This window comes from Homo sapiens, chromosome 14 (assembly GCF_000001405.40).
Source record: "Homo sapiens chromosome 14, GRCh38.p14 Primary Assembly".
NCBI classification, from domain to species: Eukaryota; Metazoa; Chordata; class Mammalia; order Primates; family Hominidae; genus Homo; species Homo sapiens.
Window position 1 is genome coordinate 70675759 of NC_000014.9, and position 576716 is coordinate 71252474.

General features: G+C 41.8%; 3 protein-coding genes, 4 long non-coding RNA genes and 3 pseudogenes across 47 annotated transcripts, besides 29 other annotated features; 4 read left to right on the plus strand and 6 right to left on the minus strand.

Moving 5' to 3' along the window:
- Positions 22050-23249: an enhancer, noted in NCBI's record as "MED14-independent group 3 enhancer chr14:71164525-71165724 (GRCh37/hg19 assembly coordinates)". NCBI's record gives its function as "activates an origin of replication core promoter dependent on BRD2, BRD4, P300/CBP and CDK7 cofactors, and independent of MED14, by STARR-seq in HCT116 cells {active_cell/tissue: HCT116}" and the evidence as "EXISTENCE:reporter gene assay evidence [ECO:0000049][PMID:35650434]".
- Positions 22050-23657: a biological region, named in NCBI's record as "MED14-independent group 3 enhancer GRCh37_chr14:71164525-71165724".
- Positions 22656-23157: an enhancer, noted in NCBI's record as "H3K4me1 hESC enhancer chr14:71165131-71165632 (GRCh37/hg19 assembly coordinates)". NCBI's record gives its function as "activates a minimal SCP1, AML or CMV promoter by ChIP-STARR-seq in naive and primed H9 embryonic stem cells {active_cell/tissue: H9 hESC(naive and primed)}" and the evidence as "EXISTENCE:reporter gene assay evidence [ECO:0000049][PMID:30033119]".
- On the plus strand, positions 22940-36395 carry LINC01269 (long intergenic non-protein coding RNA 1269). The gene is made up of 4 exons (NR_125769.1): positions 22940-23098; positions 24237-24442; positions 27937-28029; positions 36252-36395. It is a non-coding gene; the product is annotated as a long intergenic non-protein coding RNA 1269 (long non-coding RNA).
- Positions 23158-23657: an enhancer, noted in NCBI's record as "H3K4me1 hESC enhancer chr14:71165633-71166132 (GRCh37/hg19 assembly coordinates)". NCBI's record gives its function as "activates a minimal SCP1, AML or CMV promoter by ChIP-STARR-seq in primed H9 embryonic stem cells {active_cell/tissue: H9 hESC(primed)}" and the evidence as "EXISTENCE:reporter gene assay evidence [ECO:0000049][PMID:30033119]".
- Positions 31400-31599: an enhancer, noted in NCBI's record as "active region_8660". NCBI's record gives its function as "activates an Ori minimal core promoter by ATAC-STARR-seq in GM12878 lymphoblastoid cells {active_cell/tissue: GM12878}" and the evidence as "EXISTENCE:reporter gene assay evidence [ECO:0000049][PMID:35858748]".
- Positions 35254-35303: an enhancer, noted in NCBI's record as "active region_8661". NCBI's record gives its function as "activates an Ori minimal core promoter by ATAC-STARR-seq in GM12878 lymphoblastoid cells {active_cell/tissue: GM12878}" and the evidence as "EXISTENCE:reporter gene assay evidence [ECO:0000049][PMID:35858748]".
- A 10372-nt stretch (positions 36396-46767) lies between the features above and the next one.
- Positions 46768-133755, minus strand: MAP3K9 (mitogen-activated protein kinase kinase kinase 9). 8 transcript variants are annotated; one of them, NM_033141.4, is made up of 13 exons: positions 133008-133755; positions 124909-125322; positions 85244-85424; positions 74175-74323; positions 73071-73246; positions 66593-66833; positions 64284-64406; positions 62487-62640; positions 60203-60271; positions 58628-58740; positions 57999-58040; positions 56781-57584; positions 46768-55106 (listed from the first exon to the last, which is right to left on the minus strand). In NM_033141.4, the coding sequence occupies exons 1-13, from the start codon at positions 133411-133413 to the stop codon at positions 54622-54624; spliced, it is 3357 nt and encodes a 1118-aa protein (NP_149132.2). In that variant the 5' UTR covers positions 133414-133755; the 3' UTR covers positions 46768-54621. The 8 variants fall into 8 exon arrangements, with proteins under 8 accessions (NP_149132.2, XP_011535090.1, NP_001271159.1 ...); XM_011536788.4 differs by having other exon boundaries at positions 64140-64406; NM_001284230.2 differs by lacking the exon at positions 57999-58040.
- Positions 66226-66727: an enhancer, noted in NCBI's record as "H3K4me1 hESC enhancer chr14:71208701-71209202 (GRCh37/hg19 assembly coordinates)". NCBI's record gives its function as "activates a minimal SCP1, AML or CMV promoter by ChIP-STARR-seq in naive H9 embryonic stem cells {active_cell/tissue: H9 hESC(naive)}" and the evidence as "EXISTENCE:reporter gene assay evidence [ECO:0000049][PMID:30033119]".
- Positions 100886-100965: an enhancer, noted in NCBI's record as "active region_8662". NCBI's record gives its function as "activates an Ori minimal core promoter by ATAC-STARR-seq in GM12878 lymphoblastoid cells {active_cell/tissue: GM12878}" and the evidence as "EXISTENCE:reporter gene assay evidence [ECO:0000049][PMID:35858748]".
- Positions 104931-105020: an enhancer, noted in NCBI's record as "active region_8663". NCBI's record gives its function as "activates an Ori minimal core promoter by ATAC-STARR-seq in GM12878 lymphoblastoid cells {active_cell/tissue: GM12878}" and the evidence as "EXISTENCE:reporter gene assay evidence [ECO:0000049][PMID:35858748]".
- Positions 127687-127786: an enhancer, noted in NCBI's record as "active region_8664". NCBI's record gives its function as "activates an Ori minimal core promoter by ATAC-STARR-seq in GM12878 lymphoblastoid cells {active_cell/tissue: GM12878}" and the evidence as "EXISTENCE:reporter gene assay evidence [ECO:0000049][PMID:35858748]".
- Positions 127867-127956: an enhancer, noted in NCBI's record as "active region_8665". NCBI's record gives its function as "activates an Ori minimal core promoter by ATAC-STARR-seq in GM12878 lymphoblastoid cells {active_cell/tissue: GM12878}" and the evidence as "EXISTENCE:reporter gene assay evidence [ECO:0000049][PMID:35858748]".
- Positions 132317-132376: an enhancer, noted in NCBI's record as "active region_8666". NCBI's record gives its function as "activates an Ori minimal core promoter by ATAC-STARR-seq in GM12878 lymphoblastoid cells {active_cell/tissue: GM12878}" and the evidence as "EXISTENCE:reporter gene assay evidence [ECO:0000049][PMID:35858748]".
- Positions 133026-140290, plus strand: MAP3K9-DT (MAP3K9 divergent transcript). 7 transcript variants are annotated; one of them, NR_184167.1, is made up of 4 exons: positions 134142-134181; positions 134323-134533; positions 138469-138601; positions 139353-140290. It is a non-coding gene; the product is annotated as an MAP3K9 divergent transcript (long non-coding RNA). The 7 variants fall into 7 exon arrangements; NR_184163.1 differs by lacking the exons at positions 134142-134181; positions 138469-138601 and adding an exon at positions 133026-133529; NR_184168.1 differs by lacking the exon at positions 138469-138601.
- Positions 133317-133956: a silencer, noted in NCBI's record as "silent region_5891". NCBI's record gives its function as "represses an Ori minimal core promoter by ATAC-STARR-seq in GM12878 lymphoblastoid cells {active_cell/tissue: GM12878}" and the evidence as "EXISTENCE:reporter gene assay evidence [ECO:0000049][PMID:35858748]".
- Positions 141974-142268: an enhancer, noted in NCBI's record as "tiled regions #11364 and #13366 (exact overlaps); HepG2 Activating DNase matched - State 12:CtcfO, and K562 Activating DNase matched - State 12:CtcfO". NCBI's record gives its function as "activates a minimal TATA promoter and a strong SV40 promoter by Sharpr-MPRA in HepG2 cells, with weaker activation in K562 cells {active_cell/tissue: HepG2 | K562}" and the evidence as "EXISTENCE:reporter gene assay evidence [ECO:0000049][PMID:27701403]".
- Positions 146035-146234: a silencer, noted in NCBI's record as "silent region_5892". NCBI's record gives its function as "represses an Ori minimal core promoter by ATAC-STARR-seq in GM12878 lymphoblastoid cells {active_cell/tissue: GM12878}" and the evidence as "EXISTENCE:reporter gene assay evidence [ECO:0000049][PMID:35858748]".
- On the plus strand, positions 146115-148226 carry LOC124903341 (uncharacterized). The gene is made up of 2 exons (XR_007064246.1): positions 146115-146364; positions 148062-148226. It is a non-coding gene; the product is annotated as an uncharacterized LOC124903341 (long non-coding RNA).
- Positions 183113-183667, minus strand: TMEM183AP4 (TMEM183A pseudogene 4; annotated as a pseudogene).
- Positions 188773-189972: an enhancer, noted in NCBI's record as "MED14-independent group 3 enhancer chr14:71331248-71332447 (GRCh37/hg19 assembly coordinates)". NCBI's record gives its function as "activates an origin of replication core promoter dependent on BRD2, BRD4, P300/CBP and CDK7 cofactors, and independent of MED14, by STARR-seq in HCT116 cells {active_cell/tissue: HCT116}" and the evidence as "EXISTENCE:reporter gene assay evidence [ECO:0000049][PMID:35650434]".
- Positions 196895-196974: an enhancer, noted in NCBI's record as "active region_8667". NCBI's record gives its function as "activates an Ori minimal core promoter by ATAC-STARR-seq in GM12878 lymphoblastoid cells {active_cell/tissue: GM12878}" and the evidence as "EXISTENCE:reporter gene assay evidence [ECO:0000049][PMID:35858748]".
- Positions 211546-211855: an enhancer, noted in NCBI's record as "active region_8668". NCBI's record gives its function as "activates an Ori minimal core promoter by ATAC-STARR-seq in GM12878 lymphoblastoid cells {active_cell/tissue: GM12878}" and the evidence as "EXISTENCE:reporter gene assay evidence [ECO:0000049][PMID:35858748]".
- Positions 218340-218499: an enhancer, noted in NCBI's record as "active region_8669". NCBI's record gives its function as "activates an Ori minimal core promoter by ATAC-STARR-seq in GM12878 lymphoblastoid cells {active_cell/tissue: GM12878}" and the evidence as "EXISTENCE:reporter gene assay evidence [ECO:0000049][PMID:35858748]".
- Positions 231604-231793: a silencer, noted in NCBI's record as "silent region_5893". NCBI's record gives its function as "represses an Ori minimal core promoter by ATAC-STARR-seq in GM12878 lymphoblastoid cells {active_cell/tissue: GM12878}" and the evidence as "EXISTENCE:reporter gene assay evidence [ECO:0000049][PMID:35858748]".
- PCNX1 (pecanex 1) lies at positions 231701-439624 on the plus strand. 27 transcript variants are annotated; one of them, XM_005267420.5, is made up of 36 exons: positions 231701-232245; positions 271157-271365; positions 286468-286573; positions 292440-292485; positions 293263-293352; positions 301184-302890; positions 312809-312941; positions 319983-320167; positions 333876-333966; positions 335734-335791; positions 337227-337444; positions 343251-343404; positions 347442-347474; positions 350359-350530; positions 351014-351124; positions 352942-353033; positions 357671-357780; positions 358173-358278; positions 360307-360399; positions 369375-369525; positions 371182-371347; positions 372049-372226; positions 374894-375002; positions 376125-376254; positions 379746-379804; positions 381751-381966; positions 397787-398040; positions 400431-400661; positions 412572-412672; positions 413434-413584; positions 426232-426462; positions 427637-427911; positions 429477-429682; positions 432846-433288; positions 433694-433834; positions 434037-439624. In XM_005267420.5, exons 1-36 carry the CDS (start codon positions 232093-232095, stop codon positions 434175-434177), a joined length of 7050 nt encoding a protein of 2349 aa, XP_005267477.1. In that variant the 5' UTR covers positions 231701-232092; the 3' UTR covers positions 434178-439624. The 27 variants fall into 27 exon arrangements, 25 of the variants coding, with proteins under 25 accessions (XP_005267477.1, NP_055797.2, XP_005267479.1 ...); NM_014982.3 differs by having other exon boundaries at positions 371206-371347; XM_005267422.5 differs by having other exon boundaries at positions 337242-337444.
- Positions 232014-232353: a silencer, noted in NCBI's record as "silent region_5894". NCBI's record gives its function as "represses an Ori minimal core promoter by ATAC-STARR-seq in GM12878 lymphoblastoid cells {active_cell/tissue: GM12878}" and the evidence as "EXISTENCE:reporter gene assay evidence [ECO:0000049][PMID:35858748]".
- Positions 232514-232853: a silencer, noted in NCBI's record as "silent region_5895". NCBI's record gives its function as "represses an Ori minimal core promoter by ATAC-STARR-seq in GM12878 lymphoblastoid cells {active_cell/tissue: GM12878}" and the evidence as "EXISTENCE:reporter gene assay evidence [ECO:0000049][PMID:35858748]".
- Positions 256306-282794, minus strand: LOC105370557 (uncharacterized). Of its 2 annotated transcripts, none has more exons than XR_944008.3 (3): positions 282708-282794; positions 273822-274000; positions 256306-256341 (listed from the first exon to the last, which is right to left on the minus strand). It is a non-coding gene; the product is annotated as an uncharacterized LOC105370557 (long non-coding RNA). The 2 variants fall into 2 exon arrangements; XR_944006.4 differs by lacking the exon at positions 256306-256341 and adding an exon at positions 270074-270579.
- On the minus strand, positions 368617-368882 carry GTF3AP2 (general transcription factor IIIA pseudogene 2; annotated as a pseudogene).
- Positions 400245-401444: an enhancer, noted in NCBI's record as "MED14-independent group 3 enhancer chr14:71542720-71543919 (GRCh37/hg19 assembly coordinates)". NCBI's record gives its function as "activates an origin of replication core promoter dependent on BRD2, BRD4, P300/CBP and CDK7 cofactors, and independent of MED14, by STARR-seq in HCT116 cells {active_cell/tissue: HCT116}" and the evidence as "EXISTENCE:reporter gene assay evidence [ECO:0000049][PMID:35650434]".
- PTTG1P1 (PTTG1 pseudogene 1) lies at positions 409639-410118 on the minus strand (annotated as a pseudogene).
- Positions 440974-441268: a silencer, noted in NCBI's record as "tiled region #3093; K562 Repressive non-DNase unmatched - State 24:Quies". NCBI's record gives its function as "represses a minimal TATA promoter and a strong SV40 promoter by Sharpr-MPRA in K562 cells {active_cell/tissue: K562}" and the evidence as "EXISTENCE:reporter gene assay evidence [ECO:0000049][PMID:27701403]".
- Positions 511865-512617: an enhancer, noted in NCBI's record as "H3K27ac-H3K4me1 hESC enhancer chr14:71654340-71655092 (GRCh37/hg19 assembly coordinates)". NCBI's record gives its function as "activates a minimal SCP1, AML or CMV promoter by ChIP-STARR-seq in naive H9 embryonic stem cells {active_cell/tissue: H9 hESC(naive)}" and the evidence as "EXISTENCE:reporter gene assay evidence [ECO:0000049][PMID:30033119]".
- Positions 511865-513572: a biological region, named in NCBI's record as "CDK7 strongly-dependent group 2 enhancer GRCh37_chr14:71654848-71656047".
- Positions 512373-513572: an enhancer, noted in NCBI's record as "CDK7 strongly-dependent group 2 enhancer chr14:71654848-71656047 (GRCh37/hg19 assembly coordinates)". NCBI's record gives its function as "activates an origin of replication core promoter dependent on BRD2, BRD4, P300/CBP, MED14 and CDK7 cofactors, with strong dependence on CDK7, by STARR-seq in HCT116 cells {active_cell/tissue: HCT116}" and the evidence as "EXISTENCE:reporter gene assay evidence [ECO:0000049][PMID:35650434]".
- Positions 536556-536605: an enhancer, noted in NCBI's record as "active region_8670". NCBI's record gives its function as "activates an Ori minimal core promoter by ATAC-STARR-seq in GM12878 lymphoblastoid cells {active_cell/tissue: GM12878}" and the evidence as "EXISTENCE:reporter gene assay evidence [ECO:0000049][PMID:35858748]".
- Positions 540559-552473, minus strand: LOC105370706 (uncharacterized; the record flags this gene model as incomplete). Its single annotated transcript, XM_011537452.3, has 2 exons — positions 552306-552473; positions 540559-541116 (listed from the first exon to the last, which is right to left on the minus strand). Coding segments are annotated over exons 1-2 (726 nt in total), but the record flags the coding sequence as incomplete, so codon positions are not given.
- Positions 552974-553268: a silencer, noted in NCBI's record as "tiled region #2320; K562 Repressive non-DNase unmatched - State 23:Low". NCBI's record gives its function as "represses a minimal TATA promoter and a strong SV40 promoter by Sharpr-MPRA in K562 cells {active_cell/tissue: K562}" and the evidence as "EXISTENCE:reporter gene assay evidence [ECO:0000049][PMID:27701403]".

The following is a 576716-nucleotide window of genomic DNA, read 5'->3' on the forward strand; positions in this document are numbered from 1 at the left end:
ACTTCTAGGATAAAGTCCAAACTCCTTAACAACACACACGGTCTTTCATATTTTGTCTCCACTGATCTTTCCAGCCTCACTTCCTGGTCCTCTTCCCAAAGTATCCTACATTCCACTGCTGTGCAGCTTCTTTTGCCGCCCTGAGCCATTGTGCTGGGTCTCTGGGCCTTTCCACGCTATTCCTTCCCTCTGCCTCATCGGCTATTCCTTAGCCCTTCAGTCCTCTCTACCTTGCTAACTCCTATAGGCCTTCATTCAGGATCACTGCTAGAAAGCCTTCCTTGGTCCTTTAGTCTGAATTCTTAAAGCAACACAAGCCTACCTCAGCCTAGCTTTTGCTACAACAAATTAGAGTTTCTAGTTTACATTCATCTCCCGCACGCCCTGGGTGTCCCTCAAGGCAGGCACTGTGGTATATTCATCTTTGCAGCCAGAATGTTGAGCACCATGCCTGGCACATTGTAGGTACTCAGAAAACGTTGAGCATTCAGCCTGGAATGAAGGAATAATGGGTTCAGTGGCAAATGTTACTGGAGGTAAATGCAGGGCTGAACTAGATCTGTGCTTCTGAGAAATGAAGATCTCCTAAGAGACTTGGGTCAGAAGAGAAGCCACGTGCTGCAGCCCTGTGCTTTCCAAGATATCAGAATCACTAGGAAGAGCTTTTTAAAAATACATAATCTCAGGCTCTACCTTAGACCCATTGAATCAGATTCACAGGAATAGTGTTCAGGATAGTTTTTTGAATGCCATGAGGTAACCAGCCAGGTTAAGGGGCCACTGCTGAGGCCCAGCAAACTTGAGAGCACGCCGCTCCACTATTTCAAACCATGTGACATTTTACAGTGGATAGACGGAGTTTTGTTTGAATACCAGCTTTAACATCTGCTAGCTGTGTGACCCTGGTGCAGTTGTTTAACTTTTCTGACCCTCATTTTCCTCGCCCATACATGGGGAGAATGTTTTGTTTTGTGTTCCAAGATGGAGTCTTGCTCTGTCGCCCAGGGTGGAGTGTGGTGGCACGGTCTCCGTTCACCGCAACCTCCGCCTCCCAGGTTCAAGCAATTCTCCTGCCTCAGCCTCCCGAGTAGCTGGGATTACAGGCACACACTACCATGCCCAGCTAATTTTTGTATTTTTAGTAGAGAGAGGCTTTCACCAATTTGGCCAGGCTGGGGGAAAATGTTTTATCCCTTAAAAGGGTGTGGGGAGGACTAAGAAATAAGTATCTCCCAGCTCAGTGGCTGGCACAGAATAAGCACAGAAAAAACATTTATTTCCTTCCCCCACCCTCCCTGGCCTCAGTTTCCTTGTTTATAGTGTGGCTGCTAATACTTGCACGTTCACCTTCCACATTCCCCCTCTCTGCACTGTAGAAGGAAGGGAACCTTCCAAGAGGCCCTTGGGTTACTCTCTGCTCAAGCAGGACAAGTACTTGGAGGTGGGGAGTAGAAAGACAGAGGAAGCTTCATACTCCAACCCATGCCTCTCCAGGCTTCAAAGAGACTCCACAGCAATCAGTTGGAATAATTCTGATGGTTCTCGGAATCAGCTGTCTTCCAGTCACATCCAACGATAAACGCTGTTTTCTTCCTAACAGTCCACCCAGAGGCCAGCAGCCTCTGAGCTGCAAGGAGACGGCAATTGCCGGGAAATAGAACAGCCATTGCCCACTCCCCTTCCAGTGCCCTTGGTATCCTCATCACATGCCTCAGGGCAGGAAAGACAAGACTGGCTGTGAGGTCAAATAGCTGGTCTGCAGCTGCTTTAAGACGCCCCACTCCCTGGTCTCAATGCCAGCACTCTCTCCACAGCAGCCCAGGGCGGGCAGTGGAGGCAGGGAAAATGCATTCAGTCCATCAGGCGTGGCATAGTTCAAATTACCAAGTCAGCATGAAAAGTCCCACTCTAAATGGACTGAAATTGGATTCTATTAAAAACCACATTCAGCGAGACCCTTGACTATTAATATTTGCTAAGACACGGAGGAGGGGGAGGCGGTGGAAGCCCCTGAGAAAGGCTGAGCATCTCAGCTGCTCCGTTGAGTTGCCTGTCTGAAAGGGAGCCTACGTCTGACCCCTAGACTTGCCTTGTTTTCCAAGTCTCACAGAATATTAGGGCTGGACAGAAGCTTGAAGCTCAGTAGTTCAACCCTCTTTTCTTTCAGATGAGAGATCAAGTCCAGAGATGATTAAGAGATTTATTCAAGGTCACACAGATAGTAAGCAGCAAATCTGAACTGGAACTCAGGTCAGTTTCCTGACAACAAACAATACTCTTTCCACTGAACCAAAGTATACTTCCAAAATATATATACACACATATATGTATATGTGTGTACGTGTGTGTATATATATATATATGTGTGTGTGTGTGTATATATATATATGCTGTAAAATTGTTCTCTTCTAAAGAAAGAAGGAGCATAGTACTCATTTATTTACTCCCGCATTCAGTACTTATTCCAATCACTTCATTAGGTGGTTCATTGGTAACAAGGAGTTGTCTCTGCTTGAGGGGCTTACAGTGTATAGGGAAGAAAAAAAAGTAAATGAGCAGTGTCAGTTCTGTGTAGGAAATGTTCTAGAAAACATCGTGGAGGCTCAGTACAGTGGCTCACGCCTATAATCCCAGCACTTTAGGAGAACGAGGCAGGCGGATCGCTTGGGCCCAGGAGTTCGAGACCAGCCTGGGCAACATGCCAAAACCCTGTCACTATAAAAAATTAGCCAGGCATGATGGTGCATGCCTGTAGTCCCAGCTACCTGGGAGGCTGAGGTAGGAGGATCATGTAAGCCCAGGAGGTAGAGGCTGCAGTGAGCCAAGATCACACCACTGCACTCCAGCCTGAGCAACAGAGCAAGATCCTGTCTCAAAAAAAAAAAAAAAAAGAAAGAAAATCATGGGAACACACAGAAAAGGGAATCTATACCAACTCCAGAGGATCCAGGAAGAATTTCTTGAGGGGAGCCAACTGGGTGGGGCAGGAGCAATGAGATAAGTAAGCTTCAGACTGGTGCCTATGACGATACACTAGAACTCCTTTTCCTGGATATAATGTGAAAAGACTTGAGAGAAACATCACGTGAGCTGTCTTCTTACTTTTTTTCTGTTTTTTCATGCCTGGGCTCAAGCAATGTCACTTTTACTACCTTTGGAAGCCCAAACGGTAGAGAAATCACAGAAGACCCTGCAGGTTACATCTGATTAAAGCCTCTCCACGTAGAATAGGAACAAGCGGCTAGGTGTGTTTTCTCTGAGTGCAGTCAGAACCCTTCAACATTTGTGATTTCTATAATAGGGAAAATTCTAGACCAAGTTTAGCTCACACATGTAGCTCCAGGGGCATAATGTCATGAGTACCTTGAATATATCCCATTATTTTATGTTCCTTTGTTTTCTCTAATCTCAGCCTTTTTATTCTAGTGCAGTGCTGCCCGTTAGAAATGTGGTGTGAACCACTTATATAATTTTAAATTTTCTAATAGTCACATTTTAAAAAGTAAAAAGAAATACAGAAAATTTCTTTCAATAATACATTCTATGTGAAAATAAAACTATGGAAACAAACCAAAAGAATAAAATATTCAAGAATAAGCCAGGCATGGTGGTGCATTCCTGACGCCCTAGCTACTTGGGAAGCTGAGGCAGGAACATCCCTTAAGCCTAGGAGTTCAGGGCTATGGTGAGCTATGATCACATCACTGTACTCTGGCCTGGGTGACAGAGCGAGACCCTGTCTCTTTAACATAAAATTTTAAAAAGAATAAAATACTCAGGAATAGGCCAGGCGCGGTGGCTCATGCCTGTAATACCAGCACTTTGGGAGACTGAGGTGGGTGGATCACCTGAGGTCAGGAGTTTAAGACCATCCTGACCAACATATAATGAAACCCAAACCCTGTCTCTACTAAAAAATACAAAAATTATCTGGGCATGGTGGCACATTCCTGTAGTCCCAGCTACTTGGGAAGCTGAACCCAGGAGGTGGAGGTTGCTGTGAGCCGAGATAGCGCCACTGCACTCCAGCCTGGGCAACAGGGCAAGACTCTGTCTCTCAGAAACCAACCAAACAAAAAAACCTCAGAAATAAATAGCAAAATAAGTGCAAAACTATCACTCTGAAGACTGCAAAAGATTGTTGGATGAAATTAAAGGAACCTAAATTAAATGGAAAGATATCCTATGTTTATGAATTGGAAGATTTAATTGTTAAGATAGCAATACTCCTCAAACTGACCTACAGATTCAACATAGTCTCTATAAAATTCCAACTGATGTAATTGCAGAAAATGATAAACTGATCCTAAACTTCATATGGAAATTCAAGAGACTCAAAATAGCCAAAATAATATGGAAAAAGAACAAAGTAGGAGGACCCACTCTCCCTGATTTCAAAACTTATGACAAAGCTACAGTAATCAAGATAGTGTGGTACTGGCACAAAGACAGACAATAAGTAGATCAATGGACTAGAAATGAGAACCCAGAAATAAACCCTAGTATTTATGGTAAATTGATTTTCTACAGGGGTACCAAGATAGTTCAATGGAGAAAAAGGAGTATTTTCAACAAATGGTGCTGGGACAACTGGATAGCCGCATGCCAAAGAATGAAGTTAGACCCCACCTCTATATATAAAAATTTACTCAAAATGGATCAAAGACCTAAATGTAAGAGCTAAAATTATAGAATTTTTAGATGAAAGCATAGGTATAAATCTTCATGACCTTGGATTAGTTGATGGTTTCTTAGATATGACACTAAAAGCACAAGCTACAAAAGAAAAAGTAGAAAAACTAGACCTTTTATCTATTAAAACTAAAAATATTTGTGCTTCAAAGGACACCATCATGAAATGGCCACCCACAGAATGAGAGAAAATGTGTGTAATCCCACATCTGATAAGGAAGTTGTGTCCAGAATATATAAAGGACTATTACAACTCAATAATAAAAAAGACAATCCAATTTTTAAATGGGAAAAGGATCTGAGGGACATTTCTCCAAAGAAGATATGCAAATGGCCAATAAACCCAATAACAGATCATCCACATCATTAGCCATTAGAGAAATACAAATCAAAACCACAATGCAGGACCACTTCACAACCATTAGGATAGCTGTCATGAATAAGACAGGTAACAAGTACTGGTGAGGATGTAGAGAAACTGAAACTCTCATACACTGCTGGTGGTAACACAACATGATGCAGCTACTGTGGAAGAGTCTGGCAGTTCCTCACATGGTTAATCATAGAGTGACCCTATGACCCAGCAATTCCACTCCTGAGTCTATACCCAAAAGAACTGAATACATGTGCCCGCCCAAAAACCTATATATATATATGTTCACAGCAGCATTATTCATCAAAGTCGAAGAGAAAAAAAACAAAATGCCCATCAACGTTGACAATGAATGAATAAATAAAACTTGGTATATATCCACACAACAGAATATTATACACAATAAAAAGGAATGAAGTACTGATACATGCTACAACATGGATGAACTTTTAAAACATTATTCTAAGTGAAAGAAACCAGGCACAAAGTATCACGTATTTTATGATTCCATTCACATGAAATCTCCAGAGTAGACAAATCCATAGAGACAGAAAGCAGCTTAGTGGTTGCCTAGCAGAAGGGGTCAGGGAGATGAGAGGACTGGGAAGTGGTAGCTAAGGGTGCGAGGTTCCTTCTTGAGGTCATGAAAATGTTCTAAACTTGATTGTGGTGATGGATGCATAACTCTGTAAATATGCTAAAAGCATAAGGGAGTGTACATCTTAAATGGTGCATTATGTCTTAATAAAACTATTTAAATAATATATTTTATTCAACCCAATATACCTAGAATATTACCATTTCAGCATATCCTTAATATAAAAACTACAAATGATACATTTTACTTTTTTTTTTCATAACCCAATGTGTAATTTCTACTTCCAGCACATCTCCATTTGGACTAGCCACATTGCAATTGCTCAACAGTCACATGTGGCTAGTGGCTATCATATGGGACACCAAAGTTGTACAGCCTTCAGGAAGATCCTATGAAGACCAAACAGTTACCAGATTGGTGGGGCCAACTGGTTCTTTTAATCCAACTCCTTCATGCAATGTCCAGTGCGCCCACTCCCAGACCTTTCTGTAGGCGCTGCCGCTGAATCAATACAGAGTCAAGATTGCAGTCTGCATGAGATAGAGTCCTAGCGGGGAAGAAGCCTCCACGGTCTGTGAGGTGAGCCTCCACTTCTGTCCCCGTGCTGGTGCACACACCCTTTGTCAGGTTCAACTTCAGACTTCAACATGTATGAGTGGTGTGTGTCATTTATGAAAATAGGAATGTAATAGTACCATTCCCTCATAACTATTTTGAGAATGGAATGTCATAATGTATGTAAACTGCTTTGGATGGTGTCTGGTACGAAGTAAGCATTATTTGATATTAGGTAATTATTGGGGAATAATAATCATATCATTAATTTTTGTCTCTGGCTTTTATTTTATTTATTTGTTCATTTATTTTGCCATGTCTTATGGTGTTGATTGTCTCTGGCTTTTAGCAGAGTGCCTGGCACATAGCAGATTCTCAGGAAACCATAGGTCTTCACATTAGAATCTTATGATGTCCTCAACAGTTGGCTCTCTAGCCACAGCCCGAACACTTCCAGGGAGTCCTATGTCAAAGACAGCACATTCCATATTTAGTTCGTTTTGCCTTATAGAATGGACCTTCTTATGTCAGGCTGAATCTGTCTTTCAGTAGCTTTTATCCACAATTGCCTTGGCCCTGCCCAGGGAAAGACAGTCTTCTCCTCTATATAACATTTTTCCAAATATTTAAGGACAGTCAGTCATCTGAGCTGTCTTCATAATCTCCTAGTTTCCAGTCTATATGTTCTCAGTTCCTTCAACTCCTCTCCTAACAGGTTTTTCAGCTCTGAGCTTTGTTTTTCAGTCTATTAGTGTCCTTTGTTTTTTTGTGACGAGGTTGCTCAGGCTGGAGTGCAGTGGCACAATTATGGCTCATTGCAGCCTCAAACTCCTGGGCTCAAAGGATTCCCACACCTCAGCTTCCTAAGTAGCTGGGACCACAGGCACATGCCACCACACCCAGCTAATTATTATATTTTTTTTTTGTAGAGATGGGAGTCTCACTGTATTGCCCAGGCTGATCTCAAACTCCTAGGCTCAAACAGGCCTCCTGCTTGGGCCTCCCAAAATTCTGGGATTACAGGCATGAGCCACTGCACCTGGCCTAGTGTCCCTCTTTAGATACAGCACACAGAACTATACTGGCCAGCACAGAAAACAGGGAACCATCATCATTTCCCTACCTCTGGATTGCAAAATGCCTTGCCTTTTTATCCAATCATTCCACAGTTGGAATGTAGCATGCTTGTGGCCCCATCTCTTACTTATACCATGACTTTTTAAAGAATAATGCAATATAAAATAATAATAAAACAATATTTACTCCAAAGAAATTTCATGTATTGTATTACTGAGTTATAATTATGTGCCATAAAATGCACAGATCTCAAGCATTAGTTAATAAGTGAATACACTCCTGCAACAATACACCAATCACAATATAGGACATCATCATCACCCTAGAAACTTCTCTCATGTCCCTTTCTAGTCAATCTCCTCTTCAAACTCCTAGAGGCAACCACTATTCTGATTTCTAGCCCTATAGATTCATTTTACAAAAATAAAAATTGTTTCTGACATTCATGTAAGTGGAAAAATACAGTATTGTAACTTTTTTATCTTAATGCAATACAATTTCATTCTTATTAAACATAATCATATTGCTTTCCATATTTCCTCATAGCTTCTTGTGAACATTTTGATCTTGGTTCTGCCAACCATATCTGCTAATTTCCCTAACTTTATGCCACCTACAGACTTAATAATTCCTTCTGTCCTTTATCCAACGTAAGACAAAACCAATGATAGAGTCCAGGGTACTTAACTAGAAACCTCCCTTCAATTTTCAAGCTTAGGAAATGAGAAGCATTGTGAAAGCGCCAGCCAAATGGGGGCACCTGGAGACAACACATGTGGATGGAGAGGGCTGTGTTCTGTTAGGATGCAGTGAAGAGGGAGGTGATGACAGGACATCCTGGTGGGATGTGTGCTAGGGAAGGGGAACGGCTCAGAAGAAGGTCTGAGAGTCACTTGCATAGAAATTACCAATGTGGAGGGAGGAAAAGAGCTCCCAAAGGGAAGAACCGAGGGCTGGGTCAGTCACCTACAAGAGAGGGCCTCAAAGGTTTCCAAGGTCATCTGAGGAGTCTTGAGTGAAAGCTGTTGTTTGGTCTGGTTTTATGTTTTGCTTTGCTTTGTTTGTTTTGATAAGTCCTAAGTGGAGTCTGGCAGCCTATAAGGCAGATGATATTTCTAGATTTAGAAGTAACTGAAATTGTGCAATCATGGAGAGACATAGTCCATTCCCTCACTCCCCCAACCTCGGAGCAGTGAGGCTTCGGGGACAGGCAGAGTACAGGCTGGGGGCAGGGGTCAGGGAGGGACGTTTGAAACACATCGATCTTCCCTTCCTTCAGGGGAGAACTCTGGTAAAGTCAAGGCCACCTTATCGAAATGTTCCTTACATTTTTACTTTTTGATTATTTTTGATTCAGCATTATAGGGCTTCTGCTTCTTTGACACACACGTGGGCTTAGAAATGCAGGTAGGCACCTGACCCACACCTGAGGAAGTGTGAACCTGGATCTGCCATCCCTGGCTGTGGGATTTGAGCTTGTGGCAGGCCTTATACTCACCTATAAATGGGCAAAGGTGAGTCAGAAATCTGTCAGAGTGTCAGAATCAGCCAGCCAGCATTTTAAAAAATATATGTGATGGGGTCTAGGAAACTATTTTATTTAGAAGCTAGAACTCCAGTACTGGTTCATAAACTGATATTTGGGAGTTACTGAACTGTAAAGTCTTTTACAGTCCTAATATTCATAAATACATGGTAGGATATCCTAGGTAACTCCATATGGAATTGATCCTTCCTGGTCCATGTAAAGGGGCTTGAGAAAACACGAAGGGATGGAGGTGAGAACAATGGGGACAGGGTATCCGACTATCAGGCATGGTTACAGGTTCTTGGTAGACTTCATTTTATGGAAACATCTATGATAAGGAAATGAAGAAATTAAAAAGGCATTCCAGTGGCCCATTTGGCATGTAATTCAGTGTAAGCAAGGTACTTATACCTCATCCACAGTGGACTGAACTGTAAACCTTTGAGCATGAGATAATTTAGGACTCTCAAGTATCATCCGAGCTGGCATTGAGCTTGCAGAAGGACTAAATCCTTTAGCTTCTTCTATTCCCCTTTCACTCCCTGTAACCAAACTACTTTTTGAGCCTCTAAGCCTCACTGTCTTAGCCTGAGTCTAAATCTACACCTTCTCAGGTTGACACCAGCATCTAGTTAAAAGAACCTGGGGTCTCTTTAGGACCCAGAAAAAGGGAGAGTAAAACAAAAGAGGAAAGGGAGAGTCTATTCAATAAGCTAAAACCCTCTTTGTCAATCATGTGGCTCATTTGGAGAAGAGAAACTGAGGCACAGAGCAATGGTGTATTCAAGGAACCATGCTGGACACAGCAGGCGACTCTTTAACCTGGCTCTCAGTCCTTCTGGGATTGGATTCTCTGCACAGAGACCTAAAAGTTTCCCTTCAGGACTGCTGAAGGTTGTTTGAATTGATTTCCTGCCTCCCCTGGTAAGTGGCAATAGGGGAATTTTTAATAAGACTATTAATAGAAATTATGCATTAGAGAATGTCTAGTGAATCACTAATACAAGAATTATGTCTGGTAATCAAAATTCATGCTGAATAGTGCTGATGTTATAGTGTGTGTGTGTGCGTGCGTGTGTGTACATGCATGCATGTGCGCGTACCCACGTGAGTCAGGGTCAAGAAGGTTAAATACGTCAAAGGCACATTGGTAATATGGTTTCCTCCTGCTATTGGTCCATATACAAAGATTTTATTCAAGAATGAGCCCACTAAAGTATAAAGTTAGTTTACAATTAGAATGTAATCAGGTTCTTAGCATCACTTGATGGCATTCTGTCCTGGTGTAAAGAGTTTTTAAATCTCAGCAGCTCACACATCTCCCCCAAGCTTAAATATATGCATGAATCACCCGGGAATCTTGTTATAATGCAGATTCTGATTCAGCAGGACTGGAGCAGAGCCCAAGGCTCTGCCTAACAAGATCCCAGGTGGTGCTATGCAGCTGGTCTGTGGACCACACTAAGCAGGAGGGGATAGAGTGGCCTGACTCCTGAGCACAGGCCAACAGCCTGCAGAGTCAGCTAATCCCCAGCCCTGTATCCAGATACTCCTTCTGACCATTCCTTTATCTAGCCACATATTGTTTATAAATAAACCACAGTATTCTTAAGTGTCGCTAAGGCTTTTGGCATGTCACCATTCCAAAAATCTTGAGGACCAAGGTAAGGGCTCCACACACCACTTTTGCCTCCAACCACCTACCCCCGACTAAACTCTAAGTCCTTCTTTGCACAACCCTAATCCGTCCCTTATAATCCATCCCCCCAACCCTACCATTTCATTCCCCATTTTCCTCCCTACAGAATAACCCAATCCTATAATAGAAAACATCTGTTGACTACTGTGTGCCAGAACTGTTTTTTGCTATCCTTATTGGGTTTGTAAATGTCACTTTATGAGGTACTTATTATTCTAACCTCTATATTACTGATGAGAGATTTGAGACTCAGAGGGATCAAATAAATTGCCCAGAGTCTTACAACTAATAAGTGGAAATACCAAGGTGTGAACCCAGGCTGTCCAACTCTGAAGCCCACATTCTTGGCCCACTGTGATGTTGGAAACTGTTTCCCAAGATGGTGAGCACTCCATTCTCCCCAGGATGTCAAGGGCTTGCACATCCTCTTCTCAGCCTAAATTGTATCTGGTACTAACCCACTCTGACTACTTTAATCTCTCCTTCACCTGGAATAAAACCACATCAGGTTCTGAATGTCCAGGATAAAAATCTGATTTAAATTTCAAGCATCCTCAGAACTTGAGAAGTTGGCCAAATTAATCTGTGAGATCCCCAGCCTCCCGTTCCTAAACCTCCCTGCTACCCTCTATGGGACCACCTTACAGCCCCCGCCTCCCACTCACTTCAAGCCCCTGTTCTCTACCCTTCCTCCCTTCCACATCAAAAGTGCCTTCAGCAAAAAATCTACAAATGATTAATAATACCTCCACACACTTGAGGTTTTGGGGGCAGTTTGCATTTTAAGCCTTATCACTATTCAAGGGAGAAAAGTCTCAGGGAGCTGAGGTCTGAAGAATAAATGGTTGTTGATTAGGCCCAAGCTGTAAAGGAAAGGAGGAGAAGAAGGAAGGATATTTCAGGCAGAAGGACCTATTCTTGCATATTGTAATATGCATATCATAATAAATGTTTGCTGATGAAGCAAAGAAAAGAAAAGAGGCATATTTAAGGGATTTCCCTGCAAAACCTCTGGCCTCCCTTCCTGCCTTTTATCCAACTCTAAGAAAAGACAGTTGGATTTTAAAAACCATAATATGTGTCTTCTCTCCTCCCCTGACCATATGAGTTGATTTTTCCTTTAAATAGTTAATCTAAAAGTAAATATAAAAATTCTACCAGTTACCACTTAAACAAAAGAAAAGCTATGATTTCCAACCAAAAGGTGCTTGTTTTAAGAGAATAAGGTGGAGGTGCTTCCTTTACCCTCCCACTGGCACATTTGGCTATTCAGGCCCCCAAACAGTTTCTCCGTCTGGAATTGCTGCATAATGATTGGGGTCTGGCCTCTGACCTCTGGAGCCCTATCAGGAATGGGAACCAGAATCTTGAGCTTTGCTGGGAAGGTCACATGTTGGCCTAGTTCATAACCTGGCAGCTCTACCCATTGTCTCTGTGCAGCTCAGTTTTCTTGCCTCACTTTTCAACCCCTTGACTTGTCTGAGTTATGGGAAGTTATGGATGCTCTTCTAAGAGCAAACAAGCAAGAAGACGGTAACAAAATCAGCTTCTCATTAAATTTCAGGCAGCTCAAGGGGTCTAAAATTGGCTGATGGCTTTGCACCTCTGAATAGAAGAGCATTCAATGGCTGGGTGCAGTGGCTCACGCCTGTAATCCCAGCACTTTGGGAGGCTGAAGCGGGCGGATCACCTGAGGTCAGGAGTTCAAGACCAGCCTGACCAACATGGAGAAACCCTGTCACTACTTAAAATACAAAATTAGCTGGGCGTGGTGGCACATGCCTGTAATCCCAATACTTTGGGAGGCTGAGGCAGGAGAATCGCTTGAACCCGGGAGGCGGAGGTTGCAGTGAGCCGAGATTGTGCCATTGCACTCCAGCCTGGGCAATAAGAGTAAAACTCCATCTCAAAAAAAAAGAGCATTCAAGGTGCACTTCTTTTCCTTGCCCTTGGCCTGTATTGTAAACTCTTTCCTCTGGCTACTAACTGGTGAGAGATCAGTGGGTTATGAACACTATCATATGCCTGTCATCAAGGATGCAAAAGTGGGGAAGACACATGGTCTCACTGGTGTGACAGCCATGTGCCTGTAATCCTAGTTACTTGGAAGGATAAGGCAAGTAGATTGCTTGAGCTCGGGTGTTTAAGACCAGTCTGGGCAACATAGTGAGACCCTCATCTAAAAAAAAAAATAGGAATAGTGCCAGCCAGGCACAGTGGCTCATGCCTGTAACCCCAACACTTTGGGAGGGTGAGTTAGGAGTATTTTTTTTTTTTTTGGGACGGAGTTTCGCTCTTGTTGCCCAGGCTGGAGTGCAATGGCACAATCTCGGCTCACTGCAACCTCTGCCTCCCAGGTTCAAGCAATTGTCCTGCCTCAGCCTTCCTGAGTAGCTGGGATTACAGACATGCACCACCACGCCCAGCTAATTTTGTATTTTTAGTAGAGACAGGGTTTCTCCATGTTGGTCAGGCTGGTCTCGAACTCCCGACCTCAGATGATCCACCTGCCTCAGCCTCCCAAAGTGCTGGGATTACAGGCATGAGCCACCGCGCCCAGCCAGAAAACATTTTTTTTTAATTAGCTGGGTGTGGTGCATGCCTGTAGTTCCAGCTACTCGGATGGCTGAGAGAAGGATTGCTTAAGCCCGGGAGGTCGAGGCTATAGTGAGCTGTGCTCGGCCTGGGCGACAAAGTGAGACCCTGTCTCAAAAAAAGAATAGTGTAGACCAGACCAGAACAGAATGGAATGTAGAAGACTAAGGAAGAGGAACCTGGGATGCACTGGGAAGCTGTGATCATAGGTATAGGCCAATAATAGGAGCTGGAGCAAATAGTTCTTTATCATCTACTGAGACATCCCATGATCTTGAGGTGGGAACCAAAACCGTTTGACTGGTAAGGGCCTACTCAAAAGAACAAAGAGCAAGATGGGGGTGTTAGTATGGGTGTTCAGAGGGGAAATTTTGAGCTTTTACCTAGGCAAATGTGGGATAAGAGTATGGTAAGTGTTTAAGTGAAGTCTTTTAACCAGTATAGCATCTTGCTAAAAATATAAAAGAAAGGTTCATCCACAAAATATTTGGGCAGTGACCTGAATAAGAATTAGCTTATTCTAAGAACAACCAACTTGAATTTTTAAAAGGTAATCTCTGGCTCTTCAGCCAAGGGTTGAGCATCTAATTATTAGTTTACATGTTTGTCTGTCACATTAGACAAAAGTTCAAGGGCAGGGACCATGTGTCTTCTTTTTTTTGGAGATGGGGTCTCACTATGTTGCACAGGCTGGTCTTGAACTCCTGAGCTCAAGCAATCCTCCTGCCTCAGCCTCCCAAGCAGCTGAGATTACAGGCACATGCTATTAGGCCCAGTAAGACCATGTGTCTTACTCATTTTTGCATCCTTGGTGATAGGCATATAATAGTGTTCATAACCCACTGAGGTCTCAACAGTGAACAGCCAGGGGAAAGAGTTTACAATAGGCCCAGAGCAGTAGCTCATGTCTGTAATCCCAGCATTTTTGGAGGGCAAGGTGGAAGGATCACTCGAGCCCAGGGATTCAAGATCAGGCTGGGAAACATGGTGAAACCCCATCTCTACTAAAAATTAAAAAAAATAGCTGGCCATGGTGGTATATGCTGGTAGTCCCAGCTACTCAGGAGGCTGAGGTGGGAGGATTGCTTGAGCCTGGGATGTTGACGCTACAGTGAGCTGTGATTGCACCACTGCACTCCAGCCTTGGCAACAGAGTGAGCCCCTGTGTCACAAAAAAGAAAAGAGTTTCAGTAAAAATTAAGGGCAAAGAAAATAAGTTGAATAGCTAGAGCCATTTCGGCTTCACCTACTCCTGCACAAAGCTTAAGACAAGGGCAGACCTATGCCCTAAAGTCGCCCTAATGAAAACCTCTCCTTTCCTCAGCCTCCACTGCTCTCATTTTGCATTTCACCCATCTCATTATTGTCTAAGCATCCCAGCTTTTGCATCATAAAGCAAAATCCCTAAGTGAGCTGTAATTCTGACATAGTTTGTTCACCAAGTCTCAATTGGGAAAAAAAACAACTATATGGTATAAGAATCTTCCTCCAAGACACCCAAACAGCATCATCAGCAAGCCCGCATCACTCATTCGGGGGCCATTCAGGAAATATGGTCTTGTCAGGTTTACAATCATGAGATCTCTAAGTCTGGAGAAGAGGCTTTATTTCTGGTACAGGTTTACAGCCTGCAGGGTGGCCAACCTGACAAGCTGGAAAGTAGCCTTTGGCAGAGACTGTTAGCAGGCCTTCAAGGGAGAAGAAGTTGGAACAGAAATTTATGCTGAAGGGTAAATTTGGCTGAGTGTATATATTCAACAAGTAATGGGAGGAACTATAAATATTCATGAAGGGGGTCCTGATGCATGCATACTGAACATGCATTTTACATGTGTCCCATGTTCATTTTGGGGTGGAGACTTACCATTTAAATGCACTGCAATTAAGCCCTATATGTCCAAAAGTTGAAGCAGGGACACGATGTCACACAAGTGCACAGGCTCTGTAAATGCCAGAACCAGTCCATGGTGAGTGGGCACTTATCAGGAGAAAGTTACTGAAATCAGCCTCTTGTTCAATCAAAGCTGTAGTTTTGGCTTGTGGAACAGGTCGGTCCATTAGCATCTGGCAGTGGACAAGCTACAATTGTTTCAATATTGCTTATCCAGAGGCCAGTGCTTGATTACTAGAGAAGAAAACCCTTGTGGCAGTTGGGATATAGTTTATTCTTTAAATGTAGGGGTGAATGACTTAATCTTGCCTGGCATGGCCTTAGGTCCTGTTTATAACGTGGTATCTATTTTTTTTTTTTTTTTTTTTTTTTTTGCGATTGAGTCTCACTCTGTCACCCAGGCTAGAGTGCAATGGCACAATCTTGACTCACTGCAACCTCTCTGCCTCCTGGGTTCAAGCAATTCCCCTGCCTCAGCCTCCCGAGTAGCTGGAATTACAGGTGCGTGCCACCACGCCTGGCTAATTTTGTATTTTTAGTAGAGACGGGGTTTCACCATGTTGGCCAGGCTGGTCTCAAACTCCTGACCTTAGGTGATCCACCCACCTCAGCCTCCCAAAGTGCTGGGCTTATAGACGTAAGCCACTGTACCTGGCCTGTAACTTGATATCTTATTACCACAATGGATCTGTTCTATCAGTCTTATGGTCTCTTGTTTTTTTTCTTTTTTTTTTTTTTTTTTTGAGATGGAGTCTCACTCTGTTGCCCAGGCTGGAGGGCAGTGGTGCGATCTCAGCTCACTGCAAGCTCCGCCCCCCGGGTTCACACCATTCTCCTGCCTCAGCCTCCCAAGTAGCTGGGACTACAGGTGCCCACCACCATGCCCGGCTAATTCTTTTGTATTTTTTAGTAGAGACAGGGTTTCATCGTGTTAGCCAGGCTGGTCTCGATCTCCTGACCTCATGATCCGCCCGCCTCGGCCTCCCAAAGTGCTGGGATTACAGGCATGAGCCACCACGCCCGGCCATGGTCTCTATTTTAACATTAGTGTTGGTCAGTGTCTAAACTGCAAAAGGGAGGGCGTACAAGGAGGCGTGTCTGACCTCCCATCCCATCCTGGCTGGGAACTCAGTTTTTAAGGTTTCTCTAGGGTTCCCTTGGCCAAGAGGGGATCTGTTCATATGGTTGAGGGGCTTAGGACTTTTTTTTTTTAGTTTTCAGTCTTAAGGGCCATGATGACCAGTTCGGGAGCATCAAAGGGAGCATTGGGGCATTCACGTCATTAGCTTGAAGGAGCAACTCCCAAGCTGGTTTCAAGATGGCTGGCAGGCCCTGTGTTGTCACAAAAGAGGGATTCCCTTTGTCCAAAGCTAGGAGAGCTCAAATTCTCTACAGCTCCCCCCATCAGACAGATGCCCCAAAAGAGCTCGTGAAAGGAGAATGACCTGGTGGCACCAAAAATACAGACAGGCTCCCTTCCCAAGAACTCTCCCAGTGCCTCTGTCGTGCATACAGCCCTGGGGCTAATCACGAAGTTTCGTTTGTTTTCTGAAAAGGCAACTCACAAGAAACATGAGAGTAAAGGCAACTAGGAACAAGGAAACGAAACTGCTGGTGTCGCCTTCCCGCGCTCCTCATTCTGTTGACTCACTCCTTGGCCTCCGAGATGAGCATCTCCAGCTCAGAAGTGAGGCCTGTTGACGGAAGCGTGATGAGCTTTCCTAGCCCAGGCCTGCTAGTCTAGCTGGAAGGCATCCTCTCTGTCATCATGCCATTTTAGAAAAATGCAATTCACCTATCTCTCTTGATGTATAGGAGGCTCCATTTGAAAAAATGAGGACTCTGATGGAGCCAAAGTCCACAGATGTAAATATCTCCGATAACAAAACTTTTTTTTTTTTTTGAGATGGAATCTCCCTCTATTGCCCAGGCTGGAGTGCAATGGCACGATCTTGGCTCCCTGCAACCTACTCTTCCCAGGTTCAAGTGATTCTCCTGCCTCAGCCTCCCAAGTAGCTGGGATTACAGGCATGTACCATCACGCCTGGCTAATTTTTGTATTTTTAGTAAAGATGAGGTTTTGCCATGTTGGCCAGGCTGGTCTTGAACTCCTGACTTCAGGTGATCTGCCTGCCTCGGCCTCCCAAAGTGCTGGGATTACAGGCATGAGCCACTGCGCCCGGCCATAGTTTTTGTATTTTTAGTAGAGACGGGGTTTCACCATGTTGGCCAGGCTGGTCTCGAACTCCTGACCTCAGGTGATCTGCCCACCTCGGCCTCCCAAAGTGCTGGGATTTCAGGCGTGAGCCACCACACCTGGCCAACAAGACATTTTTCTTGCCCAAATTTCACAGACCTTTAGAGCTTGAAAGAAGCTCATCTAATTGGACCCCCTTTAAAGAGACTAAGGCCCATGGTGACAGGGCTGGGACACAAACCGATTTTTTGGAGACTCCAAGTTCAGTACTTCTTAATGGTTCTTGGTTCTTCCATGCCCTTTTAGGTTGGCAACTTGTTCCTGGGTTGGCAACTCAATCCTGGGACCCCTAAATAGGCACCCCAAAACTAAAAAGGGAAAGAAGATGTGACTTTCGGAGACCACCGTCAGGTCACTAAATTGAAAGACAGCTGCAGCCACCATCAAAATCCCTCATGCTTCTTGAGAGCTTCAGAGCTTCCTGACTCCAGTAGCCATGGCTGTGACCCCAGGGAGTCCTCTAAACCTCAGGTCTCCATGGAAATGGGGGTGACCTCTGAGAGTGTTTGACACACATGTTTTGGAAGGACCGGGTGGCAGGAAGAAGGATTGTGTACCAACTTACACCTTGGGGGCCTGGAATTGGAATTGATGTCACTGCTAGCAGGCCAAAGCAGTAGTTGAGCAAATTCTGTCAGTTCTAACTTCAAAATATATCTGGAATCTGATTACTTCTACCACTCCTACTACCACCCCACTCCAAGACATAACTCTAGCTCCCCTAGCATTACCCTCTAACTGGATTCACTACTTCTGTTCTTGACCCCTGCACTCTATTCCAGAGCGATCCTGTTAAACCTGATTCAGATCATGTCACTCCTCTGCTTAAAATCCTCCAATGGCTTCCCCCTCACTCATGGTAAAAGCTAAAGTACTTTACTATGAACTACAGGGTCCAACATCATTGGGTCCTATAATACTCTGACCTGCTCTCTCCATCTGCTTCAGCGATAACTGGCCTCTCTGTGATTCCTTAATGGTGCCAAGCAGGCTCCCACCTCAGGGCCTTTGCACTGGCTGTTCCCATTACCTGAAATTATCTTTCCCCACCCTAACCCCCACCCCCCAGACAACATGACTAGCTCCATCACTTCTTTCAAGGTCTTTAATCAAAAGATACCTTCTTAGTAAGGCTCTCCCTGGCTACCCCATTTAAAATGTTAACATTCACTTACCTGGCTGACATGTCACATACCTCTTCCCACTTTATGCCTTCTCCTTAGCACTTGCCAGTAACATATATTTTACTTGTTTATCTTTATTTACTGTCTTTCTCTCCTACTAGAATGCAAATATGCTATATCTCCAGCAACTAGTAGGTTGGCACATAGTAGGTATTCAATTAATATCTGTTAAATGAAAGAATAAATGAACGGATGGTTTGGGTGCTTAAACCCATGACATGGTAGCACTGGCCTGTTCTCCAGCTGGGAATTAGGAGTCAGGCCTCCTGAAGGAACAACATTTGCGTGTCCACACCTCCGATGGTTTACAACCCTGTTTCCCCCAGTGGACAAATGAATGGAGATGCATTCCTCACACTCTCATCGCTCCAGCCTGTGCCTTCTGTGCTACCCTTCCCCTCCCAAGCCCACACTACCTCAGGGATCTTCCTACCAACTCCAGTGAGGTTTATCTTGAATAAAGAGCAATTGTTCAACTGGCAGCCCTTACTATGTATCAGCCACTATGCTAAGCATTTTACATAGAATATTTTATTCAATTCTTATGAGACATGTAATATTATCCCCATTTTTCACAAGAGAAAATTGAGGCTCAGAGACTGCATTGAACACCTAATTGGGTGATTTTCTCTTCTCTGAGAACTTTCACCTACCCAAAAAGATGGGCCCTTGCTGGCCTGTTGGTACCCAGCAACACCACCCTCCACTCCTCAGGCCAGCCCTGACTGATTGGGCCAATGTAGAAACCTGATTCTAGTGGGGCCAGTCAGTATCATTTTCCCAGAAATATGGATTTGGATACAGAGATATTTGTCCTCCCTGTTAGCCTCTTCATAAAGGTGGGACTGGAACATCAGTGTCTGGTCATAGGCACCCTGAGGCCAATCAAGAAAGAAGAAGGCCGGGTGAGGTGGCTTACACCTGTAATCCCAGCACTTTGGGAGGCCGAGATGGGCGGATCACAAGGTCAGGAGATCAAGACCATCCTGCCCAACGTGGTGAAACCCCGTCTCTACAAAAAATACAAAAAATTAGCCAGATGTGGCGGTGCACACCTGTAGTTCCAGCTACTCGGGAGGCTGAGGCAGGAGAATTGCTTGAACCCAGGAGGCAGAGGCTGCAGTGAGCCAAGATTGCGCCATTGCACTCCAGCCTGGGCGACAGAACGAGACTCCGTCTCAAAAAAAAAAAAAAAAAAAAAAAAGATAAACCAAGTGTCTTTCAATTGTTTGTAACCAAAAGAGCTTGACTCAGAGAAGCTAAAAAAACTTACCTAACACCACGTAACTTAAGAAGGATGAAGCTGGGACTCTAACGCCTGCACATTCCTATAACTGCCAAACCACTCAGACTTTGTCTTCTTCCTAGAGGTTGGCAGGGCAGAGGTGGAGCTTCCCCAGCAGATCGCACTGTCTCATTTCCCCTCCTTTCACGCCAGTACATTTTCCCAAGAAAAGCCAAGGTCAGAATCACCTCCAGGGCAGCCTCAAATGGGAAAAGAAGTTGACGACAGGAATGTATAGGAAGTAGAGAAGGGCAGCACCATTTTGGTGGGTAGGGATCAGGCAATGTGGGGTCAGTTTATGGTTTTACTGAGTCTTGATTCTTTTGGGGAGCAGGTGGAGCCAGCCCCTTCTCTCCATGGAGACACAGCCAGGCAGATGGGTTAGGTGAGCAAGTCACAGGCCAGGAAGAAGTGTGGGGACAGCTTAGCTTTTGAAGTGGGGACTTTGCCCATCAGGCTTCCAGGCCCAAATAAGTCCCCTCATCAAGGAAACTGTGTACCCCTCAGGCAGGCTTGCTCCAAAGATGCAGTCAAGCCAGGCAAAGACCAAGGAAAAGAGGGTCAAAGATCTCTCTGGGCAAATCCATTAGTGACAGCTGATCCCTTGGAGCCACTTGAAGTCTGCAGCTCCTGAAGCTCTGTTTATTAACTCTGTTTATTTCTCCAATTTGTCAAGTACTGTCTGCAAGCTCCAGCTTCCCTCATAAGTGCTCAGCTTCTATTCTGCCTCGCAGGCTTCACCAATTTGATTAGCATACTCTGCACTCCATCTTTCAAGTCGTTAATGAAAATACTGATGAATACTGGGAGTTATTCAGGTCCCTGGGAGGCCTCTCCTCCATCCCTTCATCTTTTTGCCTGGCAAGTAAACTGGAAGGGATGAATCCTCTTTTCAGATAGTCTTTGCCCACTGTTCAAGAGCTTTTGTCTAATCTTTTCATTCATTCATTTATTCAATCACTCATTTATTCATTTGCTAGGGCTAGAGGCTTAGCACAGTCCCTGGCACATGGAAAATGCTAAACAAATGCAAGCTCTTAGTGTTATGAGGTGCTGTGGAGAAACAGAGATGCACAGGATAGACCCCAGCCCTGAGCAGTAAGAATGGGAATAAGAATTACAGCTGCCAATTTTGAAATACTTGCCAGATACTGGGCTACGTACCGTCCAGACAATATCCAGCCCAGGCCAGGTATCATCCACCCTACAGAGGCATTTGTTGGTAATGATTAAAAGGGAGGATTCTGGCCAGGCGTGGTGGCTCACGCCTCTAATTCCAGCACTTTGGGAAGCCGAGGTGGGCAGATCACTTGAGGTCAGGAGTTTGAGACCAGCCTGGCCAAATGGTGAAACCCCATCTCTACAAAAATTAGCCAGGCATGGTGGCGGGTGCCTGTAGTCCCAGCTACTCGGGAGGCTGAGGCAGGAGAATTGCTTGAACCTGGGAGGCAGAGGTTGCAGTGAGCTGAGGTAGTGCCACTGCACTCCAGCCTGGGCAATAGAGTGAGACTCAGTTAAAAAAAAAAAAAAAAGTGAGGATTCTAAAGTCAAAATTCTTATTCTAGCTTTCCACTGACTGGCTTCTTTGCCTTAGATTCTCCCTCCGTACAGTAAGGGTACTATTAGTTATTTCATAGGGTTACTGTGAGGATTTAAATTATTAAATAATACAGAATTGGTACTTGGAGCACTGCCCAGCATATAATATGCACTGAACAAATGCTGGCAATTATTATTATTATTTGATGTAATACAATTACCCTTTATGAGGTAAGTGTTATTATCAGTGTTTTACCAACAAGAAAGCTGAAGTTTAGGAAGCCTGAGTAATTTGCCTAAAGTCCTACAACCAAATAATGGAACTCGGGTCCAAACCCAAATCTGATTCCAAATTCCATTTGCTTTATTACTGTATGCTAGAAAGGAAGAAAACATGCATACATACATACATAATTATTTTTACAAGACAGAAAAGCAAATGAGACTGTAGAGCACAGAATATTTTCATGGCGCATAGTAGATTCTCAATGAATCCAGCCAAATAATGATGATGTTGATGATGTCAGTAATGATGATGACAAAATTCTAAAGTGCCATACTGAAGTTTTAAAAAATTGTTTTAAGATGTCACAGGACAGAGAGAGATCATTTATGAAGAGAGGAATAGTTGGAGACTTTCCTGGAAAAGGTGGCATTTGCAAAGGCCTTAAAGGATGACCATGAGTTGGACACAAGGAGAGAAGAGAAAAAGGCACCCGGGTAGAGGAAACTGCAGGAGCAAAGGCTTACAGACATGAATGCTTAGGGTGTGTGTGAAAAGAAAGAGCAAGAAGTTCCACTGGACAGTACGTGTTATATGAAAGAAAATAGTTGGGACTGAGCTGGAAAGGAAGGAGACACACCCTTATTGACACATGAGGCCTTGCCCAAAAGACTGGTCAAAGCAGAGAGATTTCTCACACTTCAGAGTCTTCTGAAACTCACATTGGAGAAACAGCCATATGAGGGATTTGGAGATGAGGAATGGGGTTTCTTCAATATTCAGGCAAGAGTAAGTACCACAATGCTTATGCAATAAAGCTTCAGTTTGAGGTGAGGGTCAGTTTGAGGTGAGGGCTAGGCAGGGCTGACATTCAGCCAACACATGTGTATCAATATAGGTTGTTGAAAATATTAAACTGCTTTTCCTCCAGGCTGGTAAATGGCACTACCCTGAACCACCCAAGGCCCCTTCCCCTGGACTCCAGGACCTCCTCGACATCCTTGCATAAAAACATTAATTTCTGGCATTATTTTGATAATCACCCCTGGAGCTAGGGGACTTGGCTTGAGGATACTTTTGCATAGCATTTTACTTAACATTGAAAAACACAACAGTTTTATCAATAAATGGGTTGCAGAATGTAAAAGCAAACAGACCAACCGCTACACTCTGGCCTCAGATATTCCTCAAGCTAGATCCTTCTGGGGAACTAACTCTTTTCCTGCTGAGTCACTGTGGCTGCAGCCCTGCCCTTCCATGTGACTGTGTCATTTGGCATTATGGTTCCTCCTGAGCCCAAGGGAACTACAAAGGTCTGTATCAGGACACTGGGCATTGCCACTGTGCTAGGTGCACACACCTGACTGATCGTCTTGTGGGCTCCCGCATTTCCTGTTGCTCCAGGCATCAGATATATCCCTGGGATCCCTCCATTAGCTTGGCAATGCTATGGAAGTTGCCAGAAAAAGAATCCTAAGGAATTGGTTCTTGGCAAATCCTAAGGAATTTGGCTCAGGCATTTGTCTTCCTAATGAACTGGTGGGGAGGTAGCTGTGTTGGTACATCATCTCCAAGGCAGGATCCTGCCCTCTGAAGCTTGAGGTGAGAGCGGGGACATGGGGGGTGGTGGGGAAGCTTGGGACCTGCTCTTCCCTCTGCCATGAATTTTCTCTTTCTGCCCAAAGCAATGGCTTCTCTTAGCCCTGCATTTCAATTTGATTGCTCTCAGTCCCCACGGTCACCTTCCCCCACCCACAGCTCTTCACAAAAGACAGCCAAGAACAGGGAGGAAGGGATCCTGAGGCAGAGTCCCTTTGAGCCCAATTGAGGCTGGGGTCCCCGGGCAAATCTGCACCCTGTGCAACTCCTGGGACTGCAGATGTGAGTGATGCCCCAGGATGAACGGTGCCCCAAAAGCCTTGAGCGGGGGAACCCTGTGTGCCATCTGCCACTTCTCCCTTGGGAAGATAGCCCCACCACTGAGCCAGGGAGCACCAGGAGGAGGTCCTGGATCTCTAACATCTGTCATCCTGCTGGGTAATGATACTGTGTCTTTCATAAAAGTCAGAACTAGCCTGGGCAACATGGAGAAACCTCATCTCTACAAAAAAAAAAAAAAAGCTGGGCATGGCAGTCATGTACCTATCAGTGCCAACTACTTAGGAGGCTGAGGTGTGAGGATCGTTTGAGCCAGGAGGCAGAGACTGCAGTGAGCTATGATGACACCACTGCACTCCAGTCTAGGAGACAGAGTGAGTCCCTGTCAAAAAAATAAAAATTAAAAAGAAAAGCTTTCCATCCCTCCCTTTTAGAGAAAGCAAAGAAGACACATAGAAGACGGTAATTCACACACCTACAGGTGTGGCTGTGGTCACAGGCTTTGCCCAGGGACCTTTCCTGGGAGGGGAAAGAAAAGCCTATGAATTGCATTGAGGACCAGAACAAGGGCACAGGATATGGAGGGAGGTGACAACGAAATGGTTTTTATTGGCAATCAGTGCTTCACACACTGCGGTCCCTCCTACCAGTCCGCTAGCAGGTTCCTAGGGAAGCAACACGTCTTCTATTTGGCCATGCACACACCCCCACACCCCTCTACAGCAGGGTGCACTTTCTGTTCTCCTGCATGGCTGGCTTGATGCTCACCCTGCAGCCCAGTGACAGGAGGAATGACATCACGCCTGCCTGTGCAGAACCTACCTTCCATTCCCTATCTCAACTGTGCTCTTCTTCTCCACAGTGGCTCCCAAAGTCTCAAGCCCACTGTGCTGATTTGAGCATTTGGCTCAGCCTTTTCTGGTCATCACCAACGTTCACCTGGCCATGCTGATGGCAGCACGCATGGATCTGGCCATTCCCACAGCCTGGTCACCCCATGGTGGCCCTTGATTGAGCTTGCCATGGCACGGAAGGGGGCCTCTCCTACTCACCGATCTCCTTATTGAGGTACAGCACATTCATTTGTATTCATATGGTAGTAATACCTAATTTTTATAAAACTCCTCAAGTGCCAGGCACTGTCCAAAGTATTTACATACATTACTCATTTAATCCTCACAATCACATGATATATACTGTTAGCCCCAATTTACAGATTGAGGAAACTTGCCCATGGAGACTTTTGTTAACATATTCAAAGTTGCATGTAAGGAACAGGGCCCAGATTTCAACCCAAGCTACTAAGTTCCCAAGTGCATGTGTGTTCCAAAACATCATGCCATGAGGCTGCTGAAGATACACATGACTGGTATCCAAATCCTTCCTAGGAATAGGCAGTGATGCTATGGGTGGAGAAGCATGGAGGAGGCAGATCCTGGAAAGAGGGTGAGCAAAGGGCACAGAAAGGGGACACTGGGAGTCAGAAGCCAAAGGGGAACTTGGACTTCCCTCCGTTCTCCAAGGCCTGGCTCTCTTTGAAGATAGTGTGGGATGAGAGAGAGAACAGAATACTAAAGAACAGAATGAGAGCAGGTGAGCAGTGGGCCCAGAGGAGAGGAATGCACACAGGCTGAAGGGAGAGAAGAGACAAAATGGACATAGCACGTCTCACAAGCCAATGGGAGGAGCTGGGAACCCAGCATTAGCTGGAAGGTGCTCACCTTCCCTCTTGATGGTTGACTCAGTGCCGACACAGACTTTAGCTGTCAGCCTGAAAGCAATCAGCTCATCATTGCAGCCTCTTTATTGTCTAAATTTTTCTGAAAGCATGAGAAGCCACTGGCCTTTCAACAGGGCTACCGAGGACCTGGGGAAGAGAAGGGCAGGGAAGCAGAGACAGAGGCCAAACACAAGTGCTTCTGCCAGCAGGGTTCAGAGCACATCTGGCAACCCCAGCTCCCAGCCCTGAAGCAGGCACCAGGCTACAAGGACAGACATAGACCAGGGACAAGGAAAAGGAAGGGCCAGCCCCAAAGCCCTTGGGATGCCTTGTCAACAGGCCAGTGTCCTTTGGAAAACACTCCAAAGGAAACAACAAATGTGAGACAAAGGATTTCCTTCCTCTTCCCTCATGTCGGAAATTCCCTGAGTTTCTTTCCTGGACCACTTGTCTGTCTCTATAACAATCCTACACACTGGTCAAAGTTTTTAAGGCCAAAAGTTTTAAAGGAAATGGAAAGAGAAGTAAGATTGAAAAGATGTGTCAGAGTCTGTTGCTGTCACTGTGGGAGCTCACTCTTTCTTGTCACAGTGAACAAAGCTGAGGAAACCAAGATTTTTCCATGCATTTGCTGGGGTTGGGACCCATGGCCTAGAACTAGGGGTCAGCGGAAAACAGAGCATGCCCATTAGACAAAGGGGTTAGCGAGAAGGAAGATAGAAGCAGATGCCAATGGGGCAGGGAGCTGTAGGGAAAAGAGGGGGAAGAGGGAGGGATGGGGGGAAAAGGAGGAAGAAGTGGAGGAGGAGGGGATGAGGAGGAGAAGGAGGAACAAGAGGAAGAGGGGAAAGGAGGAAGAGGAGGGGGGTGAGAAGAAAGAGGAAGGAGGAGGAAGAGGAGGAGGAGGAAGAGGAGGAGGAGGAAGAGGAGGAGGAAGGGGAGGAGGAGGAAGGGGAGGAGGAGGAAGGGGAGGAAGAGGGGATGCACATGGAGAAGAGAAATCACCACTGCCTTGTCTGCCTTCACTTCTCCCTGCCTCTGGCATCCTCTACCTGCTGTCAGTCAAGTTCTTGCCACTGGCACTTAACTTGTCTTCCCTTTATGGACCTCAGCCATCCACCCCTCCAGGTCCTTCCTGCCTCTCACCTGGACCAGTCTGTGGCTTCCAATAATAGTCTTCTTAGCTTCAGTTTCTCCCATCTCCAGCTCATTCCTCTCACCACTCCAGGTTTAGCTTCCTAAAATATTATTTTCACGACATTATTCTCTATTATTTTTCATAACTCCCTCTTTAACTTCCATTTCCCAATTTGGTGTAATGGAAGGAGCCCGAGTTTTTCATAGACGGGTCCTCAAGGGTTCTCAGCCTCGGCACAGTTGATATTTGGGGCCAGATAATTCCTCACTGTGAGACCTGTCCTGTGCATATTTACATGTTCAGCAGCATTCCTGCTACCCTTGAGTGCATCCCTCCCCACTCCTACTTGTGACAACCAAAAATTTCTCAACAGTGCCACATGTCTCCTGGGTGACAAAGTTGCCTCTGGTTAAGAACCACTGACCTAGATTCAACTCCTGACTCTGTCACCTACTGACAGAGCTCCTTTGGGTAAATGACATAACTTCTCTGAAGCCTAGTTTCCTCAACATTAACACAGGGCTAATAATGCCTACCTTACAGAGCCATTGGGAGAATTAGATAAAATAATTCTAATATGTAACACAGACCTAACACAATACCTAGCACATGATAATAGCACAATGGGATGGGGCCCATTGTGTACAGTACAAACCGGAGATTCTACCATGGTTTAGCCCCATCCTAGATATATTAGAATAGCCATTTACTTGTTATTATAAGGAACAAAATAATAGTGGATTAAACAAGTAATAGTCCACATAAAATCAGTCCTGGCTGATAGAGTGCCCACGTGGTGTCTGGTGTACAGGCTCTTTCCAGCTTCATGTTCTGCCAACCTCAACACAAGGTTTCCATCCTATGGTCTAAGATGGCTGTTCCAGCTCCCACCACCACATGTCTGCCCTTCCAGGCAGCAAGAAGGAAAGAAGGGTGGAAGGGGAGAATATGCCTCTTTCCTTATGTGGGTACCATTGCGGTGCTGTACACATCACTTCCACTCACATTCTATTGGCCAGAGCCTAGTCACATGATCACACCCAACTACAAAGGAGACTGCGAAATATATACATATATTTATATATATATCCATAGCTATATTATATATATATATCTCCATGGAGATATATATATATATATATATCCATAGCTTCCACCCAGACCTCTTCTAAACAGCTTGTCCAAAGCACTAACAGAGCCAGCCATGGTGGTGTGCACCTGTAATCCTAGCTTCTCAGGAGGCTGAGCAGGGAGGATTGTTTGAGGTTAGGAAGTCAAGTTTGCAGTGCACTGTGATCATGCCAGTGTGGACTCCAGACTGGGCAACATAGTGAGACCCCATCTCAAAAAAAAAAAAAGTAATAACAGGTCTATTTGGTTATCCTCCTAGTACCATCACTTCAATATGCTCTAACCATATATATATATATATATATATATATATATATATATATATAGCTTATATATATATAGTTTTTATATATATATATAGCTTATATATATATATAGTTTATATATATATATATATATATATTTTTTTTTTTTTTGAGAAACAGAGTCTTGATCTGTCACCCAGGCTGGAGTGCAGTGGTACCATCCTCCCACCTCAAGTGATCCTCCTACTTCAGCCTCCCAAGCAACTGGAACTACAGGCATGCACCACCATGCCTGGCTAATTTTTTTCTTCTCTTTTTTCTTTTGTAGAGAAAGAGTCTTGCTGTGTTGCCCAGGCTGGTCTCAAACTCCTGGGCTCAAGAAATCCTCCCGCCTCAGCCTCCCAAAGTGTTGGGATTACAGGTATGAGCCATTGCACCTGGCCCAGAAATATCTTTAGTTATGTGGCAAAGTGCCCAGCTGAACCTTCTGTTATCACAGATCAGAGAACAAATATTGGGAAATGTTAGGTACTGAATGTTTGTATCCCCACTAAAATTCATATGTTGCTGGCATTTGGAGATAGGACCTTTGGGAATTAATTATTGTCAGATGAGGTCATGAGGGTGAAACCCTTCTCTGATAGGATTAGTGTCCTTATAAGAAGAGACATCTGCTGGACTCAGTGGCTCATGCCTGCAATCCCAGCACTTTGGGAGGCTGAGGCAGGCAGATTGCTTGAAGTCATGAGTTCCAGACCAGCCTGGGCAACATGGCAAAACCCCATCTCTACAAAAAATACAAAAATTTGTCAGGCATGGTGTCACATATATGTAGTCCCAGCTACTCAGGAGGCTGAGGTGGGAGGATCGTTTGAGCCCAGGAGGCAGAGGTTGCAATAAGCTGAGATTGCGCCACTGCACTCCAGCCTGGGCGATAGAGCCAGACCTTGTCTTAAAAAATAAAAATAAAGAAAGAAGACACATCACTCACTCTCCATCCACTATGTGAGGACGCAGAGAGAAGGCAGTCATCTACAAGCCAAGAAGAGAGCCTTCATCAGAAACGGACCCTGCTACTCCTTGATCTGGGACTTCCAGTCTCCAGAACTGAGAAAAACATACACTTCTGGTGTTTAAGCCACCCAGTTTGTGGTATTGTGTTATGGCAGCCCAAGCAGATAGATAAAGATTCTACCTCCAAACAGTCACATTCTGCGGAACAGGAGGTTCTGACTTCAACCTATAAATTTGTAGGGGGGACACAATTTAGCCATAATAAGCATACTATAGATGCCCAGGAAATACTTCTTATCTATCTGATTAAAAGACTCAGAAAGAGAAAGGCTAATCATACCGTTAACTAACTCCTGTGCACAGGGCCACTCAGCAATGTTTTGACATGTTACTCCTCCTCTTGCTTCCCCTTAGAACTCAATATTCTCTTTGGCTGTTAAGACCACTCTCTCTAAGTTCTTTTCCTTCTTCTCAGGCCACTCCTTCATCTCCTGAGTTCCTCTACCTCCGGCCATCCTTTAAAAGTCAGCATTCTATAGTCTTATTCTCCTCACTCTAAGCTCTTTCCACGGTGATCTCATGGACTCCACTGCTGCAATCATCGTTTGCATCTGATGGTTCTCAAATCCATAGCTTCCACTCACACCTCTTCTAAACAGCTTGTCCAAAGCACTAACAGAGCCAGCCATGGTGGTGTGCACCTATAATCCTAGCTTCTCAGGAGGCTGAGCAGGGAGGATTGTTTGAGGTTAGGAGGTCAAGGTTGCAGTGCACTATGATCATGCCTGTCAATAGTCACTGGTCTCCAGACTGGGCAACATAGTGAGACCCCACCTCAAAAAAAAAAGCACTAACAGGTCTATTTGGTTATCCTCCTAGTATCATCACTTCAATATGCTCTAAACTGGATAATTTGTCAATCCCCTACATCTTCTCCACCATGATTCACTCTCCTCCTCAATACACACACACATACACACACACACACACACATTGTTCCTTCTCTTAAGCTCATCTCAGTGAACCATATCACCATCTCCCCAGAACTAAAGTCTTCCTAAATTCCTATATTCAGTCCCCAAATCCCATCCAGTTTGACTTCTTAATACCTTTTTCCATCCCCTCTTCTACCAGTTTATTTTGGGCTGCTGTCATCTCTCATTTAGATTACAAAAACAATATTCTTTCTAATCCACCTGCCTTTAACCCACTCTTTTCCCCTCAATCAAAGTGATTTTCTAAAACATAAACACAATGCTACCACTCCTCTGATGAAAACCTTTTAAAAACTTGCCATTGGCCTTAGACACATTTTCGAAGTCCTTAGTCGGGCAAAATAATTCTTCACCCCTGGGTCCTTCTTCTCTACTCCACTTCATCTCCTGCCCACCCCCTACACACCTTACACTCTTTATTCTTCATTTACAGTTTCCCAAAGAGCTCTATACTCTATACCTCCAGCTTTTACACGTTTTTCACCATGTTTGGACGCCTCCTGGCTAATTTCTGTTGATATTGCAAATCTCAGTTTAGACATTACCTCCTTGAAGAAGCCTAATCAGCCCTTGAGAACCAATTCCTCTGGATCTTCTTCCCTGGAACCAACTGTCTCCCTCACCTTCAGGCACATTAACCCCTTCCTGACAGCTCATTTCCTAACACCTGTGCTCCTCTTATACTTTGTTCATATATTTATTAAAGCATTCATTCAGCTTTGCACTGCTGCTCCCCCACTGTATGCAGGCTCCTTGGGGACAGAAACTGTCTGGTTTCTGTGCTACAAGTCATCTGTTTTTTCTTCCATATCCCCTCCCTGCCCTTCTCTGCCCTCCTGTGAGCCCCAGGAGGCTGACCTGCAGTAAATACATAAATGGAATTCAGCCACTGCAGAGAAGAGGGTGAAGTCAAGGTCAAGGTCATCATTTCACCAGCTAGATGAGCCCTTCAACCAAAGCACAGCTTCTGCCCAGTGGCCCTCTCCATCTGACTCATTACTTCTGGATTCTGGGAATTGTCTCTCCCTTTATCCCTTCAGCCTAGGCTTGATAATATCTTCCTGATGTTACTGGCTCCAAGAGACAGCACTACCCCTTGTTTTCCTGCACTCTGCCCTCCCCTTTGAAAATAGTCTCTTTATTAAATTCTCCTCAAATTACCAATTACCCAATTTAAGTTTGCCAGGACCCAATTAATTTCCTCTTTTAGTTTCTGGCAAAGATTCTAGCACATAAATGTTGAATGAATGGATGAATGAATAAATGAATTGAGGAAAACAACTCAAGCCATTGCCTAGCTTGGCTTATTCATCCTCCATTTCACAAGGAGAAAAAAATGATTTCTCAGTTTAGAACCTGAAACTCGGTCTGGCATGGTGGCTCATACCTGTAGTCCCACCACTTTGGGAGGCCGAGGTGTGCACCTTATTTGAGCCCAGAAGTTTGAGACCAGCCTGGGCAACATGTCGAAACCCCTTCTCTACAAAAAAATACCAAAATTAGCCGGGGGTGGTGGCGTGTACCTGTAGTCCCAACTACTCAGGAGGCTGAAGTGGGGAGATCAATTGAGCCTGGGAGGTCGAGGCTTCAGTGAGCTGTGATTATGCCACTCCAGCCCGGGTGACAGAGTGAGACCCTGTCTCAAACAAACAACAACAACAAAAGAACTTGAAATTCAAATGAGACAGTTTTAGGGTCAGTGAAGAAGGGGATCCTTGGGACGCTTTTGGCAGAAGGCAGGTCTGGGGAATGGGAAAGAGGCTGTTGGGCAGATGTCCTTTGCTATAGCAGTCCCTGAGGTTTGCAGGGTGCTGGGCTCCCCAGAGAGAACTGTATTTCCTGCAATGACTCTGTGCCATGTTGGGTGGGAATGATTCTCATGCCTTCCTTTTCTTTCTCTTGGGCTTTCCCCTAGAGAAGGGATTAGAAAATCACTAGATGGTTACTTCCTCCAACCTCCCACTCAAATCCAGCAACCTGAAATTCAAGCTCAAGAGGTGTGGGAGGGAAAGCCCAGCAATCATCAAAGCAGGAGACTCTACATTCATGAGCAGATCTGGGCCAAGGCCACAGCTGGGGGGGCAGGATCCTCTGAGATGAGTCACAAACCACACACCCCTGTGGAGTCCTCCAATAGTCCCAGCACTGTTCAAGCTGGGAGGGACCTCAGTGCTCATTATACCATCAGAACCCGGCCCACGGAGGGGAAGCAATTGCCCAAGATCACACAGTAATCTGGGGGCAAAGGAGGTGTTAGAACCTAGGTCACCCAGTTAATAAACTTGCCATCTCATTGCCACACCACACTGCCTCCTGAGACCAGCGGATGCTTCCAAGATGTCAGGTATCAGCAGAAGGAACAGGCTCCCAAAAGAAGAGGCCAGACAGACAGTGCAGGTCTGCTGCGCTATGTGCTTTGGAGAAGAGAATTAGCACTAGTCAAGCTATGGTTACACACAAGGCCATGGCCATACATTGTTGGGGTCAATAGTACTGGTTCTGCAACACACACTGGGGCCTGTTGGGGGCAGTGGGGGAAGGAGACCATCAGGATGAATAGCTAATGCATGCGGGGCTTAGTACCTAGGTGATGGGTTGATAGATGCAGCAAACCACCATGGCACACGTTTACCTATGTAACAAACCTGCACATCTTGCACATGTACCCCAAAACTTAAAATAATAAAGAAAAAAAAATAGTACTGGTTCTGAGCTCATACAAATATGGGTCTGAATTTTGCGTGACCTTGAATAGGTGACCCAACTTTTCTAAGCCTCAGTTTCCTCACCTGTAAAATGAAGGTTAAAAGAATACTCGCCTCATAGGATTTTTGTGGGGACTAAATAAGGTGATTTATGTAAAGCACTTAGCACATTTAAAAGCTGGCACTGAATAAGCACTCAATATATGTTGGCCATTATTTTTCCCTATAGCAATGATATTGTATTTAATTCTCATGCCATCCTTTTAAGAGAGACAGGACATGAGCTTGGTAAGTTACTTGCTCAAATTTATGTATTCATTTATATTTGTTAAGCTCCTACCAAGGGGCTGGATTCCATTCTGGACTCTGGGGATATGGCAATGAATAAAGGCAACAAAAATCCCTGCCCTCATGGAGCTTTCATTGTAGTTGGGGCAGACAGACAATCAACAAAAAGTACAAGTGAATTATATGAAATGCCAGAGGGAGATAAGTGTCATTGAGAGACATAAAACAAGGGAGATGATGGAGAGAGGGAGGGGAGGGTTGCAGTTTTAGAGAGAGTGGTCATGGAAAGCCTCCACATGATGGTGATAAAGAAGCTAAAAAGAAATTATTTAGGCAGTTGATGAGGGTAAGAGAGTCCTCAGTCAGGCTTCCCTTTTAACAAAAAGCAGGCCCCAAATCATTTCTTTTCTAACAAAGAGCCACCTGTAAAATCAATCTGCAGACATAAATAAGCAAGCTGGAAGCTTGCATAGGTAAATGCCGGCAGCTGTGCCTATAGGAAAAGGCTACCTGGGGGCCAGGTGTGTTCAACATGGGAGGTTCCCTCTTCCCTTTTCTTTGTAACCACATGTGAAGTAGAAAGGCAGGCAACCCATGCCAGCCAGGTAGAGACTCCATCTGTATAATAAAAGATTAGGGTGGGATGGCCAGCTTCTTTGTGCGCTATGCGAATAGTGCACCTGGTCCTACCAATCTCGCAGGCCCTATGTAAATCAGACACCACCTCCTCAAGCTCGCCTATAAAACTCCATGCATTTCACCACAGAACCAGAAAACCCACTCAGGAGTCCTTCTTTCTCTCTCTGTAGGAGAGAGAACTATTCTCTTTTCTTTCTTCGCCTATTAAATGTCTGCTCTTAAACTCACTTCTTGTGCATCTGCGTCCTTGATTTCCCTGGTGTGAGACAACAAAGCTCGCATATTACCCCAGACAAATGACGCCGCTACAATGGCATTGAGCAAGGGTCTGAAGAAGGGAAGGGGGTAGGCTTGTGGCTCTCACAGGGAAGAGCATTCCAGAGAAAAGTAAGCGTGCGTGGAAAGGCCCCGAGGCAAGCAAAGGAGAGCCTGGAGGCGAGTGCTCTGAAACAGGAGTGCAGGGAGGAGCCATGGGCGCTGAAATTAGAAAACACCCTTAATTATGGTGCTGGGAGCTGAGATTCAAACTCAGAACTAGTTCCCAAGTCCTTGCTCAGCCCCATTGCAGGCACCCTAGATGACAGGCTGGTGTGATTGAGTTGATTCTGTTCTTTCTAAAGAGGGTTTTGTGTGGTCCAACACTGGATATCAGGTAGTGGGGGTGAAGAATTCCATTTCAAAGTAAGTGTAATGTCTCTATCTTCGGAATCAAAAATCAGAATATAAATTTCAATAAGTACATGAACTTACAAGCAGGTAGAACAGAGCATTTGAACGTAGGGCATCCAAGATATCCAGGACCTCGAATGAGCACAAAAGCTTTTCCATCCCAAAGATCCTCAGGCACTTTACCTTTATCCACCTCTAATAAGAAGCACCTCCTTCACTGGCCTGGGGAGGAGCAAGCTGGGATTCTTTAAAGTCCTCTACCTGCCAGGGCAGCAGCGAAGTCCAAGAGGGCAGAATGCAGGGGTGGGGGTTAGGTGGCCAGGGGTCCCAGAGACCCAGTCCTGACTCCGGGACACTGTTGGAACCCTCTGTGTGCCTTACTTTCCCTCCTCCAGCAAGAGGCCCTCCGTCTGCCCACCCACCTCCCAGGATATTCCTAGGAAGGATCAAAGAGGACCTCTTGAAAGGGCTGGCTCCCACTCCAGATAATTGCTAGGTAAACGCACCGTGTGTTTAGGATATAATGGGCCAGTGCAGACAGAGCTGAACAGAGGAAATTGCTCACTTCAGGGAGGGGCAGGAACTCTTCCAGGCCATTATGGTCCACTAAGTAAGCTGCCTTTGTGCCAGGTGAAATGTCTCCCTGATGACTTGAAGAGTGAACTGTCTCCTACCATTTCACACTGCATTTTGGTTACCGAGCTGTGATGCTCCCTCTTTCTCTCCGTGAAACCTCTGCAGCAGGGTCGCCATCACACTTCCGGCAGAAAGACTGGGAAAACAAGCCACTGATTTCAAAGAGGGTGCAAATTTATGTGGAAGGAGGTAGGGGAGGGAGGGTGAGAGACTGCTCTGGAGCTCAGTGAGGGACCTCAGGGTTACACAAGAAGGGACTCTGCGCTGGGTTCCAGGCCTGATTCTTTTATTTTCTCTTTTTCTTTCTTTCTCTTTCTTTTTCTTTCTTTCTTTTCTTTCTTTCTTTCTTTCTTTCTTTTCTTTCTTTCTTTCTTTCTTTCTTTCTTTCTTTCTTTCTCTCTCTTTCTTCCCTCCCTCCCTCCGTCCCTCCCTCCTTTCTTTTTCTTTCTTTCTTTCTCTCTCTCTCTCTTTCTTTGTACAGAGTTTTGCTCTTGTCACCCAGGCTGGAGTGCAGTGGTACAATGGCGTGATCTTGGCTCACTGCAACCTCTGCCTCATGGGTTCAAGCAATTCTCCTGCCTCAGCCTCCCGAGTAGCTGGGATTACAGGGGCCCACCACCGTGCCTGGCTAATTTTGTATTTTTAGTAGAGATGGGGTTTCACCATGTTGGCCAGGCTGGTCTCGAACTCCTGACCTCAGTTGATCCACCCGCCTTGGCTTCCCAACGTGCTGAGATTACAGGTGTGAGCCACTGCACCTGGCCCCTGTTTATTTCTTGATGCCATGCATCAGCTGAGTGGCTTTGAGGAAGTCAGTTCATGACTCCGGCCCTCAGATTTCTCATATAGAAAATGAGAAGATAATTGCTCAGTTCACACCCAGCTCTAAAATCCTGTGATTTTAGGCAGAAGAAGAGATTGCATGGAGCATTTTAGTGACTGGGATGGCTCATGACTGGGCTGAGATGATCGACCTTTATTTCAGATCCAGAAACCTCTTCACCTGAACCTCATTGCCACAAGCCAGACCGAGACCTAGACAGGGATTTTCACACCAACAATGAAAAACACACTTAAGGAGCCTGATTATTTTTACCTGGAGCTTGGAGGCCCAGAGGAAAAACATACAAATAGGGCTTGGGACATACACACACTCAGCTTCTGAATTTTAATATCAGAAGATCATTATCATAAGCTGCATCAACAACTTGGGATCCCAACTGGTGCCAACTAAGCCTTCTCGCTTAATTACATGCTTAGAGCACTACAATTTAAAATCCTGGCAACCATGTTCTATGCAATTAAAAACAAACTCACAAACAGGCCTTACTTGTGCCTCTAATATGTTGTTAAGAGTTTGTCCCTGCTGCTCACCCACTTTCCTGGGAACACTGCTTTTCACCAAAGAGCCTCAGTCCCCACATCCCAAATGCCTGTCAGTCACCCTCCAGCTTCTGTCAAGAGGCCCATGGCCAAGTGTCATGCAAACCAACAGCTTTGCTTATTCCCACTCTGAGCTTCCAGATAACTATGCCTCCATTAATCCCTACTGAGGAACACAAGATTCCTCAACTACATTGGGGATGCTGAGTGGATTTTGCCTCATCAGTGGCTTTGAAAGTTGGAAGTGAAGTATTGGGATCTAGCCGTGATTGGCCTTCATTCATTAATCAGTGCTGCTTTCTCTACCTTTCCAGGTTTATGAGCAGGAACCATTGCTTAAGAAATACTCACCATCAAGCAGAATCATGAGGGACAGAGCACCATGAACTCAGGGAGCAAAGAGAACACTGTGGGGGTATTCTTAGGGATGGAATCTCCACATCAAATCTATTGGCAAGACCTGGATGTTCTTGGAAATGTGAAACATTGAAAATGTTGAACATTAATCTTCTCCTCATCTCCAGTATCAACACCCAACTGAGGCCACCATCATTTCTTGGGTTTGGGTGGACAATTGCAACAGCCACCTATGACTGCTGTGACTTTGTCTATGACTCCAGTTAATCCATCCTCCACTCCACCGCCTGAATGATCTCTTCAAAATTCACAGTAGGTAATGACACCCCAGTGGAAAATGCTGATTGCCTTCTACTTAGAATAAATCCCAAATTCTTTACTGTGGCCTATAAAACCCTCAGTGCAATCCTCTCTGGATGAGCTCATCATTTTTAAGTCTCAGGTTAAATTAGCGGTTCTCAAAAGGGAGCAGTGTTGCCCTTTAAGAGACATTTGGCAATGTTGGGAGATATTTTTGGTTGTCATAAGTGGAAGTCAGGGGGTGCTACTGGCATCCAGCGGTCAGAGGCCAGGGATGCTGTTGAACATTCTGCAATGCACAGAATAGTCCCCTATAGCAAAGAATTGTCTGACCCAAAATATCAGAAGTGCCAAAGTTAAGAAATCCTGACTTAAAATCACTTTCCTGTAGTGACTTTATCTGACCATCTTTATCTCAAATTGGTTTCCATCCCCTATGCTCTTCATACCTCTAACCACAATTTGCAATTCCCTTCTTATTGTCATTTACATACATGTAAGCTCCACATACCGGGCTATGGACAAAGTATGTCTTGTCCAACTTTGTTGTCTCAACATGTACCACTTAGCAGATGCTCAATAAATATTTGTAGGAAGAAGAAGGGCAGGAAGGGGGAAGGGCAAGAAGAAAAGGCAGTCAAGGTGAAGCAGCACCCCTGCCCTTCTGAGCCCCTTTCAGTATCATGCTGACTCTCATCTTCATGTGGAAAACCTGCCATTTGACTGGGCCAGTTGCACTGATTATGTTTTACCGGAGAATGAGCCGAGTGGACTAGGAAAACACTTTAAAACTCAGTTGTGGGGCAGGGTAGGGGGTGGGGGCATTGGCATGAAAATGTTTAGATTTCTTCAGTATTGACTTTGTTTTGTCAAACAAGTCCTCTTGAGGGTAGGGACCATGTCTAGTTCAGTCTCCGCTGTAGCTCCAGCACCTTGCATAGTGCGTAGTGCAGACATAGTGGGTTTCCCAAAAGTGTTTGTGAATATGTGAGTACCCCCCCAGCCTGCAGGGGAGGGAGGGTTGATACCCCACTGCACCCACTTCTTCAGCAGCTCATAAACCCACTTATGAAGCCAACCTTCAGGTCAGACTCTTGCTTTTCTTCTTATTAGTGGCCCTTAAAAGAGCATTGCCAATAAAAACTTCAGCTCTGGAAAAGAATTCTGGCCTTTGTCAGCTATTTCCGACAGCCCTTGAAAGAAAAATAAATTTGGCTCCAAGTTTTCCCATGCCTGTTTATAGTTCCTCACACAAAGCTCTGCCGTTTATACAATTTTGTCACCCAGAGACCCAGCTAACTCTATCTCAGAGGCAGCCTCTCCCGTCCCCACCTCAGCAGCCTCCACTCCAACTTCCTCCTCCCCACTTAGGGCTTCCAAGGACCCATGAGGATAAGCTGCAGGCTGTGAGGTTTCTATAGTACACTCCTTCCTGGAATGACTCTGCCTAAATTTCACCTTTAAGCCTCAGAGATTCATGTTATCTTATTAGCAACACAAAATGGAAAAGACTGAACCCTTTCAGTTTAATCTGCTGAGTTTCTGAGGCTGCAGGGAACTCCTCCAAGGAATGTGCTTAGCTTTTGTTAGAGGAAGTTAAAAAAAAAAAAGGCCCAACATATTATTTGGCATAAATCTACTCATCTAATTTAGATTGTAGAAACCTATTGATTAGGTTCCCAAGCCTGTCACTTTTTCCCTATAGCGACTACAAATATCACTGCCATTGGGAAATTTCACATCATAAAACTCACTACTATGATCCCACTTTCATATTTTCCCTCTCTCTCTCCATCTTTTCCTTTCTCACGCACACAAAATCTGTTCTTTGGTCTCATCAGCGCCATCTGGTGGTGTTTCAAATGTTTCAGTACCCTTTAAAAAAAAAAAAAAAAGATTGAAGACCCCAAAGAGCACCTGAGTATGTGTCATATCTATCACAGTTATCCTATTCAAAAATGAAACTGGCCAGGCACGGTGGCTGACGCCTGTAATCCCAGCATTTTTGGGAGGCCAAGGTGGGCGGATCACTTGAGGTCAGGAGTTCCAGACCAACCTGGCCAACATGGTGAAACCCTGTCTCTCCTAAAAATACAAAAATTAGTGGGGCACGGTGGCAGGCACCTGTAATCCCAGCTATTCGGGAGGCTGAGGCAGGAGAATCAATGGATGTCATATAATGAAATGATGTCATATAATGAAATGTGTCAACATTGAAGATCTGTATAACTCAAGGAAGCAATATTTCCCAAATGGCCGTGAATGAGATTACAAAATCATGCATTCAAAATGCATTCAATCCAGGAGAATCGCCGGAACCCAGGAGGCAGAAGTTGCAGTGAGCTGATATTGTGCCACTATACTCCAGCCTGGGCGACAGAGCAAGACTCCATCTCTAAAAAGAAAAAAAGAAAAATGAAACTGAAAACTTTTGGAAAACATTTATTGATCCATTTAAAAATAACAGTAATAAATGTTTAACATAAATAACAAATTTTAATAAAAAAATCTGTATTTTCCAAAACAAAAACAAATTTAGGAAGAGTGGCATTATTTTACATTTTTGCACATCTCTTTAATGTCTGACTTAAAAGACACCTAAATTTTCATATCTGCTTCTGTGTTCAATCTGTTCCAATATCTTGTTTTAGTTGAAACATATGAAGAAAATCTGGCCTCACACAGATATGTAGTTGGAAAAGAAGTGAGTATTTTAATAGCCTTTTAAGATCATTGTGGGTATTCTTCTTTGATATTATTCCAAAACTCCACAAGTTATGGTTTCTTAAAAGTTAGCTGGAATGGAGAATCTGAAACCACATCCATGAACTTTTGGTACTGTTATGTTAAAACCTGCTGTTCTATCTTCGACTTTGAATGCATTTTTGCATGCATGATTTTGTAATCTCATTCACTGCCATTTGGGAAATATTGCTTCCTCGAGTTATACAGATCTTCAGTGTTGACACATTTCATTATATGACATCAAAAAATCACATTGACTGATACTGTTACCAATTTCCTAAAAAAGTCTTTAGGTACCAAGAAACTGCCAAAGCCAGGTATGGTGAGGGCTCATGCCTGTAATCCCAGCAGGGGAGGCTGAGGCAGGTGGATTTCTTGACTCCAGGAGTTCCAGACCAGCTTAGCAAGATCCCGTCTCTACCAAAAAAAAAAAAAGAAGTAGAAAAGAAAAAGAAAAATTAGTCGGGTGTGGTGGCGTGTGCCTGCAGTCCCTGTAGTCCCAGCTACTTCGGAGGCTCAGACAGGAGGATTGCTTCAGCTCAGGAGGTCAAGGCTGCAGTGAGTCCTGATCATGCCACTATACTCCAGCCTGGGTGACAGGGTAAGATCCTATCAGGGAGGAAGAAAGGAGGGGAGGAAAAAGGGAAGAAAAAGAGAGGAAAAGGGGAGAAAGGGAAGGGAAGGGAAGGGTCAAGTTCATGATAGACAAAAATTTTCCAAAATTCTAATTTTCAATTGAAAGCTTGAATTTCATCGTTGGCAACAAATACAGTTGTTTTCAGTGAAGTGACAGGCTAACTTTGTTCACTTGCAAGAAAATATCTGTGAAATACTCAATCCTGAATAACCATAGTTTGCTTGACAATTATCCTTTCAAGTAAAAACAGTGTTTCATTTAAAAAAGAAAAAAAAAAAGGCCGGGCACGGTAGCTCACGCCTGTAATCCCAGCATTTTGGGAGGCCAAGGTGAGCTGATCACGAGGTCAGGAGATCGAGACCATCCTGGCCAACATGGTGAAACCCCATCTCTACTAAAAATACAAAAATTAGCTAGGTGTGGTGGCACGTGCCTCTAATCCCAGCTACTTGGGAGGCTGAAGCACGAGAATCGCTTGAACCCAGGAGGCAGAGCTTGCAGTGAGCCAAGATCACACCACTGCACTCCAGCCGGGTGACAGAGGGAGACACTCCGTCTCAAAAAAAAAAAAAAAAGAAAAAGAAAAAGAAAAAGAAAAAGAAAAAAAAAGGCAGCTAGTTCAGCTCGCAACTCAATCACATATGTGCTTTTCCTCCAGGCAAACTTGTAGTTCAATACACAGCAGAAATACTTGATGTGACGATGTGACTTCACATTTCATCTCAGAGAATGTTAAAAAGATATAGTTAAGCAAGAGTCAGGATTTAATTAACATAGTAATGTTACTAAGTAACTATTGCTTTATCAAGGGCATTCTTAAGTGAAACTGGCATTCCCATTACTTCAAGCGCCTGGTGATGGAGAATACAAGGAGTGCTGTCCCATTTGCTGTCTCTGCCTGTCCCAAGATGCCAGGAGTTTGACCTGCCGTGCTTTTCGGTGCAAATGTCAACACAGTGAAAAAGATAAACAACAGTTTAGTGTTATTGTGAAAATAGTTTTGACCTCCCCTATCTCCAGGGATCGACGGGCCAAACATTGAAAACTGTTACATTACTGGGACAAAACTCCCAAGATGGGTTGTAGGAGGAAGGAGGGAGGGGCTGTTATATTCTGACTTTAATATCATTTGCTCAGAGATAGGAGCATAGAAAAGATCCCCTATGCCTGAAATTTATCTCCTAAACCTCTCACCCCACATGTTATTTTCCATTTCCTTTTCTGATTCTGCATAGAATGTGTCCTGAGAGACACATTTTTTTCCTCACCCCAGGGCAAACTAAATAGCACAGGCAGAACCCAGCTGGAAGCACCCTCTTCATCTCCCACCTATGTAAAAATTAATCTTTTTTTCCCTACCAGTTATTGCCTAACACTAGTGCTTATCACAAAGAAAAGGCTGCAAGAACAAAGTGCTCTGTGAGATAAGGAATTTAAGATAAGTGAGCTGGCAGAGGATAAAATCCAATCCCCTTCACACAGCTGCTCCCAACACCTGGCTTCCCCATTAACACCACTCCCAGGACTATTTAAGTCTTAGTCATCTTCCAGGTCTCAACTGGGACACCACTTCCCACCTCTTGTCTGCCTATCTGTGCCTATCTCGCTCCCTCTCTCCATATAGGAAATACAGATATAGAGACAGAGATAGACATTAACAGATAGATAGATATTGAAATATAGATTATCATAGTGCCTTAATTGTTGGGTAAGCTGATTTTCCCACTAGATGGCAAATTCCAAAAAAGTGGCAGTCATTTTCTGTCCCATTCACCCTCAGGGGTTTTAAAACACTGAGATGATGTGTTTGAGCATTAGTTAAGGACATGCTTTTAGATGGGGAATGCCTTTCCTTACAGCACCATTCCCCACTGCATCTTACTGTCATAAGAGTGCCTCACTCATTGACCTGTCTGGTCCCACACAGAACTGGAATTTGCCAGTCACACTGCAACTGGGACCAGAGTCATCCCTCGATAACCATTTGTCAGAGGATTGGAGGGATGAGTCTTTTCTTTTCAGGTTGGGTAAAGTATAGAACTAGGTGGGAATCGGTGCTACGTTATCGGGCCACTCCACACTAGCCATGGCCCTCAGGATGTCCCTCCATCTACAGGTGTCCCGTGGTGCTTGGTACCCTTCTCCACTGCATCCTAGCGTGTTCAGTCTCACCAGGGAGACTATCATCTTCTAGGGGATGGAATCTGATCTCTATTCCTTTCTTCTCTTTCCCATCTTGCCTTGTCTCTTTCCCTCACATTTGACCACTTATTTATTTATTTTTTTTTTAGATGGAATCTCACTGTATCACCCAGGCTGCAGTGCAGTGGTGCCATCTCGGCTCACTGCAACCTCTGCCTCCCGGGTTTGAGCAATTCTTCTGCCTCAGCCTCCAGAGTAGCTGGGACTACAGGCACATGCCACCACACCCAGCTATTTTTTTTTTTTTTTTTTTTGGTATTTTTAGTAGAGACAGGGTTTCACCACGTTTGCCAGGCTGTTCTTGAACTCCTGACCTCAGGTGATCCACCTGCCTCTGCCTCCCAAAGTGCTGGGATTACAGGCGTGAGCCACGGCACCCATGGTGACCACTTACAGGTTGCAGTCTTCTTAAGACACCTAGGTAGATAGCCAGAAAGTCAGTTCATAAAGAGGATAATACTCTTTCAAGCAGGAGGCCTCCATTCCTGGAAAATCAAGTGTTTCAGGAAGCAGAGAAGTGTTGAGTCTTAGGGATGGGGAAGGACTGGAGGCAGGGAAATTGTGATGGGCATTTGGGAAGGTAGACTCAGGTCAGATTGGGTGGGGCCCTGAAGGCCGTGCTCAAGAATGTGGATCCTTTCCTGCAGACATTGGGCGTGGCGTGATCCAACCTGTGTTCCATGAGCACATTTCCTAGGCTGATCTTTCTCAAGCCTCCCCATTGTCCTTACGTCACAAAGAAGTGTCCAGTGCCTCCCACTGAGACCCCATAACAGGCACTCCTGGTTGGATAGCAGCAGTGTGACCAATGACTGAGAGGAGGAGGGGACAGAGTGGCAGACCCCCACCCTCATCTCCACCCCACCCCCTTATGCCAAAACATGTTCTCCAGCTTGAGCTAGTTGGACTAGATCGGGTGGGGACCAAGGGCTCAGAGGATTAGGACATCAGCCCCAGCCTTGAATGAACCACATTCCATAGGCACGTAAACAGGGTGTGGTGGACGCAGGCCTGGTGCAGCTCCTTTGACAGAGGGGTGTGCACTTGTGTTGTAGGAACGTGCTATTTGCCTGTGCAGGACCTGACATCCCTAACCAGCTGTGCCCCTAGGAAACCCCCACAGCACCTCCTTCTTAGAATGTTCTCTGTACATGTGCCCTCACTGGATTCTGCTAGCAGTCTGCAGGTGCTCACCATTCCAGCACCAACTCTCCACTGGAGGGAAGGGACGAAGAAAGGGGTGAGGGGGACCAGGAAGTTGGCCCCAGTCCTACCTTCCATAAGCAGGGCTTCTGGAATCACCTCGTTATACTGCTTAGGGCAGGGGACAACCTTGAAGCCAGTGGCCTCTGGAACACCTGCAAAGGAACCTGGTTAGCATGGGAAAGCATCCTCAAACTATTTTATTTGCCATTGTTTTGCTGAATAGAAAAGTAACATATATTCTTTTTTTTAAAGTTTAATAAATTCCAAAAGAACATTTTTAAACCATCTATGATACCTCCCCACAAAGATAGCTGACTTTCTCCCAGTCTTTTTCCTGAGCCTATCAGGTGTGTATTTTTTTAAATGTAAATATATTTTCTGTATATAATAGGGATCCAATTGCTTTTGAAATTTTTTATATCCTACCATTTAGCTTATCATGAGCATTTTCACATTTTCTTAATTATTCATGAAAAATTTAGCTTCATGTATAACCTGTTCATGAATAATCTAATGGCCACAAAATATCTCACATGGTCCATGATAAAATCAGCGCTAGGAACCCAGGGTGAGGCATTACAAGGTTCACTTTTTTAAAAAGGTGGACACAGAATTGTGCTGCCTGAGAGGAGAGGGAGCATCTCACCATCTCCCGCCTTGGTATCTTTTATTCTTTAGGACTCAGCTCAGGTTCTGTCTCCTCCATGAGGTGAAGCCCCAGCTCAGGCTAAACCCAGCCCACAGTGCTCCTTTAGCACCCCATCATGGCGCTGACTACATTACATTAAACAGATTTCTTCATATTTTGGTCTTTCCCACCAGACAATATAGTCTTTGAGAACCTGGCTAAAGAAGCTGCAAATCTCTAGTGTCCAGATGGTACCTAGCACAGGAAGGTACTCAATAAATGCCTTGAAAAGCAGCAGACTTTAAGCAACCTCCTGTTGTCAGGCATTTAGACAGTTTTCTAGTTTGTAAAGAGAGCCTTCTTGCTCTCACTATATCAGATTCCATGTTGTTGGGTGAGGAAGAGGCTGGCAGAAGACCCGCATTCTTATTTGGGTCATTTGTAGTCTCTTGAATGATCCTGTAAATAACATTGGGATGACTTGTAAATCTTTGTCTGCATCCAACTCAATCTTTTTTTGTTTGTTTTTTTTGTTTGTTTTCGAGACGGGAGTTTCGCTCTTGTTGCCCAGGCTGGAGTGCAATGGCGCGATCTCGGCTCACCGCAACCTCTGCCTCCCAGGTTCAAGCGATTCTCCTGCCTCAGCCTCCCGAGTAGCTGGGATTATAGGCATGTGCCATTACACCCGGCTAATTTTGTAATTTTAGTAGAAACAGGGTTTCACCATGTTGGTCAGACTGGTCTCAAACTCCAGACCTCACGTGATTCAACCGCCTTGGCCTCCCAAAGTGCTGGGATTACAGGTGTGAGCCACCGTGCCAGGCCCCAACTCAATCTTATGATACAAACGCAGATGCCAGAATCAGACAAGTCCCAGCTCCACTATTTGCCAGTTGTGCGGTCTTGGGCATGTTACTCAACCCTCTGGCCCTCACTTTCCTCAATGTAAAATGGAGATAATAATGGATGTACTCTTAAAGATGTTGAAATATTGTAAATGAGATAACATAGGTCAGGTCTTAGTGCAACAGTTGACACATTAAACTAGTTTTTATTACTATGGAGTAGTAACAGAATTACTAGGCCTGTGTTGTAGTTTTTAATACCATATGGCCAAGCTGCTTTCCAGAAACATGCAGCAATTTGTATACATGTTAACAGTATATGGTGCCTGGCTGGGTGACTGGCTCATGTCTGAAATCCCAGCACTTTGGGAGGCCGAGGTGGGGAGATCACCTGAGATCACAAGTTTGAGACCAGCCTAACCAACATGGCGAAACCCCATCTCTACTAAAAATACTAAATTAGCTGGGCATGGTGACATGTGCCTGTAATCCCAGCCGCTGGGGAGGCTGAGGCATGAGAATCACTTGAACCCAGGAGGCGGAAGTTGCAGTGACCTGAGATGGCACCACTGCACTCCAGCCTGGGTGACAGAGCGAGACTCTGTCTCAACAAAACAAAAATAGTATGGCACCTTTCCATATGGCACCAGCAAGGAGATTGGTCAATTTTTCATTTTTGCCCAGTTGGCTTTACAAAGGTTATCTGGATCCTGGTGAAACTAACCTCAAGGCTCAGCAAAATGTCAGCTTTGCCCTCCCAATCCAAGCATCCAGCACAGAACCCCACCTCGGAGTCACCCCTCCTCAGGTGTCAGAGAAAAGAGCAAAGAGGTCAGAGAGAAATGAAAGGTTACAGCATTCACACAAGGGTGTCTGAATATTTAAGTTCAGAAGTCGTTTTCTTCCACATGTAGCTGAGTGATGAAATAGAGGATTCAAGCAGTGAAGAATGGCCTCAAACAAGATTCATCCTGTCTGCTTTTATCCTCATCCCCACCTAACACAAAATCATGGAAAGTGAGAGCACAAAGGCTGCTTTGTGATCAGCTTGCTCCAGAAGAGGCCCAGAGAGGTTAAGTGCCTTGCCAAGGTCACACAGCTCACGAGTGCCATTAAGAGCATCAGAGCTACAAGGAATCTGTGACTCACAGCCAGCAAATCCTATTCACATGTCTATAACTCCATCTGTTTGTCCTCTTAGCTCCATTCACAACTTCACCAGGAATGTCAGCATGGTTAGTTGTAGGGAGTAGGAGACAGCACATATTCACAAGTGGCTCTGAAAGCCAAAATCCACGAGCTGTGTGAAAATCAACTGTGAGCAGAGACTGCACCGTTCAGCACCATCATTCACAAAGGCTCCCATGGTCCTGCTGGAGGCTCCTAGACCCTCAGAGAAGCTTCTCACCCACCTCCTCTTTTCTACAGCATTTCCGTCTTTCTCCAGTTCTTTCTTTCCTACATATGAAAACTCCCTGGAAACAGCTCAGTTACTTGAGCACCTGCAGGCTGGAAACAGAGGAGAGAGACTCATGGCCTTCAGTTTAATTAAAAAGTAAAAAGAGGCTGGGTGTGGTGGTTCACGTCTGTAATCCCAGCACTTTGGGAGGCCAAGGTGGGTGGATCACCTGAGGTCAGGAGATCAAGACAAGCCTGGCCAACATGATGAAACCCCGTCTCTACTGAAAATACAAAAAATTAGGTGGGCATGGTGGTGGGCGCCTGTAATCCCAGCTACTTGAGAGGCTGAGGCAGGAGAACTGCTGGAACCCGGGAGGTGGAGGTTGTGGTGAGCTGAGATCACACCACTGCACTCCAGCCTGGGAAACAAGAGCAAAACTCCATCTCAAAAAAAAAAGAAAAAAAAGGGGGAAAGGATGAGTTTACAAAGAACCACAACAAACCAGAGGTAATCGTTATAACAGTTTTATTCAAGTCTCTGTGTGCTCTGGCATTGAGACCAGGCTGAGATCAGCATTACACTGTAATACAATAAGAGGTTTAGCCATTGAACCAAGCCTGCTTGGCATCCCTAGTTAACAATTTACAGTACCTCGAAAGAAAAAAAAAAAAAAGCCAAAGGAAAGAACCTGGTAAGTTTCCTTCAGGACTTTTTCATCTTTAAATATTGTTGACAACATACAATAACTTAAATCCCAAAGCAAAGTGGGAATTCAAGGACACGGGGTCAGGACACATGAACAAGACACTGGAGCAGAGAAGGTCTAGGGATAAAAACTAGTAGCTAATTACAGAGCAACCAAACAAACACATGTGTGAACTTTCACTTCACCTAGACTTAAAAGCCCTAAGGGGGAGGAAAAATCCCAAAGAAAGCTTTTCTGTGAACTAAGTAAAACCCATCTCCAATTCCTTTCCTTAATCCTCTACAAGCCTTAGACTATAAGATATCTGGGTTTCGGTGGGGAGTGCAGGATGAGTAGGGAGGGAAATCAGAAAAGAAAGTGAGCAAGTTCATCACCTCCCTTCTTTGCTACAACTGTGTATCAAAGGCATGTGGCTCAATGTGACAAAAAGGCAAAAGCCTGACCTCAAGTGCCCAGGGAGGAGACACAAGCTACAATAAGGCTTCCAAGCTCAAGAGACTGAGAGAAAAGTGAGGAGAAGCTGGAATGAAGAGCAGCAACAGGGCACCTGCAGGCTGGAAACAGGAGAGAGGCTCACGGCCTTCAGTGGTATTGGGAGAAGAGCTACAGAATTGACATGTCCAGCTCCTGTGTGCTTCAAACCCCTGGAGTCATGGAGAGGAAACAGGGCGAGGAAGGCAGCCAGCAGCATCAAGGATGTCAGCTGAGACGTGCGAGGGTTCAAGTCCAGTCACAGGCAGATGACAGGTGAGCCAAGGACACAACTCCTCCTTGGGCAAAGGGCAATCTCAAAACCTCGGTGGACCTGAGCTAGGCCAACTTTATCTCAAGAGCTTCTAAGTAGTGGCTTAGAAATGTGCTCAGAGGAAAAAGAGAGGTGACTTTGGAACCAAGCAGATCAGCAACTTGCTTCCTAGCTGTGTGACCCTGGGCAAATTACAGAGCCATCAGAGCCTTGGTTTCCACATTCTTAAATGGGGGTAATACCCACATCCCAGAATTATTGTAAGGAGTCAAAAATTATATATATATGAATCACTAGGACAGCACCGCCCCCCACGTGGAAAAAAATTAATGATTTCTTATCATGTATTATTCGTCTTTATAACTAGGCCAGGATACATCTTTGCCTCACTCTGATGGTGATGAAGAAAAGAGCCACAGCCAGCATGGCATCTGAACTGGAGGTAGAGATAAACGATGAGAATGAAATAAAGATGACAGAGGATGAGGAGGGTGGTGGAAACGATACTAGCAGAGGGTGTGATGGGCCAAATTCTGAAGACTCACTGTGCAGGCACAGAGCTAGGGAATGTGGCTCTTAGCATGCCAGGGAGTGAAAAAGCCTCCGTTCACTTTAGTCCCTTCTGAAATCTGGACGAGAGAATGAATGAAGTTCATTCACTTCTGGAATTCAAACATGTTCCAAAGAGGTTTAAGAGGAGAATCTAAAGGAGCCTCTCTGCCATAATCACTTCCCTTCTCCAGAGAACACACACACACACAAGTGCCCTCAGGGCTGCAGAGCCAGAAAGGCAGCCAGAGAACACCAAGGAAATGTCACACCCAGGTATAGATCCAAAGTTAAAAGCTCCTAGATGTTTCATTGCTGTAAGCCTACACACTCCTATTTAAATGCGAGCACCGCCAGAGAGCCACTGCCTCACTCAGGACCTGAGGGGAAGGGCAAGTAAAAATTTAAAACGTATTTCACAGTGGTACCTAAGCCCCTCTCACAGGTCCAGGTGAGGGGCAGGCAGGGCTGGGTATAGAGTGGAGTGAGGCCCTCACCTTGGGTTAAAATTTAAAGGGGTGCCAAAAAAAAAAGAGCCTCAGTAATCAAGGTAAATCATATTGCAATGCAGTATTTTTTAAAAATCAGAGTTATTGAAAAATTCCACGATGAATACAGTATCAAAATTTTAAGTCAGGCTTTGTCTGGGTTGGTGTCCAGGTGTGAAGGATCTCAGGAACAGGCAGCACACTATTTCTGAAACCTGGCCTTGGACTTCAGTGAGCGCAGGGCAAGGAACACCACGGCCCTGGGGCCCTCGCTCCCCAGGGCTCCGCTTGTGACTACTCTGACCTCTGGGTTCAGAATGCCCAGACGTCTATCCCTCATGTTCCGGTAGGAGAGGCCTGTCTGTGCACCCCTGGAATGGTATTCTGCTGTCCAATCCTGAGACACCTAACTAGTTAGACACCTATCTCGATAGACACCTGTCATGTCCACATCTGCCAATCAGCCTAGTAAAACTAGGTGATGAGTGCTTTCAAAGAGGGCAGGTCAGACCAGACAGGTAGGAAGATGGGTCAGGTGAAAGGCAGGTCTGTTTCCAAGGGTTAACAAAGAGAGGTGTGGAAAAGCTCAGCTCCTATAACCAGCTGGGCCCCAAAGCTCTTCTCTCTATCCAGCTCAAGGCCCAAAGCAGGCTCCCCGTAGGGGATGGGGAACCACAGACAGTAAGAATCAGGAAGGACCAGTCCCACCGGCTCCTGATCATGGAGTGAGCCCAACACGAAGAGCAAAGCCAGGGCTCCCTAGGCAGCCTACAGAGGCCCCCGTACTTCCAGGGCCCAAGACGGGAAATGGATGAGGAAGCGGGTGGACATGACTGTCAATATCTCATCAGGACAAAATGAGAAAGAGCAGTCTGAGAGGAAGTCCATAAGAGACTCACCTGGCCTGCACGGCTAACCATAAGTCCCGGGCTGAGTCATGATAATTAGGCACCTAAACCCTGTTAATTAGCCTTAATCGGCAGGATTTCAGCTTCCTCCTCCTGCCTTCCAACACCAGCACCTGAGTGGTGAGCACCCACCCAGGTAGCAATGCCAGGGAAAAGCCCAGGACTGAGGTCCTCTCCAGAAATAGCAATGGATTTTCCTTTCATATGTGAATTTTCATTAATTTGAATTCCTAATCTAGGAATACGCTGATCCGACAGAAGAGATGCATTTGGTAATGCGTTTCTAACAATAGTATACCTTGACAAAGACAAGTCATTCTCAGACCTAAAGCCAAAGAGAGAGGCAGGTACATTAGGGTGAACCATATGAAATAGCTGATATTCGACTGTTTTTGACGTAAAACCGTACGTATATTTCACACACACACACACACACACTTTTCTGCACCAAGGGAAGCAATCTGGCAAGGCTGCAGTTTCTGTGCAGGACTCATGGCCCCAGGACCATACATTTGAAAGTTAGAAGGGCTTCAGGAGGGAAAGTAGATAGCATCGTCCCCAGTTCACAGTAGGCTTCTGAAGTCCAGTGAGGGGAAAAGATATGTGCAAATTCACACACCCAGGAAGTAGGCAGCTTTTATCACCAGGTTCCTGCCAACACGGTTTCAACCCCAAGGTGTACCATTCACAGCCATCCAGTCTTCAGTGCCCTCTGCTCTTTGCTTTGTTAAAAGTGAGCTGGATGAGTTAGGATTGCTCGGGAGGTGTCTCCTTCACACAAGGGAAGGAGGAGGGAGGGAGGTCTCCAATGTGGGGACCACAGAGGCAAGAGAGTTCATGAAAAGTCAGGTCTAGATGTCCTTGGGGTATCTCATTGTGTCCCTGAGCAACAGTAGCCTGAGGGAAAGGGGGCTTAGTGACCATGACACATGTCCCAAGAACAAGGGGACCCTTTTCCAAAGATTCTTCCAGGAACTGGGATGATCCCAGGCTCTAAACAAATCAGACTGATGACCCCAAGAAATGAGAGACAGCCAACTGTCACTCTGATGTTGCTACCAACCTCCCTCTCTCATTTCCTTCTCTGTAAGACACAACCTCCCTCTCCCATTTCCTTCTCTGTAAGACACAAGTGGTGAGGATGACATTGGCAGACAGCATCAGACAAGTTAAGTGGGGGAATTAGGAAAGAATGCTTGTCAACACCAGATGCTATATAAATGCGGCAGAAGGGCATGGGCCCGACCAGGGCCCCCATTAGTCATGCTCAACCACCTCCAAATCACTCCTCTTCCAGAAGCCAAAGGACGAAAGAAAAGGCAAGTTCCCTCAAGGCAAAGGTGATGAGAGCCACACTCTCAACTTCAGCGATTCATCCTGTATAGATGAAAGAAGCTTCCTCTAGGAGCTGGCAAGGAGCTATGGTGTTTCACTGACCTTCTCTGATACATACACCCAACTCCCTTGAGAGGAAAGCATGTGATGATTGCTTTTAAAGGAAGGAAATCTGAGAGGGGCTAAAGAGACAAGCCTATGGCCACACAGCAAAAGCAGAATGGGGAATGCAGCCAACCTGTTCAGTTCTGAGCCCAGTGGCCTCACTCAGCAATTAGTCCAAGCCACTTTTTCATTTCTCTTCACTTGAATTTTCATCTTTAAGCATTTCCCCTTCTCTACTAGCAAGGGTATCAAATGTACAAGGAAAATGATGTCATTTTGCAAAGGTCAGGAGGAAAAGTTAGCACTATTCTGAGTTGTCCAGATGTAAGATATCATTGTTGCTATTACTGCTACCACCAGACCCTAGGGATGCCACAGGATGCCAAGTGAAGAGGATCCGCCAAAGCCTCTCAGAAATAACATACAGATAACTGAGGTATCTACTCAGCCTCCTGGCAGCAGTCTGGATCCCCAAGAGGGTCAAAAGGGGATAATCCGAATCAGCGGTAGGAGCTGAAGAATCCAAGAAGCAGGGGCAGAGAGCAGTATCTGTTCCTATTACCATCTTCCATGAAGTTAGCACCTGCCAAGAGCAGAAGGAACGTGTCTTTGTGCAAAGGGAAGGCAGAGGAAAGGGGGGCCGGCTACTGCCACTCAAGTGGCTTCATCCACAGCTCCAGGGCCTGCTCCCGACCAGGACCACAGAACAAGGGAACCTGAGCGAATAGAAAGCCACTGAGACCTGCTACTACTATACAGATCCTTAGCCCATCTCCAACCTTGCCCCACTGAGAGAGTGCAGCAGTCAGGGGCCCATCAGAGACCAGGTGTGTAGGAGCTGAGAGATGGTAACTGTTCCTTCTTCATGGATGCTCACAGTAGCACCTTTGGATAGCCCTGCTTTTGCTTCTTTCAGGTACAATTATTTCCTTAGCAAAGACCCAGGCTTGCTTTATCTTTCCCCACAGTGGACAAGTAAGGATGGCACTCAACCTCTCACTCAATGGCAGGTGACCATCATTCAGTTACACTACATCAGTTACACTACATCTAGAAAGATGGCTGCAACCTACCACAATGGCAAAAGTTAAAAATGAGCAAAGGAAAAATCTCTGCTTCATACCACAGAGCACTGTGTATAGGCAGCATGGTTTGGAGGGCCACAAGAGGGCCATTTAGTGGAGCCAAGGATATACAGATGTGCTCATGGTTTAGCCTGAGGTTATGGAGGGCCCGGGGGAAGGAGGCCACAGAACAGACTTTTTTTTTTTTTTTTTTTTTTTTTGAGACAGAGTTTCTCTCTTGTTGCCCAGGCTGGAGTGCAATGGCGCAATCTTGGCTCACTGCAACCTCCGCCTCCCAGGTTCAAGCGATTCTCCTGCCTCAGCCTTGCGAGTAGCTGGGATTACAGGCACGTGCCACCATGCCTGGCTAATTTTTTTGTATTTTTAGTAGAGACAGGATATCTCCATGTTGGTCAGGCTGGTCTCGAACTCCCGACCTCAGGTGATCCACCTGCCTCTGCCTCCCAAAGCGCTGGGATTACAGGCGTGAGCCACCGCGCCCTGTCAGAACAAACTTTGTATGTACTTCTCCCCATCAAGAATGAAGAAGAATCACTTGGTTGGCTGGAACTGCTGGTAAGATTCACATTTTTTCCTCCTAGCTCAGGAGTAGGGGAATGGGGACAAAAACAGTATCTTACATATTGGCTTCACTGAACAAAGAGAAGGACACAGAAGAGAAGCAATAACAAAACCTTGGGCAATAAAACCAGTAGCGCCTTCCCGTCCAAGACTTGGTGGGCCCCTTGAACCAAAGTGCTAATGGGCTCATAAAGCAAGGAACAAGGTCACCCCTTTAGTGACCCCAAGGCAGGACATCTATCCCAGTTATAGAGAAAGAGCAGTGACCAATTCATCACTGTTGCCAGCTGCACATCCAGGCAGCAAATGCAAGGAACCTGCTGAGTGACCTCCAAGACAAAAGACAGTGGAGCAGCATTCAGAGAGTCTTGAGGGAAGAGGGGAATGACCTTGAGACTCTACTCCCAATCAAGTCGTCATTCCCACATAAAGACAACTGTTCACACATAACACAGGAGGCCTCAGAGTAGTGGCATGGAGAAGACATACACGAGAAAGCTTTAGAGGAAGCTCAACATTCAAGTTAAGGAAACAACTTCCAGGAAGGTCAGGGTTGGCCTCTGCTATCCTTCCTACTCAGCTCATGGTCCAGAGCCCAGCATGAGGGGCTACCTGTGCACAGGCCTTGGTCAGTTTTCAGTATGGGGGACCTCAAGGTTATTGTACATCAGCGGCTCCCTGGGCACCCTATAAATAGCACTTTGCCACATGCATTTACAGAAGGTACTCCTGCTGGCTCCATTTTACTTCAAGGGCATCACAACATGGATGGCCCAGTTGAGAGTGAATTCCCAAGTCCCAATGTCCAGGTGGCCATATGGTATTCTGCTTCATAGCTGTTCTAGGGCATTGCGGTGATATCTACTAACCAAACATAACCAAAAGCCCACAAACTCCAGGGATTAGAGTGAAGACCAAAGGAAGGGAGTAACACATAAAGTTCAGACAGCAAAAGGAACAGACAGTGGAATTTTGTCTCTGACTTAGAACTGGCACCAGTGAGTGAGTCCCCCAAGAAACTATTCCTGGGATGAGCAGATGATTGTATCCGAACCTGGTCTGACGAGGTCCTGACCCCAAGTAGCTAGATGGGTACCCTCAATACTTGCTGGTTTGCCCTTTGCCGAGAGTTTCCAAAAAGAACAAGGACATACTTCATGAACCTCTTCATTGCAACTTTACTGTATTTTTCCTAACATCCCCGTCCCCCCGTTCTCACTGAGGCAGTTCCCCTTTCCACCTGTGGGCTCAGATAAATAGGTGGGGCACCTGGAAGTGCAGATAGGCAGTGCCAGGTCTATCAAGCCCTATGACCCCACACTGGGCCACCTTGCTTTCAGTCTTCCTGCTAGCATGAAAGGGCTTAGGACACAGAAAAGCTCCTATCTCGAACCAAGCCAGATTCCCATTCCTGGGTGTTGGGGGACAGCGGAGGAGGACCAAAATCAATCACAGAATATCCAACACTGGTGTTTGGGAAGCTGAACTCGGGGCTGACAAAGGGACCCTATGACAGCTCTGCGCACACCCAACTGGCTGAGGAGAGGGAGCAGCAGACAGATTTGGCTGAGTGACTCTGCAGGGTCACTCTAAAGGCAAGGAAGACTGTGGAGGGTGGGGGACATGCATGCACCCCTTCCTCCCCTACACAGCCAGAGCTGATGGCCACAGCCCCTCCAGTGGACACGGGTAGAAAGGCCCTGCAGGGCAGGAGACCCTCTGAAGTGGCCCTGTTTCCATCCCTTCCATCTTCAAAGTGCATTATCAGTGCAAGAAGTAGGGCTGGATCTCAGGGGGTCCAACCCTGAGAAAGGGCTGTGCCCGCCAGCTCCCCTCATCTCCGCTGGCTGTCCCCCTTGCCCGCCCCAATCCTTTTCGTGCTAAGACCAGAACTCCTGCTGGATCTCATAAGGGGCAGGCCTGTGTGTGTTCAGTTCCGCTCTGCACAGCGGCACGGTGCTGTCCTGACTCTGCCCCTCTGCATCCAGGTCCAGGAGCGTCCGCTCAGTCGGGGGCAGCGGCCCTGCCTGGAACGGGAGCAGGGCTGGAAGTCCAGGCCGCTCCTCTACAGTGCTGCTACTGCTAGCAAAGCAGGAGTCCAGGTTGCTGGGCGTCTCTGTGCTGGAGCTGTTGGCTGGGGAGGTGCTGCGGGCATGGCTGGGGGACACAAACCACCAAGGGTCCAGCCGTTGCCGGTTGGCAGAAGGACGCGGCCGAGGCAGAAACTCCAGAGTCTTGGGTCTCTCCAAGGTAGAGTCCTGCTGAGTGTTCCAGCGCCTTGGGGTTGGGGGGAAGACCACATTGGGGTCAGGGAGACGGGGGAATTCACCTGGGTCTCGGCTGGGACTGGGGGTTTTCAACATTCCTGGTCAAAAAGACAAAAGGAGAAGCATCAGATGAGGCACCATATTTCGGGGTTAGATATCCGCTACTCCCCCCCAACACCACCATATCCCTACGCAATCAGGAGAACATGAATCACCAAATGTTTGTGGAGCACCTACTGGGAGGCACTGGGGATACAGTAGTGACCTAGAATGCCATGATCCCTGTATCTGATAAGAATAATAGGACATTTGGGGGTCACATGTAATGAAATAACTGAAGGCAGATGTTGGCAAATGACACACAAGCTGGCCACCTGTGTTTATAAACAAGGTTTTAGGTGGAGTACAGTGGCTCATGCCTATAATCCCAGCACTTTGGGAGGCCAAGGCAGGAGGATCACTTAACCCCAGGAGTTCAAGAACAGCTTGGGCAACATGATGAAACCCCATCTCTACAAAATTTTTTTGCAAAATTAGCCAGGCATGATGGTCCATGCCTGTAGTCCCAGCTACTTGGGAGGCTGAGGCAAGAGGATCACTTGAGCCCAGGAGGTTGAGGCTGCAGTGAGCTGTGATCACACCACTGCACTCCAGCCTGGGTGACAGAAACTTTGTCTCAAAAAAAAGAAAAAAAGGTATACAATAACATTTTATTGAAACACAGCCACATCCAGTGTCTGCTTTCCCACTACGGCAGCGTAGTTTAGTTACAACAGAAACTGTACGGCCTACAAAGCCTAAAATATTTACTATCTGGCCCTTCACCAAAAAAGCTTGCTGCCTCCTGACTCAAGGGCATGTCTGTTCATTTACTGCTCATCCATGTAATAAACATGTGACGGGAACAGAGCTAGGTATCAGAAGTCCAAAGGTGAGTAATGTAGGGTTTCTGTTCCCAAAGAGGTCACATATCTGAGTATAACAAAAAACAGGAGGGCAGGTCAAGCCAAACAGTTAAATACAACTGTTGTTGACACTTAAATCTCATTGAAAGGGTATTACTATGCCCCCTTTTCCTACTGGATTAGAGGCTGTTTCCAAGTCAGACTTAGGTCTTCCAGGGAGAAAGAGATGGTGACAGGAAAGAGATGGTGACAGGAAAGAGTGTGTGTCCCCAGGTGTCAGATGTCGAGGGCAGTCATATGCACGGGGATAGCAATTTGCCTGGACTCATCTCCACGCCTGAAGAGGCAGGTATGAGTCAGGGGTGAGTGTTGAAGAGTGTGATGAATGGGTGGAAGCCTGCCTTCTGAGTGTGTGTGAACTAATGCTATAATGAGAGGCAAAATCCCAGCTATGTGGCAGAAAATACTGCTCCCACATGCAGTGCAAGATTCCTTCCTGGAAAATGCATCATCCTCCTCAGGGAATAACTAGAAGCTAGACTCCTGCCCTTCCTGTGCCCTGAAAACACTACCCTACCCTAAGACTCAGGGTCTGGACATTCCAAAGGAGTCCCAGGTCTTCTGATTCTTCCTAGAACCTGCCTGTCTTCTTTCAATCCTCAGGGAAGACCCCTGAGGCACAGGTCAGAGAAAAGTCAGCCAGCCCTGGCTGCCTCCCTGATCCCAGATCTGTATTTCTTGATTGGCTAAGAGGAGGAATGGTGTTCACTCAAATCCCGAAGTGGAAAGAGAAAATGAGGCCTGCAAACATCTTCACTCCCTGAGGAGGCACAAAGAAAGGAAAGAGAAAAGAGGAAGAAGACTCACCTGCTCCAGGACTGGGGCTCAACCCATTGCTGGAGGGGCTCCTGCTGGCTAGGAGAGTCTCTGGCTTAAGGGCCCCATCAGAAGGAGTCCGCCGGTGACTGCTGGGCTGCGAGGGGGTGGTGAGGGTGACATGGGTGGGAGTCAGAGATTGGTTAGGATCTCGTTTGAAGCGCTCTACTCGGACATTGACCAGGGGGTTGTGGGTACATGGACTCAGGGGAGGGGCCTCGACTGGGCTGACTGGCATCTCATACACGACAATTTCATCGCTGTCGGAGCGCAGCAGGGAGCGTGTGGAGTTGCACTCGGAGATGGAGGAGAGGGAGAGCAGCGTCAGGGAGGCAGAGGGGTCTCCTAGCAACAGCATGGGCTCCTCCTTCTTGAAAAGCTTTCGGGATGGGGGGCTGGTGCTCCGACGAGGACGGCTGGACCTCTGAAAAAGACCCTCCCGTCTTTTCTTCTCCTCCCGGGCTGGTGGCTCAGGCTCCTCCAGGGGAAGCAGCTGGCACTTGCCAGCTTCCAGCAAGTCAAACCCTAGGCCTGTGGCTGCCAGAACAGCCCCACAGCCGAGCAGAGCCACCTCGCAGCGGCGGTGGTGGGCACCGCCCCGCTTGAGGCTGTTGGTTGGCGTCAGCTGAGGGGTACTCGTGGCCGAGTTGACTGGGGTGGGCTCCTCATGGATTCCATCACTGGAGGGGCCATCGCCATCCTCTCCACGAGGGAATGGGATACAGAGGTAGGACTGGCTGGGTGAATGCTGTAGGCGACTCTCTCCACTCCCTGGGCCTTCACTGTCCTCATCCTCTGTGAAGATGACAAGAGTGGAAGAGAAACAGGAAATGGAAATGAGGTGGCAGGAATAAGAATCTGGCCCTTTCCCCTCACCCCAGGCCTCCTGTCTCAGTCTCAGGGACACAAAGGTTCAATGGTGTGATGAGCAGGACATGGAATTGAACACTGAACCAAGGGGGCTTTATCCACCCCCCAACACAGGGAAACCACTCTCCATTCCAGAGCCCATTTCCTTAGAGCAGAATAAAAGATCCGCTAATTTGCCATTTCTTTCATAAGGGATCTGTGATAGTGACTTGGGTATCCACTTGACTGGACTGAGGGATGCCTGCATGGCTGGTGAAGCACAGTTGCTGGGTGTGTCTGTGAGGCTGTTTCCAGGGGAGACTAAGATGGGAGTCAGGGGGCAGGGAGAGGAAGACCCACCTTCAATGTCGATGGGCACCACCCAACTGGCTGCCAGCAAGGCTAGAACAAAGCAGGCAGAAAAAGGGGGATGCTCAGTTTGCTGAGCTTCCTCTCTCTGTTTCTCCCTTCTGGAGAGGGACACTTTTTCTCCTCTTGCCCTTGGAAATCAGAGTCCAGGTTCTTCAGCCTTTGGACTCTCAGACTTGTAACTGAGGCCTTTCGGAGGCTCTCAGGCCTCAGACTGGGAGCTGCACTGCTGGTTTCCCTGGTGTTAAGGCTTTCAAACTGGGATTGAGCCACTCTACTGTCTTCCCTGGGAGCCATACTACAGGCTTTTCTCATTCTCCAGCTTGCAGACGGCCTGTCATGGGACTTTGCCTTTGTAACTGTGTGAGACAATTCTCCCTAATAAACTTCCTTTTGGTTGCTATTGGTTCTCTCCCTCTGGAGAACCCTGACTAATACCGGCCCCTTAATACAAGTGTAGTATGAGTTTCTAGAACACTGAACATTCTAGAACAAAAACATTCCCAATGTTTCCTCCATGAAGCAGTGCTAGGGGTCCTTAAATGGTCCTAGAAGCTTGGGCAAGAATGCCCCCAGGGAGCAGGGAGACAGCCAAGACTCTCAAGAGGAGCTATGCTTACCCATCTCCATAAGGCTGGTGAACCCTGGCAGGGCCGGGCTACTCCTTGGGCCCTTCACCAGGTTGGGGGCACTGGACGACCACTGCTTATATCCATCTACCAGGGACTTGAGGCTGAATCAGAGGAAAAGAGGAAACTGTCAGAACTGGTTACCTTTCTTACTTGACCCTCAGCTCCATGGGTCTATGGAGACGTTTCTCCCTGCCTGCTTCATTCTACCAAAGAACCTTGGAGTACATACAGGCAATGACTCTTACCAAGCCCACCTGCTTCACAAACAGAAATGCACATGCTCCAGGGAAGAAAAGGGCAATGACATGACCCATCCCCCTCACATGCTGCTGTGGAACTGTAGAAAGAACTAGTGGGCAAGCTGGCAAGCAGACAGAAAGAATAAGGATGGCCCTGCTGGCTGGGGGTCTTGCCTGAGCCCATCTCAAGAGAGAAGCACTCGAAGCAGACACTGGACACAACACATTCATGGCATGACAGTTACGGTGATGCAAAGACCTGCGAAGCCAGGCAAGCACCGGGCAGCCGAGCTAGCAGAGGTGGACCAGGCTACTCCACATAAGGCATTTCTCAGGCTTTCCTTCCAAGCTTTATGGCATGCTTAGGCAACTTTCAAAGCCATCCCCTTTTTAAAAGGCAAAACCAACCCACAAAGCTGCACCAACCCAGTGCACTGTGGGACAGACCTACGTGGGTAGTGCACAGTGCTGAAGCAGAGCCCTTGGTCTGTCTGGGGGTGGAGAGACAGAGGACAGGAGCTCGCTTTCAAATCCCTGTCATCAGCCCATATGGAAAGCCGGTAACTCTCCGAGGATACAGCCTGGGCACCCTGCCAACCACTTTGTAGGAGGGGGGAACCAGAGGCCTAGAAGCACTGGTCTTTTCCCTAGAGGACAGTAAAAGGGAGGACTGAGGAATCTGTGGGCTATGGTTGCCCTGGAAATATTGGGATTATGACCAGAGTGGCTCTTTTTTTTTTTTTTTTTAAGTCTAGGAAGAATCATTCAACTAAAGACCACTTTCCCCAAAGTCCCAGCCATCTTGAGAGAGACAGAGGACCAACTTTTTCGCTGTTCAGAATTCTGTTTCAAGTGCTATCAGAAATACCAGCAAATTAAAGTACATCCCAACCACCACTGGTTTCAACCAAAATATAGTCAGAGATAAGCCTGCTGCCAAACCCACAGCCTGGGGCTTCCTACTGAGACTCTCGTAACATCACTTCCAGCTCTGGATCCAGGAAAATCCAGATTAGTAAAGTCAAAACCAGTGCTGAAGACCAAAGGATAAATAGCCACATATCTAAGCCTCTCTAAAACCAAGAGTGCCAGGAGTATCCTAATTGGAGTGGTCAGTGGAGTGAAGAATATGGTAAAATTAGATCAACACAGGAATTTTCCCAAGGTGCACAATGGTACTGCTTAAAACAAAAACAAAAACAAAAAAGTCAGTTCAGCCCTGGCAATAACGAGGCTTGATTCTATGGGGTATGCTGTAAGAACAAGGAAATGGAAGGGAGATTGTTACCAGGACAGCTGGTGAAAGGGTGAAGATGAGACTCACCCCAAGTGGAAATGTGGAGATTCTGATGGGGTACTTAAACCATTAGCTTTCTCACGTCTCTGAGGGGATCTTCAATGAATAAAGAGAATCAGTAGCAGGCAATGGAGGGCACATCCAGCTCAGCCTCTCCCACACCAAAACACCCAAGGCTGGATTCACACCACATCGCCAGCTGCCTTCCCACTGTCCAGACACAAAGCCCACACCATGAAAGAATCTTAACAAGATGGTCCTGTTTAAGCCAAGACAGGCCCAGGACAAAGATCCCTGGGCAGCTGCAGCACGGTTGCAGGGGGACTGTGAATCCATAGATACCCAAGCAGTCTATAGACAGGTATGCATGTTTTGGACAAATATGTATTATTTTTTAAAAGGATGAGGATGCAAAACTCACTTAACATTACTGAATTCAAAATGGCTTTTGTTCATCACGTGTTTTCTTTAGTCAAAAGGTACTAAAACCAGAAATAATATCACATAGAAGTTCTCAAAATTTCTGACATTAAAGGGGTCTTCACTCAAGTCTGGATAGAATATACTTTTATTTCTTCAATAGGAACTAAGACTCATGAAAAAATTAAGTCATATATTTTTTAATTCCTTCAAAAGTTTGTGAGGAAGAAGAAAATTCCGAAGTTAATATTTTGCAATGTGAAATAAAGTTAATTTACTACCAAGACCAAAAGAAAAAAAATATTTAAATCAAGAGACTCAGGGTGACTGAGTTTCTCAGACCCAGCTCAACCCTACTCTAGCCCAGAGCTCAAGGGACAAACTGGAGAGCTCTTGCTCCTACAAAACTTAGTAGAAGAATCTGCCATCCCCCAAGGATTCCATCGCTGGATTCTTACATAGCTGAGGTAGTTTGCCCTACATATCTAAACTTTCTGCTCAAAGGTATCTAGTGATTTACAAAGCCTAGCTTCAGAGAGTCAATCCTTTATGAATCAAACTGTTATTTTTACCTTCGGCTCAGATCTGACATGGGAAAATCATAGATTTTGGACATGGAATCTTAGTGTTTAAAGGATTACCAAGGCCACTTGCAGGTTCAGGGCACTTGTAAGCCTAATATTCAACCTGAGAAGCTCTTTAGAAAGTCACTAAAAAATGTGGAAGGAGACTGCTGGCTATCCTCGCACTTATTTAATAGAAACATCAAGAAACACTGTGCTAGCTTCTAACACCAAGAATATGAAGTATAAACGGTTCCGTCCATTCTTCAGATATGATGTAAAATTGCATGAGAAGCAGGAAGTGTCATCACAGCTAATATTTACATACGCTCACTATGGGCCAGCTCATCCTCTCTGCACTCACAAAGATGAACTTATTTGGTCCTTGCCTCAACTCCATGAGATGGGTACTAATGTTATGCCATTTATAAATGAGAAAACATAACGTCACACAGCTAGGTGTGGTGGTGCCAGGGTTCATGCCCAGGCAGTTTGGTGCCAGAGTCAAAGATCTTCATTACTACACTATGAGTGCCTTGCCTGTGAAGAACCCAGACTCAGGGGAGAATTTGACCCCCAGGACTCAAGCCCACGAGTGAGAACACAAGCACACTCCAGGCTCTCACCCCTCTTGTGCCCTGCCCAGAGGAGCCATCATACATGGCAGTGTGGCTATGGGGTGAGATCTGAAAATAGTTCTAGCGGCCCTGGAGTTGTATACAACTGTACTACCAGGGCTGGGTTATTCTGCCTGCCCCTGCTTCAGCATGAGCCTCTAGGCAAGAGAGTCCTGTTAACTTCTGCTCTTTCTTCTCTTTCCTCTGCTTTAAAAATGGAAGAAGAGCCAGGTATAAGCAGAACACCCTGGCAGAACTTTTTACATTTGGTTACTGCTTGGGCTACTTGCTACTCTGAGTAGAACGCCTTCAGGGGTTGGCAAACTATAACTGGTGGGTTAAACCCTGCCCGCCACTTGCTTTTATAAGGTTTTACTGGAACATAGCCACACTCGCTCATTTACATGTTGTCCATGGTCTCTGGAGGCTTCTGTGTTCCAACAGTGGCGCTCAAGAGTTGTGACAGGGCCATAGGAATCACAAGGCCTAAAATATGTATTATCTGGCTCTTTATGGAAAAAGTTTTCCATGCCTGTTCTAGGACGTTCCAGGAACTTGGAGGGTGAAAAACTGTTGTAAAGATCAAGAAGCTTGTAATTTCTCAGAAAGCAATCAAACACACGACAGAGAAAAAAAGTTATTTCATATCCTATGTTTAAATGGTACATCCATCTTCAAGAGAGAAAGAATTTCATGTCATCTGGCACTTACCCTTCATCTCCCGAGGCAAGCTCCTTCTGACCAAGCGTCCCTGGCCCCCACGTCCGTCCCTTCTTCTTTGGGGCCCTCTTCTCCTCCTCCTCCCCTTCCTCCTTTGGGACGACTGAGCTCCTGCCCCAGGTTTTGCTGCTTTCACCTGGTGTCACTGTGAATCACAAGGGTTGGATAGGATCTAGAAAATGGACAGACAGGGCTCCCCCAAACTAGCCTCTATACCACCACACACACACACACATTTGGAGCTGCAGGGAAGTTAGACCTTATCAAAAACTCTGTGCCCAAGTGGACCCTTCCAGGAAAGTAATGGAGTTCTCAGCCACCAATCATTTAGCTCTCTCAAAGTACTAAACATGGAAACACTTCTTCAATTTTCACAAATCCAATGTAAAGCTAGAGCTTAGGCCAGCCAGACATCAGAGTTCCAAACAGATCTGACTTTACCTGTTTTGTTGGGTGGGATTGGGTAGTGAGCAAATAAGGAGGCAGGTAAGGGGGGAAAAAAGACAAGGGGTAAGGAAGGCGTGGAAATGCAGGAATCTTGGAAAGAAAGGGTTGGGAAGAAAATGAGGAGTTCAAGGTTATGGAAAAGGAAGTCTGGAGTGGGAGAAGGGGAAGAAAGAGGCCTAGAGAAAGACAGATAAGAGAGGAGGAATATTTTTCTGACATTAATACCTTGGAGCAAGGGTTGAGACCCAAATGCCCCAGGGACTGTGCTTATATCATAAACGAGCAAACTAGTTACCAAAAAACAAGGAGTTGAAGGGGCTGAGGCAAAATATGGAGTATACGGAAGCTGCTATTAGTGCCAGCCAACTGTAGCCACATGAAAAAAGAAACCTACTGATTTGATTTCATTTTTCAAGGAAAGCTAGAAATCTTGGATTTTTCTTTTTTGAGACGGAGTCTCACTCTGTCGCCCATGCTGGAACGCAGTGGCGCAATCTTGGCTCACTGCAACCTCCGCCTCCTGCATTCAAGCGATTCTCTTGCCTCAGTCTCCCAAGTAGCTCGGACTACAGATGGGTGCCACCATGCCCAGCTAACTTTTTTGTATTTTTAGTAGAGGCGGGGTTTCAGCATGTTGGCCAGGATGGTCTCGATCTCCTGACCTCATGATCTGCCCGCCTCAGCCTCCCAGAGTGCTGGGATTACAGGCATAAGCCACCATGCCCAGCCGAAATCTTGGATTTTTAAATAAAATCTGTCTTTAAACCAGGGAAACTAATTCATTCACATATAGGTGTATGTTCACACACACACACACACACACACACTTACATGTATGTGTGAGTATTTTTTTTAAGCAAATACTGTAGCAAAGATAAAATTGGTCCAGATTTGGCTTATTATAAAGTATATGGCAAGTTTCCTTAGGACCTATACTTTGAAAAAAAAACCCTTCCTTGGGAAGTGTGGACTAAAGAAAAACAATGATGCCCCAAATATGGCAAAGAGTGTGTTAGGTTCTCAGGCCAGGTAGCAACCTGTATCCACATCACACACCAGTTTCTAAATTGCTTTGCAAACCACTAAAGATCCCATTAGTACCCACAAATCCCTTTGCTGATATGTGACTAAAAGGTAGAGGGGGCAGTAGTAAAGTTAATGGAGAGAGACAAGGGAGAGGGCTAAGGGTTTGCGTACATATGTGCATGTATATACACATTGTCGAGGAGAGGTGGCAGAAGTTATGGATGGAGCAAGCCTGGACCAGTCGGTGGCTGGACAGAGCAGGGGACAGGTGCCCCTGTGTGTTCTGGCCCCAGCTAATTTGGGAAACAGTCTCACACTGGATGGCTCGAAGGCGAGGAATGATGGTGGGGCTTGCAGGAGGACTGGAGCGGCTGTTGATAAGACTCTTCCTTTTATCCATGGTAGGGGAGGCCTGCACCGTGAACTTGTGCTGGAAATCTGCTTGGGGAAAGACAAACACGTGTATGCATTAACATTTCCCATAATTAAATTCATATAAGAAATATGACATTCCTCAGCATCCTTGAGGGACAGGCCCCAGTTTCCTGAAAAGCTCTTTGTTCACCTGGGAAATGTTCTCTTTTAGAATCATCTCTTTTTCCCAAGGGACATGGGGAGATGAACGTATAAAAAGATGGAAAATTCACTGTGCAAGTGAACTTCATCTGTGAGCTTCATAAAGCTGTCTATATAATGAATATAGTTCAAGCAGTTATGTATTAAGAATAGCTGTTTAGCTCATGAGATGTTGTTGATTATTCTAGGAAATTTAACTTAAAATTATTGGTTTCACATAATCTATTATCAGATAGATTTGGTCCTCTTTTCTCAGGGACTGAAGCAGGGACACTGATTCTTCTCACTAAGTGCAGGCACAGCAGGGTATCAATGACTAGCCCTTGTGGGAACCTAGGGCAGTGAGGGAGATGGAGCAAATGGCTCCAATTCGGACACATTCCAAAGGAAGTTACAGTACAGCATAAAGAATGTAAAACTTACAGGTCTGAATTTCTGAGTTTCAGTCTCCTCATCTATCAAAGAGGTAAAATAAACAGCTGCTGCTTGCACCTATGTCTCCCCATTAGACTGTGATCTCCCTGCAGGTGGGAACTATAGCTTTTCTATCTGCATCCTGACATGCAACAATATGCTGACACATGCTAGATGCTCAAAGGGTGCTTAAAGAGTCCATGCTGTCTGAAAAGGAAAAACAAATGTGCAGCAAGGGGACCAGCAAACACGGCTCATAAACATATTCACTCAACTGCATGGAATGAGTTCCCTTATCTGTACTTAATTAAGCCACCATTTTAGTGCTTAACATCATCTACTCCTGCCCCATTAGACCATTCTTTCTTTGTTCCTTACACTTTTTTTTTTTGAGATGGAGTTTCACTCTTGTTGCCTAGGCTGGAGTACAAGGGCGCAATCTCCGCTTACTGCAACCTCCGCCTCCCAGGTTCAAGCAATTCTCCTGCCTCAGCCTCTTGAGTAGCTGGGATTACAGGCATGTACCACCATGCCCGGCTAATTTTGTATTTTTAATAGAGACGGGGTATCTGCATGTTGGTCAGGCTGGTCTCGAACTCCTGACCTCAGATGATCCACCCGCCTCGGCCTCCCAAAGTGCTGGGATTATAGGCATGAGCCATTGCACCTGGCCTGTTCCTTACACTTCTAATAAGCCTGCTTTCTAGGGCCTCATAGACTTAGAACACAGTGAATATCTTTATCTACATCAACACACATTTTAGCATTCGGCTCCCTCCATGGATATATTACACACCACAAAGATTCTAATTAATAGTTTCATATTTCTTTATATTTTCCCCAAGGCTGCAGTACAACAAATGCATGTTTATTCAACTGATGTGTGTGTCTGAAAGGTCACATGTAAATCTTATCATGTAAATTCTCATACATTAAACCCAGTCTCAACTGCACTCAGGGGACTAATTAAAAAAACGTCAGCCAGGAGTGGTGGCTCACAACTGTAATCCCAGCACTTTGGGAGGCCAAGGTGGGTGGATCACTTGAGGGTGAAACCCTGTCTCTACTAAAAATACAAAAATCAGCTGGGCGTGGTGGCATGCGCCTGTAATCCCAGCTGCTCGGGGGCCTGGGGCAGCAGAATCACTTGAACCGGGGAGGTGGAGGTTGCAGTGAGCCAAGATCTTGTCATTGCACTCCAGCCTGGGCAACAAAAGCAAAACTCTGTCTCAAAAAAAAGAAACCTTGAGACAAGTTATTTTGCAGAGCCAAAACTTCTCGTGTCTCACACATGCACACCCTGGAATGTTTTCCCCCAACTTCATGCTTCCTTCTCCAGGTTTGCCTAAAGTGAGATGTGCCCCTGTGAGCCACCAGGCTTCTAGCAGCCTGGACCTTGCCGGGTTGTCCTCACTTCATATTCTGTGTTCACTCACATGCAACAATTTCCCTGGAGTAGGGTAGATTTTCAACATGCCAGTCTTTCCAGTGAACAGAATGGCCCATTTAAAACAGGCTGGAGTTTGAGCCCCAGGGTGTCATGTTTCCAAGCTCAGTCCCGGACTCCCTCAAACCCTCTGCCACACGAGTTCTTTGCCCTGCTCCCACTTCCCAGCCAGTCCCCGGCCACTGACCAGAAGGGAGGCTGATGCGGTTGCCATCCTTGAGCTTCAGCCGGCTCTTCCTGAACTTGCCCTTGCGTTTCTTCACCCGGGGCTTCTCCTGGCACAGCTGGTGGATGATGATGTTGAGCTCCCGTTCCAGGATGTCAATCTCCCGCTCGGCCAGCTCCTGCTCCCGACGCCGCAGCAGTTCCTCCTGGTTCTTCTGCTGCAGTGCAGCCCGCGTCAGCTCCTCCTCCCAGGTGCGAAGTTCCTGCAGGATGGGCAGAACCATCAGAGAAAAGACTGGGGTGCTCAGTGCAGAGGGGCTCTGGGGTGAGGCCTGAGAGCTCCCAGAGGGCTTATGGTGACCTGGAGAGCTCTCCTATGATGCTCAGTGAAGAGAGAGGACTCGATAGCTGGTAAATGAACATTAGACCACCTTGAATGGTGGGGAAAGGAAGGCTCAGAACAGCCATACTGACGGGACAGTCAGAGAAGATAAAGCCATAGGTCAAGCCCTAGAAATGGGGGCTAAGAGTTTCTAGTCGCTCCTTCCTTCTTCATTAAAATTGCCTGTGATTTATATATATTTATATATATATATATATATATATATAGGTTTGAATAGAAAATATAATCATGTATTTATTTACAGACTTGGTTGTACTTTACTTTCTATTTTTTGAGACAGCAACTCATTCTGTCACCCACGTTGGAGTGCAGCGGTGCGATCTCAGCCCACTGCAACCTCTGCATCCCTGATTCAAGTGATTTTCATGTCTCAGCCACCGGAGTAGCTGAGATTATAGGCATGTGCCACCAAACCTAGCTAATTTTTTTGTATTTTAGTAGAGATTAGGTTTTACCATGTTGGCCAGGCTGGTCTCAAACTCCTGGCATCAAGTGATCCATCGGCCTCAGCCTCTCAAAGTGCTAGGATAACAGGCGTGAGTCACTGCGACAAGCCAAATTTTTTCTATTATATAAAAGATGTTTTTTCACCAAATGCAATGGCAACAAAAGCCAAAATTAACAAATGGGATCTAATTAAACTAAAGAGCTTCTGCACAGCAAAAGAAACTATCATCAGAGTGAATAGGCAACCTACAGAATGGGAGAAAACTTTGCAATCTATCCATCTGACAAAGGGCTAATATCCAGAATCTACAAAGAACTTAAACAAATTTACAAGAAAAAAAAAAACCCCATCAAAAAGTGGGTGAAGGATATGAACAGACACTTCTCAAAAGAAGACATTTATGCAGCCAACAAACATATGAAAGAAAGCTCATCAACACTGGTCACTACAGAATTGCAAATCAAAACCACAGTGAGATACCATCTCACACTAGTTAGAATGGTGATCAGTAAAAAGTCAGAAAACAAAGATGCTGGAGAGGATGTGGAGAAACAGGAATGCTTTTACACTGTTGGTGGGAGTGTAAATTAGTTCAACCATTGTGGAAGACAGTGTGGCAACTCCTCAAGGATCTAGAACTAGAAATACCATTTGACCCAGCAATCCCATTACTGGGTATATACCCAAAGGATTATAAATCATTCTACTATAAAGACACATGCACACGTATGTTTATTGCGGCACTATTCACAATAGCAAAGACTTGGAACCAACCCAAATGTCCATCAGTGATAGACTGGATAAAGAAAATGTGGCACATATATACCATGATACTATGCAGCCATAAAAAAGGATGAGTTCGTGTCTTTGCAGGGACGTGGATGAAGCTGGAGACCATCATTCTCAGTAAACTAACACAAGAACAGAAAACCAAACACCTCATGTTCTCACTCTAAGTGGGAGTTGAACAATGAGAACGCATGGACACAGGGAGGGGAACGTCACACACCCTGTGGGAGTGGGGGGCTAGGGGAGGGAGAGCATTAGGAAAAATACCTAATGTAGGTGACAGGTTGATGGGTGCAGCTAACCACCATGGCACGTGTATGTAACAAAACTGCACATTCTGCATATGTACCCCAGAACTTAAGAGTATAATTAAAAATAAATAAATAGTAAAAATAAAAAAAAAGATATTTTTAAAGCAGAGCCAACTTAATCCAGCTTAAAATGTATCCACTGTACATAAATCATCCTCCAGGTAACATCTAACAATAAAATATAAATATGTTTCCAGGGTGGCTGCTCAAAAGCTAAGTGAGGCATGTCATCTAAATCTTCATGGTCACTTGAGGAATGAATCCACTGAGGTATGTGGTTTCAACTCTCACCTTATCTTAAAGGACAATGATTTGCTCTAGAAGAATCACAAAAGCATAGCAAGGAAAAAAGAGAACATTTCCTGAGGTCTTTTTCAGGCACTTGCTCTAGAACCAAATTTGGCTGCTGCTCTATCACACTCCCCTGAAACAAACTGCTCAATGAGCACAGGAGATGTCACCCCAGAGCAGACCGTGCCCCTGCAAATCTGAAGGACAGTCAGTCACACTGCTAGGGGGAGAGCTGAAGCCAGAAAGCTAGAGGGTGGAACTGGGACAAAGTCCCATTTGGAATTGCATCTTGTGACCCAAGAACAGGCCCTTTTGTCCTGCTCTGAGAATGGAAGCAGGAGCCACATCAGATGGCAGAACCTCTTCCCTACCTCCCCTTTATCCTTACGCATGAGTTCACAAGTGAGCCCAGCACTGAATTCCTGGCAAGAGGGGAGGGGATATAGAATCAGGAAACAGGAAAGAAAACAAAGCATGCCTACAAAATTTTTAAATCTAGATTTTAAACTCTTAATGCTGGTTACCCTGGGCCTTGGATTAAAGTGGGGTGTGGGGTGGAACCTGGAGAGAGCCATGTCTGAAAAAGCAGGATATTTCTTCAGTAAAGGAGCCACAGCTACACTTCTGTGGTCGAAACCTAACTTCTTAATGAAATACTCACTATAAGTAACCATTCTGGATTAAAACAAAATAGTGTAGAAAGGGAACCTGGAGCTAGAAAACAAGCATGTGAACCCATATTGGGGAAGCTGAGCAGCAGGTAAAAGTGGAAGAGAGGAAAGAGATCAAGAAATGAATACAATATTCTGATGCTATAAACTCTCCATTCAGCTTGTCTTCCATCCCCAGGAGAATGTCAAAATAGCCATAAAAGTGATAGAAAGAAGGCCGGCATGGTGTCTCACGCCTGTAATCCCAGCACTTTGGGAGTCCGAGGCAGGCGGATCACCTGAGATTGGGAATTTGAGACCAGCCTGGCCATGATAGTGAAACCCTGTCTCTACTAAAAACATAAGAATCAGCTGGGCATGTTGACGTGCACCTGTAATCCCAGCTACTTGGGAGGCTGAGGCAGGAGAATTGCTTGAACCCGGGAGGTGGAGGTTGCAGTGAGCCGAGATCATGCCACTGCACTCCGGCCTAGGTGACAGAGCAAGACTCTGTCTCAAAAAAAAAAAAAGTGATAGAAAAGAAATGAGAAAAGAATTAGCACATTGAAAAGTGTCTAGCATGTGGTAGGCCTAGGTACTCAGTGGTTGAATAACTATTGAGTCAATAAATGAATGAAGAGAAATAATAATAGGAGATAGAGTGCAATATTGTGAATGCAATCCTTCTTTATGGGAACATAGATTTATCACAAGTTCCTGAGAGTTGAACTTGAACTACTTCTTCCTTGATGAAATAAACCTCAAATTAATTGTTGTGCGCCCTCCAAATCCTTTGTTTCTCTGTCCTATGACTTTGTTTTCATTACCAAGAGAAGAAAAATTCATGGAAGATGCAGAAAAAATATTCCTGGTTGGTTGATTTTGCTGTTAAGTGTAAAAGTTTAAAAATCAAAGCTAATTTCAAGCTTCCTAAGCCCTCGTCTCCTCCATGCTCTTGTCTAAGGGATGGTCTGGCTCTAAGTCACTCTCTTTAATGGAACACAAACCCCAGATGACACCAATGCATTCTCACAATAATACTTAGAAACAGTAGGTTGATCCAACCTGAGGAATTAGCTGAATCATAGGGTAAATGAGGAAACTTGTGGAATATATGCCTATGACACCATTCACCTGGAGGACCCTTAGACATGTTGAATCTCCTACTTTTGCAACACCTATTTGTGTTGCACAGTTTGCAAATCACATCTTCCACATACAGAATGAGTTAAGAAGAATCTCTCCAGAGAGAAAGCACATCTTACTCTCACTTACCAAACAACAAGCCTTATAACAGGGAGGCATCATAGCATGGTGGCTAAGAGAAAGGACTCTGGAACAAACTGCCTGTTCAGGTCCCAGCTTCACCATCATTAACTGTGTGGTCTTGGACAAGTTAATAAGGGCATCACATGTAATATGGAGTTAATAGCACTGACATCATTGACACAGACAATTATTATCTCATTAAATAAGATAATTCATAGAAAGTATAAGAAAGCATGGCACATAGCACATGCTCTACAAATGTTAGCTATTATGAGTTTGACTTCCTAGTAACTACTTACTGACAAAATCCAAACTTCATTTTTCTTACTGGCTGGTACCCTTATAATTTCATCAATTAAAAGAAAGGTAACCAAGGGTCAGTGATGCAGCAATCAAAAAAACAAAAGGCCAGCAACTCTTGGGATTCTTCTAGCTGGAATACTATTTAGTGAGAGGAACAGTCTTTTGTAATCATTCTGCTCAACAGCCAGTGCAAGTCCACCCACCAGGGACCCTAAAGAGTCATTGTAAGCTCACTCCATTCTTCTAGAGAATGCTCATTGACTTGGCAAACAGTACTGTGTTCAGAATTGCTATGTTCCATAAAAAGAGTTTAATTCTTCAAATCAGCTCCAGAAATTATTTGTAAGTCATTTGTGTAGAATAAAAATGACACTTGATATGGTTTGACTGTATCTTCACCTAAATCTCATCTTGAATTGTAGTTTCCATAATCCCCATGGGTCATGGGAGGGACCAAGTGGAGATAATTGAATCATGGGGGTGGTTCCCTCATCCTGTTCTCGTAATAGTGAGTTAGTTCTCACGAGATCTGATGGTTTTACAAGGGGCTTCTCCCTTTGCTGGGCACTTATTTCTTCTTCCTGCCACCATGTGAAGAAGGACCTGTTTGCTACCATGATTATAAGTTTCCTGAGGCCTCTCCAGCCCTGTGCAACTGTGAGTTGATTAAACCTTTTTCCTTTATAAATTAACCAGTGTTGGGTATGTCTTTATTAGCAGCATGAGAATAGACTAATATAATATTACAACGAATATCGGTTTTTGGAATCAGAAGACCCACATTCAAGATTCTGCTTCCCCACTTACTAACTCTGTTACTTCAGGCAAGTTGCTGACCCTCAGCTCTGAGATGGAAACAATAATAACACCTGGCCTACATACTGATGGCAGGAGCCATAGGACTCCTGGATAAAACAGACAAAAAGGTCTCATCAAATTTTTCAAGTGGAAAAAGTGGGAAACCATAAAGCCATAAACAATTTTAGCTATCATTATTATCACATGGCTATTAACTTCCCAAATTCCCATAGTGCAGAGTGAGAAAAGAAAAAAGGCCTGTAATCCCAGCCCTTTGGGAGGCCGAGGTGGGCGGATCACGAGGTCAGGAGATCGAGAGCATTCTGGCTAACACGGTGAAACCCCATCTCAACTAAAAATACAAGAAATTAGCCGGGCGAGGTGGCGGGCGCCTGTAGTCCCAGCTACTCGGGAGGCTGAGGCAGGAGAATGGCGTGAACCCAGAGGCAGAGCCTGCAGTGAGCTGAGATCGTGCCACTGCACTTCAGCCTGGGCGACAGAGCGAGACTGTCTCAAAAAAAAAAAAAAAATGGTAAAAGAAATTAACCAAATCTATAAAGACTTCTCTCTTGCCCCTAGCTACATCCCTTAGATTTAGTCCTGCCCCTATATAAGCAATATAGTTGCATGTGACTGGCTTCACCTGTGTGTACACTGACTGCTAGGGACACACTGAGGGAACAGAAAGGGGCCATTTAGGGAATGGCCACCAAAACAAAAAAGCAGATCTCTGGTAGGCTAGGAGTCTCTGAACTCCCTGGTTGGTTTGGGCTTGAAATACTTTTCATAAAAACATGAAAAATGCCACACAATTTCAGACCCATGTTATTTTTTGCCCATATTCTATTTCTGATTCTGATGTCAAAAGACATGGGAAGGATGTTCTGATAACTATCCTCAAGGTTGAAGTATCCCTATATCAAATTAACCTTCTTCTAGAAGTCTATTGTAGAATCAAGAAACATTTCCAGAACTTCTCATATTTCCAGCTGGCAGGGTGAGACATTCCACTGTGAGAAAAGAAAAAAGGCCTGTAATCCAAGCACTGGGATTTTGCCCAACTGCATTCTTCTCTGGTTTGGACAATTAAGTAGATACCAAGCTGGAAGGTGGGCATGCTAGAATCAAGATGGTCAGTCAGACTCGGTCCAGAGGTCCCTGTGAGTGAGGTCTACCAATTCAATGCATGCCTTTTTTCTTTTCGTTCGTTTTTTTGTTGTTTTTTTTGTTTTGTTTACCTTTTCTTTGGCCCTGAGTTGGTCAAACATCTCCTGAATCTCGTGTTTCCAGTTGTCCTGCAGGCAGTGGAAGGAGTCCTTGGGCATTTCAAAGAAACCAGACTCCTCTATGGTGGTTAGCTGGTCCAGGATATTCGTGAAAGATGGTCGTGAGTGGGGATCAGGATTCCAGCAGTCTGAATAGAACATGTGAATACTCAGAAAGCATGAATGGACAGAAGCAAACATGTAAGACTTAGGCTATTACATGGCCTCACTTCCCAGAAAACTACCTCTTACTTCTTCCAGAAACAGAGATCAGAATTTAGGTAACCTCAAATAAGGCTCAGGAAGTAAAGCAAACTGTCCACCATTACAACCATAAAGAGTGAAAATGGAAATGAAATGCAGCAGTTCTGTACTCATTCCATTCTGGCTGTTAATTAAGGATAAGAAAAGCGAGCCCAAAGAGTTTTCTTGTACAAAGCACCACCACAACACAATTTACCATGTTACTACCTGATTCAAGAACAGACAATGGGGAATTATGCCCTGGGCTTCAGTTTCCCATAAATAAATGAATTAGCCTTCCCCCACCCACAATGGGATGATGAGGAGGCGAGGATGAAAAGCATTCTAGTGGGAGTCAGGGAAATCGAATTCTACCTAATCCCAGCTCAGCCACTCTCTAATGAGGTGGCCACCTATCCACTCAACTTCGCTTAGCTTTAGATTCCTTACTTACAAAATTATGGGGTTTGACTAGATGACTTTTAGAGTTCTTTCTCCTAAGATGTTCTTCACGTCTCTTAAGGTATTCAGAGGTCCTGACATAAAAGTTGCTGTACTTTCTGATTTTGCATTAAATGATAATATGCTGAAGTGCCGGATAGCAGGCTTTTGTTACTAATTTCACTTCTACAGTCCCTGGAGATATGACTGCTTGCAGCAGGGTGTGGATGTCATCTTGAAGAAGCCTTTCCAGTTGCCCAGAGGATTCCTCCTTAGGTGACTGAAACTTTATCTCCTCTTTCAGTAACTGATCTCACAGAATTGGCCAAACTCTACCCAGTGCTTACAAGAGGCAAAGTGTCTCCAGTTTGGTTCAGGCCAGGGCTTACTTACCTTCCATGAGTTTGGCAAAAGGTTCTGGGCACGTAGAAGGAATAGGAAGGGCGAGTTTGTTCATGGCCACTCCATAAGCGACTGCTAAGCCATCAATGCCTCGAAAGGGCACCTCACCAGTCAGCAACTCCCAAAGTAGCACCCCATAGCTAAGGAGAGGAAGAAGACAGAAGCCATGTAATAAACTTCAGGTACAACTTCACTGCAATAGCTCGAGTCTTTTCTGAGCATCCCACATTCTCCCCAACAGATAGTGAGACTAATGAAACAGAAATACTAATGTGATATAAAAGGGAAACCATAAAGCCTACTAGCTAAAAGCAAAATCTCTGGAGTCAAGCATACTTGGTTTTCAAGTTTTCTCCCATAATTCCTTAGCTATATGACCTTGGGCAAGGCACTACACCTCTTTAAGCCTCTAATTCCTCATCTGTAATGCACGAATAACACTATCAGTCTGGCAAGGCTATTGTTGAATTAAATGAGCTACTATAGTGTTTAAATAAGTGCCCAATGGCCATAGCTCTTTCACTATCATTATTGTTTTTTGTTTGTTTGTTTGTTTGTTTTGGGATGGAGTTTCGCTCGGTTGCTCAGGCTGGAGTGCAGTGGCGTGATCTCGGCTCACTGCAACCTCCATCTCCTGGGTTCAAGAGATTCTCCTGCCTCCACCTGCCGAGTAGCTGGGATTACAGGCATGCACCACCACGCCCGGCTAATTTTTGTATTTTTAGTAGAGACAGGGTTTCACCACACTGGCCAGGCTGGTCTCTCAAACTCCTGACCTCCTGTGATCCTCCCGCCTCGGCCTCTCAAAGTGCTGAGATTATAGGCGTGAGCCACCACACCTGGCCTGTTATCATTATTATTAATGAAATAAACTGGGAGAAGAGGCAGCCTCCCAAGTATAATTTTTTTTCTGTTTTAAGAAAACTTCAGCTTTTGTCACAGATACATTTTTTCCCCCAAAGTGCTAGGATTAACAGATTTTCTTTTTAGCTTTACAAAAAGCAGAGTGCTAACCACTCAAAGCAGATTTTGTTCCTATAAAAGATTTCTTTAAATGCCCACTAGGTTGAATAGATTTCTGCCCCCAGATCAGCGTGAGTGGGTTCTTAACGGAGATCTCTAATTCAAATGGAAAAGTTTCACAAGGGTAGACCACATCGGTAGAACAGAGCAGCGCATCAGCTGTGAGAACTTCAGTGTGCCCTCCCTATCTTTCAAGTCCACATAAAGAATTTCTTTTCTCGTGTCCTGTGAGTCAGTGAATGTGGAGTACAAAGCTTAATGGAAGAATTATTCTGTGAATTCACGATCAGAACCAGACACAATCACACAGCACTCAGTCCTTCCAGGAATAAGTCAGGACAAGAAACCATAAGGCTATGAATAGTTAGAAGAATGGCTCTCCTTATGTTTTCAACACCAAATTCAACAATAAGTTTTGCAACCAGCAACAAAGGTCATATTAATTTAAAAAATAATAATAGGCCAGGCATGGTGGCTCACATCTGTAATCCCAGACTGTAAATTCAGCCTTTGGGAGGCGGAAGCAGGCAGATCACTTGAGGTCAGGAGTTCAAGACCAGCCTGGCCAACATGGTGGAACTCCATCTCTACTAAAAATACAAAAATTAGCCAGGTGTGGTGGTGCATGCCTGTAATCCCAGCTACTTGGGAGGCTGAGGCAGGATGATCACTTGAATCTAGGAGGCGAAGGTTGCAGTAAGCCAAGATCACGCCACTGCACTCTAGCCTGGGTGACAGAGCAAGACTCTGTCTCAAAGTAATCAATAATAATAATAAACCCAGTAGCTATTTATCATGAAACCTTATATATGAAGACCACTAAGACACTTTACAAACATCACTGTGAATCTCTACAACAATTCTGATAGGTATTATCAACATTTTGCACACAAGGAAAGCAAGTTTTAGACATGTTTAGGAGCATATTACTAAGGGCATACACAGAGTACATCATGGTGGGCCCAGACCAGTTCTCAATTTATTCCCCCTAGAATGCCTTCTACCATTTCTTTGCTTGGTAAATGCTAATCATCTTTCAAGATCCAACTCAAATGTCCCACCATTTATTCATTCATCAGATGACGGCTTTACCCCAGTGAGGCCTTCAAATACTATCATTTTCTTTATGCATCTTGCCAGGAAAAAACAAAAAGCCTGGTAGCCAGTTGGTCTTGACTCGTCTAGACAGGAGATGGATTTTAGTTTGGAGGCTTATGGGAATAGCATTGGATACTTTACGATGCCTTCTTGACATCCCCAGATGTTACTCAGCCCATTTGGGCTGCCATGTATTGTAGCTGTTTGTCTGCTAGCCTATAGGCTCCTAAAGAGCAGGGAGAAATGTTTTTAATCTTTGCATTCTCAGGACCTAGCCCAAGCTCTGGTACACAGGAAGCACTCATAGATATGTGAGTGAGTGGGTCTGTGGGTATGGGAGTGAGCGCATGGTCAGACAGTCCTGCAGGCTGCCCTGGGTCCTCTAGAGGAAAACCCAAACATCATCAAGAATTGCACTATTACACTTCCTGACAAACCTTTCATGTGACTTATCCAGGTAGTGGTCATGCTGGGGAGCTTCTACCAAGTGACCTCCAGGAACTCTCAGCATTGCCAACCAGATTCCTAGGTCAAAGCCACTGTTATCCTCCATTGCTTGCTCTTGGAATAAATGCCCACCTCCATCCTGGAGAATAAAAACCAAAGGTCCCACAGAACCCCTTTCTCCCAACCAGACAAAGACAGACGGTATCTGGGCCCTAACTACCTGGAAAGATCATAGAGTGTTTCAAAGATCCAAATATGTTCTGTTTGTGTCCCTGCATCCCTTCTGTGACAGTTTTCACACTAAGCTCTCAGTGTCCTGTGAAGGTGTCTCAGACCGCCTGGAAGCATGTCGGGGGTGAGGCAGGGGTGGGGGGTTATGGGACTGGGACTGGCCCCATTAGCTCCAGTCAGGGCAGCTCTGCTCTTACCTGGCTTGTTTCTTTGTTTGTCTGCATTCTATCCCACTTCAGGGGTTCTACAGCTAAAAGGAATGTGAGAACTACTGCCCAAGTAGGCAGAATGCTACCAGAGAAAGATTTAGACAGACTTGGGTCAAATGCCTGTTTTATCACTTAACAGCTATGTGCCTTTAGGAAGCAAGTTCACCTCTCCAAACCTCAGTTTCCTCATCCCTACAGCAAAGACAGCAATACCGACCTTACAGAAGAGTTACAAGGAATCACTAACACCAACAACTAACCCTCATCCAGAAATTACCATCTATGGCTAGTAGACCTGTGGTTTCTCCAAAAGGGCCTGAAATGAGATTGTGTCTGAGGAGGCTTATGTAGAGCTACAGTGTTGGTGAGAGCTTTGCTGAGGGACACTGGCATTCAGAGAAGAAGTCTTTCTGGGGCTGACTAAACTAGTTTTCCTCTGCCAACATCCCGCTTTATGTTTACAATGGAAGGTGGGTGATATAAATGAAGACTTGGTATTCTGTTGGTGGGAAAAAAGACTGGAGAAATTCAAGAGAAATACAAGTTTACGTGGATCTGAGCTCAGGGAAAGGCGGGCAGTAGAAGTTGATGTGATTTACCTCAGGTTTAGTCAACTTAGTTGCCCTCCCAAGGTTAAAAGGTCAACAAGTCCTTTGATGACCATTTGCAAGCAGCCTGGAAGAACTCGTTCAGCTAAGTCACTGCCTCTGAGTACCTCCCCGCAACACAGACCCACCAGCTCCCACAGTGCTGCCAGTAATTTCCTAAAAGTCCTCACTGCCTAACCCAACCCTCACAAAATTTACTCTTGAGTTAATAATTAACCACCTCCCGAGGCTTGGTAATCCCTTCAACCATTTCCTAGGATCAGAGGTGGAGGAGGGGTGTTTGATTTTTTTTTCAAAGTGAGGAAAAGTGGACAGCTACCTTTCTTGACAAAAGGCACAGCAACTCCATGCCTGTGCTGGGCCAGAGCTCTATTTTGTAGTAACCTGCACCATCTCTAGACTGTCAGGTCAGGGTCCATGCTCTGAAAGGAGGTGACCAGTCTCCCTTGAATGAGGTGGGCTGGGGAATGTCTTGCACTTGGTAATTATCTATGATTCCACATTCCAGGAACCACACTGACTGTTTAATAATCTTTGACAAAGATAATTGAACTAATATATGTGAAAGCACTTTGTAAATTGAAAGTAGCATATAATTCTTCTTCTTATTAACTGAACCCTCATTCAAAATGATGATGTATTTATTAACATATATGTAATATATACATTGATAAACTTATTGACATAACAACATATTTATTAATGTGGTTATGTGTTCATGCTATATTACATTCAAAAAGCAACTTTTAAAACAGAAAGATCCCACTAGGGATAGGCAGATGAGCACATGAATAGGAGTAAACACACCCAAATATCAATACGCATTATCTCTATAAGTGGGTTCAGGGTGATTTTCTTTCCCTATCTTTTCTTTCTTGTTTACCCATATTTTCAAATTTTTTCTACAGAAAACGTTTTGCTATTGTAATTTTGAGACAGAGTCTTGCTCTGTCGCCCAGGCTGGAGTGCAGTGGTGCGATCTCAGCTCACTGCAAGCTCCACCTCCCGGGTTCACACCATTCTCCCGCCTCAGCCTCAGGAGTAGCTGGGACTACAGGCACCCAGCACCATGCCCGGCTAATTTTTTGTATTTTTAGTAGAGATGGGGTTTCACCATGTTAGCCAGGATGGTCTCGATCTCCTGACCTTGTGATCTGCCCGCCTCAGCCTCCCAAAGTGCTGAGATTACAGGTGTAAGCCACCGTGCCCAGCCACTATTGTAATTTTTTAAACTTAAAATGATTAAGACAATGCCTCCACCTCATCCCACAACCAACAGGCAAGAAGGCCTTGTGGGACGATGCCCTCTGACAGTAACCACTGCTCTACCCACACAGCGCAAAGAAAGGGAACAATTTCAGCAATAGCCTTCTTGAGGCAGTCCCCAATCCAAGCAGACTGGGAAACTTACACAATTGAGGATCCAGCCCTTTATCATCTCACCCTCCATCACAACATTTGCAGGAGAACTTTAGAAGCACACTCAAAGAGCAGGAAGACAAACCAGATGGCCCTGGGCACCTGGAATAGCAGAGGCGCAGAGGCCCCCAGCTCTGGATGAGTTCCAGGAGGGTTGAGGTGTGGGGCACTCAGACTCAGCCAGTACCTGGCATAGGGCAAGCATTCCACAGACACTTCTTGAATGAGTCAGTGAGTTACAAGTCAGTTTGGGAAACAGCTTTGTACCAAGTTCCTAGGCATGCCCTGGCCCTCCCTGAGACACCCTGCTGGGCCCTAGGCACGCACGGTGGGCTGATCATTCAGAAGAGGCTGCCTTAAGTGCAGGAACAGGACCATACAGATGGTGGCATAACTACAAGCACAGATTGTCACTACACACATATCTAGTTCTAATCATAGCTTTATGTCTGCCACCTGGGTGAACTTAGGCATGTGACTTCAATTGTCTGAGCCCAGTTACCTCATCTGTAAAATGGAAATGATGATCCCTACTTTGGGGAATTCTTGTGAAGACTATAGAAGATGTATAACATTTACCACAGACCCTAGCCCTTAAGCATTTGTAGGTGGTAACAACTGTTACCAGTGTACAAGCATTGCTGTATGTACAGCAGTGGGCACACATTTTCCTCTGCTAAAGGTGAGAGACCATTTGGAGCTACTTAGATGGGTAAGCCTGAGGAAGAAGGAATGAAAGGCCCATTTAATGGGTTATAAATTGTGCTTTGAAGGAAATCCTGCAGCATAGAAGCTAAGACAGCTGAAAGGGAGCAGGGTGAATTATGTTTTCAAACCACAATCATCAACCAAACTGGGTCAGGAGGCTTAAGTCCTGGGAACAAGTCTAGACTAGAGCAACTAGAGACCTGCTGGCAGACCATGTGACAATATCCAAGACACATCATCCAAAGTGCTTCTGATTTGAGGTTTACCTCCAAGTGATTTCCTCTAGAGAGTAGAATAATTTCATCAGATGCCTCTCACCAGAGGCTCTTCCTTCAAGCCTGCTTTTAGGATCATGGTTATAGGGCAAGACCTAGAGGTTAGTCTTACAACAAGGATACTTAGGGTAAAAGTTGAAAGGTCCTGCCCTTGTTCTTTCGGTGGAGAAAAAAGCTCTGCAATGGCCTTGTCTTTCCCTGTCTACAATTTCTGTCATCCTGAGAAGACTCTACATGCGGCATTTGTGCTTTCCCTTCCCACTGGGAAGGTACGAAGGTACTTGGATACATGACACAACTCTGTCCAAATCGTCACCAGCAGAAACCTCTGGAGTGTGTGACAGTAAAACCTGAGCAATTTCAGGGTTAGGCTGGGAGAAGAAACCTAGTGGGAATACTGGAGGTAGAAAACAATCATGTTACTGAGAAATCATGGTTTTCCATTAAAAAAGGCAAGAGAGAGTTGAGTGTGACAAGTGGCTGCTTGTCCCCTCAAATCCACCCTTCCTGTCTTCCATAGTGGGGCACACAGTTGTCCAGCTAGAACGTACATTTTTCTGCCTCCCTTGGAGCCAGGTGTGCCCACATAACCAAGTGCAGGCAATTGGGTGTGCAGAGATGTGTACAACTTCTGGATAGTTTCCAAATTAAAGATAAACTGCGCTTGCCATGAGTAAGTTCTCCTTCCTCTTTTATGAAAATTGTAATACACACATAACAGTCACCCAATTTAACCATTCGGTCAAGGTCAATGCACTGAGGGAATCTAAAAGAACCTAGGTTCCTAAACGATCTCATGGGGCACAGTTGCCCTGCTAGCCTGGGCTATTTAGCTAGTTTTTGAAAGAGAATATGCTTCTATCCTATCTAAGCCTCCATATCTGTATGCCTCTTTGTAATAGCAGCTTAGCTTAATTGATGTATTAATCTCATTAGCATATGGTCAAGCAATAAAAGTGTTAAACTGAAACATGAAATTGCTGATTTTATATATCAAAAATAGTTGAATATCAGTATACAACTCAACTTAATGAGATCAGGTCAGATATTTTAAGGAAAGTTAAACTCATTTCTTCTCATTAGCTACTTTACCCTGTAATTAATGCATGGTAAAATGAGGTTCAATATACAGATGCTACAAAACATCACTGAAAGAAGTTAAAGGAGGTCTAAATAAATGGAAAGATATCCCATGATCATGAATTGGAAGACTTATTAAGATGTCAATAGGGCCAGGCGCAGTGGCTCACATCTCTAATCCTAGCACTTTGGGAGACCAAGGCAGGTGAACAGCTTGAGCTCAGGAGTTCAAGACTAGCCTGGGCAACATGGTGAAACCCTGTCTCTACAAAAAAAATAGAAAAAGTGGAGCATGCCTGTAGCTCCAGCCACTTAGGAGGCTGAGGAAAGAGGATCACCTGAGCCCAGGAGGTCAAGGCTGTAGTAAGCCATGATTACACCACTGCACTCCAGCTCAAGCAATTGAGACCCTGTCCGAAAAAAAAAAAAAAAAAGGGTGTAAATAATCTACAAAGCTACAGATTTGATGCAATTCCTATCAAAATCCCAGCTATCTATTTTGTATAAATTAACAAAATTACCCTAAGATTCATTAAATGCAAAGGACTCAGAATGGCCAAAACAATCTTCAAAGAGAAGAACAAAATTGGAATCACATTTCCTAATTTCAAAACTTACCACAAAGTCATACTAATTAAGAAAGGGTGGTATTGGCATAAGGACAGATATAGATTAATGGAGTAGAACTGAGAATCTAGAAATAAACCTTTATATTTCTGGTAAATTGACATTTGATAAAAGTGACCAAATAATTCGATGGGAAAAAATGGTCTTTTCAATAAATGGGGCCAGGATAACTGAATAGCCACATGAAAAATAATAAAGTTGGACCCCTACCTCATACCACATACAAAAATTAAGTCAAAATGGATCAGAGACATAAAAGTAAGAGCTAAGATTATAAAACTCTTAGAAAAAAATATAGGAGTGTAAGTCTTCATGACTTTGGACTAGGCAATGTTTTTTAGATATGACACCAAAAGCACAATCCACAGATGATAAAATAAACTAGACATCATCAAAATTAAAAACACTGTTTCAAAGAACAGCCTTAAGAAAGTGGAAAAACAATCTACAGAATGGAAAAAAAAATTTGCTAATCATATATCTGATGAGAGAATAGAAAGGACTCTTTCAGCTCAACAATAAAAAGACAAATACTCTAATTTTTAAATTGGCAAAGGATTTGAATAGATATTTCTTCAGGTTCAGAGATATAATTGGCCAATAATTACATGAAAAGATACTCAACATCATAAGTCATTTAGTGAAATGCAAATCAAAATCACAACAAAATACTATTTCATATCCACAAGGATAGACATAATAATAACTTTTTTTTTAAAAAAAGGCAATAACAAGTATTGAAAAGATGTGGTGAAATTGGAACATTCATACATTGCTAACGGGAATATAATAAAATGGTATAGCTATGATGAAAAAGTTTGGTGGTTCCTCAAAAAGTTAAACATAGAACTGTTACATGATTCAGCAATTCCACTCCTAGGGATAGACCCAAGAAAACTGAAAAAAATATGTTTACACAAAAGCTTGTGTTGTACACAAGTGTCCATAGCAGCATTATTTATAACAGCCAAAAAGCAAAAACAACCCAAATGCCCATCAACTGATAAATGGATAAACAAATGTGGTCTATCCATACAATGGAATATTATTAAGCCTTAAAAAGGAATGAAATTCTGAGATAAGTTACAACATGGATGAATCTTTTTTTTTTTTTTGAGACGGAGTTTCACTCGTTTCCCAGGCTGGAGTGCAATGGCACAATCCTGGCTCACTGCAACCTCTGCCTCCTGGGTTCAAGCGATTCTCCTGCCTCAGTCTCCCGAGTAGCTGGGATTACAGGCATGCGCCACCACGCCTAGCTAATTTTGTATTACAACATGGATGAATCTTGAAAACATTATGCTAAATGAAAGAAGCCTAGTCACAAAAGACCACAAATGGTATGATTCCATTTATGTGAAACATCCAGAACAGGCAAATTCATAAAGACAGAAAGGAAATTAGTGTTTGCTAGGGAGTAGAAGGGGGAAGGATTAGGGAAGGACTGATAATAGACATGGAGCTTCTTTTTTGGATGATAAAAATGTTCTGGAAATTGGCCGGGCATGGTGTGGTTCATGCCTATGATCCCAGCCCCTTAAGAGGCCGAGGTGGGCAGATTGCTTTGGATCAGTTCAAGACCAGCCTGGTCAACATGGTGAAATCCCGTCTCTACTAAAAATATAAAAATTAGCCAGGTGTGGTGCACGCCTATAATCCCAGCTACTTGGGAGGCTGAGGCAGGAGAATCACTTGAACCCGGGAGGCAGAGGTGGCAGTGGGCTGAGATCATGCCACTGCACTCCAGCCTGGGCAACAGAGTAAGACTCCATCTCAAAAAAATAAATAAATAAAAATAAAGTTCTGGAAATAGATAGTGGTTGTAATGGGCTGAATGGTGGCCCTAAAAAGCTATATCTATGTCCCAATACCCAGAATCCTTATTTGAGTCATTATCTTCACTAGAGTCTCTGGAGGGTGTGGCCCTGCCCACATCACTTTCAGGCTTCTGGCCTCAGGAACTATAAAAGCACGCACTTCTGTTGCTTTAAGCCACTAGGTTTAGTAATTTGCTACAGCAGCCCTAGGAAACTAATAACAATGGTGACCCATACACACCTTTTAAATATACTAAAAACCACTGACTTACATGCTTATTTACTTCTTGAGACAGGGTCTCTCTCTGTCACCCAGGCTGAAGTGCAGTGGTGCAATCACAGCTCACTGTAGCCTCAACCTCTCAGGCTCAAGTAATCCTCCCATCTCAGCCTCCCACGTAGCTGGGACTACAGGTGCATGCCACCACACCTGGATACTTTTTAAACTTTTTGTAGAGATGGGGGTCTCGCTATGTTGCCCAGGCTGGTCCCAAACTCCCAAGCCCCAGAGTTCTTTCCACCTTACCCTCCCAAAGTCCTGGGATTACAGGCATGAGCCACTGTATCCAGCCAACTTATACATTCTAAAGTGTACAAAGGATTAGCTTTACGGTATGTGAATAATAGCTCAATAAAGCTATTATTTAAAATAAACGTGCACACACACACACACACACACACACACACACATACACAGCTCACTTTACAACACATCAGGACAATAACTCCATGGACTGATATATAATGATAAACTACAGTCCTTTCTTTTGTATACTAAGGTGATGCTACTGTCCCACAGCCATGACAACATATACTAGGTAGTTGCTCATCCTTCCTCAGCTGGGAAAAATTTTAGATCTATTTCCTTGCAACCTTTTGGGCTCACATTTACTAGGAGGATGGCTGGTCATTTCTAGTCTGCGGCTTTGCAGTTCTGGGCACATATTTGGGACCCATTTTTTTCTGATTTCTGGATCAATGTCAACAGATAGAGCCTTGACTAAAAGATGAACTAGATAACTGGAAAAGGTAATTTTTAGGCCATCAAGAAAAACGAGATTGCACAAAGAACATTCATTGGCTCAGGAGCTTTAGAGTGAGGACATTGGGTTAATCCCCTCCCCAAGTTCAGCAGTAACAGCCACGAAAGCCTAGCATTGCTGAGCAAGCCAGACTGATCCTCACGAAGCTCTCCGAGAAGGACCGAGTGTCCTTCCCATCTTACAGCGTAGAGATGGGAGTACATGTTGCCCCTGGAATCTACTGGCCTTTCCTAGGGAGCAATCACCAGCAAAAAGTGGCCTGCGTATAGCACTTCAGGGATTTTTTTGGTAGATGAAAGCATTAGAAACTGTCCCCTGGCAATATGGGAATTGGCATAGATGACTCTTGGGGGAGGTCACTTAGACCTACTTCAGGTGCCTGGGATCCTAGGTAACCTCAATTCTCCAAGTCTTGAAATGTGTGTGCCACCAAGATGGACCTAGGAAATGCTGTCCCTGCCCCCCTGGACCTTACCTCCACACATCACTGCCTTTGGAAAACATGGAGGCCCGGATGACTTCGGGTGCCATCCAAGCATACGTCCCTGCCGCACTCATCTTGGTGGTTCGGTGCCATTCCCGAGCCAGGCCAAAATCAGTGATCTTCAGAATCTTGTTGCTCAGGTCTCCATTCTCCACCTTCTGGAGGATCAATACTAGGCAAGGAAAAGAATACAGAAGAAACCAGAGTCTGCATTAATCACAGGGAAACCACAGAACAGAACTCTTCTGCCATCCTCCTGGCCTCTCCTGTGGGCTCCAGCATTTAGCTGCCATGGATTGATGGTCAGAGCCATCATTTCTTAAACACCTACAGTGCATCCATTTTTGTACCACCCATTTTATAGCCACTATCTCTAATCCTCACAACAACTTACAAGGCAGGTACTATTGCCATCTCAGTTTTACTGATGAAGAAACTAAAATACACATGTCACAATTAAATAAATTCCTGGCTGGGCACAGTGGTTCACGCATGTAATCCCAGCATTTGGGGAGGCCGAGACGGGTGGATCACCTGAGATTAGGAGTTTGACACCTGCCTGGCCAACATGGTGAAATCCCGTCTCTACTAAAAATACAAAAAATTAGCTAGGTGTGGTAGTGCACGCCAGTGACTCTCAATAATCATGTCCTCAAATACCGGTATCTACCAAGCACCCGTTGCTACTAATCATTAAAGCACCAAAGCTTGTGAAAGCCTTATTTTATTTTTTGTAGACCTTTTTTTTGGGCTGAAATCCACATAACATAAAATTAACCATTTCAAAGTGAACAATTTAGTGATATTGTGTACATTCACAATGTTGTACAACTACCACCTGTCTAGTTCCAAAACATTTTCACCACCCCAAAAGGAAACCCTGTACCCATTAAGCAATTATTCCCCATTCTCCCTCCTCCCAAACCTTAGCAATCACCAATGTCCTTTGTCTTTATAAATTTACCTAGTCTGAATACTTCATGTAAATACAATCATACAATATGTGACACACCTGCTTATTTCACTGAACATGTTTTCAAGTTCATCCACATTATAGCTTATATCAGTACTTCATTCCTCTTTATGGGTGAATAATATTCCACTGTATGTACATATTACAGTTTATCCTTTTGTCCACTGATAGACACATGGGTTGTTTCCACTTTCTGGCTACTGTGACTAGTGTGTATGAACATGTGTATACATATATTTGTATACTTGTTGTCATTTGGGGGGTACAGATCTAGGAGCATATTTGCTGGATCGCATGGTAATTCGTGTTTATCTTTTGAAGGAACCACCAAATTGTTCTGCACAGCAGAAGAACCATTTTACATTTCCACAAGCAGACTATGGGGGTTTCAATTTCTCCACATCCTCACGAATACTTGTTATTTTCCTTATTATTGGTATTCTTAATGCCATCCTAGTGCATGTGATATGGTAACTCATTGTGGTTTGGGTTTGCATTTCCCTGATGACTAATGATATTGAACATCTATCTTCTCATGAGTTTGTTGTCCATTTGTGTATCTTCTTTGGAGAAATGTCCACTCAATCCTTTGCCCATTTTTAAAGTAAGTGGTTTGTCTTTTTATTATTGAGTTATAAGAGCTCTTCATATATTCTGATACTAGACCCTTATCAGATACATGACTTGCAAATATTTCTCCCATTCTACTGGCTGTCTTCTCCCTTACTTGATACTTTTGATACACCAAAGTTTTTAATTTAGATGAAGTCCACTTTATTTTTTTATTTATTGCACATACTTTTGGTATAATATCTAAGAATCATTAACACATTCAAGATCATGAAGATTTAATTCTATGTTTTCTTCCAAAAGTTTTATGGTTTCAGCTCTTACATTTAGGTCATTGATCCACTTTTAATTTCTGCATATAACAGGGGTCGAATTTCATTCTTTTGCATGTGGCTATGCAGTTGTCGCAGCCCCATTTGTTTAAAGAGGAAAGCTTTAAAACACAAACAGAGGGGAGAGCTGTTATCTCCCAACATGCTTTCCTGAGTGGAAGAGAAAGGTTATATTCACAGCAGTTTACATATTTGTACCACTGCAGTAAGCCCACTGTAAACTTCTACCACTGACAAACAGCTGTGGCAATAACAAACTGTCATGCTTTCACATCTTGAAAAATGTAAGAATGTTTTATCAAATTTTGGTGAAGTCCATAAGAGTGCATTGTGTAAACCTCACCTCTCCTGTCGAGCAATGGCAAAAACAGTCATGCACCGCATAATGACGTTTCAGTCAATGACAGGCCAAAACCATGATGGTGGTACCATAAGGTAATAATAGGGCTAAAAACTTCCTATCACCTAGTGATGATGGCAGCTGTCATAATGTCATGGCACCATGTATTCTCATGTGTCTGTGGTGATGCTGCTGTAAACAAACCTACTGTGCAGGCAGTCGTATAACAGCATAGCATATACAATTATGTACCATACATAATACCTGATAATGCTAATAAGCGACTATGTTACTGGTTTATGTATTTACTTTTTTTTTTTTTGGACCCAAGGTCTCACTCTGTCATTCAGGCTGGTGTGCAGTGGTGCAATCATAGCTTATTGCAGCCTCAATCTCCTGGGCTCAAGTGATTCTCCCACCTCAGCCTCCTGAGTAGCTGTGACTATAGGTATGTGCCACCACACCCAACTAATTATTTTAGTTTTTGTAGAGAAGTGGGTCTCACTTCATTGTCCAGGCTGGTCTCAAGCTCCTCGGTTCAAGCGATCCTCCCACCTCAGCCTCCCAAAGTGTTGGGATTACTGGTGGGAGCCACTGTGCCTGGCCAGCATACTATACTTTTTAATCATTATTTTAGAGTGCACTCCTTCTACTTATGTAAAAAAAAGTTAACTGTCAGGCCGGGCGCGGTGGCTCACGCCTGTAATCCCAGCACTTTGGGAGGCCGAGGCGGGTGGATCATGAGGTCAGGAGATCGAGACCATCCTGGCTAACAAGGTGAAACCCCGTCTCTACTAAAAATACAAAAAAATTAGCTGGGCGCGGTGGCGGGCGCTTGTAGACCCAGCTACTCGGGAGGCTGAGGCAGGAGAATGGCGTGAACCCGGGAAGCGGAGCTTGCAGTGAGCCGAGATTGCGCCACTGCAGTCCGCAGTCCGGCCTGGGCGACAGAGCGAGACTCCGTCTCAAAAAAAAAAAAAAAAAGTTAACTGTAAAACGGCATCAGGCAGGTTCTTCAGGAAGTATTCCAGAAGAAGGCATTGTTATTATAGGAGATTAACAGCTCCAGGTGTGTTTTGCCCCTTCCAGAGGAACAAGATGTAGAGGTGGAAGACTGTGATATGATCTTGACCCTGTGTAGACCAAAGCTAAAATGTGTTTGTGTCTTAGTTTTTAACAAAAAAGTTTAAAATGTAAAAACAACAACAACAAAAAATGTATGTTAAAAAAAATAATGTAGGCTGATGTTTCTTCTGGAACCTATGCCATGTCCCCTTTAGGAACCAAGCACAGGACCAGGCTCTTTAAAAAAAAAAAAATGTAGGCTGAGGGTGGTGGCTCATGCCTGTAATCCCAGCACTTTGGGAGGTCAAGGTGGGAGGATCGTTTGAGCCCAGGAGCTGGAGACCAGCCTGGAAAACATAGTGAAACCTTGTCTCTACAAAGAAATTGAAAAATTAGCCAGGTGTGGTGGTGCATGCCTGTAGTCCCAGCTACTCAGGAGGCTGAGGTAGGAGGATCACTTGAGCCTGGGAAGTCAAAGCTGCAGTGAGCTGTGATTGTACCACTGTACTTCAGTTTGGGTGGCAGAGTGAGTGAGACCTCTCTCTCAAAAACAAACAAACAACAAAAAAAAAGTAAATAGAAAAAAGCTCATAGAATAAGGATAAAAGAAAGAAAATGTTTTTGTAAAGCTGTACAGTGTGTTTATGTTAAGCTCCATTGTTACAAAAGAGTTAAGAAGTAAACAGTTTTTGTTTATAAAGTTAAAAAGTTACAGTAAGCTAAGATTAATTTATTATTGAAGAAAGAAAATTTTTCAGCTGGGCGCCATGGCTCAGGCCTGCAATCCCAGCACTTTGTGAGGCCGAGGCAGGAGGATCACTTGAAGTCAGCAGTTCAAGACCAGCCTGGCCAACATAGCAAAAACCCATCTCTACTAAAAATACATAAAATTAGCTGGGTGTGGTGGTCCGTGCCTGTACTCCCAGCTACTCAGGAGGCTGAGGCAGAAGAATTGCTTGAACTTGGGAAGCAGAGGTTGCAGTGAGCCACGATTGCACCACTGCACTCCAGCCTGGGTGACAGAGTGAGACTCCGTCTAAAAAAAAGTTTTCTTTATAAATTTAGTGTAGCCTAAGTGTACAGTGTTTATAAGGTCTATGGTGGTATACAGTAATGTCCTAGGTCTTCACATTCACTCACCACTCACTCACCCAGGGCAACTTCCAGTCCTGTAAGCTCCATTTCATGGTGAGTGTTCTGTAAAGAAGTACCATTTTTTATTTTTATATCATATTTTTACTGTACCTTTTCTACGTATAGATACATTTAGGTACACAAAGTCTTAGCACTGCATTACAATTGTCTACAATATTCAGTACAGTAACATGTACACGTTTGTAGCCTGGAAACAGCAGACTACACCAGGGGTGTCCAATCTTTCGGCTTCCCTGGGCCATATTGGAAGAAATGTCTTGGGCCACACATAAAATACACCAACAACAGCTAAAAAAAAAAAAAAACAAAAAAAAACAAAAAAAAAAAAACAAAGGAAAAAGTGTCCTGAGCCATAGCGGGACAAGCTTGGGCTACACCATATAGCCCAGGTGTGTAGTATAAGTACACTCTGATGTTCGCACGATGATGAAATTGCCTAATGATGCATTTCTCAGAATGTATCCCTGCCATTAAGTGATGTGTGACTGTACCGAGAAGAACTAACGAGTCTAGGCGTAAGTCAATGGGGGCCTGGCCAGGCAGTGGAACAGAAAGGAAAAGATACATTGGAACTAAAGACCCAGTGATTAACCAGATGTAGGGGCCTGATGGAGAAGGAAGACATCTCCAGCCTTTCAGGTTTGGGTGACAAGCAGAAGAATGGTGGTGCCCCTAATTGGGAAGTTGAGAGAAAAAGCCCATTTGAAGAAGCCAAGTTTAGTTTTGGACATAATGGGTCTAGGTTCACTGTAACAAGAGTCAGTATGGAACAGGAAAAGAGCAGATAATTTAAATCCTAGGCTTGACACTCTTAATGTGACCCTGGACAAATCTCTTAAACTTTGTACCTCAATTCCTGCTTCTACAAAATGGGGATAAAGATTAAAGGCGATACAGCAATAAAGCAACTAGCAGAGTACCTGGCACTTGGAGCACTATAGTTATTATTATAATTAGGTATCCTGTACATAAATGGAAACCATAGGGTTCAGCGCTCAAGGGACTGATATGGAAGGCCTGGCAGTCCCTGACACACAATAACCACGCAATACATTTTTGCTGTATAGATAAATGGAATGCTTGATTAATAATGACACCTACTCATTATGGGTCACTTACTACGTAGCAGCACGATGCTGTTTATGTCCATCACTTTTGTTAATCCTTAAATCACCCCTCAGCAGTAGGTGTAATTATTTTCCCCATTTTATGCACTCCAAACCAGACACAGAAAGGTTAAGTCAGTTGCCCAGTCAGTGAGGGATGGGGAAGGGAATCAAATCCAGATCTGTCTGACTTCAGAACCACATTCTTCACCTTTGTGCCATGCCGTACAGAGGCCAGAAAGAAATCCTATGTGTCTTTAAGCCCTGCCTCCATTTCTGCCTAATCCCTAAAGCTGTAATTGATTAGTCTACCCTGCACTTCTTTTTCCTGAATTCTTCCTTCAGCATCCAAATACCACATAATCTAACACTATATGCACTTCTAATCACTCCTGACTGCTGCATATATATGGGTGTCATCATTTCCGCTAGCATGTGATACAGTATGACTCCTAGAAAGCAAAAACCTCATTCTTTTTCTTCTGGAACCTATGCCATGTCCCCTTTAGGAACCAAGCACAGGACCAGGCTCTTTGAAAGAACTCATCCCGGCTGGGTGCGGTGGCTCATGCCTATAATCTCAGCACTTTAGGAGGCTGAGGTGGGCGGGTCACCTGAGGTCAGCAGTTCAAGACGAGACTGGCCAACATAGCAAAACCCTGTCTCTACTAAAAATACAAAAATTAGCTGGGCATGGTGGCACACACTTGTAGTCCCAGCTACTTGGAAGGCTGAGGCAGGAGAATTTCTTGAACCCATGAGGCGGAGGTTGAAGTGAGCCGAGACTGCGCCACTGCACTCCAGCCTGGGCAACAGAGTGACACTCAGTCTCAAAAAAAAAAAAAAAAAAAAAAAAGAACTCATCTCTTGCTGGTCACATACTTGACCAATGGGATATCTGTGCATCTTCTCAAACTATCCACTTTCCCATCTTATTGTTGCCAGGTATTGGGGTAGGGGGTGGAGGGGCACTGGGAGGAGACTAGAGAAAGAGTAATACCTCAGCCAGGGGTTCACCAGTGACTAACACACCCAGTTAGTGCCAGGTCGGGTAGGGGACACACAGAGAAAGATAACCTGAAGACTCTCAGCTTATCTCAACGGCCTTTCGCCTTCTATAAGGAAAGACAATGTGACAAAAGTGAGTATCAGGTCAAGACAGGGTCTCACTCTGTTGCCCAGAATGGAGTGCAGTGGCACAATCATAGCTCACTGTAACCTTGAACTACTGGGCTCAAGCGTTTCTCCACCTCAGCATTCCGAGTAGCTAGGACTACAGGTGCGCACCACCAACCCCAGCTAATTTTTTATTTTTTGTATTGACCGGTTGGTCTTGAACGCCTGGTCTCAAGCAATCCTCCTGCCTTGGCTTCCCAAACACTGGAATTACAGAAGTGAGCCACTGTGCCTGGCACAAAGACATCATTCTTGATTATTTCCCAATTAGGACACCACCTATATATACCACTTAATATTATTATTTAAATAATATTTAATGGGCATCAAAAAATAGAAAGAATAAGACCTAGTATTTGATAGCACAACAGGGTGACTATAGTCAAAATAATTTAATTGTACATTTAAAAATAACTAAAGTATAATTGAGCTGCTTGTAACACAAAGGATAAACGCTTGAGGGGATGGATATCCCATTTTCCATGATGTGATTATTATGCATCATATGCCTGTATCACAATATCTCATGTACCCCAAAAATATATACACCTATTATGTACCCACAAAAATTAAAAATTAAAAAAAAATTTAAAGAAGAAATTCTATATCACTATTGTAAATGGGAAAGCCAAAAATTCTCCTAACATTGAGTAACCTGTACAAACAAATAAAATGAAACAAAAATAAATGGTACAGTGGCAGACCCGCATATGGTCAAAATGCTGAGCCTAAGGCCTGCCTTCTCTGCTTGAGAAGAAAGATTTGAAGTGTTAGAGAGGAATTACAGACAAACAGCACCAAAATGAATGTTGATCCTCCATTTACACAAAAAAGCTGAATGACTTTCTTTGGGATTCAATGTTGCTTAATGCAGACCACTTAAAATGGTCTCAAGGCCATCCCATTAGGAGGTCAGCAGGAGAAATCGGGGGTGTCTTGCCACTAAGGGATTTGTGAATCTGACCTAATATCATTTAGCTGAGGCCAGGCTCTCAAAACTTGGCATCACTGAGGAGACTCTCCCATTAGGTCCTAATGGTAAACTTAGCTTTGGTTGATGATCTATGTCATTTTCAGATTTCTTATTTATTATTCATCTCCATTAGTACAAGAGGCTTCAATTTGCTAAATGCTCACCTTGGTGCCAAGGCTCATGTCCTCAGGCCTGCATTTGGTTCAGATGATTCAATGCCATCTCTCCTACATTACGTAACTCAGCTAATTTGGTTTTGAGGGTTATGTTTTGTTTTATTTTTTAAAGTTTATTGTTAAACGTATTATACACATAGGAGAGTACATTAAAATGTATACATGTAACATGTACAAATGTATATATGGCTGGGAGTGGTGGAGCACACCCGTAGTCCCAGCTACTTGGGAGGCTGAGGCAGGAGAATGGCTTGAGCCCAGGAATTCAAGGCTATAGCACCACCATGTTTGTGCCTGTGAACAGCCACTGCACTCCAATCTGGGCAACACAGTGAAACTCCATTTCTAAAATTTAAAAATGTATATATGGTTTAAAGAACATAATATGAAAACCCACATAATCCCATCCGGTCCCTTTAGAAGTTCCATGTGTCTCTCTCCACCACCCCCTTTCCTCTCTCCCTAAACATCTGACAACCGTGACTTCTGTTATTCATTTCTTTACTTCTCTTTATGATTTTACCAGCTATGTACACATCTCTAAATAAGATAATGTTTAGTTTTGAAAAAGTGAGTGGCAAACAAAAAATGAAGCTGTGTGTTGTAGCCTCCTAGGGCTGCCATAACAAATTAACAGAAACTGGGTGGCTCAAAACAATAGAAATTATTCTCTCACAGTTCTGGAGGTTAGAAGTCCAAAATCAAGGTGTCGGCAGGGCCATCTCCCTTCAAAGGTTCCAGGGAAGGATCCTTCTTTGACCCTTCTAGCTTCTAGCAGTTGCCAGTAGTTTTTAGTGTCCCTTGGCTCGTAGCAGCGTTAAGTCTAATCTCTGCCTCCATCTTCACATGGCCATCTTCCCTTTGTGTATCTGTCTGCATCTTCACCTAACATTCTCCTATTTGTCTATGTGTCCTTATAAGGACATCGGTCATTGGATTAGGGCCCATCCTAATCCAGTATGACCTCATCTTAACTTGACTACATCTGCAAAGATGGTATTTCCAAATTTCACAGGTTAGGACTTCAACTTATTGTTTGTGTGGAGGGTTGTGGGGGACACTATTCTACCCACAACACCATGGAGGAGTAAAAATACTGCCTTTGCTAAATGAAGCCTTCCCAAAGGGAATAAGCTAAACAGAGTCTCTGGGAAATTCCCATGGAATTTACAAGAGCCCTTCCTGGGAAAGTTGATAGGCAAGATCATGAACAAGTCCTGGAAACACAGGGCAGGTAACCACAGTGGGAACACCTGGTGGTAGGGGTCAAGGTAATTGCGAGAGTGGGACTCTTCTGTATTTTCTGTTTCTTTTGTTTGTTTGTTTTTGAGTCTCAATCTGTCACCCAGACTGGAGTGCAATGGCATAATCTTGGCTCACTGCAACCTCCACTTCCTGGGTTCAAGCGATTCTCCTGCCTCGGCCTCCCATGTAGCTGGGATTACAGGCACACACCAGGACGCCCAGATACTTTTTTTTTTATTTTTAGTAGAGACGGGGTTTTACCATGTTGGCCAGGCTGGTCTCGAACTCCTGACATCAAGTGATCCGCCTGCCTCGGCCTCCCAAAGTGCTGGGATTACAGGAGTGAGCCACCGTGCCTGGCTCATATTTTCTGTTTCTAAATTCACATGGACCTACCTTTAGCATCGAGGGTTGGGCAAAGAAAACACTTCTGTTAATATAAAATGCGTCTATCCATCAGCAGGGCAAGGAGGGGCGACAGAAGCTTCATCAGCACATGAGCAAGACAGCCAAGAGCAGATACAATCTGCCCCAGGCTTCCCCAGGTAGTCAGTCCTCCAGTTAAATCAATGGCACAATGATTGCAGGTAAGTTGGTGATGACATTCTGAGTCACGCTGCTCAGATCTAAGCTGCCCATCCTCTACGTCTGGTACACAGTCCTAAGGGGTTCCCTTCGTCTCCCTCCTGTGTTAATCCCTGTGTCCTGTACCCCACTCCCCTCTTTACTGATTCCTTCCCCTGCTTCGGTGGTGTGTACTCTCCAGTAGTTCCTTAGAAAGGACGCGTAGGAGGTATGTTTTGTTTTATTTATTTTTTTCTGTGCTTGCTGTCTCCAGTCCAGTAACTCTTGTTTTACCCTTTCCAAGAAGAAAAGGCAGTCAAGTGGCTGCATAAAGTAGAGGAGATTCTGTGATATAAAGGGATTGCTTTTTTTTTTTGCTTTCCCTACTGTCAACTTAATTATCTTTCTCAAATGTTCTAAGTCAGTTACCACTTCTCCATCAGTTTTCCAGTCTCCAAAACATAACAGCTATCGTCTCTTCTCCCATGCACCTTGTAGGTTTGCTGTGGCTTTCACTGGGTTTCAGGAGGGAGTAAAGGTAGCTGTAGCATTTCACATGTTCAATCTGCTACCCTAGCATAGAACTGTGCCTTCAGTTTTGTTTTCTTGGGGTAGGGAGAAGGAAACTAGCATATCCTACAAAGGAAACTTTTCAAAGGCTTCCGGCTTTCCATCACTTGGTTCTTCCATCTCTCCTGATATGCAAAATCCATCCTGGGAGGGTGTAATAGAGGAAGGCATATACGTACTCCTGCTTGTTCCTGCCAAAGCCCAGGGCTTAAACTCCAGATCTATGTCACAGCATCCTGTCTCACCTTAATAAAAACAGTCTCTGAGCTACACCAAGGCAGAAAGAAAAAAGCAACAGATGGAGACCCAGGGTGTCTGGGTTCTCGCTCCACCACTGTGTGACCTTCACCAGGCCCCCATTTCCCTACCTCTGACATTCCTGGAGTCTGTAACTCCCTGGAAACTGTGTCAGTCCTTCCCAGGAGCCAGCCAAGCCCCACCATCCATCTGAGCTGAAGAACAGCTAAACATAGGGGGAAAAGGAGTTAGGTGAAGTGATTCTACCCCAGAGAAAAGCCCTATTCATTAGACACAGCCAGCCTTTAGGGCTCCTGAGTGGCACGTGAGATATTTGCTTCCTACAGCACGTTGCCTCCAGTGGAGGAAGGAAGATGATCTCAGACCCAACACATAGCAGGCTCCCTGTTGTGCTGACGCAGCAAGAGCTGCATGAGAGAGCCTGACTCGTGGACCACTACCAGGGAGCCAGAGTGCGGCCGCTGTGCATCCCCCAGCTTCTCCTGGCCCGTGGGGCTCTGCCCGCTCTGTCTCTCCAGGCAAGGCCAAGAGAGGCCAGACTTGCTTACCAAGGCAAATGATTCACCACCTAGACTCCCCGACTCGACCTCAGCAGAGCTGCGGTGCTGCCTAGAGATGGAAGGGAGACGCCAGCAGCAACGGTGGCCCCAGCAGCTTCCGCATTGTCAGCAGAGCTGCACCGGGTTCCACTGGCACAACCAGCAAAGCTATGCTTCCCAACAAGGACTCAGGCACAGCAGCCAAGAGTCCCTGCCACAGTAACTACAGAAAGGTGGAGAGAATTGGCTCCTTGGGGACTTAGGAGTCACTCCCTTTTGGTATAAAAGAGGAAACCAAAGCAAATGAATGGGTACAAAACACCCCTCATAGAGAGAGAGAGAGAGCATTCAATACAGTGACCTTTTCCTGAGCTAGAGTAAAGCTGAACTACAGTGGTCTCCCTTTCTATGCCTATAACCTGAAGAGGAATAATAAGCGCTCAATAAACATTCATCTGGAATTAACAAATGAATGCAAATCATCCCAAAAGGTGTCTGCTTAAATCAGTTTAGGTACTGGTCCCCAGCTACCTGTTCCAGGGCTGGCCATATTGGAGTCCCCTGAGAAGCTACAGTAATGATTTCCAACCTTTCAAAATATGTCCTTTCAGCTGAAAAAAAAAGCCATTATGATGCTATTTGTACTTTTAGTGTGTGTTGATTAAGAAGAAAATAATAACCACAACTAATGTTTATGGAGTCCTTCCAACATACCAGGTGCTAAGCTAAGTGATTTACACCTATAATCTTATTTAATCCTCTCATCAATACGGAAAGTAGGTACTATAACTATGCCCACTTTCAGATATGGAGACTGAAATTCAGGCAGGCTGGTCTACAAGTGGGAAGAGACGAAGCCAGGACATTTCATTCAGCCCAGGCCTGAATGAAATCAGTCAGGACCCCAGACCACCATGCCATATTAAACACTAAGAAAATACTAAACACCCTAAGAAAATGCTTCTAAGTGAATTCATATTTTCTCAACAAAACAGCACCCATGCACATTTGAAAAACAGAAATATTTACACTTTATACAAACACTGTCAAAGATACCTTTCAGTAACCCTCTCCCCAAGGGAACCACTGATCTCAATGCTGCAACTATAAGCACGTTATGCAGAAAGCAGTAGGTCATTGCCCCCAAGGAAGGAATTACCTGTCTGCTTCCATCGCACATCCAAGCAAGTGTCTCAAGGCCTCCAACTCTGAAGGGGTGAATGGGAGAGAAATCTCCAAGTAAGGGTTAAAGCAGAAGGACAGAGTCAGCAGCAGAAAGAGAAAACAAATTGAAAACACAGCAGAAAGGGATTGCTACATTAGCAATCCTGGCAGCATATCAGGGAAGGACTAACAAGGGATTAATGATAGGAAAAGAGCCTGAAATCTGTGACCCAGACTGCTAGTCGCCCTTCAGTGGTTATTCTCCCCTCCTCCCATAGTAATGGAACCCACAATTGCAAGATGGGCACCAGGCCACTCAGAACATTTACTACATTTTCCAGCCTCCTTGTTCTGAGATGTAGCCAGGTAACTAAAAAGTGTCATTGTAGGTGCTTTCTGTAACCTGTCTTAAAAGATTCCAGCTCTAGGCCTTTGGACTTTGTTCTTCATCCCTTTATACACTGTGCTATCTGGAAAGTGAATGTGATAGCTGGAGGTCTAGCTACCATCTTGGACCATGAGGACATGATCATGCCCCAAGAGTTGGCAGAGCTGTGAACGAGAAGGAGGTAAGGCTCATGGAACAGAGATGTCTTGCCAATCACTGGCCATCTCATGCCAAACTTTTACATACAAGAGAGACACTTATTTCAGCTAGTGTTACTTTAAGTGTCTATTTCTCACAGCTAATCTAACTGAATTAATACAGAGTTCAATTCCTACAAAATATCTTGCTCATTACTACAGCAAAACAGACACAGACATATCAAAATTGCAAATCTAAACCAAAACCAAGATCCCAGTCAACAGAGTCTCAGTATGATACAATGAAAGATTTGGATAGCCTCTCCAAGCTGCCGTAAAGTTAATCAACCTGAAATCTATGTTCTATACTAAGTATTGATTTAAACCTTTCAAAAATAATATAATAACCCACATGTACTGAAAGCCTGTATGTATCAGGCACTGTGCTAAATAGGCAAGGGGTGTTCAAATACCGTGTAAATTAAACCAATATCTCCCCTCAAGATCACCAGCCAGGAGGAAGAGTCAGTGAGTGAGAAAGGATAAAGCAGGAGACCTTTGTTATTTATTACAAGGCTTGTAATATATTTCGGCTTTTTAAACTAGATTATGTACACATGACACTTCAAATATTTTATATCAGGCTGGGCGCGGTGGCTCACGCCTGTAATCTCAGCACTTTGGGAGGTCGAGGCGGGTGGATCACCTGAGGTGAGTTCGAGACCAGCCTGGCCAACATGGTGAAACCCCATCCCTACTAAAAATACAAAAATTAGCCAGGCGTGGTGGTGGGCGCCTGTAATCCCAGCTACTCGGGAAGCTGAGGCAGGAGAATCGCTTGAACCTGAGAGGCAGAGGTTGCCTCTGCAGTGAGCCAAGATCACGCCACTGTACTCTAGCCTGCGTGACAGAGAGAGACTCCATCTCAAAAACAAACAACAACAACAAAATGTATGTCAAAAAGGCCAGGCACGGTGGCTCACGCCTGTAATCCCAGCACTGTGGGAGGCCGAGGCAGGTGGATCATGAGGTCAAGAGATCAAGACCATCCTGGCTAACATGGTGAAACCCCATCTCTACTAAAAATATAAAAATTAGCTGGGCATGGTGGCACGCATCTGTAGTCCCAGCTACTTGGGAAGCTGGGGAAGAGAATCACTTGAATCTGGGAGGGAGAGGTTGCAGTAAGCCAAGATCGTGCCACTGCACTCCAGCCTGGAGACAGAGTGAGACTCTGTCCCCAAAAAAAAAAAAAAAAAAAAAAAAAAAAAAAAGATATAATAGGCAGCTTAATACATGTAACTATATTATAATAAAACATTAGTATATAAGATGATAAGCGAAACGTTTTTCTTCACTTTCATCATTGTCGAAATCCAAAATCATCTAGGATAAACATGTGTTTTTGTTACTTTCATAAATTATTTAATAATAATAGCAGCTACTATTTTTTTGCATACCTACTATGTCCCAGGTGCAATACTAGACACTTCACATCCACATTACCTCATGCAGTTTTCATGGCTATCCTGCAAGTTGGGTAGCATCCTCATTTTATAGTTGAGGAAGCTGGGACTCAAAGGGCAAGTAACTTTTCCACATCTAGGAAGCGAAAGAGTCAAGATTTGAATCTTGCTCTGGCTTCTAGGCCTATGCTCCTTTCACTATACCCTGCTGCCCCCTCCATTTGGGGGTCAAATGTTGAGAAGATACATCTCTACAATACCAGTCTCTCATAGGCCACAGTGTATGACCCACAACTTACTTTTATTTGCCTGGGGACAGTCTCATATTATAAATCCACTGGGCATAACCTTGCTGAATCCTACATCCGGAATGGACCAATGCCCATAACACTACTGAACACAGAGCCCAGCACTAGAAGTGGGTCTCTACATGGCACTATCAAGCTAATGGCTACTTCTCACTGGCAGGGACAAGGAGAGAAACCTGTGTTTAGAACAGAAGAGAACTGGAAGAGAAGCCACCAAAGCTATCAGTCAAACCTAATTCTACCTCTAAGTCCACTGCCCTTTCCACTAGAACCCAGGAGGTCCTGGACTAAAACCAAACCACCTGAGTCTTATTTCATATCCTTCTAGGGAAGGGAACTAGGCTTTTATATTTAAATGAGAGTGCTTAAGAAGTTAAGACTAAATATTTGGGGCCGGGTGTGGTGGCTCAAGCCTGTAATCCGAGCACTTTGGGAGGCCGAGGCGGGTGGATCACCTGAGGTCAGGAGTTGGAGACCAGCCTGACCAAAATGGTGAAACCCTATCTCTACTAAAAATACAAAAATTAGCTGAGCATGATGGCGGGCGCCTGTAATCCCAGCTTCTCGGGAGGCTGAGGCAGGAGAATCGCTTGAACCCGGGAGGTGGAGGTTGCAGTGAGCCAAGATCGCGCCATTACACTCCAGCCTGGGCGACAGAGCGAGACTCCGTCTCAAAATAAATAAATAAATAAAATAAATATTTGGGAAGCTCACAGACACTCAGGATCAAACTCTAATAGCTTGGCAAGGTGTGGTGGCAAAAGCTTACCGGCAGGCAGCATCTCCCCAGGCATAATTTAGGACAAATATGTGCTAAAAGCACCATGGCTGAGACAGTAGCTTGTGGCTTGCGGGGAGGGTGTTGATGGGCAGGAGAAGAAACCCTCCTACACTAGGTCTGAAACCATTTCAGAAGTTTTGAGTTTTGCTTTGAGTAGTACAGGCTGGACCCTGCAAATTCAATACCATGCCTCATCCTCTACATGGTATATCCAGATAAACTATGAGGAAGGTCAGTGGGAGAGCTAGGAACCAAAAACTTAAATGTTCACAAGTGTGAGAAAAAAACTAATAAAGCAAAGGAATCCCTACGATCTTAAAGCTCTGCTCTCTCCGTTAGAGATTCACCCTCAAAATAGGTATATATTTGGCGCTAGCAGTAGCAGGTAGGTCCCATATAGCTGTTCACTCGGGCCCCAAATAAAGCATTCTCAACCTAGAACCTCCACTTTGATTTAAAAAAAAATCCTCTCCCATCAGCCCTTAAGACACTAGGCTATAAAAACTATGAAACACCCTGAACTAAAAGATCTCTCACTTTTTTTTTTTTTTTTGAGAGAAGTCTCGCTCTTGTCCCCCAGGTTTGAGTGCAATGGCTTGATGTCAGCTCATTGCAACCTCTGCCTCCCAGGTTCAAATTATTCTCCTGCCCCTGCCTCCCAAGTAGCTGGGATTAAGGCGCCTGCCACCACACCCGGCTAATTTTTCTATTTTCAGCAGAGACAGGGTTTCACCTTGTTGGCCAGGCTGGTCTCGAACTCCTTACCTCAGGTGATCTGCCTACCTCGGCCTCCCAAAGTGCTGGGATTACAGGCGTGAGCCACCACACCCGGCCAAAGATCTCTCACTTTCTACCCATCTCTAGGGCGCTGTTGCTTCGACCAATGCCCACCTCAAAGGGGTAGTCATTTCTCAGGGGAATCTCCAGTTCCTGCCCCCATCCATATCAAATCACCATCCACTTATCTTTTTTCTTTTCTAAAATGTGTGCCCTATCCAATGACTCATCCCCAGAGCAGCAGAAAGCACTCTTAGACAGTGGTGAGAAAGGCTGAGGCTCATATATCAGAAAGGCAAAGAATAAGTGTCCACTCCAAAACCTCTGGACCCCAGCTCCACTGTTCACCAGCAACCATAGTCAGCCAAGGGAGAAGCATTACTCACTGCTCATTCATCCCAGGAAAGACCCTCCTGACATACTCAAAAGCAGAGGGAATGGTTATTTTACAGAAGGAGGGTCTCCTTGCTCCATCACATCCCAGGGTTCAGAAAGTCTTCCCTATCAAACCAGTCTGATGCTATTAAAAGTAGTCAGGGGATACTGGCTGGAGTCCCAAAGCATAAGGACCACTGGTCACCAGAGAGTCACAAGCCCTGGCAAGTCAACTCTTAAGACACTAGATCCTTGGCTGTGAAAAGATATATCAGGACCATGAGGCCCCACCCTGACTAATGCAGTGTCCACCTAGTTCTCTGCGAAGAGACACCAGCACCATGGGTGGAAAGGGCTAAAGCCTCTAAGACATAACCAACATCCAAGACCAGAATTATAATCAGGACAGAATCCAAGATTTCACTCCAAAAAATCAAGATTCCTCCCAGCCAACACGCATGCCTGAGAATCTACCTACTTTGGCAGAAACTGGTAAAAGATACCAACCACTGTGGTTACTAGAAAAGGTCGACAGTCACCTACACAGAAAAAAGGAAAGGAAAAGAGAGGGATAAATAGATGATCCTATAAAGGAAACTAGGACGGAACCTCTCTCTCTCCCTTTTGTTTTTTGTTGTTTGTTGTTGTTGTTATTGTTGTTGTTGTTGTTTTGAGACAAGGTATCACTCTGTCACCCAGGCTGGAGTGCAGTGGTATAATCTCAGCTCACTGCAACCTCTGCCCCCTGCTGCCTTGGGCTCAAGCAATCCTCCCACCTCAGCCTCCCAAGTAGCCTCAACCACAGGCACACATCACCACGCCCAGCTATTTTTTTTTTTTTTTTTTGAGACGGAGTCCCCCTTTGTCACCCAGGTTGGAGTGTCACGACGCGATCTCTGCTCACTGCAACTCCGTCTCTCAGGTTCAAGCAATTCTCATGCCTCAGCCTCCTGAGTAGCTGGGATTACAGGTATGTGCCACCACACCTGGCTAATTTTTGTGTTTTTAGCAGAGACGGGGTTTCGCCATGTTGGCCAGGCTGGTCTCAAACTCCTGACCTCAGGTGATCCACCGTCCTCGGCCTCCCAAAGTGCAGGGGTTACAGGCATGAGCCACTGCACCAGGCCAAACTTCTCTCATTCTGGCCATATAAGTCTACACCTATAACACTGTCATCATCATTGCTAGCATTTACTGAGCACTTACCACATGGCAGGCACCATGCTAAGCATTTTACGTGCAGTACTTATATAAAAACAGATGTACTGTTTTAATCTCTATTTACGGATATGTACTGTTTTAATCTCTACTTACAGATGAAGAAGCTGTGGCTGAGAAGTGAGGATATTCCCCTGAGCTACCCAGCCAGAAAGTGGTAAAGTGGGGACCACTGGCTACTCTCATGCTCTTGATGATGCCTTACCCTACCCCGTCCACCCATCTTGTTTGAACACCTAACATGGAGGATGCCTGAAACTAGAATGTACAGAGGAAGGGGCTCCTTAGAAGGGGCTCACAGAATAAACAACTGCTCTCTGTGCTGTAACGAGAGGACAGGGTTTGGTCCAGGGGGAGAATCAGAAGAAAGACCACTCCCAGCAGAGGGAATAACGTGAGTCCAGGTCCAAGAGGGCTGAGGGGCCTTGACATATCTAAGAAATAGTCCCTTGTAGCTGGAGCAGAACTTTCATGAGGTAGAAAGGGAGAAGAAGGAGCCGCAGTGAAGGGCTGGGGCAGGACTGGAAGACTACAGACCCTGCCAAGGAACTTGGAAATGACCCTGGAGTCACAAGTAGTTTTTAAGCAGAAAAGTGTTGTGACAAGATTTGAGTTTCAGCAAAACAACTATGGTTGCAGTGAGACAAATTAAACTGAAAAAGCAACAGACTGGCAGTGAGCCACAGTAAGTAACCTATTACAATTGTCCAGGGGACAATGGTGAATGACAAACTCAAGTACTGGGGATGGAAAGGATGGGACAGTCAGACAGAGTAATTAATTTCACATACACGGAGAAAGAGTGGTCCATGAGTCCTAGGAAATCTCTCTGACATCACATCACTTACTTGCTCTGGCTAAGTCCCTGTATGTCACCAATCTCACAGGAATATACTAGCATTTAGTGAGTTCAGCGGGGTTTAGTGGTCCCACTCCTCCTACCTCTAGGCTAACATTCACCCACCCACTCTTCCCTTCCAACAGGAACTGAAGCTTCTGCAGCCACAAACACCTAGAAACAGGGTTCCTTCATTTTCAGTTGTAGCTACCAACTCACATATTACTGACTGCTACTAACTAGACCAGATGCAATTCCACAGTTCTGGCATGCTGAGAACAGCCACTCCTTGCCAACGCGGCTCAGTCCTGCATTCATTTGGGACATCTCTGGCAAGCCCCCAGGTATCAGTGCAATGCACTTTGCAATGTCAGCCAAGGGCATGCAGCAAGGAACTCAGGGAATGGCACAACCTAAGAATGACGTCAGAGGAGACAGAACGGATAGATGAGCTTCCTGGGGCTGGCTAGTGTCTTGATCCTTCAGACAGGCACCCAGGCCTTATGCAAAGTTTTCAGACAGGCTGGTTAGTTAACAAGATTGGGATACTAGGGTGATAGTTTGAACCAGGCCACTCCCAAACAACTCTGGCTGGCCATAATGTGCATATGTGTTCTGGGGAACAAGGGAACAAATCAGATGTATTCATGTGGACCAGCACTGGAGAAACAACCCAAAGCACCAGGCTTCCTCATAATGTGCCCACATCCATGCCTGCCGCATGACTTAACAGCATGAGGTGTGGATTTCTGCTGCCTTGTTGGGCTGGAGGATAGAAGGAGACATGATAGGGAACTAATATATTTATAGGCCTCCTGTAGGCACAGCACAATTCATCAGCCTTGAAAAATGACTCCTTTAACCAGCCCCAACTTTCTATGGGAACTTCACTTTCATCTCTTTCTTGGAGGCCGTACCCACTTCCCACATCTCCCATGCTGCTGAGTGAAAGGTTCTCATGATTAAAACAGAAGAATAAGCACCATCTCCCTGACCAAACCTCCCACGTGTCTGCAGGACACCTAGCTCTCTCTAACATCCTAAAATATAACTGCTTCAAAAGGCGTCAACTTGGACACCTACAGCCCTTGCCATCTTGTGCAAATTAAGCCCAGAAAACACAGCTGGGACTCCATCCCTCACCTCATCCAGGCGCAGATATCACCAGCAGGAAACAGAAAGCCAGAGGCTTTTGTGCAGCCACTTTCCTTACTAAAGAACATCTCCTTAAACACCTGCCTCCCCTGAATTTTCTCATCGTATCAGCTCAAACTGACTGAGAAGAGCTGCCAGATCTCCGTCATACCTCTGAAGTACCCAGCTACATACCAGATAAAAATAACCAAAAAAGAGGAAGCCTATCAGATGCTCGATGGTTTTGTCAACAGAAAGCAGTTCTTTCTTGGCAGGTGGCCATGGGGTGCAGCCGCCGCACAGGCTCTCCAGGGCCTTGTATCCCCAAGCTCTGCTAGCAGAGTTCCCTTAGCAGGCATGGAAGGTTGCATTTTCAAAGTGGTCCATCATCTCCCATCCTCTGTGCTTTTCCCCAGTGTGATCTTGACACTTTTCCCACTGAGAGGTGGGTCTGTGTCCTCTCCACTTGAAGCTGAGTGGTCTTGAGACTCACTTTAACAGAATGCAGAAGAAATGACAATGCCCGACTTCTAAGCTAGATCAGAAAAGATGCTACAGCTTCCCCATGTTCACTGGAACACTTGGGTCTGCAGCCTTGAGCCACTATGTAAGGCCAAGAGCCCTAAGAGAGCCATGCTCATGGACAGACTGCACATGGGCACTCCCATCAGCAGTCCTGGCCTCCAGCTTCTCCCAGCTCAGGCACTGAGCCATGTGTGTGAACAACCTTCAGATGGTTCCTGCCTCCATCTGCAGCCTCCCCTAGCCTTCAAGTCTTCCCAGGTGAGGCCCCAGACATTGACAAGCCATCCCTAATGAGCTCTTTCCAAATTCCTGACCCAAGTCTCCATGAGCTTAATAAAATGTTCTTGTTTGGGGTCGTTTGTTCTGAAGAAATAGTAATGGAAACAGTAGGTGATACACTGTGAGTCTAGTCTCATATCTGCTGCTGCTCTTGAATTTTTTAAAAAGGAAAAACTACCTTTTACTGAGCATTTACTTTGTGCCAGGCATTATGCTAAGGGTTTACACACATAACTTCATTTAATCCTCATTATAATGCCATGAGTAAATACTAGAATTATCCCCATTTTACAGAGGAGGAAATGGGCTCAGGGTCGAGGACTTTGCCCAAAGCCAGGTCTGCCTGATTCAGAGCCCACAACTGTACCAGCCCACAACTGTACCAGCCCAGGTTCTCTGGCCACTTAGAAAGAGGAGCTGTTTCACATGGAAGACTCAACTTCTTGGGAGCATGGCTTTCCTAGTCAACATTCCAGGTCTGGGAATTGCCTAAAGAACCCAGGTGATGGGACATGGCATCAGTGAACACTTGGCTCTGTCTGAGCTGGGGCAGGCCGCCTTCCCTGGGAGGTCATAGCTATGGCCTACCTGCCCTATTACCAACTCTTGAATCCTACCCCTTCTTTGAGGCCTAATTGTTCCATCAAGGCCTCCCAGGGAATTCTGCCTTCTCCAGACCCCATCTCATGTATCTTGACACGCTGCCCCCTACTACATCACACTGTTCTGGTTGTTTAGGATGTGTTTACATAGCACAACTCCTAAGGATGGAAAGAATGCAGTGGAAGTGACCTCTATGTTATGTATATAATAAATTGACCGTATTTCTTACAGCATGTATGCAATAGCAGGCACGTCAATTTCTTATGAGGACATTTGGGTAATAAAATTACCCACATCGGTTGAGAATCATGATCTATACAAAAAGAAAACATTCCAGGCTCTGTGACCTGCACTTCACCCCAGGCATTGCAGAGGAGAAAGGATTTGAGGGCAGAGGAGGAAGCGGTACAAGCCACCACAGATACCACCTTCATCCCATCACCTTGCAGGCAAGGAAGTCCCAACCACAAAGGCTCGAAACACTGGGAGTTGCCATTGTGAACCACAAGTCCTTAATAGCCCTGGAAAGCTATGAAACACCAATTAAAGTTTCCTATGAATCACTTTTCAACCTCTCCATGTAAGAGCAGGGAGGAACCAACCTCAAGTACCTCCTCAGGCCAAGACTAGCTTTGCTCTGACTCACTGTCTTTCAGTCTATGATATGGATGCTTTTCTAATTCCTTCCTCCCACCTCCATGTCCATTGCATGGGGAAGATGAGACTTCCTAGCATCTTCCTAGTCTACCTCTGAATATTACTCTACAAATCCTGTTCCCCATGAGACAGAGTTGAGGATCTCACCATGGTAGGGAAAATTCAAAACTATACAAATTCTCTAGATGTTACACCTCAGTTTCCAGGTGAAAGCCAGTCCTTTCCTTCCTTCCCTGCTACCTGGAAGGTGGGCATAACAGGCATACCCAGAAACTGCTGGGAAAACGCTCAAATGCCGTGTTCTCTGCCTTCAGTGAATGCCCATGTAAGGAAAAGTCTTAGAATATCTTATTTTTCCTCAGTGGGGTCACTTTTACTCTTCCTGGAAGGTCATTATCCCAGTCTCTCCACCAATATACTACACATCAAATCAAGCATCAAAATGCTTGTAAGAAACCTAAAATTGGCCAGATTCATGGTCCATGCAACTAGAGTCAAGCATATAAAGCCACAGACTCACATGTTAGAAGCCCAGGACAGTACTGTGTCCAAACAACGGTAAGGTGGGAAGGAAGACGGCATCCTAAAGTAAATTCAAATTAGTCTGACTCTTATTTTTCTTGAGCATCCAAAGGTTTCATATGATCCACAGCAACGCTTCCTCAAATACCCCTTTTTAATTCCATCCACTGTCCTTATAGAAAGAAGCTCCCTCATTTCCTGCTCAAAATTCCTCCCAAAAGAGCTCCTGAAGGATTCACTCTTTGTCCCCTCCCCTTTCCTCCCATCACAAAGCTCTAAAGTTCCAGGAGCAGCAAAATCCAAATTCTCTTTGTGAGGTGGGCGAAGGAAATAGCCGGGAGGCTTCACTCATTGATAGTCCAGGTGTTATTCCACCAGCAATCAATCCAAATTGGAGCTTCAAGGAATGAACAGTGAAGTCAAATTTGTCTTTCATAGTATTCATCTAAAAGTGTTAAGTGGGCACCACAAAGCATGCTCAGCGCTCCTCCAGGAGGAATGGAACTGCTCTCTTGCTCACGCATGGTCCATTTGGCCATAAATTCAGCTGCAAAGAAACACCCCAGAAAGGCCCGCTCACCTCCCAGACTACACAGAGCTGAAAGACGTGGCATCTGAATAACCACACAGGGCTCTGCAATTAACAGACGTGTCCAAACCCTTTTTGAATGTTTATATTACTTTTCTGGTTAAAATTTTTTAAATTCCATAAACAATCATCTGTGAATGTATCTGAAATCTATATATACTTCTTTTGTTTAAACAAAAACAAACCACGGCCAGGCGCAGTGGCTCACGCCTGTAATCCCAGCACTTTGGGAGGCCGAGGCAGGCAGATAGCCTGAAGTCAGGAGTTCGAGACCAGCTTGACCAACATGGTGAAATTGCACCTCTACTAAAAATACAAAACTAGCTGGGCATGGTGGTGCATGCCTGTAATCCCAGCTACTTGAGAGGCTGAGGCAGGAGAATCGCTTGAACCCGGGAGGTGGAGGCTGCAGCAAGCTGAGATCGCGCCACTGCACTCCAGCCTGGGAAACAAGAGCAAAACTCCGTCTCAAAACAAAAAAAAATACTAAAATAAATAAAATAAAATAAAAAACAAAACCACAACACAAACACAAGTAAGTACAAGAGCCCAATAACATGGAAGCTTCTGCGATGGCCCAACTTCTGGACAGCTGTATGCAAGCACAATTTTGGTTCAGGACAAACACTAACAAGAAGCAAAGCTGAAGCCGGGCACAGTGGCTCATGCCTGTAATCCCACAACTTTGGGAGGCCGAGGTGGGCAGATCACTTGAGGACAGGAGTTCAAGACCAGCCTGGCCAATATGTTGAAACCCCATCTCTACTGAAAATACAAAAATTAGCCAGGTGTGGTGGCAGGCGTCAGTAATCCCAGCTACTCAGGAGGCTGATGCAGGAGAACTGCTCGAACCCGGGAAGTGGAGGCCACTGTACTCCAGCCTGGGAGACAGAGTGAGTGAGATGGAAGAAGAAGCAAACCTGAGGCTACAGAAGGATGGCTGAGGTTCAAATTGTGCTTTTGGAGGGGCCCTGGGGAAAAGAGAAATGAGAAACTAGCTCTCAGGTCTTGTGCATTTTAGGACCATCAGGTCTGGAGGTACCAGAGGTCCTGGGTTGGAGAAATAAAGGATCCCCTATCTGTAGTTCGAAATGTGGGGATGATCTACCCCACAAAGTCCCCAAGACCAGGTTTAATGTCCAGGTCTAGCCCTGTTGCACCCAGACTCTGGTGAGTCACAGGGTCCGTCCTGCAGAACAAGGTGCTAGAGAAGGATCTCCTATTGCAGTCTGTTTCCAACAAGCAGAGCAGAAAGAAAACCATGCAAGCACTCAAGAGCCTGGTATTTGAGTCCAGGCCCTATCATTCTCTAGCTATGTGTTCTTGGGCAGGGCATTGTTAAACCTCCCTGAGCCTCAGCTTCCTCTGTTATAAAATGGGGATACTACCACCTCTTCCTGGAGTACCTCAGGTAGATACTGTTTCAAATAAAATTCTAAAGGACCAAATACAAAGCATGATTACAGGAGTCCCTCCTTATCTTCAGGGGACACATTCCAGGATCCCCAGTGGATGCCCCAATCCATGGATAGAACCCTGTATATACTGTTTTTTCCTATACATTCATACCTATGATAAAGTTTAATTTATAAATTAGGCACAGTAAGAGATTAACACTAACAATAAAATAGAACAACTATACTATAAGAAAAGTTTTATTAATGTGGTTTCTCTCTCTCTCTGAAAAGATCTTGTTGTACTGTATTCGCCCTTCTTGTGACGTTATGAGATGAAAAAATGGGTACGTGATGAGATGAAGTGCGCGGTAGATGACATAGGCGAGGTGACACAGTGACACAGTGTTTGGTACTCCCAACCTTCTGATGTGTAGTCAGAGGATCGTCTGCTTTGGATGACCCGGGATCATTGAGTTGTGACAATGTCAATGGTTGGATGTCAGGACAGACCATGTGGATGACTAATGGGCAGGTAGTACACCCAGTGTGGACATGCTGGACAGGATGTGATTCACATCCCACACAAGAAGGGGTGGGAAGGCGTGAGACTTCATTGCGCTACTCAGAATGGTGTGCAATTTAAAACTTATGAATCGTTATTTCTAGAATGTTCCATGTAATATTTCTGGACCACAGTTGACTATGAGTAACTAAAAACAGGGAGAGTGAAATGGCAGATAAGAGGGGACTACCATACTCTTTCTACTACCTCTAGGACTATTTGGGGGATGAAGGAAATGAGGGCCATGTATTACTGTCACCATGAATAATAAGCCAAGGAGAGTATCAGATAATATCAGGTTACACTAATAATCTTAAGTCATCTGAAGCTTATGTGGGAAAATTTTACGTCCTTAGTTGATTTTCCATTGCCATCCATGGGATGTGATGTGGCATCTCCCCTTGTCACTAGCTGCTGTGCATTTGGGCAAAGCAAGCTATTTTATTATTAATTTAATCCAAATACTTAGTAAGGGTAGGTCTCCTAAGGCAGGGGAGAGGGGAAAACAACTCTCTATCACACAACTGTGCCAATAACAGGGAGATTATTAACAATCCACTCCAGGATTCCCATCTATCTCTCAGCGGGGATTCCTATCTCTAAGCACAGGGAGCCAGGAGTCTACTGCTTAAGAAATAAAAAATGTTTTTATTATTCTTTTCTTCCTAAAAATTGTACCACCTAGAAGAATACTGAACACTGTTATCCTTCTACATAACATACCAAAGACCGAGTTCATGTTAGTAACCAGGAAAAACACTGACTTCACCCCAAACTTTGACCTTGGGACCTTACAAGGAAATTGTCCCCCTGGTTCCTCGAATGGGGTACAGATCCTGTTTCCACTGTTGTCTGAAATACTTTGGTCCTAGCTGGAAAGCCTGGCAGAGTAACAGTGTTCCATTGTCGGGCTAAAAGAAGGAACACTATCATGAGCATCAGGATGACCTTAGGCAAGTCACTCAGCTTCTCTAGTTCACAACTGTAAGGTTCCAGTAAGCTCTAATCATATCTATAAGCAAAAAAGAAAGTCAAGAATGACCAGAATCCAAAATCTATCGCTATTTTCCCTACCCACAGTCCTTTTCTCCTTCCTCTTATTTATTGTTTTTATTTTTAGTTTTTTGGTTTTTCTTGGTACTCACTGATTAAGGCATCCTCCTTCCTCTTGGACCCTGAAGGTTAACAGAATGCAGAAACAAAAACAAATTTTAAGTGTCCAGATGGCATGTACACCGTGAATAAAACAGCAGGAGGAGATGAGGTATATAGATAAGAATAGGAAAGCCAAATATAAAGATGAAAACAGTTGTATCTGCACACTGGAATCTAGCATAACTATTTTTTTTTCCTTTTTCAATGATACTTTTTCCTGTTATATTGCCTCATAAGCCACATCAGCTTGCAGTCACAAGGATTTGCAGAGAAAGATCTTAACTATAAGATCAGTCACTGGCTGGGCGCAGTGGCTCACACCTGTAATCCTAGCACTTTGGGAGGCCAAGACGGGCGGATCACAAGGTCAGGAGTTTGAGACCAGCCTGGCCAACATAGTGAAACCCCGTCTCTACTAAAAATACAAAAAACTAGCTGGGTGTGGTGGCGGGCACCTGTAATCCTAGCTACTCGGGAGGCTGAGGCAGGAGAATCACTTGAACCTCAGAGGCAGAGGTTGCAGCAAGCCGAGATGGCACCACTGCACACCAGCTCGGGCAACAGTACAAGACTCTGTCTCAAAAAAAAAAAAAAAAAGATCGGTCATTGCCAGCATCCTGATGCCCACCTGCTGCAATGGGCCCCACTCCCAAACCTGCTCCAAGGGATGGATGGACAGTCAGTACCTTCACAGCTGGGCAATTCCAAAGACACACATTGGGCTTCTGACTTTACAAGCTACTCCAAGGAACACCTTCCTCTAGGGTCCCAAGCCCCTGAGAAGTTTATGAAATAGATATATAAAAGCAAAGGCTTGAAGAGAACAAACAAAGCTCATTCAGTAAAAGTGTTTTGAGTCCATCCAGAAAGGAACTAGGGACAAAAAAAAACACACAAACAAAACAAGATTTTTTGGTTGGCCACATTGGAATTGCCACCAAACACCTGGGCTGCTACATGCGAAGTCCTATACTAGGGATGATGTGAGGGGAGACAGAGATGGGGGGAGCAAGGGAAGACGAAGGGATGAAAAACAGCAACACCTCTGCTGTCCAGAATTCTATTGGGATTTCTATGTTTTCATAGAAAAAAAGTTATCAGAGACAAAAAGATACTTAATCGCATTTGCCTCTAAGAAGTAAACTTAGGGTTTGGGAGGGAAGGACAGAGACTTTTCTTTTTTCTCTCTCTTTTTCTGGAGACAGACTTTTCTTTGTATTTCAATTTTGTCCTATTTTTACCCATGTGTATCCACTACATTTTGAATTTTTTAAATTCTACAGTACAACTGGAAAGAATATGACTAAAACAATGAAAATGCAAGTACAAGACAAAAGATACCACCCAAAAATATAATCACCAATTGTGATCTAAATACTAAGGGAATAAGTGTAGCAGATGGAATTATAATTAAAATGGTCAATATACTGGGTGCTTATTACGTGCCAGGCACTCCTAAGAACTTCACCTAGATGATCTTATTTAATCCTCACTTCTACCCCGTAAGATGAGATCGGTGGTATTATCATTATTCCCGCTTTACATCTGCAAAAGCTAAGCCACAGAGGGTGTATCATTTGCTCAAGGTCCTTAGCTAGCAAGTAACAGAGCCAGGTAAGACTCAAATCCAGTTTCACCCACAGTTCACATGGGCTCATCCCCAAAAGAAGAGAGGGTTCACATCCTAAATGAGGGCTCTAAAGGAGAAGAGGTGTGGTGTTGTTTGGAGAATGTCTATGCGGGAAGGAGGTATGTATGGGAAAGACACAGTGCTAGAATCTGTGATTATCAAAACTATAAACATTTCTTAAGGACCTACTAAGTGCTGGACACAACCAGATTTAGAGAGTAGCTGTAGGAAACAAAGCTCTTATACAGAGATGAAAAAGGGCCAGACATGCTCCGTTTACCTTCCAAAACAAGACCACAAAACTCAAAATAAAATCTCTTCAATCCACCCTGAATACTCCAGAGTCTTAAATGACACTGTGTAACAAGAAAGCTAAGTTGACATAGGGAGGCCAGGAGAAGATGTGAAAAAAGCAGACTAATGCAGCAGAGAAGGGAGGGAAATAAATATATTGCCTTCCTCCTGGGGCAAAAGCATTTTAATTATCAACTGAGAGTCCAGCAGAGCCATAAAACTGGCCAGCTGTCCCATTCAATCAAGCCAAAGGCTGTAACAGACAGGACGAGGCTGCATTTTTCAGAGGACCAAGCACTTCGAGTTAAGGCTGAGTCCAGAGGGTTCAAGACGCACGGGCCGTTTCCACAAGAGGCTTTTGCACAGTTAGAAGGGGCTGGTGGGGCTCAATCCCTTTCAGGGGCTTCAGCAGAATTAAATCTGCCTGTTTCGGTGGGAATAGTAAAACTATGCCTGGCTGGCTTAGGAGAGGGCTACTCAGGGCTGCCTAAAATCCTCTTGCACCACTTTAAAAAGGGAAATTCAGCCATATCCTGTGTGCAACTAAAATAACAAGGAATGGAAAGAAGTTTCTCCTACTCCTTAGAAAGGAAAAAAAGCACAGTGCCATTTACTGAATGCAGTGCCTGTGTGATACTGACACATAATAGCTCATATCATCTTAAAACAGTACTGCTCATTTCTGTGTTGTTCATATTTTACGGATGAGATTTCCTGTGACTCCAAGAGGTTGGCCACGTGCCCAATGTCAAGTGCTCAAGAAGTAGCTTAAATCCAAGTCTATCTAACTCCCAAGGCGGTGTTTCTTCCATTAGACCACGGTGGTTCCCAAAACCAATCTTAAGGGGAAAATGTTTTCTTCTCAGATCAAAACCTTCAAGTTTCCTATAGAGAGCAAAAACTTTAGGGAAGTTAGGAGGGAAAGGGACATGCAACCCACAGCTTTTAATATGTCTAATGTATATGTCTCACTCTTACAGTATAGTGGATCACACAGGGGACATGTTCTTCCTGTTATTCTGCAGGTCAGTGGGGATATATGAGGCACACAATTAAAGTCGCCTAAGTGACCTTGAGCCCCACCTGGAAAAGCCCTATGTTGTTTCAAAAAAGTGAGCAGGAAGCAAGTGTAAATCAAAGCAGCAGCAAAGCTCCGAGACACCAGGATGCCCCTTGCTTAGCTCCAAGGACAGAGTAGCAGGCGACTAACTGTGTCCTGCTTCTAGGAGGAAGGCTGTCCTTGGATTATTGTGAATCTCCAGGATGGTTCATGTGACCAGAGCATCTTCTCTCAGCAAGGCCATCTGTCATGCCCTGAGCAGCAGTGGGGGAAGGGGACCACTTGTGGGCTCCTGTCAACTGTTTTCTCCACTAAACCACTCAGCAAAGATTCCCTTTCAGTAGATTCAGCCCAAGCCAGAACAAGCCCCGAAGTGGGGAACCTGAGCACATAGCAGCCTGACATGCACAGGCAGACAAACCGTGTAGTCACTAACATTCCCAAATACACAGACATTCATGCTTTAAGTCCTGGGCAGGACCTCAGAGACCACCTGTCCAAACCCCTCATTTTGCAGATGAAGAATCTGAGGTCCAGAGAGATCACAGACGTGCCCAAGGCCACCCGGCCAGTCAGTGTCAAGGACAGCCCTGGGGCCCACGTTCTTTCCACTGCACCAGAACACCTCTTACACAGATGCCCAATTTAAGTTATCTGTAATGATATTGATTCATAACCTTCTCTGAGTCTTACAATAATAAGAGCCCTGACCTTTTCCCTCCAAAATGAATGTATCCACATTTTGCATGGAACCATTTTGCGTGGTTCCCTGGCCCTATGTTAATCTTTACATTATAAGAGGAACAAAGTGTGGTTCTACAAGAGGCTGTCAGGGGTATTGAAGGGGACTCCACAGTAAAGACCTGGGCTCCCTGGACCTGGGATAGAAGCTACATTTTTCTCCTGACTCAACCAGACCACTGACATCACTGCTTTGTGTGCCATCCATAAGTGACCCTGAGCTACATCATCGAAACAAGGTGAAGAACCAGGTTAAGGAATGGAAATTTTTCCAAGAGATGAGGAGGAAAGGAGAAATAGGCAGGCTCTTCTCTCATCTCCTCAGAGATCCTGAAGGACAAATCTTGAACCTGAACAATGACGGTGCCACAGACCACCCGCAAACTGTGGTCAATACCTAGCTCTTACCAGGTTTGGTTGGGAGGGATGTGGGGAAGGGAAGATACAATAAAATGTATTACTTACTTTCAAGGCAATAGTGGCTCAAATCAGAGGAAACAGATCAAAGAGGAAGAGACTAAATACTCATCTGGAAATCAGACCCCACACGCCTTTCAAAGCCTTTCTTGCCCTGAACTCAACCCCTCACCAAGGCTGTTTTCTGCAACTAAAAGCTCATGGTCCAGAAACCCCAACCAAGGCCCTTCATACAGCACAAGCTTCTGCTCCAACTCCAGCACAGCATTATGAGAGCTTAAAAGTTGCCTGGTGTCCTGAGCTACTTGCTGCCCCACTGAGTAAGCTGCAGAGAACCTCCACGGTGATGAAATAGGAAGAAGAGGCAGGCAGAACTCTAGAGCAACCGCTGGGAAATGAAGGCACGTGGCCCACAAAGAGATCCATTCCCCTTACGAATCCTTCTCCACCAACCACAGGAAAGGATGGAGGCAAGAGAATCCAAGCACGCAATTTGCCTCCCAGGAGGCCACACTGTACGGGGCACTGGGCCTGCTGGCCTCACTGCCTGGAACCTCCTTGCCCCACCTTCCCTTTCCACTTTGTCTCCACTCTTGCCTCTCTCAGATCACGTCGGAAACAAAACTTCCTCAGAGAATTCTCCAGCACTCCTCTCGAGGCATGTCCCGTTATCAGCCATGCTCATGGTACTCACCACAGTCTTGACTTTACATTTTGTGCCACTTTATTTTGATCAAGGTCTTTCCCCCTGACCCCACAGGGAGCTCCTGGAGAGGAGGGCCTGTGTCTTTTTTGTTTCCTGCTGTATTCTTAACACCAGGACTTAGACTGGCCCATAAAAGAAAACCAACTTTGTGCAGGAGATGGCCACAAAGGCACAGGACAAAAGGGAAAGGCAAGGTTCCCAAACCACGTTCAAGAACTGAAAGATGCAACAGGACTTGCAAGTCAGATCTCCGGCCTCAATGGTTTCTTCTGCTGAGTCCTGTTCACCCGGCTGGTTATTTGCTTCATTTCAGCTTTATTCACTTACGTATTTATTTTGGCTTGCAGAACATATCTCTGTATTCATAGGAAACGCTACCCATCAACTGAACAGGATGCTCTGAGACACGCCAGGTGGCTGCTAGCTAACCTCTGGCATAGCCTCCTGCAACCAAAAGATAAATCCAATTCTCTGAGCGCTTGTACACTTTTGCCTGGGAAAATCCTCAAAACACATCCATCATCCTCCAACTCTCTGTTAAGAAGGAACATGTGGCAAAAACCACCAAAGGACCTGACTAAGGAAAAAAACAGGGAGTGAAATTCAGAAGTACCTGAGCCAGGTAATGCCAGAAGTATTTCATTTGGAGAGGCCTCCATGAAGCATACAAAAAGTCATTTACTTACCTCTCAAAAAGGACCAAGACTTGGGTTTTCCAGATGATACTTCACTGCCTTCCAGGTCCACTCTGGGAATGTTTTCCTGCCTATTTCATTCTCTTGTAGGAAAAAACTGCTTTTACAGCTACTCCTCATCCTTTTTCGAGGCAAGTCTAATGCCACATCATCCCTGACCAGGGTGCCTGAGCCTTAGCTGCTTCCTCCATCAGGCAGAATGGGCTCTACCATGCGTGCAGGACGACACTAGAGACTGGGATCCAGTGGGTCCCAGGGTGCCACAGGTCTGGCAGCCAGCAAACTCACCAGCCATGAGAAATCCCACACAGGAAAACCAGTCAGGAGCTTTGGCTAGTGTGTGGTCCAGGTATACTCCAGGGCTTAGAATGTTAGAGCCTGCTGAGCTGAGGCCAATGGGAAGACAAAATCTCTATCATCCTCACACTGGTGAAAGCATGTCTTCAGCTTCCTGACCTTGTGAACTCCAAGAGAAGGTTGGAGACGAGGACAAGGTGCAAGTGAACAGAATTTGGAGAGGGAGATGCTACATGGACCTCCAGTTCCAACAGGAGCAGCCAATCCAACAATTCAACAAAACTGGAACAGGCACCATGAGGAGCGTGACAGGCAGTCCCCAAGTTGGGAACAAAGGGAGTACTGAGGTTGGACAGAACAGACTGGGAGTAGACCCGACAGCACCGGGCAGTGGTCGGCTCCAGCAGCTCCTAGCAGCCGGCAACTGGCTACAGTGGAGACGTGGGCCAGTGAGTTAGCCAGGGCTGGTGATCAGGAAAAGTGTGAAGAGGGGAGGAGGCAGAGGCGTTTGGGATTAATAACGAATGTACTGTCACAACACCACACTCCAGCATCCAAAACAGGTGGTTGGGCTCAGACAATTAAGATGGATCAAGGGCCAGGGGACTCTAACGAGGATGAAAAGCAAATTCCATATGGCCGGGCCTGGTGGCTCACGCCTGTAATTCCAACAGTTTGGGAGACCAAAGCAGGTGGATTGCTTGAGCCCAGGAGTTCAAGACCAGCCTGGGCAACACGGCGAGACCCTGTCTCTACTAAATAAAAAATAAAATAAATAAATAAATAAATAATTCCACACAAGTGAGGTCTGAATGACACCCATGGGTAAGAGAAAGGGAACATTTACATTTTGGGATCACGTAAGTAAACCAGTTCACATGATATTTCATTCATTCATTCATTCATTCATTCATTCCTTTTATCTATACATTTATTGAGGACCCTACTATGCACCTGGAACTATGCTGGGAGCTAAAGACACAAAACCTATTTGGAGATGTAAGGGATGCTCCTGAAATCATAGCCAAAAAAAGAGGCCAGGTTGTGTAACTTGGCAGGTTGGCTTACAGGCCAGCACGGTGTTTTGTTTCGTTATGGCCTATGAATGCCTACCAGTGCTTTAAACTGACTCACCCTGGCTGGATGGCAGTTGAACTTGCAGCCATTAGACCAGGGGTTCTAGTCTCTTGTCACTCCAATATTCTTCTACGAACTACCAGGTAGTACACATTCATCAAATGATGACTTAGCACTGACTACAGCAAGGATATGTGATGGGCTACCAGAAGCAGCCAGGTTTGAACTGAGCACAGAAAACTGCGGAAGGGTTGGACAGGCAGAGAGATGAGGCGAGGGCACCCCTGCCAGCAAGGAGGAAAGGGGAGACCAGCTTGGCTAAAGAAGAAAGTGCCTCTAGAAGAAGAGAAGGCAGCAAAGATCTCATGATCATTTAAGCTGACATCTGAAAAGAGGAAGACAGGTGTGCCTAGCCCCAAACCAAATACAGTTCACCACTCACCTCTGCTCTTTCAGCTATAAAGTTAAGAATGAGTTGGTTGAAACCCAAAGAAGGTACAGGCAGGGGATAAATCAAACATTAATGCAAAGTGGATGCTGTGGCCTTGTGAGCAGAACGACGTTATTCCCAATTATATGAAACTAAAGCACTAGGCCACACAGAACAACAATGAAATACCCCAGCTGTCCAACAGGAGTGTGCAGGCAAGAGTGTAGTGATTAGGGCCACAAGCTGACAACACACTGACAGAGGGAGGAGAAACACATGCTACAAGCAATATTTTTGTTAGGCTATTATCTAGGGGTAAAAATAAACATGCAAAAATGCACAGAAAAACTGGAAAAACACACAGTGTTTTTACCCCTGTTTTTCCGTTTTCTTTTTCTTTTCTTTTTTCTTTTTTTTTTCCAAGATGTTGTCTCACTCTGTCACCCAGGCTGGAGTGCAGTGATGCGATCTCGGCTCACTGCAACTTCTGTCTCCTGGGTTCAAACAATTCTCCTGCTTCAGCCTCCCAAGTAGCTTGAACTACAGGCACGTACCACCATGCCCGGCTAGCTTTTTGTATTTTTAGTAGAGACGGGGTTTCACTGTGTTAGCCAGGATGGTCTCGATCTCCTGACCTCGTGATCCACCTGTCTCGGCCTCCCAATGTGCTAGGATTACAAGAATGAGCCACCGTGACCAGCCTCTTTTTCTTTTCCTTTTTTTTTTTTTTTTTTTTTGAGATAGAGACTCACTCTGTTGCCCGGGCTGGAGTGCAGTGGCTCAATCTTGGCTCACCACAACCTCCGCCTCCCGGGTTCAAGTGATTCTCTTGCCTCAGCTTCCTGAGTAGCTGGGACTACAGGCGCATGCCACCACGTTCGGCTATTTTTTTTGTTTGTTCTTAGTAGAGATGGGGTTTCACTATGATGGCCAGGCTGGTCTCGAACTCCTGACCTCGTGATCTGCCCACCTCAGCCTCCCAAAGTGCTGGGATTACAGGCGTGAGCCACCATGCCCAGCCTCTCTTTTTCTTTTATTTATTTATTTTTTTTGAGATAGAGTCTCACTCTGTCGCCCAGGATGGAGTGCAATGTTACAATCACTGCTCACTGCAGCCTCAACTTTCCAGGCTCAAGCGATCCTCCCACCTCAGCCTCCCAAGTAGTTGGGTCCACAGGCATGCACCACCACACCCAGCTAGATTTTATTGTATTTTTTGCAGAGATGGGATTTTGTTGTGTTGCCTAGGCTGGTCTCAAACTCCTAGGCTCAAGAGATCCGCCCACCTCAGCCTCCCAAAGTGCTGGGATTACAGGCTTAAGCCACTGTGCCCAGCCCTTTTCTGCATTTTCTAAGAGAAGGAAAGAGTTATTTAATATGAATATAAAAGTAATGAGAATACCTTCACTTTCAATGTTTTTACTTTCCAAAGCTTTTTCATATTACTTGAATATTGATATCTTTACTTATTTAACTTTTTTCATTCTTTTTTCTTTTTTTTTTTAACAGAGTCTGTCTCTGTCACCCAGGCTGGAGTGCAGTGGCACAATCTTAGCTCACCGCAATCTCTGCCTCCCGGGTTCAAATGATTCTGCCTCAGCCTCCCGAGTAGCTGGGATTACAGGCGCCCACCACCACCCCAGGCTAATTTTTGTATTTTAGTAGAGATGGGGTTTCACCATGTTGGCCAGACTGGTCTTGAACTCCCGACCTCGGGTGATCCTCCTCCCTCAGCCTCCCAAAGTGCTGGGATTACAGGCGTGAGCCACCACACCTGGCCACTTATATAACTTTTAATGGCCACTATTAAACTGCTCTTCTGCCCAATGCCGTTACACCAAGCCACCTACTATACAAAATCCTGAAGTCATCTACCTGCCCCCAAAAGGACAACCTTTCCATTTAAGACCATCTTTCAACAACGTGTTTGCTAACTATCATGTAACTGGTTTTCCCCAATTTGATGGAGAAGAGACACATAAATCCATTTTTATAGCCAGAGGCTTTTTACAAGTAGTTTTAGGGCGTGATGCTTAAGTTAATGATGTGATGTGGTAAAGTAGTATAAACCAGTAGTTAAGCCAGGGGTCTGAGCCACACGTCCCAGGGCCTGGCTAAACTTGTTTGGCTGTATGATGCTAGACATCTGAGGTAACAGTTCATACCGATGCATGTCCTGCATTAAGATTCCATGGTAAGACTGCTAGCTGCCAATTCCTTAGCGGCAATGCCCTTCCTTGATAACAGATCCTGATTCTCAGCTGGGTTCAATGACACCCAGCATAAAAGCCTCCATCTCCCTGTCTCCTCTCCAGCGAGTGATGGCCAGGCGACCACACTCTGTCCAATTAACACAAGCACATACGCCATGCTGGACTTCCGGGAGATTAATGGGAGCCAACTCAGCCACATGGGGCACCTTTTCTGTGCTTCTGCTTCCCCTCATCCTTCAGGCCTGTGACTTGGACCTCATAACTGGCAGTCCAGCAGCCATCTGGACCACAGGGTGACAATGAGGATGGAAGCCAAGTACTGGGATGAGGGAGTGAAAAATAGGAGCCTGGGTCCCAGATGACAATATGGAGCTGCCCTAAAATCCTCCGGGCTTCTTTTCAAAGACAAGTCAGTGTAGACCTTGTTTAGCCGCTGTTATTTGGTTTGGCTTTTCGGGCTACGTACGGTCAATCTAAACTCAATGCAGATTCTGTATCAACATAGGATACTATATGCCATACGCGTTTCACTGCCAGTAAACTGCAAATGACTTTTTAAAGTAGATGACCAAGATAATAAAACATTTTAATAAGACACTTTTTACTGAACCTTTCTAACAGCTAGGGGTTTATCATCAACTGCTTTCTCTTTCCCACAAAGACAGCTCCTGTGTATACATACTCTTTTCTCGAATGGTCAAAGTCAACTAACACATATAATTCCTAGTATTCTGCCCTCACATGACAATGACCAAAATCCAATTCTCTGGAACCCTTAACAAAGCAAGGAAAACAAACCAGTGTTCCCAAGTCTATAAAATACAAAGAAGTTATGGCTCCCAAGCTGGAGGCAATGGGCAAAGAAGTGGCATAACACTTCTAAGATAATTTTAAGCCTGGGCCACAAAGCAAGACTCCCATCTCTATTAAAATAATAATAATAATAATAATAAAATTTTTTAAAAAAAGGCTTGGTGCACTGGCTCACGCCTGTAGTCCCAGAACTTTGAGAGACTGAGGCAGGTGGATCACCTGAGGTCAGGAGTTCGAGACCAGGCTGGCCAACATGGCGAAACCCCACCTCTACTAAAAATACAAAAATTAGCCAGGTGTGGTGGCAGTCTCCTGTAATCCCAGCTACTCAGGAGGCCGAGGCAGGAGAATTACTTGAACCTGGGAGGCGGCGGTTGCAAAGATCACACCACTGCACTCCAGCCCGGGTGACAAAGTGAGACCCTGTCTCTAAAAAAAATAAATAAATAAAATACAATCATTTTCAAGTCATGTACACATTGCAATGGAGTAAGAATGGTGGTATCATCGAGGCTCATATTAGACGTATACAATCCTTGGCAAACATCCACCCACAGACAAACGTCAAAGTGCTACCCCACCACACATGTAAGATTTACAACTAGCATCAACATCAGCGCCAACCATGCAGTCCAATGGACCATAAACATTACTGGGCAGCAACTGTATTGAGAATGTCCTTTAAAATACTGCCGAATGTTTAAGTATTATACAACTTCTGCAATCCTGATGGCTCCCCTTGGCAATCCTAAAACCCACATAAGGAAAAAGAAAGGACCAGAGTTTTGTCTCCTGAATAACAGAATGACACTCAGGTCTCTTGCCCTCTCCTACAAACAGCAGAACCTTAACAGGGTAACTTTTCCTGCATAAGAGCCTCCACTCCTAAATACAAATCTCATAAGAGGTAAAAACGTGTATGAAGAGCTTAAAATTATACTCAAATTCAAAACTTCATCAAGTAAACTATTAACTTTTACAACTTTGTTATCCTAGCCCAACTTTCTAAATGGGTTCAATTATGTAACTTTACAGTACTTTGCCTACTTCTCTCAACATGATAAAAATATTAGAAAAAGTAAAATAAAGAAAATTCAGCTTCTCCATCACATTTTCCAGCAATATAAGCAATCTCTAGGTAGAAATTACTTTGAAAAGAGGTCACCAAAAGTTTTTTTTTTTTTTTTTTTTTTTTTGAGACGGAGTCTCGCTCTGTCGCCCAGGCTGGAGTGCAGTGGCGGGATCTCGGCTCACTGCAAGCTCCGCCTCCCGGGTTCACGCCATTCTCCTGCCTCAGCCTCCCAAGTAGCTGGGACTACAGGCACCCGCCACTACGCCCGGCTAATTTTTTGTATTTTTAGTAGAGACGGGGTTTCACCGTTTTAGCCGGGATGGTCTCGATCTCCTGACCTCGTGATCCGCCCGCCTCGGCCTCCCAAAGTGCTGGGATTACAGGCGTGAGCCACCGCGCCCGGCCCAAAAGTTTTAATTTATTTAAAGAATAGAATTTGAGTGGGGGTGGGGCGGGGATGAAAATCATCATGATAAAGAGACAGGAAAATGGCAAAGGGAAAAAGAGAAACCAGATTTTTTACGTAACTTAAATACTTCACATGCATCATATCTAAAATACATATCTAATGTTCCATACCCTTACAAGAAGGAGTTTTTCTATTATTAAGGGGGAAAAGAACACAGGTAGAAAAGATAAATGTATATTTGTATATGCATAAACCAGATACGCTTTAAAAATGTCGGGAAGGATATGCCAAATGTAATAGTTGTTCTCTCTAAAGGGAAACATTATAGGTTAACTTCCTCTTCTTTTTAGCTGCACTTTCTAATTTTCTACAATAGACACTTACTACTTACATAATTTTTTTTAAGAGATGGGGTCTCGCTATGTTGCCCAGGCTGGTCTCAAACTCCTGGGCTCAAGCAATCCTCTTCGCCCTCAAGCCTCAGCTTCCCCAAAGTGCTGGGATTACAGACATGAGCCACTGCACCCCACCACTACTTACATAATTTTAAAATGTAGTTTTTTTGTTTGTTTTTTTGAGATGGAGTCTCGCTCTGTCACCCAGGCTGGAGTGCAGAGGCACAATCTCGGCTCACTGCAAGCTCCACCTCCCGGGTTCACACCATTCTCCTGCCTCAGCCTCCCGAGTAGCTGGGACTACAGGCTCCCGCCACCATGTCCGGCTAATTTTTTGTATTTTTAGTGGAGACGGGGTTTCACCGTGTTAGCCAGGATGGTCTCGATCTCCTGACCTCATGATCTGCCCGCCTTGGCCTCCCAAAGTGCTGGGATTACAGGCGTGAGCCACCGCGCCTGGCCTTAAAATGTAGTTTTTAAAGTAAACAGATTCACCATAGTATCAACAGAAAAATAAACCACATCTGGAACAGCCTGGAGCAAAACAAAGTCTGAAGGATTTCCAGGCTCAAAGCTGAAGGATGCAAAGAGAGTGAAGTCCCTGGGGGCCCATGCTTCCCCCACCCAAAGTCCTTCAACTCAAATGCCCTCCTCTCTGGGACAGGATGCTCCAAGTGATTTTAAGTACATACCATTATGCAATTGTGTCCTCTTTACCACCCAGTTTAGGCAAGAGAGAGCACAAACTACCACAGAAAAGAAGCGTATTCCTAGCCCTGCTGAGTCAGCCAACGTGAAGGACTGGAGCTTCTACCAACTCACCATTTAATATTTAACACTTGCTTTAAATCCAGTTTATGGATTCTGGATATTTAATAAAGAGTTACTTCTCAGTTCCCTGCTATTAAACACTAGGTAATTATGGCATTTAATTAATACCACCCTTGGGCTACCAGGAGGTTGGTGATATTACCAGGAAGTCATGCTCTCCAAATGGACATCACCACCTGAATCAGCTCACAGTTTAAAGAATAGCATTCTCTTCTTACAGTCCCTTCTGTGATGGGTATCTCAAGTTGAGGTGTTTAGGTAAACATTCAAACAGATAATAAAGGCTTGCTCTACCTCTTGTTCCACAAAGAGGAAAATCCCTTTTGTGATAATATTCACACTTCCCACAAGTTTTGTGCACAGCATATCAGAATTACACATTCTGATATGTGGAAAAATAGTAGGGAAGGCCACTCTAGACTGCTAAAAAAAAAAGCTCAAAATTATCCCAAACTCCTCAGGCGCCTCTTTCCTCTCTTCCTAAACCAATCTTTCTTGGCACTCATCTCACCTCCTACATCTCCATTCAAGGATGGAATGTGTTTAAGCAAGGAGTTTCACTGCCCTCTAAGGTTCCATTAGAAGTCCACTCCTACTGACGTCGTGGGATACAACTGCAACTGCTCTGAGCCCCTCCAGCCCCATCTCTTCATACTCACTGTTGCTGGACTTAAGGTCGCGGTGGATGATGGGAACAATTGCCTCATCATGTAAGTAGTTCATCCCTCTGGCAATCTGCACAGCCCAATTCACCAGGATGTCTGGGGGAATCCTTTTCCCAGATAACACTCTATTCAAAGGTCCTCCACGAGCAAACTCCATGACCAAGCAGAGGTTGGGCTCCTTCAGACATACCCCTCTTAGGGCAATGATGTTGGGGTGCTTCAGCATGGCGAAGAGCTTGGCCTCTTGGCGAACATTCTCTATGGTCTGGCTGATGTCCTCATCAGGGTCGTGGCGAGCTGCTTTCACAGCAACCTCATCCCCTATCCAGAAAGCACGATAGACCTTCCCAAAGCCCCCGATGCCAATAATCTCTTCCAAGGTGAGCTCCGCAAAATCAATTTCTAACACTGAGAAAGGGAAGAAAAAAAGAAGCAAGTCAAAAACATCTTGAAAACATCGTATTTAACCTTTCATTTACCTGAGTGGGTAAACACGGCAAGTTGTCTGTTTACTGGGCCTTTCTGTCTCCCCATTATAAAGCAAATTCCATAAGGGCAGGAACTGCAATCAACTTATTTTCCTTTGCATTTTCCTTAGTGACAGTCACCACATGGTAGGCATTCTATAAACATTCATGAAAAAAAATCCCACCTGGAAAATCATGCAGAATCCTGTACCAAAACCAACTATTGTCACTAAAGGGAATATGGGAGAGGTCCTTTTTTTTCTTTTCTTTCTTCCTTTAAAATACATTTAAATATAGAGATGGGGTTTTGCCATGTTGCCCAGGCTGGTCTTGAATGCCTGAGCTCAAGCAATCCTCCAGCCTCGGCCTCCCAAAGTGCTGGGATTACAGGCATGAGCCACTGCACCTGGCCGAGATCCTTTCTTTGAGACTTACTCAGCTTTACTGTGTACTCAGTGGTGAGAAGCACCCAACTCAGTGCCAAGGCAGACACCCAACAACCAAACCATAGGATGAGAAGAGCTTCTGCAGAAGTATGATTAGAGGCTTAGGAAAATCACTAGCTCCCACAGCAGCACAGAGCACTAAGGGGGTGAGTGGGGAAAGGATTCTCAGGGAAGGCAACATTTGAAATTGGCCCTAAAGAGTGAGTGGGAGAGATCTCAGGCGATGAAGGAAATCAGGGCAGGGAAGGACAATCAGGCAGACGGAAGGACAGGAGCCAAGAACATGGAGTACGAAGTATACGGTATATTAGGACCTCCAGGGAGTCTGCTGTGGCCAGGTCATGTGCATCAGGATTGGAGACGAGGCTCAAAGCCTTGTTGAGGGTAACCAGGCCAGGAAATGTCTTTAAAGCCATTCTGAGGGGCTTGAACATCACATTGTAAACAAGAGGAGTCATGTATCTTTCAGAAAAGGAATGTTGTTAGACCTGTAATTTAGAAAGGAAATCAACTCTGGCAGCCACTGGAAACTAACCTGGAGGACACAGACCCAACAGCAAAAGGACCCCCTAAGGAGGCCTTGCAGCTCAGAGGTCTGAACCTCAGCAGCAGTGAATATAGGGAGTACGCAGTCAATTTGGGAGACTTTCAGAACTTGGTTCTACCTGGACCTGGAGACTGAAACATGGGAAAGGAGCCTCATAAGAGATATCTTACTCCAGCAGTCATCTGTGCCTCAGTTCAAGCCCTGATGATCCCAGTATCCCACCCAGTATCCCAACCAATCATTCTCCTTCCCAAATCCAGAATTTGAACCTAAGGTACTTGATTATATATTTTGTTGTGTGTGGAAAGGCTTTCATGGGTAGATAATAATAGCTGCCAGTGATTATAAAGCGAGCTACATGTGGTGCTAAGTGCTATATGAGCAAAGTGTGTTTTGTTTCTTGCATGAAACCCTGTTCTCTATCTTCTTTTTTCTTTTGTCTTTACCTGGCTGATTCATACTCATACCTCAGGTCTTAAATATCAGTTTCATAGTGGAACTTCTCCATCACCAAGACCAAATGAGGTCAGGCCCCTATCAAACACTTCCATGGCAGTTTCCATTCCACAAGAGGCATCAAGATTATAATTACTTAATTACTTGTTCAATGCCTATTGTCCAGGCCAGATTATGAGACCCACAAGGGCAGAGATTCTGTCTGCCCTATTCACCACTGCACTTGCCATGCCAAACATTTTGTAGGTAACCAAGAGATCCTTGAAATAAAATGGAAAAAAAATCTACTTGATATGGTTTGGATATTTGAACCCTCTGATTTTCATGTTGAAATGTAAGCCCCAGTGCTGGCGGTGGGGCCTGGTGGGAGGTGTTTGGGTCATGAGGGCCGATCCCCCATGAATGGCTTGGCACCCTCCTCACAGTAATGAGTGAGTTCTTGCTCGAATTCACACAAGATCTGGTTGTTTAAAAGAGTGTGACACCTATCTGGTTTTTCTCTCTTGCTCCTGGCTCCCACCACGTGACATGCCTGCTCCCACTTCACCTTCCGCCATGAATAAAAGCTCCCTGAGGCCTCACCAGAGCCAAGCAGATGCTGGTGCCATGCTTCCCGTACAGGCTGCAGAACCGTGAGCCAGTTAAACTTTTTTTCTTTATAAATTACCCAGCCTCAGGTATTCCTTCATAGCAATGCAGGAATGGACTAACACACTATCTCAGGAGGAAATAAACCAAATTCAGATCTTAAAAAAAAAAAAAAAAAAAAAAAAACTGAACTGGAACTAGACCTTCTGAAACAAATACAGAAAATAATCACACTTCACTGAAAAAAAAAAAACTAAGAAAACAAAGATACATTTCTGAACTTTTGGCAAGACCAAAAGAGGAACTGCCACTGCTGACTATTCCCTTCCTTACTCAGCCAGCCCTGTAACGCCTCCGTTCTCCACTCAGATGCTGGTGGTGCTAAAAAATCTGTTCTTGCTTAATTATAGCACCTCTATCCCATCTGAGGTTAGCCCATCTGTATTTTGTAATGCAACTGGCAGTCTGCACAAAGGAAACTCTTAGGTGGATGTTAGTGGATAGTCTTTAGATATACAAAAAGTATAGCCCATCCTGACCTCAAAATTCCAACTGTTTAAAGAGGTTATCACCTTATCCAGCAATCTTCCTGAAGAATGAATGTCATGGCAGAACATTGTAGACTAGCAATCGGCATCCATTCCATAATCCTTCTAGCACAAATTTCAGTACTACAGAGGCTAGGAAGCTAAAAACTACATTTCCCAGACTCCTTTACAGCTAAAGTTCTGAATGCAGATTAAATTCTGCCAATTAGATGCACAATATTTGAAAGGCAGAAGTGAGATGAAGACCATGTTCTTGCTGCAGGGATTTTTTGCATCAGCATGTTGGTGTCCAATCACTAAGTCTGTAGATGTGGAGAGGAATGTTTCATAGCCAAGTGGTTGCCTAATCTCTGGGCTGCAGACACAACAGGGTGTTTTTGAAGCCAACAGCTTCAATGGCAGCTCCTGATTCTGTATGTTCCCAATTAGAGAAGTAGCAGCTGACCTGGTGGGCCAGTTCTGCTATGTTCTGGGAGTTGTTCACATAGGTCCAGCTGAGAGCCTCTTCTCTCAGCCCTTCCAACAATTCTGCAAGCACAGAATTTCCTGTGCTAAATCTCTTTCTTGCTCAAAATAGCTTGAGAGTTTCTGAGCCCCAGAATGAATCCAGACTTATTACTAACTTGTGCCTGATGTCATCTATATGAATGAGAAAAATATGCCTATGTTATAAAGAAAGATTAGAAACTCTCTTGGAGAAATACATGTTAAGAGTCTTCCTGGTCATGGAGGGAGGAACATTCATGTTTTTCTAGCAGCTTTTACACATATGAAAAGATGTGTGATTACTTAACAAATTTGTATCTGTTTTCTTATTTCCTCAACTGAGTATCTGAATTCTCCTTAAGGGAATTTTAACTATTGTACTTTCTCTTGTACCCTCCCTTCTTTCCTCCAGTCTTAAGCATAGTTGTAAACACACAGTAGGTGTTAAATATTCATTTAAATGCAGGAGGGATTGAAAAAATAAATGCAGGGAGGTTTAAAAGACATGATTCAGTACTAGGGTGCTGAAAGGACAGCTCCTCTAAAAACCTCTGCAGGGAAGGGAAAGCAATAACCTCTCTTTGAGTAGAACATAAAAATCTCAGGTTCTTGCTATTTAGTTAAGCAAATATTATGACCTGACTCCAAGAAAAGTATAGAACACAACTTTCAAGCAGATAAAAGACAGAACCCAGAAAGAAGGGAGGGAGGAAGGACCTTCTTTTTCCTTCCCTGCTCAGTCCCTGTGGATAGGAACGAAGGAACTAGACCTTCAGCTGCAGCAGAGTATGTGGGGCTCTCCTTCCCTTCCCTGCTCCAGTCAAGACCTGGTTTTAAGTAAGAATCAGGTCAAGCTGCATTCAGCACATTTTTCAGTTTCTGTGGAAGGATATTTCCAGGAATATCAGGAATAAATCCTTAGTTCTTCCATTTTTAAAGTCAAGATGTTATTCCCTCTCAATCGTATGCTTGGAAACTGAATGTTTAGGCATATTTTGGTGGGTTTTGAGTAAGTGAATGTTATATACTTCACTCAAAAATCTTAGGTACATCTGAAAATATGTCCTTCTATTTCTAGTGGATGTAGATAATAAAAAACATAAACTAATAACCTTAATGTATGCCCTGTTTGAAAACTGAAACAACTCTCTTGTTAGAGAAACTTTCATATAATACCTAGGATTGCATCTCCCAAGATAATGAGTTTGGAACTGTACATTTTTCATCTTTCACTAAAATAAAGACGATGGATGAGCTCCTGGGTTATTTATACTTGTCATCCATAGACAGCTAAACTCTAACAAGTACCTACAATGGAGAGGATTAAAGCATTATATGAATGTAAAATGATTTATAATATCATTTTTATATGTTTTCTTTGTCATAATATTTAGTAATTTCCCCTTCTGTTTTGAATAAAGTTTGAGGCCAGATACAGTGGCTTATGCCTATAATCCCAACACTCTGGAAGGCTGAGGTGGGAGGAATGATTGAAGCCAAGAGTTTGAAACCAGCCTGGGCAACAAAGCAAGACCTCACCTCTGTTAAAAAAGTAAATAAAAATAATTGGCTGGGCATGGTGGCATGCGCCTCTGGTCCCAGCTTCTTTGGGAGGCTGGGGTGGGAGGATCTCTTGAGCCCAGGAGTTCAAGGTTGCAATGAGCTATGATTATGCCACTGCACTTCAGCCTGGGCGACAGAGTGAAAACCTGTCTCTAAAAATTAAAAAAACAAAAAAAGCTTTTAAATAAAGTTTGAAGCTAAATTTTCACTTTAAGAAGCAATAATATGAAACTAAAGCTGAACAGTATTGCTTGACTTAATGTCTTCTATTCATGGTCCAGAATGCAACGTCACAACACATGCTCAGAGGAGAAGTTCAAAAGGGTAACTCTGGCGATGAAGTGTCAGTGGCTCAATTTCATTCCAAGTCTTCGGAGACAAGGTTTGTCAATCGTCTTCACTTTCCGAGTGACACAAACTGATCTGGTAGAGCACATAGACTTCAATGACCGCCCATGTTCACCCTCTGATGAACCAAGGCACTGCACTGAAGTTTTATATTTACATACTTAATCTCCCTCATGTAACTTATAAGCAACTTCTGATCTTATCACTTCTTTATGTCCTGGTACTTAACACAGTGTACAGTATCTATCACTCACTAGGTACTCAATAATTAGTTTTTGACTGAAACTAAATTTTCTGAATTATCAAAAATTAATTCTAGTCAAGATCAGAACTCCTAGTGAGGCCAAATAAAAGAACGTGTCAGGTCTTTCAAATGCCATATTCTTCAAGTTAATTCTTTCCATTAGAACAAGTTACTTCCTACTTTCTCAACATCTGGGTTCCAGATTTAGGAATCCACTCTATCCAAGATAACTTGTATGACAATGAAGATAAGTCCTGGCCACCAAATGAAAAAGTAGCACGCTGTTGCCATGCCTAGCTCTGTGGACAGTTTTTCAGCCTAAGTCATACTGACTCTTGACTGCTCTAGCAGCCAGAGCACAAGATATTGAAGAAACCGAGTTCCTGATCACGAACCTCACCTAGCTCTTCTGCTTTGACATTAGCTGTCCCTGAAAACAAAATCACAAAACTTCACCCACAGAATCAAAATCTGACTTATGTTTAAAATGACACTGTTTTCTAACATGCCAGGCTATTCATATTTCTTCCAATATATGACCAAGTTCATTTTCAACACTTTCAAAACACTATGCCAGGATGCTTAGCCTTAAGGCTACCAAACTAGTCCCAAAAAGATGTAGTATCTGGAAACAATTTAAAGTAATTTGCTACCTCCAGGCATTTTAAAGATCAAAATGAAGAAAAATGAAGTTTTAAACTGAATGAGAGGGAGAGGGGGAACCTAAAGATTTGAACATCGATTTGATAGTCAAAACACCAACAGAAAAAGAAGAGCAGAAAAACAAGCGAAGAGGCTATGATTTTGATATTATGTGCTAGTTTTTAAAAAACATCTAAAGATAGGCCAGACACGGTGGCTCACGCCTGTAATCCAACACTTTGGAAGGCCGAGGCGTGCGGATCACTTGAGGTCAGGAGTTCGAGACCAGTTTGGCCAATATGGTGAACCTCATCTCTACTAAAAATGCAAAAATTAGCCAGGCATGGTGGCGGGCGCCTGTAATCCCAGCTACTCAGGAGGCTGAGGCAGGAGAATTGCTTGAACCCGGGAGGCAGAGGTTGCAGTGAGCTGAGATTGCACCACTGAACTCCAACCTGGGAGACAACGAGACTGTCTCAAAAAAACAAAAAAACTCAAGATTAAAGTAACACAATTGCTGGGGTAAAAAATAACTTACAGAGCCAAAAACGTAACTGTTACAAAGGAAATCTTAATATTTAAATATTTAAAGTTGGTCCTTGCTAATGACGTTTTAAAAAATCAACTAAGATGAAAGTATACAAAATAAGGAATAAACAGTAATTAATACATATTAACAATACCTTTTTAACAGATAAGAGATTATGGAAACTCTCAAATACAAAATAGTGTAAACTGCACTAAAGAGATATTTACATGTTTTTTTCTGAAATAAACTAGTATGATTAAGGGATTGTGATGGCAATTTAACTCCCTTGAAAAAAAAAGAAGATTTCATTATAGGGTATGAAATATGGGGCTCCTGGAAAATTGACGGAAACCAGGACACTGGGAGAAAGGCCCTGGGAGGGACCCCTGAGCATGGTCCCCCTGAGATTTGACCAGTTCCAAAGATAGGCAAGGATCTAGAATGAGAAGAAAGAAGAAAATGTATTTCCCAAACAGCCTCACTGTCAAAGGACTGGGATTCAGCCACTGTACCTTGCAATCCTGATCTCCCATGGGGGAACGACATACTTTTTCCTCTCTAATCATCACTTGTCTCACCCCCACTCTCAACACACACATCCCTCTTAGCACATTAATCAGTGAGACTCCTAAAGGTACAACTTCTGAGATATAAGAAATAGGATCCAAGAAATCAACCCGACATTTTACAGGCAACTGAGCCTTGAGTTCACACATGCTTCCGGGACTTGTGAGCCAGCTCAGCCCTGCGGAGACACCCCCATCTCTTTGAAAGCAAATGCCTTTAGGAGGCGGGGACAGGCGTTAGAAGAGGTGGTGGCAAGGTCCCTGATTTGGGGACTAAGGCTAGGACACTAACCACCATCTTGCCATAAACACTTCCAGATTGGGAATGGGGGGCGGCGGGGGGGTGGGTAAGAGAAGGGACTGGGAAACTGGCAAATTCTCAGACTGGGACTTCAGGATGTGGAAATCGGGAGCCACTGCTGAGGTGGCCAACTGAAGGTGAAGAAGCCCAAGCGTCTGAAGTGCGGGCAGGGCCTGAGGCGTCTCGAGCTTATCCAGCAAGCAAAGCCCGGGCAGCCTAAGCGCGCGCCACCCACACCCAGGTCAATCGTCCTCCCCACCCCCCGCCCTCATCCCAGCCCTCGCGCAGTGCTCCCCCCTTCCCCGACCGCCCCCCAGGCCTCCGTCATTCCCCCTCCCCGCCCGGCCCCGCCTTCGCCTTACACTGAATGGGCGGGTAGCAACTGGGGTCCTCGCCGCCGGGCTGGCAGCGGCTGGAGAAGGCGCTGCGCGGGGTCACGTAGTTGCTGGGGAAGATGCCCACCCGCTGGTTCAGCTGCCCGGTCCACCAGCCCTCGTCGCCGGACACCTGCGAGTCCTTGGACAGCACCTCCACCACGTCGCCCAGCCGCAGGGTCAGCTCGTCCTCGCCCGCCGCCTCGTACTCGAACACGGCCGTCCAGTAGGGCAGCGGCGCGTCGCAGCCCAGCTCCCCGGGGCCCACCGCCGCCGCCGCCTCCTCCTCCTCCTCCTCCTCCTCCTCGGCCCCGGCCCCTGCTCCATCCTCCCCCGGCGGGGCGGCAGCGGCGGCGCTCGCTAGGCAGCCGAGAAGCGCTCTGGAGGGCTCCATGGAGCGGCCGATCCATAGGGTGCGGGGCCGCCGCCGCCCGCAGGAGCCGCCGCCGCCTATTGTTCATGCGCCTCCGCAGAGCTGGGAGGACCCCCCCCCAACGACGGCGGCCGCAGGTAGGGCCCGGGCTGGCAGGGCTGGGAGAGCCGGCTCGCCGGCGCTGTTACCGCGGTACGAGAAGAGCGCCGAGCGCGAGCTCTTCGCGCAGCCTAGGGGCGCAGCGGGCCGAGTCCCCGCCTGCCCGCTCGCCCCCCCGGGGGCGGCCTCGTCACCTCTGCCGCCGGTACCTGCTCGCGCAGCCGGTGCCCGCCGCTGCCAGCCGGCCGCCGCTCTCCTCTCCGCGCCGTGCCGTGCCCCGCCCCCCGCACCGCCAGCTCGCCGGGACCACCTGACGCGGGCCTGGCTCCGCCCCAGCCCTGCGGACCCCAGGGGGCTCCGCCCCACGCCCGCCCCGCCCCGCGCCCGCTGCCTTCCCATTGGCTGCGGCCGCCCAGTCCCCGGTTCCTCCGCCGTGGTTGGGGCAGCCTAGCTGGCCGTCTCGCAGGTCCCTCTCACCCCCTGCGCCGCCGTCGCACCGTGCCCTCCCCCATTGCGGGCTCTGTCATTCTCAAACCCAGGTCGACCCACTCTTCCCGCCCACTGGCCCGCCGCAGCTCCCTCCATTGGCTCGCGGCACCTGTCCGTTTCCTGGGAGAGTTCAGCACCTCCCGGCAGGAAGAGGCTCCGGCCTCATTGGGTGCGTGAGAAGGGAAGGGTGGATCCTAAAAGGTAATACTGAGCCTTCATTCAAACTAAAAGGCTGGAAGGGAGGCAGCTGCCTTTGTTTGCCATGGATGGGTAGGGGCTGCACTGAGCAGCACCGGTGTTCTTCATCCGGCTGCACCCCCAACAGAGCTCTTTCTTCCCCAGATCCCTTTTACAGTTGGATTCTCCCTCTTGGATCTGGCTCTGCCTTAGTCCGACCTAGAGGGATCAGCTTCGCCCACGCCCACTCTCACCCGGAACCTTTCATCTCTTATTGAAGCCTTTTAGGCCCATTGGGATGTTCATTAGAACTCTGAAAACTACAGTTCTCCCCTTTATGAGGACTGCACCACAGCTCGCCCTCTCCTGGGTTCCGGTAAGAAGAGATTCCAATACCACTCTTTTTTCAGAATTCAGAAAGGCAAGAGACCACCTTACTGAGCTTCAAACTGGGGCTGGGAACGCTGCCATGAATTGGGCTTGGTCTGTCTGAAGGGAGCCACCTTTTCGACAATCCTTAGACTTCTTTTGCCTGTTGGAATTACACCTTGGATCGTGGCGAAGTCTATAGAGGTCAGATTAAGAAGAACCAAAGCAGAATAAACGTAGAACCCGATGCTGAGTTCACGAGTGAGGACGACCTCTTCCTATATGCTTTGCTATACCCTGCGTTTTGAACATTAAGGACGAGATAGGAGGCCCATAATGTTTCTTCTTGCTTTAATCCTGTCGTGGCAACGTTGACTTCCAGTAAGAAAGGTTCTCTGATCTTTTTTTCTCTTTTCTTTTCTTTTCTTTTCTTTTCCTTTCTTTTCTTTTCTTTTCTTCCAGGGTCTCAGTTTGTTGTCCAGGCCAGAGTGCAGTGGCGCAATCTCGGCTCACTGCAGCCTCAACATCCTAGGCTCAAGCCATCCTCCCACCTCACCCTCCCGAGTAGCTGGAAGTACAGGCTCGTCTTGAACTCTGGGCTGAAGTCATCCACCTGCCTCGGCCTCCCAAAGTGCTAGGATTACAGGCCTTAGCCACCTCACCTAGTCCTCTGAAATTTCTAAATAAGCCAGTGCTGAAGGATCTAGCCCAACTTCTACCAAACTTTGTTACCTTTTCCCCTTCAGTGGTAGGAATAGACATGATTTATTTAGCAAGGGTGAGTGCTTTTGTTGAATTTTAGTTTGGGGTTTATTATTACACAAACTAAAGACAGCGGGGCAATTTGGAAAGATAACTAGGCAGCTGCATGACTTCAGGCAGGTGTCCTAACACTGTACTCTTAAAGTGAGGGGAGTGAACTGGAAGATATCCTGTGTCCTCATAGTTTGAACATTCTGTGGTTCGCTCATCAATATGACTACACTGTATAGTCATAGCACACATTTGAGGTCTTGAAGAAGAGAGATGAGGCTTGTTCTAAAAAGCATCCAGAGTAGGTCTTGAAAAAGGATTTCTGTTTAAGTAAAGACCTAAAACAATGCTCAGATTCCTATTATACATAGGATCCATGAACTGGAAAAGATATGGATGAGTCTGAGTAAATTATCTAGGTTTTGTTTTAGACAAAACCATTCCACTGTCAAGCAGCAGAGAGCAAGGGAGTGGGGATGGAGGTATATTGTGTTTTTTTAAAGGCCATAAGAAAATAATTGTCTTGATAAAATTTTAACTTAGGACTGGGTATGGTGGCTCGTGCCTGAAATCTCAGCAGTTTGGGAGGCTGAGGCAGGAGGATCACTTGAGCCCAGGAAGGAGACCAGCCTGAGCAACATGGCGAGACCCCTATCTCTACAAAAAATGTTAAAATTTGCCAGGCATGGTGGTGCAAGCCTGTAGTCCCAGCTGTTTGAGAGGCTGAGGCAGGAAGATTGCTTGAACCTAGGAGGTCAAGGCTGTAGTGAACAGTGTTTGCTATACCACATTCCAATCTGGTGACAAAGCAAGACCCTGTCTCAAAAAAAAGAATTTTTTTTAACTTGAGGGAAAAAAAGTTTTACAAACTGTAGACACACAGCAAAACAGAAACAGGAAAAAAAGTACTAAAAAGAGAAAAATGTCAGTAGTGGGTCTCTAAGTAGTCGGATTATGAGTAATTGGGTAAGTTTATTGTCATTTTGCTTCTCCATAATTTCGTATGTTCTACTATTTAGTTTTGTGGATTCCTTCCCACTCCCTGGGAAGAGGGGAAGAGAGGAGAAAAATCATTGATTCTTCTCAATAGGAAAACTAATTCCCTGTGCAACTTAAACCTTTAATACCATAGCATGTGTTTAGAATCTCATAAAGAATCATTCATCAAACATTTCAACAAGTCATTCAGTTAATATTTGTTGAATGGGTAAGTGCTAGGAATTCAAATGAGGGTAGATCTTTCAGACTAAACTTGTCTGGCAGGGTTGCATGGAAGAAGCAGAACCAGAACTGGTCCTGGAGGGGAATGGGGTGGAGCAGGGAAGAGTGTGTTCAGGAAAGGAGGGTGGGAATAGGCACAGCCACAGACGTAGGAAAGCATGGAGAGGGGACCATTTGGATGGAATAGAAGGATGAGAAAGAACTGAAAAGATAGGTTGAGACCAGACTGTAGAGGGCCCTGTAATCACTTGATTCACACTAGTAATTATGTAATTGATTATTTGTAATTATTTAATGTCTGGTGCATCCACCATAAGGGTAGGAACCAGTCTGTCTGGTTCTCCACAGCTCTCCCAGCACCTAGAGAGTGCTTAGCACATAATTGACTCTCAGTACTTCTTTGCAACTGGATGGCTGACTTGAATCCCAGGCGAAGAAGCCTTGGTTTTGTTCAGCATGTAAAAGATTATCACTGAAAGGTTTTGAGTAGGGCTGTGGGGTGATCAAATACTGCCTTCCCTGAGGACTAGAATGGATGAGGAGATGCTTAAGTTGGGCATTGAAAGATATGTACAACCTGATTAATAGAGAATAAAAGATGTGGAAATAGAAATTAATGTAGTGGGTAGCAATAATAGAAATTTCATCCAGAGAAGAGGAGAGAATGCAAAAAGGGAGTGATGGGAAATAAAACTGATGAAATAAAAGAAGGGCAGATTGTAAAAGACTTTGAAAGTCAGGTGGAATTACCAAGATTTTACCACTATGAAGTTTTTGAGGAGGGGATTGGCAGATGTCACCCCAAAAAAGAAACATTTTCTCTACCACGCTGAAAAGCATAGCATAAGGGAGAAAATAGCAATCAAGATGCAAGTTGGCATTAGACTTAAGTCAACAGATCATGGTTTATCCTGGCTTTGTCCTTTAAAAATGCTGTGACTTTGGGCAAGACACCAGTTTGAACCTCAGTTTCCTCAATTTTAAGTAGGTGTAATAATAATACCTGGTTTTAATGGATGTTTACAGGATTAAATGAGACAGGACATGCAGAAGCTCTTAGCTTGCTGCTCACACCCAGCAAATAGTCAACATATTTTTTTCCTTCTTTCACCTGCCCATTACCCCCAAGAAACACTCTTTAATTACACCTAGGCCTCTTGACTGAAAGTTGAACCCAGGGTTTTCCCTAAAGGAAAGAGAGAGAAGGAAGGAAGGAAAAAGGAACAGAGGCCTCTGGGAGGCCGAGATGGGTGGACCACTTGAGCTGAGGAGTTCAAGACCAGCCTGGGCAACATGGTGAAACCCCATCTCTACAAAATAGAAAAATTAGCCAGGCATGGTGGTGCCTGTGGTCCTAGCTTTTGGGAGGCTGAGATGGGAGGATCGCTTGAGCAGAGATGTTGAGGCTGTAGTGAGCTGAGATTGCTCCACTGCACTCTAGCCTGGGTAACAAAACGAGACCCTCTCTCTCAAAAAAAAAAAAAGGAACAGAAAGGAGAGGAGAGGAAGGGGTGAAGGAAGGAGGGAGGGCAGGAGGAGAGGGAAAGAAAGAAAGGACGAAAAAGAGAAAAACAGGAAGGAAGCAGGGAGGGGAGAAAAGGAAGGAAAGAAAGGAGGGAAGGGAAGAAAGAGGGCAGGCATCATAGACTATTGAAGAATTTGGGGTCTTGGCTTCTGACTGAGTTTGAATCTATGCTTACTGTGTGCCATTAGGCAAGTTAACCCTGCTGTGCCCCAGATCCCTCACCTGGAAATTAGGGATAATTGTACCTATCTTATATATGTTATGTGCTTAACACATAATCTAGCATGTAGTTACTGGTATTATTTGAGCCTAAACCGTGACTTAGTTAATGAATGTCACCCTTTCCTTGATTCTTTTGGGAAATATTTAAAATTAGTACTTTGATGTAAAAAAAAAAAATCCCTCAAGCAGACTTTTACCTTTTTTTTTTTTTTTTTTTAAAGAAACAAGGTCTCACTGTGTCACCCAGGCTGGAGAGCAGTGGCACGATCATAGCTCACTGATCACATGGCAGCCTCAAACTCCTGGACTCAGTGGGTCCTCCTGCCTCAGCATCCTGAGTAGCTGGGACTACAGGTGCGTGCCACCACACCTGGCAAATTTTGTTAATTTTTGGTAGAGATAAGGACTCACTGTGTTGCCCAGGCTGGCTTCAAACTCTTGGCCTCAAGTGATCCTCCTGCCTCCATCTCTTCAAATGCTGGGATTACAGGTTTGAGCCACCGTGCCTGGCCCCTTTGACCTTTTCTAAAAGAGCCAGCCCACCACTTTCACCTCTCATGTGTACCATTTCAGGAAAGAAGCCCTAGTTCCTGTTTCATAAACTCCATTTGCATTAAATATGATTTTAGGCAAATGGTTTGGGCAGATATGTGGCAGGGCTGATGGAACAGACCTGTGGAGTCAGACCCAGACAAGTCTTGATCAACTTGTCATGACTGTGGGAGGCCTTTCACCTCTCTGAGCCTCTGTTTCATTGTTGGTAACATGAGATTGTATAAAATGGGGTTGCTGTGAAGGTTAGATGAAGTAAGAGGTCCTCCTGGCAGTGCCTAATACATAATAATAAGTGCTTAATAAATTGTAAATGTTATTACAGTTGATAGTATTTAATTCCTCTATGAGGAATTATGAGTTAATGTAGCTTGAACCACCAAAAAGGTAAGAAATCTTTCCTCTTTTAGGAAAACCTCAGTTCAGAAAAGCAATAAACTATGGGGGGGGTGGCTGTTTAGAATGTTGCATCTCTGGAGAGCAAGTTGCATTTTAACAATGATCAGAGCCTTTAATTAAGGAGTGAAGGTCAAATCATTTCTGCTTCATCCAGCCTGGTTGCAGAGTGAGCCCATGGGACAGCCCTCTGAAATTATACTGCTTACAACCATGCTGAGTCTGCAAGGACTTCGTCCAAGCCTTTCCGTCCAGGACCTCAAACAGATCCAATCACAAGAAGAGAGATTTCAGGAAAGAGAAAATTATTCCTATCATCGGGGTTTTTGAAGAACATGAAATGACTGGGAAAATAATCATGTTAAGTGGAAAAAAAAAAGAAATCTATCTGTTGTAATTTTCAAATAATTTTTAAATAAATTTGAAAAATTAAGAGAACTATATATATAATACATTCCTAATCTTGTGAAAAATATATATGCATTAATATTATTGAAAGAAATATATCAAAAGGTGAACAGCAATTATCACCAATCTAGATTATGAGATTAGGAGTGATTTTTTTTCTTTGTCCTATACTATTTAATATTTTCTACCATTAAAATATTCTGATTTTCTAATTAGAATAGTACGTTAGACAAAGAAGGACAAATATCACATGAACTCTCACTCTCTTATGGAACAGATCTTGTGGAATCTAAAAAAGTTGAACTCATAGAAAAAGAGGAAAATGATGGTTACCAGTTAGAAAAAAGGAATAAGTTCAAGAGATCTATTGTACACCATGGTCAATATAGTTAACAATATATTTTATACTTTAAAATTGCTAAGGTAGTAGATTTTAAGTGTTCTCACCACACAAAAAAATAAGTATGTGAAAAGCATATGGTAATTAGCTTGATTTAACCACGCCACAGTGCATACATATGTCAAAACATCATGTTGTATACTATAAATATATACACTTTTTGTCAATTTTAAACAGGTTATAAAAAAACATGTTATTGTTGATAATTATGAAAAATTTTAATGATGTGGAAATGTGTACAGTATAATGATAAATGAAAGAGTAGTAAAAATCCTTATAAAATATAATTACAAATGTGTTGGGTGGATAATATAAAAATCTTAACAGCTATTTCTGAGCTAAGTGGTGGAGCATGGGTAATTTTTAGTGCCTTCTGTGTCAGGCTGTTCTTGCATTGCTATGAAGAAATACCTGGCCAGGCGCGGTGGCTCACGCCTATAATCCCGGCACTTTGGGAGGCCAAGGCGGGTGGATCACCTGAGGTCAGGAGTTCGAGACCAGCCTGGCCAACATGGTGAAACCCCGTCTCTACTAAAAATACAAAAATTAGCCAGGTAAGGTGGTGCGTGCCTGTAGTTCCAGCTGCTGGGGAGGCTGAGGCAGGAGAATCGTTTGAACCCAGGAGGCGGAGGTTGCAGTGAGCTGAGATAGCCTGGGTAACAGACCAAGACTCTGTCTCAAAAAAAATAAAAATAAAAATAAAAAAGAAATACCTGAGAAAAGGTAATTTATAAAGGAAAGAGGTTTAATTGGCTTGCGATTCTTCAAGTTTTACATGAAGCATGGCAGCATCTGATTTTAGGGAGGCCTCAGGAAGCTTCCAATCCTGGCATAAAGCAACGAGGAGCAGGTACGTCACATGGCGAAAGCAGTAACAAGAGAGAGAGTAACGGGGGAGGTGCCACACCCTTTTAAACAATCACATCTCATGAGAACTCACTATCCTGAAGACAGCACCAAGGGGATAGTGCTAAACCATGCATGAAAAATCCGCCCCCATGATCCAATCGCCTCCCACCAGGCCCCACCTCCCACATTGGGGATTACAATTCAACAAGAGATTGGGGCGGGGACAGACGGCCAAACTATGTCACCTTCATTTTACTTTTCTTTTTCCTACAGCAAAAATAACCATGTGATATTTGTGTAATTGTAATAAAGAACTACAAAATCACTTTTATCTTTTTAAATACAAAATTCAAACTAAAATCATTATTGTTAGTTGGAGAGATGGTGGAGGAAGGAAAACAGAAGCTGAGGATGACACTACTAATAAGTAACAATAATGACAATGACTCCTGTTACTTAACGGCTTGCTTAGGTTCACAGTCTTTTTTATTTGCTAGACGCTTTAACGGCTTCTTCCAAGCAAACAAAAGTCTTGGAATCCAAACAGTCCCTTTACTCCTCACCCCTCATACCTCATGGAGGGAAATTCTTGGTTATGTGCAGACACATATGTGGACTAAGTTAGCATGGCTGTGGCACCCCTTACCTGACACGGATTTAGACTTTAGCTTTTCAAACGTTTTGGTCTGTATTTATTTATTTATTGAGACGGAGGCTCACACTGTCACCCAGGCTGGAGTGCAGTGGCGCCATCTCCGCTCACTGCAACCTCCGCCTTCCCAGGTTCAAGCGATTGTCCTGCCTCAACCTCCCGAGTGGCTGGAATTACAGGCGCCCACCCACCACACCCAGCTAATTTTTCTATTTTTAGTAGAGACGGGGTTTCACCATGTGGTCTCGAACTCTTGACCTCAGCTGATCTGCCCGCCTCGGCCTCCCAAAGTGCTGGGATTACAGGCGTGAGCCACAGCGCCCGGCAAACCTTGGTCTTTAAATCACGTTGGCAAGACTGAACTCAAACGTAAGCTCTCTGTTTTGGTTTTGAGAGTTGTGCCTTCTTATCTAAAACAGTAACAATTTAAATATTTTTGTTATTTAAACAAACCAATAAGATCTGAGGAATGAGCAACCGTCACAGTTGTCTGAATAACACATTGCACGGTAGTGGTGGCTGTTTCATAACGGACTTGGCACAGCAGTGCCCTCTTAGAGACAAAGGTGGACCATTGCGCCGCCGTGTGGTATTGAGGGGTATGGCGCCTTCTTCCTTTTATAATTACGCTTTTTCTAGTTAAGAACTAGAATAACCTTCGCGGTCGCTGGGTGGAGCCCTTTCAATTTGTTGTGTGGGCTAACTAAGTGTGGAAACTAAGACTCAGGCAAGTGATGTTACTGGGGCTTGAACCCAAATCTTCACCCTTTGTGCTCCCAGCTTTTCAAGTTAACTCAGGGATGTCTGCACATAGCTGGAGGGAAACGGAGCTGTCTTATGCAAAACTCAATTTCACATTCAAAGAAACTGAAGTGTAGAGAGGATAAGTGACTTGCTAAAAGGTCTGCGCTAATTTGGGGTCCTTCGTTTTTTATTCTACTCATTCGTTTATTCACCAAATATTTATACACGTGTCTACTACATGTCAGGCACCATTCAAGGCACTAGAGATAAAATAGTGAACACAGCAAACAAAAATCCCTTCCTGCAAAAATCCCTTCATCTCTTCCCTTCATAAAGCTCATGTTCTAATGGGGGAAACAAAGTAAGCAACTAAAATATATAATACCAGATTAGAGAGGGGTAAATGCAAAGAAGAAATAAAAGGGAAGGGGGATACGAAATGTTAGGAGGGGCTACTTTTCTGAGTGGCCAGAGAAAACCTCCTTGATAAGGTGACTGGTGACTTTTTTTTTTTTTTTTTTGAGATAGAGTCTCACTCTGTGGCCCAGGCTGCAGTGCAATGTCATGATCTCAGCTCACTGCAACCTCTGCCTGCCAGTTCAAGTGATTTTCCTTCCTCAGCCACCACGTAGCTGAGACTACAGGCACATGCCACCATGCCCAGCTAATTTTTGTATTTTTAGTAGAGACAGGGTTTCACCTTGTTGGCCAGGCTGGTCCTGAACTCCTGACCTCAGGTGATCCACCTGCCTTGGTCTCCCAAAGTGCTGGGATTACAGGTGTGAGCCATGGCACCCGGCCAACAAGGTGACTTTTGAGTAAAAACACCTGAAAGAATTTAGGAAACCAGTCATACAGATACAGGGGAAGAGCATTCAGGCAAACTGCATGGTAGTGCAAAGGCCCTAAGACAGGAAAATGCCTGTGTATTCATGAAAAGATAGCAAACTCAAGGGTAGTAAGAGCTATAAGAGGTAGGGTGGCCTGTTCACATGGGGTCCTTCAGGTCAAAGGAGGACTTTGGTTTTACTTTAAATGAGACAGGCTATTGAAGAGGTTTGTTTTTGTTTTTGTTTTTGTTTTTTTCTGAGACAAGGTCTCACTCTGTTGCCCAGGCTGGAGTGCAATGGCGTGATCTCAGCCCATTACAGCCTCAACCTGCCGGGCTCAAGCGGTTCTCCCACCTTAGCCTCCTGAGTAGCTGGGACTACAGGCATGCGCCATCACACCCAGCTAATTTTTGTTGTTGTCGTTGTTTTGCTTTGTTTTGTTTTTTGTAGAGACAAGGTCCCACTATGTTGCCCAGACTGTCTCGAACCCCTGGGCTCAAGCAATTCTCCTGCTGTGGCCTCCCAAAGTACTGGGATTACAGACGTGAGCTACCATGCCCTGCCACACCGATGATTTCAATGAGCAGAGGAGTGGTGTGGTCTGCCTTTTCAACAAGATCACTCTGGCTACTGGGTTTGCAACAGGCTTCAGAAAGCAAGTGCGGGGACTGTGAGAGGAAGGGACTATTCAGTAAGCCTGTCAAGGGATAACAGCAAATTAGAAAAGGGAGGTGACAATGGGTATGGTCAAAAGTGGCCAGAATTTAGAAATACATTTTGAGGGTAGACCAACCAGGTTTGCTGATGAATCAGAAAGGGAATAAAAGAAAGAGAGGAGTCAAGGATGACATCAAGGTTTTTGGTTTGAGCAACTGGAAGGCTGGCGTTGCCATTAACGGAGAATGTGGGAAAAGCTGGTTTGGGGGCAAATCTCACCAGTTTAATGTTAGACATGATAAGTTTGAGATCACTGTTCTATACCCAAGTGGAGATGTCAAGTGGGCAGTTGATTACATCATCTGGAGTTCATTCAAGAACTGTTAAATGACAACAGTCTAGTCCCTGAGAACCTTAACTCTATAAAATGACTAAGGGCGCAATAATGATTAGAAAACATTCAGACTCAAATAATAAAATACTTTCTCCTTTAACGTGGTTTTCCAGATTTCTACTCAAGGAGACCTTTTAAGTGGCTATTCCTTTCCTAGTTGAAGGCTGTGAATCTTTTGCTCACAGACATGAGACATGAGTCTCCTGACACTGATGAGACCTTTAAGACAGTTGCCTGTTCTCTGGGTTACTGGATGGAGCCCTTTGTGAAGTCAGTGGGAGCCCCAGAGAGAAGCCTGCTTGGCCGGTGGAACATCAGGGAAACTCTCTTGTGCTTTGTGTTTTATGAAAAGTAGGGGAGATTCCAACCTGAAGCCTTCCCATCTTTGCTTCCTGGGGTTTTGTTGATACCCAGGTCAGGTGCAATTGCTTGCAGCTTCATGATGTCTCTTCGTTATCTTATAGTCTGCCCTCTTCCCCAGCTCTGTACATGATGGAATTGCCATTCTTTTGCATGGGTACACTCCTTCCTGGGATGTGGGCAAGGGATGGCAGAGTGACTGACAGCTTATTGAGTACTAGGCAGTAGGTTGGGCACTGATAGACATACCCTCCATTAGTATACGAAGACGAAGCCACCGACCTACCAACTGTACCACTCACTGTAATCACAGCCAACATTTATATACTATTTTAGAGTTCAGAAAACACTTTTACAGACAGGTGCCAGTATACTGACTAAGAGTACATACAGACTCTGAGGCCAGGCACAGTGACCCATGCCTATAATCCCAATGCTTTGGGAGGCAAAACCGGAGGATCACTTGAGGACAGAAGTTCAAGACCAACCTGGGCCACAAAGTGAGTCCCTCCCTGTCTCTACAAAAAATTAAAAACTTTGCCAGATATAGTGGTGCACACCTGTGGTCCCAGCTACCAGGAATTCAAGGTTACAGTGAGCTATGGCACCACTGCGCCACTGCACTTCAGCCTGGGAGAGGGAGTAAGACCTTGTCTATTAAAAAAAAAATACAGACTCTGGAACCAGGTTGCCTGAGTTGAATCTCAGTTCTGTCCAGTTCTGCCATGACTCACTGTGTGGTCTAGGACAATTTACTTAGCCTCTCTGTTAAGTCTTGGTTTCTTCAAGTGCAAAATGGAGATTTTAAATAATCCTAACTACCTCCTAAACTAGCTTAGAGATTAACTGAGATAATACGGAGGCAGCCCTAAGAGCAGTGCCTAGAACATAGTGAGCCCTCAATAAAGGCAGAAGGGATCGTACTACCTGGTTGGGACTTTTTAGCCAATTTTACTAATAAGGAAACGGAAGCCCAGGGAGTTTATTCAGTGTGGCTAAGTACTAAGGAACAGTACTAAGGAACAGAAGCCCAAGACCCAATCAGGGGTTCCTGCTTCTGACTCCAAAGCTTTTCCCACTCAGAATCCACTTCCTTAGGGAGTGTGGGTTTTATGTTAAAACAAGCCAAACTTTCGCACCGGCTCTTCTGGTGTCTCCTAGCTTTGCTTCTGAGAAAGGACAGCTGAGGTTGGAGGGAATAACAGCAAAAATAATTGACATTCTTGGGTCCATCGGTCGGTGTGCCGGGCCTGTGCCAAGGACTTCACCTGCCCTTCCCATTCAATATTCACCAAAAAACCTATGTGCTAGGTACTTTGAATAACCACTTTATATAAAAAGTGGGGTGCAGAGCCACTAAGCAAGCAGGGGTGGCGTGTGTCGGAGCCAGAATCCATTATCGGCTCTCTGATCAGTTTACCCCCAGGAGGACCTTTCCCCGACCCCCTACCCCGCCGGGAGCAGCCTATCTTCGTGCAAAATGCACCGAGCTACATACAGAGGCTGCCTTCCAGGACTCAGCGCGGAGGGTTAGGCTGCCTCGAACCCCATTCTGGTAACTCCATCCCAGCTGGGACGCCGGGCCCTCTCCGCCCCTTGCGGCCCACCCCTCCCCTTCTGCCCCCCAACACGGGGACCGGGCGGGCTCTCGGTCGGCGCCACCGCGCCCCCGCATCAGGATCCTCGGCGCTGACGTTCTCTCCCCAGGGGGAGGAGGGGCCCAGGAAGGGTTAGGTCCGCAGCCAGTGCGGAGAAAGGGCCCTGGGCTCGGCTCCCACGCTCGGGCAGGCCTCCCGCCGGGGGATCGGAGCTGCGGTCACTCGCGGCTTCGGGGCCGTGGCGTCCCGCGCACAGCTTCCGCGCCTCTGCAAGGCGGTGAGTCGTTTCTTCCCGGCACAGGAGGGACAGTTTCCCCACGTGGACGCGGGGCTGGCAGCGGGAGGGGCAATAGCGCTGGCGGAGCTTAGGGTTTCGCGGGAGCAACCAGCGCGCGCCTCTCTCTCTCCCCTCCCCTCGCTCGCGCTCGCTCTCCCCCGCCCTCTGTCTCTCCCCTCTCTCTCTCTCGCTTTCCCCCCACTCTCTTGCTTTCCCCCTTCTCTCTCTCTTCCCCTCTCCTCTCGCTCGCTCCTCGTCTCCCCTGGCTCTCTCGCTCTCCCCTCTCCCCGTCTCCCCACGCTCTGTCTCGCTCTCCCCCGTCTCTCTCCCTCCCCCTCTCCTCCCGCTCTCTCTCGCTCTCCTCTCTCTTCTCCCCGACCCCCTTGCGTTCTCTCTTTTTCTCTCTTCCCTCGCTCTCCCCTCCCCTGCCCCGTCCCTCTCCTCTCCCCTCTCCCCACATCTCTCTCGTTCGCCCCTCTCTCCCCTCTTCGCCCTCTCTCTCTCCTTCCTTCTTCCCACCCTCTCTTCCTCCGTCTCTCCCTCCCCGCCTCCTTTCCTCCTTCCCTTCACCCCCACTTTCCTTCTTCCCTCCTCCTCTCCTCCTCCCCTCCTCCCCTCCTTCCTTCCTCCCCTCCTCCCTTCCTCCGCCCCCTCCTCTTACAGGGAAGGATGCCCTCGGTTTCGCTGCGCTCTCCCAGGAGCGAACTCCCGCAGCCGCTCAGGCCAGCGCCAGAGACCTTGTCCCTACCAAGGCGGGCCGCGCCCCTTGGTGGGCTGGGCTCAGGGAGCGCGCTTTGCACGCTTCAGATGTCTTTGTGGGAAGCCTGGGAGTAGCTAGGTGTGAATGTGCTGCCCTTAATTTAAGCCACCAGTTGTAAATATGTGTTCTAGTGCATATTAATAACTCTCCCTCGACCCACTCGCCTCCTGCCACTCCAGTTGCTCCAACAGGGACCCCCTCTTCCCTTCCCTCGGGCCAGCAGCTCTTCCTGTACAGGAGAAGCGATCTGGGTAGCTCAGGAGCTGCCTGTAGGTCTGCGTATGGCCTGTTTCTCTTTCTTCCCCTCTGTCCCACACTCTCCGCTCACTCCTGTCTCCCTGCTGTCACTCTGCAGCTATGACACTAGATCACTAATAAGGGTAGGTGAGAAGGAAAGGGAAGAGGAAAAGAAAATAACAGCCATTTATTCTGATAAACCCTCAACATGTGACACCTGGGTTCCTTCCAGGCATTTGCTGTGAAAATAGGTGGTCCTGGTTCTCAGTAGTCCCAAAGCCTCTAGTCCGGATGGGGGTAGAATTGCCGCAGATGCGGAATCCACTAACAGTCGAGGAAGCTTATCTTCCTGGAAGCCTTCAGCCTCCCACTCCCACCTCTGCCCCATTCTGTTTGCTTCCTCCCTGTCTCAGCTTCTGCTTCTCTCCTTTTTATAACCTGCTGCTAAGAAAAGTCTGAAAACTTGAATTATAAATACATAATATATCAAGTATTGCCTGAAATAGAGATTTGAAACCTAAAAGGGAGGAAAGAAAAGAAGCATCTTGAATTCTAGGAGAAGCAGTCCTGGGTGCCGCGTCCCCAAGGACTGGCTGCAGCTTCTCTCGGCCGCGGTTGCCTCATTTATAACATGGGGATACCCATCCATACCAACCATGGTGCAGGGGATTGCACCAGATCATTCTCACATCTCTTCCAGCTCTGAAGAAATGGAGGTGAACAGAGGAACAGCCACTCCCAGCAAGCAAGGGAAGAAGAATCTTGAAAGCCTGTGACTTCACAGAGACTTCTTGATTGATGCCCCTGAAATCAGCCTGCCAAGTGTGGCCTCTGCAGCATAAATACAAGGAGTCTGATGACACAAGACGGCGTCTGATGATAGTTCTGTCACCCTCAGCCATATTATAATTCCATGTCCTCGTAGTCACCCTGCCATAATCCCACCATTTCCTGCAAACACAGCTTCTCCTGCCTGATGAAGTCTTACCTATCCTTTAAGACCTAGCTCCGACCGGGTGCAGTGGCTCATGCCTGTAATCCCTGCACTTTGGGAGGCCGAGGCAAGTGAATCACTTGAGCCCAAGGAGTTCTGAGACCAGCATAGGCAATATGGCAAAACCCCAGCTCTACAAAAAAAAAAAAAAAAAAAATTAGTTGGGCATGGTGGTGCACGCCTGTAGTCCCAACTACTTGGGAGGCTGAGGTGGGAGGATTGCTTGAGCCCAGGAGATCAAGACTGCAGTGAGCTGAGATCATGCCACTGCACTCCAGCCTGGGTGACATAGTGAGACACCATCTCAAAAAAAAAAAAAAAAAAAAAAAAGGTCCACACTCTGGGGAGCCTTTCCTGACTATCCTGAGGATACAGGGGATGCTTCCTCTGTGGGTTCCCACAGGATCGACCCACACTTAGATCCCTCACCACTTTACTCTGCCATTTACTCCCCTCCCTTGACCATCAGTCTTTGAGGAAAGGGACTTTGCCTTCTTCATCGTTGCCTGGCACAATTCTTGCTTTTCCTACCTTGAATGAAAAGAGATGATAATCCTATGTAATGACAAATGACTTAGATTTTCTCATTTAACCCTCACACAACTCTGGGAGAATGAACACAGCTGAAGTGGCTTGTCCAGGTCATTTTGTAAGTGGTGGAGCTGTATGATCTTGCCCACTTCAGAGACCATAAGCTCTAGCTTGCAGCTGTCCCTGACTGCCTTCTGCCAGGTGATGGGAAGCTTCTCACAAAGGCAGTGTCTACCTCAGCTTCTTTCTCCTTTCTCTCCCATCAAACTCAAATGTGAGGCAGCTAAGAAAGTTGAGTCAGCTCCTGAGAAAATTCAGGTTTTAATAACCTGCCTTCCTTAGGTGCTTGTCCAACTCCTCTGGCAAGGACCCTTCTTGGAGGGCTGAGATTGTTTTCCTGGAGGCCACCAGACTTCAGGCTTCTAACCTCAGAGCCTGGGTGCTTTGTCTTACAGCATGGTCTTTCTGAGCTGCTGGAGACCTCTCAGGTGTGAACCTAGTCTAAGCCACCATATAACTGGGGTTCCAAAGGCTTATCTCTGTTGTTATGAATCATCCACTGGATACATAGAGGGATGATAACTGGTTGCGGATCATTAGGTTCCTGTCCCTAGAGTTGTGTGTCCCAAAGCAAGCCACTCAGCATTCTGGACCTCAGGTTTTTTTCTGTCTTCCTCTTTCTTTCTTTCTTTCTTTCTCTTTCTTTCTTTCTTTCTTTCTTTCTTTCTTTCTTTCTTTCTTTCTTTTTTCTTTCTCTCTTTCTCTCTCTCTTTCTTTCTCTCTTTCTTTCTTTCTTTCTTTCTCTTTCTTCCTTCCTTCCTTTCTTTCTTTCTTTCTTTCTTTCTTTCTTTCTTTCTTTCTTTCTTTCTTTCTTTCTTTCTTTCTTTCTTTCTTTCTTTCTTTCTTTCTTTCTTTCTTTCTTTCTCTGACAATTTCTCTCTGTCACCCAGGCTGGAGTGCAGTGGCATGATCACTGATCACTGCAGCCTCAATCTCCCAGGCCCAAGGTATCCTCTTGGCTTAGCCTCCCAAGTAGCTGGGACTAGAGGCATGCATCACTATGCCCAGCTTTTTTTTTTTTTTTTTTTTTTTTTAGTAGACACAAGATTTCACAAATGTTGCCCAGGCTGGTCCCAAAGTCCTGAGCTCAAGTGGTCCTCCCTCCTTGGCCTCCCAAAGTGTTGAGATTACAGGCGTGAGCTACCTCGCCCAGCCTGGACCTCAGTTTTCTCATCTGGAAAACAGAAATTCAATTTAAGAAATATCAACTAAGGGAGGCTGAGGCGGGAGAATGGCTTGAACCCTGGAGGCGGAGGTTGCAGTGAGCCAAGATCGTGCCACTGCACTCCAGCCTGGGCAATAGAGTGAGACTCCATCTCAAAAAAAAAAAAAAAGAAAAAGAAAAGAAATATCAATTAAATGCCCATCATGTACAGAGCCCAGAGCTAGGTGCTAGAGATCTAAGTGCAAAGGTAAAAAGATATAATCTACGCCCTCAATAAATGTAAAGGCAAATAGAAGAGATACAATTTTTTTTTTTTTTTTTTTTGAGACAGGGTCTTGCTCTGTCGCCAGGCTGGAGTGCAATGGCACAATCTGGGCTCACTGCAACTTCTGCCTCCCAGGTTCAAGCAATTCTCCTGCCTCAGCCTCCTGAGTAGCTGGGACTACAGATGCATGCCACCACACCCAGCTAATTTTTGTATTTTTAGTAGAGACAGGGTTTCACCATGTTGGCCAGGACGGTCTCGATCTCTTGACCTCGTGATCTGCCCGCCTCAGCCTCCCAAAGTGCTGGGATTACAGGCATGAGCCACCGTGCCCAGCCGAGATAGGAATTTTTAAAAACAGACCCACAGCAAGGTGAAATAAAGTAGATGTGAAGTAAGAATATTAATACCTGTTTTGCCTACCTCATAAGGTTGTGCCAAGAATCAAATGAGATCATGGATAACAAGTATCCTTAAAGCACTATGCAAATGTAAGCAAGTAGTAATTATTATTTGGCTTTGCGGGAGATACCAATTGGGTTGTTTGCCTGAATCTCCCCTTTTTCCCAAGAACTGCTCCTATAGCCAAATCCACATGATAACAGTGGATTGCCAAATCCACATGATAACACCTCCTCAGGTGCCATTTTGGTTGATTGAGCCAGGTGCAGACCCCAGGAATGGGAATGAAGGTGGCTCAGTCTCAGTCACTCTGGGCTCTTGAGCAGAGGAAATACAAACACTGGAGGCTTAGAAAGCTATTTTCTGACTAGGTGGACTGAAAATTTAAAAATACCAAATTGGGCCAGGCACGGTGGCCCACGCCTGTAATCCCAGCACTTTGGGAGGCTGAGGCGGGTGGATCTCCTGAGGTCAGGAGTTCAAGACCAGCCTGGACAACATGGTGAAACCCCATCTGTACTAAAAACACAAAAAATTAGCCAGGCATGGTAGCGGGCACCTGTGATTCCAGCTACTCGGGAGGCTGAGGCAGGAGAATCTCTTGAACCCTGGAAGGTGGAGGTTTCAGTGAGCTGAGATCATGCCACTACACTCCAGCCTGGGCAACAAGAGTAAAACTCCGTCTCAAAAAAAAAAAAGAAAAGAAAAAAAAAACCCAAACTGCATCCAGAGAAAGCATGTAGACGTTCAGAGAGGAATGAAAACAAGAGGCTCCCTGTCATTCAGGCCTTGGTTCCCATCTGTCCCTGCCTGCTGTAAACAATATCCCACCAAGGGCCAGCTTTTGCTAAAGATAGCTCTGGTGGGCTTCAATCACCATTAAACAGTTCCTAAACTAATTCTGCTAAGGCTAATGTAGAGCAGAAGACTCCCTTGGCCCATGTAACAGCTGTGTCATCATTCATTTACTCATCCCATCAGTCAATGAATATCATTGAATGCCAGCTGTTTACAAGCTTGTAAGAAGAGGAAGAAAAAACATTGGCTGCAGTCTTTAAAATATAAACCAGCCACTGGATGTCAGCCTTCTGGCCAACTGGCTCTCAATGCTCCTGAAATTTCCCAGTTGTGCCCTGGGAGCATTTTGGAGGTATCTGACATAGCTGCCACTCACAGCTCTTTCTGAGAAGTTCTAGAGCCTTGGACACCATGGTGTTTTCCCATCAGCCTTCCTCCTCTGGTAACAGCCGCTAAACCCCACTCACACACACACTTTCGGGGAGCTGCCTCACCTGCTTCCATGTTCTTCTGGTGAGACTTTAATCACATGACCCCTCCCCTGAGCATAGACAGGGTGGACTTAGGGCCTAAACTGAGCAACAGAATCACTTTCTGGGGACTTTGAACTTTGAGCTGAGACACAAATGCAGAGGGCAGTTGGAGCCGGGCCATGCCACCGCAGCACCACATAGAAAAGCTTCAGCCCTGCTGAGATCACGGTGCCTGGTCCCTGGGTTCAGTTATTCCTTTAAATCTGTAGCCACCCCGGATTTTCATCTCTTACAAAATAAATATCTTTTGAACCAAATTAGCCAATCAAGTATTTGTAACCAAAGAGTTCGGGCACATCTGCTCTCTGCTTTTTCAGATAAAAGCTCATGGATGAGTGAAGAAAAAGAAGAAAAGGATAAAATAGAGAAGTTGTGTTGTGTCCCCTGCTCAAGCCTGCAGCACAGCCTAGCTCCTAGTTTAAGACCCTTTAATGAATCTATATTTACCATCAGGTTTTTATTTATGGAAATCTACACAAGGCATTTGGATGAAGGCTGATGCTTATTTCAGGAAAGCAAGTCTGTGGTTTCAACAAAACCTCTGTTAGCTCCCTCCACACCTGTTCGCTCTTCTGCCAAACTACCTATTGCTCATTTCTAAAGCAAAAAATAAAATCAGGAATCGGATTCCAAAGCAGGACAAAAGTGGTGATTAAAGAGACAGGCTAGAGCCAGGTGGGTCATGCCTATAATCCCAGCACTTCCGGAGACTGAGGGAGGAGGATTGCTTGAGGCCAGGAGTTTGAGACCAGCCTGGCAACATAGTAAGACCCCATCCCTAATTTTAAAAAATAAAAATAAAGAGGCCTATATTTTTTGTTATAAATTTTCTTTCTTTTCTTTTTTTTTTTTTTTTTTAGATAGAGTCTCACTTTGTTGCCCAGGCTGGAGTGCTGTGGCGCAATCTTGGCTCACTGCAACCTCTGCCTCCTGGGTTCAAGTGATTCTCCTGCCTCAGCCTCCCGAGTAGCTGGGATTACGTTATAAATTTTCTTAATGAGCATTATGTATTTCTAGTCAACACAGGTCCCTCTTGAAAATATCTTCCTAATATCATAGAAGTTGCCCCCCAAAGTAATACTGATAGAATCATAAATAATAGGCCAGTAATACAGCTAACTAATAGCAGATCTAGGACCAGAACTCAGGTCTTAGTATCACTAAATCAGAGTTCTTTCCACCATTCCATGCCTCCTTTCACAATAGAATTTGCCTAAATATTATTTCAAAATGTCTTCATTATAAGAATTTTATTTATCTACATATATCAGTGTTTCTTTGAACAATAAATATTTGACAAAGAATCTAGATACAGAAACTTTAAGTATTTATTTCCACTACTAGTCAAGATCTATAAAGTATGCAGATTATATATCACTAGGGATGGAGAATCCAAATAACACAATTAAATGCACATCCAAATATTAACTAAATATTATTCATCAGAGAGAAAAGAGTCAGGGAGTGAGAGACAGAGAAAGAGGTTGTCTCTCCCCCACTGTTCATTACGCCAGAGTTTTAGCCCCTGGGCGTTATAATGGTCTTACCACACCTGTACGGGCCTCAGCTTCTAAAGTTTCATCAGGCCGAATGTCGTGGCTCACGCTTGTAATCCCAGCATTTTTGGGAGGCCGAGGTGGGTGGATCACCTGAGGCCAGGAGTTCAAGACCAGTCTGGCCAACATGGCAAAACCCCGTCTCTATGAAAAATACAAAAATTAGCCAGGCATGGTGGTGCACACCTATCCCAGCTACTCGGGAGGCTGAGGCATGAGAATTGCTTGAACCTGGAAGGCAGAGGCTGCAGTGAGCTTAGATCTCACCACTGCACTCCAGCCTGGGTGGCAGAGCGAGACCCTGTCTCAAAAAATTTTTAAAAAAGTTTCATCAGTGTGTCACACTCATATACACAGGTATTGTTTCCAAAGCTCATTCAAAAAGTGCTAGGTAACTAGGCCAGGAAAGGTTTCCAGCCTAACATACTCTGCCCATTCCAGCCTTTCCAATATGATAACCTAAGTGCTGGTGTTCAGACAAATTGCCATTTCGGTCAACTCTTGTCATCAACTTAAGTTGCCCCTTGGGGAGGCTTAATGTCCCTTTCTGCCTTCTGGACTTGGTTGGGATCATCTTAGGCATTGGAAGTATCAAATAATGTTAAACCTCGAGAGATGTAGCTTGGGTATTAGGTCCCTTTCATTTAAGTAGGGTCCTTGGCCCCCAAAACACGTTTCTCCAACCTCTTTGGAAGTCAGCTACATACCAGGGATTAGACCAAACCTTAGCCATAAAACTGGCCCTGTTTGCTTCATTCCTCTGGGAAGATGGACCACCACTTGCTTTAACTTCGCATAGTTAAAGAGCCAACTCAGACAATTCTTGCCAAACAAGATCTGCCCCCACGGTCTTTTGCCATACACATCCTAGACACTGCCTTCAGCAGTGTCAGAACTTTGAACCTCTTTTAAAGGGCAGCTTCTCTCTCTAATGAAATAGTCAATTTTTTTTACCTTGTTTTACCTTGTTTGGGCCTTTCTACCCAAGAATCAGCAGTTTAATAGTTTCCTCATTCATCATACCTGTAGAGCACTGCACTAGGAGAAAAAGAAATAAGATACAGGATTTCCCAAATGAAGAGGATAAAGGCCAAGGCAAGGCTGCAGCAGCAATCTCAGCTGTCCTGTGCCAAAGATGACAGGACCACTGGGAGAGAAAAAGGCGAACAGGGACGGACAAGAGAGAAGAGGCAGTAATCAGTAGTCTGAAGACTGCTGGAGAACAACTTGACATTGTGTATTTAAGGACAGCCTCAACAAAGAAACCTTATTAGCCAGAGCTATCAAAATAGACCCACTTACTAAATATGTTTCCAAACTCTTCACTCCCACTCAACTGCATATAGAAACATCCTACAAAAATAATTTTTTCAACACACCCCTTTGAAATACATGGTAACGTTCCCGTTTGAAGAGCAAAATGATTGTGGTGCAGATGGTAAGTGCCCATTATTACAGGGCAAGGTGGTGAAAACATCAGAAATGGGTTCTTAGGTGCTTGCTGGGAACTGCCTTAGATTTCACACACTTAGGTGAGTGTTGCAGTGATCTATGACTACCTAACAAGCTCCTCCAGAACTCAGCCACTTAAAACAACAACCATTTATTTGTTAAGGATTCTGCAGTTGGGGCTGTGCTTACCTGGGCAGTTCTTCTGCTGGTCTCACCTGGAGTTACTCGTGAGTTTGAAGTCATCTGGCGAATTGACTGGAGCAGAATGATCTAAGATGACCTCACTAACAGGACTGGGGCCTGAGTGCTAGCTGTCAGCTCTTCCTCTCAGCTGATGTCATTCAGTAGCCTCGTGCTGCAGGAGCATGCTATGAGGGTTCTGGTGGAAGCTGCAAGGTTTCTCAGGCCTAGTTTCCCTTTCTCCTTCCACTCCTCCTCTCCTTCTTCCTCCTGCTCTCCTTTTATCCCTGGAGCACACTCAGAGGAAAGGCCACATGAAGACAAAGTGGCCATCTGCAAGCCAGGAAGAGGGCCCTCACCGGAGCCAGAACCTGATCAGAACCTTGGTGTGGGACTTTCTGACCTCCAGAACTGTGAAAAAATACATTCCTGTTGTTTAAGCCAGAGACTCTGTGGCATTTTGTTGTGGCACCTGAGCAAACTAATAGAGGTTGTTTACAGTTCTGGGGCTATTGCAAATGAAACTGCAATGAACATTTGTATACAAGTCTCTTGTGTGGAGATATGCTTTCATTTCTCTTGAGTAAATACCTAGAAATGGAATGGCTGGGTTACATAGTACATGTATGTTTCCCTTTTAAAGAAACTGTCAAAACTATTTTCCAAAGCAGCTGTACCATTTTGGATTCCCATCAGCGTCATATGTGACTTCCAGTTGCTTTACATCACAGGGTCTGGTAAATGTTTTTAATTTTAACCACTCTGGTGAATGCATAAGGGTATCTCATTGTGGTTTTAATTTGCATTTCCCTAATGACTAATTTTTTGTTGTTATTGAGACAGGGTCTCTCTCTGTTGCCCAGGCTTGAGTGAAATGGTGCCATCACAGCTCACTGCAGACTCAGCCTCCTGGGCTCAGGTGATCCTCCCACCTCAGCCTCCTGAGTAGCTGGTACTGCAGGTACACGCCACCACACCCAGCTAATTTTTTGTATCTTTTGTAGAGACAGGGTTTCAACATGTTGCCCAGGCTGCTTTGAAACTCCTAGGCTCAAGCGATCCGCTCACCTCAGCCTCCCAAAATATTGGGGTTGCTGATGTGAACCACTGCACCTATTGGCTAATGTTGTTGGTCATCGTTTCATGTACTTATTTGCCATCTCTATATCTTCTTTGGTGAAGGATTGTTTCCAATCATTTTGCCCTTTTATTATTGGCTGAGAGCTAATTAAATGTACATTCGAATAAGTGTAAGCATAGAGAGCTAGACACAGAATCTTACTGGCTGTCCAGTTTGGGCAGGTCTGGGAAAGGAGACCAGAACATCCAGGAGGCATCTGTGGACATTGAAAACTTGGAGGAGGGCTCATAAGGGCGGAAGGAAAAGTGGTCAGCCTAAAAATAAATTCTGCCAGCTTCACAGTTTGTCTAAGTTTAGCCTGAGGCCCCCCTAACAGTTTTCTCACCATTAGCACTGAATTCCAGCCCCTAGATGCTCTGAGAGCCCCAATTTCACCACGCTTTCTGTGGGAGTTTCCTGGTTCAGGAGTGCACCACCATATGTCACTCTGGCCTGAAGAAGTTTGCCAAGTTTGTAGACAAATACGGAGACACCCACGAGAAGTGCTTAGATAAGATTTGGCCCAGAGTCTTGTCTGGGGGCAGAGCTGAGAAGAAAGCGATGTCTAAAACGCGCTTCACTAACAGGAGGACTTTGGAAAGGAGGGATGGAGAGAAAGGACTGAGGAGAGTTAGGAGAGAGGACGTGAGGGAACAGTCATGCTCTGATCAAGGACACTGTGTTCAGCCATGGATAACTCCATGCCGCAAAGAGATAAGTGGGAGAGAGTCCAGGAAAGAGCAGGATAAATGATTAAGGAACAGAGAAGCTGATGTATGAAGCTGATTTAATAGAACTCACCGAAGCTTTTTCATTTAACAAAATGTAACAGGAGCAAAATTTCCATCCGGGCCTGAAAGGCAAGGGAAGTGCACGTATAAAAGATGAGGAAAATAGCAAATGTACGAGTCAGCTTGTCTAGCAAACCCATTAAGTAAAATGAGCATAATTTCTGCGTGAAGCAGGCCAGTTCTTGATCTAAACTTGTTTCTCTGTGTCGTGACGAGCCTGTTGTTGACATTTTCTCATTCTCTTCCATATTTCTCCTCATTCCCTCCCTCTTCCTCTTTTGCTTAGTGAATGTTAAAATCATAGGTGAAACTCCAAGCCAGGTGCGGTGGCTCACACCTGTAATCCCAGCACTTTGGGAGGCTGAGGCAGGAGGATCACTTATCAGGAGTTTGAGACCAGCCTGGCCGATATGGTAAAACCCTGTCTCTACCAAAAATATAAATATTTGCCAGGTGTGGTGGCGCATGCCTGTAGTCCCAGCTACTCGGGAGGCTGAGGCACAAGAATCGCTTGAACCAGGGAGGTGGAGGTTGCAGTGAGCCGAGATCATGCACTGCACTCCAGCCTGGGCACCAGAGCAAGACTCTGTCCTAAATAAATAAATGAATGAATAAATAAATAAATAAATAAAATGAAACTCCAGCTCTGAGAGTTCTTTCTTCACCTTTTTAGAGGAATCTTTCTGGTTGGGTCCTGTCCATGGGTTCCCCCATCCATGGTTATATCTATATTCCTCGGGCTACACCCAGTTGCCCTAGGCTGAGGTTTATCCTAATATGCCTAATTCCTCTTTGAACTAGGCCTTTCCTCAAGCCAGGAGCTCAGGAAAAAATAACAAATGATTCTACTTTGACTATCTTAACACAATTGCACAAACTATTTTGGAGTACTTCGTCTGATCATTTTTTTGTATATGTTGGAAGCGCTCGTGTCACATCATAACACCTCAGTGCATATATTAGAGATAATCATTCTGTGATGATTCATTTTCTGTGTCAACTTGACCGCGCCACAGTGCCCAGATATTTGGCCAAAAGTTATTCTGGATGTTTTTGTGGGAGTGTTTTTGGATGAGATTTGCTTTTTAAATCAATGGACTCTGAGTAAAGCAGACTGCCCCCCATGGTGTGGTGGGCCACGCCAAATCAGTTGAAGGCCTGAATAGCACAAAAGGCTCACCTCCCCTGAGCAAGAGGGAATTCTGCCAGCCAACTGCCTTCAAATTTCTTCTGAAACATCAGCTCTTCCTGGTTCACTAGCAGACTGTCTTTGGACTTGAACTGAAACCCTTTCCTACATCTCTGGCCAGTTAGCCTCCCGTGTCAGATTTTGGATGTATCAGGCTTCCACAATTGGGTGAGGCGATTCCTTTAGAATAAATCTCTTTACACACACACACACACACACACACACACACACACACACACACGTGTACCCACACACACGTGCATATGCACACACACACACGCACACATCCATCCTATTGCTTCTGTTTCTCTGGAGAACCCTAATACAAATTTGCATGTCATTAAATATCACTAGTGATGTAGCTAAGCATTCAAAATACTAAGAATGTGGTCATGGGCTTCCTCAATTAAGAATTCAGAACTGGGAGCTCGTAAGTTCACTGAAATTACTGTATGTTAAAGTAGGAGCTTACGCCTATCATAGGGCAAATAGCGCAAACATTTTTGGAGTTATCTCCAATGGCACAAAAGGCCATTTGTATGAACATATATATTTCAACCCCCTTTGAACTCTGTGAGTTAAAAATAAAAAATTAAAATGTATCAGTATCAACATAATCATTAATAATGTTGGCCTCTTTCCATTTAATCCCTTCTGTCTCACAACTAAAAGATCTGCTAATGAGTTTTTATTTTGAAAAGAGCACCTGGTACTAATTTCACATAGAAATAACATCCTTAGTAAAAAGAGATTTTATAATACAACAGAGTAATTCCTTCATCATCAAAATGCCTTATTAAGTGTCCTTTTACATGCAATACTCTACAGGTGTTATAAAAAGAAAAACCTTTCCTTAATAGTTTATAATATGAGCTATCACATGTTAATAACTAATAATTATCATTTATTGAGTACCTGCTATGTATCATACTGTTTTAAATGCATTATGGGTATAAATTTTTATTATTGTGACAAATCTGCTAGATAGTGTTATGTAATAAAGAATTTGGTCTTTTTCCTGGTTCCTGGGAAAGAGACTAAATTCTTGGAATTTCCTGAGTAATAAGAGTGCCTTGTTATTCATGGTGGGTCCCTAGAACCACACCTGAGTTAATGCTAATGAGGTGACACAGGATAGGGTTTGTTCACACCAGAAAGACCAACCATGTGATTAAAGGGTTGGGGCTTAGAGCCATGGGCTATCACATAACCTCCATGGAAGGAAGAGGAGAAGGGCGGGAGATTGAGCTTAATCATGGGGCCAGTGATTCTATCAATCATGGCTATTCAATGAAACCCCAGTAAAAACCCTGGACACTGAAGTGCCATCAAAGTTCCTGGTTGACTATAAACACTGCTATGGACTGAATGTATCTTCCCAAAATTCCTATGTTGAATCCCAGGTCTCCAATGTAACAGTATTTATAGGGGAGGCCTTTGGGGGGTAAAAAGCAATGCTGGCTCTGGCTCTACCTGCAGGGATGAGATTAGTGACCTTATAAGAAGAGACGCAGAGAGATGATCTCTTTCTCTGCCATATGAGGATACATCAAGAAGGTGTGTGTCTGCAAACCAGGAAGAGGGCCCTCACCAGAACCTGGACTTGCCAGCCTCTAGAACTGTGAGAAATAAATTTCTGTTGTTTAAGCCACTCAGTCTATGGTATTTTTTTATAGCAGCCAGAACTGACTAAGACACACACTGACATGCTGGGAAGGGTATGTGTCCAGAGGACATGAGAGCTCCTGCATTTGAGAACCCTCCTCCTAGACCTCACACTACGTATCTCTTCATTTAGCTGGTCCTGATTTGTGTCCTTTATAATAAAGCTGCAATCATTAATATAGTGCTTTCCTGAGTTCTGTGAGCTTTTCTAGTGAATTATCAAAGCTGAGGTAGTAGTAAGAACCCCTAAATTTGTAGCCAGTTGGTCAAAAGTGCAGGTGGCCTGGGGGTCCCAGAGCTTGTGGTGGGTGTCTGAAGTGAGGGGAGTATTATAGAGGACTGTGCCTTCAACCTGTGAAATTTGTCCTCACTCTGGGTAGCTAGCATCAGAATTGCACCAGAGGTAGTGATTCTTATCCCCGTTTAACAGATAAGGAAAATAATGCTTGAAGTGCTAAAGTACTATGCTCAGAGACACACAGCTCATGATGGGTAATACCATGTTTCAAAGCATATTTGTCTAATTCCAAAACCTACACTCTTTCTACCACTCTGGGAAGAGATGGGATCTCTGGGTTAGTCTGATAGATTTGCTACCAGGTTCTCTGTCATTTGGCATAAAAAGTATTTATTCAATCTACAGTGAATCATTTGCCCTACACTGATTGGCTTGTTCACTTGGAGAATGATGGTAATAAGCAGTGCTGGCTCTGGCTTCAGGTGAAGGAAATCCCTACAATCACTGTCAAGAGGTTGTGCTGGAATGGAATGGAGGCTTTTGACACACAAAACTCCAGGCTCAAAAATCGAAAGTATTGGCTTACCTGACTTAAAAAGAGAGTAAGGGAGCTGAACATAACCTTCACCAAAAAAAATGTGCAGATGACAAATAAGCGCATGAGAAGACACACAACATCATTAGTCATTAGCAAAATGCAAATTAAAACTACAATGAGATGCCACTCCACACCAACTAAAATGGGTAATAACTGATAAATAAAATTACTGACAATATCAAGTGCTAACGGGTGTGGAGCAACTGGAGTGCTCATATTTTGCTGGTAGGCATGCAAAATAATACAGTTACTTTGGAAAACCACTTTGGCATTTTCTTATAAAGTTGAACATATCTGTACCATATGACCCAGCAATCCCACTCCTAGGTATTTATAAATGTAAACATTTATAAACACAGATGTTTACAATGGCTTCATTCACAGTCACCCAACACAGGAAACAACCCAATGTCCCTCAACAGGTCAGTAAATAAGCAAATTGTAGTACATCCATAAAAAGTGATACAGTACTTCTCAGCAATAAAAAGGAACAAACATGCCAGTATGTATAGCAGCATTATTTACAATAGCCCAAAGGCAGAAGCAATGCAAATGTCCATCAACAGATGAATGATTCACAAAATGTGGCATATGCATACAATGGAATATTATCCACTCTTAAGAAAGAATGAAATTCTGATACATGCTACAGCATGGATCAACCTTAAAAACACTATGTTAAGTGAGATAAGCTAGAGACAATAGGACATATATTGCATAATTCCCTTATGTGAGGTAATTGAAATAGACAAATTGATGGAGACAGAAAGTAGAATCCAGTTTACCAGGGGCTGGGAGAGGGAAGAATGGGGGAGGGGGGTTTATTTAATGGATACAGAGTTTCATTTTAGGAAAAAGTTCTGGAGATGGATGGTGGTGATGGTTGCCAACAGTGTGCATGTAGCTAATGTCACTGAATTGTAAACTTAAAATGGTTAAAATTGTAAATTTTATGTTATATATATTTTACACAATTTTTAAAAAGAACAAAACTACTGATACACACAACATGTATGAAATCTCAAATACGTTACGCTACGTGAAAGAAGACAGAGCCAAAAGGTTACATACAGTAGGATTCCGTTGGTGTGATATTCTTGCAAAGGCAAAACAATAGCAGCAGAAAACATCTGCAGTTGTTGGGGCTGCGGTCAGGGAAAGGGCCGACTACAAAGAGATACTGGAGAATTTGGGGGGAATGATGGAACTTGATTGTGGTGCTGGTTCCATGACTATATACTTTTGTTAAAATTCACAGAACTGCACACTAAATTTGATAAATTTTACTGTCAATAAATTATACTTTAATAAAAATAATGGAGGGAGTATTGACTTTTGAAACTCTATACTTCTCTATCATAGCATTTGTCCTCTGCAGCAATAAATGCTAGTTAACATTGGAGAAGGGTGAAGATATAAGGACTTACAGGAGGCAAACGCCTTGAATAATATGTCAAAATATGAAAAACTCAGTCTGTCACCACAGTCGTCATGAATTCTCCATCCTGATTCTCCTCTTCTGCTTCAGTTCCCACTCGATCATGTGTGTTGGTCTCAGAACCACTTAGGGCAGCCTTATCTGTGCCACCACCCATCACATGAATGCCAAAGTCCATGTCACAGGTGCTATCTCTGGAACTTCCTGAGGCTTTTTATCATGAGGATATCAGAGTAAACCTGAATTTCATGCAGAGGCTGAAAGAATGGCCTCCTCCCTAACTCACTCTATGCCACACTTTGTTCCCAGGGCCATAAGGCCTGGGCTGGCTTAACCATTAGCACGGTAGGCACAGCACCTAGGGCCCACAATACTATTAGGATCTCATGAAATAGTTTTAATTTCTTTTAAAATCAGAAGAAAAAATGAACTTTAGGATCAAATAAAATGTTTTAATATATAATATTAATATATTCACCTTTATACCAATGTAGTTGTAAAATACCATTTTAATTTTTTTTAATGAGAAAAGGGCCCAAGAAGGTAAAAGTACACAGGGCCTTTGAAAGTCATAATGCAGCCCTTTGTGAAGAAGTTCTGTGTGTTGCCAGAATCTCACCAAATCTCTCTTAAACTGTTGGGTCAGCTTTTTGCTGATGTTTATTTAGCCATAGGGGTTCAAATTGGATCAGGTGGTGATCACATGGCTCTTTGCTCTTCTTCCCTACTTTTCTAACTCTCTGCTTCACTAAAATTTCTCTACACTTCTCAAGTTACAAGACCAAAACTAGGTAGGCAAACAAATTCCAATCTTCTCTAGAAACTTGTTTCTTTCAGTTATTATGTTGGTAATTTATGTCCTTTTGGCCCAAAGTCTTGTACATAAATTGAACATTTTAGTGTGTGGTGTTTCCCCATAATTCTCAAAATCAGATAATGATGGCATAAAGGTTAATTCCTGAAACCTTTCTCTCCCAGTACAAATCCAATTTCAGTAGGCCCTCCGTATCCATGGATTCCACATCCATGGATTCCACATCCATGGATTCAACCAACTATAGATCAAACATATTAGAGAATTTATTATTTTTTATCTTTTTTTTTTTTGAGACAGAGTCTTGCTCTGTCACCAGGCTGGAGTACAGTGGTGTCATCTTGGCTCACTGCAACCTCCACCTCCCAGTTTCAAGCAATTCTCCTGCTCAGCCTCCCCAGTAGCTGGGACTACAGGCACGCATCTCCACACCCAGCTAATTTTTGTATTTTTAGTAGAGATGAGGTTTCACCATGTTGGCCAGAATGGTCTCAATCTCTTGACCTCATGATCCACCTGCCTCAGCCCCCAAAGTGCTGGCATTACAGGTGTGAGCCACTGGGCCTGGCCCTAGAGAATTTTTTAAATGGATGGTTGCATTCATATTGAACATGTGCAGACTTTTTCCTTTTCGTTATTCTCTAAACAATACAGTACAACAATTTACATAGCATTTATATTGTATAAGCTATTACAAGTATTCTAGAGATGATTTAAGGTATGCAGGAGCAGCCGGGGGTGGTTGCTCACACCTGTAATCCCAGCATTTTGGGAGGCTGAGACGGGTGGATCACCTGAGGTCAGGAGTTTGAGACCAGCCTGGCCAACATGGCGAAACCCTATCTCTACTAAAAATACAAAAAAATTAGCTGGGCATGGTGGCACATGCCTGTAGTCCTAGCTACTTGGGAGGCTGAGGCACAAGAATCACTTGAACCTGGGAGATGGAGGTTGCAGTGAGCCAAGATGGTGCCACTGCACTCCAATGTGGGTGACAGAGTAAGACTCCATCTCAAAAAAAAAAAAAAAAAAGTATAAGGAGGATGTGCATAGGTTATATGCAAGTACTTGCCACTTTAGATCAGGGGCTTGAGCATCTGTGAATTTTGGTATTCACAGGGGGTCCTGGAACCAATCCCCCATGACTACTGAGGGATGACTGTACTAACCACTCCTCCAAGTAGCATGGAGCAGCTACTTGGGAGCAGTGAGCAGAGAAGCCTGTAGGAAGTGTGTGTGAAGTGTGAGCTCTGCTAGCATCCAAAGAAAGAGAGGAAGCAAAACGACTGACTTCCCGGCCCTGCCTCCCCTGCCATGTCAGATGGAAGCTTGGAGACTGACCCTTGAAAGCTCCAACTAAGGACCAAAAGAGAGTCAGGTGTGGAGAGCTTAGTGGGCCCTAACATGCCCACCACACACAAGGGCAGTGCCAGGCAGTGTGCTGGGCCCCAGGAGAAGCCGGAGAAAAATGAGGCAATATTTTAGTCTGCTTTGTGTTGCTGTGACAGAATACCTGAGACTGGGTAACTTATAAAGAAGAGAAATTTATTTCTTAACAGTTCTGGAGGCTGGGAAGTCCAAGATCAAGGCACCAGCAGGTCTGTTGTCTGGTGAAGACCCAGTCTTTGGTTCCAAGATGGCACCTTGAATGCTGCATTCTCCGGGGAATGGGGTGGGGGACTTGCTGTTGGCAGAAGAGTCCAGGAACAAAAAGAGAGAGAACCCACTCCCAAAAGCCCTTTTAGAAAGGCATTAAGCCCACCCATGGCCTAATTACCTCTTAAAGGCTCCACCTCCCAATATCATTACATTGGCAATTGAATTTCCACATGAGTTTTGGAGAGGACAAACATTCAAACCATAGCAGGCAGGCAGACTAAGTTCTTTCCTTCTCTAAAGATGGCAACCAGTTATTTTATAGCTGTGAAGACAGAGGAGCAGAGAAGCTCTCTGTCACCAACAGCTTGCAAGTAGGACACACTCTGCACCTCTCACCTGTCACAACTTTGCCTGGCCCAGGGAGCTCCAATAGCTTTATCAGAACTTCAGATTTTTGTAAGAGAAGTGACCAGATGTAGATGAAATTGTCCTTGACTTTCCCAATAAGTGCCCCAGCTCTTTTTACATATAAGGTGTAACTTGGCTATGTAACCTAGCTAGCAATCTCTTCAAGCTCCTATGGCTTTTTAAAAGATGAGCCAGTGAGGCTGGGCGCAGTGGCTCGAGTTTGTAATCTCAGCACTTTGGGAGGCTGAAGTGGGTGGATCACCTTAGATCAAGAGTTCAAGACCAGTCTGGCCAACATGGCAAAACCCTGTCTCTACTAAAAATACAAAAATTAGCCAGGCATGGTGGCGTGCGCCTATAGTCCCAGCTACTCGGGAGGCTGAGACAGAGAATTGCTTGAACCCGGGAGGCGGAGGTTGCAGTGAGCCGAGATCGTGCCACTGCACTCCAGCCTGGGTGACACAGCTAGACTCTCTCTAAACAAACAAACAAACAAACAAAAAACCAAAAAGATGAGCCGGTGAGCGTAAGCAAAGCCCATTAACACTGAAAGTACAGGAGAAGCATACCCACTCCACATTAATAATGCCAAAGTCTTGTCTTAAACTGTTAAAGTCTAGTAGTGTGTATATTACAAGATAGGAGTGACACTGCTCCATCCTCTGGACCCAATGGTAGAAGCCTGATATTGTGATTTATCCAAATCACACCAGTTATAGCAATGGATAGAGGAATGATCTGGGAATTTAGAGTCCTGTCCACCAACCGCATCCACAACTGCGTAAGTCATTTTATTTGTTGAACTTCAGTTTCGTCATTGGGAGAAACAAGATTGTACCAGAAGATTTTTATCAAACTTAACTGTATACTGCCAAAACACAGTACCACAAACTGGTGGCTTAAACAACAGAAATGTGCTTCACAGTTCTGGAGGCTGAAAGTCTGAAATCAAAGTGTTGGTGGGGTTGGTCCCTTCTGAGGACTGTGAGGGAGAATCTGTTCCTCGTCTCTCTCCTTGCTTCTGTAGCCTCAGGTATTCCTTGGTTTGTAGATGACTGTCTTTTCCCTATGTTTTCACATTGTACTCTCTCCATGCATGTCTGTCTCTGTCTAAATTTCCTCTTTTTTTTTTTTTTTTTGAGACGGAGTCTCGCTCTGTCCCCCAGGCTGGAGTGCAGTGGCGCAATCTTGGCTCACTGCAACCTCCGCCTCCCGGGTTCAAGCAATTCTCCTGCCTCAGCCTCCTGAGTAGCCCACCACCACACCCGGCTAATTTTTTTGTATTTTTTTTAGTAGAGATGGGGTTTTACCATGTTAACCAGGATGGTCTCGATCTCCTGACCTCGTGATCCGCCCACCTCGGCCTCCCAACGTGTTGGGATTACAGGCGTGAGCCACCGCACCCGGCCAAATTTCCTCTTTTTAAAAGGACATCAGTCACACTGAGTTACAGCCTGCCCTAGTGACCTCATCTTAACTTGATCATCTGAAAAGACCCCATTTTCAAATAAAGCCACCTTCATAGGTACTGGGGGTTGGTATGTCAACATCTTTTGGTAGGGACAGCTTTCAATCCATACACTAACTTTCTTAAAAAAAAAAAAAAAAAGAAAGAAGAATATATGTGAACCTAAAAGTAAACAGGAACATCTACCAAGAGGAGCGGGAATGAGTGTTGGTAGGTGGGTAGGAGACCACAGTTGCCCACCTAGCCTGATCTCTGCCTAACTGCAGGTGTTCTACAGGCTCCTTCCATAGAGATGACAGGATGCATGGAAGGAAGAGCACCCTGGAAGGAAAACACACAGTTCCAGAGGCCTCTTCAAACAGTACCAGTAATGCATACATAGAAGTGCAAAGGTGTGTACAGATTTATTTGTTCCCTATAGATACAGAGCCAGCAGTACTTAAGCACATAAATCCAGCTTTTCATCAATGAGAAGCCAAATGAGTCTCTCATTCATTTATTACTGGATCCACCTGTCTATATAAAGCCCATCTTCATTTTGCCTGCTTGGTAAAAAAGGAAACTCTCATTGGCTCACCTAGCTCTTAGACTATAAGAAATAAAGTCTGAATCTTTCATGAGCTGCATGTCTAGGCCAGAACCCAGAAAATGGACTGTGTCCTGACCAAAGGTCAGTTATTTTCTGCCTTTGCCTTTCACTAGCATTTTACCTTGGCCTTTTTTTGCTCCCATCCTATGTGAATTTCCCATGCCTCTCCTCAGACACACACTCTCTGTAGAGAGATGCAAAATCTTTATGGAGTAACAACCTTTGTAACAATGAAAAAATTCCTCCCCTGATGACTTGGGACAGATTGGAGCCAAACCATTTCCTTCAGTCCCTGAGCACATTGTTTCCCTCCAGTGACTTCTGCAATCCAGAAACAGCTGCAAATTCCAGTAAAACAATGTTCTGATCCAATCCCTCAAGCCATCTTTACCCTTTTGTTTTTCTCTCTGGAGGGAGGAAAGAAAAAATATTTGAAAACCTGCCATGGTGCGTTATTTCCAAGCGTCTGTTGATGGAGGTGTGAGCCAAGAAGCCCTTTTTATTGGAGGAAAGAAGGAGAGAGTAAAAATGGAAGCAAGGGAGATATGAAAAAATGATGGAAAAGGGCATGGAGAAACATCTCAGAGAGTGGAATAAAGTTATGCAATGGAAAAAAAATGAGCAAAAACATTGCCTATACAATGCAACTGAAATGTGCTCAATTCAGGTTTTAGCTCACCTCTGGCTAAAGGTAAGTGAGCTTACCCTGGCTCACTTTGGGTAAGCCAGGAAGCCAGTCTATCTCAACATTTAATTTGGGCAATTTTTACATGAAACTAACCCATAAGAGAACATCAGGATATATTAAAATGATGCTGTGGCCAGGCATAGTGGCACATACCTGTAGTCCTAGCTACTTGGAAGACTGAGGTGGGAGGATTCCTTGGGCCCAGGAGTTTAAGGCTGCAGTTAACCGTAATTACACCTGTGAACAGACACTGTACTCTACTCTGAGCAACAGAGCGAGGCTCCATCTATTAAAAAATAAAATAAAGGATACAGTGAATTGAAAATGCATGAAGGTATGTTTCACAAAATGATTTACAGGAATACTCTTGTAATTTGCAACCTTCACAATACACTTAAATGGTGTATCAATTTATAAAGCTACCTTTTAATTTATCTTACAAATTAAAGTTTATAAAATTGCCCTTTCAGATTCATTTCTACCTCTTCTCATTTCTTGCTGTAACTACGGGACTGGTCTTTTCAGATGGAATCAATGCTCGCCCTCTAGCTTCTGGTTGGGGTTAGCTAACAGGAAGAATCACCAGGAGATTGAAGAGCGGAGAAGTTGAGATTGGGGTATTTATTACTATGGCTCCCTCCCTGATGGGTCACCATGGGTTGGTTGCTTCCCTTTACTGAAGATCACAGCTCCTGAAAGAGGGGTGTGTCCCTCCCTCTTCATGCAGCTATGCTCTGTTCCTTCCCCTTTCCCCTGCATGTTTTGGAGGCATGGGTAACCAAACCCTACTGTTGCTAGAACCCAGGGTACTGCATTTTTCTCTTCCAATTCCCTAAACCTCACCCACATCTTTGTGTGTGTGTGTGTGTGTGTGTGTGTGTGTGTGTGATGGAGTCTTGCTCTGTCGCCCAGGCTGGAGTACAGTGGTGTGATCTCGGCTCACTGCAACCTCCACCTCCCAGGTTCAAGTGATTCTCCTGCCTCAGTCTCCCGAGTGCTGGCACCAGCCACCACGCCTGGCTAATTTTTTGTATTTTTAGTAGAGAGGGGGTTTCACCATATTGGCCAGGCTGGTCTCAAACTCCTGACCTTGTGATCCACCCACCTCAGCCTCCCAAAGTGCTGGGATTATAGGCGTGAGCCACTGTGCCTGGCCCACCCACATCTTTATAAATAAATTAGTCCCTTAAACTCACCTTAATTATCTAGTTTGTGTGTGCTCTACGCCTGATTTTTTCCTTCACCTAGACTATAAGTCCCTTGAGTGCAGTCTTATAGGATGTTTCGTGTGTTCTCAAAACATCTAGCATGGTCCCAAAACTTCCAGCATGATACAGAGCAAAGCTTTGTCATTCACAGTGTTGATGATCTGAAGAAAGTTCCTTCATTTAGTCTGCCTTCTTTCCAAAGTCACACATGCAGACCTATTTAGTGAACTCTTCATGATTCCATCTATTCACACAAAGTCAGCCCATCATTTTTACCCAATACCTGTGTTTAATGGGATTTTGCTGCTATGGAAAGTAGTGTGATGTAATGGAAACAGCAGGGGGTTTGGAGCCTCACTGACCCAGGCTCAACTTCTAGGTCTGCTACCTTCTAGTTGGGTAACAAGGAAAAGCTGCTTAAAGTTCCCAAGAACCACTGACATTATATACGAATGTGAGATGAAGAATTATCACGTCTCTGCCTCCTTCTCCCTCTTGCTTCTTCTCATCTTTACCAGAGTGGCCAACTTGTGTCTTTTGTCCTTAATTTAAACACAATGGCCAGTGGTATAATGAAGCCAGGCTCCTGAGGAAGAGGGGATAGAAAAGAAAGGAAAGGAAAATATTAGAAGGTTTAGACATTGGCAGCATGGACCAGGCTTATGATAAATATTTAAATATGATTTTTGGAGACATGAAAGAAATTATGATACTTAAAGAAGCTGATGAGGAAACACATGAGGAAGTGTAAAAAAATGAGCAAGAGACCAGCACAGTGGCCTGTAATCCCAGCACTTTGAGAGGCTGAGGCAGGAGGATGGCTTGAGGCCAGGAGTTAGAGACTAGCCTGGGCAACATAGGGAGAACTTGTGCTACAAAAAAATGAAATATTAGCCAGACACGGTCGGGTGCACTTGTGGTTCCAGCTACTTGTGAAGCTGAGGAGGAGGATCACTTGAACCTAGGAGAGTGAGGCTGCAGTGAGCCATGATTACACCACTGCACTCCAGCATGGGTAACAGAGTGAGACTCTGTCTCTTAAAGAAGAAGTGAACAAGCTGGACTATTCCAATGCTGCTTGTCTGAAGCAATGGTGCTGTAGTCATAGTCTTTTCATTGAGAGCTGGCTGAAACAAAGAATTTATCCAATGTAGAAACTAGGACACTAAGTAGAGAACATGTTCAAAAGAGAAATGTAGTAGGCTGGGTGCAGTTGCTCACGCCTGTAATCCCAGCACTTTAGGAGGCCAAGTCGGGTGGATCACTTGAGGCCAGAAGTTTGACACCAGCCTAGCCAACATGGTGAATCCCCGTCTCTACTAAAAATACAAAAATTAGCTAGGCATGGTGGCGTGCACCTGTAATCCCAGCTACTTGGGAGGCTGAGGTGGGAGAATTGGTTGAACCCGAGAGGCAGAGGTTGCAGTAGGCAGATATCATGCTGCCGTACTCTAGCCTGGGCAACAGAGTGAGACACTGTCTCAAAAAAAAAAGAAAGAAAGAAAGAAAAGAAATATAGTAAATGATCACGATTCCTTCCGCCCTTTAAATGAGGTCATTTGTAAGTAATTCATAAATTCACACCAAAATGGAATTTAAAATTTTCCAACTCCACCAATAAAGTGAGTACCATTATGCAGAACTCATGGAACAAGGTGATTTACTCTTAACATTTTCTTTATAGATAAATACTCCAGTTACCTTTGTGGGGTGGGGAAAGCACCCCTGCAAGGCACACCTGGTGTGGACTAAAAGACAACCTATGGGAAGAGGACAGGAATGTTTGCACCATGCGGCGCTGGGCTCAGAGTGTCTCCATCATTGGCTATGGCTGAGTGTGTTCTTTCAGGCAATGGCCAAGCTGCATGCCTACCTAACTGGTGTGGAGAATCACAGCCGGGTCACAGCTTAGGATTAGAGTACCTTCTTCAACAGGTTGCTACGAGGCCACTCAGTGAGACAATATAAACAAAGCAGCAAGTACTCAGCATATAGTGGGCACTCCATATATGCTTTTTATTATTTTTTGTAGGGGTTTAGAGCCTGTATTCAATTTAGTTAAAAGGATTTTTTTTTTTGAGACGGGGTCTCTCTCTGTTGCCCAGGCTGAAGTGCAGTGGCATAATCTTGGCTAACTGCAACCTCAGCCTCCTGGGTTGAAGTGATCCTCATGCCTCTGCCTCCCTAGCAGCTTGGATTACAGGTCCCTGCCATGACACCTGGCTAATTTTTGTATTTTTAGTAGAGATGGGGTTTCACCATGTTGGTCGGGCTGGTCTCAAACTCCTGGCCTCAAGTGATCTGCCCACCTCAACCTCCCAAAGTGTTGGGATTACAGCCTCAACCTCCCAAAGTGTTGGGATTACAGGCGTGAGCCACTGCACCCAGCTGAAAGGATGTTTTTCTAATTTGGAAAATCATTATGGTTGACGTTCTTCTAATTGGTCATGCCAACTATGCAATGACCCCACAGGGTTATTTTCGACCCCCTTCCGCTTACCAGGCCTTGGATCCATAATAAGCAATGAAAAGGATCTGACAATGCTGAAGATCAAATGGTACAATGGCGTTCCAGTACACAAACATTTAAGTTGCTGGAATTCAACTATATGCTCAGCAAAAGGAAATAATACAGATGAATATATACATATATATGTAATTTTCCCCCCTACAATATGGCTCTTAAATTCAAGCCAACTACTTCATCTGGTACTCAACCAAAGAAACAGCCATGGCCATCTGTTCCAACTCTGGAGGGAAAACTGGCTATGTTGAGTTTACTGAGAGATGGCACAGAATACATAAAACTCTGTAATCTGTTGTATGTGGGTGATGAAAGGGACTTTTAATGGTAATTTTTTTCCATACATGAGTTTTGTCACACATGTTGACTTTAGAACTCAAACTCCAAGCACATGCAACACCACTGCTACACACTATTATGTGTCATTTCAAGTTGTCAGGCTCAAGCATACATGAAAAATGACTCCTAACACAATCCATACTACTCGAAGACTAATTTGGGGACTGTTTAGGCAGCCTCCTAGCTGCAACAGCTGCATTACCATGTTCCCTTGAATAAATTCCTTCTGTCAATACTGGCATTGTTGACATCTTGAATTATTTATTTTAAAACATACTTACTTACTGAGCATCTACTAACCCACTAGGCCTTGTGCTCAGTTCTAGGGATACAGGAGTGAATAAAACAGGCTCGGTCTCTGGTCTCAAGGAGTTCACATTCTAGGAGAATTATCAGATACATTGATCAATTAATCACACAAATTTATGACGTTTATGAAGTTTTTCAACAAATATTTATTAAGAGCTAACTATGTGCCAGGCATTGTACTAAGCACTGGAGCTAATACTGTCAAAAAGACAAATAAAACAAGAGAGATCAAAACCTCTCTTGCAGACCGCGCGCGGTGGCTCATGCCTGTAATCCCAGCACTTTGGGAGGCCGAGACGGGTGGATCACGAGATCAGGAGATCGAGACCATTCTGGCTAACACGGTGAAACCTCGTCCCTACTAAAAATACAAAAAAAATAGCCGGGCGTGGTGGCAGGCGCCTATAGTCCCAGCTACTTGGGAGGCTGAGGCAGGAGAATGGCGTGAACCCGGGAGGCGGAGCTTGCAGTGAGCCAAGATCGCGCCACTGCACTCCAGCCTGGGGGACAGAGCGAGACTCCGTCTCAAAAAAAAAACACAAAAAAAAACCTCTCTTGTAGGAAGGTTACGTTCTATTATAGAAGATAGAAAATAAACAAGATAAATATGTAAACTCTATGGTATGGCAGATATTTATAAAACCGGAGGAGAAAAAAAAAAACAACAAGAAAGGGGGATTTTAAACTGGGGAGGAGGCCGGGCCCAGTGGTTCACGCCTGTAATCCCAGCACTTTGGGAGGCCAAGGCGGGCAGATCACTTGAGGCCAGGAGTTCAAGACCAGCCTGGCCAACATGGCGAAACCCCATCTCTAGTAGAAATTAAAAAAATTAGCCAGGCGTGGTGGCAGGCACCTGTAGTCCCAGCTACTCAGGAGGCTGAGGCAGGAGAATCACTTGAACTTGGAGGCAGAGGCTGCAGGGAGCCAAGATTGCGCCACTGCACTCCAGCCTGGGCAACAAGAGCGAGACACCACCTAAAAAAAAAAAAAAAAAAAAAAAGGAAAATGTAACAGACCAGATGATGCAATGCTTAGTAAATCAGAGTAAGGACTGGCTTCTCCTGGGTGTGTCAAAGGAGACTATTGAGGAATTTTGAGCAAAGGAGCAACATAATCTGTCATATATACTAACAGAAACATTCTGACCTGTGATGAAAATAGGCTGCAGACAGCCAAGGGCAAACGTAAAGAATCTGATGAGGAGACCATTGCAATTATTTTTGGCAAAATATCATGAGGGCTTAGACAAATAGGGGTGGTAAAAAGTGGTTGAATTCTAGATATATTTTGAAGGTAGAGCAGACAGGATTTGCTGGCAAACTGAAAGTGGTTAGGGAGAGAAAGAAAAGAAGCAAGGATAGTACCCAGGTCTTTGCCCTGAGCAATTGGAAAGATATAATTGCCATTAACTGAAATAGAGAAGGAGCTAGTTTCAGAGGGAGGGGTGAACTTGTCTGGGCCTTAATTGTGAGTTGCCTATTTTAGACATCCTAATAGAGATGTCCTATAGGGTATAAATGAGTCTGGAGTTCAGAGGAGATATACATTAGAAAGTTATGAGAATAGAGATGGTATTTAATGCCATGAATCTGGATGAGACCACCAAGGCATTGAGCATGGAGGGAAGAGATCGAATTCTGGGGACTCCAACATTTAGAGGTCAGGGATATGAGAAGAAATCAGCAAAAAGAACTGAGAAGGATCAGCCAGAATTGCAGAGAGATAACCAGTTAGTGTGGTTTCTTGGAGGCCAAGAGAAGAAAGTGTATCAAAAAAGAGTGGTAGATAAACTGTCAAATTTTGATTGGCATTATTTGGCAAAGGTATAGGATTCATCCATGAAAGTGGATAAAAGGACACAATTTAGATTGAGTACTCAGGAAAGTGGCACTTATATTGAAGATTACAAAGAAAGAAGGCCAGTGACAATCACCGATGCAGTTTTCTTCCTTCCCAAAGTCATCCTTGCTTCATCCCAATGATGTCTCTGCTCAGTTGCAGGTGCAATCCGTATTTGGACCTATAAGGGACTTTATCTCTCACAGCCACCATCCTGATAGCTGAGCAAGGAGGAGACTCGGAGGATGGGAGTAAGGATGGAGGAAGAGAAGAGCTCAAAATGACTTCCCCAAATAGGATATATGAAACAGCCAACTCCCTTCTCAATATTGCAGTTGCTTGGATATGATTTCTGGCAGTGAGAACCCATTAGGCCCCACAAGTAAGACATTGTCTCCTATGCTCATGCAGGGGTTCCTGGGGCTGGGAAGAGGAGAAAATGGAAAGTTGTTTAATGGGTACAGAGTTTCAGTTCTGCAAGATGGAAAAGTTCTGGAAATCTATTGCAAACAATGTGCAGACGCTTAACACTAATGAACTGTACCCTTAAAAATTATAGACATGGTACATTTTATGTGCGCTTTTTTAACCACAGTTGAAAATTTTTTTTGAAGAGGCTGAAGTTTGCTGATTTTCTTTGAGACTTACTGCATCACTCAGTATCAGAAAATCTAAAAACAGGGGGACTGTGCAACTGATGAAACCAAATCCCTCATTATGGTGTGTTTCTGTGTTAGACACCATAATCCCAAATTGCACAGGTCTGCCTTTCCTTAAAGGATGTAACTGACTGGACTAAGTTGTGTAGGAATCCAATTAGAAAAATAAACCAGTACTATTAACTATCTGAAAATCAGGAAAAGAATGTGGCATGTGTATTACAGGGTTTGGATTACTAAAGCACGCAGTAGATAAATCGAAGGGAGGTAAACTCCAAGGGAGAACCCAGAAGGATGAGCTTTGCTTTTTTTTTTTTTTTTTAATCTGTTTTACATATTAAGCTAACACGATTTCTTTTTTTAAAAAAGTGTTCCTGGTCAGAAAACCACTGCCCTGGAGGTCATCTATAAGGAGTGAGATTCCTAGAGACTTTCCTTCTAGTTTATAAATGTATTAAAAATTTTTCACTTTTACAAGTTGCTATTACTCTTGTAGTCAGATATAATAATAAATTGAAATGATTTTTTTTTGAGATGGAATTTCACTCTTGTTGCCCAGGCTAGGGTGCAATGGCACGATCTTGGCTCACTGCAAACTCTGCATCCCAGGTTCAAGTGATTCTCCTTCCTCAGCCTCCCAAGTAGCTGGGATTACAGGTGTCTGCCACCATGCCCAGTGAATTTTTTTGTATTTTTACTAGAGACGGAGTTTCACCATGTTGGCCAGGTTGGTCTCGAACTCCTGACCTCAAGTGATTCGCCTGCCTCAGCCTCCCAAAGTGCTGGGATTACAGGCATGAGCCACCATGTCTGACCTGAAATGATTTTTTTTTAATTTCCAGTTTTATTTTACATACAGGGGCTACATGTGCAGATCTGTGAGAGTGGAGCTAATTTCAGAGATCAGTGCTGGGGAATAAATAGAGAGGTAAATGGAACATGGGAATATTGCATGATGCTGACTTTTGTAGAATGGATCTTGTTACCCTGGTAGTGAGTATACCCAATAGGTAGTTGCTTAACCCAACCCCTCCATCTCCCCGCTATAGTAGTCCACAGTGTCTATTATTCCCATATTTATGATTATGTGTGCTTAATGCTTAGCTCCCACTTATAAGTGAGAACAGATCTATTTGGTTTTCTGTTTTTGCATTAATTTGCTTAGGATTGTGGCTTCCAGCTCCATCCATGTTGCTGCAAAGGACATAATTTTATTCTTTTTTACGGATGTGTAGGATTCCATGGCATATATGTACCACATTTTCTTTATCTAATCTACCATTGATGGGCACCTGGGTTGATTCCATGTCTTTGCAGTGATGAACATGTGTCTTTTTGTTAGGATGATTTATTTTCTTTAGGGTATGTAGCCAGTAATGGGACAGCTGGGTCAAATGGTCAAACGGTAACTCTGTTTTAAGTTATTTGAGAAATCTCCAGTCTGCTTTCTACAGTGACTGGACTAATTTACACTTCCACCAACAGTGTATATGCATTCCCTTTTCTCCACAGCCTTACCAGCATGTTGTTTTTTGGCTTTTTAATAATAGCTATTCTGACTGGTGTGAGCTGATATCTAACTGTGGTTTTGATTTGCATTTCTTTAATGACTAATAATGCTGAGCATTTCTTCATATGTTTGTTGGCCACTTGTACGTCTTCTTTTGAGACACATCCTTTGCCCATTTTTAATGGGGTCATTTGTTTTTTACTTGTTGATTTGTTAGATTAGGCCTTTGTCAGACACATGGTTTGTGAATATCTTCTCCCATTCTATAGATTGTGTGATTTGAAACGATTTTTAAGATAAGAAATCTACTTTCTAGGCAGTGTAATGCTGAGGGCATATTGCCTCCTATATTTTTGTGTTTACAGTCCTTGGCCTGCATTCTTGCACATTGTAGACCACAATTCCTAAAAAGCCTTGCATTCAGCATGAATACATTTATTTTCTAAGAGGATGAAAAATTAGAGTAACAATTTTAAATAACCATTATTAGAAGTCAGGTGTAAAACACATGTGATTGTTAATTTTGAATTAGAAATTGAAGATCTCTCTTCTATATCCAGGATTATTCTCAAGGGGTTCCTTGCTGATCCAAGTGTGATGGGCTGAATAGGTCCCCAGGTCCCCAATTCACATGTTGAAGTCCTAATCCCCAGTACCTCAGAATGTGACTGTACTTGGAGATAGAGTCTTTTAAAAAGTAATGAGGCTAAAATGAGGTCATTAGGGTGAGACCTAATCTAATATGACTGGGGTCATAAGAAGAGGTTAGGACACAGAGGAAAGTCCATGTGAAGACATAGGAAGAAGACAGCCATCTGCAAGCCAAGGAGAGAGACCTTGGAAAAAAACAATCCTGCCAGCATCTTGATCTAGGACTTCTAGCCTCCACAATTGTAAGAAATACATTTTTGCTGTGTAGGTCATCTAATCTATGGTAGTTTGTTATGATAGCCCTAGCAAACTAATATACCAAGTATTTTCAAGTTTTGTTTTGTTTTTTGAGATGGAGTCTCACTCTGTCACCCAGGCTGGAGTGCAGTGGCATGATCTCGGCTCACTGCAACCTCCACCTCCCAGGTTCAAGCGATTCTCCTGCCTCAGCCTCCCAAGTAGCTGGGATTACAGGTGCCCTCCACCACGCCCAGCTAATTTTTAGTAGAGACAGGTTTTCACCATGTTGGCCAGGCTGGTCTCGAACTCCTGATCTCAAGTGATCCACCCACCTTGGCCTCCCAAAATGCTGATATTACAGGCGTGAGCCACCACGCCCAGCCCCAAGTATTTTTTTAAACTGCATAGAATGGGCCTATTTTCATGTCATTTGTGTACAAAGAATTGCAAAATTAGTATTCAAAAGAAAGACTTGTATTATATTGTTGGGTGGCTCTAAAGCCTTAGGTCAAAGTGTGGCTTAAAACAATACACCCTAAAAAGGCTCATCCATAATGTCAGAGAAAACACCTGAACTGCCTTAGGCTTTGTCTCAGTGTCTGCCCAAATTCTACCTCCACTGGTGGATGTTCAAAACCCATCCTATATTTTACAAGGTAGCAGAGAATAGTGTGCTAATGACTGGAATGAGATAGACTTGGATTTGAATGCCAGCTCCATGACTTTACTGGCTACATGATCTTGGGCAAGTTAATGTAATTGTATAAGCCTCCACTCCCTTATCTATAAAATAAGACTCCACTCCCTTATCTATAAACTAAGACTTGGTCAAAGTGTCAGAGGCATTTGAACCAGAGCAACTCCATCTTGAATAGGAGCTGGGTAAAATAAGGCTGAAACCTACTGGCCTGCATTCCCAGATGGTTAGGCATTCTAAGTCACAGGATGAGACAGCAGGTCGGCACAAGATACGGGTCTTTCCCTTGCTGATAAAACAGGTTGCAGTACAGAAGCTGGCTTAAACCCACCAAAACCAAGATGGCCATGAGAGTGACCTCTGGTCGTCCTCACTGCTACACTCCCACCAGCACCATGACAGTTTACAAATGCCATGGCAACATCAGGAAGTTACCCTATATGATCTAAAAAGGGGAGGCATGAATAATCCACCACTTGTTTAGCATATAATCAAGAAATAACCATAAAAACAGGCAACCAGCAGCCCTCGGGGCTGCTCTGCCTATGGAATCGCCATTCTTTTATTCCTTTACTTTCTTAATAAACTTACTTTCACTTTATTGACTCACCCTGAATTATTTCTTTTTTTTTTTTTTTTTGAGACGGAGTCTCGCTCTGTCGCCCAGGCTGGAGTGCAGTGGCGGGATCTCGGCTCACTGCAAGCTCCGCCTCCCGGGTTCACGCCATTCTCCTGCCTCAGCCTCCCGAGTAGCTGGGACTACAGGCGCCCGCCACCACGCCCGGCTAATTTTTTGTATTTTTAGTAGAGACGGGGTTTCACCGTTTTAGCCGGGATGTTCTCGATCTCCTGACCTCGTGATCCGCCCGCCTCGGCCTCCCAAAGTGCTGGGATTACAGGCACCCTGAATTATTTCTTGCATGAGATCCAAGAACCTTGTCTTGGAGTCGGAATTGGGATAACAAAAGGACACAAAATTTCATTTGGACAGAAGGAATAAGTTCACAAGATTTATTGTACAACATGGTGACTACAGTCAATAACAATGTACTGTATTCTCGAAAATCACTGAGAGTAGATTTTAAGTGTTCTCACCACAAAAAAGTATGAAGTATGTGAAGTAATGCATATGTTAATTAGTTCCATTCAGCCAGTCTACATTGTGTAAATATTTCAAAACATCATGTTAAAAATAAATAAATAAATAAATAAAACAAAATGGGAATCATGATAGGACCTAACTTTAGGGCCTTTATGAGGATTGAGAAGGATGATGGTGTAAAGCTTTTAGTACAGTATTTTAATTTTTTTTATTTTTCTAGAATCTGGCTTATTGTTGATAGAACAGTATTTATCATTTAAGTTTTTTTGTATCTCTCACCTCTAGAGATGGAGAAGAAATTGCTAAGGAGTACAAAAATTTAAACATTATTAAATTTAAATAATCCTTTTTAACTTAATGAGACTAAAGGGAAAAGACAGACATAAGCCAATTATAAGGCCAAGTCATTTTAGTGGCCTGATTTATGGGGCGCAGAGCTTCGCATGCCTACATTACCCTCAATTTTCTCAAATTGAACACGTATTAATCTTTCAGATAGCATCTTTTGTCGAAACTTGGAGTTATGAATGGCCCTCACCATATTGATGCTTTCTTACTGAGCTCCTCTCTACCTTGCACAAAAGAGACCCTAATAGTTAGGCAGGAATATTACTGCCCCTATTCAGCCTGAAGAAGTTACGAAAGATGGATCTTCATCCCTCTGCAACCTTTAGGATTAAGGGTTCTCTTATAAAAGGGAGGGAGGAAATGTCAGGGTGTTTGAACCAGAGCAACTCTATCTTGAATAGGGGCTGGGTAAAATAAGGCTGAGACCTACTGGGCTGCATCCGCAGACAGCTAAGGCATTCCAAGTCATGGGATGAGATAAGAGGTCGGCACAAGATGCAGGTCATAAAGACCTTGCTGATAAAACAGGTTGCAGTGAAGAAGACGGCCAAAACCCACCAAAACCAAGATGGTGATGAGAGTGACCTCTGGTGGTCCTCACTGCTACACTCCCACCAGCGCCATGATAGATTACAAATGCCATAGAAACATCAGAAAGTTACCCAATATGGTCTAAAAAAGAGAGGCACGAATAACTATGCTAAGGAGAGGCATAATAACTATGCTAAATACCCCTTGTTTAGCATAGAATCAAGAAATAACTATCAAAATGGGCAACCAGCAACCCTCAGGGCTGCTCTGCCTATGGAGTAGCCATTTTTTTATTTCTTTATTTTCCTGATAAATTTGCTTTCACTTTACTCTGTGGACTTGATCCAAACTTTCTTGCACGAGATCCAAGAACTCTCTCTTGGGGTCTGGATCAGGACACCTTTCCAGTAACAAAAGGAAGCCTAACATGACTAGCTCCATTTTGCTCCTAACCTCCCCATGCCCATAGTGATATCTTTTGGGTTAACTACTTTTATTTATCTTTGTACATAGGCTGAGTTAACTATGGGAGGAATTTAATTTATAGCCTAACTTTTTAAAGGGAAGGATGATGATAGTCCCTTCTCAAAACTAATCTTTAAGAAGATAAAGAAGTGTACACACAAGTAACAATGTTATGTTAAAGATGTATAGGAGCATTTTGACCTGACCAAGGGCAAAGAAGCTTCACAACCCCCCAACTTGGACCCTAACTGCCACCCAGGTATCTATGATCATCAGTCACCTCTTGATCTCAACTGAAGGCTCTCTAATTCTCCTTTCCTCTAACATAAAAAAGCCTAAAATTCTATTAACTTAAGATGGTTATTTTGGACACTAGTCTGCCATCTTGGCTTGCTGGTTCTCTGAAATAAAGTTACTTTCCTTGCCCCAACACCATGTCTTTTGACTAATGGGCTTCGTGTGGCAAATGGTATGAGCTTTGGATTCAACTGCAAGAATCCATGCACCTCTTTGGATCTTATATGTTTGGAAACTTTATGGTTAATTATCTTTAACTCCTGGTCTATACCATATATTAATAGCATAGGCTGATTAAGAGCAGCATGTCCTTGTTGACCCAGGAGGTTTTGTCATTCTTAAAACTACTGATTTTAGACCAAACTATATAGAAATTCATTCCAGATATATTTAACAGATAATATTAACAAAGCGAAAACGAATTAAAAGAGGTTTACTACCATGGAAAATCACAGTCAATTAAAAGTAAATACCTGAACTTATTTCCATATTTGAAGAGTTACATTCCAAGATTCCAAGATTCTTCCTGCTGTGCTGGGGCCACTACATCAGCCCTAAACTCATCAGTGAGGAAGGGAATGTGGTGAAGGATGAGTTTGGTTAAGGATGTGGGCGCATGATCTACTTGTCTGTGGTTTGTTCCTACAGGCAGTAGAGATGGGTGCATAGTGATGAGTCAGTGACCATTCATTCAACAGGCATATACAAAAGGCACTGATGATATTAGACCAATAAGGCACAACCCTTGTTCTCAAATTCACAGTCTATTCCAAGACTCTGCTGTTCAAATGTAGTCCTTAGATGAGCAGCATGGACATTGATTGGAAGCTTTTTAGAAGTGCACAATCTCAGGCCCCACCCCAGACCTACTGAATCAAAATCTACATTTTAGAAATAACTCCAGATGATTCATATAAGTAGTAAAGTCTCAGACGTACTGTTCCAGGACAGACACATAAACAAGTACAGGTTATTTCTGGTGTAACATCTTATATGCAATCCTACAAAACTCACATACTGCAAGATTGTGCACTAAAATAACAGAGTCTATGGTGGAAATTGGTTAAGGGCAGACTTCTGAAAACCTACAAAATTTTGAATCCAGAGCACTAACAAAAACAATCACAATTCTAATAAAAACAATAGTTAAATCTACTGGTATTTGTATCTAGTATCAGTCAATTCTTTGCTGTCTTCAACCTGCAGGATTCAGACTTCCTCCTTTGAGACATAATGTCAGAGGCATTTGAACCAGAGGAACTCCATCTTGAGTAGGGACTGGGTAAAATGAAGCTAAAACCCTATGGGGCTACATTCCCAGACTGTTAGACATTCTAAGTCACAGAAAGAGGTAGGAGGTCAGCACACGATACAGGTCATAAAGACCTTGCTGATAAAACAGTTTGCAGTAAAGAATCAGGCCAAAACCCAGCAAAACTAAGATGGCAATGACAGTGACCTCTGGTTGTCCTCGCTGGTACATTTCCATCAATGCCATGACAATGTACAAATGCCATCGCACCGTCAGGAAGTTACCCTATATGGTCTAAAAGGGGAGGCATGAATAATCCATCCCTTGTTTAGCATATAATCAAGAAATAACCATAAAAATGGGCAACCAGCAGCCCTCAGGGCTGCTCTGTCTAAGGAGTAGCCATTCTTTTATTCCTTTACTTTTTTTATTTGAGACGGAGTTTCGCTCTTTTTGCCCAGGCTGGAGTGCAATGGCGCGATCTCGGCTCACCACAACCTCCGCCTCCCAGGTTCAAGTGATTCTCCTGCCTCAGCCTTCCGAGTAGCTGGGATTACAGGCATGTTCCACCACGCCTGGCTAATTTTGTATTTTTAGTAGAGATGGGTTGTCTCCGTTTTGGTCAGGCTGGTCTCGAACTCCTGATCTCAGGTGATCCGCCCACCTGGGCCTCCCAAATTGCTGGGATTACAGGCATGAGCCACCGAGCCCGGCCTTATTCCTTTACTTTCTTAATAAACTTGCTTTCACTTTATGCTATGGGCTTGCCCTGAATTATTTCTTATGCAAGATCTGAGAACCCTCTCTTAGGGTCTAAGTGAGGACCCCTTTCCTGTAACAATAAGACCTAGATATTAGTATTTTATTTGTTAAAAGAAAATTTTTAGGGGGAGAATTTAAAGAGTTTAATTTTTTCCTAGAACAAGATCAACAGTTTTCACTGAGATAAAAGAATAAAGAACAACAAACTCAATAACACCAAATGGGTTTTTGATACAGAAAACAGGGCCGCTCCATTCAAATGCAAATTTTTACATTAAAATATGTTTATAAACCATAGTTGTTGTTCCCCCTGATTCAACACTTCTCCGTCCTCTAACGGGAGCCCCAGGAACTTGAAGAGCATGTGCACTACTAACTAGATACACAATCCAGCCGCCCCTTCCAAGCTGGAATCTGATTACTACTGGACTAGACTCAGGGCTGCCCCCAAGGGATGGAAAGCAGTAACTATGGACTCAGAGAGAATGGCTACTGAGGATCCCACCAAAGAGTTGAACGCTGTGCACTGGGTCCAGTGCAGTTTCCCACCACTATGAACAGGAGAACCTTGGAATACCAGTCTTGATGATGCTGCCTGTCCTTGCTCACACTGATAGTAAACAGGGTAAATATTATTCTCATGGCAATTGGAATAAAAATGAAATGGAGAATGGTGACCTGCAGTGGGCAGCAGTCCTGGTCTGTGTTGGTATGAACATGTTCATGCTGAAAAGGAGGCTGCAATCCCCCCATACAGTTGCTCTGTGACCTAGGGGACTGTTTCTTGAACTTGAAGTTGAATTCTTAAATTGGTTCCTGTCTGTTCCCAACTGGAAGTGTTTTCTGGAATGATTGGATTCTCAGAGACTCGAGCAACAAATGGCTCATACATATGCTACAGAGATCAGATCACACAAGCTTGGAGACAATGTAGTTTCTCCACTGACTCTGGTGGCAGGTGCAAAGGCAGGAAGCATCCAGAGGGGAATGCCTTCGGTACAACCTGGTCCAAAAACTAGCCGTGCAAGTGACAGGAGCTCAGTGCAAAACAATACATTTATTTAACAATTCCCTTCTTTTGCTCGGGTTCTCTCCTAGGTCAGAGTGTGACCAAAATCTAAGGCTTTAGAGCACCACTTTCAATTACCATCATTTCGGTTTCTCGTCTCAGCATGTCATTCATAGGTTATGGTATCCTCATGATCATGCATTTCTTTGAGTTTTGTCATTCTAGCCAAAGAGTAACAATTTGACATTCTACAAATGGCTGCATGTTAGCAAACATTTAAAACTTTTGAGAGAATACAGTGCACCAAGGTGACCACTGTCATCGGGAGGATAATACCAACAGTTTGCAGATGCCCCTTAGCTAGGGTCCCCATGAGCTAAACAAACAAAAATCAAATAAATCAAAGAATAAACCAGATGAAGAGTGTACCTATTTTAACCAAGCGGCCTGTTCATTAATCCTCTGCAAATGAGTCTCTATAATACCCAGCATATTCATCCATGTGCAAAACGTGTCAGCAACTGCACGATTTCTCCCTATTCAGCCAGTAGGGAATCTAGAGCAATTCTATTATCTAGTACAACTTTAGCAAGAGAATTTAAAGTCTGTTATGCAACCATAGCCTTTGCAATAGAATCTGCTATAGAGATGATTATAAGGAATTTCCTTCCTTCCTTCCTTCCTTCCTTCCTTCCTTCCTTCCTTCTTTCTTTCTTTCTTTCTTTCTTTCTTTCTTTCTTTCTTTCTTTCTTTCTTCTTTCTTTTTCTTTCTTTCTTTCCTTCTTTGAGACAGGGTCTTGCTCAACCTCCCAGGCTCAAGCAATTCTCCCTACCTCAGTCTCCCAAGTGGCTGGGAGTACAGACATGTACCACCATGCCCAGCTAAAATTTTAAAATATTTTTGTAGAGACAAGGTCTCACTAGGCTGGTCTCAAACTCCTAGGCTCAAATGATCCTCCCACCTCAGCCTCCCAAAGTGTTGGGATTACAGATGTGAGCCAACACACCCAGTCAGGAATACATTTCAAATTATTGCCTCATTTATATTTACTCCAAGCCATGGAAAATAAATCTAACATTGGCCCTTCATGCTCAATCCATCAAAGGCATAAGGTTGCCCATGTGTAAAGTTGGCTGCAAAATCCTCCACAAATAAAAGTATACCCCACGGATAGACATAAGGCCCCTTTTCCAGTTCTGTTGTTCATGGATACATTACCTGGAATGGTGAAATTAGCAATTTCAAACCAAGGGCCTGAGGCAGAATTACGGGTTGAAAGAGTGCTATCATATCCTGACACATAAGTCAGTTTGCAAGAAACTCCATTTGGGCATTGGTGCAAACCTGTCTTGTGATATACTCATTGGTCATTGTTCTTGTATCCCATTATTGGATTAAATTAAAACAGGGAGTGAGAGCAAGTCGGTTTAGAAGTCTTACTACTAGTACAATTTGAACAACAGTTATGTTAGGAATGTTGCTAACATTACCCACCAGGTTAACTAAAGGATCCCTTAGGTCATGTAAAATCTGGGTTTGGCATGACAGATTCAACACTCCATGAATTTACCCATAAAAGCTACTCATTGTGAAATTCTAATTACAGCATTATCCTGCCAAGTTCAAGAGGTAGGCATACGTAAGGAAAGATTAAGAAAAATAAGAGTTTCATGATGGCAGAGAAATTTTGATTTGTGATCTTGGGGAAGCTGCTTAAGTCTAGGATACCATCTGCTTCTGGGGAGAAACTTCCCTGGTTAGCTTTACCTTAAAGTTTATAATGGGTATACAGTTCCAAGAGTTTGGGGGGGCCCTTTTTAATTTGTGAGATATGGATTCAAGTATCAAAGTCCCAAAGTTTGGCTGCAGATTGAGTGGCAAAGGCAGTCTTTTTCTGATACCATTTCCAGAAAACCAAATCTCTGGGTTCTAGATCATGAAGGATTTGAGTGCTCTTGGTCAGTGCATTCTGCAAAGCTTCCTTTACCTGGTGAAAATACACTTTGACATAATGCATCAAAGCCTCGCAACATTTAGTCATATCCGAGTTTAGGATCCTTTTATAAGGGGGTCAACTTACATTCTCCACTGTAAGTGCATCTGGCTTTTATTAATCTGCAATACCTTTTATCAATCTGCAATATCAAGGCAATCCAGTCAATTCAGTTAGCTTCACCTAAGGCTATTAAATCTGTAATACTTTATTTAACTGTTTTCCAACTTCTCCAGTGAAACAAGTACCTTTATCCCTAGAGATCTCTTCAGGAATCCCCCATGAGGAAAACACATTTTCTAATAACCTTTTAGCTACTGTTATAGAATTGGCTTCCTGCATGGGAAAACTTCTAAACCAGAAAACATGCACTGAAAATGGCAACTGAGGGCAGGCGCAGTGGCTCATGACTGTAATCCCAGCACTTTGGGAGGCCACAGTGGGCAGATCACTTGAGAAGAGGAGTTCAAGACCAGCCTGGCCAACATCACGAAACCCCATCTCTACTAAAAATACCAAAATTATCCAGGTGTGGTGGTACACGCCTATAGTTCCAGCTACCCAGAGGGCTGAGGCATGAAAATAATTTGAACCTGGAAGGCGGAGGTTGCAGTGAGCTGAGACCACTGCACTTCAACCTGGATGACAGAGCAAGACAGACGAAAGAAAGAGAGAAAGAGAGAGAGAAAGAGAGGGAGAAAGGGAGGGAGGAAGGGAGGAAGGGAGGGAGGAAGGGAGGTAGGAAGGAAGGAAGGAAGGAAGGAAGGAAAAGAAAGAGAAAGAAGACCACTATAAAGGTCCAATGGCCCATACCTAAAGTTTTGATTGTCTTCTCGGGATTATAAATTTGATAAACCAAACATTGGTCATAAACCATATCAGCAATTTTAGAACAGTCACCACACCAATGTATGTTTTTTTCATTATTTGGATTATTTTATCTCTTCCATGATGAGCCATGGAGTGCAGAGCTTTTAAAAATGAAAGCATCAAGGACTCAGGAAGGACCAGGCAGCCACCCAGGCTCTCCATGAGTCCATGCTTAAAATTGGATTTATAGTCTTTTATTTTTATTTTATTTTTTGAGGCAGGGTCTCACTCTGTCGCCCAGGCTAGAGTACAGTGGCACGATCTCAGCTCACTGCAACCTCTTCTTCCTGAGTTCAAGCGGTTCTCCTGCCTCAGCCTCCCAAGTAACTGGGATTACAGGTGTGTGCCACCACACCCAACTAATTTTTTTATTTTTTGGTAGAGACAGGGTTTCACCAAGTTGGCCGGGCTGGTCTCGAACTCCTGACCTCTGGTGATCTGCTGCCTCGGCCTCCCAAAGTGGCTGGGATTACAGGCGTGAGCCACTACACCCAGCCATTTATAGCCTTTTAAATACCAATTTTATTTCTTTAATTCAGGTACATAGCACTGTTTACTACAGTATGATAGCAATGTGCTATCATATGTAATTTGACTTGGATCATGGAGTTCCTTTAAATTGCATATCTTAACAATTTCAGTACTGGCTGACTTGTACTTTCTTGGTATTTAATTAATTCTTGTCCCGCTTAGCAGTTTTACAAACCAGTAAATCTTTTCATTAGAGGTCTGGGGGATTCTTACACAGTCTAGTGATATGAATTTAAGGCTATCAGAAGCCTGTACTTATCAGAGTCTTTCCATCCTTCTCAGTCCATTTTGCATTGCTGTGAAAGAATACCTGAGGCTGGGTAATTTAGGAAGGGGTTTATTTGGCTCAGGGTTCTGGAGGCTGTACAAGAAGCATGGCACTGGCATTTGCCCCAGTAAGAACCCCAAGAAGCTTCCAATCATGGCAGAAGGAGGAGGGTAGCTGGCATGTCACATGGCAAGAGAGGAAGAAAGAGAGAGACAGGGGAAGGATGCCATGCTCTTTTAAACAATCAGCTGTCATGTAAACTAATAGATCAAGAACTCATTTGTTACCACAGAAATGGCACCAAGCCATTCACAAGGGGTCTGCCCCCTTTACCCAAACACCTCTCATTAGGCCCCATTTCCAAAATTGGTGATCAAATTTCAACATGAGATTTGGAGGGGACAAATATCCAAACTGTAAACACCATCTTTTCCATGAACCTCTTTGAAGATATAACACTTTAGGATTACAATTGCTTTTAAAGAACATTCAGGAAAAAGTATCAGAATTAAACAATTAACTGTGGACAACAAGACTTAAGATAGTCATGGTTAAAGACACAGTTGACAAGGAAATCTGGTTATTTCTGTCACCTACAATAATTTAACATAATAATTATAATTATGACTGATAACATACCAGGACCTATCAGAATTTTAGGAAGCTCGTACAATTTTGGAAGACATATTAATGACATATCTATACAAATGTAACTCCAAAAAAGATTAAACACCACGTCTTACATGATAATACTTCTTATATAATTTAACATATCAAATAAGCCTGTTTATTATTTTCCTTTGGTATGCTTCAAGGGCCCTCTGGAATATCTCAAAGTTAGTTTGAGGTTAAAAAGACTTAATTTTGATTTTGAAATTTGATTTTGAGAAGCCTGTCAAATATGTCAAAGGTTTAGAAGGCTTGATCAAAAAAGACCATAAGTCACTGTAAAATAACAGTCACTAATTTAGCCAAAGTAATAATAAAAAGATTTTGGCTGGGTGCAGTGACTCAAACGTGTAATCCCAGCACTTTGGGAGGCCGAGGCAGGTGGGATTGCCTGAGGTCAGGAGTTCGAGACCAGCTTGGCCAATATGGTGAAACCTCGTCTCTACTAAAAGTACAAAAATTAGCTAGGCATGGTGGCGGATGCCTGTAATCTAAGCTACTCAGGAGGCTGAGGCAGGAGAATCGCTTGAACCCGGGAGGCAGAGATTGCAGTGGGCTGAGATTGTGCCGTTGCACTCCAGCCTGGGAGATGGGAGCGAAACTCTGTCTCAAAAAAAAAAAAGAAAAAGATTTTAATAAGCAAAAATCTGTTGATTTTGATCTTTGATAGAGAGGAGACTCATTTTACCAAAGACCTAACAAAGGCAGCATAAGACACACAAAACTGGTTTCTCTCTCTCTCTTTCTCTTTTGAAGTTTACTCAAAAAGACAAAAATATTTTACTATATCTCAGTACTACATGAAAATCTTTTTAAAAGAGAAAACTAAATTATACTTTTATATTAGATGTACTTTTAATACTAAGTACTAAATTTCAATCCTTATAATAAATTCATTTAATCTAGTTTAATCACAAAAAAATTCTTTTACTATTGTTCTTTCTTTTTTAAAACTTTTAACATTCATTCCATTTTTTCTATACTATTTCTTTCTGCCTTCATTTTGAAACAACCTTTAAATAACCTAACTAGACAAAATGACATTTTTTAACAAAAACCACATTTTCATGCCTTTCTTATAAACTTGCTGACCAAAAACATATCTTGCTTTTCTTATACACTTTGCATACAGAATTATTTCTCTTGTTTTTAGTTACATATATGTAATATATGTACAACATATGTACATACATATTACATATTACATATATGTAGTGATGCAGGATTTTTGCTCCTTAGTTCAACTAAATCCAGGTTCTTGTCTCACAACCAGGAAAAATTAGGTATGCGAGCACATTGAAGGGTGAGGAGGGAGGAATTTACTAAGTGAAAGGAAAGCTCTCAGCAAAGAGAGGGATTCTCCAAGCAGGTTTCTCCCTTACAATTGAATACCAGGACCACCACATATGAGCTTATGAGGCCAGGCTCCTCCCCTGAATAAGGCATGAATTCCTGGTGGCCCCACCCCATCCCCCAATGTATATGTGGACATGCCCAGGCAAGCCTGGTAGTATTGGAAATAGGTAGTATTGGAAAAGGCAGCATTCGATGGGTTAAAAGGCATTATTCAGAAAGTATCAATTGGGAAGGGGTGGGCAAACAGGGGCAGAAGTTCTCCCTCTTGGTCACAGGTTTCATCTGGGACTAGCACTCCAGTCTTTCAGCCTTCAGGCTGTTTTAGACTTGAAGGTGAGGTTTTAGGCCAGGGGCCCTTCCCTGTCTGCCTAGACATTTGTCTGCCTTCTGCTTCTATCAATCATTCCACCCTCTATAGAGGTACGACTAACTGCCCTTAGAACAGGAATGAAGATCAACCTGTCTTTTTTTTTTTTTTTGAGATGGAATCTCGCTCTGTTGCCCAGGCTGAAGTGCAGGTGCGATCTCGGCTCACTGCAAGCTCTGCCTCCTGGATTCACACCATTCTCCTGCCTCAGCCTCCCGAATAGCTGGGACTACAGATGCTCGCCACCACACCTGGCTAATTTTTCGTATTTTTTTAGTAGAGATGGGGTTTCACTGTGTTAGCCAGGAAGGTCTCGATCCCCTGGCCTTGTGATCCGCCCGCCTCGGCCTCCCAAAGTGCTGGGATTACAGGTGTGAGCCACCATGCCTGGCCCAAAGATCTATCTTAACTGCTTCCTGCTGACAGGGAGTGCTGTTTTGAGAAGATGGCAGTCAGTTTTCCCTCAGAAGCTTGTCTAAGGATCTCCAGTAAAAAATGGGCCATCATCTGCGGCTCTGGTTGCATGAACTTTGGAGTTTGATGGTCTGAAGACGAGAAGAGACAAACTGGGTTATTAGAAGACTTGTATCAAAATGAGACAAAAGGTTGGGGGGTAAAGGCAGCCTGAAAAATCCCGAGGCTCCCAGCATGTCCAGAAAACAGGTGGCTATAGTTACCTGCTAAGATTTGGGTGCATGGGGTTTGGCTTTTGTTAGCTCTCTTGGTCTTATTTTCCCAAAAAGAAACCTCCAGGTTATGGGCACCCTATTTACTCCTATCACCTGGCAGGATTTGCAGGATAATTGCCCAGAACTGGAATATTGATTCAGATTTTTACATTATCCATCCCTTTTTTTTCTTCTGAGCTGCAGGAGGAGATCACTAGTTGATTCACAGGAATAAACAGGGTTAGTCTAAAATGTAGGCAAAAAAACTTTAAAACAACTAATTGGTCTAGAATTTAATGACAGATGTATGATAAGGTTTGAGACATAATTTCTCTCTCTCCAGTCCTCATTTTTGTTAAAAACAAATCATGATAGGACTGAGTTGTTTGCAAAATAAACTTTAGTCTTATATTTGGCCTGCTTGTTTGCATAAAGTGCAACAAAAATAATTATTTTTACATAGCCTTTTCAAACTGGCTTTGAAGGAACTCTGTTCCACAAGGAATCTCAGATAACACCTTTTAAAGTTGAGCCTAGCCATGTGTTTGTACCCCAAATACCTATGAGTTGGGTAAATTCCTTTCTTCTTGAGGTCCCAAGGACATGGGGTTCCTGGGCCTGTTAGAAAGTGACATTCTTTACTCCCCATACAGGGTAGGAACCCTGTACAGGGACTGTGTAGACAAGGTATGAGGCCAGTTTTCCCAAGGGGCTTTTATCAGCTCTGCAAGTTGAGCTTGATTCCTTAAAGGAAAGCATACCCTTCCAGTCAAAGCCTTGGTAAAACAACCAGCTTCTCCAATTGCATCCTGTAGCAAAAGAAAATGGATTCTTATTGCACTGATGCAAATAACCATATTGCTATAAGTTAAGAATACTCACAGATAGTTTCCAAATTCTAGAGGAACCAGGCAGAGAGAAACAAACATGCTCCAAATTTTGTTCACAGGAGTATAACTTACTCAATTATTAAAGACTGTAAATAGCTCAAAATAAAAGTTTCTTTAACTCTGAAAAACAAAACAAGGATCAGCAATGTTTTAAGCAACAGTTAATAAAAGATTACTTCAGCTTTCTATTAGTTCAGTCCATTCCATTAACTCTTGTTCTGCTTGATATTCATGAACATTTTAACTCTTCATGAGTCCTATACGTTTTTCCAGCATTCAAATGTCACAATCTCCAAAGTTATCAGAAACCTGCATTTGAGAGCACCTGTCAAAGTTCCATAGCTGATTAAAACCATCTTTTGAAGAGGATCAAAACAAGACAACAGTTGTCTGTGAATAACAAAATGTTCAGGGTACTTACAGTTAAAAACACAATTGATAAAGAAATTTGGTTATCTGTGGTTTATAATAACGTACTGTAATAATCTTAATTATGATTGATAGCATATAATCAGACATTAGAATTTTAGAAATCCCATACAATTTTGGAATGTACGTTAATATTATTCACTGAAATATAACCTGATGAAGATGAAGCATCATTTTGGCAATCCCACATACTTAAATATGTCAAATAATCCTATTTACCTCTCTTTTGGATGCAATAGGGGCCCTCCGTAGCATGTAAAATCTGGGGGTCAGGAAATATAATTTTGAAACTGAAATTTGATTTTGGGCAACCTCTCAAATATGTTAGAGGTTCAAAGCACTTGATATTATGAAACAGAACTCTAGATTACCATAAATTATTTATTTTGCCAAAATGATGTTTCAAAATTTCAAAACAAGGCAAAAACCTTTACTCATTAAGAGGAAAGACTTAGCTTTCCAGTTTATTTCCTGTCTTCTCTTTCTTTTCCTTGGCAGTTTATTCACAAGACAAACAAAAATCTTTCATTTCCCTTTGTTATTACATGAAAATCTTGTACAAGGGAGAGAAAGCCAAATTTTACCCTTACATTAGTTTACTCTTAATGTCAACCCCAATTTTCTAGGAAAACCTTACAGACAATTCTATCTAATCTTAACCAGTTTGACCATGAGATGAGATTCTTATAAAACTTTGTAATCCTTTACAAATTTTGCTAAAGAGCAGATTAGCACCTTAAGGAAACCTTCTTGTTCTTTTATTTCAATGCTCAATTTACATAAAAAACATATAATACCGTTTTGAATTTATTCTATTCTATGTTCACACACAGCATTTCTTTTGCAAGATCAGTTTTTAGAAACCTTCCACAACTTGTTTAAGCCTTTAGCTTTATCTTATCTAATTTAAAACAATCCTTTAACCTCAGGCAAAAATTTTCATTCCATGCCTTCTTATAATCTTTTACTAAAAACACATTTTACTGTTCTTACACACCTTGCTGGTGAATCCATTTTCAGTGGTCTCAATTACATGTTATAATGATAACTCTTAGCAATTTTTAACTTTAATGTAAAATCTGGTAAGTTGTTTTAATTATGCACTAGGTGCCAATGAAGTGTGACTCCTTCCAGCATAGTTAAGGGTGTGGTTAATTCCATACATCCCCAGGCCTCACCAATTGTGAAGCAGGCAAGTTGCAGAATAGTTCTCAAAAGCCAAAGAAGCAGTTTATAACCTTAAAACGTTTAGCAAACTTACTATCTGACCTACATAACTTAGACCACCTATTTACATTTTAACAATATTTGCATTTTTGGCCAGGTGCGGTGGCTCATGCCTGTAATCCCAGCACTTTGGGAGGCCGAGGTGGGTGGATCACGAGGTCAGGAGATTGAGACCATCCTGGCCAACATGGTGAAACCTCATCTCTACTAAAATACAAAAAATTAGCTGGGCATGGTGGCAGTGTGCCTATAGTCCCAGATACTTGGGAGGCTGAGGCAGGGAATCCCTTGAACTTGGGAGGCGGAGGTTTCAGTGAGCCAAGATTGTGCCACTGCATTCCAGCCTGGAGACAAAGAGAGACTCCATCTTAAAAAAAAACAAAAAAACAAACAATATTTGCATTTTTTTACCAATAATACTTACTGTTTTTATTTCTCAAAGATTAAACTCACATGAACTAAAAAATATTATAGCTTTTAATTTTCCTTCAAAAATATTCAATCTAAGTGCTTATTTTTTCTTTGGTCCAATTAATTAGAGCTTTTTTATATAAACATCACACACATAATACATATATAACTACACAGACAGACAAAAGAAGATCCAGTATTTGTAAGATTTTTCATTTGCCAGTTTTTTAATTGGATTATTGGTCTCAGGGTGGAGACTTTTAAGAAACAGGGCCCAATACAGAGGTATAGCTGGAAGACAAAAAATAAATTTTGATACAGATTGATCCATTTCTAATTCTTGGGGTTCCATAAAGGAAAGAGATGTTTCTCCCAAAATGGAATCTGTGGCACTTTTTCTGTTTTTCTCAAGGAGTCTCAGGTCATCAGAAGTTATCTTAGGGCCTCTCATGCATGCATTAAGAATTGCAAGACATGGGGAGAACAGTAATTCAGTCGACTGAGAAAAAAATCTTTTTCCAGCAAAACAAGATCCAAGAAGAGAGAACATAAAGGTCTTTTAAATATACCTATAACTTGGATATCCACTTTTAATTAAGTAGAGCATTCCTTAAGAAAGTCCTTGGCCAGGCGCAGTGGCTCATGCCTGTAATCCCAACACTTTGGGAGGCCGAGGCAGGTGGATCACGAGGTCAGGAGATCGAGACCATCCTGGCTAACACGGTGAAACCCTGTCTCTATTAAAAATACAAAACAAAATTAGCCGGGCGCAGTGGCAGGCACCTGTAGTCCCAGCTGCTCGGGAGGCTGAGGCAGGAGAATGGCGTGAACCTGGGAGGCAGAGCTTGCAGTGAGCAGAGATTGCACCACTGCACTCCAACCTGGGCAACAGAGCGAGACTCTGTCTCAAAAAAAAAAAAAAAAGAAAAAGAAAAAGAAAAAAAATAAAAAGAAAGTCCTTTTAAATTCCTTGTAAGCTGACTTTAGCCGTGCCAAGCTGCCAATATTTTTGGCATTTGAACTTTACCAAAAGTAACTCACAGGTGAAACCAACAAGCTTCAATTAAGGTTATGACTTAACCACAAATGTATGAAGTATTTTCGAAGGGGTAGTAAGCAGTTTTTACAAAATCTAGGACCTTTAAAGGTAATTCAGAGAAAGAAAGATTTAAGAAAGGAAGCTGGAAGTTGTTCATGGAAAGGAAGAGAATCAGCAAATGGCAAAAGTTACACACAGATATCAACCCAAAAGTACTCATTTCTCAAGCCAGGATTGAACCCAGGTTGCCATTGTAAAATGGCGGAGACTAAAAGAAAGTACTGCCACGTGGTTACAGGTCACACTCCCAAGGATGTAAAACAAGATGGAGGCCTGCAGCAAAGTTTGTTACTGACCAGTTTGCCAGGCTGACTTGAACAGCAGGCTTATGGGGTCCTAGGCCTACATCCTATCATATGGTACCCCTCTTCCTGACAGAATCACACAGAAAGACATGCAAATCACATCAGATTGGCTACAGCTTAAGACTAACTTCACAAATCCTTTTTCATTAATCAAAACTTTACAGAGAATATAAACAGTGATCCTTATCATTCCTTTTACCAGTTTGTACAGGTAGAGAGAGGCCAACATCTGAATGATGAAACTTTTGCCCTTTTTCCAGCATGTCATCCTTCTAGGTTCCCTTCCTCTGAGTTCAATTCTAAGGCAACCAGTTTAAGGTAGGGGATATTAATTTTTCCCAGTTTGGAGGATGCATCCAAGGGGAGTGTGCTGTAGCACAGGGACACAATTACCCATCTGTGAAGAGAGGACAGAGGTGGAAAAAGGTAATAAAAAAGGCATTTTTTTTCAAAGGAGTCCCAAGGGTTCAGGATGTACTTTTGAAAGGGGTAAAGACTGAAGATGAATGGCTACTCATCTAGAAAGAGGGGAGCAAGGCATGCCTAGTTCCCTTCTCTTCCCAGCAAATACCCAGGGTATGTGAGGGAGAGGCAAGAGAGGCATCCCTTTTCTTCCTTCTTTCCTTGTATCCCGGAGTCCTGAAGACAATGACAGGGTGCTGCCCATGGGTGTCAATGTGCCTTTTCACCCATGTTAACAGGTGGGTTAGAGGGTAGGATTATCCACCCTTACCCACACACTGCCTTTCCCCTTGCTGTCAGTAGCTTTCAAGTTCCCTAGACCTCATGCATGCCATAGATACTAGCATGACCACTATCCATGAAATGGGAGGCTTGGCTTAATTGGCAGGAATTAGTCATGCTTACCTGTGCTATGTCTCTTAACTTCCATTGTCATCTGCCTCAGATCCAGTTTTCTTTCCTAGAGTTTCAACCCAAAGTTTGGAATTGAGTTTGGGACAAGAATGTGTCTCAGTGGGGTTCATGGATTCATTAAGTCATGGGTGAAGCTGTGGAATTGGGTCCTCCTCCAACAAGGGATAGAAAAGAGTGTCTTGTGAATTGGGGTCCTGGCCTATTAAAACGCCTTTCAAGAAAAAAAAAAACTCTGGCATGGAGAAGCCCCCTGTATTGCACGGCTGTGTTATTAGGTTGGTGCAAAAGCAATTGTGGTCACCGCCATGCTAAGTAATGGCAAAAACCTCAACTACCTTCAAACCAACCCATTAACTCCCGACCTGATGGAGAAAAGGAAAAAGAACAGCTTAAGGGTAGAGCTGGAGAAGATTGTTGAGGAAGAAACCTCTTATTCTGATGCAAATGAGTTTCTCCAACAGGGAAAGAAATTTTTAATTCCTGTTTCTTCCCTCAGGCTCAGAACAAGCTGGACCCCTCAGCTGGGGGAGGGGAAGACTCCGTGGGCACGTGGTGGGAAACATGGCCAGCTAGCCATGAAGGGCCTTGGGCCCCCAAGACTGCCCTGGGGCCTGGGAAGTGGCTGTGGCTCAGTCCTGCACTGCATGGCCACTGAACACAGCATGTGTATGCAGCAGACATGGCCACGTGCCCCAGCTAGGAGGGAAAGAGGTGGTGGGGAGCTGCTGCTCGCCTGTCTGTCACAAGAACATGCCTGTGGCCATTGGAGTGGGGGTGGAACACCCCCAATATTATAAAAGAAAAGATAGGTGCTATTTTAATTCTGAAAAAAAGAAGGAAAATGCCACAGAAAAGACTGTATTGGACCAAGGCTGACATTCCCAACCCCTGAAAGTGACAGGGAGGGGGCAGTTTTCCCTGCCTTCAGAAGAAGTCTGAAGATGAGAAAGCTCAGAAACGAAAGTGAAAGATATTTTTGGGGCAGCGTTTTACTCACCCTTCTGACAAACCCCCGTATAGGCCAAAATGATGCAGAATTTTTGCTCCCTAGTTCAGCTAAATCAGAGTTCTTGTCTCATGACCAGGAAAAATTAGGCACGTGGTCATATTGAAGGGTGAGGAGGGAAGAATTTATTAAGTGAAAGGAAAGCTCTCAGCAAAGAGAGGGGATCTCCAAGCAGGTTTCTCCCTCACAATTGAAAACCAGGGCCACCGCACATGAGCTTATGAGGCCAGGCTCCTCCCCTGAATAAGGCATGAATTGCTTGTGGCCCCCCAGTCCCCCAGTGCACACGTAGGCATGCCCAGGCAAGCCATAGGTAGTATCAGAAAAGGCAGCATTCAATGGGTTAAAAGGCATTATTCAGAAAGAATCAATTGGGAAAGCGTGGGCAAACAGGGGCAGAAGTTCTCCCTCTGGGTCACAGGTTTCATCCTAGACCAGCACTCCAGTCTTTCAGCCTTCAGGCTATTTTAGGCTTGAAAGTGAGGTTTTAGCCTAGGGACTCTTCCCTATCTGCCTAGGAATTTGTCTCCTGCCTTCATCAGTAGTACATATTACATATATGTAACTAAAAACAAAAGAAATAATTCTGTATAGTACATACATGCAATACATATATATGTACAATACAGAATATATGTACTATAGAATATATGTATAGTACATATATTCAGTATAGTTCATACTACACTACATACATGCTATATTATATGTATAGTATATTTCTGTCCATATATATACTATAAATGTACTATATATTCTGTATAGCACATACATATAGTACCCATATGTACTATATGTATATATTATGTATGTTATATATAATATGTATTGTATATAGGCATATGCTATGGGAAGGGGGGCAGGGAAGTGCTGGGTAGAGAAGGGGGGGGTCCCTGATGAGGGCTCCATCCTCGAGCCTGTGCCCACGGACCTAAATGAGGACAGATGTTTCTGTTTTCACACCCAAAATGTTGCCTTTTGGGCCACCACACCCCCCACATCCTGTGCCCATAAAAACCTGAGACCCCAGCGGGCACACACACAAGCAGCTGGACATTGAGAGAAGCAGAAGACAGACACCAGCAGACACCAGCAGGCCATTGAAGGCAGAACGACATGACACCAAGAGGAATTCGGCCAGGGTGGTTGGAGGAAAGTCTAGCTGCTGGATGGCCCAAGTCCAGGGAAGACCACTTTCCCACTCCATCCTTTTTCTTGCTCCCCATCCATCTCACTGAGAGCTACTTCCACCACTCAATAAAACCTTGCACTCATTCTCCAAGTCCACATGTGATCCGATTTTTCCAGTACACTAGAGCAAGAACCCAGGCTACAGAAACCCTTTGTCCTTGTGATAGGGCAAAGGGTCTAATTGAGCTGATTAACACAAGCCACCAGCAGATGGCAAAGCTGAAAGAATATACTGTAACACACTCCCGCTGGGGCTTCGGGAGCTGCAAACCCTCAACCCTAGACTCTGCTGTGGGTCAGAGCCCAAAAATGCTCTCCATGACCCACCCGTCTGCATGCTCCCCTAGGGTTTGAGAAGTAGGGCCCTGAAGAGGCAAGCCACACCCCTGTCACATACCCTGTGAAGGTGATAAGGGAACTCCACCCATTTCACATATAGTAAACATATATGTACCATATTTTAATTATATACATTAATCATAATTTTAACTCTTAGTAACATTAATTTCCAGTGAACAATCAAGGAAGTAATCCATTTTAAACTGTTTTATATCAGTATTTGTAGATGAAAGCCATTTCCTAATTTTTAGAAAGAAATGTTTCCTCAATTTTTTATGTTTCTTCTTATTTATTTATCCATTTATTTATTTTGAGATAGAGTCTTGCTCTGTCATCCAGGCTGGAGTGCGGTGGCATGATCTCAGCTCACTGCAACTTCTGCCTCCTGGGTTCAAGCAATTCTCCTGTCTCCGCCTCCCAAGTAGCTGGAATTGCAGGCGCACACCACCATGCCCGCCTAATTTTTGTATTTTTAGTAGAGATGGCGTTTCGCCATGTTGGCCAGGTTGGTCTCAAACTCCTGACCTCAGGTGATCTGCCCGCCTTGGCCTCCCAAAGTGCTGGGATTACAGGCATGAGCCACCACGCCCAGCCAGATTTTTATGTTTCTTAATAGATCCAAATATATTTAACTTCTATATACTGTATTAAAAACAAGATGTTGAAGTATATAAACTAAAGCTATGCTTAATAATTAATGTTTCAGTATTTTATTGAATTTAAAATGAATTGAAAATAAAGTAATTTTCAATTACTTAATTTAACATGATTTTAAAATTTGAAGTTGCTGAAAAAGATTTTGGAAACTATGATAAATTTATTTATAAATTTTGATGCCATTTACATTCACCTTATTTACTCATTCTTTACAATTATGCTTGAATTACTTATTAAACAAAACTAGCCATTGAAGAAGTATAACTGCTCAACAGGTTCACATTGCCAGCTGCCTAGACAGAGCTAATTTATCAAGACAGGGGAATTAGAATGGAGAAAGAGTAATTCATGTAGAGCCGGCTGTGCGGGAGATGGAGTTTTATTATTACTCAAATCAGTCTCCTCGAGCATTTGGGAATCAGAGTTTTTAAAAATAATTTGGCGGGTAGGGGCTCGGGAAGTAGGGAGTGCTGATTGGTCAGGTTGGAGATGGAATCATAGAGGAGTCAAGTGAGTTTTCTTGCTTGTTGTCTTCTGTTCCTGGATGGGATCATAGAATTGGTGGAACCAGATTACCAGTCTGGGTGGAGTCAGTTGATCCATGGAGTGCAGGGTCTGCAAAATATCTCAAGCATTGATCTTAGGTTTTCCAATAGTTATATTTTCCCCAGGAGCAATTTTGGGAGGTTAAGAATCTTGCAGCTGGAGGCTGTGTGGTCACTAAACCACAATTTCTAATCTTGTAGCTAATTTGTTAGTCCTATAAAGGCAGACCGGTCCCCAGACAAGAAGGGTTTTTTTTTTTTTTTTTTTGGAAAAGGGCTATTATCAATTTTGTTTCAGAGTTAAACTATAAACTAAATTCCTTCTGAAGGTTAGTTCAGCCTACGCCCAGGAATGAACAAGGACAACTTAAAGGTTGAAAGCAAGATGGAGTCAGTTAGGTCTGATCTCTTTCACTGTCATAATTTCCTCAGGTATGATTTTGGCAAAGGCGGTTTCAGAAGTTCGGAAGATATGACCCCAAAATATGTTGCTTTTGTATACTATTGCTGCTAACAGGTACTCAGAGCAAGGCTTTAAAAATTCTCCTTGTTTGTCTAAAGACAGATTTTCCAAAGGAATCCAAATGCCATCAATCCTGTTGTTACAGGAAAGGGGTCCTGATCCAGACCCCAAAAGAGGGTTCTTGGATCTCGTGCAAGAAAGAATTCAGGGCAAGTCAATAAGGTGAAAGCAAGTTTATTAGGGAAACAAAGGAACAAAAGAATGGCTATTCCATAGAAATGCATGGTTTTATGGTTATTTCTTGTTTATATGCTAAACAAGGGGTGGATTATTCATGCCTCCCCTTTTTAGACCATATAGGGTAACTTCCTGATGTTGCCATGGCATTTTTAAACCGTCATGGCGCTGGTGGGAGTGTAGCAGTGAGGACAACCAGACGTCACTCTCATCACCATCTCGATTTTGGTGGGTTTTGGCCGGCTTCTTTACTGTAACCTGTTTTATCAGCAAGATCTTTATGAGTTGTACCTTGTGCCGACCTCCTATCTCATCCTGTGACTTAGAATGCCTTAACTGTCTGGGAATGCAGCCCAGTAGGTTTCAGCCTCATTTTACCCAGCCCCTATTCAAGACCTCATTTTACCCAGCCCCTATTCAGATGGAGTTGCTCTGGTTCAAATGCCTCTGACACTCTCCCCTAGGAAGTTCCAGAAACCAGGGAAGATTAACTATTATCACAGGAGAGAAGGTTTCATCACACCAAGACAGACCTTGTCACACAAACCATGATTAATTTTTCTAAGGGCCCATTCATCTTTCCCCCAAACCATTTCCTACTTCAGGCCTAAATACCACCATTTGCCCAAACCAAGGAAGGAGGGTATAGGTAAAGGTCCAGTTAAGACAAGATGACCAGGAAAAGCATCTTAAATGATAAGGCTTGTTATATAAATTTAAATCAATGCCTTTTCAATTTAAAGAGTTTCCAGGGGCTTAGCCCTCTGTCTCTTTGTGTTGCACAGAGGTAGACACCCTTACAAATAGAGATTTCTTTCACAGATGTAATTTTCTTTAATAAAAGCGTTTCAAAATAGCCAGCTAAATGCCAGAAAGGTATATTGCAAAGACTGATTTAGTTCAATAGGTAGTCTTTTTAACTTAGCTTCTGTTTCTTTTCTCTTTTTTTGAGACAGAGTCTTGCTCTGTTGCCAGGCTGGAGTGCAGTGGTGCGATCTCGGCTCAGTGCAACCTCTGCCTCCTGGGTTCAAGCAATTTCCCTGCCTCAGCCTCCCAAGTAGCTGGGACTACAGGCACATGCCACCATGCCGGGCAAATTTTTTTGTATTTTAGTAGAGACAGAGTTTCACCATGTTGGCCAGAATGGTCTCCATCTCCTGACCTCGTGATTTGCCCACCTCGGCCTCCCAAAGTGCTGGGATTACAGGCATGAGCCACGGCGCCTGGCCTAGCTTCTGTTTCTTAGCTAAATTACTGAGTTTAAAGTGGAGCTCACACCAGTTAGAATGGCAATCATTAAAAAGTCAGGAAACAACAGGTGCTGGAGAGGATGTGGAGAAATAGGAACACTTTTACACTGTTGGTGGGACTGTAAACTAGTTCAACCATTGTGGAAGACAGTGTGGCGATTCCTCAAGGATCTAGAACTAGAAATACCATTTGACCCAGCCATCCCATTACTGGGTATATACCCAAAGGATTATAAATCATGCTGCTATAAAGACACATACACACGTATGTTTATTGCAGCACTATTTACAATAGCAAAGACTTGGAACCAATCCAAATGTCCATCAATGATAGACTGGATTAAGAAAATGTGGCACATGTACACCATGGAATACTATGCAGCCATAAAAAAGGATGAGTTCATGTCCTTTGTAGGGACATGGATGAAGCTGGAAACCATCATTCTCAGCAAACTATCGCAAGGACAAAAAAAACAAACACCACATGTTCTCACTCATAGGTGGGAATTGAACAATGAGAACACTTGGACACAGGAAGGGGAACATCACACACCGGGGCCTGTTGTGGCGTGGGGGTAGGGGGGAGGGATAGCATTAGGAGATATACCTAATGTAAATGACAAGTTAATGGGTGCAGCACACCAACATGGCACATGTATACATATGTAACAAACCTGCACATTGTGCACATGTACCCTAGAACTTAAAGTATAATAATAATAATAAATAAAAATAAAAAATAAATAAATAAATATAGTGGAGCCCATTAATGAAGAGGACAGAGAAAGCGTTCTCTATGCCTGGACTCAGCATGGATAGCTTTGAAAAAGAGAAACAAGCCTACTTTACCTGAGGGCCTACCTTTTATAAGCACTTTATTCGGCTTTCTTTCCACCTTGGGGCAGGATAGTAACTAAGCCAAAATGTTAGCAGATTCTATTTCCCTTATCAATTAGTCATTTAAAATCTTTATTTGTCTTTTGTAAAGAGCCTTTAAAAGAGGCAATAAGGCCGGCGCGGTGGCTCACGCCTGTAATCCCAGCACTTTGGGAGGCCGAGGCGGGCAGATCACGAGGTCAGGAGATCAAGACCATTCTGGCTAACACGGTGAAGAAACCCCGTCTCTACCAAAAATACAAAAAATTAGCCGGGCGTGGTGGCAGGCGCCTGTAGTCCCAGCTACTCGGGAGGCTGAGGCAGGAGAATGGCGTGAACCCGGGAGGCGGAGCTTGCAGTGAGCCGAGATGGCGCCACTGCGCTCCGGCCTGGGCAACAGAGGGAGACTCTGTCTCAAAAAAAATAAAAAAAATAAAAAAATTTTAAAAAAAGAGGCAATACAAATTTTGAAATTTTTTTTAGAAGCTTCTGCACATCAATAGGCATCCCTGGTGAACCTAATTCAGGAGCCCCCATTTTTAAATGCACTTCTTAAAGTACAATGTTGTTCATTTGAATGTTCCACCATAATTTTAAATCATCTTTAGTAAGATTTCTCCATTTTTGTAAGCATTTGCTGCTTCCGGTGCCTAATACTTATATACTATACATAAAGGCAGGCATACTGGGAAAGTGGAGGACTCAGTTCTTCAAAAATTAAGGATCTCATTTTTATGTTGATTCCTGGCTTTGGCTCTAAGATCCTCTTGGCCAAGTCAGCCAATGATTTTTCCCTACCCAAGTGTGTAAGAAAAAGGAACAAAGGAGATAGAACACAAAATCTCTGCAAATTCCCAAAAGCTGGAGTTCGCACCCCCTGCACTAATTGCCATTTACCACCCGTTTCCGCCTGACCCAGCGAGACAGCTGAGGCCTCTAACTTGATCCAATCCACTTAATTATCGAATCTGATTCGATCCTGGACCGAGTCCAGTTTTTGTTGTGACTTCTGGACTGAGTCCAGTTTTTGTTGTGACTTCTGAACCGAATCCAGTTAAAAAATTTGCTCAAACTCAGATAGCTCAAAACACAAATTTGTGGCACTTCAGAATCTAAGAGCGAATTTGTCCAGGATCCCCAGTTGCTGCAAGAGAGCAGTGGACACAGTGGGCCCAGCAGGCACCTTGCTTGGTCGCTCCATCCTCCTGGGGGTCATTAGAAGCTCTACTTTGTGGGCATTTTTGGGGTTTTTTTGTTTGTTTATTTCTTGTTTTGAGACAGGGTCTCATTCTGTTGCCCAGGCTGGAGTGCAGTGGTGTAATCACGGCTCACTATAGCCTCGAACTCCTGGGCTCAGGTGATCCTCCCACCTCAGCCTCCCTAGTAGCTAGGACTACAGACACGTGCTCCCACACCCAGCTAATTTTCTACTTTGGATCCTGCTTCTGATGCCATTGGTTAAAAGAAAAGCTTTAGGCAAATTAAATTTAACACAGTTTAATTGAGTAAAGAAAGATTCTTGAATCCAACAGTCCCCAAAACACAAACAGACTCAGAGTGACTCCAGGGCTGCCACATTTATGCCACATTTATTAGGTAACATTTATGGACAGAAAAAGGAAATTGACCTGTAGAAAGCATAAGGGAGGTACAGAAACGGCTGGATTGGCTACAGCTGGGGCCTTTGCCTTATTTGAACCTGGTTTGAACAGTTGGCTGCCTGTGGTTAACTGAAATTTGGCTGCTGTGATTGGCTGAGACTCAGTTACCAGTCTGTTTATGCATCAAATTAGGTTACAGTTCACTGTGTATGGAGAAACCTTTAGGCCAGACTTAAAATATATACAGAGGCAGCTTTAGGCCAAACTTCATTTAACAGCATCTAGATAATTTTCTTCAAAAATTTTTGAATGATCCATGGCGTAGCCTCTTTCTTTTGTTCAATGTATCTATAGAGGGAAATGTTTTCACAACTCCATCATTATACTCTTAGTTTCCCCGAATAGTTTAACTGGTGGAAAGGGCAGCAATACTCAAAGCCATTAAACCAAGCAGAACTTGCACTATCAATTTCAGTCTGTTCTGAAGGTATTCATATATGGCTAAGGCTTTTTCTGCAAATGTAGAAAAGCTTACCCTGATATTAAGTTGCTAGGAAAATCATGTATGCATCAGTGTGTCTTCCGTGTTACATGGATATCACTCATATCAAAGTAACATGCATTGCTGCAAAAAGAATTGTAACTGTTATGTACTGAATTGTGTCCCCCCAAATTCATACATTGAAACCCAAGCCCACAATGCGATAGTATTTGGAGATGGGGCCTCTGGGAAGGAATTAGGTTTAGATGAGGTTACCAGATAGGTTCTTGTACGAGGCCATTCTTGTGTGGCCATAAAGAAATACATGAAGTTGTGGATAATTTATAAAGAAAAGAGGGGTATTTGGCTTATTTGGCTTACCATTCCGCAGGCTGTATAGGAAGCATGGAGCTGGCATTTGCTTCTGGTGAGGGCCTCAGGAAGTTAAAATCATGGCAGAAAGGAAGAGGAGCCGGCACATCACATGGTGGGAGTGGGAGCAAGAGAGAGGAGGACAGTGCCATACACTTTCACTTATTATTATTGTTATTATTATCATTTTGAGATGGAGTCTCGCTCTGTCACCCAGGCTGGAGTACAGTGGCGCGATCTCAGCTCACTGCAAGCTCTGCCTCCCCGGTTCAAGTGATTCTCCTGTCTCAGCCTCCTGAGTAGCTGGGACTACAGGCACCCGCCACCATCCCTGGCTAATTTTTGTATTTTTAGTAGAGACGGGGTTTCATCATATTGGCCAGGCTGGTCTTGAACTCCTGACCTTGTGATCTGCCTGCCTCGGCCTCCCAAAGTGCTGGGATTATAGGTGTGAGCCACCGCACCTAGCCTCCATCCACTTTTAAATGACCAGATATCACATGAACTCAGAGCAAGAGCTTACTTATCATCAAGGGGATGGTGCTAAGCCATTCATGAGGGATCCACCCCCATGATCCAATCACCTCCCACCAGGCCCCACATCCAACACTGAGAATCACATTTCAACAAGAGATTGGGATGGCACAAACATCCAAACCATATTAGTCCTCATAATGGGATTAGTACCCTTATGAGAGGAGATAGCAGACAGCTTGCAGTCTCTCTCTCTCTCTCTCTCTCTCTCTCTCCCTCTCTCTCTCTCTCTCTCTCTCTCTCTCTCTCTCCACCATGTGAGGACACAGAGGGAAGGCAGCCATCTACAAGCCAAGGAGAGAGTCCTTACAGGAACCTGACCGTGCTGGGACCTTGATACTCATACTTCCAGCCTCCAGACATGTCAGAAAATAAATTTTTGTTGTTTAAGCCACCCAATCCATAACATAGACTGGGTATTATGTCACCCAGTGCCATAACATGTTATGCTATGGCAGCCTAAGCTGACTTAGATAGTAACCATCATTATGTGACATAAAAGGAGCATAGTAAAGAGAGCACATAATTCTAGAAGGGGTGGAGGTTGGAGAGAAATTAAGTTGAGAAGAGGAGAACAAGATGTCAGGAAAGTCTTCCCATATGAGATACTTCTAGCAATTGAGTCTAGTCTAGAGGAACAGGCAGTTATTCTCTAAATGGTCTCTAAGAAGAGCTGGGGGCCTTAAAAACAAGGGACGTAGCAGTAATCTTTTTTATAGGCTGTGAATTGCTGTGGAACCTATAGCTTCAAACCTATTTGTTTTCCATGAACTCTATAATGATGTCATGGTCTATGCCTTCTTCATGTACAAACATCATACAGTTAACCCACCACCATGATAGCATGTACTTTCTGTTGTCGTGTTGTTTCCTAGTAAGGTGATTGATTTGCATTGCTTCAACCGGGCTCCTCTGATTGATCATTTTCTAAACAATGGATGCATTTACAGATGGTTGCCAGGTTCAGCAGAGGAGGCTGTAGCCATCAAATAGATAAAGTAGGCTCACCACATTCTGGAATTGAAACCGTGATCTTGGTTACATCAGAAGGTGCTCTAACCAATTGAACAAACCAGGCCTCGATGAAGCAACTGAGAGCTGGGGGATTCTTATGCAGAACAGAGCATTCATACTTCCGCTTCCATATGTACCACATATGTGTTCCTCTCAACTGGTTTTGTACATTTCCATTGCCTTAAATGTATTCACATAGCACTCTTTAAATACTCGAAGTATAATGAAGAAAAGAGAAGGAACTGAAATGGTTCCATTCCATTTCTCACTAGGAAGTTGATTCTGTGCACTCTATTTCTGACTATTTTCTATCAGCCTATCACTGTGGGATGTAGGAGGGAGGAACAGGACACAAAATGTGGCATAATTAAAAAAAGATGAAGAAGAAAATTAAAATCATTAACCATTAGTAATCATTTTTAATGTGCATCATTTTTAAAATTCGAGAATAACCCAAGGAGGTAGGCATAATGTTTAGACATGATTTACCAGTGAAAAGAAGCTTAGAGAAATGAAGTAACGGCTGGAAAGTCACAGCTAGAACTCAAAGTGAGAATTCCCACCCAAGAAATCTAACTCCAGATTCTACACTCCTAATCTCCGCTATGTTGCTTTCCTGAAATGAGGAAAGAATAAGAAAGGAGAAAATTAGTGACAGGAAAGAGAGAGCTGAATAAGAGGGGACAAAGAAAGGAGGAAGGAAATCAAGCAGTTTCTACACTCTGGAAAATAACGGAGCAGAATTAACAGAAGAGAACTACTTTCCTCAATGCTCATTCTACTGTTAAAAAAAAAATAAGCCAGGCAGTGCAGCACACGCCTATAATCCCAGTGACTAAGGAGGCTGATGTAGGAGGATTGCTTGAGCCCAGGAGTTTGAAGCTAACCTGGGCAACAGAGCAAGACCTTGTCTCTAAAAAAAATTTTTTTTAAGTAGCTGCATTGTCTTGTTTTTCTAACTTTGTACAGTGCTTAGAGTAACACTATCTAAACAGCATGTGTTCCATAAACCCTGTTGACTAACCGCTGGATTTGCACAAGAAACACCGGAAGACTCTTAGGCAAGAGATATATTGTAAGATCCGTGACAATGAGATCTCTTGGATGACATGTTTTTCATTGTTTACTGCGTGTCTAAAATGAGAAGGTCCTAAGAGCCAACCTTTCATTGGAGTGGCCCCCATAAAACTGTCTGCTGTGTAAGGGGTGTTGGAGTGACTCTCCATCACAGGTTCTACTGCAGCTCTAGGGTGGGTCCTGAGTGATGTGAACCCCACCCCCATCCCCGTTGCTAGTGAATGGGTCTGGGGTAGGCAGGCCAAGGCCAATTGGGACCAATGAGTCATAAAGAGTTTTCTAAACACTTCCGGAAAATATGCTTTCTTACCCTTAAGAAAGAGTCACAGGAAGTTAGTAGGAGGTGAAAAGGGAAGCAATTAACCCAGCAACTACTGGAAGCCTTCCAAAACCCAGGGATCTTTCCCCAGAATGAAGTCAGCATTGGGGATAGCACAGCAGAGAGATGCAAAGAGCCACTGGATCCACCAGTCCTGAATCCTACCCAGCCTTTGACATCCTGCATTGGAGCCAATACATTTCTTTATGATAAAAGCTAGTTTGAGGTTGAGTCAGGATTTCTGTCCCATATTTTAAAGTATCCTACTGATGCAGCCTGGTAAACATAAAACATGGTAAACACATGTGGCCTGATTTTATTGGCAGCATGGTTAACTGGTTCAAGCTATGGTTCAAGCTATTCTTTCCCTTCTGTGATTATGACCATACGCTCTCATGAAAGGTGAAGCCTTTCTCCTGCCATGGCTACCTGGCTAAAAAAGCTCAGCCAGAGTCTCAATTCCTATAACCTCCTTCCCATCCATCCATTCATCCATCCATCTATCCATCCATCCATCCATCCATCCATCCATCCATCCAGCTGATGGATTAATAAATTTATATCAAGCACTTACTCTGAGCAAGGCATTTTGCTAGGCACTGTAAGGCCATCAAAAAGGAAAAAATAGGCCGGGCGCGGTGGCTCACGCTTATAATCCCACCACTTTGGGAGGCCGAGGTGGGTGGATCACCTGAGGTCAGGAGCTCGAGACAAGCCTGACCAATATGGTGAAACCCCGTCTCTACTAAAAATACAAAAATTAGCTGGGCTTGGTGCCGTGCACCTGTAGTCCCAGCTATTCGGGAGGCTGGGGCAGGAGAATTGCTTGAACCCAGGAGGCAGTGAGCCGAGATTGTGCCACTGCACTCCAGCCTGGCGACAGAGTGACACTCTGTCTCAAAAAAGAAAAAAGAAAAAAAAAATCAGATGCTCTCTGTTCTCAGAGACCTTATAGTGTAAAAGGGGAGAAAAAATATGTATACAATTAACTACGGCAAAATGTAGAAAACTGTTAGGTGTCACTAGATACAGTGCCACAGTAGATCAATGAAAGGAAGAGACCATTTCCAGCTGGGAAGGTTAGGGCCATTTTTTGTAAAGAAGATGGATTTTATGCTAGATCTTGGATGATCCTGAACTAGCACAGAGGAAATGAGCATTCCTGGCAGAGAAGAGCAGGAGAAAAGGCCGAGCAGAAAATCACAGAGAAAGGATGGGAAACAATTGGCTGGAAAATAAGGTTGGAACTTGAAAGGGTCAGTGAGGCCAGATAGTAATAGGATATAATTCCAGGTCGAGATCTTAGTCTGTGGGCAGTAGGTTGGGTTTTGAGTCAGGTATGAGCTGAGCAATAGAATGTGGTTTTGAAAGAAAGGAAGAGTATTCAAGACAGAGCACAGCAGGAGCAGATAGAAGAACCCAGGTGGCTGGTTTCTCTGACACAGGCAGGAAACATTCTTCTGCAATGGTGAGCCAGGCTGGATGATAGGGGAGACTCTACTTATGAGGCAGGAGGGTCTAGAATGAGGGACAGTTACCCAGAGTCTGGGAGCATCAAGCCACTCCTTCATGAGTCAGGCCCAGCAAGCTTGCTTATGAGCAGTGAGATTAGAAAACCCACGGGCAGAACCATGTGGACCGACAAGAAATAGGTGAGCGCCATATGTTTCCAGGGGCCAGACAGGTGAGCATCTGAGCAAAGACAGAAGCCAAAGCGGTGCAAACCTGGAAGGACAGGAGCAAGGCAGCTCAGGAGCTGACTGGGCAGTAGTATCGAAGGCCCAGATACAGTGTCCAGGCAAAGGGCCAAGAGCCCAGTCAAGGATGACAGCTGTATTGCGGAGATAAAGCGAAGAAAGCACAGGTTTCAGAGTCAAACAGACTCAGGTTTGAATCCAAGACTATCTTATCTGCTGTGTAAACTTGGGCAAGCCACTTAACCTCTCTGAGGCTTCTGTTTCCTTGGCTAAAAAGGAACATAATAATGTCTACCTCAAAGAGTTGTTATAAGGAGTATAAATAATATATGAAGAGTGCCTGGCACTTGGAGCACTCAATAAATGAGAGCTATTGTTATTATCAATATCACCCTCATTATTTATATTGAACTATAGAGATTGCTGTGGCTCAGGCTGAGAAATAAAGCAAGTGAGAGGAGTCTTTGCCAAGAACAGAGAAACCACCAGGAGGGGGAACGGGCCTCTGCAGAATTGATCACAAAAGCTCTCTGGCTTATGTATTACTCATTTGTCACTGTTGATTTATACATTCATTCTTATACTCAGTAATGCCAACACCATTGTCACCATTGCCATCATTCCCTCCAACAAAAATAAGAAGAACCTTAGATTTCTGTTAAAACAGTTCAACAGGCTGTGTTTTGCCCCTGGCACATCTCTTCATCTTTTCTGTGGATTGAGCTGCCATTGGTATTCAGGGATACCACCTGCCCCGAGTTGCTGACAACCATCTCCATGGTTTCTGGCCAGATCTCATTAGCTAAGTGAGGTCAAGCCCAGTGAGGTTAAATACCGACAAGGGAGAGGGTCGGGGGATACACAGATGGTTACAGGCATTGGGATGGAATGGCATGGCTGACCCAGCCTTGTGTTAGGTAGAAAACCAAGGTCACAACCTTTTGCAGTCTCTGAGGAGCTGCGTGACAACATATTTAATCAGAGGATGCCAGCCACAGTGATCCTGCAAGTTTCCAACTGATACAGTTTACCTGCTCCCTCTACATTCAATTGATGCTATTACTGCCCAATCCAATAATAAGCAACAATTTATTAAGCCCTTACTGTTTGCCAGGCTAACGACAGGCCAAAATGCAGGGCTAAAGCACTTTACATACTGTCCCATTTAATCCTCACCACAACTCTATAAAGTCAGTACTATTACCTGCTCCATTTTACCGATTAATAGAAGTTCAGAGAGGTTAAGTAACTTGTCTAAGTCCGCATAGCTAGTAAAACTGTAGAGCCAGCTTGGGAACATGGGTTTTGCTGATTCCAGATCTCCAGCTCTGCATTAAAATGCTAACTGGTGCTTCTCACACTTTAATGTGTATATAAGTCACCAGGCGATTTGTTAAAATGAAGGTTTTGATTCAGTAGATCCAGATGGGACCTGAGATGCTGCATTTCTTAGGCCACATGTATGCTGTCGGGCCGTGGGTTATAATTTGAATCACAAGAGACTTGTCTGATAGATTTGGTTCACAGTGGTTGGCAGGTTTCTCTTTGAAGGAGGTTGGGTTTTGGTCTTAGGGTTAGGCTAAGAGGCTTTAAAACCATTCAGGAAGTGTGGATTTTAGTTCTATGCTGCATACTAAATCATCATAAATTTATCCCCTTAAAACAACTCCCCATTCATTACTTTACAGGTTTTCCCCCAGAACTGGGAAGGGTGTGACTCCACTGATCTCCTCACAGGGCTAAATCAAGATGTCAGCTGGGCAGTGTTCTTATCTGGAGCTCAAGGGCCTTGTGGAAGCTCATTCTGGTTGTCACAGATTCAGTTTCTTGCGGTTGGGGGACTGAGGTCCCTGTTTCCTGGCTGGCTGTCAGCTGGGGGCCACTCTCAGTTCCTAGAAACTGCCGCATTTCTTACCACTTGGTCCTTTTATCTTCATAGTCAGCAATAGAGAATCTCCCCTTTGTTGAATTCTTCTCATGCTTCAAACCTCTTTGATTTTTTTCTGTCTTTGACCTCCAGACTCAGAGTTAAAGGGCTCGTGCTATTAGATCAAGCCCACCCAGACAATCTCCCTATCTTGGGACCTTAATTACATCTGCAAAATCCCTTCACAGCAGAATCTAGGTTGCTGTTTGATTGAGTAAGTGGGAGAAGGCTCACAGATCCCAGAGGCAGGAAACCTTAGGGGCTTAGAATTCTGCCTACCACAAAGTGTTTTGGTTTTCCTGGATGAGCTGCATTGTTGATTGATCAATGTTTTTAGAGTCATCGAAATTGAGACTATATAAGCTTTCTCATTTCTGCTTTCATTTCTACTCTCTTGCTGTAAGCCTCTCCTTTGGTATGAAATTACCAACAATGATTTCAAAATAAAAATGGACTGTCAACTTCCAGCAAATTGAGCTTAGCCCTTTTTCTCATTTATTGTATAAACTGAAAGTGTAAAACAGGAATTGATACATAGATCATTTGGGGTTTTTCACTGACTCATTAGCAATGTCCAGGAATAAGTCTCCAGATGCAGAGATGTTTATAGAAGGCAGTACTTCTTACTCAAGGAACTCTAAGTGCTCACGGATGATGTGAGCCAACAGACAGTGCCTGCACTTTGAAGAAGGAGGGTTTGTGATATCTTGACGTCAAAGATCTGACTGAAATCTTTGGAATCAAGCCCATCTTTTCTGATTTCTAGCCTATTTTCCTTCCAATGGCACTGTCCTAAGGTTGTACAGCTTAGAAAATGTTAACCCAGTATTGTTTTCTTTACTTGCATGTGAGAGAAGAGAAGTCAAAGTCAAAAGCAGGCAGCTGGAAACCTCCAGGGGAAGGGATTCCCAGGGGTCCTTTATATTCCTTTCTCCCCAAGCAAAGCAGAGAGAGAAGCAGCACACATACCCTGTGGATTCTGGGTTTGGAAAGCATAGTTGTGTTGTTCATCTGGGCTGCTATAACAAAATACTATACACTGAATGGCTCATAAACCACAGAAATGTATTTCTCACAGTTCTGGTGGCTTGGAAGTCCAAAATCAAGGTGCCAGCAGATTTTGTGTCTGGTGAGAGCCTGTTACCTGGTTCATAGATGGCTGTCTTCACATGGCAGAAGGGACAAAGGACCTCTCTGGGATCTCTTTTAAAAGGGTGCTAATCCCATACATGAGGGCTACATCTCATCGCCTCCCAAAAGTCTCACCTCCAAATACCATCATGAGGAGAATTAGGTTTCAACATATAAATCTGGGGAGGACAGACATTCAGTCTATTGCAGGGGCCAACAACAGCCCCTCATCAAGAGGTGGCGCTACGGAGGACAATATAGCTGGCCCTCCATATCCACAGGTTCTGTATATACAGACTCAACCAACTGAGGGTGAAAAACACTAAAAAAATAATAATAATACACAATAAAAATAAAAATAATACAGTGTAACACATATTTACATAGCATTTACATTGTATTAGATATTATAAGTAATCTAAAGATGATTTAAACTATGGGAGGATGTGCATAGGTTACATACAAGTACTACATCATTTTATATTAGGGACTTAAGCATCCCCCAGATTTTGGTATCCTGGAGTCCTGGAAGCAATTTCTCCCCACCCCCCACAACTAGGGATGAAGGATGACTGTACTAATGATTCTGTTTCTTTGCAATTCTCCTTAGTACCTCCAAAGCTCTAGCAAGATCATCACACAGGAAACAACATCATTTTCTTAGCCCACTCACAGCACAGAGAACAATGAAGTAATGGCTGTAGACAAATCCAAGTGTCTGTTGCAACCTCAGGGTGAGGAGAGAAAATTGGTAGTGGTGTTGCTTCCTTTAGAGCTTAAAAGGCACAGCTGAGGTGACTACCCTTCACTCCATTTTTGCTAGCATATAATAAGCTCTGCTTTGCATTTTTGCTCCCATGGCATCATTTTTGAAATATGAATCATAAAAGCAGTGCATTTCTGCTATGCCTGCTGAGACTTGCTTTATCACCCTCCTATTTCAGCGTTAATAAAATGATGCTGTCATTCCAGCTGGGAGGTATTTTGATTTTTCCAGACAGAGAGCTGGCTGATCACATTGTGAGTGTGTGTGTGTGTGCATACTTGTGTGCATGTGCCTCCCTTCTGGGGCTGAGAAGGAAATTGTCTTACCTTAATAATAGATAAATGTATTTTGATGGTAGCTGATTACTAAGTTGAGACTTTCTGTAAAATCTTCTAGCATCATGGTAATTTACTAACAGACAAAGAAAATCCCTCAATAAAGGCATCATTAGCAAAAATCCTGTGCCACTAGCTTCTAAATAGATGCGTAAAGGTAGGGTAGTAGAGACCAGGAGTAAAATAAGAAGGTTGGAGTAAATGACCTCTAAGGGCCACTTTTATTTAAAGAAAATTCCAAGCATAACATTGGAAGACCTAGAGATGATGCTAAATGCCTGAAAAGGGAGAATATAAATTTAGGAAGGTAGTAAAAATTTTCTCAATGATAAAGGAACTTATGACTATGGGTATTTGCACGTGTATGTGTCTGCTGTGTCTTTAATATTGAGGGGAATTCTTTTTCTTAAATCTGAGAATGATGGCTTAGTTGATGGCAAAATGGAAAGGATGCGGGGACCAGCCAGGAGCCCAGGAGCAAGGCAGGCGTTTCCAGAAGATCTTGGCAGAAAGAGGCAGACCAAAGAAGCAGACTGGCCAGCCAGTGCCAGGTAGGGTGTGAGATTAACTACAGGTGGGTGGAGCACAGCCCACGCACTACAGAGGTCTGGGCAGTCATGAAATCCAAAGGGGCTGCTCAGGATAGTGGGTAGCAGGGACTGCACCTTCGAGGGTGAGGTTCAGAGGCAGGATTTGGGTTTCTTTTTTTTTTTTAAAGGATTAGCAAGAGAAAGCGCACAATCTAGAACAAATGAGATATCAACAAGAGTCACTGAAAAGGGACCTACGGACAGGCTGTTAGGGACTTGATCTTCAGGAATAAGACTGGCTACTAGAATCAAAGAAAAGGTTTGTGTAGGTCCAGTAGCAAGGCTGATTTGATGCTATCATGCTGAGAAACTCATACTCTGCTTTTCATTTTTGCGTTTTTAGTACCTCTAAAGCTTTTTACATTCTCCCCAACTATAGAGATACTCTAGGGCCTAAGTTGATCCTAGCCGGGCTAATCACCAAATCACAGAATTTGGCAGATGATTTCAAGAAGTTTAAAATGAGTCCCGTCCTCAAAGTGTTTATAATCTATTTGAGAAGAAAAGGTCAGCACACATGAGACAGAAATATGTCTACTGTGTCCATTTACTGTGTTATGTACAAGTCATAGGTATTAAGAAAAATAAAAATTAGTAAGTGCTGGAGAGGTCAAGGAAGGCTTCACCGAAGAGGGATGATTTGAGGGTTTAAATTTTTTCTGAGACAGGGTTTCACTCCATCGCCCAAGCTGTAATGCAGTGGTGTAATCACGGTTCACTGCAGCCTTGACCTCTCAAGATCAGTTGATCCTCCCGCCTCAGCCTCCTGGGTAGCCCCAGCTGGGATTGCAGATGCACACCACCATGCCCAGTTCATTTTTTATATTTTTTGTAGAGACAGGGTTTTGCCATGTTGCCCAGGCTGGTCTCGAACTCCTGAGCCCAAGGGATCTGCCCACCTGAACCTCTCAAAATGTTGGGATTACAGGCATTAGCCGCTGCACCTGGCCTGGCTTGAAGTTTTTTAAGTGAAGAAAAGCAGAATTGGGGCCCTGGGGGTGGGAGATGTTCATGGGGGTGGAGAGAAGAGAGTCAGAAATATCCTGAGATATTTTTCTCATCATTTTTACCCCAACAGGAATAGTTGAGCCTCTCAGTTCTGCAGGGGAAGCTGGTAGTGGAGCCACTAGTGAGCACTTATAAAGTAGATGATAAAGAAAGGAAGTGGAGTTTGCTTGATAAGAGAAGAACATGATTAGAATGGTTGTGTTGGTAGCTCCTGGACTCTTTCTCTGCGGCTATTTCAGTCCCCTAGCTAATCTGGCCCTGACTTATAGTAGTGCCAACTTCAAGCCTTCAGGGCATTTTATACAGCTTCCTGTCTATGCTTCCCACCCTTATCACTCCCTCCCCTTGTTTTCCTTCCATTTTTTTAAATGACTATTATTGAATCAAATTTTCCTATTAATTAAAACCCTTGGGATCTTGGAACCTTAGTCAACTTTCCCCTCGTATATGACATAATGATGTACATTGTGTTTCAATGGCTCTGGACACCATCGCTGATAGAATAGGTCACCTGTTTAGCGTAGTCAGGATGAATGTTGCCATCAAGATGACTGCTCTATATTGAAGAGTCTGAGTCAACTCAGCATATCCAACTATCTTCGTGACTTTTTTTTTTAAAAGAGTTTTAATGTATTCCTTTAGTACTGGCAGTTGCTTTTCCCAGTCTGCTGCTGCTGAAGAAATTCCTAATGGTTAATGTCAGATCCCAGGATACTGGCCTATAATGCTGAGAAAGGAAATAGTGTCAGAGAATCTTGGTTTTTAGCTGCTGTTTTACTCTGCAGGAGCAGAGAGAAATAGGAGCAGGGGTAATTTCTTTCCTTTAGCAGCTGCTGAAGTAGACCTGATATTTGGGTTGGAAAAGTATATCAACTCACCTCAATTTAGAGAAATTATTTTTTAACCTTAAGAAATTAACGTATGTATTGCATCACTGAGGAGGCTCTTCTGTGGGCTTGTAGCAGGAAAAATCTAGACACTCTATGGGGCTATGCTACAGACATGGTGGCCCATGCAAGGAACTGGCAGCTGTGGGAGACAATGACAATGATTGACACTTGCCTGGCAATTTACAGCATACTGTTTCAAACCTGATTTAATTCTCTCAGTAAGCCTGAGATAAAGGGGTCATTTTATGCATTCCACAGATGAGGAAATAGACTTGCTTTCTTAAGCAACAGGTAGTGAGTTACAATCCAGAAATGAACACAGTCTCTCTGAATCCCAATCCTACACCCTTCCCAGTAAACAGGTTCTATTCCACTGTATGGCATTCAGTTGTGAGACGTTTCACACAAGAATTCGTCATTAACAAAAGAATTATATTTGATGGTGATAATTTAGAATCATAAGTCAAGAGTCTCTCATTTTCTTGTATTGAAGTGCATTTTTTTTTTTTTTTGAGATGGAGTCTTGCTCTGTTGCCCAGGCTGGAGTGCAGTGGCACGATCTCGGCTCACTGCAACCTCCACCTCCCAGGTTCAAGTGATACTTTTGCCTCAGCTCCCCCTCAGAACTGGTAGCTGGGATTACAGGCATGCACCACCAAGCCTGGCTGATTTTTGTATGTTCAGTAGAGATGGGGATTTGCCATGTTGGCCAGGCTGGTCTTGAACTCCTGATCTCAGGGGATCCACCTGCCTCGGCCTCCGAAAGTGCTTAGATTACAGGTGAGAGCCACCGCGCCTGGCCTGAAGTGCATTTTTTGAGCAGAAAGAATAGGTCAAATTGCAGCAAGCTATCTGGGGAATCACACACATCAGTTATATCTGTGCAGTAGCACTAAAAGACCATGGCTGGTGGAGATAATAATAGTTTTTGTGATTATAAGTTATTGCCTTGCTTTCCTCCCTGGAAAATACTGGGTTTCACCAAAGTTTGAATCTGAGTTTTCCTATGACAGTGTGCCTGCTTGTGTGAATATCATCCATTTTGAGTATCTCCAAAAGACATCAGTGGAGAATGTGGCTCATCGTGCAGCCTTCCTGATAGATCTGACTATGGTAGTGCACATACTACATTTAAGCCCTGCTGTGTATCAAAGCTGGGTACTCAACCCTAACACATACCCTTCACTTATAATGAAACTTCTAATGGACTCTTGCTTATAGGGAAAGCTTGTATAACCAACTCTCAATTTTTATGTGTATGTAAGGTCAAAACTGCAGTGTTCTGTTAATGGTGATACCACTACAATGTCTGTAGATATAGGCAATAGAAAACTGAAGCACTCTTATGACACAAATACAGTGTAAACATTCTTGAAAAACTGGGAATTTGCTGCAGCATCACTCCTAGCCACTCCCCAGAAATTTGGAGGTTGGACAACCTAGTGTGATAGTAGAAACACTTGAAATGTTTGGGAGTCATTTTTACACAAACTTGTGCTGTTGCTTTTTTTTAAGGTTAAAAAAGGCATGTTTTGATGCAAGAACACAGGATATGAGTTCGCACTAAATAAAGATCTACATCTACACAATAGGTTTCAATGACGGGGAGGAGAAGAGATTTTTATCTTCCATGAGATACTCAGCAGTATCCGGAGACCTTCTTGATTTTCCCAACTTAGAGTGTTAAAGCTATTGGCATCTAGTGGGTAGAGGCTAGAGATGCTGTTGCTGTTAAACATCCTACAATGCCCAGCCTTTATCCCTGCAGTAAAGAATTATTCACCCCAAAATGTTAACAGGGCTGAGGTTAACGAAGCCCTAATCTATACTGACACTAAAATGTTAAGCACTTTGGTAGAAATTGTTATCTGATGCAGCTGAGCAAACTGCAATGGGGTTCTACAGAAGGGAAAAAAAGAGGGTTACTATAACCAGATATCCCCATGTCCTCAGATTCTGGGAGACAGTTTTGTTGTTGTTGTTGTTGTGGTTGTGGTGGTGGTTTTTGAGACGGAGTCTCGCTCTGTTGCTCAGGCTGGAGTGCAGTGGTGCGATTTCGGCTCACTGCAACCTCTGCCTCCCGTGTTCAAGCAATTCTCCTGTCTCCGCCTCCCGAGTAGCTGGAATTACAGGCATATGCCACTACGCCCGGCTAATTTTTGTATTTTTAGTAGAGATGGGGTTTCACCATGTTGGCCAGGCTGGTCTCAAACTCCTGACCTCAGGCGATCCCGCCCACCTCGGCCTCCCATAGTGCTGAGATGACAGGCATGAGCCTCTGCACCCAACCTGGGAGACAGTTTTGTTCAAGTCCCCCAGCCCGTGGTAGAAAGTTACTTACAATATTTCCTGTAGGTTTTTGGGTGACTTTGTTTTAGTTGTGGGCTGAGAGACTCTGCTTGATTCACTGCTACTGCCTGTTCCAAACTGCTGCTTTCAGCCCCTGCCTCTGCTGCCCTCCCCCCGACTCCCTGGACCATTCTGTTTCACTTTGGATATGATTTTTCTTTCTTCCTCCCTGAAAAATCCCTCTTACATATGCTTATTGTGGGTTGCAAACCATTGCTGATAGGTCAGGGTTGTTTTTTAATTTCTCAAGTCTTCCTCAGCAAAGGAAATTTCCTGCTGCCCTTGAACTTGTGTAGGATTTAGCTGGCCCATGGAGTGGCCAGAGTTCTCTACCCTCTTATATCTCAATCTTCTTTTTTAGATCCTTAGGCTATCTCTCTGAGCAGCCAGCTAAAACCCCACAAATTCCTATTTCTTTCTCATACAAACTAATTTAGCCTTCTTTGTTTCGCTCTCTTCTTGCTCGGCCCTGGGTGGAGTGGGAGTGGGATTACTGAAATAGGAACATCAAAGCATTTTTCTAACAAACAACAGCAATCAGAAAAACAACTTATATCCCAGGAGATAAATTATGCCACTCTTCTAGAAGGCAAAATGTAAGTACTTGTTTTACATATAATTTATTTTCTTCCCAAGACACTGGGGAGAAACAATGTAGTGTAGCTGTTGTGAGCAGTGGGCACTGGAGTTAGACCACTTGGGGTTTGAGTCTTGGTTCCATCACCTGTTATCCCCATGACCATGGGCAAGTTACTTGACCTATCTGTTGCCCCTTAGTTCCCTCACTATTACAATGGGGAAAATAGAAGTACCTACCTTAGAGAACTATTGTGAGAATTTTTAAAAGGCAATGATGTGAAGTGCCTTCATTCAGTGGCTGACACATGGTGGCTGCTCGACAGTGAGTACTAAAGAGTGGGATGTGTAAGCAGACTGCCCACATAGAGAAAGAGCATGCAATGAGCACATTCCAACACACAGGGGTGAGTGTATTAAGCTACAGGGTTCAAAGAAGACAAAGAGCTTCCTCTCTTAAAAAAAAATCCCAGGCTCCTGGGAAAGACAGAAAAGTAAACAAATAACTATAATGCAATGTGACAGTGCTATAGCAGAGGTCTGTTTGTACTTGTCAAAAGATTTCTACTCAGCAGTGACCATGACATCCTGTTGTTGTGGCGTTAGTTTCTATCCCACTAGAGAGTCACAATGCATATTGCATTCTCCTTGCAGTGAAAGGTAGTTAAGTAGAGTGTTTCCGAGTGTTTGGATTTGGCCAGTCCCACTGCCAAAATCCACAGCTTAAGGAACAGAGATGTGTCTCTGTTTGTCTTTGCTGGTGGGCTCCCGTATCCTGTATAGTCTTAAAGGGGGCTTCATTCCCCATGGTGGGCTTCTTCTTGATTAAGACTCTGGGGCTTGCCGGGTAAGGTGGCTCACGCCTGTAATCCCAGCACTTTGGGAGGCCGACACGGGCAGATCGCTTGAGGCCAGGAGTTCGAGACCAGCCTGGCTAACGTGGCGAAACCCTGCCTCTACTAAAAATACAAAAATTAGCCAGGCATGGTGATGCATGCCTGTAATTCCAGCTACTCGGGAGGCTGAGCCAGGAGAATCTCTTGAACCTGGGAGGTGGAGGTTGCAGTGAGCTGAGACTGCGCCACTGCCTTCCAGCCTCGGTGAAAGAGCAAGACTGCCTCCAGCAACAACAAAAGACTCTGGGGCTCAGCAGAGTCTTAGAATGCAACCAAGGACAAACTACCTCCCCCAATCCTATAGGACCTGAGTAAGCACGTTTCCAAAAAGCAATGATTATTAAAATGCAACAAGCATTATTCTTTGTGTGATTTCAAGACCTTTTTACCCTATCCTTTCCCCAACCTCTAAAATATATCATGGCCTACAGTAACTTACAGAAACTCGGTGAGTAACTGTTTTGCTAATTAAAGTCGATGAATACTTAGATTTTTAAAACAACTGTAGAGAATGTTGGCAAAACCTTGAGTGTCACAAAGCAAGAAGCAGCCATCATCATGGAACAGTGTAAAATGAAAGTCAATCAAATGAGAAAAATATCAAAGTTGAATTTATTCCTTACACCTGACCTGGATAAAGTCCAAGTAGATATTAATATTTAAATTCATAAAATGATATCATCATGGTATTAGAAGAAACTAAAAGAGAGTTATTCACCTTAAAGTGGAGAAGGCATTTCTAATGATGACATTAAATCCAGAATTATACAAGAAAAGATTAATACATTCAATCTTTCAACATCAAAATTTTCTGCATAGAAAAAGCCATAAACATAGCCAAAAAATGACAAATTGCAAAAATATGCCTAGCTCTATTATAGACCAAAGACCAACTTCCCTAACATATAATGAGCTTCTACAAATAAGAAAGCAAAGACCTACAATGCAATAGAAAAATGGACAAAGACACCAACAGTGACTAGATAAAGAAAATGTGCTATGTATACACCATGGAATACTACACAGCCACGAAAAAGAATGAAATCATGTCCTTTTAAGCAACATGGATACAGCTGCCAACTAATGCAGAAACAGAACACCAAATACCACATATTCTCACTTATAAGTGGGAGCTAAACATTGAGTACACATGGACATAAAGACAAGAACTATAGACACTGGGGACTATAAGGGGGGAAGGAAGGAAGAGGGGCAAGTGTTGCAAAACTATTGGGTACTATGCTCACTACCTGGGTGACAGGCTCAATCATATACCAAACTGCAGTAACAGGAAATATATTCTTGTAACAAACCTGCACATGTACCCCCTGAATCTGAAATAAGAGTTAAAATTTAAAAAAAGAAAAGAAAAATGGGCAGAGAATATGAACAGGCAAGACCTGAGGAAAAAAAGTACACATGACTCCTAGGCACATGCAAGTGGCTCAGCCTCACTCACAATAGAGAAATTCAAATTAAAGCTACATGGAGACATCGTTTTTCAATTATCAAATTACCAAAGATCCAAAAATCTGACAACATGCTTTGTTGATGACGGTGTTCTGAAACAGGCATTCAACATCTATTCTTCCTCTCTGATTCCTGACACAGTCCAGTTTTATGTAGGCATTTATCCCTCCCAGCATATCCCCTAAGCCTCAGTTCACATTTGGGACTGACTGATCTAAGGGTAATTCCATTCCCCTGGGCAGTAATTGGTTCAGGAACCCAGGCTAGAATGAGTCAGTGTATGGCAGTGCCCTGAGGACAGGGATTAACTCAAGAATAGGGATGTAACCAAAAGTATGTTGGAAGTTCCTGGGAGGGAAATTTCCTTGCTCTTAGGTGAACTTCTAATTGATGGCATCGCTATGTGAAACCTGTAATGGCTATAGCCATTTTGCCTCCATGAGAGAAGCCACCCAAGGCCAAAGCCAACACACATAGGTCATCACAGGGCATTGCAGAGAGAGAGATCCAGAGCCACGAAATTCAGCTGCTCCTGAAGCCTGCTTGCCTCCTGGACTTCCAGTTGTATGAAGTGATCATTTTCCTTATTGTCGATGTGAGTTTGTATAGAATTTTCTGTTACTTGAAACTGCAGGCTAGTAGCCATGTAGCACAGAGAATGTTTCCAAGAATCTAAGTGAAACACATGGGTAAGTCAGAAGGAAAAAATGTCTCTGAAGTTTCTCAGACTTAGCAAACTGCCAAAGCACATGGCATGTGTTGATATAAAAACTTTCCAAATCAGGCTCTGAACTCCAATTAGAATATAGTACAGAAGCAGAGGGAGGAAGGGCTGGAGAGACCAGGACAAAAGTTATCACACATTTACACTGGTTGTGATTGGGCAGTGGGCCTATTAACAAAGCTTTCTCTCTCTTTCCTATATTTTCTCAGATAAAAATACCATGAATGTGTTACTTTTAGGATGAAAAACTAAATACAAAAGACCAATTGGATGTAAAATGGTGGAGAGGCTGGCCCAAGCAAACTCTCAATAAGTTGTCAGGTTTTCAAAATACAAGTCCAAAGGAAGAGTGGATAGATAAATAAATACATGCTCATAAAACCTCTGCATAAATTAGAGATTAGGAAATTTAAGAATTCCTAGTAAACTCGAGGCTATTAGGACTGAGGGATTTAAAACAAAACCCAAAAAGCAAATTTAGAATACAGTTGTCATGTTTAAAGCAGAGCTCATTTTTCTGTTCTTCAGACCATGATTTTTCACAATATTTTTGAGGTGTCATATTTCTAATCACCCCTCATAAGGAATTTGTTTTCATTTCCTAGTCATTCCACAGGCTGAGGGTCACTACATAATTCAGGTTGGGAGGCTGTCTCATCATCTTCTGGATCAAAAAGAATCCTGAAGTGGATGATGGGATTTTTCCCCCTTATTTATTTTCTGACAATCCTGAGAAGTAGAGGGAAGATGAGGATTCCATAAAGGAGACTCAAGTCTAGGGTAATTAGAGAGGAGGAAACCAGGAAGAAGGAGCAGTGACCTGGAAGCAAAGAGATTAAATAAGCCGGGGACTGAAAAATGCCTGCTGGATATGGCAACTAGGAAATCATTGATGATGTGGGCAGAAGCAGGGATGACAGCGAAGGTCAAGGCAGGTGAAAGACACTGTTTCACTCTTAAGAAAGTTGGCTGTGAGGGAGAGGAGGAAGTAGCCCTGAGGATAAGAGTGCCTGTTTCTGGGCTGGAGGAAAGTGCCAGCAGAAAGGAAAAGCTGGTGGTACCTGAGGGACCAAGGTTAACAAACCCAGTAGGGTTTAGGTGGTGGGGTGGAGAGCACAGGTGAAGCCATTTTCTTAGGCAGAACAACACCTTAAAAGGAAAAAAGAAAACAAAGGATGACTGTACATATGAATAAATTTATAAGTTGGGGGGGCAGGAAACTGAGGAATTACTGTCTGATACCCTCTATGTTTTCTGTGGGAGAGAGGGTGGTGTGGGTTGTATGAAAGACGTTGGTGAGATTTTAAAAGTCATTAATAAAGACACAAGAAGTGCTGAGTGAGAACTGGAGAACTGCCAGGAGGACTCCAGGTAACAGTTAGGGTCACAACCTGGAAAGTGCTAGCCTGCATGCTGGTGGCAGAGAAAGCAAATCCATCCAGTGCCATGGTTTTGGCCGATGGCAAGGTTGGGGAGAAAAGAGTGAAAAATCACTAGCTGTGGAATGATTGAATTGCAAAACTATGAGATCCACCATGGATGAGGAAATGAGGGAGGAGAAGAGGTGGTGGTGGTGATGGTAGGAAGTTCAGAGGAAAAAAAGAGGAAAGAAGTGTTTAAAAAGGAAAGGCCAAGGACAGTGCTTCTCAATACCAGTTTGCAGAAGAATAAAGAAGCTTGTTAAAAATGCACGTCTCCAGGCTCCATGTGAGAGATTTCAATTTAGCAAGTCTTGGGTACAAGATAGGAATCGGCTTTCTCCACCAGGTTATTACTTTTTAAAAATTGGTAACACAGGCCACGAGCAGTGGCTCAGGCCTGTAATCCCAGTACTTTGGGAGGCCAAGGTGGCCAGATCATTTGAGGTCAGGAGTTTGAGACCAGGCTGGCCAACATGGTGAAACCCTGATTCTACTAAAATTAGCTGGGTGTGGTGGTGCCTGCCTGTAACCCCAGCTACTCGAGAGGCTGAGGCACAAGAATGGCTTGAACCCAGGAGGCGGAGATTGAGGGGTCTGACACTGCACTCCAGCCTGGGTGACAGGGTGAGACTGTGTCTCAAAAGAAAAAAAAAAAAGGATAACATGTGCATAATGTAAAATTCATTAAGAGAAAAGATATACAATCAAAAGTAAGGTCTCTCACCCCTGTGGCAATTCCTGCTGCCATTTTCTCACATGTTCTGCTAGGGACATTCAGTACACAGATAATCACATAAAATACATTCTTTTCTCTTATGACAAGTGCTGTTATATACTTTTTTCCACATATATATATATATATATATATATATATTTTTTTTTTTTTTTTTTTTTTTTTGAGACAGGATCTCACTTTGTCACCCAGGCTTGGGTGCAGTGGCATGATCTCAGCTCACTGCAGTCTGGACCTCTTGGGCTCACATGATCCTTGCACCTCAGCCACCCAGGTAGCTGGGACTGCAGGCATGCACCATGACACCCAGCTAATTTTTTGTATTTTTTTTTTTTTGGTAGGGATGTGGTTTCACCATGTTGTCCAGGCTGGTCTTGAACTCCTGAGCTCAAGCGATCTGCCTGCCTCAGCCTCCCAGAGTGCTAGGATTACAGGCGTGAGCCACGGCACCCAGCCACTTCACCATATATTTTAAAGATCAATCCTTATTAGTTCATTAAAAGATACTTCAGTATTCTATTGGCTGCTTGGAATTCTATCTTTTAATATCAAAAGATAGAAAACAATAGATGTTTATACTAATTCTTTATTTCAGAGATACCCAACACTGAGGGAGTTTTTCAGTACCCTATGTATAAAGCACCATAACTTAGATTATATGTTTGTTTCTTTGTTTTTGGAGATATTGTCTCATTATGTTGCCTCGGCTGGTCTCACCTTCCTGGGCTCAAGTGATCATGCCGTCTCAACCTCCCAAGTAGCTGGAATATCAGCGTGCACCATGGCACCTGGCTCTAGGATTATGTTTTTTTTTTTTTTTTTTTTTGAGATGGAGTCTTGCTCTGTCACCCAGGCTGGAGTGCAGTGGCACGATCTCGGCTCACTGCAAGCTCCGCCTCCTGGGTTCATGCCATTCTCCTGCCTCAGTCTCCCGAGTAGCTGGGACTACAGGCATGTGCCACTATGCCCAGCTAATTTTTTGTATTTTTAATAGAGATGGGGTTTCACCGTGTTAGCCAGGATAGTCTCAATCTCCTGACCTCGTGATCCGCCCGTCTTGGCCTCCCAAAGTGCTGGGATTACAGGCGTGAGCCACCGCACCTGGCTGGGATTCTGTGTTTAATAGAAGATTTTGACTTGGGGTCATTCATGGACTATATACACATTGAGAAACACTTGTCATAGGACCTAAAAATATAATGAGTTTACAGGAAGGAAATGTTGAGAGAAACGGAGCAAGAAAACTGGAGGAACAGGGAGGTTTTACTTTGTGTCCTGATCTTTACTGATTTGAGAGATTTTATACTGATATGTATCACCCTCCTATGATGTATATACAAAACATATTATTTGTACATAATTAGAAAATACTTATGTATATTAACAGCCACTGAATCCTGGTGACAGTAGGTGAGGCAAAACAAAACAAAAACCCAGCTAAAAATCAAAAACCCCAAACAGACAAAAAAAAAAACTAATAAGAAATATGTTCCCATGTGCTGTCAAGGTTTCCATAAAGAAAGCAGTGAAAAATCTCCAAGGGAAAGATCTTTTTATGATGTCATTGGAATGTTATTTTTGTCATTAGAAAAAAGCTCCAGCCATCAAAATGAAATGCAATGAGTCTGCAACCTTGAATTCCCCAGGACTCTTCAATTCTGCTCGGATTCCTTGACTAGGGGCTAGGACTAATTTAGAAAGTAGCAGAAGGTGGATTAAAACACAGATTCATCTGATTCCAGCCCCCAGGCCCTTTCCATTATGAACACCACCTTCTCACCAAGGAATGTTCCTGGTGTTCCTTGCCAGAGGAGCCAGACATCTGGCCTCCAAAGGTGACAACTCTCACTTCTACTTAGCTACAGGGAGGCGCTCTGGATGACACTGGTAGCTACTAATACAGGGGGTGAACTCTTCAGAGAATCATCCAGCCACATCAGTTGGCCTAGTAGGTCCTGTTGGAATTATGCTACCCCAGCTGAAATAGAAAGATAAACAAGGCTGGGAGCACTGGCTCACGCCTATAATCCCACCACCTTGAGAGGCTGAGGCAGGCAGATCACTTGAGGTCAGGAGTTTGAGGCCACCCTGGCCAACATGGTGAAACCCCGTCTCCACCAAAAAATACAAAAATTAGCTGGGCGTAGTGGTGCTCTCCTGTAGTCCCAGCTACTCAGGAGTCTGAGACGTGAGAATCATTTGAACCCAGGAGGCGGAGGTTGCAGAGTTGAGATCGCGCCACTGCACTCCAGCCTAGGTGACGGAGTGAGAACCTGTCTCAAAAAAAAAAAAAAAAAGATAAACAAGCTCTTTCATATGATATAGTGAAGCACATTAGACATCAGACTGACATAGAAGAATCTTTTAATGTCAAAAGATGAAAAACAATTCATGTGTATATTATTTTTAATTTAGGGATTCACAATATCTGGGGAGTTTCGCAGTATCTTGCATGCTTTCCCTTTCCTTTCATTGCCCTGCTCCCAAAGTGTGGTAAGTTTAAGAAAAGTGAATTGGTTTTTTGAGACATGACAGAAGACACTCTCAGGATGACACAAAACCATAACAAGAATTACTAAAGTAGTTGGTGTCACTAAAAACATATTTTAAATTACTCATATGGAGTTGACATTTAAAAAAAGGAGATTGGGTTGAGATTTCCAAGAAGAATCATCTCCTAGTTAGTAAGAAAGTCTTTTATTTTCACTTGTTTAGCTTCATATCCAGATGATGGTATTTTATAATTATATTATGTGAGATTTGGGAAGTTTCCATTTGATATTTATTTTCCTGATGTGATCTAAAGCAGTACACAGCAAATGGCTAAAAGAGATCCACAGAAGAATTCTGGGGCACTTCTTTTTTTTCTTTTCTTTCCTTTTTTTTTTTTTTTTTTTTTGTGACAGGGTCTAAGTCTGTCACTGAAGCTGGAGTGTGCAATCACAGCTCACTGCATCCTTGACCTCCCAGGCTCAGGTGATCCTCCTGCTTTAGCATCCTGCGTAGCTGAGACCACAAGCTTGCGCCACCATGCCCAGCTAATTTTTGTATTTTTTGTAGAGATGGGGTTTCGCCATGTTGCCCAGGCTGGTCTCGTACTCCTGGGCTCAAGTGATCTTCTCAGCTAGGCTTTCCAAAGTGTTGGGATTATAGGTGTGAGTCACCACGCCCAGCCTTCTCTTCCAAATTCTCTTCACCTTCATTTCATATTATTTTTTCCTTCCTTGAACTGCTATTCTAAGCTGGTGAAATGCTTTGAAATGTTGAAGAATTACCAAATGAATGATGAAACAGATTAGGCCGGGCACGGTAGCTCACGCCTATAATCCTAGCACTTTGGGAGGCCGAGGCGGGTGGATCACCTGAGGTCAGAAGTTCAAGACCAGCCTAGTCAACATGGTGAAACCCTGTCTCTACTAAAAATACAAAAATTAGCTGGGCGTGGTGGCGCGTGCCTGTAATCCCAGCTATTCAGGAGGCTGAGGCAGGAGAATCGCTTGAACCCGGGAAGTGGAGGTTGCAGTGAGTCGAGATTGCGCCATTGCACTCCAGCCTGGGCAACAAGAGCAAGACTCCATCTCAAAAAAAAAAAAAAGAAAAGAAAAAAAGAAAAAACAGATTAAAATCTCTAATTGGAAAGCCATTGGTTTCTGTGCTTTGTTTAATCAATGTATATGAACTGAGTGTTAATTGATGCTAACAGCTTTCTCTGCTAGGCCCTGTGGAACATGCTGAGAAGTGCCTTGCCCTCAAGGAATGTACAGTTTAGATGGAGGGATTTGAAGTAGCACATAATTAAACGCTAAATGAGTGGAACATGTGAGTGCTCTAGGCTGTTCAAAAAATAGAAGAATGGGTTTGGAGTAGACGTAGTGGATTTTAGCAGGCAGGTGGAGGGGTAATGTTTTCTAAGTAAGGCAAATGGTGTCAGTAAAAGCACAGAGGCAGAAATTAATAAATGAGTGGGCTGATAAACATAAATAGTTATACTGATATTCACCAATAAAAAGGGTTCATGCTGGGGAGTAGCGGCAGTTAAGTTGGAGAAAATAGTGATTCAGGTTGCTGGGGTCTTTGCCCGGCTAAGGAGTATCCCTTTAGTCCTGAAGGGAATTAAAGGCTTTTAAGAAAAGTGGATTAGGGAGATTAATTTGTTAGTGGAAGGTAGAATGGTTTAGAAGAGGAGAAATTGGTGGTAATAGCAGACTGCTGGGTACGACTTGATGAGGGGATTCTCCAGAACGGTTGATCTGGCAACGTAAGGGAAGGGTTGAGCAGGAGAAAGCCTGTGGAGACTAGACACTGGGGAAGGATATATGAGGTTCCAAGTCTGAGTGAGCTGGAAAATGTTGGTTTCACGAAGACAAAGAAGAGGCGCAGGACTGGGGGAAGACATGGATACTTACTGCGTCTGGATCATTGGCAGGACATGTGGGCCATAATGTCTAAAACAGATAATTGCCACACAAAAATGGATCAGAGCTGCAGTTTGCATGACTCTGCTCCAAGGTGGGCTTGGGTGGGGTTATTAGATTTCGTACATTCAGCTTTGTCCTTTTCAGGCAGGAGACAGCATCTGCTGTCGAGTACTCTCAGTCCCCAGGAGGCCTATGAGCTAGTCAGAAAATATAATTTTAATAGGATTAGCTGAGAGATGAGCAAATGTCAAATGGTGATTTGGTAGTATGTCATGGCTGCTAACTTTGACATGCTAAGTGTAACATTATTAATGGCTTCTATGCATGGCTAAGAGGGTTAACACTTAGCAAAATTAGTTCCCTGGATTTTTGTCCTGCTGTTATATTTTATGGGCATGATGGAGTGTGCTACCTTGAGTAAACCATTTAACCTCTCTCTGCCTTAGCTTCTAGTTTATAAAATAGGAAGCTTGTTGTGGCAGGCAGTATTCACAAACATTTTGAGAGCTACAGAGAGCGCTGTAGGATTGTCTTTCTCCCCGCCCCCTCATTCCCCCCCATCCACCCCGTCCCAATGACTGAGTCAGTCATTTGGAAAGGTCAGCTTTTTCACTGGATACTCTCAATTGCTACTCCCTAAGTCAGTTAATTAGTATTTTTCTAAAATGCTCCTACCAGTCCAGAGCTGAAAGATGTAGTCTCTAACTGCTGTTTCTACTCTCTGGGCCTGCCAATCCTGCTAACCCCTTTTCACCCAATGGCTATTGCCATGTGACTCACACCTCAGGTTCTGGGATCAATCCCAGTCATTTTGGAGGGCAACTAGAGCTTTATATTAACACTCTGGGACTTCAACATAAGGCAACCATGCTCAGTGTGAAGTTTGGTCCTAGTTCTAGGTATTAGGCTCCTGCTTTGTTTGTAAGTCTCACTCTGTCCCCCCAGATCCAGCCTTTGAATATTTGTTTTGTCCTGCTGGGTCCTCAAACTTGGGCCTCCAGTGAGTATCTCAGTAGCTCAAGGATCTGAGTTCTATTTGTTTTCATCAATTCCCTGTAGAAACGAAAGGGCAGACCTAGAAAACCCCAGCACTGAAGCTGGGGCCTTGCTATAAGCAACACACTTTCTCAAGGCTTGCCGTGATTTCCCAATTTTTGCCCACTCCTGGATTTTCCAAGGCTATGTGTTCCAGCTGTCCATTGGCTTACAACACCCACATTCTCTGTTTAACAGGCCTGATGCCGGCTGCCTTCCTGGCCTGCTGCCGGTTCCATATCCTCCAGATACTGCATTCTGGCTGAACGTTTATCACGCCAGCTGGGTTGGCCTCCGATTCCACGGATGTATCTGGTTCTAGTTTCCATTTCTCCCCATCCACCTCACCCTCATTACAGTTAATCCTTTTATATTAAACCATAGCGGATCTTTGCTGTTGTGGAAACTGATGTGGTATTGGAATTTTATCCTTGTTTACATCTTTCTTTGTGTTGGAAAGGTTGGGATTACTTCCAAAACCTTCCCAGAGAGCTTTCCTGTCTCCTTTAGGGGAAACAAATGAAAACTTGACAATAGCTGGTATCTATGACACCAGCTTCAAGGCCACTATTTTAATTGTAAAATTGCATTATTTAATCATAATTTTGCTTTTAGATATACAAATATATTTTAAAGTATATTTTGTCCAGTGTTTACTCACAGCTCTCAATTTCAAGGTATCTTACTGGAACTCAGTGGCTTTGTGGTTATAAGGACATAAACAAATCAAGGCTAGGGATGGTGTGGTGTTCTACAGTGGTAAGCTACATTAGAATCCTCCGGAGGACTTGTTAAAACAGATTGCTGGGTACCACCCCACAGAGTGTCTATAGAATGATGCCCTAAGAATTTGCACTTTGACGAAAACTGGTCATGTATTTAAGCTGGTCACAGATAACCAGAAGGTGCTGAACTGTTCTTAATCAATTCAAACTTTTACCTGAAATGGATAATAAGGTGGAGAGCCTTGAGAAATGAACTTCCAAAGTTCAGTGCATGCAGTTAGCATGACTGCTGGTTTTAGAGTTCTCAACCACTTATTGCTTATGAGCAATAAGTGGCCATAAGCATTTGGCCAATCACTTACTTGAGTTTACAGGTTTTCTCATCCATAAAATAACAATAGCTGCTATGCTGCCCTCAAAGGGTTGTCCTGAGGTCTGAATGGAATGGGTGTGATAGTGTCTGAGCAACTATAAAGTGGTATGGCACTGGGAGGTATTGTAACGGTTTTTCATTACTCTTCTTAAAATATCACCAGTTTCCTTTGGCTCTTGTTTCCCTCATTAATTATAGCAACTGTAATCTGGGAATACACAGTACTTTTATTGCCATAAAAGCCAAACTTCAATAAACTCAAATTTCAAACTTTTCTATAAAATTTTATTCAGTGAGATCAGACACGCCTTATAAACATTACACAGAGCCAAGAATGATTCCGTTTTTACAGCTATAAAAAGAGATCTACAAGACCCTATTGTAATTTGGGGTGGCGTCACGGTTAATCTTTTTCAACCCTGTTTAGATTGGCCCATTAATAAAAATGGCTGCTAGTTACAGCACATTTAAAAATACAATCACCGCGTACAAATGGTAACCTGTCCACTCCATACTTCCATGTCCTGTGCCGCTTCTATTAACTTGTCTTTGGAAGTAGTAAATTCTCCCAGTCTGGACGTGGCTATTTTTTCTCACACACGGGCCAACACAGTTCTTGCTCAACTTGGGTGCGTTTATGACTTTTCAACAGTGTCATCAGCCGTACCTAACTCTTCCAGGCCTTCAGTATCTCAGGTGTTAGCTTCAGTTGTTCCTAGGTCTTTCACAAATATCATAAATGACAGGCAGGACGCTTTTCTGGAGTCAAGATCTGTTAGTTTCGGAGTCAGAAAGACCCCGTTTAGAGACTCGTAGGCGAACTTGCCAGGGGGCCTACCAGGGGCAGAATGGGGTCCTCCGGACCAGCCAGCCGCGTCTCAGCCACCTCCGCAGCCCCCGGGGCCCTGAACCCCGGCCGCGTTGACGCGCGCTTCTCCCGGACGTCGGCAGGAGGCGCCCGCGGCGGACCAGGCGCGGCGCGCACCGTAGCCGGCCCAGGGGGCGGAGGGAGCGGAGAGGAGGAGCTGGAGGGGGCGCGGCTTCCTCTCGGTCGCTCCCTGGCGCCGGGCCTCTTTCTCTGCCTGGCCCAGGGCTGGCGGCCGGCGGGGGTCGCGGCGGCGGCAGTGGGGGCGCTGGCGGGCCGCGGGTGGCGGGGGCCGGGCCGCGGCTCCGGGTGTTAGGAGACAAGATGGCGGCGGCTCTCAGAAGGCCGGTCTCCTCCTCTCCGCCGTCCTCCGCCCCGCCGCTCGCCGCCTCCTCCTCTCGGGTCTCCTCCTCCTCGTTTGCTGCCTCCTCCTCCTCCTGCAGCAGCACCAGCGACCGCCGAAGCGCCGGCTCGCTCACCCGGAGCTCCGGAGGTGGATAGACGGGGCAGCTGCAGGCTCCGGCGACCGAGGCCGAGCTGGGGCCGGGGCGGGGACGGCGGCGGCGGCGGCGGCGACGGCGGCGGCGCCGGGTGGGGATGGGGTCGCAGACGCTGCAGATCCTCCGACAGGGGGTGTGGGCCGCGCTCAGCGGGGGCTGGTACTACGACCCGCACCAGGCCACCTTCGTGAACGCGCTGCACCTCTACCTGTGGCTCTTTCTGCTGGGCCTGCCCTTCACCCTCTACATGGTGAGTGTGGGGGCGGGGAGCGGGTGGCTCCTTCCCCGCGAGCCGGTGGGGAGATGCTGGGGTCGCGCCCTCTTCCTCTTCCACGGGGTCTCGTCCCCCGGGGGCCGCCACCCTCTCGGTGTGAGGCTCCCCGCCCCCACTGCGTGCTCCCACTCCTCTCTTCGGGGCTTTCCTGGTTTCGGAGGTGACACGAGCAACGAGCCCACGGCAACCCGCGCCGGCCGCCCCCGCCCGCTCACTGGGAAGCGGCAGCGTCCTAGGCCCCTTCTCGGGGTTCCCTCCTGCGGCCACTCGGCTAGGCCGTCCCCGCCGGGGCCCCCCGCCCGTGGGGCTGTGTGGCAGGCGCCGAGCGCTCTGCGGCTTTAGGGGACGCCGCATCCATCCTTGGCACGCTGGGTTCCTCGGGCGCCCGGCATCCGGCACTGCCCGCCCCCGCCGCGGCCCTCGTCCGGGGCTCCCGGGAGAGGCCGCCCGCCGCCTCGCCGCTAATCCGCGTGCGGAGCCCCGGGAGCGCGGGGGACCGTGCGGCTCTGCTCCGAGTGTGTGTGGGGGTCGTCCGGGCTCGTCCTCCAGGGGTCCTGGGTGGTGGCTGAAAACCCGGCTCGGAACCCTCCTGCCTCTAAAAAACCGTTGTTGTGCTTCGCAGCGGTTCTTCTCTGTTCGGCCCCGTGGCCGGTGGCCGTGGTGCTTCCTGGCCTCCCTGGGGGGAGGGAGCGGGGAGATAACGGGGAATCTGGCTGGCATTTCAGCAGATTTGTTTGGCTTGGTTCAAGGCCTTTGGCGGATAGGAGTAGGGAGAGAGAGTACTGCCTGTTGCTGAATTCGGTGCGATCAGCTTCTCTGAATCATCTGTGTTTTTAAAGCAACATTGAAAGTTGTTAAGCGCAGTTTCTAAAGCACAGGTTAGGGTGGGGCGTTAGGGAAACTCGTGTGGACAGAGATGTTACTTAAGGCTTCATATAAAATTTTAAAGTAGTCAGAGGGGAGGAAAGGATCTGAACTTTTTATTTTAGGAGAATTCCTTTGAATGTATTTCTGCTAACTTTGAGGTTCTTTGTGGAGCTAGAGACAGGGTGCTGAGTTAGAAAATCCCGGAGGACCACTATGAGAAGTGCAAAAGGTGAGGACACCCAATTCTTCCCTAAGTGAAGTTCAGTTTCACTAATTGGCAGGAAAAGTGTCTGCTTGAGGGAAGATGTGCACATTCTCAAGCAGATTCACATTTTTCGTTGAAATTGTTTTGAAGGGACTTATTGTTTGAGGTTAAAAAAAAAAGCCATTAAGAAATGCTGATGGCTTGTGGCTTGTTTTATTAGGGGGACTTGTTCAGTCTTGTTGCATTCTGAAAATTTATCGTGAAGTATTATAATTTTCAATTAATTTTGGCCTAGGGAGTTCTATTTGCACTACTATACCTTCCAGGAATATGACATCATTAATGAACGGGTTAATTACTTTGGGTTTAAGAATCCTCAGGCTGTCACAAAATTTTCAAAGCAAATTTCTTCTATGTCCAGAAGAATTGTAGATTTAAAACTGAAAATGATTTTTGAGAGGTAAGGATTAGTTGCTGGGTCCAGTGTAAGATTTCTTTTTTAACACTTGTAGTAAACTGTGTGGTCATGGTTAAGTCTCTTTGTGTAGTTAGCAAATGTTACTGAAAGAATATTAGAGCAAATGGAAACCAGGACATTGAGTTTACTTCCTTCATTTTGGGAGTTCAGTTAAACTGAATTCTCACATATTTGAGTGTCTACCATGTACTAGACACTTTCTGAGATTGCTTCTGACTTCCTTATCTCAATTAATGGCAGTCCCACTCTTCCCAAACCAGAAGGTGCTGAGCTGTTCTTAATCAGTTCAGACCTTTACCTGAAATGGATAATAAGATGGAGAGCCTTGAGAAATGAACTTCCAAAGTTCAGTACATGCGGTTAGCATGACTGCTGGTTTTAGAGTTCTCAGCCACTTATTGCTTATGAGCAATAGGGGCTGTATCTTCAAAACCTAACTAGACGACGACTCCTCCCTCCTCCTCCTCCTCCTCCTCCTCCTCCTCCCCCTCCTCCTCCTCCTCCTCCTCCTCCTCCTCCCCCTCCTCCTCCCCCTCCTCCTCCTCCCCCTCCTCCTCCTCCCCCTCCCCCTCCTCCCCCTCCTCCTCCTCCTCCTCCTCCTCCTCCTCCTCCTCCTCCTCCTCCTCCTCGTCCTCCTCCTCCTCCTCCTCCTCTCACCAGCACCATCATCATCACGGCCATCAGGCCATCATCATTCCCTTGGTTCGTCACCATTCTCTCTCCTGGATTATTGCAGTACTTTAATGAGGTTCAATGCTTTTGTTCTTTATTCTCCACACAGACGCCTCTGTGATTCTTTCAGATCATGTCATTCTTCTGCTCTCAGGGCCTGCCCTCTCCTGTGTCTCTCTTGTCTCAACCACACACACATTTGCCGCCTTACTCTTCTTGCCAAGAAGTATGTTCCTGCTTCAGCGCCTTTGTGCTTGCTTTTCCCTCTGTCTGGATGACTCCTCTTTTCCAGATACCTGTGTGGCTGCTCCACTTTTTGCAGGTTCTCATATACGTGAGGCTTTCTCTGATAGCCTATGTGAAATAGCAACTTCCCCAGCTCTCACAAGACTCCATAGCCCACCTTTTAAAATAGTATGGTATTTATTCCTAACTGATATCTATTTATTTGTTTTTATGTCTTTCTTATCTTATTAGAATATAAGCTCTGAGAGGGCAGGAACTTAGTTTCGTTCACTGCTGTATTTTTAGGACCTAGATTAGTGTAAAGCACATGTAGTACTCCGATGAATGATTGAGAAGTGCACAAGACACAGCTTCTGCTTTCAAGGAACTTAAAATCTAGCCTGGGGGTAATGAGTTGTTACTGTTAGAACTGCTAGGAAAGGGTAAGTAAAGAGGGACCCTGATCTTATAGTCAGGGGATGAACCCTAGACCAGGGGTGGTCAGGACAGAGAATTTGTAAACATTTTAGGAAACATACTAGTAAAAGGTAGATAGTTTGAAGTATACACCAAAAATAAAGCAAAATCCAACATTTTGTGTTAAAATCTCAGACAGCCATAGGTTATTATTTGCATGCTCTTACAATAATAACTGTAAGTGATAATGACTGTTTTAAAAGTACATGTATAGGTTCTTTAACCCCGTGACCTCATGAGGTTTTGCTGTTAGTAGGCAAGTTGTGAGCTGGGATTTACACAGAGCTTTCTGAAGGCAAAGTCACTGTACAGGCTGCCTTTTATTTATTCCCCCCCAAAAAGTGCCTAAATCTGTGGAGAGATCGTACATTAAGTTAGGAAACAGTCTTAGGACTTTATAGGATTCAAACACTTTTGGTGTTTATTTAGGAGCATTTGTGGATACTTTGAAAGGTGGACTCTATATACATCAACTAGTTAAAAATCTTTTAAGTAGTGAAAATGAAGAAAAAATTTTTGTTTCTTAATTCTGATTGTCCTGTCTGTTTCCTTTAAGGTACTCATTCTTTTTTATCTAGTTACAGTGATTTTTGTACATGTCACAGATGATGAGATTTTTGGGGGTGAGTGGCATTTTTGTATGGTGGAAAGCAGATTGGAATTAGTGTCTTGATTTTTGAATCTTGGCTTTGTTATTGATTGTGTGTCCTGTGGGCAAGACTCCACCTTTCTGAACCTTGATTTACTCATTTGTGAGATATTTCATGGGTGTTTTTCAAGAAAATATTTATGAAATAGAAGAAATTATTTACCTTCAGAATGGCCTTCAGTAAATGTCATTTGAAAAAATGGCTAATTGGAAGTGTTTCCTCTATAATGCTGTATGACTGTAGGAGACTAAATAGCTCTGGATTATTAAGTCAAATCATTTTCATAACATATTGCTCAATATATTGTTTTCCTCTGTAAAGCAATATATCCCTAGGTGATGAAATAGAACATTAAAATTTATGGCTGGGCGCGGTGGCTCACGCACTTTGGGAGGCCGAGGCAGGCAGATCATCACGAGGTCAGGAGATCCAGACCATCCTGGCTAACACGGTGAAACCCCGTCTCTACTAAAAAAACAAAAAATTAGCCGGGCATGGTGGCGGGCGCCTGTAGTCCCAGCTACTCGGGAGGCTGAGGCAGGAGACTGTTGTGAACCTGGGAGGCAGAGCTTGCAGTGAGCCAAGATTGTGCCACTGCACTCCAGCCTGGGCGACAGAGCGAGACTCTGTCTCAAAAAAAAAAAGAAAAAAGAAAAAAAAGAACGTTAAAATTTATTACGTAAGTGGTTCCCAGACTCCTCCAGTTGACATCAGAATCACTTGACAATGTTAATGATGTGCAAGCCCTTTCTTATTCGGTAGATCTGGAGTGTGGCCTATTGATTTGTATTTTATAAACATTCTAGGTAAGTTTAAATAACTTGATCAATATTCCTAACTACCAGCCCCTGACTGACATCCAGCTGCTACTCAACGTACCTCTTGGCTGTCTCACAGGCATCCCAAAAGTATCATGCCCAAAAGCTTCTGAATTCCCCCCTAAACAACACTGCCACAAAATGTTTTTCCTCACTCTGTCATGTTAGTTAATGGCACTGTCTGTATCTAGTTGCTTATCCCCCACCCCTTGCTTTTGAGCAAATCTTACCACTTTCTGCTCAGAGGAAAAGACATAAATCTGTGTCATTCTTTTAAATATTCTTTAAAGATTTTCTTTGGCACTTAGAAAAAAATCCAGAATCTTTATTAAGCCACCAGAGCTTATTCTGCCTTTGTTTACAGTTTGTGCAGTTTTCCCACTGTGCTGTAGTCACACTGGCCTTTCTGTTACTTTAGCCCACTGAGCCTTTTCCTCCTGTGAGACCTTTGCACGTGTTGTGCCTTCTGAAAGGATACTCTTCCTTCTTGCTCTTTGCAAGGCTGGCTGCTACTTAATCTTTAGGGCTGGACTTCAGTATTATCCCCTCACAGAGGCTGAGCCTGATAACCATAAATAGGTTCCCTCTCTTTTTTTTCATCATTCCATTCCATAACTTTCTTCCATAGCACTTAACACAAACATATATTTTTTGTTTGTTTACTTGTTTGTCCTCTCGATCATCCTCCACTTCCATACCTTGTAAGTTCCATGAGGGCAGGGGCCAGGTCTGATTTACTCATCAGTGTTTATCAAGTGTCTGCATGACTGCCTGGCTCATATTAGGATCTGAAGAAGTATTTGTTGAATGAATTTTTTATTATACATGTGAAGCTTTTTTAGACTTGTTAACTGATGTAGAATAGTTGGAGGTGGAGGGAGGATTGTGGTAGGCTGTATCATATGGTGGAGCTGCTTACTTAGGGGTTAGGTTCGGTGTCAGTCTCTACAAGACAAAAATCAAATATAAAATTACTGAAAAATCAAATACAAAATGACCCTTGAAAAACACTTAAGTCATTGAAAGTGCAGTACGTATGGCTTTTTGTGCATACAGCTGTGTGGTTATACATACATACATGATATATACAGTAATATATACCACATAAATCTGTGGAGAGATTATATTCAGACTCTAAATCATTAACAAAATTTATAAAGGTTTCAACATTTTCTTCCTAGTTGTCTTCATTGTTTTCTGTAACTGATCTTTGTCATCTTTAGAATGATATATCTTTTATTAGTGAGGATTACGCTAAAGCTCTCAGGTCATTTTCTTTCCCCCAATTTAAAAGTATTTAAAGATCATTTTAAACAAGATTTAGTTAGGGTGACTAAAACAGGGATTTTCATATTTTAAAATTTATATTTCTCTAAAAGTTTAGATCAAGCTAGAAAAGTTACTGTGCTATAAATTAGCAATTTATATTGCTATTGCATATTGTACATATGATTTTTAAGTATTATTTTCTGCATCCTTTAGGGGAAGGTTAATGACTAGTGGATGGCCTGTTTAGATCTATTAGCCTGTGCCCTTTACCAGTATTTTCAATATTTAGGATCAAAGTGAGTCTAATTATTTCCATAACTGGTCATGGCACAGATATAACTCTTATGTATTATATTACCTATAATAAATTAAGGGTACACTGTCCAAAGATGGTTTACACAGAAAACCATCTACCACATGTTCTCACTTATAAGTGGGAGTTAAACATTTGGATACCCACAGATACAAAGAAGGGAACAATAAATACTGGGGATTCCAAAAGCGGGTAGGGGGCGAGGGTTGAAAAGCTATACATTGGCTACTGTGTTCACTACTTGGGTGACAGGATCATTAGAAGCCAAACCTCAGCATCACTTAATATGCCTATGTGACAAACCTGCACATGTACCTTGCTGAATCTAAAGGAAAAGAAAATTAGACCTCCAAGAAAGCAGCCATATTTGTCAATTTGTAGAAAAGTGTATTAATTTACAAAAAAAGCAGTTGATTTATAAAATGTTCTGTCTTTTGTGACGTAAAGGTGGAGTGTTTTCTCCCACTTGAAAATTACTCCAAATCATAAAATCATTTGGTGATTGGAAAACTAGGAAAGTTTCTATTTTTTTTCTAGCCTTTGAATACACAGATTCAGTCAGGTAATTTGCTTTCTCTAGCTGACTTTACTGAGAGTTAAATCTTTCAACATTTTATTAAAGAATTTTCAAACATATAGGAAAGTTGAGAAAATTGTACCCACCACCTGGATTCTGTGTTTTTAAATATTGTGTCTCTATCTGTTTTATTCCTCTATCTGTCCACCCTTTTTTAGGGAGATGCATGTAAATTAAGTTACACTTCTATACAAATCACCCCTAAACTCTTCAGCAGGTGCATTGTCAGGTAGGTTCTAAAGGCACAATCTTCAGTGAACCATTCGATGAGTTTTGATAAATGCACACGTTTGCGTAGTGTAGACTTGGCATGTTGTAGAATATCAGCGTCACTCCAGATAGTTTCTGCTTGACCTTCTGAGTCAGTCCTCTCATCCTTGTTCTGACTTTTTTTCATTATAAATTAGGTTATCCTGTTCTAGAATTTCATATAAATGGAATCATGTAGCACATGCTTTGTGTAAGCCACCTTCACTCAGCATAACGTGGTTGAGATTAATCCATGGTGTTGTATCAGTAGCTTTTTTCCTTTTTATTGCTGAGTAATATTCCTTTGTATGACTGTGCTACAGTTTGCTCACCTTTATCCATTCCCGTGTAGATGAGCAGCTAGGCTCTTCCCAGTTTTTGGCTACTATATGTAAAGATGCCAACATGAGGATAGGTTTTATCAGAACTCAAAGACACTGGAAAACTTTACGGAATCTCAAAACCCTTTTCTCTTTCCAAATAAGACCATGTTTTAATTTAAAAATCTTTTTGTTCAGCTGTTCTGATTTATTTGTCTAAATCAGAAATTATAGATAAGTAAAAAGAAAATACAGCCATTGGTAATTCCATCACCCCTGTCTGTAGAACATTTTAGTAACCAAAATATATTTGGAGTTTTAAATACTACTTTGATTACAAAAATGGGCTCATAGAATTCATACTGTTTTCAAGTCTCCTATTTTCACTTTAAATTATGAGTGTTTCCATGGGTTGGGGGTAAGTGGCTTTTTAATAGCTCTGCAGTAGATCATATGTGTTACAGTTTAATCATTTACCTCTTACTGGTTATGTAAGTCATTTCCAGGTTTTAGCTATTTAGAAAACAGTAGGGTGAATACTCTTGTAGTTAAATATTTGTACTAGTATTTTGTATAAATTCCTAAAAATAGACTTGTTGGATTATCTTCTTTGATAAATACTCATTTTACAAATACTGAGTGAATCTTTATATTGAGAGAGAATATAAATATGAGAATGAGAAATGGGTAGATAATGCAGGGTTCCTGGAATACAAAATAGGATTGTGGTCCAGAAAGCACATGTGTTAAAGGATTATCCTCAGAGCAGGAAGGAAGGAGGCAAGGATGAAGGGATAAAGGATGAAGGATGAAGGGATAAATCATGGAGGAAGGGATAAACAGTTCATGGGAAAAGTTGAGGTTCATCTTTTATGATTTATGTAATCTCCTTAGAGGACAAAGTGAGTGTGTTCTGTTGAGAGTGAAAGAGGAGGTGAAGAGGATATTTAAGGTTTGAGGGAGATCCCCCAAATGTGACATGCTATTCTTACTTTTGGTAAGTGGAAAAGTGAACTATCAAGGGATGGTAGGATTGTTGAACAATTTTGAAGGTATCTTTGAGATTGGAGAACATGAATTCAGAGTGTCGAAGAGGAATGTTCAGGAGAGAAATCTGGGGTAAAATTTACTTGCAAGTTATCAGCATGTAGATCTTCTGGGAAGAAAGTTTATCTCATTAAAAAGAAAATGGCCTTGGACAGAATTCCAAGGCCTAAACAGCATTTAGAAATCAGCAAAGGAAGACAGAGTTGTAAAATGAAGACGAAAAAAGAGCCAGGGAAAGAGAGTACAGGCGTACCTTGGAGATATTGCAAGTTTGGTTCCAGATCACTGCGATAAAGCGAATATTGCAATAAAATGAGTCACAAATTTTGTGGTTTTCCAGTGCATATAAAAGTTATATTTACATTATGCTGTAGTCTGTTAAGTGTGCGGTACCATTGTGTCTAAAAATACAATGTATATACCTTAATTAAAAAATACATTATTGCTTAAAAATATGCCAAGGATTATCTGAACCTTCGGCGAGTTGTCATTTTTTTGCTGGTGAAGGGTCTTGCCTAAGTGTTGTTGACAGACCAGGGGGTGACTGTTGAAGGTTGAGGTGGCTGTGGCAATTTCTTAAAATAAGACAACAATGAAGTTTGCAGCATCAATTGACTCTTCTTTTCATGAAAGATTTATCTGTACGTGTAATGCTGCTTGATAGCGTTTTACCCACAGTAAAACTTCTTTCAAAATTAGAGTCAGCTGTCTCAAATCCTGTTACTGCTTTGTCAGCTAAGTTGATGTAATATTCTAGATCTTTTGTTGTCATTTCAACAGTGTTCACAGCGTCTTCGCCAGGAGCAAATTGGATCTCAGGAAATCACTCTCTCTGCTCACCCATAAGAAGCAACTCCTCATCTTTTCAAGTTGTGTCATGAGATTACAGCAATCCAGTCACATCTTCAGGCTCTACTTCCAATTCTAGTTCTCTTTTTGTTTTCACCACATCTGTGGGATTTCCTCCACTGAAGTCTTAAACCCCTCAAAGTTATCCATGAGGGTTGGAATAAACTTCTTCCAAACACCTTGTCAATGTTAATATTTCTACCTCCCATGAATCATGTATGTTCTTAATGGCATCTAGAATGGTGAGACCTTTCCAGAAGGTTCTCAGTTTACTTCATCCAGATCCATCAGAGGAATCACTGTCTGACAGCCTTATGAAATGTATTTCTTAAATACTAAGACTTGATAGTCAAAATTACTCCTTGATCCATGGGGCTGGAGAATAGATGTTGTGTTAGCAGGCATGAAAACAACATTAATTTTCTTCTATGTCTCCATCAGAGCTCTTGGATAACTAGGTACCATGTCAAGGAGCAGTAGTATTTTGAAAGGAATCTTTTTTTCAGACCAGTAGGTCTCAAAGATGGGGTTAAAATATTTAGTAAACCATGCTGTAAACAGATGTGATGTCTTCTGGGCTTTATTGTTCCATTTATAGAACACAGGCAGAATAAATTTGGAATAATTCTTAAGGGCTCTTGGATTTTTGGAATGGCCAATGAGCATTGACTTTAACTTACAGTCACCAGTTGCATTAGACACTAGCAAAAGAGTCAGCCTGTCTTTTGAAGCTTTAAAGCCAGATATTGACTTAACCTTCTCTGGCTATGAAAGGCCTAGATGGCATATTCTTCCAGAAGGTTGTTTTATCTACACCAAAAATCTGTTGTTTGGTGTAGCCACCATCAGTGATCTTAGATCTTCTGGATAACTTGCTGCAGCTTCTACATCGGCACTTGTTGCTTCATGTAAACTTTTATGTTATGGCAACAGCTTTAACCTCATGAACCAACTTCTGCTAGAGTCAAATTTTCTTCAGCTTCCTCACCTCTTAGCCTTCATAGAATTGAAGAGAGTTGGGGCCTTGCTGTGGATTAGGCTTTTGGCTTAATTAAGGGAATGTTGTGGCTGGTTTGATCTTCTATTCAGACCACTCAAACTTTCTCCATATCAGCAATGTTATTCATTTGTGTGTTCACTGGAGTAGCACTTGTAATATTCTTCAAGAACTTTTCCTTTGCATTCAGAACTTGACTTTTGGTGCATGAGGATTAGCTTTCTACCTGTCTTGGCTTTTGATGTGCCTTTCTCACTAAATTTAATCATTTCCAGCTTTTTGTTTAAAGTGAGAGAAACGTGACTCTTCCTTTCACTTGAACACTCTTTACTATCGTCTGTGGGCAAGGTTGATGGTACTCCCATCAACAAATCTTTGATTTTACTATTTTATTTTAGAATTTACACTATTGTAATTCTAAAATAGTAAAATCAAAGATTACTGATTACAGATCACTGTAACAGATATAGTAAAGAAAAAGTATGAAATATTGAAGAGTTACCAAAATGTGACACACAGACAAAGTGAGCACATGCTGTTGGAAAAATGGTGCTGATAGAGACATGCTCCACAGAGGTGTCACAGCTTTTCAGTTTGTACAAAATGCAGTATCTGTGAAGCACCATAAAGCTAAGCACAACATAAGATCTGCCTGCATTTTGCAGAGGAGAATGGTTAAAAATGCCAAATTTTCTTCTAGGACTAGGTAGTGCTAATTTAAATCTCTGTCAACAGTATTGAGAGTACTTGTTTTCCCACTCTCACATAACACTTTTCCAAAACAGGGTGTTACTGTTATCAATTTCTTATTCAATGGAGTGTTCGTTTGTTGGTGGTTTTTTGGTTTTTTTTTTTTTTTTAGACAAAGTCTTTTTCATCGCCCAGGCTGGAGTACAGTGGTGTGATAATAACTCCCTTCAGCTTCAAACTCATAGGCTCAGTGGATCCTCCTGTCTCAGCTTTCTGAGTAGCTGGGACTGCAGGCCTGTGCCACCACAACTAGCTACTTTTTAAAATTTTTTTGTTGAGGCGGGGGTCTTGGTATGTTGCCCAGGCTGGTCTCAAACTCCTGGCCTCAAATGATCATTCTGCCTCAGCCTCCAGAGTCACTGGGATTACGGGCATGAGCCACTGCACCCGACTCAATGGACTATTTAATGAAACATCCAGTAATAAGTATCAGTAATATTTTGTCCTTGACAGTAGACAGAATTTTTCTTGAAGTATTTTTTAAATTTCAACTTTTTTAGTCCAAATTAAGGATGCATACTGCACTAACATATTGCATAAGAAATTTGATCTGATTTTTCCTATTCTTTGTAATTAATTTTCACAGCAAGCAACTGACAAGCAGAAATGTTTCTTTGAGAGAGACTGAGTGCCTCCTTCTGTTATCTGAGTTAAATGATTTTCCTGTGTCTCTTAGGAAAGCTGGAGGGGCTAAGAATTTTTTGGCAGGTGAGTTGAGACACCTGAGAGTAATAACACTAGAATAGCACAGACTAATAATATGGAGAAGAGAAGATTACAACAAACGTTCTATAGAGTTGATTGCTGTTGACTTCTTTAGCATATAGATGAACTTTACTAAATCCATATAGATGAACTTTACTAAATACTATAGATGAAATAAGTAGCTACTGATTCTGGTTCCTCTGGTTTCTCTGCTCCCCCCCCCCCCCCCCCCCCACCAAATAGGAGATGCTTTATTTGGTAGAATTGTAAAACAGTTCAGAGTTCTTCTTTTATCCCTGGAACCTGAGCAGTTGCATCTTTTATAACTTGCACTGTCAGTGCTAGTTGCTTTGTGTTACAAGAAAGAAAAGAAAACTTAGGGAAAAGGAAGTCATTTCCTTTGAGGTTTTAAGGGGGAAAAAAAAGTTGCATTCTGTAGAGCTTTGAACGAGCCAAATAGAACCCTGAGCGCCAACTGCCCTGAGAACAGGCAGGAAGATTAATCACAACTTTGAGAAGCTTGAATCACGTGTCTGGCTGTTTTCCTTTTCCTACCCCTCCTCACTCCTTGTTTGAGTGTTGTCTAGACATATACTCAACAGATCTAATTATTGCAGTTGTCATCTTTAAAACTTTACATTTTGTTATAATTTTAGATTTACAGACAAGTTGCAAAGATGGAGTTCCTGTATACCCTTCACCCAGTGTCCTCTAATACTAAAATGTTACATAACCATGGTTTCAAAAAATTAGAAATTAACATTAGTGCAATGCTATTAATGGACTATACACTTTATTTGGATTTCATCAGTTGTACTTTTTCTGTTTCAAGATCCTTCAGTCCAGGCCACTGTGTTGCATTTAGTATCATCTTTACTATGGCTTTCTTCTTTTCCCCTCACAGGCTAGAATTCTGTTCTTTGAGGATGTATACAATTTGTCAAATGTATCTTATGAGAAAAATTTGCAAAAGGTTTTACATCTATGATAGATACATTTCAGATGGACAAAAGAGAGGGAGAGTATTCTGAATATTTTTGAATAACCTAATACAGGCTAACCATTAACCTATATTAGGCTATTTTAAAACTGAGGTATTTTACATATGACAAATTTCGTAAAATGAAATAATTCCAAGATGAAAAAGACTAGAGCTCATTTATGACAGTATGGACACCTGTCTCTTGGCTCTCTGTATAATGCTGTTTTTACTAATTTATAAATTGAGGCTATGAGACAAGTACACAGCCATATTATAAGGTAGAATATGACTAATGCCTTGTGTGTCATAAAGTGCTCAGGAATTGGAAGGAGGATGTAATTATTTCCTAGAATGCTTTATGCAGAGGATATTCATACATTCAGAACCTTCACTGTGTGCTGGGTGCTGTGGTAGGCCTTATGGTGGGACCTTTATGAGGTTATTTGTGCTGGAATAGTGTTTCCATAATCTTCCCACTGGGCAAATTAATCTTTGTTCTGGGGAAAAGATTGTTCCTTAAAAGAATGTATGTTCTTGGATGTAGTGTTTTGCTCTGCTTAAGTATTCTAATTTATCTAACACATTAAGGGTTTCTCAGTGAGTTATTTTTTAGCTTCTGAGAATATTATTTATAACATTCTTGGTATGTATCTGGAATGGTTAAAAGAAATGATATAAAAACAAACAATTCAGAAAACCTAAATAAACCAATTTCATTTTCACTCAGCAGTATTTATGCCACAAATATACATTACACGTAATTTCCACAAGCCTCACAGACCCTCATGACCCTCATGACAAAACTGAAATGAACTTGGATGGGGAATAAAGAGGAATTTTGGGTTGTTTTTGGCATTTTACTAATGAAATCCTCAATTTCATATGTATTTGATTTATATATCAAGCAGTCCTCCCATCTGAGTCTCCTGAGTAGCTAGGACTACAGGTGTGAACCAACATGCCAGGCTAATTTTTGAATTTTTGTAGAGATAAGATCTGCCTATGTTGCCCAGGCTGGTAAAGATATTTTCAAAGTGAGAATAAAGATAGCTAATCTTAACAAAAATATGCTTTGTTACCAAAAATCTTACTTTACTCCCTTAATGTCACAGTATTGAATATTGAAGAATACCAGGATGTGTTATTGAAAAATATACTTAAAATACTTTAAATATACTTGAAGTGATCTTTTTTCAATTTCTGTATATGAAGATTTTCAAATGTATAAGAAAATTGAAAGAATGCTTCATCTAGATTCCACTATTATGAACCTTTTTGAAAAATCACATTTGTTTCAACTATATAAAGATGCATGGTATTTATCTGTACATACTCTGTCTCTCTTACACACATATCTGACTCAATTGACAGTATGTTGCAAACATTATGACACATCACCCCCTAAATGCTTCAGGCAATATTTTTAATTTGTCTATTGGTACATTTGGAGGGGGAGTTGTTTTTCAAAATATATGTCGGGATAGGTGATTCTGATGGCCATTCCAAGTTAACAGTCACTGTGCTGGGAGGTCTGTTATTTGTGAATGCCTGAAAACATCTTATTATTTCCTACTTAGGTTTTAGTTTAACTCATCTCCCTTTTTCAGCACTGAAGAAATTGCTGAGTAACTGATTCTGGCAATAATGTACACTTTTATGGTATGGATAATAGTACAACTTATATAGTGCTTTTTACCCAGTATGGTGTATTTATGGAGCATTTCACCCTTAAGTTAAAAATCCTTTGTTAAGTTTTTGTCATGAAAATAATACTAGTTGTAGAAATTATTCCAGACAGTAGTTAAGTATATATAGAAAACATGAATTTTTAAAAAATCTTTAATAGGTATTAGACAAAAACATGAATTTTTTTCTTGCAAACCTTTAATAGGTATTAGATGAAAACATGAATTTTTTTACAAACCTTTAATAGGGGAGAATTTTATAGCATGGAGAAAACCGGTAAATGTGAATACTATATATTTTAAGGTTATATAATAAAAATAGGGGAAATGTTATAAATAAAATAAAAAGTCTTCTGTTCTCTATCATCCACGCTACCAGTTCACATGCCTCAGAGATAATGGTTGTTTCCTCTTGGTAGTGTATATATACAAACATATATTCATATATGTATGTACTTGAAATAGCCAATGGGATTATATTTGTGTTGCAGGATCCACTGAAGTGCATGTAACTCTTCTTCATTTTTTGAACCATTTTAGAGTAATCCATTGTATAAATTATTGGTTCCCTAGTGGGGGACATTTAGGTCATTACCTTTTTTTTTTTTTTTTTGCTAGTGCAAACAATGCTGGGCAATATATTAGTGAACACTTACGTATATAAGACTTGTGGGATTTGTAGCATTAGTTTATAAAAATTACTGGGTCAAACGGTATGCACATTTAAAATCAAACTAGATGTTGCCAAATAATACCTCAAACAAATCTACCAATTTATATTCTCTCCAGGATGTGAAAGTATCTGTTTCCTTTTGTTTGTACCAACATTGGTTATTATGAATCTTTCTCAATGTGATAGTGTAAAATGGCATCTTGTTTTAATCTATGTTTCCTTAATCATGAATTCTTTGAGTATCTTTTCATATGCCTAGTAGACACACACACGTCTTTTTTCTTTTAACTGCCTTTTGTATATTTTGTCCTTTTCTGAAACGTTGTTTTTCTGTGATTTGTGAGAGTTCTATATATATGTAAAAATTAGTTATTGTGGTTTATTAAAGATTTCCCCTATTTTTATTATATAACCTTAAAATATATAGTATTCACATTTACCAGTTTTCTCCATGCTATAAAATTCTGCTCTATCAAAGGTTTGTAAAAAAATTCATGTTTTCATCTAATACCTATTAAGGGCTTGTAAGAAAAAAATTCATGTTTTTGTCTAATATCTATTAAAGATTTTTTTAAAATTCATGTTTTCTTCCAATACTTTTAAAATATGGCAATAAATTTGCATGATTAAAAACCAACAAAACTCCAAAAGATGATGAAAGGTTGCCGTTTTCTACCTGCACATGATCCTCCTGTTGTCCACTCGTGTACCACCTCCCACAAGAAACCACTATGAACAGTTTCTTGTGCATCCCACTGTAGCATAAAGATGAAAATTCAAATATATGTCTGCCTCTCCCCTACCATACTAGTGTATATACTGGCTTCCCCACCCCCCACTTAATATATCTTAAACATCTGTCCATCGGTAGCTAAGGGCTTCTTGAGTTGTTTTAATAGTGAATAGTATTCCATTGCCTGGATGTATTATTTAACCTGTTGCCAGCTGACAGATTTTTTTTTTAACAGCCTTTGCTAACACAAAACATGCTGCAGTAAATAATTTGCACAGTCATTTCACATGTGTCCAGGTACATTATTAAGATAAATTCCTATAAATAGGATTGCTTTGTCAAAGGGCTAATACTTCTGCAGTTTTGAAAGATACTGCCTAGGCTGGGCACTGTGGCTCACACCTGTAATCCCAGCACTTTGGGAGGCCGAGGCAGGCAGATTGCTTGAGTCCAGGAGTTCGAGACTAGCCTGGGCTCTATGGGGAAACCCTGTCTCTACAAAAAGTACAAAAAATTACCTGGGCATGTTAGTATGTGCCTGTAGTCCCAGCTACTTGGGAGGCTGAGGTGGGAGGATTGACTGAGCCTGGGAGGTCAAGACTATAGTGAGCCGAGATTGTGCCACTGCACTCCAGCCTGGGTGACACAGAGTGAGACTGTCTCAAAAAAAAAAAAAAAAAAGAAAAAGAAAAAACAGAAAAAAACCTACCAAATTGCCCTCAAGATATTTTAAAAGAAATCTGGTTTTAGAATGCATAGAAAAGTCTCAAAGATAGTGCAGAGAGATCCCGTATACACTGCATCCGGTTTCTCCTCTTGTTAACATCTTAGATTACTGTGGTGCATTTGTCACAACCAGTGAGCCAATACTGATACATCATTATTAACTTAAAGTTCATACTTTATTCAGATTTCTTTAGTTTTCACTTAATGTCCTTTTTCTGTTAGGTTCCATCCAAAACTTTTGATTTTAGTTTATTAATTTTGAACTAGTCACCTTATATAACTAGTTTATTCCTTTATTTTATTTTATTTTTGACACTGGGTCTAATTCTCTCACCCAGGCTGGAGTGCATGGCGTGATCATGGTTCACCACACCCTCCACTTCTCTGGGCTCAGGTGACCCTCCCACCTCAGCATCCTGAGTAGCTGGGCTGTAAGCACACACCCCACCACGCCTGGGTAATTTTTGTATTTTTTGTAAAGACAGGGTTTTGCTATGTTGCCCAGGCTGGTCTTGAGCTCCTGGGCTCAAGCAATCCACCCACATCAGCCTCCCAAACTGCTTGTTGGGATTACAGGCATGAGCCACTGCACCTGGCCTGAACTAGTTTATTCTTACATTGTTCTGTTGATTTTAAAGACATTTTCAGATATGCAATTATATTTGTAAATAACAGTTTTCACATCTGGTTTTTTTTTTTTTAATTTTTTATTGAGACAGAATCTCACTCTGTTGCCCAGACAGGAGTGCAGTGGTGCGATCTCAGCTCACTGCAACCTCCACCTCCTGGCTTCAAGTGATTCTCCTGCCTCAGACTCCCGAGTAGCTGGGATTACAGGCGTGCGCCACAACGTCCGGCTAATTTTTGTATTTTTAGTAGAGATGAGGTTTTGCCATGTTGGCCAGGCTGGTCTTGGACTCCGGACCTCAAGTGATCTGCCTGCTTCAGCCTCCCAAAGTGCTGGGATTACAAGCATGAGCCACGAAGCCCGGCTTGCGTTTTTACCTTATGTAATTGTTTTGCATGGTACCTTTACATCTTTATGTCTGTGTTAAATAATGTTGAAAATGAAGACAGCCTTGTCTAGTTCCTTACTTTAATGGGAATTCTAGTGTTTTACTGTCAAGCATACTGTTTTTGTTTGAAAAATAGATTTTTCCCCCCATTTTACAGAAATATTTCTGTATTCATTTTCCAGTGACTTCCGGTCATTCACTATCAGACTAATATTTACCTCTGTATTCTGAGGGCTCACAAATCTCACTTACCTCATCTTTTTTTTTTTTTTTTTTTTTCATGTAGCTCATCTTTGGTTGCCCTGAACTGTATCTACTCAGGTCTTTTTATTTGCTTGTCTTAATTTTGTCACTGTACTGCTTAAACATTATTAAAAATATCAAATATTTATTGTGCTGTTATATACCCATGCACCATATGCTTTCAAATGTTCTCATTTAATCCTCATCATAGCTTTGTGAGATGAAGATACTGTAAATCCCCTTTTGCAGAGGAGGAAACAGAGGCTCCTAGGGGTTAAATCACTGGCTCATGTTTACATAGATTGCCCCTGCCGTTTTTTCCTTTTGACCGCCATAGCCACCTTCCATCACCCTCCACCATCATACAAGATGCTTCTTTCTGATTAGTCTGCGTTTGAAAGCCTACCTGTGATTGATTTGACATGAACTGAGCATCTCCTGATCTTTTTCAGTGTATTCCGGGATCCAAAACTCAGAGCTGTCCTTCCCATCTCCATCTAGTTATATCCTTAATCTTGGCTCTCCTTCTTGACCAACATATTATGTGAATACAGTGGAAGCCCATTTAGTACAGTGTTTTCCCAGGGATTTAGTTATGGTTCTTGCATATACTTAAAGTGAGATAATTTGTGTCACTGGTCATTTGGGGCCAGGGTTAGCCTTGTTCTGTGGCACACATTATAAATGGATTTCATTAAACTTTTATGTGCTTTCACTTACTGGTCTAATGTGGGGTTCTTTCCTTGCTGTGCTTATATCAGATACTCTCTTGCCATTGCCCCTGCCGTCTCACCTGCTCCTTCACTCTCGCTACAGAGATGCAGCATTTACAGTCTGTGTATATCCTGCCCATTCCAGTTCAATATGAACAAAATTTGTACTGTAGCCCTTATGAATATGTAAATAGCAGCAAGAGAAGCACTTGCTGCCAATTGGCTGCATGTTTCAAGGAATGTAAACCTCTTTTGGGAGATTTTAACCTAACTTGAAACAGCAGTGCTGTAGGCCTCTAGTGGGTAGAAACCAAGGGGATTTTAAACCTCCTATAATGCACATGACAGCGCCCCACACCAAAGGATTGTCTGGCTTTAAGTGTCAACGGTGCCCACAGCGAGGAACATTGCCCCAGAGTTTATGTTCTCAGTGGGTGTGGTGTTACCCTCAAGGGGGCAGAAATTAACTCTTGAGGGATGCATGTGTGAAAAAAAAATCTTATTCTTTTTACATATAAAGTACAGATGTACATGCAGCACAAACAAGTGTGCAGTGTATCTGGTATTAAAATTTCACAGGGAGCGTGATGAGGAAAAGAATGTCTGAAAAGGCTACTTAGGAGGACAATAATGAAGAAAATGGGTGAGAAACACTGCATTGGAGGGAGACAGTATAGTTTAGTGCTTAAAAATGCAGGCTGTGGAGTCAGACTGGGTATCGCTTCACTTTCTGCCGCTTACCAGCTGTGGGCATATGACTTCATGGCCTCAGTTTTCTCCTTTAAAATTAAGATAATAACAGTACTTTCTTCAAAGGATTGTGGCAATATAATCCAGTGTATGTAGTGCTTGGTAAAACACTAAATTTGTCATTCTCCTAAGAAGCTCAAAGAGAGAAAGGATCATGTTTATTTCCGTATTAACATTCCTTAGTAGAATATCTGAGACTTAATAGGTGTTCAGTAAATTGTTGCATGAATGGATCAAGCTCCTGTTCTGTAAGTGTGTCTTAGTTGCCTTTATGGTGGTAGTAGGATATGCTCTTCTACGTTTTTAAATTTTTTTCTGTTAGGCATCTTTCACATTTACTTCACCTTAAATATAGTATGTTAAATGTGCGTAATTGTAGTACTTCTGTTTAAAGGTAGAAATGGATTATACAGCATGCAATAGTATCATTCTGTTTCAAGCAAATTGAGCTCAGGGCAAGTGTGATGGAAATGATATTTGGGTTCTGGTAATGCTCTTATGAGAGCTAATATACTTTTTACAGTTTATATATCTTATTGATTTTCATTCTCTCTCTTTTATTTATTTATTTATTTATTTATTTTTTTCTGGGAGGCAGTGTCTCACTCTCTTGCCCAGGCTGGAGTGCAGTGGTGCGATCTTGGCTCACTGCAACCTCTGCCTCCCAGGTTCAAGCGATTCTCCTGCCTCAGGCTCCCTAGTAATTGAGATTACAGGCGTGCACCACCAAGTCTCGCTAATTTTTATATTTTTAGTAGAGACAGTTTCACCATGTTGGCCAGACTGGTCTCAAACTCATGACCTCAAGTGATCCTCCCACCTTGGCCTCCCAAAGTGCTGGCATTACAGGTGTGAGCCACTGCGCCAGGCCTGATTTTCATTCTTGTGTTAGAATTCAGCTTGCGGTTTCTTCTACTAAATGTTAGTGAAACAGAAAAGAATATAAGCAAAATAATTTTTGATCTAATTTTTGTATATATTAATATTTCATTTTAAAATATTTATTTTTACTTAATTCTCATAGTTTGACTCTTCCTTTGACCTAATACTTTCATTATTGAATTATTTTGATTCTTAAAAGCTTTAAATTTGAGTTACTGTTATTATTTTGTGCTTGCTTATTATACTACGTCTATAAGAATATAGTTATACTTTTATATAGGAGCAAGGAGAATCTCATTGTTTTTAATGTATTTGCTCATAAGGTAATCCCATTAAATGTATCCTGAACTGGCATTTTGTGAGGTATGTTAAAACAATAACCTAGCTGCTATTCTTCAGAATTGCAGTGTCATGTTGACAGAATTTGTTAATGAATGCTTACTTTTACTTAATTGTGAATCCTGAAAAAATGTTGCAATAGAATATATCAGGAACAAATGGGAGAAACAGGATAGGTAAAGCTATTTAAGTTGGACTTGCCATGAGACAGCTTTGGTCCTCATATTTACCATTTAGAAATTCAGTGTTTATCAATTTACTGTGGGATTTACTTAGACTGATAAATAAAAGAGTGATTTATACAGTAAAATATTGTTACTAATTTACAAAAGGAAATATTAATGAAGATAGTTCTTAGTGTAGGGCACCTTTTCCTTTTTCCAGAATGGTTAGGTTTACTAAGAAAATCACATATAAATCAAAACATTGTTAGTGCCTCTCAAGTTATATTCCTATATAGCCATTCTTTCAGTTTTTACTTTGGGAATTTTGGGGTAAAGAATGGCATGCAGTCTCCAGATGATACCATCCGGATAATACTGGGAGACAAATCTGTACCAGACTATTTCTTTAATATGCATACATACCTCTACCTTTCTGCTTTATTTTAATAACCAGTTATAATTCTCAGACATAGCAGTTTTTAAAACCGTTACACTTTTGGCTTGCTGCTACTTGATGGTTTGGGAATAGGTACCTTAATCTCATCAGAAAACCATTTCAACACATAGGATAGGATGAGTTAGTTTTGTAAAAGGTTTTTGTGAATCACCATTTCTATCTATAAAGTTTAGATTGTTGGGTATGTTCTATTCCGGGGCCTCTTTGTTACCTTCATTTTTGAAAAATTTCAAAGTGTGCTATCTTTAACAAATGCTTCTAGATAGGAATTGTTTGGATACCCTTTTGGGATTACATGAAAATTATTATTTCTTTTGTTCTCTACAGTGATCTAAAGATGCTTTTGGAAACTCGGGGAAAGCTCTGCTGTACATTCAGTGTTTTTTTTTTTCCCCTCTTACCGTCTTGCTCTTGTTTTGAAGCATTCTATCTCTAGTCTACCATATGACTATATATATTTGATTATTAGGCTAGGTGCCCCCTGACCCAAAAGTATCCCTCAGCCAAGAAGGAATTATATTATCTGACTTATTACAAAGTCTTTTGTATTACTTTCCACTTGCCCAGTTACTGTTTTTCATCCAGTTGTTTTTCTTGTGTGTGTTTGTAGCAACATGACTTGATTTTTAAACAGTTTTTTAAAATTTAGCATAGCTAATCATAACTGTTACTAGGGTTATAACTTAATAATTTGCAAGTGTTGGATGTCATTAACACTTGTTGGATTAAGTTAAAAAGTAGCTTATGGAGATAAGAATATGTACTTATGTGATGAGTGAAAAAAAGAAAAGTTGTCCTAATTAAGTACAAATGGACATTTGGTTACACAGAATTCCTAGGAACAGCATCATACAGAAAGTGTTAGAACTCAAACTTATACTGAAATGATGATGTAGATGTGCTATGTAAACCTGTGTTAGGTAACTCATAATGACTTCTGTGATGAAGAAACTTCTGTTGCTAAAAATATGTGAATAAATTGGACAAAATCATTTCATGAAATAGAGTAGAAAGGATATACGTAACATTTTAATTATGAGGACATTGACTTTCACCAGAATTTATAGATTCAAATTGTATAAATGATTTTCTTTCTTTAAATAAAAGTATAGGAAAAATTCTATAATGTACATAAGATTATTTTAGTCCATCAGTATACATCCTCACATTTATTTGTTGGGTTTTTTTCTTCATCCCTTATTTTTCATGTCTGTGCCCTTTCTTCTCATGCATGTGTGTGTGCCTGTGCATATGTTGTGTGTGTGTATGTGTGTATGTGTTTGTGTGTTTTTAAGGGACAGGGTCTCCCTATGTTGCCTAGGCTGGAGTGCAGTGGCTGCTCACAGGTACAGTCATAGGACACTGCAGCCTTGAACTTTTGGGCTCAAGCAGTCCTACCACCTCAGCCTTCCAAAGAGCTGGGGCTACAGGCGAATGTCACTGTACCTGGCTTCATATGGATCAAGCTGCTCATCTCTAACTCCTGGCTTAGTGACTTCTGCCCTGAGTAATAGACTCAATCTCTGTTGCCGATGAGTTGCATGTGCTATGTTATTTTAGTCTCTTTTCAGCTAGGTGATGTGGCATAAATTTTGACTGTTACCTCCCTAAGAACAGCATTCTATTGTAGCTAAAAATATAAATATTAATTCAAATGTAGGTTATGGAGTGACAAACAGATTTTTAAAAGATAGATACAGATTTTTAAAAAAGATAATATCTATTATTTTTAATTCTATTTATATTAAAATATTTATGTAGCAGACATTTGCAGAAATACAGGTAGGCTCAAGTTCCAATAGCTCACTTGTAAACCAGTTGCCTTTGGGGAAAATGCACTGTGAGTTTGTACACAGGTTCCCAGCTGGCCCTCTGAAATTAGTTTGGCCCTGTGTAGTTAGCTCAGTAGAATATTATGTTTTTTTTTTTCCTTTGGGAAAGTATGCCTGAATCTCAACATTGAGAGTACTTTTCTCCTTTTCCTCTGCAGCTCCATCCTCTGAAAGGAGACTTCTAACTGGAATGCTTTACCTCAATCCCCAAAGGAGACTGTGGCAAGAGGGCTAAATCCCTGGAGCCATGGCCATTGATATCAGGGCCTTTTCTGAGTCCTTTGGGGGGCAGCTTATATATGGAAAACTGTAAGCCTTATTAAAAACATTCATATTCTTTCTGATCCCTCTTAATTAACATTTTCTAAATTTATAGGTAATATTTGAGTACTAAACCCTTCTTTCTCCCTTCTCACCAGCATTCTCTCCATCCACCAAGAATGAAAGGTGGGAGAGCTATGGAACTGAATTGCAAACACTGCAGGAATTAACTTGCCCATTTTCTTTGGGAAAAAGCCAAAGGGGGTTTTTCTATCATTGTGAGTAAGTAGAGGTGTTCCCAACTCCCCACCCCTTCAGGCATACCAGTAAAAAAGCTAAAACTTGAGGCCAATTGGCCATCTTAAGAGCTTTACAAAAAAATGGTTAATTCTTTTTCCCATTAGTAATTTGCCCACAATGTAAACAGCCATAGGATGGACTGATTTTTAGGCAGACAGTAGAAAGAAGGCAGCACTGCTATTGTTACAAATGTTTAGTTTTCATCTCCTGAAAGAGTGTTAAGAAAAGTTAGTCCAGATATACTGATGGATGGAACTTACAATTTACGATAGGATTAGTGTGCCCGTTTGTGTGTTTTCCCCATGTCTAGGGCATAAGGCATACTGCTTTCAAATTCTGCTAATTTTTGTTTTCATCTGCCAGATTTTTTTGGTATTATTTAATTTTTAGTTCTTTTTCTACAAGATACTATTAGCAGAACAGACAGAACTTTAAAGCCAAAAAAATTAAGTTCAGTTTTTCGCAATAAATATGCTAGTGGTTGTTTCTGCCATAGCTCACTAGAAGCACCGTTTTCTTAACTTGGTAGTTGGGAACATTCAGAGATCTCAGACCACACAAAGAGAAACAGGGATTTAAGAATGATCTAGGGCCAGGCACGGTGGCTCACGCCTGTAATCCCAGCACTTTGGGAGGCCAAGGCGGGCGGATCGCCTGAGGTCGGGAGTTCCAGACCAGCCTGACCAACGTGGATAAACCCTGTCTCTACTAAAAATACAAAATTAGCTGGGCGTGGTGGCACATACCTGTTATCTGTCGCAGCTACTCGGGATGCTGAGGCAGGAGAATCGCTTGAACCTGGGAGGCAGAGGTTGCAGAGAGCCGAGATCGCGCCATTGCACTCCAGCCTGGGCAACAAGAGCAAAACTCCATCTCAAAAACAAAAACAAAAAGAATAATCGAATAATCTAAATAAATTTAGTGTTTTAAATTTGGAAACGAAACTTTTTCAACTTTTTCTAATAGCTGGATGTGAAACTATAGCATATAAGGCAGCAAAGGACAGCTTCCGGGGAGAGACAATTGTATTTATTTGTTATACATTTATAGCTAAACATTTTGAGGAAAAACATCTAGTACAAGGAGATGTGAAGAAATGTAAACTTCGGGGTATCTTTGTGTTTTGAAAGGGTGATCTAGATTGTTTTATTTTTACTTTCTATGATTTTTCTTACAATTAATCTACCTTTTTAGAGAGACAGTAAGACACAGGCTTCATGTTTGTATCTATTTTTAAATTTTTCCTTTATTGTGCTAACAGACTCTGTTCCTAGTCCCTAGTCAGTTACCTTTTATGTCAAATAGTGACATGTCTATTGAAGTTTTTATTTTTATTTATCTAATTTTATTTATTTATTTATTTTTATTTTTATTTTTTGAGATGGAATTTCGCTCTTGTTGCCCAGGCTGGAATGCAATGGTGCAATCTTGGCTCACTGCAACCTCCGTCTCCTGGGTTCAAGCGATTCTCCTGCCTCAGCCTCCCGAGTAGCTGGGATTACAGTCATGCGCCACCATGCCCGGCTAATTTTGTATTTTTAGTAGAGACGGGGTTTCACCATGTTGGTCAGGCTGGTCTCGAACTCCCGACCTCAGGTGATCCGCCTGCCTCGGCCTCCCAAAGTGCTGAGATTACAGGCTTGAGCCACCACGCCCGGCCAAGAAGTTTTTATTATTTTTCTAGGGATTTTTATGGAACCAATTGCATTTTTTACAATAATCCTAAACCATTGTTTTCTAGTGTAAACTGATACATTTTCTCACTGAGGGGGAAGACACCAAAAAACATGAAGGTATAATCCAAAATTGTAAAACTACTTTAAAAAATTAATTATAATTATTTTGCTTGGAGAGCAAGCTAGAGGAGCTGTTTTCAGAATTTTGTTACTAAATGCCACTGTTGAATGTGCCTTGATTTCATACATGATGAAAGAGCAATTACTGGCCTATGTTTACTAGCAGCTACTTTGCTTTACTGTTGGAAGAAACTGGTGGTGTTGGCGGTGATAGATTTGTAGTTGGCATGTATGAAGGAGAAGAGCTTGATGACCTTTTGTTTGGGTTATTGGTTAGAGAAGAAAATAATTTTTCATTTAGAGTAGAGATCAGCAAACTATGGCCCATGGAGGTTTTTGTATGCCCCATGAGCTAAGAATTATTTTTACATTTTTAATGCTTGAAAAGAAATTCAAAAGAAGTAATATTTTGTGATGTGTGAGAATTATATGAAATTTGGATTTGTGTCTATAAATGAGGTTTTATTGGAACATAGCATGTTTATTTGTTTATATATCTATGGCTTCTTTTATGCTATAACAGTAGAGTTGAGTAGTTCCAACAGATCATCTACAAACTGAAGTATATGTTGTTTTGGCCCTAAGAAAAAAGTTTGCTGATCCTGACTGTGCAGCCAAACTGCTCTCTAATGTCTAGTCTTGTGCCTTAGTTTCCCTATCTTGAAAATGAGAAGAATAATAGAGCCATGAGGTGATTGTGAGGGCTAAATGAGTTAGTATACTTAAAGTGCTTAAAAATATACCTTGCACATCATAATCACTAAGTATTAGAAGTTAGTTGACATTAAGTGTTAGATTTAATTGATAATCACTTTGTAACATAGACTGGAAAAGATGCATTGAAATCCATTCTGTTGGAGAACAGCTACAAGTATATTAAGGAAGCAGGCTTTGGCTACAATGTACTTCCAGATCTTGAGCCAGTGGTGAAGGAGATAGTGAAAGTTATCAATCCAAAACAAAACCTTTACATTGCTGCACAAGGAAAGGAGTATTGTATAAAAGATTGCATTTTTACCTTGCAAAGTGCTAGCCAAATTATTCACTTGAGTTTTTAAATGAAATAATAAGGTTACCTCGTGACTGTAATAATTCTGGTATGACCATTTCTGTGATGCCAAGCGGCGTTTTCAAGAGTCCTATTAGAAATGTATTTGGCATCTTGAATAGCTTGAACCTATTACTCCTGGATGAAATTGCGCAATTTTTAGTGTTAAGGATAAGCTGTCAGAATTTAAGAAGACTAAACTGTGGGGTAAATGGCTCGGTTTCCCAGCTTGTTTCTCAACATTTGGTTTTCTTCCCTTACTGGAGAGAAAACAAAGTGAAATATTTATCCATCTAGCTTAAAAAAAATTGTGGTAAAAACACATAATATAAAATTTATTATCTTAACCATTTAAAAAATTTTTGTTTCAGAGACAGGGTCTCACTATGTTGCCTAGGCTGGACTTGAACTCCTGGGCTCAATTGATCCTCCCCCCTCAGCCTCCTGTGAGTAGCTGGGATTACAGTCATAACCACTGGGTACAGACATTTTAACCATTTTTAAGTATACTCTTCAGTAGTGTCAGTGTTGAAATATTCACATTGAAATTACACAAGTCTCTAGGAAGTTCCAAACTTTCCCAGATCTTCTTGCTCACTTTGGACTTGAAAAAATAAAACATTAAAGTAGTCAGATTTATAGAAACACAAAGTAGGTGGTGGTTGCCAGGGCATAGGGGAAAGGAAGTTGTTGTTTAATAGATAGAGGGTTTCAGTTTTGTAAAACGAAAAAGTTCTGCAGATAAGTTGCATGACAATGTGAATCACAATTACAGGAAGGGTTTATGATCTATTATGATCTGCTGGTAATAATTGTCAGCTGCTCTGGAATCAGCTGAGAGTCCAGTGAAGTAATCCAAGTAGAGTAGAGAATAAGTTTAAACTAAGTCACCAGACAGACCGGTGTGTATGCACTTTTACCCCCTTTGGGAAAAGTTAAACTGTTACAGCACAGCTGTCCTTTGTCACCCAGAAACCTCAAGAGTAATCACTGGCAGGGCTTATGCATTTAGATCAGATAGTGGAAAATAAATGTGTAACTTTTGTAATTTGAATAGAAAATACAAGTATCGTTCATCAGGTACTGGTTTCCAGTATGTAATGGTCACCTAAATTTTTATTTTGTTCAAAGTCTTTTCTCTGTTCAGTGCTCTTAAAAAAGAAATTCTGAGCTGGGCACAGTGTCTCATGCCTGTAATCCGAGCACTTTGCAAGGTTGAGGTGGGAGAATCACTTGAGGCCAAGAGTTTGAGAACAGCCTGGGCAACATAGCGAGACACTGTCCCTACTTTTAAAAGGAAGTTCTACACTTAATATGTACATCTTGCACATTTCAGTGTGTTTTTGGCACCCAGTTGGCCACTGCTCTTAGCAATATAATAGTAGGGGGAGAGAGTTTATTTAGGTGTGTTTTAAGCATTCATGATCTTTGACTCTTTTTGTAGAGGCAGATCCTGTAGACCATTCAGTGTTAAGTACTCTGTTTTATCTTTTCCTATTTGGCAGAGCCATTAATATTTTCGATGAATTTGTCTAACACTGAGTAATAATGTTGGGGTTGTTGCCTTTCTGTCCACTTAATTAATATCAATCGTTTTTATCTTAATGTGGACTACAGTGAATTACAGTGGAACTCTTTATTTTTTGACATTTTACATTTGAAAATGGAATTGGCAGTGTGGTATATAGCAAAATAGGCACTGAAATAGGCATAAGAAACCTCGCTTAATATTGATATTAAGATGGGTGATCATGGCTAAGTCATTAAAATTCCTGTCTGGAAATGAAGGTATTGAACTAAATAATTTCCAGGAATTCTGGTTTTTATGACCAGTATTTCAGATGGAAACCAGTGTCACACAATTTTTTTAAATTCTCTGAGATGTATATGTGTTTATATGTATCAAAGCAGTTTGTGTTGTGTGTTTGAGAGTGGTTATTTTGCTCAGAAAAGGCTATTCAGAGTATTTTGTTTTTCATAATGAATATTAGATTTATTAAAGCTATAAATTAAACAACTAGGAATTTTATTTTTATTTTTTATTTTTTATTATACTTTAAGTTCTAGGGTACATGAGCACAACGTGCAGCTTTGTCACATATGTATACATGTGCCATGTTGGTGTGCTGCACCCATTAACTCGTCATTTACATTAGGTATATCTCCTATTGCTATCGCTCCTCCCTCCCCCCACCCCACGACAGGCCCTGGTGTGTGATGTTCCCCACCCTGTGTCCATGTGCTCCCATTGTTCAGTTCCCACCTATGAGTGAGAACATCTGGTGTTTGGTTTTCTGTCCTTGCGACAGTTTGCTCAGAATGATGGTTTCCAGCTTCATCCATGTCCCTACAAAGGACATGAACTCATCCTTTTTTATGGTTACATAGTATTCCATGGTGTATATGTGCCACATTTTCTTAATCCAGTCTATCATTGATGGACATTTGGGTTGGTTCCAAGTCTTTGCTATTGTGAATAGTACTGCATTAAACATACGTGTTGCATGTGTCTTTATAGCAGCATGATTTATGATCATTTGGCTAAGTACCCAGTAATGGGATGGCTGGGTCAAATGGTATCTCTAGTTCTAGATCCTTGAGGAATTGCCACACTGTCTTCCACAATGGTTGAACTAGTTTACAGTCCCACCAACAGTGTAAAAGTGTTCCTATTTCTCCACATCCTCTCCAGCACCTGTTGTTTCCTGACTTTTTAATGATCACCATTCTAACTGGTGTGAGATGGTATCTCATTGTGGTTTTGATTTCCATTTCTCTGATGGCCAGTGATGAAGAGCATTTTTTTATGTGTCTGTTGGCTGGATAAATGTCTTCTTTTGAGAAGTGTCTGTGTATATCCTTTGCCCACTTTTTGATGGGTTTGTTTGATTGTTTTCTTGTAAATTTGTTTAAGTTCTTTGTAGATTCTGGATATTAGCCCTTTGTCAGATGGATAGATTGTAAAAATTTTCTCCCGTTCTGTAGGTTGCCTGTTCACTCTGATGGTAGTTTCTTTTGCTGTGCAGAAACTCTTTAGTTTAATTAGATCCCATTTGTCAATTTTGGCTTTTGTTGCCATTGCTTTTGGTGTGTTGGTCATGAAGTCCTTACCCATGCCTATGTTCTGAATGGTATTGCCTAGGTTTTCTTCTAGGGTTTTTATGGTTTTAGGTCTAACATTTAAATCTTTAATCCATCTTGAATTAATTTTTGTATAAGGTATAAGAAAGGGATCCAGTTTCAGCTTTCTACCTATGGCTAGCCAGTTTTCCCAGCACCATTTATTAAATAGGGAATCCTTTCCCCATTTCTTGTTTCTGTCAGATTTGTCAAAGATCAGATAGCTGTAGATGTGCGGTATTATTTCTGAGGGCTCTGTTCTGTTCCATCGGTCTATATCTCTGTTTTGGTACCAGGACCATGCTGTTTTGGTTACTGTAGCCTTGTAGTAGAGTTTGAAGTCAGGTAGCATGATGCCTCCAGCTTTGTTCTTTTGGCTTAGGATTGTCTTGGCAGTGCGGGCTCTTTTTTGGTTCCATATGAACTTTAAAGTAGTTTTTTTCCAATCTGTGAAGAAAGTCATTGGTAGCTTGATGGGGATGGCATTGAATCTATAAATTACCTTGGGCAGTATGTCCATTTTCACAATATTGATTCTTCCTATCCATGAGCATGGAATGTTCTTCCATTTGTTTGTGTCCTTTTTTATTTCGTTGAGCAGTGGTTTATAGTTCTCCTTGAAGAGGTCCTTCACATCCCTTGTAAGTTGGATTCCAAGGTATTTTATTCTCTTTGAAGCAATTGTGAATGGGAGTTCATTCATGATTTGGCTCTCTGTCTGTTATTGGTATATAGGAATGCTTGTGATTTTTGCACATTGATTTTGTATCCTGAGACTTTGCTGAAGTTGCTTATCAGCTTAAGGAGATTTTGGGCTCAGACGATAGGGTTTTCTAAATATACAATCATGTCATCTGCAAACAGGGACAATTTGACTTCCTCTTTTCCTAATTGAATACCCTTTATTTCCTTCTCCTGCCTGATTGCCCTGGCCAGAACTTCCAACACTATGTTGAATAGGAGTGGTGAGAGAGGGCATACCTGTCTTGTGCCAGTTTTCAAAGGGAGTGCTTCCAGTTTTTGCCCATTCAGTATGATTATTGGCTGTGGGTTTGTCATAGATAGCTCTTATTATTTTGAGATACGTCCCATCAATACCTAATTTATTGAGAGTTTTTAGCATGAAGTGTTGTTGAATTTTGTCAAAGGCCTTTTCTGCATCTATTGAGATAATCGTGGTTTTTGTCTTTGGTTCTGTTTATATGCTGGATTACATTTGTTGATTTGTGTATATTGAACCAGCCTTGCATCCCAGGGATAAAGCCCACTTGATCATGGTGGATAAGCTTTTTGATGTGCTGCTGGATTCGGTTTGCCAGTATTTTATTGAGGATTTTGCATCAGTGTTCATCAAGGATATTGGTCTAAAATTCTCTTTTTTGGTTGTGTCTCTGTCCGACTTTGGTATCAGGATGATGCTGGCCTCATAAAATGAGTTAGGGAGGATTCTCTCTTTTTCTATTGATTGGAATAGTTTCAGAAGGAATGGTACCAGTTCCTCCTTATACCTCTGGTAGAATTTGGCTGTGAATCCCTTTGGTCCTGGACTTTTTTTGGTTGGTAGGCTATTAATTATTGCCTCAATTTCAAAGCCTGCTATTGGTGTATTCAGGGATTCAACTTCTTCCTGATTTAGTCTTGGGAGGGTGTATGTGTCCAGGAATTTATCCATTTCTTCTAGATTCTCTAGCTTATTTGCGTAGACGTGTTTATGGTATTCTCTGATGGTAGTTTGTATTTCTGTGGGATAGGTGGTGACATCCCCTTTATCATTTTTTATTGCGTCTATTTGATTCTTCTGTCTTTTCTTCTTTATTAGTCTTGCTAGTGGTCTATCAATTTTGTTGATCTTTTCAAAAATCCAGCTCCTGGATTCATTGATTTTTTTTGAAGGGTTTTTTGTGTCTCTGTCTCATTCAGTTCTGCTCTGATCTTAGTTATTTCTTGCCTTCTGCTAGCTTTTGAATGTGTTTGCTCTTGCTTCTCTAGTTCTTTTAATTGTGATGTTAGGGTGTCAATTTTAGATCTTTCCTGCTTTCTCTTCTGGACATTTAGTGCTATAAATTTCCCTCTACACACTGCTTTAAATGTGTCCCAGAGATTCTGGTATGTTGTGTCTTTGTTCTCATTGGTTTCAAAGAACATCTTTATTTCTGCTTTCATTTTGTTATGTACCCAGTAGTCATTCAGGAGCAGGTTGTACAGTTTCCATGTAGTTGAGTGGTTTTGAGTGAGTTTCTTAATCCTGAGTTCTAGTTTGATTGCACTGTGGTCTGAGAGACAGTTTGTTATAACTTCTGTTGTTTTACATTTGCTGAGGAGTGCTTTACTTCCAACTGTGTCGTCAGTTTTGGAATAAGTGCAGTGTGTTGCTGAGAAGAATGTATATTCTGTTGATTTGGGGTGGAGAGTTCTGTAGATGTCTATTAGGTCCACTTGGTGCAGAGCTGAGTTCAATTCCTGGATATCCTTGATCACTTTCTGTCTCGTTGATCTGTCTAATGTTGACAGTGGGGTGTTAAAGTCTCCCATTATTGTGTGGGAGTCTAAGTCTCTTTGTAGGTCTCTAAGAGCTTGCTTTATGAATCCGGGTGCTCCTGTATTGGGTGCATATGTATTTAGGATAGTTAGCTCTTCTTGTTGAATTGATACCTTTACCGTTATGCAATGGCCTTCTTTGTCTCTTTTGATCTTTGTTGGTTTAAAGTCTGTCTTATCAGAGACTAGGATTGCAACCTTGTTTTTTTTGTTTTCCATTTGCTTGGTAGATCTTCCTTCATCCCTTTATTTTGAGCCTATGTGTGTCCCTGCACATGAGATGGGTCTCCTGAATGCAGCGCACACTGATGGGTCTTGACTCTTTATCCAATTTGCCAGTCTGTGTCTTTTAATTGGAGCATTTAGCCCAATTACATTTAAGGTTAATATTGTTATGTGTGATTTTGATCCTGTCATTATGATGCTAGCTGGTTATTTTGCCCGTTAGTTGATGCAGTTTCTTCCTAGCATCAATGGTCTTTACAATTTGGCATGTTTTTGCAGTGGTTGCTACTGGTTGTTCCTTTCCATGTTTAGTGCTTCCTTCAGGAGCTCTTGTAAGGCAGGCCTGGTGACAAAATCTCTCAGCATTTGCTTGTCTGTAAAGGATTTTATTTCTCCTTCACATATGAAGCTTAGTTTGGCTGGATATGAAATTCTGGGTTGAAAATTCTTTTCTTTAAGAATGTTGAATATTGGCCCCCACTCTCTTCTTGATTGTAGAGTTTCTGCCAAGAGATCAGCTGTTAGTCTGATGGGCTTCCCTTTGTGGGTAACCTGACCTTTCTCTCTGGCTGCCCTTAATATTTTTTTCTTCATTTCAACTTTGGTGAATCTGACAATTATGTGTCTTGGAGTTGCTCTTCTTGAGGAGTATCTTTGTGGCATTCTCTGTATTTCCTGAATTTGAATGTTGGCCTGCTTTGCTAGGTTGGGGAAGTTCTCCTGGATAATATCCTGAAGAGTGTCTTCCAACTTGGTGCCATTCTCCCTGTCACTTTCAGGTACACCAGTCAGACATAGATTTGGTCTTTTCACATAGTCCCATATTTCTTGGAGGTTTTGTTCTTTTCTTTTTACTCTTTTTTCTCTAAACTTCTCTTCTCACTTCATTTCATTCATTTGATCAATCACTGATACCCTTTCTTCCACTTGATCGAATCGGCTACTGAAGGTTGTGCATGCATCACGTAGTTCTCATGCCATGGTTTTCAGCTCCATCAGGTCATTTAAGGTCTTCTCTACATTGTTTATTCTAGTTAGCCATTTGTCTAATCTTTTTTCAAGGTTTTTAGCTTCTTTGTGATGGGTTCGAACATCCTCCTTTAGCTCGGAGAAGTTTGTTATTACTGATCTTTTGAAGCCTACTTCTGTCAACTCGTCAAACTCATTCTCTGTCCCTTTGTTCCATTGCTGGCGAGGAGCTGCATTCCTTTGGAGGAGAAGAGGCACTCTGATTTTTAGAATTTTCATCTTTTCTGCTCTGGTTTCTCCCCATCTTTGTGGTTTTATCTACCTTTGGTCTTTGATGATGGTGACCTACAGTTGGGGTTTTGGTGTGGATGTCCTTTCTATTTGTTAGTTTTCCTTCTAACAGTCAGGACTCTCAGCTGCAGGTCTATTGGAGTTTGCTGGAGGTCCACTCCAGACCCTGTTTGCCTGGATATCACCAGTGGAGGCTGCAGAACAGCAAATATTGCAGAATGGCAATTGTTGCTGCTTGATCCTTCCTCTGGAAGCTTCGTCTCAGAGGGGCACCCGGCTGTATGAGGTGTCAGTCGACCCGTACTGGGAGGTGTCTCCCAGTTAGGCTACTTGGGGGTCAGGGACCCACTTGAGGAGGCAGTTTGTCCATTCTCAGATCTCAAACTCTGTGCTGGGAGAACCACTACTCTCTTCAAAGTTGTCAGACAGGGACGTTTAAGTCTGCAGAAGTTTCTGCTGCCTTTTGTTCAGCTATGCCCTGCCCCCAGAGGTGGATTCTACAGAGGCAGGCAGGCCTCCTTGAGCTGCGGTGAGCTTCACCCAGTTAGAGCTTCCTGGCAGCTTTGTTTACCTACTCAAACCTCAGCAATGGCGGACGCCCCTCCCCCAGCCTCACTGCTGCCTTGCAGTTTGATCTGAGACTGCTGTGCTAGGAGTGAGCGAGGCTCTGTGGGCGTGGGACCCTCCGAACAAGGCGTGGGATATAATCTCCTGGTGTGTTGTTTGCTAAGACCATTGGAAAAGCACAGTATTAGGGTGGGAGTGTCCCGATTTTCCAGGTGCCATCTGTCACAGCTTCCCTTGGCTAGGAAAGGGAATTCTCCAACCCCTTGCACTTCCCGGGTGAGGTGATGCCCAGTCCTGCTTTGGCTTACACTCTGTGGGCTGTACCCACCGTCCGACAGGCCCCAGTGAGGTGAACCCTGTACCTCATTTGGAAATGCAGAAGTCACCTGTCTTCTGCATCGCTCACGCTGGGAGCTGTAGACTGGAGCTTTTCCTATTCGGCCATCTTACAACTAAGAATTTTAAACTCAACTCTTTACAGGTCTAACATATTTTAACAATAATTAAAAAGGTTTTTTTTAAATAAAGACCTTATCAAATTGCACTTGTAAATTTAGTATTCATTTTTAAGGATTTAAATTATCTGACAAATGTTTGCAAGTTGAGAGGCTATAGAAAAAACAAACTCTTCTCCTACTATGCTATCACAGCACAGAACACTTCTGACAGCAGATGTGTGGGGGTGTCCCCACACACCAAGCAGTCAACCAATTTCTGCAGCAGGTGCTTCAGCAGATACCAGCTGGGTATCCTCCAATTCAATTCAATTCTGACACTGTCTACCTGGAGATACTATTAATACAAAGGATACAAATGAAAAGTTGCATGAGGCAAGGCATGTGGGAAGGGCCCTGGAGCTTCCATGCTGTCTCTGGGCATGCCACCCTCCAGAAACCTCCATGTGTTAGGTATCATGAAGCTCCTGAGTCCAAGCCTTTTGGGTTTTTATAGAAGCTTCATTATGTAGTCATGATTGATTACATCATTTGGTGATTAATATGGTTTGATTTTGTGTCCTCACCCAAATCTCACCTTGAATTGTGATAATCCCCACATATCAACTGCAGGACCACGTGGAGATAACTGAATCATGGGGGTGGTTCCCCCATGCTGTTCTTGAGATAGTGAGTTCTCACCAGATCTGATGGTTTTATAAGGGGCTTCCCCCTTCGCTGGGTACTCACTTCTTTCTCCTGCTGCCCTGTGAAGAGGTGCCTTTTGCCATGATTGTAAGTTTCCTGAGGCCTCCCCAGCCATGCAGAAATGTGAGTCAATTAAACCTCTTTTCCTTATAAATTACCCAGTCTCGGGTATTTCTTCATAGCAGCATGAGAATGGACTAATACAGTAAATTGGTACCAGGTAGTGGGGCACTGCTGAAAAGATACCCAAAAATGTGGAAGTGACTTTGGAACTGGGTAACAGGCAGAGGTTGGAACAGTTTGGAGGGCTCAGAAGAAGACAGGAAGATGTGGGAAAGTTTGGAACTTCCTAGAGACTTGTTGAATGGCTTTGACCAAAATGCTGATAGTGATATGGACAATGAAGTCTAGGCTGAGATGGTCTTAGATGGACATGAGGAACTTATTAGGGACTGGAATAAAGGTGACTCTTGCTATGCTTTATTAGCAAAGAGACTGGCGGCATTTTGCTCCTGCCCTAGAGATCTGTGGAACTTTGAACTTGAGAGAAATGATGTAGGATATCTGGTGGAAGAAATTTCTAAGCAGCAAAGTGTTCAAGAGGTGACAGAGCATAAAAGTTTGGAAAATTTACAGCCTGATGATGCAATAGAAAGCACAACCCCATTTTCTGGGGAGGAATTCAAGAAAGCTGCATAAATTTGCATAAGTAACGAGGAGCCAAATGTTAATCACCAAGACAATGGTGAAAATGTCTCCAGCGCATGTCAGAGGTCTTCACGGCAGCCCCTCCCATCACGAGCCCAGAGGCCTAGAGGAAAAAATGGTTTCTTGGGCGAGGCCAGGGCCTTGCTGCTTTGCACAGTCTCTGGACTTGGTACCCTGCATCCCACCTGTGGTTAAAAGGGGCCAATGTGCAGCTCAGGCTGTTGCTTCAGAGGGTGCAAGCATCAAGCATTGGTGCCTTACATGTGGTGTTGGTCCTGTGGATGCACAGAAGCCAAGAATTGAGGTTTGGGAACCCTTGCCTGGATTTCAGAGGATGTATGGAAGTGCCTGGATGTCTGGGCAGAAGTCTGCTGCAGTGGTGGAGCCCTTATGGAAAACATCTGCTAGGGCACTGTGGAAGGGAAATGTGGGGTTGGACCCATCCCATGCAGAGTCCCCACTGGGCATGGCCTAACAGAGCTGTAAGAAGAGGGCTGCTGTCGTCCAGTCCACAGAATGGTAGATCCAACAGCTTGCACCATGTGCCTAGAAAAGCCACAGACACTCAGTGCAAGCCCATGTGCCAGCCAGGAGGGGAGCTGTACCCTGCAAAGCCACAGGGATGGAGCTGTCCAAGGCCATGGGAGCCCACGTCTTGCATCAGTGACCTGGATGTGAGACATGGAGTCAAAGGAGATCATTTCAGAGCTTTAAAATTTGACTGCCCTGCTGGATTTTGGACTTGCATGGGGCCTGTAGTCCCTTTGTTTTGGCCAATTTCTCCCATTTGGAATGAGTGTATTTACCCATTGCCTGTATCCCCATTGTACCTAGGAAGTAACTAATTTGCTTTTGATTTTACAGGCTTATAGGTGGAAGTGACTTGCCTTGTCTGTGATAAAACTTTGGGCTTGGACTTTTGAGTTAATGCTGGAATGAGTTAAGACTTTGGGGGACAGTTGGCAGCACGTGATTGTGTTTTGAAATGTGAGGATGAGAGATTTGGGAGGGGCCAGGGTGAAATGATGGCTTGGCTCTGTGTCCCTACCCAAATCTCACCTTGAATTGTGATAATCCCCATGTGTCTAGAGTAGGACCAGATGGAGATAATTGAATGATGGGGGCATTTCTGCCCTTCAGTTCTTGTGATAATCAGTGAGTTCTCATGAGAACTGATGGTTTTATAAGGGGCTTCCCCGTTCGCTTGGTATTCATTTCTCTCTCCTGCTGCCCTGTGAAGCGGTGCCTTCTGCCATGATTGTAAGTTTCCTGAGGCCTCCTCAGCCATGTGGAACTGTGAGTCAATTAAACCTCTTTTCTTTATAAATTACCCAGTCTTGGGTATTTCTTCATAGCAGCATGAGAGTGGACTAATACAGTGTTCAGCTCATCCTACAGCCCCTCTTCCCTCCCTGGAGGTTGAGAGTTGGGACTTCAGTCCAACCCTCTAATCAGGAGGTTGGTTCCCCTGGAAACCAGCCCCGGCTCCTGAGGCTATCCAGGAGTCCCCAGGCACCAGTCAAGCTAATAGTGAACAAAAAGACACCAGTTTGGAGATTCCAAGGATTTTAAGAGTTTTTGCCAGAAAATGGGGATGAAGACCAAATACATATTTCACAATATCATACAGGTACTCAACTCTTCCAAATCTGATATTTATGCATTTTGTAAACTTCTAAATATATTTCCCAACTTAAAATTATAAGCCCAAACCAGTTATTCAGTAACATTTTAAGTTGGAATCAGAAGTTTAATTTTTTAGATACATTAATATGCAGGACTTCTTAATCCAAGTATTTAAAAATAACAAATATTTAATATATACCTATTATGCCGACACTCAACACAAAATTATTAATTTGTGGACTTTATGTTTTTCCATCCTAATTTCAACCCACACTCTTTCCCTCTCAAAAACTTTTCTTTTTTTTTTAAAGAAATTTGATCATACCTGTATTCTAAACCTGTCTGGCCCATAAAGACCTTTTTATTTTTGTCTCAAGTGATTTGAGGTTAACTTTTTTTTTTTTGAAATGGAGTATCACTGTGTCACCCAGGCTGGAGTGCGGTGGCATGATCTTGGCTCACTAGAACCTCCACCTCCCAGGTTCAAGTGATTCTCCTGCCTCGGCCTCCCAAGTAGCTGGGATTACAAGTGCCCACCACTACGCCTGGCTAGAGGTTACTCTTTTAAAGCCAATTTGGGGTCATGTTCTCAGATAACTGAGATTGAATCTTGTGAAAACATGTGGGATCTAGAGCTATAGATGTCTGGGTGATTTTTCTCATGAAATTGGGATAAGTTGAGCCTAGTTGTATTACCTCTGCCAGTAGTGACTCTAGGCCTTGCCTTCCCAGTGAGCTGTTCTCCAAGCCTGCCACCTGTGGACTCAAGTTCCCCATCACTGAATCCTCCTGTGTGATGGGCCTTCAGCCCCACACCCAGGATGTTTGGCTGACTTATTTTATTTAATCTGTTACTTGATTCTGTCCTGTGTTCTTTTATTCTTTTTGTTTGGCAGGCCACAATTTTTAAGTATTTTAAATGTTTAACTATTTTAAAATAAAACCCACCTGGATTTTGCATGTCTTCCATATCTTACCTGGTTTTACAGTCACAGTTCTAAGGTCATTCTCATGACAGTTTTAACTTCCAATTTTCTGGAATACGAAGAATGTATCCTAAAAAACGGTTGCACAGAGCCCATAAAGAGGCATTATATTTGGATCACAACCTTGATTTCTTCACATATACTGTAATGTGATACCTTTGTTCTCCAATTGTATGATAAGGCTTTTGGCATGGACTGTATACCTGTGCTGTCCAGTGGGAATGTAATGCAGGCAAGCCATATATGTAATTTAACATTTTCTAGTAGCCACATTAAATAAAAAGAAACACATGAAATTAATTTTAATAATGTTTTATTTGACCAGTATAATCTAAGTATTATTTCAACATGTAATCAACATTAAAATTGAGATATTTTACATTTTTTATATTGAATCTTTGAAATGCAGTGTTTATTCTCACTTTACATCTCAGTTCAAACTAGCCATATTTCAGTTACTCAGTAGCCACATGTAGCTAGTGTCTTTTGCATTGGGCATTGAAGCTGCTAAGTTTTGCAGCTTAGCGCTAGTAACATAGTTGTTGCTTTGTGTGTAAATGTGTTTATTATTTTAGATACAGATTTATCTAATTGAATACGATATAAAATATTTTAAAATGTATTTCCTTATTTTCTTTCTCTTAAAGGCCCTTCCTTCTACCATGATTATAGTAGCAGTTTATTGTCCTGTGATAGCTGCTGTTTTCATTGTTCTGAAGATGGTCAACTATCGACTACACAGAGCACTTGATGCTGGAGAAGTTGTAGATAGGACTGCAAATGAGTTCACGGATCAGCGAACCAAAGCTGAACAAGGCAACTGTTCAACCAGGAGAAAAGACAGCAATGGACCGAGGTAAGGAAACCTATGTCATTGATTGATCGTAATGATTTAGATTGTGTTATCTGTATAATGATGTGATTATTATATTGTACTTGTTTTCTTTATATGGTTTTAAGGCAGTGTTAGATCTTACCACTGTAGATACAATGATGGGTACATATTTTAATATTAGAACAGAGCTAAGCTAACTGGTGTGTTTGGGGGATTAAATCAATATTCTTGGCCTCATTACTAGACAGGTTAGAACAGTACTGTTGCGGGAAGACAGGGACCCCGAACAGAGGGACCAGCTGAAGCCATGGCAGAAGAACATAAACTGTGAGGATTTCATGGACATTTGTTAGTTCCCCAAATTAATACTTTTATAATTTCTTACGCCTGTCTTTACTGCAGTCTCTGAACATAAATTGTGAAGATTTCATGGACATTTATCACTTCCTCAATCAGTACTCTTATAGTTTCCTATGCCTGTCCTTTAATCTCTTAATCCCGTCTTCTTCTTAAGCTGAGGATGTATCTCGTCTCAGGATCCTGTGATGATTGCGTTGTCTGTATAAATTGTTTGTAGAGCATGTGTGTTTGAGCAATATGAAATCTGGGCACCTAGAAAAGGAAGAGGATAACAGCGATTTTCAGGGAACAAGGAGATAACCATAAAGTCTGACTGCCTGCGGGCTGGGCGGAACAGAGTCATATTTCTCTTCTTGCAAAAGCAAATAAAAGAAATATCGCTGAATTCTTTTTCTTAGCAAGGAGCAGCCCTGGGAAAAGAATGCATTCCCAGGGGGAGGCCTCTAAAATGGCCACTCTGGGAGTGTCTGTCTTACGCAGTTGTGGATAGGGGATGAAATATGCCCTGGTCTCCAGCAGCGCCCCCAGGCTTGTTAGGATTGGGAAATTCCAGCCTGGCGAAATTGTAGGCAGACTGGTTCTCTGCTCTTGAACCCTGTTTCCTGTTAAGATGTTTATCAATGACAATCTGTGCATAGCGGGACAGTGAACCTCATCAGTAATTCTAATTTCGCCCTGGCATTGTGACCTTGCCCTGCCCATTTGCCTTGTGATATTTTATTGCCCTTGAAGCATGTGATCTCTGTGACCCATACCCTATTCATACACCCCTCCCCTTTTGAAATCCATAATAAAAACTTGCTGGTTTTGTGGCTCAGGGGGCATCACGGAACCTGCCGACATGTGATGTCTCCCCTGGACAGCCAGTTTTAAATTTCTCTCTTTTGTACTCTTTCCCTTTATTTCTCAGACCGGCCAACACTTAGGGAAAATAGAAAAGAACCTACGTTGAAATATTGGGGGCTGGTTCCCCTGATAAATACACTACTGTATGATAGTTACTTACACTAGAGACCAAAACCAGCAGCCTAAAGAAATTATTCAGCATGGCTTATAAATCTCAGCATTTATTTTTATTTACTCATATAAATAAAATGTATGTGTGTGTATATATACACATATGCATATATAGATATGTGTATATATAGATGTGTATATATACACATATATAGTTGTGTATATATAGATGTGTATATATACACGTGTCTATATAGATGTGTATATATACACGTGTATATATACACACATACACATAAGTGTATATACATATATATGTGTATATGTACATATATGTACATATACACATATATGTATAGTGTATATATACTTATAAATGCTTATAAATCAGCATTTATTTTTATTTACTCGTATAAATAAAATGTATGTGTGTATATATACACATATGTATATATAGATATGTGTATATATACACACATACGTGTATATACGTATATATGTGTATATATGTACATATATGTACATATACACATACGTATATGTGTATATACACTTATAAATGCTTATAAATCTCAGCATTTTTATTTACTCGTATAAATAAAATGTGTGTGTATATATACACATGTATATATAGATATATGTATGTATAGACGTGTATATATACATGTGTATATATACATACATGTATATACGTATATGTGTATATATGTACATATACACATATGTATATGTGTATATATACTTATAAATGCTTATACATCTCAGCATTTACTCATAGTGTGTATATACACATGTATATATAGATATATGTATGTGTATATACACACGTGTATACACACACACGTGTATGCACACACGTGTATACACACACGTGTGTACACACATATGTGTGTAGATACACACGTGTATACACGCACGTGCATACACGCACGTGCATATATACATATATAGACACATACGTGTATATACATATGTGTGTGTGTGTACATATATATGTACATATATACACGTATATATGTGTATATATGTATAATATACACATACGCATGTGTATATATATACACACACACCTTAAGCAAATTGTGATATTTTACTTGACATTTATAAGTAGTATACTTTACTTAACCTATTGTAAATTTGTTTGAATTGTATATTCTTACCTTAGAAACTTAGCTGTTTCTTTCCTAGATCTTTGCAAGACTGACTTCTTAGGATTCAACTGTGATTCGATGTCAACTCCTCCTGGAGGCTTTCCTTTCCCATCCCAGCTGAAGTGATCCCCCTGTTGCTCAGTCACATTCTGTAGCATGACCTTGGCCTTGCCCACTTTCCACTTTACCTATTTGACAGAAGTGTCTACTTTATTCATAGTCAAAAGTTTGTGACCTTACAGAAATTAATAGGTACCCCTAATATAACTCTTGGAAAATTTGTGAACACTTGACATACCTCAAAACAATTCTAGCAGGTAGATGCTGTTATTATCCCTGATTTACAGATGTGGAAACCAAGTTGAGAAAGATCAAATAATCTAAGCAGTTGTTTCCACTGAGCATAATATGAAATATTTCAGACATCAAGACATAAATAATGTAAGAAAAAGTGGGCACTCCTCTCTTAAGACAGGTGATATTTCTGTATATTTTCCAGGGCATTGAAAGCCTTTGTTTATTCCTTTTCAATTACATTTTTTTCCTTATTCTTAACATGAGTACCCTGTTTGTTAATTAAACACGTATTTTAGCCTCATAATTTTTGTTTATTGCCTTAATCACTATCTGAAATTATCTTAACATTTATTTGCATTGATGAACTTCTTGAAGGTAATGACCTTATTGTTCTTATAAACTATTATATTCCCAGTTCCAAAATCAGTGTCTGGCAATGATAGGTACTCAGCAAATATTTGAAGTAGTGAAAACGATTATTCTGTGATATTATGTTTAATGATGCACAGTATCTCATTATGCCAATGTATTTTATCCTATTTTAAATTATATCAATCATTTTGAAATTTAAATATTAGATAACTGTGATGTTTAAATTTTCAATGATTAAATGTTCTATCATAGTTTTTCAGAGGTGGAATTACTAGAAATGCTATGCACATTTATAAGTTTTCCAATATGTATTGCCAAATTCCCAAGATTTTACCATTTAATGACTATGACCAGAAATTCAGCTGCCTCTTTTTTTTGCACTTTTGACAACTCTTGAGTATTTAGTATTTTGAAAAACTGTGATATCTCATTGTTTAATATTGTTTAATATGTAAATAAATTATTGTTTAATATTCCCGTTTTTGAATTACTAGTGAAATGGAGGTATTTTTCTTATTGCCATTTATATTTGTTATTCTGTGAATTGTATATTTTTCTATTGGTGGATTTTTTTTTGCTATTGATTTTGGAACTTTTTTTAAATAAAATATATTAGCTCTTCTGTGTCAAATACTCTTCCTCAGTTTATAGCATTTTATTTGTCAGTGTCTTTATATCCTGTAATTTATTTTTCTGTGGTCCAATTTTGTGTGTTTGTTATTTCTGCTTTTGATAACGTTTTCTAAGATTTTCCTTCCCTCAAATTATATAAATATACAATAAATTAAGATCTTTGTATCTACTTTCAGTATTTTTATCATTTTACTTTTTACTCTTAAATTGTTGTCAGTTTGAAAACATTTTAACTTAATTTGTTTAGGTTTGTTTATCACAACACCATTCATTAAGTAACAAATTTTTTCCCTGTAAATTTAGATGCTTTCTTTTTCATGTAGTATACTGTATATACTTATGCTAGTTTCTGAACTTAGTTTTCTGCTTCATCTTTCTGCCTTTTTTCATTTATACCATACTGTTTTTATCATAGTGGCTTTATAATATGTTTAATACTTAGCATTGTGAGTGACTCCAGTATTTTACTTTTTTGATATTATTATTTTTTTGGGGGGCGGGGGTTGGTTGGTTGTTTGTTTTGAGATGGAGTCTTGCTCTGTTGCCCAGACGAGTGCAGTGGTGCGATCTCGGCTCACTGCAACCTCCACCTCCCAGGTTCAAACGGTTCTCCTGCCTCAGCCTCCCAAGTAGCTGGGATTACAGGCATGCACCACCACGCCCAGCTAATTTTTGTATTTTTAGTAGAGACGGGGTTTCATCATGTTGGCCAGGCTGGTGCTGGACTCCCGACCTCAGGTAATCTGCCTGCCTCGGTCTCCTGAAGTGCTAGGATTACAGGTATGAGCCACCACACCTGACCTTTTTTGATATTATTTTGATTATTCTCATGCATATACTTACTTTTGTGAGATATCTTCATGTGTGCTTATCCTCCAGAAAATTTCGTTAGAATTTTGATGACAATTCTATTAAATTGTAGAAACTCAACTTTTAAAATAGGGATATAGATGAGAGATTTCCATTTATTTTCTTATGTTTTTATTTATCATCTCTTTATTCACTTATCTTTTATGTCTTATAACCTTTCACATTTTTTAAATGGTTTCTGTACATTTCCTACGCCTATTCTATTTCTGTTAAGAAATGCATATTCGTACATTGTGGATAAGTGGACAGAATGTAGACTTCACACTCAGTCAGTCAAGGCTTCTTAATTGTAAGACATTGGAGAAGCTACTTAAGCTTTTGAGTTGGCTTTCTTGTCAGAATGATGAGGAAAATAATGGAACTCTCTCATAGGATTATTACAATGAATAAATGAAATAATATATAGAGAGTTCTTAGAATAATTCCTGACACATGGTAACACTTGATAATTGTTCTAATTATTTCTGGATATTATATATATTTGTCATTGCTTCTGAATTGTTTTTTCCATTTTCTTTTACTTTAAAAATTTTTTATTGTGAAATATGTATTCCAAACACTAAGTTAGCAATAATCAAGTGACTACTTCATTACCTACCACACAGCTTAAGAAATAAAACATTATAAAAATACCATATAAGCTTCATGACATTCCTCTCCCATTTCATTCCACTTTTCCCTTCAGGAGTAACCATAATCTTGAATTTTTTGTGAATAACTCCCTTGCTTTTCTTTATTGTTACACACTCTTCGTAGATATTCCTGAATATATTTATTTATTTTTGTCTGCTTTAGGACATCCTAAGAGAATCATACAGTATGCATTTCTCTATGAGAGATTTTTTTTTTGCACAGTATATTATACTTTATTGACTCACGCATGGTGATGTTTGTAGCTAGAGTTTATTCATATTGACCTACATGTAGTCTGCCACTGTAAGAATAGACCATAGTCTATTTATTCATTCTTCTATTTATAGCCATTCAGATTATTTCTAGTGTTTTTTGTCTTGTGGTACATGTGTATATCTAGTTTATGTAAGCTGGTTTATAGGGCATTTTCATGTTCAATTTTATCAGGCAATTCCAAGCTGTGTGCCAAAATGATTTTACCAGTTTATACTCTCACCGGTAGTGTATGAAAGTCCTTATTGTTCACATCTTCATCAACATTTGATATTGGTAAACCTTAAAAATTTTCCATTCACTTAGCTATTGATTTGGGATTTAAAAGAAGAAAATTGGCTGGGCAAGGTGGCTCCTGCCTGTAATCCCAGCACTTTGGGAGGGAGAGATGGGAGGACAGCTTGAAGCCAGGAGTTCCAGATCAGTTTGGGCAACATAGTGAGACCTTGTCTTTACAAAAAATAAAAAATAAAAAAAAATTTTAGCTAGGTATGGTGGTGTGCACCTGTAGTGCCAGATACTTGGGAGGCTGAGGCAGGAGGATCACTTGAGACCAGGAGTTCAAGAGTTCAGTGGGCTTTGATCACACCACTGCACTCCAGCCTGGGTGGCAGAGCAAGACCCTGTCTTGAAAAAATTTGCCATTCATGAAATGTAAAAGGTGTCTCATTGTGACTTTCAGTTAAGCTTTCTGATTACTACTGAGGTTAAACATTTTATTTTTTTATATATGGTCCATTTAGGTTTTTTCTTTTTTCCAATGCTCATTTATGTTTTGTTTCATTTTTCTTTGGAGCTGTCTTTTTCTTAATGATTAATAGGAATTTTTTATTTTTTTATATATTCATGCTATTCCTTTATTAGTTATGTATATATTACAGTCATCTCCCACTTGTGGCTTGTCATTTTGCTTTCCTTAAAGTTTCTTATGATTATCATATACTCTTAAATTTAGAACAATGAAATTTACCACTTTTTAGTAATCAGGTTTTTTGTTTTTTGTGTTTTTTTCTTTCTTTTTTTTTTTTTTTTTTTAATGAATTGGAGTTTCACTTTTGTCGCCCAAGCTGGAGTGCAGTGGCACAGTCTCAGCTCACTGCAACCTCTGCCTCCTGGATTCAAGCTAGTCTTTTGCCTTCCCTCCTCAGTAGCTGGGATTACAGGCATGTGCCACCACACCTGGCTAATTTTGTATTTTTAGTAGAGTTGGGGTCTCACCATGTTGGCCAGGCTGGTCTCAAACTCCTGACCTCAGGTGATCCACCCGCCTCAGCCTCCCAAAGTGCTGGGATTACAGGCGTGATCCACGCGCCTGGCTAGCATTTTTGTGTCTGAATTATTTTCTACACGGAGATCAGAAAGGTATTCTGTATTGTCTTTTTGAAGTTTCATGTTTCTTTTGTTTTCACATTTCAATTCTACCCAAAGCTATTTAAGTCTGTAGTATCAGGTAGGTTCTTAAGGCTTATTTTTTTCTTTATGAATCTCTGATTTACCCAGTATTTGTTAAGTGGACTATCTTTTCCTTAGTAATTTGCAGCAGTCTCTATGGCATAAGCTAAATTTTCATTTCTGGTGGCTTGTTTCTGGGCTCTCTGTTCTGTTCTGTTCTGTTCTGTTGATCTGCTTGCCTGTGCCATTACCATACCATCCTTATCAGCTTTAAAACATGACTCTTGATAGCCAGTGGGTTAAACCTCCTACCATATTCTTTTTTAGGAGAGACTTCGCTATTCTTGGCTCTTTGATTTTTGATGTAAACTTCAGAGTCTGCTAGAGAAAGTCTATAGGAACTTGGTATTTTTATTGGAGCTACACTAAATTTGTAGGTCCCTCTGCTGAGAATTTGCATCTTTACAATATTGAATCTCTCCATTTATTTAGTCTTTTTAAATACCTTTCAGTAATAGTTTTTCATTTTCTCCATTAAAAGGAAATTTATGATTTTATAGTATTTATGCTAGTATAATTTTGTTTTTCCCCCTAAAATGTCGCAGTTTATTTTGTGTCTAGCAATCTTATTAAACCCCCTTATTAATGATGTTCCCTTGTCTATATGATCACAATTATTTCTTACTTTCTAGTCCTTATACTTCTTGTTTAATTTTTTTCACTGGCTATGATATGTAGCACATGGTTAAATTGAAGTATTATTGGTGTACATCCTTGTCTTTTTTCTAATCTTTAATATTTTTAAGTTTCACTAGTAAGTAAGATCTTTGTTGTAGGTTTTTGTTTTTGACATCTCCTTTCCTCACCCTCACACTTGTGAATCTCATGTTCTGTTCTGAGGAAAAGAAATGAATAGGAAAATAAATACTTGTGTATCTAGATCCTATCACTGTGCGTGGTACATTGTGGCTCTCAGTTTGTTGTGTGAATGAATAAATATAGCAGAACTACTTGAGCTTTATGGTTTTCATTGGTCTCTCTTTTATGTGGTACAGCAGGTAAAAAATGGTTCAATCTTTTAGAGAAAGAATCAGTCACTAATTTTTTTTATATTTCTAATGCTTCAGGAAGTAACATTGAATTTTAGGATTTGAATACAAACATTTGAAGAAAGATCATGGTTTCTGTATGTTTCTCATGGCAGTAATGCTTATGATATTGTAAACTACGGATCAATTTAAACTGTATGAAGCTGGATTTTAGGCTGTTTTCTGAGAGAGATTATTTTGTTTAGGAACTTTGTTCCTGTGAATATAGGAACTTCGTTTTTATCCTTATTCTTATGAGCATCATTTTACTCCAGATTTACAAACTTGGTATTGTAATGGTGTTGCAAAGTTTCTGATCAAAGCCTGAGAGCATGAGCAATAAATATGATACTAATAATCAACAAATTAGTTTGTGAAGACTTCTCTGTAATTCAGATTAGATCCCTTCTGCTTTTCTGCCTTTCCCTGTACCTGGTTTGTTTTTTTTCTTAACAGATGGGGAAGTTAAGGCATAAAGGTAGATATTACCTGAATTTGTTGTATTGCTTACTGCAGTAGACCACTTTGCTACTGTGAGAATTATAAACTACTATGCTTTCCAGGTATGTGCTGAAATCTCCATTGCTGCAAACCTGCAAGTCTTGCCAATAAAGAAAACTCTTACTCAGCTATTTTATATGTTTAGCTATATTTAGAACATCTACAGCTTGGCTAAGAGTTTTACTTCTGAATTTATAGAGAAGAAAGAAGTGCAGAAATTTTACTAGAGGGTTTTTTTTTTTAAATGAAAACCCCTGTTCATTTTTTCTCTTCATCATTTTTATTCCTTTGATATCTCCTTTCTTCCCACACATTGTTGTTTGTTGACCATTAGTTCTAAATCATTATTTCTCAACTGGGGGTAATTTTGTCCCCCAGGGCACATGTAGCAATGTCTGGAGCTTTTTTTGGTTGTCACACTGAGGGGCTGCTGCTGACATCTAGTGGGTAAAGGCCAGAGATGCTGCTAGCCATCCTACAATGCAGTCAAAAATTATTTGCCCCCAAAATGTCAATAGTACTGAGTTTTAAAATCCCTGCTCTAAATAATGGTGTTTACTTTCGGTTTTGACCTGGAAAGAGACTAGTGCCTATTTGGTGTAAGGCAGTATGTTTTCTTAGAAAGAATAAGGGCCAAGCGCAGTGGCTCACGCTTGTATTCCCAGCACTTTGGGAGGCCAAGGTGGGAGGATCCCTTGAGGCCAGGGTTTTGAGACCAGCCTGGATAATACAGTGAGACTCTGTCTCTACCAAAAAAATAAATAAATAAATAAAAAATTAGCCGGGTGTGGTGGCATGGGCATGTAGCAGCCCCAGCTACTCAGGAGGCGGAGGTGGGAGGATCACTTGAGCCCAGGAGTTTGAGGCTGCAGTGAGCTATGATTGCACCACTGCACCCCAGCCTGGCTGACAGGGCAAGACCCTGTCTCTTAAAAAAACAAAACAAAACAAAAACACAAAAAAAGCAAGAATGTGGGCTTTAGGGTTTCACAGACCTGGTTTTTGAGCCTTATCTTAGGCCATGCTGGTTATGAGTACGTGTGTTCAAGTGTGTGGGAAATAAAGAAAGAACAGATATGATAACTTATTTGCAGAATGCTGAGGAGGTATTATTTCTGTCCTCCCCTCCCACGTGAACTCCAGGTACCAGTGACTCAGTTTATGTTTCATTCCTCCTCTGAGACGTTAGGCAAGTTTTTTTGCCTTTTGGTTTTCAGTTTTTTCAACAGTAAGAGGAGAATAATAACTGTAAGAGGAGAATCATATCATAAATATTAGGGAAGGTTTCATCAGAAAATGCAAATAAAGCACGTACTGCTATGACTGGATATAATAAGTACTGAGTAAATATTTGTTTTTATTATATTATTATTATTATTATTTTGAGACAGGGTCTTGCTCTGTTGCCCAGGCTGGAGTGCAGTGGTGCAATCATAGCTCACTGCAGCCTTTACCTCCCGGGCTAAATCTGTCTACTAACCTCAGCCTCTTGAGTTGCTGGGAGTACAGGCACATGCCACCACACTTGGGTAATGTTTTTGTAGAGATGGGGTTTTGTCATGTTGCCCAGTCTGGTCTCGAACTCCTGGGCTCAAGTGATCTGCCCATCTTGGCCTCCCGCGTGCTAGGATTACAGGCATGAACCACACACCCAGCCTGTTTTTATGTATTATTAATAATAACTGTATGTTCAGATTGTAATAATTTGGACTTGCTATCAAAAGTGATGTATAAAACTAGGCAAGATTATCCATCAGTTGATGACTGGATAAACAAATGTGGTTTATCCATAGAGTGGAATATTACTTGGCTATAAAAAGGAATGAAATACTGATGCATGCTACGACGTGGATGAACCTTGAAAACATTATGCTAAGTGAAAGAAGCCAGACACAAAACATCACATATGATTCCATTTATATAGAATGTCCAGGACAGGGAAATCTGTAAAGACAGAATGTAAATTAATGGTTGTCTAGGGCTAAGGAGGATGGAAAGGGACGGGTAGTAATGGTTAAAGGGGTTTGTTTTTGAGGTGATAAAAGTGGTCTAAAATTGGCTTTGGTGGTGGTTTCATAATTTAATGAATACGTTAAAAACCATTGAATTATACAGCTTAAAAGGGTGAACTGTACGATATGTGAATCATATTTCAATAAAGTTGACATATGTGTATGTATATGTGTGTGTGTATGTATGTGTGTGTATATATATAGAGAGAGAGAGAGAGACTAGGCAAGATGAGGGCTGTCTCTCCTTTCTGTGTTGTTATTTCTTAATCTGTACTTTGCTCTCCATCTTCTGTTTTCTTTGGATCTCACTTAGAGGATGCATTCTAGTGGAGAAACCATAATATTGCTGAATATTTGAATATTCATTACTAATTTAATGTGGTGATAGTGCCTCTATATACATACTTAAAGTTTTTCCAATTTAGAAAAATTTCTCCTCTGTCCTACATAGCTTATATGAGTTAACACCAGACAGCTTATAAACATGAACATGTTCTACATTTCTCACACATGAGTATTTGTATACTGAATTGGCCATATGTTTACCTGAGTTCCAATATATTTTATTTTTATAAATGGATAGTAAGTTAGAAAGCTAGTTTTCTTTGTTGAACCTTAGTTAGCTACTGTAGTCAATGGCTTAGAGTTAGGAACCTGTTACGCAAACAGGGACATTATAATTATGAGATAATTGATAATAAAAACACACTAGAGTTCAAACTGCTATAATGTTAAATACTTAAATGGAAAATTATATATTGCCTATATCTTTTGATTGCAGCTGTCAGAATACCCAAAAAAGTTTAAGGGAATTTACTACTCACATTACTGAAAAGTCTGCACATGAGGGATGTCTTCAGATGTGTCAGGATGCAACGTTTCAAACTGTCACTTCATGTCCCTGCTTCTCTTCTTCTCGCCAGTCTCTGTTCTTTTCTATTATTTTGGCTTCTTAGAACAGGCTGCCCCTTAATGGTTATAAGATGGCTGCAGCACCTCCAGGCCTTAAGTCTCAACATTAAGAGTAGCAGATATAGAGAAATTTCCTCCCACCAATAAGACACTCCTGGCCTGATTCAAACTAGCCTGGGTTGGGTCCTGTGCTTATTCTAGAGCTAATCTCAATGACCAGAACAATGGGATATGCTGATGACTGGACAGTAGAGCCCACCCCTAAACCTGAGGGTGGGGTCAACATTACCCAAAAACCTATGAGAGTTTGAGATGAGGTGGTTCACCTGAAGAATTTGGGGTTGCTTTTTTTTTTTTTTTTTTTTTTTTTTACATAATCAGGAGGTTGAATTGGATGCCAGATAGCAAGATATATCCTCTGTAATGTCCAACACATATATTGTAACTTTTATCCAGATAATAGCAAAAAAAAAAAAAAAAGATTATATATAGACTATTGACTACTTACTCTGTTTATACCAGGTAGAATTAGTAAAAAACTCTGGGCAAAAAGTAGGATTATGACTTATTCTAAGAGTTGTCTTCCTGAGGAACCTTATGTAGCATTTTCTAAGTTTTGTGAAATTTGGTGTGTGGTTTTTTCCCCGTAAATCTGGGTTCCTGTTATCTTTTTTTTTTTTTAATTATTATTATACTTTAAGTTTTAGGGTACATGTGCACAATGTGCAGTTTAGTTACATATGTATACACATGCCATGCTGGTGAGCTGCACCCATTAACTCGTCATTTAGCATTAGGTATATCTTCTAATGCTATCCCTCCCCCCTCCCCCCACCCCACAACAGTCCCCAGAGTGTGATGTTCTCTTTCCTGTGTCCATGTGTTCTCATTGTTCAGTTCCCACCTATGAGTGAGAATATGCGGTGTTTGGTTTTTTGTTCTTGCGATAGTTTACTGAGAATGATGATTTCCAATTTCATTCGTGTCCCTACAAAGGACAGGAACTCATCATTTTTTATGGCTGCATAGTATTCCATGGTGTATATGTGCCACATTTTCTTAATCCAGTCTATCATTGTTGGACATTTGGGTTGGTTCCAAGTCTTTGCTATTGTGAATAGTGCCGCAGTAAACATACGTGTGCATGTGTCTTTATAGCAGCATGATTTATAGTCCTTTGGGTATATACCCAGTAATGGAATGGCTGGGTCAAATGGTATTTCTAGTTCTAGATCCCTGAGGAATCGCCACACTGACTTCCACAATGGTTGAACTAGTTTACAGTCCCACCAACAGTGTAAAAGTGTTCCTATTTCTCCACATCCTCTCCAGCACCTGTTGTTTCCTGACTTTTTAATGATCACCATTCTAACTGGTGTGAGATGGTATCTCATTGTGGTTTTGATTTGCATTTCTCTGATGGCCAGTGATGGTGAGCATTTTTTCATGTGTTTTTTGGCTGCATAAATGTCTTCTTTTGAGAAGTGTCTGTTTATGTCCTTCGCCCACTTTTTGATGGGGTTGTTTGTTTTTTTCTTGTAAATTTGTTTGAGTTCATTGTAGATTCTGGATATTAGCCCTTTGTCAGATGAGTAGGTTGCGAAAATTTTCTCCCATTTTGTAGGTTGCCTGTTCACTCTGATGGTAGTTTCTTTTGCCGTGCAGAAGCTCTTTAGTTTAATTAGATCCCATTTGTCAATTTTGGCTTTTGTTGCCATTGCTTTTGGTGTTTTAGACATGAAGTCCTTGCCCATGCCTATGTCCTGAATGGTAAAGCCTAGGTTTTCTTCTAGGGTTTTTATGGTTTTAGGTCTAACGTTTAAGTCTTTAATCCATCTTCACGTGATTATCTCAAGATGCAGAAAAGGCCTTTATCTCAAGATGCAGAAAAGGCCTTTGACAAAATTCAACAACACTTCATGCTAAAAACTCTCAATAAATTAGGTATCGATGGGACGTATCTCAAAATAATAAGAGCTATCTATGACAAACCCACAGCCAATATCATACTGAATGGGCAAAAACTGGAAGCATTCCCTTTGAAAACTGGCACAAGACAGGGATGCCCTCTCACCACTCCTATTCAACATAGTGTTGGAAGTTTTGGCCAGGGCAATTAGGCAGGAGAAGGAAATAAAGGGTATTCAATTAGGAAAAGAGGAAGTCAAATTGTCCCTGTTTGCAGGTGATATGATTGTATATCTAGAAAACCCCATTGTCTCAGCCCAAAATCTCCTTAAGCTGATAAGCAACTTCAGCAAAGTCTCAGGATACAAAATCAATGTACAAAAATCACAAGCATTCTTATACACCAATAACAGACAAACAGAGAGCCAAATCATGAATGAACTCCCATTCACAATTGCTTCAAAGAGAATAAAATACCTAGGAATCCAACTTACAAGGGATGTGAAGGACCTCTTAATGGAGAACTACAAACCACTGCTCAATGAAATAAAAGAGGATACAAACAAATGGAAGAACATTCCATGCTCATAGGTAGGAAGAATCAATATCGTGAAAATGGCCATACTGCCCAAGGTAATTTATAGATTCAATGCCATCCCCATCAACCTACCAATGACTTTCTTCACAGAATTGGAAAAAACTACTTTGAAGTTCATATGGAACCAAAAAAGAGCCCACATCGCCAAGTCAATCCTAAGCCAAAAGAACAAAGCTGGAGGCGTCACGCTACCTGACTTCAAACTCTACTACAAGGCTACAGTAACCAAAACAGCATGGTACTGGTACCAAAACAGAGATATAGATCAATGGAACAGAACAGAGCCCTCAGAAATAACGCCGCATATCTATAACTCTCTGATCTTTGACAAACCTGAGAAAAACAAGCAATGGGGAAAGGATTCCCTATTTAATAAATGGTGCTGGGAAAACTGGCTAGCCATATGTAGAAAGCTGAAACTGGATCACTTCCTTACACCTTATACAAAAATTAATCCTGTTATCTTTAAGTACTGTGTTTGGGCTTCTCCAGTGCTTTGAACCTAGTACTTTTCTCTTTTTTGTCTTTCTGTATCGTTACTACATAGCATCACTTTCTTTTTTTAACCTTGGCCTTCTAAACATGTACAGATCTAAAATCTTAGGTTTCCAGTTCTGTAAAACAAGTTAGTATTCTAGTTAAATTCTGGTTACTTAAAGAATACAGATACAAATAGCTTGACCAGGGCGACTGTTCTCTTGTGTGTTCATCACTGTATCATGCGGCTCATTGAGACTGATCTCGAGGGGATTCGTTAATGTAATATCTGATTACATTCTGTGTTTACAATTGAACAATTTCTCTTTGCTCTAGGGAAGCAAAAGGCAATCATTTCTTTGTGAGAGTGGTTTGATGGCACGTATCGTAACATATTTAGTATGCTATAATTGTAATTAATGCCAGTTTCTAATGTTGGATTTGATGTAGACAGTTTGGAATAAGAGAGTTATACATATTTTCAAGTAGTGATGTGGTTATAAAATAGTTCCAAGTATCAGACTTGTAAATGAAGAATGATCGTTGTTTACCTTTTTTGCTATTTGCTGGATTAAAAATCAGAACCTCTTAGTTTTGTGGAAAAAAGTATAACTTAAAAAATTAACAAAGGAAAAGCATTGGAGTCAGAATAATGACAGTTACTCTTTTTCTCATTTTTTTCTCCACAGTGATCCTGGTGGAGGGATTGAAATGTCTGAGTTCATCCGAGAGGCCACACCCCCAGTTGGTTGCAGTTCCAGAAATTCTTATGCCGGTCTAGATCCAAGCAACCAGGTAGGAACCTGCGCTGTTTTATTTTGCCTTTTTCCCTCCTCCTGATGGTGGTCTCCGTTATTCTCGTGTCTTTAAGTCGGCTGATGTTTTGTCATATCTTTCTGATTATTATTTTTAATTGCTTATTAATAACATCTTTTATTAATATTCTTTTTAAGTTACTTTTCACATTGATTAATTACAGATTTGTTGAGCATTACCACAGACTCATCTTTGGGTGTATAGTTTTGATTATGACAGTTGTGAATAGCCTTAGGAAATTTAGCTTCTAGCTTGCGCTATCTTCACATCATGTGTATTAGAGAGGTGTAGATGTCTGTGGTTACCCCCAGTTTAAACGTGGCCAAAAAATAAAAATAAATGCTGAAAATCTCTCAGTGTTCAAGATGTTTAATGGTAAGGCTAAAAGTAAAATACAAATTTGCTTTTATCAATTTTAATGTCTTTCTACTATGTAACTTTTAAAATGGTAACTCTTGAAGTTTTATTTCAAAACTTGGCTGGACCTTTGCTGCTCTAGTCCTCTTATTCATCCTAAATACCCGTACACTAATCAAAGCCCCAGTTACTCCTGCTGTCCTTCTCAGCAGATGATTTCATTGGGTAGAGTAAAATTCTATGAACTTTGTTGGAAACGTTCATGGTCTTCTCTTAGCAGACCTTTACATAACTATAGGTTTTAGTAGTTGCTATGTCAGTCTTTTCATTATATAGAAGAAGAAATAGCTGATTTATATCAGGGTCTGGACTAGACCGCACTTCTCACTCCAGTCTTCTTGTTATCATATGACACAGATTGTGGATTGAAACCATTCTTCTCTTTTCTGCCTGCTTTCTGTTCTAGAGACAGACTTAGTCATCTTTATTTTCTGGTCTAACTCTTCTTGTAACTATCCTACATTTCTCAAGATTTTCAAACACCTTATGGTGTTGACCCTTTCTTTTGCAGATGAGTACTTATTTATATGGCACTTTACAAGGCTCTACAGAGTAGATTTTCCTCTTTTTTTCTTCTGTCTTATATACTGCCTTGTGTACAGTTGACTTTAAATTAATGATTGCTAATTATCCTTATGTGACTAGGTAATAAAACATTAGAGGTAGATCAGACCTAGCTTCTCATTTAACAAATGAGTAAATAGCAGATATAATTCTGCCAACTCTGTCCTGTAGTATTCTACTCTTCTGCATTGGTAGCCTTAAGAACAATGTTATGAAAAACACTATATGAATCAAAATCTTGAACAGGGTCTTGTTTTCTAATATATTTTGATAGAAGATTTGACTCTGATTAGCATGTTCATGATTTAAAGTTAAAGTGAATGACTAAACTATTAAAGGTAACAGTTTTGAACCTAGTACCTTTCTCTCTTTTGTCTTTCTGTATCGTTACTACATAGCATCACTTTCTTTTTTTAACCTTGGCCTTCTAAACATGTACAGATCTAAAATCTTAGGTTTCCAGTTCTGTAAAACAAGTTAGTATTCTAGTTAAATTCTGTTTACTTAAAGAATACAGATACAAATAACTTGACCAGGGCGACTGTTCTCTTGTGTGTTCATCACTGTATCATGCGGCTCATTCGGACTGATCTAGTGAGTACAGAACATGTAGGTTGTTAAATTTATCTTCCTTCCATAACAAGCTTATGGAATGGGAGATGTCAAGAGTTTTTTTGTTGTTGTTGTTTGTTTGTTTAAAGAATGTGAAAAGAGCTATGACATATTAATTAGATTGATACTTTTTTTTTCTGAGATAGAATCTTGCTCTGTCATCCAGGCTGGAGTGCAATGGCACAATCTTGGCTCACTGCAACCTCCATCTCACAGGTTCAAGCTGTTCTCGTGCCTCAGCCTCCTAAGTAGCTGGGATTACAGGTGTCTGCCACCACACCTGGCTAATTTTTTTGCATTTTTAGTAGAGATGGGGTTCACCATGTTGTCCAGACTACCTCGAACTCCTGACCTCAGGTGGTCTGCCCACCTCAGCCTCCCAAAGTGCTGGGATTACAGATGTGAGTCACCATGCCCAGCCTTAGATTGATACTTTTTGTTTCAAATTTTACAATGCCTGTTTGAAGACAAGGGTTACTATCCTTGATCCTGTTTTTTTGTTGGCCTTGTGTTTCTCTGTCTCTTTTTATAGAATGAAATAACTCAATTCTTGAATATGGCTGCATGTCTTGTATTCTTAATTAACCCTGGGCTTTCTTCTTATTGACAGACGTAGGTAGTATCAGACCCCCAGAGAGTAAGCCTACATTTCTCCAATCATCTTTTGGAGACCTTTTTTCCTTTTTACAAAAAGGAAAGATGAAAGGGCCAGCAGTGGCCAGGCACTTTTGGATCCTGTGACCTTGGCATCGTGTCTGTTGGAACTTGCCTGTTTGTTTTAGGGAGGGAGTCCCTTTTTGACTGTGATTAAAGCATGTGTGCATGTTGTTAAACACACAGCATACCTTTTACTTAATAACTTTTTAATAAAAATGGGCAAATATTGGAGGTTATTGTGCTACTTGGATTTTAGTGTTTTCGTTTTATACTGTTTATGACAAAATAAATGGTTGACATAATTATTCTTACACTTTAGAGAAGCTGAAGTGAGGAGGAAGAGTCTGGCTTTTTGCATATTGCTGGAGATATTACCATTATAGACATACTGTTGTTTCTTGTATGTATTTTATTATATAATGTGTAAGATACTGCTACACATTATCATATTTTATATAAATTTGTTGGGTACTAAACAGTGAACCCACTGACCATAGTAGCTACATCGTGGTCATTGTTACTATTCTTTCCTTCACCTCTGCCTTTCTCCCTTTCATCTTCTACCCATCATTTCCATTCTTTCTTTTCATTCCTCTCCTTACCTCCTTCTCTTTCCTTTTGTCACTTTTCTACCTTCAAATATTTTAGCGCCCAATAGTATTCAAGGCATTCTACTTAGTGTGGGTTGGGGAGTGGGTCTTATACTGAAAGAGATTGTGATCTCATAGTAGGTGTGATATAAGTAACCAAAGATAAAGATGTGATATATGTTACCAAGGGGCCAGGCACGGTGGCTCACGCCTGTAATTCCAGCACTTTGGGAGGCCGAGGTAGGTGGATCACGAGGTTGGGCGATTGAGACCAGCCTGGCTAGTATGGTGAAACTCCGTCTCTACTAAAAATACAAAAAATTAGCTGGGTGTGGTGGCATGCACCTGTATTCCCAGCTACCCAGGAGGCTGAGGCAGGAGAATTGCTTGAACCCGGGAGGTGGAGGTTGCAGTGAGCTGAGATGGCACCACTGCACTCCAGCCTGGGCAACAGAGTGAGACTCCGTCTCAAAAAAAAAAAAAAAAAAAAGATAACGAAGTAAAAATTGCCATAGGAATGGTAGAGAAGAAGAGCTAATGATTTCATAGGATAAAATAATTGTTTCCAGCTGGAGAGACAGGCATGGCTTCTTGGGGCAGGTGGCCTTGCCTGATATGCTCTCTAGTTAGAAGTAACCTTTCTTCCCTGGTATCCATAATCCTTCCTATGGCACTTGTCATAGAGAAGAAACAGTGGAATATTTTAGTTTATGCAAAGCACTTAAATAAAAAACTTCACCCTCAAGTGTAAAAAGATACTGTTTTTTCTTAATCTTTACATTTTCATTTTTAGGAAATTTAATGAGTGAGGGCAAACAGGAAAATTAAAATAATCTATGTCATAATTGATTGTATCATGAGCATTAATATCATTAAGTGTTTTTCTACAGTGACACTTTGGGGAATGCATTGCATTTGGATATACTATAGTTTATATTCTGGAGCCCTGTTGTTTCACTTGTAAATAGTCATGATTCTTTTTGAGGGGAAGCATAATGCAGAAAAGTATGAAGAATAAAATATAACCACTCTATTATACCTGTTAAGAATGTTTTTGTCAACAAGTAATAGAATACTCAACTAATAGTGACTTAAAGAAATAGTTGTTTTTCACCTAAATCTGGAGGTGATTGTGTGGCATTTGTGTTCAGCAGCCTAACGTTAGGCCTCTGGATTGGCATCTCTGCAGTTCTCTAGGCTTTTTTCTCAGGGTTGCAGGATGAGCACAGCAGCTTCAATCAAGACCCTGTTTGAAAAGTTAGGAAGCAAGCAGTAGTGTGGGACAGAGATTTTCCTTGATCACTTTCTTCTCAGACACACAAAGACGTTTTCCTGAAGCCCTCCAGCAGATTCTCCCACACGTTCATTCACCAGAACTAGTTCATACACCTACCTCTAGACCAGGGACTGGGTGTACTTCTCATATATCAGAAGGTGTATGACCAATTTTGGAACAAAATAGGGAGATTGTTAAAGAAGGAGAAAGGGAATACTTTGAGCTTCTGAGCAAATGACTACCATATCCGTGTTTAAAAATTTTTTTTTTAAGTTTAAATTCCTAGATGGGTATGCATAAAATGGTGTTTTTGTTTTCTTGTTTGTTTTTAAATTTCTGTCTAGGAAGTTATATTTAATTCTAGCAGAAAAATAGCAAATGTTAATTCTATAACTTATGTAGCAGGTGTTGTAAGAATGAAACTTTTGCGATAAAATGCTTTTTGGTTTTTTTCTTGCTGGCAAATTGCAATGTCTTTTATGGCTAATTGAAAGCAGAAATTAGGAAAAACTAGAAGAACCAAGCTTAATAAAATAGTTCAAAATTATTACAAAGCTTTTTTTTATTGGCTACCTCAAGAGTTTATTTGTAGTTTCAACAGATATATGTATGCATATTTTTATTTACTTTTTCACTGGCATGTAACTTACACAGCGTAGTGCACACCTTCAGTGTACAGCTAAGTGAATTTTTACATCTGTGTGCACCCATTCAGTTGCCATCCAAATCAAGAAAGGCCTTCATGTCCCTTCAAAGTCAACATTAACTTATATTTTGAGTGATTTCTTGTGATATACACCTACTAAATCAAACCAATGAAGAGGAAGATGTGGTAAAGTATAAAGTAGTATATGAATGTTCTTAATTTTATTTTACAGTGCTAACTTTGCTTGACTGTTTTCTTCTTTGAATCCATGAAAACGAGTTACAGGAAGAGTTGCTAAGACTTGTTGATTTAGTAACTGTTATGTTATCTTTGGTTTCCTTAATGTGTTTGTGGAATTTGTGGTATTTATTTATATGATTTTCATGGTAGTATAATAAATAATGGCTGTGAAATTTTAGGGAAGTGTTAAACTATCTTGAATATAAGCACTAAAAGCTCAACAATCAGGTTTTAATTTTCTCCTTATAGTTTGTGCTAAAAATTCATTTTTCATGGATGCCTTAGACTTTTATTGATTTATTTTTTAATGTTCTGTCTATAAAGAAGTACTTACTTTTGTCTCCAACTAAAGAAGGTACATAATGATACACTTACAATTCGATGGTTAGACTTATGCTGCACTTTGTAGTGTATGTTAATGTTTGTCTGCCAAACCTTCCTTTTATACCCTAAGAAGTCTAAATTTATTTCAGGTAGACATAAAGCCTGGTTTTGCTTTTGTTTATAACATGAACGTGTCATGATGTAGTATAAAAATGATAATTGTATGACATGAGTTGCTTGAGATTGGAGGATCTGGCTCTGGGGGGGCTCCGTCAGTCCTGAGCATGCAGAGGGATTGGGTAGCTCCACATATCAGTAAGACACACGCAGCCTGTGCCGCAGCCAACAGGTTGCGTGGCTCCAATAGAGCTTGTCCAACAAGTATCTTCTAATATTGATAAAAATGATCGATAACATGTTTTGATCATATAATTTTGTTTGATAATCTTGCTAGTGTGTATTGATAATGACATAGCTAGCATTTTAATTAGTTTTATTTACTTCATGTCACGTTTTCAGATTGGATCTGGTTCCTCGCGTCTTGGAACAGCAGCAACTATTAAAGGTAGGTGTGATCTAACTTAAAAGTTGCACCTGCCTTTCCCTTTCATTTTGGTTGTAATGAAGATAACAGTACTGTACATTCAAATGTAATGAAAAAAATCATTCTTGAAATTCTTTTATAGATAAAATTATTTATCTTATTAAAGGTTGGTTGACTTAAATTGTGTTCTCTTTCATCATCCAAATTTCACAAAAGTGTCTGACCACTTACATTACATTGCGTGAATTACATAAGTTTTGATCTATAAGAAACTTCCTTGCCCTTGAGGGAAAACAGTTTTGTGGGTTTTAGTGGGGTTCATGGAAAACTAAGTAATTTGATGTGAAACCTTCTAATGTGACCACAAATGAAAGAACAAAAAAGAGCAAGTTATTTTCTGCTATTTGATCTATTCAGATAAATTCGTATTGTTTTCACCCTATAGTTTTTTAGGTTAATAATTTTCCCTGGGAAGGAAATTCATGTTGGGTCAAGTTATGTAATTTGCATTCCTTTTTAAATTCCACTTGTTTTTAAAGAAATAGTTTTATTAGTTTACATTTTGAAGCTTTCCACATTGTTTGGTTTGTAGTTCTGTGAGAATAATTAAGTGCTCTGATAGTCCATGATACTTCCTGCTAGTTCAGTGCATCTTCCATTATTGTAACCTTTGATACACAAAAACTACTTTAGTTGATAGACATTAGTACTCCTTGATGTATTAATACTCCTTGGTTATGCCACCCTACAGCCTTACTGTTAATATAAGGTCCTCACATGTTTCTCTTAACTTTGTAGGAGATACAGACACTGCTAAGACTTCTGATGATATCAGTTTAAGTCTGGGCCAAAGTTCTAGTCTTTGTAAGGAAGGAAGTGAAGAACAAGGTAAGAACGTTATACTTTACCATGATGTCATATACTGTGGTGACCAGAGTTAATTTGTAGAATATGCTGCATACAATTTGGCAGAAGTTTATAACAATTTAATATGATATTTAAGGAAACATTAACATAAAATGTTATGGTGATAGTAGTAATACAGAGTTACACATGCTTTTAGCTTACTTGAACTCAGTTATACATGTTCTGCCAGATAAACATGGAGAGAGAAATTCTATGAGCATATGCCCCAGAGTGAATATGAGATGGGAGATAAGAATCTGCTATTCTTTTAGTTGGTCAGACCAACTAGCCCAGCTTAGGGATAACCTAGTATGTAAAACTGTTACTTTCCATTCAGTACGATCTCTAAATGCCAGCTGCTTCATCTCTTGCCAACTGCAAAAACAGCAATAAGTTTTGACATAGTGTCTTAGTCCATGTGCATTGCTATAAAGAAATACCTGAGATTGGGTGCCTTGTACTTGGGTGCTTTTTTGGAATTACAGTACCCTATCATTGTTTCTTTGCTTCTGTGGACTGCCCTATCTAACCCTATATCCCATTCCTAAAACTGAAAAGACCTTTACATGTACTGTGTGGGCCGGGCGCAGTGGCTCATGCCTGTAATCCCAGCACTTTGGGAGGCTGAGGTGGGTGGAGTTCGAGACCAGCCTGGGCAACATGGCGAAACCCTGTCTCTACTAAAAATATAAAAATTATCCAGGGTAATGGTACACGCCTGTAATCCTAGCTACTCAGGAGGTTGAGGCACGAGAATCGCTTGAACCTGGGAGGCGGAGGTTGTAGTGAGCCGAGATCGTGTGACTGCACTCCAGCCTGGGTGAAAGAGCGAGACTCTGTCACAAATAGAGAAACACACGCACACATACAGGTACATATGTATGTATGTATGTATGTATGTATGTACTATGTGGTATGGAAACTTTTTTAAAACAATTAAAGGTGAATCAACTGGCTGTGGTGGCTGATGCCTGTAACCCCAGCATTTTGGGAGGCCAAGGCAGGAGGATCGCTTGAGTCCAGGAGTTTGAATCCAGCCTGGGTAACATAGTGAGATGCCTGTCTCTACAAAAAGTAATAAAAAAAATTTACCCGGGCATGATGGTGTGTGCCTATAGTCTCAGCTACTTGGGAGGCTGAGGTGGGAGGATCGCTTGATCCCAGGAGGTTGAGGCAGCAATAAGTTGTGGTAGTGCCACCGCACTCCAGCCTGGGCAACAGAGGGAGACCCTTTCTCTCTCTCTCAGTCAATCAACCAATCAATCAGTCAATATCAATTTCTTTGAGAATTATAATATCCTTTTCTGTAATATGAGACCATTACAGTGTCTCAACAACTAGATAATAATCTCAGAGGGGTTGGTGCCCTTGTGTTTAGGGATTATATATCTTATTTTATATCTGGAAAGTACCATATGCAAACAAGATTTTTATAGTCTGGTAGGTTGGGAATTATATACACACGAATCTACCCTTGCAACTATACATTAACATAGACAGTGATGTCTAACATGCACTGGGTGCATACTATTGGCCAAGTTTGGGGTCAACATACTTTTCTCTAAAGGACCAGATAGCTTTGTAGGCCATGTGGTCTCTCTTGCTACTCAGCTACTCAACTCTGCCATTGTAGAGTGAAAGGAGTCATAAACGATACATAAATAGTGGGCATGGCTGTGCCATCCTAAAATTTGGTTTATAAAAACAAGTTTGAGGGCTGGATTTGGCTTCATGGGACTTAGTTTGTCAACCCCTGGTTTAAGTCCTCTTCTAAGCATTTTATATGCATTTACCCAGTTAATCTTCACTATAAACGTTTGAAGTTGGCACTGTTATTATTCTCACTTTACAGATAAGCATGTTATTGCTTAGAGAGAAATTATAAGAAACTTGCTCAAAGTCCCACAGCTACAAAGTGACAGTCCTATAATTCAAATCTAGTTTTGAATTATGCTTTTTAAAATCTATGCTATACTACTTTATATAGTTTTTTTTTTTTTTTTTTTTTTTTTTTTTTTTTTTTTTTTGAGACGGAGTCTCGCTCTGTCGCCCAGGCCGGACTGCGGACTGCAGTGGCGCAATCTCGACTCACTGCAAGCTCCGCTTCCCGGGTTCACGCCATTCTCCTGCCTCAGCCTCCCGAGTAGCTGGGACTACAGGCGCCCGCCACCGCGCCCGGCTAATTTTTTGTATTTTTAGTAGAGACGGGGTTTCACCTTGTTAGCCAGGATGGTCTCGATCTCCTGACCTCATGATCCACCCGCCTCGGCCTCCCAAAGTGCTGGGATTACAGGCGTGAGCCACCGCGCCCGGCCTATAGTTTTAAAACTTGCTTTTATCATGCAACATTTTTCCATATGTTTAACATTTAACAAATATTGTCGAGTACTCTTGGCACTGTTTTAAGTACTGGAAATAAATCAGTGAACAAAAAGACAAAAAGTTCCACCCTCATGTGGCTTCTCTACTATTAATATGGAATCATACTGGTAGCAATCAACATATACTGTAGTAAGTAGAGACAGAAGATAGGGATTGGTGGGGACTAGGGAAATTTTAATTTTAAATAGAGTAGTTGAGGGCGGGCTTCTCTGAGAGCAAAGACCTGAAGAAGGAGGAGTGAGCTCTCAGGATATCTGAGGGGAGGGGCCCCCTCCACGCAGAGGGAACAGCAAGGGCAAAGCCCTAAAGCAAGAGCATGCCTGTCAGGTTTGAGAAATATTGTGGCTGGCTCAGAGTAAGTGAAGGGCCAAACAGTATGGAGTTTTGCAAGCCATTTTAAAGGTGCTAATTTTAATTCTGAGTGAGATAAGGAACTGCTAAAGGGTTGTATTTCATTTCAGTGGAATCACTCCGGCTCCTATTTTGAGGAATATATTAAAAGGGGCAAAAGTTGAAGCAGGGACCTCACTCAGCAGATTATTGCAGCAATCCAGAACACAGATCAGAGTAGTGAGAAGTAGTCTGACTGTGTGTGTAGAAGATACTAAGAAGATAGGTTATGGATTTGGATATACTATGTGAGAGAAGTAGTGGTCATAGATGAAGGCTTTTGAGTTACGCATCAGGGAGGATGGGGGCCCGCCAACTGAAAGGGGAAAGACTGAGGAGGAGCAGATTCAGGGTGGGGAGAGCAAGGGGGGTAAGTTAGGGGGTTCAGTTCAGGGCCTATCAGGTGCTGTTAGACCTGTAAGCAGCAATGAGTAGATAAGAGAGGTCCAGATTTCAGGTAAGAGGTCTAGGTTGGGGGTTTTAGATTCAGGAGTTGTCAGTGGATAAATAAAAACAACAACAAAAATCAGTCATGTCAGTTAAGGGGTTGGGTATTATTAAGTTGATGAAGTATCAGGGCAAGCATACTTGTTAGCTGCTTGGGGTTTATGTGGCCTTTACTTCTTGATCCAAATCCCTTTTCTTGGCTATGGTTTGGCGCCACCTAGTGGCAAATGTTCATGCTGGCTTAAATATCGTTTGGTACTCTTACTCCTCTGGTTTGGATTTACAGGATCCAAACCAAGGATCCAAGCCTTTAGTTGGTTAACAGTTAGTTGATTAGTTGGCACTCATTTTGTCACATGATTCAGGATGACTGGGGGAAAACAGGATATTGGGGTATATCTTTAACTTTTTCACTTCTAAGATAATCTACAGTTTCCCTACCTCTCGCTCATACCTTCCCTATCCAAGATCAGAACTTCAGACCGTCCCCATGGGAATATGAGGGCTGGGTAGAAGGTAGAGGAACTAGTTACAGGTATTTCTGAATTTCAGTTTGTCATGGGGATAGAAAACTGGATAAGATTTACAAAGAGGGAGTATAGGTAGAAAAGTGAAAAGTTCTAGCTGGGTGCGGTGACTTACCCCTATAATCCCAGCACTTCGAGAGGCCAAGGTGGGAGTATGGCTGGAGGCCAGGAGTTCAATACCAGCCTGGGCAACATGGTGAAGCCCTGCCTTTAAGAAAAAATACAAAAAATTACCTGGGTGTGGTGCAGTGTACCTGTAGCTCAGCTACCCAAGAGGCTGAGGCAGGAGGATTGCTTGAGCCTAGGAGATCAAGACTGCAGTGAGCCATGATTGCAGCACTACACTCCAGCCTGAGTGACAGAGCAACACTCTGTCTCAAAAAAAAAAAAAAAAAGAAAAAGTGAAAAGTTTTAAGATGTGAACCCTGAGCCTCTTTAGTTTAAGAAGTCCAGGAGACTGAGTAGGAACAACTAGTGAGATCAAAGGAAAACCAAGACTGTTATCCACCTGTGTTCAAGGAGAATGGATTGACCAGCTTTGTCAAGTGCTGCCGATAGGTCAGGTGACATGCAGACTGAGACTTGACCATTGGATTGAACAATTTAGGGGGTGTTGGTGACCTTGATAAGCACGGTCTTAGGGGAGTTGAATTGGAATACAAAGAGAATTGGAGGAGAAGAATCAGACAGTGAATACAGACAACTCTTTCAGTGAATTTTTGTAAAGGTGATAGCAAGCAGGAGAAGTAAAGATGAGGGATTTCGATTTTGTAAGATGTTGTAAGAGATATAACAACATGTTTGTATAATTGATTATTATCCATAATCAATTGATAGGGATGATCAGAGAGAGAAAGAAGGTATGATTTTTGTTTATAAAAGTAACATATATGTTAACTTTAGAAAATATAGTTAAGTATGAAGAAAAAATTTAGACCTCTGCCACTGATAAACTTTTTTTTGCATATCATTTTTTCATATTTTTTTGCTTTGATATAATTCAGTGGTTTTTAGAATATTATGCATCCATCACCACTATCTAAATCCAGAACATTTTCATTACTCCAGTAAGAAACCTGCACCCATTACACTCCCCATTTCCCCTTCAAGCAGCCCCTGACAACCTCTAGTTTACTGTTTCTTTGAATTTGCCTATTCTGGACATTTCATATAAACACAATTATATGTGGTTTTTTTTTTTTTAATGTGTCTGGCTTCTTTCATTTACCTTATTCTGGCATGTATCAGGATGTTATTTCTTTTTATGGCTAACTGTGGTATATCACTTTTCGCATTTATAAAAATATACGCCCATATACCATTAGCATTCATTTAAACTTACAGAACTGGAATTGTGGTTTTTTTTGTTGTTTTTTTTTTTTTTTTTGAGAGGGAGTCTCGCTCTGTTGCCCAGGATGGAGTGTGCAGTGGTGTATTTTTAGTAGAGATGGGGTTTCACCATGTTGGCCAGGCTGATCTCGAACTCCTGACCTCGTGATCCACCTGCCTCGGCCTCCCAAAGTGCTGGGATTACAGGCGTGAGCCACTGCACCCAGCCAGTGCCACCTTTTTCACTTAATTATTTTCTCATGTTATTACATAATCTTTGAAAATGTTTTTAGTGCCTGTATGAAATTATTAGTGGACCACATATTCAATCGTTATTTATAGGACATTGTTATACTTTTTGTGCTTTAAGAACTTTTATAATAAGGTGACATGAACAACTTTGTGCTAAAAACCTTGTACGCATATTTGACTCTATCCTTTAGCAACAATTTCTTACCTTCAAGATAAGAATACCTTTTCAAGTTTCTTGGCCATATTGCCAGATTGCTTTAAGAAGGTTACACCAGTTGGTACCACCATGAGCAGTATGTCTTTCTTATTCTAAACGCCACTAATAACAATTATTTTAAAAAAAGTTTGATTCGATGAAAAATGTATCTTTTTGTGTTGATTTGAGCCTCTTAACTTTGATATAATCTTTTTCATATGGGTAACAGTAAGAAAAAATATATTTACCTGAAAATTTCCTGAAACCACCGAAATTCTTTCTGACAAAATTAAACCTTTTGTGGTATATTTGTTTAGCAGTATCGAAAAAAGTGCATGTATTAAAGTAAGTTTGGCTGTGTCTTTTAAAATGAAATACTTACATTTCTGTTTTATTAATTTATCAGAAGGAAGTTGGTTTTGATCATTAGCATTAAAAAAACCTTTTGTTATCTTAGATTTAGTGATTTTCAACTACTTGCTCAGAGTCGATAAGTTTTCTGTAAAATTCATATCCTTGAAATGTGAATATCACACCAACCGATAATTGCTTATTAGAGATAAAGAGTTTTTAGAAATAACATTATAATTTAATATTACAAAACGTACAATGCTAGCTTTTAAATTTTGATATTTAGAAGATATAAGAACGCAACTACAGTAGCAGCTGTGTTGGGAAAATAATAAAGAACGGGTTTTACTTATCTTGAAAACTTTAAAATGTAAAATAAAGTGTAATTGGACATTTATACACTATAATTTTTATGGTACACTCCAGAGGCTATCCGTGAATTTTTAATTAATTAATCATAGCTAAATCTACATTTAGATTTTTAAAGATTACATAAACATTTTTAATAACTCATTCCTTTCTTTTAATCTTAGGGGGAAATGTCTGCTTTGGTCATTGAGATTCTACTGGGAAGACTCAGATTTACTATAGAATCTGTTATTTTACTTTGTCTATCCAGCTATGACAAGACAATAATTTTTCTTTTTATTGAACTAACAGCAGGTTCAGATGTCCTTGTCTGTCAAAACATATATTTAAAAATCAGCTATTTTGCAGTTTGGTTGTCAAGCTATATTCCAAGATAAATTACAATGTAGGTAGGTAGGTAGATACATTGATTTATATCTATATTTACATTTGTATATCTAGTATGTATGATAAGTCACTAATCACTGGTCTGGATGGAGGGTTAAAGCAGTGGTCTTACAGATACAAGAAGGTAAGTATTTTTTTCATGAAGTATTTTTTAATTGCTATACCAATAATGAAAGATAAAATGCAGTATTTTGCTCTGTAATTATTGCTGTTTTTACCATTCTGAACAGCAAGAGGATGTCTTACATCATTATATCTTGTTTAGGCATTGGTCAGCCTATTTTCGTTTGTTTGTTTCTGATTACTCTAGGTTTTCTTGATTTGTGAAATAATCGTATTAGCTTTTTGAAAGGATTTTAATATTGTGTTAGTAAGGTAGAATAATGATAGCCATCTTTAATTGTGACGGCATTGTGTCAAGCAATATATGTCATTAACTCAGTTATTCCTTGCCTGTGACTCAGTGAAGTTGATGTCCCATTTTGCAGATGAGGAAACAGATTTACAGGGGGGTAACCCAAAGTTACCAAGTTAGTAAGTTGGAGATAGAGCTTGCATAGAAATCCAGGCCTATTTTAAGTATAGTCCTTTGTTGCTCTTTCTTTCTTTCTTTCTTTTTTTTTTTTTTTTTTGAGACAGAGTCCTGCTCTTTTGCCCAGGCTGGAGTGCAGTGGTACGATCTCGGCTCACTGCATGCTCCGCCTCCTGGGTTCACACCATTCTCCTGCCTCAGCCTCCGGAGAAGCTGGGACTACAGGCGCTCGCCACCACGCCCGGCTAATTTTTTTGTATTTTTAGTAGAGACGGAGTTTCACAGTGTTAGCCAGGATGGTCTTGATCTCCTGACCTTGTGATCCACCCACCTTGGCCTCCCAAAGTGCTGGGATTACAAGCGTGAGCCACTGCGCCCGGCCCCTTTGTTTCCTCTTAATTTTATTGTTGATAGTCTATACAACTCTTTCTGAGGCCAGTTGAAGAACTCAAAGATTTGGAAGTTCAGTTCATTTCGTGAGTAGAATGCTTTCTTTGTGCAGCTGTGAAACAGAAAGCAGCTCTTTGGAGAACTACTTGAGAAATTATTTATACTTGATTTACTGTATGCAGTGAATTCTTTCCATTGTTAAACAGTAGAAAAGCAGATCATACATTTATTTTAACATTTCAAAATATGTGTTTGAAACAGATTTGGCAGCTGATCGGAAGCTCTTTCGTCTTGTCTCCAATGACTCCTTCATCTCTATTCAGCCTTCCTTATCCTCTTGTGGACAGGACTTGCCAAGGGACTTCAGTGACAAAGTGAACCTGCCAAGTCATAACCACCACCACCATGTTGATCAGTCTCTGTCCAGCGCCTGTGACACAGAAGTAGCTTCTCTTGTACCTTTACACTCACACTCTTATAGAAAAGACCACCGGCCGCGAGGTGTACCACGGACTTCTAGCTCTGCTGTGGCTTTTCCAGACACTTCACTGAATGATTTTCCCCTTTATCAGCAAAGACGTGGATTAGATCCAGTTAGTGAGTTAGAATCTTCCAAGCCTCTTTCTGGATCCAAAGAATCCTTGGTGGAAAATTCTGGTTTATCTGGGGAATTTCAGCTTGCTGGTGACTTGAAAATCAATACTTCTCAGCCACCCACAAAAAGTGGGAAGAGCAAACCTTTGAAAGCAGAGAAAAGCATGGACAGCTTGAGGAGCCTGAGCACACGGAGTAGTGGGTCAACAGAAAGCTACTGCAGTGGAACGGACCGGGACACTAACAGTACTGTCAGCAGCTATAAAAGTGAGCAGACCAGCTCAACTCACATAGAGAGCATCCTGTCAGAGCATGAGGAGTCTCCTAAAGCAGGAACAAAAAGTGGGAGGAAGAAAGAGTGCTGTGCAGGCCCAGAGGAGAAGAATAGCTGTGCCAGTGACAAAAGGACTAGCAGTGAAAAGATTGCTATGGAAGCGAGTACCAACAGTGGGGTTCACGAGGCCAAGGACCCCACCCCCTCTGATGAGATGCACAACCAGAGAGGTCTCAGCACCTCTGCATCTGAAGAAGCCAATAAAAATCCCCATGCAAATGAATTTACTTCCCAAGGGGACAGACCACCTGGGAACACTGCAGAAAACAAAGAAGAGAAGAGTGATAAGTCAGCTGTTTCTGTGGATTCCAAAGTGCGTAAAGATGTTGGTGGAAAGCAAAAGGAAGGGGATGTTCGACCTAAATCTTCTAGCGTAATCCATCGGACAGCTTCTGCCCACAAGTCAGGCAGGAGACGCACAGGAAAAAAACGGGCTAGCAGTTTTGATTCAAGCCGGCATAGGGACTATGTTTGCTTTCGAGGTGTTTCTGGTACCAAGCCACACAGTGCTATATTTTGTCATGACGAAGACTCTAGTGATCAGAGTGACTTGAGTAGAGCATCAAGTGTTCAGTCTGCTCACCAGTTCAGCAGTGATAGCTCTTCTAGCACCACTTCTCATTCCTGTCAGTCTCCTGAGGGCAGATACAGTGCTCTAAAGACCAAACACACTCATAAAGAAAGGGGCACAGACTCTGAACACACACACAAAGCTCATTTGGTTCCTGAAGGAACCAGCAAAAAGCGTGCAACACGACGGACTTCTAGCACAAATAGTGCCAAGACTCGTGCCCGAGTGTTGAGCCTGGACAGTGGCACAGTAGCATGTTTGAATGACTCAAACAGGTTAATGGCACCTGAAAGTATAAAGCCCTTAACCACTTCAAAATCAGATCTTGAGGCCAAAGAGGGAGAGGTGCTAGATGAGCTATCTTTATTAGGACGGGCTTCCCAGTTAGAGACAGTCACTCGATCTAGGAATAGCTTGCCAAACCAGGTTGCATTTCCTGAAGGGGAAGAGCAAGATGCAGTCAGTGGAGGTAAGTAAACTGTAAGAAGAGATTTCTGTAAGACTCACTGCTTTTTCATACTATTAATTAGAGTAGTACTTACTAAAATATGCTTCTGTTAATATTCCCCCTTCCACTGTGTTATTAAAATAAGCTTTCTTGAATGAAGAAGTAGGTGATTATCTTAGAAAAGGTTTTGGTATGAACACCAAGAACATATTTTTTGGTTGCAATACTTGAATACGTCAATTTGTTCTTGATGGTGTCAAGAACACCAGTTTCTAAGCCAGTTGCCACCTGTTAATGTTTTGCTGGGAATAACAAAAATTAGCCCTCTTCCTTTGTATAGCAATAGCAACAATAAAATATATAATTATTTAAGGGCACCAAACCAGTTTTAATCAACTCTTATACAGTATATGACACTGAACTTTCAAAATTAGATCACTCAGCCTATTATATAAGAGTTTTACAAATATTACTTTAGATCTGATTATGTACATTGAGAATTGTGGCTCTTTTTTTAAGTCTGTATCTTTGGTTTTATTTCTTGCTTACTCAAGTTTTAGGCGTTACGAAAATACTATTTTTTTCTATAATTTCACACATTATTCTTAAAGTTTATTAAATTCAGATTTGTAGTTTATATTGACATTTGGTATCCATTAATTGATGTAAGATGCCCCCATAATAACAGTGATGGTGTTCTGGTTAAAGTAATAGCTTATTTATTTCAGGTTTTTGGAGAATTGTGCAAATTTGGATAGGTGATTTTATATTCTGTCAGTGTGTGTTGGCCTCTTTATTTCAGAGTTATTTCTTGCTGTGTTCTTCTGCCCAAGATAGTTTGTTTATTTGGTTCTGGTTTTTATGGAATCTGCTTCTTGAATAGAATCAGAAAAATCAGGTCTTTTGTTGTTAGTACCTTAGCATTTTTAGCCTCTACCCCTATTCCCTTTATTTATGCTTGTATCATTAGTTTTAAAGTTATAGTCTGTTTGATACAGTAATGTTCAGTCATTTATTAAAAGTTAAGCTGGATTTTGTTTGTACAAACATTATGAAACATATGAATATATGCTTTTTCTCAAAGATGTTAATTTCACCCGAAGTATTTTAAAAGTCCATATTGTGGTAAACATTTTCTTAGATTTTTTTGGGGGTCAAGTTTCTAGCCAGATTAATTTCTAATGGGAACGTAAAGAAATTTTCTAGTACCTAAAGAAGAATATAGTTTATCAAACCTAAATATTGAGAACTAATTATATCTGAAGTGGTTATAACCATTTGGTGACAGTAGAGTAATTAAATTCCCTCGAGTCTTTGACCTGGATATAGTTCTCTCTTTTTTTTTTTTTTTGTAAACAACCTGAAATGCTTGTAGTGATTTCTCACACAAATCATATCAGATATGTTCACAGTATGCAAGAAACCATTGGATTTTAAAATATAGCTTAATTTTTAAAGTTATCAAAATGAATTTTAAGTCAACATGCTATGATAGAAAAATATTGCTGTTCTGAATATTGTGGAAATGTAAATACTGAAAAAATGTGTACAAAAATATGTAGTAAATTCATGCGTTTATATTTAAAATGTCATTTCCTTTTCATGGGGACTGTGAGGTGTTCTGTTTTTTAGGAAAAGTTACCTGAAAGGTGTTATTTGCTTCTCGGTGCTGTTCTTTAAGCTATATTAGCCCTTGTTTTTCTAGGCTCTAGCTTTTGTTTTCTTTTGTTTGTACTGCTTTTTTTTAATTTAAATAACTCAATTAAATGTTAATAAGAGATAATGAAATAAAAATATCTGCTTTGGTGGAAGAAATGTAATAGTCTGTGGGCTGTTTAAAAACATTTTTTTGCCTGGGGCAGGCATTGCACAGGCTTTTTTAATTTGAGCTTCATTGGGTTTAGAATACAAATAAGAGCAAAACTAAAGCACTTAAATGTGTTGGGGGTTTTTTAATTGGTTTTTATCATAACTAAATATAGGGGTTTTGTTGGGAGTTTACTTGGGCTTTTTGAAAGGTTGGAGGTGGTAGAAGGGGATTTGTTTTGGTTCTTATTATTTAAAAATTACAGAGACTCTCAAATACTGTTTAAAGATACTTGTTTATGTTAACATTATCTGTTACAGTCCTGTCTGACAATTTAGAAGAAATGTTTCTGGGCTATCCTTCCTTACATACTGTACTACTGAAACCTGTCAACCATCATGTTACTGCTTGGCCATTCATATACCTATGCATAAACCATAGGTAGATTTTATCCTAAAGAATATGAAGGTGTCGATAAGTTCTCCAACGATTTCTTTTCATTTTATTTTAAGGTAGGTGGTGGTGGTAGTGTAGAGAGATGGAATTTAGGAAATAGACTTTAAAGTACTAAAATAAAGTATGCTAAAATAGGAGGTAATCTAGTTTAGTGACATGGAGTCAGATACCTTTGTTAGTATGTGGGCTCCACTGTTGTGACTCTAGGAAAGCTACTTACAAACCTCAGCTTCCTCATCTTAAAATGAGATGATTATAGTATCTATCTCATAGGGTTGTTGTGAGGACTAAGGAGTTAAGTTCCTGGCACACAGTAAATGCTTACTAGTGCTGCTGTGACTGTTCAAGGCCAGTTAGTTATGCTGCACAGTGTAGCCTGTCGTTTAACCTTACTAATTCAGTGGTATAAAATTAAAGTAGAAGAAAGTGATTAAATGTAGAAATAAACTAGAGATAGTCTAAGTGTGCCATTGTGAAACTCAATAGTAAAAATAAAAAATTCTGATTCCCTAGTTTCTTACATAATGCCAATAGGAAAAACATTTTTATTAACATCAATTTAGTGACATGGACCTTATTTTGGCAGTAATATGTCATATAACATCTTTTTTAGTCACGTAACAAGTGATTGTTTTCATACGTCCTGTCATTAGTCAAGTTCTTTGGTTAAAACTGAATTTCATCAATAATGGTTTGTGATTACTGAGACAGGAAATATGTTTTAAGTTCAAACTAAGTCATTTTCTGTTGATCTCTTGTTTTGTACTTAATTTTTCTTTTTAAATTATAAGGCATATCTTTATGACTAATATTTTAAGAAATGAAAACTACATAGAAGCTATATGGTAGAAAAATGTCCTGTGTTTTCTAGCCTGTATTACTTTTAAGGAAGTCGTTTTCTTTTGGACCGTTTAAACTTATTTCCTGTGTGATTCAATACTGTTGTTATAGCATATTTTCTGTGTCACTTAATGGATTACAAAGAATAGCCCGAGTGGAGAGGTTTGTGTTTACTTACTATTCTTTGTGCTTTTTTTCTGAATTGTTTAACTTCTATTTCTCTGTGAAATTTATTTTAAATATAATGTTTGAGTCACTATTCTGTAAGCATGAAATAGGATCCTAATATAATATTGTGTTGGGAACCAAAAATAATCTTCAAAGAAACAATTATTTAAAGAAAAGTCAGATCTTTTCAATAAAAATTTATGAGGGTTTGTGCTATACACATAAATTGAAGGTGTGTTATTTTGTACCCAGATATCATTGAGCATTAGACAGAAGATAAAGACCAGTAAACAGACAATAAAATGCAAATTGTAGCTTTTGTACTTTACTAAATAGAAGGACTCTCAAGTCTAATAAACTTAATTTTCTGATTTCCCAGTTCACATGGAAAGTTAGAAGCAGTAAATTAGTAGAAGGGATGGGTACTTATAGAAGCTGAAGTAATGACAGCAGAAGAAATACACAGCTAACCCTAAAAGAGAAGCTGTAATAACTGTACAAGCCAAAGCAGGAAACCCAGCGGTGTGTGGTCATTAAATGCAGGGACAGACTATCATTTTAATAGTGTTCAAAGACATCATAATAGCATAACTTAATACTGTATTAAAGTATAATGCTATACTCATTGTATATGTGGCTGACCTTGATTTCATTAAGGAAAGATGTTCTTTACTGTGAAAAAAGCTTAGACATATATAAAACTGCACAGAAGAATGCTTATTAAATACAGCAAAATAGGTTTGGCAAAATTATCTTCCTTTACAACAATATCAAGAAAAGTGGTGTTTATTGGTGAAGCAAATAAATGTTTGTATATAGAATTCCCAAAACCAGCCCATGCCAGATTTTTTCAAGTAGGAACAAACATTACAGTGTTTTTCTTTCTCTCAGCAGTGAAGTTCTGGGAATCCAACGGTTACATTTTCATACCACCTCTAATTACTGTCTTAATATTCTGGCAGGCCATTAAATCTGTGCCTCAATTTCCTCAACTGTAAAACAGGAATAATAACCGTCTAGACCTGTCTCACAGTTAACTGTCAGACTCCAATGAGCTTAAACCTAATGACTGTAGAAATGTGAAAATGCTTTATGTATTGTAGGTTCATTATATAAACAAAGACAGTGATGTCTTTCATTTGTAAGGATGTGTCCCCTCTCAAAAATGTCACTTCGAATACATGTGTTCATCACTACTGACCCTTTATTAAGGGACTCTCCTGAAAGTGGATGCAAAATTGTATCTAACGGGTTGATATCTTTCATCCCATTCACAAAGGACTAAAAAGGATTAGAAATCACCTATAAAAGTATAAGTAATACTTAAGCTATATTTGTTTGGCTGGTGGACTTGTGGAAAATATCAGTAAGGATGTGCAAATTATCTTTAACGCAAAGCTCAGCTAATAATTTTTTTTTTTCTTGGGACGGAGTCTCACTCTATTGTCCAGGCTGGAGTGCAGTGGTACAATCACAGCTCACTGCAACCTCCGCCTCCCAGGTTCAAGCGATTCTCCTGCCTCAGCCTCCCGAGTAGCTGGGACTGCAGGTGCCCGCCACGACACCCGGTTAATTTTTGTATTTTTAGTAGAGATGGGGTTTCACCATATTGGCCAGGCTGGTCTCGAACTCCTGACCTTGTGATCCGCCCACCTCGGCCTCCCAAAGTGCTGGGATTACAGGCGTGAGCCACCGTGCCCACCCATAGCTAATAATTTTGTTACTGTTTGCTCTGGTTCCTTGGCTTGTCAAAAAGTAGGCCAGTCCTTTAAAATGTTTTCACAGATGGAAATTATTTTAATTCAGAATTGATGCTTAGAAATTGGGCAGTGTTTGGCTTCCCAGAAAATGACACTTAAAAACATTTATTTATTTACTTATTTTTTGTTATTTCCAACAAGAATGAGCTTGAAAAGCATTTGTTTTTTCATTGGAACAAAATCTTTGTATGTTGATGGTAGCATCGTTCTTGGCTGACAAAGAAACTAAGAAAGGGAAAAACTATTTAGATAAAGTGGATTTCATGCCTAGACTAAAACATTCCTTTTAGAATGTTTTTGCAAAATTACTTGAATGTTTATGTCTTTATATAGTAATTTTGTTGTTGGGTAAAATCCCTTTTATCCTGAACATTACAATGTGTTTCAGAATGTTTGCAGATGCCTTTTCTTTTTCTGAGATATATATATACTTGTTTCATACTTTTGTCATCTTTCTTAAGAATTTAATTTCCTAATAGCATTTTTTCTGATCTTTTTGAAGTACTAAATGCCTATTTTTATTTTCGTGATCTTTCCAGATTTACACCTTTTCCCCCCACGATAAACATTTCTCACTGGAAAGAACACTTGAGCAATTTCCTCTGTCTAAATTTTTATTAATTTAATTGAAATTGAGCTACTGCAAGATGCCAACCATAGCAGTACATGACAACTAGAAAGTGACTTATTACATATTATTTCTTTCATAAATTAATCAGGTATATGATTGACATCATTTTTTTTTTGAGACGGAGTCTCACTCTGTTGCCCAGGCTGTAGTGCAGTGGCACGATCTTGGCTCACTGCAAGCTCCACCTTCTGAGTTCACGCCATTCTCCTGCCTCAGCCTCCCGAGTAGCTGGGATTACAGGCGTCCACCACCACGCCCGGCTAATTTTTTGTATTTTTAGTAGAGACGGGGTTTCACCGTGTTAGCCAGGATGGTCTCAGTCTCCTGACCTTGTGATCCGCCTGGCTCGGCCTCCCAAAGTGCTGGGATTACAGGCGTGAGCCACCGCGACCTGCCGACATCATTTTTAAATAGCATCTTTATCTGTGTGTATTTATACTCACAGCTTCCAATTTTTGAGATAGAATTTGGATAGCCATTACCTCCTACCTCATTAAATTTTGCTCTTTGGGCATCCCAGCTATTCTAAAAGTATATTAGTGCCTTTAATGCTTTCTATGCTTTTATTCACAGAGTAGAACCAACTGATAGTCTATAATTGTAATACTACCATAAAAAATAAATAGTTGCACTAAAATAATTCATTTTAGAATGTGTAGAATTTTCCTTATCTCATTGAGATAAATGTGAAGTAACTCCTGAGGTGGGAGGTATGTATTATGGATTAAACTTCCTTTGTTATCTTCAGGAATGGACCAGATCACAGCTGTCTAAAATGTAAGAGGATATTTTTGGTTTGTCCATGAATTGAACTTAGGCATTTAGTAAATGCTTAAACTTAATTGAGTGATTGCATCAGTATAACAAAAGGAAACAGCTAAATTATCTGAAGGGTCCTCTTATTTTTATTTTATTTATTTTGTTTTTAATTTTATTTTATTTTAGATGGAGTTTCACTCTTGTTGCCTAGGCTGGAGTGCAGTGGCACGATCTTGGCTCACTGCAACCTCCGCCTCTTGGGTTCAAGTGATTCTCCTGCCTCAGCCTCCCGAGTAGCCGAGATTACAGGCGCCTGCCACCACACCCGCTAATTTTTGTATTTTTAGTAGAGACAGGGTTTCATCATGTTGGTCAGGCTGATCTCGAACTCCTGACTTCAGGTGATCCACCCACCTCGGCCTCCCAAAGTGCTGGGATTACAGGCGTGAGCCACTGCGCCAGGCCTGAAGGTTCCTCTTAAACTTATTATGATTGTGAAGTCAGTCTTTTTAACACAAATAAATGATTAGAAAGTTGAGATTTGTACGTTAGAAAAAATACATTTCAAAATATACAACTCTCTGGATATATACCCTTGGAAGTATTTTATACTTCTTGTCATTCACGGTTTTTGAATTGCTTGCATGTTTTTTCTTTTTTACCTACACATGCATAAAGTTTAGTTGTACTAGAGTGCTAATTTTTCACTATCTGCATTTTATGCTCTTACTATTGAATTAATTTCATTCTTCTTTGCCAGAGATACTGGGTTTTAAGCAGTGTCAAAATGTCAACTCCAAAAACAGTTTTTAAAGTATTTTCTCCCTTCTCTCTGATTCCCTAGTTAAAAGATTAAATTTTTTTTTTTTGGTTCACTATTTTTCTTCTATAAAGTTAAACAATTCAAAAAGAGTTTATTACAATTGGATTCTGGAAGGGAATATTTATCAAGTGTGGCTATAACATATGTGACTGTATGTGCTTACAGCAAATTATTTTAAGCTTTAAAGACACATTTTCCCTCTTTGGCTGGAATAGAACTGGACCCCTACTCGACTATTCCAAATAGAGATGTTCTGTAAGTAGCACATTCCCAGGGGCATGGCTTAATCTTACATACTGTGACCATAAATTGTAATATAGCATTTTCACTTGAATGTGTGATACTGTTAAAGCAGTTGCCATAGTCAACATTTTGAAAATTCTTGTAACAGTAGGTGTTTACCCCCTGAATATTATAAGAGACAGCATAGACAGTAATCATAATTCCACTTTAACATTGTTCACTGGATGCCTAAACTTTCCTCTTGATGTGTTTCCAAGACTGTTAAGAAAGTAAGTGCATCATAATATGCAGCTATTTTGCAGATAACAAAATATAAATGGTGTATTACTAGCAAAAAAAATTGTTTTCTTAAGAAACCAAGAAACATTTTGACTAAAAGTGGACACTGTAGTTTGTCTTTTCACCCCAGTACTATGGAATAATTAGCTTTTACTTAAGATTAACACCATTAAGTCTTCAGTAGAAGGAAGATAGTAAAGAAAACCGTCTCATGTTTCTCTTCTTCCTGTTCTGTATGATTACGTACTGCTTTTATCCCAAATCCTTCAGAATAATTTTGGTACATTTTATGGATTAAATTATCTTCTATAAATTATGTCTGGGTAAATTTTACTCTGCTATTTTGGCTGAAACAGTATCTAGAACTAGAAAAAATGTTTGAAAGTTTCTTGATGTAGTTGGATTGACCTGTAAATTGAGCATAGTAGTTTGTTACAAATAATGCTTTATAAATAATAGCATAATAGTTTGTAACAACTGTAGAATAGAAATCTTTAATATAATATTTCACAAAATAATTCTTGAATTGAGTTTTAAAATAGTGATTTAAATTCCATAACCTGAGTTAAACCTTATTGGTGTCTAAGAACTGTTAGCAGGTATACCAATTGTTCATCTGATTTTTCATTTCTTCCCTCAATTGGCTTGTTTTCTTCTCTGCTTTGTTTCATCCTTCATCCATTGATTGCCCTTCCCTAATACATGTTTTCTCCTTTGTGGCAATGCTGATTGCATTTTCATTTCATTGAAGTCATGGTTGTCAGGAATTGGCAAAGTATGTAATGTGCCTTGTAGCTGTGGTCACAAAAAGGCAACCTTATCTTTCTAGATAAGCACTGTTCAATATAACTTTGTGTGATGATGGAAATGTTCTATATCTGCACTGTCCAGTAATGGTAACCACTAGCTACATGTAGCAACGGAGCACTTGAAGTATGATTCATCAATCTCAGGAACTGAATTTTTATTTTTATTTAATTTTAATTTAAGTTTAAATAGCCACATATGGCTAATGGCTACTGCATTGGACAACAGTTGTAGATGACCGGATTTAATCAGCATCTTTTGCTGTCATAGGCCATATATAATTTTTGTATACATGGACTTTTACCCCACAAGTAAAGGAATTTAAAGGAAGTTTCATGTTTGGAAAGAATGTTTCTGTGCTAACTTGTGTTTTTATTCATATTTAGCATCAAAATGCCCTTTCTCAAAAGCAAAATGATTCCCAAATTATTTAGATCACACAGTTGTTTTGTTTTATATTTAAATGGATGAAAATCATTTTACATTTTGCTTTAGAAACCCAAATCGGTCAATTTTTGTGGTTTTGTAAGATCTGTGTAGTTCTACTAAGCCATTGTTGTGATGTTCTCATGTTGTATGCTTGGCTTTAGTACAAACTAAAAAAAGTACAAACAATAAAGTACAAACATTTTTGCTTGTTTGTACTTTATTTTTTGTAGATTAAGCTATGAGTTCCTGTGCTTGCCAATTTGCCAATATTTGCTTCCTAAAGTTGAGAGGACCAGAGCCAGGGGCATGGAGTTGAATAAAGTTTGATGGTAATGAAGTACCTTTAGAGTAAAATATATTCATGCTATGTTGAATTAACACACTGGTTTTGCAGCTTCACAACCAGAGGTTTCATTTAATGCTGCCAAAATTATGGCACAGGGTACTGTGAGATAAACTTACTGCCTTACTCCTTGTCATCAACAGTGAAATATACTGTCTTTGCTGCTTTTACAATACGAATATAAGAAACTAATGTCCTCTTCCCATTAGTGGAAACTAATCAATACTGTGCTTTTAAGGTTGACTTAATTAACGGGGTAATAGAGGAATATGGGACCAAAATAAATGAAACTTTCAGGAAAAGATTTAAACAACAGAGATCTTAAAAATAGGAAATTGAGGTTGAAGAGAAGATGGCAAGGCTAGATAATAAGTCAAAAACATTATTTTTAAAGAAACAATTTTCTTTAAATAAATGACAGATACTTTTTGTGTATTACCTGATATGATAGATTGACAGTATACATGTGAAAACAGTTTGGATTAATAAGTTCACTTTACCCATGAGGGTGGGAAGTCAAGGGAAAGCCAGGCTCAGCTGCTATTTACATCTCTGACCTAGGCTCTTGTTTGACCTAAGTCTGTCTTGATGCAGCAGCACAAGCCAGCGAGGAGGCAGTGTCATTTCGCCGTGAACGCAGCACATTTAGGCGCCAGGCAGTACGGCGCCGGCACAATGCAGGGAGTAACCCTACCCCTCCTACATTGCTCATCGGATCACCCCTAAGGTATGGTATTTTCAATTCCACCAAGTTTAGCATGCATGTAACAACCCTTCTAATCTGTTCCGCCAGTCCCAAGAAAGCATTTGAAGAGCTTTGTTTTTCTTTTCCTTTCTGTTTCTTTCCTATACATTTAAGCCCTTTTTGGCTTTTTCTGCATGTGACCATGAGCCTGTTGCATTATGCATGCTTTATGTTGCACTGTTTAAGTAAAATGATCAGATTGGTTTAGTCAATTTTAAATCACTTGAGGGCAGTTACAGGATGTATATAGTGGGCCTTAGTCAGCTTTCCTTTTTTTTTTTCTCCCACTCCAAATTAATAATCATGCAATATTTTCCCCAATATTTTGACAGTATTTAATATAATATGAACAAATACAAACTGAGTGGTGAGCTTGTTGAGGAATAACAAATAATTCACTTAAACTTGATAAGCCAGTTTGATTGTTTTATTTCACTAAAATATGATATGATTTATTTTATATTGCCTAAAACTTGGTGCCTTTTATAATCATCAGGATCTGGTAAATGACAGAACTAACATACATAATTTATGTAAAGTGTGGTCAATTGGAGAGAGATATATATTTATATATATTTATTAAATTTTTCAAGCTCTGTATTGTGGTAAACAAAAACATCATTACTTTTTCCAGTAGTCCTAAGTAAGAAAGCATCCATTCATAACATTGTGGATAATTTTTCATTAAAATTCCAGTAACTACTTTATTCTTAATTACATCAAATCTGCTGAATCTATGCCCTGAATTAGAAATATAAAAATCTATCCAAAAGACTTGGGCTTTAATTTATTTTAAGAATACAAAAACAGATATAAATTTTTTTTTTTTTTTTTTTTTGAGACACTCTGTTGCCCAGGCAGGAGTGCAGTCGCGTGATCTTGGCTCACTGCAACCTCCGCCTCCCAAGTTCAAGTGATTCTCCTGGCTCAGCCTCCCGAGGAGCTGGGATTACAGGTGCATACCACCCTGCCTGGCTAATTTTTATATTATTGTAGAGACAGGGTTTTTTTGCCTTGTTGGCCAGGCTGGTCTTGAACTCCTGACCTCAAGTAATCTGCCTGCCTTGGCCTCGCAAAGTGCTGGAATTAGGGGCATGAGCCACTGCGTTCTGCCCCAAAAATGGATATACATACTTTACATATGCCTGCTTAAGCAGTGCATATATTATACAAAATACTTTCATTAGCCTCTGTGTCCCAAAAGTACCATTTTACAAATTATTTTCTAGCTACATTTTAATTTCAAATTCAAAAGGAAGAACATTTGATGAAATAACTGCTGTTAAGTGCATGGTAGGTTGGAACAGATAAACCCCTTCTCTTGTTAAAACCTTGTTCTCAAAACAAGCAAAATCCTTGTTTCTTTAAAATATTTTATTTCATACTCCCCTGAGATTTAAGACTTGCTTGTTTTCCTAGATTTTACAGTCAAGAACTTTGTCTTTAACGAGGCACCTCTGGAATATCTCGGAATGTGCTGTGATTCTGGGGGCTGCCCAGTTCACAAATTGTTCATTGCTCAATTAAAACTCTTTTAAATTAAAAAAAAATAATAATAAAAAGGCTGGGCGCTGTGGCTCATGCCTGTAATCCCAGCACTTTGGGAGGCTGAGGTGGGCGGATCACCTGAGGTCAAGAGTTTTGAGACTAGCCAACATGGTGAAACCTCGTCTCTACTAAAAATAAAAAAAAAAAAATTAGCTGGGCCTGGTGGTACGCACCTGTAGTCCCAGCTACTCAGGGTGGCTGAGGCAGGAGAATTGCCTGAACCCAGGAGGTGGAGGTTGCAGTGAGCCAAGATTGCGTCACTGCACTCCAGCCTAGGTGACAGAGGGAGACTCCATCTCAAAAAAAAAAAAGAACTTCGTCTTTCATAGATCATGTTCCTAATTAATTCTTCAGTAAGTCAAAATTCTATAAAAAGTAATATGGATTAATTAAACCAATATTTAAAATAGAAAAATGAGAAGACAATCAATTTAACAGAAACACTTGTTCTAGAAACCTTTTCTGAGCCCTTTGTTTTTGTGAGCCTTCCTGTTCTTTTTCCTTTCTACTTTGCCTTTTCCTGCCTGAAGTAACTTTTCTTTCTGCTGATGGATTTGGAGCATAGTCTCAACATGTAGAAAGAGCTCAGCGTTTTATTTTACTTTTTCTATTTTGTTTCTAACCTCTTCTTTTTGCCCCTTGAATAATACTTGCCAAAGGCAACTTTTTTGCTTTCTTACTCCATGTTTATATAAAACTTTTTTTTTTAACTTTTGCTTTTCAGTTTTTAAAAATTATTTCATTCTTTGCCACTAATGAGCCTGCTGGATACCACTTAGCAAACATATGCAGACAAATTAGTTTTTTGTCCTCTACTAGGTGGAATATTAAAGAGCTGTGTTCTAATGTTCTAACTCCAGCCAATCACATACAATTTTCCCATGTTTTTCTAGGGTTTGGAATACATTACCATTCAAATGAGGATGTTGTGTACTACCTTTTTTTTTTTTTTTTTTTGAGACGGAGTCTCGCTCTGTCACCCAGGCTGGAGTGCAGTGGCGCGATCTCGGCTCACTGCAACCTCCGCCTCCTGGGTTCAAGCCATTCTCCTGGCTCAGCCTCCTGAGTAGCTGGGATTACAGGTGCCCGCCACCATGCCCAGCTAATTTTTTGGATTTTTAGCAGAGATGGGGTTTCACTATGCTGGCCAGGCTGGTCTTGAACTCCTGACCTCGTGATCCACCCGCCTTGGCCTTTCAAAGTGCCGGGATTACAGGCATGAGCCACTGCGCCCAGCCCCTACTACTTATTTTTAAAGGGTTCACATTATAGTTTTTGAAAAGTAGTCTTCTAATAATCAGCTTGTAGTTTTTGTTGAGGTTCCAGGATATTCCTAGTACAAAGGTTGCATATATCTTAAATAAGCTGATTTCATCATGGGTAAAGTAAAATAAAATTTATCTGTGGGGAATTAGGGAGAAACACCAATTTATTCATCTTCTGTAACTGTAAAAAAATTCAGGTAAAGTATATTGGTGTTATTCCTCAGTGTGAGTTACAGAATAGTAATCTCGTCTTTAAATAAGTATAGGATGATATGGTCATTTAAAATTTGGAAAAATTATCTAAAAGAAATGGTAGATGTGGCAACACTTTCATTACAAGTGCTATATAAATACTAGTAAATATACTAATTTATTTTAAACTTTAATGAATATGTAAGTGACCACCCAAAAGGCAACTTGGTAAAATATATGTCCCCAAGGATTGGGAGTGAATTATCAATTTTCTTACAAAGAGAATTTGCATTTATTTTATAATGCTTATAAGAATATACTGTTTCAGAATTATTTTTTAAAGTTTTATTTAAAAAATTGTGCGCTTTATAGGTGGGTTTTGTTGGCCTTTGCTAATTCTTCCCAGTTAGTAGGCCTAAAAAAGACAAATATTTAAAATATTTATAATACAAATATTAAGAGTTCTGCATTTATCATCCTAAATGTGTTATCTTTTTAATTCTAGTTAATTGCCTGGAATGGAATGAAATCATCAGTGCATTTCAGGGAAGGGGAAAAACGCTTTAGTGTATTCTTAAAATTTATTTTTTAAAATACAAGATTAAAAAATCTGTAATACAATAAGGTCATAGTAATAACTGAGAATTCATGATTAGGAATTCATAGGGGTCCCTTTGTGGTGCTCAGAAATGAATCCACCAACTATTTTTTTTGGTACTTTATTCAAAACACTCTTCTGGGTTTTTCTAGAATATAGAGACATATAAGAATAATGTAATCATACTCTTAGACTTTACATTTTAGTTGGAGAGACACATAGAAAGGTAACTAGCAGTATAACAGAATGTGTCAAGTGCCAATTAAGTGATACAGAAGGAAAGACGAAGACCAACTATTTTTCAGTCATTCATAGTAGAAAAGTTAACAATTAAGATTGCATGTCAGTGGTGCTAGTGATAGCTGATAGTTTTAGACCTAAATTTCTACCTTTTCTTTTGCAGTGTTATAAAATAGTTGCTACCCTTACTCAAACTGGTAGTTTTGACATAGAAGCGTAAAAAAAGATTTATTTGTACCATTATTAGTTTAGGATAAAGTGCAGCCCTCCAGGAATATGTTTTCTAACAAGTTATGTGAAAATAATGGACTTTTTTATTTCTGTTAGAGGATTGTGACAATAGGAATTCAAGAGACATCAGCATTTATTTGTTATTTCCTCTTCCGAACCATATTCCAGTCTCATTTACATGGATCCATCATTTTAGAAAATCTTTAAAATAATTGGGAAACTAGTAATTTCTCAAAAGATATTAGGCCTAAGTTTGATACAATTTTTAAATATTTGGTATTTTGAGATTAAAATTTATTTATTAGAAATTTTAATAAAAATTATCTAAATTAATTTTTTTTTTTTTTGAGACAGAGTCTTGCTCTGTTGCCCAGGCTGGAGTGCAGTGGCACGATCTCGGCTCACTGCAAGCTCCGCCTCCCGGGTTCACGCCATTCTCCTGCCTCAGCCTCCCTAGTAGCTGGGATTACAGGCGCCCGCCACCATGCCCGGCTAATTTTTTTTTTTTTGTATGTTTAGTAGAGACGGGGTTTCACCGTGTTAAGCCAGGATGGTCTCGATCTCCTGACCTTGTGATCCACCCGCCTTGGCCTCCCAAAGTGCTGGAATCACAGGTGTGAGCCACCGTGCCTGGCCAAATTGTCTAAATTAATTTAATAAAAATTAAATTGATAGTCAAAACCCTGATGTTTATAATCACATGGATTCTGGCTAATTTTATTTATTTATTTTTAATTCTGGTGTTGATTTTTATGCATTGTCTAATATCTTAAAAACCTTTTTGTATATTGGATATACATTGTGCATCTCTGTGTTGAAGATGAGCATATACTCAAATGCGTTCATGCCAAAATACATCTAGCTGCCATATGGCAACTTGGCTTATGATGTCAAGTGAAAAAAAATCGATAGAAAAATTTGTTGAGTACGTATTTTGTAAAATTCTGTGTCTTCTGAATCGGAAGGGACACAGGGACGTGGTACCTGAACTACTACTTAAACATTTTTTTCTCAGTATTTTCTTCCTTGTGAAATTTGTCCTTTTTGGTAAGGTTTGTGGATAAGTTTAGATAGATTCTGAGGAAGAGTAACAAATTATGTATGTATGGAAGATGAAAACCTTATCTGATTATATTAGTTCCCAAGATTTATCTGTTGATTTATATCTATTCTACAAATATTCCAGTCTGAAGAAATTATTAAATAAATACTTTTATCATTATGGCTTAAAAAATAATGCCAGTAAGGACTGACAAGTCCACATTTGTAGACTTAGTTTTTTCATATGTTGTGTGCATTCCTATCCTCTGCCTGGAATGTGTACTTTTCATTGGTGAAATGAAGTAGTGCAGGTTAATAGGACTTCCTGGGATGATGGAAATATTCTATAATCTGCCCTGTTCTATATGGTAGACACTAACTACTCACTACTGCCTGCTTTGGTAGCTATTAGCTCTGGTAGCACTAGGTATGTTATGTAGTTACTGAGCATTTGAAATATTAGCAGGACCAAGGAACTTAAGTTTTAATTTGGATAGTCACAGGCTACTGTATCAGACAGCATAGTTCCAGAATATATTCTATTATCATAACCACAGGCTTAAGATATATATATATATATATATATATATATATATATGTATGTATGTATGTTTCAACATAGCCTTTTATTTCATGGTCATTCTGCAATACATGAGTTTGTTTTATGTGTACTAGAGAAACAATTACATTGAATTCAAAGGATTAGAGAGATGTTGATACTCATGAAAAATGATAAAGTAACTGAATAAGGCCATTCTAAGTAGGATTCTTTTATTCATTCTAGAGGTCTAATAATTTTAGTTGCAGACTCTGGGATTGTTAAAGGTAAACTTCAATCGACAGATTGCAGAGTTGCATTGAACATCATGTAGAGAATAATAATTATACTCAAAACATTTTTTCATGAGTTTTGTCAGTTTAAATTTGACTAAATATTATACTGAGAACATTAAAATTCATAGTATCATAAAAATATGAAAGTATAAAATAAGTTAATATAGTCTCTTAATTTGGATAATTTGTATTAAAATTTCTAATAAATAATTTTAATCTCAAAATACCAAGTATTTAAAAATTGTATCAAACTTAGGCCTAATATCCTTTGAGAAATTACTAGTTTCCCAATTATTTTAAAGATTTTCTAAAATGATGGATCCATGTAAATGAGACTGGAATATGGTTTGGAAGAAGAAATAACAAAATTTGTTATGGGAACGTAACTAATACTTGTATATAAAGCACGTGGCCTTATTTCAGAAAGATGTAAGCTTTTTATAGATAACACTTTATATTAAGTCTACCTCTGACTATATTCCATGGCAATTTGTATTTCATTGGTTGAGTCAGTTATTCTGGTTTTCTTGCTAGTTTGTGATTCTTTTTGATTCAAGATTGTTATTTTGGTTGCATTTGATAAGATTATTTGGTTTTCAAGTGCATATAAACTTGTTTTATTGTGAGTTTGAGATCTCAGAATATTTGAAAGAACAATTCTAGAGTTATTACAAGGCTATAAATGAAAGTGCATATTTAACTGAAACATAGGGCTTATCTGTTGGGGCCAGCTGCAGCACACATATATTGAATGTACTTATGATTCTTTTTTGCTGCTTTCTTTTTCCTCACACTAGAATTTAGTTGGCTTGAGGTGGAAAAAAGTCGCAGATTGACCAATTTACATGTACATTTAATGTTGACTGCATTTGTCTCTTCAAATCAAATTTGTAAGGACCAGAAGATTTAAGTTGGCAATGTAATCTGTATATTTTGCAAAGTTTGTTGGCGCTTTCTTAGGTTATGTTGAAAAAAAGTGCCTTTTTGAAATCAGTTTTCTATGTTGACTTCATTCTAGGTATTGTTTTCTCTTTTCTTCCCTGTAATGTCTCCCCAATCCATGTTTTTTCCTAGCCTTCAAGATGGTCAGCAAGGCCAGCAGTCCACAGCCCAGGTCAAAGTCCAGTCCCGCCCCCCTTCCCAGGCTGCAGTGCTCAGTGCTAGTGCCTCCTTGCTGGTGAGAAATGGGAGTGTCCACTTAGAAGCATCACATGACAATGCATCTGCTGTAGGCGGTAGCAGTTTGCACGATGAACTTGGTATGCAGGCCTTATGTAATCTTGATGATACAAAAACTTTAATGCAGCAGATGATGGGTAACAATTGCAGTTCTTTTTTGAGATAGTTTCATTTTGGAACTATGCATAGGAGCACTTTTTACATAGGATTTACCCTATGTGTTAGGAAAATGTGACTTTTTGCTTTTTCCTTTTCTGTTTCTCTCTACTCTTATTCTGCATTTTCTTTTGGTCATGTCCATTTTTAATAGGTAGTTAAAGTGTTAATATATGTTCACACTCAATTCTGTTTTTCCCAGGCATTTGTACCATGTAGGAGAAAACGTTGACTTTTTTAAAAAAAAAGTTTCTTACTAAACTTTAATTTCTTTGAATATTTTGAATGTGCTTTAGGAAAGGGAAAAGTGCTTTCTAATTGTCTGCCACTATAGAATCTTTCTTTAAGATATTCTATATTTCACACTATGTTCGTCATCTGTAGTAGGTTTTATTTTAATTCAAAATACAGTACTCTAAGGACATCATGGCTCCGTACTAATGTCACATAATAACTTTATAAAGTTTATTTCTTGTTCTTGTCAATATATCTATAAACATATAAATTATTGAATAATTAATTCTCAGAAGTGTGATATCATTAAACATCAGTGATACATACCTACTCAGATATCTGTCTTATGCATTATTTAAGGGTGATACTTTATGTTACTTTGGTTTCTGTGTCTCTGTATAATCTAGCTGTCTTGTTCTCAGAATGCAGGTTAGTAATGGTTTAAGTAAATATAATGAAGAAAATCTAGTTATTCAGAAATAATTCACTTGAAAGCATTTACTCATTGTGATTTTGTTTATTCATGTTATAATTGCTTTTTACTTATAAACATGATAATCCAGTTACTGTTTCAACTGGAAGGATATGAGGTATAAGTTGCCCAAATTAGGATTTAATAAAATTTTATATGCTACCTATTCATTGACTCTTTTTTCTATTTTGTAAAAATGCTGAGTTGTAGAGAGGTATTAAGTACGTATGCATATCGATGAAAAGTGTCATGTTCAGATCTCACAGACACTTGAAAATGGTAATCTAAGATATTTATAACATTAGAATGTATGGTGATTTCTAAATAAAATGAGAAAGCAATAAAACATTTTAAATTTGGAATGCTTTTGCTTTTGAGTTTGTAATTTGTAGAGGCAAGAATATTTATAAGGAGGCTGCTTGAGGGAGAATGAGGTAGACTCCAGTTTAGCTACTTGTTTTAGTTGTAAGCAATACTTCTTCAGTTGTAAATATATTCAGTTATGTAATAACTTTATATTGCTATTTCTCTTTGCTCAACCCAAAGGATTTTTGTGAATCTGCAGATATAAAATTACAGTTACCATCTCATTGTTCATTGGCTTTATAGTAGTAGATCAGCTAAAATAAAAGGCTTCATTTTAATCCCTTTCAGAGTTTTAGACTTAGATCAAGCATAAAATGAAACAGTAGATGATTGTCCTCCATAAGAATTCTTAGTTTGCTCAAAAAATTTGTTAAGCAAGCTTTAATGATAAAGTCTCATTCTAAATCCACATGCCAATTATTGAAAATACTTACATATGAACTGCCTTTCCAGTTCTGAAGATTGAAAAAACCTCTTCTGATTGGAGACGACTTTAGCATCTGTTGGTGGATATTCAGGATATTCTCTTGTAATTTGGATTTTATCTTTTCTGTTAACTGCCACCTTAAACTAGGTCTCGCTCTATCGTATTTGAATGGTGCCAAATTGAATACTTAGTAATAATTAGCACAAAACAATCAATGGAGTGTATACCTGTTCCAATGCCTATAAAGTTGGCCAAAAAAGATTCTGAAAATGAACTGCAACTGAACTTAAAGGAATTGGTAGAGAAGCTAGAATAGTTTTGTTGTGTGGTTTAATTTTCTACTTGATTTTAATTAGCAGTGAATTATGTGAATGAAAATACGTGAATGAATTTGGGTACTTTATACTCAAATATATTAAAGTTAGCTATGATATTCCCTAAAAGTGGAGTATTTACACAGGATTGCTTCCTTCCAAATTTAGCTTCCTCTATTAAAAATTTTTAACCAGTTTTTACATGTGAAGGTATATGCATATGCATAATTTGTTTATATAAAGCATACATACACACATACATGTTTGAGTGCATATGTTTGTGTATGTACATGTACGTATGCTGTTTTGCATTAAAAAAAAACTCTGAATCAGACATTGTTTAATTCTAAGCCTAGATAGTTTTCCTAAACTGTGTTTTCTACATCTTTATTTTGTGGTGTCACAATAGGTAACCATATTCATTTCCTATACTAAACCCCGAGAATCCTTATTTCTCTGGCATTTTAAGGTTACCAGAGAACATCAGACATCATGGAAAAATTCACTAAAAATAGTATTATGAGGATTTTATTAGTAGCTTATTAAACAGAGGAAAAAGTACTTGTATCATCTGTATTCAGCAAGCAAAATTGTTAATCATGATTAATTTTAGAATTTGAATTATAAGTGGCTTAATTTAAAAGGAAAAACTTAGGCTGGGCTCGGTGGCTCATGCCTGTACTCCCAGTACTTTGGGAGGCCAAGACGGGCAGATCACTTGAGGTCAGTAGTTCTAGAGCAGCCTGGCCAAAATGGTGAATCCCCATCTCTACTAAAAATACAAAAAATAGCCTGGCATGGTGGCACGTGCCTGTAATCCCAGTTACTCAAAAGGCTAAGTCACAAGAATTGCTTGAATCTGGGAGGCGGAGGTTGCAGTGAACCAAGATTGCGCCGCTGTACTCCAGCCTGGGTGACAGAGTGAGACCCTATCTCAAAAAAAAAAAAAAAAAAAAAAGAAAAACTGACATAGTTTTCTTTCCTATTTATAGCTTTCATTTCCATGTGTACCTAATTAAAAAGAAATTGGGTTCAAATGACTTAAGTGTTGGATGAGTTTTGGAAGTTAATATCTTTGGAAATGATATTTCTATCAGAATTTCTCAAATTCTTCAATGTAATATGTTGCTCTTTATTTTAAAGACCACATATTAAGGGTTAATTTTCTTCTGATTGGTCTTTTGTTGGAATTGCTATTTGTTGTTGATTTTATACTGTTTTCTGAATTAAACTACAAAAATTCTAAATAAAACAAGCTGTGACTTAGTAATGCCCAGATTAAGTCACACAAGAGACTGAATCAGGTAGCCTTAAAGTTCTGTTTTATATCTGCTAATCTTTTCTATAGAATTTGGCACTTCTCAGTTACTAATCCTAGTTTTCTCTTATAAATTAAGACTAATAAGTTGATGCAGTGATGAAACTTGCCATTATAGCTGGTAGTTACACTCTTAATTTGTAACACAACATCTCAAACAAAATGTTCTAGATGAGATCAGATAGAACAGGAAACATTGCCTGTGGTTTTTTCTGTGTATGAAATTAGTGGTTGGGGTGAGGAAATGCTTTGAAAGTGTATATGAAGCTATTATTTTGTCTTTATGTGAAAAATTTAAAAATTACTGTTACAATGTTGACAAGAAATGAGGACAAGAGTTCTATATTTATCAAGACGTAATTACAAAGCATGTATATATCATGAGTAGTATTTCTCTGATTAAGACTTTCTTAATGTATCTGATTTTTAAAAAGTGATGCTTGAATTGATTTTCCTTAGGTTTTCTTTTGTTTTATTACTGTGTAAGGATTGACAAAGGAGGTATTCTTTGAGGTAATCTGCTTTATTCTAGAGCTTGTTAACTTGAAAATGTAGTTGGCTGTAGGAGAATTATTGAAGGAAACCTGGCAACATTGCTCTTCCTATTAAGCAGTTCATAGCAGAAATATAATTTGGAAGCTTTTAGATTTTCTACTTTAAAAAGCAGAGACTCAGGTGATCAACAGTACTTTTAGTGACTTTTATTAGAGTTAGTCTTGGTGTTTTAAAAAAGATTGTATATACTACTCTAGCATTTTGGGCTATTAGTACTTGTCCTTGTTACTATTAACACAGAGTCAGAGGACTGTAAGGGATCTTAGAGTTAATATGTCAGTTCCTTATGTTATGGTAGATTATTTTCATTCATCTGAACAAAAAAGTTACATCCTTTTGCAGCAACCTTGATTTTGTCCTTTATTATTGTTTTGAGTACAAAAAAATAATAAATTCTATTCTTTGATCATTTTTGGGGGGTGAGGGGCAACAAAGTATATATAAATGAAAGTAAAATGTTTATTTTTATCAAAACAATAAAAATACTTCATTATATTTCAAAAGAAGAAGTATTAAGAGGTTTAAGGGCTATATTCTACTTCGTTTTGGTAAAAGTAGAATGTGCTTTTCCCATCCTTACAACAGAAATACAAGTTGACAAATACTGGAAAATACCATGAAGAAAATTAAGTCATCTACAATCTCATCACTAAGAGATATCCACTATTAGTATGTTGTAATTTATTCCTTCCAGTCTTTTAAAATGTACATGTGTATATGCACTTAAAAAAATAGAGTTAGGATCATGTCGTGACTTTTGTGCTACTGTTTGAGTTTTGTATCTTGCTTTTTTCACTTAGCAGTCTGAACATTTACTCATGTTATTAGCTGTCCCTTGATTTTTTTTTTTTTTTTTTTTGACGGAGTCTCACTTTGTCGCCCAGGCTGGAGTGCAGTGGTGCAATCTTGGCTCACTGCAACCTCCGCCTCCTGGGTTCAAGCGATTTTGCTGCCTTAGCCTCCCGAGTAGCTGGGATTATAGGCATGTGCCACCATGCCTGGCTAATTTTGTATTTTTAGTAGAGATGGGGTTTTGCCATGTTGGCCAGGCTGGTCTCGAGCTCCTGACCTCAGGTGATCCACCCACCTCGGCCTCCCAAAGTGCTGGGATTATAGGCATGAGCCACCATGCCCGGCCTCTTTGATTTGTTTTTAAGTGGCTGCATAATGTTTTGTCACTTAGATGTATGTGAAAGGCAGTACAATATAGTGGACTCTGGAGCCAAACTTCTTGGCTTCAAATCTTTGCTCTACCAGTTATTAACTATGCGATCTTGGGAAAGTTATTGTCTTGTCTTAAGCCTCAGTTTCCTCAGTTATCAAAGGATGGCAAAAATAATGGCTACTTCATAGGTTTATTGTCAGGATTATATTTATTAAGCATACAATTAGAACAGTGCTCGACAATTGTAAACTTGTTATATAATCATCTTTGTCATTATTGATAAAATATTATATCATTATTTAATCAATTAACCCCATTGTTAGTCTTCACACTGTTTCCTGATATTTCCTATTGCAGTGAACACTGTGCTGAATGTCCATTACATAAGCTTTAGTGTACAGCAGCTGTGATTTTTTTCTTAGGGTAAATAATGTTGAAATGGAATTATCGGTCAAGGGGAATATACATTTTTGGGGCTTTGATATATACTGTTAATGGCTTTATGGAAAGCTCTAGTTTATACTTTATCTGGTAGAGTTTGGGAGGATCGCCACAAATATTACAAGTTAAAAGTAAATCTAGATGAATTTTATCTACTCTTATTTTCATCCCCTGGATAATGCTCAGAAGTTTATCACTGTTATTGTAGGAAGACTACTAGAATATTATTTCAAATAGTTTTGGGTGCCTGAACAGCTCTAGGAATTTTACGGAAACTTACAGGGACAGGTTGAGATATTTAATTTGTCTCTTGCTAGTATGTTGTAAAGAATTCATTGAATCACTAGACTAGATTATCTGCTTTCTAACATTAATCATTCTTAAGATTCTAAATTAAAGCTGGTTAGTATATGCATTAGTTGGAATATATGCTAGATTCTTTAAAGGAGAGACCCTTCCAAAATCATTGAAATGAAAGAGAAGTTTCTATTTCTCTCATGAGAACCATTGGGAGTCTAATGGGATCTATTTCTGTCATGATGGATGAATGATGTTATCTTTCACATGTGGCTTTCTTGCCTTGTCCTAAGTGCCTGCTGTAGTCGTTGACATTTTCCAGCAAACAGGAATGAGGAGAAAAGGTCAAGGACATCTAGCCTTTATCTTCCTGATTCAGATTTGGAAAACATGCCTTTCGTTTTCTCCCACCTTTCATTGGCCATACATAATCATGTGACAACTTCTCGTCGTGGGAGAGGCTGAAAAATGTCTCTAACTAGGTGGACAGAAGCCCAGCAGAAATTCAGTGAGGGGAAGATTCCGTTCAGAGGAACACAGAAAATACTCTTGGCAGTGGCTGTCTTTGGGTAGTAATGAACTTTCTTCTTATATACTACTTTTTAATTTTCTGATGAGTAATAATTTTTAAATGGAACCATGAAACAGAACGGCAAATACCAATGTAATTCCCCCAAATCTTAGTATCTGGTAGGAATTTCACTGACTGTTTGCTGCTACATGCTCATCAGACTCTTACCTGGTCAGTCTTTATTTTCTTGTTTCTTCATCAATTTTATGGATATATAATTTAGGCACAATAAATGGCATCTGTTAAATGTATACAATTCAAGGAGTTTTAACAGATGTGTATACCCGTCAGATACCTTAATCAAGATGCGAGTGTTTCTGTCACCTTCAAAAAATTCTCTGTGCCTTGTTGCAGTCCATCTCTCTGCTGCCTCTGGTCATAGACAACCACTAATCTGCTTTCTATCATTATGATTTCCCTCTTCTAGCAGTTGATATAAATGGAGTCATATAGTATACAGCCTTTTGTATGTACTTTTCCTGTAGTGTAATGCTTTTTGAGATTTCATCATACTGCTTGCATGTGTGAGTAGTTTGTTCTTTCTTACTGCTGAGAATTCCATTGTATGAGCAGGCTGTATATTGCTTATCTGTTCACCTGGCGATGGTTGTGTTGTTTCCCGTTTTTGGCTGTTGTGAATAAAATTTCTGAACTGTCTTTTTGAAAAGAGTTCTACATCCCCACCACCAAATTCCAGTAGTTCCCTTTCTTGCCAACATTTGCTTTTGTTGGCCTTTAGAATTGTAGACATAATGGGTATAGAATGGTAACTCATTGTGGTTTAAATTTGAATTTCTCTTATGACTAAAGATAGTAAGCATCTTTTGATGTGCTTATTGGCCACATACATATATATCTTCTTTTGTGAAGTGTGTCCAGAAATTTACTCATTTTAAAAATCGGGTTGTTGGTTGTCTTCTTTTTTTTTTTTTTTTTTTTGAGACAGAGTCTCACTCTTGTTGTCCAGCCTGGAGTGCAGTGATGCAATCTCAGCTCTCTGCTACCTCTGCCTCCTGGGTTCAAGCGATTCTCCTACCTCAGCCCCGCAAGTAGCTGGGATTACAGGTGCGTGCCACCGTGCCCAGCTATTTTTTTATTTTTGTATTTTTAGTAGAGACGGGGTTTTGCCATGTTGGTCAGACTGGTCTCGAACTCCTGACGTCAGGTGATCTGCCCGCCTCGGCCCCCCAAAGCGCTGGGATTACGGGCATGAGCCACTGCGCCCAGCCTGGGTTGTTGGTCTTCTAACTGTTGAGGTATGAGTTCTTTTGATATTTTAAATACAACTTATTTGTCAGATACAAATTACAAATATTTTCTCCCATTCTGTGGCTTGTCTTTTTGTTTACCTGACCAGTCTTAATGTCATCAATGTCGTTATTATAGATTATTTTACCCAAGTAAGAAGAACTTGTCTTTTTGAAATAAAATGTGAGTGGATAATGAAATCACAGCAAAATATGAACTTGTACATTCACTTTTGGAAAGTTCAGCTGATTTGGGGATTAGCAAGCAGGAGTGGAGTTTTTAACAATTAATTAAGGCATGTTTTATTAACTCAGAACTAGATAATCAGATAGCCATGTCAGTAAAATATATCAGTATGTAAATCTCACTTATAGTTGCCAAGCAATAGAGATATCTGTCTTTCCTTACCAGTCCCCAAAGCTGTCTTCTAAACCAGACTTTCTTCTTATACCTACCTTTTCCTTATCCTTCTGATTTAAAAAGCTAGAACAGCATTGCACATACTAAGAAAAAAGACTTGTTCTAAATATTGAAACTTGAAGTTACAAGGACATAGTGACCTGATTTCCATTGTATCATGAGGATTAAAGAAGTTTTTGGAGCCTAAGATTCTTGGTCTAGGACAGGTGTTAGTAAACCACCGCCTGTGGGCTAAGTCCAGCTCTATACCTACCTGTTTTTGTAAATAAATAAAATTTGTGTTTATGTTCTGTATTGTCTTATGCCTGCTTTCATGTTACAGTTGTAGACTTGAATTGTTGCAACAGAGGTTATCTGGCCCATGAAGCCTAAAGTATGTATTATCTGGCCCTTCACAGGAAAAGTTTTCTGACCTTTTTATTTCTCCCCTAATCTAGGGAGAAACAAGTCCATTAACCCAGGGGTCCCCAACTCCCAGGCCATGGACTGGCATGGATCTGCGGCCTGTTAGGAACAGGGCTGCACAGCAGGAGGTGAGCAGGGTGTGCGGAGCGAGCATTTCTGCCTGAGCTCCGCTTCCTGTCAGGTCAGTGGCAGCATTCAGTTTTCATAGGAGCATGAACCCTATTGTAAACTGCACATGCAAGGGATCTAGGTTGCCCACTCCTTATGAGAATCCAATGCCTGATGATCTGAGGTGGAACAGTTTCATCCTGAAACCGTCCTCCAATCCCCTGGATCCATAGGAAAGTTATCTTCCATGAAACTGGTCCCTTATGCCAGAAAGGTTGGGGGCCAGAAAGGTTGGGGACCGTTGCATTAACCAGTAAGCAGCAATATAGTGAGTAATTTCTGTGTGGGTAAAAACTGAGTCACCACTTATGATTATAAGGGGGGTGCTATCCAAGAAATTAGAATTGATCTTAAAGGCCTTCTCTTTAAAAGTATAATATATTCATTGAGATTGCATTATGAACACAGTGCTATCTCCATCAGATTATTTCTTGAATAACATTTCTATTATTGAGTACTTCAGTCATATAGAATGTATATGTTCCCCCAAATGTCTTTTAAAAACTCACTTTATACATTTACTGCCCATATATCTCTCTTTGTTTTTATAGCCCCTCTCTGCCCTATGAGTAATACTTAAAAAAAGAGAAGTCAGTGTAGACAGTGCATCAGGCTTGGAGGACACAGAATGAAGGGAAGGTTGGGGGAGGTAGGTGGTTAAAGAAGAAAATTATCCAAGAAATTTAAGAGACCTCTTTTGTTGTTGGTACTTGGAAGATTAGAAAAACACTATGGATGATTTGTTGTTCTAGTAACCACCTCCTTCCAAGATACATATAGGTAACTTTAGAAAAATGAGTGATGTCAAGAATGCAACAGGCTGGGCGTGGTGGCTAACACCTGTAATTCCAGCACGTTGGGAGGCTGAGGCAGGAGGTATCACTTAGGCCCAGGAATTCGAGACCAGCCTGGGCAGCATAGCAAGACCCCCATCTCTACAAAAAAGTTTTAAAAAGTAAGCCAGGCACTGTGGCGTGTGCCTGCAGCCCCAGCTACTCAGGAAGCTGAGGTGGGAGGATCACTGGAACCTAGGAGTTTGAGATTGCAGTGAGCTATGATTGTGCCATTGCACTCCAGCCTGGGTGACAGAGTGAGTCTCTGTCTAAAAAAAAAAAAGGGGGGGTGGGGAATGCAATTGGAGTTTCTTAGGTGAGTACTGTTCTTAAAATTCTTGATGTACTCAACTTCGTTTTGTATGGTGAGGATTTTTACTGATAGGGTAAGTTAGAGAATCCCATTCATTTCCCATGTCTTTTATCAGTGTCTTGTGAATGTTTATCAGAATTTGCCTGCTGCACCATTCATGGCTCTAGGCAAATGCTTCAAGTATCCTTGGTGTTAAGTGAGTATCCAGTTTTACTCATCTTCCTGTTGCTCATCACTTATTCATTGACCTATAGTTGTTACTTTGAAATATTACTTCAAAAGAATGGTTGTGTGTAATTAACAAATTTTATGAACAATAACAGTCACTATTGAGTATTCAATAAGACTGCTAAGAAATACTAGGTATCTTAACTTTTTTTTTTTTTTTTTTTGAGACAGGGTCTCACTCTCTTGCCCAGGCTGGAGGGCGGTGGCATGAACACAGTTCGCTGCAGCCGCAACCTCCTAGGCTTAAGTGATCCTCCTACCTCAACCTCCCAAGTAGCTAGGCCCATGGGCACATGCCACCACACCCAGCTAGTACGTGTGTGTGTCTGTGTGTGTGTGTGTGTGTGTGTGTGTGTGTGTGTGTGTGTGTGTGTGTGTGTGTGTGTGTGTGTGTAGAGATGAGGTCTCACTATGTTGCCTGGGCTTGTCTTGAACTCCTGGGCTCAAGCAGTCCTCCCACTTTGCCTCCCAAAATGCTGAGATTTACTGGCATGAGCTACTGCGCCTGGCATATCAGCTTTTTGTGTATGTGTCTTTAGAGATGCAGTCCCTTGGCCAGTATAATTTTTACAAGTCTGAAATTCCAGTTTCTAATCGTGTTTATTTTGTTAGAAACTGATTTTTTTTTCTCCTTAAGTCATGACAGAGGCATTCTATCAGGTATAATTAATTGGTCACAGTTGAATCATGATGAGATGGCTTAGTTTATAATCCAAATTCATGTGAGAAGGACATATTTCTTTGCTCTGCTTTCTACTCTGTTTATTAGAAAAAATTAGTATTGAAGTATTTTTCTTAAGGCAGAATAATATTAAAATAGGGGTATTGTAACGGCATATTTTACTTCAGATCTAAAGTTTAAATATGATGGTTTTAATCTCAAAAGAAATAGTAAAATTGCTGTGTATGCCAAGAAAACTTGTACAAACGTAATCTTCATAAACCAATAGTAATATATATTTATTTCTGGTTGGTTATTTTTTAAGCTGCCTTCAGTAGGATACATTAGCACATTAAATTACATTTAGTAATTTCTTTTTCTGGTGTGTTTATCTTCAGAGTAAAATTTGGTACTTCTAAAGTACATAGACTTGTTCTTTTGGAGTGAAGTTGGGACTACACCATGAGGCCTTATTACAGTGTTAGTTTGTTCTGACAAATGCCATGCGTATTTTTAAGAACCTAAACATGCTTCTGAAGCTTAATAGACAAAAGCCTCTTAAGGAAAAAAAGAAAAGCACTGTTGAAGTCATGTACTTCTGTTAAAATCATAGCCTCTCTTTTAGACATATTTATGCTTCTGCTTACATTTTTAGATTTTATTACTTGTTAGTAATTTGGATAGAATCATTCAGAGTTGTAAATTCAGGTAGTAATAGAACTACTCAATTTTTCCAACTGTCTGTTTAGAAAAGCTTTTTTTTTTGCATTCTTTATGTTTATTTATTTAAAATGCAACTATTTCTATGTAAATTTAATATTAGATATTTATACATAAAAGACAACATGGTAGTATAATGACATCATATTCTTTTACTGTTTCATTTGAAAATTACAAAGATAATATCTTTAGTTGATTTTGTCACAGATACATATTATTTTTAATATACCAAGAACAGAACTTATATATTAATAAAAATCCTTTGGAAAGCTTGAATGCTGAGAAATACTGCAACAATTTAAGTTCTATTGAATACAGAATTAACTTATTTCTAAAATATGTATAAATTATGTTATGACAATACATTTATGCATTCTGTTCTTACTGAGTTTCATATGCAGTAACCAAGCCCTCTTTGCTCTTTGTTAATCCATGATTTAGTCATTTAATGTAGTTAACAATAATTCTGCATTTATGTAATCCATGATTTTGAGCAGATATTTCTTTTTTCTCTTAATCTAAGTTTAATTATGATAGCAGCACTAATCATTGATTATCCAATAAATGAATACAGAACAGAGCATTAAAAACTGCAATTAAAATTTTTTTAATTTTAAGTGAGCCGGTATTTTTTATTTTTTTTTCGGTAGCAACTTCTGTAATTCACCCTACCACTTTAAAAAAACTTTCAGTGATACATCTATGAAGTAGCCAAGTTGACGGCTTGTATCATTTCATTTTAGCTCATTAATCCAGTTTCTATTAGAGGTGCTAAGGATGAATGACTTATGACTAAAAGATGGGGGTGGGGAGTGTCTTAAATAATTTACATGCTGAATAACCTTGAAAAAAGACAGCAAATGACCTGAGCATTTCACAGAAAACCTTTTTTTCCCTAACTTAGGAGTATATTATTCGACAAAAAAAAATGTGGCTACAGAAAACAGCATAACTTTTATGATCCATAGAATGTACTTAAATAATTCAAATTGTTGTTTTTTTCCTGGTTCTAGTCGTTTTAAAGAATGAAGTAATGCTTGAGATGTTCTGTAAACTCTTAGTCATATTAGTACATTATGGAGTCCTTTTATTAGCATTTTTTCAAGTATTTCACTTAAATAAAAAGCCCTTATTGCACACTCTGCATTGTAGGCATGGGAAAATCTGACTTTTAGCCTTACCATCAAGTCAACATTGACCTTTAAGATTCCTGTTTTGGCCGGGCGCAGTGGCTCACGCCTGTAATCCTAGTACTTTGGGAGGCTGAGGCAGGTGGATCATGAGGTCAGGAGATCAAGACCATCCTGGCTAACACGGTGAAAACCTGTCTCTACTAAAAATACGAAAAATTAGCCGGGCGTGGTGGCGGGCGCCTGTAGTCCCAGCTACTCGGGAGGCTGAGGCAGGAGAATGGTGTGAACCCGGGAGGCAGAGCTTGCAGTGAGCCGAGATTGCGCCACTGCACTCCAGCCTGGGTGACAGAGCGAGACTCTGTCTCAAAAAAAAAAAAAAAAAAAAAAAAAAAGGGATTCCTGTTTTTAACCTCTTTAATTCCAGCTAATAAAAACCTCATAAATGCTCAAAAAGCAACCTGGACTAGACCAAATGGTTGCAGAGTTGTATACCTCATTTCATTGCCTTCGTGGAAATTTATATTAATTAATTTATGCTCCCTTTTCATCACCGATATGGCTACCATAGATCCTCAAAGGGGAAGAATACATCTCAGGCAGTATGTAGAGTTTTAAAATTTCATTATTAGAAATCATTTTATATTATAAAGTTCATCTTAAGAGAATTAAAAAAATCTGTATTCATTTGCAACATTTGCAACCAATATGATTTCTAAACCTTTTATCAGTTTCATAGTGATATTTGGCTGTAGCAATTGCTGTTTCTAAATTTTTCATAGCGCTCTTGTGGTAGAAACATACAACAAATAATGTTCATTAAATAATATAATTTAATTATCACCAACAATACTAGCTCTTTCCATTCACTGACCTTTCTTAGATACACTTGGACACTTTTCTTAAGAAACACAGCTCAGAATGCAGTCACATGATTTTGTGGGCTTGTAGTTTGAGCTATTCCAAATTTAAGAAGCTTTGCAAATGGGTACTCACCCCCTGCAAGTAGTTGTCAGGTGATTTTTAAACATTAAATTCATTCATATGATCACCTGAATAGAGAATGTGCCGTGGGAAAAAGAAAAAAGAGATTGGTATTGCAAAGCTGACTTAAGTCCCTTCCTTTTAATACCTGATTATGTATGTTGATGTTTTACCCTACTGTCCAACGTTCCTTTTCAACTCACATCTTGCTGAATTACATGCAGATCATTGTTTTAAAAAAATTTTTTTTAAAGGTTATGGTGTATTTTCTTAAGATGTAGAAACTTACGAAATTTAGTATATCATGAAGGAAAAATTCTGAGTATTCTAATGGCTTTTTAAAATAATCATTTATTTGCTAGGTAAGTTCTCTTCTACGCTGTATGAGACTGGTGGCTGTGATATGTCACTTGTGAATTTTGAACCAGCAGCAAGAAGAGCATCCAATATCTGGTATGTGTGAAGTCATATTAGGAGTGTGTGTACTTTCATATGTTTGCCATATTTAATGTTTTTAAGCCTAGAACTATAAAAGTTAATTTTTTTGTTTTTTATAATTTAATGTTGTTAATTGACAAATAAAAATCATAAATATTTATGGCATACAACCTGATGTTTTGAAATATCATATACATTGGCTTAATTGAGCTAAAATTAACATGTATTATCTCACATACTTATAATCTTGTTTGCGGTGAGGACACTTAAATCTACTCTCTTAGTGATTTTCAAGTATACAGTATGTTGTTAATTGTAGTCACCAGGTCAGATATAAAAGTTATTTTGAAAACATCTTTATATTTACTCTAATAATTTGTCATAGTGCATTTGTTTCTAAAAACTTAAGGTAGAATTTTTTTTGCTATGGAAAAAAGAAAGTATTGTTTTTAAAACAAAAGCTATTCTGTGTTTTAAAAACTAAATCAAGATATCCCGAAGATCTTACAGTGGCACAGTGTTTTCCCACAGTGTCAAATTTAATTGTATTTCATTTTCTCTATATATTGTATAATGTATAAAAGCTAATCAGGACTTACTCTTCATGTAAGTTCTTACATAACTAAGTTCAAACCTATTGGTTCTCTTTCTTTATGTAATTTTAAAATTTTATTTCCTTCTAAGTGTTTGGTCAAGTACCTTTTTAAATAATCAACTTTCATTTTGTTTAAAATTTCTTTTACTGGCTTTAAGGAAGTATTTCTTAAAATATGTCTCATACGTTACCTTTAGCTTCTTTTATCCCCCCATCTGAAGGAATTTGTAAGATAATGAAGTCAGGAGAAGAGCAAATAAATTAGAAATCTTGATCATATAACATCAATTATATTTTTAGAAGGTGTTAACATTTTTGTTTTCTAAAATTTTGATCTTATTGCTTATTTATTCAAATTGCACTTTGAAGCCTATTCTTGATTAATTAGTTTTCTTTCCCCTCAAGAGTTACTGATTCTTATTTTAGGACTTCTGTTTAATGATGGATCACATCTGTTTAAATGTTAGACATCTGTGGGCTGTTTACTTATTTTTTTGTTTTGAGGGACCATTTAAAGCAATAAAATCTTGCAGTCATTTAGCTCCACATGCTGAAAAAGTAGAACATATAGATAACCATGCTCTTTAAGCTCCTTTGGTCTAGTTTCAGAATTCACCCTCTCAAAAAATTATTAAATTGTACTGTTACCCTGATTCTGTAACAATGGAAACAGTAGGAGGAGGGAGGGATAGAAATGCTGTTACCATGTTTAATGTAGTTCAAGAGAACAATTCCTTACACTATAAATGTGGTAAAGCCTCAAGTTTTGAAATCCAAACATGACTGAACTGTGGAAACTGACTTATGTTGTAGGTTATTACATTATAGCTTAAGTTTATTGTGTCTTTACTGATTCCTGGCAATATGTTTATTGCTTTCTTTGCATTATCTGATTTAAACACTTTCACAAGAACCTTGTGATACAGATACTATTGTCATATGTTACTGAAGAGGAAACGCAAGTATGAAGAGGGTAGGTAACTTGTCCAAGATCTCATTCAGTGGAAGAGATTTGAATGTAGTCACTGACCCAGAGTCTATGTGCTTATCACAACTCTAGGAAAATGCTATTTTGCATTTTGAAGTTAACATGGAAAAGTGAAGATATGTGAATCTCATCTGAATGTTAAAGGATATATTTTTCTTTCTGCTTGACAAACTGTTCCCTATTTTTTATTTTATTTTAGTGACACAGATTCTCATGTATCCAGTTCTACCTCAGTTCGATTTTATCCACATGATGTGGTAGGTTTTTCTTTATTTTTACAACATGATAAATTTTCAGATTAAATCTGAAATATGTATTTACATAGATAGCTATAAAAGCCATAAAAATTGATGAAGTTACACAAAAATTTTTTGAAAACTATGGCAAAATCACTTTGCTGCCCTCCAGTGGCTCTCTTTTTCTAAGTCCTTTGATAAGAAACAAAAGTACAAGGTTAAGAAACCCTGGCATAGAGTATTTTAAAAAGTGTTTTGGAAAGTATTTGTCAATGCTTAGAGATAGAAATGGCTGTGTTATATATAGGAAGTAAATTTTCTCAACTATACCCAGATATGTGTTTGAAAAGTAAAACCCTCCCTACTTTTTGGCTATAGTGTATTCCTGGAAACTGCATAGGAAAGCAAACATGGGAAGATGATTGTTTTATTGTTTTCTACTTTTAAATGGTATGGGAACCTTGAGATAGCAAAATGCTGCCTAGTACTATGCCAAATACAGTCAACTTTTGATGCTTTCTGAGGAAAAGAAAACTGGTAAACTGATGGATGGATGAGTTGAAGTTAAATATAGTATAGTAATTTGTATAGCCTCAGGTGAGCAGCTTGCCAAAACAAACAAACAAACAAACAAACAGGGGTGAGGGATTTGGAAATATAGTAACAACAATGATAAGAGACTGTGGGAAGAAATGAGAGTTGCTGCCATCAGATCCAATGCAGTGGGGCTCAGATTTAACACTGATAATGAGGTTCAAAGCTTAAGGAGAAAAGACTATAAATGTGAGAAGAGAAGCCACTAACGATTCACAGTAAGTGGTTTTAGTAGATTCGCTAGCTATACAGTTATAAAATCTTAAGGTTTTTTCTTAAGCATTCCCTGAGAAAAATCTTAAGATTTTAGACACTTTTCTAGTCAATTATTTACAATAGGTTTATTGATTAATTAACTTTGTTTTAGTTCACTTCCTATTGTCACCTTCTATAGTTTCTGGTAATCATAACATATTCATAAAGAGTAGGCTGGGCGCAGTGGCTCCTGCCTGTAATCCCAGCACTTTGAGAGGCCGAGGCGGGTGGATCACGAGGTCAAGAGTTCAAGACCAGCCTGGCCAAGATGGTAAAATCCCGTCTCTACAAAAAATAGAAAAAGAATTAGCCGGGCATGGTGGCAGGTGCCTGTAATCCCAGCTGCTTGGGAGGCTGAGGCAGAGAATTGCTTGAACCGGGGAGGCAGAGGTTGCAGTGAGCCGAGATTGCACCACTGTACTTCAGACAAGACTCTGTCTCAAAAAAAAAAAAAAAAAAAAGTGTATGAGAGAAGAAAATTAAAGGGCTTAGATAACTGATAAGCTAATTGAGTAACTGTTGAATTATGAAGATATTTTATTTTGAATAAACATATTAAATAAATATTGAAGATATTTTAAGCCTTTCAATGCTGACTTTCTTTTAGCTCTCTCTCCCACAGATTCGATTGAATAGACTATTGACCATTGATACAGATTTGTTGGAGCAACAGGACATTGATCTAAGCCCTGACTTGGCAGCTACTTACGGCCCAACAGAAGAAGCTGCCCAAAAGGTTAAACACTATTATCGCTTTTGGATCCTACCCCAGCTGTGGATTGGCATTAACTTTGACAGACTCACACTTTTGGCCCTGTTTGATAGGTGAGATTATAGTGTGATATTAATGATACGTGTGGATTTTATTTTTAAGATGAAGTGTCTTTAATTACCCACTGAGGTTTTTACCTGGTTATCATGTTGGGAAATGTTTTCTGGTTTTGTCCTCTGGATATAAAACTTAAGGTAATGGGTTTCTAAACAGTGACTATCTTAAATCCATTAAAAATGTTTTGGTTGCAACTTCAATATCTTTTACAAAGAAATTAGTTTTGTTAATCAGTGAGACTCATACAACTGCTAGTCAAAAGCCAAAGAATATGAGTTTTGATGATCTTTAAGTTATAGGTAATATGATGCAAAGTTCTATATAACAGTTATAAGAGGAAACTTCTGTTTCCCTGGTTCTTAACACTACTCTCTTAATGGCAAACACAAACTTGGTGACCAACAGCTGTTTCCAGTCAACATGGAGTAACAGGATTGGATTTATCATCTCATGTGAAACAACCAAAAATAGACAAAGTACGTGAAACAGTGGTTTTCAAGACATTGGAGATGAGGAAAAAAGGACAGTGATTCCTGAGAGATGACAACAAATAACATGAGCCCTCCAATTGCCCCAGCTTAATGCTTTGAGAGAGTTTCTAGGCTGCAAGACAGGGAGGGAGAACTGAAGTAGAGTCCAGCCAACTTCCTGAGTTAAGGAGATAGAACTGAGAGTCCAGGGAGGCTATGGCAGTTAGAGTCCACAGGACAGACTGTTAGAGAGGAGAGAGCTGCTTAGAGAGAGAACCTTAGAGATCTGCATTGAGTCACCTTGACTGTTTGGCAGAGTATGGATATGTTCCTGTATGTGAGGAAACTATTTGAGGCCAGGGAAAGAACCATGTGAAAAGGAACAGAGGAACAGTTCCTGGCAATCACACAGCACTGGGAATAGTACATGTCCCTACCAGCCAGATTGGAGACATTTATGGTTCATATTTTATGGTGCCTTGTGTAGAATACTCAGGAAGATATTTAAAAGTGGGGAATAATTACCCCTAGCAGGAGCACTACTTCACACCCACCTAACAAGTAATAAAACCAAGACCTGAAGGGATCAAACTGTTTCCAAGTAACATAAAGTCTAAGAAGATTTATGGAAATCCAGAAATACCCAGCACCCAACAAGTTAAGATTCACAATGTCTAGCATTCAGTCAAAGATGACCAAGTGTGCAAAGAAGTGAGAAAACGACCTCTAACAAGAATAATCAGTTGAGACCAAACTGTAGCTTAAATAGATACTAGAATTAGCAGACAAGGACATTAAAACAGTTATAACTGCTTTCCCTATGTTTAAAAAGTTAACTACGGACATAGAAGATACTTTTAAAAGTCCCAAATCAAACTTAGAGAGTTGAAAACTATAATCCCTGAGACGAAAAATATACTGGATGGGATTAATGGTAGATTGCACCTTGTAGAAGAAAAGATTATTGAACTCACTCGAAGGCATAATAATGGAAACTATCCAGAATGAAACAGAAGAGTCCACTGTCCCCAGTGAAAAGAATATAAAAACAAAATGAGAGAAAGCTGTGGGACAACTACAAGAGGAAACAAGGAGACAAAAGATTTTGAAGAAATAAGGAGACAAAAGATTTTGAAGAAATAAGAGTGGAGAACTTTCCAAATTTGATGAAAACTGTGAATATACATTCAGGAAGCCCAGTGAACCTCAAGCATAAAATGCTTGAATAAAACTACACCAAGGGACACAACTGCTCAAAACCAGTGATAAAATTGTTAAAATTGCAAAAGAAAAAAAGAGGAGCAAGGATAAGGAAGACATCCTTTTTATTGTTGGAAATAACGAAGTGAAAAGACAGTAGAGGAGCATCTTTAAAGTACTGAAAAGAAAAAAACCCTGTCAACCTACAATTCTATACATAGCAAAAATACCTTTTAAAAACCAAAGTGAAATAAAGACATCTTCAGATCAGAAAAAAATGGGAAGAATTCTTATGAGCAGACCCACACTACAAAAAATGTTGGAGGATGTCTTTCAGGCAGAAGGAAAGTGATCTCAGATGGAAATATAAGTCTACCCAAAGGAACAAAGATAAATGGAAATGGTAAGTCACTATATGGATAAATGTAAAATATTTTTTCTTATTAATTAAATCTCTTTAAGAGGTAACTGTTTAAATGAAAATAACAGTGCTTCGTGTGGTTTATAACATGTAAAAGTAAAATTTATGATAATAGCATAAAGGCAGAGGGGACAAATAAAAGCATACTATTGTAAGTTTCTTATATGTAAAGTGATATATCATCACTTTGAAGGTAGACTGTCATAAATGTGTATTGTAAACCCTAGGCTGGACGCCGTGGTAATCCCAGCACTTTGGGAGGCAGAGGCAGGAGGATCACTTGAGCCTAGGAGTTTGAGGCCAGCCTTGGCAACCTAGTGAGACTCTGTCTCTACAAACATATTTTTAAAAATTCTTACCAAAACCTACTGTAAGGCAATCACTAAAATAACAAAAGAGTTGTAGCTAATATGTCAAAAAGGAGATAAGATGGATTATAAAAATTACTGTTAATCAATAAGGTGGAAAAAGATCAAAGAATAGATGAGACAAATAGGAAACACATGACAAGATGATAGAGTCAGAAAAAGTCAGAAATTGGCAGATTAGATAAAAAAGAACAACACTCAACTCCAAGCTGCCTACAAGGAAGGTACTTTAAATATAAAAACAGAAGACAGTGTGGTGGCTCATGCCTGTGATCTCAGCACTTTGGGAGTCTGAGGTGGGAGGATCTCTTGAGGCCCAATTTTCGAAAGCAGCCTGGGCAACGTAGACCCAGTTTCTACCAAAATAAAATAAAAACAAATAGGTTAAAAGATGGAAAAAGATATACCATGCTAACATTAACAAAAGGCTTATAGTACTGGCTGTATTAAAGTCAGGTAAAGTAGACTTCAGAACAAAGAATATTACCAAGGATAAAGAAGCCCATTTCATAGTGATAAGGAGTCAATTAATCCACAGGATTTAACAGTCCTAAATGTTTGTACACCTGAAACAGAGCTTCAGAATTCATAAAGCAAAAGCTAATAGAAGTGGAGAAATAGACAAATCACAGTTATAGGTGATTTCAGCACTTCTCTTTAAATAATGGATAGGATAATTATTTAGAAAATCAGTGAGGATGTTGTGAACTTGAACAGTATTAGCAACCAACCTAAATTGGTTGCATTTATGGAACACTGCATCCATAACAAGAGAATATACATTTTTCTAAGTGCTCACAGAACATTTACTAAGATAGTTCACATTTTGAGCCATAATACGAGAGTTATTAAATTTTAAAAGGTCCACTATCCAATCATACATAGTGAATTAAATGGTAAATTAATAACAAATAGAACCTTGGAAAATTCCCAAATATTTGGAAACTAAACACTTCTAAATAACCCATGGATTAGAGAAGATGTCAAGAGAGAAATTAGTATTTTGGGCTAAATGAAAGTGAAAACACACCATATCTGAATTTTGGGAATGCCACTAACTTGCAGTACTTAGGAAAATTTATAGCACTAAACACCTAGATTAGAAAAGAAAGGTCTCAAATCAGTGACTTCACCTTCCACTTGCTAGAAGAACAAGAGCACATAAGCCCAAGTAAACAAAAGAAAGGTAGTAGTAAGGAACAAAACAATTCAATGAGGAAACAGAGAAATAATAAAGAAAATCAAGGAAATGAAAAGTTTGAGAACATCAGTTGTATCAATTGATACAAATAGCTAAAGGCTAAACCTTTAGCCAGCCTGATCAGAAAAAAACAAAAGAAGAGGAAAGACGTAGATTACCAACATCAAGAATGTGAGTTATGATATCACTACAGACTCTCCAGGTATTAAAAGCATAATTAGAGAATGATATGAGCAGCTATATGCAAATAAGTTCAACATTGGACAAATGGACAAATTTCTTGAAAGATAAATTATGAAATTTCATTCTGAAAGAACTACATGACCTTAATTGTCTTACATCTATTAAATAAGTGGAAATTGTAGTTTAGAAACTTTCCCACAAAGAAAACTCTAGGCCCAGATGGCATCAAAATAATATTCAGATGAATGAAATGGAGAAAGGATAGCCTTTTCAACAAATGGTGGTGGAACAATTGGATTTCCATATGCAAAAAAATAGAGATGGACGCAGAGGTGTGTGCTTAGGAGGCTGAGGTGAGACGATTGTTTGAGGCCAGCCTGGGCAACATAGCAAGACCCCATTTCAAAAACAAAAATAAAGAACTTGTAGCCTTACCTTGTGCCATATTATGAAAATGTATCATAGGCTTAAATGTGAAACGTAAAACAAAACTTCTAGAAAAAAAAGAAAACAGGAGAAAAGTTTTATGAACTTGGATTAGGCAAAATTACTTAGCTCTGATGCCAAAAACAAGATCATTAAAACAAAATTTGATACATTGGACTCATCAAAATTGAAAATCCTTAAAAATCCAAAGACAAGACATGTTCAATGACAAGGGAGGCACTATTCAGGCAGGCCCAGGATTGAAAAGAGGTCATTGGATTTAGCAAATCTGAAATTGCATAACTACCACCTAAAATCAAATGGAAATGCCAGTAATTTATTGGTTTGGAAATACTATTGAACTTTTTTATCTGGTAGAACTATTAAATGTATTAAGTACAAAGATGTTTATGAATTTTATTTTTAGGCCCAGTTGATTGTGATAAATATGGAATTGGGTTAATATATTTGTTAAGTTTATGATTATAAAAGTAATTCCTTACCTATTGTAGAAAATTTAAATATGTACAAAGTTTTGAAGACAGAGGCAAACCATAATTCTTCCATGGAGAGAAGCATTATTAGTAATATCATTTTTGGTATATTGTCTTTTTTAACCTATATGTTTAATTTTTTAATAGCAGAACTTATATCCTCCTATGCCCATGGTTTTGTGTCCTGCTTTCTGTATGTATGAGATGTACTGAGCATTTTTTCATTTTTAATAGTCTTTAAAAATATGATTTAGAAGTATTTTAGGGAAATACTAAAGGATGTATTTGTATAAGATTTTGTGAATAAAATTTTCCCAAGAAGTAATGAGATAGATTCATGTGTGTGTATGAAATAAAAATAATCTTCATTGATATATATATATGTATATCTTGAGCATCATATTGTTTCTCTTACAATGTCAATTTAATAAATATAGAATTGTCTTAGCAACTTTGATAGAAGCAGAGGTGTTTGTCACTACCTTTAGTTTCAAGATATGTAAGAGCCCATATTTAAGTAATTCTAGTAAGTGAGTTTTCTAATTCTTTCAGATGACTGAGAGATGGGGGAAGCGAAATCAATTAGTGCCAGAATTTTGTTACTATTTTGCCATATAACAAATGTTTTAAATTTAATTTTCTAGAAACTATTTTGAGATTTTGTTTTTTAAACATAATGTGATTCTTTGTATACATATTTTATTTGCCATCCAAGTTGGTTAACTATTTTGCAACAAATAGAATAGAAAAGCAAATATTAAGGAGAGTAACATTTTTAAAATAGAAATTTAAAACTATATTATGTAATTGAAACTCCACAATTCACTGTAGCATGTTTTATTTGTATATAAGAATTCATGTTATGTCCACATGAAACTAGTTTGTTTTCAGTATGATCTAAAACCTTGTTCAAACTCAGTACCAAAAAGACATCTTGGCATACCATGAACTTCATATTTATGTCTTCCCTTCCCTTTTTTCCATTTGGTTAATTTCTTATACTTAAGATATACTTACCCATAAGTTTTTCTGTCCGTAGAAATCGTGAGATCCTGGAAAATGTGTTAGCTGTCATCCTGGCTATTCTCGTGGCCTTTTTGGGATCTATTCTTCTCATACAAGGATTCTTCAGAGATATCTGGGTCTTCCAGTTCTGCCTCGTCATAGCCAGCTGTCAATACTCACTGCTTAAGGTACCAGCATCTCTTCTTTTCATGCTACGGAATTATATTTGTGTTAAAAGGCAGAGGATTTTGTAGCAATTACTGAATTATAGTAAGATAATTATTTTTAGGCTTACTTTTCTTGCATGTTTACATAAGATTGTGTAGAGAGCAAAAGGGGGATATAAACCTTAAAAATAATTGTATGTAAATTAGCACTTCCTAAAAACAAGTTTTTTGTATTAAAAGAAAACTGTGTTTGTTTTGTTTGTTTTATTTTGTTTTTTGGAGATGGAGTATTGCTCTGTTGCCCAGGCTGCAGTGCAATGATGCTATCTGGCTCACTGCAACCGTCGCCTCCCAGGTTCAAGTGATTCTCCTGCCTCAGCCTCCTGAGTAGCTGGGATTACAGGCGCATGCCACCATGGCTGGCTAATTTTCGTATTTTTAGTAGAGACGGGGTTTCACCATGTTGGTCAGGCTGGTCTCAAACTCCTGACCTCGTGATCCGCCTGCCTTGGCTTCCCAAAGTACTGGGATTACAGGCATGAGCCACTGCGCCTGGCCTAAAAGAAAACTGTATTTGTTAAAATAAGAACTTGCATTCTTTTTTTTTTTAATAGTAGTAGTTTTTTTTATTATTATACTTTAAGTTCTGGGATACATGTGCAGAATGTGCAGATTTATTACATAGGTATACACATGCCATGGTGGCATCCCACCCATCCCACCATGCATCCCACCATGCACCCATCAACCCGTCATCTACATTAGGTATTTCTCCTAATGCTATCCCTCCCCTACCCTCCGCCCCCTGACGGACCCCCTCCTTGTGTTCCCCTCCTTGTGTCCATGTGTTCTCATTGTTCAACTCCCACTTATGAGTCAGAACATGCAGTGTTTGGTTTTCTGTTCTTGTGTTAGTTTTCTGAGGATGATGGTTTCCACCTTCATCCATGTCCCCACAAAGGACATGAACTCATCCTTTTTTATGGCTGCATAGTATTCCATGTTGTATATGTGCCACATTTTCTTTATCCAGTCTATCATTGATGGGCATTTGGGTTGGTTCCAAGTCTTTGCTATTGTGAACAGTGCTGCAATAAACATACGTGTGCATGTGTCTTTATAGCAGAATGATTTATAATCCTTTGGGTATATACCCAGTAATGGGATTGCTAGGTCAAATGGTATTTCTGGTTCTGGATCCTTGAGGAATCGCCACACTGTCTTTCATAATGGTTGAACTAGTTTACAGTCCCACCAACAGTGTAAAAGCGTTCCTATTTCTCCACATCCTCTCCAGCATCTGTTGTTTCCTGACTTTAATGATTGCTGTTCTAACTGGCTTGAGATGGTATCTCATTGTGGTTTTGATTTGCATTTCTCTAATGACCATTAATGATGAGCTTTTTTTCATGTTTGTCGGCCACATAAATGTCTTTTGAGAAGTGTCTGTTCATATCCTTCACCCACTTTTGGATGGGGTTGTTTGTTTTTTTCTTGTAAATTTAAGTTCCTTGTAGATTCTGGATGTCAGATGGATAGATTGCAAAAATTTTCTCCCATTCTGTAGGTTGCCTCTTCACTCTGAAAATAGTTTCTTTTGCTGTACAGAAGCTCTTTAGTTTAATTAGATCCCATTTGTCTATTTTGGCTTTTGTTGCCATTGCTTTGGTGTTTTAGTCATGAAGTCTTTGGCCATGCCTATGTCCTGAATGGTATTGCCTAGGTTTTCTTCTAGGGTTTTTATGGTTTTAGGTCTTACATTTAAGTCTTTAATCCATCTTGAGTTAATTTTTGTATAAGGTGTAAGGAAGGGGTCCAGTTTCAGTTTTCTGCATATGGGTAGCCAGTTTTCCCAACACCATTTATTAAATAGGGAATCCTTTCCCCATTGCTTGTTTTTGTCAGGTTTGTCAAAGATCAGGTGGTTGTAGATGTGTGGTGTTATTTCTGAGGCCTCTGTTCTGTTCCATTGGTCTTTATATCTGTTTTGGTACCAGTACCATGCTGTTTTGGTTACTGTAGCCTTGTAGTATAGTTTGAAGTCAGGTAGCGTGATGCCTCCAGCTTTATTTTTTTTGCTTAGGATTGTCTTGGCTATGTGGGCTCTTTTTTGGTTCCATATGAAATTTAAAGTAGTTTTTTCTAATTCTGTAAGAAAGTCAGTGGTAGCTTGCTAGGGGTTGCATTGAGTCTGTGAATTACTTTGGGCAGTATGGCCATTTTCACAATATTGATTCTTCCTATCCATGAGCATGGAATGTTTTTCCATTTGTTTGTGTCTTCTCTTATTTCCTTAGCAGTGGTTTGTAGTTCTCCTTGAAGAGAAGCCCTCCCACAGCTGGAAAACCATTGACATAGTTCTGTTTTTACTAACAGCTGTCCATCCTTTCTTTCTCTTCTCCATTTATAGCTAGACATGTGGAGTAAGCCACCTAGGTCATCTGCTTTATTTCTTTAAGACCCATCCATACTTTCCTCATTGCAGTACTGAAATTATAGTCTTTGTGGTTGCTAATGATCATTCTAATTGCTAAATTGCTTTTCTTAAGTCTCCATGCTTTATGAATGCTACATCATTTAATACCTATGTATACTCTTCCATTTTGATATTCTCCTCATTTTTGATCATGACTTTATACCACCCTCATGTTTCTTTCACTTTTCAGATGACTCTCTTTTCCTTTGTTGATCCCTCTTTGTTCTTTCAACTGCTTAATTTATGAGAATTCTCTAGGACTTATGTGGTTATCTTCTCGGTTTACAGTTCCTTTCCAGTGAAGTCATCCTTTTTTATTGCTTTATTTGTTGCCTTTGTATATGAGTTATTTCCAGATTTATATCTCAAAGTCTTCACCTCTTTTGCAAGCTTTAGTCCTGTGTATCTAACAGACATTTTAAAAATAGCAAATTAATCATCTCCTGGTTAATTTTTCTTTCCCAATATCTTTGCTTTTGGCAGTGATATACCTGCTAAAAATCTTTGAGTCACTGCTCCTTCCTCCTTGATCACTAATAACAAGTAACCCAGTCCCTTTGATGACATTTAATGATTGTATATTAAAATTACTGGTTGTCAGTCTTGCACTATACCTTTAGTGCCCTAAATCATTTAAATTCATTTTGCGGCTCTAGTGTCTCCATGGTCCAATTAATTTTGTCCACTGCTTTCAGGTTAATGTGGTTAAATATGGAAAAGGTAAAAGGTGACAGATTTTTGCAACTAGTTGACTAGAAGAATAATAATGTCATAAACAGGGATAAGAAAGACAAGAACAGAAGCATTTAGAAGATAGGCGCTGTGGTTAAAAGAGTTTAAAGATTATCTGGAGTCAAATCTAGCCAAGGGCCAAATGCCAAACTCAGTGAGCTTGGCCCAGTATCGAATGGTAGGGTGGTGATAGATAATCCTAGTGAAATTGTATGGTATGCCATTGGAAATGAACTGAAACTTGGGAGAAAAGTCATGAGTAGGGAAGTAGCTGCATAATACCTTCTGAACATTTTTATGGGAAGTTAATAAAATCTCTTAAAAGGATACAGCTTAACTTATTTGATTATTTTGATATGAAAATGCAGATAATATCTTTATTACAAATACCATTGAATTATTTAGTAAGCTTGGAATTTATGGGCAGAACTAGAATTGTTGTTATAAGTGAACCCCTATTATTGTATATTTCCTGAATGAATGATGTCCTGTGAGAAATACTATACTTGTATTTAGTATACCTTAACTCCACTTGTATATAGCAATAAGCCAAACAGTAAGATGGCTCTGTCTATCATATGCTATTGCAGAAACTTTAAGATAGATACAAATAAATACATAATAATCTTATTTCCTGACTCTTATCAGGAAAGATTTGATATGTTTTTAATATCACAGTGACACTGGTATCTGGAGCTGATGTTTCATCTCTGGAACAGAATTATTAATATAGGTCATTTTGTGGTTGTGGAATATTTACTTAAAATCATTCATTTCAGGCATTTTGAAAGTTGGTTGTAAAATTAGCAAGACTTCAGGAGTGTAATTTGTCTTTCTGTTTCATTTTTAGAGTGTTCAACCAGATTCTTCTTCTCCCAGACATGTAAGTCACTCTTAATATGGCTGTACATTATAGGTCCTTAACATTTATCATAATATTTGTGGTTTGTTTTTTGTTTTTTTGTTTTGTTTGGAATGCATCAGCCTGAACTAAAATTTATGTTATTATTTTCCTCATCTATGTTTTGACACACTACTAGAAATATAGGTGTTTTGTTAGCTTGAAATAAAATGACATTGTACTTGTGGACTCTAAATCTTGGTTGAAAATGAGCATGATAATTCACTTTTTGATAGTCTGTTTCAGGGAGTAGACATGGTTCTTATAAACTCATGATTATTTGTGTTTAATACATTTTGAATAATAGCTTATGAATAGGTATTGAAAATAGAATTTTGAAGTAGGAAAAACTTTATATTATTTCACTTGAGTAACCATTAGGAGCAAGAATAAAGAAGTAATACCTGAGTCTGGTGTTAAGACCATTGAATAAAAACTTTGTTATTCACTTCGTGACTTTAGACAAAAATATTATCTGCCTAGCACTATTTATTGTGAAATGGGATCCAATTTTAGATGTAAATTGAGGTTTTAATAGAACAGAGGATATTCTATTTAAAGTAGTTCAAAAATAGACTTCATGAATAGTTTATGATTTTTTTCCTTGAATATAATTTTTTTAATCCTTTCACTGGAATAATGAATAATGGGAATGGATGAGCAAAATAAAACAAAGAGGCAAGTGTGGTTTTTGTTTTTGACTGATTACTGTTTTGTAAGAATATTTTTGAAGTGTAATGATATATGGAAACATTGCTTTTCAACTTTTTATTTTGACGTAATTTCAAACTTAAAGTTGGAAGGGCAGTACAAAGAATTTCAGATACTATTCATCCAGATCCCCAAGTTAACATTTATGATATTTGCTTAATCCCTTTCTAGCACATGATCATTTTTCCTTCTTTCTCTCTGCTAGCTGACATGATGCCCCTTTATCTCTAAATATCTCAGTGTGTTTCTTAGAAACAAAGATATTCCTTTATGTTAGTTAATTCAAGATAATTATCAAAATTAGAACATTAACATTGGTACAATGCTGTCTTCTAATATATAGATCTTATTCAAATAGGTTTTGCCCATTGTCTTCATTGGCAATAGAAAGTCCTTGATTATGTTTAGTCTCTTAAATCTCCTTTAATCTGGAGCAATTCTTTGGAAGCTATCTTTCATGATATTGAAATTTTTGATAGATATAGGCCAGTTATTTTATAGACCATCCCTCAATTTGAGTTTGTCTGATGTTTTTTCTTTAAAAAAATTTTTTTTTTTATTTTTCACCCTGTCTTATGGTGCTGATGATGTTTCTGATTTGATAAGGCCGTGCTTTTTAAAGTAGGAATACTGCAAAAGTGCATCATATTAGAAAGCACATACTAATTTATCCTGTTACTAGTGATGTTAATTTTGATCTTCTGGTTAAGGGTATTGTCTTCAAGGTGTCTGAAATTTCTGCAGTATTAACATTTTGGCCAGCTAATTCTTTGCTTGAGGGTGCGGAATGCTGTCCAATGCATTGTAGGATGTTTGGCATCCTCTACCTACAAGATGCTGGTAGCACCACTTCCCCAATTGTGACAACAGAAATGTGTCCAGATATTCACATATGTGCACTGGGGAGCAAAACCCCCTCCCACTTTCTTAAGAACCATTACTCTACTGTAATGTTACTGTTTTTCTCTTACAGATAATAAATACTTAAAATAAATAAATAAATACCTCATAGAGAGATACCCTGAGATTGTATATGTGTCCTTCTCCATAAATTTCTATCCGATTGTTTTAGTATCTACTGATGTTTCTTGCCTGATTCAGTTATCATTTATTGGTTGCCAAATGGTGATTTTTCTCATCCTGTCATTCCTTCTACATTTATTAGTTGACTATTTATTAATACTATAAGGAAGAGCTTTCCCTTCTTATATATGTAGGTATGTATTGGTGTGGATAAATGGATGATTTTATTCAATGGACTATAATGTTACTAATAGTATTTATTTTGATGCTCAAATTGTCCCTGATTTAGCCATTGGGAGTCCATCACGCAGCTTTCTGTGTCCTTTTGACATATCTCTGTCATTCTTTAAGTACTTTCTACCTTTTTGTCACAACAATATGTTCCAGGGTCATCTTATACTTTCCCTGTTGTAGCCAGAAACCAGTCTTTTCTCTATGGAGCCCCCCCACCTTTTTTGGTAGGTAATGGTATTTATAAAGTAAGATCTAGTTGCTAGTAATCATTATTGCTAGAATCTCATTGCATCTAGGTCCTCTTAGTGGATAAAGCTAGGAAGTGTATGTATGTATGTACATATATACACACGTATATACATATATATTACCCATTCCTATATCTATTTATATGCATATTAAAAATAATGAGACTGTGGGAGCCCAATGTGGGCAGATCACTTGAGACCAGGAGTTTGAGACCAGCCTGGGCAACATGGTGAAACTCCATCTCTAAAAAAATTAAACAGGTGCAGCGATGTGCGCCTGTAGTCCCAGCTACTTGGAAGGCTGAGGCAGGAGGATCACTTGAGCTCAGGAGGCTGAGGCTGCAGTGAGCTGTGAGCACTCTACTGCATTCCAGTCTGGGCGACAGAGTGAGACCCTGTCTCAAAAAAACAAACAAACAATAAAAAACACAAAATTTCACACTGATATTTCTGTTTCAGTCCAGTATCTCAGAGTTCATTCTGTTATTCTTCCTCCTTTCTATATTTGTTAATCCTTTCTGTGATTGTCAGAAATCTGGCTTCCATATGGAAAAAGTTTGAATCCTTAGAATAAAGCCATCAGTGATACCAGTAGTTATTTGTGACTCTTAAAATTAACCAAACTGACTTTTAAAAAATATCATTTTCAGGGTCATAATCGTATCATTGCCTACAGTAGACCAGTTTATTTCTGCATATGTTGCGGTCTTATTTGGCTCTTGGATTATGGTAGCAGAAACCTGACTGCAACCAAGTTCAAATTATATGGAATAACTTTCACCAATCCACTGGTGTTTATATCAGCCAGGGATTTAGTTATAGGTGAGTCATCTTAAAGTATCTCTAATCTTAAAATTAATTTATTTGTATATCAACATTTTACTGATAAATATATCAATTATACAGCTTTAGTTTTTAATAAGCTTATTTTACTGTTATTATGTGCTCTGAGGAACAAAGTGATAGGACTATTATGAGTGAATAAAGCTAATGATGAACAAATATTATAGTAATTCTTTTGTTCTTGGAGTAGATATAATGCAGAAGATTTTTTTGGTTTTGTTATCTTAGGTTTCTATTATGTGAAAATGGTTGAAATAACTTTAAAAAGTATTGTTTATGATTGAAAAGATGTTATTTACTACCCAAGCAATTATGTTGAGAGGTATCATTTAAAATACTGTCTTTTAAAAATTGCTTAGTAGTTTATGTTAATTTGGGATTTTTAAAAATTATGACCTCTCAGTGGACACAAGAATGGATACAGTATAATATTTTAAAATATACTTTTCTTTCTTTTTATAGTGTTTACACTCTGTTTCCCAATAGTGTTTTTCATTGGTCTCCTGCCTCAGGTGAATACATTTGTAATGTACCTTTGTGAACAATTGGATATTCATATTTTTGGTGGTAATGGTGAGTACTTCTTTATAAAAATTATAGATTACAGTATTACCTTTATAGATCATGAAGTAATAAACTGACCATTAAAATGCTTTTCCAGTTTTCACTTCAGGCTTGAAATTAGAAAAAAAAAAGACATTAAGTGATTGAAGACTGAGAAGCAATTAATTTGTGGATAGGAAAAAATAGTCAAGTCTGCTACTTTAGAGAAAGAGCCAGGTATAATGAAGCAGATGTTTAAGAAGTTATAAAATAATGTCTGCAACTAAAAGTTCTAGTGAATTTACATGGAGCCTACATATACTTAAGAGGTATTCATAAAAGATCATCTATCCTGAGTAGATTGAGGTTTGATACATAGCATTATATTTGGATTTTAAACCAGTATGTGCATTTAGTAGGTCTTCATATTTGGTTTCAGAGCCTTGTTTTATCCTTAGAATGGTAACACCAAAACCAGAATCTAAAAGTATTTTAGTAATAAATAAGTTTTTAAGAACTATCTCTGTTCATTGAGTAGAATATGTGGCTATGAATTGATACACTTAGAAAATCTATTTCCATATTACCCTGGAATAGATAATGGTTTGTAGAACTTGAAAATAATCATATCAGCATACACCATGGTTAAAATATACCATTATTTAGTTTAACCATTTAAAATTTTACTGAAAGATGAGTTTGCAACTAGAGAAAATGAAAGGGAAAGAAATTACTGTAACTTTATAGTTCATTTCTCTACACGTTTCACATTTTCAGGCCTCATTTATTTTCCAAGCATATGCATTGAAATCCTCTCTGCTGATAAAATGTCAATATTATGGCTTTCATTTTAAATAGAAACTGAGTTTTTGCTATGTTGCTGTATATCATACTAGAGAATTTTTAATGTTTTGAAAATTTTTTGAAGGGGTATGAATTAAGACAGAACTGGTTTCATCAATCAGCATGGCTTAATGGGTAGAAGACAGTTTGAATATTTAGGGACTATTACTGGTGTTATATTACTGTAAATACTATGGGGAGGGCTTAGTGTAGGTAATTTATGATAATGGGCTTTTGTCATACTATAATTTACAAACTTATGCAAGGTATTAGGTTTCTGATATCTCATAAGGAATTATTTCTGTAGATTTCTTTTATTATTATTAAATTACTACTAAAGAAAATCTGTTACCCATGTTTTAAAAATAAAGTCTAGATATCTTAGCCATCCCCTATTCCTTATTACTAATAACTCCCATTGGAGTATTAGTAATTATCTATTTCATTGTTGTTGCTATTGTTAGCAATTAGAGCTACAGTGTCTAAAGTATCTGTTATTAGATCTAAAGTATCTATTTTGTTGTTGTTATTGTTAGCAATTAGATCTACACTTTTTTTCTGAAAATTAACACATGGGCATACAGATTTACTTCTGGGGGTAACACAGGTTCTGTTTACATAGATAAATGTTTTTCAGTGAACACTTAATACATCTCCAGTTCCTGTTCAGGCCTCTGAAAACTTCATTTTTCCACATTTTTTGTTAATATAAGATATATTCTTGAAGCATAATATAGATAAAATTTTTTCTTGCTACATATAAATGTTTATTGCTTCCAAGATGAACATATTTTATCTCGTAACAAAGACTCAGGATAGCAAATCTCTGTTCATGTCAAAATCTTTTTGAAAGAAATAATGAAGTAACTGAATTTCTGAAATTCAGATTAGTAGATATTTAATGATAGTTGACATTATAATATTTTAAATGCTTTTCAGTGACCTTTTAATTATTTTCATATATTTTTATAAAATGTTTCTTACCTTTTCCTTTTCCTGTCTAGCCACTACAAGCCTGCTTGCAGCACTTTACAGTTTTATCTGTAGCATTGTTGCAGTAGCCTTATTGTATGGATTATGTTATGGGGCTTTAAAGGTGAGCAATAAATTATAGTATGTTTTGTCTTTAAGGCTATATTTCTATATGAAGGTTGTTTTAAAATCAACTAATAATGATTTCTTCCCCTGGTATCGCTTAGCATTAATTTTCATGGTCTTCATATGTTAAACATTATTCTCATTCTCAACTACTTTGAATTTGAAAGTAGTTTAATAGTTAACCATTACTAAAAGAAAATTATTTTTCCTGCAGTAGTCGTAGGTTAATATTAGAAACAGATTATTGAAAACTAGGCTCATCTGGTATAAGGGTAGGCATAGTAATTACAGAATATGAAATCAATTTTAAAATTCTAGTTAAGAATTTAACTACTTTTCCTATTAGTTTTTTTAAACTTATAAAAACAAGTTCAAGGACTGCAATTTAAGATACATGCTAATAAAAAGTAATATACTGAAATTTAACGTCATTATTGGGTTAGAAGATCTGGATGAGCCTTATGAACTTTCCTTTAAAAGATTGTCAACAAGTTGTAAACATAAAAATTTAAAAATTTTTGTAGACAGCTTTCAGCTCCTCATGCATACTTGTGGTTTATTTTTGTTTTTTGTTTGGCGACTAGTGCAAGACAATCAGAGAATGGTAGGGTTGAAAGGACTATGACAAGTGACTCACAGATCCTTCCTTGCCTCATTTAAGTAGCATTTATAGAGCATTTATGTGTACCAGGTACTATGCTAAACCATTTTCTGCTTTGAAGGAGCTTGTAGATTAGCTATGATTAACAAGTCAGCCAGCATGTTCAAGACAGTGTAACGAAGGTTATGAAAACAGTTCTGTGGGTGTACAAATTAAGACTACTTTATTCTGCCAAAAGGGATTAAAGACAATTTTCCAGGAAGGTGATATAACCAGATTTTGAAGATCAAATAGGCATTAGCTAATTGAAACAAGAAATGAAGACCCATGGACTTGTAAAGAAAATGTGTTGTGTAGAGGAAATGGCAAATGATTAGGAATTTCTGGAGGTTTGGGTACATGAGGAAAGATGACATCTAAGGTCATTCCTCTAAGGCTAGAAAGGTAAGCAAAGGCTGGATCATTTAGTTTTAATTTCTTCTTACCCACATTGTATGACTATATCACAGTTTACCTGCTGTGTTAGAGATGCTCATTTGAGATGTTTCTAGTTGAGGAATATTATGAATAAGCCTGCTGTGAATATCATCTTGCAAGTCTTTTTGTGGACATGTGTATTCATTTCTCTTGGGTAAATACCTAGAAATGGAATTAACAGTTTTCCAAAGTCGTTGTGCTGGACATCTTTTGGTTTTTTTAGTTTTAATTTTTATCAGAGTTGTACATTCATATATCACAGTGTCAAATAGTTTTACAAGACTTATAGCAAGAACAGCAATCTCCTAACCTGTTTTACCTTCCTCAGACTTACTATTTTTAACTGATTCTTTTTGGCATTTACCTGTATAGATCTACCTTTCATTTCTGCTTCTTACATTTTCTGACAGCTTCAGCAGAACCTGTGGACTGCCCTTTATGAAAGTTGGAGGCTTGACTTCCTTTCTTTCTTTTTTTTTAGAAGCTTGTTTAGAATGCATGTGGTCCATTTATTCCTCAGAGTATTCTAGTTTACGTGCCTAGATTAGGTTAAACCATCCGAGAGCTGCATGTTTGGACCAGGCTGTCTGGCCACCTCTAGGGTTTCCTTGCCCACGTTTCCCTTCAGCATTATGCCTGCCATTTGCACGGAGGCACCTTCCAAGGGTGTGTGTAAGAAAACAGCGGTCCCTTTATCATGGGGCTGTAATGTTGATGTCCTTCAATGCTTTGTTTAGTGTCCCTTCTGTAAAGACTCAATCAAGATGTTTCTTTTAAATCTTGATGACAGCCAGTTCTTGTTTGTTTTCCTAAGAAATCTAGAATGCATTTTGGTTTTGGCTTTTTGTTTTTTCCCCATATAACCAGTGTTATTTTTAAAATTTCCCTTGGCCATTAAGCAGCTCAAAGCCAAATTCCCTGCTTACGTCCAGGAATTTATGGCTTTTGTCTCCCATATCCCTTCCCTCATCATCATAAATGAGGTCCTGAGCAGGATGATGGTTATAAGGATATTTTGCCTTATACTAATTCAAATTCATTAAGTTATCCATTTGTTTCTGAGATTTCTTTTTTTTACATTTGTGTTATGTTTAACAACATTATTAAAGAATAGTAACAGTTCAGAAAAAGGTTGTTAATTTAAACTTTCTGCAAACATCACTGAAAACTTCACCAAGTATACAAGACTTTTTTCTTAGCCAGAAGCCCTTCCACCAAAACTCTAAGCACACCCAAAATCACTGTGCCCAAGAGCCCTGGGTGTCTGGTGAGCTGCTACACTGCACATGTACATATCTGCGAATTAAAATGTGCAAATGTGCAAATATGCAAATGGAGAAGGGGCATTTCCTGACCAGTCAAGGGAAGCTCCCTGGAAGTGTCTGTCCCTGACTCATCTACATTCTTATACCTCAAATCCAACATCCCTTCCTAGCACTTGGTGTGGGGGACCCCAGGCCAAGTGCTGGGACAGGTGTGCAGGTACAAGGCTGAGTGGGCAAATCATCCCTCAAAGCCCAGCAAGGTGCCCAGTGCACCAACAGCATAATGCACCTGAAAACAAGGTCCAGAAGCCCTGGCACAGGACCTTCCTTCCTGCCCTCCCATTCTCCCGTCAGACCAAACAAAGAGGACAGCAGCACCTAGGGCCCCACAGGACAGCACACAAGAATGCCCCAACTTCAACAACCTCCTGAGACAGAAGGGGACTCAGTCTAATCCTGCACAATAGACTTAGGCAGCCCAGCTCTGCAGCTCAACAGCTCTGTGGGTGGGACGTCTCTCACCGTCAGTAGGTCCTGCTCACGTCTGTACATGAGCCCCAGAGCTAAGTGGCCTTTGGCCTTGAACTCTGATGTTTTCTCTCTCACATCAACGACATTTTTGGGAAACTTCTCAGCCTCTTCCTACCAGTGCAGGGAGCCCATGCATAGCTTGGCAGCGAGGAGAGGGATGGTGGCATCGTCTGGCTTCAGGTAGACACACTGTTTCAGCACTTTCACAGCACGAGCAGATTTTCCAGCAGCCATCAGGGACAGAGCAAACTGGTACCACAGGCGGAACTCCCCAAAGGCAAACTTCATGGCTCTTTCTAGGCACTGTGGTTCATTGTCTCATGCCAAGAAAGAATTCAAGACACGGACACACACAAGGAGTGGGTTTAAGAGTGGAAAGATTAATAGACAAAGAAGAAGAGAGAGAGAGAGAAAGTTTCCTCATGCTGAGAAAGCAGGTCGCTCAAGAGAGGGTCTCCCAGAGGCTTGACTTACTTTCTCTCACCCCAGCCTGCACTACACATGTAGCCTCTCTTGTCTCCCTCATATACCTGATGTGTTTGCTTTATTATCACTGTGTAAATGCTCTTCCTTCATATCTTTTGTTTTCTCCTATACTTTGCTTTCATATGTATTTATCTCCCTTTCATTCTCAAGCTCTTAAGATATTAACTTTCTTTTCAGTACATTCAAACATGTCAAGAGTTCACTTTCTGGCTCTGCCACTTAACTGGACAAATTACTTAAACCCTCTTCTGTGCCTTAGTTTTCTCATCTATAAATTGGGGGGTAATAGTACATATTTTCAAGGTTATTGTAAAAATTATTTGGGAAATACAAAGATCTAAGGATGCAGCTCTACACAGTGTTCAATATGATGATAAGGTTTTGATGTAGCTATTAAAAAAATAAAATGTCTGTGTTATGATGTGAAACAATTCCCAAGTCTACTTTTAAGTGGAAAAAAGGCAAGTTGTATTAAAAACTGCCGTTTGGGTCCCCACTCCTACCATGTTTCCTTTCTGAATCTCCAGAGAACAATGAAGGATTAGAGTATTGTCTGCCTCACAGGACATACTTAAGAACTGTTACCTGTTCCAGTTAGTGTATTGCCCATTCTCTGCCAGGTATCATGCTGATAGACTCCAGAGATGCTACAATGAGCAGAGCTCATACGGAGTGACCACGTGTGGTTGGCTTTGGAAGATAGCCTTTGTAGTATTTCCTTCTGGGTATATGCAGTCATTCATTCAAAAAACAGTTACTGAATGCCTGCTCAGTGCTGTGGAGGACATAGTAGTTTATTACATGGGCAAAGGCATCAAGAAAGTAACACACCAAATGTCAGACTTTTCTTTTGCCTAATATATCATGTGTTGTCTTTTCCTACTCTTATTATTGTATCTAAAATTTACTATGCCAAGATATCTTATTCTTCCAAAAGGAACACAGTTTACCACAAACAATAGCACTTAAAATGTGAAAGAATTGATAGCCTCATGCATCAAAAGCAAATTATTCCTCATGTATGAGTAGAGCTTTAGTGCCCTCCCCCCAAAAACATCTGTAGCTTTAGTACCAAAGACATTTAGTGGCCAGATTCTAACTCATCAGAAAGTAATAAATCTAAATTTTTCTGGAATAAAATGCAATTAATAACGTGGCTAAAAACTTTTGTTGAATTTAAGTTCGTTGTCTTTTTCCAAAATACGTACATAAAAGGATTATGTGATATATTACAAATTAGAAGCATATTATTCTGTTAAATTCATTTTTCCGCAGGATTCTTGGGATGGCCAGCATATTCCAGTACTTTTCTCCATTTTTTGTGGTTTATTAGTGGCAGTGTCTTACCATCTCAGCCGACAAAGCAGTGATCCATCTGTACTTTTGTAAGTGAACTCAATTGTTATTGAATTAAAAGAAATTTAAGTAAGTTGGTGTTTTTTTCAAATACCTTTGAAGATCTCTTTTTCCCAATGCCTTTCCAAAGTGCTTTGGCCTAATCTATATTAAGTTTCAAAATATAATAATTTTGGGTTATTCAAATCAGGTTGGCTGAGAATATTAGTGTTTTCCTTCCCAATTATTGAAACTATGTTTTAATAAAAATATTTTCACTGTATGCTTATTTATGGTATCCTAAACATTTTAGAATTTCTCATTTGGTAATGATTAAATATACTCGAATCATTTGGTTTTCTATCATAAACTTCATTGCCCGTTTGAATTACTGGTTTTCAGATTATCTATGTATTTTCTGTTTTTTTTTCTTCACATAAAGCTCTTTAGTGCAATCCAAGATTTTTCCAAAAACGGAAGAGAAAAATCCAGAAGACCCTCTATCTGAAGTAAAAGATCCACTGCCTGAAAAACTTAGAAATTCTGTTGTAAGTTTTAACATTTAGAATCACCTAAAAGACTTAAATCTTAGACAGTTGATCATGTTATATGAGGAACACTTTTTGAAAGTCATTAGTAATTGGAGAAAAATGTATAATTATAATTTATAGGATTAGTTGTACATTGTTGATTGTCTTTATTCCAAATATTAACATATAAGAAATGCTCATTCCTCAGACTTGGTTTGTGTGTAGAACAGAATACTAAACATTTATTTTTAGGTCAGGTGAAATTAAGTCATTTCATTGGCCATAGAATTTTTACTCCTATTTGATTTAGACTAGGATCTGAAAGATTAGCATTAACACAAATTAGATTCATTTTGTTGTTGTTGTTCATCTTGTTGTTGAAAAAAACTATGTCTCTGTAAGTCATTTATTAGTCTTTTAGGTTGTTTTATTTCTCAAGGCCCATCTGAAAACTGTGTGTGTATTCTAGGCTGAAGGAGAGAACAATAACCTGTATTAATGTACTTAAGTAAACGCAGTAATTTTTTAAATTTTCTAATTTGGTGAATTGTAATGTTGCTTGTATTCTTTTAGTAATTATTTGAAAAATGAATTCTGTAAAATTGTGTCTATTTATGGAATAAAACAAAATCTTTTTCTCAGTTTTAGGTCATTTTCCTTTGCAAAAGACTGAATTTATGTAGATGTTGAATTAGACACATTTACTTTCAGTGCACTTGACCTGTTCACATATTTTTTTCAGAAACTTTAGAAATACAAAACTATATCAAGATATTAGAATGACTTTTTTCTAACTTTAGTTTCCATGTTGGCAGAGGATGTTTCATGTTACGTATAGTAGGATATTCTGAATCTGGCTTATAAGCATAAATCTAAGAGGTCAGTTGATGACCAAAGAGATCAAGAGGTTTCTGGTTTTTCTATGACCACTGATGGAACCAAAATCTAATAAGTAAAATAGGACTTAAGCACACAGTTTTCACATGTCAAAAGACCAATGAAGATATAAGTTATCCAAAGGGATATACCCCTATAAATGACACCGTGGTCAGGAGTGGTGGTGTGTGCCTGTAATTCAGCTACTTGGGAGACTAAGGCTGGAGGATCCCCTGAGCTCAGGGGTTCTGAGCTCTAGTGTACAATGACTATACCTGTGAATAGACACTGCACTCCAGCCTGGGCAACATAGTGAGACCCTGTCTCAAAAACAAACAAAAAATTACAGTAACTTAAGGTACCTTATTTCCTTTCCCCATATGTGAAAGTAAAACTTACCAATGGGGGAATAAAATCTTCATTCTAAAAGACTTTATTGCAATATGTTATACGGCATGCAGAACTAGATACGTTGTTCAATTTCTTTGGTATTACAGTGTCAAAGCCAAAATATGAGGAAATTGAGGAAGAAAATAAGATTTTTTGTGGTTAATTATTATGTGTAAGAAATCTAGAAGTGTGGCCAGGTGTGGTGGCTCACACCTGTAATCCCAGCACTTTGGGAGGCCAAGATGGGCGTATATCACTTGAGGTCAGGAGTTCGAGATCAGCCTGGCCAACATGGTGAAACCCTGTCTCTACTAAAAATACAAAATATTAGCTGGGTATGGTGGGGTGTGGTGGCTCACACCTGTAATCCCAGCACTTTGGGAGGCCAAGATGGGCGTATATCACTTGAGGTCAGGAGTTCGAGATCAGCCTGGCCAACATGGTGAAACCCTGTCTCTACTAAAAATACAAAATATTAGCTGGGTATGGTGGGGTGTGGTGGCACGACCAGCTACCTGGGAGGCTGAGGCAGGAGAATCGCTTGAACCCAGGAGGTGGAGGTTGCAGTGAGCCAAAATTGTCCCACTGCACTCCATCTTAGAGAAAGAGAGACTCTAGAAGTGTTAAAGTATCAATGAAAACTTCTTTTTTTTTTTCTTTAATACTGACTGAGCTAGCCAGGCAAAAAATTAATTCTTAAACTTTGCCAATTGGGAATAAAGGAAAAAGATTTTTAAAAATTTTATGTAATTGTTTAATAATTCTTTTTTTTCCCCACAGAGTGAGCGATTACAGTCTGACCTGGTAGTATGCATTGTAATTGGTGTGCTGTATTTTGCTATTCATGTAAGCACAGTCTTCACAGTATTGCAGGTAAGGAATCATTTTCTCCTTTTATTTGTTTGTTTGTTTGAGACAGGGTCTCACTCTGTCACCCAGGCTGGAGTGCAGTGTTGCGATCACAGTTCATTCTAACCTTGAATCCCTGGGCTCAAGTGATCCTCCCACGTAGCTAGGACTACAGTTGTGCACCACCACACCAGGCTAATTTAAAGAATTTTTTCTTCTTTTTTTGTAGAAACTGAGTCTTGTTGTGTTGCCCGAGCTGGTCTCAAACTCCTGGGCTCAAGCATTTCTCCTGCCCCAGTCTCCCAAAGTGCTAGAATTACAGATGTGAGCTACTTCACCCAGCCTGTATATGTTTAGATACACAAGTATTTGCCATTGTGTTACAGTTGCCTACAGTATTCAGTACAGTAACATACTATACATTTTTGTAGCTTAAGAGCAATAGGCTCTACCACATAGCCTCAGTGATAGTAGGCTATACTATCTTGTCTATCTATGTAAGTACACTGTGATGTTTGCACGATGATGACATTGCCTAAACACACATTTCTCATAACGTATCCTGTTGTTAAGCAGGACTATAACTTTGTTTGGACTTATTTCTGATTCGATTTTAATATTTGTCCGTAGTGCTGAAATACATGACTTTTTATTTGTTTTTTTAATCAACAAATACTTATTTTCTGTGAAGAAAGGCATTGGTAGCTTGATGGGGATGGCATTGAATCTGTAAATTACCTTGGGCAGTATGGCCATTTTCACGATATTTATTCTTCCTACCCATGAGCATGGAATGTTCTTCCATCTGTTTGTATCCTCTTTTATTTCCTTGAGCAGCGGTTTGTAGTTCTCCTTGAAGAGGTCCTTCACATCCCTTGTAAGTTGGATTCCTAGGTATTTTATTCTCTTTGAAGCAATTGTGAATGGGAGTTCACTCATGATTTGGCTCTCTGTTTGTCTGTTGCTGGTGTATAGGAATGCTTGTGATTTTTGCACATTGATTTTGTATCCTGAGACTTTGCTGAAGTTGCTTATCAGCTTAAGGAGATTTTGGGCTGAGACAATGGGGTTTTCTAGATATACAATCATGTCATCTGCAAACAGGGACAATTTGACTTCCTCTTTTCCTAATTGAATACCCTTTATTTCCTTCTCCTGCCTAATTGCCCTGGCCAGAACTTCCAACACTATGTTGAATAGGAGTGGTGAGAGAGGGCATCCCTGTCTTGTGCCAGTTTTCAAAGGGAATGCTTCCAGTTTTTGCCCATTCAGTATGATATTGGCTGTGGGTTTGTCATAGATAGCTCTTATTATTTTGAAATATGTCCCATCAATACCTAATTTATTGAGAGATTTTAGCATGAAGGGTTGTTGAATTTTGTCAAAGGCCTTTTCTGCATCTATTGAGATAATCATGTGGTTTTTGTCTTTGGCTCTGTTTATATGCTGGATTACATTTATTGATTTGCATATATTGAACCAGCCTTGCATCCCAGGGATGAAGCCCACTTGATCATGGTGGATAAGCTTTTTGATGTGCTGCTGGATTCGGTTTGCCAGTATTTTATTGAGGATTTTTGAAAAAACTACTTTAAAGTTCATATGGAACCAAAAAAGAGCCCGCATCGCCAAGTGAATCCTAAGCCAAAAGAACAAAGCTGGAGGCATCACACTACCTGACTTCAAACTATACTACAAGGCTACAGTAACCAAAACAGCATGGTACTGGTACCAAAACAGAGATATAGATCAATGGAACAGAACAGAGCCCTCAGAAATAACGCCGCGTATCTACAACTATCTGATCTTTGACAAACCTGAGAAAAACAAGCAATGGGGAAAGGATTCCCTATTTAATAAATGGTGCTGGGAAAACTGGCTAGCCATATGTAGAAAGCTGAAACTGGATCCCTTCCTTACACCTTATACAAAAATCAATTCAAGATGGATTAAAGACTTAAACGTTAGACCTAAAACCATAAAAACCCTAGAAGAAAACCTAGGCATTACCATTCAGGACATAGGCATGGGCAAGGACTTCATGTCTAAAACACCAAAAGCAATGGCAACAAAAGCCAAAATTGACAAATGGGATCTAATTAAACTAAAGAGCTTCTGCACAGCAAAAGAAACTACCATCAGAGTGAACAGGCAACCTACAAAATGGGAGAAAATTTTCGCAACCTACTCATCTGACAAAGGGCTAATATCCAGAATCTACAATGAACTCAAACAAATTTACAAGAAAAAAACAAACAACCCCATCAAAAAGTGGGCGAAGGACATGAACAGACACTTCTCAAAAGAGGACATTTATGCAGCCAAAAAACACATGAAAAAATGCTCACCATCACTGGCCATCAGAGAAATGCAAATCAAAACCACAATGAGATACCATCTCACACCAGTTAGAATGGTGATCATTAAAAAGTCAGGAAACAGGTGCTGGAGAGGATGTGGAGAAATAGGAACACTTTTACACTGTTGGTGGGACTGTAAACTAGTTCAACCATTGTGGAAGTCAGTGTGGCGATTCCTCAGGGATCTAGAACTAGAAATACCATTTGACCCAGCCATTCCATTACTGGGTATATACCCAAAGGACTATAAATCATGCTGCTATAGAGACACATGCACACGTATGTTTATTGTGGCATTATTCACAATAGCAAAGACTTGGAACCAACCCAAATGTCCAACAATGATAGACTGGATTAAGAAAATGTGGCACATATACACCATGGAATACTATGCAGCCATAAAAAATGATGAGTTCATGTCCTTTGTAGGGACATGGATGAAACTGGAAATCATCATTCTCAGTAAACTATCGCAAGAACAAAAAACCAAACACCGCATATTCTCACTCATAGGTGGGAATTGAACAATGAGATCACATGGACACAGGAAGGGGAACATCACACTCTGGGGACTGTTGTGGGATGGGGGTAGTGGGGAGGGATAGCATTGGGAGATATACCTAATGCTAGATGACGAGTTAATGGGTACAGCACACCAGCATGGCACATGTATACGTATGTAACTAACCTGCACAATGTGCACACGTACCCTAAAACTTAAAGTATAATTAAAAAAAAAAATTAAAAAAACAAAAAAAACCAAATACTTATTTTCTCATGATTTCTCTGGGTTATGAATCTGGGAGTGGCTTTGCTGGATGCTTCTAGCTCAGGATCTTTCATGATGCTAAAATCATCTGAGGTTCACTGTTTACATGCCTCAGTTCCTTCTGACTATTGGCTGGAGACCTCAGTTCCCCTCCATGTGGTCCTCACCATAGGCTGCCTAACTGTACTCACAAAATGGCAGCTGGTTTCCCCCAGAGCAAGTGGTCCTTGAGAGAGAAAGCCCAAGACAGGAGCTGTACTCTTTTATAACCTGGTATTGGAAATGACATGCCACCATTTCTTCCATATTCTGTTGTGCACATAGACTAACCCTGGTACATTGTGAGAAGAGAATATACTCAAGTACAAAAGCAAGAGGCAAGGATCATGGGAAGCATTTCAGAAGCTGACTACCACAGTCCATCAGTAGACCTCCATGATCGACATCCCTTCTATATGCAAAGTGCACATACCCTCTCCTAAAACCCCGAAAAGTCTCATTCCAGTACAGTTGGAAGTCTAGAATGTTATTATCTAAATCAGGTTCAGGTATGGGTAAGGCTTCTTAGGTGTTGTTCCTTAAGTACAGCTCATCAAGGACTATGTCTTTCATCTGTAGGGCATGTAATTACCATGTTTAGTGCCCTGCATTATTTTGTGGGTATCCATGTTTCCATTTGGTGTCATTTTTCCTCCTGCTTGAAAGATTTCCTAGGACATTTCTCTTTTATTTAGGGATGAAGTCTCACTATGTTGCCCAGGCTGGTCTAGAACTCCTGAGCTCAAGTGATCCTCCTGCCTTGGCATCCCAAAGTGCTAGGATTACAGGTGTGAGCCACTGCACCCTGCCTCCTCTCCAGTTTAAAATCCCCCTTTCTTGCTGTCCTAGGACATTTCTTGTAGTGAAAATCTGCAACTTTCCTTGGCTTTTGTAGCTCTGAATAAGTCCTTATTTCGCTATTGGTATTGAAAGATACTTCATTGGGTATAAAATTCTAGGATGACAGGTTTTTTCTCTTTTAGTACATGAAGATGTTGCTCCACTGTCTTCTCCCTTTTATTGCTTCTGACTGAATTTATTGCTATGTAGATAACTTTTTTTCTGTACTGCTTGAAGATTATCTTTTTATCACTAGGTTTTAGAAATTTGATTATGATGTACCTTCACATAGTTTTCTTCATGTCTTTGTGCTTGGGGTTTATTGAATCTGTGGTTTACAGTTTTCATTAAATTTGGAAAATTTTGGCCATTATTCCTCTAAACGTTCTTCATTTTTTTCATAATGGGTGTATATTTTTATGGGGTACATGAGATACTTTGATACAGGCATGCAGTGTGTAATAATCACATGGTAAATGGGGTGTAATAATTACATGGTAAATGGGGTATTCATCCCCTCAAGCATTTGTTCTTTGTGTTATGATACAGTTATACTCTTAGTTATTTTTAATGTACAATTAAATGAGCATTGACTATAGTTACCCTCTTGTGCTATCAAATACTAGATCTTGTTCATTCTTTCTACACTTTTTGTACCCATTAACCATTGCTACCTCCCCCCACCACCCCTACTACCCTTCCCGGTCGCTGATAACCATGCTTCCTTCCACTTTCTATTTCCGTGAGTTCATTTGTTTTAATTTTTAGCTCCCACAAATAAGTGAGAACATCTGTACCAGGCTTATTTCACTTAACATAATGACCTCCAGTTCCATCCATGGTATAGCAAATGACAAAATCTCATTCTTTTTTATGGCTGAATAGTACTCTATTGTGTATATGTACCACATTTTCTTTATCCGTTCATTCATCTGTTGATGGACGCTTAGGTTGCCTCCAAATCTTGGCTAATATGAACAGTGCTGCAACAAACATGAGTACAGATATCCCTTCAATAAAATTGATTTCCTTTCTTTTGAGTATATATCCAGCATTGGGATTGCTGGATAATATGGTAACTCTATTTTTAGTTTTCTCAGGAACTTCCAAACTGTTCTCCGTAGTGGTTGTACTAATTTATATTCCCAGCAACAGTGGAGGAATTCAGCAGTGAAGCCATCTGGTCCTGGGCTTTTCTTTACTGGGTGACTTTTTATTATGGCTTTGATCTTTTTACTTGTTATTGGTCTGTTCAGCTTTTGGATTTCTTCATTTTTCAATCTTGTTAGGTTGTATGTGTCTAGGAATTAATCCATTTTCTCTAGATTTTCCAATTTATTCACATATAGTTACTCATAGTAGCCACTAATGATACTCTGAATTTTTGCGCTATTAATCGTAATATCTCCTTTTTCATCTCTGATTTTATTTATTTGGGTATTTCTTTCTTTTTCTAGCTAAAGGTATGTCAATTTTATTTATCTTTTCAAAATGCCAACTTTTTGGTTCCTTGATCTTTTGTATTGTTTGTTCATTTTAATTTCGTTTATTTCTGCTCTTACCTTTCTTACTAGTTCCTTGAGGTACATCATGAGGTTGTTTGAACTCTTTCTACTTTTTTGATGGAGGCATTTATTGCTACTATACTATACTATACTATACTATACTATACTATACTATACTATACACTTCCCTTTAGCATTGCTTTTGCTATATTCCATAGGTTTTAGTATGTTGTATTTTCATTTGTATTGGAAATTTTTAAATTTTATTTTCAGTTTCTTCATTGACCCAGTGTTCATTCAGGAGCACATTGTTTAATGTCCATTTAATTGTACAGTTTCCAAAGTTCCTCTTGTTATTTATTTTTAGTTTTATTTCATCATGGTCTGAGAAGATAACTTTATATGATTTCAATTTTTAAAAATTTGTTGAGACTTGTTTCGTTGCATAACATATAGTCTGTCTTGGAGAATGTCCCATGTGTTAATGAGGACAGTGTGTATTTTGCAGCTATTGGATGACATAAATGTCTGCTAGGTCCATTTGTTCTGTAGTGCAGACTAAGTCTGATATTTCTTTGTTGATTTTCTGTCTAGGTGATCTGTACAATGTTGAAATCGAGGTGTTGATGTTCCCAACTATTACTCTATTGGGGTCTATCTCATTAGCTTTAATAATATTTGCCTTATGTATCTGGGTGCTCTGGTGTAGGGTGCATGTATGTTTATAATTGTTATACCCTTTTCTGAATTGATCCCTTTATTATTATATAACGACCTTCTTTGTCTCTTTTCATGTCTTTTGACTTGCAGTTTATTTTGTCTGATACAAGTATAGCTCCGCCAGCATGCTTTTGGTTTCTGTATGCCTGGAATATATTTTTAAATTTCTTCCCTTTCAATCTATGTGTGTGTTTACAGGTGAAGTTAGTTTCCTGTAGGCAGCATATAATTGGCTGTTTTTAAAAAAAAAAAAATTTAAGCAGAGTGTATTTTTATTTATTTATTTTTGTTGACATCAGGATACACATCTGGACAGTCTATATCTTTTAACTGGGGAATTTAAGCCATTTACATTCAGGGTTTTTTGCTAGGTGGAGGCATACTCCCATCATTTTGTTCATTGTTTTCTGAATGTTTTACATATCCTTTGTTCCTTTCTTCCTCTTTTATTGTTTACTCTTCAATTTGATTGGTTTTTTGTAGTAATAACATTTGACTTAAAAAAATCATTTGTTTATCTTCTTTATCAATGTTTTTATCCTTTCCTGTGTTTTCATGATGGTGATATCATCCTTCTGCTTCTAATTATAGGACTCAATAATTTCTTGTAGAGCCAGCCTAGTGGTAATAAATTCCTTAGTCTTTGCTTTTTGGTAAAGATGTTATTTCTCCTTCATTTTTGAAGGATAAAGCTTTTCTTGGTATAGTATTTTTAGCTGAAGAGTTTTTTTCTTTCAGCACTTCGAATGTGTCACCTCAGTGTCTTCTGGCTTGTGAGGTTTCTACTGAGAAATTAGATGTTAGTCTAATGGGGGTTTCCTTGTATGTAACTTAACCCTTTTTCTCTTGCTGTTTTCAGAATTCTCTTTTTGTCTTTGACTTTTGACAGTTTGACTATAATGTGCCTTGGAAAAGACCTCACTGGGTGAATTGTATTTGGAAACTTTGTGCTTCCTGTGTCTAGATGTCTGTATTTCCTCTAAGACTTGGGAAATTTTCAGCTATTATTTCCTTAAATAGGCTTTCTATGCCTTTGCCATTTCTTCTAGAAACTCCAAAATTTAAATATTTGGTCATTTTTGCACTGTCACATATATCATGTAAGCTTTTCCCTCCCTCCTTCCCTCTCTCCCTCCCTCCCTCCCTCCCTTCCTTCCTTCCTGGGGTTGGTTGGTTGGTTTGTTTTTTTAAGATCCATCTTAAAGTTGAGAAATTCTTTCTTCTGCTAGATCTAATCTATTGTTGAAGTTCTTGCTTATATTTTTTATTTTATTTGTTGAATTCTTCGGTTCCAGAATTTCTGTTTGGTTCCCTTTTATGAAATATCTCTTTGTTGAGTTTCTCATTTAGGTCATGAATTGTTTTCCTCATTTCTTTGTATTATTCATATGTGTTCTCTTGTATCTCACTGAGTTTCCTTCATATCATTATTTTGAATTCTTTTTCAGACAATTCATAGATTTCCTTTTCTTTGGTATCTGTTACTGGAAAATTATTATGTTCCTTTGGAGGTGTTACATTTTCTTGCTTTTTCATGTTTCTTGTGTCCTTACATTGATATCTGCACATCTGATATAACAGTTTTTCCAATTGTATGGATTGTCATTTGGAAAGAAAGACTGTTTCCTTTAGATATATCTATAGTGTTGATTGGACAGGATGCTTTGGCTTTGGTTCTGGTTGTGCACGGTAGTGTACTCTCCGTATGATTTCTTTGACTGTAATTAGTGATAGTGATGTCTGTGAATTCCTTAGTGACTTAGGCTGCATTTGTTAATAGAGGCTGTGGTGAGGCATTGCTAGGGGTACGGATGCTAGGTAGGCTAGTCCTCAGGTGCCAGTAGTGGCTGCAGTGGGTTGGGTGTGCTAGTCCTTGGTCTATGGGTTGGCATACGTGGGCGCTTGTGATGTTGGGTCTGGGCAGGCTGGTCCTTTGGTCTACAGTCGGCATACTTGGCTATTGGTGGTAGCAGGGAAGAAAAGTTTCAAGATGCATAGATCTTTCTAACAAATGATTGTTCTCCAGTATGAATCAGGATATGGCAGCTCAGATGGCAATCCCTGTTGAAAGTCTTGCCACAACCTTCATAGTCACAAATGGTCTCTGTCCTGTGCACTTGGACAAGTATGCATCAAGCTTTTAGGCCTTGTTGTAATTGGTGATGCAATCCAGGAAGGAACAGATGACCCTCCTGCGAAGCATGAGGGGTAGCAGTGGAGATACTGGGCTCTGCTGGCTGTGATGAACAGGTCAGTGATGGTTATAGATGACACCACCACAGTGACCAAAGCCAGCGGCTGCAGGGCACCGGGGCCTCCATGCTGTGGGACAGGCACATAACCGTGTGCTAAGCCATGTACTGTGAAACAGTGCACTCAGCCAACTGTTCCGGGTGGACCCCACCTTACCCCATTATCTCTGCTGCTGAAAACAATTTAATACATTGCTCTGAACATCTCATAGAACATTCATGTAATAGGCAATACACCTTAGGCCACTCTCTCATTATACAATAGTGTAAGACACCAGAGAAAGTAGTTAACCCGTTTCAAAATATCTGTGATGTATGAATAGTCACTAACTTTCAAGGCTGATTAGAACAAACTACATAATTTAGAAATGTTAACTGTAGAAAAATGTTTAGTTCTTATATTCTAAAATGGACGTTGTCCATTATCAGATGGAAAATTGAACTGACAAATTAGAATTTCTACAATGAGTCTCAAAATCACTCCTAATTTTATCACTTCTATTATTTTTTTTAGCCTGCCCTCAAGTATGTGTTGTATACATTGGTTGGCTTTGTGGGTTTTGTAACCCATTATGTGCTGCCTCAAGTTAGAAAACAGCTACCATGGCACTGTTTCTCTCATCCTCTGCTAAAGACACTAGAGTATAATCAGTATGAAGTTCGAAGTAAGTATTTCATTAGCACTTTTTCTTTTTAATACTATGAGTTTTTCCCTTTGCTATATTGATAGATGACTGAGTTAAGTGAATATCATAACAGAACATTTGGCTTGTGTTTCTTTTGCTTAAGTTTGAAGCCGTTAATGAATCTAGTCTCTTGCAGGATGCTTTAATTTAGCTGAAATATGAGTATCAGTGCTACAGTGCCAGTTTTCCACAGAAGAAACTTACTTCTCCCCTCTCTAAATTGTTCTTCACAGACTTCTCATTGATGAATCCTCCTTTGTGTGTCCATTACTTCTCTTTCCTGACCCTACTCTTCCCCCTAATTAGTTTTCAATGCCATATACAGGCAATCCAATCCTCTTTAAGGCCTCTCTATTTGAAATAGTTTTAACTTAATGCGTAGGGAGGAAGAAAGGTCTTTGTTCCTGTTTCTGCCAGAGACACTGTGTCCTACCAGAGAAAAGTGTAAAAGAGTTGACAAAGTAAAAAGAAATTAAAAACATTTTTAATAGCTGTTATTAGTTCAGATTTGCAATAAAGTATAAAAGGATGGAAAAGAGGCTAGTTCACTTGCCAAGCTTTTTCCTTACCACTGTAAACCCTGACATTTCTTTCCTGTTATAAGTATTCAGTTCTTGTTCATTGGCCCCATTATCTGTAATATATTGTACTTCCTCATTTTAGAGAAATAATAAATGTTCATACCTGTGTCATAATTTATTATATACCAATGATTAAATAAGCCAACTTTTTTCTCACACTTTTTTTTTCAGTTAGCTAATTACTGTAGAGTAAATCATTCAGTTGCTTGAAGATAACTTTTTTAGAGAACTCTGAAGCCTTTGAAAGCTTCCTAATAAATAAAAATGACATGAAGCTGCATAAGAATCTTTATTGGCCCATTTATACCATCAGGAAAATAACTCAGAATGAGATATGTTTTTAATGGTGAACTATTACTGCTTTCATATATAAATGATGACACATACCTAGTTTGTTTTAAAGACCAACACTTTTCATTAAAATAAATTATTGATCTTATTTTTTAAATCTTAGAACATGTAGTCTACAAATTTTGAATCAGCATATCATTTTGACATTTATAGTACTAACAGCAAAGTTGTTTTTTTTTCTGGTACTGATTTTAGCAACTGAAAGAAAAAATATTATTTCTTAGAGAACTTCCTAAAGCCAGGTGATGCTATTTTCAGATAGCCAAAGAACCATGTTTTAAATCTTTTAGTTTATCCTAGACACTTTCCCCAATGAAATAATATTGTAGCATTGGAAAAAAATATTATTGGCAATGAAAGCTGCTCTTAAGTATGTGAATTCAAATCATACCATATTTTTATTTATTTTGGGTGGAAAGAGCAATCTAATGATCTTCAGTAATCTTTTTTCAATAAGTTATAAGCATAAATGAGAAAAGTTATGGTTAAAAACTGAGGTTTCAAGAATTAAAGTTGGAAACTCATCTAAATGTTAAATCATGTCTAAGTTGCAAATTTGTAAGTATCTCAGAGCTCATAGAAGTTGACAGTTGATTAAAGTACTGGCTTTTTAAAAACAGTTTATTTGTAGTTTGGTACTAAATTTGTTGTAAAATTTTTCTTTCTCATCACATTGACAAACTATACATTTGATGACATGTAGTCTTGATTTATACTGCCTTGTTAGATGCAGCCACTATGATGTGGTTTGAGAAACTTCATGTGTGGCTTCTTTTTGTGGAGAAGAATATAATCTATCCATTGATTGTTCTCAATGAACTGAGCAGCAGTGCAGAGACAATTGCTAGTCCAAAGAAACTGAATACAGAGTAAGTATAGTAGTCTTCTAATATTGTCTGACTACTGGGGGCTGTTATAAACAATGTCTTAAGTTGTTGATCAAATATTAAATAATTGTTTCCTTCATGCAAGGCACTGTGAGATTAAAAATTTAGGTGACATTTTGTCCTTGACTTACCTTTTTTAAACATTTGTTTCTGCTGTTGGCATATTCTGTACTCCAGACATCTCATTGTCAATTGATATTTTATGAGAGGACATTTTAAAATAAGGTTAATTTTTAATATTATGTGGCTATTTTGATGCACTATGTAACTTACACCATATAGATGGTCAGTTGCCTCCATAGTCATCCGATGAGCCTGCCCAATAGAGTAGGTACCTATTGTTGAGTCAAGCATTAATATGTTTTTCATTTGCTAAATGCAGTTGGTGTTAAAGTAATAGAAATATTGAGAAACTAGAGAATCAGATGTCAGAATTACAATACTATTATTTTTAAAACATAGTCCTTCATATAAAGGATAAGAATCATAATGAATAGTATTAAAAGGGAATAGTCAGATACTTTCAGGATGTGATTTACCTAGCTCTATACATCATTTTTGGAAGCTTACATTTAATGTATATATTATAAGCTTAGTAAAGTAAATGGTGAATTTTATTTTAAGTTACTGTCTCTTCTAATGTTTTCAGTCATGAGTTGATTTGTGTTTTCTTTGTGCCACAGATTAGGTGCTTTAATGATCACTGTTGCTGGTTTGAAGTTGCTACGATCCTCTTTTAGCAGCCCTACATATCAGTATGTTACAGTCATCTTTACTGTGCTGTTTTTCAAATTTGACTATGAAGCTTTTTCAGAGACCATGCTGTTGGATCTCTTCTTTATGTCCATACTCTTCAACAAGGTAATTTATCACTGAAAGGAATATCCTTATCTATAAAAACTATCTCCCTGGGTTATATGCTAGTCAGAATTTTTCTTATATTTCATGTGATTTATTATTGTTTAAGTAATAACTCTCTTCAACCAGTTATTTAGGAGCACATTAGAATCCCTAAACAAAGATAGTCACTGTGATTTATAAAAGATATATTTCTTGCTATAGCTAAGAAGATAAAGTTACATAAAACAATTAGAGAAACATTAATAAGTATATTTTAAAATATATAGAATCTCTCAAAAGGTATATAGTTTTGAATAATTTTAGAAACAGAAGTGGTAATAATTGAATTGGGCTCTGGCATAGCCCAATGAAGCAGGTAGAGGCTGAGGAGACTGAGGCTAGGTGGGAGCAGTCAGAAATTAGCTTGATGTGATATTTGCAGAATACTCTGAACTTTATAGGCTTCTGCTAAAATTCATTATCCACCCATAAGATAGATGTTCTAGGCCTTTTACAAATAAGATGGTAAAACCTTGGTCCTCTGCCTCCTAACCCAAGAATCTTTTTGCTGAATCACACTACCTTTCTCAGTGAAATAGGCTGTACAGTCAGATTATTTGTCAGTGAAATAGTAATTCAATTTCATGTTAACACTGACCACATACAAAGGACTTTGACATACATTATCCCATTTGATAGGTAACAGAGAGCTGAAGCAAATGAACAGCTACAAAACACAATGAAATTCCAGTTTTAGGGAAGTTAGCCTGGTCAGCCACATTTGGCTTCATTTGGGGAAGAGAGAACCTAAAGGTACAGAGAACAGCTTAAGCGATAATGACAGTAATTCAGATGTGATAGTAGTCTGATCTAGGATGGGGAACAGTAAAAATGGAAAGCCGTTAATTTGAGCAAAGTTTCATTGATAGTCAATTTCAGTATTGTGATAAATAGCTTCTAAAATATTTCAATATTATATCTGTTCAGTCACTAATTTGTATTTTTATCATTTATTTCCTCTTCTAGTGAGTATGGTTATTAACCAAAGGAGGAAGCCAGAAAATTAATCAGAGAATTGTATAAAGAAGCATGTGGTTTCCCACAAACTCAAATATTTAGATTGAAAATTGTATTTCATCTTATACTGGTTGGAAAAAAGTGAAAGTTGCAGTAAAATATAAAGTAAATAATCTTTGAAATGTAGTTGCTACACTTAACTCTGCATTAGTTTGGATTTTCTTAATACTTTTTATTTGTTAAATATATTTTTTAAAACAAAAAACTGTTTTAGAACTGTTCTAGATGCTTAGGCTACACCAATGAACAAAATAGAGAAAGCTTTCCCCTTGAGTTTGTATTTAAATTGGTCAGTAGATAGAATTTAACAATGATAATCAGTAATATTCAAGGGATTTCTTCAGATACATTTTTTACATTAAGATATCATTGTAAGGTACATCATGGATTTAATAACCTTTTAAGAAAAATTAAATGTATACAGAAATCCCTTTGCCTACCATCCTTTACATATTGTTACATATTGTTCTTTTCTTTAATATTATAGTCAAAATTGGAATACAGTTTGTTTCACAGACTCTGAAGAGCTTTCTGAGTCATTGCTTTTAAGTCATTATAATGGCATCGTGATGATATACATGCTGCTTTTACTTACCATGATCCTGATTATATTAGTGCCGAGGATTGCATAATTTTCAGTCATGGCAAAAATAATTTTGAGTCATGGCAAAAATACTGCAGTTCATCTACATTTTTTAATTGGTTGGAGTTGTGATTTCTTTTTTAAATTGGAAGTTAAGTTCGTTTGTAAATCAGTTAAAGTATTTTAAAGGATGAGGTGATTGTTGCTTAATCATGCAGAGGCAATCTTGGACAAGTACAGCAACTCTGTTTCAGCATTGAAGAACTGTTCAACTGTGGCATATTCAACCTTAAATGAAATTAAAATGTGTATCCTGTTTCCACTGACAACAATTAAGGTTATGAACAGATGCCTGGTATACACAACTAAATTTCTATGGAAACAGGCAGTGACAACTGTATTACAAATGCTGTTTTTCACATTCCTTTTGACATTACATTTAAAACATAGTTTCCAAAGCACTAAAGTTTGGGGAAAATGTGTCTTAGAATAAAATAAATATATGTATTACTTAAGCTTTGCAGACATCTTGATTTTTTTTCTTTTTTTTTATTTATTATTATTATACTTTAAGTTTTAGGGTACATGTGCACAATGTGCAGGTTAGTTACATATGTATACATGTGCCATGCTGGTGCGCTGCACCCACTAACTCATCATCTAGCATTAGGTATATCTCCCAATGTTTTTTTCAAGAACAGTTATTTGGCTGCTTTCTACCTTACTTTGTTTTGCTTGTAGTAGCATAATATGGCCAGTAGAAGGCATAGAATTTTTTTTAAACAGATGAAACATAAATCCATATATAGCTACCTATCTTTACTTATAAAGTATCTTTACTCAGAAATAAGTGCAGTGTTTAGGCAGTTGATATATCTTTTCCTGTTATGTAAATGGCAAATAATTTCAATGCCATTTCCCTATTAGGAGAACTTCTCCTAATACATTTTACAGGGTTTTTATTTTCTAATTCAAATATCTGATAAGTTTTTTTTTTTTTACTGACAGCCATTCTTTTCCTCCTGCAGCTTTGGGAACTACTTTATAAATTGCAGTTTGTGTATACCTATATTGCCCCATGGCAGATCACATGGGGTTCTGCTTTCCATGCTTTTGCTCAGCCTTTTGCAGTGCCTCGTATCCTTCTAATTAAAGTTTTATAAGAATGGACAGTCATATCCTAGATAAGAATGTTGGTTTATAGGCATGACCTTTCATGGTGTAAGTTTACTGTGTAATGAATTATCAAAAATTCATAATCTTGGCCGGGTGCAGTGGCTCACGCCTGTAATCCCAGCACTCTGGGAGGCCGAGGCGGGCGGATCACCTGAGATTGGGAGTTTGAGACCAGCCTGACCAACATGGATAAACCCCATCTCCACTGAAAATACTAAATGAGCCGGGTGTGGTGGCACATGCCTGTAATCCCAGCTACCCGGGAGGCTGAGGCAGGAGAATCTCTTGAATCCAGGAGGTAGAGGTTGCAGTGAGCCGAGATTGCGCCATTGCACTCCAGCCTGGGCAACGAGAGCAAAACTCTGTCTCAAAAAAAAAAAAAAAAAAAAAAAAAAAAAATCATAACCTTTTATATCCACACCTATATTGTTGATTGTTTAACTTGTATTAACATCTGTGGCCCACAGATCATCTGAACATAAGAAAACTATACAGGTTTTGTAAGAAAGTAATGCTGATTTAAAATCTTACATTTGCATATGTGAATATTAAAGTCCAGGAATCTTTAATACATACAAGAAATGTTTAGCATTATTTTTTAATAAATGAAGGTACAAAACATTTTTTCATAATATGATTATGAAATTGATAGAATTAAACTTCTGTAAAAAATTTTCTACTCCCACGATTTCTTAGAAGTATTTTCTAAATAATAGTAAGGGTTAGTAACCACATTGATATGGAAAGACAGACTTATGGTATCTGCAAGTTTTAGTTTTACCCTTGTGGAAAATTGAACTCTAACATCTCTTCCCAAGATTAATATATGAATTTTACCAAATACATATTAGCAAATACTGATTTGGCTCCTTTGAAAGCAGCATACCAGGTTGTACTTTATGTATGTCTTTCTGTTGGTGACCCCTTAATGACTGCCCAGTGATATACCTTCTTTTGTATTCTTCTGGTGAACCTCAGTTCTCTAATTGAGGTAATCTAAATGTGTCTGCTAGGTTTTTGCGAGGGTTTGTTTGGCATCTGTGCTCAGATGAATGTCAGTGTCCTTAACTAGTTTTCCCATAGATTCAGCCATGCTGTTTATTCAGGCTGCTGTCTCGGCCTTCTTCTCTACTCCACTGAACCCCTTTCTGGGAAGTGCAATATTCATCACTTCATATGTCCGACCTGTGAAATTCTGGGAGAGAGACTATAAGTGAGTAAAGTAAAACACTTGAAAAACAATTTTTATCTTTCCTACTGGGAAAAACTATTGACAGCATTATTATTAGAATTTATGGTTCATAATTTATTGTGTTGAAATATTTATTTTTGCTAAAACTTAATAAATAGTCTTAAAATTTGAAAAGTATATAAAAGAAGAGGCCAGAGGAAATTACTTTTTATTTTTCTTTCTTTCCTTTTTTTTTTTTCATACAGGGTCTCATTCTGTTGCCCAGGCTGGAGTGCAGTGGTGCGTCTCTGCTCACTGCAACCTCCACCTCCTGGGGGGCTCAAGTGATCCTCCTGCCTCAGCCTCCTGAATAGCGAGGACTACAGGCTTGAGCCACCACGTCGGTTAATTTTGGTATTTTTTGTAGAGATGGAGTTTGACTGTGTTGCCTATACTGCTCTCAAACTCTTGAGCTCAAGTGACCCACCCGCCTCAGCCTCCCAAAGTGTTAGGATCACAGGCATGAGCCACTGTGCTCAGCCATTTTTTCCTACTTAAAAGATATTTTTAAACATTGTTCTGATTGAATATGTTCATGTTTATATTTTTTCTTTCAGTAATATTGAATTATTTCACATTAATAATACTCTGCAACTTTATGCTATATAATATCGTTATAACAGTCATAATGAGTTATAGTTTTCTTAGAAATACCTGGCTATTTCTAAAGCTAAATTTTTATAGGTTATTTCTGCTATTTTGAGAAGATAAGTTTGTAATGACCATCTTTGTGCATGAAGTATTTTCTCCATTTAGGCTTAGTTCCTTGGGCTAGCTACTTAATCTGAAGCTTAGTAACTATCCTTGTATGTAATCTCTCCAAATTTCATTTTGTTTCAGAAAGCGTTCCTAAAAGGGAACGCTTTTAGGAGTTATGAGTTATGGAGCATAAACATTTTTAAGGCTTTTAATATAAACACATTGGTTTAGAAAGAGCTTGTACTAATTTATAATTCTACTGACCATCTCCATGACTGCCTTTCTCTCTATACTTTCACAAATTGGCATATTTAATAGGTGAAAATTGTAATCTCACCTTTTAAACAGTGGGCTAGTTTGTAGGTTTGAAACTTTTACTCTGGTCCTTTATCTAAAACCACACATGATATTTCCCATTTTGGTGAATTTTGGTGTTATTAATTATTATTCCTCTGGACCAATTAGCCCAAAGTAATGTTCAGTGGCTGCAGTTCTTAACTTTTTGGATTTAGAACCCCTTTATACTCTTTTTTTTTCTTTTCTTTTCTTTTTCTTTTTTTGAGACAGAGTTTTGCCCTTGTCATCCAGGCTGGAGTGCAATGACACAATCTCGACTCACTGCAACCTCCGCCTCCCGGAGTGCAATGGCGCCATCTTGATTCACTGCAACCTCCGCCTCCCAGGTTCAAGCAATTCTCCTGCCTCAGCCTCCCGAGTAGCTGGGATTACAGGCGCCCACCAGCACACCTGGCTATTTTTTGTATTTTTAGTTGAGATGGGGTTTCACCATGTTGACCAGGCTGGTCTTGAACTTCTGAGCTCAGGTGATCCACCCGCTTCGGCCTCCCAAAGTGCTGGGATTACAGGCGTGAGCCACTGTGCCCGGCCTTATGGTCTTAAAAATTATTGGAAACACCAGAGTTTTAAAAATATGGATTTTATCTACTAATATTTACTAGAGTGGAAAGAAAAACTCAAAAATTTCAAATGTTTACTTATTAACTAATTTAAAAATAACAATGTCGTATCTATTGTATATTAGCATAAATAACATTTTAAAGTTAAGAATAACTATATTTCCACTCCCCCAAAAAATTAGTGAGAAGAGTGGCATTGTTATATAGTTTTGCAAATCTCTTAATGTCTGGGTTATTAAAAGACAGCTGGATTCTTGTATCTACCTGTACATTCAGTCAGGTGCAGTATATTGTTTTGATTGAAGTAGCTGAAAAAAAAAATTCACCTTCACTCACCATGTTGGCCAGGCTGGTCTCAAACTCCTGATCTGAAGTGATTTGCCTGCCTTGGCCTCTCAAAGTGCTGGGATTACAGGCATGAGCCACCTTGCCCAGGCAAAAAAGAAGTATTCTAATAGCCTTTTAAGACAATCATGGATATTTTTCTTTGATCTTTCACTGAAACCCAAGAAATGGGAGCTTCTTAAAAGCTACTTGCAATATGGAATCTAAAACCATATCTGTGAACTTGTGGGACTATATTACATCAAAATTCACTCATCTGTCTTATATCCTGAATGGATCTTTTACCCATGCATAATTTTTTAACATTTTGTGTTGGTCATTTGGAAAATACTGCTTCACTGAGTAATGTAGATTTTCTAAATGTTGATACATTTTATTATGTAGTGAATTTTAAAATATGTTCATTGGCATCACCACCAATCGGAAAGAAATTTTAATTATTGGGAAGTTGTCAAGCTTATGGTGGTAGATAGGAGTTTCCCAAATTTTAATTTTTGCTTGAAAATTTGGATTTTTATTATTGTCAACAAGTATTGCCAGTTGTTTTCCTTGAAATAACAGGCTCACTTTCTTTATTTTTGGGAAATATCTGTTAAATGACCACATCTAAATAATCTCATAATTTTTCCATCAGTGTTAAGTAAAAATGGTGTTCCAAGAAAAAAACGCAGCTAGTTCAGCTCGGAGTTCAAGCAGTTGCACAAATACTTGCCCTCATGACAGCCGTTGTACTTCAGAAGGCAGCAGAAGTGCTTCATACGTATTTTCTCATTTTGCCATACAGAGTATTAAAAAGGCCTTTACTGTGAGTTGAGATTTATTAAGGTTAATACTTTTTATTGCTTCATTAGGGACATTTTTTTGTGAAACTTGGACTTTTTGTTTGCTTTATTGTGCAAGTGTGGCAGCGAAGGGTAGAACAGTTTGGTGCTGCTGCCTTGATTAATGCCCAGGCACCACAGTCTTACCTACCATTGCTTTAGTACCACCAGTGCAGTTGTCAACACAGTGTAAAAAGCAAATAACAGCTCAGTGTTACTTTGAAAATAGTTTTGATCTGGAAAACTGCCTGAAAGAGCCTTAGGTTCTGTGGACCACATTTTGGGAACTACTGTTCCAAAGAACATTGCATCACTGAGCATTAATACATACACCTTCCTTTGGCAAAGAATGTTCTAACCTCTTTGAATTTTTAAGAACCATATACAGTATACATTTTTTTCATCCTGGTCAGCTTTTTTCTCACAGTGCATGCCTAGATGTCTTTCCATACACTGTACAATAAAAAAAAAACTGCTATGTTCATGTGTGGTGAAGGGGGAAGAATTTTTTTTTAATTTCCAAAAGTGTGCTAAGGCATTTTATCATTATACTAATCACAGATTTTTTCCAGAGATTTTCATAAAGTGATAACCTTTATTTTATACATTTCCTATAGTTTCTTCCTCAGTCTAAATTGTTAAATATTTTTTAATGTAAAGAAAGTTACTAAAAATGTTTTATTTTCTTTAGCACAAAACGAGTGGATCATTCAAATACCAGATTGGCTTCCCAGCTTGATAGAAATCCAGGTAATAGCTCTATTTGTGACTAAGGAGGCAAGACTAAGGATTTGTTTTATATATATATGTTTATATTCACTCCTAACTTGTTGGGAATCCTCTATGAATCCCAAATATTCACTTTTAAAAACTAAATATTATTTGTTTTACTTTAGCAAAATATATATAAATTACAGTATCTACAGTTTATATGCCCATCTTTTTATAAAATGCATCTTAAGAATGCTTATAAGAATGAAAAATTCCATTCAAAGATTGTTCTTACATAGGTTAAAATGTAGAAAAACAGTTAAAATAAAACTGGTCAGATGTTTGAAGGGTCTGCAGTCAGACTGACACATGTTTTATTAGTATGTTTCCTTCCACCCTTCCCTCAATGTTTTGGTCAATATTAATTTAATTTGATTCAGTTTATTGTTTACAGAGATGTCATCAAGTGGGAGCATATAGCCAGTCAGGATAGAGCTTCAGTGGGTGACACCTTGCTGGTGTTACCATTATCTAAAGTCTGGTTCTTAGTTTTGTCATTTGGGAAACATCATTTTATTGGCCCACCCAATAGTAATCTGTCACAGAGAATCAGAGATTAGCATATCATCCAGAACCTCAGTGTATTAATTTACTAAAATAAATATTACTCCCAAATACACTGGAATATTTGTATCCATTTGACTTACAAATTCCTTCAAATCTGATTAATTCTCAGTGATAAAATTGGACTAAGGAGAACTAGTTATTTGATACTAATGACCATCGTCATCATGTTCTGGTAGAGAAAATAAGCATTTCAGCTCTGGTATGTGCTTGTAAAGGGCTAGATTTCTCATGCTGATGATGCCATCCTGCATAACCAAAGGCCATGCCCTGAATCAGTATATACATTTTTGTGTGTTGTGCTGACATAGAATTGATACAGCCATTTTGTTGACATTAGAATTTGGAGTTTCCCTTTCATTATTTTATTCAATTAGACTGGGTTTAAAATAATTATTAAGCTCTGAATATTTTACCATTCTCCAATACTATGCTTGGGGCATGCATTTACAGATTATCGCTTTGCATGAGTTACTTCTAGAGATGGTCATGTAATTTATTAAGTGATGTTTATTTTAATGTTTTTCTTTCTTTTTCTTTTTTTTTTTGGAGACAGAGTCTCTCTCTGTCACCCAGGCTGGAGTGCAGTGGCACAGTCACAGCTCACTGCAACCTCCACCTCCCAAGTTCAAGCAATTCTGCCTTCTCAGCCTCCCATGTAGCTGGGATTACAGGCGTGCACCATGATGCCCAGCTAATTTTTGTATTTTTAGTAGTGACAGGGTTTTGCCATGTTGGCCCAGGTTAGTCTCCTGGCCTGAAGTGATCTGCCCACCTCAGCCTCCCAAAGTGCTGAGATTCCAGGCATGAGCCACCACACCCAGCCTATCTTAATGTCTTTTTTTAAGGTTCTCTGTTGCTATATACAGTTTATCTCTGCTTAACATTAGCCATCTCAATATGGCTAATATTGACTAACCAGCTTCTTTTTGATTGTCTTATTTGTTCAAATCTTGTATTATTTTATCTACTTCCTTTACTAAATAGTCTTTTGTTCTTCTTCTGAATTCTTTTATTTTCCTCATTTCTCTTCCATGGTTTTAATTATAAAGCATATTTTATTGAATAATTACGAACTGTTGAAGAGGTCAAAAAGTCCTTAGATTGCTTCAAATCAAATTCTCACATTTTGTGAATGAGAACCATAGATTCCGGGAGGTTATGTGACTTCTAAATCTAAATTCAGAAACCTTTTCCATTTTCCTGTTTTACTTTTGTATAGAAACTGTAAGGGTATGAATGTTATTTTCCTTGTCAAATAAATATAACCCCATACTAGAAGTTTTTAATATTTTTAACAATCTTGTTTGTCAAGAGGACTTAAGGTTAAATTTAACTTTTTTTAAAATCTCTTTTTATAGGATCAGATGACAACAATCTGAATTCCATCTTTTATGAGCATTTAACTAGATCCCTACAGCACAGCCTCTGTGGTGATTTGCTACTAGGACGGTGGGGAAACTACAGTACAGGGGACTGTTTCATCCTTGCCTCTGACTATCTCAATGCATTAGTACACCTTATAGAGATAGGCAATGGTCTGGTCACTTTTCAGCTGCGGGGACTTGAATTCAGAGGTAAGACATTCATTCACCTTTTATTTCTGTAGCATACTCCTGTGGCACCTTAGTTTTACATGTTTCTATCTCAAACCAGAAGTTGTCATAGAATTAGATATTTGGGATTGTGGAATGAGAAAAGTTGTTAAAGAGTAAGTATTAGATTTTTTCACCCCACATTCCATATTCCAAGAAGAATCATGTTTGCAATATGGCTTTATATGTAAAGGTAGTAGCATTAGTGTGTAATTGATTTGTTTTCCTAGATATGTTGAATTTCTGTTGTTCTGTGCTTGGTCTCTTGCTGGTCCCTTTTGTGACCAGTTGCATAAATTTGTTAGGTGGCTAGCAGCATGGAATGCTGAATTTTTGTGTGAGGCAGAATAGTTAACTGAGTTATGTTCATATAAACACCATGCCTTTGTCTTCCAACAATTTTTTTTAATTGAGGTGAAATTCACATAAAATAAAATTGATATTTAGAGCAAAGAAATCACAGGAGCGTTTAGTACATTCACAGTGTTGGGCAGCCACCACCTCTGTCTCATTCCAAAGCATTTTCATCACTCCAAAATAAAACGGTGTACCCATTAAGTAGTTACTGGCCATTCTCCTTTCCATCAGCCCTCTACAATTTTATATACTGATAAAGTTATTTCTTTACAGAAAATCACGCATTCAGAAACATCAACTTTATGTTATCAATTCCTGTAAAACTGAATAACATGTAAGCACAAGTAGAAACTGGTTTCACAGGATGCTTGAAGTCCTGTTACTGAATATCTTTCCAGTCTAGGAAACATTTTGACTTGAGTTTTCAGAGAGTTTTTCATCTATTCTAAGTGCTTTGGAGTAGTTTTAGTCTGGAATAGAAATAAGAAAGCATTTGACTAGAAAGAGAAGGAAGTCAGATCTATAACCCCATAGCTTTATTTTCATCCTGGTGTTGCATAAGAAGGCTTGCACCTTAGCTATGTAGTGTCTATGTTAGTGGAGCAAGTACTAGTCTAGAAGTTACACTGTTTGCTAGAAATAAATCTTTAGCTATGCAGCACTCAAATTAATGCGGAGTAAATGTTGATGTTTACTTGTGATCTGTTTATAATCCATTCATATTCTCTTTTCCTTCAAAATATCTTATTCTTGCCTTATGAATATTTGTTTCTGCCTCTCCATCAGGAGCCTAGGACCTTAACTCCATCTCTTCCAGAGTCTTAACCCCAGGCTGTTCAATCCTAATCCAACTAGGCTCATCCAAAAGTTAGCATACCCTTACCACCATTCCTGCTACTGCTGTGACTTTTAGCTTCCTTTTTAAGTTTTGGCACCTGAAGACTTCATCCTTGTTTTTTAATTTTAATTTTTTAAAATAAATGTGCATGGGAGGCTGTTTTATCTAACATTTCTACATATGTGAAATGAAAGGGGGGGTGGTTCTTCTTACCATCTGCTCACTCCATCATATTGATCAGTAGTTCTCCAAATCAGAAAAGTTATCCAGATTTTTATTCTCTGGTATTGAGTAGATTCAGATAAACTTTTGGATAAATCTTTTGCTATCTAAATGCTAATTATTTGCCAATCAAAACTCAAATTTGAAAATACAGCAACCCTTACTCTTTGAACTCCTATAGATTTGGGTAACAAGGGATACCTGTAATTCTTAACTCAGACATTAGCATTTTTTTTTTTAAGAGACAGGGGTCTCGCTCTGTCACCCAGGCTGGAGTGCAGTGGCGTGATCACAGCTCACTACATCCTCAAACTCCTGGGCTCAAGGGATCCTCTTGCCTCAGCCTCCTGAGTAGTTGGGACTACAGGTGCACACCACCACTCCTGGCTAATTTTTTTTTAATTTTTACTTTTGTATAGATAGGAGTCTCACCACCTTGCCAAGGCTGGTCTTGAACTCCTGAGCTCAAGCGACCCTCCAGCCTTGACCTCCCAAAGTGCTGAGATTGTAGGTGCGAGCCACCACACCCAGCCGGGATTTTTTTAAAGACACATTTGATCATGGCATTCGCACGCTTACAATTTTTCAGTGACTTCTCATTGCATTTAACATAGAATTCAAATGCCTGAACACATCCTATGGTACTCTGTGATCTGGCCTCTGCCAGTTTCTCCATCCTCACTTTACAGCACTATCTGCACTCACTGTAGCCACACTGGCCTTCTTGCAGTTTCTTAGATGTGCTAAATTCTTTACTAAGGACTCCTTATTGCCCTTCATTTTGCCAGAAAGTGCCAGCCATCTCTCTTTCTCCCCTAATCCTCCATCTGGCTGATTCCTTTGCCTGAATGTCCCTTTCTCAGAGAAGCCTTCTCTAGCCACCTATCCCACGTGATTATCTCACTTTACCATGTTTTTATCGTTAGATTCTTACACAGTCATGGACTGCAGCAATGGACTGCACATATCACAATGGTCCCTTAAGATTATAATGGAACTGAAAAATTCCTGTTAGTGACATCGTAGCCATTCTGTCCTATCACAAAGCATTACTTGTGTTTATGGTGATGCTGGTATAAACAAAACTATGCTACTGGTCATGTAAAAATCTAGCACATACAATTATGTACAGTACATAGTACTAGATAATGATAATAAACAACTATGTGTTTATTATATTATGCTATACTTTTTATGGTTAGAATGTACTCCTTGTACTTAGAAAAAAAAGTTTACTTTAGAACAGTATGTCTTGTTATGCTAGTGGCAGACTCATACATCTCACATTTACTGTATCTCTTGATTGCATCATTTTCTCTGTGTTTGATTTGATCTTGTGTCATTCGATTTTATGGCCCCTACATGTGCAAAATTCACAGCTATTGTTGCCAGGAAGAGGCCACATCGAGTAGATTGACCAGGAAGCTAAATTAAAAGTGATTAAGGACTATGAAGGTGGCAAATCAGCAATGGTTGTTGTCAGGTAATTATGTCCCATTCCACCATAGCTGTGATCTTGAAGAACAAGAACAAAGTGACAGAAGCCATTAAAGGATCTGCTTCATTGAAGACAAAAAGATGAACAAAAATTTGAAAAGGGCCTAAATCATACATGGAGAAACTACTGAAGACCAGACACAGAAGCATATTATACCTCTCAGCATCATGACAATCACAGACAAAACAAAAAGTTTGTTTGCGATATTGAAAGATAAGATTGAACACAACTACAGTGTTGAATTTTCTGCTAGCTCTGTGTGATTTTATTCAAGAATTGTTATTTATTGCATAATGTGAAAGCTGGTGAGTGGTGAGTCTGTAAATGCTGATGTGAAAGCAGCTGAAGAATTTTTGGAACTCTAGATAAGCTGATTGTGAGGAAAATTACTTCACAGGGCAAATCTTCAGTATAGATGAAAGCTTGCTATTCTGAAAACAGATACTGGAAAGGACTTTCATCCATAAAGAGGCCAAGTCAATGCCAGGTTTCAAGTTATTAAGGACAGGATAACAGTCTTGCATGGGAGAAACGTTGCAGGTTACAAATGGAAGCCCTTTGTGATCTGGCCCAGTGAGAACCCCAGGGCCTTCAAGCTTATCACTAAGCACACACTGCCAGTGTATTGCAGGAGCAATCAGAAGTCTTGAATGACCCAGCTTTTCTTCCCAGATGCCCTCCTGAATTGCTCTGCCAGCACAATGGAGAAGTACTGTTTGGAGAATAACATACCATTCAAGATTGTGCTTATTGTTGATAATGCTCCACACATCCTCCTTTTATTGGTGATCTTTATCCCGGTATCAAAGTGGTATTTCTGCCTCCAAACACCCACCTCTCTGATCCAACCAATGGATCAAGAAGTTGTCGCAGCTTTTCAGACCTACCACCTGAGAAGGACATTTACCCAGGCTATTTCTGCAACTGAAAAGACACTGATGCAATTCTGGAAGGATTACATCTATGACTGCATCAAGAACCTTGCTTAGGGTGATGTCACCAATATGGGTATGAATGGCATCTGGAAGAAGACACTCAAGAGGTTCATCTGTGACTTCAAAGGATTTGCCAAGGATGAAGAGATTGCAAAAATCAACATGGCTGTGGTTGGGATGGCAAGCAACTTTAACCATGGTGTGGACAAGGATGACATTGATGAGCACCTAGAGGTGGTTCCTGAGGAACTGACTAATGAGGGGTTGTTGGAACTGGAACAGGAACACATAGCTGAAGAACAGGCCAGAGAAAGGGAAACAGCTAGAGAAGAAAAAGAAGAAACCCCAAGAAAATTCACAGTGAAGGGTTTTAGCAGAAGCTTTAGCAGAAGCTTTTTAAGGAGCTCAACAAGCTCCTTAAAAAGTTTGAAAACATGGACCATAACACCAAAAGGTTTTCATTAATAGAGAGGAATGTTCTTGCTGCATTATCTGCATACAACAAGCAAATCTATGATGAATGAAAGAAACAAACCAAGCAAACTATTGTGGACATAATTTTTCAAAGAGTGATACCTCCTCAAGAAGAGCCTCAGGCAGGTCCTTCAGGGGGTATCCAGAGGAAGTCATTGTTGTCATAGGAGATGGCAGCTCCATGTGTGTCATTGCTTCTGAAGGCCTTCCAGTGGGATAAGATGTGTAGGTGGAAGCCAGTGATATTGATGACCCTGAGCCTGTGTAGACCTTGGCTAGTGTGTGTGTTTGTGTCTTAGTTTTTAACAAAAAAGCTTAAAAAGTAAAAAAATTTTAAATTTTAAAAATATTTAAAAATTTTTCTAAACAAATTTTTAAAAGTTTTAAAACATTTTAAAATGTTTAAAAAATTTTTTAACAAAAAAGTTTAAAAATTAAAAAAATTTTAAAAAAGCTTACAGAATAAGGATATAAGGAAAAAATATTTTTATGCAGCTATACAATATGTGTTTTAATTTAAGCGTTATTACAAAGGAGTCAAAAAGTTTAAAAAAATTGAAAGTTTATAAAGTAAAAAAGTTACAGTAAGCTTAGGTAAATTTATTATTGGAGAAAATAATTAATTTCATGTAGCCTAAGGTATAGTGTTTATAAAGTCTACAGTAGTGTACAGTAACACCCTAGGCCTTCACACTCACTCACTACTGACTCAGTGACTCACCCAGAGCAACTTCCAGTCCTGCAAACTCCATTTGTGGCAAGTGCCCTATATAGATATACCATTTTTTATCTTTTTGCCATATTTTTACTGTACCGTTTCTGTGTTTAGATGTGTTCAGATACACAGATACCTACCATTGTATTACCGTTAGTGACATTATTCAGTACTATAACATGCTGTACAGGTGTGTTTAACCTAGGAGCAATAGGCTATATTATATAGCCAAAATGTGTAGCAGGCTGTACCATCTAGGTTTGTGTAAGTACATTCTATGATGTTTGCACAACGAAATTTCTTAACAGCGCATGTCACAGAATGTATCCCCATAGTTATGCAACATGTGACTGTTTATTGTTTAAAGTTTATTTTTTCTCTAGCCAAAGGGTTGGCCTACTTATTCTGTTAGGAACCAGACAGTAAATATTTTAGGGTTTGAGAGCCATACACATTCTCTGTTGCATATTCTTCTTTGTTGTTTTCTCTTTCTTTTAAATGACCCCTTAAAAATATCAAAACCATTCTAAGCTTGGATTTGGCCCTGGGCTGAAGTTGATCAATCTTTGTTTTAGAATATAGGCAGATTGTAAAGGGCAGGAATCACATGTACTTCATTTATCATTATGTACCCAGTACCTATCACACACAGCAATTAGTATATAATAAGTATTTTGTTAGTTTCGTAGACTGATTAAATAATGTAAGTGTGTAGCCTTTTCTTCTTTCTGTTCATTCCAGAGCTCTCATGAGGGATGAGTATACTCTTGCTCACATGTTGATGTGATCTTTGGTTACTTCCTTTTCTTTATAGTGTGATCCCCTGTCTCACCTACCCGTCTGCCAAATATTAATCAAAAGTGTCATTATTTTGCCAGGCAGATATTTGGATCTGCTGAGCATTTTATCTACTTTCCAAGACAGACTCCATTCAGCCAATTTATTATTTTTAAATTTTATTTGTCTATCCTGGATGCTTACTTTTAAGTAATATTGAAACAAGTTTCTTGATCAGTTTTTATAGCTCTTAGTTAAACCCATTCATATTTCTCATTTCCATTTTTATTTTACAGATACTCTAGATTCTTTCCATGTAAACTTTATGTGAAAAATTTGGGTTATCAGTCATTTTTTGTCTATATCAGAATTTTCTGATTACACTTTCTTTCATGTTAATTTTTTACTGATAAGTGTAAACTGTACCAGGTACAGTTTTAGAAGTCAAACTTTACACATCAACAGTATGTTCGGCTGACTGGATTCCTTTCCATTTTTACTCAGGTTAAACATGCCTTATTTTCATGATTGTTTGTTTTATTTAGTTTTATCAGTAATATTCACTATGAAGTGACTGGAAGATTTAGGTAATCCAGGGAACAGTTGGTAATAGTTCCTCATAGAATCCCTATTAATTAATATTAATAATTGAAAACAGAATATCTCCTAGTAATACATTTTGCTCAGAAAAAAAATCTTTTTTCAATTATTAATATTGCTATAATTATTGACTTCATTTTCTGAGCAAAATATATTAGTAGGGCATATTGGGTGGAAATAGTCATGGGATTAGAATGGTAGAGTAAAAACATTCTGCTTTAATTCAGGTATCCCATTCTCCTTATTCTGCTGCTATAAACAAGGACCTCAGTTGGGTAAATGTCCAAACTTTTACATTTCCTCTTGCCATGTATGATTTCTGTCCACCACTAACAGTGATCTGCACAAAATACAGCTCTTGTGTTATTTCGTCATTTAAAAATCTTTGATAAACTTCCTGGAAAGAAAGAAAAATGAAGTAGTAACACATAAAACTAAGAAATAGTCTCAACTTCATGTTACAATTTTCTTTTAATATACTTTAAGTTCTGGGGTACATGTGCAAAACATGCAGGTTTGTTACATAGGTATACACATGCCATGGAGGCTTGCTGCACCCGTTAACTAGTGATCTACATTAGGTATTTCTCCTAATGCTATCCCTCCCCTGGCCCCCATCCCCCGACAGGCCTGGGTATGTGATGTTCCCCTCCCTGTGTCCATGTGTTCTCACTGTTCGGCTCCCACTTATGAGTGAGAACATGTGGTGTTTGGTTTTCTGTTCTTCTGTTAGTTTGCTGAGAATGACAGTTTCCAGTTCCATCCATGTCCCTGCAAAGGCCATGAACTCATCCTTTTTTATGGATGCGTAGTATTCCAATGGTGTATATATGCCACATTTTCTTTATCCAGTCTATCATTGATGGGCATTTGTGTTGGCTCCAAGTCTTTGCTGTTGTTAACAGTGCCACAATAAACATACATGTGCATGTGTCTTTATAGTAGAATGACTTATAATCCTTTGGGTATATACCCATTAATGGGATTGCTGGGTCAAATGGTTTTTCTAGTTCTAGATTCTTGAGGAATCGCCACATTGTCTTCCACAATGGTTGAACTAATTTACACTCCCACCAACAGTGTAAAAGCATTCTGATTTCTTCACATCCTCTCCAGCATCTGTTGTTTCCTGATTTTTTAATGATCGCCATTGTAACTGGCTTGAGATGGTATCTCATTGTGGTTTTGATTTGCATTTCTCTAATGACCACTGATGATGAGCTTTTCTTCATATGTTTTTTGACCACATAAATGTCTTCTTTTGAGAAGTGTCTGTTCATATCCTTTGCCCATTTTTCGATGGGGTTGTTTGTTTTTTTCTTGTAGATTTGTTTAAGTTATTTGTAGAGTCTGGATATTAACCCTTTGTCAGATGGATAGATTGCAAAAATTTTGTCTCATTCTGTAGGTTGCCTGCTCACTCTAATGATAGTTTCTTTTGCTTTACAGAAGCTCTTTAGTTTAGATCCCATTTGTCTATTTTGGCTTTTGTTGCCATTGCTGTTGGTGTTATAGTTGTGAAGTCTGCCCATGCCTATGTCCTGAATGGTATTGTCTAGCTTTTCTTCTAGAGTTTTTATGGTTTTAGGTCTTAGATTTACATCTTTAATCCATCTTGAGTTAATTTTTGTATAAGGTGTAAGGAAGGGGTCCAGTTTCAGTTTTCTGCATATGGCTAGCCAGTTTTCCCAACACCATTTATTAAATAGGGAGTCCTTTCCCCATTGCTTGTTTTTGTCAGGTTTGTCAAAGATCAGATGGTCGCAGATGCGTGGCATTATTTCTGAGGCCTCTGTTCTGTTCCATTGATCTATATATCTGTTTTGTACAAGTACCATGCTGTTTTGATTACTGTAGCCTTGTAGTATAGTTTGAAGTTAGGTAGCATGATGCCTCCAGCTTTGTTCTTTTTGCTTAGGATTGTCTTGGCTATGTGGGCTCTTTTTTGGTTCCATATGAAATTTAAAGTAGTTTTTCCTAATTCTGTGAAGAAAGTCAGTGGCAGCTTGATGGGGATAGCATTGAATCTATAAATTACTTTGGGCAGTATGGCCATTTTCACAATATTGATTCTTCCTATCCATGAGCATGGAATGTTTTTCCATTTGTTTATGTCCTCTCTTATTTCCTTGAGCAGTGGTTTGTAGTTCTCCTTGAAGAGGACCTTCGCATCCCTTGTAAGTTGTATTCCTAGGTATTTTATTCTCTTTGTAGCAGTTGTGAATGGGAGTTCACTTATGATTTGACTCTCTGTTTGTTATTGGTATATAGGAATGCTTGTGATTTTTGCACATTGATCTGTATCCTGAGACTTTGCTGAAGTTGCTTATCAGCTTAAGGAGATTTTGGGCTGAGACAGTGGGGTTTTCTAAATATACAATCATGTCATCTGCAAACAGAGACAATTTGACTTCCTCTCTTCCTATTTAAATACCCTTTATTTCTTTCTCTTGGCTGATTGCCCTGTCCAGAACGTCCAATAGTGTGTTGAATATGAGTGGTGAGAGAGGGCATCCTTGTCTTGTGCTGGTTTTCAAAGGGAATGCTTCCAGTTTTTGCCCATTCAGTATGATATTAGCTGTGGGTTTGTCATAAATAGCTCTTATTATTTTGAGATAGGTTCCATCAATACCTAGTTTATGGAGAGGTTTTAGCATGAAGGGCTGTTGAATTTTATTGAAGGCCCTTTCTGCATCTATTGAGATAATCATATAGTTTTTGTCATTGGTTCTGTTTATGTGATGGATTACGTTTATTGATTTGCGTATGTTGAACCAGCCTTGCATCCCAGGGATGAAGCCAACTTGATCATGGTGAATAAGCTTTTTGATGTGCTGCTGGATTCTGTCTGCCAGTATCTTATTGAGGATTTTCTCATTGATGTTCATCAGGTATATTGGCCTGAAATTTTCTTTTTTTTTTTTAATGTCTCTGCCAGGTTTTGGTATCAGGATGATGCTGGCCTCATAAAATGAGTTAGTGAGGAGTCCCTCTCTTTTTATTGTTTGGAATAGTTTCAGAAGGAATGGTACCAACTCTTCTTTATACCTCTGGTAGAATTCGGCTGTGAATCTGTCCAGTCCTGGACTCTCTTTGGTTGGTAGGCTATTAATTACTGCCTCAATTTCAGAACTTGTTATTGGTCTATTCAGGGGTTCAACTTCTTCCTGGTTTATATGTGGGAGGGTGTATGTGTCCAGAAATTTATCTATTTTTTTTCTAGACTTTCTAGTTTATTTGCATAGGGGTGTTTATAGTATTCTCTGATGGTACTTTGTATTTCTGTGGGATCGGTGGTGATATCTCCTTTATCATTTTTTGTGTCCATTTGATTCTGCTCTCTTTTCTTCATTTGTCTGACTATTGTTCTATTTTGTTGATCTTTTCAAAAAACCAGCTCCTAGCTTCATTGATTTTTTTGAAGGGTTTTTTGTGTCTCTGTCTCCTTCAGTTCTGCTCTGATCTTAGTTATTTCTTGTCTTCTGCTACCTTTTGAATTCGTTTGCTCCTGCTTCTCTAGTTCTTTTAATTGTGATGTTAGGGTGTTGATTTTAGATCTTCTCTGCTCTCTCTTGTGGGCACTTAGTGCTATAAATTTCTCTCTAAACACTGCTTTAGCTGTGTCCCAGAGATTCTGGTACGTTGTGTCTTTGTTCTTATTGGTTTCAAAGCACTTATATATTTCTGCCTTCATTTCGTTATATATATCTAGTAGTCATTATAGTAGTCATTCAGGAGCTGGTTGTTCAGTTTCACAATTAAAAAAAAGGCTTTGGAAGTTTCTTCTAGAAATTTCTAATTAGTTGTAGCACATGGAGAAAAAAGCTAAATTTCTCCAAGCTTTTAAAAAACTAATGTAATACTGATATCAAAATGTGACTAAGTGGGTTGGGCACAGTGGCTCACACCCATAAACCCAACACTTTGGGAGGCCTAGGCGGGTGGATCATCTGAGGTTTGGAGTTCGAGACCAGCCTGACCAACATGGTGAAACCCCGTCTCTACTAAAAATACAAAAAAAAATTAGCCAGGCATGGTGGTGGACACCTGTAATCCCAACTACTCAGGAGGCTGAGGCAGGAGAATCGCTTGAACCCAGGAGGTGGAGGGTGCTGTGAGCAAAGATTGTGCCACTGCACTCCAGCTTGGGTGACAGAGTGAGACTCCATCTCAAAAAATATATATATGTGTATATATATGTATACATACATGTATACATATATGTGTGTATATTTATGTATACGTATATATATGTATTTATATGTATATGTATATATGTATGTATATGTATATATGTGTATATACATATATATGTGCATATGTATACACACACACATATATATGTATATATATGTATACATACATATACTGTGTGAATCCGTCCAGTCCTGGACTCTTTGGTTGGTAGACTTTTTAGGTTTGTATGTACGTGCGTGTGTGTGTGTGTGTGTGTGTGTGTGTGTGTATAAAAATATATATACATATATTGTTGCATGTATAGTCACAAGCAAAATTACAGTTATTTTTTATGTGAACATATACATGCATATATGTATGTATATATAATATACAAATAACATTTATATATTTTATATACATTATATATTATGTATACTTCTACACATACATACATATATGGATATATACATTTTGTATACATGTATATAAGTTCACATAAAAAATAAGTATAGTTTAATTTTGCTTGTGCCTATAGATGCAAAAATCCTGCAATTGCAAAGTAAGCAGAAACTAGCAGTCCTTTTTTATAAGTGCCTATATTAGTCTGTTCTCACACTGCTGATAAACACGTACTCGAGACTAGGTAATTTATAAAGAAAAAGAGATTTAATGGACTTAACAGTTCCATGTGGCTGGGGAGGCCTCCCAGTCATGGCAGAAGGTGAAAGGCATATCTTACATGGCAGCAGGCAAGACAGAATAAGAGCCAAGCAAAAGGGGAAACACCTTATAAAACCATCAGATCTCTTGAGACTTACTTACTACCACAAGAACAGTATGTGGGAACTGCCCCCATGATTCAGCTATCTCCCACTAGGTCCCTCTCACAATTATGGAATTATGGGAGCTACAATTCAAGATCAGATTTGGGTGGGGACACAGCCAAACCATATCAGTATCTCTAAAAAAATTGAACCATTTTTCATTTTTAAAGTCAATTTAAATATTAGCAAATTAATAGAATTCTATTTTAAAAGGTCACTGTAGTAAAACATGATCCTCTCAAAAGATGTCAGAAGATGTTTGATTAATTTCATTTCTATTATTGGTTTAAAAGACACTTTATAATATTGCATATGTTTTTATTATGTTGAAAAACATGTGTATGTATTACTGGCATACCTTGGAGATATTGCATGTTGGGTTCAGACCACTGCAGTAAAGTAAGTATCGCAGTAAAGCAAGTCACACAAATTGCTTGGTTTTCCACTGCATATAAAAGTTATGTTTACATTATATGGTAGTGTATTAAATGTGCAATAGCATTATGGCTAAAGAAAGAATGTACTACATATCTTAATTTTAAAAATTTACTGCTAATAAATGCTAAGGATGATCTGAGCCTTCAGTGAGTTGTAATCTTTTTGCTGATGGAGGGTCTTGCCCCGATGTTGATGGCTGCTAACTGGTCAGGTTGGTGATTGCCGAAGGTTGGGGCAGCTTTGGCAAGATCTTAAAATCAGACAACAATGAAGTTTGCTACATTTATTGACTCTTTGTTTGATGAAGGATTCCTCTGTAGCATGCGATGCTGTTTAATAGCATTTGCCCATAGTATGATTTCTTTCAAAATTGGAGTCAGTGCTCTCAAACTTTTTGCTATTGCTTTATTCATCAAGTTTATGTAGTATTATAAATCCTTTGTTGTCATTTTAACCAAGGCTCACAACATCTTCACTTAGGAGTCAATTTCTTCTCAAGAAACTGCTTTCTTCTCAACCATAAGAAACAACGCGTCAGCTCTTTACGTTTTATCAGGATATTATAGCAATTCTGCCACATCCTTCAGATTTCACTTCTAATTCTGCTTCTCTTGCTATTCCTGCCATATCTGCAATTACTTCCACCACTGAAGTCTTGAAACCCCACAAAGTCATCCATGAATCAACTTATTTCAAATTCCTATTAGTGTTGACATTTTGACCTCCTCCCATGAATCATGAATGTCCTTACTGGCATCTAAAAGGGTGAATCCCTTCCAGGAAGTTGTCAGTTTACTTTGCCCAGACTCATCAGAGGAATCCCTCTGTGGCAGCTATAGCCTTACAAAATTTATTTCTTAAGTAATAAGACTTGACAGTTGCAGTTATTTCTTGATGTACAGACTGCAGAACGGATGTTGTCTTAGCAGGCAACACTAATGTCTTGTACATTTCCATCAGAGTTCTTGGGTGATCAGGTGCATTGTCAATGAGTAGTAATATTTGGAAAGGAATCCTTTTTTTGGAGCAGAAGGTCTGAACAGTAGGCTTAAAATATCCAGTAAACCATGCTATAAACAGATGTGCTGTCATCCAGTCTTTGTTATTCCATTTATAGTGCACAGTTAGAGGAAATTTAGCATAATTCTTAAAGGTTCTAGCATTTTTGAAATGGTAAATGAGCATTTCAACTTAAACTTAGCAGCTCCGTTAGACCCTATCAAAGAGAGTCAGCCTGTCCTTTGAAGATTTGAAGCCAGGCATTGACTCCTCTCTAGCTGTGAAAGTCCTAGATGGCATCTTCTTTCCGTGTAAGGATGTTTAGTCTATTTTGAAAATCTGTTGTTGTAGTGTAGCCACCTTCATCAGTGATCTTAGCTAGATCTTCTGGATAATTTGCTGCAGCTTTAACGTCAGCACTTGCAGCTTCACCTTGCAGTTTTATGTTATGAAGACAGCTTCTTTCCTTAAACCTCATGACCCAATCTCTACTAGCTTCCAACTTTTCTTCTGCAGCTTGCTTGCTTCTCAGCCTTCAAAGAATTGTAGAGAGTTAGAGCTTTGCTCTGGATCAGGCTTTGGCTTAAGGGAATGTTATAGTTGGTTTGATCTTCTCTCCAGACCACTCAAACATTCTCCATATCAGCAATAAGGCTTTTTTGCTTTCTTATCTTTTGTTTGTTCACTGGAGTAGCACTTTTAATTTTCTTCAAGAATGTTTCCTTTGCATTCACAACTTGGCTATTTGGTGCATGAGGCCTAACTTTTGGCCCATCCTGGTGATACGGTTTGGATTTGTGTCCCTGCCCAAATCTCATGTTGAATTGTAATACCCAGTGTTGGAGGAGGGGTTTGGTGGGATGTGATTAGATCATGGGGGTAGATTTTCCCCTTGCTGTTCTCATGATAGTGAGTCCTCATGTGATCTGGTTGTTCAAAAGTGTATAGCGCCTCCCCCTTAACCCTATTCCTTCTGCTCCAGCATGTAAAATGTGCTTGCTTCTCCTTCACCTTACACCGTGATTATGTTTCCTGAGGCCTACCCAGCCACACTTCCTGTACAGTCTGCAGAACTGTGAGCCAGTTAAACCTCTTTTCATTACAAATTACCCTGTCTCAGGTAGTTCTTTACAGCAACACAAGAATGGACTAATGCATTTGGCTTTTGACATGCCTTCCTCACTAAGCTTCCTTATTTCTAGCATTTGATTTGAAGTGAGACATGCAACTGTTTCTTTACTTAAACACTTAGAGGCCATTGTAGTGTTATAAATTGCCCAAATTTCAATATTGCTATGTCTTAGGGAATGGGAAGGCCTGAAAAGAGGGAGAGGTAGGGGAATGGCTGGTCAGTGGAGCAGTCAGAGTTCATACACCATTTGTCAATTTAAGTTTGCCATCTTATATGGGCATAAATTGTGGTACTCCAAAGTACTTAGAACACTAACATTAAAGATCACTGATCACAAATCACCATTATAGATACAACAGTAATGAAATGTTTGAAATATTGAGAGAATTACCAAAATGTGATCCAGAGACAGGAAGTGAGCACATGCTGTTGGAAAAATGGTACCAATAGATTTGCTTGACACAAGGTTGTCAAAAACCTTCAATTTGTAGATATCACAGTGCCTTCAAAGAGCAGTAAAGCAAAGTACAATAAAACAAGGTATGCCTGTATATTTTTAGGCAGTATCATATAAAATGGTCACCCACAGCATGTATTCCTATCAGTGTCAGGTTCAAGTCAAGGGTTTTTCTTGTCAACACTATGTAACATTATTATGGAAGTGTTGGTGACAGTTATTAAACAAGAAAATGAATTAATGGAATTATTGAGGGCTATAGAGTGCTAAAGAGCACTCTGTAGCTGTGCTAAACAGCACAGCTCCTTAGCTTGGCTATAAAAACCTTTTTAGCCTTATCTTTCATCGTACCACCACCACCATCAGCTGGGACTAGGTGTCATGGTATCAGTTTCTCTCAAAGCAGTGGTTTTCAGACATGGATGGTGTATGTATTAATATTACTTTTAAAGAAAAAAAATTATTGTGCAGCCTGATTTCTGTACAGTTAAGTATGATTACTTTATAGTCTTTACATAATATAAGGAATTTACAAATTGAGTTGAAACAAGACCACAGAACAAAATAAAAATTAACATTAGTGTAACAGATGGTATTTTGCTGGCACTAGATTGCTATGGGTCTCATTCTATATTTAATCTGTTTTTGTATTTTTACTTCAATAACATTCCACTGGTTTTTGTATTTCTAAAATTAACTCAGACCTTCAGGAGATGTGCCTTTACTCTTTGGTCCTTCATTTGATACAAACACAATTGTAAACCCATTTGAAACATTTAGAAATCAGTAAGTCAAAATTAAAGTTACTTTACCACACGAATTATCAGACCCGTAGTGTGAGTGCGGTGGCTCATGCCTGTAATCTCAGCACTTTGGAAGCCTGAGGCAGGCAGATCGCAAGGTCTGGAGTTCAAGACCAACATGGTGAAACCCCGTCTCTACTAAAAATACAAAAATTAGCTGGGCCTGGTGGCGCATGCCTGTAATACCAGCTCCTCTGGAGGCTAAGGCAGGAAATTACTTGAACCGGGACCCAGGAGGCAGAGGTTGCAGTGGGCTGAGATCACGCCACTGCACTCCAGCCTGGGCTACAGAGGGAGACTCTGTCTCAAAACAAACAAAAAAAGCGTAGTGTGCTAATGCTAATGCACATTGTGTTTTTGCAGGATATGAATATAGAATATGCGTGATTTCTGGAGTTTGCTACAATTTGTTAATGAATATTCTAAGGCAAATCCATCACATACTTTCAATTGCAATAAAATATGTATTTTTTTCTAAATCTTATGTGTCCTTGCATTCATTTTTCCCACTTTCTGGTTTTCCCCCTTTGTAAAGCTCTCTCTCTCTCTCTAAGGTACCTACTGTCAACAACGGGAAGTGGAGGCCATTACTGAAGGTGTAGAGGAAGATGAAGGATTTTGCTGTTGTGAACCTGGCCATATTCCTCACATGCTTTCATTTAATGCTGCATTTAGCCAGCGATGGCTAGCTTGGGAAGTGATAGTCACAAAGTACATTCTGGAGGGTTATAGCATCACTGATAACAGTGCTGCTTCTATGCTTCAAGTCTTTGATCTTCGGAAAGTACTCACCACTTACTATGTCAAGGTAGGAGTATGTGCCTACTTAGATCTTTAGATAATCAGAGTTTCTTCTTGGGAATGACATATATAAGTATATATATATGTATATACTTTTTTTTAACGTATGCTTTGCTTCCAAGTACTTATTTAAATTCTCTAGGATCCAGAATACTCCATAAAAATAAGCCTACTAACGTCTTGCCTTCTCTTTGTTTACTGGAATTCATTCTATTCATTCATTAATAATAATAGCTAGACATTTGTAGCTTGTGTTTTAGCTTGTGCTAAGGAATATGTACACACAAATACGCATACACACGTGTATCTTACTTAATACTGTAAAGAAGTATTTCCCTATTTTACAAATAAACAACTTAAGGATCAGAAGTTAACTTGTCCAAGATCCTCTAACAAGTAGAGTTTGGGGCTTAAAAGCCAGGCTTGTCTGACTCTTGAGCCCTTGCCCTTGACCACTGCTTTGCACTGCTTTCATTCAACAAACTGAATAAAAGTATTGCAAAATTCAAGAGGTCCCTAAGACCACCCTCACTTCTGACATCAGCTGTAATTTTGGGGTCCCCAAGACCACTCATAGGGTAAGTTGCTAGAAACACCCACGGAACTCAGCAAAGTTGTCATACCCACATTACACTCATGTTACTACAGTAGAAGGACACAGATTAAAATCAGCCAAAGGAAGAGGTACATAGGATATTGTCCAGAGACACCGAATCAAGGAGCTTCCAGTTGTCCTCTCACAGTAGAGTTGTGCAGATGCCTGTTTTTCCCAGCAGTGAAGCATGGCTGTACTCACGGGCTGTTGTCCACCAAGGAAGCTTGCTCGAGCTTGGTGTCCTGTCACGTAGGCATGGTTGACCATCCACATGGCCAGCGTAAGTCTCCAGGACGTCCAGAGGTCATGCTGATACTGTGTGGCTCTAGGTCTCCAGCTGAACAAAGACTCTTTAACGGGAAGGGCATCCCAAGGCTTAGCGGTTACCCCCTAGAACCCAAGGGTAAAGGCCAAACCCCTCGTTGGGCAAGGTTAATCCTTTACTGCACAAGATACTCTTATTTTTGCTAAAGAGTTTACAGAAATACAGTATGGTTGTCACTTAGGGGCTTCCAGGTGAAGCCAGTATTTTTAAGAAGGAAATGTGTGCTAAGCTTTAATAACCAACATCTGAATTTTTCACATCGTTTTTTCTTTTCTTCTCTTTTTTTTTTTTTTTTTTTTTTGAGACAGGGTTTCATTCTGTTGCCCAGGCTGGACTACAGTGGCATGATCGTAGCTCACTGCAGCCTTGACCTCCAGGGCTCAAGCAATACACCCACGTTAACCTCCTGAGTAACTGGGACTACAGGTGCATGCCACCACACCCAGCTAATTTTTTATTTTTTTGTAGAGATGAGGTTTCACTGTGTTGCCCAGGCTCTCAAACTCTGGGCTCAAGCAGTTCTCCCACACTGGCCTCCCAAAGTGCTGGGGTTATAGGTGTGAGCCGCCATCCCCAGCCTGAAATTTTCATATCTTGTGTTGTTACCTCTCCTCACGACCTTATTTGCTGATTGGGATGAACGCTGAGCCTTCCATTTTATGTTTGGCTTAACCTAACCTCAGGAAGCTAGAGATTGATTTCACAATATTTTTTACTTGTATGTGCGTGTGGCATTTTCTATCTCTAGTTCTAAATATATATCTCTATAACTTGGCCTAGGACCACCAGATGGCCTTAATAACTCTCTATGAGAAATTATTCAAAATAAATGCAGCACAGTAAAGTTTTTTTTACCTCTTTTGAAATATCCTAAGTTCAAAATCTGTAAAATCCATAGATTAGGGCCAGGCGCAGTGGCTGATACCTGCAATCCCAGCACTTTGGGAGGCCGAGGCGGATGGACCACTTGAGGTCAGGAGTTCAAGACCAACCTGGCCAAAATGGTGAAAACCCATCTCTACTAAAAATACAAAAATTTATCTGGGTGTGGTGGCGGGCACCTGTAGTCCCAGCTGAGGCATGAGAGTTGCTTGAACCCAGGAGATAGAGGTTGCAGTGAGCCGAGATTATGCCATCGCACTCTAGCATGGGCGACAGAGTAAGACTCTGTCTCTAAATAAATAAATAATAAAATAAAATAAATAGAATTGTTTTGAAGTTGCTTTGTTGAATTTATGGTTGTGATTTTAAAGTATTAGATGTTTTTTCATCCAGTAAGGCCTGAGGTATATTATTATAGTATTCTTAAAATATATATGTAGAATATTGAGGGGGAATAAAATACTTTTTAGTCAGACTAAAAAGTGTTTTACTATTTATCATTATAAATAATTGGAATTTATTTCATTGAGTAATCTGAGTTAATTGAAATTGTAATTTAATCTGAATTCTTTTTTTTTTGTCTTGTTCATGTTAGGGTATCATTTATTATGTTACGACCTCGTCTAAGCTAGAGGAGTGGCTAGCTAATGAGACAATGCAGGAAGGACTTCGTCTGTGTGCTGATCGCAATTATGTCGATGTGGACCCGACCTTTAATCCAAACATTGATGAAGACTATGACCACCGACTGGCAGGCATATCTAGGGAGAGTTTCTGTGTGATTTACCTCAACTGGATAGAGTACTGCTCTTCCCGAAGAGCAAAGGTAGAGTTTATTTCATTTATAACTCTTTGAATCCAGGTTTTTCCAAAGATGCAAAGAATGTCCCTGTTAGTTCTTATGAGGTCAGTTTTTCAAGACCTTCCTCTTTCTGATCTTCTGGTTAAGATAACCTAACTGGTTCATTATGGTTGGGCCAAACCAGCTCTGCCAAAACAGGTTAAAGGAAGTGGCCTCCCTCTTTCTTTCATTTGCAGTGTCCCAGTCTCACTGTCCAGGTAGCACCTCCTTCATCCTGGGCATGTACAGGCATGCACATACATTCACATTCCATGCATTACCCTCCAAAATCTAGTCCTTAAGAAATTCTACCTCTGTCTGCCACACTTAAGGATAATTAAATGTCTTTGTCCCAAATAGAAAGTCTAGACCAGTGCTGGCTAATGGACTTTCTGCAGTGTTGGAAATATGCTGTCACTGCCACATGTGGCTGTGAAACACATGAAATGTGGCTAGTACAACTGAAAAGCCGAATTGTAAATTTTATTTAATTTTAACTGATTTAAATTTAGGAGCCCATATAGCTAGTGACTACCATATTAGACAGTGTGCATCTAGACCATTGATTTTCAAATGTTAATATGAGTAAAAAAGACATAGGAACTTGTAAAAATGCAGATTCCTGGGCCCCACCTGCAAGACTCTGATCTAGGTCTAGGCTGGGGATCACCCTAGGTGATTTTAATTCTGGTGGCTCCCAATCCACACATTAGGATAACATGTCTTATCCTAAAAGTAAGATGAGTTAGGGACTTCAGCAACTACAGCTTTCTTCTAGGTCTCATGATTTTTGTGGTAGTATCACACCCCTGATCAGACTCCATGTAACAGAATTGCAGTGCCAAGGCCTGTGATTACAAAGCTAATTCCTACCACCACTGCTGCTTTTTAAGCAAAAGCCTTGTGTAGTTGAACCACCAGTGTCGTATGTACAGATGTACCTGCTATCATGGAGCAGTGTGAGCTACCTTGACAACTGGTGCCTTCGTCATGGTCTAGGAGGTGCATACCGACCATCTTCACGTTTAGCACTTGGTTTAGTCCTTCCTTTGCCACCACTTAGAGTAAGACAGCCATCATATCAGCCTCTTTTTACTCCATCAATAAGAACAGGAGCATCTTGTACTTCCTTTCTGAGCAGTGGCCTTTGAGCTTTTATACTAGATGTGCAGTATATACTGAGCAGAGTAGTATATCTTAAAAGAAGGGATAGTGAGTTGGATAAAATAACCTCACAAAAGGTTCAGAAGACCAGCAGACAGTGGCTAGAAGTAGAGGACCTCAAAGCTAAACTTCTTTCTTCCAAACATATAATAAATAGTTTTATTTTTTCATAAATAAAATACACTTAAAATACTTCGCGTACTGTTCTCAAATCCTTGAACTGACTTTTGTTGGGGAGAGTAATGGGAACAGTCATGTTATTCTATATCTCTTCTTTGGCTTAGATGATATTGGCTATTTTGTTATGAGTTAATCATGATGTTTTGGGCTAGGAGTTCACAGTCTACCCACTCAGGAACAGGGTTCCATCCTACCTTAAGGACCTTTCTCTTAGAGATTATTGCTGAAGTCATGAACATGGCTCAAGGAAGTCCTCCTGATTGGTAATAAATCATATATTCAAAAGGTTTACCTCTAAACTTGGGTATCCCCAGTCTCATCAGGTAGCTTATTTCACTAATCCTGGTCTGTTTTGTTTTCTACTCTTACAATCTGTTTAGAAAAAAATTATCAGTTGTATTTTTCCAGCTATATAGTCTTCCCATCTGCTCTAGTTTCTCTTTTAAGTTGAACAAGATTATCTTCATCTCCTTAAGATCTTGCATGCTATTCCCTGAATCAACATTCCCAGAATAACCTTTTCCTGGGGACATTAATCAGGCCAGACTTGCTGACTCCAAACTGTAGTGCCCTCATCTGAATGTTTAAAAGCTGCCTCAGACCCTTCTTCCATAGTTTCCTTTCAAGATAGTGTAAGATTGATCCTGAACTAACTGCATTAAAATTACCTTCAATGGGAAAATGAAAAGATTCATCTCAGCTTCTTTCTCCTACTTTTCAAACGATAAGTATTTCTTTCACTTTGTTGTTAGTATTAGCAAGAATTCTTGGTGAGAATTTCTAATGCAATTTAGGGACTAGGGCACACGCCTTCTCCACCAGTAACAAAATAGTGCTACCAGGCTTGAACTAATTTTTTTCTTTCAGCAAATTAAAGATGTTGCTATACTGTCTTCTGGCTTGCATTGTTTCTGATGAGAAGTCTGCTGTCATTCTTTTCTTTGTTCCTCTGAAAAAAATGGTAGGTACAATATAATATCTTTTTTCACTGGCTGCTTTTAAGATTTTCTCTTTATTACTGGTTTTAAGCAATTTAAATATGATGTGCCTTAGTGTAGTTTTCTCATGTTTCTTTTTTAATTATTATTATACTTTAAGTTCTGGGATACATGTGCAGAACATGCAGGTTTGTGGCATGGGTATACACATGCCATGGTGGCTTGCTGTACCCATCAACCTGTCATCTACATTAGGTATTTCTCCTAAGCTATGCCTCCCATAGCCCCCTACACCCCGACAGGCCCCGGTGTGTGATGTTCCCCTCCCTGTGTCCATGTGTTCTCATTGTTCAACTCCCACTTATGAGTGAGAACATCCAGTGTTTGGTTTTCTGTCCCTGTGTTAGTTTGCTAAGAATGATGCTTTCCAGCTTCATCCATGTCCCTGCAAAGGACATGAACTCATCCTTTTTTATGGCTGCATAGTATTCCATGTTGTATATGTGTCACATTTTATCTAGTCTATCACTGATGGGCATTTGGATTGGTTCCAAGTCTTTGCTATTGTGAACAGTGCTGCAATAAATATACATGTGCATGTGTCTTTATAGTAGAATGATTTATAATCCTTTGTGTGTATACCCAAAATGGGATTGCTGGGTCAAATGGCATTTCTGGTTCTAGATCCTTGGGGAATCGCCACTCTATCTTCCACAATGGTTGAACTAATTTACACTCCTACCAACAGTGTAAAAGCATTCCTATTTCTTCACATCCTCTCCAGCACCTGACTTTTTAATGATCGCCTGACTTTGTAACTTTTTTTTGTTTCCTGACTTTTTAATGATCGCCATTCTAACGGGAGTGAGATGGTATCTCATTGTGGTTTTGATTTGCATTTCTCTAATGACCATTGATGATGAACTTTTTTTCATATGTTTGTTAGCCACATAAATGTCTTCTTTTGAGAAGTGTCTGTTCATATCCTTGACCTACTTTTGGATCGGGTTTTTTTTTCTTGTAAATTTAAATTCCTTGTAGATTCTGGATATTAGCCCTTTGTCAGATGGGTAGATTGCAGAAATTTTCTCCCATTCTGTAGGTTGCCTGTTCACTCTGATAATAGTTTCTTTTGCTGTACAGAAGCTTTTTAGTTTAATTAGATCCCATTTGTCAATTTTGGCTTTTGTTGCCATTGCTTTTGGTGTTTTAGTCATGAAGTCTTTGCCTATGCCTATGTCCTGAATGGTATTGCCTAGGTTTTCTTCTAGAGTTTTTATGGATTTAGGTCTTACATTTAAGTCTTTAATCCGTCTTGAGTTAATTTTTGTATAAGGTGTAAGGAAGGGGTCCAGTTTCAGTTTTCTGCATATGGGTAGCCAGTTTTCCCAGCACCATTTATTAAATAGGGAATCCTTTCCCCATTGTCTTGTTTTTGTCAGGTTTGTCAAAGATCAGATGGTTGTAGATGAGTGGCATTATTTCTGAGGCCTCTGTTCTGTTCCATTGATCTATATATCTGTTTTGGTGCCAGTACCATGCTGTTTTGATTACTGTAGCCTTGCAGTAGAGTTTGAAGTTAGGTAATGTGATGCCTCCAGCTTTATTCTTTTTGCTTAGGATTGTCTTGGCTATGCGGGCTCTTTTTTGATTCTATAGGAAATTTAAAGTAGTTTTTTCTAATTCTTAGAAGCAAGTCTGTGGTAGCTTGATGGGGATAGCATTGAATCTGTAAATTACTTTGGGTAGTATGGCCATTTTCACAATATTGATTCTTCCTATCCATGAGCATGGAATGTTTTTCCATTTGTTTGTGTCCTCTCTTATTTCCTTGAGCAGTGGTTTGTAGTTCTCCTTGAAGAGGTCGTTCACATCCTTGTAAGCTGTATTCCTAGGTATTTTATTCTCTTTGTAGCAATTGTGAATGGAAGTTCACTCATGATTTGGCCCTCTGTCTGTTATTGCTGTATAGGAATGCTTGTGATTTTTGCACATTGATTTTGTATCTTGAGACTTTGCTGAAGTTGCCTATCAGCTTAAGGAGATTTTGGGCTGAGACAGTGGGGTTTTCTAAATATACAGTCATGTCATCTGGAAACAGAGACAATTTGACTTCCTCTCTTCCTATTTAAATACCCTTTATTTCTTTCTCTTGGCTGATTGCCCTGTCTAGAACTTCCAATACTGTGTTGAGTAGGAGTGGTGAGAGAGGGCATCCTTGTCTTGTGCCGGTTTTCAAAGGGAATGCTTCCAGTTTTTGCTCATTCAGTATGATATTAGCTGTGGGTTTGTCATAAATAGCTCTTATTATTTTGAGATAGGTTCCATCAGTACCTAGTTTATGGAGAGTTTTTAGCATGAAGGGCTGTTGAATTTTATTGAAGGCCTTTTCTGCATCTATTGAGATAATCATGTGGTTTTTGTCATTGGTTCTGTTTATGTGATGGATTACGTTTATTGATTTGCATATGTTGAACCAGCCTTGCATCCCAGGGATGAAGCCAACTTGATTATGGTGGATAAGCTTTTTGATGTGCTGCTGGATTCTGTCTGCCAGTATCTTATTGAGGATTTTCTCATTGATGTTCATCATGTATATTGGCCTGAAATTTTCTGTTTTTGTTGTGTCTCTGCCAGGTTTTGGTATCAAGATGATGCTGGTCTCATAAAATGATTAGGGAGGAGTCCCTCTTTTTCTGTTGTTTGGAATAGTTTCAGAAGGAATGGTACCAGCTCTTCTTCGTACCTCTGGTAGAATTCAGCTGTCAGTCCGTCTGATCCCGGGCTTTTTTTGGTTGGTAGGCTATTAATTACTGCCTCAATTTCAGAACTTGTTATTGATCTATTCAGGGATTCGACTTCTTCTTGGTTTATACTTGGGAGGGTGTGTGTGTCCAGAAATCTATCCATTTCTTCTAGACCTAGTTTATTTGCGTAGAGGTGTTTATAGTATTCTCTGATGGTAGTTTGTATTTCTGTGGGATCAGTGGTGATATCCCCTTTATCATTTTTACTGTGTCTATTTGATTCTTCTCTCTTTTCTTCTTTATTAATCTAACTAGCAGTCTATTTGTTGATCTTTTCAAAAAACCAGCTCCTGGATTCATTTTTTGAAGGGTTTTGTTGTATCTCTATCTCCTTCAGTTCTGCTCTGATCTTAGTTATTTCTTGTCTTCTGCTACCTTTTGAATTTGTTTGCTCTTGCTTTTCTAGTTCTTTTAATTGCGATGTTAGGGTGTTGATTTTAGATCTTTCCCACTTTTTTTCTGTGGGCATTTAGTGCTATAAATTTCTCTCTAAACACTGTTTTAGCTGTGTCTCAGAGATTCTGGTATGTTGTGTCTTTGTTCTCATTGGTTTCAAAGCACTTATTTATTTCTGCCTTGATTTCATTATTTACCCAATAGTCATTCAGGGGCAGGTTTTTCAGTTTCCGTGTTGTTGTGCGGTTTTGAGTGATTTTCTTAATCCTGAGTTCTAATTTGATTGCACTGTGGTCTGAGAGACCGTTTGTTTTGATATCTGTTCTCTTGCATTTGCTGAGGAGTGTTTTACTTCCAATTATGTGGTCAGTTTTAGAATAAGTGCAATGTGGTGCTGAGAAGAATGTATATTCTGTTGATTTGGGGTGGAGAGTTCTGTAGACATCTATTAGGTCTGCTTGGTCCAGAGCGGAGTTCAAGTCCTGAATATCCTTGTTAATTTTCTATCTCGCTGATCTAATATTGACAGTGGGGTGTTAAAATCTCCCACTATGATTGTGTGGGAGTCTGAGTCTGTTTGTAGGTCTCTAAGGACTTGCTTCATGAATCTGGGTGCTCCTGTATTGGGTGTATATATATTTAGGATAGTTGGCTCTTCTCGCTACATTGATCCCTTTACCGTAGCTTTTCTTTGTCTTTTTTGATCTTTGTTGGTTTAAAGTCTGTTTTATCAGAGACTAGGATTGCAACCCCTGCTTTTTTTTTGCTTTCCATTCACTTGGTAAATATTCCTCCATCCCTTTATTTTGAGCCTATGTGTGTCTTTGCACATGAGATGGATCTCCTGAATACAGCACACCGATGAGTCTTGGCTCTATCCAGTTTGCCAGTGTGTGTCTTTTAATTGGGGCATTTAGCCTGCTTACATTTAAGGTTAATATTGTTATATGTGAATTTGATCCTATCATTATGATGTTAGCTGGTTATTTTGCCCATTAGTTGATGCAGTTTCTTCATAGTGTCAGTGGTCTTTACAATTTGGTAAATTTATAGTACCAGTGGCTGGTACTGGTTTTTCCTTTCCATATTTAGTGCTTCCTTCAGGAGCTCTTGTAAGGGAGGCATGGTGGTGACAAAAATCTCTCAGCATTTGCTTGTCTGTAAAGGATTTTATTACTCCTTAGCTTATGAAGCTTAGTTTGGCTGGATATGCAATTCTGGGTTGAAAATTCTTTTCTTTAAGAATGTTGAATACTGGCCCTCACTCTCTTCTGGCTTGTGCGGTTTCTGCAGAGAGATCTGCTGTTAGTCTGATGGGCTTCCCTTTGTGGGTAATCCGACCTTTCTCTCTGGCTGCCCTTAACATTTTTTCCTTCATTTCAACCTTGGTGAATCTGACGATTATGTGTCTTGGGGTTGCTCTTCTTAAGGAGTACCTTTGTGGTGTTCTCTGTATTTCCTGAATCTGAATGTTGGCCTGTCTTGCTAGGCTGGGGAAGTTCTAGGTAATAATCCTGAAGAATGTTTCCAAGTTGATTCCATTCTCTGCATCACTTTCAGGTACACCAATCAAATGTAGGTTTGGTCTTTTCACATAGTCCCATATTTCTTGGAGGCTTTGTTCGTTCCTTTTCATTCTTTTTTCTCTCATCTTGTCTTCATGCTTTATTTCATTAAGTTGATCTTCAATCTCTGATATCCTTTCTCCTGCTTGATCGATTTGGCTATTGATACTTTTGTATGCTTCACAAAGTTCTCATGCTGTTTTTCAGCTCCATCAGGTCATTTATGTTCTTCTCTAAACTGGTTATTCTAGTTAGCAATTCCTCTGACCTTTTTTCAAGGTTCTTAGCTTCCTTGCATTGGGTTAGAACATGCTCCGTTAGCTTGGAGGAGTTTGTTATTACCCATGTTCTGAAGCCTACTTCTGTCAATTTGTCAAACTCATTCTCCATCCAGTTTTGTTCCCTTGCTGGCGAGGAGTTGTGATCCTTTGGAGGAGAAAAGGCATTCTGGTTTTTGGAATTTTCGGCCTTTTTGCACTGGTTTTTCCTCATCTTCGTGGATTTATCTACCTTTGGTCTTTGATGCTGGTGACCTTCAGATGGGGTTTCTGTGTGGACATCCTTTTGGTTGATGATGATGCTATTCCTTTCTGTTTGTTAGTTTTCCTTCTAACAGGCCCCTCTGCTGCAGGTCTGCTGGAATTTGCTGGAGGTCCACTTCAGACCTTGTTTGCCTGGGTATCACCAGTGGAGGCTGCAGAACAGCAAAGATTGCTGCCTGTTCCTTTCTCTGGAAGCTTCGTCCCAGAGGGGCACCCGGCAGGTGCCAGTCAGAGCTCTCCTGTATGAGGTGTCTGTCGACCCCTGCCCGGGAGGCGTCTCCCAGTCAGGATGCACAGGGGTCAGGGACCCACTTGAGGAGGCAGTCTGTCCCTTAGCAGAGCTCAAGTGCTGTGCTGGGAGATCCGCTGCTCTCTTCAGAGCCAGCAGGCAGCAACATTTAAGTCTGCTGAAGCTGTGCCCACAGCCACCCCTTCCCCCAGGTGCTCTGTCCCAGGGAGATGGGAGTTTTATCTATAAGCCGCTGACTGGGGCTGCTGCCTTTCAGAGATGCCCTGCCCAGAGAGGAGGAATCCAGAGAGGCAGTCTGGCTACAGTGGCTTTGCTGAGCTGTGGTGGGCTCTGCCTGGTTCAAACTTCCTGGCAGCTTTGCTTACACTGTGAGGGGAAAACCGCCTACTGAAGCCTCAGTAATGGCAGATGCCCCTTCCCCCACCAAGCTTGAGCATCCCAGGTCAACTTCAGACTGCTGTGCTGGCAGCAAGAATTTCAAGCCAGTAGATCTTAGCTTGCTGGGCTCCGTAGGGGTGGGATCCACTGAGCTAGACCACTTGGCTCCCTGGCTTCAGCCCCCTTTCCAGGGGAGTGAACAGTTCTGTCTCGCTGGCATTCCAGGCGCCACTGGGGTATGAAAACTCTGGCAGTTAGCTCGGTGTCTGCCCAAATGGCTGCCCAGTTTTGTGCTTGAAACCCAGGGCCCTGGTGGTATAGGCACGCGAGGGAATCTCTTGGTCTGTGGGTTGTGAAGACCGTGGGAAAAGCATAGTATCTGGGCCAGAATGCACTGTTCCTCACGGCACGGTCCATCACAGCTTCCCTTGGCTAGGGGAGCAAGTTCCCCGACCTCTTGTGCTTCCCAAGTGAGGCAACGCCCCACCCTGCTTCGGCTTGCCCTCTGTGGGCTGCACCTACTGTCTAACCAGTCCCAATGCGATGAGCCGGGTACTTCAGTTGGAAATGCAGAAATCACCTGCTTTCTGCCTTGATGTTGCTGGGAGCTGTAGACCGGAGCTGTTCATGTTCGGCCATCTTGCCAGCCACCTGTTTCTTGTTCTTGAAGTTCATTGAGATTCTTCAATCTGTAAGTACATAATTTTTTTCAGATTTGGAAACTTTTCATGATTTAAAAAAATCTATTAAAGACATGCTTTATTAATACAAACACAAACTATAAAGGACTAAGAAATATAAATATCTGTGTCATAAGCAAACATTCAGGATCGACAGAATGATCAAAGGAGACTGCATCAAATTGGATTCCTATGGTGGAGGGGGGACCCCAGCTGTAACAGCTTTTCCAGTTCTCTCTCCCATCCAGAACCATGAGAGGCACGCCATTCGAGGGGAGGTATGCAATCTGATGCTCCTCAGACAGGTCAAAATTCTCAAAGTCTATAGGATTAAAAAGTCTATAGGATTAAAAGGGGAGCATTTTTCTACTTTTGGATAGGTGTCATCGAGGCAGGAATAAAGGTGGTTTTAGCTTTAACAGTCTTCTCAGTCATAAGGCCCAGACCCCAGCTTCAGCCCATCCTTAGGAGCCACACAGGTGCCTGGTTCTCTGTTTTCCTTATCAATAAGGATCAGAGTAGTTATTCTGGATTACTCCAAGACTCTCCTTCCACCATTATTAAAAATAGTTTTTTCTGTTTTCCTCTACGCCTTTTGCAGGAACTCCAATTATATTTGTATTAGGCTGCTTGATTGTCCTACAGCTCCCTGACGCCCTGTTCATTTATTTTCAGTCTTTTTTCTCTCTGTATTTCATTTTGCATAGTTTCTCTTGCTAAGTTTTTGAGATCATTTATCTTTTCTTCTGAATTAATATACCAGTAATCCCATTCAGTATATTTTTTATCTCAGACATTGCTTCATTTTGTGTCTCTAGAAGTTTGATTTGGGTCTTTTCTACAAATCTTCCATGTCTCATTCAACATGCTCAGTCATTCCTCTGCCTTCTTGAGCTTATGGAATATAGTTAAAATAGTTGTTTTAATATCCTTGTGGGTTAAGCCTAACATCAATGTCAGTTGTGGGTCAGTTTTGATTGAGTGGTTAATTGATTGTTATTATGGGTCCTATTTTCCTGCTACTTGCATGCCTGTCAATTTTTTATTAGATGCCAGTCTTTATGAATTTTACTCTGAAGGGTGCTGGATATTTCTGTATTCCTGTAAATAATTCTTGAACTTTGTTTTGTGACACAGTTAAATTCTTTGGGGACAGTTTGATCCTTTCAGGGCTTGCTTTGGAGGGACCAGAGCAGCTGTTAGTCTGGGGCTAATTCTTCCCCATGACCAAGACAATGCCATCCTGAGTGTTCTAGCCAGTCCCAAGGTTTTTCGCTGTTCCTTTGTATTCCATTCGGATGATTCTTTTCTCAGCCTAGGGTCCTCTTTGCGTGTGTGCTGTTGCCGTAGATCTCCGAGTTCCCTCGCCTCCCTCTCTCAGTAGCTCTCTCTAGCACTCTGCCCTGTGAGCTCCAGCTGGCTCAGAGGCCTCTGTCTCAATTTGTGCTCCCCTTTCTTGTGCTGTGGTCTGGAAACTCTCTAGGTAATAAGCTCAGTCAGTTGTAGGGCTACCTCATTTGTTTCCTGTCTCTCAGGGACCGGTGTCCAGTGTCTAAAAACTGTTGTGTCATGTATTCTGCCCAGTCTTTGGCTGTTTCAGCTAGGGGGGTAAATATGGTCTCTATTGAATCATCTTGGCTGAGGTAAATCTGAATTAAAAAAAAAAATTTCTCATCACAGAAACAATACATTTTTAGTCTAGAAAGTTGACAGGGGAAGGGAGGTAGAGAAAAAGAAAAAAAGAATGAAGATCACCCGTCATTTTATCACCCGTTGTAACTACCTTTAGTATTTTTTCTTTATACAACTTCAAGTCTACACCCACTCTCTTTTATTTTTCTTTTGTATTTCTTTAAACTAGTGCTCTCATACTCTTTATTTACTGTTTTGTAACCTGGACCCAAATTTTTTTTCAAAATGCCTACTTGATGAAACTAGAGTACGTGCTGTAAGAGGTAATATGTCTTTAGAAACAATCTAATTGGCAAGCAACTAGGATATCTCTAACACAGTCGCCATTAACTAAATTATCAAGTTAATGATAATTAACCTATCAATAGTAAGTTAATATCTTAGACTGTTCCCCTATTGTATTTATAAGTTAATGGTTTATAAAGCCAAAAATAAATACCATTGGCAAAGTTAGAATAATTAAGCTAATTATTAGCCTGTATCATTGATTCTTCACCTTTAGCATGTATTAGAATCACCTGGAGAGTGATTGCTTGACCCCACCTCCAGAATTTGATTTCAGAGATCTGGAGTGGCCAGAGATTTGCATTTCTAACAAGTTTCCAGGTGATGTTGATACTGCTGGTCTTAGGACTATACTTTGAGAAGCACTGCCCTGGATTATTTTTTGGTAACTGAGATGCTACCAAGATTTTCTTTAGTATTATATAAGGTAATCAGTGATTATTATTTGGGCTTTCTTAGAGGGAGAAACAGAGGAGACTTAGCAGCTTCTTTCAATTGTAAGGCATGTAATTGTTAAAAAATAAAAAGGTTGAGGGGAAACAATATTTTATGAATATCAACTTGATTTTCACTATGTTTATAGTCACTAATAGGCTAACTCACCTGCCACTGATAGCCTGCTTGTCAAGTTATGGTCAAAAATAAGTAGTTAATAAAAAAAAAAGAAAGAAGTAGCTAATAGATAGAAATATTGTATTTTCAAGAGAGGGTAATATCAGTAATCTCAGTAAGTACTTTAAAATCTTTAGCTAAAATCCTAATATTTTATAATAGAGTCAGTTTTTTTTGTTTTATTTTGTTCCGTTATTATGAAATTTTAGATTTTATTTAAGGATTCCAAAGAAACTCCCCATACACATTCATGCTTCATTTCATACAGTTTTATTAAGTTTATTTTGAGGAGATAGAAATTATGTACTCTTTGAATTCTTTATCATTTCGCTATATTATTTCGATTTATGATTTGTTAAATACTTACATACCTTTCTGATAACTAATGTTTTTTGTTTTTTTAAAGCCTGTGGATGTGGACAAAGATTCATCCCTAGTGACTCTCTGTTATGGACTCTGTGTTCTGGGACGGAGAGCTTTGGGGACTGCATCCCATCATATGTCCAGGTAAAGAAGGCATTTCTGTTCTGAGGAAGAGAGCATGGGAAGCTGTATAGCCTAAATCTAAAATGATTTTTCATGGACGCATGTATTCTATGCTAATTTATTGTAAAGTCTTTTTAGGTTTTATATTTCTATACATCATCTTCTTGAACATAGGTGAGCTGTCTTAACTGGTTAACAGAACTGGTTTTTAAAATTCACACGTGTGGGTAGCCACTGATAATGAGAATATAATGAATTTAAGACATTTTAAAATACAACCACCCCATGAATTTTGATTGGCCTCCTCCTGTTTACATCTATTTTTCTAATAAATTCATTTTCCATATTTCCTTGCAGTCTTTGTCCAGGGTATTTATACTTCTAATATAGTAATATATTAGATTCGGGGATTCTAAATCTAAACTGAATTTCCTAACATATACATCCAAATGAATCAGAATTAAGAAATACCACATATTTTAAATTTTTTTCTGTGATAACTACATGTTTTCCGTTAAGCTTTTCTTAGTTTATTTTAACTTATAGGCTCTTTGCCTGTTGTTTATTTTCATGGACTCACTATTACAGTGGTTTATAAATAAGGGTCCCAGGTCGGACAGGCCCTGTCTCTTGTGATTCTGGTTCAGGGTTCTGACATTAGTTCCTGGAATCTGTATTTTCAAAACACTCCCAGGTGATTCTGATGCACACGCAGATGTAAGAATCAGTGTCATGGAAGACCTTTGTCAAAACATGTGAACTTTTATCTCCAATCTTAACAGTAATTTAGAGTCATTCCTCTATGGATTGCATGCCCTATTTAAAGGAGATTTCCGTATTTCTTCAATTCGAGATGAATGGATCTTTGCTGACATGGAATTGCTAAGAAAAGTAGTAGTCCCTGGGATCCGTATGTCCATTAAACTTCATCAGGTAAGAAGATGAGATTTTTCTAATTCATTACTGGTGTTTACTGATCCTTCTTCACATGATTTCAATATTAGTCCATTCTCACGCTGCTGTAAGGAATACCCGAGACTGGGTAATTTATAAAGGAAAGAGGTTTAATTGACTCACAGTTCCACAGGGGTGGGGAGGCCTCAGGAAACTTACAGTCATGGCGGAAGGGGAGGCAAACACATCCTTCTTCATATGGTGGCAACAAGGAGAAGTGCCAAGCAAAAGGGGGAGAACCCCTTATAAAGCCATCAGATCTCATGAGAACTCACTCGCTATCATGAGAACAGCAGCATGGGGGTAACTGCTCTCATGATTCAATTACCTCCCACCAGTTCCCTTCCAGGACACGTGGGGATTATGGGAACTATAATTCAAGATGAGATTTGGGTGAGGACACAACCACACCATATGAGCTTCCAAGTTATGTTTCTTAGGAACCTTTTGAGAAATATTCTGATCTGAATAAAAGAAAAATGTGACTTCATGACAAGATATATTAAATCTTTAAAACCTGAACCTATGTTTCTAATAGTAAATTTGAATATTAACATTAGAGAGTGACTGATACAGGCATGAAATGTGAAGAAAAAGAAAAATTATTTACAAGCTGTAAGTAAAGGTCCATGGCCCCCATAATACTTATTTTGACTTCATATTATTGCAATTCCTGCCTATTCCCTGTATGAATATTAGCCAACTCTAAATATAGTGTGGTAACACTTCAGGAATGTTACAAGTGCTGCTGTTACTGAATGATGAATTTCATTCCATGTGTTACATAGAATAATAGGTGGTTAGGACAGACTTAGGCTTAGCTAAATATCTTAGTAGGGTAATAACATTAAAGTGAGGCCCCACAATGCATTTCTAAAGCCCTAGATGATTGCAAGAATATATTGTGAAATTAAGTACTGGCACTTGTTCCTCCATTCCACTGGACAGTAGTTATCAGATCTGATGATAGAGACCCTGTGATAAGACTCATTAAAGTGTATCTGCAGTGCTCAAATCTAATTGAATCTTTTGCCCCCAAATAAAAGGTGACTTACTCTTCAAGTCATTATAGTATAATCTAAAGTGTGGGAATTAAGTTAAAAACCTCACATTCTTTAGGAACATGACTAATAAAGGACACATTATTTGAAAATCTCTGTGAAAAATGGAATACTATTTGAGGATGTTGCCCTGGGGAAATATTAATTTGGGATCAAATAGAATTGTCCATCTTCAGACTAGTTTTAGAGTTTTGAGACAAAATTCAGTGCATTTCAAAAAAAGGTAATTCTTCAGATTAAAATGTTTTTAAAACTTAGACATTTCTGGAAAGGTACCAACTATGTATCTGCTTTATAAGAAATATTCTCTTTCATATAGCATAATTTTCTAATAGCTTCTGACAAACTTCTTCAATTAATTCTAAATGTTATCACAGATATTTTATCTCAGCTTGTCCGAGATGAAACTGAGCACAGAATTAAAGCCTCTGATGCCTTGGGTGCCTGCCCCTAGTCTCTCCTTACAGGACTCTCTTGCCTGTTGCTGCCAGGTCTCTTTCCTTAAATATTCCTTTGGCTGTGGCATTATTGCCGATATCAGTGATTCTTTACTTTATATTCTGGCCCAACACACTTGGATATAGCACACTCCCATCATTAGCCTGGACTGACAACATTTATAAACAGGGAGGTGAGAATGTAGAATTGGAACCAAGAAGCCATGGAGGGCTGAGGGGAGGAGAGGAAGTGGAGAATGTAATGCAACCTGGAGAAGTTCCTTAATTCTGATATACCTTCTAGGAGGGTGGAGATTGACCTATAAAGTCACAAACAACAGCCATATATTGATCGTCACTTTGAGCAAGACATTAGGTTGTCTATGAGGATCTCTCAGGCAGGAAAATCTAGGTGTGTAAATCAGTACTCACCATTGCCAAAGTTCATGTGCTCATGAAAATCCATAAAAGTGGACAATAGGCTTATATACTAAAAGAAAGGATATATGCATCTACCTTACAACCCAACAATTCTACTTCTAGATGTTTATACAACAGAATTAAAGTACAATTGATTCTTGAACAACACAGGTTTGAACTGCATAGCTACATTTATACACAGATTTTCTCAGTAAATGTATTGGAAACTTTTTTGGAAATTTGCAACAATTTGAAAAAGATGAACTAGAAAGCCTAGAAATACCAATAAAATAAGACAAACTTAGGTATGTCATGAATGCATAAAATATACATAGATACTAGTTTATTTTATTATTTGCTACCATAAAACACACAGAAATCTATTATAAAAAGTTAAAATTTATCAAAACTTACAAAAACACAGACTATACATGGCAACATCTGCAGTTGAAAGAAATGTAAACAAACAAAGATGCAGTATTAAATCATAACTACATAAAGTCAACTGTGGTACATATTAATATTATATACTACAGTAATTTCGTAGTCACCTTCTGTTGCTATTGCAGTGAGCTCAAATGTTGGGAGTATGCTTAAAACGCCGTGTGGCACTAATCATCTCTGTGTGAGCAGTTCGCCTTTCCAGTAAATTGTGTATTTCAATAAAAAGTGATCTGTTGCAGTTCTTGTGTATTTCTCATTGTGTTTAGTGCAGTACCATAAACCTTAAATAACACCATGGGACCCATACAAAGTGCCACTAGTGATGCTGAAAGGGCCCCACGAAACAGAGAAAAGTCATGACATTAAAAGGAAAGGTTGAGTTGCTTGATATGTGCCGTAGATTGAGGTTTGCAACTGTGGTTGCCCACCATTCCGAGATAAGTGAATCCATCTTAAGGACAAGTGTGGAAAAAAAGAAAATTCGTGAAGCTTCCACTGTTACTACACCAGCAGGTGGAAAACCTTGCGCATTTTACAAAATACCTTTTCATCTCATGTTGAAAATAATAGCTTTTATGTTGGATGCAGGATTGCTGTAAGAAAGGCATACCTATGAACACTAATGTTATTCAAGAAAAAGCGACATCATTATATGGCAGCTTAAAGCATAAGGAAGGTGAAGGACCTAAAGCTGGAGAATTTAATGCCAGCAAAGGATGGCTTGATAATTTTAGAAAGAGCTTTGGCTTTAAAAATGTCAAGATAACAGGAGAAGCAGCTTCTGCCAACCAAAAGGCAGCAGACAAGTTCCCAGATGCCATTAAGAAAATCATTGAGGAAAAAGGTTATCTGCCTGAACAGATCTTTAATGCAGGTGAAAGTGCTCTATTCTGCAGCGGGGGTTGGGGGTGGGGAAGCCACAAAGGACATTTTTTTAGTAAGGAAGAGCACCAAGCACCAAAATTTAAGGCAGGGATGGGTAAGCTAAGTTTACTGTTTTGTGCAAATGCAGAGAGGGGTTTATGATCGGGACTGTCTTTACCTATAAAGCCGCTGACCCCTAAGCCTTGAGGGGAAAAGATAAACACCAACTGCTATTTTGATTGTACAACAAGAAGGCCTAGACAAAGAGAACTCTTCCTGGTTTGGTTCCACCAATGCTTTGTCCCTGAAGTCAGGAAGTACCTTGCCAGTAAAGGACCTTCTTTTAAAGTTCTTTTGATATTGGACAATGCCTGTGGCCACCCAGAACCTCATGAGTTCAACACTGAAGGCATGGAGGTGGTCTGCTTGCCTCCAGATAACATCTCTAATTCAGCCTCCAGATCAGGGTACGATAAAGACCTTTAAGACTCATTATACATGGTACTCAATGGAAAGGATTGTCAGTGCTATGGAAGAGAACCCTGATAGAACATCATGAAAGTCTAGAAAGATTACACCATTGAAGATGCCCTTGTTGTTACAGAAAAAGCCATGAAAGCCATCAAATACAAAATAATAAATTTCTGCTGGAGAAAACTCCAGATGTTGCACATGACTTCACAGGATTTATGACAGAGCTAATCAAGGAAATCATGAGATTGTGGATATGGCAAAAAAAAAAAAAGGGTGATGAAGGATTACAAGGTGTGGCTCTTGGACAAATTCAAGAGGTATTAAGCACCACACTAGAAGTATTAACAGAAGATAACTTGATGGAGATGAGTGCTTCCAAACCAGCGCCACATGATGAGGAAGACAAGGAAGCAGTGCCAGAAAACAAGTTGACTTTACACAGTCTGGCAGAGTGATTGGGATTATTCAAGACTGATTTTGACTTCTTTTACAGTATGGACCCTTCTGTGATATGGGCACTAAAACTAAAGCATAAGGTAGAAGAAGAATTGGTACTATATGGAAACATTCTTAAAGAAATGAAAAAGGAAAAATGTCAGAAAAGTACAATGTTTTTTGGTAAAGTTAAACCAAGTGTGCCTGCTTCTCTTCCCTCTCCTTCCACCTCCTCCACCTCTGAGACTGCAAGACCAACCCCTCCTCTTCCTCCTTCTCAGCCTGTTCCAAATGTGAGATGACAAAGATGAAGACCTTTATGATGATCCACTTCTACTTAATGAACAGTAAATATATTTTCTCTTCCTTATGATTTTCTTAATATTTTCTTTTCTCTAGCTTACATTATTATAAGAATACAGTATATAATATGTATAAAATACAAAATATGTGTTAATTGACTATGTTATTAGTAAGGCTTCTAGTCAACAGTAAGGTATTTGTATTTAACATTTTTGGGGGAGTCAAAGGTTATTCATGGATTTTAGAGTGCATAGGGATAGGCACCCCAACCCCTGCATTATTCCAGGGTCAACTCTATATGTCTACATAAAGACTTAAACACAAATGTTTACAGTGTTTTTATTGATAATAACCTCCAACTGGAAACTACTCAAATGTCCGTTAGCAGACAGGCATACAAATTATGGTATATCCACACAACAGAATATTACTCAGCAATAAAAAGAAACTGATAACAAACAGTAGATCAGTGGTTACTTGAAGTTTAGAGAGTAAATGCCAGAGGCAGGAAGGAACTTTTTGAGGTGATGGAAATGCTCTATATCTAGATTGCAGTAGTGGTTACCTGGGTATGCACATTTGTCAAGATGCATCTAACTGTACACTTAAAATGGGTGCATTTTGTTGTAAATCATATTTCAAACTTGACTTTTAAGAAGATTCTGTTTCCAGAGAGCTGAAAATATAAAATTTCTATTAACCTTTGCCTTTCAGACATAGTCTTTGATGATGTACTTTTAGTACTTCATAGGTGTTTTTGAACTTTTTTCTTTATAGTTCTTTCCCCACCCCCTCCAACCTTATGGATTACATGTGCTTACTTTTTGGTAATTAAAACTGTTACGTTGGACGTGATGCCTCACGCCTGTAATCCCAGCACCGTTGGGAGGCCAAGGTGGGAGGATCTCTAGAGTCCAGGAGTTTGAGACCTGCCTGGTCAACATAGTAGGACTGCATCTCTGCGAAAAAGAAACAGAAATATTAGCCAGGCAAGGTATCGCATGCCTTTAGTCCCAGCTACTTGGGAAGCTGAGACGGGGGATCATTTGAGTCCAAGAGTTTGAGGTTACAGTGAGCTATGATTGCATCACTGCACTCCAGCCTGAGCGACAGACCAAGACCTTGTCTCTAAAAAAAACCCCAATAAGAAACTGTTATGATCTGTGCAGTATTTACTATTGCATATTGTCCTACATGTACACAGTACTTTCATATGCATTAGATCACCACGACCCAGAAAGTTATTTTAATCCCAATTTTGTAGAAGATTAACCAAAACTCAGATGAAGCAAATTGCTTTTTTCATCTGTTCTCTTGTCCTCTATTTAATTGCTTTTGTAAAATATCTTTCCTCCTTATTTATTTTCCTTTATTAGTACTCTTTGAGGATTACATAGTTATTAGAACTAAAATAAACCAATCAAAATCCAAATGAGTTTACATATGATATGTGCTGAAAATTTTACAGTCTGTGATATCCTTGAGGAAGGAATAATTTCATATTAATTTTTATGTTCTCCTTGTTTGGTACAGTGGACTGTAAATGTTTGTTTAATGAATGAGTTTCATTGTTCTAAAAAAATAGTGTATCCTGTGCATCTGCTTGTAGCATCTCAAGTATATTTCTAAAATTCTTTTGAAAACTTTTACCATTAAAACTGATAACATCTCTTGAATATTCTTAAAAATTAAACATTGCTCAATAATAAACATCTTTCCATCACTCCACATTATTGTATAGTATCCCCAAAAACCAATCGTTGCCAGTAATTTGATATATCTTTTGTGATTTCTTCTAAGCACATACATTTTCATCTATGTGTGTGATATGCTCCTTTTTAAAAATGTAATTTTGCTATATGAATTAATTGTAACATGCTATTTTTTTTCATTTAATATGACATGGACATCTTTCCAAATCACCACATACAGAGGCACCTCACAGTTTTCAATGTATGTAGAACTTTACATATTTATTCAACCATTTTAAAGCCAGTGAAAAGAGATATTTAAACAAGATGAAACATTTTCCACTTTGGGCATGCCTGATAATTTCCAGCTTTTTGTTCATTTTCTTAAGAATATGATTATTGGCCAGGCGTAGTAGCTTGTGCCTGTAATCCCAGCACTTTGGGAGGCCGAGGCAGGAGGATCGCTTGAGCTCAGGTGTTTGAGGTCACCCTGGGCAACATAGCAAGACCCTGTCTCTACAAAAAATTTTTTAAAACATTAGATGGGCCGGGTGCAGTGGCTCACGCCTATAATCCCAACACTTTGGGAGGCTGAGATGGGCGGATCACGAGGTCAGGAGATCGAGACCATCCTGGCCAACAAGGTGAAACCTGATCTCTACTAAAAATACAATAATTAGCTGGACGTGGCAGTGTGTGCCTGTAATCCCAGCTACTTGGGAGGCTGAGGCAGGAGAATCACTTGAACTTGGGAGGCAGAGGTTGCAGTGAGCTGAGATTGTGCCACTGAACTCCAGCCTGGAGACAGAGCTAGACTCTGTCTCAAAAGAAAAAAAAAATGAGCTGGGCATGGGGGCGTGTGCCTGTACTTAGGAGGCTAAGGTGAGAGGATTGCTTGAGCAAAGGAGGTCAAGGTTGCAGTGAGCTATAATCACACCACTGCACTCCAGCTTGGGTGACAAAGTGAGATCCTGTCTCAAAAATTAAAAGGTAGAAAAATAAATTACTATGCCTGTATCTGGACTTTTATTTTTCATTCAAGTAATTGTAAAAATACTACTCTACAAAGATGGCATTCCTTTCCTAATAGAACTATTTTCTAAAAGATAGCACATCATATGGCATCTGGCTCTCTGCTTGTATAGGAAAATGTGAACGCAGTATTTAAAAGAAAAATTAGGAGAGTTGGTGTATGATATACAGAAGTTAAGAACTGCTTATCAGTATATTATGAATGCTATCTTAGATCAAGTGGTCTAGAAACAGGTTAGAGTCCAAGATTCTTGTGAATTAATCAATTGAGGGTTGCACTCAAGAAATGTTGTAAAGAAGTGTTAGAAGGCAGATGGAAAAAGGGAAGTAGCTCAGTAAAATGTGTTTTAGCTGAATTCTAGCCTTAGCTGGGTTCTAGAAGAAGCTGTGGAGTTAGCAGTATCTCCAAAAGTTATGCTGTATACTTCCTTACTTCTCACCCCATACAGAGAAGGATGTACCTCCCTCCTCCTCCCCACCCCGCACCGGCATCTCCTACCCAGGCAGCTCCATTAGCTAAAGGCAATTCCTAGAAGAGAGGAGCCTTCTAAGAATTATCCTAATTTGCTTAGGATAATGGCCTCTATCCACAGCCATATTGCTGCAAAAGGAAGTGACTTGATTCTTTTTTATGGCTGCGTAGTATTCCATGGTGTATACGTACCTCATTTCCTTTATCCAATTTACCATTGATGGGCACCTAGATTGATTCTGCATCTTTGCTATTGTTGATAGTGTTGCAATGAACGTAAGAATGTATGTGTATTTTTGGTAGAACAATTTATTTTCTTTTGGATTTATACCTAGTAATGGGATTGGTAGGTCAAATGGTAGTTCTGTTTCTTTGAGAAATCTCCAACTGCTTTCCACAGTGACTGAACTAACTTGCATTTCAACAGTGTATAAGCATTCCCTTTTCTCCTCAGCTTTGCCAGCATCTCTTGTTTTTTGACTTTTTAATAATAGTAATTCTGACTGGTGTGAGATGGTGGTTCTGATTTGGATTTCTTTGATGATTCGTGTTGTTGAGCATTTTTTCACACTTGTTTGCTCCTTGTATGTCTTATTTTGAGGAGCATCTGTTCTTATCTTTTGCCCACTTTTTAATGGGGTTGTTTTTTGCTTATTGAATTAAGTTATAGATTCTGGGTACTAGACCTTTGTTGGATGCATAGTTTGTGAATAGTTTCTCCCATCCTGTAGGTTGTCAGTTTACTCTGTTCACAACTTCTTTTCCTGTGTAGAAGCTCTTCAGTTTAATTAGGTCTCACTTGTCAGTTTTTGGTTTTGTTGCAATTGCTTTTAGGACTTAGTCATAAATTATTTCCCAAGGCTGATGTCCAACATGGTGTTTCCTAGATTTTCTTCTAGGATTCTTATATTTTAAGGTCTTACATTTAAATCTTTAATCCATTCCATCTTGAGTTAATATTTGTATATGGTGAAAGATAGGAGTCTGGTTTCATTCTTCTGCATATGGCTAGCCAGCTACCCTAGCACCATTTATTGAATAGGGAGTCCTTTCTCCATTGTGTATTTTTTGACAACTTTGTTGAAGCTCAGATGGCTGTAGGTGTACAGCTTTATTTCTGGGTTCTTCATTCTGTTCCATTGGTCTGTATGTCTGTCTTTTACCAGTACCGTGCTATTTTGGTCACTGTAGCCTTATAATTTGAAGTCAGGTAATGTGATTCCTCTGGCTTTGTTCTTTTTACTTATAATTGTTTTGGCTGTTCAGGCTCTTTTTTTGCTTCTATAAAATTTTAGGAGTTTTTTCTAATTCTGTGAAAAAATACATTGGTAGCTTGATAGGAATGGCATCGAAGCTGTAGATTGCCTTGGGCAGTATGGCTGTTTTAACAGTATTGATTCATCCAGTCCATAAGCATGGAATGTTTTTCCATTTGTGTCATGTCTGATTTCCTTCAGCAGTGTTTTGTAGTTCTCTTTGTAGAGATCTTTGGCCTCCTTGGTTAGATGTATTCGTGTGTGTGTGTGTGTGTGTGTGTGTGTGTGTGTGTGTGTGTGTGAGAGAGAGAGAGAGAACATTGTAGATGGGATTGCATTATTGATTTGGTTTTCGGCTTGAATATTATTGGTTAATAGAAATGCTACTGATTTTAGTATGCTGATTTTGTATGCTGAAACTTGAAGTCATTTATCAGTTCCAGGAGCTTTTTGGCAGAGTCTTCTGGGTTCCCTAGGTATAGAATCATATCAGCAGCAAAGAGAGATACTTTGACTTCTTTTCCGATTTGGATGCCTTTTTTTCCCCGCTGCCTGATTGCTGTGGCTAGGATTTCTGGTACTGTGTTGAATAGGAGTGGTGAGAGTGGACATCCTTGTTTTGTTCTGGTTCTCAAGGGGGATGCTTCCAGCTTTTCCCCATTCAGTATGAGGGCTGTGGGTTTGTCATAGATGCTGCATCCTGGAGATTTTGGCATGTTGTATCTCTGTTTTCATTTATTTCAAATAATTTTTTTATTTCTGCTTTAACTTCATTTCTTTACGCAAAAGTCATTCACAAGAAAGTTGTTTAATTCCCATGTAATTGTGTGGTTTTCAGAGATCTTCTTGGTATTGATTTCCATTTTTATTCCACTGTGGTCCAAGAGTATGGTTACTATTATTTTGATTTTTTTTTTTTTTTTTGAGACGGAGTCTCACTTTGTTGCCCAGGCTGGAGTGCAGTGGCGTGATCTCGGCTCACTGCAAGCTTGGCCTCCTGGTTTCCTGCCATTCTCCTGCCTCAGCCTCCCGATTAGCTGGGACTGCAGGCGCCCGCCACCACGTCTGGCTAATTTTTTGTATTTTTAGTAGAGACGGGGTTTCACCGTGTTAGCCAGGATGGTCTCGATCTCCTGACCTCGTGATCCACCTGCCTTGGCTTCCCAAAGTCCTGGGATTACAGGCGTGAGCCACCACGCCCGGCCTATTTTGATTTTTTAATTTATTGAAACTTGCTTTATGGCCAGGCATGTGGTCGATCATAGGGTATGTTCTGTGTGCAGATAAAAATAATGTATAGTCTGTGGTTGATGGGTGGAGTATTCTGTAGGTGTCTATTAGATCCAATTGGCCAAGTGTCAAACTTAAGTCCAGAGTTTCTTTGTTAGTTTTTTGCCTCAGTGATCTAACACTGTCAGTGGGGTATTGAAGTCCCGTACTATTACTATGTGGCTAAGTCTTTTTGTAGGCCAGTAAAACCTTGTTTTATGAATCTGGGTGCTCCAATGTTGGGTGCATATATATGTAGGATAGTTATGTCTTCTTGTTAAATTGAACTTTCTATCATTAGGTAATGACCTTTTGTTTCCATTTTTACTGTTGTTAAAGTCTATTTTATCTGATATAGGAATAGTGACCCCTGCTCTTTTTGTTTGTTTGCATGATAAATCTTTCTCCAGCCCTTTACTTTGCACCTATGAGTGTCATTGCATGTGAGATGGGTCTCTTGAAGAGACCAGACAAATGGATCTTTTTTTTTTAATCTACCTTGCAACTCTGTGTCTTTTAAGTGGGGTGTTTAGACCATTTACATTCAAGGTTAATATTGATATGTGAGGTTTTGGTCCTATTAGGAAGTTGTTGGTCCTATCATGAAGGTCCTATCATGTATCATGAATGGTTGCTTCGTAGTTCTACTGTATGGTTGCTTTATAGGGTCTGTGGGCTGTGTTCTTAAGTGTGTTTTTGTGGTAGCAGGTATTATTTTTTTGTTTCCATGTTTAGAACTCCCTTAAGGATCTCTTATAAGGCTGGTTAAGTGGTAACAAACTTCCTTAGCACTTGCTTGTCTGGAAAAGATTTTATTTCTCTTTCACTTATGAAGCTTAGTTTGGCAGGATATGAAATTCTTGGTTGGAATTTCTTTAAGAATGCTGAAAACAGGCCCCAATCCCTTCTGGCTTATAAAGTTTCTTCTGAGAAGTTTACTATTAACCTGATGGGGTTCCCTTTTTATGTGATCTGACCTTTTTCTCTAGCTGCCTTTAAGAATTTTTCTTTAGTGTTGACCTTGGACACCCTGGTGACTGTATGCCTGGTGATGTTCATTTTGTATAGTATCTCACAGCTGTTCTCAGATTTCTTGTATCTGGATGTCCACCTTTCTAGCAAGATTAGGGAAATGCTCTTGAGTTATTCCCTCAAATATGTTTTTCAGGTTGTTTACTTTTCCACCTCCTCTCTCAGGAATGTCATTAATTGGTAAGTTTGGTTGCTTTACATAATCCCGTATTCCTCAAAGACTCTCTTCATTTCTTTTATTCTTTTTTCTTTATTTTGTCTGACTGAGTTATTCCAGAATACCAGTCTTCGAGGTCCAAAATCTTCTGCCTGGCATTTACTAACTTCCTACACTTAGGAAGCAATTAAGCCTCTTTAAGCTTCAGTTTTTAAACATGGAAAATGCAGGTATTATCAACTCAACCTACTTGACAAGATTGTTGTAAAATTCCAGTGAAATAATGTAGAACATTTTACATTATGAAGCATTATTTATGTATACAGTATTATCTCACATATCTCAACCCCCCAGCTAACAGGCTCTATCCTTAAGGATATTCCTTCTTACTCTCCCTCTTCTCCTTTCACATAGCACAAATTCTGGTCAGTTGACTTGAGTGCAAATGGATTACTTTACTGGGATACAGAAATTTGTCAGCCTCCCAACTATAAATATGAAAGCAGCCTATCATATTTACATTTCTTTAATATACCATTTCAAAACTGCAGATTTGTGTTACAGTTATTTCAGTATATGTCCTGTCCCTGTTAATGTGTAGGTTTGTAATAGGGAGATACATTTCATATCTTCTTTGTTTTATCCATGCTGCCTGCCAGACAGTCTTGTACATGGTAGATACTGAATAACTATCAAATGAATAAGTAGTTATTAAGACCAAGATACTTTTCAGAGAAAACTTTACCAACTTCTCTAGGACTAGGACCCCAAATCTGTGCTCAGAGCTGCTAGCTTTGAGCTGTATCTTAACTAGGTGAGAGGCAGGATAAAGTGATATATTAGAACCCATTTTAGAGATACGACTTTATGTGAAAAGTATCTAGTTAAGAAGAAACACAATATAGAGACCTTTTATGTAGTTTTAGCCTTCCTTACCTAATAGTGACGTAATCCTTCAACAGAAAAAAAAACATGAATAAAGATATGAAAAACCAACTTGAAAGAGAAAAACAAAACACATAAAAACCAGAAATGATGTTTATTCATCTAGAACTTAGAGGAGAGGGTTGGATTGAGGAATTTACAAAAATAGTATAGCAGTAATGAGCTACTTCCTAACCCAGTTATGACTGAGAATCTATAATTTATCTCTAATAATATTAACATGTGTTGAAATATTCATAATAAACCAGTTTTTAAGAACTTTCACTTAGTAACTGTAGAAGTTATCAGTTCTTTTATTTTCCTTTAAAAATTTATATATTATTTTTGTATTTAGGATCATTTTACTTCTCCAGATGAATATGATGACCCTACTGTGCTCTATGAAGCCATAGTATCTCATGAGAAGAACCTCGTAATAGCCCATGAAGGGGACCCTGCATGGCGGAGTGCAGTACTTGCCAACTCTCCCTCCTTGCTTGCTCTGCGGCATGTCATGGATGATGGCACCAATGAATATAAAATCATCATGCTCAACAGACGCTACCTGAGCTTCAGGGTCATTAAAGTAAGTGTTTGAGGTATTTATTTGGTCCAAAACATAGAAGTTGAATAACTTGATCTAAAATTTTTTTTTTTTGAGACAGAGTCTCACTTTGGGCCCAGGCTGGAATACAGTGGCATGATCATGGGCTTACTGCAGGCTCTCGACCTCCCTTTGCTCCACCTCAGCCTATCGAGAAGCTGGGACTACAGACATGCACCACCATGTCCGGCTAATTTTTGTGTTTTTTGTAGAGACAGGGTTTTGCAATGTTGCCCAGGCTGGTCTCACACTCCTGGCCTCAAGTGATCCACCTGACTCAGCCTCCCAAAGCTGTACAATTACAGGTGTGAGCCACCACGCCCAGCCTTGATGTAAACTTTTAAAAAGTAATTGAAAGTTTTTTCACAGAAAAAAAATGTGATGACCATATTACATTTGTCTTTCTTGTTTATGAGCACTTAATTTTACTTATTTTTTTTTAGTACTTTATTCTGTCCTCTGAAAGTTTCTCATGTGCCATAAAGCCTTAAAATTTTTGGTTATTTCAGTTTTGACAGTCTTTTATCCATTAAATGGCAGGTCTTATATATTTTATATATGCAATTTGGGCAGCATCTCTTTTTAAAAAGTCAGCACCATATTGCTAATATAATATGATTCTTAGGTTGCAAAATGATAGCATACCATGTACTTAATAAAGATCAGAAGTTAAATAGTTCATTCTAACTTTTGCTTGTTTGTTTTTTTAAACATCTCAGTGCTTTAAGAGGCTTAATTTCTGAAATTTTATTCTGATAGTTTATAGTTATTTTTTAAATTCACATTAATCGACCCACAAATGTCATAAACATTCTTTCAACCGTAAATATTTATCTCTCATTTCTATAAAAGATGTCTATAGTCTTATTTATCAGTGCTTTGCCAAGTTAAAAAACTAAATTGACTTTATTTTACTTGATACTTTAAATACAGAGCATGAAGAAAGAGCTGTGTAGATACTTATTATTTAGCAACCTGCTAATGACAAAGGGAAATTGGCTACCTCCTATTTAAATGTGACCTACTTATATTTGTTCCCCGCTTTTCACAACTGGTTATCATAATATCTTTTGTATTCCTCCCATTTCTGCTCTTCTGTTTCTGTGAATTTTATTCTTGGCCCCTTAACCTAATTCCCTTGTGTTCTGGTTTTCAGGTGAATAAGGAATGTGTCCGAGGTCTTTGGGCAGGGCAACAGCAGGAGCTTGTTTTTCTACGTAACCGTAACCCAGAGAGAGGTAGCATCCAAAATGCAAAGCAAGCCCTGAGAAACATGATAAACTCATCTTGTGATCAACCTATTGGCTACCCAATCTTTGTCTCACCCCTGACAACTTCTTACTCTGACAGCCACGAACAGCTTAAAGACATTCTTGGGGGTCCTATCAGCTTGGGAAATATCAGGAACTTCATAGTGTCAACCTGGCACAGGTGAGCCAAGGGATTGTATTATTCAGTGCTGGTGTATTCCTGACCCTCTTAATCTAGGCAGTGTGCATCACCTGGGAAGCTTGTAGAAAAAATTACAGGTGCCATGGTACAATATGAACCCATTATTTCTGAACTTCAAGAAGTAGAATCTGAGCATTCTTATCTTCAAAATCTTATTAGATAAATCTGATGTATAACTGGTTAAGAACCATTGCTCCATTACTTGGTAGAATCTTGGAAAATTCCCTTTATTTGTTTAATTTTTTTAACTTTCTGTTGTATATTACCACTATTAGAATATTTGAATATTTGTTCTGTACAAACGGGAAGTTAAGAGAAAAACATAACATGCAAGTTGATTACTTTGTCTAGTTTACCATTCTGTTCCAACACTAGGGGGAGCACTCTGTACACATTGAAACTTGATGGCAATGCAGAGATACTACTGCCTTTTTAACAATACATTCTCACTCAGATCTGAAATCTACAGTGTTTTCAAATATTCACATGATTTTTTTTCTCTGTCTTTTGTCTAGTAAATTATGTCTGGTGTAGGAACATCATAGTTTGGATGATGAAGAAATATTGCAGAACATAAGGGTTGTTCAGATTCTTAAATATAGCTTAAGAAAACCAAATCTGGCAATTAAAGCAGCAAACTCTCAAATGTTCAATCTCCGCCCAAACAGAAGGCACAATATAAGTCAGGGGAGTGTTCAAAGAAATTTTCTTTCCAAAAAAGATCTAATATGCTGGAATTACCGTAAAGAGATTCTTTCCCCCTAAGAAAAATGGCATAGAGTGCCCAATTGTCCTCGTTTGCTTAGTCACTCTCCATTTTTTAAAAATAGGAAAAATGATTTCAGCACCTCTCTTCAAGTACACTATATTAACAGTATAAATAAATTAGGTTTTCAGGGGTTACATACTTCAGAGTCACTGAACAGACATTGGCACTGGTAAGAATTCTGTTTCCAGGCCCGGCGCTGTGGCTCACACTGGGTAATCCCAGCACTTTGGGAAGCTGAGGTGGGCAGATCATAAGGTCAAGAGATTGAGACCATCCTGGCTAACATGATGAAACCCCATCTCTACTAAAAATACAAAATTAGCTGGACATGGTAGTGGGCGCCTGTAGTCCCAGCTACTCAGGAGGCTGAGGCAGGAAAATCGTTTGAACTTGGAGGTGGAGGTTGCAGTGAGCCGAGATTGTGCCACTGCACTCCAGCCTGGTGACAGCGAGACTCCGTCTCAAAAAAAAAAAAATTCCATTTCCAGCTGTGATCTTAATGGTACAACTGAGTTATATACAGTTCTTTATTATGGTGCAGGACAGATAATAGAGCATATGAAAGATTTGAGGCAGTGAATATGACGGGTATAGTTCTTAAGCCACTCTTTGAAAACGTAATGAGTTTTTTTGTTCCTAATATTGATTGCACCATAAAGACTTTAAAAGGTGAACATTAGTAGCATTTGCAGTTCAGAATAGCTGGAAAAAGAATAAAATACCCATTTTGAAGTGATCTTGGAATAATGCTTCCTACTCTGGTATTTGTTCCTAGGCTTAGGAAAGGTTGCGGAGCTGGATGTAACAGTGGTGGCAATATTGAAGATTCTGATACTGGAGGTGGGACTTCCTGCACTGGTAACAATGCAACAACTGCCAACAATCCCCACAGCAACGTGACCCAGGGAAGCATTGGAAATCCTGGGCAGGGATCAGGAACTGGACTCCACCCACCTGTCACATCTTATCCTCCAACACTAGGTAATGTGAAACAAAGTTATATGTCTAATGTTAGCTTCTTAGCCATAGAGGCTGGTTAGTATATGTGTATAAAGAGGATTACATGTGGTCCACTTGGAAATTCAGAAATAGAATTTTTTTTTTTTTTTGAGATGGAGTCTTGCTCTGGCTGGAGTGCAGTGTCACAGTCTCGGCTCACTGCAAGCTCCGCCTCCCGGGTTCATGCCATTCTTCTGCCTCAGCCTCCTGAGTAGCTGGGACTAAGGCCCCTGCCACCACGCCCGGCTATTTTTTTGCATTTTTAGTAGAGACAGGGTTTCACCATGTTAGCCAGGATGTTCTCCATCTCCTGACCTCATGATCTGCCCGTCTCGGCCTCCCAAAGTGCTGGGATTACAGGCGTGAGCCACCACACCCAGCCCAGAAATATAATTTTTTTTATTCCAAGTTGTACATTATTCCATTTGTTCATATTATTTTATATATATAAATATATATTTTATATATTTGTATATATACTTTTAAAACTTGATAATTCAACATAAACATTTTAATATATTAAGGATTCTTTGAAAATATAATTTTTATTTTTTTTATTATTTTTAATTTTTTGAGACAGAGTCTCACTCTGTTGCTCAGGCTGGAGTGCAGTGGTGCCATCTCGGCTCACTGCAAGCTCTGCCTCCTGGGTTCACACCATTCTCCTACCTCAGCCTCCCGAGTAGCTGGGACTACAGGTGCATGCCACTGCGCCCAACTAATTTTTTTTTTGTATTTTTCGTAGAGACGAGGTTTCAACCATGTTAGCCAGAATGGTCTCGATCTCCTGACCTTGTGATCCGCCCACCTTGGCCTCCCAAAGTGCTGAGATTACAGGCGTGAGCCACCACGCCCAGCTGAAAATATAATTTTTAAAGGCTAACAATATTTAACTATTATAATTAACTTCTCCCCTGTTGGACAATTACTTGGTTTTTCTTCTAACAATGTTGTAATAGTCTTTGTATATAAGTCTTTATAATCATTTATTATTTTCATAGGTTAGAGACTTTAAAAATGAAATCACTAGGCCAAAGCCTATGAGAATAAGACTCTTGATATATAATGCCAAAAATCTTTCCAGAAAGGTTTTTTTTTTTTTTTAAACCAGTTGGTACTCTCACCAGTCCTATCAACCTTCCCAGCTTTGAAGATTGTCAGTTCCTGCCTCTGCTCCTTGCTTGCTCCAGTGGGGGCAGGAGAAGGGGTGGTCTTTAATTTTATTCTTTTAATTTGCATTACTCTGATACCTAAGAATGGAAGTTTTTAATGAATTTATCAGCAGCTCCTCTTTCTAAAGTGCCTAGTTACATCTTTTGCCTATTTTTCTATTTGGTTATCTTTTTCTTACTGATTTGTGTTTTATATTCTGGATTTGAGCTCTTTCAGTTTTCTGTACCACAAATATCTTTTCCCATTCTGTCCCTTGTCTTTTCATTCTCTTACTGTGAAGAGTTACTTGCCTTCTTCTGATGAGAAGTCCTTAGTTTTAGTGAGAACAACTTACTATTCATTTATTTTATCATTAGTACTTTTTATGTCCTAATTAAGAAAATTTTCCCTGTCCCTAGGCCCTCAAAGTATGCTTTTATTAATTTCCCTTTGACATGAGATCTACAATCCACCTGGTGTGCAGAAGGAATCAGGTCTCAACTGTCTCCATATGGCTGGGCAGTTGATCCAGCCATATGAAGAAGTTGATCCTCTCCCCAACTGCCCCCCTGACTGCTTCACGTGAATCAAATAAAGTTCTAAGACATTTACTTAAATGTAAAGACATTTATTAAATTTAAATATATATATTTTCAATGGGATTCAAGTGAAGAGACCTGATAGATCAACATTTTGGATGTTCAGAAATACGTATCTGAGATCTGTTTTCTTTTGTGGTTTTTGTAATTTTTTTTTTATTTGCTGAAGTTTTTTAAAGTTCAAATTCTGTGGCATATGAAAGACATAATGAATAATTAAATATTTTTTATTTAGGTGAAAACCTAAAACTTTCAGTGTTCTTTAAATGTACTTTTTGTTCTTACCTTGATTAGCTCTTTTTATTTTTAGGTAAAAAGTACATGTAGCTATGTTTCAATGTAATTAATTTTACATTACTCTTATGAGTCAAGAAAAAGACAAGTCTGAAGAATCATATCAAGCCACTTGAAAAAGGATGCAGAAGAACCTGCTTTTCAGTGCCACTGATCATTCCGATTTAGTAGTGATCCCCAAATGTATATGAAAATTACAGCGTGGTATTCACTGTCTCTCTATAGACAGTGTAGCTTTTCCTTGGTAGAAGTTGAAAGGGCAGTAATACTATACTTTGAGAAATAGTAGTTATAGAGCTTGCCACATAGTAGGGCCTTAATAAATATTTCTTTTTAACTGGCAAAAATTATATATATTTATGGTATACAACATCATGTTTTGATATGTGAATATATTGTGAAATGATTAAATTAAGCTAGTTAACCTATCCATCACCTCATATACTTCTTTGTGATAAGAATGTTTTAGAGCTACTCAACAATTTTTAAGCATACAACACATTATTATTAACTCTAGTCCCCAGGCTGTACAGTAGACCTCCAGAGCTTGTTCCTCTTGACTCAGTGGAACTCTGTACCCTTTGACCAACACCTCCTCTTCCCCAGCCCCTGGCAACCACCATTCTACTCTCTGCTTCTGTGAGTTCGGGGTTTTCAGATTCCACAAGTGAGATCATGCAGTGTTTCTTAGTAAATCCTTCTGACTGTCTCATTTCCGTGAGATATTTCATTTCTGATATATTATGGAAGTATTCTTGTTATTTTAAAATGCTTCTGTGAAACATATTTTAGGATTTATCCCAACCTTAAGTCCTGATATTTGCTGTAAAATATTTAATTATTAATTGTCTTTCATATGCCACAGAATTTGAACTTTAAAAAACTTTAGCAAATAAAAAATATATTACAAGAACCACAAAAGAAAATAGATCTCAGATACGTATTTCTTTTTCTTAACTTTAAAAGTTTTAGGCATAAACGTTAAGTTCTGTCAGTTCACCAATTAATTGCTTAGGGGAAAAAGTCTTAGAAACTGCAAAACAGAAGTATTGTGTCTGAGTCATTCTACTTTGAGTGAGTGCTGCTGTTTCTCCTCCTAGGCACTAGCCACAGCTCTCACTCTGTGCAGTCGGGCCTGGTCAGACAGTCTCCTGCCCGGGCCTCAGTAGCCAGCCAGTCTTCCTACTGCTATAGCAGCCGGCATTCATCCCTCCGGATGTCCACCACTGGGTTTGTGCCTTGTCGGCGCTCTTCTACTAGTCAGATATCGCTTCGAAACTTGCCATCATCCATCCAATCCCGACTGTCGATGGTGAACCAAATGGAACCCTCAGGTCAGAGCGGCCTGGCCTGTGTGCAGCACGGCCTGCCTTCCTCCAGCAGCTCCAGCCAAAGCATCCCAGCCTGCAAACATCACACTCTCGTGGGCTTTCTTGCGACAGAGGGAGGTCAGAGCAGTGCCACTGATGCACAGCCAGGCAACACCTTAAGTCCTGCCAACAATTCACACTCCAGAAAGGCAGAAGTGATTTACAGAGTCCAAGTAAGTAAGCCCAGAGGTGGTCTTGTGCTGTTTTTGTTACTTATTTGTTTTTATTTCTTATTTGTTGAATGAAGGACTGTTGTGAATACACACCTTATCTTAGTCTCAGGACTAGAATATTTTTGAATGTTGGGGAAAAATTTCTTCAAACTTAAAAACTGAAAGCAAACAGTTTTTGTGATGGTGATATATGTTCCTTGTTCAGCCACTGTCTCATGGACATTGCAGTGAGGTCTACCAGAGGGCTGAAAAGAATTCAAGATGTAGCTCTTAAGATTTTTTTTTTATTCCATTATAGGAATTTAAAAAGTAATTCCTCTCTGTGAAAAGCATTTTGTTTGAGATTACATAATTTTTCATCATCAAGAAAAAAATGAATTGGAAATGTTTTTATTTACCATGTAGATTGTGGATCCCAGTCAAATTCTGGAAGGGATCAACCTGTCTAAAAGGAAAGAGCTACAGTGGCCTGATGAAGGAATCCGGTTAAAAGCTGGGAGAAATAGCTGGAAAGACTGGAGTCCGCAGGAGGGCATGGAAGGCCATGTAAGTTCTTTTACAAGCTGGCGGTCTGGGGCTCTGCCTTTTTTGAAGTCCGCCTCACTTGGATGCATGGTTTTAGCTGATTTATACTTAAACGTATAATTTTCAGACAAAATTGCTACTACTAATCCTAGGTAGGGGTAAGAGTTTGTGAGTATATTCCAGGTCTCCAGTGCTAACTTCTTGTTTTATTCTGAATCATTAGGTGATTCACCGATGGGTGCCTTGCAGCAGAGATCCAGGTACCAGATCCCACATCGACAAGGCAGTGCTTCTGGTCCAGATTGATGATAAATATGTGACTGTAATTGAAACTGGGGTACTAGAACTTGGGGCTGAAGTGTGAGCCAGTGTTTATTATAAAGACATTTCTTTTTCCCTCTCAATTCCAAGGCATTGGAAAAAGAGAGGAACAAGCAGAAGATGCCTGCAGGTATCACTTTGATCCTATGTGGGAGCGACTGAAAATAGAATGAGCTTGGTTAAGCACCTCTCCTTTGCCCTTCACCCTGACTCCTGTCACTGTCTCCATCCCCAAATAAAGCTGAAATATTTTTTTAAGTTAGCTGCCGAGAAAACATTTTGCATGAAGGATAAAGTTCTGTTAAAATACATCCTTAAAAAAAGTTTTTCCTATGCATTGCCTATGCTTTAAATCAACAAACTCTTCATTTCTAAACTATGATCTCATATTTTTCTAATTTCTTTGCCAAAAATAATTGCCATGTTTTGTCATAGAACATGAAATTCATTTACCTTGATTTTTAAGAACAGACCAGTGTAGAAATGTTCCTTTTGACTTATAGCAGTATAAAAGTTTAATGTACAGTGAAAGAGACTATGAACAGACATAGATTTATCTTATTCCTTGAGCGCTAAAAACTTTAATAAAAAAAACTGCACTAATTTTTTACAGCAATGCACTAAAGTCTGAGATTTCTCAGAACATTTATTTATATATAAAAATAAAATACCATTATTTAAATTGCCTTTGGGATTAGCCCCTTCCCTTTCCTTATAAACACAGGTAGCAGGAACTGTGCTGCTCATTTTTCTGTTAGTAGTGTGTACTTCATGCCAGGACATTGGGTATTTTCTTTAAAGTGAATATAGAATCTCAAGATATACGTAGCTTCATCATTGACATTTCCCAGAGCCAATAGTCAGCGGATCGGTCTTGTGAACACCACTGCCAGCTCCTGTGTCTACATCTCAGAGGAGCCCATGTGCTCTGCTTCTCTCCACCAGAGCAAGCTCTGCTGGGCGTGCTTCTGGGAAGAAAACAATTTTCTTTAAGAAGAAGATGAATGTCCAGGAATTTAAAGAAAGGATCGATTGCCTTTTATTTATGAGTTTCTAGCTCTTGAAGTTATTCACATGCAGTTCAGTTAGTCAAGTAAAATTTTTTTTCAAATAAAAGTATCCAAGTGGTGCAGTTATTATTATATCCCTCTTTAATAATTTTGCTTTTTATTTTTCCCCTCTTCTTTTTCTGTTACTTGAATTTTATTTCCTGTAATTTATAGTGTGTAGCTGTAAATTGAAATATTTATAACTGTGAAATTGACTTAATTCATATGTTGTCTCATAACTTTATTTTTTTTAAATGCATATTCAGGGAAATATATTACTCATATTTACAATTGGGCGATATAGGAACTTCAATTTAGATTTAATTTGCAACTCTTAGCATTTTTTAAATCCTTGATAAAATTTTCCCTTTTGGTGTGAAACTCCAAAGAAAATTGTACATCTCCTCTGAGCATTTAGGAGCAGCCATCTTTCTACCCCTTGTGAATAAATCATTGAAAGAAACAGGTAAAATTAATTTTAATGATACATTTTGTTTCACCCAGTATAGTCAAAGTATTACTATTTCATCATATGTCACTAGCCATATTTCAAGTACTCAATAGCTACATGTACCTAGTGGCTACTGTATTAGACAGTACAGATTTAAAGTATCTTTTGTTGAGGTGACAGAAGAGAGAAGCTGTTTTTCCTACCAATTCTGATGTAGATCTCACATTATAGCATAACATTACAGTAGAAGGAATGAAAACTAAGAAAGTAAATAGTGAACATACAGAACTTACTGCATTTCCACTTTAAAACCTATTTATTTTCCCTTTTTCTAATTTTAAACTTTTGTGGTCATTCAGAACCTAATGTGCCTTGTGTTGACATTTCCATAGACTTCACACTTTACAAAATTTACTGTTTAAAAATACTTGTCAAATGATTTACTGAACCTTTATACAAAAGTACCCTTTCTAAATTGACCATTTAAAAATGTATTTTTGTGATACCGTCATTATGTTCTGCATTTGCCTCATTTTGGCAGATCTACAGTATGCCATTAAAGTTTAGTGTTGTTTTTGGTTTTGGAGGGTTTTTTTCTGAAACTGAATTTATAATCTATTTCTCTGTATACGTATATTTTTAAAATCTTCTGAAAGGAACTATGTTCCCTGCTGCTTCTTCCCTTTCTGAAGTGAATATGATCTTTTCATGGTCATTGCCTAGATAAAAGTAGAGCCTTTTCAATCTTAGATGGAAGATAATTCATTTTCCCACACAGAAAAAAAATCTGACCTTTACATGATTTAATCTGAAGGGCTAGAATTTTTTAATTTCTAGCCCCTCCTCCAAAAAAATTTTAAACACATCACATACTCTGAAAAGTCAGATTTCAAATGCAAGACTAGACTTTATATGGAACATATATGTTGGGTTTTGATTTTGGGTAGCAATTGACATATATTTTTCTCAAAACAAGTTGAATTTTGTTAACATATATAATTCTTTAGTGAATTTATAAATTAGGAACCCTGAGAAGAAGCCCTGTTGTTTTTCTTAAGAGTCTAAAACTGACAATCTTTTAAAAATCATAATACTTTTCTAGTAATTGCATCAGGGAATTGGTGATAATTGAAGAAAGATCCATTTCTTAAGAATAATTTGATCTAAATTATTATATGGAAATAAACATACTTGTGTTAACTAAATTGATCATAAATTCTTGTTCCTGCCTCACCCCTCACCCCCCAGAGAATAGTGAGTGACTCGTTTAGATTCTCTGCTTTTTTTCAGTTATGTACAAGACTTCAGCATACATTAATGTCTTTAGTTTATAAATTTGCCAATGCTTTAATTTCCATAATTTGAAAGTTAAAAGATGTAACTAAAATACTAGCTTTTTTATTCATTTCCTTTTGGTGGAGTTGTATGATTGAAAACTTTGCTTTTTCTTGTTTAATTCTTCCGCCACCCCCTCTTTTGAGAGAAAGGTAATCGTGGAATGAGTTATAAATTATTGCCTTTTTTTCCTTTATTTCTTTCATTCAGTGGCAAAAAACATTTTATAACTCCTAAGTTTTTGGTTAATCTTCCAACTTATACCTTGGTGTGAACTCTCTTTTTACACCATTTTCAACACTGGATAAAACTTTAATGTTGACTTTTTGCTAAAGAACTTTAATTTTTCCAAGAATCTAGATTAACATAAGATGTTGATATTTAAGGAACTTGGAAGAGTAAGTGGTGAGGCTGTATGTATATTTTTTAAGAGATTACCTTTTAGGAAATTAGTGAACAAACTTAACCAGTGTTCTGCCTTCTTTGACTTTGTTACTGGAGGATGATAATCTATTTCTATTAGATTCGAAGTATTTTGGAAAATATTTCAAGTATATCTGAACTACTTATAATTCTTAAAACAGAAGTAGTCAGACAATATTTGTATCCTAAGTGAGATATGGAAAATTACTCTGTATACTAAATGTCAGGCAATGAAAATGTAAGTTTTTGTGTAGAAAACCCATTAAGAAGATGTGTTTTTCTTTCTGAATTAGTTTATTTTTCCATCACATACCAAAATATAAAAATCAGCCTCACATTTTTCAGCAAGTTTAGCTTATAGCCTTGATAAATTCCTCTGTGCTTCTGAGCAGCATCCTTCTGCCTCTGCTTAGCAGCTCTGCATTTGGTGGATTGCTGTTGTGAGTCATTCATCCAGCACTGGGCCTTTTAAGCTGAAGATTCACCCAGTGTCTAAAGTTGTCCTTTTCTTATAGCTAGCTTTCAAGCATCTTTCCTCCTAAATAAATATGTGACTTGAGAAAAAGGTAATAATGATTTTGTCAGAATTCTTTGAATTTATATTTACTAGCTACTTAACCATAAACTGCTGTCCAGATTGTTAATTTCATTTATATTTATTTTAATTAATTTGTCATGAATATGGACAAAGCCTTTTCTGGGGTGTGTGTGTGTGTGTATGTTTGTTTTTTAAGTCGTCATTATTCATTCGTATTCTTTTTCTGTGTAATGTAATCATATAAAGTTACTTTGGACAGAGACCCAGTTAATTTTCTCTTTTGATAGGATACATGGTTTAGATAAGGTATAAAGTGTCCCTTTTTATTCTAGAGGCTTTTCCTTTAATTCAGAGATTAGTGGAGATAATAACGTCAGTCAAGGCTAATGTGGTACATGGAACTTGCTAATGGAGGTTGGACATTCTGTTTCAGTCTTACATGGATATTGTTTCATTGGTGTTGAGGAAGAAAAAAATTAGATACTACCATGCATTGGGACAGCATAATTCTAATATTACATTGAATATGGCTTTTTAAAAATAAGTATTAAAAAGCCAATCGTTTTCTCCATTTATCTATCTTTTTTGTTTGTTTTTAATTTGGTTGATTGATATGCACCCAGGCCGTCTTATTTTTACTTGTTAAATGTCTGTCTAGGAAGAACTGTGATTGGAAAGGAATTAATTATTATACAAATAAATCTGGTAGGATATGAGTGGAGTAAGTTTGCTTGAAACAGAAGTATATTTTCTACTTTGAATCACCTCACCAGAGTCATCTGTCAAGAATTATGTATAACAATTTATCTTTATTGCCTACATACAACATACTTTTTCTGAATTAAGATAACTTCTATTTGTGAGTTGAACTTCATTATCTGCCATTTTGTGGAATCAACCTTACATTCTTTGGTGGAACTAGAGCTGATTGTCACCACAAGGTTATATGACAACTCTGTTCTAAGACTTATACCTATTATATAGGGTTATACCTTTTTTCTTATGCCTCAGCTCTGTACCTGACAATTTATGATTCAGTGGAGCCAAGCTAGAAGGAACAAAGGTCATCTAACACTGTGATGGGGATGAATTCCTGAGTTTTACCTGCACAATGAGGTGGTGCCCCGGAATTCACAACAGAGTAGTGATAGAGCATAAGATGGCTGCTCCAGATGACTCTTGGGTTTAGTGTACTTGTGATTGAACAAGATTTTTTATCTATGAAGCTTGATTCTACAACCAAAATAATAGAAATGGGGGGGGGGGGGGGAATCATGTCTGCTTATGCTTTTTAAAAGCTTATAGTTTAAGTAAAAGTAAAATGTAAAAACTGATTAAACCTATACAAGTCTGGCAATGAGCTCTGCATGAGGAAATGGAAGGAGGAATATTGAAAATGATTCTAGGAAAGTGAACGTAAGAAAGGAAAATGGGTTTTCCTTTTCTGATCATGGGCTCTGGAAAGTATTCATGGCCTTTACCAGCATTCAGTATAAACCAGAGATAAGGACATATGTACTTACGTGTGTCTGTGAGTGTGTGTGTGTCTGAGTGTTATTCTGAACAGCTTGTAAATATTGTAGTTGTTTAAAATGGAAAATAAAAGCTGAGTTCTTTTGGCAAATATATTGCATCAAAAATACAGTATTGACAGTGGATAAAACACTGAGGAAATAAATTTTTTTTCATTTTGCCTTCTGTCCATTTTTTGTCAAACTGAGAAAAATTAGAGTACACTATATTAAGTTCTGTATGGCATGTTCACACTTGGTTCTGAAATCATTTTAAACAAGCTTTGGCCTGTAAACATGTGCTTCAACTTGCAATAGATCAAAAGCGTACATCATACTTCATGTTAAAACATGGTCTGTTTCACACTTTTCTTAGTGCAAGGGTTGTAGTTTGTCTTCTGAATTTATCTCGATGTTACATATTAACAATATTAGATAGAACATGTAGGATAAAAATGTTCAATCACAGACTAAACTACAATACAGAAAATGGAAAGAACATTTGGATTATGGTCATCAAAGGCAGGTACAAACTTGTTTGGTATATTTGCAGTGTGTACTAACTCAGTGATTTCACATATAATACAGAAAATGCAAGCTAATTTACAATGAGAATAGACATATTCTTGATTAAATCACTTATAATCCTTTAATGCATCATTTTAACTATTTATTAGTAAGAACCAGAACCAGCAGGATACAGATTATATGCCTTTTGCATCAGAGTCCAAATAATTTGCTATCTATCTTTCCTCTGGGGTCACAGTGGCATAAAACATCTTCAAAGAAAGGCATTCCCTGGATTAGTTGCATTCCTCGTAGAGCCAGAGATTCAAAGGGCTGTTGACGTGAAATTTAGGTCCCATAAAACTTCTTCCTTATTCTTTTTTTTAATCCAGATCCTGCACAACCTTATTCTTAAAGTGCAGTTTATGTAAGATTTTTCCTCCTAAAGGATCCAAAAATGTTTCGCTGAACTGTAGCCAATGAATCTTGCCATGTTAGGTGTGTTTTCCCCTGGGGAAGGGTGGAAAGCAACACTTTGTGAAGTAAGGGCATGACAGAATGGTGGCTTCCTGGGTATATAAGCACTTACTTATATAAAATATTTATTCTTAGCCTGAGCAATAGAGACCCCTTTTCTACAGAAAAACTTGAAAATTAGTCGAGCACAGTGGTGTGTGCCTGTAGTCCCAGCTACTTGGGAGGCTGAGGTGGGAAGATTACTCCGCCAGGAGGCGAAGGTTGCGGTGAGCTGAGATTGCACCACTGCACTCCAGCCTGGGTGACAAAGTGAGATGCTGTCTCCAAAAAAAAAAAAAAAATTTTTCCTCCATAGGTGCTTATCCAAGGCAACTAAATATAATTAAGCTTCATCCTTGGGAAAATGTAATTTAATGCAAGAGGATCCCAAGGTTGCTTTGCAATTTCTCAAGCATTAACAGCAAATAACTGGAGATGAATCTACCTTGTCTGTGAAACTTTTAAAGATGCCATTCAGTTTCAGTGCCCAGTGAACCATGCCAAAAGGGGAAAGTCATCTTTCAGTCCGAGGTTCCTTTTTTCTTATGAGAGCACTATTTACGGATACAGAAGCAACCGGCCCATATAAAAATACTCCACATCTGTGGCCTCATCTTAAAGCAAATATTCTTGACCTGTCTTTATCATATAAAGTCAACATTCCAGGATAGCACTGAACTTAACCAGATACCCAGTAGTGCCTCTGTGTGTTTGTAATACAGTTGACCCTTGAACGACGCAGGGATTAGGGGTGCCAACGCCCGGCACAGTTGAAAATCTGCATATAACTTTTGATTACCCCGAGTCAACTCCTGTGAACAAAGGCTATCTTGAATTTGGAGGAAAGAGACTATTTCAGTGAGATACAGAAATAAATACAGAGACTTTATTTTTGTGAGATACAGAGATTTGGCTTGGCAGTTATTTTCTTTCTGCAGTTCAAAGGAATCATTCCACTGTCTTCTACCTTTCATGATTTTTTTAGTCTTGTTGCTCTTTTAAGGGCAATGTATTTTTAATCCTCCAATTATTTTTGTCTTTGATTTTTAAAGCTTTCCATATAGTGCCTGTGTGTAGTTTTCTTTGTATTTATCTTGCCAAAGTGTTTTTTATTATCACTGAATCTTGGCCATTATCTCTTCAAATATTCCTTCTGCCATATTATTTTTCTCTCCTCCTCTCACACCACAATTATACACATATTTTACCATGTCCTTTATCTCATGTTCTTTTCTGAATTTCCTATCTTTGGTCTCTCCATATTTAGTTTAAATATTTTATTCTACATATCTTCCAGTTGTTATTTTTCTTTCATCATCTGTATCTAATATTCTGCTAAACTGATCTATTGAGTTATTAATTTTAATTTGTATATTTTTCAGTTCCAGAATTTGCATTTGATCCTCTAATATATTTCCAGTTACCTGCTGATGTTCTTGCTCACTATTTAATTTATTAAACATATTAACTACAGTTAAAGCTCATATATGATAATTCCAACATCTGGGTCTCCTGTGATTCTGTTTCTGTTGTTTTTTTTTTCCCCCTCTTGTTTCTCTGTTTTGTCTTTTGTCTGTGTATTTCTGATTGAATACCAGACACTGGTATTCATTCAGAATACATTCTGATTGAATGCCAGACACAGTATATGAAAATCTGTACATAATTGAGGCTGTAGATGTTATAATCTTCCTCAAGATGATCTACTTTTACTTTTGGCAAACAAGGTAGGAAATAAGGGAATGAGCTGTTTGGAAGATGATCTTCAGCCTTCTGAGAACTGATCTGTTTCTCTTTTACTACTAGGGTGTAGCCCTTTAGATATACAAACTTAAAGACTGGGTTTCATCTTTGGCGGGCCCTGAATTGTAATTACAAACACCCCAGCCTTGTGAAAGTCCAAAATCACTGCTCAGTTTCTCAGCCACTGCTTTCAAATTGGCAGATGTGGCACTGAAACCATCCCCAAGAAAACTTTATAAAATTGATTAAGGGAGAAAATAAAATTCAACTAGGTTTGCAGTACAATGAGCAGTAATCATTAAGCCAGCTTGCCCTTTGGCCTACTTCCCTGTAGCTGGCCGCTGCTTACTACCCCAGGAAAATGTAGGCCTTGTCACAAGACTTTGTTCTATAGCTAAAATCTAAGAGTTTCTCCTTTAGGTTTTGCATATCAACGAAACTACTGACACCGGCTGGCTGAAGGGCCCCGTAAGAAGCTGACTCATGGAAGAATAGTTTCCATATCCTATGATTTCATCTCTTTACCAGGACCAATCAACAACCCCAATTTTCCAGCCTGTTGTCCTCCACCATCCCCTTAAAGACACGCCCAGAACCCCTCGAGGGAACAGATTCATGGCTTGAGAATTCCCCTCCATTTTCTCATCCAGCAGCCTTGGATTATTAAATTCCAATGTTGCTGCAGTTCCCGTTGTCAGTGTAGTATTGATCTGTTGTCGCCCAGCGGGCATACAAACCTGGCAGTCCTGTTACAACACCAAATACCAGTCTTCCCTCTCTGGGCTTCCTTCTCTCTGGGGTCTTGGCCCCTAAAGTCGTAGTTACTGCGGTAGCACTCCAACACCTTCAAGTATATTTTTATGCTTTGTACAGCTTTCCTCATTATTTTTGATTGAAGGGTTGATCTGAAACAAGCTAACCTCTTGTCAAGTCTTTTCTTAATGTCAGTTGGCATCCTCACCCATCTATTACAACATCTAATTACTTAAACTTTGACTTGCCTTTGCCTTGACTTTACTGGCTATATTCTTTCATTTCAGATTCAGCCATGCCTTAGTTGCTAGCTAGCCTACTGATTGTACCCAGCCACTATTGGAGGGTTAGAGTAGTGAGAGGAGTGCACAGGGTTTTGTGGTACAAACCAATCCACTTGAATAATGGGAGCTGAGGGAAAACAAGATCAGTGGCCTCCAAAGTGGGTGTGGGCATGGCAGCTATCTGAAATCTGTGTCCCACCCAGTCCAAAATGTATCATAGAGGTAGGCCAGACACCTCAGGTAAAGCAGAGATGTCTAGACCAGTGACACATACGCAGGATCTGACCAACATTTTGTACTCTTGCAGGCTCTGGTTAGATGACAGAGTCACATTACTCATGATTTCAAGATCAGTGTTTTTTGTTACAGCACAGTGAGTTTTTTCCTGTTCACTTTTCTAGGCAGTGATTTTCCTGGCCTAAGGTCTTTTTTTTTTTTTTTTGAGATGGAGTCTTGCTTTGTTGCCCAGGCTGAAGTGCAGTGCACAATCTCGGCTCACTGCAACCTCTGCCCCCCAGGCTCAAGCAATTCTCCTGCCTCAGCCTCCTGAGTAGCTGGGATTACAGGCATGTGCCACTACGCTTGGCAAATTTTTTTGTATTTTTAGTAGAGAGGGGTTTCACCATGTTAGCCAGGATGGTCTCGATCTCCTGACCTTGTGATCTGCCTGCCTTGGCCTCCCAAAGTGCTGGGATTACAGGCGTGAGCCACCGTGCCCGGCCTGGCCTAAGGTCTTATTAACTCTCCTCCATTTCAGACATGACCCCCTGTGGAGTTATAGCTGCAACAATAGCAGAGACAGGATTTAGCCAATGCAGGGTGCTTTTCCAGCCCTAGCTTAACCTTTCCATTCATTCTAAATGAAATAAAATCTCCACAGGTAACCCAAGGACTGAAATAGGCTTCAGGTAAGAAGTGAGTGAACTTTGTATTTTTCCTGAGCTTGGTGGAATGAGTGTTTGGAAAAGTTAAATGGTTTAACTACTGAAAACCACCCAGGCCACAGGCATATGATTCATTTTGTGTGACCTTAGACTTTTTCTTGGAAGATTTGGGGCCAGAAAATAGGAAGCCAAAAATAGCTTCATTGGGATCAAATATTTTTCTTTCTGGAAACCAGAAAACTATTCAGTTCTGTAAGTTCCAACAAGTTCCTCATTAACATCACTATTTCTCTACCTATATTAAGTCACCCCCTTGAAATTCGGGTCACAAAGGCAACCTACAGGTAATGTGGGTCATGGATGAGAGGGCCAATGAAAAAAATGATGGCAGCCGGACACAGTGGCTCACGTCTGTAATCCCAGCACTTTGGGAGGCCAAGGCGGGCAGATCACTAGATGTCGGGAGTTCGACACCAGCCTGACCAACATGGTGAAACCCAATCTCTACTAAAAATACAAAAATTAGCCAGGCATGGTGGCACAGGCCTGTAATCCCAGCTACTTCGAAGGCTGAGGCAGGAAAATCACTTGAACCTGGGAGGCAGAGGTTGCAGTGAGCTGAGATTGTGCCATTGCACACCAGCCTGGGTGACAAAAGCAAAACTCCATCTCAAAAAAGAAAAAAGAAAAAAATGATGGCTAGTGAAACATAGGGGAAGCATTGGCGTCTCCAGTAATTAGATGGCTTGGCATAACACCAAGGCTCACCTTTTCTCCTGGCTCACCTGCCATTGGCCACACAGCAAGCCTCATGGAAACTGGACATGAGGCCTTTAAAAATCCAAGATCCTCAGTCTCTTCTCTTCTAGATAACATGGAAAATAAAATCAAATTTGGGACGCATTTTTTCATAGGGAAATTTTTATTAACATTAACTCCTCAAAAGTACAAGGTGTGTTTTAGATAAAGGAGAAAGCTGACATAAGAGCTGGAATTAATGTGGATAGAGAGGGACAGATTGACTATCCAAATATGGTTGTTTTTAGGGTTTGTTAGGAGTTAGTACTTAAACTTGATTTTTTCAGAACCTAAAGGTTTTATAAACTTAATAATTTTTTTGAGAACCCAAATTAGCCTCAGAACCAACTAATGATAATAAAAGTAGTAGATCAATATGTTGATCAAAATGCCAGTTTATTAATTTACAGTTCTAGAGATTTAGGGCACTCCCAGCTTTCTGTCAGAAGATAACTGAGAGGCCACATTGGCATCAGAAGTTAATGAACACAGAGCACAAGGAAGTGTATTTTTTCTTCCTGTGTTGGGAAACACATGCTTTATTATTATTTTACTGTTCTAGTGATAGAGGTGAGAGACAGAGAAATTCTAGGCAGACGGGCATGTCCTGAGGAAACCTCACCTTCAAGTCAAATTAGCCTGAAACTCACAGCCCAAAGTGAGAACTAATATTCCTGTTTGCCTACCATCTCCTGATTGGTTCTTTCTGAGTAATGTCTTTTTACCAATCAAATGTTGCCTTTTCCAAAACTACCTACGGCCTGCCCCAGCCCCATCCTGTGCCGATAAAGACCCCAGACTCAACTTGTAGAGAGGAGAGATGCTGGACTTTGGAGAAGAGAGATGGCTTGACTTCAGGGAAGAGGTGGCCGGACTTCAGGAAAGACTAACTGCCCTTTCCGTCCCCTCTCCAGCTCCCCTCTCGACTGAGAACCATTTCCATCACTAAATAAAATTATCTGCCTTCACCATCCTTCAAGTATCTGTGCAACTGCATTCTTCTTGGACAAGAGCTTGGGAGCCACCAAGTGCAAGCACCCAAAAAGGCTGTCACACTGGCCCTTTGCCCTTGCTGGCAGAGGGCAGCCGCCCCACGAGACAAGGCAGGGAACCAACTGAGCTGTTAACACACAGCCATCTGCAGACTGTGTAGCTAAGAGAGCACGGTCACATTCCTTCTAGGCTTTGGGGTCACAGGCACCCCCACACAGAGCCTGCTCCTGCTGGCACCCAGAGTGGTCGGCATATCACCTTTTCTCCTGGCTCACCTGCCCATGGCCACACAGCAAGCCTCATGGAAACCATGAGCCACACTCACTCACTCACATGCTCCCTCTCACAAGGGGTTGAGTGCGGCAGGCTGAGTAAACAGGGAACACCTGTTACAAGTCTGATGAAGGGGCTGAGAAAAATCCTGAATCACTAGTAATAGAATAATTTTCATTTTTTTCCTTACTCCAGCAAACACAAAAATTTTGGTTGACTTCCTTTTCCACCTGCGTCGGCCTCTCAAAGTGCCAGGATTACAGGCATGAGCCGCTGCACCCAGCCTGACTTCCTTTTGCAAGACTCCAAGCAGAACAACCCCATTTCTTCCATTATCAAATTCTTGCTTTTGTTATGTTCATACATCTGAGTTAGGTTCCAGCTTTCACATCCAACTCCTACCTCCGTCTAGCCACTTTAATTAGGTTACTGCAGCCCTTGTCCTTCCTGCTTTGTCTGGAGAGAATAGATCTTAACCTTAGTTGTCAAATTTACTAGTTTTAAGCCTTGGAAATTCCCTTCATCTTACAGTTCAAAGGATACCACTTTACGAGACCTCCTACTTTATTACATTTCTAACTAAGAATAATTTAATTATTTTTCCCAAATACACCATCAATTTGGGGCAGGAGGAGAATTACATCAAATAATTTTTTCTTATAACTTTTAAACTAGGAGCAAACAAATACTTAAAAGACATTAAAAGTAAAGTCTAATTTTTAAAAGAAAGTTTAGGCCAGATGCAGTGGCTCACACATGTAATCCCAGTACTTTGGGAGGCCAAGGTGGGAAGATTGCTTGGGCTTAGGAGTTTGACACCAGCCTGGGAAACATTGCAAGACCTCATCTCTACAAAAAATTTTAAAAATTAGGTGAGCATGCTGGCATATGCCTGTAGTCCCAGCTACTCAGGTGGCTGAGTTAGGAGGATCACTGGAGCCCAGGAGTTCAAGACCAGGCTTGAGCAAGATAGGAAGACCCTGTCTCTAAAAAAAAAAAAAAAAAGAAAAAGAAAAAAAATTGTTTTAAATTAGTTGTGGTAGCTTGTGCCTGTAGTACCAGCTTCTCAGGAAGCTGAGGTGGGAGGATCGCTTGGGCCTGGAAGGTCAAGGCTGCAGTGAGCTATGATTGTACCACTGCACTCCAGCCTGGGTGACAGAGCAAGACGCTGTCTAAAAAAAAAAAAAGTGTTTGAAGAAGAAAAAGGGAGTTAAAAAAAGAATAGATTATGCAACATTGATCTCATCTGTCTTTGTTCTGCACCTGGAAGATAAGCTAATAATTGACATTATCAGTGCTAAATTGAACAGACTTTTTAGTTTTAGGAGCAGACTGCAGACCTAAAGGGCATTTGCATTGAAAGGGAGTCCCTAAGGAAGTCATTGAAGGCTATTACAGTAATTCAGCTGCCAGGCAATGTTGGCCTGGACTAAGATGTTGACTGCAGTAGGTCAGGTTCTGTGGAAGCAAACTCTGAGCCTGACATTTTTGCAGAGGAAGTTTATTGGGGTAGAGTGCTTTTAGGAACAATGTGTGTGAAGGAGTAAAAGAAGCAAATAGGGCACAGAAAGAAATTGCACTGCAATGCAGTTACTACAAAGGCTTTAGTCAAAATCCATGGGGAGGCCTGGAGCTAGATGGCCCTTCTAAGATGTCCTGGATTTTAAAAAGAGAGCTGAGGGTGATCCCTGGGAAGGGATAACTTCTGGAATCTAGGGGAACGATGACCTCCCTCCTGAAGTGGAATCTGGGCAGAACACCACAACATCCCCTTTAGTTCTTGCACTGCTCATCTCTGCATCTCTCCCTCCCCTACTACCCTTTTGAGAGTTCCCCTTGGCCATCACCTCTGCTAGTCAAGGTGGCTTACCTCCTGGTGTGACCCAAGCTGCCTCATCCTTGAGAGTTCTGGACCTCTAGTCCCCATGCCCTGATTCTCAGGCAGTGTCTGCTCTACATGGCTGACCGTCTTCCATTTAAATTGGGCAGGGGATTGCCATGAGACACCCTAGTGGATCACTTGGGTGCCAGATGTGTGCCCTCCTGCCCCCACTGTGTGACAGCCCCGCCTCCTCCTGGTGATCCTGGTGGGTTACCCCTGCCATGGTGGTAGCTTCTTTCCTTGCCTGCTTGTCTCTGCACAAGTGACTAGGTGACAGCGTAAACAGACCCAGGTTCAGCTGCTCACCATGCAAAAGCCAGACAGAGGGTTGGTGGGAGGAAAAGCAGGTTTAAATGGAGAGCCAGCAAACCAAGTGTCAGGCCTCTGAGCCTAAGCTAAGCCATCATATCCCCTGTGACCCGCACGTACACATCCAGATGGCCGGTTCCTGCCTTAACTGATGACATTCCACCACAAAAGAAGTGAAAATGGCCTGTTCCTGCCTTAACTGATGACATTGTCTTGTGAAATTCCTTCTCCTGGCTCATCCTGGCTCAAAAGCTCCCCTACTGAGCACCTTGTGACCCCCACTCTGCCCGCCAGAGAACAACCCCCTTTGACTGTAATTTTCCTTTATCTACCCAAATCCTATAAAACGGCCCCACCCTTATCTCCTTTTGCTGACTCTCTTTTCGGACTCAGCCCACCTGCACCCAGGTGATTAAAAGCTTTATTGCTCACACAAAGCCTGTTTGGTGGTCTCTTCACATGGACACGCATGAAATTTGGTGCCGTGACTCAGATCGGGGGACCTCGCTTGGGAGATCAATCCCCTGTCCTACTGCTCTTTGCTCCGTGAGAGAGGTCCACCTATGACCTCAAGTCCTCAGACCGACCAGCCCAAGAAACATCTCACCAATTTCAAATCCGGTAAGCGGCCTCTTTTTACTCTCTTCTCCAACCTCCCTCACTATCCCTCAACCTCTTTCTCCTTTCAATCTTGGCACCACACTTCAATATCTCCCTTCTCTTAATTTCAATTCCTTTCATTTTCTGGTAGAGACAAAGGAGACACGTTTTATCCATGGACCCAAAACTCTGGCGCCAGTCACGGACTAGAGAAGGCAGCCTTCCCTTGGTGTTTAATCATTGCAGGGATGCCTCTCTCATTATTCACCCAGGTTTCAAAGGTGTCAGACCATGCAAGGATGCCTGCCTTGGTCCTTCACCCTTAGCAGCAAGTCCCACTTTTCTAGGGGAGGGGCAAGTACCCCAACCCCTACTCTCTGTGTCTCTACCCCTTCTCCGCCTTTCTGGGGGGCAAGAAACCCCCAACCCCTTCTCCTTCACTCTTAGTGGCAAGTCCCACTTTTCTAGGGGAGGGGCAAGTACCCCAACCCCTTCTGTGTCGCTACCCCTTCTCCGCCTTTCTGGGAGGAAAAAACCCCCACAACCCCTTCTCCTTCCCCCTTAGCAGCAAGTCCCGCTTTTCTGGGGGAGGGGCAAGTACCCCAACCTCATAGCTGTGCGCCCCGATCCCTTATTTCTGCACCCCCACCTCTAATATCTCTGTGCCCTGATCCCTTATTTCCGTGTCCTGACCTTGTATCTCTGCGCCCCGACCCCTTTCCCGCTTTTCTGGAAGGTAAGAACCCCCGAACTGCTTCCCTCCATGTCTCTACTCTCCCTTTTCTTTAAACTTGCCTCCTTCACGATAGGCAACCTTCCACCCTCCATTCCTCCTCCTTCTCCCTTAGCCTGTGTTCTTAAGAACATAAAACCTCTTCAACTCTCGCCTGACCTAAAACCCAAATGCCTTATTTTCTTCTACAATGCTGCTTGACCCCAATACAAACTCGACAGTAGTTCTAAATGGCCAGAAAACGGCACTTTCGATTTCTCCATCCTACAAGACCTAAATAATTTTTGTTGAAAAATAGGCAAATGGTCTGAAGTGCCTGACGTCCAGGCATTCTTTTACACATCAGTCCCTCCCTAGCCTCTGTGCCCAGTGCAACTCGTCCCAAATCTTCCTTCTTTCCCTCCCGCCTGTCCCCTCAGTCCCAACCCCAAGCATCGCTGAGTCTTTCTAATCTTCCTTTTCTACAGACCCATCTGACCTCTCCCCTCCTCCCCAGGCTGCTCCTCGCCAGGCCGAGCTAGGTCCCAATTCTTCCTCAGCCTCCACTCCTCCACCCTATAATCTTTTTATCACCTCCCCTCCTCACACCTGGTCCCGTTTACAGTTTCATTCCGTGAGTAGCCCTCCCCTACCTGCCCAGCAATTTCCTCTTAAAAAGGTGGCTGAAGCTAAAGGCATAGTGGAAGTTAATGCTCCTTTTTCTTTATCAGACCTCTCCCAAATCAGTGAGTGTTTAAGCTCTTTCATCAAATATGAAAAACCCAGCCCAGTTTATGGCTCGTTCGGCAGCAACCCTGAGATGCTTTACAGCCCTAGACCCTAAAAGGTCAAAAGGCCGTCTTATTCTCAATATACATTTTATTACCTAATCTGCTCCCGGCATTAAATAAAACTCCAAAAATTAAATTCCGGCCCTCAAACCCCACAACAGGACTTAATTAACCTCACCTTCAAAGTGTACAATAATGGAGTAGAGGCAGCCAAGTAGCAATGTATTTCTGAGTTGCAATTCCTTGCCTCCACTGTGAGACAAACCCGTCACATCTCCAGCACACAAGAACTCCAAACGCCTGAACCACAGCTGCCAGGGGTTCCCCCAGAACCTCCTTCCCCAGGAGCTTGCTACAAGTGCCAGAAATCTGGCCACTAGGCCAAAGAATGCCCACAGCCCAGGATTCCTCCTAAGCCATGTCCCATCTGTGCAGGATCCCACTGAAAACTGGACTGTTCAACTCACCTGGCAGCCACTTCCAGAGCCCCTAGAACTCTAGCCCAAGGCTCTCTGACTGACTCCTTCCCAGATCTTCTCAGCTTAGCAGCTGAAGACTGACACTGCCCGATCACCTCAGAAGCCTACAAGACTATCACAGATGCTCTAGGTAACTCTCACAGTGGAAAGTAAGTCCGTCCCCTTCTTAATCAATACGGAGGCTACCCACTCCACATTACCTTCTTTTCAAAGGCCTGTTTCCCTTGCCTCCATAACTGTTGTGCTATTGACGGCCAGGCTTCTAAACCTCTTAAAACTCCCCAACTCTGGCGCCAACTTAGACAATACTCCTTTAAGCACTCCTTTTTAGTTATCCCCACCTGCCCAGTTCCCTTACTAGGCCGAGACACTTTAACTAAATTATCTGCTTCCCTGACTATTCCTGGGCTACAGCCACACCTCATTGCCACCTTTTCCCCCAGTTCAAAGCCTCCTTCACATCCTCCCCTTGTATCTCCCCACCTTAACCCACAAGTATAAGATACCTCTACTCCCTCCTTAGTGACCGATCATGCATCCCTTACCATCTCATTAAAACCTAATCACCCTTACCCCGCTCAATGCCAATATCCCATCCCACAGCACGCTTTGAAAGGATTAAAGCCTGTTATCACTCGCCTGCTACAGCATGGCCTTTTAAAGCCTATGAACTCTTCTTACCATTCCCCCATTTTACCTGTCCTAAAACCAGACAAGCCTTACAAGTTAGTTCAGAATCTGCACCTTATCAACCAAATTGTTCTGCCTATCCACCCGTGGTGCCAAACCCATACTCAATACCTCCCTCTACTACCCATTATTCTGTTCTAGATCTCAAACATGCTTTCTTTACTATTCCTTTGCACCCTTCATCCCAGCCTCTCTTTGCTTTCACTTAGACTGACCCTGACACCCATTAGGCTCAGCAAATTACCTCGGCTGTACTGCCGCAAGGCTTCACAGACAGCCCCCATTACTTCAGTCAAGCCCAAATTTCATCCTCATCTGTTACCTATCTCAGCATAATTCTCATAAAAACACACGTGCTCTCCCTGCTGATAGCGTCCAATTAATCTCCCAAACCTCAATCCCTTACAAAATAACAACTCCTTTCCTTCCTAGGCATGGTTAGTGCGGTCAGAATTCTTACACAAAAGCCAGGACCACACCCTGTAGCCTTTCTGTCCAAACAACTTGACCTTACTGTTTTAGCCTAGCCCTCATGTCTGCGTGCAGCGGCTGCCGCTGCTTTAATACTTTTAGAGGCCCTAAAAATCACAAACTATGCTCAACTCACTCTCTACATTTCTCATAACTTCCAAAATCTATTTTCTTCCTCATACCTGACGCATATACTTTCTGCTCCCCGGCTCCTTCAGCTGTACTCACTCTTTGTTAAGTCCCACAATTACCATTGTTTCTGGCCCAGACTTCAATCCGGCCTCCCACATTATTCCTGATACCACACCATGACTGTATCTCTCTGATCCACCTGACATTCACCCCATTTCCCCATATTTCCTTCTTTCCTGTTCCTCACTCTGATCATGCTTGATTTATTGATGGCAGTTCCACCAGCCCTCATCACCACACACCAGCAAAGGCAGGCTATGCTATAGTACAAGCCACTAGCCCGCCTCTTAGAACCTCTCATTTTCTTTCCATCATGGAAATCTATCCTCAAGGAAATAACTTCTCAGTGTTCCATCTGCTATTCTACTACTCCTCAGGGATTATTCAGGCCCCCTCCCTTCCCTACACGTCAAGCTCAAGGATTTGCCCCCACCCAGGACTGGCAAATTAGCTTTACTCAACATGCCCTGAGTCAGATAACTAAAATACCTCTTAGTCTAGGTAGGCACTTTCACTGGATAGGTACAGGCCTTTCCTACAAGGTCTGAGAAGGCCACCGCAGTCATTTCTTCCCTTCTGTCAGACATAATTCCTCAGTTTAGCCTTCCCACCTCTATACAGTCTGATAACAGCCCAGCCTTTACTAGTCAAATCAGCCAAGCAGCTTTTCAGGCTCTTAGTATTCAGTGAAACCTTTATATCCCTTACAGTCCTCTGTCTTCAGGAAAAGTAGAACGGACTAAAAGTCTTTTAAAAACACACCTCACCAAGCTCAGCCACCAACTTAAAAAGGACTGGACAATACTTTTACCACTTTCCCTTCTCAAAAGTCAGACCTGTCCTCAGAATGCTACAAAGTACAGCCCATTTGAGCTTCTGTATAGACGCTCCTTTTTATTAGGCCCCAGACTCATTTGACGCCAGACCAACTTAAACTGTGCCCCAAAGAAACTTGTCATCCCTACTACCTTCTTTCTAGTCATACTCCTATTCACCGTTCTCAACTACTCATACATGCCCTGCTCTTGTTTACACTGCCGGTTTACATGGTTTCTCTAAGCCATCACAGCTGGTATCTCCTAGTGCTATCCCCAAACTGCCACTCTTAAGTCTTGAAGTAAATAAATAATCTTTGCTGGCACGACTATGCTGAATCTCCTTAGGCGCTCTCTAATCAGATGTCCTAGGTCCTCCCAATTCTTAGACCTTTAATACCTGTTTTTCTCCTTCTCTTATTCCGTTTAGTTTTTCAATTCATACAAAACTGTATCCAGGCCATCACCAATAATTCTAAATGACAAATGTTTCTTCTAACAGTCCCACAATATCACCCCTTACCACAAAATCTTCCTTCAGCTTAATCTCTCCCACTCTAAGTTCCCACGCCGCCCCTAATCCCGCTCGAAGCAGCCCTGAGAAACATCGCCCATTCTCTCTCCATACCATCCCCCAAAATGTTCACTGTCCCAACACTTTACCACTATTTTGTTTTATTTTTCTTATTAATATGAGAAGACAGGAATCTCAGGCCTCTGAGCCCAAGCTAAGCCATCATATCCCCTGTGACCTGCATGTACACATCCAGATGGCCAGTTCCTGCCTTAACTGATGACATTCCACCACAAAAGAAGTGAAAATGGCCTGTTCCTGCCTTAACTGATGACATTGTCTTGTGAAATTCCTTCTCCTGGCTCATCCTGGCCCAAAAGCTCCCCTACTGAGCACCTTGTGACCCCCACTCTGCCCGCCAGAGGACAACCCCCTTTGACTGTAATTTTCCTTTATCTACCCAAATCCTATAAAACGGCCCCACCCTTATCTCCTTTCGCTGACTCTCTTTTTGGACTCAGCCTGCCTGCACCCAGGTGATTAAAAGCTTTATTGCTCACACAAAGCCTGTTTAGTGGTCTCTTCACATGGACGCGCATGAAACCAAGAAGATGATGAACTAGTTTTCTGAAGTACCAACTTAAATTTTAAATTTTACCATAGGGCTTTGAAAGGGAAACCTGGTATGGGAGACAGGCAGGAGGAGCGCAGGGCGTAGAATCTGTGTGTCTTGTTCGAAGGGCCTTCTTAGATCACTTTTCTCAATATCTAGTTGGCATTGTCGTAACCCACCTGCCCTCCACCTGTTGGTGACTCCCCTTAAGCAGGAGAATTCCACAATGGAAGCTCCATGCCTGGTTTGTTTCAAGATTAGCCTCCAGGATTTCTTAAGCAAAAGCATAATTAGATAAGCATGCATTGTCAGAGGGGAGTGCCTACAGAGGGAAGGAATGAAGAGGTGAGAGGGGAGGGAAGGAAGAAGAAAATGGGCACTTTCTAAAGCTGAGGTTCCTGGTTACAAACTCCCCCACTGTCAAATTGTATTCCATCTCTATGGAATAGGGATGGTGTATTCATTCTTGCTAGTTCCTGCTGAAAAACAGCATAGTTAGGGAGCCATGGAATGGAACCTGTCTTCCTGGAGTTCAAAGTATTCATGAGTCCCTGGGCTTACAGAAGAGATCTGCTGGAGCATCATAGTGGGTGTGTAACAGCAATACAGCCCACAGCAGAAGAATAAACTTATCTCTATAATCACGGCTAAAGTTGTCAGAGGTATTTGAACCAGAGCAACTCGATCTTGAATAGGGGCTGTGTAAAATAAGGCTGAGACCTACTGGGCTCCATTCCCAGGAAGTTAGGCATTCTTAGTCACAGGATGAGATAGGAGGTCAGCACAAGACACAGGTCATAAAGACCTTGCCGATAAAACAGGATGTGGTAAAGAAGCCAGCTAAAACCCACGGCACCCACCAAGACGGCAGTGAAAGTGACCTCTAGTAGTCCTCGCTGCTCATTATACGTTAATTATAATGCATTAGCATGCTAAAAGACGCTCCCACCAGCCATGACAGTTTACAAATGCCATGGCAACGTCTGGAAGTTACCCTATATAGTGTAAAAAGGGGAGGGATCCTCAGTTCCAGAAAGTCTCCGCCCCTTTCCCGGAAAACTTATGAATAATCCACCCTTTGTTTAGCATATAATCAAGAAATAACTGTAAGTATACTCAGTTGAGCAGCCCATGCTGCTGCTCTGCCTATGAAGTAGCCATTCTTTTATTCCTTTACTTTCTTCATAAACTTGCTTTCACTTTATGGACTCGCCCTGAATTCTTTCTTGTGCAAGGTCCAAGAACCCTCTCTTGGGGTCTGGATCAAGACCCCTTTCCGGTAACAAAATTATGAGCAACCTTTTTTCTTCTTCACCAGGAGGGGCCTGTTCTAGATCATGAAGAGGGCCATTGATTTAAGGACATTGTGGGATCAGACGTAGCATTAATTTGCTTGTGCATGTCTTGCAGCGTTGAGGATGTATTTCCAGAGTTATCTGGAATGTACACACAGCATTCAGTCTTAATTATAGTGCACATTCCCCGCTGTCAATTGTACCCAGAGCTTCTGTGGGGATGACAGGTTAGCTAAACATATATATGTGACAGGTTATAGGAGGAGCTACTAATATAAATCAAGGCGAATTCATGACGTGTATCAAACAAATATGCATGTAACATGAACATGACCCATGTTCCATTTGGGGTGGAGACTTAACATTTAAATCTATTACAATTAGGCCCTATACGTCAAAAGTTCTTTTCAGCTGGGTGCAGTGGCTCACGCCTGTAATCCCAGCACTTTGGGAGGCTGAGGCGGGCGGATCACGAGGTCAGGAGATCGAGACCATCCTGGCTAACACGGTGAAACCCCGTCTCTACTAAAAAATACAAAAAAATTAGCTGGGCCTGGTGGCGGGTGCCTGTAGTCCCAGCTACTTGGGAGGCTGAGGCAGGAGAATGGCGTGAACCCAGGAGGCGGAGGTTGCAGTGAGCCGAGATTGTGCACTGCACTCCAGCCTGGGTGACAGAGCAAGATTCCGTCTCAAAAAAAAAAAAATTATTTTCAGGACACAAAGGCATACAAGTGCACAATTTCTCTAAACAGGCCAGAACTAGTGCATAGTCATGATCTCTTATCAGGAGAAAGTTACTAAAATCAGTCTCTTGTCTAATTAAAGCTGTAGTTATGGCTAGCAGAGCAGGGGCTGGGGGTCAGTTCGCATCTAATGGGGTGCCATGTTTGTAACCAGACCCAGGTATGGCTGCTCACCACTTGAAAGCCAAACATGAGAAGTGAGGGTGGTGGAAGGGAAAATAACCCAGTTGTAAAAACCAGCTCCACAAGCCTGCTAGCACTTGATTAAAGCCAACTTTTCCTTCCACCAACTCTCACCTCTCATGTCTGGCTTTCTAGCAGTGAGCCGCTGAACCGGGGTCCGGTTACAACAGCAATAGCTTAAAGTTGAATGGGACTCTTGCTGTCTCTCCTGATGGAAGTTTTTCCCTTGTGGAAACCAGGATCTTTAGACCCACAGAGTCTAAAGTTGCAAGAGTAAGAAGAGCAAATTCTCCAAGTGAGTCACGGGTAAAGATGGTAAGTGGGGCCACTTCTGCTTCTACTTATTGGTTCTCAGTTTCATGAATTCCACCCATTGGGGCCACATAACCAAAATAACAGTCATTGATTTAGGGTGTACCCCACATCCTAAGGGATGCTACCCCATCCTCAAAGAATATTATTTACAAACTGGCATCTCAGCTGTACTTTTAAAGGACCATCCAATTGTACTATCAAGTCACCAGCTTCTACAGTATGTGATAGGATCAGTGGGTCCCATGGTCATGTATTTGGTGAATCAGACACATTATAAATCCTTGATGATACTGTTGGCTGAAGCTATGCAAGCAGAAAAGGCAAAACCCATACCTAGAACATGTGTCAATTCTAGTCAAGATAAACAACTGCTCCCATCTAGAGTGGAAGGGGCTCAGCATGAACAACCAGCCATCAGAGGGATGGCTGCCCTCCTTAAAGGATGGGTATTGTATTGGGGCTCAGCATTGCTTTCTGTTGCACTCAAGTTAAATATTTGGCAGCATCAGTAAGTAGCTAGATCACTCTTGGTGAATGGAATCTTTTTACACGTTTTCCATGCTGCCACCATAGCTATTCCTCTCATGCACCCAATTTTGCCAGCACAGGAGTGGCCATTGAAGAAGATGGCTGATGTCAACTAGACTACTACTTGGTTGGACTACTACCAATGATTTGGACTACTTGGTTTTTGAGTGCCTCCTCCACAGCAGATGCTCTCTGGTGAGCGTTAACTTGCACTCAAAAATCTTTACATTCCATGCCCACTCCTAGAGATCCGTCCATGTGCCTCTACCCCTGTCCCCAGTCTTTTCTTTCTCCTAGGCCCCTGACCAACTAGCCAAGCCATTTGCTATTCCCGTGACTCCATGTTTTTTTCTGGCCTCTGCTCTCTTTCCACATAACGTGGATGACCTCATAGCCTGATGTTTGCCTTGCAATGATTTCCCTCATTACTGTCTTAAAGGACCACCAGCACGGGGCTGTATGGCTGCAGTAGTCCGTTAATGGTTTGCAGATACGTATTGAACCAACCCATCTTGAGCCAAACTTGGCTTTTTTCCTCCTCCATCAGTTGGTTGTAAGGGATTCACCCCTCACCCCATCGGCCATCTGCGTGAGCTGAGGAAAAGTTCTTCTGTGACAGTAGTGAATGACACGGGAGGGTCTGCACCACCTGCTCATACAGTCTGCGTAGGCCCTCTGTACCACTTCAATCTCAGGATGGATTCCTACTAGGCCCCCTCAGACATGTGGCTGAGTGTCTGACAAGTTGTGTGATCAAATACTCTTTACCAAACCCCAGGGGCAAACCAGGAGCTGTTTCCAAATAGTATGTAGTTCTCTGTTGCAAATATATAAACCGTAGCATATAGTTCTCTGTTGCCTTACTTCAGAACCCTATGGGTCTACATTGTGATTCTCCAGTTAGGTTTACCATAAACTCTATATAGCATTTTTTCTCAATCACAGATAATTTGAATACCAGATTGTATGGACCAAGTGACAAGACTGCTTATATCACACCCTGGACTGGCTGTGGAGCTATTTTCTCCCCTGGGTCCCACTCAATGCTGGTAGCTTTCCATGTGTCTTGGCAAATGGGCCAGAATAATGTTCCCATGAATGGACTATGCTGACCTCAGAACCCAGGTTGATTGTATAGGACATGTGATTCCTTTTGAGTCCTTTATTTTGAAGACAATGTCCCAGCAGGCTCCTGAGTCTTGATAGCGTTTATCTCCACCAGACTTCCCAATTCTTGCTCATCCAGTCTGATCGACATAATGTCATCAATGTCATGGATGAATGTAATGTTCTGCAGCATGTCCAGAAGGTTCAGCTTTCTTCAGACTATCTTTTGACAGAGGGCAGAGAATTAACATAACCTTGGGGCAAGGTCATGTTAATGCATAGGGTTATTCACCTCACGAATGCAAACTACTTCTGGTCCTCATTTTCTACAGGGGTGGATAAGAATACACTTGCCAGATTGGCTGTATGCCAGGTACCTGATACACTGTTAATTTGCTCTAGGAAATATACCACATTTGTATGCTTTTTGCAGGGCCTGACTGAAACCCACCTTTGCAAAAATTATAACTGAGGAAATTATGACAGTGAAAGAGATCAGACCCAACTGATTCCATCTTGCTTCTAACCTTTAAGCTGTCCTTGTTCATTCCTGGGCATAGACTAAGCTAATCCTGGGAAGGAATTTAGTTTATGATTTGACTCTGAAACAAAATTGATACTAGCCTTTCCCCTAAAAAACCTACCTCTTGCCTAGGGACCAGTCTGCCTTTATCGGACTAACAAACCAGCTACAAGATTAGAAATTACGGTTTAGGGGTCATGCAGCCTCTGGCTGCAAGAGTCTGAGCCTCCCCAAATTGCTCCTGAGGATAACATCACTATTGTAAAACCTAAGATCAGTGCTTGAGGTATTTGGCAGACCCTGTGCTCCCTGGATCAGCTGACATCACCCAGACCAGTAATCTGGCTCAGCCATTTCTGCCATCCCACCCAGAAACAGAAGACAGCAGGAAAAACTTACTTCCACCCCCTATGATTCCATCTCCAACCTGACCAATCAGCACTCCCCACTTCCTGAGACCCTACCTGCCAAATCATCTTAAAAAACTCTGATCCCCAAATGCTCGGAGAGACTGATTTGAGTAATAATAAAACTCCAGTCTCCCACACAGCTCTGTGTGAATTACTCTTTCTCCGTTGCAATTGCCGTCTTGATAAATTGGCTCTGTCTAGGCAGCGGGCAATGTGCACCTGTTGGGCAGTTGGATGACTAGTGATTCAGTTGGAATATGGAGGCCACCAACCCTCTCCTTTAAGTCTCTTCTAGTCCCCACAGGATATATTAATAGTATTGTTGGTGATTTACCATCTTGACTGGAAGTGGGGAGAAATTTCATAGATTTCCACTTGGCCTTCCTCAATGTGGTTGACTAACTAGTTGGTTCACCTAACTGCCAAATATGTCCATTCTGCTTATATGCTTAATGGGAAATAACCATGGGACAGTTCTATGACCCAGTGAGCCCACTGCGAGACCTGCACCAGGACCTTCTTAGCTGCTCCCCATAGGGCCTCCTCACCCTCCATTCTCCCTGGTGGTGGCTTGGGTGTCCAATATCAATTAGCTCAGGCCTTGTGTCTGTGTCCAACCAGTCCTCAAAGTTTCTGGGTATTGCCCTTGGCCCACAGGTCCTGTGGGGAAGGCTAAATAAAGGTAATCATACCATATACATTGCTGTGGCGTTGCAAGTTTCTGCTGAGGGCCCAGCTCTTCTTTCAGCTACCAAGTTCTAGGTCTGAAAACTGGCCCAGGTCCAGAAACTAGACAACAGATTGTGACTTTTTATGAGAGTGCCTCCCTCAGCCTCCTTGATTGTGCAGATTGAGTGAGACCCTTGGTGGCTGCCCACATATCTATCTTGACCTTCAGAGTGCCATGTTCTATTAACAATTGTCATATTCTGTCTGGGCCAGGCTGCTGTGACTGCCACCCCTTGTTCCTTATTACAGTAATTACATACACCTGGTTTCTGATGCCACGCGCTTCCTGGCCTCTGTTAATTTGAAACCCCATCATCCCGTGGCTATAGGGAAAGCGAGTTCTATAAGAGCATCTGCTATTCTCAGCCCTGGTCTACAAAGGACAGCCACCACTGAGCTTCTTCAATAATGCTGGTGCCCCTCTCATCAACACATTTTTGATCACTTTACTAGTCAAAGTATTCTTTCTAGGCCTCCATCCCATGGAAGGTAATTGGCTGGTGGGTTTTCTCACCTTATATAAAATGCCTGTTTTATCAAGCCCACTTCTCTGGGCCTTCGGTCCCTTTCTCTATCACTTGCCATGGCAATTCTGACAGTGCTACTTCACTTAGTATGGGCTAGTGCTTTTTCCCAGCTTCTAGGAATCAACCTAGCAGCATATTTGCATATAGGAGCTTTGACAGTGACACGGGAGAGTTCTCTGACCCCCCCTCGCAGGACGTGCAACAGGGGTGTGGCTTGTCTGTTTGGCCACAGCCGCTGCTCAAACCCCTTATGGGAGGGGGAGCACACAGACAGGCAGGTGCAGGAGCTGGGGCGAGTGTTTCTGGGCTGTGGCCCCACAGCAGCATCTAGGGGTGGGCGCCTGTGACCCCTGAAGCCCAAGTGGGCATGTGTTACAGTGCGCTCTTTTAGCTTTGCCATCCACCAATGGCTTAAGTGTTAAACAGCTTAGTAGACTCTCTGCCTTTTCACAAGGGCAGAGGGCCAGTGTGACAGCTTTCTGTATCTTGAGCTCTTGTCCAGTGTCCTGAATCAGGTGACACACAGACTTGGAGGATGGTGAATGTGGGGGTTTTATTGGGTGGTGGAGGTGGCTGTCAGTGGGATGGATGGGGAGCTGGAAAGGGGATGAAGTAGGAAGGTGATCTTCTCCTGGAGTTTGGCTGTCCTGAGGCTGATTTCCTCTCCAGCGGTCCCCAGCTGAACTCCTCCCAATGTTCCTTCTCTTCTCTCCTTCTCTGCTGCTCTTCTGTTCATCTGCTCATCTACTCCTGGAGCTGGGGGTTTGGGGTTTATATGGGTACAGGATAAACGGGTGTGGCAGGCTAAAAGGCAACTTTTGAACATGAAAACAGGAATGCCTGTTCCCATTTAGGGCCATGGGTATCCAGGCTTGAAGGTGGGACCTTTGCCAGGGAACTGCCCTCTTCTACCCAGTATTTCCCTGTCTCCTGTCCATATCAGCAGGATATTCATCTTGTATCATAGAAGAATGTCCTCATATTAATAAACTCTCTATTATCCAACTTTATATTCTATTTCTCTAGATTCAGTGCCCTCCAGATCCCACCCCATAAATATCCTCTCTGCTTCTGCCAGTACATGCTGGCTAGGCCCTATAGCGTCTTTGATGTATAGTCTCCTTCTCCCTCAAGGGACCCAGTACATTCCTGGCCTGGTTGTGTTGTGGCTTGACTGTAGCTTTTAGCCACGCAGGGAGGTGGGGATAAGTTATGAAAGGCATGAGGAGTCTTTGAGTTGTCTTCAAGCAGAGGGGTATGGGTCACATCTGCAGGCCAGTGTTTGGAGGACCTGGGGTTTCAAGAACCTCAAGTTGAACTGTGATGCAGTTATGACAGAGGCTTCAGCCAATCTCACAGATAGCTCTAGAGCTGCCATGATTCCCATCTCAAGTCTCCCTCCCAGCTGGGGCCTTGGCATAGTGGACTCATCTAAATGGAGAGTCCAGTCTTCTCTGGAGCTCCATTCACTTCTGAGCCTCAGCTGCTTCTGCCCTCTGGTTGAAGAAGATCAGGATCTCTTTATATGCTACCAAGGAGGCCTGTTGGACTTCAACACTTTGTCCTCGCAAAGAGTAACTGCCCTTGGCCTTTTGCTGTCTTTCTCCAGTGCAACCATAGCCCTCAACCTGTGAGGAGTGAAGGAAGCACTTTGGCCAGAGGGAGAAGCTGAACTGCAATGCAGTCACCACAGAGGCCTCAGCCAATCCCATAGGAAGTTCTGGGTCTCTGATGGTCCTTCAGAGTTGTCTGGATTTGAGGTACAGGGGCTGGGGCCACCCCGCCAACATTGATTAGTTATAGGATGTGGGCTACCCCCAGGAGGAGCTTTAACCTTGGGTGAATCAGTTTCCTTTGGATGGAGGGAAATCCCTGGGGAGGGACTTAACTTTGTGCAGTCAAGGGGAATGAGCATCTCATCATAAAGGAAAATTTGAGTGGCCGAATGGCACATGGCATGCATTCCATTGACACTGGGAATAAAGAGAGGGGGCTAGGGATAGGAAAATGATTTCTGGAAGAAGAATCGACAGGATATGCTGACCACAGAGCATCTGAATGAAGATAAGGTTCTCTCATTCAAGAAACATTTAATACCTTCCCTAGGCTCAGCCCTGTGTGAGATGCAGGTTGTGGACTTGAATGGTTCTTCACCTCAGGGAGCTCAAATTGAAAGCCATATGCCAAAGAAAGAGTGGAGACAGTGCCAAGATCTCAATATGCTGCAATGTGAATGGGAGGATGTGGCTAAAAAGACAAGACAATCCTTTGTTGTGATGGAGCTTTTCATGAGCTCTGGAGCTCACGTTTTCCCTCTCTCTAGAAACACCCAAATCCTTGGCTCAAAACGAGACTTCTTCCTTGAGGACTTTGAAGTATAGTACTAGCATCAGTGCCTACCCTGCTTCTTGTACCTTCCCCTTACCAATAATCACAGACACACACACACACACACACACGCACGCACACTCACTCTCACACACACACATACTCTCACACACACACGCACACTCTCACACTCACGCAAACTCACACCCACTCTCTCACACACACACACTCACACAGTGAATTGCACTACGTGAGGACTAGAGATGCAAATAGGGACAGTTGAGAGAATCCCATCGTAGGGAGTGCTTCCAGCCTCACACATGACAGCAATGTGCCCAGGAGTGACTTTTCTTTTTCTGTTTGTGAAGGAAATGAGCACCCCAGAGTCAGGAAGCCTCCCAAATCTCTGCAAATCAAGTCCTAGGACAAGGACAGCAGGGGCTCCGCCTCTCTGGTGCACCTTACGTGAACGGCCACAAGATGGCAGTAGGAGCTCAGCCGACGCTGGAGAGAGACTGAGGGTGGGGTGCTGGGGTCAGGGGAATGGAAAAGTGACCCCCTAGACATGCACGCATCCCAAAAGAGAGGTACGGAAGGACAAATCAATGGATGAAAGGCTCTTGGGACCTGTTTAAGCCACGAGTTTGCACACTACTGGCAACTGGCCGTTTCTCGTGCACACATCTATGCATGACTATACTTCTGCGCATTTGCCACATGTAAGTTCTTTCTCCTGGTTAAATATGACCCCTGCCACCCTAAACCTTACCATCACAATCGCCGGTGGAAATATCGGGAGTGTTGCAGAATCTGTGTGCCAAGTGCACTGACTCTCACAAGAGGCTGCACGCGGGGCTGTAAGGGTGGCTCTGGATGTGCCTTTGGCCACCAGCCTTTTCCTCTCAGGGGACAGCGAGGTGAGGGCAGCCTCTAGAGAACAAAGGGCAAACTGCCCTGCTTCCATCCGCACAGAGGGGACCGCTGATGGCGACAAGGTGACTGCGCTGCAGCGAAGGACGCCTAGCGTCTGGCGTTCTAATATGCCACAACGATCGTTTGCGTCCTGGGTTACGAGGACATCGCGGGCAGCCAGCCTCTCGGTGCAGGGGCCTCAGTGCTGCTGCCGACACACGCTCAGGTGAGGGATGTGTGCACACACCCAATCTTAGTGAGGACAACGGATAGAAATTACGAGGGAGTTTTTTTTTTCTTTTTTTGGAGACAGAGCCTCACTGTCGCCCAGGCCGGTGTGTAGTAATGCAGTCTCAGCTCACTGCAGCCTCTGCCTCCCGGGTTCAAGCGATTCTCCTGCCTCAGCCTTCGGAGTAGCTGGGACTACAGGCCTGCACCACCATGCCGGGCTAATTTTTGTATTTTTTAGTAGAGGGGGTTCTGCCATGTTGGCCAGGCTGGTCTTGAACTCCTGACCTCAGATGATCCGCCCGCCTTGGCCTCCCAAAGTGCTGGGATTGCAGCCGTGAGCCACTGCCTCTGGCCTCTGCACCAGGTACTTTACACTGGAACTTCTCAACTTCGGCATCCTGGGTGGGACAGGTCTTTGGTGTGTTGATGTGGATACAATACATCATATCCCTGGCCTCTACCCTCCAGATGCCAGTAGCACCAACCAGCCTTCTACAAGTTGTGGTAACCAACTTTTGTCAAATTGTGGCAGGCCAGGTCTCACTAACACAGGCCTCCATAACAACTGTTTCAGTACTGACTAAGTGGTTAAGTTAAACATTAAAAGCTAAAAAAAAGCTAGTGCCCTTATACAAAGGCTGGAATATAGCAGAAGCCCACCAAGCATCTTGCCTAGGCCTTTCCTGGGCCTTAAAGCATGACCAAATAATGAAAGAATTCTTAACAGGACCCTTTTAGGATTAGATGAGTTTTACTGGGGGTCTGAAGAAACTCCCCAGGCCTCCACAAATAAGTTTATTGGGGGTCTAAAGGAACTCCCCAAACCTCCGTGATTTAACAGGAGACAAGGATAATCACCTCACCACTTGGACCCATTTAGATTAAGCAAATTTACTGAGGCCCCAGAGGAAGGTCTTCAGTACTGAGACCTTAGTTATAGATTAAAAGAAGTTAATCACTTATGTCTTTAAATGAATGCACACTTACATGTAGACATACAGCTTAGAAGGTATACAAGCTCTGGAAAACTTTGTAATTTTGAATTGGTCTGGTGATAATTTCCAGGCCTTCTCCCTGTAACCGATTGCAGAAAATAAAACCTCTCTTCCTCCCCAGTTCATCTGCATCTCATTATTAGGTGGCGAGAAATAGCAGCCTGACCCTCAGTTTGGTCCGGGAACAAAATGTCCCCTGGGGGGCAGAGTGGAGGGGACAAAAGCTCCCTGGTAGAGAACCAGTGAATTAACTCATTTAATCCTAGAACAACCCTGAGGTGGGTAATATTTCTCCTTATTTATTTTTAAAAATTGTGGTAAAATATACATACACAACATTTACCATCGTAACCATTTTTAAGTGTGTAGTTCAGTGGCATTAAGTACATTCATACTGTTGTGCATCCATCTTCCCATCCATCTCTGGAACTCTTCATCTTGCGAAACTGAAACTATGCTCATTAAGCAAGAACTTCCCATTCCCCTCTTCCTCCAGCCCCTGGCAGCCACCGTCCTACTTTCCTTTTTTTTTTTTTTTTTTTTGAGACGGAGTCTTGCTCTTTTTGCCTAGGCTGGAGTGCAATGGTGCGATCTTGGCTCACTGCAACCTCCACCTCCTGGGTTCAAGTGATTCTTATGCCTCAGCCTCCCGAGTAGCTGGGATTACAGGTGCACACCACCACGCCTGGCTAATTTTTGTATTTTTTAATAGAGACAGGGTTTTTCCATGTTGGCCAGGCTGGTGTTGAACGCCTGACCTGCACCATTCTACTTTCTATCTCTACAAATTTGACAGCTCTAAGTACCTCATCTAAGTGGAATCATACAGTGTTTGTCCTTGGACTCAGCATGATGTCTTCAGAGTTCATCCATGTTGCAGTACACGTCCAGATTCTCTTCCTTTGAGGTTGAATAGTATTCCATGTATGTCTAGGCCACATTTTATTTATGCATTTCTCAGTGGATGAACACTTGGCTTGCTTCCACCTTTCAGCTTTTGTCAATGATGCTGCTATTAGTACTCCCTTTTGGCAGATGAGAAAACTGAGGCGTAAGAGGTGAAGTAACTTGCTGTAAGTTCCCCAGCTAGTGAGTAGCGCACCTAGATTCCAGCCAAGCAGTTGGCTTCAGAGGCTGCTGCTGAGACCTCCTCACTGCACACAGCCAGGCACCCACCCAGGCACCCACCCCCTTCCGATGCCATCTGATAAGCAGGGACCTATTACTGCTCTGCTGGGAGCTGAGTCAGAGATGGGGCATACTGGGGGCTGGGGAATGATTACTTCTTTGTTTCCCCCTCTTATTTTATCCCTGGAAAGCCTGGATCAAACCAGGAGGTAGAGAGATTTCTTCAGTGGTGGGCCCTCCACAGGAAAGTCCCCACCATCCCTGTCCTCCCACCATCAGTAACCACACCATTCCTACCCAACTGCCTGATTGGGGATGAGGTCTGGGGCTCATGTACCTCTGCATCCCAAACAAATAGCTACTGTGCATTCCTGTAAGTCCTCTGGTTGAGAATCTGTAAACAGACTCATTGGTAAAGTCTTTCTTGGAAGCTGACCACATGACATGGGAATGTTCGTAGAAGATGCACGTAGTCACCATGAGGAGGGGAAAGAACCCAGTCATCCTATTGTTTTAGACAGGGCTTAACAAAAATGTCTATATAACAAAGCCTGCAAAAATTTAGAAGTGAAACATTTGTGGTTTGAGTTTTTGCGTCAAGGTCCACCACACTTCCTGACAAGTCAGCTCCTTGTCTGGGTAGCCCTTGGATATCAGATCTTCAGGAGAAGCTACTGCCTCTTCAGGTCTGCAGGTTTCCAAATATCAAATTTCTAAAGCATACAATGCCCACAGTTTCACCACTTCCTTTGGTGTCAATGCATTTCATTTTGAGCAATGGCAAGAAAGGCCCCTATGAAATCTTGCTACCACCACCAACAGGAAACATAGCAATCTGTAGCTATAGTCCCCTCATCTGGAGACTGGCCTTGGTAGGCTCACTTCATGCCTTCCTTGCTGGGTTTTGGAAGATGTTGCAATTAACACAAGGAAAGAAGGCAAGCTCTTACCCCTCCTTCCCCTTCACTCAGTAGCAGCATGGTGGTTGCAGAAATAAAGCACTCAGTTGTTCTTTCTGCTTGCAATTGTTCAGATGCAAGGGGAAAAAGTAAAAACTGAAGCTTGCTATGACCTCTGTCTTAAACCATTTTGTGCAGCTATAAAAATTGCTGGGTAATTAATAAAGAACAGAAATTTATTTCTCACAGTTCTGGAGGCTGGGAAGTCCAAGATCAAGGTGCCAGCAGGCTTGGTGTCTGGAGAGGGCCACCCCCAGGATGGTACCTTACACATTACATCTTCCGGAGCAGGGGCAATCACTGTTCCTTACAGGACAGAAATGCAGAACAGAGGGAACCCACATCCACAAGCCCTTTTTAGACTGGCTTTAATCCACTCATGCTCCACCCTCATGACCTGAACACCTCCCAGTAAACCCCACCACCCAATGCTGTTGCATTGGGGATTAAGTTTCCAACACGTGAGTTTTGGAGGGAACAAAAACATTCTGACCATAGCAGCCTCTCCCCAACTTTTACAAGAAGGCTGGCATCTGACGCATTTCATAGCCTGAGTATAAGATGAGGTAACGGAGGGCCCACATCACCTACATCCTGTAAAGCCTGAGGCTCACCAAACCACACAGGGGAGTATGAACACAGAGGACACCTCCCACTGTTGTTCTCTTGTCTCCTGACTCAAACAGCCCCTTCCTTTCAGCCCAAGACATTGAGCCATCCGGGGCTTGCTGTGGTATGATACAAAATAAATATTTGGTCTTTGTCCCTGGTTCCTGACACAGCGCCTCAAAATCCTTGGAACTGATAGTCCTGTATGCTAATGAGATGAGTCATGGAGAGGCCCTAGATAGCTTCAGGATGGGGGCTGGTCACTAGAAAAATCAACCATGTGATTAGAGGATTAGAACTTTCAGCCCCACCTCCTCACTTCTGACCTTCAAGGAGAGGAAAGGGATTGGAGATAAAGTCCAATCACTAAATGACCAATGATTTCATCAATCATGCCTGCATAATTCAGACCTTGAGCAAGAAAGAGGTCAAAGCCTGAGTTACTACCTTTAGTGAGCTTAATTTCCACGTAGGAAAGTAAGAGAAGCACAGCAGCAAAGCTGTGTTTAAAATCCCCGCCCCCGCCCTCCCACTCCCTGCAAAAACACTCCTAAATGAAGTCAGATAAAAATCTCCCAAAAAAATCCTAAGTGAAATCAGATGCAGTGGCTGAAACGTAATTCCAGCTACTGGGGAGACTGAGGTGGGAGGATTGCTTAAGCCCAGGAATTTGAGGCCAGCCTGGGAAACATAGAGAGACCCTATATCTTTAAAAAATTTTGTTTTAATAAAAACAAGAATAAAACCTAAATGACAGGGATTCAGAGAACTTCTGGGTTGAGAAAAACATTGCTTTAAGAGGCCAAGGTGAGAGAATCACCTGAGGCCAGGAGTTCAGGACCAGCCTCTAAGAGACGGGGGGGTCTCACTCTATTGCCCAGGCTGGAGTGCAGTGGCACAATCTCAGCTCACTGCAGCCTTGACCTCCTGGGCTCAGGTGATCCTCCTACCTCAGCCTCCTGAGTAGCTGAGACCACAGGCATGTGCCACCATGCCCAGCTAACTTTTTTTATTTTTAGTGGAGATAAGCTTTCACTGTGTTGCCCAGACTGATCTCAAACTCCTGGTCTTAAGCAATCCTCCCACCTAAGCCTCCCAAAGTGCTGGGATTACAGGCGTGACCCACTGTGCCCAGCCCCTCAAACAAATTTTTTTTGTTTAGCCACATAGTGGCATGTGCCTGTAGTCTCAGCTACTTGGAAGGCTGAGGCCGGAGCATTGCTTGAGCCCAGGACGTCGAGGCTACAGTGAGCTACAATTTCATCACTGCACTCCAGCCTGGGTGACGGTGTGAGACCCTGTTTAAAAAATAAAAGAAAGACATTGATGCGCTTCAAGGATGGTGCATCTGAAAGACAGAGCCCCAGGACGGTGGTGGCTGCCACCCTCCCTATGCAGCTCTTCCATTTGGTTGTTCCTGAATTGTATCCTTTATAATTAATGGGCAAATGTTAATTAATACGTTTTCCTGAGTTTTATGAGCTGTGAATTATCAAAACTGAGGAAGGGGTTGTAGAAACTCCCAAATGTATAGTCAGAAGTATGGGCGGCTTCTTGGACTTGTGGCTGGCATCTGAAGCAGGGGCAGTCTGGGACGGAGCCTTGAACATGCACTGTTGGCTCTAACTCCAGGAGTTAGAACTGAATTGACTGTTGGATTCCTGTTGATGTCAGAGTCACGGGTCACGAGTGTGGAACACTCTCCACACACTTGGTATCAGAAGTGTCAGAAAAAAGACACTACACCTGTTTTCTCACCAAACAGTGGAAATGCTAAACTATAAGCTATTTCCACTGCATTTTTTTCCCCTCTTGCAATTCCACTCTTCCAGGAAGCTTGGGTGATCAGCCTAGAGTGTTACCTACACTCGCCAACAGAGTCAGCTGAGTTGACGCTCTGGGCATGACAGTTCTTTATTGTGGGGCTGTCATATGTGTGCCATTTTCAGCAGCATCTTTGACCTCTACCCACTAGATGCCGGTAGCAATAAGTCCCTGGCTGCCTCAACAAAATGTGGTCATTCCCTTACGACAAAAACTAGACCTTACAAAAAAGGGTAGTCGAGCCTGAGGCCTGAGACCTGGGTCTAGTCCAGGCTCAGCCCAAGCTCTCTCTGTGACTTTGGGCAGGGCTACCAAGCCTCTTGGTGTCCTCAACTGAACAATGGAAAAGTCAGACCAGATCAACCTGAGTTCCGTTCAGCAACAACGTGCTACACTGCTGTGTTTGCCTTACCTTCCTATGTGGAAATTAAGCCCAGTAGAGCTAGTAACTCAGGCTTTGACCTCTTTCTTGCTCTGTCAAGGCCTGAACTCCTGTCTTTTCCAATGATTTGACCCTGAGTCTCCCATTTCCTTTCACAGAATGAGGCCTGCTGGAGCCGACAGGGGATCTGTGTTGGGGATAGATGCTGCTGACAACCTGAAAAAGAATCCACCCTATGGCTCTGAAATTAACAGTGTTCAGCAGTCTTGTGGGCAGAGTGAGAGCACCTGCCCTCTGGAGCTGTCCTGGGGAGCCCCAGACCAGAGGAGTGAGGAGTGCCCTCTGTTGCAGGTGGGGGTGGCGGGACGGGAGTGTGGAGATCCAGAGTGGCCACCAGGCCATTGCTCAACCTAGTTCCTGCTCAGTCCCTCTGGGGCTGGCAGACTTCACAGTCCAGCTTGCTCTGGGGAGACCATATTCCGAAGGCGGCAGCATCCACCACCGTCCTGGGGCTCTGTCTTTCAAAGAGAAGCCTCTGTCCTTTTCAAAGACAGAACACCTGTGCTTGGCAGGCAAGAATAACATTGAGGGTGGGAAATCCCACTCTCCAAAATATTATAAAACAGAAAGTATGAAGGAATTAAAGTCCATTGAAAAAGTATCCTGAGACCGGGTGCAGTGTAGATGCCTGCAATTCTAGCACTTTGGGAGGCTGAGACAGGAGGATTGCTTGAGGCCATAAGTTTGAGACCAGCCTGGGCAACAAAAATGAGACCCAGTCTCTACAAAAAAATTTCAAAATTAGCCAAGCATGGTAGCTCGTGCTTGTAGTCCCAGCTACTCAGGAGGCTGAGGTGGGAGGATTGCTTGAGCCCAGGAGTTCAAGGTTACAGTGAGCTATGATTGTGCACTGCATTCCAGCCTGGGGAGCAGACTGAGTGGGTGGCCCTGTAGCAAAAAATAGAAAAGAAAAGAAAAGGTATCCTGGACTACCAGGAATGATGGTAATAATGATGCTAGCACTTATTAAGAATTTAATAGATGCCCTGAACTCAGCTCAGTGCTTTACATGAATTATCTCATTTAATTCAGGACACAATTGGAGATAGTTATGCTTTTTACCCCCATTTTACAGATTGGGAAACTGAAGTTACAGTGTTCTTCAAAGTCTTTCAACTAATAAGGTCTAATGATTTTATCCTGGAAGCACACATGGAAATTTTCTTGTTCTCTAGTCTTGGTAGGTAAAATTTGGGATATCTTGGCAGGTGTGACCTAAGTTATCACAAAGCATGTCCAATTATTGGGAAAGAAGATGATGTTAGTTACTGGGTGGTGGTGGTGGGAGGGGTGGTCTAGCTAATGACTGGCATTTTAAACTAGAATCATTAAGATCCATTATTAATCTTCATTTCATTCATTTTTATCTATTTATCCTTCTATTCATTAATTCAATCAATAAAAACTTATTTGTGGGCGGCAAGCCACCCAGGTGCCAAGGCAGGAGACTGAGGGTATGAGCTGTTCCAGTATAATAAAATATATAAAATAAGAATAGTTATAGTAGATATAGATCTTAGATATGATTATATATGAATAACAATCATTAATTTGTAGCAATAATTCTTTATTCCAATATTATAATAATCCTTGCTCTACAATCATAACCTAGGAAAAACCAGGCCACACAGAGATAGGAACTGAGGGGACATAGTGAGAAGTGACCAGAAGACAAGAGTGTGAGCCTTCTGTTATGCCCAGACAGGGTCACCAGAGGGCTCCTTGGTCTAGCGGTAACGCCAGCATCTGGGAAGACACCCGTTGCCAAGCGGACCGTGGTCTAGCGGTAGCATCAGTGTCAAGGAAAAACATCTGCTACTTAGCAGACTGGGAAAGGGAGTCTCCCTTTCCCTGGGGGAGTTTAGAGAAGACTCTACTCCTCCACCTCTTGTGGAGGGCCTGACATCAGTCAGGCCCGCCTGCAGTTATCCAGAGGCCTAACAGTCTCCCTGTGATGCTGTGCTTCAGTGGTCATGCTCCTAGTCCACCTTCATGTTCCATCCTGTACACCTGGCTCTGCCTTTTAGATAGCAGTAGCAAATTAGTGAAACTACTAAAAGTCTCTGATAAGCAGAAATAATGGCATAAGCTGTCTCTCTCTCTCCTCTCTCTCTCTCTGCCTCGGCTGCCAGGCAGGGAAGGGCCCCCTGTCCAGTGGACATGTGACCCACGTGACCTTACCTATCATTGGAGATGGCTCACACTCCTTACCCTGCCCCTTTGTCTTGTATCCAATAAATATCAGCGCAGCCTGGCATTTGGGGCCACTACTGATCTCTGCGTCTTGGTGGTAGTGGTCCCCCAGGTCCAGCTGTCTTTTCTTTTACCTCTTTGTCTTGTGTCTTTATTTCTACACTCTCTCGTCTCTGCACATGGGAAGAAAGCCCATCAACCCTGTGGGACTGGACCCTACACTTATTGATAACTCAGTGTATGTCATGGATTGTGCTAATGGCTAGGGATGCAAAAAAGAGTCATACTCCATCCCCATCCTCAAGACATTCCTGGTCCAGTGCTGCCGGCAATAGTCAGAGGCCAAAGTCCCATAAGAAAGTGGCCTTCTGGCCCACTGACTTCTTCCCCAGGTCCGCCTAGAAATCTAACTGGGTTCAAGTCAGGCAAAACATGTACAACTTTATGATTTCTTGTCTGATGGAAATCCCCTGGACTTTTCCCTTTTTGTATTGGATGGATTTTAGTTCTCCTGGACATGCCAAAGCGGGTACGTGGCACCCCACAGCCATGAAGCCTTGGGCCCCTGCACCTGGTGCTTAGGTTCAGGGAGCCTCAGGAAGTCTTTCTCCTGACCTGACTCTCTTGTCTTAGGACACAATCTATGGGAAACTTCTCCCACAATACAAAGCCCAAACGCAAGAGAAGGGGCCAGCCTAAACCCAGCCTGGAGACATCAGCGTAGGGATCCACTGGGCACATACTGTCCTTGAGGTTTAGCCACCTGGCAACATGCTGGGCTGCTGCCGCCCTCCTCTTCTCCCCAGCCAGCCCTCACCAGGGTCTACAGGAAGTGGTTGCTCCCATAAGCTGTGTAGGCAGATGTTCCTGTGAGTGCTTCTCTCTGTCTCAGAAAAGGGAGTCAGGGCAGGAGATGTTCCTGCCATGCCTTCCAAATGGCAGATTTCCCTGCTGTTTCAATGAGGTCTCATGGCTTTCTGGATGTCAACTCTTCTCTCCTATACTCTAAGAAGTACAGAGATGGGCCAGTACTCTAAGAATCCAGACACTATTGTAAAATTCTCCCTACTTCCATTCAGCCAGGGAGCTCCTGGTCTGTTCCTTTGAGTTCTTGTTCCCTCAGTTCTTCTCTGGAAAGGCTGCCTCTGCCTGGATAGACCAGGCCCAAGATGCGTAGATGAATCAGACACATCCCTGCCCTTGAGGGCTGTCACAGGTCTCAGTGAAGACCTACAATAGAGCAGGGAATTGAGAAGGCTTGGAGGGAGGCAGGAGTAGGGTAGGAAACAATACAAAGGGAGGGAAGAGAAGGTGATGCTGGAGGTGCACCAGGAAGGAAATGGCAGTGATATGGTTTGGATCTGTGTCCCCATCCAAACTCATGTTCAATTGTAATGCCCAGTGTGAGGCTTGATGGGAAGTGATTGGATCATGGGGGCAGAATTCTCATGAATGGTTTAGCACCATCACCCCCCCTTGGTACTGTATAGCAAGTGAGTTCTCACGAGATCTGGTTGTTTAAAAGTGTGCAGCACCTGCCCCCCGACTTCCTCCTGCTTCATCCATGTAAGACGTGTCGGCTTCCCCTTCACCTTCCGCCATGATTCTAAGTTTCCTGAGGCCTCCCCAGAAGCAGAAGCCACTGTGCTTCCTGTATAACCTGTAGAACTGTGAGCCAATGAAACCTCTTTTCTTTATAAATTATCAGTCTCAGTTATTTCTTTATAGTCATGCGAGAACGAACTAATACAGTGTTGGGAACAGGCCCCCAAATCTGGCCATAAACTGGCCCCAAAACTGGCCATAAACAAAATCTTTGCAGCACCATGACATGTTCATGATGGCCATGATGCCCACGCTGAAGGTTGTGGGTTTACCAGAATGAGAGCAAGGAACACCTGGCCAACCCAGGGCAGAAAACTGCTTAAAGGTGTTCCTGAACCACAAACAATAGCATGAGCAATCTGTGCCTTAAGGACATGTTCCTGTTGCAGGCCCATCCCTTTATTTCGGCCCATCCCTTTATTTTCTGTAAGGAACGCTTTTAGTTAATCTACAATCCATAGAAATAACGCTTATCACTGGCTTGCTGTCAATAAATATGTGGGTAAATCTCTGTTCGAGGATCTCAGCTCTGAAGGCTGTGAGACCCCTGATTTCCCACTCCACATGCTATATTTCTGTGAGTGTGTATCTTTAATTCCTCTAGCACCACTGGGTTAGGGTCCCCATGACTGAGCTGGTCTTGGCAATACAGAAAATTGTTACTGAGAAATGGGACATTGCTATAAAAATGCCTGAAAATGTGGAAGCGGATTTGGAACTGGATAATGGGCAGAGGCTGGAAGAGTGTGGAGGGCTCAGAAGAAGACAAGAAAATGAGGGAAAAATTGGAACTTCCTAGAAATTTGTTGAATGGTTGTGACCAATATGCTGATAGTCATATGGACAGTGAAGTTCAGGCTGAGGAGGTCTCAGATGGAGATGAGGAACTTATTGGGAACTGGAGCAAAGGTCACCTTTGTTATGCATTAGTAAAGAGGTTGCCTGCATTATGCCTCTGCCCTATGGATCTGTGGAACTTTGAACTGGAGAATGATGATTTATGGATCTGGCTGAATAATTTTTCTAAGCAGCAAATTGTTCAACAAGTGGTCTGGCTGCTTCTAACAACCTATGCTCATGTGCACGAGCAAAGAAATAACTTGAAGCTGGAATTTATATTTAAAAGGGAAGCAGAGCATAAAAGTTTGGAAAATTTTCAGCCTGGCCATGTGGTAGAAAAGAAAAGCCCATTTCCAAAGGAACAGTTCAAGCCAGATGCAAAAATTCGCATTACTAAAAGGAAAGCAAGAGCGAATAGCCAAGGCAATGGGGAAAGGGCCTCCAAGGCATTTCACAGACCTTCATGGCAGCCCCTTCCATCACAGGCCCGAAGGCCTAGGAGGACAGAACGGTTTGGTGTGCCAGGCCCAGGGCCCTGCCACCATGAGCGGCCTGAAGACACTGTTCCCTGCATCCTGGCTGCTTTAGCTCCAGCCTTAGCTCAAAGCAGCCCAGGTACAGCTCAGGCTGCTGCTTCAGAAGGTGCAAGCTATGAGCCTTCACAGCTTCCACATGGTCTTAAGTCTGTGGGTACTCAGAGTGCTAGAGTTGAGGTTTGGGACCCTCCACCGAGATTTCAGAGGATGTATGGAAAAGCCTGAATGTCCAGGCAAAAGCCTGCTGCAGGGGCAGAGCCCTCACTGAGAATTTCTACTAGGGCAGTGCAGAGGGGAAAGGTGGGGTTGGAGCCCCCACACAGAATCCCCACTGGGGCACTGCCTACTGGAGCTGTGAGAAGAGGGCCACCATCCTCCAGACCCCAGAATGGTAGATCCACTGACAACTTACACCATGCACCTAGAAAAGCAATGTGCACTCAACAACAGTTAATGAGAGCAGCCACAGGGGCTATTCCCTGCAAAGCCATAGGGCTGGAGCTGCCCAAGATCTTGGGAACCACTCCTTGCATCCAGTGTGCCCTGGATATGGGACATGGAGTCAAAGGAGATTATTTTGGAGCTTAAGATTTAATGACTGCCCTGCTGGGTTTCAGACTTGCATGTGGCCTGCAGCCCCTTTCTTTTGGCTTATTTCTCCCTTTTGGAATGGGAGTATTTACCCGATGCTTGTACCTTCATTGTATCTTGGGAATAACTAACTTTTTTTTTTAATTTTACAGGCTCATAGGTGGAAGGGACTAGCTTTATCTCAGATAAGACTCGGACTTTGTGCTTTTGAGTTAATGCTGGACACAGTTAAGACTTTGGGGACCATTGAGAAGGGATGATTCTGTTTTGGAATGTGAGAACATGAGATTTGGGAGGGGTCAGGGACAGAATCATATGGTTTGGATCTGTGTCCCCATCCAAATCTCATATTCAATTGTAATCCCCTACGTTGGAAGTGGAGCCTGGTGGGAGGTGATTGGATGGATCATGAGGGCAAAGTTCTCATGAATGGTTTAGCAGCATCCCCACCTTGGTACTGTATAGTGAGTGAGTTCTCATGAGATCTGGTTGTTTAAAAGTGTGTAGCACCTCCCTGCTATCTCTCTTCCTCCTGCTTAATCCACATAAAATGTGGCTGCTACCCTTTCACCTTCCGCCATGATTCTAAGTTTCCTGAGTCTTCCCCAGAAGCAGAAGCTGCTTTGCTTCCTGTTTAATTGGGTAATTTATAAAGAAAAGAGGTTTAATTGGCTCACAGCCCTGCCAATTAAACCTCTTTTCTTTATAAATTACCTAGTCTCAGGAATTTCTCTATGGCAATGTGGGAATGGGCTAATACAGGTGGCTAGAATATTCTCCAAGGGGAGGAACACCTGGGAACAGCAATGAGAACGGTGAGAAGCCTGGTGTAGCTACAGGAGGTGTAAGAAATTCACCCAGGCCGCTGGGGTTAAGCTCTGAGAGTTGTGGCTCACTGGTCCCTCTCAACTCGGACTCCCCCATCTGTAAGATGGGGATCCTCCAGATTAGGGTTGTGGTTGTGATGGTTAAGTGGGTCAGTACATGAAAAGGACAGAACAGTTCCTGGATGGGTGTAAGCACTATGCATGTGTTAGCTGGTGTTATGACTCTTATCCTCATGTCATGCCCAAAGATGTCAAGACTCAGCAATACATATTTTCTGAATGAATTTGTAAATGAGGCCTAGTTACATCAGTATAAATGTGTGTACTTCATAGACCTGCGAGCTGCAGGGGTATTGGAAAGAAGTCTTAACAATTAAAAAATAATAGGTATAATTTTTGGAGTTTCTACTATATACAAAGCATACATTTACATTTACTTCTTCTCTCTCACCAAAGATAAAAAGCTGATGATTATTCTCAATATAAAGATGAGGAAATTGAAGCTCAAAGACCTCTTCTTTTGGTCAGGATGCTGTTCTCTGCCTAGAATATAGGCTACTGATGATCATGCTACAAATTTTATTCTGAAAGGCAATTTTCTCTACTGGTTTTAGACATAATACAACTAAAGGAAAAAAGTGTTTTTGAAGATGCTTACAAGTTGGTCAGGCTTGGTAGCCATTCAATGAGAAAAGCAGAAAAAGACCTCACAGCTACCTCTGTCTTAAGAAGGAGTTCATGAGTCCAACTACCTGAGGTCAGAGCTGATGATCATAATTTATCGATGCTTCAGTGGGCCCAGGTGGACCTGGCCATGGAGGCCGATCTGCCTGTCTGGGCCCTCATGTTCCTGTTCAGTACACATACAGGTGGTGATAGGGAGGTGGAAACCCTGGCAAGGCAGATAAAAGAGCTCCGGTTTTAGAGTGAGTCAGACCTGAATTCAGAGCTGGCTCCGTCACTTACGCACTGTGCCATCTTGCACAGTTAACATTTTAGAAGTAAACTAAATGGTGATAATAATAACATGCCATAGAATTGGCATAAGGATGGAAGATAATGTATGCAAAAAATAATAAACATAGGCATAGACTCTGCCTTTCCATCATAATTACATTAATATAAAATTTTAAATTATTAGCTGCTTTTCAACTATGGGCAAACATTTGAAGCTTGATGATGTGCAGTGTTGGCAAGGCTCTGGCGAAACAGGTGCCATCATGTACTCTTAGTGGGAGTCTAAATTAGTGCAGCAGCTGTGAAAGGCAATTTGGTATTAGAAATCAAATTTTTTAATGCATATACTTTTTGATGTAGCAATTCCACTGCTCTGAATTTATCCTGTGAATATATTAATTTTAATTAGAGTATTGGATTGATTGCCATAATTGAGAACCCAAATAATAGTGGCTTAAACACAACAGAGGTATATTTCTTTCTGGACATAGTAGCCCAGCTTAATCAACCTACAGCTGTTGGTGTGGGAGTGTGTGATTCTGTGTTGTTGTGGGCCCAGGGTTCATATTTTGTTGCTCTGCTATCCTAGACTGCTATCCTCATCTGCATAATATAAAAGAGCTCCCCTCCACATCCACACTCCAGCCTGGGCCAATGGGGAAAGGTATGCAGCCACACTTCTTCCCTGTAAAGCCGCAATCCCAGAGTCACACGCATTGCTTCTGCTATGTCCCACTGACCAGCACTTAGTTGCTTGGTCATACCTGAATGCAGGACTGCCGAGAAATGTAGTCTTTATTCTGGGAGCCATGTCCCTATAGGTTGAGCATCTCAAATACAAAAATCTGAAATCTGAAATGCCCCCAAATTTGAAACTTTTTGAGCACCCACATTACACTCAAAGGAAATGCTCATTGGAGAATTTCAGATTTTCAGATTTGGGATATGCAACCAGTGTGCAACTATTCCAAAATCCAGAAGAAAATGGAAATCCAAAACACTTCTAGTTTCAAGCATTTCAAATAAATGTACTAAAATTCAGAGATGTTATATGACACTCATATATACAGGCAAAGATGTAAGCATAAGGATGCTCACTGCAGCATTTTTGTAACTGAAAAACCCTAGTAACAGTATGAATGATATCTACATTTACTTCTTCTCTCTCACCAAAGATAAAAAGCTAATTAGTAGGGGACTGATTAGAAAAAAAAAGACACGTTTGTTCAGTGGAACACTATGCAGCAGTTAAAAATGAATGTGGTAGGCTGCGCGTGGTGGCTCATGCCTGTAATCCCAGCACATTGGGAGGCTGAGGAGGGTGGATCACCAGGTCAGGAGATCCAGACCATCCTGACCAACATGGTGAAACTCCGTCTCTACAAAAAATACAAAAATTAGCCAGGCGTGGTTGTGCACACCTGTAGTCCTAGCTACTCGGGAGGCTGAGGCAGGAGAATCACTTGAACCAGAGAGGCAGAGGTTGCAGTGAGCCGAAATCGCACCACTGCACTCCAGCCCGGTGACAGAGCAAGACTTCGTCTCAAAAGAAAAAAAAAAAATTTGATGATAAAACCTGTTAATGTATGTAAAAGCCACGACACCTACCACATATCTGGGATGCAGCGCATACAGTCCAGTTTTCTATAGATTCCCTTTTCCCCAGCCCTTCAGAGCCAACCATTCCTTAGAGATTTGGATAACTGTCATTTAAACCTGCATCCTGGGAGCTTCAGGAAGCCCTGTGTCCTTCAAGCACATTTGAGCCTCCTTAGAGATCCTCTGAGTGTCTGTTGTCACCCTGGCAGTGAACTGTGGGATACAGCCTGCCCCATCCCCTCCAGCCAGCTCATCCGCCCCACTCCAGGCTGCTTTCTCTTCCCAGCCTGCTGCCCTGCTTGTCCATGCACAGGACTGACCAGGCTTTGGCCAGCTCTTGCTGGATGAAAATGGGTCTAACCTCAGAGAATTAGAACAAAGAGGAGAAGGACTGAAAACTCCTTACGGGATCAAAGAAATGTGACTTCGGCAATTTATTTAACCCCTCTAAACCTCTGATTCCTCATGTGTAAAATGGGAGTGATAGAAATAATATCTATTTCCCAAGGTTGTGAAGGAGTAGGGAGAATATGTGTACAACTGTTATGTTCTATGTCTCCAGTGTGCAGTATTTGTAAGGACACATTTCATCTACTATTCAGAATAGATGGCTTGGTCATCTGTGTCACTATCATGACCTGAGCCTTCTGCTCCTGGGGGGTCCTTCCCTGATAAATCCACTACCCCCAGGGTCAGAATCAGCTGAAGGCATCAGGTCCTGATTGCAATTTCCTTCTGGAGAGGAACTTGGAGAATCTCACCAGCCTGCCATAGAGTAGGAATCTGGGTGGTTGCTGTCACTTGAGTCGCACTGGAACTCTGGGCTACTCCTGCACTGTCCTCCTCTCTTGCCTTGTTGACCGGTGGAGAGCTAGCTAGGCACCTCACTGCAGCCAGGGCTCCTGCTGGCTGCTGCAAGCCCTGTCCACCATGGCCTCCATTTCTTCTGGACAATGAGGATGGGGGCGGGGTGGCCATGACTGCAGAATGTGCAGAATTCACATTCCTCCACTCCACCTCCCCCATCTGCGTGGCCTTGGCTGGGGGTTGCTGGTTGTAAGCACCAAGGCTTGAGTGTGTTCTTTAATTACTTAGCTCTTTGACCTCTTTCTCTCTCCTCCCTCTCTCTCTTTTTTTTTTTTTTTTTTTTTTGAGACGGGGTCTTGCTCTGTCACCCAGGCTGGAGTGCAGTGGCACGATCTCGGCTCACTGCAACCTCCACCTCCCAAGTTCAAGTGATTCTCCTGCCTCAGCTTCCCCAGTAGCTGGGATTACAGGTGCCCGCCACCCCACCTGGCTGATTTTTGTATTTTTTTTTTTAGTAGAGACAGGGTTTCACCATGTTGGCCAAGCTGGTCTCGAACTCCTGACCTCAAGTGATGTACCCGCCTCGACCTCCCAAAGTATTGGGATTACAGGCATGAGCCACTGCACCCAGTTTCTCACCTCTCTTTCTTTCTTACACACATACACACAGGTGCGCTCACACGTGTGCGGGCACACACACACACACACACACACACACACGGTTCTTTTCTACAGTGCCAGTAAATTTCTTACGAAACTGTTGCTGACTTCAGCCACATCCAGAAATTCCTCACCCCCTCCCTGAATTCTGGCCCATCACCCCCACACAATTACATACCTCCCAAGCCTCACCACATAATTGGTCACCCAATAAATAGTAACTATGGCTTGGGCATTGGGTCACACCCAATAAATAGTAACTGTGGTTGTTTGGTTCCCTGATTATCTGTCTGTGTCCTGAGGCCCCAACTCACAGTCTACAGTCTAGTCATTAGAATTCTTCTCCATCCTCATGAGGGAAGGCAACAGGGGCTGCAAGAAATTTTATTGATAATTGTAGACACCATCACAGTAAACACAAGGCCTCCATTAGAATCCACTTGACATGTTGCGTTGTCCCTGGATGTCAACACGGTAATTAAACTGATTTGAAACTTCCGCTGCACAATGAGGTGGAACAAGAACCAATTTAATGGGCTGTAGGAACCGACTCTGAAATGATTAAAATATTCATCAGAGGAGGGAAGGGAAAGAAGAAAAAAAAAGAGTGAGGCGATTATTATTTTTTCACAGGCCCAGTGCCATTCAGTTGTGTGACTTGGCCCTGGTTTTCTTGGAGACTGGCTGGTCATGTGGAGGTGCGGCTGACAGGGAGCCCAGCCCTGCCTGCTGCGCCAGCAGGAGGCAAGCACACAGGAGGTTGGGGCTTCCATAGGCCACTAGCACATGTTTCACATGAATCCTTCCTCTCCTAGGAATGATGGCCCCAATTCCACACCCCTCCTTGCATCCAAACCCTTGCCATGGCCTAACTATAGGCAAAAATTTGACCTTGACCTTGGCTGTGTGACTTGCTTTAGCCGATGATGCCAATGGAGGTAATGGTGCATGGTTCTGAGCCTAAGAGGCCTCATGTTCTTCCATTTGCCCTCTTGCAAGGGAGCAGAGCAACCCCTGCCAACCCACAGGTCTGCAGCAAGAAGTAGAACCACCCAACAGAGCCCAGCCTAGACTGGTGGAGCCATCTAGCCAATGCACAGATTTCGTGGTAATGATTATTGTTACGTTATGCCACTAATGTGGGATTATTTCTTACATAGCAAAACTGATACATAACCCCAACCTGGCTGCTGTGGTCTGCCCCACAGACTGATCCAAGTGACCACTGGAGGACCCTCATGCTCTCTGGGGTTTTCCTTTCCTCCTTCATGGGGTTGGTTGTTTATTCATGCTTGCCTACAGATCCAGAGAAGACTTTTCCAAATTTTTCCTTTTTAGCTGAGGAATTCTTTTTTTTTTGAGATGTAGTCTTGCTCTGTCATCCAGGCTGGAGTGCAGTGGCACAATCTCGGCTCATTGCAACCTCCGCCTCCTGGGTTCAAGTGATTCTCCTGCCTCAGGCTCCTGAGTAGCTGGGATTACAGGCACATGCCACCACACCCGGCTAATTTTTGTATTTTTAGTAGAGATAGGGTTTCACCATGTTGGCCAGGCTGGTCTTGAACTCCTGACCTCAGATGATCCACCCTCCTTGGCCACCCAAAGTGCTGGGATTACAGGTGTGAGCCACCACACCCAGCCAGGAATTCTTATTTGAAAGGAAATCTCTTACATGCCCTCATATATATATAGTGGGTGTGACCGAGTTTACCAGTTTGGAGTACAAATATCAGGCAGAGAGGGACTGGGGTGGGAATATCTGATCAGACACACATGGGACCTAGGTCTCCATTGTCATTGCTGCTAATGGTGCCTTGATGAAAACTAGTCCCACGCAGACCAGTGTGACCAGTGCCCTGCCCTGCTGTAATGATGCTCAACCTGGTCCAGACACCTGCACATAGGGGCACCAAGGCAACTGCCCTTTAAGTGTTACACTCACATATTTTGCTGTTGTTTCCTAAGGTTTCCACATGTGGGGAGCGCTTACAGCTTGAGCCACACATCATGAGCAAAGCAATCTCAAACCTCACCTGTGAACATACTGAATTAGTCTATATGAGCTCTTCCTTCTGATGGATACTCCCCTTGGGATCTCTGGTTCCTTTTGTTAACAGTGGAATTGAGTAATGACTATCATAAAGTTCTAATGTCAATTCACATGTTTTTCTCTCATAATACTTAGAACCCCCAATTTCTAACTGGGTAGGTATAATGTTCAAAAGTTAAAAGTATGACTTTCTTTTTTTTTTGAGATGGAGTTTCACTCTTGACACCCAGGCTAGAGTACAATGGCGAGATCTCAGCTCACTGCAACCTCTGCCTTTCAGGTTCAAGTGATTCTCCTGCCTCAGCCTCTCAAGTAGCTGGGATTACAGGCACACACCACCACACCTGGCTAATTTTTGTATTTTTAGTAGAGACAGGGTTTCACATGTTGGCCAGGCTGATCTCAAACTCCTGACCTCAGGTGATCCACCCGCCTCAACCTCCCAAAATGCTGGAATTACAGGTGTGAGCCACTGCACCCAGCTAAAAGCATGACTTTCTTACTGAACACAGGTTGAAAACTTTATTCAACTCATTCATTAATGAGGGAAACAGTGAAATGGTAAGGCTGGTTCAAAGAGGATTAGAAGATGCAACAAAAAAAGCTACAGGCCAATATTCCTGGTGAACATCGCTGCAAAATTCTCAACAAAATACTAGCAAACTAAATTCAACAACATATTGAAAAGATCATTCACGATGATCAAGAGAGATACATCCCAGGGATGCAAGGATGGCTCAACATATGTGAATCACCAAACATGACACTTCACATCAATAGAATCAAGGACAAAAGCCATATGACCATTTCAGTAGGTACTAAAAAAGCATTTGACAAAATCCAACATCCCTTCATGATAAATATCCTCAACAAGCCAGGCACGGTGACATGCAACTGTAATCCCAGCTACACCAGAGGCTCAGGTGGGAGGATTGCTTGAGCCCAGGAGTTTGAGATGGCAGTGAGCTATGGTTTTGCTGCTGCAGTCATTCTGTCAGTCGGGCTGGAGTGCGGTGGTGTGATCACAGCTCACTGTAGCCTCAAACTCCCAGGCTCAGGAGATCCTTCCATCTCAGCCTCCTGAGTAGCTGGGATTACAGGCACATGCCACCATGCCCAGCTAGTTTTTGTATTTTTTGGTAGAGCTGAGGTTTTACCATGTTGCCCAGGCTGGTCTTGAACTCTTGAACTCAAGTGATCTGCCTGCCTTGGCCTCCCAAAGTGCAGGGATTACAGATGTGGGCCACCATGCCTGACCTAAAAAAAATTTTTTTTAATCCTCAAAAAATTGGGTATAGAAGGAACATACTTCAACATGATAAAGACCATATATGACAAGCCCACAGCTAATATACTGAATGGGGAAAAATTAAAAGCCTTTCCACTAAGATCTGGAACAAGACAAGATGCTCACTTTTAGCACTTTTATTCAACATAGTACCAGAAGTCCTAGTCTGAGCAATAAGACAAGAGAAAGAAATAAACGGCATCCAATGAGAAAAGAGGAAGTCAAATTAACCTTGTTTGCAGACAACATGATCTTAAGTTTAAAAAACCTAAAGAGTCTTAGAACTGATCAACAAATTTAGCAAAGTTGCATGATACAGAATCAACATACAAAAATCAGTAATTCCTTTTTTTTTTTAACAGGGTCTTGCTCTGTTGCACAGGCTAGAGTGCACTGGTGCAAATACAGTTCACTGCATCCTCGACCTCCCAGGCTCAGGTGATCCTCCCACTTCAGCCTCCAGAGTAGCTAGGATCACAGGAACATACCACCACAACCCCAGATTTTTTAAAAAATTATTTGTAGAGATGAGGTCTCCCTATGTTGCCCAGGCTAGTCTCAAACTTCTGGACTCAAGCAATCCTCCCACCTTGGCTTCCCAAAGTGCTGATATTACAGATGTGAGCCACCGTGCCTGGCCATCTTTTTTTTTTTTTAATAGAGATGGGATCTTGCTGTGTCAGTGGAGTACAGTGGTGTGATTATAGTTAGCTGAAGTTTCAAATTCCTGGGCTCAAGTGATCCTCACTTCTTGGTCTCCCCAGTAGCTGGGACTACAGGTGTGTGCACCATGCTCAGCTAAAAACATCGGTAGTGTTTCTATACACCAATAACAAACTAGCTTACAATAAGTCAAGAAATCAATCCCATTTACAATAGCTACAAAAATAAAAAATAAAATACCTAGGAATAAATTTAACCAAAGAAGTGAAAGATCTCTATAGGGAATACTGTAAAACACTGATGAAAGATATTGAAGAGAACACACATACAAATGCAAACATATCCTATGCTTATGGATTGAAAGAATTAATATTGTCAAAATGTCTCTCCTACCAAAAGCCATCTATATTTTCAATGCCCTCCCTACCAAAATACCAATGATGTTATTCACAGAAATAGAAAAAACAAACTTAAAATCCGTAGGGAACCACAAACACCCTGAATAGCTAAAGCAATCCTGAGCAAAAAGAAAAAAGCTAGAGGCATCACACTACCTCACTTCAAATTATACTACAAAACTGTAGTAACCAAAACAGCATGGCATTGGCATAAAAACAGACACAGAGAACAATGGAACAGAATAAAGAACTCAAAAATAAATCCAACCACTTACAGCCTACTGATTTTCAACAAAGGTGCCAAGAACACATATTGGGAAAAGGACAGTCTTTTAAATAAATGTGCTGGAGAAACTGAATATCCACATACAGAAGAATGAAACCAGACCCCCCATCTCTCACCATTTACAAAAGTCAACTCAAAAGGGATTAAAGACTTAAATGTAAGACCTGAAACTTTGAAACTACTAGAAAAAAACATAGGTGAAATGCTACAGAACATTGGTCTGAGCAAACATTTTTTGGAGAAGACCTCAAAAACACAGGGAACAAAAGGAAAAATAGGCAGGTGGGATTACAGTGAGCTAAAAAGGCCTCTGCACAGCAAAGGAAACAGTTAACAAAGTGAAGGGACAACCTACAGAATGGGAGAAAATGTTTTCAAATGATCTATCCAACAAAGGGTTAATCACTAAACTATATAAGGAACTCAAGTCAATAGCAAAAAAATTGAATAATTTAATTTAAAAATGGGCAAAAGACCTGAATAGACATTTCTCAAAAGAAGACATACAAATGGCCAACAGACATATGAAAAAATGCTCAACATCCCTAACCATCAGAAAAATGCAAATCAAAGCCACAATGAACTATTATCTCACCACAATTAAAAGGGCTATTAGCAAAAAGACAAAAGAAAAAAAAACATAATAAATGCTGGAGAGGATACAGAGAAATGCTCATACACTGTTGGTGAGAATGTAAAGTAATACAGTCATTATGAAAAACAGTATTGAAGTTCTTCAAAAACACTAAAAATAAAATTACTATATGATCCAGGAATCCCATTGCTGGGTATATATCCAAAAGTAAGGATTTAAGTATATCAAAGATATATCTGTAGTCTCATGTTTATTGCAGCACTATTCACAATAGCCAAGACATGGAATTAACCTAAGTGTCCATCAACAGATGAATGGATAAAGAAAATGTGGGACATGTACACAATAGAATATTACTCAGCCTTAAAAAATAATAAAATCTTGTCATTTCCAGCAATGTAGATGGAACTGGAGGTCATTTTGTTAACTGAAACAAGCCAGACACAGAAAGATATCACATGTTCTCACTCATATGTGGAAGCTAAAAAAAAAAAATGTGGATCGTACAAAGGTACAGATTAGAATGGTAATTACCACAGGCTGAGAAGGGAAGGAGGAATGGGGCATAAAGAGAAGTTGATTAATGGGGACTAAAATACAATTAGATGGAAGAAATAAGTTCTTCTATTCAATAGCACAGTAGGGAAATTATAGTCAATGATTTATTGTATATTTCAAAATGGCTAGAAAAGATGAATTATAATATTCCCAACAGAAAAATGTTTGAAGTGATGGATATTCCAATTACCTGTATTTGATCATTGCACATTGTATGCATGTATCAAAATATTACATGTACCCCCAAAACATGTATAACTATGATATATCAATAAAAAATAAAATATAATTTAAAATTTTAAAAATAACAATAAAAAACTCTTTCTAATGGAAATTGCTATAGGAAACATGTTAATGAGAATAATAGCTTGAATTGAGAAGAAAACATTATTAAAACTAGTTTCTTTCTTTCTTTCTTTCTTTTTTTTTTTTGAGATGGAGTCTTGCTCTATTGCCTAGGCTGGAGTGCAGTGGCAAGATTTCGGCTCAATGCAACCTCCACCTCCTGTGTTCAAGAGATTCTTGTGCCTCAGCCTCCCAAGTAGCTGGGATTACAGGCACCCACCCACCACGCCATGCTAATTTTTGTGTTTTTAGTAGAGACAGGGTTTTACCATATTGGCCAGGCTAGTCTCAAACTCCTGACCTCACGTGATCCACCCCCCTCAGCCTCCCAAAGTGCTGGGATTACAGGTGCAAGCCACTGTGCCCAGAGCTGCATAGCTGGAAAGAAAATTTTAAAAGCCATAAACAAACAAAAAGCATTTGAAGCATTGGAGTTTATACAGTCCTATTAAAGAAAGAATATTGGATACATAGGTTAGATACAAAACTGGTTAACATGCTACAGGGCAATTAACCCTAATCTTTGAGGTTATCTTTTCTACTGGATGGGAATCATTTGCATCTACACAATTCTGCAGGCTAACATGTAACTTCAGAGTTTGAGCCCTCAGTTAATAGTAAACAGGATAGTCAAACAATATAGTACATTCTCCCAGAAGATTAATAATTGTTAGGCAAGCCTGTTAATATTTCAGCACAACATTGAAAGGACATACAAATATCTTCTTGGCCTTATTTCCAGGCTTTGGATAGTTTTCCTTATTATATGTCAGGTCACCCTTAACAGCCATAGCAGCTTGTCAAGGGCACAGCCCAGGGATACCGAACAGATCCTTCAGTGTCAGGCAGGTGGGGAGAAGGTGCTGAACGCGGAGGTAGAACACCAAGGGAAAAGGGCCACACTTTCTAGTTCTCTATATAGGAAGACCAGTTCCTGGTTAATCAGATAGTCTGCCTGCCTGCCCGCCTGGCTGCTTCCTAGGTACCCACAGTTCTCCAAAAACAGGCCCCAAGGAATGTAACCCCTTCTCTGAACTCTATTGCTCTGTCTTTTGCTCATGGCCCTTTCTGCCTGTGACCTCTGGATATTTTAGAATGCACAAATGTGTTGTCATTTTCAGAGTATTTGCTTTTCTTTCACTTCCTGTAGCCTCTACTATGTCCACCAAGTGTGTAGCACACAGCAGATGCTAACGGGCACGGTGCACTGCACATCTCTTTCCTTATCAAAGGCACATACGGACCCTCCATTCTTCAGACATGCGCTCAACATCCCCCTTCTACATTTCCTCCCACATAGACTGTGATCTCTCTCTCCGCTCATCTCCACCCACTATGATCCTACCCACACTTTCAGACACAGCTCTGATGCCACCCTCTCCAAGGGAGTTTCTTCTCCCTACTGGCATGTGTCTCCCTATTCCTAAGCAGTTTTTCTCTGTATTGGGGCCTCCTTTTTACCCTGCCATGGCCCACGGGTATTTACACTTCACATTGCCCAGGGTAGTGGGCTCCCAAAGACAAGAACCTGGTCTTCATCACCTCTGTCTGTGTCCAAGGCACCTAGTGATGCTAAGCACATGTTCTCTGGCTCAGGCAATGGCAAAGTGAGCTCAGGGGTGGCTTTTTCTGCCTTCAGCAGCAAATTCTGTCTTGTTTGCTGTTGGCAGCACTTCAGGGCCCATCACCTGCAGGAGTCAGACCTCAAAGGTGCTGAGCAGGGGACATATGGCGCTTGTCCTCTCCCGACTAAGGGAGTCCTTGGTGAATGGCTGATCTCAGCTGGAGCATGTCCCTTTCTGCTTAATCAGCTGTTCCTTACATTCTCTGCTGGTGGGAGGCGGGGTGGGGGGTGAGAGGGGGGTGGTAAGTGAGGCAGCTGCTGCCTTTGCTATGGCTATGATTCTGACCTGCAGCCACTGCAGGATCTGGAGCCGGGACCTGATGTCGAGGCCTAGAGTCCCTCAGTGCACACCCAGAGAGCCCAGTGGGTCGCATGAGCTTCTGCTGGGAAAAGGCCTGGCCTTTCCTGTGCAGGTGGATGCTCCAGGAGAAGGAGCAGAAGCTTCATAGCGGCAGAGAAACTCTAGATGCAAGCTGCTCAACTTGTGGTCCACGAACCACCAGCAAGGACACCAACACATGAAGCTTATTAGACACACAGAATCCAGGGTGTCATCCCAACCTCCGGAATCAGAACCTGCATTTTAGGGAGAGCTTCTAAGTCATGCGTATGCACATTAAAGTGTTAGAATCACTGGTCAGTTAATAGCCAGGCTCATTTGTAAGTGTCCAGCCCTACTGCTGCAAACCAGTATATGAATTTGCAACAGCTACAATTAAGCACATCGTTAATTCAACCTGGAATGCTCTAAGGCAATATAGCTGAGAGTTGGATGGTGTTTGATTGTTTTATAGCAAGAGACCAGAAATGCTCAAATGCTGCCTTATTTTTCACACACACAAAGTGACAAGTACAGAGTAGGAATGAATATACCATTTTATTAATAGCTGAGCCAGAACCCAGTAACCTCTTTGCAGAATGGTGGTAAAAGCTGGGTGGGCGTCCACAAGCCATACAGCCTCATCCTACACCTGAATCTCAGTCTCAGGCTGCATGGAAAAAGGAACCTGAGGGCAGAGCTCCCTGCCAGGGCTTGCCCTTGGGCTGACTCTCAGTCACCCTCCCTCACAGGCACAGCGATAGTGGGGAGAGACAGGCAGGAATGTGGGACTGAGCATGCGATGATCCTGCTCACCAGTAAAGGGAGAAGATGAATGTCTGGAAACTCTGACCAATCTGATAAGCAATGCCTTCTCCCTCAGGGCCACCAGGAAGGCCCAGCCAGAGGCAGCCCCGGCACAGCTGCAACAGGGAGGGTGTGGCAGTAGAAATCGGCTTCATAGGTCTTTCATGGCCGCAGCCCCTGTGCTGGCTGAATGCTGAGTCCTCAGTGGACATCTTGTCCTTATCTACTCACGTGTCCCTAAACACTTGCTTTTGAGATACTTTCCTTTTTTTAAATTGCTTTATTGAGGGAAATGTACATACTATAAAATTCACCCATTTTAAGTGCACAGTTTAGTGACTGTATCTATGATTGCTGATACAGTTTATTGTCAGGGTTGTGCAACATCCCCACCACCTAATTTCAGAACATTCCCATTACTCCAGGAAGGAACCGCATGCCCACTTCCTGTCACTGCCCCCTGAACCCCAACTCCCGGCAACTACAGATCCACTTTCTGTGTCTCTAGGCTGGACTTTCCTGAGTGTCCAGACGCTTTGGCGTTCAGGAACTTTCCTTATCTCGATTTCCTTATCCCTCTCATCTGCCGGTGTTTTCTCCTGTCAGGGGAAGGAGTGATTTAGAAATGCCGGGAAGTAGCACAGTGCCTGGCACATGGTAGTCACGCAATACATACTTTAGACTGATAAAAACCCGGGCTGCCATTTTAAGAGTATTTGCGTCTTGTAAGGGTGGAAAGGGGTGATCTCAAATGAATGAGCCCTTTAATGGGAGTATTTCAGACCCCGTAGCTCTCACAAACCCACACCACTGGGAAGAGTTTCCCCTGCCATGGGTGAGACTGGCATGCTCCTTGACTCTGAGGATGTCATGTCTTTTAGAACAAGGTGCTCCCTGTCCACAAAGTCTTCAGATTCAGAACCATTTCACCCCCAATCCCTGACTCCTTGCTTATCAGCACCTGCCCTGCCCTTTGACTCCCGGGGTCAACAGAGTCTCTCTCGCACTCTACAGGTTCCCACTTCTCCAGGATTTTGAGTCTGAGTTCCTGCCCATTTTCCCCAGCCTGCCAGGCCCTCTGATGTGGAATTTTATTGTGCAGATTGCCTGGCAAATCTTCCAGCCCTTTTCCAGGAACCCTCCTTCTTTTGGGCAGCACTTACCTTCCTGCAACAGTTATTAAGTAACTGTCTTTCTGCTTCAAATTAACCTGCTCTATCCTGCTCTGGGAGGTGGAGGCTGGAACTTCATGAGCAAATTTCTGCTTTCCCAGCTGCAAAGCTTTTCCTGCTGAGGCTCTGCACATAGGGGGCATTAGAGAGACGCAGAAAGGCAAGAGAAGGTGAAGGAATTTGCTGCTGCTTAGGGTTTTCTGTCTACTTGTGTTCTGAATTTTATTTTAAGCTCTATTGAGGTATAATTTACATACTGTAAATTCACTCCTTCTAAGCTTCTTAGTGTACCATTTAATAATGTTAGTATACTGACAGAGCTGTGCAACCATAGCTACAATCAGATCTTACACTATTTTCATCACTCCCTAAAGTAACTCTGTGCCAGCCTCATCCCCACCCTAGGTGACCATTAATCTACTTTCTGTCTCTGCAGTTTTGATTTTTCTGGACACTTCATTTAAATGGAAGCATACACTTCACTTGGTGTCCTGTTGCATATGACTTCTTTTACTTAGTGTGATATTTGTGAGGTCTATCTGTGTACTAGTATCAGTATTCTGTTCCTTTTTTTTTTTTAGATAGGGTCTCACTCTCTCACCCAGGCTGGAGTGCAGTGGCACCATCTCGGCTCACCGCAAGCTCTGCCTCCCAGGCTCAAGTGATTCTCCTGGCTCAGCCTCCCAAGTAGCTGGGATCACAGGCGCGTACCACTACTGCTGGGTTAATTTTGCATTTTTAGTAGAGATGTGGTTTCACCATGTTAGCCAGGCTGGTCTCGAACTCCTGACCTCAAATGATCCACCCACATCGGCCTCCCAAAGTGCTGGTGAGAGGTGACAGCGTGCTGGCAGTCCTCACAGCCCTCGCTCGCTCTCGGCGTCTCCTCTGCCTGGAAGCCCACTCTGGCCGCGCTTGAGGAGCCCTCCAGCCCACTGCTGCACTGTGGGAGCCCCTTTCTAGGCTGGCGAAGGCCGGAGCCAGCTCCCTCAGCTTGCAGGGAGGTGTGGAGGGAGAGGCGCGGGCGGGAACCGGTGCTGCGGGCGGCGCTTGCAGGCCAGCGCGAGTTCCGGGTGGGCGTGGGCTTAGCGGGCCCCGCACTCGGAGCGGCCGGCGGGCCGCAAGCCCCGGGCAGTGAGGGGCTTAGCACCTGGGCCAGCAGCAGCTGTGCTCAATTTCTCGCCTGGCCTTAGCTGCCTCCCCGCAGGCCGGGCTCGGGACCTGCAGCCCGCCATGCCTGAGCCTCCCCACACTCCGTGGGCTCCTGTGCCGCCCGAGCCTCCCCAACGAGCGCCGCCCCCTGCTCCACGGCGCCCAGTCCCATCGACCACCCAAGGGCTGAGGAGTGCGGGCGCACGGCACAGGACTGGCAGGCAGCTCCACCTGCGGCCCCAGTGCGGGATCCACTGGGTGAAGCCAGCTGGGCTCCTGAGTCTGGTGGGGACTTGGAGAACCTTTATGTCTAGCTAAGGGATTGTAAATATACCAATCAGCACCCTGTGTCTAGCTCAGGGTTTGTGAATGCACCAGTGGACACTCCTATCTAGCTACTCTGGTGGGGACTTGGAGAACCTTTGTGTCGACACCCTGTATCTACCTAATCTAGTGGGGACACGGAGAACTTTTGTGTCTAGCTCAGGGACTGTAAACGCACCAGTCAGCACCCTGTCAAAACAGACCACTTGGCTCTCTGTAAAATGGACCAATCAGCAGGATGTGGGTGCTACCAGATAAGAGGATAAAAGCAGGCTGCCCGAGCCAGCAGTGGCAACCCGCTCGGGTCCCCTTTCACACTTGCTCTTTGCAATAAATCTTGCTGCTGCACACTCTTTGGGTTCACACTACCTTTATGAGCTGTAACACTCACCGCGAAGGTCTGCAGCTTCACTCCTGAAGCCAGCAAAACCACGAACCCACCAGGAGGAACGAACAACTCCAGACGCGCCGCCTTAGGAGCTGTAACACTCACCGCGAAGGTCTGCAGCTTCACTCCTGAGCCAGTGAGACCACGAACCCACCAAAAGGAAGAAACTCCGAACACATCCGAACATCAGAACGAACAAACTCCGGGCACACCGGCTTTAAGAACTGTAACACTCACCTCGAGGGTAGGCGGCTTCATTCTTGAAGTTAGTGAGACCAAGAACCCACCAATTCCGGACACACTGGGATTACAGGTGTGAGCCATCAACCGTGCCTGGCCCCTTTTGGTTGTTGAATCATGGTCCATTGTATGGATGTAGCAGGTTTGTTTGACCCTCTGCGATAGTGCAGTCCTATGGCGGCAACTGAATTCAATTTGCAGTTTTCCTACCTCTTGTTGAATCAGCTTTATTGCATTCCCGTCAGAGATACGAACCAGCTGGCGCCTCTGGCACCTCTTTCTCAAAAACCTGGGTCCCCTCCTTTAAATTTCTAACTTTTAACTATTCCAACCTCTTCCCTTTTTCCCTCCAGCCCTGGGGTTAGCAGCTGTCTCAGGCAGCTGTTAACTCTGCCACCCATTCGAGTTCTCTTTTTACCTTTTCAGTCACTCGATTCACTATTTTACATATAATTCGAGATTCTTTATATTAGGCTTTCTGTGTTTAAATAACTACAGTGGTTTCTGTCCCTGGACTGTCCTAATGCTAGCCTGTGTTCTGAATTGAGCAAACAACTTCCATGACACTGCTGCCCTGGACCTGATTGGTTTAGAAGAGAGCATGTGAGTCAAGATGGACCAATCAGTGTCCTTCCTGGATTTTTTTTTTTTTTTTAAATGAAGCTTGGCAAGAGGAGGGAGGTGAGTAGTGCCTTTTCCCTCTCTGTTGGTGAAGCTGGGGTAATAGTGGATCTGGGAGCTGTCTGTGCCACGGTTCCAGCTGCCCAGGGGAAGGAGCCTTGAGAGCAAGGAGGGAAAACAAGAAACCCACAGGGGGTTTCTTCACAATACTGGAGTGCGGGTTCTGGTGGGTGGTCCCTGGAAGCCCCAACTCTGCCTTCCTGAGGTCTGGATGTGTGAGCTAATCTCTCTGTCTTCCTAATAAATGTCACATCCCTCACCCCACCCCATCCCAACTTAGCTGAGTTGGGTTTCTATCACTTGCAACCCAAGTATGCGAAATAACACACTGAGTATTGGATTTCTTACCCCTGGATTTGTTTCTCCATAACTTACATTTCTCCAAAGCCAGTTGACTGCCCACTGCTCTTTCTGGTCTATGTCCAGATGATAGAGGCCCACTGGGGCAAGGACTGAGTCAATGCCACAGGTATTTGAGCCCTAGAGTAAACCATGTGACCTGGTAGATAGGGGCGGTCTCTCATCCTGGCTGGTGGCTGGTACAAAGGGGGTGGCTGGCATGAGGAATCTCATCATTGGCTGGTGCAAGGGATCAAGTTGGAGCACAAGATCCAGTTTCCATCTTTAACCAGAGAGGCAGCGTGCAGCCCTGCAGGGGAGCCAGTGACATCGCCATGCAGCTAGGAAAGCTCTGTGGGAGGAACTCCTTTCCCTTGGGGGCTGCTGCTGTGCACACTCTGCTCTGATTGGCTCTGCACAAATCAGCGAGCCCTAATATGTCAATCTTTGCTATGATTAGTGCATCAGCTGGCACTGCTACCGCCACCCACCCATTGATCTGTAGGTTTTTACAGAGATGCAAATTAGGCAACCCAATGTGGTGGCCCTCTCCAGGAGGTGAGCGGCTCTTGTGTGCTATCTGTTGACAAGGGGCTGTGGCCAGAACTGGGAATTAGAGTCGTAATTCATATATTCATACACTCTCCGGTGCATTGCCAACTGCAGTGTCTCTCCTCTCTGGTACCTAATAATAACTGAGTTGCCATGCACTGAACACTTACCACCTGCTAGGGACTGTGCTAAGCATTTTCCTTGCATTTTAATCTTCACAACCCTGCGAGAGAGATAACCTTTTTAAAAATAAACTTTTAAATTTTAGAATAGCTTTAGATTTATAGAGCTATTACACAGATAGGTAGAGAGTTCCTATATGCCTCACACTCAGTTTCCTGTGTTATTAACATGTTAGTATGGTACATCTTTCACAATTGATGATTCAGTATTGATACTTTATTGGTTTTGTTTTGGTTTTTGGTTTTTCTTGAGACGGAGTCTTACTCTGTCGCCCAGGATGGAGTGAAGTGGTGCAATCTCAGCTCACTACAACCTCTGCCTCCCGGCTCAAGTGATTCTCTTGCCTCAGCCTCCTGAGTAGCTGGGATTACAGGCGCATGTCACCATGCCTGGCTAATTTTTGTATTTTTAGTAGAGACAGGTTTTCACCATGTTGGCCAGGCTGGTCTTGAACTCCCAACCTCCTCTGCTCACCTCGTCCCCCCAAAGTGCTGGGATTACACGCGTGAGCCCCCAGCCCGGCCTTGTTTGTTTTGTTTTGTTTGAGACAAGGTCTCACTCTGTCACCCAGGCTGGAGTGCAGTGGCACAATCACGGGTTACTCCACCTCCCAGGCTAAGAGATCCTCCTGCCTCAGCCTTCGGAGTAGCTGAGAATACAGGTGCACACCACCATGCCCAGATAATTTTTTTTTTTTTTTTGGAAAGGCTGGGTCCCACTATGTTTCCCAGGCTGGTCTCGAAGTCCTGGGCTCAAGCGGTCCTTTCACCTCAGCTTCCCAAAGTGTTGGGATTACAGGTGTGAGCCACCACGCCTTGCCAACATTTTTTTAACTAAAGTCCATACTTCATTCAGATTTCCTCCGTTTTTATATAATGTCCTTTTTCTGCTTCAGGATCCCATCTAAGATATTGCATTATATTTAAGCTCCTCTTGGCTGTGACAATTTCTCATACTTTCCTTATTTTGGGTGACCTCGACAGTTTGGAGGAGTACTGATCAGGATATTTTGTAGAATATCCCTTAATTGTAACTTGACTGTTATTTTTCTTGTGACTAGTTCGTGTATTTTTTAGGAAGGAGACCGCAGAGGTGAAATGCCATTTCCATCACGTCATATCAAGGGTACTTACTATTAAAACAGCGTATCACTGTTGATGTTGACCTTGACCACCTGGCTGAGGGAGCGTTTGTCAGATTTCTTCACTGTAATGTTTCTCTTTTCTAAAACCCCTTTCCATACTGACTCTTTGGAAGAAAGGGATTGTGTGCAGCCCGCCCTTAGGAAGCAGGGAGGTAAGCTCCACCTCTTTAAGAGCAGAGTATCGCCCCTTCCCTGAGGTGCTCTGGGGAATGGGGGGCAAGGGGAGGGAGAGCATTAGGACACATACCTAATGCATGTATGCATGTGGGGCTTCAAATCTAGATGACAGGTTGATGGGTGCAGCAAACCACCACAGCACATGTATACTTATGTAACAAACCTGCACGTTCTGCACATGTATTCCAGAACTTAAAGTATAATAATTTAAAAAGAGCAGAGTATCTATAGAAAATTACTTGGAATTCTCATGCATGGAAGATTTGTCCCTTCTCACCCATGTATTTATTCACCCAATCACTTACGTATGTCAATATGGGCTCATGGATATGTATTTTGTACTTTGGGTTATAATCGAATACTACTTTATTACTTTGTTCCTTAACCCTTTCCCCGTTTGCCTCGGGAATATTCGCTGGTGGTGCTTGCAGCTGCAGCGTTTACCTCGAGATAACTTTGCCACGAAATATCTCACTTTTATTATTATTTTCGGATCCCTCTAGTATATGGAATTGGGAAAGAAAAGACATCGTTCTACTGATACCATTCTGTTTTTAGTAGTGGTTTTTCCATTTACAAAATATAGTACTTCTCAATCACTGAAAATGTCAAATCCTAGGAAATACAGGATTCCTACATGTGAGGTTAATTAACATAGTTCTCGAACAGTTGTTGGCCGAAGATTCATTTGATGAATCCGATTTTTCTGAAATAGACAATTCTGATGATTCAGATAATTCTGATGTTAGTTCTGTTTAGAAATAACTCCAAGAACAGTTTTTCTGTTTTATTTTCATATTGAACATCAGTCAGATTTGCTTTAGCCTCAAAGAGCATGTTTATTTAAAATTAAATGAGCGCTGGCAGCGAGCTGCACTTTTTTTTCCTAAATGGGAAAAGGATTAAATTGTTCCAACTTTGGCCCTTTCAGCTCTCCCCTGTGTCCCTTTGGCAGATTCATGCCCCCCACCTACCGCCACCATCACCATCGCCACCTTTATTGGGGGTTAGATGTTTTGTTTTGTTTTTTAGTACCTTCTTACTTTCTGATACTCCAAGATGCACCAGGCTCATCTTTGATTGATTTATTTCTTTGTCTATTATTTTTAATTGACACATAATTATACATATGTATGGGGTGCAGTGTGATATTTCAGTACATGTGTAAATGTATAATGATCAAATCAGAGTAATTAGCAAATCCATCACCTCAAACACTTATCATTGCTTTGTGTGTTGGGAACATTCAAAGTCCTCTCTTCTAGCTATTTGAAAATATATAATAAATTATTTTTATTATAGTAACTCTAGTGCTATAGGACATTAAAACTTAGTCCTATCTAGGGTAATTTTGTGTCCTTTAACCAACCTCTGTGTCTCTCCTCCTCCCCCTTACCCTTACCAGCCTCTAGTAACCACTTTTTTACTCTTCACTTCTATGATACCAACTTGCTTTTTTATTTATTTATTTATTTATTTTTAGCTTTCCAGGCTTATCTTCCATTCTGCCCCAGCCCTAGAATCAGCTATTTCTCCCAAGGATCCTAGTTCCTTTTATTGGAGAACAGTACTAGAAACCAAGATCTGGGCACTAGGTATGCTCAAGTAGATAATATATTATCCCATCTTATAGAGAAGAAAGCTGCAGCCTTGAATAACTTGCCCAAAGTCACGTGGCTATTTTACTTCTAACTCTGCTCATTTCACTAGAAAGCATCATCTGTCTGCCTCTCTCTTCCTATTTATTAATCTCAAACTAAGCAAAATGTATCCGGGTTGCAGGAAGAGAGAAGACACTGTGCCCACACAATTCCTACTGCTTGTAAACTATAAAGCATTATAAACATATGATATCTATGTCTATATATATGCATATACATATAGCCATGTAGCTTTGTATTATTCTTTTACAAAAGAAAGTGTGTGTGTGTGTGTGTGTGTGTGTGTGTGCGCGTGTGTTCCTAGACACACATGCCATATGCAGTGAGCAACTACATCAATGGGAATTTGTCCAGGCTCCCTTGCGTTCATCCCCAAGTAGGACCACGGCACACACATGAGCTGAGTCAAGAGTTTCCTGAGCATCTCTGCCAGGCCTCCAGCAGCCCTGGAGCAAGACGGCAGGTCAGCACTGCTAACAGCACCAGCACCTGCCACCTGGCCTCCCTCTCCCACCTGGGCATGCCATCGGCAACCACAACCGAAGTATCAGAGGGAGGACTAAATTCTGGAAATTGCCATGACCTGGCCCGTAATGAAAAAAGATAGGAGACCTGAGAAATGAGATGCAGATCTGGCCAGAGGAAATAGGAGAACTGCAGGCCTACAGGTAGGGTTTGGGTCTCTGCTTCCTGTACCAACTCTGAGGACCGTCCAAGGTGGGCTGCCACCTATGTGCAACTTTGGAGTCCTGGGGCAATCCACCCCTCATCGCTGGTCCTTCCGGCCAGGCCTGGGCCTCTCCCAGTAGTCAGCTCCTTTCCATTCAGTACTTCTTTTACTTCTGATGCTTCTGGTGAATAAGCCCTGCAGTCTTTTCAGACACACTCAGACCCGGAGTAGCATTCCATCTCCCCAGCCTGGCTCTGCCCTTGCCGTGTAGGCAGTTTTGGGGTTTGGGTACTACAGTGGAGGGCCTGGGGGTGGGCAGCAATGGCTAATGCACAGGCAGACGCTTGGAGCCGAGAGCCCTGGGCTGCCTGTTGTGAACAATGACTGAGACCAAACACGACAAGGACAAGGAGGAATCAGGTTGGTGGTACCACAGATGCTTTTGTCCTTTCCGTAGTCCTCAAACTTTCTTATCATCTCATTGAGGAGAAAGCCCAACAAAAGTGCCATGAATTCATCAGTCATGGGGGAGATAGACTCATTTTCAAGTGAAGTCTTGGCAAGGATGAAACCGCCTTTGCAAAAATTATAACTGAGGAAATTATGACAGTGAAAGAGATCAGACCCAACCAACTCCATCTTGCTTCTAACCTTTAAGCTGTCCTTGTTCATTCCTGGGCAGAGGACGAACTAATCTTGTGAAGGAATTTAGTTCACGGTTTGACTCTGAAACAATATTGATAATAGCCCTTTCCCTAAAAGACCCCCTTCTTGTCTGGGGACAAGTCTGCCTTTACAGGATGAACAAACTAGCTACAAGATTAGAAATTACAGTTTAGGGGTCATGCAGCCTCTGGCTGCAAGAGTCTGAACCTCCCCAAATTGCTCCTGAGGATAACCTCACTATTGTAAAACCTAAGATCAGTGCTTGAGATATTTTGCAGACCCTGCACTGGATGGATCAGCTGACACCACCCACGCCTGGCCCAATTTTTGTATTTTTTTAGAGATGGGGGTCTCACTATGTTGCCCAGGCCAGTCTTGAACTCCTAGGCTCAAGCAATCCTCCCTTTTCAGCCTCCCAATGTGCTGGGATTACAGGCATAAGCCATCACCCCCAGCCATAATTTCTTTTACAGAAGTTTCTCAAATAAGTATCAGGCCCCCACAAAAGTTAGATCTGCCCTGGAGGGAGAATTCAGTAAAATTGTACTGAAGGAATAAAAGAATGAATCAGGCCGGGCCCGGTGGCTCACGCCTATAATCCCAGCACTTTGGGAGGGCGAGGTTGGTGGATCACAAAGTCAGGAGTTCAAGACCAGCCTGGCCAAGATGGTGAAACCCCGTCTCTACTAAAAATACAAAAATTAGCCAGGCATGGTGGCAGGAGCATGTAATCCCAGCTATTCAGGAGGCTGAGGCAGAGAATTGTCTGAGCCCAGGAGGTGAAGGTTGTAGTGAGCCAAGATTGTGCCACTGAACTCCAGCCTGGGTGACAGAGCGAGACTCCATCTCAAAAAGAAAAAAAGAATCAATGGATCAATCAAAAGTAATTAGAGTAAAATACAGGCATAAGGAAAATAGTATGTGCAAATACTCTCCTCAGCCTCCGGCTCTGCCTGGACTTTCGGAAGTTTGCTTGATGAGTCAGCTGTGTTGAGGGGAATCACCTACCTGCTGGCTTTGGCAGGTGCTTTGAGTTTTGGAAGCATTGGAGCCTCAGTCCACAGGATGCACAGGGATTGAAATTCACTGGAACTAGAAACAGCCTTTTCTTGGCTTCCCAGCTTGGCCTGCCAGCTTTCTTCTCACCTGCTAATTGAATGAGGTGGCTTGGAAGAGAGAAGTGTGGAGGGCTTGAGTTAACTCCCGCTCCCAAGCCCTTTTTTTTTTTTTTCCCCAGACAGGGCCTCTTGCTCTTTTGCCCAGGCTGGAGCACAGTGAAAACACAGCTTACTGCAGTCTTGACCTCCCAGGCTCAAGTGATCCTCTTGCCTTAGCCTCCGAGGTAGCTGGGACTATAGTCACGCACCATCACATCCAGCTAATTTTAAATTTTTTTGTAGAGATGGGGTCTCACTATGTTGCCCAAGCTGCTCTCGAACTCCTGGGCTCAAACAATCTGCCCGCTTAGGCTTCCCAAAGTGCCAGGATTACAGGCATGAGCCACTGCCGCTGGCCTCCCAGGCCCTTTTGACCCAATGGGGAAACAGTAGTTGAGAGTATCCTGGGCAAGTGTCAGTTTTCCTCTCTGAAAGGGATGAAGGCCCCACTGTTTTTTAATAGACTTTGTTTTTTAGAGTAGTTTTAGGTTCACTGCAAAAGTGAGAGGAAAGTGCAGAGAGTTCCCCTATCCTCTTACCCTCATCCATACAAGCCTCCCCCATTATCCACATCCCCCACCAGACTGGTACATATGTTAAAATTGATGGACCTACACTGGCACACCATTATCACCCAAAGTCTATGGTTCACACTGGAGTTCACTCCTGGTGTACACCCTATGAAGACCCCACTTTTTACAGGTTTGTTGTGAGAACTGGACTCTCTATCTGAAATTCCCTGGACTTAATTTGTGGCAGTTGTTAAACAATGCTCACTCCCCTCCCGGTTTTCCTTGGAACCTCCCAGTAGTAACCTAATTGAATAGGAAGTTTGATCCCATTAAAGAGTTGACTCAGCTTAGGGCTGGCATTGTCCAACTTGTGTCACTACTCTGAGAAATGGCCTTGTCTCCAGACCAAAACTCACCATAATGTGATCCTGAGGTGGGTCAGTCCATCCCCTATCCTTTGTCTCCTGTTTCAGTCTAAACAATGGAGAAGAAGCCCTGCTGTCTGCCCAGGGAACTCGTGATAATTGGTGCACTATACCTAAGTGTTTGTCACGTGGTTGCAAACACCACTGTTTCTTCAGGTGGAACACTGTTCTATAAGTTACAGCACTGAGGGATTCCACCAGTGTGGTTGGCAAGGGCTGGGCTTTAGTTTGAAGTTCATGGTGCCTCCTCTGTTATGCAAAGAACTTGGCCAGGGTCCTGAAGTGGGAAACGAGGAGAAGGCCAGAGGTCCAAGAGTTTTCTTTTTTGAGGCAGAGTCTTGCTGTGTCACCCAGGCTGGAGTGCAGTGGCGCGATCTCCGCTCACTGCAACCTCCGCCTCCCGGGTTCAAGTGATTCTCCTGCCTCAGCCTCCTGAGTAACTGGGATTACAGGCACGTGCCACCATGCCTGGCTAATTTTTGTATTTTTAGTAGAGACGGGGTTTCATCACGTTGGTCAGGCTGGTCTCGAACTCCTGACCTCATGATCCACCCGCCTTGGCCTCCCAAAGTGCTGAGATTACAGGTATGAGCCACTGCCCCCAGACAGGTCCAAGAGTTTTCTAATCATCATGAGACCAAATGGGGCAGACACTGCCAGCTGTTCACCAAAACCCATTTCAACCTTCTCTAATATTAGGGCTACAATTCCTAGCCTTCCTGTGGAGAGCTGTGGCCATATGACCAAGTTCTAACCAACTGTATTGGAGGAAGTTGTGGGTGTCACTTCCAGGCATGGCTCAGGAAACATTGCTCAGTGCTTCTCCCTTGAGCTTCTTTCTCCTTTGGACTGACTGGAGCCAGGCCTTGATGGCCCATCTTTGACCATGCAGATGATGATAATGACCTGTACATGGCAAAACCATCTGCTACCATAGATGACTCTATGGAGTAGAGCTCACCTATCCATCTTGGACTGATTTGTGGGAGAGAAATAAACTCCCTTGTTTGAGTCCTTGCATTTTATAATGCTAACATTGAGATATCATTTACACATGGTGAAATACACAAATCTTAAGTGTACAGTTTGGTGGATTTTAGCAAAAGTATACACCCCTATAACCACCAGCCTAAACACTACATAAAATACTCCCATCTTCCCTGTAAGTTCTCTCATTACCCTTTCTAGGCCATCCCTACCTCTGTCCCCACCCCCAGGTAAACACTGTTCTGATTTCTCTCAACTTAGTTTTGCCGATTTTTGAACTTCATATAAATGGAACCACAGAGTACGAACTCTTCTGTATCTGGCTTCTCTCATTCAACATAATGTTTTTGAGACTGAACCATGTTGTTAAATGTTTTCAGGAATTTTCTTGTTTATTGCTGAGTAAAATTCCCATGTATGAATATACCAAAAATTGTTTATCCATTCTCTTATTGATGGACATCTGGATTGTTTCTTCTTCTTGGCTCTTACGAATAAAGTGGCTACAAGCAGGCTTTAAACAATTCTTTTTGTAGACTTTTTTTTTCTTTTTTTTTGAAACGGAGTCTCACTCTGTCACCCAGGCTGCAGTGCAGTGGCGTGATCTTGGCTCACTGCAACCTCCGCCTCCCGGGTTCAAGCGATTCTCCTGCCTTAGCCTCCCGAGTAGCTGGGACTACAGCGCCGGCCACCAAGCCCAGCTAATATTTGTATTTTCAGTAGAGACGGGGTTTCACCATATTGGCCAGGCTGGTCTCGAACTCCTGACCTTGTGATCCGCCCATCTTGGCCTCCCAAAGTGCCGGGATTACAGGCATGAGCCACCGCGCCCAGTCTGACTTACTTTTTTTTTAATCTCTCTTGGATAGATACCTGAGAGTAGAACTGTTGGGTCACAGCTGAGAAGCATATTAAACTTAATTAGAAACTGTGATACAGTTTTCCAAACATTCCTGTCAGCATGTGTGGGTGTGCCATTTGCTCCACATCCTTGCTAACAAAAATCCTTTTCAATTTTAGCCATTCAGTGCAGTGGCAGAGAGCCATCGCATTTTGCATTTTTAGGATTTTTTTTTTTTTTTGAGACAGTGTCTCACTCTGTCAACCGGTGTGAAGTGCAGTGATCATGGCTCACTGTAATCTTGAACTTCTGGGCTCAAGAGATCCTCCTGTCTCAGCCTCCAGAGCTGCTAGGACTGCAGGCACATGCCACTGCACCCAGCTAACTTAATTTTTTTTTTTTTTTTTTTTTTTTTTGTAGAGACGGAGTCTTGATATGTCACCCAGGCTGGTCTTGAGCTCCTGGCCTCAAGCAATCCTCTTGCCTTGACCTCCCAAAGTGCTGGGATTGCAGGCATGAGTCACCACACCTGGCCCATCTTTAGGACTTTGTTTTTAACAGCAGTTTCACAGTTATCCTAACACACGCAAGGTAGACGTGGGAAGAAGGAGGAATGGTATGTGCTTGAAGCTCAGTGGTCATGTTTGTTCCTACACAGCCTGGCTGCGGGCCTCATGAGGAGGCCTTGGCAGGTAATACTGGTTAATTATCTAATAAAGCAAAGGCAGACGGGGTCAGACAGACCTCAGTATAAATTCCAGATCTCCCAAGCCACTAGACCGTGACAAGTCACCTATCCCCTCTGTGTTGGGTTCCCTCCATGTAAAAGGAAGATAATAATGAATGTACCTCGTGGTGTTATTCCAAGGCTTTAGTAACATGCTGCACAGGGGCACTTGGCATGCTAGAGGCTGGGCACCAGTCACAGCTTGGATTCTAGGGCAGGACTCCTGTTCCTGGAGGGTGAGCAAGGGAGATGCAGAGCCCCAACCTCTGGACCCTCATTCTTGACCTTTCAGTGGGTTTGGATTAAGAGAATCCTGTCCACCAGCACAGCACTGCATCCTTGGGACTGACTTTTCATACAAAGCTGGTGGAAGTTCATGAGGTGAGTTGGAAGTTGACCCAACATGAGCTATGGCACCAGAAGTTCTGATACAAGTGAGGCTCGGAGTGACCAAAAGAAGTCCCCATTGGAGTTGGGCTGGTGGCAGGAAGCAAGGGGGATCACCCATGAAGGAGGTCCAGGAATCCAGGTAGGAGACAGCAAGTGGTTTACTTGGGTGGTCTGGTGATGTTGCTTTAGGGAACACCATGCTTTTTGGAGACATGGGAAGGATCTAGATGTCTAACACTAGGAATTTGGTTAAATAAGTGATTTGTGTGTGGGTGTACTACTTTGAAGTCATGAAAATGATGCTGAAGGTGGGTGTTAATGTATTGGGAAAGATAATCACCATTTTTTTTACACCATTAAGGGATAAAGATATATACCTTACATACCTTTATACGTTAGCAATTTGCTTTGTTCCTTAACAAGGGGTGGTCCTTTTTTAGTTAAAACTCAGATGCACACCACACACACACACACACACACGAATGGCTGGAAGAATACACTCCAGGGCCCCTGTGGCTATCTCTGGGTAATAAGATAATATAAATGATCTTGCTTTTTCTTTCTTCGTGATTATCTGTATTTTCTCAATTCTAACATGCATGAATTTTGTAGTTAGAAATTCGAGTTGGCATTTCACACTACAGGGTATTTAGACCTGCTCATGGCAAAGGAGGCAGTTTTTAAAGGAAAGGAAATGCACAGTGAAATGGAATTATGCACCCAAATCATTTCTCTTCATTATTAGAGGTGAATGTGTTTGTCACTGCTAAGCTGTTAAAGATGACACTCACTTCAGACTGTGAAGAACATGGATGAATAACCTGGAAGTGATCCAGGCATCCCTCCTCACAGGACGGTGTGAGGTTGGAGCTCAGTAAGGCTCAGGCAGGGCCAGAGTAGACGTCAGGGCCTTACATGCCAGCTTGCACATGATGGTGATGTCTGTGGGGTTAGTTGTCCATTTTCTCTTCATGTGAGGGTTCTGTGGCTGAAAGGATGGGGCCGATTCTCAGACAGCCCCAGAGCACAGGAGAGGCCGGAAGGCTCGCAGGCAGGCATAAAGGTGGTGCATGTAATGCCTTCCAGAATGCCTATGTACCCAGGAGCAGCTCCAGGGGAATATCAGAGCTGAAAACTGGGTCAATAAGTGCTTGCTTTTGTTTTAAATCAAAGCAAGTGGATTTTGTATGCTCTGTGTACAAAGAGATTGTTTTTGGTAAAGAAATTAGAAAATGTTGATAAGTTGCTGTTTTAGAGATGAAGAGTCATGGAACCTTTGCACTGAAAGGAACCTAGGAGAGCATCTAGCCCAACACTCCCGTTTCACAGAAGACTCACCAGAGGCTCAGAGATGTTAAGAGATTTCTCAAGGTCATGTGTAGTTGGTGGTAAATCAGGGCTGCAATCCAATTCCATGACTTCAAGTTTGTCATTCCTCCTGGCTTCCCCACTGGTATCAGCTAAGAAGTTTAAAATACAAACTATGTTAATGAGAAAAGTGACGTTCCTAGCCCAACTGAAAGTCCACAGGACGGTGGCCCCTAAGTGTTGTAAGACGGCAGCTCAGCGAGACCTCTGAGGTCCCGGGTTCGTTCACCCCCTCACTGTGCCTTAGTTTCATCCTCAGGCTAGTCCCCCGCATGGTCACACGTGCATCGCGGACTTCCCCTGCCGCCTCCATTTAGGTCACGTGCTTACCCCTAGACCAATAACGGCTACCAGGGAAGACCACGCTCTGATGCACTTACCCTGACCACCTCCCACCTCCTGAGCTGGGGCTGGGTCTGCAGGGGGGCAGATACCTGAACAAAACTGGAGTTTTGATAACAACAAAGAAAATACAATTTTACTTAAAGTGATCCAAGGGGACACTGAGTCAGCCATTCATGAAGCTGAACATCATTTCAAGGGACGCTGGCTCCGGTATCATGGTGAACGCCAAGGTGAAGAGCAGCCGCATGAGATCCCAAAGGAAAGCCCGGGAGTCACACAAGTGGAGTACAGCAGCAAACCCCCTCCACCGCCTGCCCTTGGCTTTGGTCTTGCCAGGGAACAGCTGATGCCGACTAGATGACGCAACCAGGAAGTGAATATCCTGTCTGCTCCTTGTTCTGTGCTGTCTGTGTGTCCTAGCTTGCCATCCCAAATCAAGGCATCCCTTGAAATCCCCTGGGTCCAAGCATCCAGATGCTCAGTGAACGCAGTGCTCTAACTCCATCTTCCACTTTCCATTAAGAAGTCAATGACTCTTATTCAATACAACTCCATCTTCTGCTAACCCCTAAAAGGAATTTACATTCTGCTCATTTCACTTCCCATTATATTGTATTAATTTTCCCATCATTAAACCTTTTAAACCCAATATTTTCAATGTTTCAATATATTCCATTGAGTTAATAATAGATCTCTACTCTTGCAAAAAGCATTTCTACATTTCAGGGCATTTATTTAGACTGTTTCCAAACTTTCCTTTTCATAAACAAATGCTGCCACTCATATTCTTATATCTAAATTTTTATCCTATATCTCTGATATCATTGAGCTATATTTCTAGAAGTGTCTTTCTAGTATGAAGTATAGGAACATTTTCATAAATATTGTTAAATTTCTTTCCATATTTTGGAAGACCATCATTAGAAGGATACCTGTTACACTGCACACTTGCCAACATTGTAAACCATTGGTCTTTGATCACTGATGCTTTCATGGGTCCCAAATTCTTTTTTCCAAAATGCCATTTTAGTGAAAGCTCTTATAATTGGCTTATGCCTTTTGTTTTGTTATTCCAAGTGATACATGATACTCTCAGAAGGCTCTCTCCTCTGATTTTCCAACACCCTTTCCCTTCCTCTCGTAAACACACCCTGTTTAGGCTGCAAGTGGTGGAGTCCCTGGAAGCCCACACTTGGAAATCAGCCCAGCACATTTCTAGGGAGCAAGTTTTTCTGAGAACAGTAATTCCAGCAAGCTGAAACTTATTGAGCGTCCTCCGCCTGAGGAAGACACAGTTATCCAGTTGAGTTGGTGTCTTGGGGCCCACACACCTGGGAGGCAGGTAGGTGCCCACGGCGGGGCTGCAGGAGGCCAGGACAAGCAGTGCTGGGAGATGCTTAGTGTGATAGATGCTTACAAAGACCAGGGAACTGAAGGTCAAAGGCAGGAATATGGGCGTGAATGAAGCCACAAAGCTACTTCCCAGAACAATTAGGTTGTTGCTGAGAATGATAATAATAATGCAATAATTATGATTTACCGTTTACTATTTGCCAGGCATTTTATGTATGTTATTTTGCTTCTTTCCTACAGCAACTCCAGGGGATTTATACTATTTATGTCTCCATTTTGCAGAGATGTGAAATAATGTTCCTAATGCCACCCAGCAAGTTAGGGGCAGAGGGAAGTTTGAGCCTTGGCCGCCTGGGCCTGTCGTTCCCACTGTGCCCCTCCTGAGGCGGGAGCCCAGGCAGATGGCTGAATGAGCTGTGGTGAGTGGCAGGCACAGAAGCCACCATCAGGGTTTCTCTGTGAAAAGTGTGTGGGGCTGAGCCCTCCCACAGAATGCTTCAGGGTGGACCTGGACCATGTGGGGTTTACAAGGATCAAGTTCTGCTAATTAACATCTGTCATGTGAAGCCACAGTACCCCACGCTGGGCTGGGTGCAAAACATGGGCCTTGCCCTCTGAGGAGTTTACTCTCTAATAGGGAAGAGGAGAAAGTCCACAGACACCTAGAGGCACCAAAAGACTCTTGGAGATTTGCGAAGAAAGTGCTAAGACGAGTCGGGCGCAGTGGCTCACGCCTGTAATCCCAGCACTTTGGGAGGCTGAGGTGGGCGGATCACAAGGTCAGGAGTTTGGGACCAGCCTGACCAACATGGTGAAACCCCATCTCTACTGAACATACAAAAATTAGCCAGGCGTGGTGGTGCATGCCTGTAATCCCAGCTACTCAGGAGGCTGAGGCAGGAGAATCGCTTGAACCCAGGAGGCGGAGGTTGCAGTGAGCCGAGATTGCGACACTGTACTCCAGCATTGGTGACAGAGTCAGACTCCATCTCAAAAAAAAAAAAAAAAAAGAAAAGAAAGTGCTAAGACGGGCGTCATAGGGAGTCAGGGAGGTCCTGAAAGAAGGTGGCATTTGAGAAACTGAAGAAGAGCTGGGGTGGTTTCGACGGGCAGAAAAGGTGGTGAAGACATGCCTATCAGCTTATCTGTAGCCTGGGAAGGCTACGAGGAAAGCCAGCAACGCTTAATTGCTCCAGGACTAAGTGCTGAAGGGGCCTTTTAAAGCCTGGATCTGAGAGATCACTCTTTTGAGTCTCCAACTGGGAACAGTGACTAGTTAAACTATCAGTCAAGAAGCTGCCAGCACTTCACTTGGACTGAAAAGCAATTCCCAGTGGAGCCCTTGTGGGCCCAGGGAGATGGGCTTCACAAAATCTCTCCCACCTGTGGGTCACCAGGCTGGCTCTGTTCCCATGCAATAGGTTGTTGGGAAAATGGTCCTTGCCAGAGTGGCAGATGGCCCTTTTATCAGGACTAGTACTTCAGCTGCCAGACTGATTTCTTTTTAAGGTTTATTTTTATTAAAAGCTAAGTGAAGCAGTCTGAGGCAGCGCTGTGCAATAGAACTTTCTGTGATGGTGGAAATGTTCTAGGCTGTGTTCAGTGTGGCAGTCACTAGTCACATGGAGCTATGCAGCAGCTGAAATGTGACATATGCCACCGAGATAATGAATTTTTCATTTCACTTAATTTTAATTCATGTATGCTAGTGGCTACTGTATTGGACAGTGTAGGGCTGAGTGATCTTGGGATGAAACGAAGAATCATGCAAATTTGCCAACAAATTTGCAGAAACAGCTTCTCTAGTCACATGTGATGTTTACAGGGTCCTGGTCATACAGAGTAGGAGAATCTTACACCATGTTTCAAAAGGGGACATGCAAACATGTATTCCCCTGTCTAATTAATAGGTATGCTATTCTATAGACCCTGTATGCTAGTAATCAGATGCAGGGGTGACCAGCCAACTTGGGTGTGCAAAGTATAGAACAGAAAAGAAAAGAAATGCTTTGAGATCTGTAACTAAAAATTTCAAGATGTTGCTTTTGATAATTGTGTTGTTGTTGTTACTGTCCTAAAGACAGCTATATTTTCCCCCTTTGATCACAGACCATCGAGTTTCATCTTTCTTTTTTGTGGGGCAGGGGAATAAAAAATTCCTTTTTTTCTTTTTCTTTTTTTTTTTTTTTTTGGAATACAGGGTCTTGCTCTGTCACCCAGGCTGGACTGCGGTGGTGTGATCTTGGCTCACTGCAACCTCTGCCTTCTGGGTTCAAGAGATTCTCCTGCCTCAGCCTCTCAAGTAGCTGGGATTACAGGTGCATGCTACCACACTCGGCTAATTTTTGTATTTTTAGTAGAGATGGGGTTTTGCCTGTTGGTCACGCCGGTCTCGAACTCCTGACCTCAGGTAATCCACCCGCCTCAGCGTCCCAAAGGGCTGGGATTACAGGCATAAGCCATTGTGCCCAGCCAAGAATTCCTTTCTTAGTGGGCATAATAATAGCTAGTCTTCATTGAGTGCCTACTGTGTGCCACATGCCCTACATATGTGTATCTTTTATACTCACATAAACACCCAACAATGGGTATTACTGAGACGATTTGCATTTGAGAAAACTGAAGCCAAGAGGAGGTAAGCAATCATGAGTGCTAAAGTTCCAAATTATGTATTCTTTATGTTGAGTCCATCTTTTAGAACACAAGAAAGTAACCCCCCTGTAAGCCAGAGGTGGTAAAATCCTTAGAAGCCTGCACTCAGAAATCAGCCCAGCTTATTTCTAGGGAGCTAGTTTTTCTGAGAATTCCAGCCAGCCAATTCTGGAATCTCCGACACCTTAAATTTCCAAATACAAAAAGTAGCTTGACCTGCACTTCACATAGTAATCACAGGACTGTAAATGATCAGAGCAGGATGGGAACTTGGAGATCTTCTTGTCAAAATACTTATTTTACAGATGAGACTCTGAAGCCAGTGTTTACTATTTGCCAGGCACCACTGACCAGCACCACTGACCAGCAAGTTAGCCTCAGGGGAAGGGGATGGGGCGGGCCAGTTACTTGTAATAACTTATGTTGAATCTACCATTTGATTGAGTTCCAGAGTGTAGTCACAGTTAACTGTGCAACCCAAAGTAGTTTCAAAACCCTTGGGAAAACTCCCCCATTACCTCCAAATCTTCCTAATTCTATTCTTATTCTCTTTCCCCCTCATTCCATAAGATTTTTATTATATACGTTGACATAATTTCTTCCCTAATTCCCCCATCTGTCTAATTTGCTCCTTTTTGCCCTTTACAAAAAACCAAGAAAACCATATTGTCTGGGCAGATTCTTTCTTTGAAGAGCTGGGGGTCAGGAAAAGGCGAGAGAATGAAAACTCTGGCTGGCAAAGCTAGAGCCCTCTGGATCGCTCAGGGTGTGGGCCCAGGCTGAGAACATTCACATGAGCAATTTCCATCCCATCTCAGTACAAAACACAAATGTGACATGTGACTAGGGAAGAACAAGAAGTCAGCTATACCTTGCTGTGGTCAGCAGTTAGCGGCCAACCCAATAAGCCATTCCTTCACACCTTTTTCTTGCTAATAAAACCTTGATTTGATTTGAGTAACAGTGACAGATTCAGATGATGAAACATTACTTGTCTAAGCTAATCATGACTAGCTTGCTCCCTTTCACCAGCTACTTGATTTACCAAGCTCCGTTGCAGCTGGTGGTGGCGATGAGGTCTGGTTTGGCCCAGGACACTGGCAGACAAAATAATGGCATCCCCAGGATGTCTGCATCCTAATCTTCAGAACCTAAGACTATGTTAGTTACATAGCAAGGAGGAATTAAGGTTGTAGATGGAATTAAGTTTGCTAATCAGCCAAAAGGAAAATAGGGAGATTATCCTGGTGGGCCCAGTATAATCACAAAGGTCCTGAAATATTGAAGAGAGAGGCGGAAGAGACGGTGTCAGAGAGATGCAGCATGGGGAAGGCTCAACCAGCCATTGATGGCTTCGGAGATGGAAGGGGTCATGAGCCAAGGAATGCAGGAAGCCTCTAAAAGCTAGAAAAGGAGGCTGGGCCTGGTGGCTCACACCTTGTAATCCTAGCAGTTTGGGAGGCTGAGGCAGGCGGATCACAAGGTCAGAAGTTCAAGACCAGCCTGGCCAATATGGTGAAACCCCGTCTCTACTAAAAACAGAAAAAAATTAGCTGGGTGTGGTGGCACACACCTGTAATCCCAGCTACTCAGAAGGCTGAGGCAGGAGAATTGCTTGAACCTGGGAGGCAGAGGTTGCAGTGAGCCGAGATCGCACCATTGCACTCCAGCCCAGGCGACAGTGAGAGACTTCATCTCAAAAAAAAAAAAAAAAAAAAAAAGCTGGAAAAGGCAAGCAAATGGATTCTCCTCCCTAGAGCCTCTAGAAGGAACATCGTCAGCTGACACCTTGATATTAGCCCTGTAAAACCCGTTTGGGATGTTGACCTCCAGAACTAGAAGATAATACATTTGGATTGTTTTGAGCCAATAAGTTTGTTACAATTTGTTACAGCAGCAGTAAGAAACTAACACAGGCAAATAAGGGAAATTCTGCAGGAGGCCTCTCTAAGCCTTGCTTTTCTGTTAAAAGGAGAAAACGTGGCTGGTGCCTCCCTTTCCTTTATTCTTCCTGACTTGAAAATGGACGTGATGACAGGGGCTGTGGCAGCCCTCTTGCAACTACTAAGCCACAAGCATGAGGATGAAAAACTGTATACCAAGGATAATTGAGAGGAAAGAAAGAAAAAACCTGGGAATTTCATTACACTGTTGAGTTACTAAAATCATCCTAGAACTGTGGACTTCTAGGCTCCTTGTTATGTTAGAACAGTAAGTCCTGCGGGTTTAAGTCCTGTGAATTGGATCTTATGTTACTCGCACAGTTTATCAGGGTTCTTACTGTATAGAAAATGGGCATGAGCCAAAAAAAGAAAAAGAAGGAAATTGTGTGACTTAACTTGCAGGGCACAAAAGGGGGTGGGGGCCATGGGACCATAAATAGCTCGCATTCCTAAGGCCTTAGGCAAAGCTAGACTGACTCGAGCTCTCAGCCCCTCCTCGAAAAGCCTAATTTCTTCATCTGGGGTCTGCAGAGGAAGTGGGGCTTCCAGCAACTCTCACACCTGAGGAGGCAGCCAGACTTCCCCGGGCAGGTCCTGAAAGGTGGACTCCTGCCACCTGACCACAACTTGAGGCTGGAGACTGAGTTATAAGGGATCCTCTAATCCCCCCTGAAAATTCAGAGAAACAGGACTAGCACGTCACCCCGCAGCTTCTCCAGAGGCTGCAGGGGAGGGAAGGCAGTGTCCTCCTCTCTCCAGTCGGGGCAGGGAGCTGCCAGCATATTCTCTGAGGCAGTGAAGCCCAAGATCCTGTTGTTGAACAAGATAAGTTTCTTTACCTTGCGCCAGGCAACGCTCTGCAACCCAGACACTGATGACCTTTGCAATGCTCTTCATCCCAGACACTGATGACCTTCCTCTGCAGAGCAGTGTGCAGTGAAGGGAGCTGGGGGGTGGTGAGGTATGCGGGGAATGGCAGCATTAAGGGGCCTTGAGTGGAGCCCCAGGAACCGGCTTCAGATGTTTCTCAGAATTTTATTTACCTCTCTCAGCCCTCAGATCCTGCTGGAACTCCGGATAAAGAGGAGCTGGTGCTGAAGTCAGGGATCTGAAATAACAACAGCTGAGGAAGATCCATGCTGAGCGCCCGATGGAGGGTCTCTATAGTCAGTTTCCCCACCCTCAGCCACTGCATATAACCTAGGGTGCAGGGGAAGGTGGCAGAGGACCTGGATTTGGTGTCCTGAGTTCCTCCCTCCTGTCTAGGTGGCCTAAACCCACAGAGCTCATTCTTCATCTGTACTCCTCATCCAGGACATGCCATTCTTGTAGCAAAAGCAAAGGAGCAATGGCTGAACCACGTGCCGGTAACTGTGAGCTTCTGTGATTTCTTCACTCTGGATGAGCCGAAGCAAAGCGCATAGCCAGATCTGATGTCCACAGTGAGGGACGTGTATGTCTCCCACAGAGTGGGGCCCTGAATAGTTGGGAACAATATCATTTCGCATAGAAACTAATACATTTTTAAAATATGATGATCAAGTAAAATGCATCTATGGACTCCATTAGACCTGCAGGAGGCCACCAGGCACTGCTGGTATGGGAGTTAGGACTTGGAGTCAGAGAGAACTACACTCAAATCCCAGCTCTGCTGCCCACTAGCTTCGTGAACCAGGGTGGCCTCACAAACTTCCTGGGCCTCAGTCTCCCCTCTCTTTTTATTTTTTTGAGACGGAGTCTCACTCTGTCACCCAGGCTAGAGTGCAGTTGCGTGATCTGGCTCACTGCAACCTCCGCCTCCCGGGTTCAAGCGATTCTTCTGCCCCAGCCTCCTGAGTAGCTGAGATTACAGGCGCCTGTCACCACACCCAGCTAATTTTTGTATTTTTAGTAGAGACAGGGTTTCACCATGTTGGCCAGACTGGTCTTGAACTCAAGAACCTCAAATGATCTCCCTGCCTCAGCCTCCCAAAGTGCTGGGATTATAGGCATGAGCCACCACACCTGGCCTCCTCTCTCTTTTAAAGGGGCTATGAGAATACTTACCTCCTGGATGATGGGCACAGAGCACCAGGCACAGCACCAGCCCTGTGTGGAGTCTCAAGACAAGGAAGTTCCTCTTGATGTGGACATGGGCTCAGGGGCTGGAGCAGGATCCTTAAATTCACAGAATGCAAAGAGCAGACCCATGTGGAAAACAGATGGCGATTTCTCAAAAAGTTACACCTGGAGTTACTGTATGATCCAGCAATTCCATTTCTGGTTATATACCCAAAATAATGAAAGCAAGATCTCCAACAGATATTTGGATGTCCATGTTCATGGCAGCATTATCCACAATAGCCAAAAGGTGGAAGCAATCCAAATGGCTATCAGTGGATGAATGGATAAACAAAATTTGGTATATCCATATCATGGAATATTATTCAGTCTTAAAAAGGGAAGAAATTCTGACACATGCTCACCAAGGATGAACCCTAAGGACATTATGCTAAGTGAAATAGGCCAGTCATAGAAGGACAAATACTGTATGTTTTACTCATATGAGGCACCTAGAGTAGTTAAGTTCATAGAGACAGAAAGTGGAATGATGGTTATGAGCAGGTGGGGGAAAAGGAAGGGGGAGTTATTGTTTAATGGGTATGGTTTTAGTTTGGGAAGATGAAAAATTTTGGAGATGGTTGGTGGTGATAGTTGCACATTAGTGTGAATGTACTTAATGCCACTGAACTGTACACTTAAAAATTGTTAAAATGGTAAATTTATGTTATGTATATATTACCACAATTTTTTTAAAACACAGAACCGCACGTTTTAGGTACACGCCAGTCTCCAGATGGAAGCTGCCTAGTGCTGTCCAGTGCCTCCAGGTTTATGGGAGTTCGTGGCCACATCTCTCCCGTGGGATCCTGTGGGCTCCTGCAGGAAGCTACCTCTGGCAAATGTGGAAAACAGAGGTATAGAGGAGAGGTACTGGATGCAGAATTATGATGCCAAATGTGTCCTCCAACTTCCTCCAACTTGCTATGTTGCAATTCAGCAGCAAGCTTCTTTCCCGGCACTTCTCTCACACTTGTCCATTCATTCATTTATAAACAAATATTTACTGAGAGTGTACTAAAATGCCAGACTCTGTTCTAGCCTTTATAGTCAATTAAAAAAAAAAACAAAAAGGAAAATAATTCCTCCCCTCATTGAGTTTACATTGTAGTGGAAGAGAGAAACAAGAAACATAAAAGGATAGTTTGTTAAAAAGTAAGTGGCATAACTTATGTTAGTGTTATTGGGAAGAAATAGAGCAGTCACACTGGACTGAGAAGGCTGGGTGAGGAAGGTGCTTGCCATCTAAATAGAATGGTGAGGGCAAATCCAACAAGATGACTTTTGCGGGGTGGAGGGGGACATAATAGTTTTATTGGGATATAATACACATATGTGATGATTAATTTTATATGTCAACTTGACTGGGCAAAGGGTATCTGGACAGCTGTTAAAGCATTATTTCTGGTGTGTCAGTGAGGGTGTTTCTGAAAGAGATTAATTAGCATTTGAATAGGTAGATCCAGTAAAGAAGATCACCCTCACCGATCCCAGTGGCATCATCCCATCTTTTGAAGGCCTGGAAAGAACAAAAATGTGGAGAAAAGGAACATTTTCTTCCGGTTTGAGCTGAGACATCATCTTCTCTGGCCCTGAGACATCAGAGATCTTGCTTCTCAGGTTTTTGGACTCATGCCAGGACTCATACACATTATTAGCTCCCTAATTCACAGCCCTTCAGATTTAGACTGAATTACACCATCAGCGTTTCTGGGTCTTTAGCTATTAATAGCAGACAGCAGATCATGGGACTTCTTGGACTCCATAATTGAGTAGTCAATTCCTATAATAAATCTCTTCATATATGTGTGCGTATATATTCTATTGATTTTTGAGCTCTAGAGAACTCTGACTAATACTAAACTGTCTTAGTCCACTTTCTGCTGCTATCAGAGAGTACCATGGACTGGGTAATTTATAAAGAAAAGAGACTTATTTGACTTGTAGTTCTGGAGGCTGAAACATCCAAGAGCATGGTGCTGACCTCTGGTGAGAAGCTCCATGCAGCAGTATTCCATGCTGCAGTACCACAGGGTGTGCACGTGTGCATGCAGGACAATAAAAATGGGGGCTAAACCTATCCTTTTACCAGAAGCTGGCTCCTTGGAACCCTAACCCAGTCTTGCAATAACAGCATTAATTCATTCATGAAGGCAGGGCCCTCATGATCTAATCACCTCTCAAAGCTCCCACCCACCTCTTAATACCATCACAATGGCAATTACATTTTAAATTTCGAAATAAGTTCTGGAGGGGATATTTAAACCATAGCATATACCATTCACCTGTTTCAAGTATACAACTACATGTTTTTTAGTATACCCATAGATTTATGCAACCATTACCTCAATCAATTGTAGAACATTCTCATCACCCTGAAAAAAACTCTGTACCCATTAGCTGTCAATCCCCATTCCTGCCTCCCTCCAACCCTAGGCAACCACTGATCCATTGTCTGTGTCTCTAGATCTGTCAATTCTGGACATTTTATATAAATGGAATCCTGCAATATGTGGTCCTTTGTGTCTGGCTTCTGTAACTTAACATAATGTTTTCAACGTTCATGCATGTTGTAGTATGCATCAGGACTTCATTCCTTTATATGGCCAGATAGCATTTCATCATATGGATAGACCACATTTTGTGTATCCATTCACCTGTTGATGGACACTTGAGTTGCTTCCACCTTTTGGCCCTTGTGAACAGTGCTGCTGCGAACATGCATGGTCAAGATTATGTGGAGAGGGTGACTTTCATGCAAAGATGTGAAGAAAGAGATGGAACCAACTATGTACTGAAGTGTAAGGAACCAAAGTCGGGAGCCTGTGTAGTGTGTTTGAGGAAAAGTGAGGAATCTTCTGTGGCCCCAGTGTTGAGAATGAGGTGGAGGATGGAAGAGGAGGACTGAGAGGAGTGGGTAGCCAGATCACGGAAGGCCCTGGGAGCCACTGGGAGGATTTGGGCTTTTACTGGGGTAACATGAGAGCCATTGAAGGGTTTTGAGCAGGGAAATGACATAATCCGACTCATGTCCCATCTTCTTTTTTTCTTTTTTTCTTTTTTGAGATGGAGTCTCACTCTGTCCCCTCCAGCTGGAGTGTAGTGGCATGATCTTGGCCCACTGCAACCTCTGCCTCCCGGGTTCAAGTGATCCTCCCACCTCAGCCTCCCAAGTAACTGGGATTACAAGTGTGTACCATCACACTCAGCTAATTTTTGTATTTTTAGTAGAGACAGGGTTTCACCATGTTGGCCAGGCTGGTCTTGAACTCCTGACCTCAAGTGATCCACCTACCTTGGCCTCCCAAAGTGCTGGGATTAGAGGTGTGAGCCACCACGCCCGGCCCTAGTCTTCTATTTTACCTCAAACAGTTCTCAGAGGTGACAGGAAAGATGAGAAAACATTGCACAGGATGGAGAAAGAGAGGGGAGAAAAGTGCAGAAAGCCACTAAGGGGCCAAGAGTACCCAAAGGGCAAAGGAGAGGGCAAGTTGAGGGGTCGCACCACCTGAAGCCCATGAGGCTCGGCATGGCGAGTGCTGGGAGGAGCAGAAGGCAAGACTGGGCAGGTGCGAGTGGGACAGGCTTCCATGCACCTGTCCTCCTCCCGCAAACACTGGCATGTATTTATCCAGAACTCCCCTGAGAAACACATCCTTGTGACACCCCAAGGAGGGCAGGTGTTGCTGTGCTCTCAGGTGCTCCACTGCTCGTCATCTGCCCTCCCTCCCTCCAACTCCCTCAGCTCACTGTCATTGGGCTTTCAACCCAGTAACGCTACTGAAACAGCTGTTTTGATTACCGAAGATGTTCTAAACTGCCTAAATGCCCCCCTCTTCAGCCTACACAATCTCCCTATTTATGCCCCCAAGGGCTTTGCTACTGAAATGAGGACCAGGCACCAGCAGCATCAGTCTCAACAAGGGATCAGCCCCAGCCCCACGGAATCAATCTGCATCTTGGTGAGATGTCCCAGCTTCGCAGGTACAGTTTTATCTACCCATCTTTAGGGGAATGGCTCCTTCCTCCACTCTGTCAAATTAAGGAGTAAGGGCCACTCTCCTTTTACGTGATCCCAGGCCTCAGTGACTGTCAAGCAGTGTATGCCGTAGGGGTTCAGTCAGGATGGTGGAGAAAATTATAAAATAAAACACAAAAGTTTCTTGGAAGGGCAAAAGGTTTTTGCATAGCTTTAGATAGTTTGGCTGAAGGCAGCCTAATCCTCTTTAAGCTATAGCAAGGGTAATTAACATAGGAATGTAGAGGAGTCTACCTAAATAGCCTGTTTACTCATGTGGTTCTAAAACTAACCTCTGATCATTTGCAGGCAGGATGGCACTCTCTGGGAGAAGGCAACCAGGTTGATTACCCTCTAATGGTGTTTACTTGAGACGTTTGTCATCTAATGTGTGCTGAATAAATGCCAGGAGGGCCAGTGAGTCAGGGGCCATGACTGACAGCAGTCTCCTTAGAGTCTATAAGTGGCTGGGACTCTCAGCCAGACTGACAAGCATAATATCTGTGTCAGTGTATGTTATTCACCTGTCACTGAGTCAGGGTCTGCAGGACAGACCCCCACAGCACACAATTGCTCCACCCTGAATTTTTCTCCTTTGGTCTTCAGGCTGCCGAGGCCAGGTCCTAATGGCTGAGGAAGTCAGGTGGAAGTGTGTCCCTAAGGCTGGTCTATCAGTCAGCATTTCTTAGTTGCGTGCAGCCTTGTTATTTCCAGCCAAAGAAAATTTATTTGAAGGATGTCAGATTTTCAGAGAAATGATGGAAGTCTGAAGAGCCAAGCTTGGGAACAGGTGGGAATCCAGGCCACTTTAAGGCCTAAGATGCAAGATAGATAAGAATAATCACATAGTGGAACAGTTTATGCAGACAGAACCCTGAGAGGCAGGATGCTACCCTTCTGTCTTTGTCATTTCATTCTGTTCAAGATTCAAGTTGTAGAGACTCTGTTAGATTGGCCCAGCTGGAGGCACAAGCCTGATCCTTAGTTAGGGATGGGCCCCACCAGACTGCATCTCTCAGGGAAGAGTAAATGCCTCAAAAGGAAAACTGCATGCTGTTGAGAGGGGGACATCAACATTGGAAGGCTGCAAAACAAGTGCCACTTCAGCCAATATCACTATTCCACACCGGTTGAATTTCAAGCCAATAAATCCACTTGACATTGACATTATTGGAGTTGATTTTCACTCCCTTACAATAAAAGAGACCTGACTAATGTCTTGACCCTGTTTCTGCAGTGCCTTCCTCAGTATCAGGAATAGAGCACTCAGTTTTTCCCTTCTCCTTTGTCAACCACAACATCTTTGCCTCCTTCCTTGATTCTTCTTTCCTTCCTGAGAACTTATGCTTGTGCATGTCTCATGGTTTTCTTTTCAAGCCCTTTTCTCCTTTTATTTTACACCCTCTCCTTTTAAATATCAGTTATTTCCATGACTTTGTTGCTCATCTCCAATCTACCTCCCTCTTTCGCTGGAGACTTGTGTTTCGAAATATCTAATGGATGCTGACACACAGGTGACCTGACACATACCTCAATTTCAACATATTTACAACTGAATTCATCATTTTTTTCTCATAAACATCCTCTGCTTTTCATATTTCCAATTTTGAGTCCTGTATTTTCTCTGTTTATATCACCATCTTCCTCAACACGAGCTTTTGCAATTTAAAATCTCCTTGGGCTTTTTCTTCATGCCTGGTTCCCATTTTCAACCTATCACGAGGTATTATTGATTCTGCCTCCAGAATTTCTTTGAAATATTTTATTCTCTACTACTCCTGCTCTTGTTAAGGTCTCTATTTCTTCTTGCCAAGAGGTCTTTTTCACCTGAGTTTCCCCACATTGTTGCCAGAAGAATCAGCCATGTGAGATATTCTCAAAACCAGCCAACGGCTCCCCACTGCCTGCAGCATAAAGTCCAGATTTCTGGGTGTGCATTAAGCGCTGGCCTTCCCTGACTTTCCATCCTTGCCTTTCATTTTAACCCCCACCCTCACCAAATAAAATCACATCAGATTTCGCAGCCTTCCCTGATTCTGACAGTGGCCTCTACCATCCCATGCCGGGCCTGTCATCACACAGGGGCCTTCACTGGCATTTCATCCCCTACCTTCCCACCCATCATCTCCCATCTCCATCTTTGGAAGTCCTATTCACTGTCTGTGCTGAACCTGGTCCTTTAAGTCAGGAGGATCATTCCATGTGCCCTACACCAGGTGGCCCGTGAAACTGAGGAAAAAATGCAGGCCATAGATCCATGGGTCAACCTAGAAGCTTTGGATGTTCCCGAGCTGTTTGTAGGTGGGCTCCACTCTCACGTGGTCCAAGCTCTAGACTCAGGGATGCTGACTGCAATCTCTGGCCCCTGTTTCCCTGGCTGGTGATCTGCTTGTGCTTCTGCAGCACCTTCCTCCTGTGGCTTCTTTTGCCTCACAGCTTCCTAGACCCAACTTCTTCCCATGATCTCAAATACGAATCCTCTGCCCTGGCCTTGGCTCAGATGAGTCTGTCACGACCATTGGCATCTGTATAGGCCACTTGGCTCCTCTTCTTTGAAGCCTTCCCTGGTTTCTCTAGCATTGATTAATCTCCTCCGTACACATAAGCCTCTGCTTTGGCTCTTACCTTTTGTTGCTTTCTGAGACCCTCTGCCTCATCCATTGCACTCCAAGATCTTCCCGGGCAGGGTCTTTGCCTTTTAAAACCCTGACACTAAGCACCCATCAGTGTAGGAGCTCCACTGGTATTTGCACGGCATCCTAGAATCTCTGCTGCGACTCCAGCAGGTTCCTTGGAGTGGACAGACTCCCCCTAAAAAGCCCCAGCTGTATTTCACAAGCTTCTTTCGTCCCACCAAGAGACAGACACAGTGGGAGGCCGAGGTCCTGTGTTCCAGAGCCTGCTTCCACACAGCTATATTTAAACAAGCACATTCTCCAGAAAATAGAAAATATTCCTTATTAAAAGACCTTGCCTGGTACCCTTCTAGAACATTCATTCGGAATAAGAAAACATCCTTCCATTTAAACTTTTTCAAACCACTTTCATATATGTCAGATCCCAACCACCTTCAAAGGAGGTGGAGCAGATCATGTCTCATGTGAGAGCTGACATAACCAAAGTTCAGAGAGGTGTAGTGACTTCCCAAGGCCATACAGCTGTTCATGGCAGAGACAGAACTAGAGCCCTATCTGTCTTCCATGTCTCATCTGTTTGGGAATCCTTATTAATAATTGTTACTTAGGAATATTGCTTCCTCCCCTTTGGAGCTGACTTTCTCCAGATCCACACTGGGAGCCCTGGATTCTGACATGAGCCCTTCAGCTCCTTGACAGTCAGACATCTAGAGCCAAGTGCAGCCTTTGGAGAGGCCACAGCTCCCTTTCCCAGCTCCCTCCCCGTGAAAGAAGGTAGGCTGGGCTGTAAATGTTGTTTGGACCACTAAGTCCCTACTTGTTCTACTTCTGAGCATCTGGGAGGTATGTCAGCGTTTGCATCCACAAGCTCCAGAGAGTAGGGTTTGGGTCTCTCTGTGCCTAAATGACTCAGCCGTGTAAGTACTATCATCCTGGGTGGCGGAGGTGGGTGGGTGCAGGGAATGCAGCTGGATTACCAGGCACTACTGTTGGTGCTGGACTCAGCAGGACGCTGGAATCAGAACGCCTTCCCTCTAAGAAAGATGAAAGCATATCTCTGGTAGTGGTGAAGTCTGGCCCAGAAGTCCAGGTCCTTGGAAATGACTGGGGCCTGCCTTGCTTGAGTGTGGCCCTGGCATTTCCAGTTTGCAGTTCTGGGGCTCGGGCCCAGCTCCCCTACCTCCCCACTGTCTTTGGCACTTAGTGAGCACGATGGACTCCACCCGCTCCCTCCCCTACACACCCCCGTGGGCTCTGGACCTTCTTTCCAAGCCAAGGTTGGTGGCTGTCATTTTCAAACTCTTCTTCCGGCCTTTCTTCTTCCTTTCGAGTTCAGGCTCTGCCCTTCTTGGGTTTCCCTTCCTCCCTGTCTGTTGGCTTGTGCTGGAGGGAGCAGCTGAAAGCAAGGATGAAGGCTGGTTTTCCAGGCTGACCTTCCTGGGTGAAGATGAGGCCAGGATTCAAGTGCTTTGAATTGTGTGTGTGTGTGTGTGTGTGTGTGTGTGTGTGTGTGTGTGTGTGTGTATGTGTGTGAGAGAGAGAGAGAGTGTGTGTGTGTGTATGTGCGTGTTTATTCCACAAGGAACATCCCCTGAGCTGAACGGATAGCTCTCTGCAGAGAGGGTCATGGTCTCCTATGACTCCAACACCCACCCAGTATTCCAGGCACACACAGTAAGTATTCAACAACAATTGTTAAGGATTATGAAATACAGAATGATGGAAAGAGAACTGACCCGGGAAATTAAGACACTTGGGTTCTAACCCCAATTCCACTTGTAGCTTGTTTCACAAGTCCTTTAGCCTCCCCAGACATCCACTTTAAACAATTCCATCCTTACCTCCCATAGGACCAATTAGAGAATGGATTAGATATTTTCTTCTGAGGACCAGAGAGCAGAACGAGGTGGGTAGAAGTTACAAGTCTAAAGGAAAATTAAAAGATCTCAGGACTCCCATGCTCCTTGTGCAAAAAGAGGTTAAGCAGGCAGAACCCCCTTCCACGTAGCTGTTACTAGCATCTTGCATTAGCCAGATCCCCACACAAGGGTAAGGCCTCAGGCATCTACAAAGGACCACCCCCAGAGATCATTCATAAGTAAATTATTATTTTTTTTTGCTGGCCTCCCATAAATAAGGACATGCCAAATGTAACTTTAGGTCTACAATCTAAGTCTAGCTCCTAAAATGAAAGTCTGTTTCATTCCAGACTGATAATGTCAATTACAAGCATACATTCCCAGGTGCAGAAACAAGAGAGCAGTCATTCCTCCCCTACCCAGAGATGTCTGTATAATTGATTCTTCTTTCACTCATTTTTTCTCTGGAAACATTCCCCTTATCTTATGTAAAATGTAGATTTCCTGGGCATTAACAAAAGGCTCACAAGAATGTAACCATTCCCTTTACCACCAACCTGGCTCTCTTCCTGCATGCCTACCCCCTTGAAGGAAATGTATAAATACTAAACCTCCCGAAAACCTCTTCAGAAAAATAGCTCATGTTTTTCCCAGACACACGCCAAATCTGGCTTAGTAAACTTGATTGATTGAGACTTTTGCACAGTCACTCATTTCGATTATCACAAGGAAGCAGAATTCAGATCAAAATCAGGAAGACATTTGACACAGTTTGGATATTTGTCTCCACCCAAATCTCATGTTAAAATGTAATCACTACTGCTGGAGGTGGGGCCAGGTGGGGCGTGTTTGGCCCATGGGGACGAATCTCTGTGGCTTGGTGCTATCTTCACCAGAGTGAGTAAGCTCTTACTAGATCTGATTATTTAAAAGTGTGTGGCACCTCCCACCCCACTCACGTGTGCTCCTGCTTTCGCCATGTGACATGCCTGCTCCCCCTTTGCCTTCTGCCATGATTGTAAGCTTCCTGAGGCCTTAATAGAAGCTGAGCAGATGCCAGCACCATGCTTCTTGTACAGCCTGCAGTACTGTCAGTGAATTAAGTTTATTTTCTTTATAAATTCCCCAGTCTCAGGTATTTCTTTATAGCAATATAAGAACAGCCTAATACAACATTCCTACTAACCAAAGTCCATTCTACAGACTTCCTAATCAAGCAGAGAGCCTTCTGTTCTGAAAACTACTCCAACCAGACAGATTGATCATCTGACAAGTAGTCTTGCATGAGAGGGACTGCCTTCTAGACCATGAGGTAGGAGTCTACATTTTGGTGTACGTAGAGGGCTTTGGGGAGATCTGTGTGAGGCTGTAAGTATGCTGGCCTTTCTGTACATTTTCCAGAAGCCTGTTCAGGCCCAGGGACAGGAGATGGGTACTGAAATCTAGGGGAAAGCAAACTGACAACCTGGGCTCTGGCATCACAGAATGGCCTTGCCATCTCCAGCAGCACCTTGAGTCAAGAGCTTCTGTGTCTTCCCAGTGGGCAGACTCCAATGGGAATGACGTCTCACAGTGTGAGAGGCTCTGGCTGTGCCCAGTCCTCCAAAGGGAAGAGGATGATGGTCAGACTGGCCACTCACAAAGCTGCAAGTGCCTGGGCAGAGAGGACTGCTGCCTTCAACCATGAAATCTGACCCTGCAAAGTCTGTGTAAGTGGAGCCTCCTCTCTACCTCCCCTAGGAGATGAGCCAGTTCTGCCTACCTGGTGATTCTTAGCTATGGACTCTGGTCAAAGGAAACATTTCCTTCCACATCTTTCAAAGACCCATCAGCTCCAAGACTAAGAATCAGAGCCTCCACTTTCAGTCCCTGAGGGCTCTACCCTGGTTAACGACCACAGGGTCTTAGGCTCCCATGCAATAGAAATTAACATGAGGTCAAGCAAGTTTTCCAGACAAGACTTTATTAAAACCTATGGCCAGAGAGATTGGACATAAGGGAGACAGTGCAGGAGGAAGGGTTGTCCAGCTGGCTCCCCAAGGAGAGTGCATTACGGCGTCTTAAGGATGGTCACGTGCGTAATTCACGAGGTGGGTGAGCATCATTCCATGTGCCAGGTGGAGTGCAAGATGCACAGATGCAGTAAGGAATCATGCAACACATGCATCACATGATCAGAAAGTGGTGGATAAAAACCCCTTCCTGGGCAGAGATTTTAGAATTACAATGTGGCTAGGGATTAGAATCGGTCATTCTCCTGGCCTATGCACATGTGGGCAACTGAGTAAGATTTATGGTGGAATATTGCTTATCTTAGTTTCCTCAGACACTTTGCAAGCTCTGGTCAGCGGGTATAGTGCCGGTGGGGGTGGTGCAACAAGGCCTGGTGGTCAGCGGGCATGTGTGGAAAAATACTTTAGTCGGGGTTGGCCGAGTCCCGTCCCTACTCTGTCTCACCCTCGCTCGTCTTTTGGTGGGATTCTGCTGCATCTCACAAGAATATACTAAGTGTGCCTGGGGACTTTTGTGCAGCAGCTGCTGCTACCCCTGCATGGTCAATCCCCTGCTCTTCTCCCTGCTACCCACTCCCGTCAGTATCTGCTCTCCTGTCTCCATTCCTGGAAGTTCTTCTTCTGTAGCCTCAGGAAGATACAAGATTTTTGGTAGAGAAAAGGCCAGAGGAGATGAAGAGCAGACCAGACATCTCTTTTTTTGGTTGGTCCTGTGAACTCGTTTAGAGTCCAATTTGGAGGTGGGAGGTAGGGAGGGAGGGCAAGGGTTGAAGCTGAAGGAGGCTATTCAAGAAACTTTGAGCACAAGTATAGCTTCTTTGGGGCTCAAGAGAAGGTGAGTGACTCAGAGCAGACTCTCCCCTACCCCTCTACTTGGAAGCCACCTCCCCTCTTGTGCCCTGACAACTGGACCTGTGGGGAACATGAGACAAATGTTGATGTGCCCATGGTGGACACCAGCAAGGATGAGAGGGAGGGGCTAGGACAAGGAGGAAGAGCTGAGATGCTAGGCATCGTGATGAGTGCAACTGACAGACAGGACACATGGGAGGCATGTCCTTAGACACCCCTGGAAATGGCCGGGCACGGTGGCTCACACTTGTAACCCCAGCACTTCGGGAGGCTGAGGCAGGAGGATCACTTGAAGCCAGCAGTTCAAGAACAGCCTAGGCAACATAGTGAGACTGCATCCCTACCAAAGCAACATAAAAATTAGCCTGGGAGTGGTGGCAGGACACAATTGTAGTCTCAGCTACTCTGGAGGATGAGGTAGGAGGATGTCTTGAGGCCAGGAGTTCAAGACTGCATTGAGCTATGATTGCACCACTATACTCCAGCCTAGATAACAGAGCAAGATTCTAACTCTAAAAAAGAGAGAGAGAGAGAGAGAGACCCTGGAAACAGCTGGGGATGCAGTGAGAGCTGAAATCATAGTAATACATGGGTGGGAGCATTTAAGCCAGGAGATAATTGGGTTCCATCAGCAAATATTTATTCTGGGCTTGATATGTCAGATAAAAATTATTAAAACATTATCCTAGGCCTAGGATAATAAGACACACATAATAATAATAGCTAACATTCATTGTGCTGGGATAACTACGTATAGGGACTGTTCAGAGTGCTTCTACAGGCATGAAAACACTTAATTTTCAGACCAAATCTATTATTCCCATAGTATTTGTTAGGGTTCTCCAGAGAAACATAACCAATAGGATGTATATATATAGAAGAAGATATTTATTATAAGGAACTGGCTCACACAATTACAGAAGCTGGCAAGTCCCGAGATTTGCTGGGTGAGTCGACAAGCTGAGACCCAAGAGAGCTCATAGTTTAGTTCCAGTCCAAGTCCGAAGGCCTGAAAACCAGGAGAACAGGTGAAACAGTTCCAGTTTGGAGGCCAGCAGGCCTGAGACTCAGGAAGAGCCAACATTTCAGTTCAAGTCCAAAAGCAGGGAATAAAGCTAGTGTCCCAGTTCCAAGGTTGTTAGGCAGGAAGAATTCTTACTTGGGAGGTCACCCTTTTTGTTCTATTCAGGCCTTTGGCTGATTGAATGAGGCCCTCACACATTAGGGAGAGAAATCTGCTTTATTCAGTCTGCTGGCTTAAGTATTCATCTCATCCAGAAACATCCAGAATAATATTTGACCAACTATCTGGGCACTCCATGGATCAGCTAAGTTGAAACATTAAAATTAACCATCACAGGCCGGGTGCAGTGGCTCACACCTGTAATCCCAGCACTTTGGGAGGCTGAGATGGGTGGATATCTTGAGCTTAGGAGTTTGACCAGCCTGGGTAACATGGTGAAACTTTGTCTCTACCAAAAATACAAAAAATTAGCCAGGTGTGGTGGCACACACCTGTGGTCCTAGCTGTTTGGCGGGGCTGAGGTAAGAGGATTGCTTGAGCCGGGTGGTGGAGGTAGCAGTGAGCTGAGGTCAAGTCACTATACTCCAGCCTGGGTGACAGAGCAAGACCTTGCTTCAAAAATAAAATAAAATAACCATCACAAATTGGTTCTGGGGCAATTTCAGAGCCCAGGCAAAAAGAAGGGAGTGGTATCTTCTACCTTAGAGGTGGAGAGAGGTAAACCAGAGAACATCAAATAAAAACGTCATGCGGAAGGTGCCATTTGAGCAGAGCCTTGAAGAACAAGGAGCATTTTGACAGGTAGAGACAGGAGGAAAGGACAGGATAATTAGAGGGGACGGTGTGAACCAAGAAATCAAGGAAGGAAAGAATGCAGCAGGGGAATTCCTCAAGTGAGGCAAGTAGGGTGATGTGGGTAGTAGTGTCCTGGGCTGTGTCCTTGAGAAGTGGACTGTGATGGAGATGAATGTGCAGGGAGTCTGTTGAGTGCTCCCCGGGGTAACATCTGGGGAAGGGGAGCAAAGGAGAGGGGAAGAGAAGGGAAGGGGGCAGGATTGGGCAGGAGAAGTTGGGCTGCAACTGTTGATGCAGTCTCCACCAAGGCCTCAGCTGACCTCTGAGGAGCTTTGGAGTTGCAACTCCTCAGAGATTTCCTGAGTTAGGGCACAGGGCTCAAGAATTTACACTCCCACACTGATGTCACGGAATGCAGGCTGCTCTGGGAAAGGGTGTGATGTTGGACAAAGTGAATCCCTTCAGCTGAGACAATTCCCAAAGAGGGCTGACAGCTCAGGGTGGTCTGCTAACAGCACACCCAGCAACGGGGGAAATAACTGCTGCAGAGGGATCTAGGGGGCCCCTCCCTGCATCCACTGCAGGTGGATTAAAGGACGAGGGGTGCAGTGGATGTTCAAGAGCCAAACCTAGCATATCCCGGGATCCAGCACTGGAGATCCCTGTGAGCCAGTGCTGGGGACAGAGGGTTTCCTGCTGAGGGAGACAGGGAACCACTGACAACTGTTGAAAAAGGGAATGACAACTCAGGACTCTTCATGCTTTATGAAGATTAATCGGGAAGACTCATGTAATTCCTAGACATGGATGAGAAAGCCCACGGGAATGTGCAATAAGAACCACAAGGACAGAGACCTGGGCACGCATTGCAGAAACGGGTGGAGGAAGAGTGAGGGAAAGCGATGGAGAAGGAGCAGACAAGAAAAGGAAAGGAAAACTCTAGACTGAGGGTAAAGTCCACAATGCTGAAGAGTGGCCAAGCAGGATGGGCACTGAGGGGGATAGCGTGTAACAGGTCATCAGAAGGCTCTTGGCTGGGCGCAGTGGCTCACGCCTGTAATCCCAGCACTTTTGGAGGCTGAGGTGGGCAGATCACAAGGTCAGGATATTGAGACCATCCTGGTCAACATGGTGAAACCCCATCTCTACTAAAAATACAAAAAAAAAAAAATTAGCCGGACATGGTGGCATGCACCTGTAGTCCCAGCTACTCAGGAGGCTGAGGCAGGAGAATCGCTTGAACCTGGGAGGCGGAGCTTGCAGTGAGCTGAGATGGCGCTACTGCACTCCAGCCTGGCAACAGAGTGAGACTCTGTCTCAAAAAAAAAAAAAAAAAAAAAAAAAGGCTCTTGGTGACCTTGCAGGAACAATTTCAAGAGAGCAACAGGGCCAGATTCAGACAGCATTGGATCGAAATAACTAAAGCAGCCACTCCATTTACTCAACACCCACCATGTGCCACGCACTGTGTTGGGAGTTTTGTGTGTGGAATTTCATTAAATTTTCACAACTCTACAAAGAAAGTATGATTATTTTCATTTTATGGATGAATACACTGAGAGGCTCAGAGAGGTTAAGTCACTTGCCCAAGCTTACACAGCAAGTTACAGAAAGAGATTGGGACCCATTGAGAGGAAAGAAAGGGGAGGCAAAAAGTGCAGGTTACTCTGATAAGAGGCGTTTCAGGTAGAGAAGGAGAGTCACCAGGGAGGAATGCGCATTTGATGTAGCTGGTTTTTTTCTTTTATGTGGGAGAGACATAAACAAGTTTACAGGCTGAGGAGGAGGAACTTGTAGAAAGGAGGATGTTGAATAATTAGGAGAGGGGAGATAATTTATGGAGCAAAGATATGGCAGGGAGGGAAGGGATCAGGATGCAGGAAAAGGGATTTTCCTTAAACAGGAGACAGGAAGGCAAGGTCAGGAAGGACAGTGAGGCCCATCCAGTGGCCCTTATTCCTCCTGTGAAATCTAAGAGGAAGGTAGAGAGAGAAGGTCCCTCACAGCCCCCTCTGTGGGGCTTGAGAAGCAAGGAAGGCTTGAGGTGGCTGCTGGGAGCCTGGGAGTAATGCAGGGCAGATGAGCCCCTAAGTTGGGGCTTAACCCAGGAGGGTTCTTAGTTTCATCCAGGAAAGAATTCTAGGGTGAGCCAGTGGTGTTAGACAGCAACTTTGATTGAAGCAGCAGTGTGCAGCAGCAGGAGAGCAGGGCTACCCCTAGGCAGGGCAGTGCACCCAGAATGGCAGCTCAGAGGCAGTTCTGCAGTCATGTGTATACCCACTTTTAATAATATGCAAATTAAGGGGAAGATTATGCAGAAATTTCTAGAAAAAGAGTGGTAACTTATGGGTTGTCAGGTCATTACCATGGAAGGGCTGGTAACTTCCTGGTGTAGCCATGGCAATGGTAAACTGACATGGCATGCTGGTGGATGTGTCTTATGGAGAGGTGCTTTCGCCTCCTCCCTGTTTTAGCTAGTCCTCAACCTGGTCCAGTGTCTGAGCCGAGCCTCCAGAGTCAAGTCTTGCCTCCTACCTCAGGGAAACCTGGGGCCATAAAAATGTGCTAATACCACTGGGCCATGTTGTGAGCCTTGTCTGGGAATAGGGAGTGGGGACTTCTAGGGAAATTACCTGAGAATCATCAGGTGAGACTGATGAGTTTGGACATTCACTACCTCAGGAGGGCTGGTTTGAAAACCCAGGAGGCCCACCTCTGGTTCTGTTCCTGACCTTGCAATGATAGGATGTTAGGCAAACCTAAAAACTCTTGGGATTTCCACTATCTCACTGGTAGAGCCAGGGACTCATTAGCCTGGATTAGGAGTTGATGAAGTTGGAGAAAGTTGGCTAGAGACTCCCTGCTGCTCATGGAAAAAGCAGTGTATGTTACTAATGGCACCACCCACTGCCTGTAAGAGCAGATATTCATGGTAAAGCAAATTCCCTAAGGTCCATACAATTGTTTCCATGGGGTGCAGTGTCCAGTGGGAAATGATGAGGCTCTGTGTCCAGGATACCAGGAGCCCAGCCTGACGCTGCCTCTAAAAGCCTCTGTGGGGCTTTGGCTAGGTCATTGCATCTTCTGGCCTCAGTTTCCTCTTCTTGGTTTATGACAAAGCAGACACTTCTCAGGGGGTCGATTTCTGGCCATTTGGAATAGAGGGCAGCTTCACATTGTCTAGTGAGGGAGCTGCTCCTTTCCAAATAGGAAGGAGAAGAGAATCAAGAGTGAGTTTCTTGGCCAGGCACAGTGGCTCACGTCTGTAATCCCAGCACTTTGGGAGGCCAAGGCGGGTGAATCACTTGAGATCAGGAGTTCAAGACCAGCCTGGCCAACATGGTGAAATCCCATCTCTACCAAGAAATGCAAAAATTAGCCAGATGTGGTGTCCCGTGCCTATAGTCCCAGCTACTTAGGAAGCTGAGGCATGAGAATAGCTTGAACCAAGGAAGCAGAGGTTGCAGTGAGTCAAGATCGCACCAATGCACTCCAGCCTGGGTGACAGAGTGAGACCCTGTCTTAAAAAAAAAAGAGTTGAGTTTCTCATCTCTTCTCCCCAACCCAACAGTAAGCACAAATATCACAGATTTTCAGAGAGGGATCTGTGTGAACTCATCAGCCTAGTGACTAAGGCTTAGCATGGGTGCTGCAGCTGTGCATGGGCACCCATCATCAGACACAGCCTTCTGATCACTTGATATGGTTTGGCTGTGTCCCCACCCAAATCTCATCGTTAGCTCCCATAATTCCCACATTTTGTAGGAGGGACCCAGTGGGAGATAAATGAATCATGGGCATGGTTTCCCCCATACTGTTCTCTTGGTAGTGAATAAGTATCACGAGATCTGATGGTTTTATAAGGGGAAACCCCTTTCACTTGGTTCTCGTTCTCACTTTGCCTGCCACCATGTAAGACCTGCCTTTGTTCTTCCCTTGCCTTCCGCCATGATTGTGAGGCCTCCCCAGCCATGTGGAACTGTGAGTCCATTAAACCTCTTTTTCTTTATAAATTACCCAGTCTCGAGGACGTCTTATCAGCAGCATGAAAACGGACTAATACATCACCTCTCGTCACATGCTCCAGCCTCTGCACAAGGCTCTGTTGTTTCTGTTCTCAATCCCAGTCCCCAGTTAGTCCCGAAGCTGAGAGCTGGACACAGGCTGTTGCAGTGGCTGAACCTGAACAGAACCAGAGCTGCTGGCTCACTGGCTGCAGGCAGCTTGTTCTCTGCCCTCTACAAGGATCTGGGATTTATTTAGCCTGTTTCCCTGGCAGCGCTGGTTACAGTGGCAGCATCTGCTTCCCCAGGAGGCTGAGTGAGTCACAGCCACCTACGCTAACCCTTGGCACAGCACAACTCTGTTCTGCTGGGGACCACTGATAATAAGCCAGCAGGAAGATGCTGGAACACAGGCTCGATGCAGACAGTGCACTGGGCATGGGGTCCTGGGAAAGGCTTACCTACCTCCTCGTGCAAAAGAGGTTAAGGCTGGAGGCTGAGTTAACCCTGGCACGCTCTCCCTACAAGAGCTGTTAAGTCTGCTTAACAACTTAACAAAGTGGCTCACCTCAGCTGCTGCCAGCAGCTACAAGGTCTCATGGGAAAGGCCTGCAGGATTTTGGACTCCAAGTCCAGGCCCTCTTTTCACTATGCAAGGATAAGCCCTCAAATTTGTCTTTCCACGGCCACCTCTGCACCCATATTGGCCCCTGGTTCCTTCTGGCTCTCAACCCCAGGACCTTCTTTTAAGACATCGTCAGTCCCTCCTCTGGGCAGCAGTCCTCAAAACTGTATTCTTTCCCAGGCCCACCCCTTCCTGAAACTTTTATTTCCTCCATCTTGTCTCCCCTTATCATCTGGGTAATCTGAAAAAAATTAGTTGATCCCATGTTGTTAATGACTAATAACAGGTTATAGCGCTAGTCTCACAGGTGTTGCATTTACTCTTGACTTTGAAAGCCAGAGAGAACATCAGTCGTATGCAATGGTTTCTCCAAATATAGTCCCTGGATTTGTAGCATCAGCTTCATCAGAGAGTTTATTAGAAATGCACATTCCCAGTCCCCACTCCAAACAAATTACATCACAGATTCTGGGGTGGGCACTGACAATCTGTTTGAATCAGCCCTCCAGGGGACTCAGATGCACGCCACGGTCTGAGGACCCCTGGTCTAAGGAAAGAGATCTATAGCAGTGTATTCTCCACCCTGTGGGGAATGGAGAATTTTTGTCCGTACTTGTCTGGATTCACAGTACAGCTGCAAATATCTCTCTGTTTCATGCAAGCCACACTGAAGAGGCTTGAGTAGGCAAAGACCCCATTTGCTCCAACTCTGGGGGTTTTCCTATGTCCTTCCTCCAGATTGTTTGAGTCGCATGGAAAGAAACTGGTGTTTTTTTCATGTGTGGAAAAGGGCAGCATTGCCTCACCTGCCACAGAGAGGGCTTTAGGGATAAAAGGAAACCCACCCATTGGAAATGAACAATCTAGCCATCCTGTTTCCTAAGAGCTGAGGAATTCAAGCAGAGGGAAAAGAGACTGATAATATTTATTAATCAATGTGAATTACTCTTTCTTCTATCAATTCTTTTTGAACATTTACAGATTGCTCCTATGCTGAGCCCCACGGCCCCACCCTCAGATAGCTTACAGGAGAGTGAGACCATCAGTCAGAATGGGTTGGGCTATGCCATGGTAACAAACAACCCCACAGTCTTGGGGCCTTAACATAACAAAGGCTCATCTTGCAAATGCTTCATATCCAATGAGGGTCTGCTCTGCTCCACAAAATCACTCAGGGGCTCAGGGCAATGGAGAATCCACTATCTTGCAGCTGCCCTAGTCATTGCAGCAGGGGAAGAAACAGCTGGAGGTGGTCAGGTGCTCATCCAGAAGTAAATTCCAACACTTCTGCTTACATCTCACTGGGCAGAATCAGTCCCATGGCTTTACTAACTCCAAGGAGCCAGCAGGTGTATGCCAAAAGAGAGAAACATGGATATAGTTGGATATTAAAAGACTTTACCACACTAAGACCACTCATTTATTCATTCACTTATTCTTGAATAAATATTTACAGAATGCTTACCACATATCAAGCATTAGGCCAGACCCTGGGGATATAGCATCCCCAGAGCCGCTGCCTTTGCACATTAGAGACAGCCATTAATATTACATTGGTGCAAACAGTGCCCCCTGCAGGTGTGCAACACAGGAGCCCTGCTGTCTTTTATTTTTCCTGTTTATGTTATGTTTTATCATTACTATCTATCTTCCCCACCAGAAAGCAAAGTGAGAGAGCTGAGATTTTGTCTGAGTTGCTCGCTGCTATATTTCTGGAGTTTAACACAGTGCCTAGTGACCTCAATAAATATTTAAGTAAATGACTGAAAATGAAAAATTATTGACTATGTTCCCCATCAGTCCCTGCCTTCATGGAGCTTATAATCTGCTGAGTCAGGAGTTGTGTAAACAATTAGCTGAAGTATTGAGAAAAATCACGCACTAGACAGAGTGAAATACAGGTCAAGTAAAAACCTGGGCCACGTGCCTTGGGAGCGTGAAAAAGCCGGGGATCATTTTTGACCATGGGTAGGATCAGGGAGATTAACCTTGTTTTACAGGTGAAAAATGAAGATCCAGAGAGGCTTGCAGTGGGCCTGCCCATCAAGGGGTGAGCAGCAAGGCAGGCAGAAGAATCCTGCCCTACCTCTTGTTTTGGTATTTTTTCTTCTCCCTACACTAATAACTAACAAAGCTTTATATAGTCAGCCTTCCCTACCTGCTGGGTCCGCATCCATGGACTCAACCAATTGCAGATTGAAAACATTAAACAACAACAACAACAACAATAAAAATAATACAATTTAAAAAATCAATACAGTGTAATGACCATTTGTATAGCGCTTACATTTTATTAGGTTTTAAAAGTAACCTAGAGATGATTTAAAGTATATGGGAGGCTGTGTGTAGGTTATATGCAAATACTACACCATTTTATATTGTGGACTTAAGCATCCTTGGATTTTGGTGTCCTGGGGTGAGGGGGTCCTGGAATCAATCCCCCTCAGATATCGAATGATGACTGTATTTGTACAGCACTTTACCATTTTCCAACAGCTTTCATATACTACATATCTATAACTAGTCTTTAAGGATTAAAAGCCTTAAAAGTCTCTCTCTAGTCCCCACCCCACCATCCTATACCCAGCCTCAGAATTTGGTCCTCTTTTGATGTCTCTTTGCCTCTGGGAGGAGATGTGGGATGTGTTTCGTTGTGAGGATGGAACATCCAGTTCTCCCCGCCCTGCCCTACCTCCCAGCACTTGTCCCCACGCCTGCTCCCCAGCTGCCCAGAAGCACCGCATAGAAGAGGCAGCTTTTCCGAAGGGCATCTGCAGAGCACATGGGAGGGCTCTGTCCCAGCTGTGGTGGACAGAGAAAGGTGGAGGATGTCTCAACCAAAAACTTCTTCCCCTGCAGGCAAGAAAAGGGCTCATTATTTTCACTTGAGCTCGCAAGTAAAAACAATTACATAAGCTTCCCATCTGGCTTCCAAAGCACTTTTGAAACAATTCCATTGCAAGTCCTTTCATTTTATGGGGGCTCTAAAGACAGGGCACAGTTAGAGGTTATCACTGGGAATCTTTGTCCCAATGTGTGGCCTTTGTCCCCTCCTGCTGCCTCACTCCTCTCTCTCTGTCCTTTCCTCTCCCACATGTCTTCCTTCCCTTTCTGCAAATCTGTCCTCCATGAGGGCTCAGCCAAGGCTCTATTCAGTCTAACAAGCATTTCCTTAGAGCCCACTCTCCACCAGTCCCCTGGTTGGTGCTGGAGATTCCAGGATGGGCAGGACAAAGACAGAGGCTCACGGAGCTTAAAAGGGGTGAGGCCCATTCATGACACCCACTGGAGATGCCTGCTTTCATCCTATTCCACCTTCTATCCTCGCCCTTTCACAAAATATCTGTCTTCCTGAGATTCTATCATGAGTCAAGTAGTGAGCTAAGGGTTGACATGCATTCTTCTTTTTTTCATTTTTAGACAGTCTCACTCTGTCACCTAGGCTGGAGTGCAGTGGCACAATCTTGGCTCACTGCAACCACCGCCGCAATTCAAGAATTCAATTCAAGAATTCAAGCAATTCTCCTGCCTCAGCTTCCCGAGTAGCTGGGACTACAGGTACGTGCCACCACGCCTGGCTAATTTTTGTATTTTTAGTAGAGACAGGGTTTCACCATATTGGCCAGGCTGGCCTCGAACTCCTGGCCTCAGGTGATCCACCTGCCTCGGCCTCCCAAAGTGCTGGGATTACAGGCGTGAGCCACCATGCCCAGCCGACATGCATTCTTTCATTTCATTTTTTACAACAGTTATTCTCTTATTATGCCCATTTTTAGATAAAGAGACTATGGCTCAGGAGGTTATGTAAGTTGCCCAAGGTCACACAGCTAGGAAAGGGCCCAGCCAGCATCCCCGCTACACAGCCTGCCTTCCAGCCCCATCCTCCTCCTGGGCCACGCTGCCTCCACCAAAATGCTCAGAATAAAAAGAACAAAGAACAAAGAACAAAGAACTGGACAGAGCATTAGCACCATCTCTACCACTCCTCTCTTTTGAGAGTTGGCTTTTTCTTTTTTAAATTGGCAAGTAAAGATTGTATATATTTATGGTATAAAACATGATGTTTATATATATATACACACACACACACACATTGTAGAATGGCTAAATCAAGCTATTTAACGTATGCATTACCTCACACACTTATTTTTTGTAGTGAGAACACTTAAGATCTACTCTCTTAGCAATTTTCAAATATACAACATATTGTTATTAACTATGAGAGTTTGCTGTAAAAAAAAATCTAGTGATTCTTTCTAAAAACAAAGGACTTGTGTACCTTAGAGATCATTGTCTCCTCATGTCCCTGAAGTTTTAAAAACCAGATGTTTTGATCACTCCTTTTTTTTGTTTTTTTTTGTTTTGTTTTGTTTTTGTTCTTTGAGACAAGGTCTTGCTTTGTCACCCAGACTAGAGTGCAGTGGCTCAGTGGAGCAAACGCAGCTCACTGCAGCCTCCACCTCCCTGGCTCAAGTAATTCTCCCATCTCAGCCTCCAGAGTAGCTGGGACTACAGGTGTGTACCACCACGCCGGCCTAATTTTTGTATTTTTTGTAGAGATGGGTGTCCCACTATGTTGCCCAGGCTGATCTCAAACTCCTGGGCTCAGGGGATTTTGTATTTTTTGTAGAGATGGGGATCCCACTATGTTGCCCAGGCTGATCTCAAACTCCTGGGCTCAGGGGATTTTGTATTTTTTGTAGAGATGGGGATCCCACTATGTTGCCCAGGCTGGTCCCAAACTCCTGGGTTCAGGGGATCTGCCCGCCTCGGCCTCCCAATGTGTTGGGTTACAGGTGAGAGCCATTGCGCCCAGTCTTGATGACTTCTTTACTCCCTAGAGAGCAGAGAAACCTTTCCTGCCTAGCCTGTGGCCTCGGTCTTAGAAGTCATCTCTGGAGTCCAGCAAGCCTCACAGATGCTGGGCTAGCTTTTCACATCCTTTGAGGTGGTTTCAATGATCTAAGTAAGAAGAGGCACACACTGCCAGTTTACTGCCAAGCTTCACTCTTAGCCCTCCTTTACCCTACAGTGCTCTGGGGAGGGGAGGAGATGGCAAAGACCCTCCCCAGGGAGGTTTCTGAAAGGTCACATCCAGCACTGGAAAGCGCTGGAGGGTGATGTGTTGGTCTCAGTGTAACCTGCATTTGCATGTGGATTTCAAGCATCCTCCTAAACAAGCCAAATGTCCAGGAATGGATAGACTCCACAGTAAGATTTTGTGATTTTGGTGTCTAAAGCTGTCTTCATTTTTTTTTTTTTTATTCCACCTCGTCCACCCACTCCAGCCAGCTGAAATTCCCTGTGCCAAAAGTATGGAGAGAAGATGTCAGGAACGTGTGAGAACTCCCCCAGACGGTCTTTTGGAGTCACCCTGCCCTCCAGACAATTTTGGTGCCGGCTGCCTCCAGGAACCTGACTCTCTCAGTCTCTTACTGTTTCGCTCCGTGGGTCAAGTCTCTGCAAAGCCTTCACGCTGAGCCTTGCCTTGCAGGCAGCCTTTGTGAGGCAGTCATCATGGCTCAGCTAACTGCAGCAGGAAGAGGCAGACATGGAGCTAAAAGCACAGCAGCTGGGATTCCAGGAAAGCAGGAAGTTCTGCAGTTAGCATCAGGTTAGTCTACCAGCGAGAGTGGAGCTGGGTCATAGGCCCAGGTTGAGGGTAAGGACCCTGAGATGGTTTGGCTGTGTCCCCACCCGAATCTCCTTTTGAATTGTAGCTCTCATAAGTCCCACGTGTTGTGGGAGGGATCTGGTGGGAGACGATTGAATCGTGGGGGTGGTTTCCCCCATAGTGTTCTTATGGTGGTGAATAAGTCTCATGAGATCTGATGGTTTTATAAGGAGTTTCCCCTTTTGCTTGGCTCTCATTCTCTCTTGCCTGCTGCCATGTAAGATGTGCATTTTGCCTTTGATTGTGAGGTCTCCTCAGCCATGTGGAACTGTGAGTTCATTAAACCTATTTTTCTTTATAAATTACCCAGTCTCGGGTATGTCTTTATCAGCAGCATTAGAACAGACTCATACAAACCCCCGTCTCTGAGAAGTCCAGTCCTAGAAGGACCGAGTTACTGGGGCAAGACTCATATGGAGCAGGGTGAAGAACAATACCTTGCTGCAACAATCCAGATGGGCATTTTATTGTCTCATCCATGGCTTTTTTTTTTTTTTTTTTTTTTTTTTTAGAACTGGGACTTCATGTCAGAGTTGTAGAAGCAACAATAGTAACTCAATGCCAAATACTGGAAAATTAAAGCTGAGCTACAGAAATGTCTCCAGCTAAAGTCAGGCATACTGGACACCCTTTTTCTAGGACTAACTCCCCAGTTAGAACACACCCCTCACAGTTACTTTCCCCACATGTTCCCACCCCAGTAGCTCCCATGGCTACTACAGAATCATCAGCTATTTTGGGCCCAAGGTGATTGGCCCAAGGGTGACTTGTGACGAAAGATAGGCCAAATCAGGGCCCTTTCCAGAGATGTTTAGACTTGGGGCTCAAGTCTTTGAGACAGCTTCTCCCTGGTGACTATAGCAGACCCTGTCAATGTCCAACACCTGTCCCCTCATCATTGCTGACTCAATGTGACATCCATCTGTTCTGACGTCACATGATACATTCCCTTTACTGGATTCTCTGCACACTCTATGGACCAACACGTTCTTCAAATAGTTAATGTGCCATTAATAATCTGATATTCCTGCTTCCTTTCCACTTACATTTTGCTCTGTTAAATGCCAAAAGATCAAGAATAATTTAGTCATTTTTTTCCCACTGGGTTTCACATAGCTTCTTTCAGAGCAGTCAAAAAATTCTTACTTAATTTTGAAGCAAAAGAATCCCTGAAACTCTATAGCCCCTCCCCAGTATCTAGAACCTTTCCTGGGATTTGGAGCTTCTGAGTGGCCCTTTTTAATACCAGACACCTGAGCCAAACCTTAGTTAGTTTCAGTAAAAGCTCCTCAAGCTTGAAGTTAGGTGAACTTCCAATAAGCTGTCTTCCCAAAGAAACAGATTTAGCTATTTTTGTGCTACGCACTTGCTTCATCTAGTAGATTATAAACTTTTGGAGGAGAAGAAATGAGTGTTAGCTATCTTTGTATTCCTTGGCTCAGTACCTTACACTGAGTAAATATTTAATAAGTACAACTTTGCTACATAAATGAATCATTCAATCACATTCCCTGTGTTAAGTATAAAATTAACGATTTAAGCATCATGAATCAAATAGATAACCCCACTAGGATATATCTTAAGTTGTGCTGTTATAGACCTAATGGGTGGTTTTATAATGGACCCCCAATATTAATAAAATTCAGCAAAACTAATTGGCACTTTACTTTTGCATATAGCACACCCAACTGCTAAGAGCTAAATTTCCAAGTATGTATCCTACATAGGGAAAATCTTTTACCTTCCCCATCAAAGAGTGTTTAACTCATTGTTGGTGAATAGGGAAGTCTCTCCGGCTAAGCAGAAATGGAACCTGCCCAAGGGCATGGAGGAGACACTTTGAATGATCAGGGAGTATTTGGTCAGTCTGGCATAGGCCAATGTTCAATTAGAAACAAGAGAGAGCCCTTCCTACCGCCTCAATCCAGAAAGCAGGGGTCATGGCACCCCTGAAAGATGCTCTGGGGAGAACCCATAGGAAGTGGATACAGAGAGGTCCTGCTGTGTGGCAGATCCAACAGGACACGAGTAGAGACGGAATAACCCCACGAGTGACAGCTCTAGGGACAATGTGGCTTTCCAAAGGCTTGGGACCCAGGGTTACTCCAGCTTCCCACTTCCTGCTGCACACAGACCCCCACCCACAGCAGGCCAGGCCCCCCACGTGAAGTCTTCATACAGCCCTCAGATTTTTGTGAAGGGAGAGAAGACAGTCCACTCTCAGAGGAACACAGGGACAGGGCACAGAAATTCCCACCCCTTGTGGGCCAAGAGAGGAAATTAGAAGGCCCGAGGCAGAGAAACACTGTGCTATGCACCTCCACGTTGACTCTACTTCCAGGCAGGCAGCCTGGGTGAGAGGTACACACACACATAGATGAACGTGCAGGATGCTGGGGTGGCTCAGTGGAAGCACAGAGCTGGGGAGAAGCCTCTGCTCCCCATGGTCTCTCCGGGCTTCAAGCCTTCCCAGCTCTATCTGGTACTGGGACAGGTCCTGCTGCTGGAGGCCATCCGTGGTTCACCCAGTGTCCACTCCACCATCCAATGGTAATGGCACCCTGGTTTTCCTCTGGGGACCCAGCCTTTCCCCACACTCAGTCCTCGTGACCTCGTCTTCCTGCTCTAGAAATAGACACACATGCCCTGTGCTGGCCAAACAGTGGGTTCCATCTCCCTGGCCACTGCACTGATTTAAGGGGAGGACATGTGACCAAAGCTCAAATGGTCAGCCCAGCGTTCATGGCTGGAATGGAGGAAAGAGGCACCCTTTTTCCATGGGGTGAGGCCAGAGATTTGGGTTAGGGGTGGGGAAGTGAAGGGCATTGTGTGGGGAGTGGGTGCCTGAGAATGAAACCAAACAGGGAGGTCAAGGGAACAGCACAGCCTTGGCTCAATCCACTATGTCAGCCAAGAAACCTGCTGTGCTTAAACCGGATTAGGTTTTCAGTGCTTATAACTAAATGAGCTCTTCATTTGAATACAACTGCTGATGGTCCTCCCATTAGAAAAGAGAACAAAAGGGGCCGGGCGCGGTAGCTCCCACCTGTAATGCCAGCACTTTGGGAGGCCGAGGCAGGTGGATCATGAGGTCCGGAGATCGAGACTATCCTAACATGGTGAAACCCCGTCTCTAATAAAAATACAAAAAATTAGCCAGGCGTGGTGGCAGGCACCTGTAGTCCCAGCCACTCGGGAGGCTGAGGGAGGAGAATGGTGTGAACCCAGGAGGCAGAGCTTGCAGTGAGCTGAGATAGCGCCACTGCACTCCAGCCTGGGTGACAGAACGAGACTCCGAGATTCCGTCTCAAAAAAAAAAAAAGAAAAGAGAACAAAAGGGAGGAACAAGCCCTGTGCCACTGAGTGACATTACCATGGTGGCAACTTTGAAGGGTCCCCGTTTCATGCCTTTCTCTTTTCTCCTCCAAGAGCATTCGCCACCCAGGCAATACTCCTTTGAGAGGCAGCCTGTGAATCCCAACAACCAGGGAGCGCGCCACTTTCTTCCCCACCCGCCCCCTTGCGTCATGAAGTCCGATGGTGGAGCAGAGGGCTGTGAGTTTTAGACTTTTCATTCCATAGACCAGAAAATTGCTGAAATTAGTAGACATTTGAAGTGGCTCTTCCTCAAGCCCAGAAAAGATTTCTGCTGTTGCTATGTTTAAAAGCCCAGCAGCAAGTTGTTTTGGCTTGTGTCTTATTGTTATATAATAAACATGATAAGCTCTGTAAGCTCTGAACATTGGTTGCAAGGATGAAAATAGAGGCCTCACAATAATATGAGCCCTGGAGATGCTTTGTAGAGGGCGGGGGGAAGATAATAGTTTTCTGTGAGTGTTCAAATAGCAATGTGTGTAGTAGATTCTAAATTGCTATGTAAATTCCCAAAGGAAACAGTAGGGGAAAAAAGAAGAAGGTTATAGATTAAAAGGAACAGGTTATATATTAATGCGAGGGAAAAATGTAATCAACAACCACATGAGAGCTATTTTTAATAAGACGGGACCCAGGAGAGGTGGACTGATCTATTGTAGAAAGGAGATAAGCTTTCTACGCTATGTAACAAATTACTATAAACCTAGCGGCTTAATGAAACACAAATTTGTGATCACCTAGGAGCTCAGAGCAGTCCCCAGTAACAGCCAGCAAGAAAGTGAGGCAGAAGTGCAGGTGTGGTGTGGCTGCGTTCTCTGCGTAGGGTCTCATAAGATTGGCATCAAAAATTTAGTTGCTTGTGGTTGTAGGACTGAGTTGCCCACCTCCTGCTGGCTGTTACTGGGGACTGCTCTGAGCTCCTGGAGGCCTCTCCTATTTTCTCATCCTGTAGCCCTCTTATAATGTAGCTATTGGTTCCTTCAAGAAAAATCCCTCTCATGCTTCCAATCTCTCTGACTTCTTTGATCTCTAACCTCTACACCCTCTTTTAAAGAGTTCACTTGATTAGGCCAGGCCCACCCACTCAAGGGATGGGGATTACACAGGTTGTGCACACTGGGTGAGGGAATCTTGGGGGTCACTTTAGAATTCTATTACAGCGATCAAACTTTTGTGCCAAAGCAGGGACCCAAAATGTGTAATTTTAATGCACTACATTATGGACTGAATGTTTGTGCCTTGCCTCACCCCAATTCATTTGTTGAAGTCCTAACTCCCAATGTGATGGTATTTGGAGGTGGGCCCTTTGGGAAGTAATTCGGTTTAGATGAGGTCATGAGGATGGGCCCCCATGATGGGATTAGTGTCTTATAAGAAAAGGAACAGAGACCACATACTCTTTCTCTCTCTTTCTCTCTGCCATGTGAGGAACACAGTGAGAAGGCAATCATCTGTAAAGCAGGAAGAGAGCCTTCCCCAGGAGTTGAATCTGCCAGCATCTTGATCTTGGACTTCCCAGCCTCCAGAACCACCAGAGAGAAATGCCTGTTGTCTGAACCACCGTATGTTACCCTGTTACAGCAGCCTGAGCTAAGATGATACTGGAGGCCCAGTTAATCTACCTCAACATGACCCTTTTGTAACACAGGCTGGACAAAGGCTGTGAAAACACTCAGTATCTAGAGTTTTCCAATGTGTGTGTCCTTCCCTATACACTTCATTTGCTTATCCCCTTATTCATTCAACAAAGGAGTTCCTTTTCTTTTCTTTTCTTTCCTTCCTTCCTTCCTTTCTTTCTTTTGACAGGGTTTCACCATGTTGGCCAGGCTGAGCTTAACTCCTGACCCCAAGTGATCCACCTGCCAAGGCCTCCCAAAGTGCTGGGATTACAGGCGTGAGCCACTGTGCCTGGCCAAGGAGCTCTTATTGTCATCTCTGCACTGTGCTTGACCCCAGAGCCAGGACTAGGCTGGGGCCAATGAGGCATTGAGCAGACAAAGTTTAAGGAGAAACTCACTTGCACAACCCTGAGAGTGAGTGCCACCTGGCATTGTCTGCCCTCCACCCCCTCCTGGCCCTTCCAGGCACAGAGGAAACAAAGATTTTTTTTTAAGCCACTTTCTTCCTCAAGACACCCACAGGTTAAGAGGTCAGAAACAGGGCATACCACACTGGCCTTTGGCACCTCAATTGCTCACTTCACAAGAGCACAAAATGTCCCCTAAGAAGAGCAGCTGAGTATAATGGAAAAAGTTAAGTGTCCTCTTCTGACCTTTGATGATTCAAAAGTTTAGAGTCATTTTTAACACTATTCAAAGGAAATGTGACACTCATATAAACTTGATGCTACATGTCATTGAATCACAGCTCTAAAGAAACCTACAGGCCGGGTGCGGTGGCTCACACCTGTAATCCCCGCACTTTGGGAGGCCGAGGCAGGTGGATCACGAGGTCAAGAGATCGACATGGTGAAACCCCCTCTCTACTAAAAATACAAAAAATTAGCCGGGCATGGTGGTGGGCACCTGTAGTCCCAGCTACTTGGGAGGCTGAGGCAGGAGAATCATTTGAACCCGAGAGGTGGAGGTTGCAGTGAGCCAAGACTGTGCCACTGTACTCCAGCCTGTGTGACAGAGCGAGACTCTGTCTCAAAAAAAAAAAAAAAAGAAAAAAAAAAGAAACCTTCACCACCTGTTGCTCTATTGAAATGTTTGTACAGTTTTCTCACATTCCATGAAACATTCCATGTTTCCCAGGCACAAGGTAACTGCCTCTTTCACCCATTTTTTTCCCTCTCTTTCTGTTTTTGGTTTGTTTTTTGTTGTTGTTGTTGTTTGGTTTTTTTTGAGACAAGATCTCACTCTGTCACCCAGGCTGGAGTGCAATAGTGCAATCTCAGCTCACTGCAGCCTCAGCCTCCGGGGGTCAATCGATTCTCCCACCTCAGCCTCCCAAGTAGCCGGGACAACAGGCATGCACAACCATGCCCAGCTAATTTTGTTATCGGAAAGGGGTCCCAATCCAGACCCCAAGAGAGGGTTCCTGGATCTCATACAAGAAAGAATTCAAGGCAAATCCATAGAGGAAAGTGAAAGCCAGTTTACTAAGGGAGTAAAAGAATGGCTACTCCATAGGCAGAAAAGCCCCAAGAGCTGCTGGCTGCCCATTTTTATGGTTATTTCTTGATGATATGCTAAACAAGGGGTGGATTATTCATGCCTCCCCTTTTTAGGCCATATAGGGTAACTTCCTGATGTTGCCATGGCATTTGTAAACTGTCATGGTGCTGGTGGGAGTGTAGCAGTGAGGACGACCAGAGGTCACTCTCATCACCATCTTGGTTTTGGTGGGTTTTAGCTGGCTTCTTTACTGCAAACTGTTTTATCAGCAAGGTCTTTGTGACCTGTATCTTGTTCTGACCTCTATCTCATCCTGTGATTTAGAAGGTCTAACTGTCTGGGAATGCAGCCCAGTAGGTCTCAGCCTTATTTTACACAGCCCCTATTCAAGATGGAGTTGCTCTAGTTCAACTGCCTCTGACAATTTTATTTTTTGTAGATACAAGGTCTCACTATGTTGCCCAGGCTGGTCTCGAACTCCTAGACTCAAGTGATTCTCCTGCCTTGGCCTCCCAAAGTGCTGGGATTACAGGCATGAGTCACCGCACTCAGCCTCTCTCTGTCTTTATTTACCATTTTAGTCAGCTGGAGCACTTGTTAAAAGACTCTTATAAATCTCTTTTTCCTCTGACTTCCATTCATAATACAGAGCTGAGCCGCTCACCATCCCATAGGTTGTCCAGAATGTCTCTTCCCTGGCTTCCACTGCCTCTGTTGAGTGTCCATGGGGTCCTGTGGATCCTGTGGTGCAAAGGCTGAGACCTCAGCCCTAAAGCAGAGCCCAGAACAGGAGACCACCACCAAGGCCTCTTGCTTGGATTTTTGGTTTCTTTTGGTGAAAACTTCACTCACTGTTCTCACTCACCCTGCCAGTGGGAAAATAAACCCATACGAAAATGGTCTTGGGACTGGGAGCCCTGCTAAACCCTTGTTCAGGTTAAACTCCCTTAAGTAACAGAGAACAGACCTGACTGAGCTTGATCTCCTAGGATATTTCTCTGTGCTGAGAGCCTAACCAGGAAAAACGTTAAACAGATCACTTAGCTGATGGCAAATATATGTGACCAATTCTCAGCCTCAGCCACAGAAGGGACTTGATGGGTGGGACCTTGGCACCACCCCTTCCCCCACTGCCCCCACTGCCTTGGTCTAAATCTGCATCTCGTAGAATTCTTTGCACAACAGCAGACCTATTGTGAGGACTTTCCTTCTCCCTAACCCCATCCCCCTATCAAGTAAGATGTTTACTTCCAGTACTAGAAGGGGGCGGGCATGCAGGCAGAAATAGAAGGAATTCTAACCATAGCTAACCAAAGTCAGATTTCCAGGCCACTCCACTCACCGGGGTCTGCTTTAACCTCTGGGAACAAAGTAAACAAAAAGCTGGATTGTTGCATCCTGCTCTGAAGGTTAAAGTTTTGATTCAAGGTTAAAGTTTTGATATCTTCTGTGCCTCACAGCCTTTTGTTTCACTCTGATGCTATTATTTACTCATCCTTTTGCACAGGAGGTCACTTTGCATAGACGAGAAGAACTTGAGGCTGAGCCTCTACCTATGGTCTGTTGGAACCTAAGGAAGCCAGTTCATTTCTCCCAATCTCAATGCCCTCATCTGTAAAAGTAGGGAAATTATACTGGGCTTGCTGGGTTGGTTTGTGTGTGTATGTGTGAACTATAAATACTTGAAAACGACTACCCCTTTCAGAAAGGGTTACTATTGCTATTACTGTTATCTGTGCCTTTATGTATGTATAACTGATCTGTCTCCTCTACTAGGCTATGCATTTGAGAGCAAGAATTGTGTCTGTATTGCTAACAGCAATTCCAGCGCCTAACAAAGAGGAGGTGCTGTGGAGGCCAAAGCAACTCCAACTTGGATGCTAATCCATCACTTTAACTTCTGATTAACCCTTGTTCTAGGAAGTCCTCTAAGATTTCCAGTTTATTTGATGTTTCTTGTGTGAGAGTAGGTACCTACTGTAAATCCTGCCCTGAGGTCAAAACAACCTTGATGTTATAGGACTTCAATTGTTCTACACAAACATTCTGAATCACATATACCCTTTCCCAGTATTATATAAGCCCTGGTCATGAGAATAAATGGTGCAGGATCCACCATCTTGCCTCACTGCTGCCTGAGACACAGACATGGCTTCTGTTTGTAAGTCCCTATTAAGTGTATATTTCTGAGGAACTGGATATGTCAGCCTTTTTCTTCAGCCTCTCAGCTTCCTTGGATTTTTGGGGGTAGGTTTGCTGAGGCCTGGCCCCCATGGAACAGGTGCTCCATCAAGGAGTAAGTGCTGAGCATTTAGATTCAGGTGAGGGGCAGCAGCCACCAGGAAAGAAGAGTCTATGCATAATTACCTGCCCTACTTCCTGAGTCAGGGGTTCTCAAATTCTTTGTGTTCAGGACACATTTGAAGAGCCGGCACATTCAGACAACAGTGACTCAGCAATCATTGCAACTTAATCCCTACTACTGAAGAACAACATCTCATAATGTCTACAAAAGCAACCACTATGACCCCACCATTTACTGGGATGCGCTTCAGCACTACAGTTAGAAGGTGGAACGCTGACTGCCCGAATGTCCTTCCTCTAATATACACAAGAAGATTTCTCACCTGTCTAGTTAACCACTATATTTCTTGGTCCCTGGCTTGACAACATACCTCTTACCTCCTCACAGCACTACATAGTGTGTTGGCATGCAGTCATGTTTCAGGCAGGCACTTCAAATTTGCCCTTGGAATTCCAGGATTTTGCTTTTGCAGTTTCTAATTGTCAACAATCCTGAAGGCCCTTGACATGTGGTCATTTGTAATTTTGCTGAGATGTAATTTTTTTTTTTTTTTTGAGACAGAGTCTCGCTCTGTCGTCCAGGCTGGAGTGCAGTGGCATGATCTCAGCTCACTGCAATCTCCGCCTCCCGGGTTCAAGCAATTCTCCTGCCTCAGCCTCCTGAGTAGCTGAGATTACAGGCACATGCCACCACGCCCAGCTAATTTTTGTATTTTTAGTACAGATGAGGTTTCACCATGTTGGTAAGGCTGGTCTCGAACTCCTAACATCATGATCCACCCACCTTGGCCTCCCAAAGTGCTGGGATTACAAGCATGAGCCACTGTACCCGGCCTGAGATGTCAATTTTTAAAAATTAGTTTATAAGTAATACATAAGTATATGTATATTCCAAAATGTCTATACAATAAAAAAATATGGAAGAAAACCTGTGGAAGTTTTCCTTATTGGTACCAGTCACAGTAGGCCATGTTATACTACAGTAATAAATGTCTCCAAACCTCAGTAACTTTATTCATTTATTTATTTATTTGTCCTGTATTGCGCAGGCTGGTCTTAAACTTCTGGCCTTAATCAATCCTCCTACCTCAGCCTCCCAAAGTGCTGCGATTACAGGTGTGAGATTTTTTTCTTGTTCGCACTACATGTTTTTCTATTTTTATTTTTCTTTTTAAAAATTATTTATTTATTTATTTTGAGACAGCGTCTGGCTCTTTCGCCTAAGCTGGAGTGCAGTGGAGCGATCTTGGCTCACTGCAAACTCTGCCTCTTGGGTTCAAGCAATTCTCCTACCTCAGCATCCCGAGTAGCTGGGATTACAGGTGCACACCACCACGCCCAGCAAATTTTTGTATTTTAGTAGAGACAGGGTTTCACCATGTTGGCAGGGCTGATCTCAAACTCCTGACCTCAGGTGACCTGCCTACCTCTGCCTCCCAAAGTGCTGGGATTACAGGCATTAGCCACTGCACCCAGCCTTTATTAATTTTTTATTTTTTATTTGAGATGGAGTCTTGTTCTATTGCTCAGGCTGGAGTGCAGTGGCACAATCTCAGCTCACTGCAACCTCCGCCTCCCAGGTTCAAGCGATCCTCCCACCTCAGCCTCACAAGTAGCTGGGGTTACAGGCACGTGCCACCATACCTAGCTAATTTTTGTACTTTTAGTAGATACAGGGTTTCACCATGTTGGCCAGGCTGGTCTCAAACTCCTGACCTCAAGTGATCTGCCCACCTTGGCCTCCTACAGTGCTGGGATTACAGGCCTGAGCCACGGCGCCTGGCCATGCATGTTTTTCATGAGTCCACCACAGCTCTGCTTTTTACCATCTTGACTCCAGAACCAAAACTGATGGAAGAACCTAACCTCTATCTGAAATATCACCAATCTCGTGGCAGAAGGAAAAAGACAAGGCAAAGGGTGCCTTAACTTCTAAAACTTTGCACAAAAATGACCAACATCAGTTATTGGCCAAAGCAAGTAATATGGTCATTCCTGAGGTCAACAGTGTGGGAAAATAGACTCCTGCAGAGAGGGGCACTGCAGGGCAAGAAACTGGAATATTTGGTAACGGAGAATACCATCGTCCAGCACCTCCTCCAACAACTACTTCTCTCCCAGAAGCAACTGTTCTAGACAGTTCAGTGTGCATCCTTTCAGTCTCCTTTCCTATATATTTGCTGACATATCTCTACAGGCGTACACATAAATGTCGAATTTTGCACGTATTTTTCTGCAACTTGCTCTGTTCACTTAATATGCTTTGGAGACCTTTCATCTCAGTATGCATAAGTCTACCTGACTCTCTCTAACAATAGCATGGTGTTTCATACCATAATATATTTAAATTCTTGGTATACATTTTGGATCTTTTCAATATGTTTTGATATTACAAATAATGCTGCAATATGTATTCATAAAGATGCACATATCTTTGTGAATATATGTATTTTGGAATGATAGGTTTCTAGAAATAAGTTGTTAAAGTATGTATGCATTGCAGTTTTTAATAGATACTAGCAATTTGCCTTGAAAAATGCCTTCATCAATGTTCACAGCCACTAGAAAAATAAAAGTGCCTGATTTCCCAAATCTTCAACAACTCAATATTATCAATTTTTTTCTCTTCTGTAAATCTGATGGATTTTAAGAGGGTAATTCATTGTTTGAATATACTTAATATGTCACTTCTCGGCCTTTTGGCTAAGATCAAGTGAATATACTTAATGTATTTTTTTGCTTACAGTGAGGTTGAGTACTGTTCATATTTATTGGTTAATTTCACAATTTCACAATTTTTTTTCTCTTGTGAATTGTCTGTTTCCATTCTTTACCCATTTCCTAGTGATTTTAAATCTTTTTGTTTCATCTTTTTCTTTTAGATTTGAACAAATCACTTTATGTATTTTCTCAATATTAACCTGTCTATATTACCATTTGTGAATACAAACATGTCTCCATTACATCAGAAATCCATCTCTAAACACCAGAAACTGAATGAAAATACTAATGAGGATTCCATTTCCTATCAATATAACACTGCCAGTCAATTTCCTAAAACACCGGAATATGTCAATGTATTTAACAAATTATTTAGTACATAAGATGCATACAACATTGCTTCCTTTAAATCTTTTTAGAGAAAGGATCTTACTCTGATGCCCGGGCTGGAGTACAGTGGCATGATCATAATTCACTGCAGCCTGTAAATCCTGAGCTCAAGCAATCCTCCCACCTCAGCCTCCTGAGTAGCTGGGACTACAGGTGAGTGCCACCGCACCCAGCTAAGTTTCTAATTTTTGGTAGAAAGAGAGTCTTGCTATATTGACCAGGCTGGTCTCAAACTTCTGGCCTCAAGCAATCCTCCTGCCTTGACCTTCCTAAGTGCTGGGATTAGGCGTGAGCCACCCCACCTCACAAAACATTGTTTCCTGATCACCAAACAGTTCACGTGACTTTTAACAGACATTTGCTTGTGTGTAGCCATCAACATCCTACTCACATCCCTTTGTTAACACTTGGCACTTTTCAAAACATCTGCATGTGATTCTGACATCCTTCCAATTATAATTGGAAAGTAACTGGAAAATTCTTCCCCTTTCCCTCCCACACAACCTACTTTGTTTAAAAATATTATCTTGAGTTTGGGGAATGTACAAATAAAATGTTCTATATAAACATTGGTTCAAAAAATACTGTATTGGAGAGATATGTACATTTTATGAGGTCTGAGTGTTGAAGATAAGAGGAGTTCTACTGAGAAAAGAATACCTGGGGAGGCTGCTTGTCAGGTATACTCAAAAAGGTTTACTTTCAGCCTAGCCATTTTGGATTTTTGTTTGTTTGTTTGTTTTTTGAGACAGTCTCACTCTGTTGCCCAGGGTGTAGGGCAGTGGCACAAATTCAGCTCACTGCAACCTCCGCCTCCCAGGTTCAAATGATTCTCCTGCCTCACCCTCCCGAGTAGCTGGGATTACAGGTGCCTGCCACCATGCCCAGCTAATCTTTGTATTTTTAGTAGAGATGGGGTTTCTTCATGTTTGTCAGGCTGGTCTTGAAGTCCTGACCTCAGGTGATCCGTCCACCGCAGCCTCCGAAAGTGCTGGGATTATAAGCATGAGCCACTGCACCACACCCATTTTGTTTTCAATTTTGTTCATGGTATCTTTTTAGATGCAAAATTTGCCACTTTATGTAAACAAACTGTCAGTTATTTTGTTTAAGGTTTCTGGATTTAAATCTCGTTTTAGGAGATTTTCCCCATCTCAGGATGTTTTTTTCAAATTCTGTTAAATATATTTTAAAGTTGTTAGTTTTGCTTTATGCTCAGCTCTTTGGTCATAAGGAATTAATTGTTAAGTAAGGTATGAGGTGGAGTGGGGCAATCTAACTTTTCTCTGTCCCCAAACAAGTAGCATATCAATCCAATGCTATCTATTGAATATTTTATTCTGTCTCCAGTTGGTTTGAAATGCCAATATCTTAGCCCATTTTGTGCTGCTATTGCAGAATTCCTGAGATTGGGTGATTTATAATAAACAGAAATTCATTGGCTCACAGTTCTGGAGGCTGTGAAGTCCAGGATCAAGGCACTGGCAGCTGGTGAGGGCCTTCTTGCTTGTCATTGTATGGCGGAAGTGGAAGGTCAAGAGCGCAAGAGAGCGAACCCACTCCCACCAGCCCTTTCTTAAGGGCATGAATCTGTTCATGAGGATGGATTCCTCATGACCTAAACACTTCCCATTAGCCCCTACCTCCCAATACTATCACATTGGGAATTAAGTTTCCAAAATATGAATTCTGGGAGACACATTCAAACTGTAGCATTGTGTAACTTACATTCTTGAGGTTTAAAAAAATGTATTCAGTATAATAAAGCATCAAATTTTATAGTGAAGCTAGGATACAAAAATGGAGTCTTAGGGAGAATGAGATTAATTATCAGCATTCATGTATCAACACCAACATTCTCTGCTCGTTGTGGTTGTCACAAAGGTAAAACTTCTTGTATGTGACAAACTAATCTGATAGGAAGACAACCGCTAATGATGCATGTCAAGGGATCTAAGAAAGTGAGATGCTATTACAAATAACTGGAGTCCTGTAGGAATAGAATTATTATTATTATTATTATTAATTATTATTTTGAGAAAGAGTCTTGCTCTGTCGCCCAGGCTGGGAGTGCAGTGGTGTGATCTCAGCTCACTGCAACCTCCACCTCCTCAGTTAAAGCGATTGTCATGTCTCAGCCTCTGGAGTAGCTGGGATTACAAGCATAGTACAACACGCCTGGCTAATTTTTGTCATTTTTTTTAGAGACGGTGTTTCACCATGTTGGCCAGGCTGGTCTCAAACTCCTAGCCTCAAGTGGTGTGTCCACCTTGGCCTCCCAAAGTGCTGGGATTACAGGTGTGAGCCACTGCGCCCAGCCAGAATAGAATTATTAAAGATTCAAAGAGATCATTTTATTTTTCAGTTATTCTTTACTATGTTTTACTTTGGGCCTTTGTAGGTTTGATGATGTTCAAGAATTCTATGATTCAAGGCCAGGCATGGTGGCTCATGCCAGCACTTTGGGAGGCCAAGGTAGGAGGACTGCTTGAGGATAAAAGTTCAAGACCAGCCTGGGCAACATAGCAAGACCCCGTCTCTACAAAAAATTTTTAAAATTTTAAAAATAAGAAATAAAAAAATTCTAGGATTTAGTAGTTCTGGGTAAGTCCCCCAAAACATTCAGGTTCTGTTGTTTTGTGAGCTTTCCTGGTCCCAGAAATTCACCTGCAACTGATACCACCTTGGCCCACACACTTTGTGAAAGGGAAGACTGCCCTCTCTACTTCCATTTTCTTCTCTTCCCCTCAGTCATTCCTCATCCCACAGCGGTGACTGCTAGGGACTGCTTCCATCTGACTGCTTCTTCCCCACGCCTCAGAAATGCCTCATCCAGGAAAGTCTAGTAAGAGAAGTTTGAAGATGCTGGACTGGAGCTAGAGGGTTGGGGAAGGGGTCAAATGATGGCTGACATTATTTGGTGATGTCTTGAGCCCACTGTGTCCCAAGGAGATGGACTGAAAATCAGGTAAATTAGCAGATGAATTGGCAATTACCCCCAAAAGAGAGATAAACAGAGTTGAACAGAGTGCAGCAGGAAAGGATAGTGGCTCAGATGTCTCTCTCCTCTCATCTTCTCTCTTTCTCTGTGTGTGCGCACACACACATGCACAGGCTCCTTTGTGTCTCAAGACAAACAGCTTCATCCGCACCCTGAGGGAAGACTGGATGGCAGCATAAAACGAGAGGGGCAGCCGGGGCTGAGGAGGCAACAGTGCCAGCTGTGTGAGCAATTTGGAGAATGGCGTGGCCAGGAAAGGGTATTGATGACTGCCAATCTGGGCTGTGGACCTCCTGGAAATGGGCTGCCCTCCAGCCATCCAGCAGGTTCCTTCTCATTGTTTTAGGGGACTTTTACATCTGGAGGGCTCCACCTCTGGAGCCCAAACCCTCTGTGTCCCTGCCAGAGCTTCTCAAACTCTTCCTACTGAGCCACTCCCAGCAACCAGAAGCCTCAACTCCTAACTTTGGAGAGGACAAGGCCCTGTCAGTCCCACCCTAGGCAAATGTGATGTTTCTCTGCTGTCTTCAGCTTTATCTTTAAAACTGAAGCACAGTTGGTGTTCTACGTCATGTTTCTGTGTTTGTTTTGATATTTTTCAAAATGTGTTTTCAATGTCATGCCTAGCTCTTCCTCTCCCTCCCCATTAGATCCCATTATAAAACCCAGCACTGCTCTGTGCTTCATGGTGCTCATTTCAACTGTAATTAATTCCTGTTTGCCAGTTGTTTACATGCTGTCTTTCCCACTAGAGTGTAAGCTTCAGGAAGCCAGTGGCCATGCCTGTCTGGGTCGTCACCTCTGCATTCCCAGTGCCTTGCCAGAGCCTGGCCCCAGCTGTAGCTTTTGACTTTTGTGGTTACAGCCCTCTTATAAGAAGGCTGATGTGAGAATTTCAGGCCTCATGAAGGTCATGTGACTGTGCCTCCTTTCATAAGCAGAAAGGCCTGGGTCCACAGCCTGACAAATGGGCTATTGTTCATGAAGAGTTCAGGTGAGAGGTGAAATCCATCACTGCTCCAGGCCAGCCCTATCGCAACTCCTTGCACCCTCCCAGTGACCCGGTGACTGGGGAGACAATGACATCACCTCAGAATACATAAACAAAAGACACCCTGTTCTTCAAAGCTCTCCAAGGAGAATTACATTTTTTAGCCCATTCTTGCTGTAATATATGCATAAATATCATCTCTCAGAGTTTCCTAGATTCAGTTCAAGGACATAGATGATTTGGTAGGTATTTGACTTATAGAAGTTTTCTGAAGTCAGAGAATAAATTGAAACATGTTTTGCTGAGAGTAGGAAAACAACTCAATTTGGAAGAAGAGCTGATTTCTCAGGTAAGTAATTGTAAGTTATATCAACCCCTCTCACCTTTGGGTCTAGTTTTCTCATCTCCTACACAAACCTTTGGTGACAACTTTCATCCTTATCATTCTTTTTTTTTTTTTTTTTTTTTTTTTTTGAGACAGGGTCTTGCTGTGTTGCCCAGGCTGGTCTTGAACTCCTGGGCTCAAACCATCCTCCTGCCTCAGCCTCCCAAAGTGCTGGGATTACAAGTGTAAGCCAACACGTCTGGCTTCATCCTATAATTCTTAATATCCACAGAACACTATTCAGAAAATTCATTGGTTAAAAAAATGTCAATTCCTCAAAACAGCAAAGTACTATCTCCAAGTTCCATGTAAAGTGTGTGATTAAACACTTTAGTCAGAGCATTTAAAGAAAGTGCTAAAGAAAGGTAGTAAGAAACCTGAATTGTGGAATAGTTATTATCGTAACTGCTTGCATTTATTGAGTGTTTATTATGTGCAAGATATTAGGCTGAGTTATTTGCATGGTTTAGCTCATTAAATCCTCATAGCACACATGTGAGGTGTTGTATTAGTCTGTTCTCATGCTGCTAAGAAAGCCATATTACTGGGTAATTTATAAAGGAGAGAGGTTTAACTAGCTCACAGTTCCACATGGCTGGGGAGGCCTCAAAATCATGGCGGAAGACAAAGGAAGAGCACGGCGGCAGGCAAAAGAGCTTGCGTAGGGGAACTCCTCTTTATAAAACCATCAGATCCCATGAGACTTATTCACTGTCACAAGAACAGCACAGGAAAGACCCGAACCCATGATTCCATCATCTCCCACCGGGTCCCTCCCACGATGTGGGAATTGTGGGAGCTACAACTCAAGATGAGATTTGGGTGGGGCCAAATCTCATATTAGGGAGAATTATTATTCCCATTTCACAGATGAAGAAATGGATACTTGGAGAGCCCATGTAACTTACTCTAGATCCTGTGCCTTATGGGGCACAGAGCCAGAGCTCTGATGCTGATTTACATTATTCTGTGGTCCAGGCTGTTAACCACTGGCCATGAAAAAGCAGCAAATGAATATTTGTATTTGAGAAAGAAAGAAACTTCTGTCACTCCAAGTACAAGTGCTGGTTAGCTTGTGTTGCCCAATTCAGGGCCTAACAGACTTCTTTCAACTAACAAATTTATAAAATCCTTTGTAAATGGCCTATTTATTTATTTATTTTGAGACAGGGTCTCACTCTGTCACCCAGGCTGGAGGGCAGTGGTTCGATGATGGCTCACTGCAGTTTCGACCTCCTGGGCTCAAACCATTCTCCTGCCTCAGTCTCCCGAGTAACTGGGACTACAGGTGCACCACTACATCTACCTAATTTTTTGATTTTTTTGTAAAGACAGGATATCACTATGTTGCCCAGGCTGGTCTCAAACTTCTGAGCTCAAGGATCCTCCCACCTTGGCCTCCTAAAGTGCTAGGATTACAGGCATTACCCACCATGCCCAGACTATTGACTCATTTTTTTTAGGTGAGTGAAAATATGTTGTTCTCTTAAAAATGTTAACCTGATGGCAGTAGCAGGCCATCTGGAGCATCTGCTGCCATCGCGTCGGCCGTGGCAGCAGGGACGCAGGCAGTGGCAGCAGGAACGGCAGTGGCAGCAGTGGGACCCCTGTGCCCCACGTCCCTGAGGCAGCCAACTGCATCGTGCCCACCCTGGCGTGGCTAGGTGAGACCCACTTCCAGGCCCAGAGCCTCTACCGCCCTGGACCCTGGCCCCGTGTCGCTGCTCTTGCTCGCAGCCACTGCAAGGAGGGCACAAGGAGGAAGTGGGCAGTCCCCAGAGCCTGCCCCTGGGAGCCCCCTGGAGGCCACCGCCCGAGGGGCCACTATGATGGAGCGGGCTGAGCTGCCCACTGGTGGGGGAGCAGTGCGGTTGGGCATGGAGGAGCAGGCAGAGAGTGTCCCAGTGAGGACCTGGAGGCCCCGGCCAAGGCTACAAGGAGGCGTGGCTGGGGCTGCACACTCCACAGACCCAGTGGGAGCTGGGGACAAGCAGGAACCCCAACCCTTCCGAGTTGGTGGGGTGGAAGCTCCCCGGGTGCAGCCTGAAGCCACCCTGCCGTGGCTACAGACCCAGGCATCTGTGCACTCCTGGGGGCCCAGGAAGGCCCCCTGCTACCCGCCCCCATCTCACCCCCGTCAGAAATGCCTGCTTGCGCTGCCTGGCTTCCTCCCACTGTTGGTGCCTGCTCTGATCTCTGAGCAAAGTCGAGGCCAAGCCCTGGGCTGTCACAGCCCAGATGAGTGTGCACACAGTGGGGGCAGTGCTGACATGCCTGACACGCCAGCCCCCTGGCACCTCGGCCCCCTCTGGACTTTAGGTACCAACAAGCACTGGAGGGAGGCTGAGGGGGGCTGAGGACAGTCTGGCACTGGTCTGCAGGCGCCCCCTGGCATGAACAGCTTGGGCGCCATGAATAGTGGTAGAAGGCAGACAGACTCCTGGGCAGAAGGGGGCTGGTCCCCAGTGAGTGAAGCCCCACCTTCAAACTGGGGAGGGCCTGAAGCCTGAGGGCTATGCCACCAGTCCCCAAAGACTGCAGGGGGAACTTATGGTGCTTTTCCCTGGGCCCGCCCATGGCCACCCATGAACCAATCAGCACACACTTCCTCCCCGGTAAGGCCCATACAAGCCTCAGATTCAGATTCAGCCAGACTCCAGCAGAGGAAGAAAGATGATGGGGAGATGACACGCCGACCAGCTGCAGAGAGGAACTACCCTCTCTGCTGACAGCTGGACACTTATCAGGAGACCTGCCTGCAGAGAGGAGCTACCCTCTCTGCTGAGAGCTGAAGAGAAGATGGGCCAACCAGCTGCAGAGAAGAGAGGAGCTACCTTCTCTACCGAACACGGAACACTCCTTGGGACGACCTGCCCAGCAGAGAGGAGCTACCCTCCCTGCTGAGAGCTGAACACTCATCGGGACACCCTGGCTATGCAGAGGAGCTGCACACTCCAGGTCTACTGTGAGCTGTTCTATTGTTCAGTAAAGCTCCTCTTCGTCTTGCTCACGCTCCACTTGTCTGTGTACCTCATTCCTCCTGGACACAGGACGATAATCTGAGACCTGCCAAATGGCGGGGCTAAAAGAGCTGTAATACAGACAGGGCTGAAACACGCCACTTGCTCGCCATTTTGTGAGTGACAAGGACGAGAGAAGTGAGAAGGAGAGAAGGAGAGGAGCTGCAGCTCTTTGGGAAACCTAGACCTGGGAGCTCCCCAAGCCAGGGCTGTGACTACCCCTTTGGGGCTCTGAGGTTCCTGGAGTCTCCAAGCTTCTGGGCACCACTGTGTTCCCTGGTGCCAGCCGTGGAAGCTGCTTGTGGTGCAGCTGGCCCAGCAGCAGCCTCGCAGAGAGCCGACGCCTGTGCCAGCACCTGCAGCTGCCCGCCCCACGGCAGCAGTCAGTGTATCTGACTGTGCACAGTGGCTGGACCCCACACTTGCTCACACACCCCTCACTGCTCCACACCTGACTCGCAGTCTCCCTCGAGGCGTGGGATCCAGGCTGGTAGCATGAGCCGAGCACAGCCTGCCAGGCTGAGGGGGTGGAATGAGCCCAGCAGACCCGAGCAAAACTCACACAGAGGCACCACTGGCCACAGAGTTTTCCGGCCAGAAAAGCGACACCCCAAAGTTCTCATAACAAAATATTGCCTCTCCCATCCAACCCAACTGGAATTTGCTAGTCTGAATATTTGGGTCATCCCAAATTATACGTTGAAATCCTAACCCCCAAGGTGAGGGCATCAGGAGGTGGCGCTCTGGCAGGTGAAGAAGTCCTGAGGCAAAGCCCTCGTAAATGGGATTAGTGCCGTCATAAAAGAGACCTCAGAGCCTTCTCACCCTTTCTGCCATGCAAGGATACAGCGAGAGGACAGCCATCTATGAACGGAAAGCGGGTGCTCCCCAGATATCAAATGTGCCTGCACCTTGATCTTGGACTTCCTAGCCTCTGAACTGTAAGAAATAAATTTTTGTTGTTTATAAGCCACCCAATCTATGGTATTTTGTTGTAGTAGATGGACTAAGACAGAACCTAACACATAAAGATTTCACATGTGAGTCCAGCCCATTTCTAAATTCCAGCAAAATCCAAATGTCTGCTTGACCAGACATTAAACAAAAAGTTCTGACTAGCAGTGCTCTTTTGGATGCTGGTGCTGACATTCAAGTTCAAGTTCTTTCTCTTACAGCAGAAGCCCTGGAGTTTCTTTTAGTCACCTAAGTTGGTTGGAGTTTTGTGGTTGTTTCATTCTGTATTTATGGGTACTCATTACAAGCCTGTCATCTTAGAACAGAGACTCACCTGGTGCAGCCCTCATCCTGCAGCCATTGGCTTTCCTGGTCTAACCTGGTCCACAACCATCTCTACTTCGAAATGCATTTTTAGTTCCCTTTAGTTCAGCACAAGAGGGATAGGTTGTGCGCTGTCCAATTGGACTACCTGTCCAGTGTTGTGAGACTCTAAATGGCATGGGGAGAGACTATACAGAAATATGAATAACAGGCCGGGTGTGGTGGCTCACTCCTGTAATCCCAGCACTTTGGGAGGCCAAGGCGGGTGGATCACTTGAGGTCAGGAGTTCGAGACCAGCCTGGCCAACATGGTGAAACCCCGTCTCTACTAAAAATATAAAAATTAGCCTGATGTGGTGGCACGTGCTTGTAACCCCAGCTACTCAGGAGGCTGAGACAGGAGAATCGATTGAACCCAGGAGGTGGAGGTTGCAGTGAGCTGAGATCGTTCCACTGTACTCCAGCCTGGGTGAAAGAGCAAGACTCCATCTCAAAAAAAAAAAAAAAAAAAAAAAAGAAATATGAGTAACAGCTGACATTCACCGCTTCTAGCCAGGCACTGTGCTGGGTGTTCTGCATGCATTATCTCAGAGGAGGAAACTGAGGCTTAAAGTGGATTAATAACTTGCCCTCAGTCACATAGCTAGTAGATTGAGATCTGGGTTGACTGCAGGTCTGACTGACTTCACTGTTTGAGCTTTTATTCCTATTCTTTACTGCCCTTTCAGTGAGTGCCAGGAAATCTGGAGATAAGGGCTGTAGTAGCCCAGGAGGTTTCGGTGGAGGAAGGAGAAGTTGAATTGGATGTCAAGGATTGTGTTAGAAAGACAATTTGGATTGTACCAGGGATGGGGTAGGACAGAAAAACAAGCAGAGCAGGCTCCCTTGCTTTTGTTGTCTCCATAGAACAGTAGAAAAGGTGAATTAGACCATTTTGTGGTTGACATTACCAATTAATTTTAAATTCAATGCCTGCTTTGTCGTTGAGCTTAATCTTAATTATAGCAGATCTCTTCGCATTTCTTTTCTTTGTGCAGATTGCACAGGCAGGGGTTTTAAGTGTATCAAAGAGCGTCTGCACTGAGAGAAATTATTTATGTTGCATTAAAATAATTGGCCTAATTCTCTGAACCAACAAGTAAAATCTAATTCCTGTCTTAAAGGTAAAGAGTAATGTAATATGGAAAGAAAAACATTCACTTAGCTATCTCTCTTTTATTACTAGTACATGGTATAATGTCCAGGAAACAGCTAAGATCAGCATATGTAGCTTGAGCTTTGCATAGAGGTAGTGTCCTTGACTCATGGCTTAATGCACATAAGTGTGCAAGATATTTCAATAACACGGAGGTAACAGTCTGAGAAACACATTTGAACTTAAATATTCTGCACATGACATCAGGATACACCACTGTCTTTTTTTATTCCACTTTGTGCCTTTGTACCATCTCACTATGAAAGTGCTTCTTATAAAATATTATTTCTGGCCAGGCACAGTGGCTCACACCTGTAATCCTAGCACTCTGGGAGGCCGAGGCGGGTGGATCACTTGAGGCCAGGAGTTCGAAACCAGCCTGGCCAACATGGTGAAACCCTGTCTCTACTAAAAATACAAAAAAAAATAGCCAAGCGTGGTGGTGGACATCTGTAATCCCAGCTACTAGGGACACTGAGGCAGGAGAATCGTTTGAGCCTGGGAGGCAGAGGCTGCAGTGAGCCGAGATCATGCCACTGCACTCCAGCCTGGGCGACAGAGCGAGACTCCATCTTAAAATATATATATATATATATATATATATAAAATATAAATATATATATAATATATAAAATATATAATATACAATATATAAAATATATAATATATGATATATAATATATTATATAAAATATATATTAATATAAAATATATAAGTATATATTATATATAAAATTATATATTATAGTATATTATTATATATAAAATTATATATTATAGTATATTATTATATATAAAATAATGTATATAGAAATTATATATTACATATATATGTGTGTATATATATATATATATATAATTTCTGAAAGAGCTGGACTTTGTTTCCAAGTCATTTAGTTTCTCCCAGGTTGTGGAATCTGTGTCCTTGGCTTTAAATCACATTCACAGTTTCAATCCTCTTGTCTTTTTTGCAGAAAGTAATTTTTCCAGAGACATATTTTAATCCATGTAAGGGTGAAATTACTTCACTTTTTTTTTTTTAGCATCTTCAAAAAAACTTTTTCTATTTCAGAAAAAAACTGAAGTGACTTCCTCCTCTGTATATATGGGCAACCCAGTCTCTCTGTCCCTTTATAAAAATAGGCATCATTTCTGGCAGTCATGTAGTTTGTGTGGGACCAGGCCAACTTCAGCTCCAGCAGGCAGCCCTGATTGGTCAAGGCCACAATTGGGTAATCGAACCCGCATGTCCACAGGATTTGGTTCAGGGATGAGCCAATCAGCACAAAGCTTTGAGCTGCTGTTGGCTGATTGTGGGAAACATACTTCCCTGTTGCATGGGAACAATGAAGCGTGTAAGCCTGATTGCAGCCAGCTCTTCTACAATCACCAGGAAATTAGCCCTAGGAGGCAAACAACATTTGTATAAAAGAGAAGAGACGCGGAAAGAAATTGAGTCCTCACGTCATTGTAGCAATCAGTGTAGTCCACCGTACCAATGGACTCCCAGTTAGCTACTAAATCCCTTATTGTTGATGAGTTTCAATTGGGTGTTCTGTTACTTAAAGCCAAAAGCATTTTATCTGATGCACCCCACTACTGGGAAGTTGAGCTAAACACACAATACTACACCTCAAAATACAGTTTATCCAGTCTGAATGTCTAACAATAGGGTATTAGGTAATTTAAATTGCATATATTGATGGTATATTAGGATGGACTAGGCTGTTGTAATAATAGAAACTTAACTTTCATTCACATACTAATCTGAAGCAAGCGATCCTGATCAGCAGATGGCTCTGTTCCATATGATTCCATTGGTTTTTCAGAAACCCAGGCTTCTTCCGCCTTTTGGCTCCCACATCCCCTAAGGCCTTGTTATCACCCTCATTAAGCTGGCAGAAAGGGAAGAAGCCGGAAGGGGCACACCCCTGCTTCTTAAAAACCTTGGCCCAGAAATGGTACAAACCATATTCACTCTACCTTGGCTAAAACTCAGCCACACAGCCACATCTAACTATAAAAGATCCCAGGAGGAAAAAGTGGACTTTGGATAATTAACTGCAGACAGGATGCTTTAGAAGCTTATTAAATCACAGGGGGAAATGCTAATAGAGCAGTGTCTACAGTACCCTCCCAGCATTTTTTTTTTTCTTTTTGATACGGAGTCTTGCTCTGCCACCCAGGCTGGAGTGCAGTGGCATGATCTCGGCTCACTGCAGCCTCCGCCTCCCAGGTTCAAGCAATTCTCCTGCTCAGCCTCTCAACTAATTACAGGTGTGAGCCACCATGCCCAGCTAATTTTTTATTTTTAGCTGAGATGGGGTTTCACCATGTTGGCCAGGCTGGTCTCCAACTCCCGACCTTAGGTGATCCGCCCACCTTGGCCTCCCAAAGTGCTGGGATTACAGGCGTGAGCCACCCTGCCTGGTCCCTCCCAAGCATTTTGTTTTGTTTTGTTTGTGTGTGTGTGTGTGAGACAGAGTCTCTCTCTGTCACCCAGGCTGGAGTGCGGTGATGCAATATCTCAGCTCACTGCAACCTCTGTGTCCTGGGTTCAAGTGACTCTCCTGTCTCAGCCTCCTGAGTAGCTGGGATTACAGGTGTGTGCCACCATGCCCGGCTAATTTTTGTATTTTGGGCAGAGATGGAATTTCACCATGTTGGCCAGGCTGGTCTCAAACTCCTGACCTCAAGTGATCCGCCCGCCTCGGCCTCCCAAAGTGCTGGGATTACAGGCGTGAGCCACCATGCCTGGCCCCCCTCACAAGCTTTCTAAAGGCCCCTATCTATAAGCACATGAGCTCTATCTCTTTCTGCTTCAGCCCTGAGACGAGCCTTTGTTTTGTTCTTCATCCTTGTTCGTCTTCTGGCACCTTCCTGATGTTCCTAGCAAGCAAATGTACTTTGCCATGCACTGGTAAACAATAAAGATTTTACTGAAGGTCTGGTGTGATGACAGAAATGTAATCAAGGTCTTCCATGGATATCTGTTCTTTCCTGCAAAGCTCTCTTCCTTTGCCAGCAGCCTCACCTCACCTGTTTACTTTTCTCTGGTTGAAGGCTTTCCTTCCAGCATCAACAGCCCTAAAAGTCTCATCGCCTGAGCAATTCGACTCTTACTCTTTGTTTCATGCCTGCTCAGCCAAAAAACAAAACAAAAAACAGAAACAACAAAAAAAACCAGTATTAAATAAAAAACTAACGACATATCTTTTTCCTCCAGCATACCCCTCAGGGAACTTAGCATATAACTCAATGAACAAAAAGTTTTCTTCTGGGGGCAGAGTTGGGTGGGGGCTTCTTGCTAAGAAAATTAATTCTTGCCAGAAAAATTCATTTACATGGGAAAAAAGACTGAAAGGATATCCTAAAATGTTAACAGTATTTACCTCTATGTAATTAAAGTTTTTTTTCTCTTGTATGTTCCTACACTTTCCTTTAATTTTTGTTTCTGTGTTTTCCAAATGTTCTACAGTATATGATATATTTCTTTAATAATCTAAAAAATATTTAGTAAAGAAATTTATCTTTTGTTCAACATCACTAATCATTAGAGAAATGCAAATCAATACCACAACGAGATACCACTTCACACCCGTTAGGATGGATATTAAAAAAAAAAAAAAGAGGCTGGGCGTGGTGGCTCGTGCCTGTAATCCCAGCACTTTGGAAGGCCACGGTGGGTGGATCACAAGGTCAGGAGTTCGAAACCAGCCTGGACAACATGGTGAAACCCCGTCTCTACTAAAAATACAAAAAAATTAGCCGAGCGTAGTGGCGGGCACCTGTAATCCCAGCTATTTGGGAGGCTGAGGCAGGAGAATCGCTTGAACCGGGAGGCGGAGGTTGCAGTGAGCCAAGATCTCGCCACTGCACTCCAGCCTAAGCAACAGAGCAAGACTCCATTTCAAAAAAAAAAAAGAACAAGTGTTGGTGAGGGTATGGGGAAATTAGAATGTTTGTGCATTGTTGGTGGGTCTCTAAAATGGTACGGCCACCATGGGAAATGGTATGGTGGTTCCTCAAAAAATTAAAGAGAGAATTACCAGAAATTCTACCTCCGGCTATGTATTCAAAATAATTGAAAGCAGAAATTTGAACAGATATTTTTAGGCTCATATTCATAGCAGCAATAGCCAAAAGGTGGAAGCAATCCAGTGTCTGTTGACAGATGAATGGCTAAGTCAGATGTGGTATACATATACAAGGAATATGATTCAACCTTAAACAGGAAGGAAATTCTGACACATGCTACAACATGGATGAACCTTGTAGACATTATGCTAAGTGAAACAAGCCCGTCGCAAAAGGACAAATACGATTCCACTTATATGAGGTACTTAGAGTAGTCAAATTCATAGAGACAGAAAGTAGAATCATGGCTGCCAGGGACTGGGTGGGAGGGAGGAAATAAAGAGTTATTGTTTAACGGATACTGAGTTTCAGTTGGGAAAGATAAAAACATTCTGGAGAGGGATGGTGGTGATGGTTGCACAACAATGTGAATGTACTTAATGCCACAGAATTGTACACATAAAAATAGTTAAAATGGTAAATTTTATGTTAACATATATTTTACTACAATTTTTCTAAAACACAAAATTTCTCTTTCCACAGGCAATTTTACCAGAAGTTTTGACGTGGATAGCTTATGATCTCTTGGAAACCAGATATTTCCCTAGTTTGGGCTTTCCACCTACACCGTATTTCTTTTTAAATGAATTTGTAAATGACATAAGGAAAAATACTTATTACACTTATATTTACACAAGGCTCAGGGAATTAGTAAAAGATGGCTTTTTTTTTCTCCAAGGATTTTTTAAGTGAGAAAGAGGCCAGGCATGGTGGCTCATGCCTTAATCCCAGCACTTCAAGAGGCCAAGGCGTGTGGATCACCTGAGGTCAGGAGTTTGAGACCAGCCTGGCCAACGTGGTGAAACCCCATCTCTACTAAAAATACAAAAATTAGCCAGGTGTGGTGGCGGGCGCCTGTAATCCCAGCTAGTTGGGAGGCTGAGGCAGGAGACTCGCTTGAGCCCGGGAGGTGGAGGTTGCAGCGAGCCAAGATCGCCATTGCACTCCAGCCTGGGCGACAAGAGTGAAACTCCATCTCAAAAAAAAAAAAAAAAAAGAAAAGAAAAGAAAAGAAAGGAAGATAGGTAAGCAATTAACTATAATCTACAATGAAATAAAATCACGGACCAAGGGTAGAGGTAGAAGCAGTGAGTTCTGCCTGGGGTTTTGGGAAGGATCCCAGAGAAGGGTGTTTAAGGTCGACCTTAAAGAAGTCTTGGGAGTTTACTAATGGAGAAGAGAGGGTGAACATTAGAAAGTGGGATAAAGAGAGGTGAAGGGGACAGCACTGGGACACGAGGAAGCCAACTGACACCCACACATCTCATCCCCTGAGACCGCTGACCAGTCATAGGGCATCGAGGGACTTTGAGCATGACCAGATGAGCACCTGCCTTGATGAGGCAGTGCTGTCTTTACTGGGGAGATGACCCAGGAAATGAGCTGAACTCAGAAAGCAAAGTCAAAGCCAGCCACGTGTCAGGGCCAGAGTCGAGACCTTGGCCGGCTCAGTGGTGTGACTCTAGAGCAATACAGAGTATGCAGGAGCTTCCTGTGCAAACAAGGAAATGGCCCCCTGCATGTTGGTGCCTGATGATGTGCAGCTGTGGGCTTCACAGTCTGACAATGAAAGGAATAGAAGCTTTTAAAGTTAAATCTAAAGCTCTTGTAATGTTTCTTGTCAGCGCCTTAGACCTGGCCAATCTGCAACCCATGTCTTCCCCTAGTATCCACACTCATGGACTTATCACTAGATGGTGGCACTCAGATGGTGCACAGCTGTACAACTGTCACCCCAGCCCAGGTAGGAAGGAGAACAGAGCATGCTTGTGATCTGGAAGTTCATGGGTGCTGCGTCAGTCATTCTGCATCGTGATCAGCTTGCAAAGAGGAGACAGAGGCCATGTAGAATTATAAGTCTTGGACCTGGCGGATCATCAAGGTTAACTCATTCGGCAGCTTATTGTCCATCAGTTGGGTCATTCTTGTCATGTGGCTGTTTCTTCTCTTTGAAGTCTCTGTCATGTGTTGACATGACACATGTGTTGGAATGATTAGGTGGCTCAATGGAAGCACTTTTCTCTGTTCACTAAAGGAAGGTCCCTGCCTCTGTTGGGTATTTCTGCTCCAGGCAACCACAAAGATGGCCTTTGAGGCTCCTCTCCACATCCCCAGGCACCCTAAGAGAACACTTAATCCTGCTCCCAAAGCCACAATGTCTAAGATCATTAAACATTCACACCCATCTCTTATCTGGCTGGGTCACAAAGTTTAGGGGACAGACTATCTGAAGAATCCCACAAACTTACCCTTTCTTGTTTTCCAAGTTCCCAGGATCCAACCACCTCCTCAGGGTCAGGCCCTGGCATGCTGTTACTCACAAAGAACAAAAACTTCTATACCTTACCCCTCTCCCTTCTTGGAAGCCTCCTTAATTCCCCCAGGTGGGCCTGATTCACAAATAGCTGGAAATTCCCTGCCTGGGGTCAAGGCACCCAGGTCTGGGAACACAAAGCCCTGGCTGCCTTTGCTGGAAGGGAAAGGGGAAAATTATCTTTCCATTGTTTTTGCTGACAGGTCATAGTAGCAAAAGAGATAAGCTACAATGAATTTCTCAGCATTTCACCTTGTGGTGCATTGAGATGTTCTCACTGGCTGATGCCTGGAGACAGGTGCACTGGCCATATTCATCTGATACCATGATGTCAGGTGGAGCCTTTCAATCCACTCATGGGTCTTCCTTTGCTCCCTAGGGTGTAACTCTTGGACATTTTGGGGTGGAACCTGGATCGCTGCTTAACTTCCTTAAATGGATATCCAATGCTGCTCCCAGCTCCACCTCATCCTATGTCTGTTTCCTGTCTACTCCCAGTCATTCTCCCGCATCCCCAGGCACAAAGCCCCAGAGGGTCTGATGTGATTTTTGGGTAGAGTCATATTGATGCAGCAGGACCTAACCCTGACAAAGCAGGGTTTGAGGTTTAGAAATTTGAACTATGAACCCTCCTTACTTTCCTACGGTTCCAAAACTACTTTGGAACTAGTAATCCTGGCATGTCAGACCCGGAGGAGCACTGTCATTTGTGAACAAGCCAGCTGTCCCCAGGCCCAGGTCAAGAAAGCCTGTGATCTGATGGCCTAGCCTCAGCTACAGAGATAAGGCCCTTCTCTTCTGTGCTTTGGAATGATTAAGTGGCTCAATGGGAGCACTTTTCTCTGTTCACTAAAGGAAGGGCAGTGTTGGTTGTTTTTTTCTAGAGTGTTCTTTAAGGAGGCTCTCCACCTACCAGAGTCTGTAAATTCTATTTTCCATCTTGACAGAGTTCCTAGTGAAGCTGAAGCCTGTCTTCTCTCTCATGTCCAGATTCAGGGACTACACATTGGCCCAAGTTCTTTACTTTAGAAGATTTTGGGACCTCTCTTTATGCTTCCTTGTCCAGCCTCTCCCTGCAGTCTTAGAGGCTGAATCCAGTCTCATGTCTGGTGTCTGTGCTGAATGTCAGTGGTTTTAAGGCCTCTTCTGCATATCAGCTCTGGCCCTCCTCACCCAGCTTTCCTTGGTCTGTAAGTCATATCCTTTAACCTCCACCTGGGTGTAGCTCTCAGAGTTGGAGGGCATTTTGCCATGGCTGCTGCAGCCTGTGTGCAGGAACAGATACAGCATCTGATGATCTGATTTATGTTTTCCAGATTTATCGCCTCACTCGCATACTCAGGCCAGTTGATATTTTAGGCACGTGAATCACAGTGTCTGGCATGGCTTCCTCTATAGCAGAGCTCCGGCAGCAGGCATAATGAAGTTGGGAGGGGGGAGAGTTCAACTTATCAGGGAGGAAAATTTGTGTCAGTAACAAGTCTGCCTGGCAACAGCACTAAAAGAGAGATAGCAGGTCCCAACATCAGAGCCAAAATCTTCACACTAGTAGAGTAGCATCACCCTGAGCAATTTTCCTACTTGGGTTGCTGCCTTCTCTTGCTTTTCCCACCCCCCAAAAAAGGAAAATAAGCATGTCATACATGCATTCTCCAAAGGATAACCCCTAACCTGCCACTGAACAGGGAGAGGGTGATGAGCCGAAATGTCACCAGGCTGTGGCTATCCATTGATGTGTTATGAATGAATAATAAGAATTAAGCTTCTGCAGTGGAATTACGGGCACTGAAAGAAGTTGCAATGGGCAGAGCTAATTGACCCTCTGCCATTCAGTGTAGGATTCTGCTGGGGGAATGCGTCTCAAGACTAGGAGATAGGAAGATATTCCTTTATTTTTTCCTGCTCCCCTAAGCATGCTCTATTATTATTATTATTATTTTGGATCTCGGCTCACTGCAACCTTCACCTCCTGAGTTCAAGCGATTCTCCTGCCTCAGCCTCCTGAGTAGCTGGGACTACAGGCGTGCACCACCACACCCAGCAAATTTTTGTTTTAGTAGAGATGAGGTTTCACCATGTTGGCCAGGATGGTCTTGATCTCTTGACCTCATGATCTGCCCGCCTCAGGGGATTACAGGTGTGAGCCACCGTGCCTGATCAATTATTAAATAAAATATAGCGTTTCCTATTTCTCAATAAATCTATTCGGAATTGAGAAAGAAAGCAGAAGAAGAACTGACCTGGACATCTGAACACTTTGGAGGCGACCTCAAGAACAGTCATTGTGTCTTTACGTCTGGATCTCAATGTCCAGGGCAGTCACAGGCACAAAGTAGAAACTGAATGCAGGTGTGCTGAACTGACCTGGCCTCGGCTCCATTAGTACTTGGAATGCCTTTGGATGGTCTCTTTACTCCTCCAGGCACGCTTTCACCATCTGAAGAATGAACCAATGATCTCTTCGAGATCTTCCCAGATCTGACATTCTAGGCTTTCAAAGTCAAAACTAGTTTTAAAATCCTAAGAAAACAGAGAATTTAAAAAAATTTCCCATAAATGTTTCTATCTCAAATGCTTGATCATTGGGCTCTGCTTCATCATCAAAATGCGTGCATGCAAGTCTTCAGGCTTAAATGTTCCCATGAATACATCAGTCTGGTATCTGGGATACATTTACATTTTTAGCATTGGTGTAATTCTATTTGGTTTTATGCCACAGGAAGTTCAAGCCTGATTCAATTCAGGAGTTTCATAAAATGAGTTTTTAGAAGGAAAAGACAATGCATTGCACATGTTATACCACTGTACTTTGCATTGTTATCCAATCAGGTGTGTTAAGGTTGACTTTTGCTTCAGTCCAAGAATCTGTTAGCAATCCATAAAGTGGAATATTTTACTCTCTTATTTGGAAGCACGGAATTTAAGAGCTGGAAGGTAGGCAGACATCTCTTACTAAAACAAGGGCAGGGAGACTTTTTGTACATTTTTGCATACCTCTCAGCTCCTAATGTAGTTCTCATATAAATACCAAAATACCTAAAATATCTAATACCAAACAGAAGGAGGCCTGGTTTCTAAGCCTGGGGATGAGAAGGTGGTCAGCAGCATAAAACAGAGTTGCGTCGTTTGAGAGTGTGTCTCTTTGCATCAAAAATATCCAGAGCAAGATTTAAATTTCTGTCTGTCAGCGAAGGGGCAGAGACAACTGTGCAGAACTCCGCAGAGGAAGAAACTCTTCCTAGGTAACAGCTGCTGCTGGCTTTTTTCATAAAGTGCACACGCAAGAGGAGCAACCCTCTTGGGAAGCAGAGTTGATGACAACTCAGCACTTAAGGGAGGGAACTTAGAGCCAGTGCAGACAGACTACAGAGTCCCAGCAACTGGATAAAACCTCTGGACTGAGCAAGCAGATGTGCTAGCAGTAGAGCCCAGAAGAGAAACCCTAACAAAAAAGGATTAGAAGCAAAGATACTGAGATGACCCAGAAGGGAATCAAGGGGATAACATGGAGGTAGGAAATGGGAGGGAAAATCCTAGGGACATTACCGAAATCATGGGAAGGCAGTAGAATCTTCAGTCCCTGGATCTTAACCAATGGGAAGTTAAAGCCAACATAGAAAAGGCAGGACTCAAAGTCAAACCCAAGGAAGAGAGAGAGTTGAATACTGGGTAATGAAGAAAACGTTTAAAGCTGGGAGAATTGAGAATAGAGAACACTAAAGGCAGCAAATTCAGATGACAGTGATTCCTAAATTTCTAGAGTGTTTATTATGTGATACTTGACCATACCTGGCTGGGGTGACCGTTTAAAGGAAATACATAGTAGTTTGGAAAAGACAACAAAATAAGAAGATCCAAAAATGATCAGGACAGAACTATCTCCATTAGACAATGTCCTTGGATATTAGAAATGAATATAAGAACCACAGTCTGAAGACCCAGCAGAAAAGAGTTTGAACCATAGGAGTTTGAATACATTATCCATACATTGTAGGAACATTTACTATTCATAAAACCAGAAGTTAGGTGAGAGAGGGCAGTTCCAGGGTTATTTAAATAAGGGGCCAATGCCAACAACAAGGACCCGGATTCCTCGCGTCTATCCCCTTTCCTATCCATAGAGTGGTGTCCTCTTAGGATGGCTTTCCTCATGGCTTCTGTGGGAAACAGAGAAATCCCTTCACTTGCGTAACTTCTTAAAAGCAAGGAATCCCTTCCCAGAGAGCCTCTTGCAAGTTTCCCTTACATCTTTTCAGCCAGAAGTGCCTTTCTCTCCCATGCAAAGCAGTCCCTTGGAAAGGGAAACGAGGTCAACAGGCTATAAGGGACTGATAAAGGTCCCTTCTGGGTGGGTTCTTCCGCCAAAGCACACAGCCATTCAGATGGGGGTGAATAGAATCAGGATTCACCTTGCAAAGGAGAAGGAATGAGGACCCAACTGCACAAGGAATTGCTCTGGTTAATGGCGACTGGATGTGGGTGGGAAGCATCCCGGAGCCAGGGTGGTCTCAACCTCCCCTTTGGCTCTCTGCCCTCCTTCTGTTGGGGAGCACTAACTGAGGTCAAGAGAAGTGAGGTAACATACCCACCTGTTGTCTCAGACAGCAAGAGACAGCCCTCAAACCTCACCACCCTCATTCAGTTCAATGCACTTTCCACCACAGCATCCTGTTTTCTCCTGGTAACATTTTAAATCGCCTTTGTTGAGGCTCAATGCGGGGCAGACATTTTGCCATGATATTAGAAGACGTATCCACCATGGCCATAATGAGGTGCAGCCACTTTGGTGGAAACAGCAGGGAGTTCAGAATCAACTCTGGTTTGACTGTTGACTCCCTTTTCTAGCTGAGGAGCATGGGGCAGCTACTTGCTTTCTCTAGGCCCAGCTCTGCCACCCTTCCTTTGGCATGTGAGTTCATTCAAAGGAGGCAGTGCTGTGAGGGATGCTGATATGGTTTGGTTCTGTGTCCCCGCCCAAATCTCATATTGAATGGTAATTCCCAGTGTTGGAGGAGGGGCCTGGTGGGAGGTGACTAGATCATGGACGGATTTCCCCCTTGCTGTTCTCGTGATAGTGAGTGAGTTCTCAGGAGACCTGGTTGTTTAAAAGTGTGTAGCTCCTCCCCATTCACACTCTTCTTCCTGCTCCAGCCCTGTAAGATGTGCCTGCTTCCCTTTCACCTTCCACCAGGATCGTGAGTTTCCTGAGGCCTCCCCAGCCATGCTTCCTGTACAGCCTGCAGAACCATGAGCCAATTAAACCCCTTTTCTTTATAAGTTACCCAGTCTCAGGTATTTCTTTATAGCAGTGCACGAATGGACTAATACAGATATCATGGCAATAAATGGGGCATTCTGTAAGCCCATGAAAAATGGTTCTGGCCTAGGGGCTATAGACATGGAGATGTGGAAAACAAATACCCCTATTTTTCTGTCCTGTCATTCTCTGACCTCCATTACTGTCTCCCATCCTTGGCCAAACCCAACAGGAAGCTGAAGAGAAAGATAAGGGCAGGAAGTGGGTGAGGGGAGGGTTAGTATGGGCAAAAGAAAATAAGCAAAAGAGTTGTTGTGTGTGCCTGGTATATACTAGATGTATGACTATACATGGATATTATTTTTGTTGTTTTTTATTTGTTTTGTTTTTTAAATAGAGATGGGGTCTCACTATGTTGCCCAGGCTGGTCTCAAACTCCTGGGCTCAAGTGATTCTCCTGCCTTGGCCTCCCAAAATGCTGGGATTACAGGAGGGAGCCACCATGCCAGGCCTTTTTGTTGTTTTCTTTTTATTTTTAGAATCCTGAAGTCAAGTTCTGGAAAAAAGAAAAGTGAAAGTTCACAGAGATAAGAAACAAGGTTGGCACACTAGACTATGTATTGGGGACCACGGCTCCCAGTCCTCCTGCAACTCGGCTGTCTCCCTGTCCTGCCTGTGTCAGTGCCTCATGGGCCCCAGTCTCTTCATTCCCAATGAGTCTCTCCACTCTAACTAAACTGGCCTGTCAGGGCAAGTCTGATAGGAGCTGTGGTAATGACAGCATAGAAGACTATGTGTCTCCTGCTATGATGACAGCATCCTTAGAGCGTGGCTCTTCAGTCATTTTTCCTGATGTGATGGTGATTCCAGCTGACCAGTCACTATAGCCATGCCCTCTTCCCTGTACTCATCAATGACCAGCAAGAGCTCAGGACACCATTCCACTCTAAATACAAGAGCCAAACTTCTGCAGTCCATACGAGCATCTCCTAGCTCAGAGATGAGTCAGTGTGCAGGAAGAGTAAATGAGTTACAGATAGGATCTAAATGTGGACCCCTCTCCCATCTCTCATATCTCTCATTCCTACTAATGCCTTACTTCTGTTTCCCCCACTGCCCCAGATATTCACTGTATTAGTTCATTCTTGCATTGCTATAAAGAAATACCTGAGACAGGGTAATTTATAAAGAAAAGAGTTTTAATTGGCTCATTGTTCTGCAGGCTGTACAGGAAGCACGATGCTGGCATCTGCTTGGCTTCTGGGGAGGCCTCAGGAAACTTGCAATCATGGTGGAAGGTGAAGGGGGAGCAGGCACTTCACATGGCCAGAGCAGGAGGAAGAGAAGAAAGGGAGGTGTCACACACTTTTAAACAACCAGATCTCAGAAGAACTCACTATCACGACAACAGCACCATAGGGGAAATCTGCCCCCATGATCCAAGCACTTCCCACCAGGCCCCATCTTCAACATTGAGGATTACAACTGAACATGATATTTGGGTGGGGACGCAGATCCAAACCATGTCATTCAGCCTCCTCAATTTCTCCTTACCCCAGAGTCATGAACTCTAAGGTCCCCACCTGTGGATTCAGAGAGAATGAATCAGCACCCCTGACTAGATATCCCAGCCCCTGAGGATGGAGCATAATTCCCCAACCCCAGAAGAAAGTCAGTTTAGTTTCTAAAGCAGATCAGCTTTCCTCACTCCTGATTTACTTGGGATAGTAACTGGATATGACCCCCTGTTTTGATTAAGACATTGGGTGTTGGTTTCTGGTTGTTTATTCCACAAATTACCCTCTTCTGGAGGCTTGACCCGTCGTAGGCACGCCAGATACTGACCAATCTGTTCTAATGGAACTAATACTCATAAATTGTCTCCCTTTCCAGCTCTTACCCAACTGATGAATGAGCCAGAGAGAAAGTATTTTAATTGGATTCCTGACTTGATAAGATTTCATGTGTTCCCTTTGAACACATAAAGAACTTCCTCTACTTCCTCTCCTCCTGCTTTCCCACCTTGCACCAAAAAAAAAAAAAAAAGAAAGAAAGAAAGAAAGAAAAGGAAATCATTTTGGAGGAGGGGGTCAGGAGAAGGAGACTGTTCTTTCAACCAGGAATGTCTCAGCACCTGCAAGTTAATTTAGAAATGTATAGGTAATTGCAGAGAGGAGAAGACTTAGTAAAAATTTTGTTTCCTCTAAAAGGAACAATTGCTTTTATTTAATGGATATGCGGAAGAACTTTTTGTTATCTGTGCCTGGAGTTATTTGCTTCAATTATCTTGCTGGGTTTCGATTGTCCCTCCTCCTCCTCCTTTGAAAGAACATTGAAAAAGGAAACCTAGTTCTCTCCTAATGTGTCAGATGCCTGTAATGTCACAAAAGAAAGGCATCTATAAACTGTTCCTCTGTGGGAGTGGATATGGGATCCTTGCTCAAATAAGCTTATTGGGTGCTAGCATCACACCTGAAAAGGCACAGGCTTAAGCATCACACCTTTAGAGAAGTGGTTCTCAACCCAATTTGCACATTCCATTAAAACACCTGTGTGTGTGTGTGTGTGTGCCTACACACTTATTTCCTGGGCCCCACTCTGGAGAATCCAATTCAATTGGTCTGAAGTAGGCCCAGGCATTGGTAGGTTTTTTGTTCGTTTGTTTGTTTTTGTTTTTGAGACGGAGTCTCACTCTGTCACCCAGGCTGGAGTGCAGTGGCGTGGTCTCGGCTCACTGCAACCTCTGCCTCCTGGGTTCAAGTGATTCTCCTGCCTCAGCCTCCAAAGTAGCTGGGACCACAGGCATGTGCCACCACACCCAGCTAGTTTTTTGTTTGTTTGTTTTTTGTATTTTAGTAGAGATGGGGTCTCACCATGTTGGCCAGACTGGCCGTAAGTGATCCACTCGCCTCTGCCTCCCAAAGTGCTAAGATTACAGGTGTGAGCCACCATGCCCAGCCTCTAGTGATTCTTGTGTGCATCCAGATTGAGAAACGCTGCTTAGAGCTTCAAGAAGTTTGCCCACACTTATCTTCATTACCCTGTGACCCAGTTAATTTTCTTCTGGAATTCAAAAGGAGATCCTTGAAGCTAGTTGGCTATTTGCAGCAGATGACACTCAGCTGCAAAGAAAAAAGGAAATGCAAAGAATAAAGAATATGAAACCTGTAAAGGCCAAAGTTCTTAGAAGCAAAATGTTCCAATCAGAACATTGGGTGAACTGTAGGCCGGGTGCGCTGGTTCACGCCTGTAATTCCAGCACTTTGGTAGGCCAAGGCAGGCAGATCACTTGAGGTCAGGAGTTTGAGGCCAGCCTGGCCAACATGGTGAAACCACATCTCTACTAAAAATACAAAAATTAGATGGGCATTTTGGTGGGTGCCTGTAATCCCAGCTACTTGGGAGGCTGAGGCAGGAGAATCACTTGAACCCAGGAGGTGGAGGCTGCAGTGAGCCGAGATCAAGCCGTTGCATTCCAGCCTGGGTGATAGAGCATGACTCCATCTCAAAAACAAAAACAAAAAAAGAAAGGACGTTAGGTGGGTGAACTGTGATGATGTGATGCTGCTTCCTCTCTCTCTTATCCTCTACACACGTACACATGAGAATGCTCATGTCGGCACACATGCTGCACGTGCACACACAGTGACATGATACAGCTCTACACACAAACTCCAGATTTGTCCCACCTGGCACAAAGCTCTGAAGCAGTTGACTTCTGTTTGTCAAAATGGTCTTCCTGCACTTACTGGGCTACAGGTGGCTTCAATGCAGCAACACGTTGTATTTCATCTTAAGTTATTTGTTTGGAATTCCAATATATGTTTCCATAAATAAATGGTGTAATCATGATGATAAATTTCCATAGTACAACTGAACTGAAGTACAAAATGTATTCTAGAGTAATTACGGTGGAGTTAGAGCACTAACAACATAGGTTCGCCTCACTGGATTACTATGACACCCAGGTATTCTGTACAATAACAATTGCAGAGGCAGGAAGAGTGACATGCATGTGGCACTACTACTGAATGGCAATAATAGAGGGCAATGGAAAGGTATGAACCAACCTCAAGGGTGAGAGCTGAGTGAGGCTTTGTAGACCAAAGATAGGGAGCATAAGAGGTGAGTTTTAAGATCTAGGTTATAGAATGGGTTGCTGTGACTGAGGTGAGATAAGATGGGGGCTGCCTGTTTAGGAGATCATAAACATATACCAGGGGATATTTGGAGATCTTAGTGAACCTCCAAATTTATAATGGGGAGCTGTCTGCGGAGGCTCCTGTCTTCCAAGTCACATGTCCATAGAGAGTTTTATCTGATTTTTGTGCAGATCCTGGTATCCCTGGACCATGTTTTTCAATTTAAAGAGAAAGTTTAATCTCAAATGTCATTTTTCACAAAGAGATAAAGTGTTTATTACCAGGAAGTGGTGAAGACTGCAGTGAACTAGAAGAAGATACCCTATTTAAAATGGGTAATCATTGCTCAATTCTAGCCAAAGGCTGCCAAGATGGGCTGCATGCCCAGTTCTCTAATTTTTTTCATAAGACAAGCCAGAAATATAGATCTTAATATTTTATTTCCCCCTTATTTTATCCTGGAAGTCCTAGCTAATGCAACAGGACAAGAAAAGGAAATAATGCAGCACTGTTCACAATAACCAAGATTTGAAAGCAATCTGTGTCCATTAATAGACAAATAGAAAAATAAAATGTGGTACATATACACAATGGAGTACTATTCAGCCATAATAAAGCATGAGATCTTGTCATTTGCAACAACACGGGTGGAACTGGAGGTCAGTATGTTAAGTGAAATAAGCCAGGCACAGAAAGGCAAACATGGCATGTTCTTAAGTATCTGTGGGAGCTAAAAATGGAAACAATTGAACTCATGAAGATAGAGAGTAGAAGGATGGTTAACAGAGGCTGGGAAGGGTGGTGGGGGAGTGGGGATGGTTAATGGGTACAAAAAAAAAGTTAGAAAGAATAAATAAAACCCAATATTTGTTAGCATAATAGGGTGACTATAGTAAAAAATAATTTAATTGTTCATTTAAAAATAACTAAAAGAAGGCCAGATGCGGTGGCTCACACCTGTAATCCCAGCACTTTGGGAGGCCAAGGAGGGCGGATCACAAGCTCAGGAAATCGAGACCATCCTGGCTAACACGGTGAAACCCTGTCTCTACTAAAAATACAAAAAATTAGCCAGGTGTGGTGGCAGGTGCCTGTAGTCCCAGCTACAGGGAGGCTGAGGCAGGAGAATGGCATGAACCTGGGAGGCAGAGCTTGCAGTGAGCTGAGATCGCACCACTGCACTCCAACCTGGGAGACAGAGGAGACTCCGTCTCAAAAAAAAACAAAAACAAAAACTGAACGCATAATTGCATTGTTTAAAACACAAAAGATAAATGCTTGAGGGGATGGTTACTCTATTTACCCTGATGTCCTCATTACACATTGCATGGCTGCATCAAAGTATCCCATGTAACTCATAAATATATACACCTACTATGTAACCACAAAAATTAAAAAAAATTTAAAACAAAACAAAATGTATACAGATTGGGAAGAAATAAATAAAACTTTGCAGATTACATGTTAACTTGCCTATGTAGAAAATTCAAAAAATTTCCTGAGGCCGGGTGCGGTGGCTCATGCCTGTAATCCCAGCACTTTGGGAGGCCGAGGCGGGCGGATCACGAGGTCAGGATATCCAGACCATCCTGACTAACACGGTGAAACCCCGTCTCTACTAAAAATACAAAAACAAAATTAGCTGGGCGTGGTGGCGGGCACCTGTAATCCCAGCTACTCGGGAGGCTGAGGCAGGAGAATGGCGTGAATCTGGGAGGCGGAGCTTGCAGTGAGCCGAGATCGCGCCACTGCACTCCGCCACTGCACTCCAGCCTGGGCGATAGAGTGCTCCGTCTCAAAAAAAAAAAAAAAAAAAAAAAAAAAAAAAAATATCCTGAAATGA

Bases quoted from the DNA above. Each gene is read 5' to 3' on its own strand.
- MAP3K9 (XM_011536788.4), bottom strand. From the start codon at position 133,413: ATGGAGCCCTCCAGAGCGCTTCTCGGCTGCCTAGCGAGCGCCGCCGCT. The intron at 85,425-124,908 runs GTGAGTATGAAG...TTCCTTGCCTAG, and splicing joins CGACCTTAAGTCCAGCAACA to TATTGATCCTCCAGAAGGTG. The intron at 74,324-85,243 runs GTAAGGTCCAGG...TCCTCTCCTTAG, and splicing joins AAAGGCAGTGATGTGTGGAG to CTATGGGGTGCTACTTTGGG.
- PCNX1 (XM_005267420.5), top strand. From the start codon at position 232,093: ATGGGGTCGCAGACGCTGCAGATCCTCCGACAGGGGGTGTGGGCCGCG. The intron at 369,526-371,181 runs GTAAGTATTTCA...GATGACATGTAG, and splicing joins TAATCAGTATGAAGTTCGAA to TCTTGATTTATACTGCCTTG. The intron at 433,835-434,036 runs GTAAGTTCTTTT...CTGAATCATTAG, and splicing joins AGGAGGGCATGGAAGGCCAT to GTGATTCACCGATGGGTGCC.